Raw genomic sequence first — 485249 nt, 5'->3', positions numbered from 1 at the left:
ACCCACCCGTACATGTTCTATGTTAACCCACTTTCACATCCTACACACTTGGGGCAATTTACAGAAGCCAATTAACCTACAAACCAGCACATCTTTTGAATGTGGGAGGAAACCAAAGCACCCGGAGAAAACCCATGCAATCACAGAGAGAACATGCAAACTCCGCACAGACAACGCCCGAGGTCAGAATGTAACCTGGGTGTTTGGCGCGTTGGGCAGCAACTCTACCGCAGCGCCATTGTGCTGCCATTGAATGACCTCATCTACTCCAGCAAGGAGTCCACTCACTACTCACCTACTAGGAGTCCAAAACATTTCCCCCATTTGAAAGTTGTGGAGACGCAGCCAAAAAGACCTGCTGGTCAATGGGATCTGTAATCATGAGGAGCATGACACTAGCCAAAGATAAGGGGACAATCTCCATGTTCAGCCACACAAAGCTGGACCTATAAACCTCCAAAGGTACCTCATAAAATATTTAATGAATTGCCTTCATAGAAACATAGAAAATAGGTGCAGGAGTAGGCCATTCTATCCTTCGAGCTAGCACCATCATTCAATATGATCATGGCTGATCATCCAAAATCAGTACCCCGTTCCGGCTTTTTCCCCATATCCCTTGATTCCCTTAGCCCTCATACCTGTTGCTGCTAATGACCTGAATTCAAGAGAAATTGCTTGTATTGACTCAGTGTAGTTCCTATAAACCCTTTTGGAAAGGCATCTGAATCTAATGGTTTGTGAAGCAAAAAGTGGAGATTCAAAAGTTAACATGTAGAAATAAATGTCTAACATTTTTCTCCAAATAAAAAAAATCTGTCTTATGTTTTCTTCATGGGATTTGCTATTGCAAAGCTAGCCTGAAGTTGGGTAGTAAAGGAGGAGGGTGGAAGAGGGTTTAAACCTTTTGTTAATTCTGAAGCAGTGTTCGTTTTAAGTCACAGGGTCTCATTCTTAAGTACTTTGGACATAGTTTTTCACCATTAATTTTTGCCAGGAAACTTTGCAACTTGGAATATGCTTGTTAGTTTGAGAGGCATTAACCTTATAAATATGTTATTATCACATTCTTCAGTAATGAATAATGAACACAGGCTGTCCACATTTTGCACGTTGCGCTTCTCACATCTAATTACTGTTTGGTCTTGCATTAACTGAATGAAAAAACACTGAGTCTGTTTCATGTTGCACAAAGCATTGCATTATCCATTTTGTGCTTCTTCACACTTGGAAAGGGTCCATATGCTTCCTCAGCAGATCTTGTTTGTAAACCAACGTACGGCATGTGCAATTGTTCTCAGTCCATTAGATGTGCTAATAGAGGTTGAACTTTTAAAGGAAGTAGAAATGACATTGGCAGGCTGTCTGCACTGCCAGTGGGTATTGCAACTCTGTGCCTTCACTCTCAATGAATGTGTTCTGTTTTAGAAGAATCAGTATGATAACAATCTGTGGGGGAAGGTTTTGCATAACTTACTCATTATATTAAATGCAGACAAATTACCTCAGATGCTGTCTGTGTGAAGTTTACACATTCTCCCTGTGACTATAGGAGGGTTTCCTCTGGGTGCTCCAGTTTTATCCCATATCTCAAAGATGTGTGGGTTGGTAGGTTAATTGGCTACCGGAAATTGCCCCAAGTGTGTCGGTGAGTTGTAGAATCTGAGAGAGATTGACGAGAATGAGAAGAATAACAAATATGGGATTAAATGTAGGATTATTGTAAATAGGTGGGGATGGTCATGTGGGCTCGGTGGGCTGAAGGGCTCATTTCCAAATTGTATCTCTATGACTCCTTGGCTCTGCACGTTACGTTTTTCCACTACAAATTGTAATTTGTCAGAGAATTTTGCAAATTGAAATATGCTTCTTGGTGATGGGTAAAAAAAAAGCTATTTCCTTTATTGTCTCCATCTTGAATTAGGTGTGCATTCTGCTCTGTGTCCAATTGGTATGAGGTATCTATCAGGGGATAGTTGATGGGTGGAGTGTTGCTGGAATCTGGGAACAATTGAAGAAGAATTGGATCAAACAACGTTTTAGTGGACAGGAGGGGCAGAGGTTGTTGGTGCCATCCCAGGATAACGGAAACTAAATGTCTTAAGATCTCTTCAGACCACAGGGTCCTCAATTTTCTCATTCTTGTCAACTACTTTTTATATCGATTATGGATTCAAATCATTGAATTTCTTACCTGCATTGTGTATGAGAAAACAACAACAAAACCACTTTGGACACACTTGTAGTTTGTTCCCATTAAGAAGAGTGCCTTCTTCTTTCGTATGTCAACTACACCAGTCAAAAGTGGCAATTGGTGCTTCAGAGTCCCGTAGTTGACGCTTTGCTGTAAAGTTTGCCAGTTCCATAGAACTACCCAGGGTGGACGACGATGAGGTAAAGCAGCTCCCACCCCAAATGAGTGCCTGTTCCAACTCTTTGCAAAGCTTGTCTGCACAGCCTTAGGAATTCCCTATTAGTCCTTAGTTCAAGGATGTATCATACACTTTCTGGTATGTCCCCATGTGAGAGGCCTGTCAGTTCAGTCCTGGGCTAAAAGGAAAGCCAATATGAGCAATTCCTCTGACTCGCTGAGCATGGCATTCAGCCTTCTGAGGAGAGCAGAACTGAGGCAACCATGCAGGAAGATAGTACTTGTAATTAGATTATCTGATGACAGTCTATTAACATCAACCAATGAGGAAAATTTTAACTATAACTAATACAAAGTTAACCAAATTCATGTGCCAATTAGTATGACTACTAGAAAACAATGAGGCCAAGATATGGAGTGCCAATAGGACACAGGTTTTAATCTAAGAACCTTGTTCAAAGAAAAGTCTTGACTGTTTATCCTTGGTGTCAATGGGAACTCTGCTCAAGATATCCTAGGAACTGCCCGAGGTCTGGAAATTCTACTTCAAGCTCTGTTGCCTCCCTCCAAGGTCATCTGGCCAAGCTGTCCTGACTGCTGAAATGAACTGGAGTCTCGTCTCCGTGAACCCAAGCAGGAGCTTGGCACTGAACAGTAGCTTACCAAATAATATGGGAACTGCTGACTTCTGTATGACAGTTGATGCAGCAAAGTTGTGAGCATTAGTTTCCAAGCAGCCCTTCTGTGGTGCATGACAAGAGCAAGCTGCCACAGACTAGTTCTCAGCCAATCCGTCTTACTGGTACCTACCTCAGTACCATTGCGGGTGAAACTATTAGGAAACTATTACCATGACTTTCCTTGCATTTGAACAAGCAACATGTTGTAACTTGACCACAACATAACATCTGTCATAATATTTAATATGCGCGGGTCCACTATTTGCTTAGAGGGTCATGGTTAACCTCACATCTTGGTTACCTGCACTCCCAGTTTCCTCTCTTTTCATAAACTTGTAGTAGTGAACTACATTCCAAAAAGCAACACTACTGTGTCATTTTTTCCCCCAAAATCTTTGGCAAAATGTCAAAAGCTGTGAAATTGGGCATTACTGTTGCAAAAGAAACCCAGAGTTCAGACATGGGATACGTGCTTCAGATGGAGTGTGGTCAATAGAGATATGATACTGAATTGTGAGGGAGCAAGAAAAAAGCTGTGAATGGAATGAAAGAGGGGAAATGGAGAAAGAAACAGTTTGAAGTTAATGTGAACAGAGAAAAATAGAATTCACCCTTCGAATTCTACATGGAGGCTCAGTCAGAGAAAGACACAAGTCCATTCTGGGAGTGGCAAAGTTAATGGTAATACAGGCAGGCAAGCAGCAATGAAAACACTGCAAATAATTATAAATAGATAGAGACATAAGGAAGTGCAAATACTGGAACCTTGGGAAGAATCCAAAGTGCTGGAATAACTCAATGGGTGAGGTAGCATCTCTGGAGGATCTCATAATAATGAACTGCAGATGCTGGTTTATACCAAAGATAGACGCAAATTGCTGGAGTAACTCAGCGGATCAGGCAGCATCTCTGGAGAAGATGGGTAGGCGATGTTTTAGATCAGGACCCTTCTTCAGACTCATTGTGTGGGGGGGGGGGGGGGGGAGGGAGGGAGGGAGGGAGGGGGGGGGGAAGGGAGGGGGAGGGGGAGCAACTGTTGTGCTGCTGCAAGTAAGAATTCCATTGTTCTATCTGGGACATATGACAATTAAACACTCTTGACTCTTGACTTTTGAAGCTAGAAAAGACCAGGCCAAATCAGGGCCAGCACCAGGTGACATTAGGCAGGGTGGTTCCGATAGGCCGATTGTTGGCTTAGGATTGATTCCAAGAGGGATACATCGCTGTGAACTGTGGATCTGGTTAACCAACTTTTAATGGAGGAAAGGGGAGGAGGGAAGGGAGTGTTTGTATAAGCTGCCTAAAATTGGAGTATTCGACGTACATCTCTGGAGGACATGAAACAATGTTTCAGGCTGGGACCCTTCTTCAGACTGATGGGGAGAGAAAGCTGGAAAAGAGGTGGGGGTAGGACAATACCTGGCAAGTAATTAGTGGTAATGGTGAGGGGGGGGGGGGGTTTGATAGGCAGATGGGTGGGCTAGAGGTGAAAAGGAGATAGTAGAGTGACAAAAGGGGACGCGAGGGAGACAAAAGGGTGTCAGATAAAGAGAGAAGAATTGTAAAGCCAGAGGAGATACAGGTGGCAGGGGACGGGAAGGGAGAGGGGAGAGTAGGAAAGAGAGGGTTAGGGGCGAACACATGAATGGGAGGGGTGTAAAACAAGGGTGGTGTTACCTACTGAAGCAAAATATGGGGTGCTGTTCCTCCAATTTGTATGCGGTCTCACTCTGGCAATAGAGGAGACTCAGGACAGAAAAGTCAAGTATGGGAATGGGAAGGGGAGGAAAAATGGTTAGCAAACGAGAGATCCAAACTTAGTCTTTTGCCTAGTCTACGCTTGATCTCGCCAATGTAAGTAGGACTACATTGGAAGCACTGAATGCAGAGGAGATGCATGTGAACTTCTGTCTCACTTAGAAGGGCTGCTGGGGTCGCTGGATAGAGGTGAGGGAGGAGATGTAGGGACAGGTGTTACTTTTGCTGCGGTTACAGGGGAAAGTACCTGGGGAGGGGGCGGTTTGTGTGGGAAAGGATGAGTGAACCAAGAAATGAGGGACGATGTGGTCTCTGCAGTAAGCGGAAGGAGGCGGGATTGGAAGATATGGTTGGATCACATTGCAGATGGCAGAAATTTCAGAGAATGATGTCTTGGATGCGGAAGCTGATCGGGTGGAAGGTAAGGACGAGGGAAACTCTACCCCTGGTCCATCTGGGGGAAGAGGGATCATGAGGGATCATGAGGAGAACTGTGGGACCCAGAGGAGACATAGGTGAGAAATCCATCCACAACATTAGGGGAGACTACCACATTTACAACAGAAAGAGGACATTTCAGATGTTCTTCACCACCAACTTCTACCATGCTCTCAAATTTACTATCTCTGACACCATTTCCCCCTTTCTCGATCTCTCTGACTCCACAGGGGATAGTCTATCGACTGATGTCAGTATTAAGCCATTGACTCCCACAGCTCGTTTGACTATACCTCCTTCCACCCTAGCTCTTGCAAGGACACCATTGCCTGCTCTCAGTTTTTCCATCTCCTCCGCATCTCCTCCCAAGATGAGACTTTCCACGAGGACATCCTCTTTTCACTCCTCTCCTCTCCTCATTTGACACCATTTTGTCTCCTTCATTCCTATTTTGTCTCCCTTTGTCAGCTCTGCCATTTCTAGCATTTGTCCACTCGCCTGCCAATTAAAACCTGTATCCACCTATCACTTGCCAGGCTTTGTCCCTCCCCACCTCTTTTCCAGCTTTCTCCCCTTACTCCAATCTGTCTGAAGAAGGGTCCTGACCTGAAACGTCATCTATCCATGTCCTCCTAAGACGCTGCTTGATCTGTTGAGTTATTCCAGCTCTTTGTGTTCTCTGCAATCATAAATATATGTGTGGGGTCTTTCAATAAAATGTGCAGCCTAGAAGGAAACCATTCAATGGTACTTTATTGTCACCTGTACTGAGGTATGGTGAAATTCATTTTTGTAGAGAATTCAGGGCAGGTATCACTGTATGTAAGCACTTAGGATACATCTTAGATAAGCATCTCAGATACAGTACAAATGTATAGTATCATATCATATCATATCATGTATATACAGCCGGAAACAGGCCTTTTCGGCCCACCAAGTCCGTGCCGCCCAGCGATCCCCGTACATTAACACTATCCTACACCCACTAGGGACAATTTTTACATTTACCCAGCCAATTAACCTACATACCTGTACGTCTTTGGAGTGTGGGAGGAAACCGAAGATCTCGGAGAAAACCCACGCAGGTCACGGGGAGAACGTACAAACTCCTTACAGTGCAGCACCCGTAGTCAGGATCGAACCTGAGTCTCCGGCGCTGCGTTCGCTGTAAAGCAGCAACTCTACCGCTGCGCTACCGTGCCGTAGTAGCACACTGAGACAGTACACAGAGTGGCCAGTATTGGCTGCATTTTCAAGTCCCAGTTGTTGTTCAGTGCTCCACCGCTCTGTGCCGCTGGGGGTCCACGTCCAATCCACATGCCATTGTTTTAACACTGGGTTCACATTTAATGTGTTCATCTTTGGTTTTCTGGCAGTTAACAACATAAAATGTTTTTTTTTTCCCAAATTAATTCAAGAAATAGAATGTTTTTTGGCATACAGACAAGTATTCCCAAAATTAGTAAGCTAAAGAAATATTTGGCGTTGGTCGAAGGCGTCCAGAACCAATGAATGAATGATATAACTGAATGAAAAAATAATTAATATCAGAGCTCAGTGGTTTAAGCAGTGCGTGTCTTCTGTCCACTAATCAAATAAATGTTTGGAATTCTCTGTCCCAGAGAGTTGTTGATGCCAAGTTATTAACTACATTCAAGGCTGAGATAGACTTTTGGACTTTAGGGAAATCAGGAGGATCAGGCAGGAAAGTGGTGCCAAGGCCAAGAATCAGATAGACCATAATATTACTGAGTGGCAAAACAGGTTCACGTGAAGATGAAGCCAGCTATTGCTCTTACAATTGAGTAGGACAGACGAGATGTTCTGGAGTTAGCAAACAAAATAATTAATAATGATATCGAATGGTTATTTGGATATCCTGTAATGCTACCTAGAGTTGGAAGTTCTGAAAAGTAAGTAATGGAAGTTTATGTTGAGAAGCATTTCCAAGCCTGCCAAATTGTGACAGCTTGGGGGATAAAACTATGAAAACCAAAAGAAGGCAGGCACATTTAACATGCAAATATACCTCCCATCATGTGTTCATAGTTAAACTGGAATAGATCATTAAACCTGTGTTGTGCAAAGGAGCATTTTAATTTTTTTTGTAAACTTTGGGGGTTTGTTGGAATCTGGCAGCATTAGAACGGTGCTGAATAATATTGGTATTGATATTACTGCCGCACGCACCGAGACACAGTGAAAAACTTTATTTTGCATGCTATCCAGGCAAATCACACCAGAATTCTGGCAGAAAAAAGAAATATTGTAGAGGTGGGGGACTCTGGAATCTGGATCCAGCAATGAATGATGGACGGAAGGGGAAGGGGAGCTCGGACAGATGGCATGAGGGTCTTCAGAGTGAGCTCAAGAATAATCGTGTTAGTTGTCTTGGGCGATTGTCTTGGGCCATGCAACTGGAGAGAGAAAAGTTGAGGCAATATTACACATAGATGACCTACAGCAGAACCAGTGAGTTCTGATACAGACAGGGAAACTCAGTTATCTGAAATTGCGGAATTCAATATTGAGTCCAGAAAGCAGAATTGTACTGGTCCTTTATTGATCCGGGCTCCAGATCCAGCACAGCACTGCAGTGGTTCAAGAAAGCATCTAACTGCTATCTTCTCAAGATAAAGTAGGACTGTTGTAGATTAAGTGCTGTTGTAGATTATCACCAATACCTCTGTTGCATGAAGGAACTTTAAGAAAATCTAAAGTTTGACATAATGAATTATGAAGTCCACAGTACACGGGTAAAGAGAGACTCTTCCAGCAGTGGAAGAGCACAATGCTGTCCTCCACACAAAGTCACATTTATCCCAGTCTTCTATATTTGAATCCCTAAATAGTAGTCTCAGTTTCTAGACATAGAAACATAGAAACATAGAAAAATAGGTGCAGGTGTAGGCCATTCGGCCCTTTGAGCCAGCACCGCCATTCAATATGATCATGGTTGATCATCTAAAATCAGTACCCCATTCCTGCTTTTTCCCCATATCCCTTGATTCCTTTAGCCCTAAGAGCTAAATCTAACTCTCTTTTGAAAACATCCGGTGAATTGGCCTCCACTGCCTTCTGTGGCAGAGAATTCCACAGATTCACAACTCTGGGTGAAGAAGTATTTCCTCATCTCAGTCCTAAATGGTTCTGGACTCCCCCAACATTGGGAACATTTTTCCTGCATCTAGCCTGTCCAATAGTTTAAGAATTGAATGTGTTTCTATAAGATCCCCTCTTGTCCTTCTAGTCTGTAGGAATTTGTTGTTATCCATTTGCCCTCAGTGCAAGCCTGCATGCCATCTTTATTTCCACCACATGATGGCAATCTTGCACCATTTTTACATCAGGAATCATTGCCTCTTCCCAAGATTTCCCTCCTGCTGTGGAGATCCTATGGCTGGGAGCAAATCTGTTCACATCAAGCTGTAAAAGTATTACTACCATTGTTGTTTATCAAACTTCTTTCCTGAGATTGGGAGATGGCATTGTTAAAATACAATTGGGTAGAAATGATAAATTATGGAAAGCCCTAGTCCCATGCTATGTTTGGAGTGATTTTCTCAGTACCTTATTCCTGTGTGCATCCACTGTGTGTTTTTCATGATGATGCTGTTTATAAAACATCTTCCTGTACACTGATTCGTTGACAGGCTAGTACTGTCCATGAGTGCAATTTGGTATATCGCACAATACACTCTCCTACTCGATGCTGGACCACCAAGATTATCACTGAAGATAGACATAAAATGCTGGAGTAACTCAGCGGGACAGGCAGCATCTCTGGGTGATGTTTTGGGGCAAGTGAGGAGGAGAACCTCTTCAAACTAGACATACCTTGAGGAGATTTCACAGTGGAGCAGATGAAATGTATAGGAAGGAACTGCAGATGCTGCTTTTCACCGAAGATGGACACAAAATGCTGGAGTAACTCAGTGGAACAGGCAACATCTCTGGAGGAGATCATTGAGGTGCTTTGCCCATATTCACACAGATGTTCAATTTCATTGTTTCCTCCAGTTGAGAAAATTCCATTGAATGGTCTTCGACCTGAAACATTAGGTGATTTCTCTTTACTGACCCACTGTGGTTGCAACCTTTCTTGGTTTTATTTCACAAATGGAACCACGACAGTTCTGGGTATTCCATTCCCGATTCCCCTTTTTAAAAATCCAAATTCCAAAAAGTAGTTTAGAATGTGTGGATGTATTGAAATGTTGCTGTCTTGATGTGGTGATGAGGGAGGGGGGGGGTCCACTTTATGTTAAAAGTTGCACAAACATAACGTTTTTAAAAATAGTACAATAATAATTGTTTTCCTTGAAATGTACCAACTTTTGGCTGAAGAATTTGTTTGGCATTTATTAGCTTATTTTCTCCAATAATAAGGAGAACATTTAACCATTCATTAGACCACAAACTACAACACCACACTGTGCCATGAAATAACTTGTCTTCATGCCGTTAGATAGAGTTAAAATTGCACCTGGATCTGAGGTCATTCAATTTTTAAAAAAAGTATTAAATAATATTTTGGAAATGAGTAGCTGTACATTTTTGCTTGAATCATTGAACATTCTGTTCACACAAGTTGTCTGGGATGCACAATGATGCATTGCATTTTTGACATTTTACAAAGTCATCCAAGTATGTATAACAATGGGAGGACTGAGACAGTTGGCTGCAGCAATTAGGAGATGTCGCACAATTCTTATGTGATTTTAAACAATTTCAACATAAATCTAAGCACTATAATGTAGGCAGTCTGGTTGCTTTTGTTTCAGGAATGCAGAGCAACACAATGTAAAACTGCTGTTGTGTTATTTCTGTTTTGTTTCTCCACTGTTTATTTTCTCCCCTTTACTGTCTCATAGTTTCATCCGCATCAGCTGCTCTTCATTACTATGGAAAGGCAACCAGCCTTATAGTGGGACAGTGATTGTCAGCCTCCTGTTCATTACTGAAGGACAGCAACTACCACACCCAACCCTAACCTCATGTGACATTCAAACAAGTACATTAATGGCATGTCCCAGTATAGAATTGGACCATCATTGCCTGTGGCAGATTGTGTTTCCTCAGCTGCCGCAGGAAGTACATCCTATGTTGGGCCTTTTTAACTGTGGGGTCGATGGTGGCCCCCCATTTAAGGTTCTTGGAGATGATGATTTCAAGGAACTTAAATGACTCCACAGATGTGACTGTGGTGTTGTTGATGGTGAGTGGGGGGAGGGGAGGGGGAGCTCTCCTAAAGTCCACAATCAGTTCCACTGTCTGAAGAGCATTGAGCTCCAGGTTGTTGCGATGGCACCAGGATGCCAGCTGTGTCACTTCCTGTCTGTAGGCACATTCCTCCCCATCCAGGATCAGTCCAATCAGGGTTGTATCATCCACAAACTTGAGAAGCTTGGCAGAGGAGTCTCTGGAGGTGCAGTTGTTGGTGTAGAGAGAGTAAAGGAGAGGGGGAGTACGCAGCCTTGCGGTGCTCCTATGCTGAGGGTTTGCTGGTCCGATGTGCTTTCTCAGCCTCAAATGCTGCTTCCTGTCTGTCGGGAAGTTGATGATCCACTGACAGAAGGGTTCAGGCAGAGTCAACTGAGAGAGTTTGGAGTGTAGTAGCTCTGGCACAAATGCAGAGCTAAAGACCACAAACAAAATCCTTGCATAGGTCCCCTTGTGGTCTAGGTGCTGGAGGATGAAGTGTAGGCCTAGGTTGGCTGCATCATCCACCGATCAATTGATCCAGTATGCAAACTGCAGAGGGTCCAGCAGGGGGTTTGTGATGTTTTTCAGCTGGGCCAGCACAAGTGTTTCAAAGGTCTTCATGACTACAGAGGTCAGTGCGACAGGCCTGTAGTCACTAAGACCAGTGATCCTTGTCTTTTTGGGTTCAGGGCCAATAGTGCAGACTTTGAAGCAGGCAGGGACAGTACAGGTTTGCAGAGACTGGTTGAAAATCTCTATGTAGACTGGTGCCAGTTGTTTGGCACAGAGCTTGAGGGTAGAGGGGCAAACATTGTCCTTTCCTGGAGATTTCCGGCTTTTCTGTCTCCTGAATAGCCTCTCCACCTCCTCGATTTCTATTGTTGGAGATGGAGAAGTGGCCAGACTGATGTTGGACAGCAAGGAGGGGGTGTGTAGTGGACGAGGGCCCAGTCTTTGCAGACTGGAGTCAGGCTGTGAGTGGGTGTGAAGTGGTGATTGGAGGGGTTCCAGAGCTATGTTTCTGTTTCCCGAACCTGCAGTAGAATTCGTTCAGGTCGTTGGTCAGCTGACGATTGTCCAAGGACCGGGGGTTTTCCTCTTGTAGCTGGTGATTTCTTGCAAGCCCTTCCAAACTGAAGAAGAGTCATTAGCTGAGAACTTGCTCCTCAGCTTCTCAGAGTATATTTCCTTGGCAGCTCTGATTCCTCTCCTCAGCTTGTACTTGGCCTGCCTGTAGATGTCTGTATCCCCACTCCTGTAGGCCTCATCTTTTGACTGGCGGAGCTGTCTGAGTTCTGCTGTGAACCAGGGCTTGCCGTTGTTGAATCAGATCTGGGTCTTAGTGGGAATGCAACTGTCCTTGCAAAAGCTGACATAGGATATCACAGTGTCTGTGTACTCATCGAGGCTTGTGGTTGCTTCCCTGAACACATTCCAATCAGTGCGGTCAAAGCAGGACTGTAGTTTCTCAATGCCCTCGCTTGTCCACCTTTTCGTTGTTCTGACCACAGGCTTAGCAGATTTTAGTTTCTGCCTGTAGGTCGGAATAAGGTGAACGAAACACTGATCAGAGAGACCCAGAGCCACACGGGGAACAGAGCGATATGCATTCTTGATTGAAGTGTAACAGTGATCAAGTGTCCTCTCCCCTCTGGTGGGCCAGGTAACATGAAGTCTGTACTTTGGGAGCTCACGACTGAGGTTAGCCTTGTTAAAGTCCTCCAAAACAATGACCATGGAGTCCGGGAAGTCACTCTCTACCCTTAATACCTGGTCAGCGAGTTACGTTTGTGCCTCACGTATGCAGGCTTGGGGGGGGATATAATCTCCAGCGAGAATAAAAGAGACAAATTCCCTCGGAGAATAAAAATTGCAGTTGATAAAGAAAGATTCTAAATTGAGGGAACAGAAGTTAGACAGTACCGTGATGTCGCTGCACCAGTCCTGGTTAGTATAGCTCCCGCTTATCCATTCTTCAGTGTGAATTGCTGAGAAGTGCTATCAGAGTGACTCAACATGTAAATACAATGCATTGTATCGATGGTACATACTGAATATGGTCTACTGGAGATGGAGGAATGTGTGATCAGGTTGTGGGCTGCTTGGATGTTGTTAAGTTTCCAGTGTGTTTGTTGTTTGGCTTCCTGACTGACAGTCTTCAAGGTGAGGGAAGGATATTCCATCACACCTCTGAACTTAACATCTGGTAGAAAGGGCAGGGTCTTGTGGGGCAGTTCACCCACCATTAAATATAAGCACCTGACCTGCTTTTAACGCCACAATATTTCCATGGCTGGTCCAGTAGAATTTCTGATTATGGTGAGCCTCAGGATGTCAACAAGTCTCAGTGATGATAACACTATTGGTTGTCAAAGGTTAGTTATCCTCCTGATGATGATCATGCCTGGTTTGAAAAGACAGAATGGATGAAGGACTAGTAACTGGTGCGGAAAAGGATGCAGGCAGAATAATTTCAGATGTACTGACATTTATGGATCAGTGGTTTAAAACAAAACAAACTTACATTTTGTAGTGGAAGCTTTCATTCTTCACATGTTTAAATTATAATGTTTTACTTTTAATTGTCTACAGTATATCATGTCGTTACTTGCGAGCAAAGCACCAAGGCAAATTCCTTGTATGTATACATATTTGGCTAATAAAATGTATTCAATTCAGTTCAAGCTTGTAGAAACCATCATGGGAAATCTCAGAGTTTCCCCATGGTCCTTTAAAAGAGAGGGAGTGAGAGAATCAGTCAGTGTATTGGCAGTCATAGAAACATAGAAAATAGGTGCAGGAGTAGGCCATTCGGCCCTTCGAGCCTGCACCGCCATTCAATATGATCATGGCTGATCATCCAGCTCAGTAACCTTTACCTGCCTTCTCTCCATACCCCCTGATCCCTTTAGCCACAAGGGCCACATCTAACTCCCTCTTAAATATAGCCAATGAACTGGCCTCAACTACCTTCTGTGGCAGAGAATTCCACAGACTCACCACTCTCTGTGTGAAGAAATGTTTTCTCATCTCGGTCCTAAAAGACTTCCCCCTTATCCTTAAGCTGTGACCCCTGGTTCTGGACTTCCCCAACATCGGGAACAATCTTCCAGCATCTAGCCTCTCTAACCCCTTATGAATTTTATATGTTTCAATAAGATCCCCCCTCAGTCTTCTAAATTCCAGCGAGTATAAGCCTAGTCTATCCAGTCTTTCTTCATATGAAAGTCCTGCCATCCCAGGGATCAATCTGGTGATCAGTCAGTGGGAAACAATTTGTAGCATGGTAAAGCCGGGAAAGTTAGCGGAGCAGCAAGAGTGAGGGTTCTTTTACGGGATGTGGGGAGTGGAGTGGGTGGTGGAAGGGGGGCTGAGACTGAAATCCACTCGAATTCAACATCATACTCCCACTCCCAGCTTTCTTTCTGTGGTCTCTGGCACTGTTACAATGAAGCCCAAATTAAGCTCAGGGAGCAACACATTATCTTCCATCTGAGTTCTTTGCAGCCTGCAGGACTCGAATTCTCCAACTTTAGGTAACTCGCTCTTTATTTCTGTCTCATCAGAAATTATCATTTTAGTCCAGTTTTTCTCATGCTATTTATTTACGCTAGCCTGTTGAGCATGCCTCACAGCCTCAGCCTTAATGACACATTACACAGACAAAGAAGCTTAATGTGCTTGTAAATATCTTCATTAACCCTTTTTGAATTGCTCTTCAAGAGATATTCTTTTGTTCTACCCATTCCTCCTCCACCTTTTTTACAATTGAAACTAATTTGCTGGCTCTCATTCCAAATTCTAATGTAGGGTCATTGATTTGAACCAGTGTTGTCCACACTAGAGACTATAGATGCTGGGATCCGGAGCAAAAAAAACAAACTGCTGGAGGTTCAGAGGGTTAAGCAGCATCTGTGCGGGAAAGGAATTGTCAACATCTCGAGTCAAGGTCAGAGTGGAGAGGGAAGAGAGCCAGTATGAATGCTTTGTTTGTAGATAAAAAGGTGGAGTAATGCACTATTAATAAACATATGCGTCATGTGCTGGTAAATAAAATAATGACATTGAACTTTTTAGAGGTACAAACACGCTGTGCTGGCGTGAATCATCACAAAACAAATACTAGCCAGTTTTAAGAGAAGTGGAGGGATGGAACAGTAGGTGATAGCTGAACCAAGGGAGGTGAAAGATGATGTGCAGAAGGAAATGGGTGGGGGAGATGAAATGGAGGGAAGCAGTTGGGAGATAGGTGGGTGATAGTTGGAATTAGATAAGGAAAGAAAAGACAAGTGGATGGGGTGGATGGAGGGTGAAGATGGAGACAGAGGTTGAAGGCTGCTATGAAGGGGCACAAAGACTCCTGGAAGGCTGGAATCCGATACGTATTGAAGGTGACAATGGAACACATTAAGGGAGAGATGAACAGCAGATGGAACCAGATAGAAATAAGCATACAGTGGGTGAAGTGTCGGAGTAGTATGTAGAATAACCTGGGGGGAGAATGGGGATGAAATTGAGTGATGGGTGGTTTAAGCAATGGGGCATGAGAAAGGAGAAACAAACATTGGAGGATTGGAGGTGGATCGGACGGACAGAGAGCGTGGAACATTGGGGTAAGGTTTGTCTGAAAATGGAAAATTCATTGTTCATGCAATTGGGCTGAGAACTATCCAGGCAGGATATATGGTCTTGTTCTTGCTGTCCAGCAGATTGTTTTTGCTCCAGATTCCAACATCTGCTGCCTCTTGTGTCTCACTTGACTCACTTCAAATGCATCCGGATGTCCGTAGGAGTACTGGCATTCCTTTGTTTGAACTTTAACTCTATCTTGAGATAGCAACTGACTAATAAAAATGCTTGGCTAGACCATATTGAGGAGCAAGAGTGCCCTGGAGATGGGAATGGTGTAGTGGTGAGATGTAATGGTCTCGACAACAGTAAGCACAGTTGTCAATGGTGTGGTGAAGGAAATCCGTTAAATACCAGGTACAAATAGCAAAGTATTTCAAGGAATTCAGAGAAATGTGAAGGGTCCTGGATCAGAAACTAATGTAAAGTTTAGAGATACAGCATGGAAACAGGTCCTTCAACACAATGAGTCCAAATCAACTGGCAATCATCTTTTCACTCTAGTTGCATATTTTCCAACATTCCCATTCACTCCCTATACACACATTAAAGGCAATTATTTTTATAAAGAGGCCAATAAACCTTGAAACCCGCACTTCTTTTGGATGTGGATGGAAACTGATGTGGATGTGTTTGGAAAATGGAACACACGGAGGAAACCCACGCGGTTACAGAGAGAACGTGCAAACTCCACACAGACACCACCTGAGGTCAGGATAGAATCCAGGTCTCTGGCACCATGAGGTAGCAGTTCTACCAGCTGTGCCACCAACAGTGCAAGTGTGAATTGGGATAAAATGAGCAGACTTTGGAAAAACTCAAACTCACACCATCTTCCTTATTTTGTGCCATTTTAAATACAGATCTCAATCCAGTGACTCTGCCCTGCGCTCTAACCAAGGACAATACATCCTTTATTGACACACAGGGCTCCAAACTGGACGCAGTACTACAGGTGAGATCCATTGCAGGCTTTAAAGACCTGACAAAACCTTCTCATCTTTGAAATTTGGCTAAGATAAAGGCCAACATTCAATTTACTTTTTTTTACAGGTGTTAGTAATTTCTCTATTAGGATTTTAATGTCTGGATTATTTGAGTTTAACACATATCCAAGTTGCAAATATATCATGGATAGACACAGAAAAATAATTAAAAAGCCAATTTTAACTTGAGGTTACAACCAAAGGAAGGTGGCATTGTTTGATTTAATTGGAAAGAGCCAGTCTAAATGGAGCAACTATCAGTGGAACTATCCTCTATTATGGGAAACAGTGATCATAATATGGTGGGGCTTAAAATAGCTATGGAAAAGGAAATAGACAATCCCAAGGTAAAATAGGCCAATTGGAGTAGGACCAATTTTAAGGTGATGCTAGTAAATTGGAATCAAAACTTGGAAGGCACAGGATTAATGGAACAATTGCTTTCAAAGTGGAAATGTTTCTACAGCAATTTGGGTACATTCCCATGAAGGGGAAGGATTGGGTAATTAAAGCCGATATTCTGTGGATGAGCCAAAATAAATGTATATTAAAATACAAAGCACGTAGAAGGTAGGACTGCTCAAGGATAAAGCAGGGAGTTTGAGTCACAGGAAATAGGTGAGGTACTAAACAAGTACTTTGCATTTGTTTTTGTCAAGGAGAAGGACATGGAAGACTAATATGCAAGGGCAGTTTGAAATCAAGATGGAGAAGGTGTTGGAGCTCTTCAAGAGCATTAAGGTGAATAAATCCATGTGGCCTGATGGGATGTATTCCAGGTTATCAGGAGAGGCAAGAGACGATCTTTGCATCTACTCTTGCCAAGGGATGTCCCAGAGGACCAGAGAGTAGCCAGTGTTGTTCCTTGTTGAAGGAGGGAGATAGAGGGAATGCTATGAATTATAGGCCAGTGAGCATCGCGCCAGTAGTAAGCAAGCTATTGGAGAGGATTCTTCAGGATGGGATTTACTCCTATTTGCAAGAGAATGGGCTATTGCAATCAATCAGCATTACCTTTTGTACGAAAAGTCATGTCTTAATAACTTGATTGAGTTTTTGAGGGGATGACAAAGGTGGTTGATGAAGGTAGGGCGGCTGATGCTATCGACATGGATTTTAGTAGGGTATGTGATAAAGTTCCCCATGGTAGGCTAATCCAGAAGATTAAGATGCATGGAATTCTTAGTAACTTGGTTGTATGGATTCAGAGCTGTGTCTTACTTATAGAAGACCGAGCGAGGGTTGTAGTGGAGGGGGTTATTCAGGCTGAATATCTGATTTAATAGGCATTTGAAGAGGAAAGGAGTTGCAAAAAGAGAGGTTGGGTTGATGAGAGTAGAAGTGAAATATTTTCTGTGACACAGTGAGCACAGCTCAGTTGAGATTACGACCCACTCTACATCAATGGGGTCTGTGTGGAAAGGGTACCAGCTTTCAGGTTCCTGGGTACGCACATCGCAGAGGATCTCACCTGGTCTACCAACACCATCACCACAGTAAAGAAGGCACAGCAGAGACTCCACTTCCTGAGGATCCTCAGGAAAACCAACCTGCAGGAGAAGCTCATGTTGTCCTTCTATCGCTGCTCCATCGAGAGTGTGCTGGCATACTGTATAACCACATGGTATGCCAGCTGCTCAGAAAAGGACAGGAAGGCCCTTCAGAGGGTCATCACGACGGCCCAGAAAATCATCGGCTGCTCACTGCCCTCCCTGGAGCACCTGTTCAGCCTACGCTGCCTCAGTAGAGCAGGCAAAATAATAAAAGATCCATCCCACCCCGGCCACCGTCTGTTTGTTCATCTGCCCTCTGGTCGACGTTTCAGGTCGATCAAATCCCGAACAAACAGACTTAAGAACAGTTTTTACCCCAGGGCCATACGAGAACTGAACACTACCTTGCACTAGGCAACACCGTTAAAAAATCGGTCATATAATTGTATTTAATTGTATTTATGTATTTATTTGTTTTTGCATTTATTGCATATATGTTTGTACGCACCGTCAGGATTGGCTATTTTTTAATTTCGTTGTACTCGTTGCAATGACAATAAATGAATATTATTATAAACTGAATGCTTGAGACCCATCTTCATCAAATAATGAGATGCAGGTGAAGGTTTCATAAAGAAAGATTTTTGTTGAGATACTGGATAGGATGAAAATTGATAAAAGAATAGCCAAAATAAAATGGATGAATGATCTGGTCTGGATGGGAAGCATCCAATGTTGCTGGGGGAGATAAAAGAGGAAATTGCAGAAATCCCAGCCTTATTCTTCCATATATCTGTAGATTCAGGAAGTGGTGTTTGAAGGCAGGAGAACTGCAAATATTACACTCTTGTTTAAAAATGGATAGAGAGATCAACCCAGTAACCCCAGACCCATCAGTTTAACCTCAGTGGTGGGGAAAACTTTAAGAATAATCATGGACATAATTAGCAGTCACTTTAACAAGTTTGATTGATCAGACAAAGCCAGCATTGATTTGTTAAATTAATTCATGTCCAAATGGAAACATAGAATGCTATAAGCAATATATAACTAATATATAACTATATATATAATACATATAATATATATAATATATAATATAAATATATAATATATAACTATATATATAATTATATATATAATATATAACTAATGAGCCCATTAGACTGCTTCAATCGTAGCTAACCATCTATCACAATACCATATTGCTGTCCTCTCTCCATACTTCTTGATGTATTTTGTGTCTAGAAATCTCTCTTGTTCTTTCTTCAGTATGGTAAATAACTTGACCTCAGCTTTCTGTGATGGAGAATAACATAGGTTCACCACCCTATGAGTGAAGGATCTGATGCCAAGAGATTGGACTAGGGAATGCAGAGCCAGAGGACCTTCCTTGGGTTGGAGGGGAGCATGCTGGTGGGAGGGTAGTTCAAGTTGGAGATCTCTAGCACACCATGTTCCCTGTTACTCAATAAAAACCTAATCCAGTTTCATGTTTTATTCTGCCGAATCTCAGTCTATCCTTCTTAGGATGCATGTCAATAACTGCTCACAATACATGGTCTAACTATAGCTTTGCATAGGTGTAGCAATAAACCACAACACACTTGTATTCAAATTACAGAATGGTTACAGTGCAGAAGGAGACCATTGTGTCCATACCATCTCTACATTGAAGCAAGCCAATTCATCAGGGTGCTGTAATCATCTTGGGGGTTTCTGTCATATTCTTAGAATTGAAGAGATTAGTCCTACAACACATTCTTTGGTCTGCTACGTTAATATAGTATAGATAATTCCATGTTACCTTCTGATAATTGCATGCATAATTTGACAATGATTAAAAATGTTTAAAGATTCACTTTATACCTGCAAATACTTGTTATGAATGCAGACATCATGCCAACTGTATTCTAACCTGGTTGTACCTCTCCAGCTTCGCATATAATTTTTTTGCGAATGGTCAACATATTTCCTCATCAGCCCCTGACAGAAATCATTCTATAAATGATTAACATGTATACTGTTAACTATACGCGAACAATAAATTTCATTGCCTGTGCTATATATATGACAGTAAACTAATCTGAACCTGAATTTAAAAGGTGACTAGCATGAGGCTTTTTGTTTTAGGCTTCTTTTGGCTTTCAAGCATTTTGACTGCACTTACTGAAGTATTAATTTTCTTTAGTACACCATATGTAAACTGTATGTTTTATATGTATTATACCATACCACTGTATTTTTTTATATGTATTACCCAAAATAAGTTTGGGCAGAATAAGATGAATTTCTTTCAAAAGCTCTAACCTATTCAGATTGTTCAGGTTAGACAGGAGCTTTATTGCAGAAACGTGTAAGTCGAGAAAATCATTCCTGCAGCTTTGAATTTCTATGATAAAACATTACATTTCAACCCTGTATGTGTCAACAATGGCACAAAAAATCAGAGGAATGCAGGGCAAGTCAAAGTGCATTTTGCACACTTCACACTGCACCTCAAAAAGATTTTTTTTAATGACTTTACAGTGCTAACTATTTCAATTTTCAAGTTTGGATTTAATGCAAGTGATAAAAAGGTACTATTTCCCAAATGGATGCACTCTTTCTTAGAAGCGTGCAAATATGGTTTTGGCATGTTAGTCTGGAATGTGGAGTATGGATGAAACTAACAGATTGCTCCCTGAAGAGCGGAGTCAGGAAAATACAGAATAACACGTTCATTATGTACTGTTTCGATTAATTCCTAATTTCGTAGCAATAAACGCATGGCAGCTAAATTGGAAAGCTTTATTTGCACAGGTTGCAAATGTCATGGAGATATTGAGGCATTCACTTACAAAGGCATTTTCCCATTTATTGCTGTAATTCATTCAACTATATTGAAAATAAATCTCTTTTTTTCGACCTGAACCTGAGCAACTTTTATAAGGTTTTGGGATTGTTCTTCGATTACATTTCACATATATTTTCTTGAAATAATTTCCTCCTCTGAATTTTCTTCAAATAGCAGTCAATTTTGTTTAGTATCGGGCAATGGAAGTCCCAGATGTGTCATTGTTGAGAGATTTTGCAGAGGAATGTTCAGAAACTTGTGTGCTCTTTTGGGGAAGCGTTTAAATATCTTGTAACTGGAAAGCCTAAAGTCACAAGTATTTTAAAATTTAAATATTCCGAAGAGCCTGCAATCTTTATCAATGTTTGACACTGTGACTTAGGTAATAGTCACATCTCGTTTCATCTAATGAGTATTAAAATGCATTATAACATTATACTATAAATTTTGTTTTATATGATGGAATATTCTAAATCAAAATCAAAAAATATCAATTGAAGGAAAGATCAAGATTGAAAAGTAAATCTGCATATCTGAATTCAATGGAGAATAAATAACTAAATAGATCAGTTTCTATTTTATGCAGTCACCATTTATATATACTGATATAAGAATGTTTGTTTTCATTTTAGGCAATCTTGAACGGATTCAATTGATTCTAAGTTGGTAATTTGAGCTCATTTTGAAGATATTAATAAAATATTATTTTAATAAAAAAATACTTTTGCAAAGTTCTGTTTAGTTTAGTTTAGAGGTACAGTGCGGAAACAGGCCCTTCGGCCCAGCGAGTCTGCACTGTCCAGCGATCCCCGCACATTAACACTATCCTACACACACTATGGACAATTTACACTTATACCAAGCTAATTTACCTGCAAACCTGTATGCCTTTGGGGTGTGGGAGGAAACCTAAAATCTTGAAGAAAACCCATGTGGTCCCAGGGAGAACGTACAAACTCCGTACAGATAACACCCTTAGTCGGGATTGAGCCGGAGCTGCAAGAGAACTTTATCGCTGCACCATCGTTCCGCTCTGTTGTGAATTTATTTTTCCACATTGATTATCATTTCTCTACTTTGATGTGGTTGCGTCTCAATAGTAAGAAACTGAGGTAGAGTTAACAAGTGATACCAGTGATATGGTATACTCTTAATGGCTTCTTTGTGCCTCATTCAGAAACTCCATTGGGAAAAGTGTGGTGAAAAATCAGAGCATGCCTATCAACTCCGACCTCAGTAAGGACCAGGACCCATTACGATTTGCGTACTGCCTCAATAGGTCAACAGAGGATGCAATCTCACTGGCTCTCCACTTTGCATTGGACTACCTGCACAATAAGAACATGTACGCTGCTGCTCGGAGCCTGCAGCTCAGTGTTCAACAGCATCATCCACTCTAAACTTATCAACAAATTCAGACAACTGGAACTCTGCTAATAGGCTGACCACAATCTGTAAGAGTTAGCAACAGCATTTCCTCCTTGATAACTATTAACGAAGGTGCACCTCAAGGCTGTGTGCTCAGTCGCTGTCTCTATTCCCATCACTGTGTAGCTATATACAGTTCAAACACCATCCTCAAAAAGCCGAGGATCCATGAACCTGTCTTCATTAATGGAATGGTGGTTGAGAGTCAACAGTTTCAAGTCTCTGGGAGTGCATATATCTGAAGATCTGTCCTAGGCCCAGCACATTGATACAATCACAAAAGGTGGTCAATGCCTCTAATTCCTATGAAGATTGAGAGATTCAGTTTGTCGATGAATTATCTATCATGGTTTGGGTCGGCAACTCGAATGCCCAGGAACATAGGAGAATACAGAGATTGGTAGACACCGGCCAGTCTGTCACAAGGACTGACTTTCCCACCATGGAAGGGATCAATAGGAGGGGAACTGCCTCAAAAAGCAGCCAATATTATTAAAGATCCATGCCAGACTGGCCAACATTAATTGAGTGACCTCTCTCCTCATGCATTCTCTACCTCCACTTATAGATTCAAATATTGCAAATGTTGTCTTCAAAATCTTATCCACCCATCCTGGGCATGCATTCCATGTTCCCCTGATCCTCTAAATTTTGTGCTGCACAATTTATCATGTGATCCCTTGTCTTGTTTGACCTATATCAAATTTCTCTATATTGAAATCCACCTGCCATTTTCTGAGCAAGCCTAATCACCCCTTTGATATCTTCCTTTAGCTGAGAATTACTTCCCTCACTGACAATCATTTAGTCAAAATGTTATCGTAACAAGTCTGTTAATTCTGTAGCCTATTGTGTTTGAACCATTTATAACAGACCAATAACAGCAACAGACCAAGTAATGACCTGCAGAACTCCACTGTATTCTGGTCTCCGATTGCAGATCAATTCCAGTGATTATTATACTTTTGCTTTCTGCCACAGAACTAAATTCTAATCCATCTGCACCTTTTGATTTCTTCATTATTCTTCAAAGTAGGACATTTTCTTCAGATGCTTTGCTAAAATGCATATACACTGCATGCTTTACAGTCATCAGCACTTCTTGTTGCACCCTTGAAAAATTCAAAGTATTCAGACCTGACCTTCCGCTAATAACTCCATGCTGACTATCATTGTTTAGCACAAGGTCCTCTAAATGCCATCTGTCGGAAGGTTTTTTACCAGTAATTTCTCACTATTGACTAATTTGAGTTTACCCATTTTATTCCTTTTTGAGCAATAAAACCATGGAAGGAATCTGCCTGTTTGTTTAGATTGGAGATACAGCATGGAAACATGCCCTTCATCCCACCGAGTCCGTGCCGACCAATGATCACCCACACATTAGTTCTATCCTACACACTAGAGACAACTTACACAAGCAAATTAGCCTACAAACCTGCACATCTTTGGAACGTGGGAGGGAACCCAGAGAAAACCCACGAGGTCACGGGGAGAATGTACAAAAACACCGTACGGACAGCACCCTTGGTCAGGATTGAACCCGGTTCTCCAGCTTTCTTAAGGCACCAACTCTTCCACTGCACCACTGTCCTTTGAAACATCACCCCAGCCAAAGAGCATGGGAAAGGGATGGTTACATTAGAATGATTTCTTCCCTTGGTTCATTTACATTTTAATACACTTGATCATTTATCCACTTTTAAATATTAAGAGTCCCATAACGTATGCACTTCCTCTATGTTTATCATACCCAATACTTCAGTATTTTACTTCCTAAATATCAATGCTCAAAGCACCACCACCCCCACCCCACCTCCACCTCTCAGTAAAGGCATGCCAAGTGTTCTGCCTGCGCAATCAGATCTCCATTTTGGTCTCCAGCAGGTCTTAATTGGTAGAATATTTTTGGGTCTTCAATGATTTTTACCTCCAAATATTTCTCATGCATTCTCTTTTCCTCTTAATTTCCATTTGTGATTACACCCTGCACATTCCTTACTCATTTAATTAATTTTTTAATCTTCCATACATGAACCATGTGGTCTGCATTCATGATGTGAATTCTGTGGAGTTAAAACCTAAATAGGTCATTAATAAGAGCTTCCAATGTGTTTTACGCAGAATTTCCCAGCAATATAAATCCTTTTCCATTCATCGTACAAATCCTTGGCAGTCCATCCTTTGTTGAGGATGCAGCACTTCAACATATTGAAAGTATTTGTCGTCATGTCAAAGACAAGCATAATCCTTCATGTCAAATAATGAATGAAAAACACTCGATTAAATTTATCCACTTTCTTACAGTACTTGAAAAATTCAAAAATCTCTACTATTTTTAAGAGTTCAATCCTTATTATATATGACGAGTTAAGTGTGGTTGATATTACTTAGCTGGATTGTACTACCAGCTGACATATCTCTTTAGTAAAATTTGACTATGAAACAAAAAAATGATTTTATAAATGGTAACTTTTCAAAAATCCTGTCAGATGTATTTATTTCCATTTAGAGTCACAGTCATGGAGTCATACAGCATGGAAATAGGCCCTTTATCTCAACTATTCCATGCCGACCAAATAGTTCCATCTAAACTAGTCCCATTTTCTTGCGCTTAGCTCGTATCCCTCTAAACCTTTCCTATCCATGTACGTCCAAATGTCTTTAAAATGTTGTTAATTGTACCTGCCTCAACAACTTTCTCTGGCAACTTGTTTCATATACCCACCACACTTTGTGTGAAAAAGCTGTCTGTCATGTCCTTATTAAATCTTTCTTCTCTCACCTTAAACCTATGCCGTTGTTGATTCCTGATTCCTGTCCCCTGTGCATTCACCCTTTCTATTCCCTTTGTGATTTTATTCACCTCTATAACATCACCCCTCAACCTCCTGCACACCAAGGAATAAAGTCTCAGGCTACCCAACCTCCCTCTATAGTTCAGGCTCTTGAGTCCTGGCAACATCCTTGTAAATTTTCTCTGCACTCTTTCCAGCACAATGGCATCTTTCCTATAGCAGGGCGATCAAAATTGAGCACAATACTTCAAGTGAGACATCAATGATGTCTTGTACAACTCTAACATAATGTCAAACTTCTATACTCTATTCCCTAACTGATGGAGGCCAGTGAGCCAAAAGCCTTCTGCACTACCCTATCTATCTGCGACGCCAGTAAATCTTGACAATTTTCTTTCTAGGAAGTTTGCCTTCAATAGATACAATATAGTGCTTGTCCTGCACATGTGAAAATTAAATTGGGTTGCATATTTCTTGACAATCTTATATTCCTAAAATACTTCATTTTTCATAGATTTTGAATCAAAGTGTATGCACAATGTTAAGATAAAAAGTTACTTCAGTGAGAATATTGCCTCTTTGGTTGGAGGTTCACCTCTCAGTTAATAGGTGTTTTGTTTAAGTCCCACTCTAGTGCCTTTGATATAGTATCTAGTGCTCTTGTGCTTTATTGAATGTAGAGCTGAGGATCTCTTTACTTGTGCAGCGTATCCTGATAAGGAGCAGGAACATTCTGACCAATATTTATTATCTAACCTGGTCACCAGAACACTTCACCTCCTCATTGTCACAGTGTTGTTTCTGACATTTGATTGCAAGCAAATTGGTGCAGCATTTTCAGTTAGAGTGACAATGGTTCTAACTGTGTTTCTTTACATGTTTATTGCCTTTGTATTTGCTGAAGGCTTGAAAAACAATGTATCATAGTTCAATTTTCTCTGGATGCTGTCAGCCATGTTTCTCATAGACTTTAAGGCTAATTCATTTTATGGACCTTTATACACATGGGAGTCCAGCAGCCTTGCACATTGTTTTGAAGAGAGCCATTCCTTTCTTCGTGAAGACAGTTAATTGCTGCTTGCCAACAATTAGACGATACCACTGTGCAGCATCTGGAGAATGAGGTCAAGGTTTCTGTTGTAGCACAGGCAAAGGCAACCCTAAGTATGAGTGCAGTCAAGCACACTCAAATTACTGTTATTGTGATCTGTCCTATGGCAGATAATAAGACAAAGTGATGTGCTGGAAATGGTAGTAGCTCTACGGAGTTTGAATCAGCTCCCCTCTCAGATTGCCAGGATTTGTGCTCCTACCAGTACCATTCTCAAAGCCGTTATTGTTCCACACCCAACAGCCATTGCACAGGGTGATTCTGGTGCATACTAAGGTTGGCTTTCATGTGCTTAGGTAATTAGGTACTCCAACAATAATGGACACAATGTGAATGGGGATAGTTGCATGCGGCTGGAAACACAAGCTCTGCTATATAAGCAGTAGATCCCAGGAAAAGAAAAAAGAAAATATAAAATAGGATCTGCCTGTCATCTGTCTCCAAAATCTGAGCATTAAGCTCTAAAGACAACAGAAGATACCAAAGACTGCAGAGGCTGGAATCTTGAGCAAAACATAAAGTGCAAGAGGATATAAGAAAATAACTGCAGATGCTGGTACAAATCGATTTATTCACAAAATGCTGGAGTAACTCAGCAAGTCAGGCAGCATCTTGGGAGAGAAGGAATGGGTGACGTTTCGGGTCGAGACCCTTCTTCAGACAAGAGGAGCTCAGTGGGCCAGGCACCATCTGGGAAGGAAATGGGCATGCTCCGTTTTGGGACGAGACCCTTCTTAAGAAGTTTGAAGAAGGGTACTGACCCTAAGTGTCGACTGTTCATTCCCTCCCAAGATGTTGCCTGACTCGCTGAGCTTCTTCAACACTTTCCATTTTGAATAAAGGCAACAGTCCAGGTCATGTAGAAAAAATACATAAAAGCTAAATGATACTTTCCAAAAGCTTGCTGGTCACACTTTTGAACACAGAGGCCAAACATTTCCCACTTCCCTATAGCAGGAAGCTATACTTGCTCCCTGTCTACCCTCCCTCGCAGCAGTAACTTTAGCTGGAAATCTGTTGTTCATGTTCTTCTTGTGCCCATCTCCAATTGTAAAATCTGGGTGGGAGGCTGGTGCAGTGGCGATAATTCAAAACAAAAATGTATGGCCATTGTTCTTGTCCCAGCTCTTTAAAGAGCTCTTTAAAACTGCAGTTGGCACCAACGAGAGTCATGCTCAGGCCGCCATTTAGTGGGCCTTGGGGCAAAATGTAAAATTAGGCTTGTTCTGCTTTATTGTTTCCTGAACACCAAAGGCCAAATTATATTTTTTATGTCTGAACTGCAACCAAGTGACAATTGTAGATAACCCGGTAAATTCTGCAGAAACCATAGATCCCAAACAAGTTAAAAAGCCTTGTTTGTCAAGGAGACAAATTTCCGTTAGAACAGAGGCAGAAGCATGGGAGGGAGCAGACTTCCCTAAAATGCAGAATCTCACTGATTGCATCCAGTTAGCCATGGATTCTAAAAAGTAATCCCCTGTAAATATGATGAGGTATTCCTGCCTCATGCACTAGTTCACCCCAAGCAGCACCTTTTCATTCTAGTTGGCAGAATGTTGCTTTTATCACCTCCCTGGGTCTAGTATATCTGCAAGTGAGATTGTGGCCTAATTCCACGCTTCCCTCTCAGTGAGGCAAGACCATGGCCTGTATCATGAACGGGGTATAAAACTGTAGCCATTTCTACTTTAATGTTGCACAATAATGTTTTTTATATCCTTAATTTGTTAGGTTTTTTTTAACGTTGTTTTTCTGATTGAGCACAAGCAAGAATTCTTGCATAGATAACGGTTTCCGAGAATCATTCAGGGAATGTAAAATAATATGAAGATTTATTATTTTCAAGTATAATATTCTTAATTAGAATTAGACTCGTGAACTGCAACAAATGTCTTTAGGAAATCTTTAGGAATCACTGTGGTCATTCATCAGCCATGTAAAAATCAACTCACATTTATCTCAAATCTGGATGTTTAATAATTATTTACAAATACATCTTAATCACGTTGATTTTATGCAATTATTCAACAATTACAGTTCCCCACATTCTCTGATTGTATGTGATGAGAATGTACAAGGCATGATTTGTAAGTTTGCAAAATTCACTAAAATAGGTGGTATTGTAAATGGTAAAGATGGTTATCAAAAATTAGAGCAGGATCTTGATCATCTGGGCAAGTGGGCTGAGGAATGGTTAATGGATTTTAATACACATTAGGGTGAGGTGTTGCATTTAGGGAAGTCAAGTCAGGGCAGGACCTTCACAGTGAATGGTTGGACCCAGGGGACTGTTGTTCCACAGAGGGATATAGGAGTACAGGTAGATAGTTCCCTGAAAACGGGTTCACAGGTACATAGGGTGGTAAAGAAGGCTTTTGGTACATTGGCCTTCATTAGTTACAGATATTGAGTATAGAAGTTGGGATGTTATGTTACAGTTCTATTGGAAGTTGGTGAGACCACATTTGGAGTATTGTGTTCAATTTGGTCACCCTGCTATCGGAAGGATGTCATTATGTTAAAAAGAGTACAGAGAAGATTTACGAGAATGCTGAAGATAGACACAAAAAGCTGGAGTAACTCAGCGGGTCAGGCAGCATCAGGCAATGTGAGGATGCTGCTAGGTCAAGAGGGCCTGAGCTATAGGGAGAGATTGGGCAGGCTAGGAATTTATTCTTGAAGCACAGGAGGCTGACCCATGATCTTATAGAGCTGTTTAGAATCACGAGGGGAATTGATAAGGGTGAATGCAGAGTCTTTTACCCAGGGTGGGAGATTCAAGAACAAGGGGACAGGTTTAAGATGAGAAAGATTTAAGGGGAACCTGAGGGTCAACCTTTTCATTCCGCAGGTGGTGAGTATATGGAATGAGCTGCCAGAGGAGGTAACTGAGGCAGATAAAATAATATTTAAAGGACATATGGACATTTACATGGACAGGAAAGGTTTAGAGGGATATGGACCAAATGTAGGCAAATGGGACTAGTTTAGATGGGGCATCTTGGTCTGCATGGGTGTTGGGCTGAGGGGCTTGTTACTGTAGAGTATGACTCTACGATTGTTGGCCTCAGACTTCTAAGAAATCTGGCAATAGTCCATATCACGACGAAGTTTTACAATTGAGTGAAACTTACCCCAATGTCCCGCGGCATAAGGGACCGCATTCTCTCCTTTTTTCACCTTTTCTATTCATCCCTCTCCCCCCATTATCTAGATTCGTTACCCTCTCCCGTCTAGTTCCATGTTCCCATCGTCAGTGCACCTGTCCACCTAGAATTCTAGTCCCTTGGCCCTACTTTCCGATCTCCACTCCTATCTGGTTCCAACTACTCTTCATCCCTCCCTTATAAGGTTCCACATCACCTTCCAGCCTCTGCCTCTACCTCCCTCCACTCATCCGCCTCCATCTGCCCAAGTTATTTTCTTACCTGTTTCCACTTAACACCTACAAGCCCCGGACTCAAAATTCCCCCCTTCCCTCCCCTGTCTCTCCATCTGTTCATAATCCCTCACCTCATCTGGTTCTACCTGTCACCTAAAGCCCCCTGTCTCTTTCCACTTTCTCACCTCTTTATCTTGGCTATCTTCCCTTTACACCTTCAGTCATGATGCAAGGTTTTGATCTAAAATGTTGACCAGTTCTTTCCTCCACAGATGTTGCTTGATCTGCTGTGTTCCTCCAACAGCTTGTATTTTCCCCTCCAGATGCTATCACTACGGTTACATCAAAACATTTCTACAAAGAGCTTTGACTTGACATCAGGGAGGTCCATTTGATTTCATCCATTCGGCATCGTTGACAGGAAGGATGGTCTATCACCTCATACAGTTGCTGTTATTGTTTCACACTGGTAAATAGTTTCACACCACAAGAGGATGAACCATTAGCTTCCTGAACAGAAACAATATTTACTAAGAATGTCACATGCGCAGTGTAAATGTGAATTTAAAAATCCTGGGTATTCCCAAATATTACTGCTCTTGCAGTCTTACACAAACTAATCATCCAAGGGATGATTCAAACCTTGCACTGATTTAATGAAAAATACAACTATTGGGCAATTATTCATCAAACATTTGCATTTGCCTATATTTTTACTTCAATTGTTTTTCAGGTCATATTGCAAAACCAGCTTAATTTTATTAATGCTTAATTTAATGAAAGCTGAATTGTAACAGTAGCTGGTTTAACATAAACAGTGTAGCACATGAAAAGGCCCTTCGGGCCACAATGTCTCTGTCAGACAATGTCAAGACCCACTCTTTTCTGCTTTTACATAATCGATACAGACGTACAGGTATGTAGGTTAATTGGCTGGGTAAATGTAAAAATTGTCCCTAGTGGGTGTAGGATAGTGTTAATGTATGGGGATCACTGGGCGGCACGGACTTGGAGGGCCGAAAAGGCCTGTTTCCGGCTGTAGATATATGATATGATATGATATCTCTACATTCCCTGCATATCCATTAACATGTGCATCTTCAAAAGTCTCTGAAAGAGGCAGTAGATACAAAAGCAAGGCAAAAGAGGGAATCTATTGGCCAGTTAGCCTGACTTCAATGATTTTAGAATCCATTATTAAGGATGAGTTTTCCGAGGACTTAGAAGCACATGATAAAATAGTCTCTTGCCCAGAGTAGGGGAATCGAGGACTAGAGGACATAGGTTTAAGTTGAAGGGGAAAAGATTTATTTGGAATCCGAGGGGTGACTTTTTCACACGAAAGATGGTGGGTGTATGGAATGAGCTGTCAGAGGAGATAGTTGAGGCAGGGATTATCCCAACTTTTAAGAAACAGTTAGACAGGTACATGGATAGGACAGGTTTGGATGGGATATGGGCCAATCGCAGGCAGGTGGGACTAGTGTAAGTAGGACATGTTGGCCGGTGTGAGCAAGTTGGGCCGAAGAGGCTGTTTCCATGCTGTATGACTAATAAATGACAGTTGCTTGCCTTCTTGAACAGTGGTAACATTTCTGCTTGAAAATGAAGTTTTGATTTGTTACTTTGGATACTAATGTTATCTGGTATATTTTTCTACTCTACTCTGATAGTTACTGAAGTTGAAAGAAAACATTCTCAGAGATTTTTAATTGCGAGAAAATATATTTGTAAAACTCTATGGGACCTTCATTGGTTAAATAATTGCAATTCAGATTTTGCTGCTCAGCAGATTTGAATACAGTGGTGAGGGACAAATGTGGCAGTACCACCAAATAATGCCTGGTATTTCCTCCTGATGGCACGCTACAATTGGTTTTTCTACAGTTAATCAGCTTCTTTCTGGCATTGTAAAGAGATCTGGTATTTGGCAGTGTCACATTTTACAATGGATACATTAATATATTGCGGAATACTTTACAAAGGATGGCAGGATTGCAGAATAATGAAGTAGAATTTTTGAGGACTAGTTGAAGAGTGTTTTATTAATGTAGCACATTCCTGACTCAGAGCTGCAAGAAACCTGAACTGATGATCTAACATTTATACCACAAAGCAATTATTTTCTTTGTGCAACATCCATTCTGAGAGATAAATTGAATTATGCTTGGAAATAGGATACAAAACACAAATCATAACCTATTGGTGGAATTAAATAATTTTTTGCTGACAAGTGAGGCAACAACTCTTGGTTTTGGACATATTTGTTTCAGAAAATTATAATACTTTTGCTACACTTTTTCTGTACTTATTTAAATATTGACATACAAAAAAAAACGAAAACACGTAAAAGAGCATAATCTTAAATTAGATCAAACTTTTAATCATCATGTTCCAATTCAAGGTGGTAAGCAACTTCTAAGATGTGACCCATTTGCTTGTGTGGTCCATTTCTTCCTCCTGGCATCTTTTCCTTCTTTCCTTACGGATCTGCACATTCTTTTATAACTTCCTTTTTGCACTGTTAAACAAATCTGGGTTGGGAGATGGAAAGGGGAATGAAGATAAACAAACATTACAAGGAGGATTAAAATATGTCCAAAACAACTGTCCAAAATAACCTGGAGATACAGGAAACGGCAGACACTGGAATCTTGAGCAAAAATTTAAATGCTGGAGGTTCCAACCTGAAACATCATCTGTCCACTCCCTCCATAGATGCTGCCTGAATCGATGAGTTCCTCCAGCACTTTATGCTTTGTCCAACATAACATAGATGCACCACGTTAATATTCTCTGTGTTGTTTCTTTATTTACGTTAAAGCATGATTGGAAGAAAATTCAGGAGAGTAAGAATGTGCAGATAATTAATAATTGCAACAACATAAAGAATATGCCTTTGCAATGTAGGAGCAAACAAGAGCACCCGGAGGAAACCCATGTGGACACAAGGAAAACATGCAAACTCCACACAAACAGCACCCGAGTCAGGATTGAACCTAGGTCTTTGGCGCTGTGGGGCAGCAGCTTTGCCAGTTGCGCCACTGTCTCTTTCCCCTCCAGACCCTTCTCTGTTCCCTCCTGGTGTTTTATTACTTTAAAGCTACATATAAACATTAAAATATTTATCTCGCATCATTTCAAAGTGCATCCTTAACTACAGGAAAAATCTGTGATCTGAACATTCAGTCACTAATTACTCAATTACATAACATTAGCAAGAACATTTTGTTATTGGAAACATCATTCATTTCATCTTCTTGCAAAAGATATAATATTTTGAGTTTAATTAAACCAAAATAAATGTTTTTTTTGGAAGTATCTGACACAGTGGTCCTCTCAACTCAACAGCGAATTTGGGTAAAATGATAAGGCTGCAAACAAGTGCATGTACTGCTGATATTTGGGTTAACAGAGCCATGGCAGAGAGTGGTTACTTTACATCAGGCACTGCTGTTCCTGACCACGTGGAGCTAAGTGTGTAAATTGCAGAAGAGGTTGATAAAATTTAAATTTCCCATCAAAGAAATTCACCAAAATTATAAACTAACTTGAATTCATAGGGTTAAGTAAAGAATTTTGTGAAGATAAAAGTAGTTTTTATTAAGCATTCCTTGCTGGAGGCTGCGTCTGAAGTCTCACTGTGGGTTCGCTGCCTTGATGAATCACACGGTTTTCATAAAATTGAAATAAAACAAATGCATTTTTGGGTCAATAACACAATAGCTCCATGGAAACCACACATGATTATTTTAGATTTGATCAGCCAAGGGTGACTAATTCTTCTGGTGTCAGGTTTCTGCATTTATTGTAGTTTTAAGAAGAAGGCAGAAGTTTTAATAATATTTGTTCTGCTGACAGAATTGTTCTTAACATTATTCATTAATCTCATATTACCTGTCATAACCTGAGAGTGAAAAACAATACATATAAGTACTTGGAGTGGGTTCACTGGTCATTTCAGAAACTGGCAAAGGAGCAAACGCTTTGAAAGATGTTCTCACAGATTTGACAATCCTGGAGTTAGATTCCTTGCTCAGTAATAATTGCCCCTTAAATCCACCATATGATGAATGTTATGATTTGTCGTTTTTGAACATAGATTGCCAAAAATACGATGCTTTTGTTCCAAAGTGCTGGGCGTGACAGAGGCAATAGAAGCTCAGGAAAGGATGAGAGAGAGAAAAATGAGAGCTAGAAAATGGATTGAGGGTAGTGAATCGTTGGCAGCAGATTATCTTGCATTTGACGATTTGAAGATTTCCAGTTGTCTGAAAGCAGCAGTTTAAAGCCAGTATGGTTTATTCCACCACCAAATCTTAAAGGTGGATTATAAACCTTGCTGTTAGAACAAATGAATTGACAGAATTTGGTACTCTGATATAATAGTTCAGTATTGGCATTGGTTTACTATGATACAGAGAAAAAAATGTATTTGTGTGCTATCCAGTCACATCATAGTATATGTGAGTAGAATCAAGCCATGCAGCTAGTAGTGCAAAGAGAAAACATACCAAAGTGCAGAATGTAGTGTTTTAGTGAACTTTAAGGTGAGAGGGGAAAGATTTAATAGGAAACTGAGGGGCAACTATTACACTCAGACGGTGGTGGGTATTTGGAATAAGGTGCCAGAGGAGGTAGTTGGTCCATAACACAGTGTCTTCACATTAAACAGAGACATTTACAATGGTATGGGGGAGGGGTTGTCAAAGATGGACAGGGTAAACAAGTGAAGAGAAGGATCGGTGAAGGGTCGGTGAATGAACAGTGGCAGATATTCAATCAGCTTGTCCATTAATGCTCAGCAAGAGTTTATCCCAACCTAAAAGAGGAATTTGACCTGAAAGAGGCACAGTCTGTGGTTATCAAAGGAGGTAAAGGTTAATGTTGAATCGAAAAACATGTATACAAAATGGCAAGAGGACTAAAAAGATTTTAATAATCCAGCAGCAGAAGACTAAAATGTTCAAAAGAAGGGAGAAAATACATTTTGAGAAAAATTTGCATGGTCTATAAAAGCAAGCAATAAAAGTTTATTGGGTTACATATGTAGGAATAGGACAGCTAAGATAAATGTGGGGTATCTAGAGAATGCAGCTGGTGAATTAATAGCAACAAACAAAGAAATTGCAGATATGCTTAATAAACCTTTTACATCAGACACATGTTTACCAGACACATGTTCTAAGATATCAGATGGACTCATTTCAAATAACATGGTAGTTTTGTTCAAATAATAAAAATCCCAATTACAATGGATACAGAATTAGGAAAACTCAGGAGGATAAAGGAGGACAATGCCAGGACTCAAGGGACTGTGCACTCGGGTTTTAAAGGAAGTGGCTGCAGGGAATGTGGACCCTTTTGTTGAAACTTTTCAAGACTCACTAAACAGGGAGGTTTACCAGAAGATTGGAAAACAGCCAATGTGACTCACTTGTTCAAAAAAGGAGAAAGGCAGAAGGTAAGCAAATAGTTAGTGTTACATCTATTATTGGCAAGATGCTCGTCAATAAACAAAGAGGAAATAACTAATCATTCAAGAAAGCTGGATCTCATTAAACATAGTCAACATATTTTTTTGAAAGGTAAGTCATGTTTCACAAATTTGCTTGAATTCTTTGAGGATGTAACAGGGAAAGTTGATAGCAGGGAACACATAGATGTAGTATATTTAGATTTCCAAAAGACATTTGGCACAGTGTCACATAGGAGGAAGCTTCACAAATGAAAAGCAACGAAAAAGTGTGGTAACATGGATTAAAAACTGACTGTCTCATAGAAAACAGAGATGGAATAAATGGGTCCTTTACAGACTAGAAGGAGGTAACCAGTGGAATAATGTAGGATCAGACCTTAGCTGTCAATTGCTCACTATTTAACGAACATGGAGGATGGAGCAGTATATAAGGTTTCCAATTTTACCTTTGGTATAAAATTAGGCAGAAAGACATGCTATGATAGAGATATGGTGATTCTGGAATGAAATATAGATACATTGAGTGAGTGGGCAAAAGACTGGCAGATTGTGTTCAATGAGAGGAAGTTTGAGGTCATGCACTTTGGTAAGAAAAAGCAGTTTATTATCTAAATGGAGAGAGTGACATTCAAAAGGATCTTAGTGTTCTGGTGCAAGAATCACAAAAGGTTAGTAGGTTGGTGACACACAAGACTGCAGATGCTGAAAGCTTGAGCAAAAAACAGGATGCTGGAGGAATTCAGCTGCATAGACAGCAGTGGCAGAAGAAGATGGACAGACAATGTTTTGGGTCTGAAAAGGATTCCGACCCAACACGTCATCTGTCCATCTCCCTCTGCTGATGTTGCCTGGCCTGTTGAATTTCTCCTGCGCTTTGTTTTTTTGCTCAAGCTAGCAGGCTAGTCGAACAGATGGTTAAAAAGTGAGCAATTGATAGCCAAGGTCTGATCCTACATTATTCCACTGGTTACTTCCTTCTAGTCTGTAAAGGACCCATTTATTTCAACTCTGTTTTCTATGAGACAGTCAGTTTTTAATCCATGTTACCACACATTTTCGTTGCTTTTCATTTGTGAAGTATCCTATGTGACACTGTGCCAAATGTCTTTTGGAAATCTAAATATACTACATCTATACGTTCCCCTCTATCAACTTTCCCTGTTACATCCTCAAAGAATTCAGGCAAACTGCATTATGACCATTGCAAAAGGCTTGGAATTGAAAAAGGGAGATTTAGTGTGCTCCTCACCTGGAATATTGCATGCAGATTTGGTCCTCTTCCCTAACAAAATGTAGTAACACTGGAGATTCAGCAGGCTAACTCCTGAGGTGAGGGACTTGTTCCACTGAGAGAAACTAAATAGTTTGAGCCTAAAGCCTTTGGAGTTTAGAAAAATGAAGGGTGACCTTATTTAAACATAAAAGAAAAGGGGTTGGAAGTTTCCACTGGTGAATCACGACCAAGGGTTCATAACTACAAGAGATCAGTCGTTTAAAAGTGAGGCACATAGTAATTTATTCTCTCAGAAGATGGTGAATCTCTGGAATTCTCTGCCCAGTGGAAGATGGAAGCTGGATTGAGAAGTATTTAAAGTAGTGCTGGATAAATATCATTTTGAAGAATAAAGGGTTACAGAGAAATGGCACAGAAGAGAATTTGAGGCCAGCATAGATCAGCCACGATCACATTAAATGGTGGCACAGGCTTGAAGACCAGATGGCACACGCTTGGTCCTATTTATCGTGTTCTTGTGTAACGGAACCGAGGTCCATCCTGTGACCACACCCGAGGTCTGAACTGTGACCACACCTGAAGTCAGTTTCATGACGGAACCCGAGGTAGGCTCCATAACCTCGCTTGAGGTTGGTCCTGCGATGACACCTGAAATCCGTTGCGTGACCGCACCCAAGGCCTGTGCCTTGATCACACTAGAGAAATCTCCGGAAGAAACTCACATGACAATCGATCCCTCTGAGAAACTCCCACCAGGTTCCGACCAACCATGGCTAACCTGGCGCAGTCTCAACAGACTGCGGACAGGCATGGGAAGGAGCAAATCGAACATGCTGAAGTGGGGATATACTGAAGATGCGGCAGACTGCGATTGCGGACGTGTCCTCCAGATTATGGAACATCTCCTGAGCTGTGACATGCTGCATGGCACATGCACTGTAAAGGACCTTGCAGAGGCCAATGACATGACACTAAAATTTTCAAAATGCTGGAGTAACTCAGCAGGTCAGGCAGCATCTCGGGAGAGAAGGAATGGGTGACGTTTCGGGTCGAGACCCTTCTTCAGACTGAAGAAGGGTCTTGACCCGAAACGTCGCCCATTCCTTCTCTCCTGAGATGCTGCCTGACCTGCTGAGTTACTCCAGCATTTTGTGAATAAATACCTTCGATTTGTACCAGCATCTGCAGTTATTTTCTGACACTAAAATTTGCTCGCTATTGGCGAAAAGCTGTGTGATGACACGAATAAATAAAACCAGATGTTTGTCCTGTGACCACACCTGAAGTCCATCCTGTGACATCGGAGGTCCACCCCATGACGGACACAAAATCAGTCCCATGACCTCGCTCGAGGTCCGTTCCATGAGAGAACCAGAGGAACCTGTGAGCTCACCCAAGGTAGGTCCCGTGACCTCATCCAATGTCCATCCCGTGATGATGGCCTGAGGTCTGTCACATGATGACACTCGATGGCTGTCCCATGACCACACCCGAGGTTTGATGGAACCTCTTTGCCTTTAAGAATTAGCTTTGGACATTGAATGCCAAAGCCGAATGTTGTGAATGTGGACTGTCATTTCTTTCCAAGCATAACATGAAATCTGTGGAGTCGTGCCCTTGAGTTTCTTCAAGCGATAAAAGGTGACTTAATAACATGCTGAGAGAGAGCTCCCCTCATCACCTTCTGCTTAGCTTACCCTTCTCTGCCCTTTTCTCCGGAGCATCTGGAGAAACCCCATGCAGTCACAGTGAGAAAGTACAGTCTCCGTACAGACAGTACCTGTAGTCAGAATCAAACCAGGGTCTCTAGCGCTGTAAGACAACAACTCTACTGCTGTGTCACTAAGCAGCCCATCTGCAGTCATCCTTATATCTTGGAGCTTTCAAACAATGGATGACCAGAGAAGTTTCATCAAAAAGAAAAAGGAAGCATAGGAAGAAATGAAAATCAGGCAGAGCCTTTGAGAATTATAAAACAAGAAGGAAAGAATTCAAACAGGCAAATAGAAGAGCCAAACGGGGTCATGAAATGTTATTGGCAAGTTGGATTAAAGAAACTCCCAAGGCCTTTCATATGATCATTGATTACATAAGGGAAACTAGGGAGAGGGTAGGGCCACTCAAGGATAAAGGATGGAAGTTATGCTTGTTGGTGAGGTACTTCATATCTGTATTCACCAAGGAGAAGACTTAGAAGATAGTGCCAGATATGCTTGGGTAGTTCGAGATTTTTAAAAGTTAGTATTGGGTTTCTTGAAAAGCAGTAAGGTGGATAAATGCCTAGGGCCTGATGTGATCTATCCAGGCTATGAAGAGAGGAGATTATAGAGGCCTTGACAAAGATCTTTGTGTCCTCTCTAGACACAGGTGAGGTCCTGCAGAATGAGAGAGTAGGCAATGTTGTTCTTTTGTTTAAGAAGGGGAAGTTGAGATAATCCAAAAGATTAAAGGCTAGTGAGCCTCATGTCAGGGGTAGAGGAGCTATTAGAGAGGATTCTCCGGGTTAGGATTTACTCACAATTGGAAGAGAACGGCATAATTGGGAACACTCAGCAGGTCATGGCTTGACTGAGTTTCTTGAGGAGGTGACAGAGTGGTGAAGAAAGCATATGCTTGCACTTATCAGTTGGATCATTGAATAAGAGGGTCAGGAAGTCATGTTGCAACTTTATAAAACTTTTATTCAGCTGCATTTGAGGTCTTGTGTGAGGTTCTGGCCACCTTTTTACAGGATTGTTAACAGAGGAATGAACACAGGACAGGAACGGGACATATCTAAAACTTGAATAGTTTTCTCTTGTGTGTCAGGGAGACCTGACAGAAAGTATATAAAATTCTGAGAGGCATAGATCGGGTAGACAGGCAGAATCCTTTTACCAGAGCAGATGTGTGGAACAAATATTTTACACAGAGTGTTGGGTGCCTGAAACACCCTGCCAGGGGTGGTGATGGACTCTGACATGATTGTGGTGTTTAAGAGGTTTTTAGATAGACACGTGGAGATGCAAGGAATGGAGGTATATGGATCATGTGCAGACAGAGGAGAACTTGGTGTCATGTTCGGCACAGACATTGTGGATCGAAGAGCCTATCCTTGTGCTGTATTGTTCTTTGTTTTATGTGTACTTTGTTTAATGGTAGGCTTGCCTTTGCACCAGGCCTATTGTTCCAGCTCATGCAGTGCAACTAGTGGGCATAGTGCAGAAGTACCCTTAGCAAAGAAATATTAATTTCAGAAACAGCAGCCTTTCATCAGAAGTAACGCAAGTAGCTTGTAGTGGCCTCCTGAGACTCCAGACGGTCTCCAGTGCATTGGCAGATAAGTGTTAGCTATGAGTGCCCTGCGAAGTTTCGAAGACAAAACAATATCTGATTTCATTCAACAGACACCATAAATGAGCATTGAAAAATGGATGACATCATGATGTGCATAAATGGCTGATGTGTGTTAGCATGTACCAGACCAAAAAATGTATGATTTAATTTTTCAAGTATTGTGATTCTCAAAGTCTGAATGCATCTCAACTTTATGTCAAAAAATATCGAAATTCATCTGCACAGCCCTGAAGATTAGTGCTACTGGGTTGAAAATCTGGCCTATTTTCCCTTCTGAATGCCTAAATTTTTATTTTCTTCTATTCATGATCTCTCCACTTTACCCCTTTGAATGGCCCTTTACCTGCCATTTTTCCAGCTACTTTTCTTTACCGTATAATTTTAATACAGATCATAATTTTATTGTGAAACAGTTTGCATGTGAATATCGTATATTGCTGATCTTAAAGTACCACAAGAGATTGGAAAGTGGACCAATTTTTTTAATGTCACAAAACTAATTTTACTCATCATGCATAGTTCCAATTTTGGATAAAACATATATAGACTCTTTTCCTTGCAATAGGTATGAATTTAATTTTAATATTTAAATAAGCTGTCATAAGGTCATGTGATCGGAGCAGAATGAGGCCACTTGGCTCATCAAGTCTACTCCGCCATTCAATAATGGCAGTTCTATCCCTTCCTCCTAACCCCATTCTCCCCATAACCCCTGACACCCGTACTAATAAAGAATCTATTTATCTCTGCCTTAAAAATATCTATTGACTTGGCCTCCACAGCCTTCTGTGGTAAAGAATTCCACAGATTCACCACCCTCTGACTAAAGAAATTCCTTCTCATCTCCTTCCTAAAGGAACGTCCTTTAATTCTCAGGCTATGACCTCTAGTCCTAGACTTGCCCACTAGTGGAAACATCTCCCCACATCCACTCTATCGAAGCCCTTCACTATTCAGTACATTTCAATGAGGTCCCTCCTCATTCTTCTAAACTCCAGTGAGTAGAGGCCCAGAGCTGTCAAATGCACCATTATATTATTTAGTCAGAAAATATAGTTTTCTGACACTGATTCAAATTGTTTCAAATTAAGTATCACATCAAGGATTTGGGGACATGATTTTTGAAAATGGAGATCAAAATCCCTCTGATGTAAGCTTCAGAGACATTTAATATTAACAGTAATTTAATATCAATATTTGCCCATGAGAATCATCCAGTGTAAATAATGAAGGACTACTGGAAGTATCAGCTATGTCAGGAGGTTTCTATATTCATCGCTGGAGCTTAGTACATTCGTAGGATGAGTTGCTCTTAACTTGACTTGCTAGAGTTCACTTCCATAATAACAGATCCAATGCCAAGAACACAACATGTGAGGACCTTGTGACAACATGCAAGGACATCTGTGGCATCAGGAACCCTCAGGCAAGAAATTTTAATTGCCGTTATTCACCAAGATACTGTTAATCATATTTGAAAGCTCCTAAGAACCGAGCTGGCAGCTATACAGAGAGCTGGCTTTGTAGGCTGAGAACCATCATAGTACCTACTTACACTGCCAACTATTTTTAAGTCCAAACATTGTTTAATTACACCCTTACTAATCAAGAACTTGTCAATCTCCGCTCTAAAAATACCTAAAGACTTGGCCTCCACATTCATCTGTGGCAATGAATTCCACAGATTCACCACTCTCTGGTTAAAGAAATTCCTTCTCATCACCTTTTCTTTTATTCTGAGGCAGTGCCCTCTGGTCCTAGTCTCTTCCACTAGTGGAAACATCCTCTCCACACCCACTCTATCCAGACCTTTCACTGTTCCAACATTTCAATAAGGTCCCCCCTCATCCTTCAAGCTCCAGTCAGTACAGGCCCAGAGCTGTCAAACACTCATCATATTTAACCCAGTTATCCCTGGGATTAGTCTTGTAAACTTCCACAGGACCCTTTCCAAAGCCAGCGCATCCCTCCTCAGATATGGGGACCAAAACTGTTCACAATAGTCCAAATGCAGTCTGACCAGTGCCTTATAAAGCCTCAGCATTACAATCCTGCATTTGTATTCTAGTCCTCTCGAAATGAATGCTAACATTGCATTTGCCTTCCTTACTACCGATTTAAATAGCAAATTAAACTTTTAGGAATGCTGTGCCAGCGCTCCCAAGTCCCTTTGCACCTCCGATTTCTAAATCCTCTTCCTATTTAGTAAATGGTTTACGCCTTTATTCCTACATTAAAATTCATGATTGCACACTTTGCAACGCTGTATTCAATCTGCCACTTCTTTACCCACTCGCCCAACCTGCCCAAGTCCTTCAGCAGTCTCCCTGCTCCCACTACACTACCTGTCCCTCCACCTACCTTTGTATCATCTGCAAACTTGGCCACAAAGCCATCTATTCCATCATCAAAATCGTTAATAAACAAAATGAAAAGTAGCGGACTCAACACTGACCCCTGCGGAAAACCACTAGTTACCGGCAGTCGTCCAGAAAGAGCCCCCTTTATTCTTTGCCTTCTGCCATTCAGCCAATCTTCTATCCATACTGGCATCTTCCCTCTAATACCATGGGCTCTCATCTTGTTTCGCAGCCTGATATGCGGCACTTTATCAAGGCGTTCTGAAAATCCAAGTAAACAACATCCACTGACTCTCCTTTGTCTATCCTGCTATTTGCTTCCTCATCATTTGTCCAGTTCCCTTATTCAATTCTATTTTAAAGATTGATGTAATTTTAAAATGTTTTTTGAACAGACTTCTCAACTAGTTTTACCATATTCAAAATGTATGTGCTTATGCCTTAAATCTGTGTTCCTACATGGTCGAGAAATAGTTCAGTTTAGTTTATTTGCTCATCCTTAATCTTTTTGCCAAAATGTATCTCCTTAGTATTTCTCTATATTAGTTTAATCTGGAAAGCGTATCCATTTCACTGGGCTGTTAAAGCCTTGCATTGTCCTCCATACTCCCTCAGCTTTCTTGAGTGTTTTGTCATCTACAAAACTTTGAAATTATGCTGGATAATGGCACAATGGTGCAGAAGGTGGTGCTGCTGCCTCAAAGTTCCAGGGACCCAGGTTTAATCCTCAAATCAAGTGCTGTCTGCGTGAAGTTTGCCCTGCGATTGTTTGGTTTCCCCCAGGACCTTCAGTTTTCTCCACACCCCCAAAAAACAAACTGATGAATTAGCAGCACCAGAGACTCCAGAGGCTGGAATCTGGAGCAACAAAAGAACTGGTGGAGGAACTCAGCAGTGGAAGCAGAGAGATGGCCAGAGTTTCATAGATCCTCCATTTAGGTTAATTGGCTAATGGAGTTACTGGGAAATATATAAGAGCAACAAAACAGATGGGATGTCTCTGCTGTAAGCAGGAATGGACCTGACGGGCCAAATGGCCCGCATTGTGTCCTAATAAGTAGGTTAAATCCAGGTGAATAAGTTGTATTTCTAACAGAGTATCACAGGGCACTTTCCTTCAATCTGAGGAACATTATTTACCATTTTACTCTCTTTGTTTTCTGTCCTTTGGACAGTTTTGTAATCACTTATAATCCGATAGTTATATTCACTGCAAAAGAGTTACAGGGATGTTAATAGTTAAAGGGATCTCGGGACAGGCTTTCCAATGTTTTTATGTATCTCTGAAAGAAAGCACTTTAATTTCATTCTGATTTAATAAAAGAGCTCTTGGCTGTCGTCTTTGCTCGAGTAAGACATATCTGAATGTCTATGTAGTTGTTTTAATGGCAATCAAATCAGTGAGGATGGCCTAGGTCAGTACAACACATGTACCCAGAAGACAGGGGATTTCAACGGAGCTGACAAAATAAAAATTATACAATAAACACATTGTTCTCTATTTTTATGTTGCAAATATGTCATTAACTCCACACAACAACCCTTGTGTTACAGATGCAGAAAGCTGCCTTGGCAGAATTCACAAATCACTGCCCAAAAATGTTAGATATGGAATAAAATTTGCTGTCACGGAATTTATGTGAAAAAAACACATTTTTTTTTAAACTCGTGTTTTAGACATGAGCTTATGCTTAGCTTCATTCACAGTGAATAACAAAACATACTCAAGGTGCAAAACAAATATCCCTGATAGGTTTTTGTTGTCCATGGGCCACTGTGCCTAATTTTAGTTGCACTCATCCACTATCCAAACATTTTTCCTGTACACCTCTCATTAGGGTTGCCAACTTTCTCACTCCCAAATAAGGGACAAAAGGCGACGTCACCGCCCCATGTGACCTCATCCAGCCAACGGCCACGTGCTCCTGCTCCACCAATGGCGGCCACCCGGAATGGGAGGCAGGTTGCTACGCAACCTCAATTAGGTGCAGCCCGGGCCTCCGGGCCTACACTGTCCGGGCCTACACTGTCCGGGCCTACACTGTCCGGGCCTACACTGTCCGGGCCTACACTGTCCGGGCCTACACTGTCCGGGCCTACACTGTCCGGGCCTACACTGTCCGGGCCTACACTGTCCGGGCCTACACTGTCCGGGCCTACAGTGTCCGGGTCTACAGTGTCTGGGCCTACAGGGACAAGGACGGTCCCGTACGGGACAAACCAATTTAGCCCAATATACGGGATGTCCCGGCTAATACGGGACAGTTGGCAACCCTACCTCTCATAGTGATAAAAGACCTTCATCCATCTTGTGGACCATGAACAAACTAATGTATATATTAAGGTCATAAGGAATATGAGTAGAATTAGGCCATTCGGCCTATCAAGTCTACTCCACCATTCAATCATGGCTGATCTATCTCTCCCTCCTAACCCCATTCTCCTGCCTTCTCCCCAGAACCTCTGACACCTGTACTAATCAAGATTACATCATGTGAAATAAAATTACTGCTATTATTTGAATGGGTAAGCCCTGGCATCCCCTCCTAACTGGACACATGTGAGAAGGTGAACCTGGTGATGTTTGATTTTAGGATTGTGAATGCAGCGACCTGACCAATTTGACCAAAGCTGTTATCAGCCGGCTTTGGGTTTCATCTCAGTCATAATATTAAACACCTGGGGAGGCAGCATCCTTTTATTGCACTTGTTGCAAACTGACTGGGGGCAGCTGTAAGTAATAAAAACAATTAGCTGCTAATTCTGCACAGCTTTACATACACAATACCTGTAGGTGTCTAAAGGGCACACGTATCTTTAGCAAAGTGATGTATTCTGAGTTATCACGTCGTCAATGCTAACTGTTCAATAAAGTTGGAGAAGAAATGGATTTGTAAGAGGATTTTCATTTACTGCGGTGGATATAGAATGAACTCTATTTATCCCCCCCGCTCCCCCACCGCCCTTCATTTATGTTGCAAATGCTTGTCAGAATTATGAGGTGATAAACGGCTTTAAAAAAAGTAAATAACAAAAACTGGAGGCCAGCTCATTTGAGTGATATAAAATGGTATTGTCTATTGGTATTTTTAAGTGAAATTGGCAGCTTTGACAAATATTACTATTGAACTATATATATGGTCTACGTCGGAGGTTTCATAATGTTTTCGTAACGTTCAAAGACTATAATGTCGATGTTTACTTTCTAGGTTTCAATGGTATTTCCTGTAATCTCCCATCCACAACCCTTTTGAGGGAAAAATAACTACTTAATGGATTTGGCAATTGCAAGGTAAGAGACGCTCGTTCTTGGGAGGGGAAAGCGTTCCCCACTGCACTTTTAGCTTAGAGTGAATTGTTGTACAATTAAATGATTGTGTTTAAAAATTGAAATACACTGTCATTGTTGATATGCTCCTCTCATTTATCCCAGCAAGAATCTTATGGTCTTTAAACTTGTGATTCATCACACGAACTACAAAACAAAAAGGGAAACCTGTTCATCTAATTTAATGATGATCTGTTGACAACGATTCGCACTCGTTGTAGGTGTATTAAACCAGGCTGATCCTATTTGTGTGACGGATTGTATAACTTACATAAGCCAATCTTTAAAAAAAAATTCAACCAACATTTTAACTGGTGAAAGCCAACCAAAATTAATGTATCTTATTTACTTTGTTCCCCTGGGAACAGTTGTCAAATCTTTTTAAACATGTCATGCGTTAAGATTAATGAAATGTTCTTCTGTGCCTGTGGTGTCCTATTTGGAACCCAATTCCAACCGTCTGCGGCAACATCGGTGGCTTGACATCCACCCATTTAATTCCGTTCACGTCTTCCAGAGATGACTGCGTCATTCCAACACTTTGTTTTTTAAAATATATATATATAAGCCGGTATCTCTAGTTCCTTGTCTCTAGTTTTGTTCATGCATAACTGAAATCAGAATTAAGGAATGTAACATTATTTGCTTGTCAGTGAAAGTGCGCATTCAAGCGCAAGTCTAGCGAGTGCATCTTTCCAGCATCAGTAGTGACTTAAATACTGAAGACTGTAATACCAACAGATCTGTTTATGACGGTACTAATAATGACTAGAGTGTGTGGCTAGCTACAAGTTCACTTGCTCCAGCCAGGATTTCGGAGGGGAAATACTTTAAGCTAGCTTCCCAGTTCATTACATTCGTAACATAGAAAAATAGGTTTCGGCCCTTCGAGCCAGCACCGCCATTCAATATGATCATGGCTGATCATCTAAAATTAATATCCCGTTCCTGCTTTCCCCCCATATCCCTTGATTCCTTTAGCCCTAAGAGCTAAATCTGACTCTCTCTTGAAAACATCCAGTGAATTGGCTGTCACTGCCTTCTGTGGCAGAAATTGGGCTGTTCTTATTGCCCACCAATAAATGAGTAGGGTCTGACAGTAGCATGGAAGTGGGACTGTTTACCTGTACCATCAAGTCTTGGTATCCTCATGTTTTAGCAAAGATCTGTGCAAAGATGCTAGGAATAGTTCCATGTGGCTGACTTCAGTGTTGTGTTAGAACATCACAGAAATATCCTGGTGCTGCTGTAGGATTGTTTGAGCCTGGATAGAACTGGCAGTAGACGGGTAAATGCAATCCAAGAGAAATCTTTTTTTAAAAAACCTGAGTGATTCCCCAAATAAGATTACCTAGCTGACATGCTAATGAACAGATTTTCTTCTTGCCTCTTCCTTCTCGCTACCACCTGCCACACGTCCTTGTTTTGGTGTGCTAAAGATATTTTAATAATTGCCTTGAATAGCCTTAAAGCATTGAACAAAATACAGTGCCCTCCATAATGTTTGGGACAAAGACCCATCATTTATTTATTTGCCTCTACTCCACAATTTGAGATTTGTAATAGAAAAAAATCACATGTGGTTAAAGTGCACTTTGTCAGATTTTAATAAAGGCCATTTTGATATATTTTGGTTTCACCATGTAGAAATTAGAGCAGTGTTTATACATAGTCCCCCCATTTCAGGGCACCATAATGTTTGGGACACAGCAATGTCATGTAAATGAAAGTAGTTATGTTTAGTATTTTGGTGCATAACCTTTGCATGCAATGACTGCTTGAAGAACTTCCACCACGACCCTCTATTTCATACCATGAAACCAATTCTTTATCCAGTTAGCTATCTCTCCTTGGATCATGAGCAGGGCAACCTTCCAAAGCAGCCTGCAATGCAGAACCTTACCAGAGATCTTGCTGAAGTACTTATAGACTGTCCACAGTTGTGCTCTCCTCAACCACCTTGGTTCTTCAATGAGCTCAATCAAGCTTGAGACATGATCTCACATGCACAGAGCATATACCTAATCCCTGATCCATGTCTCTTTTTTCTGATAAAAGCCTCCATTTCTCATCATTCTGGTTTCCTACCTGTCTTGCCTTTCACTCTAACAGGAGCATACATACTTTGAACTCTCATTATTACATTTTCAATGCATCCCACTTTCTTATACCCTGCTCCAGTCAACTTTCACAAGCTCCTGTCTAATACAGTCAAACTTGGCCTTCCCGCAATTCAGGACTTTAACATGGGCCAGGCCTATTCTTATCCACAACTATTTTAAGGCGCATAGAAGTGTGTGTGGTTGCTTGTCCCAAAAGGATTTGCTCACTGACCCATCAGTCTCTTGCCCTGCCCAATTCCCCAAAAAAAAGTAACGTTTTGCCTTCTCCCAAAATTGCCTATAAAGATTTCTGAGACAAATTCCACCTCATCTAAGCCCATGGTAGTCCCAGTCTATATTTGGAAAGTTAAAATCCTGACTCTTTTAGTTTTGCAACTGCCTGCAGTCTTCTGCCATATTTGTTCCTCTAATTCCTGTTGACGATTTGGAGCCTATGGTAGAATCCCAACAAGGTGGCCATCCCCACTTTATTTCTCAGCTCCACCCATAGAGCTTTATTGGATGATCTTTCAGTAATGTCATCCTGGACTGCTGCTGTGATATTCTCATCAATCAGAGGATGCAGGATGCTCACCATAGGAAAGTCAGAATAAACCTGCTGATGTGGACCTGAAGTGAGTAGTATATAGGCACAGTTAAGGGAGATGGTATGTGGGTTACACTCTTGTTTGAGATTTGAGACTAGTTCAATGGTACTTTATTGTCGTATCAAGGTGCAGTGAAATTCCCTTTTGCCTATAGTTCAGTAAAATTATTACTATACATAAGCACAATCATAGTTAAGTACAAGTGTATAGGAATAGTACACTGAGACAGTTTACAAGAGTCGCCATGTTTTGGCACACTGTTTTCGCGAATCAAGTCTAAAGTTGTTGTAAATATAGAGCTCTTAAGTTGACCATAAAGCCCTGTTGTCCTGGTGGCATTGCAAGTTTGGCCTGGCCAAGCAAAGTTGTTGGTGCCCTCTACCATCCTTGCCACTGCAGTCCACGTCCAATCCATGCGCTCGTTCTCTTGGAGTGGCATCCAATCGACCCCAGGCTGCTGCAGGGCCTCTAGTGGCCCACTCCACCGATGTCTCGATCCAGACACATTGACCTGCGAACCTCCGTCCCTTGCCTCACCTGGCCACCATTCAGACTCCTTAGCCCGGGGGCATCTCCGGCAGCCAACCTTGTAGCACGCAAAGCATTTTTGAGGGTGAGGAAGGTAAGACCCCAATCCACTTACTGGGACAGTTGTATCTCTGTGTCTGCCACCATCTTGAATCGAGAAGCAGAGCATAAACGCTAGAATAGGCTGATTGGGTTGAATGTTCTGAAACACACCCAATGTAGTATGGAGGGGAAGTAAAGACAAATGCACAGGTTTCAAGCTTACAAGTGAAGATATCCTTGAGTAAGAGGATGAGTGGTAATGGAATTGAACAGAAAGTGGTCATTTATCAAACACTATTTTGGGCTGGGTTCACTTCCGGGATCCTGAGGAGTGGAGTGCTGTATCAAGTGGATGAGTCTGCTGTGTATGTGGTAGAAAACAAGATAACGAGATTAAATGCAATTTAATGGACAAGATTAAACAATTTAGCAGATCCAGAATTATAAAGGCACTAATAATGGGGAAGGGCGAGAGTAACTAGACCGTTTAAAGTGATCCGTAAGGAGCTAGGAGACCAATTTTCATTTTGAAAGATGGATGATGATGATGGAAAGCTGTTGGGGTGAACAAGTTTTCATTCTATAACTAACTCCCAACAAAATACCAGAGCAAAAGTAACAATGCACTCACCTTGGCAAGCAGATGTCCTCCGATGCCTCCATTAAGATGCCTCTTAACTCATCTCACCAAACCTGCTCCCAAACATGTAATGCATTAAAGAAAGCAACCCTTGGGTACAAAGCCTGCCAATCCCACATCGCAGCTACACCAAGAATTTATTGTATGCTAGATGGGAGCCAATCTTGAGCATGGAGAGACGTGGAACAGCCGAGGAATAATGGAAGCCAAATATGTATACACTATCTGCAATTTGATTCCCTTCATAAGAACAGAATGTTGCCCATGCTTAATTACATTGTCCGTGACAATGGATGGGCAGGAATGTTATGGATGAAATAGACAATTCCCTGAAAGTGTTAGTACCAGATTATAAAGCTCATAAAAATAGTTTATAAAATTAGAAATGAGAGCCATTGATGAAATCCTGGCAGGACAACAGTATTCTAAAATCTATTCATGGTAGATGGACTATCAAAATGAAAACCATGGACAAGGAGAGGCTTGAGACTCTGGGAGCGTTCAGACTGGTGCAGAAAAACATCAGCGTAATTCAAAAGTTTTGTAAAGATGTTTAAATAAGTGTTGATTAACTAAATAGGAAAACCTATTGTCATTTTAGGAATCTGTTTTTTAGTTTGGGGTGGGGAAATGTTAATGGAAAAGGTGTTGGCTTAAGATTGTACTTTTGGGTACAAAAGTAGGGGGAAAAAAAAGAGAACAGGTCATTGGCACATTGGATACAATATATAGGAAAATTTGAGGCAGTCAGATTATTTTGGATTACTAACAGAAATGGCTTCTATGCTTAAAAACGTGGTTCATTATAATGTGGTATCAAGTCGAGAAGATTATCAAGCCAAGTCTCTTTGGAAATTTGCAGCTACAGGAATTAGTATTTCCACAAGGATCAAATCAGTTGTCAGAATGTTCCAGTGAAGCCATTGTCACTTTAGATGATCATTTGCTACAATATTGTTAACAAAGTTGACAAAAAACAAAATGTTGCTGGTGGTGCCACAATGTTTTAAAGATCCCCCGAGTATGCGCTAGAACTTAGAAGCCATATAAAATGTGAAAAGTAATGTTTGATGGTGTTATGTGTTAGATGATACTAAGCCGGGCTATGTGCTATGTGTAGAAATTCTTCATGGTGTAATAGATGAATCATTGGTATAAACTGGACTTTGGTGATTGTAGATCTGCACAGGGTAAAGTGTCTGCTTTGGAAAATTGGCTTCGGTTATTTCAAATTTGGGTTCCAGGGTTACAGAAGAGACTGTCAGTCTGTCTTGACCTCCATGCCAATCCTGATAATACACAAGTAATTGGCAAAAGCAATATTTTAATCATGAGCCAGTCATGCAAAATACTGACTAACATTTTACTATTCACTATTTCCTTTTCTGGACAATGAGATCAAGCCAAGAAGGTGAAGGTCATCAATGGAAACAACTTTATGGCACAAGATTTGGTCAGAAAGTCTGTAATTTGAGAAGGGTGTAATTAAAGATTACAAGGACATTGATTGCTGCATCTCGCCTTTCCCTTCAAGAAAACATTCTGGCTTTGGAGCCCAGCAGACGATAATTTTCTTTCAAATAATAAAAATAGATTTTGAGTATTTGCATCATCCAAGTTTGCAAGTAGTACCACAGGCCCACAAATTCACCCTTTCTTGAACTGGGGGATTTTTCTGAGTTGTGACTGTGCTTCGGATGCAATTGTACAGAATCTTTTACTCGTCCGAGAACCCCTAACTCTCGGTCCAGCTCAAATCTAAATTGGGTGGTGCAGCGGTAGAGTTGCTGCCTTGCAGCATCAGAAACCCAGGTTTGATCCTGATTATGGGTGCTGTCTGTACAGAGTTTGTACAATTTCCCTGTGACCGTGCAGGTTCTTTCTGGGTGCTCTGGTTTCCTCCCACATTCCAAAGATTTGTCAGTTAATTGGCTTTGGATTTTAAAAAAAAAAATGTAAACTGTCCCTTGTGTAGAATAATGCTAGTGAACAGGGTGATTGCTGGTTGGTGGGGTGAAGGGTTTGTTTCCGTAATGTATCTCTAATGTCTAAGCTTGAAATGTAACTCCATATTTCAAAGAAGGGAGAGAAAATGCCAAGGCTGTTTGTGCTAACATCTATCATCAAAAAACTGCTGTGCCCATTATTCAGGAGGTGGTAACTATTATATTTTGATCCGAATCCTTCAAAAAGGAACCTGGCTTGATAAAATTATTTATTCTTTGAGGAGACTTTAACTAATGGGATGATTAATAGACAATAGACAATAGGTGCAGGAGTAGGCCATTCAGCCCTTCGAGCCAGCACCGCCATTCAATGCGATCATGGCTGATCACTCTCAATCAGTACCCCGTTCCTGCCTTCTCCCCATACCCCCTCACTCCGCTATCCTTAAGAGCTCTATCCAGCTCTCTCTTGAAAGCATCCAACGAACTGGCCTCCACTGCCTTCTGAGGCAGAGAATTCCACACCTTCACCACTCTCTGACTGAAAAAGTTCTTCCTCATCTCCGTTCTAAATGGCCTACCCCTTATTCTTAAACTGTGGCCCCTTGTTCTGGACTCCCCCAACATTGGGAACATGTTTCCTGCCTCTATTGTGTCCAATCCCCTAATTATCTTATACGTTTCAATAAGATCCCCCTTCATCCTTCTAAATTCCAGTGTATACAAGCCTAATTGCTCCAGCCTTTCAACATACGACAGTCCTGCCATTCCGGGAATTAAAGGCGAAAGGAATGCAATTGTACTATTTAATAAGGTGCCACATTGCTTCTACACAAATACAGCCTCGTGGTGTTGAAGGCAGTAAAATAGCACAGGCAAGAGGGTTGGATAATTATCAGAGAATGGTGGATGTAAATTGATCACTTTCAACTTGGTGAACTACAGCTGATGAGATGTCATTGTGATTGGTGCTGAGTCCTATGCTATTGGCAATTTATTCTAATGACTTAAATGAAAGGAATGTATGTTATTTCCCTATTTACTGACTATTCAAAGAGTGAAGAAAAAGTAACTTGCGAAGGACACAAGATTTGCTGTGGCTATAGATTGATAAGAATGAGTGAGCAATAATATAACGTGACAAAATGAGAGATGATCCATTTTGGCAGAGAACAGAAGAGTGTGATGCTTATAAGAAATGAATATCCTTGTGCCTGCCATTCAGGCAAGGGGTGACATTTTACCTCTGTGCCACTTTCCTGTATTGACTCCATATCCGCTGACTGAATGACCTCTGTTCTTGCGTAACAAAAAAAAACTAAGTTAACATACAATTACTGGCATACAAATGATTAAGCAAATGGAATTTTGGCATTTATTGCAAGAGAAATGGAATACATAAGTAATGAACTCTTGTAGTTTTGGCCTCTTTATTTAAGGAATACACTTGTATTGGAAGCATTGCAGCAAAACCACCGGATGGACTCTAGGGATAAAGGAGTTGCCATGAAACAGCAAGTAAACCTTAACTCTGGCTTGGCCTTGGGGGAAAATGAGGCAACATCTCTAAAATGTAAAGCTTTGACAAAATTAATGTTGTTGAGTTGCAGCCAAAATTAGGGGGCACAATTTCAGCACGAAAAGATGCCCATTTAAGATGGAGACAGACATTTCTTTTGAGGATTGTGAATCTTTGGAATTTTCTCAGAGCTGTAGGTGCCGAGTTATAAAGTAAATGAAGCTGAGAAAAGATTTTGGAAAATTGGTGAATCCAGAGTTATGGAACGGAGAGGAATGTGCAGTTCATGCCAGCCCTCGGATCAGCATGATCTTATTAAATGTGGCACTAACGCAAGAGGCCCTTTACTCTACTCCTGATTCTATTGTGTTCTTGTGATTTTAAATACTCTCCTGACAATTGTGTCCTTTCTCCTAAATTTGCCTTGTATAGATTTATTATGATTATCTCCTGCCGTTTCTTTGAAAATCTTGGAGTATCAGTTGAAAAGCTATTTGTACTGTTTTCCACAGGGTTCTTCCAAATTTACAGCAGTATGAATTGGTAGTAACAATACAATAAAACTGCATAGTTCTAGTTGTATGTTCAAAGGTTTGATGTTTAGTTCAGAGAAACAGCATGGAAATGGGCCCTTTGGACTGCGTAGTCCACGCCAACCTGCAATTTCCCGCACACTAACACTATCTTACACAAACTAGGCACAATTTACAGTTTTACCAAGTGAATTAACCTACAAACCTGTACGTCTTTGGAGTGTGGGAGGAAACCGGAGCTCCCGGAGAAAACCCATGCAGGTCACGGGGAGAACGTACAAACTCCATACAGACAGTACTTTAGTAACTTGTCAGTTTCTTTGTTGAACTAAATTAAGGCGCATGTTGCGAGGGTAAACTAGCCAATAATATAAAGGAGGATAGCAAAAGTTTTTTTAGGTACGTGAAGAGGAAAAAAATAGTCAAGGCAAATGTGGGTCCCTTGAAGACAGAAGCAGGGGAATTTATTATGGGGAACAAAGAAATGGCAGACGAGTTAAACCGTTACTTTGGATCTGTCTTCACTGAGGAAGATACACACAATCTCCCAAATGTTCTAGGGGCTGGAGAACCTAGGGTGATGGAGGAACTGAAGGAAATCCACATTAGGCAGGAAATGGTTTTGGGTAGACTGATGGGACTGAAGGCTGATAAATCCCCAGGGCCTGATGGTCTGCATCCCAGAGTACTTAAGGAGGTGGCTCTAGAAATAGTGGAAGCATTGGAGATCATTTTTCAATGTTCTATAGATTCAGGATCAGTTCCTGTGGATTGGAGAATAGCAAATGTTATCCCACTTTTTAAGAAAGGAGGGAGAGAGAAAACGGGTAATTATAGACCAGTTAGTCTGACATCAGTGGTGGGGAAAATGCTGGAGTCAATTATAAAAGACGAAATTGCTGAGCATTTGGATAGCAGTAACGGGATCGTTCCGAGTCAGCATGGATTTACGAAGGGGAAATCATGCTTGACAAATCTACTGGAATTTTTTGAGGATGTAACTAGGAAAATTGACAAGGGAGAGTCAGTGGATGTGGTGTACCTCGACTTTCAGAAAGCCTTCGACAAGGTCCCACATAGGAGATTAGTGGGCAAAATTAGGGCACATGGTATTGGGGGTAGGGTACTGACATGGATAGAAAATTGGTTAACAGACAGAAAGCAAAGAGTGGGGATAAATGGGTCCCTTTCGGAATGGCAGGCAGTGACCAGTGGGGTACCGCAAGGTTCGGTGCTGGGACCCCAGCTATTTACGATATACATTAATGACTTAGACGAAGGGATTAAAAGTACCATTAGCAAATTTGCAGATGATACTAAGTTGGGGGGTAGTGTGAATTGTGAGGAAGATGCAATAAGGCTGCAGGGTGACCTGGACAGGTTGTGTGAGTGGGCGGATACATGGCAGATGCAGTTTAATGTAGATAAGTGTGAGGTTATTCACTTTGGAAGTAAGAATAGAAAGGCAGATTATTATCTGAATGGTGTCAAGTTAGGAGGAGGGGGAGTTCAACGAGATCTGGGTGTCCTAGTGCATCAGTCAATGAAAGGAAGCATGCAGGTTCAGCAGGCAGTGAAGAAAGCCAATGGAATGTTGGCCTTCGTAACAAGAGGAGTTGAGTATAGGAGCAAAGAGGTCCTTCTACAGTTGTACCGGGCCCTGGTGAGACCGCACCTGGAGTACTGTGTGCAGTTTTGGTCTCCAAATTTGAGGAAGGATATTCTTGCTATGGAGGGCGTGCAGCGTAGGTTCACTAGATTAATTCCCGGAATGGCGGGACTGTCGTATGTTGAAAGGCTGGAGCGATTGGGCTTGTATACACTGGAATTTAGAAGGATGAGGGGGGATCTTATTGAAACATATAAGATAATTAGGGGATTGGACACATTAGAGGCAGATAACATGTTCCCAATGTTGGGGGAGTCCAGAACATGGGGCCACAGTTTGAGAATAAGGGGTAGGCCATTTAGAACGGAGATGAGGAAGAACTTTTTCAGTCAGAGGGTGGTGAAGGTGTGGAATTCTCTGCCTCAGAAGGCAGTGGAGGCCAGTTCGTTGGATGCTTTCAAGAGAGAGCTGGATAGAGCTCTTAAGGATAGCGGAGTGAGGGGGTATGGGGAGAAGGCAGGAACGGGGTACTGATTGATAGTGATCAGCCATGATCGCATTGAATGGCGGTGCTGGCTCGAAGGGCTGAATGGCCTACTCCTGCACCTATTGTCTATTGTCTATTGTCTATTGTCTATTGTCTATTGTCTATTGAACAATTGGTTGGGCAGAAAGCCAAACTGTAGTCAGTAGAGAACCCGAGTCTCTGGCTCAGAACCCAGAAAGACAGCAGCTCTACTGCTGCGCCTCTGTGCCGCCTGTCTGCAGTCATCCTTATTCCTCTTCACTTCTTGGAACGTCCAAACAATGGATGGCCAGAGATTTCATCACAAAGATAAAGGAAGCATAGGAAGAAGTGAAAATGAGGCAGAGCCTTTGAGAAATACAAAGCAAGAAAGAAAGCACTGGTAGTCAGGATCAAACCCGGGTCTCTGGCACTGTAAGGCAGCAACTCTACTGCTGTGCCATGTGTTCCAGCGTTCTAGCTTTTAATTGCAAAATTACTGAAGCAATCTCGCCATATACAATATCCTGCAGCTTCCTTAACCACCCTCGAGCATTTGATGCTATCAAATAGACTTCCATCTCCTCCATTATCCTACCCTACTGTTGCCCGCTTTCATTTGCAACTTTCCTCTGAGCATACTTTCCCATACTTTTCTGAACTCTCCATTGACCCACAGTTCACTGGCCTCGTTTACATGCTGCTCAGAGATGTCTAACAAAAGGAAGAGGAGGAAAGGTGGGGAGGTGGGTGAGCGAGGTGAAAACCAGCGGTACTGTATCCATCTGGAGGGAGAGCAAGAGCAGAGCTGCAGGACACCGAAGAGATGTGGGTGAGGGATCCATCTATGACAGCATGTGTAATCCATCTTTACTGAAGAGTGAGGACACCTCGGATGTCCTAGAATGGAATACCTCGTCTATGATTAGATGCAGCGGAGTCTGAGAAAATGAGATCAATATCAAGAAAGGGGGAGAAGTGTCAGAAATAATCAAGTGAATTTGAGGGTAGGTGGAGATTGGTGGTAAAGTTAGTGAAATCCACAAATTCTGCACGGGTGCAGCTGTTGATGTAGTGGAGATAGAATTGGGGGATGGTGCCTGTGTATGTTTAAAACAAGGACTATTTAACGTAACTGCTAAAAAGGCATGCATAGCTGGGGCCCATGTGCATGTCCACAGCCACATCTTCAACCTTTAACAAGTTCCGCCAGGTGGAGGGGAATGGTAGAGTGAAATGGATTGGGCATCTGTTCAAGGAAGAACTGGAGGACCTTGAGACCTTCCTAGAGGGGGATGTAGGTGTAAAGGGACTGGATGTCTTTGGCAATGGGGCCAGGAAACTGAAAATCGTTAAAGGGCATACGAGGTGTCTCGGATGTAGGTTGAAAGGGACTGGGCAAGGGGGAGGACGATAGGGTGGAACTGGGGTATTTGGAGATGATTTACCTCCATGGTTATGTCCCTATATATCCTCTCTTGCCTCCATCCAGGGACACTAACAGTCCTTCCAGCTGAGACAAAGGCTCACATGTGCCTGATCTACCCTCGTCTACTGCATCTGGTTTTCCCAATGTGCCCTCCTATACATTCCAAGTGTAGACTCGGCAACCATTTAACTAAATGCTTGTGTTTGATCTGCCAATGACGGTAGGATCCCCTGATTGCTATCCTCTTAACTCCACTTCCCATTTCCACACTGACCTTACTGTCCTGGACTTTACATGCTATTTTACCCCCTCTTCTTTTCCAAAACTCTTCTCCCTCCCACAATCTGTCTGAAGATGGGCCCTGACTCAAAATGTAGCCTCCCCATGTCTTCCAGGTATCCTACCTGACCTGCTGAGTTACTCCACTATTTCGTTGTTGTTTCTGCATATTATTAAACTATTTGGGTTTGGTTTTTCTACCCAAGTCCCATTTTATCTTCAGCCAATATGACTTTTTTAGCAAGGCAACCTATTCAATTTCATAGTTGATGACAGGCACCTTAATCATTCTCCCCAATGCAAGCAATAGACCAACTGACCAAACAGCATGTTGGAGGAGCAGGACTTGATGGAGAATCTAGATCTGAAATGTTGTCCATTCCTCTGTCACCACAGATAATGTCTGACCTGCTGAGTTCTTCCCGCAATTTAAAAAAATAAATCCAGATTCCAGCATCTACAGACTCTTAATTGGGCCTGAGACTTTGTTAGTCAGTACATTAGAGTTGTGTACTTTGTAATGAATTTACCTTCACTTGCCTTGGTCACCAACCAAGCATTTCTTCCAAAATAGCAATTTGCAGAAATTATGATGTGGTTATCTGTGAAAATAAGTGGCTTTACTGTGCAGCTGATGGGAGTTTGGCAGTACATTAGGTTTTCATCATGGAGTCCAGAGCAGCTGAAGAAATATCACATATTTTCAACCTGACAGCTTGTTCTTATCAGTAATTCAGTTTAAACAAAAAATAATCATTTTCTTGGACTGGCTGTTAAATGAAGTATGAATAGTCTTCAGCTTTCTTTTGGAAATTGGAAGCATTCAAATGTGCATTTAATCTTGCCGTGCTTGTTTGAAATATTAACTGTCTCTGAAGTTGATAAATATGTAAATAGACTTTAAAAAAAGAAGAAGAAATCTCAAGTGAGAATATTAGATTTGTTATCCCTGCTTTTCCATATCTATTATTAACAAGATCACAATGTGAAGGATCGAAGGTGGAAAGAATACCAGGCAATGCTTTTAATTATTGGTGCTCTGTCAAACTCTATCTTGTAAGTTGTTATTTTTACTTTGGTTAAATGGATTGAATTAAACCGTTTTGGGAGAAAGGTTGCACTATAATTAATAAAAGACAGGGTGACTCCATGTTCAGCATGTTTCAAGACATTCCACACTGGTGTTTTCATTTTATTGCTTCTATCCCTGCCCCCATCTGTTCCTGCATTTTTAACATTTAATTTTTTTTCTGTGTGGAATATGTCATTCACAAAATATGCCTGAGTGGGTGGGTCTCGCTGGCGTGGAGATTAAGTTGATTGCTGTTTATCTTTAAGTGGAAAAAAAATTGGGAAGAGTGGGGAAAAGACTTGTATCACTCTTGAGGATTGGAGGAAACTGCTAAACATACAGGAAATTAAAAGTGTCAAGTTCCAAAAATATCTTGCGATCCGATTGCAAAACCTCTCAAAAAAATGTGGCTTACCCGCTTGGGTCACTAAAGGGACATGCTCGGTGCTGTTAAGCCAATAACTAATGGAATCTAGGGGGGGTGGGAGGTCAAAGGGAGTGCAGTGGCTACCAAATTTGTTCATCCCTTCTGTGACTTGTTTCTGTCTTATCCAGGTCACTATGAAAAATGCATAAAATCATATTTCCCAGGAAGCTGATATTAGTGTAAATCAATAGTGTGCAGTTCTTGGATAGGCACAAAATGTTGGAGTAACTCATTGGACAGGCAACATCTCTGGAGAGAAGGAATGGGTGACATTTTGGGAGCCAGCACAGCAAGTTATTTAAAATTTTTAAAAATCAAATCTGAAATAAAAATAAATGCTGTAAACACTTGACAAGTTAAGCAGCATCTGTGGAGAGAGACATGTAATGTTTCAGTCAACAACTGAAAGTGAAGTTGGTTTTGAGTTGTAATGAGAGAGGTGGAGAGGATAAAGGAAATATCTTTGACTGCATGATGCCAAAGTCACTGAGATGTTCACAGAGCTACATTGGTGATGGATTGGTGGATGTTGGAAAGGGAAAACAATTGGATATGTGAAAACTATGAAATAGCTTATTGCTAAGATATGAAATCAGAAGTAGAATGCTACAAATCTTCAACACAACACCAACACATTTCCCTCTGTGGAGAAAGAAATGAAAAAAATGAGTTTCTATTGAAGATGAATAACATTGCAGCAGAACTGCCCAGTTCACAACCACAGTACACTGAAATGGGTAAATGTCTTCTCTCCATGTGGAGAGGCCTATTTCTCTCCAGTAGGCCTCACAAGCCTACTGTTTTGAGGCTTGTTTATAACTCCTATCTTACCCTTGCAGTGTTTTTAAACTCTACCCTCAAGGGTTCTACATCTTCTGCTCCTTTGTCATCCCTTGCTAATGGTTTGAATTTTATTCCCTAACAGCAGAGCCACCCTGCCTGTCTTTTTTAGTCTCAATAGCTAATCGTATTCTTTAGTTTTAAGGGGTGGTATTGTTCCCTGAGGGACGCCAATGACTCTTCTTCCCTGCTCAGCCTCTTCTCTGCGCAGCTCCCCTTCCTCATTTCCCACCCCCCATTCCCTTTATTCGCCTTCTCAAAGAAAAATCACTTTCCTTTGATCCATAATTCAAGAAGTAAAATAAAACTGCTGATGTAAAAAGATGTTTGTGAGGCCACATTTGGACTGAAGATAGACATAAAATGTTGGAGTAACTCAGCGGGACAAGCAGCATCTCTGTAGAGAAGGAATTGGTGATGTTTTGGGTCACAATCCTTCTTCAGACTGGTTAGGGATAAGGGAAATGAGAGATATAGATGATGATGTAGAATATATCTCTCTACATCATCATCTATATCTCTTGTTTCCCTTATCCCGAACCAGCTTGAAGAAGGGTCTCGACCCAAAATGTCACCCATGCCTTCTCACCAGAGATGCTGCCTGTTCCGCTGAGTTACTCCAGCTTTTTGCGTCTATCTTCAGTTTCAACCAGCATCTGCAGTTCCTTTCTCCACATAGGAAAGCTGTTTTTAAGCTGGAAAAGGTACAGAGAAGATTTACGAGGATGCTGCTAGGTCTAGAGGGCCTGAGCTATCAGAAGAAGCTGGGCAAGTCAGCATTTTATTTCTTGAAGCACAGGAGGCTGAGGGATGATCTTGAGGTGGTGTATAAAGTCACGAGGGGAATTGATGGGGTGAGTGCAGTCTTTTACCCAGAGTGGGAGAATCAAAATCTGCAGACATGGTTTTAAGATGAGGAGAAAGATTTAACACGAACCCGAGGGGCAACGTTTTCACACAGGAGGAGGTGGGTGCTGTATATAGAACGAGCTTAATCTGATCTTAAAAACAAAATGCTAGTAATATCAGATTAGGCATCAACTGTGGGGAGAAAGCATTAACTTTTAAGATCAATAACCATTTTGTTTCATGTTCCAATACTGTTGTTAAAAAAAATATTAATTCAAGGGATGTGAAATTTGGCTCCTAATTGCTTTGAGAGAAGGTGGTGATGAGTTGCTGCCTTGAACCACTGCAGCTGTGGGTATATCCACAATGCTGTTAAGTTCCAGAATTTGACACAGCAAGGGTTAAGTTTTAAAGTTGGGATGGTGTGTGGCTTGGAGGGCAACTTCCAGGTGGCGATGTGCCCATACTTTTATTACCCTTGCCTTCTACCTGCTGGACATCGTGGGTTTGGAGGATTTTGTCCAAGGGATCTTGGCAGGTTGCTGCAGTGCATCCTGTGGGTGGTACAAACTGCAGCTACTGTGCTTTGGTGGTGGAATGAGTGAATATTTGTGGCTGGGATGCCAATCAAGTGAGCTGCTATGTCCTATATGGTGTCGTGCTTCTTTTTAACAGCCCTTTATAATGAACTTCCCTAAATGTTAACATTAAAAATTGAAGGAAGGCAACCTGTGAAAATAGCAGTTTTTGTATGAGTGACTTTTTATTGTACTCCACAACACAATTCCACAATTCCAACCATTGGGATGACTGTATTCCTTGAATTCTTTGCCTCTCTTTTATTTTGACCTTAAACTCCCACGCTGGAGCAAACAACTTTAATGGTAGCCCGAGGAACATCATCTTTCAATTAGGCTTTTTATAGGTTTCCGGACTCTAGTTTGAATCCAACAATGATGGATCAGAATCTCAGCTTTTTCAGGAATAGCAGTTTCAAGTATTGTCATTTTCAGTTCCTTTTAGACCTAAAATCTGCTGCTTTTATTTTTCAATTGGGTAAAGTGATTTCTAGAGCAGCATGTGTGTGTTAATCTTCTGCGTTTTGATTATTCTTTCCACCTGGATAAAATCATAAGTAGAAGGAACAGGTGTTGAACATTTCTCTTTCCATCTCTCCACGCCCCCGTCCAAACTTTCTCCACCATTTGATAAGAGCATAGATAATCCAACTTTCTCATCTACCTTCACACCTTATATCTCCATAATCCCAATTCCCTTCCAATTTAAACATCCATCTCTTGTAGCTTTGAATATATTCAAGGATTCGGCTTCAAACTCACTGGGGCAATGAATTCTGAAATCTTGACACTGTTTGAGAGATTAAATTCTTCCTCATCAGTTGTGAATGGATGCTGCCTTACTCTGAAACTATGCCTTCAGGTCCTCAATTCTTCTGGTGTTTACCCTGCCAAGACTAAACTCCAACCAGTGCAGATCCAATTTATTCAACATTCCTCCTTCCATACCAAGAGTCATTCTCATGACTCTTCTTTGAATTGCCTCCAAAGATAATGTGCCCCTTATTAAATTACGGATGCTGAGAACTGTTAATCAAGCAGCCGAGAAATCTGTAAACATTCAGGGCAAAGATCTCTCACCAGAACTGAGAAAGAAAGCAGTTTGGTCTTTTAGCAAAGAAGGCATTGGAGGGTGATCGGAGCAACAGAAGGAATGTCTCTAATAAGGTGAAAAGATGTAATTGGGCAGAGTTGAGTTTCTTTGTGTAATGTCATCTTGAGGAGCACCTACACTTAGTCTGTACCAATGATCCCTCTGTTTCCAATTACCTGCTATTCTAATTCACCACCCCATTCCCTCTGACCTTTACATGTGTGGCTTTTGCACTTACAACCTGGCCCACAGTAAGCTCACATTTTGCCTGGGCATATTGCAGCCTGCAAGACTCAACATTGAATTATTTGACTAACGTATTCTGTTTGTCTCAGAACCAGCTGTTTTGTATAAGAAAATAACTGCAGATGCTGGTACAAATCGATTTATTCACAAAATGCTGGAGTAACTCAGCAGGTCAGGCAGCATCTCGGGAGAGAAGGAATGGGTGACGTTTCGGGTCGAGACCCTTCTTCAGACTGATGTCAGGGGGGCGGTCCCTCCCTTCCCCTCCCCCTTCCCAGATCTCCCTCTATCTTCCTGTCTCCACCTATATCCTTCCTTTGTCCCGACCCCCTGACATCAGTCTGAAGAAGGGTCTCGACCCGAAACGTCACCCATTCCTTCTCTCCCGAGATGCTGCCTGACCTGCTGAGTTACTCCAGCATTTTGTGAATAAACCAGCTGTTTTGTGCTTGCCTTTCCTCTCTGCCTCCATTTATATATTCTGGACTGCTCAGCATGTCCCAGTAGACCAGATGATACATTGGTAATCATTACTTGGACAAAGCTGCTTAATTGTCCATTCAATGGTTAAATAATTTCACCCTATTACACACTTTCTCCTCCCTCTTGTGCTCTGTTAATTAGACCAGAATGCTTTCTCTCTTCAGTTCTGATGAAGGGCCCTCAACCTGACATGGTAACGAGTTACTCTTTCCACAGATGTTGCTTGGCTGCCTGATTTCTTCCAAGATTTTATTTTAGTTGGCCTAGAAATAAAAGCCAGGTTTGGGCTTCCTGATCATTTTCTGTGCGTTCTATGTGTCTTTGTTTTATGTGCAAGAATCTCCAAATCCCTTTGTGCTGTAACTTGCTACAGTTTTTATCCATTTAAATAATTTGTTTTATCATTCCTTCCATGATAAATAACTTCACATTTTCCCATATTATACCCCATTTACCTATTTTTTGCTCATTTAAATGATCTAAATCTCTGTGTGAACTGTATGTTTTGCACAGCTTGCTTTCCCTCTACATTTCTATTATCTACAAATTTAACTTCACATTTATTTTCTTCCTCTAAATCATGAACACGTGTGCAACTGCAGTCTTAAAATCAATCCCTGCAACACCTCACTAGTTGCAGATTGTCAATGTGAAAATTAGTTCCTTATCTATCTATCTATCTATCTATATACTATTAAAACTCAGAACCGTAGCGCCACGAATTTTGTACCGCCTTAATCAGCATGCGGTTCGCTGCTGGAAAATGATATTTTTATTTAATTCGGACGCATATCTTTTAAGTTACAGAGGTTTAAAAGTGCTGCCCCCCCTCATTTATCGAAGTTTTGACAGAAGGGGGGCGCTGCGGTGCGGCAGTGCACAGTACGCATGCGCGGAATCTCCTCACTCTGTACTCAGCACGCATGCGCGGCATCTCCTCACTCGCACCAAAACAATGGACGCCGTTAGCGGCGCCAGCCCGCGATCACCGGCTCACCTCTCCTCTCTCCCCTTGCTTCTCTCCTCTCTCCCACACCCGGGAGAACATCTCCCCGCTACCCCCCCCCCCCCCGGGCCTTTGAATGATGCGATCTCCCGAAGCCCCCCCCCCCACCGGAATTTTCAAAGATCCGATCACCCGCAACCCCCCCCCCCCAGGCCTTTAACTGATGCTAAGAGTGTGTCTGGGGGAGAGAAAATGGGGGGGGGGGGGCTGAGAATGGGGAATGGGACAACAGGGGTAGTGCGGAGGGGAATTGGTGGTGGGGGAAAGAGGGGTACTGGGAAAAGGGGAGGTCCATATCCCTCCCCTCTCCCCCATCCCTCCCTCCCCCCTCCCTCCCTCCACAAATACCACCCCATCTCTCATCACCCTCCCCCCCCACCCTCCATCCTCAACACATCCCTCCCTCCACCACTCCCTCCCCCTCGATCACTCCACACCTCCCTCCCCAAAACCTCCCTCTCCCTCCCTCCCCCCTTCACTCCCTCACCCCCTCCCGGATACAATGGAAACCCTAAGAGGACGGGCCAAAGGGGAGAGTGTGGGGAGAGTAAGAGTGGGGATGGGGGACGAGAGAATGGGGGAGTGGGGAATGGGCCCAACGGGCCCACTTGGTCTAGTATACTACTAAAACTCAGATCTTGTAGCTTTGTATATATATTCCGCTGATGTCGGCTGAATACGGCAAAACGGTGAACCGTAGCGCCACGATTTTTGTACCACCTTAATCAGCATGCGGTTCGCTGCTGGAAAATGATATTTTTATTTAATTCGGACGCATGTTTTTTAAGTTACACAGGTTTTAATGCAATGCCCCCCCCCCCCTTATTGAGGTTTCGATAGAGGGCGCTGCGGTGCGGCAGTGCTCAGTACGCATGCGCGGAATCTCCTCACTCTGTACTCAACACGCATGCGCGGCATCTCCCCACTCGCACCAAAACAATGGACGCCGTTAGCGGCGCCAGCCCGCGATCACCGGCTCACCTCTCCTCTCTCCCCTTGCTTCTCTCCTCTCTCCCACACCCGGGAGAACATCTTCCCGCTGTAGATCCGTAGTTCACTCTTATCCTTCTTCGCAGCGACGACCATAGTGGAGACCCACTGGGTGGGGACCGTTACTGGCTTCAAGATGCCCGTGGCCACCATCTCGAGAAGAGTGGACTCGACCTTGTCTCTCATGGCGAAGGATACCCGATGCGGGGGACGGACAACCGGCGTGATGTCGGGGTTGAGGGCAATCTTGTAGCTGCAGGGCAACTTCCCCAGCTTCGAGTCAAAACGGTCCGGGTACTCGGCCAGCGGGTTTAGGGGTGCCTCCACCATGTGGACATCGCTGTGGAATCTCACCAATCCGAGGTCCTGGCAGGCCTCCACGCCGAGCAGGGGGACACATTTACCGTCTAGCAGAAAGAAAGAAAGGGGCCGAGAGGTCTTCAGCACCTTGCAGTGGAGAGTGGCCTTCCCCACAGGAACAAGTACACCGCCCCCATATGCACGCAAAACAGCACTGTCTGTAGAAACGAGCTCATTATCTCTTATCTTCTTGAATAGGCTTGTTGACATAACATTGGCAGCAGCCCCCGTGTCCACCTTAGCAGAGAAGGCCATGCCATTCACCGTGACTCGGACGGTTGGGTCTGTTATCAGAGCAGGTGCACCTCGCAGGGAAAACACACTCATTTCGCTCTGGGAAGAGCCAGAGTCAGACAGGGGGAGTTCATCATGCTGGAGATGAGAACCAGACGCGGTATCATCACGTGTCAAGTAGCGAGAGGGTTTCTGCCGTGGCTGTGCAGGGTTCCCGCGGGAACGGCAGGCCGCCGAAAAGTGGTTGGGCTTATTGCAGAGATTGCAGGTTTTCCCCATCGCCGGGCAGACATTAAAACGATGCGAAGTAAAGTTGCAGTTCGGACAGCGTTGGCGCGGCCTAGAGCTCGGCGTCGGGCTTGCCCTCTGTCGCCGAGGAGCAGAGGTGAAGCTAGCTGCGTGGACCACAGGGTCCGGTGGCTGTACAGCAGAGGAGACAGCCTCAGCTAAACGAGAGGCATACAACGCCTCATGGAATGTCAGATCAGGCTTACGTAGCAGCTCTGAGCGCAGCTTACCATCCCGTAGACCAAAGACCAAGATGTCGCGGGTTAGAGTCTCAGGGGTGAGGACGTGCAGGTCGCATCGGCGAGCCATTCGGCGCAGCGCGGCCACGAAATTGTCAACAGATTCCCCAGGGTTTTGGCGTCGGGAGAACAGTTTAAAACGCTCTAAGATGTGGTTCGTGGGGAGGTCACACATAGCCGTAAATTTAGCAAGCAGACATACCGGGTCCTGGACACTCTCGCCTTGTCCATAGATGAATGACTCCGACCGCTCAAGCGCTTTGGGACCAGCCAGGTTCAGTAAAAGGGAGGTTTTGACCGCAGGGGCCACGGCAGGGTGAGCGATTGTGGCATAATGCTCAAAGTCACGTCGGAACACACTCCAGCGATGAGTGATGTCTGCATCAAAGACCAAGATGTCAGGTTTGCGACAGGCAGAGGCCATCACGGCACAGGGAGGGGGAACTGGAACTAAGAAAACAAAACCCGACAAACTGAAGACGCAGGAAGAACCACTTCTGACACCATGTCGAGATGGTTCCCGGACACCATTGTATCTTTAACTACTTTAATGTACACATATCACTGCCCTAGCTGCACATGGTCTGTCACGATCACTGGAGCCCCTGCTAGGGGTGGGGAAGCTACAATTATACCAACCGGTGAGGGAGTGGTTAACATGGACATCGTCACTATCAATTAAAGGAGTACACACATATCATCAGGAGGCGTGGGTTCGCATCCCACTTCTGACAATTCAAGGACTATATCCTGGGCACTTGCTTCACTGTTGAAACGGACCACCAGCCTCTGGTTACCATCCTCAATAAGCCGATACACGTGGCCTCCTCCCGGCTCCAGCGCATGATGCTCCAGCTACAACGTTTTACTTTCACCGTGGTTTATCGAAAGGGCAAGGACATGTTTGTTGCTGATACGCTGTCTCGGGCGCCCCTCCCATCCACAACCCAACATCCATACGAGGCGTCCGATCTGATAGTCCTAAACGTCAATTTCGTGCCCTCCAGTCAGTTGAAGTCCCTGGCCAAGCACACGGCAGCTGACGCTTCGCTACAACAGCTGGCCGCGATCATCAAACGGGGCTGGCCAGGCCGCCGTTCTTCCCTGCCGGCCGCAGCGGTGCCTTACTTCCTGGTTCGTGACGAGTTGGTGCTGCGTGAGGGGGGAAGGAGGCCGTGGTCGTCGGTTCTGCTGGCTCCCCCCGTTCGTACCTGGTCAACCATGACGGCAAGGTGTACCGCCGGTCCCGCCAGCATCTCCGGCTCGTGAACGAGCCCATCCCTCCCCCGGCGGCTCCGTATGCCCCTCCACTGCCACTTTCGCGGCCCAGTGACTTGCCCGCTCCTCTGGGCCCCCCCCCCCCCCCTGGTCCTTCTCCTGTCCGTCTTCCGGCTGCGGTCCCGTTTTCTCCGGCTTCCTCGCCCTCCTCCTCCTCCTCGCCGCCCCCCCCGCTGCTTTCATCGCTCAGGGGTTCTCCCGTCCGTAGCCCACCCCGTGCCCCGGCACCGTCCCCGCTTGTTCCCGTCGGGGAAGGAGGTGATGGCGAGGTTCGGACCCGGTCTGGTCGCCTGGTCAGGCCGCCTGTCCGTTACGGCGATTACGTGTGATTCCGTATTCCTGTGCCTTACTGTCTGCATTTACCCTAGCGCATGAGACGTGGTCGCCCTGTCACTCACTGTTTGTTTTGTAGAGGAAGGATGTAGATGATATGTGTGTACTCCTTTAATTGATAGTGACGATGTCCATGTTAACCACTCCCTCACCGGTTGGTATAATTGTAGCTTCCCCACCCCTAGCAGGGGCTCCAGTGATCGTGACAGACCATGTGCAGCTAGGGCAGTGATATGTGTACATTAAAGTAGTTAAAGATACAATGGTGTCCGGGAACCATCTCTACACCCGCTATCTCCCCCCCCCCCCCCCCCCGGGCCTTTGAATGATGCGATCTCCCGAAGCCCACCCCCCACCGGACTTTTCACAGATCCGATCACCCGCACCCCCCCCCCCCCCGGGCCTTTAACTGATGCTAAGAGTGTGTCTGGGGGAGAGAAAATGGGGGGGGGGGGGTGGTCTGAGAATGGGGAATGGGACAACAGGGGTAGTGCGGAGGGGAATTGGTGGTGGGGGAAAGAGGGGTACTGGGAAAAGGGGAGGTCCATATCCCTCCCCTCTCCCCCATCCCTCCCTCCTCCCCCCCCCTCCCCCCTCACTCTCTCCCCCCTCCACAAATACCGCCCCATCTCTCATCACCCTCCCCCCCTCCATCCTCAACACCTCCCTCCCTCCACCACTCCCTCCCCGCCCAAGGGGAGGGTGTGGGGAGAGTAAGAGTGGGGCTGGGGGAGGAGAAAATGGGGGGTGTGGGGACGGGCCCAACGGGCCCGCTTTGAACGGGCACACTTGTTCTAGTATATTACTAAAACTCTCATCTTGCATGTTTGTATGCATATTTGTTGGTTTGTCCACGAGATATAGCCAAAGCGGTACATGATAGCGCAACAATTTTAGGCCCACCTTACTCACCATTATCCTGGGGTGTGCAAATAGCAAATTTAATTACATTTTAAGAACAATTAGCTTAATAAACTTTAATAAATGTGCTTCCCCCCCCCCCCGGGAGGACCGGTGCCTGCCCCGGCATGCCCCATGCCTGACCTTCCTCCCATGGTGCAGCGCGGCGGCAGAGGGTCAAACAAGATGGCCGCCGAGCTGCCACTGCAGGAGAGGTTTCCACCCAACGGGTCCATTGCTCACTCTGACGCGATGTCCGCCAGGGGCCGGGGTGAGTGGCTTCCTCTCCCCTTTCCTGTCCTCCCTTGCCAGCCCATGGCATCTGGGGACACTCCCCGACCACCAACGGGTCCACGGATCATCAGTTGGGGGAGGGTTGTGGCACCCGCAGGAGAGGCTTGCATCCAACGGGGAGTTGCCACGCCCGCAGGAGAGGTTTGCACGGAGGGTTGTCAGACCCGCAGGAGAGATTTGGACCCAACTGGTCCACGCACGTTTCTACTAAAGATGGACACAAGAGGCTAGTCTCAGCAACTCAGCAAGTCAGGCAGCATCTCTGGAGAGAAAAAACATAGGTAATGTTTCAGGTCGAGATCCTTTCTTCAGACTGAGAGTCAGGGTAAAGGGAAACAAGAGATATAGACGGTGATGTAGAGAGCTATAGAACAAATTAATGAAAGATGTGCAAAAATGAACAATTATCAAGGAAAGGTGGAACCCACAAATGGTCCATTGTTGGCTGTGGGCTAAGTGATAACGAGTTATTCAGACAGTGAAACTGATCAGGACGACAGTGAAACTAGTGTAACGACTAGGGGCGGGGGGGGGGGGGGGAATGGAGAGAGGGGGGGGGGGGGGAATGGAGAGAGGGGGGGGGGGGACATGCGCCTCCATATCCCTATTGTTACCCATGTTAATATTGTACCCAACACCATGACATTTTCACTTGCAAAGTTAACTTTCATAATTCAGATACTCTATCCACTCTGACAGATGTTTCCTCCAAATAAATTTGTCAGACATTATTTCCCTTCAAGTAGCAGTGTTAACAATAGTTGTTTAAATTGACTTTCCCAATGACCTACTAGTGTCACCTTAAGTGATTTTTAACCACACTCCTGGAATGAATATTAAGCTGACCAGTTTTTGCCTCCATTTATGAATAAGGGTATCATGTTAGTAGTTTTCCAAACCATTAGTACTGCTAGAATTTTACGGATTTTTGAAAGATTTCAACCTGTGCATCTGATATCTCTGTGGCTGCTGCTTTTGGGGACCTAAGATTCAAGCCATCAGATCTAGGGAACTTGGGTGGCTTATCAGCAATTAGCACTATTAGTTTGTCCTATACTAATTCTCTAGTGATCATTATAGCATTTCATTCCTCTCCCACCTTTTTAAAGTATTAATGGGATTTTTGTAGTACCTCCTATCATGAAGACTGATGCAAATTTCTCTCTAATTCCTCTGTCAATTGTTTGATATTTGTACCATTTCTTCGTCAGAAACAGTCTTCCTCCCACTCGAACTTTCACATCAACCCTCTCCTTTTCCCTCGATTTTATCTTTAATCCAACTGCGCTTAAAACTATTGCTGACTTTTTGAAAACACTGAAAATCTGACGTAAAAGAACACACATGAAATAATCAGCAGTCTGTGGCATCGAGCGAGATAGAAACAGATGATGTTTCTGTTGATAACATTATATTGGAACTTGAAATACAATTTGCTTCTTTCTCTAAAGGTACTTTTTGCTCCAATGTATTATATCTCTTTGTGCCTGTGGCAATCTTTCCCTCGGCTCATTATGGAACACATTAAATCTAGTTTACCATCACAGCTTGGTTTGGTCACACCCTGGCCACTTCCTCTTCTCCCCTCTCCCATCACGCAAAAGGTGAAAACTCACACCTCCAGATTCAAGGACAGTTTCTTCCCAGCTGTTGTCAGGCAACTGAATCATCCTACCACAACCAGAGAGCAGTCCTGAACTACTCTACCTCATTCGTGACCCTCGGACTATCTTTGATCGGACTTTACTGCCTTTACCTTGCACTAAACATTATTACCTTAATCATATATCTATACATTGTAAATGGCTCGATTGTAATCATGCAATGTCTTTCTGCTGACTGGTTAGCATGCAACAAATGCTTTTCACTGTACGTCAGGACACGTGGCAATAAACTAAACTGAATAGCTCTGCTAAAGCCCTGTCCATCTAATAGACTAGACTTCCCATTATTGACCCCCATCTCCATTTCTCACTGCCTCAGAAAAGCAACCAACATAATCAAAGACTTGTCCCACCTTGATAATTTCTTCTCCCTGCTCCTGTCCGGCAGAAGGTTCAACAGCTTGAAGGTGCGCACCATCAGACTCAGAAACAGCTTCTTCCCCTCTGTTAGTAGGCTTCCCCTTTGTTATTAGGCCTCCTTCCGTAGGTTAGGGTATTGTTCCATTCACCTCTACCCCAAGAAGAACATTGCACTTTGCTCTATCTATTGGACTTGAGATTGAACTGCTTGTCTCTGTGCATGATATATCTATCTGTTTCGATAGCATGCTTAACAAATCTTTTCATTGCACCCCAGTGTATGTGACTATAATAAACCTAAACCTTAACACTTGCATCCTTGTTTTCAACTACTTCTACTGTCTCACTACTCCTACTTCTCACTACAAACTCCCCAATAGCTCACCTTCTCCAATTCTAGTCTTGAGTTTTCTAATTGTTCTGCCAGCAGTGCTAGTATTTTCTAATTGCTTAAGTTAAGTACCAAAGTTTGCTTTTCTCTCCCTATGTTTCTCCATCCCTTAGTTATTTTAATATATTGCTTTAAAATATACCACTTTGAGAAAGCTTATGGCCATCATTTTGCGGTTTGGTGTTAAATTTTGTTTGATTTTGTTCTCTTGAGGCACTTTATGGTGATTAACCATTTTTAAAAAATTGATAAATGAGCATTTCTATTGTTGATTCTTATTCACACTGTATTCCATTGCTGTGAAGAAGTGAATGCAGCTGGGTTTATTTCTCGAAAGGCAAATCATTCACAAACTCTTGCATCCAATAAGTAGAGGCATTATAGTATTTCTTATTACTCAACAAATGAATAGAAGTAGAGTAGCTGTTTCAAAATTGATGCTGCTCAATTGGTAAACAGCCATATTATTCCTGTTCACTTCTGTTCGCTTCCAGCATTTTTGTGCAGCATTCAGAGAGCTGTGCTGGGGCCACAACTACCTGTGGTATTTATAAACAACTTAAATGGCTTGGAAAGCTATGCATGCAAGACTGTTAATGGCACAAAAGCTACCAGCACCGAAAACCTGTAAAATATGGAAGTGTTGAAATGAAATCTGGCATAAAGAGATTAAGCAAGTGGACAAAACATTGGTAAAGTGATTTAAAGGTTTAATAAGGTGCCTTTCTAAACAGTGTAAAGGTAGCTGCATTGTCCCTGTTTATGAATCATTAAAATATAGACAGCCTCAGGAAGTGACTAAGACTAATGAAAAGGTGTAGGAAAGAACTGCAGGTGCTGGTTTAAATCAAAGGTAGACACAAAATGCTGGAGTAACTTTGCGGGACAGGCAGCATCTCTGGACGTTTTGGGTCGAGACCTTTCATCAGATTGATGGAAAGTTTGGTTTTAGAAGGCTTGCTCAAGATTGGAGGTGGCTTGTTAATTATTCCAGCCATACAATGCTCTATCTATACATGGCCATGTATTTAATTATGGGGCCACGCCCTAAGAAAGGTATGTTGATCTTGTCGAGAATACAATGTAATTATACTAGAATGCTAATTGGAAAACTGCAAATAGAGTTATTTTTTTTTCTCTTTTTACATGTGTTGCCTGACCTCGGTTTATAGCATTTTCTCTTTTAAAACCTGGATACTAAATATTCCAAAGATTAAATTATGAGAACACAAAGTGTTGCTTTTGTGTAATTTGAAAGGTGATTAGAAATGTTCACAATGTCAGTGGGAACCAATAGGAAAGAGATTCAAAGAAACTGTTGGTTGAGGAATTGAGATACATGGACCACAGTTTAAAAATAACTGGCCAATTTACAGTTCTTCTGGGAAACATGGTGATTAATTCTGAGTGCTTTACCAAAACCTGTTGATGCTATCTATACCCATTGGTTTTATGTTATTAATCAGAGCTAATAAGATATGGGGGGAGGGGGAAGAGGCAAACAGACAAATGGAGGTATGTCATATTTAATAGAAAACTGAAAATGCAGGAAATATTCAAGTCAGTCAGCGCCTGTGGAAAGAGAAATAGAGTTAGTGTTTCGGGGAATGGGTAAAGAGCCAACAAATTGATTTTAAGTTGCAGAGAAGTTGAGGGAGAGAAGTGTGGATAGGTCAAAGGGAATATCTTTAAGGTGAGGTTGGGGTTGATTTGAGAATAAGCTATATAGAAGCATATCTGGTGATGGGTTAATTAAGATACTAAAAGAGTGAGAACAAAGGATGGCAGGGTGGCGCAGCGGTACAGTTGCTGCCTTGCAGCACCAGAGACCCAGATTTGAACCCGACTACGGGTGCTGTCTGTACGGAGTTTGTACGTTCTCCCCGTGATCTGCTTGGCTTTTCTCCAAGATCTTCGGATTCCTCCCACACTCCAAAGATGTACAGGTATGTAGGTAAATTGGCCTGGTAAATGTAAAAAATGTCCCTAGAGTGTAGGATAGTGTTAATATGTGGGGATCACTGCTCGGCATGGACTCGGTGGGCCGAAGGGCTTGTTTCCACGCTGTATCTCTTTTTTTTTTAAAATCACATAAAATCTATGAAATGAGTAAGGACAGTTAGTGATAATGCACAAGGAATGTGATGGTTGCAAAATATGAGATGTAGGACATGTCCAACACGTCAAAACGAAAAGCTGAACTGACAATAATTGGACTGGTCAGTTCTGATGCAAACTGATGGTGATTTATCTGAAATTGTAAAATTCAATATTGAGTCCAGAAGGCTGCAGGCTGCCTAGTCAAGGTATTGTTCCTCAAGCAATTGTTTAAAATGGTGCAGGAGGCCATAGATGGATCATGATATAGAATTAAAGTGGCAGGCAACACTTTAATTTGACTGCTGCCAAAGTCCACTTTAAAAAAAATAGTGGCTTTGGCCCATCTACACGATGGAAAATGTCACACAAGGCCATATCACTCCACGGGACCCTGCCAATTTGGATTGGGATAGTTTGTAGTCGGCACCTTTGTCAGTGGCCAGTGTGGGTGATGAGTGTGGACAACGCTCTGTTGGCATTAAGATTTGCCCGTAAAGCTTCCTTTTGTAATTTAAGCAAATGATTCCGCTTGTTTTATTTGTGCATCAACCAAACTAACTTTTCTTTTTCTTGTCCAGTTTCCAGTCTCTCCCACTATATACTATTGTCACTTTATCATTCAATTCTATTCTATAATAAAGCCTTTTCCATCACTTTTTTTCTCCATCTTGAAATGTGTTTACTTATCTCTTTCCCTGCTTCTGATGACAAATTGTCATCCTACAATATTAGCTGCTGTTCTCCCTGCACAGATCTGCCTTTCCTTTTGGGCATTTCCATCATTTCCTTTTAATTTCAGACCGTTTTGCTTTGAACTTTGTTTTGATCTTCCTGGCAATAAAACCCAAACACACACTTAAGAAACTGCACTTAATACTTCATTTAGACACTTCTAGATTCCGCTTCTGTGGTCAACAATTTCTGATGATTATTCTGTCATTTTCTCTAGTTCCATCATTTACTATTTTACATTTCATGGCCCCCCACTTTGCTTGTTTCATTAAATCCCTTCTGCCTTCGACCTTGTGCCGGATTTGCCATTCAGCTCTTTCCCAATCCTCGCCCTCACTACATCTCACCTCCATCGAGGGTTCATCAATCTGAAATGCCATGTCCACAAGTATTACCTGGATGGTCTCCTTGTGACTTTTTCTGCTTTTAATACAGATTTTCTACATAAACATTGTCTGACACTGCTAAGACCTGGGTTGCAAAATTACAGTTGTTTTTTACTCTAAACTGAGGTTTTTATTCCCAATACTGATACAGCACACTAGCAATACAGGCACATTGACTCTCTCAGTTAAAGACCTTGGGCAGCTGGCTATAACTTGAAAGAAAACCTTTAGTGTTAAATTAAAAACATGTCAAAGAAAAAAATAAAACTAGTTCCAAATTACTGCTAGAAGTGTTCTCTCACCTTTCCTAAAGCTTGTAACTAGGTGTATTCCAGCAGGCCTGGCTAATTTGCCCTCCACTGGAAGTAATTGCTTGGTATTCACCTAATAGTTATACCACAGACTCGCGTTGAAATAAATACAGAAAATGCTGGAAACACTTTGCTGGTCAGATAGAATCTATGAAGAGAGCAACAGAGTTAATGTTTCTGGTTGAATACCTTGGCTTAAATTTTGAGTTCTGATTTTTTAAAAAAGGTCTTTGACCTGAAATATTAGCTTTGCTTTTCTTTCCATAGATGCTACCTGAGTTGCAGAATGTTTCCAGCTTTTTCTGCTTTCAAATTTCCAACATCTACAGTTCTTATGATTTGCAATCACTTGTGTTGAATTGTGTTCATAAGTTTATTGAATGGGACAAGGTGGATATCTATTATGATAATACTTCAGTTAAAGTAAACGAACACTTTGGGAGCTATGTAAATTATTTTGAAAAAACGTAATAAATATTGGCCTGTTTTATCCAATGTGTTTTAACTAGGACTGGATTGGCTCGTCTTGCGCGGAGGAGGATGCAAAGGTACCTGCTGAAGGCATTTGATATCATGAAGGGTAGACAGAGTAGATGGAAACTATGCCCCGCTTGAATTTTAAAAAACTAGTTGAAATAGAATGAAAATGTTGGCAAAAGAATCAACGCAAACATGCAAATCTTTTAATGCAGCCTTTGGTTAGAGTCTGAAATGCATTGCCAGGATTAGTAGAGGAAGTAGAGATAGCTGCATTATTCTAATGGAGCCTGGATAAATATCTAAAAGGACAGAATTTGCAGACTTTGTGGAGTGGGCAGGGCAGCAGATATATCTGGAATGCCTCTTCCTTGGAGCCAGTTGGGTCTGACAATGTGATTAACCTTATAGGTTTAACCTTTTTTGTTCTTGTCACTTAAGTTTTAAAAAAAGCTTCCTATATCATTTTCACTGTGGTGCTGCACAACATCTTCTATATTTAGTTATAAAGTGAGAATTGCTGATTACTATGCTAATTTAGACTAAACTGGGGAAAAACCCCCACCATTTTATACACACCACAGTGAGCAGTACGATGCTGGTTAATGTGCTTATACATACTCCAACTGCAGTCACTAAGTGATGAACTGCATGATTTTCATGCTCATGATAATCAGGGACTGAAATGCTGATGCTTTTGTTTCCGAAAAGTTGTTTGTCCCGGCCTTCCAGATTTTGGTGTTAAAGTTACACATGCTCATTCACACCTTCTATTGTATTGTCTAAAATGTCTGTGGTTCTCTAATAGAAGATTGATGGAACAATTGAAGGTAGACACAAAATGCTGGAGTAACTCAGCGGGACAGGCAGCATCTCTGGAGAGAAGGAATGGGTGATGTTTCGAGTCGTGACCCTTCTAACTCCAGCATTTTGTGTTTAACTGGTTTAAACCAGCATCTGCAGTTCCTTCCGACACATCCTGAACAACTGAAGAAATGGCTCTTTATGTTTTCTGTGGAAAATGGCAGGACACTGGGGCATCCCCCATGTTCCCTAGAAGTTATTTGGACAACTGTATGCTCAAATAGAATTGACATTGAGGAATTCAAGCTGACAAGTTGCATCATACTTGGCAAATGACAAGAGGCTTCAAGACAAGAGGATAAAAATAATATAAACTTTGAATTATGAGACAAAGTTTGGCTGTTGGAAATATCTTTCAATAATTTCCAACATTTTCATCTGTTTTTGTTTTTGTTATCCTCACTGTCAAGTTGAGAGCATGTGGAATGGGAATTCATTGGATGTGACAGTGTAATAAAATATGCATTAACTATCAACTTTGCCAACTTCCACCCTGCCCTCAAATTCGCTTGGACTTGGATCTCTGACACCTCTCCCCTTTTTCGATCTGTCTCCATTACCGGGGTCAGACTATCGACTGATGTCTGCTACAAACTGATTGACTCAAGTAGTTATCGGTATATTGAGACTATACTGTTTCCCACTCTGTCTCTTGCAGGACCATAATCCCATACTCTAAATTCCTCTGTCTTCACTGCATTTCCACTCTAGGATATCTGAGATGTCTTCAGTAAACATGGTTTCTGCCACAGCTGTTGTGATGAGCCCATCACCTGTGTCTCCTCCGAGTCCTGCAGTTCTGCTTTCATTCTTCCTTCCCCCCCCCCCCCCCCCAATACTTTCAACTTTAACCACACGGAGGTGTAACACCTGTCCCTACCTCCTCGCTTGGCTCTACCCAGGGGCCCCAGCAGCTCTTCCATATGAGACAGAAGTTCATGTGTGCCATCTCTAGTCTCATCTACTGCATTCAGTGTTCCTTATGTGGCCTCCTTTACATCGGCGTGACCAAGTGTGGACTAGGCGACTGTTTCACCAAATATTTGGGCTTGGTCTGCCCGTGTCTGCTGGGTCACCCAGTTGCTAACCATTTTAACTCCCCTTCCCATTTCCATAACAACCTTTCTGTCCTGGGCCTCCTCTATGCCAGAGGAAGGCCACATGCAAACTGGAGGAACAGCATTTCATACTCCACTTTGATCATTGAATTTTCCAATTTTAAGTAATACCCTTTCTCCAACATTTTGGATCAGGGTTTTCTTTGGAACCTTATTCATCTTTTGTCCAAACTTAGATTAGTTGTGACCAGAAAGGGTCCAACATCCTCTCTCTGTTTGCAGCAGGCAGGGTCTGAAGAGGAGTCCTAACCCAAAACATCATCTGTCCGTTTCCGACCACAGATGCTGCGTGGCCTGCTGAGTTCCTCTAGCGATTTGTTTCTTGATAAAGATTGCAGCAGTCCATTGTCTCCAGAATATTGTTTAAATGGAGAAAGGTTACAGACTGCTCTGGTGCAGAGGTATCTGGGTTTCTGTACACACACAAAGGTGAGCAAGCAGGTACATCGAGTAAAAGGAAAACGGGTAGAATGTAAGCCTTTTAATAAAAGGGGATGGAATTGTAATAATGGAAGTTGCTGGGTAGTCGAAAGGGCACCTATGGAGAGAGAAGGAGTTTAGAGTTACCCTTTTAATTTGATCAGCTTTCATCAGAACTAAGGATAGTTAGAAAATAGAAATGTCTTAGTTTGTTGAGAGTGGGATGGGAGCAAACAAGGGAATGTTTGCGATAGGATAGAGGCCTAGAGCGATAATGATCCAACGTGCTAGTGCCAGTTGAGAGGATGGTGGCTCCTTGCTCATCACTGGATATGTCTAGCCAAGATTAGACAGGACATGAATAAGAGCAAGGCAAGACCGAAAGAAAAGCAATGCTGGAATGTGCATACAAAACACCAGAGCAAAAAAAAAATTTGAAATAAGACAAGATAGCCCAGCTGTTGATGGTTGTGCAGTAGAAAACAGAAACAGAAATGAGGCAATTGGAGAAGTCAATATCGCTTTACACTTCAAGGTAAATATTCTTAAGTCACCCAGCATCTATGGAAAGTGAATCAGAATTGACATTTTTGAGATAATAGCAAATGAAAGGTCTTTGACTGGAAATATTAACTATTTCCTTTCACATTTGCTGCTTGACCTGCTGAGTGGTGGTTCAATGGTGCTTTTATTGTCACGTGTGCAAAGTGCTCACATTGAAATTATTTTTCATACAAACAGTGCAGTAGAGTATTGCCATACCCCTGATCGTCAATTAGCAAGTGTACAGAAATGGTCTACTGAGCCCGTATGCAAGAGGCGCCATTCCTCGCTCCAGTTCTTATGAGCGGTGTTTGTTCGAGGCTAGTCCCAGGCTGTCATCACCAGCTCCTTCCTCCTGGTCTCTGGTCTTCGGGGGACCAACGGGACCAGCTGGGCGGGCTCCCCCTAAAGCCACGATCTACCAGTCTGGGTCTCGAGCAAAGATACTAGAAGAACAAGATAGACCACTCGACCCTAAAAACCGCAGGATGTCATGGCACCATTTTAGTAGGCAGAAACTTGCAGAAACATTAAAAAAGAAAAATAACAAATCTGTGAATTGTTAGATGAGATATATTCTGCATTTTAATGGTATCATCACACATACTGTTCCCCAAAACACTGATTACACTGCGAGAGGCATAGCGAACGGCGGACTTTGCTTATCAAAATGGCGGATGTTCCACTCCTTTGCATACTACACTTCAGTGTAGGCGATTTCAACGGAGTGGTCCATTTTGTTACTCTAGTAACTTTGGTCTCGAGTTTGTTCGTGAAAGGGCCACGTCCTCCTGGGTTTCTAGCTTATTCTGTATTTATTCACATTTCTGGCATCTGTAATCTTTTGATTTTTGTTTGTTCTTATGGAAGTCATTAGAGAAAGATCAAATCTTAATGTTTGTCTTTTTATTTACTTCGTTGGATCCAGTGGAGTCATTAAATATTTCATAATTGTAGCTAATACAGTCAAGATGTTGTAGTGAAAGCCAAAATATTTGATCAAATTCCCCAATACTTTCCATTCCAAAGAACCAAATAACAGTGAAATCTTTACAGAGCAGTCATGCTGCAGAGAAAAAAATGATTACACAAGACAAGATGCTTGGTCCCGTAACAGAATGAAAGTGTCTGGTCATTCAAACATGGTAATACCACAGTATTAACAGAATGTTCTGAACTGACACTTCATGAAGGAGTGTTTCACAAGCACAAGTCTGAGATTTCCCGTTCCATTTATTATCTGAGATTCATTCGTTTTGGAGCCTGCATTGACAAGTATCTGGACTCAAACTATTCAGAAAATGTATTTCAATAATATAAGCAGTCAGATCAATGTCACAAAAACTGTGGGGGAGAAGGTGACACAAACGGGTGGCACAGCAGTAGAGTTGCTGTCTTGCAGTGCCAGAGACACGGGTTTGATCCTGACTACGGGTGCTGTCTGTACAAGTTTATATGTTCTCCCCATGACCTGCGTAGGTTTTCTCTGGTTTCCTCCAATATTCCAAAGACGTTCGGGTTTATAGGTTATTTGGCTTGGTATAATTGTAAATTGTCCCTAGTGCATGAAGGATAGTGTTAATGTGCAGGGATCGCTAGTCGGAACGGACTCAGTGGGCCGAAGGGCACGCATCTGCACTTTATCTCTAACTAAACTAGAGACTGCAGTTGCAAAATACAAAGTGCTGGAGGAGCTCAGCAGGTCAGGCAGCATCTGTGAGGGAATGGACAACCAACGTTTTGGGTCAGGATCCTTCAGACTGAACAGTGGAGCAGGTGTTGGCCATATGGCCTTGCAGGCAAATTCTACCTTTCAATAAGATGATGGGTGATCTGATTCATGACTAGACTTGGCCTCCGCTCCATTCCTTGCTGATACCCAACAACTCTTACTCCTTCGACTAAAGATCTGGCAAGTTTGGCGTCAAGTACATTCAATGTACACTGAAATTTAGAAGGATGAGGGGGGATCTTATTGAAACATATAAGATAATTAGGGGATTGGACACATTAGAGGCAGGAAACATGTTCCCAATGTTGGGGGAGTCCAGAACAAGGGGCCACAGTTTAAGAATAAGGGGTAGGCCATTTAGAACGGAGATGAGGAAGAACTTTTTCAGTCAGAGAGTGGTGAAGGTGTGGAATTCTCTGCCTCAGAGGGCAGTGGAGGCCAGTTCGTTGGATGCTTTCAAGAGAGAGCTGGATAGAGCTCTTAAGGATAGCGGAGTGAGGGGGTATGGGGAGAAGGCAGGAACGGGGTACTGATTGAGAGTGATCAGCCATGATCGCATTGAATGGCGGTGCTGGCTCGAAGGGCTGAATGGCCTACTCCTGCACCTATTGTCTATAATAATTCAGTCTCCATAGCTCTCTGGAGTGAAGATTTCCACAAGTTCACAATTCCGAGAGTATAATTTTGAGTATTGTCTTAAATGGAGCCCCCCAGTGATCCAATGATACCATCTAATTTCCCAACAGGCAAAACCTCTTCAAATCTACCTTCTAAATGTCTCCTCAGAGTCTCAGATTAGAAGAATGTGTTTATTTTTAAAATAAAAACCATTTATTCTTCTGAACTCCAACACTTTCAGGTTCAAAATATGCATTTCTCACAAGATAACTTTATCCCAGAAATCCAACCTGTGGACATTTCTCCAAACCGCTACCAATGCATTAGGGAGATCAAAAGGACACAGAGTACTTCTGGTGGGGTCTCACCCTTTGTGTTGGAGTAGCAAGACTGCTCTCCTTTAATTCCTCATGCATTCAATCTTCAGAGGTGACCACTGTGACTTTAATTCTCCAGGTCACACTGACTTCTGTTTTTTCCTGTCTCTTACTTACTCCCAATGAAGCCCGATGTCTGACTAAGGAGCAGATCTTCTGACTGAGCGTGTAATAACCCGCAGAACTCAATGCAGAAGTCAACAATTTCAAGTAAGCAGCCCGTCTTTGTAAAGACGAACCAGGTCTAAAAGGTCATCCACCTTTTTCAGCAACTTAGCTTTTTCTCTCTTGAAATACTGCCTGACCCACTGAGTATTTAGAACAAGATATGGTTCATCTGCTTTCTCTTTCGACTTAGTGATTACAATTACAATGCACTGAAAAAATAAACGCTTAAATTGCTACGTCCATTATATTAGCATTTGAGCTTAGTTTCCAGTACATTACTCTGAGGTACCCATTTCCCACTGAAGATTTTATGAATACAAATATTCTCTTTAGTAACCTATTCTGCCCTAGCTTTCTCCAGATCTATTGTTTTCATCATTGTCTGTGTATGATTTGATCTAGAGCAATGAGGTATAATGTGCGAAATTATTATTACCTTTGTATCCAAAAGTACAGAAAAGGGTATGCTGAATGTCTCTCATTCAGCCCCTTGTTCTGCTGTCTTTACACCAATGGCAATGTGACTGAGGACAGCTCCTATGCTATCTGTCAGTTTGCTGAAGACTATTGTTGGCTGCATCTCGGGTGATGATGAGTTAGTATACAGGAGAGAGAGTGGTGCTACAATAATCTTTTGCTCACCATCAACAAAACCATGCAACTGACTGTTTCCTTCAGAAAGGAGAAATTAGATAACCATATGCCAGTATTTATTGGTGGAAAGAGTTAGCAGCTTCAAGTTTCTGAGTATTTGCATCTTAAACTTGTCCTCGGCCCCAACTTTTAGACAGAAACACAAAGAAGGCGCGTCTGCACCTTTACTTAGAAGTTTAAAGAGATTCAATATGTCGCTGAATACTCCAACAAATCTCAACATTGGATGCATCGTGGTCAGGTAGCATAGTTCCGATACACAGGACTGTAAGACGCTGCAGAGAGTGGTCCAGTCGGCCCAGTGCATCACAGGCCTCCCAACTATTTACAGCATTCACGTGAGACACGGTCTCGAAGGTGGCTTCCATCATCAAGGATCTCCACTATCCAGGCTGAAGCTTTTACTCCCTGCTACCTTTGGGCAGGAGATACTGAACCTTGAGGTTATTTTCCTACAATCATCAAGTTCTTGACCTGTGCAATCCCAATCCTACCTTGGAAATGGAATGCTATGGACCTCTTGCACTGCCTTGGACTTGTTTTCTAAATGTGTTTTGTACTTGTGCCTTGTTTATTTCTCTGACCTTTTTCTTCTCTCTGTTTGTATAATTTGTGTGTAATTTCTGTTCGAGTCTATGTGCCGGTGACGTTGCTGCAAGCAAGATTTTCATTGCACCAGCACCTCGCTGTACCTGTCAATAAACTTGACTTGACTCTCATTTCCAGCCATTTATTTATACAACAGTTATGACTGACAAGTTGTACATTCTGACAGGAAAATTAGAAAAGGGTTAAATCGATTTGTTTGCAGAAATATTTGTTTGGGAAAACATGCCTTATTCTGCAATGGTATGGAGTGAATGGTTGTGGATATTCAATCTCTGTTTATTGCACGTTGTATTTCAGCCATAAGGCGCGGTCCAGTCCAGTCGCCGTCGTGGTAGCTCTGCGGGAACTGTGCGTTTTAAACTGGTATGTTTACTTTAAAATTATCCCTAAGTGCTCTAGCGTGTGCTAGCACTTAGCATTAACCAATGTACGACCGGGAAACGCTCGTAAAATTAAACTCGAGCGCTACCGGAGCACTATTAAACAGAAAACTACTCACCGATATACCGATAAAGATCATCAAAGGAGCGCACCGCGGCAGCAGCAGTGGGAGCGCAGGTCAGTGGGAAAGTCGGAAAAAACACCGAGGGAAGCGAGGGGGGGATTCGGAACAGGCTGAGAACCCAAGCCTTACGTCCACCTCTGCCCAGCATACTTCTGGCCAACGTCCAGTCCCTGGAGAACAAGCTGGATGACCTGAGGGCAAGGATCAGATTCCAGAGGGACATAAAGAACTGTAACATCCTTTGTCTGACCGAAACATGGCTGACCCCGCTGGTGCCTGACCAGGTGATCTGCCCATCCGAGTCCTTCACTGTTTTCCGGGCGGACAGAACGGAAGAATCCGGGAAATCCAAGGAGGAGTCTGCGTCTTGACCAATAATAACACGTGTAATCCTGGAAATATTAAGACGCTTTCTCGTTCCTGCTCACCGGACCTGGAACATCTAACTATCTCATGCCGACCATTCTACCGACCCCGGGAGTTCAGCTCGGTGATCATCACAGCCGTCTATATCCCACCGCATGCGGACACCGACGTGGCACTGTCCACCCTACACGATGTGTTGTGTCAACACCAAAACAAGAACCCTGATGCGGCTGTGCTGGTGGCTGGAGACTTCAATAGGGGAAATCTCAAAAAGGTCATGCCCAACTTCTACCAACACATCACGTGTGTCACCAGGGGGGAAAGAACTTTGGACCACTGCTACACGCCGTTCAGGAAAGGCTACAAGGCCGTTTCTCTCCCTCCTTTTGGGAAATCTGACCATGCTGCCATTTTCCTGCTGCCGGAGTACAAACAACGGATAGTACGGGAAGCGACAGTGACGAGGGACGTAAAGCGGTGGGCTGACCATTCAGAGGCCATGCTGCAGGATGCACTGAGCGAAGTCGACTGGAACATGTTCCAAGCAAGTTCCAGAGACGTAAATGAGTTTGCGGAAGCGGTTACGGACTTCATTGCCACAATAGCCGGTACCATCATCCCCACGGTAAGGGTCAGTATCTTACCTAACCAAAAACCCTGGGTGGACAGGTCTATTCGTGTGGCCTTGAATGCTCGCACCGCTGCTTACAACTCCGGTCTGGCATCCGGCAACATGGACGACTACAAGGGAGAGTCCTACCGACTGCGAAGGGCAGTGAAGGATGCAAAAAGGAGGTACCGGGTCAAGATGGAGCCACAGATGGAGCAGCAGGACACCAGGCGCCTTTGGCAGGGGCTACGGACTATAACTAGCTACAGGTCCAGCACCCCCTCAACCGGAAGTGCCAGCTCCTCCTTAGCTGATGACCTGAACTCTTTTTATGCACGGTTTGAGACGGGTAACACCACCAGCTCGCCGTCTAAAAACAGCACCGAAGGGGCGCTGGCTAGCGAGGCTGGAGGGGGATCCACCGCCGGGGATGTGCACACATTCTCGGTGTCCGAGCATGAAGTGAGGTGGGCTCTGACGCGTGTGAACACGAGGAAAGCTGGAGGCCCAGATGGTATATCTGGGCGAGTACTAAAGTCTTGTGCTACTCAGCTTGCTCCAGTGCTCACCACAATATTCAACCTCTCCTTGGCAAAGTCCGTGGTCCCTGCATGCTTCAAAAGATCCATCATTGTACCGGTGCCAAAGAATGCCTCTCCAGCGTGTTTAAATGACTACCGACCGGTGGCCCTCACCTCGGTTGTCATGAAATGCTTTGAGAGGCTAGTCAAGAAGCACATCTGCGCCCTCCTTCCTCGCAACATGGACCCACTACAGTTCGCATACCATCCGAACAGGTCCACGGATGATGCGGTCTCCCAGGTTCTACACACCGCTCTCTCTCGTCTGGACAGCCAGGGGGGCTATGTGAGGATGCTGTTCATTGACTTTAGTTCAGCATTCAACACAATAGTCCCCAGCAGACTGGTTGAGAAGCTGCTGGAACTGGGGCTTAGCACCCCTCTGTGTGCCTGGGTCCTGGACTTTCTCACTGCCAGGCCCCAAGTGGTCAGGATGGGGGAACACACATCTAGCTCCCTCACCCTGAACATAGGATCCCCCCAGGGCTGCGTCCTTAGCCCCCTACTGTACTCCCTGTACACACATGACTGTGGGGCCAGGTTCAGCTCAAACTCCATCATCAAGTTTGCTGATGACACTGTGGTGGTGGGCCGGATCTCCAACAACGATGAGAAGGCCTACCGGGAGGAGGTGGCTGATCTGGCACTCTGGTGTCAGGACAATAGCCTCCTCTTGAATGACACTAAAACAAAGGAGCTGATTGTGGACTTCAGAAGGGCTAAACATCCAAGGACGTACACGCCACTGGAGATAAATGGGTCTATTGTGGATAGGGTGAGCAGTTTTAAATACTTGGGAGTCCGCATCGCAGAGGATCTGACATGGGCAATGCACATTGCCGCACTGGTGGGTAAGGCTAAGCAGCGCCTTTACCACCTTAGACAACTGAGGAAATTCAGAGAGTCTCTGAGGATCCTTCATTGCTTCTACTCTGCGGCTGTAGAGAGCATCCTGTCCGGCAACATTACAGTCTGGTTTGGGAACAGCTCTGCCCAGGACAGGATGGCCCTGCAGAGAGTAGTGCGTTCGGCAGAACGCACCATGGGAACTACACTCGTCCCCCTGCAAGACCTATACATCAGGAGGTGCAGATCCAGAGCAAGCAAGATCATGAGGGACCCCTGCCACCCCAGTAACGGACTGTTCCAGATGCTACGATCAGGCAAACGCCTCCGCTGTCACGCTGTGAAAACGGAGAGGATGAGACGGAGCTTCTTCCCACAGGCCATCAGGACTGTCAACTTTTATAACCCCAGAGACTAAATTTTTGTCGACACTAATAGTAACTTATTAACTTTATTTATATGCTGTAACTGTAATTCTTTTTGTGCACAACCCGCAGGCATTGCCACTTTCATTTCACTGCACATCGTGTATGTGTATGTGACAAATAAATTTGACTTGACTTGACTTGATAAGATTCAGTGCAAGGCAATATCGACTTCAAAATGCACTCTTGTATTGTCTCAGTCAGATCTTGTGCCATTTTGCAAAGGCCAGACAAGTTTATTGAAATGTATAATCATCCTGTGCAATTGTATCTTTCACTATAAAGCACAATTCTTGCCAAGTAGAAAATGCTTGCTAATAAATTATTAAATACTTTGATTACAAGATCATTTGTAAAATAAAAAGTCTTCAACAAAAATGACCACTTCTGTATCTTTTGTTTTCTCTTAATGGTATGTGTTCAATATATGTCATTAATTACACTTGAGAAGTGAGCAGTGAACTGCCTTCCTCATACAGGGTCTGAGGGGAGGGTGGAGATATTGATACAGGTTCTGAGGGGAGGGTTGAGATATTGATACGGACTGAGGGGAGGGTGGAGATGTTGATACAGGGACTGAGGGGAGGGTGGGGGTATTGATACAAGGATTGAGGGGAGGGTGGGGGTATTGATACAGGGACTGATGGGAGGGTGGAGATATTGATACAGGTTCTGAGGAGAGGGTTGAGATATTGATACAGGGACTGAGGGGAGGGTGGGGGTATTGATACAGGGATTGAGGGGAGGGTGGGGGTATTGATACGGGGAGGGTGGGGATTATTGATTCCTGTATCTTAACTGGTGGAGCAACTGTCAAATGTTTTCAATTTAGGATAATGTCTGACGAGAATTTAAATGGTATTCCTGTTATAATTTGCATACACTCTTCCAAGGAACTGAATGCATTCACCTACAATATAGAAACATAGAAAATAGGTGCAAGAGGAGGCCATTTGGCCCTTCGAGATCATGGCTATTCATCCACAATCAGTAACCTGTGCCTGCCTTCTCCCCATTCCAGTAGCTCCTAGAGCACTATCTAACTCTCTTTTAAATTCATCCAGTGAATTGGCCTCCACTGCCTTCTGTGGCAGAGAATTCCACAAATTCACAACTCTCTGGTTGAAAAAGTTTCTTCTCACCTCAGTTTTAAATGGCCTCCCCTTTATCCTTAGACTGTGGCCTGGTTCTGGACTCACCTAACATTGGGAACAGTTTTCCTGCATATAGCTTGTCCAGTCCTTTTATGTCAAATTCTCTAATGTTTTGTCCCAAGTAAACATTTAAAGGCTGTTCCATTGGGCCCAGCTGATTGGTGTCTAGTGGAGGTAGGACCCTAGTCTGCGGTATTTCCCAAAGCGTCTTTGTGAACTTCGGTGCGTACATCAGCATGTATTCCTGCACGCTAGAACTTGCTAGTCCACAGCATTTGCATGCAGATCTCTCTTTGACTGAAGGATGGATCATAGTATATTTTAAATGGTTGATGCTCTTCCAGCAGCAAGTAATGTTTGACTCTGTGTATATCCCAGGGCGCAGCTATTGAGCACGAAGTACTATGTTAACACAGCTGCTCAGGATGAACATCAACAAAGACCCCTGTATCCCTTTCCATACATTCCTGGCAAACAGTGACGCAATGATAGAGTTGCTGCCTTACAGAGCCAGAGACCCTGGTCCGATCCTGACTATGGGTGCTTGTCTGTATGGAGTTTGTATGTCCTCCCTGTGACCTGAGTGTATTTTCTCCGGGTGCTCCAATTTCCTCCCACACTCAAGACGTACAGATTTGTAGGTTAATTGCTTGGTATAACTAAATTGTCCTGTGTGTGTAGGATAGTGTTGGTGTGTTGGTGTACAGGGTGATTGCTGGTTGGCCTGGTCTCGGTGGGCCGAAGGGCCTGTTTCCGCGCTGTATCTCTAAACTAAACTAAAAACTAAACAAAGGTCACAATGGCATGCATGACAATCTAATCTATGCCACAGCTACAGCACACTGTGGTGGTGTTGAGACACCATCTGTACAAGAAGAATCTGACGGAGAGAGCCCTTCTTAGCCCCAGCTGAGCAAAGTCTTGATGCTTGTTTGAGAATTCGGGTAATGAGCTATTCTACCAAATAACCTAGATTCTGCACAGGAAACCATCTGATAGGATCCACTGCAGTCTTTCTGCAGAATGTTCCGTGAAGGCCATTGACAGATGAACTTTTAGTCAGTTGTTTTTCTGCAGCAATGAGGAAAGGGTGGTGTGGCAGGGGCAACTGACTGAAACGCCCTGCAACGTTGAGGCCAGACTCATCCATCCCAAACCATGAACGGGTGGAACCTTGGCACACTGACACATCGTGTTTACATACCCCGACTATCACATAGAGCTCAATGCTGTCGCACATAAAAGCCATCAGGGTGAAGATTATATTGAGTAAGTTTATCCCTTCCCCCCCACCCCCCCTCCCCCATTCCCTTTTCGCTAGAGAACAGTGCACTGTGTCTTTACAGTCACTATCCTTTGTTGTGAAGCTAAGAGCTGCTGCCTATTGCATTTACGCAGTGAGAAAGAAGTATGGACTTCATGGCCAACGACTGTGATTGTAACCCCATTGGGAGCTCGGGAAGGCACATCAGCGTTCTCCCTATCAAAGAGCGCGTAGAGCACATTGAGCTCTTCAGGGAGTGATGCTTTGCTGTCGTTTGATCTTGCCTTGTAGCAAATGATGGCATTCAAGTCCTGCCACAATTGCCGAACATCCGCCTCATCATCCCGCTTAGATTGGAAGTCCCTTTTAGCATTTGTGATGGCCTTGTCAAGGTCATATCTGGACATCTTGTAAACCTCTGCGTGTGAGGATTGCATAATCCTGGCCATCTTCTCTGTGCAGGCTCTCAGAGAATTTCTATCAGTCCAATCTCCTAGTTATTTTGCTGTCCCCTGTTCTCCTGAATACACCTATCGACTCCCTCGTTCGCCTGCCACCTACTTGCACAGTGGTTGGTTTACAGTAGCCAATTAACCTACCAACACATCTTTGGGATGTGAGGAGAATGTGCAAGCTCTAGGCAGGGTAAGATGCCAGGATCAAACTGAAGTCTCTGAAGCTGTGTGGCAGTAGTACCAACAGTTTGGCTACTGTGCCAACTCTTATGGTTTGATATGAAACATTTTTAAAAAATCAATTATCAAAAAATTAAATCAAAGGTATAGGGTGTTCTTTACATTTTACAACCAGCGAAAAACACTTAAATGCACATAACATCCACAGGGTTAAATGAAAAATGCAAGGTTATAAATAAATAGGAATCTAAAGAGCAACTTCGCACTTTTGATTAATGTTAATGTTTTACACAATAATTTCTTCCAGATTTTTAAAATATTTTCCAATACAAACTCTTGACAGGGAGCCCAAGTTTTATTCAAAGCAGAATTATTTCTTAAATAGATTCTTTATTTTACTGATAGCCTGTCAGCACTTTGTAATTGTACAGAGAAGGAAATTATTCAGGTCATCACCTGCCCTGACTCTCTGAAAGTTATCTCATGGCGGCTGAAGTATGTTGTAGTGCAGAGCAAGCCAAGGGGTGGTGAATCTGTGGAATTCATTGCCACAAAGGCTGTGGAGACCAAGTCAGTGGATATTTCTTAAGGCAGCGATTGATAGATTCTTGATTAGTACAGGTGTCAGTCGTTATGGGGAGAAGGCAGGAGAATGGGGTTGAGGGGGAAAGATCGATTAACCGTGATTGAATGGTGGAGTAGACTTGATGGGCTGAATTGCCTAATTCTGCTCCTATGACTTATGAACTTATGATGTGCTGCTTTGTTCGAGGTTGGATTGTTTCAAATGAAAAGGATTTGAGATTCTTGTTTGTCTTTCAGATGAACATTAAAAGGTGCTTTGAAATATTTTCGGGAAAATCAGGGAAATATCCCAGACATCTTAGCCACAGTATCCCTCGATCTTAGGAGCTTATTACACTTAAATTAGCTACCACCTCTCAGTCATTACACCGATGATTGCAGCTTAAATATTGCCTTAATCTTGGAATTTAGTGATATTACGAAAGAAAGATGGAAGATGTGATGTAATTGGATATCCTGGTCTTTGACCATTGTTATCCAAGCCACCGTTCTTGAACTGGAGTCCTTGTGATGATCTCAAAATTGATATGGAGAAGGAAGGACACTTGGGTTCATCCATCCATTAAATAATAAAACACAATATGATTATTTCCCAAATTATTGTAAGGAAATGGTAAGAATTTAATCACACTAAAAGACTTTAATCACTATCTGCGTGATTATAGCAGAAGAACAAATGAAGAAAATGCAGTAGGTGTAAACTGCATGCATTTTCTGATGTCTTGTGGAGTGTTTTAAAGGAACTTTGAGACAATTCTGCAGCATAGTACTGGAGCTCTCTGCTTTATGACGTGATTGTGAGATGTATATCTGGTTATCACACCAAAGGCTGTGGGCACTGAAAATGTGTAAAGTGGAATTTTGTTTACTCCATAATAATTATACACCTCAAAAATATACTCGTCAGCTGTTAACATCACTGGAATATTCCAAGTAAATAACAGGCAATATTTAAATCCTCATTAGTATTTTTTCTTATTATTTGACAAACTGGTTCTCCATTTTATTTTTTATTTAATACACCTGCAAAGTCCCTTCTTGGCCACTTCCATTCATGATTGTAAAGTTTGCGTTTTTTCAATCCATCTTTAGTCTTTTGAAGGGTTCAGGGCTGTTAGCACCTCTCGTAAACATTGATGCCTTGTGCCTCAATGACCAAAACTAATCCCAGTTCAAGGCCTGATAAGGGATTTGTATAATGTTAACCAGCTCCATCCATTTTGACATTTCGGTATATTTTAATTGCTGCATTGAAGGGCTGATTAACTGCCACATCTGAAAACATCAATTGCTTTCATCTTTACTATTATAGTTTATGTATATCATCGGCTATTTATCATAAGATCATAGGTGATAGGAGTAGACTTAGGCCATTCGGCCCATCAAGTCTACGTCACCATTCAATCATGGCTGATCTATCTCTCCCTCCTAACCCCATTCTCGTGCCTTCTCCCCATAACCTCTGACACCCGTACTAATCAAGAATCTATCTAACTCTGCCTTAAATATATCCACTGATTTTACGTCCACAGCCTTCTGTGGCAAAGAATTCCACATATTCACCACCCTCTGACTAAAGAAATTGCTCCTCATCTCCTTCCTAAAAGAACGTCCTTTAATTCTGACCTCTAGTCCTAGAGTTTCCCACTAGTGGAAACATCCTCTCCACATCCACTTTATCCAAGCCTTTCACTATTCTGTATGTTTCAATGAGGACCCCCTCATTCTTCTAAACTCCAGTGGGTATAGGCCCAGTGCCGTCAGACGCTTATCATATGTTAACCAAATAATTCCTGGGATCATAGTTGTAAACCTCCTCTGGACCCTCTCCAGAGCCAGCACATCCTTCCTCAGATATGGTGGCCAAAATTGCTCACAATATTCCAAATGGTGCCTGACCAGCGCCTTAGAGAGCCTCAGCATTACATCGCTGTTTTTATATATAAGCCCTCTCAAAATAAATACTAGCATTGAGTTTGCTTTCTTTACTACTGATTAACTTGCAGATTAATTTTTGGGGAATCCTGCACCAGCATTCCCAAATCCCTTTGCACCTCTGATTTCTGGATTCTCTCCCCATTTAGAAAATAATCTACGCCTTTATTCCTACTATCAAAATGCAGGATGCCACATTTGGCTACACTATATTCCATCTGCCACTTCTCTGCCCACTCTCCCAACCTGTCCAAGTCCTTCTGCAGAGAGGACTACCTTTCTCTACACTACCTGCTCCTCCAACTATTTTTGTATCATCCGCAAACTTGGCCACAAAGCCTTCAATCCCCTCATCCAAATCATTAATATAATCATGAATAGCTGTGGCCCCAGCACCGAGCCCTGCGGAACTCCTTATTACTGCTCTTCATTTTGTAGTCTGCTGATCAACTCTTCAGATGTAACTGTCCTCTACTGCGGTCCTTAATGTAAATTAGAGCAGTTTGTATTGGGTTTTAAAATCTAAGATAGAGAGGTAATTTGCTGACAGTAATTATCCTGTTCTACCTCCATGGCCCTTCAGTGTCTTATTCTTGTTTTCTGTATTTTAGTTTTGAGATACAGCGTGGGAACAGGCTCTTTGGCCCACCGAGTCCGCACTGACCAGCGATCCCCACCCATTAACACAAGCCTACACACACTAGGGACAATTTACTCTCAAACCAAGTATACAAACCCAAGCCAATTAACCTACAAACCTATATGTCTTTGGAGTGTGGGAGGAAACCGAAGATCTTGGAGAAAACCAAGGGGGTTAAGGAGGGAACGTACAGTCAGCACCCATAGTCGGGATTGAAACTGGGTCTCCAGTGCTATAAGGGGCAACACTACTGCTGCGCCACCGTGCCGCCATTTATAGTCACATATTTAACATTGCAGACACAAGAGACTGCAGATCTTGAGCAAAACACAAACAGCTGGATGAATACTACAGTCAAATACTAGAGAGCATTGGTTTAAGGTGATAGAGGCAAAATTTGAAGGAGATATACGGGGCAAGTTTTTTTTTACACACAGAGGGTGGTGAGTGCCTGGAATGCACTGCCGGGGATGATAGTTGAAGCAGATATGTTAGTGCATATAAAACACTTTTGGATTGGCAAATGGATATGCAGGGACTGGAGGGATATGGGTCTTAGCATCATGTTTGGCACAGACATTGGGGCAGAAAGGCCTGTTCTTGGGCTGTACTGTTCCTTGTTCCACGATGAACCTAGTGGGACTGGCAACAACTGTGGAGGGAAATGGACAGATAACATTTTGGGTGGGGAGTCCGTCAATCTTCAGAGCCCGACCAAAATATTGTCTGTCCATTTCCTTCCCCAGATGCCGCCTGATCTGACGAATTCCTCCAGCACCTTTGTGGGTTTTTTGTTTAACATTGCAGCTTTCTGCCTACTGTTGAATTGCATTTAAAGGAGGGACAAACGCTTCTTCATCTGGTGATGTGAAACCAATGTGCTACTTGTGGAAATAACTAACAGCTGTGCTGTTACTGGAAAACAGGGACAGCCATATGTTCCATGGGGTTTTGCAAATTTTGACTGGTGAGTAGGGAGCAAACATCATTCCATGGCACCATTCTGATTTTCCAGTACAGGGGTCACTAATGATTGCTTGCCAGTAATGGCTACCAAACCAAACATGCTGTTTGGATGTGTTTTTCCTGTCAGATTGGCCAGGAACTCTACTTCCCAAGTGGAATTGTACTCCAGAGACTTCGGGGCTAGCGGGAACATCTTGAATGCTGGAAATTGTCCTAGAAAATACTGGAAAGGTGCAGGACAAGGAGAGAGAAGGAGCAACTTTTGAATGTGATTTCCCACCACCCAGCCCCACCTCACAAAAAGATAGTGCTGAGACAATAACAAATGCAATATTTTGTTGTTTTTTTTCGAATGTTGCTATTTTACATGCAACAGAATACTCTGCAAAGCAAACTAAAAATAACTGTGGTTTTTGTGACACAGAAACAAAGCAGAGACTGCTCCACTGAGTCACGAAGTATCATGCAGCTGTGCACAGTGGGAAGTATCCTCGTCTTGGAATGTACCTTGGGTCAACTTTGCAAGTTAGAACAAGACAGGGAATGGGATAACTGAGTAGCTTTCCTGAAGTGGTTCTTATAGGGACTGACATATATTTGAATCATAAAAGAATTGAAGTGTTTGGGGCAAGAGCGGGAAATCCATGTCTGAGGGCAAATTAGATTAGCTTGTTGAAAGGCAGGGCAAAGGGCCGATTGGCCTTCTTCTGTTCCTGTTTCTTGCATTCTTGTGTATTGTACCTATCTTAAATTCCATCTATCCTCCTACTCTGGGGATCCTTATAGCGGGTGATGTGGCCCATGTAAGATTCCCAGACCCTGCCACAGATAGTCAAGGAAGTGATTGGTTGGTACGATGGGAGCTGGTGGGCTCTTTCTGCCACCTTGACATGTTTCTGGTGTTAAAGACAAAGTCACTGTGTCGTGCTGAATATTCCTTCTCTATTCCTGATCTGTCATGAGCCACGGAATACACATGAGCCTGTGCAGAACATTAGTTGTCTAGAGGTAGACACAAAATGCTGGAGTAGCTCAGCGGGTCAGGCAGCATCTCTGGAGAGAAGGAATAGGTGACGTTTCGGGTCAAGACCCTTCTTCAGAATGATGTCAGAGGAGTGGGTGGTGGAGATGCTGCCTGTCCCACTGAGTTACTGCAGCATTCTGTGTCTACCTTCGATTTAAGCTAGCATCTGGAGTTCTTTCCGACACATTAATTGTCTAGAATTGTTTTGAAAGCTTGCTTGAAGCACTTTCTCTTTTTCTAGGTAATTTCTTGCCTTGATGGAACTGAGAATAGAGTTCCTATTCTGTGTCAATGTTGTTGGGCATGTGAACAAAATGGCATGCCAGTCAGTCAAATGTTGATGTTAGCTTGGAAGTGGAAGCTGAGGTTGGTTTGGCAAGTACAAACTATTTTGCCATATATGCATCTGCTTTTACCTGATGTGCACTTTCACCAGAACATTCTTTTGCAAATTAATATTACTAGAAAGTAAAAATAGAGAAACACGTCTAGTGAACATTCTCCTTGCTGCTGCTTGCCATTTTGTGCAATTAAGTGAGCACTAATTCGTCAGGAGCCTGTCCTAACACCATAAGGACTTGCTCACATTAGGCTCGCACTAACAATGTGGAAGGGCCAACCTGGAGTTTTATTTGGTGGGCATTTGTTCTTAAAGAGTCATAGAGTCATACAGCACAAAAACAGGCCCTTCGCCCAACCCCTCCATGCCAACCAAAATGCCAGTATTTGGTCAATGTCCCTCTAAATATTTCCTATCCATGTAGCTGTCCAAGTGTCTTTTAAATGCTGTTATAGTAGCTGCCTCAACTTCCTCCTCTGGCAACTCATTCCATGTACGCACCACCCTGGTTCAAGCTATTCAACGTAGCGCAGTTTCAACTCTAGTCCTCTTATTTCCAATGTGTCCTTTCTAAATACTTTCACAGGCATTCAAGAACAAGTTGAGCTCTCTTATGCTTTTAGGATTTAAAAGATGAAAAAACTTGCAATGTTTAAAAATGCTTAACATATTTAACAACCTCTCTCCCTTACAGCCCTTTCTGCCCACTGCAATAACTGGAGATGCTGCACCTGTGACAGGTCTAACCTGGCAGGCTCTGAGCCCAATGTGGACCAGTCAGAAAGACAGCGGTGATAAGTTGTGAGGAAGTTTGAAACTTGTGTGTTTATAGTGGAATCAAGGGATATGGGGAGAAGTAGGGCACAGGTTACTGATTGTGGTTGATCAGCCATGATCACAATGAATGGCGGTGCTGGCTCGAAGGGCCTCCTCCTGCACCTATTTTCTATGTTTCTATATGCGTGAGACTTGCAGTCATGAGGTGAAAGCTGGCAACCCTGGATGTTGTGGTTGCTTTTCCTTTTCATGAAGTATATTGGCCACTATTTAGAACAGGAAATTCCCCGCACACTAACACTATCCTGCACACACTGGGGACGTTCCGATTTTACCAGGCCAATTTAGCCCACAGTTCCTGGTTCAGAGAGCTGACAACCACCCCTCTCTCCCAGGACGGCACAACAATTATCGGCCCCTGCAGAGTATTTGATGATCCCAACCAAATCCTGGTTTTTCATCTTCAATCCTGAGGTCACGAGGTTTCTGCCAACTTGTAATCAACTTTCTGTCATTGTTATTGTGTTATTTCAATTATAGTAAAATAATTAAAACTGATAGTATAGCACCAAACTATGCCTGTTTGCGGTGGTAGTGGGAAATTATAAAGTAGTCCACAAGCATTACAATATTTACAGCTATATCATTGTTTGCAAGATGTCACTGGTGTTATATGTACATATTTAACTTTTCAAAATTTGGAAGAGATTGTCTAAATTCATCCCTTAATTTCCTTCCACTGTAACTTGATATATAATCACCTTTCTTTGAGAAACATTTATAATTGCTTCTGCAAACTGGCTCTATCACATTTGCGTAGGAAGGAACTGCAGATGCTGGTTTAAACCGAAGATAGACACAAAAAGCTGGAGTAACTCAGTGGGTCAGGCAGCATCTCTGGAGAAAAGGAATAGGTGACGTTTCACCTGAGATCCTTCTTCAGACTGAGAGTCAGGGGAACAGGAAATGAGAGTATAGACAGTGATATAGGGAAATATAGAACAAATGAATGGAAGATATGTAAAACGTAACGATGATCAAGGAAAAGAGGAGCCCACAATGGTCCATTGTTGGCTGTGGGCTAGGTGATAGTGAGTTATACAGACTTCACTATACAGACTCAACAGGATGACAGAGAAACTAGGATGACAACTAGGATGGGGGAGGGACGGAGGGAGATGCAGGGGAGCGGATGCAGGCGTTTCTCAAAGTTCGCAAAATCAATATTCGTACTGCCGGGTTGTAAGCTATTCAAGTGAAATATGAGCTGTTCCTCCAGTTTGCATTTAGCCTTACTGTGACAATGGAGGAGGCCCAGGTCAGAAAGGTCAGAATGGGAAGGGGAGTTAAAGTGTTTGGCAACCGGGAGATCACATAGCCCAAGGAAAACTGAGCAAAGGTGTACAGCAAAACGATCGCTCAGTCTGTGCTTGGTCTCACCAATATAGAGCAATGGATACAGTGGTTGAGGTTGGAGGACTGTTGGGGTCCCTGGACGGAGCCGAGAGGGGAGGTTATAGGGACAGGTGTTGCATCTCCTGCGGTTGCAGGGGAAGGTACCTGGGGAGGGCGTGGTTTTGGGTGAGAAGGGATGAGTTAACCAGGGAGTTGCAGAGGGAACGGTCCCTGTGGAAAGCAGAAAGGGATGGAGATGGGAAGATGTGACTAGTGGTGGGATCCGGTTGGAGGTAGTGGAAATATTGGAGGTTTGTGTGTTGTATGCGATGACTGATAGGGTGAAAGGTGAGGACTAGGGGGACCCAATCCCCGCTGTTGAGACTGGGGGGAGGGGGAGCAAGAGTAGAGCTACATGTGAGGGCCTCATCCGTGATAGAATAGGGGAAGAAAGAGGCGTTGTTCCTTGTGGATGGTATTGTTTCATGTGAAATTGAGGAGGTATTATTTGATACCCCAAGTTTGAAGACAGGAGTTAAACAAAGCCATTGCATTGGCACAACAGGTCTCTCAATCTTTCTCACTGCACTGTTGAACTTTATCTCCAAGAAACTTCCCACAGGAGTGGAACCAATGAGAAACTGATGAACACCCTCTGGAACAATGTCACCTAAATCTCAGTACTCAAGCTATAGAACTATATTAGTGCTTGCTTAGTGGCTGAGCCCTCAGTCATTGTTGACTTGTTAACTGAGGCATATGGGAAGGAGAATGGGCTTTGCACTCAACATCTACAAGATAAAAGTTTCCAAGCCTGTCCCTGCTGCACAACAGTGCCCTCTGTCAATAATGGTTCATATTGTAACCCTGGAAAACATGGACCTGTTTATCTGGAGCCATCCATTGACAAAGGCATATATCGATGGTGACATTTACTGTTGTCTTCAGCACCACATTCCCGTTGATTCTTGGGAATTCCTACCCCATGACTTCTGAAAGTGGAGAAGAAGCTTTTGTGATGCACGAGGAGCAGAAATAAATCTTATATAAGGGGCAGAATGTGTGCATCACCCCCCCTACAGGTTCGACTGCCTGTCCCCTCAAGGCGCCATATTCCCAATCAGTGGAAGGGGTTGGACTTGCCCGTCAGTCTGGTGGGTCCTGAAAATGGCTGTTAAGTTTACAGTCATTGCAAATTATCTACAATCCCAAGGGAATCCTGAGGAGAAGAAAACGATTAAATGTAAGTATAAAGTTAAACGTGCACCACTGTGCACCAAAGGAGGTCTTTAATTCCTATGGAAGCTTCTAATTTCCAACATGCATCAATGGGAAGTGTGTAGTGTGTATTGTACGATACATATTCACTAACAACAGAGTAAAGGAAATTGTATCCAGAACCACATAAGATAGAAAAAAAGGAACTTGAAACAGAATTTGAAGTAGGCATCCACAAAACATCTGAAGATAATTTGAAGAAATTGTCTCTGTGGCCGCGTGCCTGCTGGAAATGTCAGTTCAAAGCCCTCGGGGACTCGTGTCCAGATCGTTCTCCTCTTCAGTGTAATTTGGTCCAAGAATCTTGCAACTTTGCTGACACTAGTTGATACCAACTAAATCAAAATGCCAGTGATTCTTCTGGTTTTGATCATTAATCATTGTAGTGTAACACAAAATGCAAAAATCTTAATCCTAAGGCATAAACATGTTTGTATTCCTGCTTGTCGTAAGTCATCTGTTTCACTGCATCTTCTGTAAACATCTGTGTATTGTGATGTATTTAGGCTGCCTCAGCTATCTCAAGTTGCTAATCGTAAAATAAGCAAGATATTTTGTAGTAATGTAATTACTGAAAAACCGTGTATTTTACATCCTTTCAGCGGCTGGTTTAATCCCAGCATTGCTCATATGGCCAAGCATTGCTCGTATGGCCAAGCAGTTTGGATGCGTATTTAGCTAATTAGGAGGAATCTAGTGAGATGTGGTTGCTAAATGAATAAAACGCAAAGATGGCTTGTTTTGCAGCAGAGTTGTGCATCTGGTAGAGTCGCAGTTCTGTGACCCTGATTTAATCCTGACCTTGTGCTGTCTGTGTGAAGTTTGCATTTCCTCCCTCCTCCCTGACACCACATAGGTTTCCTCTGTCTGCTCTGGTTTCCCCCCATATCCCAAAGGCGTGAGTTGGTAGGTTAATTAGCCAATGTGAATTGCCCCTAACACGTTGGTGAGGGATAGAATCTGGGGTTGTTGAGGAGTGGGTGAGGGAGTTGAATGAAGTTTGGGGTGAATAAAATTGAGATTAATGTAGGATTAGTGTAAAAGGGTTGTTGATGATTAGTGCACTTGGTGGACCAGCGAGTCTGTTTCCATGCTGTACCACTCTCTGATTCGGTGGAGATCATTTTTAAACTGTGCTGTTGAATGGCTTTTTCTGTTTTGTTACTTAACTTGTTACTTTTGCCTTGAGTTTATTTGTCACTGCTCTGCTACCAGCTTGGCAACTTTTGATTTGGTCTTTGGAATAATTCATATCACCAATTGCCAGAAGGTGTCACTGGCCAATTAGTTTCTTTCCCTTTTTCCGTGACTTCTAATTGTCGCCCCAGAACCTTTCATCTCCAAAACGATTTCTCTTTGAAATTTGAAAGATTCAAATCCCATGGCATTAGAGCACAGAATTGATTTTCTGAACAGAAACTCTCTAGTTTAATTTAGTTTAGAGATACAGCACGGAAACAGGCCCTTTGGCCCACCGAGTCCGTGCCAACCAGCGATCACCGCACACTAACACTATCCTACACACACTGGGGACAATTTACAATTTTACAATTAACCTGCAAACCTATACGTCTTTGGAGTGTGGGAGGAAACCGGAGAAAACCCACGCAGGTCACGGGGAGAATGTACAAACTCTGTACAGACAAGCACCCGTAGTCAGGATCGAATCCGAGTCACTATGCCATGAGGGAATCAATTACCTTATCTTATGATCTTAAAGTGGCATCTGACAATCTATCACGTCAGAAATAAGTTTTAATGGTAAATTGATAGGCAGGGTGGCGAATCTGTGAAATTCTTTGCCACAGAAGGATGTGGGGGCCAAGTCAATGGATATTTTTAAGGCAGGGATAGATAGATTCTGGATTAGTGCGGGTGTCAGGGGTTATGGGGAGAAGGCAGGCGATTGGGGTTAGGAGGGAGAGATAGATCAGCCATCATTGAATGGCGGGGTAGACTTGATGGGCCGAATGACCTAATTCTGCTCCTATCACTTATGACATGACTTTGACTTTGAAAATAGTTTTTCCAAATGCTGTGAACCTCAACTTGAATTCAAGCATTTGTATGTATATGTTGCCAACACCCTCCCCCATCACCACCTCCCGTAACTGCTGAATGGGATTTTCCATTGCCTGTCTCCAATTGCCCCGAAAGCCCTTTGCTACTATTTTGTGATATTGAGAACATTTGTCATTGCACGGTGAGTGGAAATTCTGAGCACTTAATTGAATTCTTCTTCATGCCTAACATATGTAGCAGGATTCAATGTCTTTATAAAGCAATGGTAGAAACAAGATAGGAAATGAGAAACATGGATAAAAATTAGATCTGCACTTCATCAGTCATAGATGGTTAAAGAGGATACATTTGTGTATATAGACTTTAAAAGGCATTTGCAAAATAGAGATATAGAGATGTAGACACAAGGAACTGCAGATGCTAGAATCATGTGGGGAACACAAAGTGCTGAAGTAACTTAGTGGGTCAGGCAGCATCTCAGGAGGATATGGATAGACAACGTTAATGTGGTGTATTTACCATTTGAGGTTTTGTGTTTTGGCAGCTGAGCCTTGCCGTAGTTCCGGGTATAAAGCATTGTGGGATACCTGTATTACCTCTCTGGTGGTGTTGAATGCTAACCCGTCTCACTCGTCGATTCTTATCATAATACACCACAGTTAAAGTTGGCGACAAGGATGTAGCCACTTGCTTCTCCTCTGAAATGTCGTTAGCCTCAAAATACTGCTCTAAACGTTCCACATACGCCGACCAAGACTCCGTCTTCGGGGCGAACTCCCCTATGGAACCTATGATAGGCATTTTCTGCTTGTTTTATCCTCGTCGCCAACTTTAACTGTGGTGTTGAAGTAAAGCGTCCATATGTTGTATGCTAACCCGTCTCACTCGTCGATTCTTATCATAATACACCACAGTTTCAGGTTGGGACCTTCTCCTTTTTGTAACCTTTAGTACTCTTGTGTCACCCTTTTGTCTCCTTTTAATCTCCTGTTCATCCACAGCCTTTGTTCACATCCCCCCCCCCCACCTCGACTGTATCTTCCTATCACTTCCTATCAGAGGCTTTAGCCCGGTCCCCATCTCTTTTCCAGCTCTTCCTCCCCCACTATGACCAGAAGGGTCCCAACCCGAAACATTGCATTTCTATGTCCTCCAGAGAAGCTGCCTGACCTGCTGAGTTTTTCCATTTTTTTGTGCACTAATTAAAATCCAGCATTGCAGGAGTAACTCAACGCGTCAGGCAGCAGCTCTGGAGAAGATGGATAGGTGATGCTTCTGGTTGGGACCCTTCTTCAGTCGGGTCCCGACTCTAAACGTCACCTATCCATGTTCTCCAGAGATAGTGCTCGACCCGTTGAGTTATTCCAGCATTTTGTGTCTATTTTGGTAAACCAACATCTGCAGTTCATTGTTTCTACAAAAATCTTTCAATATAACAGGACAAATGGGGAAAAACCATTGAAAAATCACAAGCTGTTCTTGAATTTATTAGAGGCAGAGAGTATATATGTGCTAAACATTAAATACTGGTTGGTCTCTGCTGAAGTATTGTGTTCATTTCTGAGCACATCAGTTTGGGAAGAAACCCAAGGCCTTGAAATGAATGCAAATGTGGAGTTTGAAAGGTATTATGAAAAAAGGACTTCATTTCAAAGACTGAAAGACTGAACAAATGGAATGGTTCTCTTCTGACCAGGAAGGGTAAAGGGGGCAGAGAGGGGGTGGTTATGTTCAAAATCAAAAGCCTCTTTGATAAGGATGACTGTATCAGATGGGTTAGTAACCCTCAGTAGTGACTCATTCTCTGATGCCACTGTACAAAATGCTGATGCTCTTCCCAAATGCGATGATTGGCAAGTTAAATGATTTACCTTGAAAAATTAGTTTCTCTATACACTACCAGCCATATTTTTCATGTTAAATTGATGAACATGAAAGACATGGTTGGAGGCAATGTTCACTTATAGTTTCGGCAGTGGCACCCAATTATTCTGCTTAGGATCTCCATTACATAGACCTTGTGAATTATTGGTCCTCGTGTAGTACATGGGGGCAGCATGCCTATTAAAGAGTATTCTTATTTCTCCTGTCTTCCATATTATATGACACCTAGGGCAGCTGTAGAGTTGCTGCCTTACAGCGCCAGAGACCGGGTTTGATCCTGACTACCGGTGCTGTCTGTACAAAGTTTGTACATTCTCCCCATGACTGCATAAGTTTTCTCTGGGTGTCCCGGTTTCCTTCCATATTCCAAAGAGTACTGGTTTGTAGGTTAATTGGCTTTGATCAAATTTGTAAATTGTCCGTAGTGTGTTGGATAGTGTTTGGGGATTGCTGGTCGGTGTGGACTCAGTGGGTTGAAGGGCCTGCTTCCGCGCTCTATCTCTAAATGAAACTTAAATAACCAAATATCGTGCTATTTTTTAGGAGCCCCCAGGAATTCCGTGGTCAGGTGGCTCATTGCATCCGTAAATGGGTGGTATATTGGAACCTACATTGCCAGTATATGTTGTGGGATCTCAGAGTTGCTGGTATATGTGGCTTCAAATAGGTGGTGGTCCTTTTCCCATCTCAACTAGAACGTGACTCTATGTGAGTTTCATGCCTTTACCGTTAGAGGTGATATCATTAGGAGATTAGAATTGAAGGTGTGCAGATATATACAGGATGAATATAGTACTGCAGAAAATTAAAGAAATATAGGGAGGCAAGATTGCAGTAGGTTTGTTAACAAGAATTTTAAATTTGATGTCTTGTTAGGAGCCAATGTATTTTATCAAGTAATGCTGAAGGACAACAGGGAACTAAGCGCAAGTTAGAAATTAAGCTGTGGTGTTTTGGATGACCCAAATCTTTAGGTCTTAAGATTAATGCTGTGTAAAAAGTGTTCTTTGGACTTTTTTTTACAGGAGTTAACACATCAATGGCTTGGATAAAAAGTTACATCTTATATGCAAAAAATATTTTATAAGACAAACAAGTTAAGTGAGAAATGTTCAAAGTCAATGAGTGGGCAAAGGTGTGATAGGCGCAAGGCAATGGGAATTACAAGGCTCTCTACTTTAGATCTGTATTTGTTCAATTAAGTCCAGAATCTGTGAAAGGGCAAATAGTTTCGATTATACAGTTCATGAATTGTTTGTCCGTGAATCTGCAATCTATCTGGCTGGTTCCAAATATCTTGCAAATATTCACTCTTGCAATTTTATTTCAAGTTCTTCTTACACGGGTGAACATTTCTTAATTCAATGCACCAGAATTAAGATTTATGAGCTGCTGCCATTCATTTTAAGTGCTTCGGTGGATGTTTGGGAAATGTTTACTTGACTGGAAAATTGATCATTCAAACAAACTTATATTGTTGAGTTAAGAAAATGAAACCAATGTATCTGGAGCCGTTTTAAGATTAGCAAGTTAGATGGTGGAACATCATGCCAGCCAATCTCTGAGTTGCTAGATGTCCATCTGCAAATTTTTAATGAATTTAATTTTATTTAAAATATATATAGAGCCTGGATACTTGCAGCACTTTAATGTGTTTACAGAATGGCATTTAAAAATGACAAATTCCTTTATAGATCAAGAATTAATTGTTTTGAATTGCAATATTCTGTTTTTCAGCGATGCTGTGTGGCATGAATAAATTTGTTCTCAGTCGCATGTAGAATGTTATTGGAGGTGAAATTAACCAGCTACCTGGCAGTGTAATAAGCGCTGCAGTTAGAAGCGGTTATTGCAATTTGCAATTACTGGATTGTTTCAGAAATTAACTGTGTCTACTCGCTTAGTCAGTTTCTACAGCATTGTTTGTAACAAGTTCACAGAGAATGTCAGGTGGGAGTAAAAAAAGCAGACATTGTAATTGAAGAATTATTAAAATAACTGACATGTCTACATATCAATGAGAGCGCTATGATAAACACTATAAAATAACTAAATGTTTTTACAGTGCCCCTGCAACAAGTTAGTGACTTGGCCTTTCCAACATTGATAAGTTGTTTTTGCACAAGAAAGGAGAAGGCATTTTCAGATAAGCCAACATTTTCATAATTGGCACCTGAATACTAGCAGTTCTTGAAATATTGAGCTAGTATTTCTAACTCATCCCATTCCTATTGTGGCGATTGCTAATCGACTGTAATTCACTACTGCTGCTAAACATGAAATCGTGTAATGAGCGACAGTTTTCAAGTTATGCAAGATTCGTGTAACAGTCACTATCTGAAATGCTCTGTACATAATTTAATTCTCGATCAAGAAAAACAAAAGTATTTGCCAAATTTTGACCAAAATGATAAGTTAACCAGCTGTCTATTGAAAGATAAGGCTCGTTTAACATTGTTTGCAGAAACAGCCTGAACATCTACCAGTACATGTTGAAATTTGTATAAGATATCAGTTCATGCAAAAGAACAGAATCGTGGCATTTGTGAAATGTCAGGAGTGAAGGTGAAATACATCTAATTTAAGTATACTGTCTCCTTTTTTTAATCTTGGAATTTAGTGACTTAAAGTACATCATTTTTTTAAGCTCTACTTTTAAGTCATTTCCCTAACAATGTACATAAAATGAGGAAGTGTGAGAATTCATGGAAGAAAAATCTAAGGAGGGATGACAAGATAGGAGTTCAAAGAGGAATTTCAAAACTGGCATTTCTAGAAGATCACCTAGCACCACTGAGCACCAAAATCCATTTTAGGAAAGTCTGCTCTAGGGATGAGCCCATTCCAAACCCTCAGGCTAGGATCCTGGACAATTTTCAGCAAAGGGTCCTGTCTAGCATTTGGCATCCACTCTTCACTTTTATTAAAATACTAGACCAAGTTGGGCCCAAACCTCTCCTGCATTGTGCAGCACCCTCTCCTCTTACCAGCAAGATCAACACTTATGAACTGAACCTGATGGCTGAGATGAATGTTAAGGGTGGTGAATGGGGTGTCAATTAAGTGGCTGCTTTACTTGGATATAATTAGCTTTTTGGTGTTATTGTAGCATCACTCATCACTAGCAAGGGGAGAGTATTGCAGCATTCTCCTAACCTGTATCTTTGTACCTGGTGGAAAGAATTTGTTCAGAGACTTGTCGAACATGGACCTCATTTGCCACTTAACACCCCAAACCTGGGTCTTGCAACATATGGAAATGAACAGTTTCACTTTCTGAGCACTTGCAAATGCAATTGAATGTCAAACATGCATGTTTCTGACTTTATGACTGAAGGGAGATAATTAATGAATTAGCAGAAGGGGCCTCGAACACTGTACTAAGAGACTACTGCAGCAAAGTCCTGGGGCTAGGATGATAGACCCAGCACATCCACAATCATCCTCCTTTCTGGAAGGTGTAGACATAAATTGCAAGGGTGAAAAGGCTCTGATGGGAGTTGTATACAGGCCTCCAAATAGTACTTGGGATGTAGGGCACAAATAACATCAAGAAATAGAAAAGGCATGTAAGAAAAACAATGTTACAGTGGTCATGGGGATTTCAATATGCAAGCAGTCAGGGAAAATCAGGTTGGTACTGGATTCCAAGAGAAGGAATTTGTAGAATGCCCACGAGATGGCTTTTTAGAGCAGCTTGTGGTCACATCCACCCGAGAAAAGATAATTCTGGATTTGGATTTGTGCAATGAACCAGACTTGACTGGGGAGCTTAAGATGAAGGAACCACCAGGAGGCAGTGATTATAATATGATAGAATTCAACCTGCAGTTTGTTTGGATATATCAGTATTAATGTTGAAGATAACTACAGAGGTAACCGTGAATGAACAAGAAGTTGGCCGATGGAGTGTCATGTAGAAATATATGAGGCTATCCACTATGAAAAGAAGAATTAAAAAGCAAATTATTATTTAAATAGAGAGAGATTACAAAATGGCGTGTTGAAAAATGGTCCAGTGGGTCCTTAAGCTTGAAAGACAGAAAGTTAGTACAGAATGTAGTTAGCTACAAGCACTTGGTAAGACATGGAATTTTGGCCTTTATTTCAAGGGGAATGAAGTATTAAAGTAATGAGGTTTTGAGGCAACTTTAAAGGGCACAGGTGAGACTGCACCTGCTGTACTATGTAGATTTTCCATCTCCATGTTTAAGGAAGGATGTGCATGTATTTGTTGCAAAGCAGAGAACCTTTGGTTGGTTGATTCCTGGGACGAAGGAGTTGACGAATAAAGAACGATTGATCAGGTTGGACCTACATTCATTAAAGTTTGAACATATGGCAGGTGAACCTGTTTGAAACATTTCAGATTCCGATGGGGATTGACAGAATCGATGTGATGAGAATGATCTCCGTGGAAGGGTTATGCTCACCTAAGAGGGCTTGTTTCAGAGTAAGGGACCACCATTGCAGATGGAGTTGGAGAAGTATTTCTTCTCTGTGGATCATGAATCTTTGGAATCTTGAGCTGCCATATTGTCTACCCCTGCTCCAGTTGCTATGGTGTTTTGGTCCATGTCGGACATTCAATAACGGACAACTGCCATGTGTGGTTGGGGTTTGAGTACAGTAATGAGTATCACAGGTTTCTGATCACTGGCACTGTGCTGTTCAGATGGATACATGGACTAATGTTCATAGTGAGTAGTGCCATCCAAGATACAAAGAGGAACTCTATTAAGGAGTGCAATCTCAGGATGATACAGGGGCAATGAAGTGGAATCTTCACCACTTTACTTTCAATTGTGTTCAGGCTCTTTAAAAGATCATGGCAACAAGATTTTACCCTTCAGGCATCGTCTCCTTTTGTCATCAAGGTCTGTGTAATTTATAAACTCTACATTTGCATTTGAAAATCACGATGCTGTTAATCATGGAGAAGGAGAGGGGGGGGGGGGGTGAGGGGGTGAGGGGGAGAGGGGGAGAGGGGGAGAGGGACCCTTCGAGCCAGCACCGCCGGCATGATCAATGTGATCCTGGTTCTGCACTCCCCAACATGGGGAACATGTTCCCCGCATCTTGCTTGTCCAATTCTCTTAATGATGTTATATGTTTCTATGTCACTCAAATGTGCCTGGTGGTTTCTATGTGTAAACTCTGCATGGGCCGAGAGAACCATGCAATGATTTACTCTCCTGGACGGCTGTGAATCTTCAGTTGCTGAGTGGATTACTGGCCAAGCTTCTTTTTAAAGGTGACGGGGGAAGATAGGAGTTCAAGGTGGCTTTGAGCAGGGCAATGCGGTTGAGAATCAGAGTGTAGAGCAGGTCTCAGGCTGAATGGATTTCTGGCATTTACTGGCATTGCCCCTAATTCAGTGGATTGTAATTTATTTTGTTCAGCAACTTCTCAGTTTTATTTTTCTTAGCCTCCATTTCTCATCATTGACGCTTCATGCTATAAATTAATCAGTTGCTCTGTAAGGGCATGCTTTGTCTACGTATGTCTGTTTTCCTGTAATTTAATTTAATGGTCTAGGTTAACTTGTTCAGTTTGTTTCATTCCTTTAAGACTTTGTGTGATCCTCCTCCTCCTCCTCCTCACACTAAATGCCAAATGCTATCATGTAATGGCCACTGTTTGCAAAATGATTCCGTGCTATTAGATTAAATCTGGTTTTGACTCATTACTGTTTCTAATATGATCCATTCTCCTGGTGGTATTGCAGCTTATTGTAATAAAATGAGGTGGACTTACTTTGTACGTTTTCCTCTTCACTTTAGTGCAATTGAACTGATGCTTGACACTCATCATTTACAGTAAAGGTTATGTCAACAACACTTGAGGCTGCCAATGGCAGAGTTACAGATTCTGAGTTCAGTCCCATTTCATCATTGTTCGAAGTTTTTGCTGCTCTGCTCCACAGCCAAGTTTGTTTCAGATATCATTCCTGTTTTTTCCATAGTCTCCGAGTTACAATTTGGATCATTGGGTTCATGTTACATCTGTCAGTCTCCAGTTCAGAATGACCTTTGCATATTTCTTGCAGTCGCTCTGGGCTGATGCATGAACTTTTGACCTTGTGACTCTTGAGGCTGATTATTGAGGCAGTAACCTTCAGCAATAGCACATCAGAAAGATGTGTATTTAACTCCTGATTGACCAATGGTTGACCAAAATCATACCCAGCAGGCAATAAAATGCCACGAGACCCTTTCTTAAAGCAATTATTTTTTTAATACTGCAAGTTGAATGATCTGCCAGAAAAATTATTTCTTTCTCAAGAATGTTAACTCACGGACAACTTATATCATCTGTTTTTATCAAGGGATTTTTTTGGCCAGCTGTTTACGGAATTTTACTCGTAACTTCTCTTGGTGCAGACAATCTCGGAGCTTGTCCCCATCACAACACCTTGAGTGATAATTGAGGGCACAGGACTTGCTTGGTTAGAGCGCAGGACCATATGAGGAATAAACTGGACTCAGAAGAGACAATCACAGCAACCATCAAATGCCACTGGCATGATTCTTTTGTAAGATATAAGGGCGGGATTTGGATATGAAACGGGTGAATTTCGTAAAGTAACTGCAGGCGGTGGCACAGCGGCAGAGTTGCTGCCTTACAGCACTTGCAGCACCAGAGACCCGGGTTCGATCCCGACTACGGGTGCTGTCTGTACGTTCTCCCCATGACCGCGTGGGTTTTCTCCGAGTTCCTCAATTTCCTCCCATATTCCAAAGACGTACAGGTTTGTCGGTTAATTGGCTTGGTATAAATGTAAAAAGTCCCCAGTGTGTAGGATAGTGTTGATGTGCGGGGATTGCTGGTTGGCAAGGACTCAGTGGGCCGAAGGGCCTGTTTCCGCGCTGTGTATCTCTAAACTAAACTAAACTATGCAGACAATCTGTACAGATGAGGCCAACATGGACAAGTTGTGTACAGAGTCAGAAATTAGATCTAATTACAGAGAAGTTATCGTCAGGGCGAGTTAAAACTTTGACAGAGTCATAGGGTTATACAGCGTGGAAACAGGCCTTTTGCAATAAGTCCTTATAAAAATAATTTCGAAAACATGGTGAATCTGCAGCCTTAATTTCTTTTTGTATTTATCCACCAGAATTGCATGGGGCACTCCACCTTATTAATGGCCCCTGATTAATGTAGTCTAATGCATTAAGGTTATTAGTTAATCCAACCCATACTTCAGAGTTTATTCCTATCCATCAGTATTTTTTCCATGGTAGACACAAAATGCTGGAGTAACTCAGCGGGCCAGGCAGCATCTCAGGAGAGAAGGAATGGGTGACATTTCGGGTCGAGACCCTTCTTCAGACTGATGTCAGGGGGGTGGGCGGTACAGAGATAAAATGTAGTCGGAGACAGTAAGACTGGTGGGAGAACTGGGGAGGGGATGGAGAGAGAGGGAAAGTAAGGGCGTCTTGAAGTTAGAGAAGTCAAGAAGTCAATGTTCATACTGCTGGGGTATAAGCTACACAAGCAAAATATAAGGTGCTGTTCCTCCAATTTGCGCTAGGCCTCACGCTAACAATGGAGGAGGCCCAGGACAGAAAGGTCAGATTGGGAATGGGAGGGAGAGTTAAAGTGTTGAGCAACTGGGAGATCGGCTAGGTTAAGGCAGACTGAACGGAGGTGTTCAACGAAATGATCGCCGAGCCTGCACTTGGTGTCGCCGATATACAGAGTTGTCACCTGGAACAGTGGATACAGTAGATGAAGTTGGAGGAGGTGCAAGTGAACCTCTGCCTCACCTGTAAAGAATGTCGGGGTCCTTGGACGGAGTCAAAGGGGGGAGGTAAATTCTCATCATCTCATCATCTCATTTTTCATTTGAACACAAATATTGCCCCTACAATAGAATGTCTCTCTCTTACCACCCTCACGTACCTCCAGCAGTAGTGGAATCAACAGTAGTAGCTCAATAACATAAATAATATTTACACTCCATATCTGTATACATTATATAAACAAATGTGCTGTACATGTTAGAAAGAGTAGTGTATGAGGACTGGTGGCCTGGTAATTTTTGCCTTAAAGAAGGCTGGAATTAGTCAAGAATATGCAGCCTAAAGAGTGTAACAACTCAAACATTTAATAGGAAGACATCTAGAAATAGAAAATATAATGGGCTAGAACTTATTGCCAGCAACAGGCTGCCTTCCGTCTTCACTGACATGTGTACAAACCACACATTTACCTTTTCCAGATATAACAGTGTCTACTTTCTGCCCCAAACTGTCCAGATTCGTGATGACAAGGGCCTCTTTGGCAGCAGGATGCTGCACAACCTCATGCCAGCTTTTGGGTAGATTTTTGATTAGTACAGGTGTCAGGTTATGGGGAGAAGGCAGGAGAATGGAGTTAGGAGGGAGAGATAGATCAGCCGTGATTGAATGGCGGAGTAGACATGATGGGCCAAATGGCCTAATTCTACTCCTATCCCTTATGACCTTATGGCAGAACAGCCTGAATATTAAATGGCTAAAAATAACTTTTACCACAAGCAAAGTCACACCCAAAACTAGCGTAACTTTGACTGTTCCAGGCCTGAAAGAGGAGCAGCAGGGAAATTCTATTGCTTAAATGCTGGGCAGCTGTAGCAAATGTATGCCCAGCTGTTGGAATCCATGAGTGCAAGCTTGGCATTGAACAAGAAGCTGCAGCTGGCAGACCCTAACCAGCAAACGTGCGACTTCCACATTCACACAGCCTGACAGTGGGATAAATCCCTCCTGACAGTGGGATAAATGTTTTCACGGAATGGCTGGCATTTCTCAGAAAGCTACTGACTCACCAAATAGTTTTGGATCAGAATTCAAAAGGGAATTTGATAACTTGCCCATTTTAAGAAAGGAGGGAGAGAGAAAATGGGGAATTTTAGACCAGTTAGCCTTACATCGGTAGTGGGGAAGATGCTTGAGTCGATTATTAAAGATGTAATAGCAGTGCATTTGGAAAGCAGTGGCAGGGTCAGTCAAATTCAGCATGGATGTATGAAGGGGAAATCCTGCTTGACTAATCTTCTGGAATTTTTTTAGGATGTAATAAGTAGAATGGATAAGGGAGAGCCAGAGGATGTGGTGCATCTGAACTTTCAAAAAGCTTTTGACAAGGACCCACACAAGAGATTAGTGTGCAAAATTGGAGCACATAGATAGAGTGATACAGTGTGGAAACAGGCCCTTCGGCCGAAGTTGCCCACACTAGCCAACAATGTCCCAGCTACACTAGTCTCACTTGCCTGCGCTTGGTCCATATCTCTCCGAACCTGTCTTATCCATGTACCTGTCTAACTGTTTCTTAAACGATAGGATCGTCCCAGCCTCAACTACCTCCTCTGGCAGCTTGTTCCATACACCCACCACCCTTTGTGTGAAAATATTATCCCTCGGATTCCTATTAAATCTTTTCCCCTTCACCTTGAACCTATGGAGAAGTAGTTCGATGCAGGGAATTCGCTCAAATGGTAGAGCTCTCGCTTAGCATGCGAGAGGTAAGGGGATCGATGCCCATATTCTCCAGCAGACTTTTTGGGTGGCCCGGTGGTGCAGTGGTAGAGTTGTGGCCTCACAGCACCAGAGACCCGGGTTCGATCCTGACTACGGGTGCTGTCTGTGCGGAGTTTGTACGTTCTCCCCGTGACCATGCGGGTTTTCTCCAGTTGCCCCGGTTTCCTCCCACAGTCCAAAGACGTACAGGTTTGTGGGTTGATTGGCTTGCTAAAAGTGTAAATTGTCTCTAATGTGTGTAAGATAGTGCTAATGTACAGGGATCACTGGTCGGTGTGGACTCGATGGGCCGAAGGGCCTGTTTCTGCAGTATCTCTAAACTAAACTAAACTATGTCCTCTGGTCCTCAATTCCCCTACTCTGGGCAAGAGATTTTGTGCATCTACCTGATCTATTCCTCTCATGATTTTGTATACCTCTATAAGATCCCCCCTCATCCTCCTACGTTCCATGGAATAGAGGCCTAGCCTACTCAACCTCTCTTTTTCGCTTAGACCCTCTAGTCCTGGCAACATCCTTGTAAATCTTTTATGAAGTTTATGAATGAAGTTTATGAATAAGTTTATTGGCCAAGTATGTGCATATACCCGTCGCTCTCCCGGCCGCTCCCCCGACTGCCGCTGGGCCTCGAGACACGATTGACCGAGTCGTCCCGGTTGTGCCGCTCCCTGACGAGCACGTCGGCTTTCTCGGCGAACGTCTCCAGGTCGTCGAACGAGACGTCGGCCAACACCAGCCTGACGTCCTGGGGTAGCTTCTCTCGAAATGCCGCCTCGAACATCATGCACGGCTGATGGTCGCCCACCAAGGTCAGCATTTCCGTCATCAACTCGGACGGCAGCCGCTGCCCCAGCGCTGGTAGATGGAGCAGCCTCAGAGCCCGCTGGTTCTGGCTCCAGCCGAATTTCTTCAGTAGGAGCCTCTTGAGCCCCACGTACTGCTCCGTTTGGGGTGGACTGGTCAGATACTGACTGACCCTCGCCGCCACCTCCGCCTGCAGACAGCTCACGAGGTGGTGGAACTTCTCCAGTTCGCTATCCACCTTTTTAATGTGGAACTGTGATTCCGCCTGTACGAACCACAGGTGCGGCTGATGGGCCCAGAACGGCGATAGGTGCACCTCGCCCGCGCTCGCTCCCACCTGCGACATGCTGCGTGTTTTCTTCGCGTTCGGGTCACCAATGTAGTGAGTCCACAACGAGCGTCTTTGTTCAAAGTCTTTATTCAAAGGTATTTGCAAACAGACTGCAGCTTTTGGACACACACTACTTAACTAGGTATAATAATCTAATCTCATCTTTCCAGCTGGTCGCCAGACACAACTATATCCCGTGCTCCCGCATCTCGTGCCTCGTTAGCCCAACCGAGGGTTCGAGATCCCCCCGCTAATCCGTATGTCCCTACAGCCTCCCCTTTATTCTAAGACTGAGGCCTCTGGTTCTGGACTTCCCCAACATTGGGAACATTTTTCCTGCATCTAGCTTGTCCAGTCCTTTTATAATTTTACATGTCTCCATAAGATCCCCTCTCATCCTTCTAAACTCCAATTAAAACGAAATAACTGAAATATCACATTTACATAAGTATTCAGACCCTTTACTCAGTACTTTGTTGAGGCACTTTTTACAGCCTCAAGTCTTCTTGGGTATGACGCTACAAGCTTGGCACACTTGTATTTGGGTAATTTCTCCCATTCTTTTCTGTAGATCCTCTCAATCTCTGTCAGGTTGGATGGGGAGCGTCAATGCATAGCTATTTTCAGGTCCCTCCAGAGATGTTCGATCTGGTTCAAGTCGGGCTCTGGCTGGGCCACTCAAGGACATTCACAGACTTGTCATGAAGCCACTCCTGCGTTGTCTTGGCTGTGTGCTTAGCATCGTTGTCCTGTTGGAAGGTGGTTTCCTCCAGATGTTTTTCATGGCTTCTCATGGTCTGAGAGTCCTTTAGGTGCCTTTTGGCAAACTCCAAGTGGGCTGTCATGTGCCTTTTACTGAGGAGTGGCTTCCGTCTGGCCACTCTACCATAAAAGCCTGATTGGTGGAGTGCTGCAGATATAGTTGTCCTTCTGGAAAGTTCTCCTATCTTTACAGAGGAATTCTGGAGGTCTGTCAGTGACCATCGTGATCTTGGTCACCTCCCTGACCAAGGTCCTTCTCCCCCGATTGCTCAGTTTGGCCGTGCAGCCAGCTCTAAGAAGTGTCCTGGTGGTTCCAAAGTTCTTCCATTTAAGAATGACGGAGGCCACTGTGCTCTTCAGAACCTGCAATGCTGCAGAAATTATTTTATACCCTTCCCCAGATCTGAATCTCGACACAATCCTGTCCCGGAGGTCTACGGACAATTCCTTTGTCTTCATGGCTTGGTTTTTGCTCTGACATGCACTGTCAACTGTGGGAACTTATATAGACAGGTGTGTGCCTTTCCAAATCATGTCCAATCAATTTAATTTACCACTGGTGGACTCCAATCAAATTGTAGAAACATCTCAAGGATAATTAATGGAAACCGGATGAACATAAGCTTAATTTTGAGTGTCATAGCAAAGGGTCTGAATACTTATGTAAATGTGATATTTCAGTTATTTCTTTTAAATTACTTTACAAACATTTCTAAACACCTGTTTTCGCTTCTTCATTCTGGGGTATTGTGTGTAGATTGATGATAAAAAGAAATTAATCAATTTTAAATTAAGGCTGTAAAGTAACAAAATGTGGAAAAAGTGAGTTGTAAGTCTGAAGACAAAGACCAATAGGAAGATATAAAGGATGATCAAAATATTGATTGAGGTAGAAAATAATTTCTAAGCGTAAACCTAGGAAAAATACATAAGAACGTTGCAGGAGTTTCTCCACCTGTGTACAAAGGAAGGAAAACACAAAAACAAATGTGGATATCCAGAGGTAATGTAACAAAAAAATTATCATGGAAATAACGGAAGGGCTGAGACATTACATAAATACTTTATTTTAGCCTTCACCGTGGGAGAAGTCTGCTTTTCTGTTTTTAGCAATTACAAATACTTTGTAAATAGACAATAGACAATAGGTGCAGGAGTAGGCCATTCGTCCTTCGAGCCAGTACCGCCATTCACTGTGATCATGACTGATCACCCACAATCAGTATCCCGTTCCTGCCTTCTTCCCTTATCCCTTGACTCCGCTATCTTCAAGAGCTCTATCTAACTCTCTCTTGAAAGCATCCAGAGAATTGGCTTCCACTGCCTTCTGAGGCAGAGAATTGCATAGATTCATAACTCTCTGGGTGAAAAAGGTTTTCCTCATCTCCGTTCTAAATGGCCTACCCCTTATCCTTAAAGTGAGCTATGAAGTGATTACAGGGTACAGGGAGCATGCAAAAAGATGCCCACATGTGAAGAGTAAAGACTGCTGGAAATATACCGGCACTCAGGCAGAATCTCTGGAGAGAGAAAAGTTAATGTTCCAGTTGTTTGGACCTTCTCTAAAAACGAGTAAAAGTTCAGAAAATAAGAAAGTTTTAAACTGCAGAGACGGGGTGGGGTGGGGTTTGAGGGCAATTTTAGGGTCCAAGTCTATAACTCCCAGTAAGTGGCAAAACAAGAAGATGGTGGTGAAGAAAGCATATGGTATATATGCCCTGATTGGTCTGGACACTGAGTTTCAGAGTCAGGAAGTCACAATGCAGCTCTATTGGATGCTGGTGAGGCCACATTTGGAGTATTGTGTGCAGTTCTGGTCGACAATAGACAATAGGTGCAGGAGGAGGCCATTCGGCCCTTCGAGCCGGCACCACCATTCAATGTGATCATGGCTGATCATTCTCAATCAGTACCCCGTTCCTGCCTTCTTCCCATACCCCCTGAATCTGCTAACCTTAAGAGCTCTTAGCTCTCTCTAGCTCTCTCTTGAATGCATTCAGAGAATTGGCCTCCACTACCTTCTGAGGCAGAGAATTCCACAGATTCACAACTCTCTGACTGAAAAAGTTATTCCTCATCTCAGTTCTAAATGGCCTACCCCTTATTCTTAAACTGTGGCCCCTTGTTCTGTACTCCCCCAACATTGGGAACATGTTTCCTGCCTCTAACGTGTCCAACCCCTTAATAATCTTATACATTTCGATAAGATCTCCTCTCATCCTTCTAAATTCCAGTGTATACAAGCCTAGTCGCTCCAGTCTTTCAACATATGACAGTCCCGCCATTCCGGGAATTAACCTTGTAAACTTACGCTGCACACCCTCAATAGCAAGAATATTCTTCCTCAAATTTGGAGACCAAAACTGTACTCCAGGTGCGGTCTCACTAGGGCCCTGTACAACTGCAGAAGGACCTCTTTGCTCCTATACTCAACTCCTCTTGTTATGAAGGCCAACATTCCATTGGCTTTCTTCACTGCCTGCTGTACCTGCATCTAAGGAGAGATATGGATCATGTGCAGACAGATAGGATTAGTTTGTCATGGCATCATGTTTGGCACAGACATTGTTGGCAGCAGGGCCTGTTCCTGTGGTATACTGTTCTATGTTCTATGAATTGCTGATTTCCCTTTCTCATTAAGTAGAGATCACGGCATAAGGTCTACAGCACGGAATTAAGCCATTTGGGCCTATCTAAGCCAATGCTGGGTCAATATTAGAACAATCTGGCTGTTCTTACTTCCTCATCATCTCTCTAAAGCCTTGATTCTTTGTTATACACACACACATTTAATTTATAATTTTTTCCCAATTTTTTTTTTCCAGTTTAGATTGGAAAATGTGGAGACCATGTATTCAAATTTTCCCTTTTTTCAGTCCATAGGATGAGCTCCATGTTGTGTGTAATTCAAGAGTCAAGAGTGTTTTATTCTCATACTAGACCAAGTAGACCTGTTGGGCCCAAACCTCTCCTGCATTGGTGCAGCACCCTCGCCTCCTCCCCTCCCCCTCCCCTTAACCCCCTCCCCCCCACTCCATCCCCCTCAAATCCCTTATCCCTCCTCCCCCCCCCTCCCTCCCTCCCTCCCTCCCTCCGTCCCTAGGAGATAGATTTAAACTTTAAAATGTGAATAACTTAAAAAATATAACCTCGATTTCAATGAAACTTCTTCCATTAGCACCAAAGGGACGACGGTGAGTAAGATGGACCTAAAATTGTCGCGCTATCGTGTACCGTTTTGGCCGTAGTTCAGGAACAAAAAACAAACAAACAAGACCTTTAGTATATAGATGTCCCAGATAGAACAATGAAATTCTTACTTGCTGCAGCACAACAGAATATGTAAACATAGTACACTGTAAACAATGTGTACTGTACACTCACTGTATAGGAACAACTTCACAATACACTGTAAACAACTCTCCATCCCACTCCCATTCTAACATATCTGCCTATCTCCTGCATTGTTCCAAGACCCAACATAAGCCTGAGGAACAAAGAGTCATCTTCTGTCTGGACACAAGGCAGCCTTCCAGTCTCAATATCGATTTTCACAATTTCAGATCACTTGCTTTTTCTGCTTGCATCAGTGCTAGCCAGCTCTGCTGAAAGATTATTCATCTGTAATATCAGTCAGTTTTTTAACTTTACACACTACCTGATCCTCTGAACTTTCCAACATTCTCCCTTTGGTTTCGGTTTTCTGCAAAGCATTTTCACAATTAAATGTCCCTTTTCGTTTCTCTCAACCACCCTTCATTAATTTATCAATCTGTATGCGTACAAACCCACAAATCACCAGGGCAGCCCTAGCCTCACCAGATCAAGAGATATTCTCTTATAACCATCGTCGCACTTTTCTAGTTCAGATGAATTTTTGACCTGAAACATTAAATCTTGTTCTGTTTCATTAGATAATATCTGACCAGCAGAGTATTTCCATTATTTTCTTTTTTAATTTGTTTTTCAATTTTCCTCCTGCTGTCCTCAGTTTATGTCTCTGTGGATGAATGCAGAAGCTGATTTGGTCCATGGATGAAACGCCCAATTTATGATGGACCCTATAATGTTAATCCTGCAACTGCACAAACTCATGTGAGCTGTCAGAAGGCATTTTCAGTAATTCCAAATGTGTCTAATGAAGTGTGGAAATCGTTGAAAAAGAATAAATTATTGAATAATTATTATTCCTGAAGAAAACATACTGTTGTTGATAAAAACATAAACAAAATGTGCCCAAATGTACAACAAAACTAAGGCAGATAATCCTGTTCAAATGAAGTGGGGCTAGATGTGTTGGCTATGATTGGTGTAAAGCTGATGGTCCATGCATGAAGGAAGTTGTCAAAATCTTTGGACTTGAAGGTGAGTGCAGCGGTGGAGTGAGGTTTTAGACACACTTATATCTGACCTTTGGGTCGAGGCTTACATGTGATATTCTAAGAAACCACTGGTATCCTAGGCAACGCATTCTAGCTCAAAGGCTGAATATTTATTTCCAATACAAAGCAATCGTCAGTCAAAAGCAAAGCCAATTTTCCCAATGAAGCCATCAGCACACAACAGAAAGTGAACAAAACATGTTACTGTAATTGTTTTACATTTGTTTTACAATTGATGGCCTCAATTGTTTAACAAATTAGCATGCAGAAGCTCCTTGACGCATGTAAGGGTTAGTTATGTCTTGCACATGCTTGCATAAATCCGATATTATGCAAGTCAGAAACAGAATTGTCAATGCGCATGCATAATTTACTATTCGACGTTGAGATCACGTGGGATTCCCACACGGAGACCATGTGGGAGCTCTGACGCAAAAACCATGTGGGAGCATCACCAAGAATACCTGAAGATAGACACAAAATGCTGGAGTAACTCAGACAGGCAGCATCTCTGGAGAGAAGGAATGGGTAATGTTTTGGCATGAGACCCTTCTTCAGACCTGAAACATCACCCATTCCTTCTCTCCAGAGATGCTGCCTGTCCTGCTGAGTTACTTCAGCATTTTGTGTCTATCTTCTGTTTAAATTAGCATTTGCAGTTTCTTCCTATACAATAATTCTTTGCGACAGAAGGCTGTGGAGGCAAAGTCAGTGGATATATTTAAGGCAGGGATAGATTCTTGATTAGTACAGGTCAGAGGTTATGGGGAGAAGGCAGGAGAATGGGGTTAGGAGGGAGAGATAGATCAGCCATAATTGAATGGCAGAGTAGACTTGATGGGCTGAATTACCTAATTCTACTATCACTTATCTTATGAATACCTGACTGGTTTGTGGAAACAGCCATGTGCGATTGCAGTAGCGTATTGCTACCAAGACTATTGAGATGTGCAACTTGGTAATAAAGCAGTGGGCTTAAAGAATTGCTTGCTCCTTAATTTATTTTGAACCAGAAGGAATCTTTGCTTATCTTTTCCACCTCGCTTCCCCTGATATAATGTAAGGAGGCATCAAATACAACATTGAAAGCGATCATATTTGGGGTTTTTTTTCTGAACTGTATGAATGAATGTTACAGCAAATAGTTCATTTATTTACTTGAGGAATTAATAAATGTTCAATTACAGGTGCTCCTCAGCTTACGATGGGGTTCTGTACCGAGAAACCCATCGGAAACCGAAAATATCGTAAGTCGAAATGCAATTAAAACAGGCGATCTTTGGCCGGAAGCGAGCTGTGGCTCGTTACTGTTTGTACCATCGCAAAGTCGAAATATCGCAAGTCGCAGCATTGTAAGCCGGGGAGCACCTGTAATTCATTTCAAGAGTCAAGATGTTTTATTATCCTATGTCCCGAGAGGACAATGAAATTCTTAGTTGCAGCAGCAGCAGCATAACAGGTTTGTAGATACTTCCCTCAGTTATCGCAGTGAAATCTACTTGAAGCGTTCATTATGTTACGATATTTTTTCTCTTATCTATTATGCATCTTATTCATCTGATAGTACTTTTAAAATTTACTAGTTTTTCTGTATTAAATGGCCGAATGGCGTACTCTTGCTCCTATTTTCTATGTTTCTAAATAACATAATTACTATGTGAATCCCAGATGTTCAATTTTAGTTTGAGAATATTAATGGCATTCTTCTGATTCACAACTCTTTGGATTTTTGTTGGCTTTCCTACAAAACAATGTGTTCTAGCTTGTTTCCTGATGCAAATACTTTGCTTGCGTGACTGTTGGAAACAGCTTACCACTTGGATCCATTCAGTTTAAAATCTGTGCTGCCTGAATCGTGCATTAAGGATTTACTCCAACATTACATTCTCTTCTCCCCCGATGTCAGTTTAAAATGACCGGTCAAACAAAACAATATAAATCAATCCCGTGCTCAAAAGCATCGTCACATTAATAGCTCTTAAAATGTAAGCAAAGGCCCACATTTTATCTCATGATTGCAGTGAGAATACATTTCCTTAAAATAGGTGAAGGATTGTATGGATTAGATTGCCCAGGTTTAACAATTGACCTCTAACCACAGCACCGTGGTACATCTGGTAAACATAGAAAATAGTTGCAGGAATAGGCCATTCTGCCCTTCGAGCCAGCACCGCCATTCAATATGATCATGGCTGATCATCCAAAATCAGTACCTCATGTTTGCTTTCTCCCCATATCCCTTGATTCCTGAAGAACTATATCTAACTCTCTTGAATGTATCCAGTGAATTGGCCTCCACTGCCTTCTGTGGCAGAGCTCCTGCCTCACAGCTCCAGTGACCCAGGTTCAATCCTGACCTCCAGTGCTATTGGTGTAGAGTTTTGAGCATTTGTCTTGTGACCAGGTGGGTTTATTCCCATATCCCAAAAATGGCAATAAAAGAAACGTGTGAATAAATAAATGAAACTGGAGTACTGGTACCTCATATAGTACTCAGGATGTGGCCCCAGGAACATCACTGCTAATGAAATTAACATTATTTATAGAGAAGTGTTTAATTAGCAGCACATTTGGGCTGGGAATTCCAGCAATTAGCCCCCATAGCTCAGTGTGAGAAGGCTGTCTGTGAGGGGTGATGTTGGTTGGGGCAGCACAGCAGAGCACAAACCCACACTCTGGCTGCCAAAGCGAGTGGCTGATTCTGGAGATTGGCAGCAGCTGCTCTGTGTTGACTGACTACCTGGATCCTGCAATCTCTTTCTTTACGAAATGTGTAGAAAGGAACTGCAGATGCTAGTTTAAACCGAAGATAGACACAAATAGCTGGAGTAACTCAGCGCGCCAGGCAGCATCTCTGGAGAGAAGGAATGGGTGATGTTTCGGGTCGAGACCCTTCTTCAGACTGGTTAGGGATAAGGGAAACGAGAGATATAGACGAAGATGTAGAGAGATACAGAACAATGAATGAAGGATATGCAATAAAGTAACTATAATAAAGGAAACGGGCCATTGTAGCTGTTTGTTGGGTGAAACGAGAAGCCAGTGCGACTTGGGTGGGGGAGAGATAGAGAGGGAACGCTGGGGCTACCTGAAGTTAGAGAAATCAATATTCATACCACTGGATTGTAAGCTGTTAATGCAAAATGCGAGATGCTCACTGACAATGGAGGAGACCTAGGACAGAAAGGTCTGTGTGGGAATGGGAAGGAGAATTAAAATGTTTAGCAACCTGAAGATCAGATAAGTTCAGGCGGACTGAGTGAAGGTGTTCAGCGAAACGATCGCCCAGTCTACATTTTGTCTCGCCGATGTATAAGAGTCCACATCTTGAACAAGATACAGTAGATGAGGTTGGAGGAGGTGCAAGTGAAACTCTGCCTAACCTGAAAGGACTGTTGGGGTCCCTGGACAGAGTCGAGGTAGGAGGTATAGCGACAGGTATTGTATCTTCTGCAGTTGCAGGGGAAGGTATCTGGAGAGGGGGTGGGAAGGGATGAGGTAACCAGGGAGTTGCGGAGGGAATGGTCTCTGTGGAAGGTGGAAAAGGGTGGAGATGGGAAAATATGGCCAATGGTGGGATCGCGTTGGAGGTGGCGGAAATTTTGGAGGATTATGTGTTGTATGCGATGGCTGATGGGGTGAAAGGTAAGGACTCCGTCTCTGTTGCAACTAAGGGAAGGGGGAAGCAAGGGCGGAGCTGCGGGGTACAGAGGAGACACAACTGAGGGCCTCATCTATGATGGGAGAGGCAAAAGAATGAGGACATCATGGTGATGAGAGAGACCATCAGATGTAGGCACTGTTGCTCCCCAGCAGCAGATTCTCAGTACCTAGCTGAGGGTGGGTTCATTACACTGGGAGAACCAGTGGAGGGCTAGGATTCACTCCCTGGTCTCTGCACAGCAATGTGTAGCCAGCTAATAGTCTTTTTAAAAATAGAGTGCACAAATATTAACGGGTGCTGGAACAGGAGGTGAAGAATGGTCTGTGGAGTAGCTCTGAGCTGGGTACCAGTGTATATTGTATATTTCAGACTGAATCAAAGCAAGATAAAAGTAACTAGAAGTGAAACAAATGATCATTCCACACTAAAGATAGACACAAAAAGCTGGAGTAACTCAGCAGGTCAGACAGCATCTCTGGAGCATTCCACACTCCTATTTTATATTTAAAAAATGATTGCAACTGATTTATATGTTTAGAGTCCATAATCAAACAGGGGTAATAATTTAGATGAGATTAATAATACGTTTTGTGACTTAAATGTGATAAAGTTCAAATGTAGTTGGAAAAATAGAAAAAGGTGGAGTGGATAATGGTTACCAATACAACCATAACTAATCTAGAACTGAAATCAATGTGGATGGAGGTCAAACCAGGGTCAGAGTACAGACCTTTAGATGGTGAAAGGAGAATGAGATTAAAAAAAAAGAAAATTCGTTACAATGACATCAGAGTCAGTTGGCTTAGAGGAGCTTAGTAGAAATGCTGTCTGCACACACAAGGAACTGCAAAAGCTGGTTTACCAAAATAATACAAAGTGTTTGAGTAATTCTCAGCTACTCCACAGCCAGGCAGAATCTCTGGAGAAAAATTGATAGTGATATTTTGGGTTAGGGGCCTTCTTCAGACTCATTGTAGTGGAGGGTGAGGGAGAAAGCTAGTAGAGAGGTGGGGCAAGCCTGGCAAGTGATAAGTGGAGACAGATGAGGGATTTGGTGTTGCACTGGAGCAAACCAATGCTGTCTCTGTGTTCCAGTGACATGGATTCAATCTCAACCTCTGGTGTGGGCTCTAACGTCAGCTGGACTTTATCTTTCACCCCATCATTCTCTGCCATTTCCTTCATGTTCAACATTATCCCACTACCAGTCACATGAATTTAAAAGAGAGTTAGATAGAGCTCTAGGGGCTAGCAGAATCAAGGGATATGGGGAGAAGGCAGGCACAGGTTACTGATTGTGGATGATCAGCCATGATTACAATGAATGGTGGTGCTGGCTCGAAAGGCCAAATGGCCTCCTCCTGCATCTATTTTCTATGTTCCTATGATCCAATCCTCACCTCTTTCCGCAGAGACCAATCCCTCTGCAACTCATTGGTTCATTCATTCATTCATTCCTTCTCACCCAAACTATCCCCTCTCCAGGTACTTTCCCTTGCAACCACAGAAAATGTAACATTTGTCCCTATAGCTCCTCCCTCATATCCATCCAGGGACCCCAGCAGTCTTTCCAGATGAGACAGAAGTTCACTTGCACCTCTTCTAATCTTATCTGCTGAATTTTGTGCTCATGATGTGGCCTCCTTTACACAAGAGAGATCAAGATTAGACTAGATCTAATTGAAATGGTTTGCACCAGGAGATACAACAGACTTTAGTGGACTGAGCACGTGTTCGGCGAAACTAGACTAGATCAATTAGATGTATCTCCTGACTGCCAACCATTTCAAACACTCTTCATTCCCATACTGACCTTTCTGTCCCGAGCCTTCTCCATTGCCAGAGCGAGGCCACAGGCAAGCAGGGGGAAACATCTTATATTCCGCTTGGGTAGCTTACAACCCAACAGGATGAACATTGAATTCTTGAATTTTAGATAAGCAAACCACCCCTCCTCCCCTCTCTTCCTTGTGCCCCATTTGAATGCACACATATTTCTCCTTCTCCCCTTCCACCTATAATCCTCTTCTAGCTTCACATTTTATGTCTCTTCTATCCTCATTTCTTTATCTCACATTTTTCCCCTTTTCATCTCTGACATTTGGTTCAACCATCTGCCAATCAAAAACCTCCCTCTCCCATATCTGCCTATCACTTGCCAAGATTTGACCCACCCCCAACTCTTTTTCAGATTTCTCTCCCCTACTGCAATCAGTCTGAAGAAAGGTTCCGACTCGAAACATCGCCTATCCATGTTCTCCAGAGATGTTGCCTGACTCGCTGAGTTACTGCAGCACCTTGTGTCTTTTTTGGCAAGCTATTATCTGCAGTTCCTTGCATCTAAGTTCTCGCATCACTATTCTTGGTATTGAAGCACCGCTGAAATGATCAATTGATAATTAAGTTACTGATTTGTAAAACAAATTTAGTTTTCTATAAATAATTTCTTCCGTTACAATTAGTGGACATTATTTAATATAGAATAGTTAGGACAACAATTAGAACTGATCGTGTGCTGATACTTTTGTGGAAAGGAGCCTCTTTCCACAAAAATCTATCTTGGTCAAATTTGAGCTTTAACCTCCAAGGATTTATAAACAATGAGTGAAGCAACTTGTTCTAAGTTTCATATTTACAATGCAGATTTACAAATTAATGGAAGAGCTGAGAGGAGCCTTTGTGTTGTTTGAGTTCATGCTTCCTATTGTTGCCACTCTTTCTAAATCTTTTCAGAACAAAGAAAACCCATTTTTTGTGAAGTCAAGAATTTACATTTTGTTTCCCCTCCAAATAAATTCATAACTTGGAATTCTTCAATGTTGTTTGACCTGCTCTTAATTTTCTTTCTCATCCTGTTTAGGACAATCAAGGATGAACTTTGAATATTGTTAAATAGGGATTTCTCCCTTCAGTTTTAAGATGTCCCTGTAGCCTGCCTTCAATTTCAACCAAATTCTGTAGTTATAAAGGATAAACTTGAAGTACTATTAGGAATTGTAAAAATCACATTTAGCATTCATTGTTTTATAAGCACTTTAGTGTAAACAAGTCATAAAACTTAATGCCACATGAAGCAATTTACATAAAGCTTTTGGAAAAAATTAGTGATTTGCATTTAATTGAACAGAGAACTACACATCAGTATTTTACAAAGCAGATGAACGGTATATACAAACTCCACAAAATTAAAATATTATGTGCAAATTGAGGCTATTGTTTGACAATCTTGAGGAAGGTCATAATGGGGAAAATTGTGGAAACTACTTGCCAATCCATTCATGGTAATATGAAAATATGGACAATTTAGTTGATCTCAGCCTCATCAGGAAGTGCACACTTTTGTTTTACTTTAGCTGTGCATGATCTTTTGGTCCCATAAGCAATGACTTACCACATGAACTGTATAATTTGCTAGTGTTCCTTAAAACATCGTTAAAATTAGGTTCATTTATAGCCAACAATTTAGGGAAGAGAATTGTAATCAAATTAAGCCATATATACAATCTTTGAAAAATACAAAATGTAGTAAATATATAAACATGCTAAAAAGACACCACAGAAACATATCACAAGCTACAGATAAGTTTTCTTCACTAAATAATGTGAAAGTGTTAAAAGGTGGAATCAAATTTCCATTAGGGCAGTAACACAAACATTCTTCACAACACTTTTTAAAAAATAAGTATGAAACGTAAAAAAAAAGAGACCATTAAATTTTAGTGTGCAAAACCTCCTTAAATTATCAAGGTAAGCTACCAGAAGAAAAACATTCATTTACATAGTCTACACAATTGCTGCAGCACAACTGAACTTGGTCATTGATGGCCATTTTGAGTTTACTGCACTCTCTGCACCACTGCTTCAAGCGCAAACAGTCCAATGCACTTCTAATGTAGTACATTTTAGAAAGGTAAGTACTGCTGAGACAGTTTTTTTTTGTTTTACTTCAGATTTTTGATATACAATAAAATATAAAATGTTATGTTACAAATTAATTTTGAAGATTCTAAAATTGTGTTCAGAACTAGGACTTAAATGATTAAAAACTGCATGTGAATCTGTGAAAGCAAAGGTTTCATTATAATACAGTATATTAAGGTATTTAGTGGTTGAAGTTTACATTTCACATTGTTAAAGAGCGATTTGAAGAGCATTAAAATGTCAGTGCAAGTTTCATATGCTGAAGCAGTTTGCAGATTCCTCTGCTGAACAATTAGTGGTCTCCACTACTTTACTGGTGTACTTCTTTGACACCCTTATCATTTAATTTTCTTTAGAGGCTGTAGGCTTTAATCTCCTGTGACTGGTATGATCCCGCTTGATCCTTTAAAGATGCATCTTGCTAGGCATCTGAAATGCAGTTCTGGATTTTGTCCATCCATTGCTGCGCGATCTGTGCATCTTGTGCACAGAAATTATAAACACGTTTGTTTGTTTTCAACTGCATTAAAAGGAAAAAAAATCTTGTATTATTCAACTGAAATCATTCTGAGGAAATTAACTGCTTTTAAAATATGTTCAAAAACATGAATGCTAACACTGAAATCATTGATTGAAGGTCAGAAAATAAACTTTATGTCAATGTATGTTTACAAACTAATGAGGTTTTAATCGACTGATTTGACCAGGATTTATAGTTCAATCCTTACAATATTCACAAATAATATTAAATAGACAATAATTTAGAGAAGTTATAAGGTAATAGTTTGGCTATAATTGATAAATGTACAAAAATATAATGCAAATGAATTTTACAATTTAACAAATTGTTAAAATATGCTGAGATCCCAATTGTGATTTTGTTCCCTACAACAAACAGGACAAAACATTGTTTGTATTTTCTTAGACCTAGTTTGTAATATTTTTACTCCAGCAGTCAATAAATCCTGGAACGATACATGATTTCTCACACAATAACGCATTAACATTTTCTACTTTCTTATAAACAATTATCCACAGAAAAGACAAAATTCTTGTGCTGAAATATTAACACCTAAAATAATCTGTGATCTGTATGAAAAATGTTAATTATATTAATTTTCTGGGAAAGAAAGCTATTGTCCTAATTGTCAAAACCACAAATAATGGCTGCTGATTAGCATTAAACAATCTTTGCAACAAAATCTGATGGTGGACAATTCATAATAAATGACTCTTGGTCAGAAGAAATAGAACTTTTATTTTTCTATTCAGTACATATTTTGTGAAACAGGATTGCTATTTAAAATATAATTAATTGAGAAAAAAGTTGATAATCTACACCACCAAGAATGTCAAATGTCAAACAGACTAATCAACTAGATAACCAACCTGAAGAGTAAATCTGACAACGTTCAAGTTTGGAGATGTGCCCTGTTTACTCTCATTGTTTACTTATGTGGCTTTTCAGCTGTGCATAGCAGGAAGGTGATGTAACTTATTTTTCGCAGCAGCAAAATGTTATGTATCCTTGCGGGATTTCAACAGTGCATGTTAGATTGATGATGTAATTTAATTCTATTTCAGCTGTGAGATTTACCAATAAATCGTGTTGGCTATGTGAATTTAAGGCTATGGTGGCTTTTTATATTTTAATAATATAACATGAACATTCACAACTCACACTTTACATGAGAACAAAGACAATTCAGAGAGGAAGCAAAGAACAATTCTCAGATAGTTTGTTTAGGGAATAACTTCAGGGTGTTAAGAACAAGGAGTAGCAGAAACTGATTTCCTAGGGATAAGGAGAAAGAAAGATGGAGGTTAAAATGACCTGAATGCTTATCCAGGCCATTTGGAACCTTTTTAGATTCAATATTCAAGTGGAGAACAGTTTCAAAAGCCACACTCAAGAGTCCAAAAAAGTATGCTACTTCCCCACAAAGATTATTTTAAAAGAATTGTAAGTGGAGATGATAAAACCAATTGTCCTGATCCATGGCAGAACCAATGAAAAGCAGAACTTTCAAACTGTAAATAATTTATTTGGGTTTGACATTAATTATGCAATAGGGGTAATGGAGTCCTTTTTGCCCATTAAGTAAGTTCAACGAGGGAAGAGGGCTGCTGGCTATTGTAAATGGAATTGAACTGGAGAAAATAAACAAATTGGGAGAACGTCTTGGGATAAATGATCACAATGTACAAAATGTAGAGGACAACTGAGCTCCAGTAGACTACAGCATGGTGACACTGCGGTAGAGTTGCTGCCTCATGGTGCCAGTGACCCGGGTTAGATCTTGACTACTGGTGCTGTCTGTACGGAGTTTGTGCGTTCTCCCCGTGACCTGCGCGAGTTTTCTCCGGGTTCTTCCTACACTCCAGACTTACCGGTTTATAAGGTAATTGGCTTGGTATAATTGTAAATTATCCCTAGTGTGTGTAGGATAGCATTAGTGTGCAGGAATCCGTGCTGTATCTCTAAACTAAACCAAAATTGGCTTCATGGAAGGAAGCACAGGGTGGTGGTGGAAGGTGGTTTTTCAGACTGGAGGCCTGTGACACGTGGTGTGCTGGTGCTAGGCCCATCGTTGTTTGTAGTTTATATCAATGGTTGGAATGAGAATGTACAAGACATGATTAGTAAGTTAGCAGGTGATACTGTAGATAGTGAAGATGGTTATCAGAAATTACAGCAGGCTCTTGATCGGCTGGGCAAGTGGGCTAAGGAATGACTAATGGAGTTTAATACAGATAAGTGCCAGGTGTTGCATTTTGGGAAGTCAAACCAGAGCAGGCCTGTCACAATGAATGGTAAGGCCCTGGGGAGTGTGGTAGAGCCGAGGGAATAAGGAGTGCAGTTATATAGTTCCCTGAAAGTGGCATCGCAGGTAGATAGGATGGTCAAGAAGGCTTTTGGTACATCGCCGTTCATCAGTCAGGGTATTGAGTAAAGAAGTTGGGACATTATGGCACGGTTGTATAAAATGCTATTGTGGCCACAATTGGAGTACTGTGTTCAGTTCTGGATATCCTGCTATAGGAAGGATGTTGTTAAGCTGGAAGGAGTGCAGAGAAGATTTACGGGGCTATTGCCAGGACTCAGGGGCCTGAGCTATAGGGAAAGGTTGGGCAGGTTAGGACTTTATTCCTTGCAGCGCAGGAGGCTGAGGGGTGATCTTATAGAGGTGTATAAAATCATGAGGGGAGTCAATAGATGAAAGCAGTCTTCTACCCAGGGTAGGGGAATCAAGAACCAGAGGACATTCATTTAAGGTGATTTAAAGATTTAACAGGAATCTGGGGTGCGAGGGGGAGAGCAACTTTTTTACGCAGAGAGTGGTAGGTATATGGGAACAGGCTACCAGTGGAGATAATTGAGGCGGGTACTACAAAAGCATTTTAAAGTCTCTTGGACAGGTACATGGATAGGAAAGGTTTAGTAGGATATGGGCCAAAAAGGGGCAAATGGGACTTGCTTAGATAGAGCATCTTGGTTGGCATGGATAAGTTGGGCCGAAAGGCATGTTTCAGTGCAGTGTGATTCTATATTAATACTAGAGATGGAGCGGGGTTAATTTATATGACTGTGTAAGTGATGGAGAATTATGAAGATAAGGTGCTTGAGGGGAAATTTAATTGAGATGCAAAAATAACAAGATGAAATGGAACAAATTATGTCCTTTAACAGCAAAGCAAATAACTGTGGAACTCACATTTAAATTGATTGGTGAATGCATTAAACAATACGGGAAAAAATATATTAGCAAGGACTACTTGCTCACAAAATCCTCTCTCAAAGGTAGATTATATTTCTACTGACCATTTTGTTCATGATTACTTAAAACTCTTGAACAGAACAGCACTTCCTGCCCAGAGGAATATTGAGTAATCATTAGTGCAAGTTTCTGGCATTGCACCAACAATTTAAGTAAGAAGAAAAATGAAAACTTACATCAAAGAATGCTCTTTCATTTGAATGCTTGGGTGCACCCAATGTTGATGATGCTGGAAGGACTGACTCAACTTCAGCCAGGTCTATAAATCCTCTGGGGTTTGTATCTTCACCATTATCATAGTACCGCAACTGGAAGATAAAGCAAACACATCAATGTGAAAATAGTGACCAGGATATTTTGGATCATGATAGCTCATCATGCCAACTTCAAAGAATCAGTGGTCCTTCAAACGGAAACTTTTTTTTGTGATATTAATTGCACTGCAAAGGCATTCATTTCTGTTTATCAACTCTAATGTAATTGAACTGGCTACGCAACGAGTGACATTATGGAATTCTAAAATTTAACAATCAAGAGAAAAATGTTTTTGGCTTATAATTTAAATAATGTATACATTACAAAACATGACTGAGCGAAAAATACCATGTTTTTATTTTGCATTCCATTATATTTTGAAATATTTGAGAATTACAACTCATATACAAAATAAAGTTTCTTCTGAAACCAGTGAGTTTACTAAGCAATAATTATGGTTTAGGTTGCGTTAAAATCACTTATTTCATACGGCAATGTGTAACCATGGTGCAAGTTCCACAGGCAGATTCCTCAGAATGAGGGCTGGGGATTGTAACAGGTTTACTCTCCAAAGAGAGTCCAACATTGGAGCAGTTGGAAAATGACTGATAAAGCTTGGCCAACACACTTGAGATTTCCCTGCTAGCCTAACTATCTTAAAGTGCTTCCAGGAAGAAATGTCAGCAGGCAGTACTCCCAAGTTCATTCCCCAGAAACTTCCGATGCATTCACAAAGTAATATTTGTTCAAGTAAATTAAAATTAATCTTTAATGCATAATTTCCAGTAAGAGATAGCTGTTTTAACACATCAAATTAGATTGCATTGTTAATGCTGTACCTGATGTTTAGTTATATCTAGAACAAACCAACGAGGTTTCCATCCTTTTAGTAAAGCTCCTCTCTTGTAAAGTACACCTTCAAATGACCTACAAAAATTGAAATAAAATAACTCAAACTGCAGAATACTGTTTACATATTATTGAACAAGGTACAAAATAGCAGTTTAAAAAGCATGTTTACATTTCCAACTTTGATATATAATAGCTTGAATTGTCAAGCCTTAGTTTAATTTAGAGATACAGCGTGGAGATTGGCCCTTCGGCCCACCGAGTCTGTGCCGAACAGTGATCCCCAAACAACAGTCTTATCCTACATACTAGGGAAAATTTACAGAAACAAATTAACTTACAAACCTGCACGTCTTTGGAATGTGGGAGGAAACCGGAGAAAACCCATGTGGTCACAGGAAGAACATACAAACTCTGTACAGATAGCATCCGTAATCAGGATCAAACCACGCTCTCTGGCGCTGTAAAGCAGCAATCCGGCCACTGCGGAATTGTGCCTTGTTAGTAATAAAGCTTCTTATTTGAGATGCTGATATATTAGCTAACTATTCAATACTATAAATGTCAATCATCTGGCAGTCAGTTCCAGAGGTGAAAAGGGGAATAGTGGAGAACTGCGGGGATAGAGAGAATGCTCAATTCAAAATAGTTATCAGACCTGTTCTCCACATCCTTTGAAGAAAACTGGTTGTACAGAGTTGCTGCTCTTCTCGTATTTACTCCATTTGAGGGTGATGTAGTGGTGCTTCGATCATTCTCACCAATCCCACTGTCTGCCAAATGTAGCATGGACCTTCTTTGGAAGGACTGTACATTAGATGCCACCAGCGATGAAGCAACTCTCTGTTACAACAGGAAGTGAAAACAAAGCTTAAAAAAGAAAACCAGCATTATATTGTATTTTGTAATACTCAGTCTGTGGGCAACATCATCTGATAAAATATCTGTGTTTGCAAAGTGGTCAAAGTTGGGAACTAAATATTTCACTCTAAGGATAAGCAAAATACAATTAAAAAGAGAAGGGGTGATAGTAAAGGATATGGTAAAGGCAGCAGAGAGAAAAGGTTTATCAGAAAATAAAATAAATAAGATATGTTTGGGCAAAGGTAAAAAACATGAAGAAACTGCAAACATTGATGGAAGTTTCTTAAAACCTGTCCCCCCCCCCAAATTAATGATGGTAATCTAGTGCCTATATAAATACTTGTAAGAAAGCCATGTCAGAAAGAAAAAAACAATTGTGGGGAGACTTTAACGTTGATGCAAAGAATGACAAACCAAATTTGTAGTGAGTGTGGAGGACAAATTCATGGAGCATATGTTGAGGAATAAACCAATGACTTGCCTATTATTGAAAGAGTTTAATCATAATCTTTCAATCAAGGGGCTTTTGTAACGTTTGATCATAATGTCGCAATATTTTTCTAAAACTTACAACTATTATTTAGTTAAGTCCAAAACCAGCGACCTGAATCTAAATAAACCGCACTGCAAAAGTATAAGGCAACAGTTTGCTATGGTACACTGAAAAATATTAAATGGCATGACTTAAGAAAGGAAGTGGTACTGTGAACCGAACAGTCGAATTAATGTTAAGATTGGATAGTCAAAGGGAACCATGTTTGACAAATCTGCAAAACGTTTTCTTTAGGCTGTTACCACCTGAGAAGGTAAAGGAAAACTAGCAGATGTGCTGCATTTGGGCCTTGAGAAAGCCTTTGATAGGAAACTTTATGAGATCATAAAATAAAATTACATGGCCGGTTAACACACAGAGGGTCTTGGGTGTTAGGTAAACTGTTGGGACTGAAGGCAGATAAATCTCCAGGGCCTGATGGGCTGCATCCCAGAATAATCAAGGAAGTGGCCCTCAAAATCGTGGATGCATTGGTGATCATTTTCCAACGTTCTGTGGACTCTGGATCAGTTCCTGTGGACTGGAGGGTAGCTAATGTAACCCCACTTTTTAAAAAAGGAGAGAGAAAACAGGGAATTATAGACCAGTTAGCCTGACATCAGTAGTGTGGAAGATGCTTGAGTCTATTATTAAAGATGTAATAGCAGCACATTTTGAAAGCAGTGAAGGATCAGTCAAAATCAGCATGGATTTATGAAGGGGAAATCATGCGTGACAAATGTTCTGGAACTGTTTGAGCATTTAACAAGTGGAATGGAAGGAATTCTTAAACTGTGACCCTTGGTTCTGGACTCCCCCAACAAGGGAAACATTTTTCCTGCATCTAGCCTGTCCAATCCCTTAAAACAATTATATGTTTCTATAAGATCCCCTCTCAACCTTCTAAATTCCAGCGATCCATATTTTCATCACATGTCAGTCCCGCCATCCCGGGAATTAACCTGGTGAACCTATGCTGCACTCCCTCAATAGCAAGAATGTCCTTCCTCAAATTATGAGACCAAAACTGATCCTTCACTCTTTCAACAATACTCCAGGTGCTGTCTTACCAGGGCCATGTGCAACTGCAGTCGGACTTCCCTGCTCCTATACTCAAATCCTCTCGCTATGAAGGCCAACATGCCATTTGCTTTCTTCACTGCCTGCTGTACCTGCATGCTTACTTTCAGTGACTGATGTACAATGACACCCAGGTCTTGTTGCACCTCCCCTTTTCCTAAACTGACACCATTCAGATAATAGAACCATATAAAATTCTTAAGGCTTATCGAAACATTTTAAGTTCTTGAGGGATTGGACAGGCTAGTTGCAGGAAAAATGTTCCCGATGTTGGAGGAGTCCAGTGAAGAAAGCAAATGGCATGTTGGCCTTCATAGCAAGAGGATTTGAGTATAGGAGCAGGGAGGTCCTACTGCAGTTGCACATGGCCCTGGTAAGACAGCACCTGGAGTATTGTGTGCAGTTTTGGTCTCATAATTTGAGGAAGGACATTCTTGCTATTGAGGGAGTGCAGCATAGGTTCAAGAATAAGGGGTAGGCCATTTAGGACTGAGATGAAGAAAAACCTTTTCTCCTTGAGAGTTGTGAATCTGTAGAATTCTCTGCCACAGAAGGCAGGGGAGGCCAATTCACTGGATGTTTTCAAGCGAGAGTTAGATTTAGCTCTTGGGGCTAAAGGAATCAAGGGATATGGGGAAAAAGCAGGAACGGGGTACTGATTTTAGATGATCAGCCATGATCATATTGAAAGGCAGTGCTGGCTTGAAGGGCCGAATGGCCTACTCCTGCACCTATTTTCTATGTTTCTATATTTTAATAAATGTAATTTTAGCATTCATAGGATGCTAGAAAGATCAGATTGTGAGGCTCCAGTTGTTCGCCATCTACATCTGTGATTTAAATGATAGGATAAAGATAAATGCATTCATATCTGCTGATTAAAAGCAGGGTTGTAGCGAGAATTGTGAAGAAGACACAGAGAGGGTTCAAGAAAAGATAGAGAAGCTAGGTGAATGGAGGAGGACATAAAAGATGGAATGCGAATTGAGAGAAAATGTGGAATCCTTCACTTTGTCAGAAAAATAGTCAAGCATGGTCGGATTTGTGTCCAGAGGGACTTGCGTGTCATTGTACACAAACCATTTAATGTTAACATGCAGGCACATAAAGCAATTAGGAAGGCTGACATTGTGTTGGTCTTTATAGCAAGTGGGTTTGATTACAAGAGTAAAGACATCTTGCTGCAATTATATGGAGTCCTGGTTTGCTCTCTCTGCAATGTACTTACAGTTGGTTCTGGTATCACTTCCTCTTTGTGGCTAACTTTTACTCGATCCCAGATTGGTTTCCACTGTTCAGGACTTTGATTTAATTCATTCTCCAGCCTTCCAATCTCCTGTAATTACATTATTCCAGAGTAGAATTGACATCATGATGGCAGAATATTTAACTATGAGTAGCAAAATTTAACCTCCAGGCATGGAAACAAAACTCATTTGGAGGAATCAAGCGAACAGGTGCCATTTTTATTTCGCTAACCTGTAATATTGACATGTGGTGTCAGTTCTGATATAGTCTAAAGTAAAACAATCTCACCTTCCATCACCATACATTTGTAAATATTAGTCCAACAGATATCTATTTAAATATTGTGCCAGGAGATGGTTTGCGCCAATACCATGATTTGTTTACCCGAACTTCATTTGCCTGCCTTTAATGTTCACTTCTTGATGGCCTTAACTGAAAAAAATCAATTGATCTCATTCTTGAAATTTTCAATTTGCAGAATAACTAAGATCCTTAGGATAAGAGTATTCTAAGTTTCTACATGGGACAAAAACTTTTGTTACTTTAGTCGTGGGTGGCCTGTGCCCTCTTGAACCCCATATCTGGAATCCCAACCAAACAAAACAGTTTCTTTGAATTAATTCCATCAAATCTTTTTTAATCAATTTAAAGATGCAGATTATATACCCCCTCACTTTTTCAAATTAAGGGAATAATTTAATCATTTTTAGATCTAGATTTAGTGAAGCTGCACTTTATTGGATCTTTGCATTGTTATCCAAACCTGACCACAATATACAGAAGGCAAGCTCATGAGTGTACATGAAGTATTAATTTCTTTCTGTGCTAGTCATTGCTTGAAGAGCATCATATTTATTAGCGTTTTTAATTCCTTTTTATGCCAGCTCATCAGTGTTTGGAGATTTTGTAGAGTCCCATTTATCTTCTCCTCTGCACCTACTAGTTAATGACCAATGAGAAAATATTCCACTTTGTTTTACCTGGATCTAAACTAGATGAATTCATATTTTCCCACAGTAGCTTCAATTACTCATTAAATGCTTCGTAATTTCCAACTTCAATATGCTTGTAGTATAGTCCTTGCTGAGGAAGAAGAGCCTCGACCCGAAACATCATCTAAACGTCACCTATCCATGTTCACCAGAGATGCTGCATGTCCTGCTGGGTTACGTTATTACTTTCTATTCTTTTTACTTTACAAGCATTTAATTAATCTTGGGAAAATTGTAATTGTAGACTACATACCCTTAAATAATTATCTCTCTGCAATTAAGTTTTATATTTTTGGCGCTCAGCCAGCTAATCATGGAGAGGTAGGACAAGTGATTATAGAGTGGAAGCAAAACAGGATGTTGGAAGATCTCAGTGGCTCAAGCAGTAGCCTTCTGACTCCTACACTAACCACTATGTCCTTGGCATTCTTCGTTGCTTCAGAGAGGTCAAATGGAAATTGGAAGAACAACATATCATATTTTACTACAGTTGTTTACAACCTGATGGATTTTAGGTAACCCACATCTCCGGTGCTCTCCTGCCACAGCTACCCACCTGTCCACCTAGTTTTCTTTTTCTCTTGTTCATTCCACTAATCCCCTCACCCTACCTGGTTCCATCTGCCCATCAACGCCTCCCTATCTGGCTCCACCCATTAGCTATCCCATCTCCTATGTACTGGAAATCTTTACTGTTCACTCTCAGTCCTAATGTAGGATCTTGACCAGAAAACGTCAACTAATACCTATTGCCTCCACAGATGCTGCAGAGTTTTCCCTGCATTTGATTTTGAGAAGTAGGACACACTTAGAAGGCCACATTTAGCCCAAAGCCACTTTAGGCATGGTTAGTAGGCTGTATTTGGCCCATTGCATTGTGAAATTGCTGATGCAACACACACTACAAAATTTTGCCTCATAGTCTTTTGCTCTGGCCTGAAATTGGTACTTGGAGTTCAAATATTTAGACACCAAATGAGCAGAGAGAGAGAGAACAGCATAGGAAGCTAGTCATAAGTACAAATGTTAGATTTGTTAAATTAACATGTTAGTAATATCAAAGATTGGTGAGTCAAACATTTTCAGACTTGCAGCTCTATTTGTAAAATATCTACCCTCACTCTTGTTAATTGGATCATACCACTTAAAGCACATAATTAGCATTTAGTTTCATTTGTTTATACCTCAAGGAGTTTGGTAATGGCATCCGGCTGCACCTTGGAGACATTGTCATAACATGGCCATACCACCTTTCTATGGGTTTGTGGGACTGAACCATCCATCTGTTCAAGTTCCTCAGAAGCACCTGTTTTTGTGCAGACCATGTCCCATTCATAAGAAGGGCCGCTTGAAAGAGTCTCTCCTGTGTAGTAATCCCATCTCTTCAGAGCGGAGATATTTATGCAGGGTCTGAGTATATATTTCTGTAAAGAATGATGTATTTAAAAGTAAATAAAATTGAATTACATGGTTTCAGATTTTAAATGAATGAGAAATAATTGATTAAATATACAATTATAGAAGTATCATACCTCCCCTTCTTCAGGACTATACATGTAGCTGAAAAAAATAGGTCCTTTCTTATGAATCCTGTCAATACATTCCCAAATACAGATTCCTCTTTTTGATTGCTTATCTATCTTGTCCTCAAATAATATACCTAGCAAAACAAAGAACAATGGCCACATTATTTACACACGTCAATTTATGTGGGTGAAAATATAATTTGAAGAAACACTATTAATACACATCTTCAACAATGAAACTCAGACTAATAATCATACACTTAAATTTACAGCAATGTATATCAAAATCTACTTTCTGATTGAAGTTTTAAGGTGAGAAAGATTTAATAGGAACCTGAGGGGCAACTTTTTCCACACATATATGTGGATATATGTAACAAACTGCGAGAGGAGGTAGTTGAGGCAGGTTCTATAACAACATTTAAAAGACATTCGGACAGGTACATGGATAGAAAGGTTTAGAGGAATATGGGCCATATACAGGCAGCTAGGGATAGTGTAGATGGGACATCTTGGTCGGCATGGCACCTAAAGACATGTTTCCATGCTATATGACTCGATGATCCACTAAAGAGTATTTTACGAATAGAACATAAGAAGCTTCAATGAGCAATTTTAGAGATGTTGAGTGTACATTTTTAAAATATAGAATCAACATATTATCATCCTATGATAAAGAATAAAATACGGGCATTGCAGTTGCGTTAAATGATTTGCTACTCTTAATTACACATTAGAATAAAATTCTAATATTTTCACTTCTTATGACCATGACATATGCTTTTCCCACCTGCCAACACATAATTTTAAATTTATTTTCATGTACATATATTCAGTGAGTATTTGTAATTTATCCTGCCAAGCCATTCAATAACCTTAAATATTTTTTTTTGGTGACCAACAATCACCTGTACAAATGTTCTATCCTAAGAACTAGTCACAGGAGAACATACAAACTCCGTATAGACAAAACCCATAGTCAGGATTGAAGCCGTCCCTGGCGCTGTAAAGGGCTTGTCCCACTTAGGCGATTTTAAGGCGACTGCCGGCGACTAGGTTGTCGCCGACAGTTCGCCGCGGTGTCGCGGGCATGATCGTGAGGAGTCTTCAAAGAATCGTAGTGGATCTCGGCGCGTCGTTGAGAAATCAACCGGATTGAAATTTCTCGACGACAGCTGGCTTGTTGCCAGGTATTGTTGCTTATTGCGGGCGCTGTCGCATGCTGTCCCCAGGTTTGCTAGGTTGTCTAGATGCATTTAGAAGCATGTAATATTAAATTAAGTAAAGTCATTTGAAGATACCAAATACTTGTGTTTAACCAATTTATTTACCGTCAGGACATTTGACAGGTAGATTGGAGGCGACAGTTTGACAGTCAGGTAAGCGTGGGAATTTTTGCGATGTTTATGGCCATTAGCGATTACATTTAAAGTAGGCTCCCAACCCAGATATGCAACCCAGAAACCAGATATGCATCTCCCGTACATTTTCAAAGAATACCCACACTGCACTAAAATCCATTTAACCACGTTTAAAATTAAATTTCTTAATACTGCTATTAGTAAACTGGAAGTCAATCCAGTTTATGCTTTGTTACCGTGAAGCTTGGTTTTCAAGTAACCCAGGCAAGATGTTATATTTCAAAACTCTCAAGTAATTAGAATTGTCAGTGATTTCAGCGAAAATTAGGACGCCGGAGAAGCATTGATATGCGTGGGAATTTTGCGATGTTTCCGAAGACGGTGTAATCTCGTCCTGACTCGGCATTGTCGCGGTCATTGTCGTAGGGTAAAAGAAAATTTCGGCGATCTGCTATGACTTTGACAGTCGCCGGCAGTTGCCTAAAGAATTGCCTAAGTGGGACAGGCCCTTAAGGCAGCAACTTCACCGCTGAGCCACTGTGCCACTCTATTTAATTTACAAAGACATAATTCTGCACTCTGGATAAAATACAAGATTAAGAAATTGTGTATTTTGAGTATAGTCTGTTAAATATAACAATAATTGTTAAGCTGTTCAACGTTAATGTTGAAAACATTTAATATATGTGGATAAGAATGGTTAGAGGGATAAGGAACAAATGCTGGCAAATGGAACTAATTTAGATGGGGCATCTTGGTTGGCATGGATGGGTTGGGCCAAAGGGCCTATTTCCATGCTGTATGTCTCTATATGTTATGACTTATTTGTGTGTCATATCTTGATTTTAAATGTAAAGATAGTTTTCAAAGTCAATCCTGTGGTCAGCAGTAATACATACTAGTACTTCCTTGGTAATGAGCAATCATTTTGACAGAAGTTCACACTAATTTAACAGTTGCCTATGTAATCAAACAGTGATTACAAGCCACTACAAGCTCTCTGCCACGATGTGAGGTTATCACTAATACTGTGCTTTTAATATTTGCTAACAGAGGCCAAGTATTTGTCTCACTTGAAGTAGGGAAAAAAACAACAAATAATGGGTAAGTAACCGTATATTTTTGTGTACTAAAGACCAAATCTCTGTTGTACACGTTTTGGGAAAGGGAAAATTACATACTTTAAAAATTGGGGGGGGGGGAAGAATCATAGAAGTACAAAATAATAAATTAATAAAAGCCATCACCTGTATTACCATAGTCTCCATTTGAAGTTCAGTTATAATCTAGTTCAGTTTAAGTGATACAGATGGAAACAGGCCTTTCGATCCACTGAGTCCATGCCGACTAACAATCACCTGTATACTAGTTCTATCCTAAGAACTAGTCACAGGAGAACATACTTAAATATTAAAGATTAAATACATTTGTATAACTATCATAAGGATTAACTTAGGTGGCAACATCTTTACCTCTGTGGTTGATAAATGCAAGTTCAAGCTCTATTGCAAATGTGGAAGACAATCTAGTATTAGAAATTCACTATGAAGGAGGGCTGGTAGCATTGGATAATGTGCTCTTTGGATGAGATGCTATAAAATTCTGCCTGAACAAGTAGAGAATCATTTGAAGCAATGCAGTAGTTTTGCCAGATAAGCTAAAACCACAAAAATCAAATTATTTGGTTTTCATTCATTTGTTGTTTGAGAAATCTTGTTCTATATAATCTTACTCTTCGTTTATCTTTTTTTTTAAAGAAAGGGGTTGTACTTCAACAATGATCTATTGATTGTGCATTGCCTTAGAATGTTCTGAGGATGTAATGAGATTCTTTATATATATGCAGGTTTTTTCCATCTTGTTGTGAGATCATGTATTTGCACACTTAAAGCATTAAACTGCATTTTATAGAACTGCCGCTGGTTTCATCAAAATAATGCATGCAGTTCCTTCGCGGGGCCTAGCATCGCACAGCGCGGCTCGGCCACGGGACTTAGCTGCGCACGGCTCGGCCGCGGGGCCTTCCGTCGCCCGGCTCGGCCGCGGGATGTTTCAGCGCCCGGTGCGGCTCGGCCGCGGGGACTTCCATCCCCTTGCGGGGACTGTGCGGGTCGGTCGGGGACGAGCTGTCTGCCCGTGGGCGTGGGGAGGAGAGTGGAAGTTTTGTTGCCTCCATCACAGTGAGGGGGTGTTTGGAGTCACTGTGATGGACGTTTGTGTTGGGGTCATGTGTCTTGTGTTCTTTTTTGTGTATGACTGCTATGTAATGACAAATGACAAATAAAGCTCTGTTGAACTGTTGAACTGTTGAATATCAAAATATGTTGATTTATGTAAAACATACCATGTTCTATTCGTTCATAGTCAGAGTCCAACAGGAAAGTTTTGTAACGATTGGACACATAATGGTAGGCGAGGAACTTCAGATAATACTGGTTGAACTCAAATTCCATTGGATACTGGTGGTGAATCTATAAGGAAAACAGGAGGAGGATAATTACACAGTAAAAGGAAAACAGGAAAAATGGAAATTCTGAATTCTTAATAAAAAGTGACAGGCAAATATTTCAGCTAATTATATCTTTTCATTCTTGATGTAAATTATTCTCAGAAATGTTTGCCTGTGCTGATTTACAAGGTGGTCATGAATATTAATATTGTCATTCATATCTATCAACAGTTCCCAATTAGTTTATATGGAGACACCAAATATGTACTATGTTTATAAGTACAAATCAGCAAAGCGGGGTGCTATTTTTAATGATAAACCTGTATGCCATTACTCCCCCCATCTTGAATGACATCAGCGCTGTGCTAGCACAAAGTCTCGTGGAGCTGCCCAATTGCAGAATCTCGACCGATGGGAGAATCTCACCAATGACAGGCTTGCCAGGGGTAAGTCTCCAGACTGATGGGCACTCACCTATATTATTTAATTATGAAAAAAAACAGCAAATCACATGCACGGATTAAGTACATCTTACTGGAAACAGAACTAATTCAGAATAAATTTCTAAAGTGTAGCCATGTCGTGTAAGCAGGATTATGAAAAGCACTGCATATCTGAAAAGAAACTTTGTTTTATGTGATTTTGATAAAATATGCCATATTTTGTAAAAAAAAAAGCTAACAGAGAAACTGAGGGTGAAACTGATATTCTCAAGCTAGCCCAAACACTACAAAGGGAAATCCAGTGATGTAAATACAGTCTGCAGTGAACAATACTAAGTAGCTCGGCCCAATATGGTGACGGGTTTCCTCTGTAGAGCAAGGCAGTGCTGCAGAACAGAGATAACGTGTTGTGTTTCCTAAATTAATATTACTACTGTAATCTTATCAACTAGCCATGCTTTCTTGGTGGTTTATCTATCTGTATTTATCTATCATATTTTCATGCTCCCCTTTGTCCCCTCTCAGTGGAGAGTCTCTGCAGCAGTATAGTCTCAATCAATGCCAGGATTGTCTGTGAGGTATAGGGGCTGAACTGAAGTCAGAACCACCTACAGTTAGACTCTGAATCACAAGGCTTACTTGATGTCAGATCCACATCAGTCAGCCTGGGCAGTAGGGTCTCACCTGGAAAGCTGATGGTCTGAAAGGGATTCACCAAATGACAGGCTTTTCTGACAGACAGATTTTGGAGTTGGATTGGAGGTTCTCCTCTCATGCCAGATTCCCGCAGTAATCAAACTCGGGGCTGTGGGATGTCATTCGATGTCAGGACTCCCTGGTGATTAGTCTCTAGACCTTCTTTGAGGTAGAGAGGTCAGACCTGATGCCAGACGTGACCATTAGCTGGACTCTGGGTTTCACCCTATATCGGGACCATCACGTGGTCAGATTCTGGGGTGAATAGTTCTCTCCTAATGTCAGGATTGCCCAGTAATAAGCTTCCAGGGTCATAGAGTCTGACCCAATGACTATCCTGTCCACCAGTCTGGGCTTTCATCTAATATCAAACCTGCCCAATGGTTAGTCTCGGTCTGCAGGTCTCAAGCAATGTCTTCTGGCCTGATGGTTTACATCATATTCCAGGAAACACTGAGGTGATGAGCTACTGTGGCTCTCACAGCGTGCATTGTTTCTATTATATGTCTGTAATCATGATACTCACAAACCTCATCCATAACCCACCTCCTACTCTCAGGATACAAAGCAGGCAAACCTACCTGAAACACACAATAAATAAAACTAACACTTTTCAGCTCAGTGAAGTTCACTTTACAGAGAAACCAGTGTTTCAGTTCAAATCGTCATATGAACAGGGAAACCTGGTTGTCTTATTGCTTGCCAGGAAACCTTCAAGAATAAATTCAGCCCATTAAATAATACCTTAAAATAATGATTAAAAATAATAGCCTATAAATGTGATAGATCAGTTTGGTGAGGTCATTTGAACCTTAAGCTACATCAGCAAACTTTAGCTTGTACCTTAACACCTTTAATTCTAATTTCTTCAAATTATGAAGATTAACATTTAATTTAGCTTTCAAGTTAATATGTGAATGGATGAGCTTAATGCACTGAATGGCTCTTTGGATTCCTACTTTTCTGAGGTGATGCTAATGATAAAATCTGTGGAAAATCAACTTCTTACCTGATGCACACAATCCAGAAATTGCAAAAACACTGGAGCAAAGCCACTTCCTTGGCTGTTTGGAGTTAAATTACTACGTTGGCTGAATTTATGTCCAAAGGACAACCATTCCTTTTCAATAAGTATTTTAAAACCTTCCAGTGTTCTGTAGAATGGATCACACAGCAATTGTGCAAGGGAAACAACCTGGGAACATAACATTAAATGGTACTTAAGAGATAGGTCTAGGCATCCATAAAGCTTTATAAATTCTCAGCAAGCTGATAAATTATATAACTATATTATGTTTGGTACATGAAAATAAAGACATCTTTCCGTCCATTGAATAACCTAGTACTTATATTATCCAGCTATAAAGACAAATATTCTGACTTATTTTGGTCTCTCTGATTACATCTGGAGGGAAGCAGCTGCATTGAAGCATATTGTATATTGTTGTACACATTAAAAAATCGAAGTATTTTGTTATATGCAAAAGCAGAAAATTCCATCTCTTTTGTATTTTATCTCCTTAACTATATTCTTTCCCATCACCAATTCTTAATGGATTCTGGCATTATCCACAAATGATTAGTGATTATAAATGCTAGCACATTTCCCACTCAAACAATGAATTCATCTGTACATTTGATGTTGTATTTGACCTGAGCTGAATCCTTGACAGCAAAACCTATCCAGCACCAAGACTGTAGGCTTGTGTGATGTTGTCTGCACCAGGAGCTTGGTTCTTTTTTAATCTGAAATCCCATTATACACAGAAAGCCGGTTAGAGCTGAGGAGAGAATTCTAGAGCTCAGAGGCAGCTGAAGATTTTGCTTTGAATGGCAAATTCATTAGATTACACTGAAGAAATCAGAAATGGAGAAGTGTCAAATGTCTAAAAATCCATGCATTGCAGAATCCTGAGCCCTCAGCAAGCACATCAGAGAAGGGTAGATCAGACATTGTGAAAATTAGAAAACAGAAAGCAGAGTTATGGACAACTTATGTTTAATGTATAATTTTGTAATAGAATGGTCAAATGTATTGGTAACAAGGATAAAAGGTTTACCAACAGAGAGCAGCAGGTTCAGACAACATCACACAAGCCTACTGCCTTGGTGCTGGATAGGTTTTGCTGTCAAGGATTCAGCTCAGGTCAAATACAACATCAAATGTACAGAAGAATTCATTGTTTGAGTGGGAAATGGCAACAAAGTCTGTATCCTTGTCCGGTACTGGATGATGGAGAGGTAAGATGGTAATCTGAGACAATGGAAGGCTTAAGCCTACATCTGATATGTGGGAGCCAGTTGGCCAGTTGATCGAAGCTCAGAACCGGCAGTTTCCAGTTAGGAGGAGGAATATGGACAGCAAAGTAAGGGAACCTTGGATGAAACCGAGGTTGTAAATTAGGTCAAAAAGAAAAAGGAAGCACGTGCAAGGTTTAGGATGTTAGAAATAAACATCTTTGCCAAAGGAGCAAAGAATACAGGCGGCGACTAGAAAGGCCAAAAGGGGCCATGAAATGGCTTTGGCGTGTCGGATTAATTAAAATCCTAGAGTTTTTTATACATACATTAAAAATAAAAGAGTACACAGGGAGAATTAGGACTGGTTAAAGATAAAATAAAGAATTTGTGCTTGGAGTCTGGAGATGTAGGCGAGGTACTAAACTAGTATTTTGCATCTGTTTTCACCAAGGAGAACAATATGGAGGACAGGAAGATCAGTGTGGAGAATACTAATATGCAAGTGCAGTTTGAGATTAAGGAGGACGTGGTGTAGGGGCTCTTGAAGAGCATTAAGGTGGACAAATCCCCAAGACATGGGATCTATTGAGGTTATTAAGAGAGGAAATCGCAGGATCTTTGTGTTTTCTCTTGCCACAAAGCTAGAGGTCCTGGAGGACTAGAGAATAGTTAATGTTGTTCCTTTATTTAAGAAAAGACGTTAGAGAGAATCCAGGGAATTATAGGCCAGTGACCTCAATGCGACTGGTAGGGAAACTGTTGGAGAGGCATTTGATAAAGTAAGGCACTTGATAAAGTCCCTCACAGTGGGCTGATCCAGAAGATTAAATTGCATGGGATTAACAGTGACTCAGTCGTATGTTTTTAGGACTGGCTTACTGATAGGGTTGTGGTGGAAGAACAATATTCAGGCTGGAGGACTGTGACCAGTGGAGTTCTGCAGGAATCTGTGCTGTTTATATATGATATATATAAATAACAATGACATAAATGGGTTGGGTAGAAAGTTTGCAGATGATACGAAGATTACTGGGGTCATAGACCGTGAGAAAGGCTGTCAAGGCAGGGTATAGGTCAGCTACAGAAATGTACACCAAAATGGCAGATTTGAGCAAGTGTGAGGTGTTGCACTTTGGAAGGTCAAATGTATGGGGAAATAATATAATTAACGCATGACCCTCACAGCATTGATGTACAGAGGGATCTTAAGTCCACATTCATAACTCACTGAAAGTGGCAACACAAGTAGATAGAGAGGTAAAGAAGACACATAGTATGCTTGCCTTCATTGGTCAGGGCATTGAGTATAAGAGTCAGGAAATCATGATTCAGCCTTATTGGACTTTGCTTAGACCGCATCTGGAATACCATGTACAGTTCTAGTCGTTCCATTATAAGAAGGACATGGAAGCTTTGGTAAGGGTGCAGAGGAGGTAATTGGGGGGTATTAGCTACATGGTGAGGTTGGACAAACTTAGTTTTTTTTTTCTGGAACACCGAGTAGTGCGGAGACCCGATGGAAGTATATAAAATTATGAGAGGTACAGATAGGATCGAGTCAGAACCTTTAGTTCTGGATGAAAAAAACAACCACTAGAGGGCATAGCTTTAAGGTAAGAGAGACAAAGTTTAAAGGAAATGCACAGGGGTAGTTTTTGTTTTACAGAGGGTGATGGATGTTTGGAACGTGCTGCCAAGGGTGGTGGTTGAGACAGATTTGCTAGCGGCATTTAGTAGCATCCTAGTGATGTTTGGAAAGGCATTTGTATATGCAGGCAGATAGCAGTTGGTCTTGGCATCATGTTTGGCACAGACATTGTGGGATGAAGGTAGACACAAAAAGCTGGAGTAACTCAGCGGGACAGGCAGCATCTCTGGAGAGAAGGAATGGGTGATGTTTCAGGTCAAAAACAAGAAGCTGTCAGTGGTCGAAATTCTCACTTCTGCACCTGGGGATCCAGCTGAGAGCTCAATAGCCAGCACAAAAGGCCAAGCATATACTGGAGACTATTTTTCACTTCACCGGGGACACCGCAGTGACTCCCAAGGCCAGGGTGAGTACTCCTAGCTTCAGTGTCAGGGACTTCAGCGGTAGGAGTTCATATTATGCACAAGTGGATTATCCTCAATTTAAAGGGGCTATCCTAAAAGTGAACTTTCAGGGCTATAGCAAGATAAGCCAGGATGAATGCTGCAAGGACATTGAAGTATTTTAGAATGCCTGTGTCCACTCTGCCTATCCTTGAACCTGATAGAAATGTCAAAGAAGAGTGATGGAGCAGGGAGTGGCACTGGTTCAATAACAAACTGTTGGAATGTGCACATATCAGCAGATGTAGCTGACCAGGAAATTGACATTCAGGGTAATCTTGAGCCCAAAGATGTTTGAAAGTGTATATTTTATTTTAATTGGCTTCAGCATGAGTAACAGCTGGTTCTTAGAAAAGGGGAGATGCAACGAGACCTGGGTGTCCTTGTACATCAGTCACTGAAGGTAAGCATGCAGGCAGTAAAGAAAGCAAATGGCATGTTGGCCTTCATTGTGAGAGTATTTGAGTTTAGGAGCAGGGAGGTCCTACTGCAGTTGTTCAGGGCCCTGGTGAGACCACACCTGGAGTATTGTGTGCAGTTTTGGTCTCCTAATTTGAGGAAGGACATTCTTGCTATTGAGGAAGTGCAGCGTAGGTTCACCAGGTTAATTCCCGGGATGGCGGACTGACATATGATGAAAGAATGGATCAATTGGGCTGATATTCACTGGTTGAGAGGGGATTTTATAGAAACAAATAAAATTCTTAAGGAATTGGACAGGCTAGATGCAGTAAAAATGTTCCCGATATTGGGGGAGTCGAGCACTAGGGGTCAAAGTTTAAGAATAAGGGGTAGGCCATTTAGGTCTGAGATGAGGAAAAACTTTTTCACCCAGAGAGTTATGAATCTGTGGAATTCTCTGTCACAGAAGACAGCGGAGGCCAATTCACTGGATGTCTTCAAGAGAGAGTTAGATATAGCGCTGAGGGCTAACAGAATCAAAGTTTATGGGGAGAAAGCAGGAATGGGATACTGATTTTGGATGATCAGCTGTGATCATATTGAATGGCGGTGCTGGCTCAAAAGGGCCAAATGTCCTACTCCTATTTGCGCCTATTTTCTATGTTTCTTCTGTAACTTAAAAAAAATCTAGGCACAGCCAATGCCAGCATCTACTGCCAGCCCCAAATGCTCTTGAGAAGGTAGCAGTGAGTTGCATTCATGAATTGCTGCAGTGCCTCTGTACTTTATTTTAGCATGACCAAAATCTGTCAATTCCAATAGTACAGATCTGTCCCGGTTTTGTAACGAAGTAACAGGCCTTTGAGCCTGATTGAACTCAGAATTTTTTGATTGAAGTATCATAATGAGCAAAAGCCGATGCCAAGGAATGGTATAGACTACTTAAGTGGAATTGGCAAATGCAAAACATTAAGTATTCTGAATTAATTCAGCTTCCAAATATTCACAGGAGCAACATAGGCCCTCTTTCAATAAAGATATCACAAGTATAATTGAAATTGAATTCTTAGAAATCACTTGTTTCCAGGGAAATTAATTTACAACGTTAGTTGTTATTTAAGATTGAGTTCTAAAAGACTAGAAAGACAATTGCTGAATGATAATCATGAGGGACGCTAGGGAGATATCAAAAGGCAGGAAACAGACTAATGCAGTGCCACATGCAAAAAGGACTGTGGAACACATTGAAATAATTACAGACCCATCCATCTTCCACTTCAAGGAAGAGAACACAATCAATCAGAGTAAATTTCTGGATCAAATTAAAATGCTGCCTAACAAACCTATCTGATTTGCCTAGGAGGTGACAAGCCAAGCTGACTGTGCAACCTGATGATATAGTATTTCTTTATTTCTAAAAGCTTGGCAAATTCCACATGAAAGGATTTCAATTAAATTCACAATACAATGGAATCAAGGGAAATTTTGAGAAGGTTAAGAAATGGCTGCTTGTTGGGGGAATTATGTCAGTGTTGACCCAGTATATCCATTGCTATAGACTAATTATTATTGATTATTGTTATAGATTGGGGTGGCACAGTGGTGCAGAGGTAGAGCTGCTGCCTTACAGCGTCAAAGATCCGAGTTCGATCCTGACTTCGGGTGCATTTTATTCGTTCTCCCTGTGAATGTGGGTTTTCTCCAGATGCTCCGGTTTCCTCCCACACTCCAAAGACATACAGGTTTGTAGGTTAATTGGCTTTGGTAAAATTGTAAATTGTTCCTAGTCTGTAAGATAATGTTAGTGTACGGGGTGATCGCTGGTCAGTGCGGACTCCGTGTGCCAAAGGTCTGTTTCCGCGCTGCTTCTCTGAAGTCTAAAGTCTAAAATTGTTTAACTTTGAAAATGTCTGTAAAAATAACTCCAGAAGAGATCTTTACTTTGATGAAGACCCAGAAGCAGGCCAAGTGGATTTTTGCCCATTGCAGACAAACTGCCTGAGAGATACAGGACACCAACATTTTATGCCATTACTAATTAAATGACTATTGCAGAGTAAATAGGAAGGAATGATATCCTGTGTAGAAACTTTCATGAGGGAGGTAACAGATTTTTACTTTACCCATTTGAACCACAATACTCAGAGGGCATAATGGCATGTACAGTATCTGGGAAATGTACAAACAACTATGCAGTATCAATGGTAAAAAAAGTTAATAACTAACATTCTTGATATATTTCATGCAGATTAAGCGATTCCTTGTAAGGAGCATTTTTTTGCAACTCTGAGAATGATTTTTGGAGTCACAAGGACCTGCAGATACTAGGATCTTGTATAGAACACAAAGTGCTGGAGTAACTCAGTGTGTCAGGCAGCATCGCTGGGGGAAGGATTGGTGATATTTTGGGTAGGAAGCAACAGCAGATGCTGGTTTAAACCGAAGATAGGCACAAAATGCTGGAGACCATTCCCTCCGCAACTCCCTGGTTAACTCATCCTTTCCCACCCAAACCAGCCCCTCCCCAGGTACCTACCCCTGCAACCGCGTGAGATGCAACACCTGTCCTTATACCTCCTCCCTCGACTCTGTCCAGGGACCCCGACAGTCCTTTCAGGTTAGGCAGAGCTTCACTTGCACCTCTTTCAACCTCACCTACTGTATCCGTTGTTCAAGATGTGGACTCTTATACATCGGTGAGACCAAACGTAGACTGGGCGATTGTTTCGCTGAACACCTTCGCTCAGTCCACCTGGACTTACCTGATCTCCCGGTTGGCAAACACTTTAATTCCCCTTCCCATTCCCACACTGACCTTTCTGTCCTAGGCCTCTCTACCGTTTTGGCTGTATTTCGGGTACGTACAAAAATGCTATATTTTTTAATATATATATATATATATATATGTATGTGTGTGTACGAATATATATACAAGATGAGAGTTTTAATAATATACTAGCGAAGAGGGCCCGTTCGGCCCATTCCCACACCCCCCATTCTCTCCTCCCCCAACCCCAATCTTACTCTCCCCACACCCCCCCTTTCCCCACGACCTCCCCTTTTCCCAGTACCCCTATTTCCCCCACCACCAAACCCCCTCCGGACGACCCCTGTTGTCCCCCTCCCCAGTCCCCATTCTCAGACCCCGCCACCATTCTCTCTCCCCCAGACACACTCTTACTATCCCCCACCCCCCCTTTCCCCAGCACACCCCTTTCCCCTACTCTCCCTTGCCCCCAGCACCAACAGGTCCCGGGGGGGGGTGGCGGGGAGCGCATCAGTGAAAGGTCCGGGGGGGGGTGCGCATTAGTGAAAGGTCCGTGGGGGGCGGGGGAGCGCATCAGTGAAAGGTCCGGGGGGGGGGGGGGATAGCGGGGAGAGGGTCTCCCGGGTGTGGGAGAGAGGAGAGAAGCAAGGGGAGAGAGGAGAGGTGAGCCCATACACACAGACGCACAGCAGCGCCACGCTGAAAGCCTTCAATAAATCAGTAGGAGGGGGGTTGCGCGAGCTTTTTGACGTCACACGCTGAAGGCAATTGAAAAAACGGCTGGATTCTCTTTTTTTTTTATACTAAAACCTCTGTAACTTAAAAAATACGCGACCGAATCAAATAAAAACATCATTTTCCAGCAGCGTGGCGCTACGGTTCACCGTTTTTGCCGAAATCAGCCAAAATAACAGAAAGAAAAAGTATTGACTTTTAAACCTCTGTAACTTAACAAACATACGACCGAATTAAATAAAAATATCATTTTTGGCAAGCGTCCAGCGGTGTGATTAAGGCGGTGCAAAAATCGTGGCTCTACGGTTTACCGTTTTCCCGAAATCAGCCAAAATCACAGACATACACACGCTGAAAACTAAATCCGCACCACAGCGCCCCCCTGAAAACCAATAAATCAAGGGGGGGCAGCGCGTTAAAACCTCTGTAACTTACAAAATATGCGACCGAATTAAATAAAAATATCATTTTCCAGCAGCGAACCGCGTGGTGATTAAGGCGGTGCAAAAACCGTGGCGCTACGGTTCACCGTTTTGCCGAAATCAGCGAAATCACAGATATATATATATATATATTCATACATTTATTCGCAAGATCTGACTTTTAATAAGATAGATAGATAGATAGATAGATAGATAATATAGATAGATAGATAGAAGATAGATAGATAGATAGATAGACTAGCGAAGAGGGCCTAGATAGATAGACTAGCGAAGTTTATGCCATGTTGGAAATTCTATTAAATTAAACATATAGTGATAATTATTTTATAGAATTACCTGTGTTGTAATGTCCATGCCATCCTCCAAGCTTACCATTACCGAGGAACCACTCTCAAGAAGTTCTGCTATCACCACAGCCAGTTGCAGTATTCTATGTATCTGGGAAATTTTTAAAAAGCACTGCTAAATAATAACATTGCCACAAATCTTGCAAATGAGTGTGATTTACTAAACACTGTAAGATACTGATGAAATGCAACTGCACCTAGCCTACACACTTTATTGTTTTGCCAATATACTGTGTGGTACTGTTACTTTATTAGCTCATATTAGTCCATCAGAAACATGCCTCTATCGCTCGATGGAAAATATGCTAAGTGTGGACGTTTCAGTGCCCGGTGCGGCTCGGCCGCGGGACGTTTCGGTGCCGGGCGCGGCTTGGCCGCTGGACCTAACATCGCCAGCGCGGCTCGGCCGCGGGACGTTTCGGTGCCCGGTGCGGCTCGGCCGCTGGACTTAACATCGCCCGGTGCGGCCGCGGGACGTTTCGGTGCCCGGGGCGGCTCGGCCGCGGGGCCTTCCATCCTCTTGCGGGGGCTGTGCGTGTCGGTTGCCTCGGTAGGGGTCGAGCTGCCTGTCCGTGGGTGCGGGGGGAAGAGAGGGGAAGTTTTGTTGCCTCCATCACAGTGAGGGGGTGTTTGGAGTCACTGTGATGGATGTTTGCGTTGGGGTCGGGTGTCCTGTGTTCTTTTCTTTTTTTTGCTGTGTCTTGTGACTGCTGAAATTTCGTTCGGTGTTGTGCCGAATGACAATAAAGTGTTGTTATGTTATGTTATGTTATGTTATGTGTTGTGGAGAATATTCATTACTCAAAAAATTCACTCACTTATTTCTACACTTTGCAATCATTCTAACATTCAATTAAACATAATCTGCCAGAAAAGGACAAACATTTTTTCTGCGATAAATGAATTATTCAGCAGGTATGCTCACACATTAAGTAAAACATTTTCCATCTTCAATAAGGAATACAGTCCAGTTACTTTAATTGTTAGTCATTTTACAAAACATATGTCCTGATTTTGATTACCAAGTCAAAATGCAAATTAAAAGAGCATTCCGATGGTAGAGAATTAAAACGACTTTCTCAATTCATATCATATCATATCATATATATCAAACAGGCCTTTTCGGCCCACCAAGTCCGCGCCGCCCAGCGATCCCCGCACACTAACACTATTAACACTATCCTACACACACTAGGGACAATTTTTACATTTACCCAGCCAATTAACCTATCAGATGTTATGTGATAAAAGATTTAGCAAATGGAACATATAGTAACCTGTCTATACATACTATTACATCACATTTTCAGAATCTAAGAAAGATAAATAATTCTAACTAATAATTCCTGAGGAGGAAAAAAATTTGAAATAAAATCTGGGGTTAATTTTCCAATTTAACTTTTTTGAAATGTAGAATGTTACATTATAATCTTCATCATTGTGTTCAGTAATTAGGAATTAAATCAATAACAATAATTTTGAGCAACTGATATGAAGTAAATTAAATACCTGCAACAGCCATTCTGATTCTCCAAGAAGCCTATATAAAGTCATATCTGTGTCATTGGAGACTCTGCTGGGCGCACACGCTCTCATGAGCTTTTTGAAACTAGCTTTCACCTGACGAACATCACAGTAATCCACAGGTATAAGCTCACAGTTAAGAGCAAGGTCAAGTTTAAAACCCTGCGGACAAAAAATCATTGATAATACTGTTGAAAATGTTGAAATAAAATTACTTCTATTTTTACTCCTCTTTGTTGCTGCAGTGAATAGGACTGGTCGATTGTACAAATAGGAAGGATGAATAGAGCAAAGTTCATACAATCTTCAAGAAGAAATAGTGGAGATAGGTTTCCTCAGCTTATACCAATGCCAGTTTAGAAATAGCTTGCCAGAATGGTTCTAAAAAACAAGTACTCCAATTTTCACAATCATTTGCTGAGTATCTTTTATGAGAAATAGATACAAGATGTTTTACAAAGGCATCTCTTCATCCTTCCGGCTTCTTAAAAAAATAGAGAAAAGCATCTTCCTCTTCTGTATTTGGTTTCTTTAGCTTTTTGAAAATTGTATTGTTTCCAAAATTCATTCAGACAAGCAGCATTGTTACAATGTAATGCACGAATCCTATGAATGCATTAGATGAATTCTACAAATAACGCAATGCTAGTTTTTATGTTTGCAAATATAATTTTGTAGATGATCCAATGGGAACAAAAAGTGAAAAGATAAAACTAAATTTTGTATGAAAATATGAATAGAATGAAGTTTCATCTTACTCTCAGCTGAGATTTTTCCCCAAACAGGTAGAATGCTGCTTGGTGCTTCAGCAGCTGGTTCTGCAGGGAATTGTCACAGCCAGCCGTCACAGGGGATTCCTTTCCAGCTAACCTTGCTCCTACATCAGTGGTTGAAAACTGGGCATTGAAGCGACTACTGGAGCGTAGACTGGCCCACATACCTGCAGTGAAAAATAAATTCAACAATGAGAGATACTAAGATTAAATACTGACACAAAAGTAAAGATATTTTCTTTGTTTACTTGGTTTAATTTAGCCAGGCGTTTATGGTGGATGATATCTGCACAGTGGTTCTTTTGGTCTTGAATTTGCTGAGAGCAGCAAAACAATCATATTTGCCAATGAGCTCCATGAAAGCTCCCCACAAAAATCCAGAGATCACTGTGGTAAGAATATCTATTTTTTCCCAAAGCTCAACAGGCGTCAACTTAATGGAATCTAGTAGCACCCATCAACCATTTACATTAAAGAATTTTCAGACACCAAATCAGAAAGAATAAACCATTTAAAATTAACATTATAAACATTTTTATAGAGTGCGGAATAATTATTTTTATACCAAAAGGAGAAAAAAAGGAAAAATCCATTATTTTCCAATAAGTTTGAAGAAATTATATTTTTGCCTTTATTTGTATTTTACCTCTCACGTTTGTAAATGGATTAAAATCATGCTAATTCGAGTGATTTTTTATGCCTTTGGAGAAGGCCTCAAACTGTACAGCCTAAAGAGGTTGTCTGAATCACTGGCAGCAATGGTGGGAATGTTTTGCATGTGAATTCTGAGGCTGAAATCAACTTCATGGAGTAATAATGGTAAATACCAATAGCTTTTATATCATGATAGGAATACCCCAAGGCCTCATGTTTAAAACAAATTAAAAATGGGTTAACATTTTATTAGAAACATTGTGTTAGTATAATCTGATGCATTCAACACTCCTCTAAGAGTGGGTTATATTGAAGTAGTAACCAAAAATATTGAAGCTACAGCTAAAAAACACACCAACGCCTCCACTTTCTCAGGAGACTGGGGATATTCGGCATGTCTCTAATGTCTTACCAACTTCTACAGATGTGTCGTAGTAAACATACTGTCGGGTTGCATCACAGCTTGCTTTGGGAATAGCTTTGGCCAAGACCACAAGAAATTTCCAGAGTTGTGGATGTCCATCACACAGACCAGACTCCCCACCATTGACTCAATTTACACTTCTTGCTGCCTTTGGAAAGCAACCAACATAATCAAGGACTATTCCCACCCTGGTCATTCCTTCTCCCCGCTCTGCTTGGGCAGAAAATACAAAAGCTTGAAAATATTTTTCACCAGACAGTTTCATCTCCTCTGTTATCAAGTTTCTGAATGATCCTTCCATAAGCTAGGGTACAGTCCTGATTTTTCCATCATTTTCACATCATCAATTAACTGGTTCTCATTTCATGAAACAAAATCTGAAATAGTATGTTGCCCCTTTGCTTCTTCAACATATGAATTATGAGTGAGACAGGCTACTCAGATCCTTGAGCCTGTTGTTCCATTTAATATGATGGGGATCTGACTGTTAACTTAATTTAATTCTCTCTGACTATTCATGGTACTCTTTCATGCTTTTGTTTATTAAAAATATTCAAGGATTTAGATTCCACCAGCCTTGAGGAACAGAATCCCAAGACTCTAAGCAGATTACATATTAATAAATAGAGAGAGATGACAAATGAGTGAATTCAAAGGGATATGGGTGTTCCAATGCATGAATCACAAAAAAGTTAACTACTTGGACCTGCCTGTATAGAAGGCAAACAGCAAGTAGCCTTTATTGCTAAAGGGTTATAATAAAGAGGTTTTGTTACTCATGCACCAGGTGACAGTGAGACCACTCGTGGAATATCAGACTCCTAGTTTTGGTCCCTTTATCTGAAAAAGATTAAAATAGCATTGGAGGCAGTTCAAAGGAGATTCATCAGACTGAGTTTTTGGGTGTGAGGCTGTCCTATCACAAGAGGCTAAACAGTTTGATTTTGTATTTCCTGGAGTTTAGAAGAATGAGGGGGTGATGTTATTTAAACATATAAAATCCTGCGAGGTCTTCACAGGATAGATGTCGCGATGTGTCCACAGGTGGGAGAGTCATGAACAAGGGAATATAGCTACAAAATAAGGAGCCTGCCATTTAAAATTGAGATGTGTAGAAACCTGCTATCACAGGGTAATGATGAAGGTCTGGAATTCTCTGCCCCTGATCATGATGGAGATATATCATTAGATATATTTAATGAGGCGATGGATAAATGTTTGAAAGATCAAGGAATTAAGTATAAGAAAATAACTGCAGATGCTGGTACATGCTATATCCTTCCTTTGTCCCACCCCCGACATCAGTCTGAAGAAGGGTCTCGACCCGAAACGTCACCCATTCCTTCTCTCCCGAGATGCTGCCTGACCTGCTGAGTTACTCCAGCATTTTGTGAATGAAAGGAATTAAGTATGATGGGGAACTGGCACAGCAGAGGCCAGCACAGTTGAGCCATCTGATTGGTAGGGCAGATTTAGGGACTGAGTTGCCTTCTCCTGCTCCTGTTTTCTTGTGTTCTTTACATTCACCCTGTCGAGACCACCTCAGGATATTATATGTTTCAGAAAAGTCCCTTTTCACTGATCTGGAAAATCATCTCTTCTACACACCATGAATTCATCCTCTGTGCTACTAATACGGCAGTCTAATATCTGTCTAATAATAGTCTTCAAGGTCATCCGTGTTGGGAATTAAAAACCTAACAGATTGGTGCAAAACTGAAAAATGGCAATCCCTAATAATAGTGGGGATTACTAGGGTTTAGGATAACTGATGGGAAGCAGTCCAGGGCAAGCATATATTGGTTGGATAAATGCCTGATGGCACAGCAATGCTGAGAGGACACCTTGGGAAAAAGAAATCAAACTTTGTTGTAAAAAACAGTTTAACTTTTAGATCATGAAATTGTCACTACAATAGACAATAGACAATAGACAATAGGTGCAGGAGTAGGCCATTCAGCCCTTCGAGCCAGCACCGCCATTCAATGCGATCATGGCTGATCACTATCAATCAGTACCCCGTTCCTGCCTTCTCCCCATACCCCCTCACTCCGCTATCCTTAAGAGCTCTATCCAGCTCTCTCTTGAAAGCATCCAACGAACTGGCCTCCACTGCCTTCTGAGGCAGAGAATTCCACACCTTCACCACCCTCTGACTGAAAAAGTTCTTCCTCATCTCCGTTCTAAATGGCCTACCCCTTATTCTCAAACTGTGGCCCCTTGTTCTGGACTCCCCCAACATTGGGAACATGTTATCTGCCTCTAATGTGTCCAATCCCCTAATTATCTTATATGTTTCAATAAGATCCCCCCTCATCCTTCTAAATTCCAGTGTATACAAGCCCAATCGCTCCAGCCTTTCAACATACGACAGTCCCGCCATTCCGGGAATTAATCTAGTGAACCTACGCTGCACGCCCTCCATAGCAAGAATATCCTTCCTCAAATTTGGAGACCAAAACTGCACACAGTACTCCAGGTGCGGTCTCACCAGGGCCCGGTACAACTGTAGAAGGACCTCTTTGCTCCTATACTCAACTCCTCTTGTTACGAAGGCCAACATTCCATTGGCTTTCTTCACTGCCTGCTGAACCTGCATGCTTCCTTTCATTGACTGATGCACTAGGACACCCAGATCTCGTTGAACTCCCCCTCCTCCTAACTTGACACCATTCAGATAATAATCTGCCTCTCTATTCTTACTTCCAAAGTGAATAACCTCACACTTATCTACATTAAACTGCATCTGCCATGTATCCGCCCACTCACACAACCTGTCCAGGTCACCCTGCAGCCTTATTGCATCTTCCTCACAATTCACACTACCCCCCAACTTAGTATCATCTGCAAATTTGCTAATGGTACTTTTAATCCCTTCGTCTAAGTCATTAATGTATATCGTAAATAGCTGGGGTCCCAGCACCGAACCTTGCGGTACCCCACTGGTCACTGCCTGCCATTCCGAAAGGGACCCATTTATCCCCACTCTTTGCTTTCTGTCTGTTAACCAATTTTCTATCCATGTCAGTACCCTACCCCCAATACCATGTGCCCTAATTTTGCCCACTAATCTCCTATGTGGGACCTTGTCGAAGGCTTTCTGAAAGTCGAGGTACACCACATCCACTGACTCTCCCTTGTCAATTTTCCTAGTTACATCCTCAAAAAATTCCAGTAGATTTGTCAAGCATGATTTCCCCTTCGTAAATCCATGCTGACTCGGAACGATCCCGTTACTGCTATCCAAATGCTCAGCAATTTCGTCTTTTATAATTGACTCCAGCATTTTCCCCACCACTGATGTCAGACTAACTGGTCTATAATTACCCGTTTTCTCTCTCCCTCCTTTCTTAAAAAGTGGGATAACATTTGCTATTCTCCAATCCACAGGAACTGATCCTGAATCTATAGAACATTGAAAAATGATCTCCAATGCTTCCACTATTTCTAGAGCCACCTCCTTAAGTACTCTGGGATGCAGACCATCAGGCCCTGGGGATTTATCAGCCTTCAGTCCCATCAGTCTACCCAAAACCATTTCCTGCCTAATGTGGATTTCCTTCAGTTCCTCCATCACCCTAGGTTCTCCAGCCCCTAGAACATTTGGGAGATTGTGTGTATCTTCCTCAGTGAAGACAGATCCAAAGTAACGGTTTAACTCGTCTGCCATTTCTTTGTTCCCCATAATAAATTCCCCTGCTTCTGTCTTCAAGGGACCCACATTTGCCTTGACTATTTTTTTCCTCTTCACGTACCTAAAAAAACTTTTGCTATCCTCCTTTATATTATTGGCTAGTTTACCCTCGTATCTCATCTTTTCTCCTCGTATTGCCTTTTTAGTTAACTTTTGTTGCTCTTTAAAAGAGTCCCAATCCTCTGTCTTCCCACTCTTCTTTGCTATGTTATACTTCCTCTCCTTAATTTTTATGCTGTCCCTGACTTCCCTTGTCAGCCACAGGTGTCTCTTACTCCCCTTAGAGTCTTTCCACCTCTTTGGAATAAATTGATCCTGCAACCTCTGCATTATTCCCAGGAATACCTGCCATTGCTGTTCTACCGTCTTCCCTGCTAGGGCCTCCTTCCAATCAATTTTGGCCAGCTCCCGCCTCATGCCTCTGTAATCCCCTTTGCTATACTGTAATACCGACACTTCCGATTTTCCCTTCTGCCTTTCCATTTGCAGAGTAAAACTTATCATGTTGTGATCACTGCCTCCTAATGGCTCTTTTACCTCTAGTCCCCTTATCAGATCAGGATCATTACACAACACTAAATCCAGAATTGCCTTCTCCCTGGTAGGCTCCAGTACAAGCTGTTCTAAGAATCCATCTCGAAGGCACTCTACAAACTCTCTTTCCTGGGGTCCATTTCCAACCTGATTTTCCCAGTCTACCTGCATGTTGAAATCTCCCATAACCACCGTAGCATTACATTTTTGACACGCCAATTTTATCTCCTGATTTAACTTGCACCCTAAGTCGAGGCTACTGTTTGGGGGCCTATAGATAACTCCCATTAGGGTCTTTTTACCCTTACAATTTCTCATTTCTATCCATACTGATTCAACATCTCCTGATTCTATGTCACCCCTTGCAAGGGAATGAATATCATTCCTTACCATCAGAGCAACCCCACCCCCTCTGCCCACCTGTCTGTCTTTTCTATACGTTGTGTACCCCTGAATATTCAGTTCCCAGCCCTGGTCCCTACAACAGCGCTCAGGTTGGAATAGGAATCAGAATGCATTATATTATTGATTTTTTAAATATTTCATGGTATGTTAAGTATGTGAATGATGTTACACAAAGTAAATTTCTGGCACTGGATAATGAAAGCCCATCATTGTGCTTATAAGTAATTCCCATAAATAATAATACACAATTCATACCATTTTAATCTAGGACTTAAAAAAAATGTAATCCAGTCAAGGATGCTGGGTCAAAATTTACTACCTGAAGGACAGGAAGGACAGATTTACCTTTTGCAGATCTGTTGTTGGGAACTTGTAACCTGATCTAAAATGTAAGACTCTGAGTGGCATCATGGCCCCAGATAATATCACGCTATTCTCCGGGTGGGTCATAAGTCCTGCCCACAAATGAAATCCAATATCAAAATGCGTTAGGAAAATCACCAACATTTTGGCCAGCAAGCTGGTGATTACCACATTTGCAGGACTCTTAAACTTCCTGATAATTACAGAGTATGTGGACGTTCAACATGAAATTTCCAACATTTCCCTGTAATCTTGCTTTTTGAAACAGATGACCCACTGAACAATGCATCTATTGACAATTGGTACAGGTAGATCTGCTATAATGTGAGTTTCCATGCTGCAATTGCTGAATTAGGGAAAACTGTCTGTGTTTTGCTGGCCGAATAGTTACAATGCAATTTCGATCTGGAACTAGAGAACTGCTTAAAAGTTATTTTGGAAATTGCCAAGCAGAACAAAAGCTGCCTTGGAAAAAAAGTGAAGAGGGCAAAAAGTGTTTTTTTGTAACCTCCCTGCACTAATCAGACACTTGCCTCTTTCAAAACGTCTGCCAGTTTCACCGCAGGTAACTATTGAAATTGACAATCTATTGCTTCTATTGACACGTGCAATGCTACTCAATTGAACAATATAACATACGGCAGAAAAATAAAACTTGTAGCAATAAAAAGACCATTATTTTTGAAAATTCTGTGGAAAAAATAACTTGACTGAATAATATACATATCAAAATGCGTTAGGAAATATGCATAATAATGTAATATGCACAATATGACATATTAAAATAACGTCTGATACTTTTTAATCCCATACCTCATTTCCTCAATTGTTTTTATAACGTATTTTTTTTAGAATATCAGGATTCTTAGGAATGCAATAGTCTCATTATAGCAGAACTACCTGTATTAGCTTCATAATTTACATAAATGAACAAATGAGCAAATTTTACATTTCATCCAGAACAGAAACATGAAAAAATCAAAAAAACTCAAGATGGTACTGAGAAAGAATCTGAAATAACTTAAGTTTAAGATGTGGTTTACTGATATTTATCTCTGGAAAATAATTCTGATCGTGAAACCACTGCTTACATTAATGCTGTATAACCACAATCTAAGACACATGTCTTAATCCATGGCAAATTACATGCTTTCCATTCTCAAAACTGGAAGATGTTGTTGGAGATGGAAATGTATGATGTGATTTTGCAGTCAACATTCTTAAATTAACCTCTTACATTACTAAAATTAAATTTGTAATTTGATTGGAAACCTAAAGGTTATTTCAGTTCCTGCCTGAACAATGGGGAAGGAAAATGAGTGGAATGAGTAGAATACAATGCATTACAATACCTTGGTTGAAGACTCTTCCTTTAACGGTATTCTTTTGCTGGGAATGAGTGAACAGCTTATCTCTGTACCCAAGCACTGGTGGATGAAGGCAACAAGAGTGAATTTGTAGCATTTTATGCATAACCAACAAACCAATCCTCATATTTCAAGCAGAAGGTTATAGTATACAATTTAGGACTGTGCCAACAATTGTCTCTAAAATTCATTGGAACATGATCCTGTTGATAACACTGTTTTCACCTACAATGGCCTTCGGAGATCACTAGCCTGATTTTGTAGGGTAGGGTTTTGGCAGAGTAGTGAGTGGGAGGATAACTGCCACACTTTCATGGATTAGTTACGTGTACATTAGTGTGTCTTCTTTTCATTAATTCCAGAATTGCTGCCTCCCCTCTACAGAAGCGAAAATTGGGATTTCAAGTCCTTTGTTTTGTGTAAACCAATTCATATTCTCGTAAAAATCTATTTATCTGCGCTAGTTTGGATTACTGCCCAAAGTTACTACACTAGGCAGAATGTAGCCTTGGAACTTATAGACTCTCTCACCTGACTCTATGATTGGCATGACATGCCAATTAAAATGTTTTCTCAAAGTCTTTGGCAATTTCCTTTTGTTACGGCAGGATACTGGCAGAAATCCAGTGGCATTTTTGGATCATAATCAACTGATCATATTCTTTATTCACAAGCTGCAAATAAAAACTCATGTTTGTCATATGGTAAATTGATTGCATTAGTAATTAACATTTACAAATATGTAAACACTTTGTTGGCACAGCTCTAAATGCATTAAGCATGTAAAGATAAACAAACTACCAAATATAATTATCAAAAGAAATACAAATCTGCAACTACAATCTAACAAAATGAATTGTTGCAAACATTTGCAATTGCAATGAAGCAATTTTATGATGCAGAATTATTGGAATGTAAATACCTAAGGAATGTCAACATAATGGAATTATTACATTAACATTCCTTGTACTGATTGTTGAGAAAACAGTAACAAAATTACACAATTACAATTACTTCAGCCAGAGTACATAATTTTTTGTTGCATGCAATTTTTAAAGAAATTTCAACAATTAATATGTCCCCGTGGCGCGTCAAAAAAGCCCGAAATAAAGGCGAGGAGCCAGGTATTTCGGGAGCGATGTGTTTATTACGTTCTCTAGACCAGTCGAGTCTGCCAGAGAGCGATCGCGCCTCAAAACCCCGTCCTTTATACCATCGCTAACGGCCGCCCCCCTGGACCGGTCCATTCCCGTGCCGAGGGGTCGGTAGTGGTATGGCTCGACCCTTGGGAGCCACCACAGGACCCCCCGCCCCCCCAGAACCGGAGGCACAGTTGGAGGGACAGGTGGTGGGACCCACAAAGGGGGGCGACCTCGCGGTCGAAGTAGGGCAACCCAAGGGTCGATCTCTAAGTGCGCCGGCTTTAAGCGGTCAATTGAAACGGCCTCCGGCCGGCCCCCCATGTCCAAGACAAAGGTTGTCTGCCCCTAATCGAGCACCCGGTACGGGCCTTCATATGGCTTCTGGAGCGGCGTCACGGCACAGGAACACATAGGCACAGTCCCGGAGGGCCGATGGCACGTGCGGGCGGAATATCCCATGGTGGGACGTCGGCATGGGTGCGAGCTTGCCAACTCGTCCATCCAGTCCGGGCCGGAGTCGTGCCTTCAGCGCTGCCTTGAGCTGCCGGTGGAACCTCTCCACCAGGCCGTTTGCCTGCGGGTGATAGGCCGTGGTGTGGTGCAGCCGCACACCCAACAGATCAGCCACGGCCGACCACAGCTCAGAGGTGAACTGTGGCCCCCTGTCCGACGAGATGTCCACCGGCACCCCAAAGCGAGCAATCCAGTGCGCAGATAACGCACAAGCGCATGTAGCTATGGATGTGTCGGCCAGCGGTATGGCCTCTGGCCACCGTGTCGGTCCACCACCGTGAGGTGGGTGATGCCCCGGGACGGCGGACGAGGGCCAACAATGTCCACGTGTAGGTGGTCGAAACGCCGGCGGGTTAGACCGATCTCTTCGAGTGGCGCCCGGACGTAGCGTTGGATTTTCGCCGTCTGGCACGGAATGCAGGTGTGGGCCCAGTGGCCAACCTGCTTGCGCAGACAGTGCCAAATGAACCGCGCAGCTACCAGCGCCATCGTCGCCCGGATGGATGGGTGAGCCAGCCCGTGGACCACGTCGAAAACCCTCTGGCGCCAGGCGGCAGGGACGATGGCGCGCGGCTGACCTGACGACACATCACGCAATATCATCGCTCCACCGGGGCGAGAGGGACATCCTCAAGGCGGAAGCCAGAGATGGCAGTCCGGGAGGCGGGCATCTCCCCGTCCGTTAGCTGGGCCTCCACCAGGGCAGAATAATCAATGCCGGGCGCCGCTTCAAAAACGGCATCGACGGCGGGGCGAGACAACGCGTCGGCCACACAGTTTTCCTTCCCCTCGACGAAGCGAATGGAGGTGGTGTATTCTGAAATATATGCCAATTGGCGCTGCTGTCGGGCGGACCACGGATCGGAAATCTTTGCCAAGGCGAACGTGAGCGGCTTGTGGTCCGTATACGCGGTGAACGGGCGGCCCTCCGGGTACAGAGCTAGTAGCTCGCGGTCGAATGCGCTGTATTTCCTTTGGGCATTGTTGAGGTGCCGGCTGAAGAAGGCCAGGGGGCGCCAACCCCCGTCCGTCAGTTGCTCCAGCACGGCACCAATTGCCGACACTGAGGCGTCCACCGTAAGGGCTGTCGGGGCATCCTCCCGTGGGTGAACCAGCAGCACAGCCCAAGCCAGGGCCTCCTTCGCGCCGTCAAAGGCTGTTACCGCCTCGTCGGTCCACATGATGTCCTTACGCCTACCCGCCAGCAGCTCGTATAGCGGCCGCATGATGTGGGCCAGAAACCGGTGATATAAAGCCACCATGCCGACGAATGCCTGCAGGCCACCCACCGAGGATGGACGGGGAACCCGGCGGATGGCGTCGACTTTATCCGGCAGGGGAACCGTACCTTGCGAAGTCAAGGCCGAGGAAGTCCATCGTGGTCACACCAAAGCGGCACTTGACGAGGTTGATAGCCAACCCGTGCTCGCTGAGCCGCTGAAAGAGCTGCCGGAGGTGGGCACAGTGCTCCTGCCGTGAGCGGCTGGCTACCAAGATGTCGTCGAGGTAGACGAACAGGAAATCAAGCCCGCGACACACGCCGTCCATCAACCGTTGAAATGTCTGCGCGGCGTTCTTAAGGCCGAACGGCATCCGTACCTACTCGTACAATCCAAACGGCGTGATGATTGCCGTCTTGGGCACATCCTCCGGTTGGACCGGGATCTGGTTATAGCCCCGCACCAAATCCACTTTCGAGAATATTGTAGCCCTGGCCAAATGGGCGTTGAAGTCCTGGATGTGGGGCACGGTGTATCGGTCCGCGGCGGTTGCGACATTCAGCCGCCAATAATCCCCGCAAGGTCTCCAGCCCCCGTTTGCCTTGGGGACCATGTGGAGTGGGGACGCCCATGGGCTGTTGGAAGGGCGGAAGATTCCCAAGGACTCTATCGTGCGGAACTCCTGCCGTGCCAGACGTAGCTTATCGGGCGGCAGTCGGAGTGCTCGTGCATGGAGGGTTGGGCCGGTAGTTGTTATGAAATGGACCACCCCGTGCTTGTGGGTCGACGACCGGAATTGCGGGGTCATGATTTTCGGGAACTCTGCCAGAACCCGAGCGAAATAAGAGTTCACAGATGACAGCGGGCATGCAACGGGCTCATCCAGATTCAACGCGATGGGCTCCATCGTGGCGGCGTGGACCAAACGCTGCTGCCTGACGTCCACCAGGAGAGAAAGAGCCCGCAGAAAGTCGGTCCCGAGCAACGGCTGGGAGACATCGGCGATTGTGAACTGCCACGTGAAATGGCAGGAGCCGAAAGCGATGTTAACCGTGCGGCCCCATAAGTACGGATGTGGCTTCCGTTTGCAGCGGTGAGGACGGGCCCCCGCTTCCCAGAACGAATGTCCAGCAGCGAAGGAGGCAGGACGCTCAGCTCCGCCCCGATGTCCATGAGGAAGCGGCCCCCGGAGCGCCGGACCCAGGCGAAGAGGCGGTGAATCTGGCCGGCCGCCGCGGGGACTATTGGCAGCCGGCCCCGGCGTTTCCCGGGAACGTGCACGGCTGGCGGCATTGTCGGGCTGCAGGACCCCAGCGCTGGTGGTAATAGCACCAGTGCCTCCTGCTGGTGCTGGTTGGAGCCTGCTGGTGCAGGACTACATGTGCAGGACCCGCAACGCCCACGGGGGGGGGCGATCTCACAGGCCTCCGGGTCGCAACTGTCACTCCTTCCACAGCACCCCCGCCCGACCGGAGAAAATCGGGCGCTGCCGGGGTGACGTTCAGCACGCTGACATCATTCCGTCGCGCCATCCACAGCGCGTCCGCGTGCCTGCCAAGGGCCCGGGTGTCATCAAAGGAGGCGTCTGTGAGCTGCAGGCGGATGTCTGCCGGCAGCAGGTGCAGGTAGGTGTACTCGAACATCAGGCACGGCCTGTGCCCATTCTAGTAGCGCGACCATCTCATTGAGGAGGCTTGATGGTCGCCGGTCGCCTAGGCCTGGCATGTGGAGGAGCCTTTCAGCCCGTTCCATTCTGGTAAGTCCATAAGTTTGGAACACCAGCTCCTTAAGGGCTTTATACTTATCATAGGCCGGGGGGTCCACGAGAAACTCTGTGACCTCTTCGGCCGTGTCCTGGTCAAGGGCTCCCACCAGGTGGAAAAAGCGGGTGTCGTCCGTCGTGATGCCCCGCAACTGGAACTGAGCCTCCGCTTGGTGAAACCAAACGCGAGGCCGGGTGGTCCAGAATGTCGACAGTTTGATGTAAACCGCGTCGACAGATGTGGCCTGGTCGGCCTGTGAGGTGGACGAACGGTCGGCTTTCCATTTTGAGTCCATTATGTCAGCAATGAACTGTCAGGGGTCACCAATTGTTGCGCATCGAAAAAGCCCAAAATAAAGACGAGGAGCCGGGTATTTCGGGAGCGATGTGTTTATTACGTTCTCTAGACCAGTCGAGTCTGCCAGAGAGCGATCGTGCCTAAAACCCCGTCCTTTATACCCGTAGCTAAGGGCCGCCCCCCTGGACCGATCCATTCCCGTGCCGAGGGGTCGGTAGTGGTATGGCCCGACCCTTGGGAGCCGCCACACCCTTGCTATTCATCAGGCTGCAGAAAGTTTTCCATCCGTGCTCAGCTCACGATACAATATCAAATTAGAGTCATAGAGCCATGCAGCATGGAAACAGGCCCTTCGTCCCACTTTGCCCATGGCGACCAAGATCCCCCATCTAAGCTAGTCCCACCTGCCTGCAAATGCCCCATATCCCTCTAAACCTTTCCTTTCCATGTACTTGTCCAAATGACTTTTAAATGTTGGTATTATACATGCCTCAACTATCTCTTCTAGCAGCTTGTTCCAAAAACTACCACCCTCTATGTGAAAAGGTTCATATTAAATCTTTCCTCTCTCATCTTAAATCGATGTCCCTTGGTTCCTGATTCCCATACTCTGGGTAAAAGGCTGTGCATTCACCCTATCTATTTGCCTCATGATCTTATGCACCTCTATAAGATCACCCCTCATCCTCCTGGGCTCCAAGGAATATTGTTATAGCCTGCCCAACCTGCTCCCTATAGCTCAGTTCTGGTGAAACATCAAAGTTACTAATGCAAATGCAAAAACAATACAGTAAAACTGATAATGTAGTATTCGATTGTTTGGAAATCCTGATGGTTTGGCTGCTGGTTCACTAATCAATCGCAGACGACGCCAATATGGTGGACCGAATATCAAATAATGACAAGACAGAGATATCGGAAGATGATTGAGAACCTCGTAGCCAAAACAAAAACCTCTCGCTCGATGTTGGCAAGACAAAGATTACAATCAACTTCAGGAAGAGAAGCGGCACACATATCCCGGTATACAGTGATGGTGCAGAAGGAGAGGTGGTTGATAGCTTCAAGTTCTTAGGAATAAATATCACCAGCAACCACGTTGAAGCAATGGCCAAGAAAGCACACCAATGCCTCTATTTCATTAGAAGGCTTAGGAAATTTGGCATGTCCCCAACAACTCTCACCAAATTCTACAGATGTGCCGTAGAAAGCATTTTATCAGGATGCATCACAGCATGGTATCCGGTGGACAACTTGATTATAATCATGTACAGCCTTTTCGCTGACTGGATAGCACGCGACAAAAAGCTTTTCACTGTACCTCGAAACACGTGACGATGATAATAAACTGAACTAAACTAATCCTGAACATGTTGGAATTCCAAAACAGAAGCAGGGATGTGCAGCCAGTGCCGGACAGACAGTGTGCGTCAGAGACAGAGTTGGGGATCAGAGGACCAGGGATCTGGAGCATGAGTAGATTAGCAGCTAGAGGCGAGACCCAGAACTCTTGCTCATTTCACAATCTCTTAAACTTCGTTGGGTTCAGTGGAAAATTGAAGATTCCAGATGATGGAATCTGGAGCAACAAGCAAACTGCTGGAAGTACTTAGTGGGTCAAACAGAATCTGTAGATGGAAAGGAATGGGTGATGTTTTGGGTTGAATCCTGGCATCAAAACAGCTTCTTAATCCGTGGAGTTCCTTCAGGAGATTGTTTATTGCTTGCTGGAAAATTTATTATACTACCATGTCATATGATTAAAAAAATGTGAAATGAAAGTGTATTTTCCAAGTCATCGAGTCAAAAACTCCAATCAAATTGGTAAGACACAAAGCCATGCTGACTATCTCGAATCAGTCCTTGCTTTTCCAAATGCATGTAGATCCTCTCTCTCAGACTCCCCTTCAAAAGCTGACCAAGCAGTGATGTTAAGCTCACTGGTCTATAGTTCCCAGGCTTTTCCATGCATCCTTTCCTACATCAATCAATGCTACCTCCAAATAAGCTCTGAACTACATAGAGTTGGAGGCATTGTTTTTGTCTTTCCACTATGATTGTTTGTTTGTTTATATATTTCTATGTGTACTGAACTTTTGTTGTTGTTTATTATGGTGTTTACAGAGTAATATGTTTACATGTCAGTTGTGCTGTAAGAATTACATTTTTCTGTTGCAGAACATATGACAATAAAACATTCTTGACACCATGTCAGAGGAAGTTGAAAAGAATGCAAACTGTTTGATATCATTAATTTGCTCCCTGAAGTAATGAAGTTTTCATATTTGCAGCATTATTTATACAGAAAAGTAAAGACTTCTCCTATCCCCCACCGAAGTAAGAAATGTCATTCTGGGTGAAAACTCTGTCACTTTATTAACAACGCTGAGGTTACGATTAATGTTATAACACATGCAAAAGTCAGGCCTTTTATCCGATGTGTTTCTTCATTGTCTGTTCTAAGACTTGTTTCCCCAAATAGCTTAGCTGGTTTATATGATTAATAATTGGTCTTTTCCATCATCAATACAAGCTTAACCACAAAAGATTTTATCACAATAGACATGTGATAGCACAAACAACTCTCTCCATGTCACACTCAGGAGGGTCAAGGCCTGGAGTTGTTTTTCACAATGATGAAAAATATGGATGTTTCATGCATCTTGAAAACTGTGCTCAGAGGACATAACTATACTTAAAGAAACTAATAAAAAAGGTGGATGAAAATGAACCCGTTGCTTTAACAAAGCCTGTTGAAGTTTAACCAGACAAAATAATCTTGTTAGTTCACTTATTTTTGACAAGACTTCTTGTAAGCGTAAAAAACAAAAAGAAGAAATCACAAATGTTCTTGCTCCTCTTCCAGAACTACATTTCATGTGTGTCCTACTAACTACCAGACTAGCTTTCTGTGAACAAGACAAGAGTTTTATTTGAATGTGGCAGTTCACAGACGAGAATCAGTTCACACTGATTTCTTTCCTGACCTGGAGTGTACTATTCCTTGGCACTGGTGATGAAATCAAGCATTCACTACAGTCATGTCAACCTATGCTAACATATTTACCTTTATTTTCTTTAATTATATTTCATAATCTAATCTTAAGGCAGTGAAACACAAGAAGGGAGACTTTTTAAATAGTCTGTGAAATTTCTGAACGTGAACTTTGAGAAACTTTGGTATGTAACATGACCAACCTCCACGTGTGAAACTGTTTGGAAGGTGCACGTCCAAATGTGTTGGGACCACCTGCTTCACTGCACTGGATGCTCGAGAAGATCGTTTGTCAGTAGCTGTCTCTAAAAAAAAAATATTTTTTTAGAGTTTGTGTTTGATTCAACCATTTACAATATTCCATAAAAAGGAAAATTGCTCTTTTGATGACTGTTGGTTTATCCCCCAGATTCAATAGTCAGAGTCAGTGTTATTTCATACAGAAGCGAGCCCTTCAACCAAACTCATCCAAGCTGACCAAGATGTCATCCTGACCTAGGCCCATTTGCCTACATTTTGCCCATATCCTTCTGAAACAGAGAGACGTGAAACTGTAGGTGCTGGAATCTTGAGCAAAAAACAATGCTTAAGAGACATTTGGACAGGTAAGATTTAGAGGGAGCAAAAAAACAAAGTGCTTGAACAACTTAACAAGTCAGGCAGCAGCTATGGAGGAAATGGACAGGCGTCATTTTCATTCAGTACCCTTCACCAGACAGATTGAGTAAGGAGAAGAAAGCTTGAAAAGAGAGGTGGGGGGGACGACGACAAAGGCAGGCAAGTGAAAGGTGGATGCAGGTGAGTAGGTTGATTGGCAGATGAGTGGAGGGTTGATTGGCAGATGAGTGGAGTAATTCATGACAAAGGCAAGAGATGAAAAGGAGACAGAAGGGTATCAGATTAGGACAGATGATGAGGAGAGAAATGCAAAGCTTGAGGGATGGATATGGATGGAAAGGGAGACCAGGGAAGGCCTCTCCCCCATTTAATCTCCAACTGCTGCCATGACATTGACCATCTCGATTTCTCTTCTCCCTTTACCCACTCCCATCTCATCCCTGTCGAACACGCAACCCTCATTCACTCAATATCAATCCCAATATTGTCATTAAATGTACTGACAGGGAGGTGCATGGTAGCCAGGCAGAATGACCTCTACAGTGCTGAGGCCAGGCGCCTGCTCTCGGACAGTTCTTCCTACTTACTCCTTGACCATGCTCGCACTGTTGAACGCCACGCCACAATCTCCCAAACTATTACAAATGTTATCATTTCCTGCTATCTCTACACCACAGCCTCCAATCTAATAGTTCCCCAACCCTGCACTGCCCATTTCTATGTCCTACCTAAAATTCATAAGCAGGATTGTGCTTAATTATCCTCGCTGCTACATTGACAATAGCACTGGTTCCACACATATAGACAACCACACTGATCCTTCGGGAGACCTATAATTTCCATGGTTATCCTTTTGCTCTTGGCATACTTATAGCATCTCTTAGGATTCTGCTTGACCTTATCTGCCACAGATATCTCATGTCCCCTTTTTGCCCATCCAGACTTCCTGCATCCCTTAATAAATGGCTTGATTCTTCAAATGTCAAGACTGGAAATGAAGGGATTACAAGTTCAGGCAAAATATGTGAAGATATTTATGTGAACAGAAGCAAAAGGGTGTTTGATTACATTGTGTAAGAAAGAAACATAGACTGGATGCATGAATTGATTAGTTCAACATAATCTGTCTGGCAGTCTTGCTTTCCAAACTATGTATGTTCATATTACAATTACATCTAAATCACCCCATTACTGGTACATTCCACTGAACAAATTACGATCAAAAGATTCCCCTTTCACTAAACTGGTATTTATAATTTTGGATTTATGTAAACCAAAAAAATAATTCAGATGGTTGCTCCAAAGAAAGATTTCACAATCAAGTGGGGAGAATATGACAGATGAACCAAAATGTTGTCTGTCCATTTCTCTCCACAGACGCTGTCTGGTCTGCTGAGTTTCTCCAGCACTTTGGTTTTTGTTCATGATTTTAGCATCTGCAGTCCATTGTGTCTCCATTTCACAATCAAGATGCAAGAATCATCTTAGATTTTCATACAACACCCAAATATCCAGATCTCAGTTAAACTGCATGGGAATGTGGATGATATACTGGAGTGCACGTGGATGATATACTGTAATTTTCTGTTACAGTATGGAGAATTACTGAGGCAGAATATGTGGTTCCCAATGTTCCTAAGATGAGGAAATGTTGGTTAACCAAACAAAAACATATTTTGTTAAAATCTTTGCATGGGCTTTTGCATCACTCATCATAACAAAACAGTATTTTTAATAGAACTGCACCTGGAGAAAGCATGACGTTGGGATTTCCAGTAGGTGTGCTGCAGCCATTCATTTTGGAGAAGCTAGGTACTGCATTCAACAAAGCTTGTAGGTATTTTTCTTGTTCAATGCTACTTGACGATTCTGTGGATGTAGGTGCTAAATGAAAAAATAAAAATAAATTGTGACACAAAAAATAATAATGAAATTCACTGTTAACCAAAGTGACTAATAATGGAGTAGCGTGTTGAATATTCCAGAAACTAGAAAGAACAAAAGCATGAGAAATGGAGTAGTTTGCACTAATTTTCCACATGCAGATCATTAAAACATGGATTAAATAACTAAGGTCATAATTTTTGGGGGGAATTCTGGCCACTGGGAAATTAGACCAGGCGTATTCTTTCATTATTCACATCGGCATGCTTGATATTTCCTGTGTGAGAGGAACATATCTAATGTTGCCGCCATTCACAGAATGCCTATTTCTGCCCTCACTGCAACCTACATCTTTCATGGAACTGTCAAAAAACACAAGCACTGAAACATGGCAATAAATCTCACACACACATATCAAAGTGACTTCATCCTAAAATTGTTGCATTGATCAAAACATCCGCTGGACTCGTATTCCATTTGTCAACGTATTTTCAGAATAGTTTTATGTTGCTTCTTCACTAAGCTTTTTAGTTTTATTCTCCTTTACTCATTTTATTGCAATCTCTGCCTCACTGAACATCCTGCATCTTGTTGTGGCATTGCTCCACTTGTGTCAAGTAACTTATTCAGGGCTACAAAATGCGCAGAGATGCCCACACACACTGATCCTTCCTCCCTAGCATTTCCCATCATCTCTTTGGCAACGTTTATGCAGCTGCCAATAGTTGGCTTGGTGCTAGGTCTTTTAAGGTCTATCAAACTTTCCTGAGCTTAGTTTAGCAAAGGTATGGCATTGGCAATACATCTCTATAGCTCCCAATGGGAAATGTACGTTCTGTTGTTCGTTTCACAAAATGCTGGAATAACTCAGCAGGTCAGGCAGCATCTCAGGAGAGAAGGAATGGGTGACGTTTCGGGTCGAGACCCTTCTTCAGACTGATGTCAGGGGGGCGGGACAAAGGAAGGATATAGGTGGAGACAGGAAGATAGAGGGAGAAATGGGAAGGGGGAGGGGAAGAGAGGGACAGAGGAACTATCTAAAGTTGGAGAAGTCAATGTTCATACCGCTGGGCTGCAAGCTGCCCAAGCAAAATATGAGGTGCTGTTCCTCCAATTTCTGGTGGGCCTCACTATGGCACTGGAGGAGGCCCATGACAGAAAGGTCAGACTGGGAGTGGGAGGGGGAGTTGAAGTGCTCAGCCACCGGGAGATCAGGTTGGTTAAGGCAGACTGAGCGAAGGTGTTGAGCGAAACGATCACCGAGCCTGCGTTTGGTTTCGCTGATGTAAAGAAGTTGACAGGTTAAGGTGGACTGAGCGAAGGTGTTGAGCGAAACGATCGCCGAGCCTGCGTTCTCTATTCGCACAGATTTCAGGTGCAGACTAGTTTGGTGTTACTTCAAACCTAATCTTGGCCAATTTCACGTGAATGGCAAAATTAAATAATTGGTCATTAACAATAGTTTACAGATTCAAAACAGATCAAATCCAACTTTAAAGCGTGGTGTCCAGGAAGCACAGAAATCTTTGTCCCTAATGGTTGGATAATGCAATTATAATATCTGCAATTTAATTTAACTGGCTACAAAGTGTGACATGGATAGTACAGAAATCATTTAGATTTCTTTAGGAAAGAGAAATGTAAATTAAAACGAAAATATACATTCATTTCAGTTAACTAATCTGGATCTTTATATATATGCTGACAAAGAAACAGTCTAATTTTGCACTAAAAGATCAAAGATATATTTAAGTGGGTTGATTTGATGAGTATTAACTGTGACCTATTTTTGACAGCCTTTTGAAGGTGAAAGCGCATTATTGCAGAATATGCATATAAATCTTACCAGCTGAGTGTGGATTTGGGGATTTGAAGAGTCCCACGACGCCCTTTCCATGGAATCCACCAGAGCGTAGCAAAACAGTTTTTGTTTTGTAATGTTTCCAACATACCACTGGAAGTCTGTTGTGGCGATAACAGCGTGCAACCTTTTGTAAGTTGATATCCAGTACAGGTTGAGGTACAACCAGAAGCCCAGGATAACTGCGTTAAAACAAAACAGTATTGTGCTACTTAACAGTTTGAGTGATGTGGAGCATAATTCCTGCTATTTACAATTTAAATGGGCACTAAATCAGATCTTTAGTTGTTTGTTCCAAAAGAACTCAGTACTCAGCACTGTTTATCTTTTTGAGTTTTTCTCTTCTATTTTTTAATTGAATAGCTTGTGGAATAGGTACATGATGTTGAATATAACAGAAAAAGAACCTATATTTTGGCCTGAAAGACCCAGCAAGAGAAAATAATGATCATACTTCTCCTCTGTTTTTACCCCAAAGAAAGACACGAAGACTAGGGAACTTGGGACAGTTAATGGAGATGGCTTGAGGAAATTCCGTATTACTGTCGAGGAGGTGCTGCATGTGTTAAGATGTATGAAAGTAGGTAAATCTTCTGCGCCTGATCAGATATATCCATGGACACTGGGACACTAGAGAAAAAATTGCAAGAGTCTTGGATGACTTTATCGTCTGACAAGGTGAGGTGCTGGAAAATTGGTGGGTGACAATGCTGTGCCTTTATTTAAGAAGAGCTGCAAATAAAAACCTGTGGTAGTTAGCAGTAAGCCTAACAACTATGATAGGAAGGTTACTGCAGAAGATTCTCAGGGATAAGATATATATGCATTTTTATCTTCCCACCATTTTTACCAGTCATATCTTCCCATCCCTATCCCTTTCCGCCTTCTGCAGAGACCGCTCCCTCCGCAACTTCTTGTTTCATTCAACCTTTCCCCCTCAACCACCCCCTGCCAAGGTACTTTCCCATGCAACCACAAATGATGTAACATCTTTCCCTACACCTCCACCGTCACTTCCATTAAGGGACCCCAGCACTCCTTCCAGGTGAGACAGAGGTTCACGTGCACCTCCTCTAACCGGTGTTCCTGATGTGGTCTCCTGTACACCAGCAAGACCAAGAGTAGTCTCGGCAAACATTTCGTTGAACACTTGCGCTCGGTCCGCTAAAGCCTACTGAATCTCCCGGTTGCTAACACTTTTAATTGCTCTTCCCATTCCAATACTGACCTTGATGTCCAGGACGTCCTCCATTGCCAGAGTGCAGCCACACGCAAACTGAAGGTACCTCACTTCACATTCCGCTTGGGTAGCTTACAACCCAACGGTATAAACATCAAATTCTCCAATTTATTTTACACCTGCCCCAATATATTTGGGGAAGTTAAAAAAAACTTCTCTTACTCCCCGATATAGGATACAGCATCACATCCGCATCAATTTCATTTGCCTCACATCAATACTTTGCATAATTTTTAAAACTCCAAAGTGAAAAATAAAAAATAAATCCACTAGATGGCAGTCTCAGGTCATTTGCTCGGTACAAAATATAAAATCCTCAACTTCATTTGTAGCAATGCTGAATCTTCAGAAAAGATTTACGAGGATCATGCCAGGGCTTGAGGGCCTGAGCTACAGGGTGAAATTGGACAGGCTAGGACTTTATTCTTTGCGGCGCAGGAGGATGAAGGGTGATCTAATGGTGGTGTATGTGTTCATGAGGGGAATAGATAGGTACAGTCTTTTACCCAGAGTAGGGGAATCAAGAACCATAGGACATAGGCTTAAGGTGAGAGCGGATAGATTTAATAGGAACCTGAGGGGAAACCTTTTCACACTGAGTGGTGGGTACATGGAACGAGCTGCCAGAATGGGTATTTGAGGCAGGTACTAACAACATTTAAAAGGCATTTGGACAAGTACATGGATAGGAAACATTTAGAGTTGGCCAAATGCAGGCAGGTGGGAATAGTGTAGATGTGGCATCTTGGTTTGCATGGGCAAATTGGGCCATTATCCATGCTGTATGACTCTATGACTCGAAGTTTAAATGTTACCCCAAATCCACATTTTTTTTGTAGAAGCTGCTTGCTGAACAACGCGCATGGTTCAATGCATCAATATCACTGAGATATCTTTAACAGCCATAAATGTGGTTTATCCATTAAAATGGCTGCAACAAATTTTATTATTAAAAAGGCATGCCAGAAAGAATGTATTTCGCATGCAGGTGTAAAATTGCAGTTGTACCGGGCTCTAGTGAAACCGCACCTGAGTACTGTGCGCAGTTTTGGTCTCCAAATTTGAGGAAGGATATTCTTGCTATTGAGGACGTGCAGCATAGGTTTACTAGGTTAATTCCCGGAATGGCGGGACTGTCATATGTTGAAAGACTGGAGCGACTAGGCTTGTATACACTGGAATTTAGAAGGATGAGAGGGGATCTTATCGAAACATATAAGATTATTAAGGGTTTGGACACGTTAGAGGTAGGAAACATGATCCCAATGTTGGGGGAGTCCAGAACACAGAGTCCAGAACACAGATCTGGGGCCACAGTTTAAGAATAAGGGGTAGGCCATTTAGAACTGAGATGAGGAAAAACTTTTTCAGTCAGAGAGTTGTGAATCTGTGGAATTCTCTGCCTCAGAAGGCAGTGGAGGTCAATTCTCTGAATGCATTCAAGAGAGAGCTAGATAAAGCTCTTAAGGATAACGGAGTCAGGGGGTATGGGGAGAAGGCAGGAACAGGTACTGATTGAGAATGATCAGCCATGATCACATTGAATGGCGGTGCTGGCTCGAAGGGCCGAATGGCCTCCTCCTACACCTATTCTCTATTGTCTATTCCTGATTTTGATCAATTCCATATTCTGTTACAATAGCTATAAAGGTAACATGCATGTGGCCTGTACAAAACCTGTTCAAATCTTCAGCCATTGTTTCAATGGATGCAGATCTGCAAGCCAATACATTTTAATAACAAATATAGGACACTGAAAAGTGTACTTTCAATCTCAAAGTGAAACACATTAATGACCATTTCTCTGCATTTTATATCACTCAAGAAATATGACATGGCACAACCCTTCTCTTCAAGTGGTGTCTTATCCTGTGCAAAGCTTGTGAGACTAGGAAAATGAATCCATCTTGCGACAAGTAAGCTTTAATAGAACACTACTGGACCAAGACAAAGTCGGCTAATCTCATTTCAAATATTCTATTGTTTGGCAAACCCATTATGCTGACACCTAAGATCCCACAAATTGCCCACTCCCATTGATTGTTGATCCTTATTCTTTGATTGGAGAGCCCCCTGGTGGCGCAGCTTTCAGACAGCTAAATCACTACACTGCTCCCCTTACCTTCACCCCAATGAACATGCAATACAGCACTCTACACGGTTCTTGCAGCCTACCACTATCTTCAGATTTGAGTCAGGTCCTGGATATCATCTTGGAAAAGGTGTGATGGCTATTTAGCTGCACTGCAGGACCACTGAAGTTGCCACAAGAGGCCATGTATAAACTGATTACAAATGCAATTTTATACAGTATATAGCAACTCTGTTACAGCAGCCCAAGCATTCTAAGCCAGATTTCATTATCGTTTATAGGAATTCTGATTTTGGTATTGTTTAAATTGACTTTTTACATGTAATTTGCAGTAAACAATTCTGCATAATTTGATGATTTTTAAATTCAGAGCCAAAGAATGCAAATAAACTCCACTCAACGTTTCGTGTTACTGAGCAAACTTGCCAGCTATAATGAAAATGTGACTCTCATACACAGAACAGATGGGGAAAAAAAAACATGATTATTTCACACTCTTGGCAGGTCAGTTGTTTTCCATCCTCTTTTATACAACTTTTTAAAAACAATTTCAGTTATGTCATGTTTTCAGTCTACCTTATTGATGTCCAAGTTATTTTAAGGAAAGGTCATGCTATTTTCCATTACAAGCTTCCACTAGTTTGTCCCTAGACAATGAATGTCCTGTGCTTGATAAAAGCATTATCCAAATAAATAAAGTACATATGTGGAGTATATTCGAGTGCTGTAAAAAGGATGACCACATACAGCAATTATTTCAGAACAGGCCTTTACTTATCAAATATTAGCTTCATTTGCCAGGTTTTTCAATGCATTTCTCTCCAGAGTATAGATCACTGGACTAACATTTCCAAATTATATGAATAGTAAAATTTAGGGGGGCACAGTGGTGCTGCAGTAGAGCTACTGCCTCAGAGCCCCGGGTTCCATCATGACCTCGGGTGCTGTCTGTGCGGAGTTTGCACATTCTCCCTGTGACCCCGTGTGGGTTTTTTCTGGATGCTTCGGTTTCCTCCCAAATCCCAAAGATGTTATTAGCTTACAGTATAAGGCTTCAATTCTCACAGTGCTGGAATAACTCAGTGGGTCGGCAGCACCTGTGGAAGGAATGGATAGACAATGTTTCAGGTTGGGACCCTTCTTCCATCTGATTGACCAATCAGTCTGAAAAAGGGCACACAATGCTGGAGTAACTCAGCGGAACAGGCAGCATCTCTGGAGAGAAGGAATGGGCGACGTTTCGGGTCGAGACCCTTCTTCAGACTGAGAGTCCATTTTGTGTCTATCTTTGGTATAAACCAGCATCTGCAGTTCCTTCCTACACAGTCTGAAGAAGGGCCCTGACTCGAAGTGACACTATCCATTCCCTCCAATGATGCTGCCTGACCCAGAGTTATTCCAGCACTTTGTGTTTTATTCAAGATTCCAGCATCTGCATTTTCCGGTGTCTCCAAAGCTTTAATTCTGCATGTACTATAAGAACAGATTATTTACAACAGGAACCTGAACTGGCAGGTGTTATTTTTGCCATCAAGAAAATTTGTAGTTAAGAGCATTGGTTTAGAAAACAAAATTCCTAATAAACATGTTTCAGTTGAAAAACTCATTAAAAAAACAATGATTCTAGGAATCATTAATTAAAAACATAGAAATCAAATCTACAAAGCATAGGCTGTATGCATATTGTGTGGCTTTCAAGGACAATTAAGCTGTTAAAAGCACACAATAAAGATTCAGAAGAATATCAGACCAGGAAAGAGTTATGAGGAATGACTTAAGATACAAGGACTATTGTCCCTGAACCACAGAAGAATAGAAAATACAACAAATATGACAGGTTTCAACAGATGGATGGTTTTGGAGATTCATGAAAGGGGAATGACAGATTTTTGTATTCTCTCCAGCCAGAGAATACTCCTTGAGGACTGGAGAGTACATAGAACAGGAATGGGCCTTCACCCACAAGATTTATGTCGAGCGTGTTGCCCAGCTGAGCTGATCTCATTTGCCTGCATACGATCCATATTTCTCTATTTCCTGCACATCCATGTGCCTAAAGGGCCTGTCCCACATTAGGCGATTTTAAGGCGACTACCGGCGACTGTCAAAGTCGTAGCAGATTGCCAAACTTTTCTTTTACCCGACGACAATGACCACGGCAATGGTCAGGTCGAGATTACAGCGTCTTCGGAAACATCGCGAAATTCCCACGCTGTCAATGCTTCTCCGGCGTCCTAATTTTCGCTGAAATCACTGACAAGTCGGTAAGTACGAGAGTTTTGAACTATAACATCTTGTATGGGTTACTTAGAAACCAAGTATCACTGTAATAAGGCATAAACTGGATTTACTTCCAGTTTACTTATAGCTTTATTAAAAACATTAATTTTAAAAGTGGTTAAGTGGATTTTTGTGAAAACTGTGTGGGCATTCTTTCAAAATTAAGTGAGATGCATATCTGGTTTCTGGGTTGCATATCTGGGTTTGGATCCCACTTTAAATGTAATGGCTGATGGCCATAAACATCGCGAAAATTCCCACGCTTACCTGACCGTCAAACTGCCGCTTCCAATCTACCTGTCAAATGTCCTGACGGTAAATAAATTGGTTAAACACAAGCATTTTATGGTATTTTGAAATGACTTTACTTATTTTAATATTATGTGCTTCTAAATGCATCTAAGAGAAGCATGAAGCATTCAGTCTGAAGAAGGGTCTCAACCCGAAACGTCACCCATTCCTTCTCTCCTGAGATGCTGCCTGACCTGCTGAGTTACTCCAGCATTTTGTGAATAAATACCTTCGATTTGTACCAGCATCTGCAGTTATTTTCTTATACTAAGAGAAGCCTAGTCACCTTAAAATCGCCTAAAGTGGGACAGGCCCTTAACTAAATGACTCTTAAATGCCACGATCGCAAATGCCTCCACCAACATCCTCTGCAATGCATTCCAATCCCCAACCACCCTCTGTGCAAATATAATTTACCCTGCACATCTCCATTAAACTTCCCACTCTCACCGTATAGCTGTGCACTCTAGTGTTGGTCATTTCCATCTTAGGAAAAAGGTTTTAACTGTCTACCCTATCTATGCTTCTCATAATTTTGCATTCTTCAATCAAGTCTCCTCTCAACATCCGACATTCCAGAGAAAACAATCCACGTTTATCCAACTTCTCCCTGTAGCTGAAACCCTCTAATCCAGGCAGCATTTTGGTAAACCGCCTCTGCACCCTCTCCAAAGCTTCCACATCCTTCCTGTAAAGGGGCGAACAGAACCGCAGGCAATACTCCAAATGCAACCTAACCAAAGTCCTTGAGAGCTGCATCATAACTTCCTGACTTATATTCAATGACCCTAGCAATGAAGGTAAGCATACCGTATGCCTTCTTTACCACCCTATCGACTTGTGCTGCCTTTAGTGAGTAACCAATGTTGTTCCTTTGTTTAATAAGGGCAATCGGGATAATCCCACAAGTTGTGGGCCAGTGGTCGGGAAGCTATTGGAGAGGTTTCTTAGGCATAACAAATATACACATTTGAAAAAGCATGGGCTTCATAGAGCCAGCCAGAATGGCTTTGATTGGGGCAGCTTATGTATTAAGACAGTGTTTGAGTTTTTTGAGGTGGTGACAATGATAATTGATGAGGGCAAGAAAGCCCATCAACGTCTGCACTTCCTTCAAAGATTGAAGAGATTTAGTATGTGAAATAATACTTTCTTGATCTTCCACAGGTATATATGGTAGAGAACATATTGGCTGGTTGCATCATGGCCCTGTTCGACAACTCGAGTACTCAGGAACAAAAGAGATCAGAAAAAGTGGTGAACACTGCCCAGTCCATCACTGGTACTGACCTCCCCACCATCGAAGGGATCTATAGGAGCCAGCATCATCACAGACCCACACCACCCTAATCATGCTCTCATTTCACTCCTACCTTTGGGAAGATATAGGAGTATGAAACCAGTGACCACCTGGTTGAAGAATAGCTTCTTCCAAACAACTATCAGGCTCTTATCATATCATATATATACAGCCGGAAACAGGCCTTTTCGGCCCTCCAAGTCCGTGCCGCCCAGTGATCCCCGCACATTAACACTATCCTACACCCACTAGGGACAATTTTTTTTTTTTTATTTAAAAAAAATTTTTTTTTTTTACATTTACCCAGCCAATTAACCTACATACCTGTACGTCTTTGGAGTGTGGGAGGAAACCGAAGATCTCGGAGAAAACCCACGCAGGTCACGGGGAGAACGTATAAACTCCTTACAGTGCAGCACCCGTAGTCAGGATCGAACCTGAGTCTCCGGCGCTGCATTCGCTGTAAAGCAGCAACTCTACCGCTGTGCTACCGTGCCGCCCTACACGGCATAACTCTGAAGAAGGGTCCCGACCCAAACAGGCACATATAGTGCCCTCCATAGTGTTTGGGACAAAGACCCATTATTTATTTATTTGCTTCTGTACACAATTTGAGATTTGTATTAGAAAAAAATCACATGTGGTTAAAGTGCACATTGTCAGATTTTAATAAAGGCCATTTTTATACATTTTGGTTTCACCATGTAGAAATTACACTAGTGTTTATATATAGTCCCTCCATTTTAGGGCACCATAATGTTTGGGATATAGCAATGTAATGTAAATGAAAGTAGTCATGTTTAGTATTTTGTTTCATATCCTTTGCATGCAATGACTGCTTGAAGTCTACGATTCTTGGACATCACCAGTTGCTGGGTGTTTTCTCTGGTGATGCTTTGCCAGGCCTGTATTGCAGCCTGTGAAGCCATGTGTCCTAAACATTATGGTGCCCTGAAATGGGGAGACTTAGTATAAACACAGCTGTAATTTCTACATGGTGAAACCAAAATATATAATACCCTTTAATAAAATCTGACAATGCACACTTTAACCCCATGTGATTTTTTCTCATTACAAATCTCAAATTGTGGAGTACAGAGGCAAATAAATAAATGATTAGTTTTTGTCCCAAACATTATGGAGGGCACTGTAACCTATTTCTCCAGAGATGCTGCCTGACCCACCAAGTTATACCAGAAATTTGGTCTTTTTTGTAAACCAGCATCTTCAGGTCCTTGTATCTCCACTAACCTCTGAACTATGGACTGCCTTTAGTTGCACTAAGGACTTTGGGCTCTTTTGTATGAGTATTGGGCTTATTAATTTATTGAATTTCTGTATATTATATAGCATCGGAGTGTATTATGTTACCAACCTGTAATGCTGCTGCAAGTAAGGATTTCATTGTTACATTGTCTGTACATGTGAAAATTATTGACTCTCAACGTCTAAATTAGACAGTATTAGCCATGAGAGATTGGACAAACTTGGATTGTTTTCTCTTGCGCAAAATCCGAGGGAAAACCTGATGGAAGTTTAGAAAATTATGAAGATAGGAAAGATAATTAGAAAGACACAGAATGCTGGAGTAACTCAATGGTACAGGTAGCATATTTGGAGAGGAATGGGTGACGTTTGGGGTCAAGACCCTTCTTCAGACTTCAGTATCCCCCATTCCTTCTCTCCAGAGATGCTGCCTGTCCCGCTGAGTTACTCCAGCATTTTGCGTCTATCTTCGGTTTAAACTAGCATCTTCAGTTCCTTCATACACAAAGATAATTAGAGTTCTCTTCCCAGATATCAAATACTAAAGGGCATGACTAAGGTGAGGTAGGGAAAATTTATAGGAGATATGAAAGGCAAGTTTTTTGGTTATCAAGAGAGTATTAGGTGCCTAGAATGCGTGGCCTAGAGACCAGGTAGAAGCAGATAAAATAGTGATGTTTGAGAGGCATTTAGATTGGCACATGAACATGCAGGGAATGGAGGGTGATGGTCATCCTTAATACTCCTCTGGAATTTGGTTTTTGTCCACATTTGGATCATGATCATGAGCAGTCTTAGTGAAACAAACTGATGTGACATGGATCATGGGTAGGCAGATGCGTTTAATTTAATTTAGCATTATCATCAGCACAGACAAAAAACATAGAAAGGTACAGCACAGAAACAGGCCCGTCGTACAGATGTCTGTATAAACAGGATGCCAAGCTATAATGTATTAGAAATGAACTGCAGATATATAGTATATTCATTAGAAATAAGGAATGAAAAATTATTTAAAAATTGTAAAGTAATGGCAATTACCTCAAAACTAACATTCAAGCTTGCTGGAGGTGGCATTTCAATTGTGGTGAATAACAGGTTCAGCACTTCTAGTATCACTTTGCCTTTTTCCAGGCATGATTCGGGCGCATAAATTAATAGCACAAGAAAACTTTCACAGAAAAACTATGAGCAATGCGCGAGATGTGTTGAGCGTTATCAAAATCAGAGGGGATGTGAGAGAGTGAAAGAGAGGGGGAGAGCACATAGGAGCATCCATGCGAACAGCTGATTAGCTTGCGGAAACAGCCGCATGTGATGGCAGTACTACACCACTACCGTAATGTAGATTTTCACACAACTGGGAAATTCAGCAGTGGACTTGGAGAAATGTTTACATAAGTGTGAGTTTAATTAAATTGTATATTGCGCAAGGTGGTGTGTGTCTGTACTCTGCAAATGATTCCTTTCGTATCAATTATTAATTGATCTAACCTTAGATCATAAAGTAGCTTTCATAAATTGCACATATGCATATTTTAAAGTCAAATAAATGTCAAGTTTCCCACTGAAACATCATTGTCAGTTCACCAGAATGCTTATATAACATGACCAACCTACTTACTTCTAACTGGAAAGGAGAGTCCTTAATATACCAACCTTCTGCATAGTAAATACATCCTATTGGCAGCAGTTATCCTGAAGTGTTCTGTCTTTGAACGAGATGAGCCTGCACCAATAGTTCCAAGACCGAGTCGCTGGTAATCCCGAAAACATGCTCGCTCCACTAATTGTTCCATGGTTGACTTTTCTGAAGCCTTCAAAGTGCTGCTTGTGGGAAGCTCACCATCATCTGATGCTGTGAGGTGAGATAATACAAGGGATATTAACAACTGAATAGTTGATCACAATATATTTAGGACAGACTTCTCAATATTTTATTCAGGCAGCCTTATAGACCATGATGCATTAAACCCGGTTCTTAAACATCTGCAGGTATCCTTCTCATTTCAAATTTGGTTGCATAAAATTAGAATAAAAATTACAAATTAATACTGCCTACTCCCTTTTCAAGCTTTCTTCTCTCTCCCCCTACAATCAGTCTGAAAAAGGGTCTCGACCCAAAACGTCACCTGTCCATGTTCTCCAGGGATGCTGCCTGACCTGCTGAGTTACTCCAGCACTTTATGTCCTATTGTGTATTAACCAGCATCTGGGAAGGAGGGAGGTGGAGGAGGGAGGGAGGGAGGGAGGGGGAGGGGGAGGAGGAGGGGATGGGGAGGGGGAAGAGGGTGCTGCACCAATGCAGGAAAGGTTTGGGTCCAACGTGTCCACTTGGTCTAGTATCTATATACTAAAACTCTCGATTGTTTGTTCCTGAACTACAGCCAAAACAGTACACGATAGCGCAACAATTTTAGGCCCACCTTACTCACCATCGTCCCTTTGGTGCTAATGGAAGAGGTTCCATTGAAATCTGTGTTATATTTTTAAAGTTATTCACATTTTAAAGTTTAAATCTATCTTCTAGGGAGGGAGGGGGGAGGGAGTGAGGGAGGTGGATGGAAGGAGGGGGGGAGGAGGGAGGATAACGGGGCTTGAGGGGGATGGAGTGGGTGGGGAGGGGAATGGGGGGAGGAAAAGGGGGGAGGAGGAGGGGAAGGAGGGGAGGGAAAGGCGGGGAGGGGAAGGGGAGTCGGGGGAGGGGAGGGGGGAGGGAGAGGGAAGAGGGGGAGGAGAGGGTGCTGCACCAATGCAGGAGGGGCTTGGGCCCAACGGGTCCACTTGGTCTAGTATATATTATATTACTAAAACTCTCAGTTTGTTTGTGTGTATATGTTTGTGTGTACCATGCCCTCTACACAGCCAAAACAGTACAGGACAGCGTGACAATTTTAGACCCACCCTACTCACCATTCCCCTGTGGTGTGAATAAACCCACTTTGTTACTTTAAAAAAACAATTTACCAAATAAACTTTAATAAATATGCTCCTCCCCCCCGGGGAGGACCAGCGGGAGGACCGGTGCCCGTCCCAGCGTGCCCCGCGCCTGACCTTCCTCCCATGGTGCAGCATGCCGCAGAGGCGGCGGTAGAGGGTCCAACAAGATTGCCGTCACTGCTACTCCCCGCCGATCGCAGCAGGAGAAATGGGGCCGAGGCCAGTGCGTTCTCACTGTCCACTCTCGCCCACCCACAGCCCCGGGAGACATTCCCCGCCCGGCAACGGGTCCATGCCGTCGCCAGCGTTCCCCGCCGCCGCACATGGCAGCCGAGCTGCAGGAGATGCTTCCTAGGGCACTCCCCAGCCAGCAATGGCTCCAAGGTTGGGCCGAGGGAGGAGGGAGGGGAGGAGAGGGGAGGGGGGAGCGGGAAGGAGAGGGGGGAGGGGGAGAGGGGAGGGAGGGGGTCGGGGGAGGGAGAAGGATTGAAGGGGATGGGGGAGTGGGTGGGAGGGGAGAGGGGAGGGAGGGGATGGGGGAGGGGTGAAGGGGAGGACGGGGTGCTGCACCAATGCAGGAGAGGTTTGGACCTAACTGGTCCACTTGGTCTAGTAACCACTAAATCAGGTTAAATTTGATGGAATTAATGTTTTCAAGCATATGAAATGCTCTACTTTGGGAATTGAGGAACAGCATATCTGTATTAAAGCTACTAGATCAGGAAGTTGGTTTTGGCTTGCAGAACAATGAAGGCTTCCAATGCACAGTTAAATGCTATCTTATAATATTTGTGGTTAAATATTTAACTTGATTTGTTCTCTGGCATTGTACAAAATGCTCTTTTCAACCCAGAAAGCAAAAATACGTTCCAAAGGCTAGTAGTTTAGAAGGATTAAAACTAGTTTGTTATCGCATTATTCTCAGAGATTCATTCTGTTCTGAATTTGACTCCACCAGGTTGGATTGTCACTCATCAGTAAATGATTGATACGAACCATGTTCCATTAAAACTTGCCAACAGACTTCAGAAATTTGGTGCTGCAGTTTACTATGTTAGCAACATATCTTGGTGCAAAACTCATTACAGATCCATGACATTGTACAGGAAAGGAAACGATGCATTTTCTTAATCAAGAATTTTTAATCTGCTGAAGTGTCTAAATCAGGAAGTGCATTGAAATGTAATACAAAATCATAAATAAAGCATAAATTAAAAGTGAATAAAAGATGGGTTTGAGATAGATAAGAGAGAAAAATAAATTTAAAAAATCCCACCAATTATTAAATATTGAAGAATGAGACAATACACTATTAAAAGTTAGTGACCAGTGCCTAAGAAGTTGTATGGCAGTGATACATTATTTGCATGAAGCCAAACTATGCCAAAATATCAACCTCCTACTCTGTCATTGATGCAAAGTAATTATGTTCTTAACTATACATGCTTTTCTTGCAAAACCACTACAACAATGAAAATGAAGATAATGATAAAAGATCAGACTTGTCGATTATTAACATCCACCTTGAAATTGGAGTATTACAGGTCCCATTCCAGCATACTGGACATGTGGCCTAGGATTGCAATGGAAATGTCTCAAAACCAATTTCTATTATATTGCTATTAAGTTGTCCACATCCTGGTTACTTCCAGTGACAAAAATAGCACAGGGTGTTCCTGCACTTGGGTGCAAAATCAAAAATTATTCATTATTTTTTTTCTAATTAAAGCTCACTTTACCTGAAACATCGTCTTCTTCATTCCAGCCTGATCGATTGCCTCTTTCATCGATTGTCAAAACAACTGGCTTCTTTTTCACTGTAGACTGACGGCCTATGGTCATTTTCCCAGCTTTCTTCGCACTTCTTACAATGTTTTTGGAAAGTGTGCTAGAAATAAATAAATGAATTCCGACAGTGTCAATAAATCTAATGTAAAAAACAGATTCCCCCCCCCCCCCAGTTTTGGAGCAACATGATTTTATCATTGATGTTTGGGAGACCAAGATGGAATTTTTCAAAGTAGGAAATGGTTCATTTTAGGAAACTTTGATAAGTAACATTATCTGATTTTGGATCATGTAAACTGCAATAAAAACCACAATGCAGACTTTTTACATTAATGTGGAAAAGGCAATTGATGATTAAGATCAAGCATTTTTTGACCTAAGTACCACATACCTCAAACAAATTGTTTTTAAAAATAAACATACAAAAGATGTATGGTAGAGCTGCCTTCTCATAGCGCTAGACCCAGGTTCAATTCTGACCTAGGATGCTGTCTGGGTGGAGTTTGAATGTTCTCCCTGTGACCGCATAGGTTTCTTCCCTTGTCATTAAGATGTGTGGGTTTGTAGGCTAATTGCCTGCTGTAAAATTGCTCCTAATGTGTAAGGAGACAGTGGGATAATATAGAACTAGTGTGAACCGGTGGTCGATGGTGGGAGGTGGACTCCTGTACTCCATACAGTATCTCTAAACTAAATTAAACTACACCAAAGGCATGCGACAGCAGTGTAGCCACTTTTATCCCTTTAAGATGGATGCCCGTTACAAGCTTTTCTTTGATATCTTACAGTTTTGTACAATGTGGCAGGGGATTGGGAATATGAAAGCACAGCAGTTATATTATTGGGTTTAAATTGAGCTGAGGTTCAAATAAGGAGAAAAAACTCAATTGAGATTCACTCATTTCCTTTAGGAATGAACATAGACAATCCTTGCCCCATTCTGTTAATCGTGATACCACACCACATTCTGGTGCTTAACTCAACCCCCCTGAGAAAAGGCCTGACAAGCCACCGAGATCAAGAGTGCACACAGGTTTGAAGAAAATTGGTTTTAGATTATCCATCTATTTCCTTTTCTCATATCCTTCGTAGTATTTCTAATTTACAAAGTCAAGTGGCCATAATTCATAAAACTAGAATGACTACAAAATACAAAATATGCTAATTTTAGTCAGTTATCAAATTGTCAACGTTCTGGATTGGATGCTAAAAACGGCAAGGGATCGCATGCTCCATTAAAAAATAAATCCTCTTACACTTTTCAGAATTATCAAACCAGATTAAAGTAAAGGATTTAATAGCTTACAACACTTTAACAAATTCTCAGATCTGAATGAAAGAACGACTCCGTTTGATATTGCTAGTTAATTAATGCACTTGCTGTAAACATTAACAGTTTCGCTAGCTACTCCATATCTGTTTTTGATTATCTCCCCTTTTTTTCTGTTTATTCCCTGTGTTTTCTAGGTTTCTGCAAACTTGCTTATCTTCTCTTCATTTAAAAACTAATGCAAGGAAACATATTTCCCCCCTTCTTCTGGGTAAAAACTGAATTCATTCAAAACTGATGACTTTCACCCAAAATGTTGTAGATTGAACTGCATCCTGACACTTGACAATGCATTTGCGTGTTATAAATCATATCATAATTAATTTTGAAGAAATATTAAAAATTTCCCAGTCATTTAGCCCCTTTCATTAAAATGCTTTTTGTAAAGGATACACACAGCTGAAAGAACTTTGGCAAGACTTAATTGAAAGATACTATCAACTATATTGCACAGATTATTTTTTTTTAGCTTACCATGACAGTAATTTCCTATTTTTTTCAATTTTGATTTGTGCAAATTATTCCAACCAGCACTGTAACATAACAGTGCGAGGATTGGATGAACAAAGTGACTATGTCTTTACTATTACTTTTATTTTAACCAATCTTAATCATAACAATTAAAGCTATATTAAAGATATATTATGATCAGCAATATCTTTAAAGTTGTTATAACCAAGTGGTCTCATCCACTTTCTTACACTTACCGGAACGAAGTATTTTTTTCCTTCTGCTTTGGCAAAATTATCTGTGGTGCATTCTGACCTGCGGCAAAGGCAAAAGTGGTGAAAATAGACTGTGGGTACCGAAACCTCACCATGTGCTTCTTGAAGATCTCCACCATCTCAGAGTTCACTTCTTCATCAAATGCCACTTTAATTATCTGTAATAGCAAATAAGAAAAGTTAGTTAGTTGCAATGACACTAGACCATCCAAATAAGTAAGACACAAAATGGACTACTTGTCAAAAAATATAATGTTAAATTGTCTGAAACAAAATCTGTGAATAAAGTATACCTGAAAGGTTGATGAACGGATCTGTAGTCCCTCTTGCATATTTTGTTGGAGCTGGATTTGTATGCTGATCTTTTTCTCCTTTGTCATTGATGCAATGGGAAAACTCCGAACTATAGTTTGTTCACCAACTATACAAAACACATAACCAAAGTCCCTATTAACATCAGCACAGTACACATATTTTCATTATCCCCTCAAATAAAAGATAAACATCAGAACTAATAATACTCTCCTATATCTTTACATTCATTTTAAGAGGCTTTATCCCAGATGCTACAAATACAATAACCAACCTATGTTCTGGTAGCCAATGTCACGCAGAATCACAATGAAATTTAGCACTCTTTGTGAAAGGCTTTCTAAAACTGAAGTCAAAATTTTTATTTCAGAGAAAAAGAAATTTCAAGCATTAACTTTTAAAATTTATGCTTGATTTAATGTTATATTTATACATTCGACATTATACGAATATCACTATTAGCAGAGGAAATGCTTCCATCTAAAAGCCTCTAAAATGCCACTATCATCCCTATTTCCACTATCACTGCAGGCAGTGCGTACCAGGCACCCACCATTCTATGCGCATAAGTCCTTTAAACTTTAGTCCTTTCATCTTAAAGCTATGACCTCTGGACCTTGACATTTCCACCCTGGAAAAAAGATTCTATCCATCTACCTTTTCTATGCTTCTCAATTTTATATACTTTCATCAGGTCTCCCCTAAATCTCCAAATGTTTGCAGACAAAACAATGCATTTGCCCAAACTTATAATTAGTATAATCCCATTAGAGTGATTGCGCCTTTTTTATTTTTGAGCTGTACTCATATTGCCAGTGAACAAACCCTCCAGTAGTCCTCTGGGTGCTGCTGTGACATTCCCCCTGATTAGTAAAGCAACTCCGACTCTTTTACTTCCCTCTCCATCACATCTGACGCTGGAATGTCGAGTTGCCAGTCCTTTCCCTCTCGCAACCAAATCTCTATAAGGCCACAATATATCTTAGTTCCAAGCACTGATCCAGGCTCTAAGTTCATCCACTTTACCTACGATACTCCTTGCGCTGAAATAAACACACTTCAGTCTATCAGTTTCACGTTATTCTTTAACCTCTCATTGCCTGTCTTTCCTTTCAAACTTATTGGTCATAACATCTCCATTACCATCAGTCCTTCCATTTGCTGCCCTTCTGCTCTGGTTTCAACCAGAAGCCAGCAAGTATGGATCTTTGCGAATTTAAATTTTGTATGTGATACAAAACCTTTAATTAGTCATTTTACAATGTAGCAGTAAACCATGATTTTTAACTGAATAAGTTCATATTTTTGTATGACACAAATGTGAGGTAGAAATATGATGGAATTGATGTAAAAGTGGGGGGGATGCAAGAAAACAACTTTACATATAACCAGAGCTTTTTTTTGTGACACTATGGCGTATCAGCACCTCGAAAATGTAAAAAATTAGATTGATGTTCAACAGTTTGTCAAACTGTTGTGTGTACCAGCACCTTTTTGTCTGCAAAAAGAGCACTGCACATAACATTATATTAAATTGAATGCACATCGCGAAAGCATTGTTCTGTTTCTCAAATTTTAACATATAAATATCAACGCATGTCAGACACTAGAATTGGTGAAAATTTGCCGACTGTTTTATGAACTTATCCTTGTTGGTTAAAAGCATTACATCATAAATACTTAATAAATTACATGATTAGCTCTTAATGCTGTAAATGTAAAGTCTTTAAAACCGTACCCAAGGGATCATGTGGTGTGCCTTTGAAAATAATTCTGTATGTGGTTAGAAATAATGCCCCCTCTGCAGGCAGGATGTGTGGTCCACCCAGTGGTCCTCCTGATGCTTCCTCTCGACCATCTGTGTCCAGAACAACACGCAGCCCCTCACCAACAAACTCTTCACCAGGTAATAAAGCTGGCCGCAAAATCTTGGGCTGTAAAAATCGTGGGAAAACTAAATTGCAACATATATAAATAACACACTTCAAAGAGACCATATCCCTTCTGTTGATTAATACAAAGATAATAGAAATATTTGATCCTGGTTAGCAATGTAGCTTGTTTTGTTAAATGCATTTGGTTGCAATTAAGAGTTTTCTGCATCTCAAATGAATTTATTTTTATACTCAAGGCACAAATTTGAAGATAAAATAATAAAAACAATTTAACCCCAAAAAATTGCACTCCAAGACAAACCAACAATAAAGATATGCTCTTCTTAACGAATGTTGGAAATATTCATCCTTTTATCTAGGAAGTTTAATACAAGTTGTAGTGGTACCTACTTAGCAGTCCTTGGCTGTAGGTCTTCAGTGCCAGGTCGATTCGTCAATTCTGCCACAGAGTACTGTACACAGGAGCTGAGAATCCCATAGTCTTCTACAGAACCTGGTCTGGTTACCCAGCTGTAATCATTTTAAGGTCTGGGAAATAGCTGGTGACCAATTCCAAGCATTTCATATATCCTTTTTAATGTCCTATTCAGATACGAATCGGTAACCAAACCATTTGAAGTTTCTCCGCATTTTATTGTAAATTTAAATTGTGCTTCATGATTACAAGTATCAATAATTAAGTACAAGCTACTTAATTATTTTTTATTAATTATTTTAAAGATTTGTTTGATCAAAAGAGAACCAATTTATCTCATTATTTATTCCATACAATTGTTCATCTCAAGGGATCTACTTTTTAAACAATTTATTTTGATTTAATGCTCAAATTTTCACAACTCTGTGACCTACTTTTAGCTTTATTCGTAATCCTGGGTTTAGCTTCCTCATATTATTTTTATCACTCTCTGATAGTCTAGCATCTTATGGCATTTCTTCGTTCACCAGGTTTTTTCACAAAGTGATTCACGTTTGCATTCCAGTGTTTTCTCATATTCATTATCAAGAGAATTGTTTTCTCCAGTCTACCCAGGAAATGCATCTACATTATTTTCATCAGACATTATTGGTTTTAATATCAAAATGATATCTTTAATAACTGCACAACAAGAATGAACGTGCAGATCCACAAAATACCTACTTAGTGCATATCCAAATGGGACTCAAATGAAATTAGGATCATGCTAAGCTGAGTCTGGACTAAATTATATCTGTCCAATGATCCAAATGCATTAATTTATGAAGCGTTTCACCTTTTATGGAATGGCAGGCAGTGACTAGTGGGGTACCGCAAGGCTCAGTGCTGGGACCCCAGTTATTTACAATATATATTAATGATTTGGACGAGGGAATTGAATGCAATATCTCTAAGTTTGCGGATGACACGAAGCTGGGTGGCAATGTTAGCAGCGAGGAGGATGCTAGGAGGCTGCAGAGTGACTTGGATAGATTAGGAGAGTGGGCAAATGCATGGCAGATGCAATATAATGTGGATAAATTAAATGTGAGGTTATCCGCTTTGGCGGCAAGAACAGGAAAGCAGAGTATTACCTGAATGGTGGCCAACTAGGAAAAGGGGAGATGACCTGGGTGTCATGGTGCACCAGTCATTGAAAGCAAGCGTGCAGGTGCAGCAGGCAGTGAAGAAAGCAAATGGTATGTTAGCATTCATAGCAAGAGGATTTGAGTATAGGAGCAGGGAGGTTCTGCTGCAGTTGAACAGGGAGTTGGTGAGACCGCACCTGGAGTATTGTGTACGGTTTTGGTCTCCTAATCTGAGGAAAGACATTCTAGCCTTAGAGGGAGTACAGAGAAGGTTCACCAGATTGATCCCTGGGGTGGCAGGACTTTCATATGAAGAAAGACTGGATAGGCTAGGCTTATACTCGCTGGAATTTAGAAGACTGAGGGGGGATCTTATTGAAACATATAAAATTCTTAAGGGGTTGGAGAGGCTAGATGCGGGAAGATTGTTCCCGATGTTGGGGAAGTCCAGAACCAGGGGTCACAGCTTAAGGATAAGGGGGAAGTCTTTTAGGACCGAGATGAGAAAACATTTCTTCACACAGAGAGTGGTGAGTCTGTGGAATTCTCTGCCACAGAAGGTAGTTGAGGCCAGTTCATTGGCTATATTTAAGAGGGAGTTAGATGTGGCCCTTGTGACTAAAGGGATCAGGGGGTATGGAGAGAAGGCAGGTACAGGTTACTGAGCTGGATGATCAGCCATGATCATATTGAATGGCGGTGCAGGCTCGAAGGGCCGAATGGCCTACTCCTGCACCTATTTTCTATGTTTCTATGTTTAGTCCAAACCTATTTTTTCTATGAGGTTTAATTCTTCCATGAAATTGTAAAATTAGGTCAAGTTTCTAACATTCAAACTTGTACACCTATTATAGTGCAATGGTTAATTTTAATAGGCTTACATACTCAGCAATATGGCACTTGGTTGAAGATATTATTAGTTTCCACATCATTCTCCATCATTTTGTGAATTGTCATAACATACGTTACAACCTCCTATATATGCATAAGTAAATCCTGGTGATCATCCATGATACTTGCATCATTATATTGCAAGTTTGAAAACAGACTTTCATCCAAGACATAAATAGAATTCTTAAGTGGATGAAGATCTCTCTGGTCTGTAGCTTCTCGACATTAACAATTGCACATCCTCACACTGGATCCTATAATGTTCATAAATACGATTTTCAATTACTTCTGATAGTAACACCGAATTTGTTAACCAAGTGGCTGAATGAAGATGTTTTACAATGTTGTTTGAAATTCAATTTGACTGTCATCATTCAATGACTCGTGTTTTCAGCACAAGTTGTCAATGACTCATAACTCTCATTCAACATGTCAACAATTGCTTTTTGTTTTGCATATGTGTGCACTCAATTTCACTGCCTGAGATGTACTTTTTGCCTCGCTTTATTGAGATGTCATCCATAATTACTTTGGTATCTTTGTGCAACTGGGGCAAAAGTTTCTTGAAAATATTATTATCCGGAACATGACTATTTTTTCAACCTTCTGTTGATCATAATAGTTTTAGTTCCATTTACAATAAATTTACAAATCATAGAAATCCAGTCTTTCTGTACAGAATTACGTTCTGAAGAAATTCTACATGGTTTCCCCTCAGCTTCCTATTAAATCTTTCACCTCACACCTTAAACCCATGTACTGTGGTTCCTGATTCCCCCGTTCTGGATAAAAGATTCTGTGAATTTACCCCATCTATTCCCCTCATGGGCTTATACATCTCTATAAGATCACCCCTTATTCTCATGTGCTCGAAGGAATATAGTTCTACTCTGCCCAACCTCTCCCTATAGCTCAGGCCCTCAAGTTCTGGCAAATTCCTTGTCATTGTTGGGAATGCTGTGACAGATGGCATTTAGTTGAGTTTATTGTCAGGTGTACTGAGTGAGGTACAATGAAAAGCTGACAAAAGGGACTGAATGGTCTCACATATCATAAGAAAATATTAAATAAATATGAAAAACCTTGTCAAATAAACGGAATTTCTGCACCATTTTACCACACTACTTTTTAGAAGATAAATTCCAGTAGCATTTCTTGAATGGAAATGTTTTTAGTGGTTCATAATCTGTGCATATCCTGCCAAATTTGAGGAAGGATATTCTTGCTATTGAGGGCGTGCAGCGTAGGTTCACTAGGTTAATTCCCGGAATGGCGGGACTGTCGTATGTTGAAAGGCTGGAGCAATTAGGCTTGTATACACTGGAATTTAGAAGGATGAGGGGGGATCTTATTGAAACATATAAGATAATTAGGGGATTGGACACATTAGAGGCAGGAAACATGTTCCCAATGTTGGGGGAAGTCCAGAACAAGGGGCCACAGTTTAAGAATAAGGGGTAGGCCATTTAGAACGGAGATGAGGAAGAACTTTTTCAGTCAGAGAGTGGTGAAGGTGTGGAATTCTCTGCCTCAGAAGGCAGTGGAGGCCAGTTCGTTGGATGCTTTCAAGAGAGAGCTGGATAGAGCTCTTAAGGATAGCGGAGTGAGAGGTATGGGGAGAAGGCAGGAACGGGGTACTGATTGAGAGTGATCAGCCATGATCGCATTGAATGGCGGTGCTGGCTCGAAGGGCTGAATGGCCTACTCCTGCACCTATTGTCTATTGTCTATTGTCATATTCTGCACACTTTTCATGAGCGGCAATTACCAGTAGCTATTTTAAAGAAGCAGGCCTGAAAAAGCAGTTTTTTACATTGCAAAAAATCAAATCAACCTGGCAAAAAATTAATGCCTTAAAATTGTTAGCATCCTTTCCTTCTTGGAGTATTGTTTTAAAGCGGTGTAATTCATCAGCATGGAGGAAACCCGAATATGAGAGTTTCAAAGTTAAAATTCAAACACAGCATGAAGTCCTATTCTCAAGACTTATTCCTTTCTTCAATTCACCCATTTTACTGAAATTTAGCAAAAATTCGAATCTTGTAGATTTAAAGTAAGCTTTCTTTTTTCGATTTCTTTGTTTATTTTTTACGCTAATTTCAGCCACTTCATTATTTTCATAATGACTCACTTAAACATTTCTTCACAATCTCTGATTATTCATGAGATTTCTATTTCCTACAATTCTGTTTGAAATCTGCTGGATTTTTTTGCTTAAAAGGATAAAGTATACTGCCATTTTAAGTAAAGCCATTTAACAGAATGTTGCTACACTGAGGGGATATAAAAGACCAAGAAAATAGTGGAGCCAAGTCAACTTTCAATGCCAAAAAAACTTAAGCATGTTATAAAAATGCCTAGAAAACATTTTGTTTGAAGAGAAAAATAAGGCATGAGGTGATGCAATAAATGATTTTGATGAAAGTTCTGTTAATGTGTCATCGAAACAAAATTCAAAATATTTTTCCACAAATTTGATTTTTGTTTCAGAAGTTCATAATTCAAATAACTATTTTTTAACATTACCTCTTTTCTATAAATTGTTTGTTGTTCACAGCCAACATTTTCAATAGTAATGATATTGAAAATATGGGAATTTTTGGGAGACTGCGTTTGCGATTCCAAGGGAGCATATCTTTTAAAATGCTCAGAAAATTATAAGATAGAGGCATAGAGTGATACAGTGTGGAAACAGGCCCTTCGGCCCAACTTGCCCACATCAGCCAACAATGTCCCAGCTCCATTAGTCCCACTTGCCTGCACTTAGTTCATATCCCTCCAAACCTGTCCTATCCATGTACCTGTCTAACTGTTTCTTAAACGATGGGATAGTCCCAGCCTCAACTACCTCCTCTGGCAGCTTGTTCAATACACCCACCACCCTTTGTATGAAAAGGTTACCCCTCAGATTTCTATTAAATCTTTTCCCCTTCACCTTGAACATATGTCCTCTGGTCCTCGATTCCCCTTCTCTGGGCAAGAGATTCTATGCATCTACCCGAACTATTCCTCTCATGATTCTGTACACTTCTATAAGATCCACCCTCATCCTCCTGTGCTCCATGGAATAGAGACCCAGCCTACTCAACCTCTCCCTATAGCTCACACCCTCAAGTCTTGGCAACATCCTCGTAAATCTTTTCTGAACCCTTTCAAGCTTGACAACATCTTTCCTATAACATGATGCCCAGAATTGAACAAAATATTCTAAATGCGGTCTCACCAACATCTTATACAACAGCAACATGACCTCCCAACTTCTATACTCAATATGCTGACTAATGAAAGCCAAAGTGCCAAAAGCCTTTTTGACCACCTTATCTACCTGCGACTCGACCTTCAAGGAACCATGCACCTGCACTCCTAGATCCCTGTGCTCTACAACACGATCCAGAGGCCTATCATTCAATGTGTAGGTCCTGCCCTTGTTCGACGTCCCAAAATGCAACACCTCACACTTCCCTGTATTAAATTCCATCAATCATTCCTCCGCACACCTGGCCAATTGATCCAGATCCTGCTACAATCTTTCATAACCATCTTCATCATCTGCAAAACCATTCACTTTTGTATCATCAGCAAACTTGCTAATCTTGCCCTGTATGTTCTCATCCAAATCATTGATGACAAACAGTAACGGACCCAGCACCGAACCCTGAGGCACACCACTCGTCACAGGCCTTCAGTCCGAGAAGCAACCTTCCACCATCACTCTCTGCTTCCTTCCATGGAACCAATTTATCCATTCAGCTATCTCTCCTTGGATCCCATGCGATCTAACCTTCCAAAGCAGCCTACCATGCGGAACCTTGTCAAATGCCTTATTGAAATCCATGTACACAACATCTGCAGCTCTGCATCTCTGTTGCTTTCCTGATTATGCATAAATATTTAGAGTATGAATTTATAAAAGTAGTGCATGCGAGGTGAAAATTTTAACATTAAACAAGTTTAATATTAAAGATTGCTTTAAAAAGTATTCAAAGGTACAAAGAATAAAATAATTTTAGACTGAAACAATTTCTATGATAGGCAATATCCGATCATGGAATAGTGGATTTAATATGATCTCCAACAAATAAAATCAGTATTTCCACTAGTCTAATATTTGGACCATGTTTGGAAAAAAATTGCAGTCCAACAGACTAACTATTGTGATACCAGATGTTTATCACTAGGTGGTGCTGCATAGATTAATTACAAATGTGGATTACCCTTGAGCCCTATTTATTTGCACCAATCTGAAAGGAAAGAAGAAAGCAAAGAATAAGGAGGTTTAAGAAGCACAGAATGAAAATAAATCTATCACTATAACATAAAAATAAAAAAAGAGCAAGTAAAGAGAACAAGCTGAAATATAAAAATTGTAACGAAGAAAGCTACAGAAAATCAAAAGTCGGTGAATTATAAAGCAAAGGAAACTGTATTCACGTGAAGTGTTATAATCAATTAATCTCAGCCCAAATCATCCTGGACCTGGATCTGATTTAAGTAATCTTATTTTCTTTTTAGTCCAAGTTCCATTTAAGTGTGCAGTGCAGGGATAATATGTTATTTATTTACCTTTTGTATTGGTGGAAGCCTCCTGCTTTCCCGATGAACAGCCTCAAGTGTTTCAATGTGCATTGCCACAATTCCTTAAATAAATTGTAAAACCATGGTGAGTTAAACTGCTTGTTCAACTAAAATTGTTAAATGTATTTATGATTTGGGAAAATTAATTATAAAATATAACTCATTCTGAAACACAGCTCCTTATTGAATATGTATACCTCCTTTTACTGGGACAATTCATTTTGAAATTTAGAACATTAGCGTAGAAAAAAAATTGAGGTTAGAAAAATGGCATGTGAAGCAGATTATTAAATCTATTATTAAAATGTGATCACCGTGATAGTTTGTTGAAGAAAAATTAAACGTTGCTATTCTGCTGTCCTCTTGCTTATGTCTAGTTTGTACTTATGGAATAAATAAAAGGAGCAGATGAAAAAAAATCTATTTAGCTCCTTCTTTCCCCATACCATTGTTCCTAGCTGCCACATTTCCTTTTCCAGAATGGTCTCAGGAATAGAATTATCAAATTAATTCTGTAGTTTCTTTATCTGACATGGCTTCAAGTGACTCTGACAGTTTTTTTATTTCTCTCAGACATTCAGAGGGTATGTTATAGGCATCCAGATACTTGGCATGGAACTGATACTTCCACAACACAGAAAAGCAAATAAATAAATTTAAAAACAGACAAAAGCAGAAAAACAAGGAAAACCTGCAGGAGTGTGATCATGAACAGTGTTACATTTTAGTTTAGTTTTGTGAAACAATGTGGAAACAGGCTGTTTGGCCCACCGGGTCACCTCCAACCAACAATCACCTGTATACTGGGTCTATGCTATCCCAGTTTCGGATCCGACACACAAGGGGCTATTGACAGAAGCCAATTGCGTCTTTGGAATGAGGGAGGAAACCAGAGCACTCAGCCAAAAACCACTGGAGAATGTACAAACTCTGTACAGACACCCCTCATGGTCTGGGTTGAACCCTGGTCTCTGGTGCTTTAAGGCAGTAACTCTACATTTTTCTCCTAATAAATGTACTGATATTCACAAGTTAATGACAGCCAGAAAACAAAATTAGCGGAATATTACTGCGCAACCACTATAAAAATTACAGAAACAGTAACTTGTCTACACCTGCTTTAGAAAATCAGCTGGAAGGATGGAATATGTATCTATCCAACGACAGACTCTTAGTTTTTCTATTGATAAAACACTTTATATTCCAACCTGGTATCATGCAGTGCAGATTCTTGATATGGTCCTGGGTAACCCCACTCTCAGTGCAAACCTTGTCAATAAACCGCATTATGAAACGAATAACTGCATTGGCAACATCATTGTTCTCTGCATCTTCAAACCCACTTTCGGTGTCATAACTCTCAGCGACACTGCCAGCAATGCTGAAAAATAAACAGTAAAAACTTCAATCAGTTGTAGAGACCACAGCAAAAATTACAAACAAAACTTTCATCTCTAAACAAAAATATTTTTCTTTATTCAAAATAAAACAACAAATTTCCCCCTGTATACTTTGTGACAAATATGTGACTCAGTAAATAGATGGATATGTGGAATGCAGAAAAGAATTTCCAATGTCAATGACCTCTGCTATTTGTTAAGCAATATACTGGAGGCTAGCGGTTTACACTCATTGTGACTATTCAAAAGAATATTTTGAAGTTGAATCTAATTACAGAAGTAGTTCGAAGTAAGTACCTTACGTTATAACAACAGTCACCTGGAAGTGTGTCATCAAGCAGAAAACTATATAACAAACTGACCATCAGAAACAGATTAGGTGGTGGTGTGCTTCAACCAGTACAATTATGACTGGAACCTGTTTGGACTGTTAGGTTGAGTCCAACATAACAGTCGTTCTCAAAGTAAACACAGATAGGTTTTAAATTGTAATCAGAGTAGAAATGTTGCCACAATCTATCATTAATTGAGTGCTCACTTTTATCTATGTGAGAAGCGTTTTTGTGCATAAATATTCATTTTCCAAGAAATGAAATTTAGCCCATCAATCTATGCTGCACATAGTAATAAAAATATAATAAATAGATTACATATGGTCCATTGAGCCTGCTATTATAAAAACTTTCTGCTTTAAGTTGACTTTCCTGCCAAGCGCAAAGCCTTTCAGTTCCCTAGTGTCCAAAAATCTATTGACATCAGCTTTGAATACACTCAACAACTGAACAACTATGCTTTTATAGCATTTTAAATAAATAAATGTATCTTAATCTCAGTTCTAAATGGCTATTCCCCTGTCCCAATGCAATGACTAGGCATCCCAACTTGAAAAACAGTCTCTCCGAATTTTGTAGACCTTAACGCGATTGCTTTATTCGAAAATGACTCAATTTTCAAGGAACTATGTATCTGCAACTCCTAGATTCTGCTGCTCTACAACACTCTCCAAAGCCCTGCTATTCTCTGTGAAGGTCCTATTCTGGATTGACTTCCCAAAATGCAACATCTCACACTTATCTGCATTAAACTCCATTTACTATTCCTTATCCCATATTCACTACTGTCCAGGATCCTGCTGTAATTTTTACCATCTTCCCTATCTACAATATCGCCCACTTTTGTGTCATCTACAACTGACTAATCATGCCCGGTGCATTCTCATCTAAATTGTTGATATAAACCACAAATAGCAATGGGCCCCTGAGGTACAGCACTAGTTACAAGCTTCCAGTCCATTATTATCTCTCTAAAAACTATTTAGAAAGTGTACAAAAACTACACAAAGAAAAATGAAAACAGGCGTAGAATACAGTAATCAATGTTTTAAAATATAGAAAAATGTTGATACTGCTGACAATAATGGGAAATCAACCAACCGATCTATTGTACTTTTTTCCATTTCTAGTTGGTGCCAATGGACTTCAAAACACTGATCTGAAAACTCAAATTTCAAAATCATAAACTGGGATTTAATTTGATTGTTACTGCTAATGGTTGTCATGTAGATGTAGGCCTAGAGGTTTACAATGCATATACTTTAAAGAATGCAACTTAGATTTTCATGTTTTTCAGACACAATTTCACAGAGATAACAAATGTCATTAGATTTTCAGATCTTTAGATTTAACACATGTATAATTTATGAATAATGTATGCATATTTGCTGCATCGATATAATTTTATTGATTCCTGATAATAAAGCTATTTATGTCATGTACTAATGTACTTGTTTATAATAGATTTACAAGGTTGATTTTGAAAATGCTGTTTAGCTAAATAGTTATAAAATGACAAACTGAACTTCCTGGTGATTTGTGAACCTTCCAGCAGCATTTCAAGAAGCAGTGATAAATTCCATTGCTAGCATTGTAAACAGACCAAAAAAGTTGACGTGACCAACCTCTAACCTTGAAAAACTTCAAATTCAGTCAGATTGTGTGCAACATTCCAAAGTAATCTTGTTCGTGTTCTGCATGCCAAGAAAAACATGCTGTATAATGTAGTGGAAAATAAATTTGCAACTACTTCTCTTCCTCTCTCAGGAAGGTGAGATGTACGAGACAAGATGGCCCAGTAAGTTTCAAATTTAACCTTCAACTTTGGGAAACAGTTCATTTTAACCCACACAGCACTTTGCAGGGACAATGGACATAGTATTACTGGGGTGTTAAATGTCACTCCAACTGCTAACTTTTTGGTAAAATACTATCTTAATGAAAGGAAGTAAGAAGGTGACAATGTTTTTTTTAAAAATCAGCAAATTAATAACACCTGCAACACGAGATATGAAATAAATACTGGATAGTAAATAGTACAATTAAATGTCAAAATAGGTACACAGGAAAGCTAACATTAGTTATGATATGCTGGTATCAATTTATACAGCGTAGCCGATGCATATGGAAAATGATTATTAAAAAGCTATTTATATTAAAGAGGATCAGGGAGTATTTATGGTAAACTAGCAAATGCTTAGAATTGTATGGGAGGTAAGCAGCAAGTTTATTCTTGCAAGAAGCTGAACATTACTTTTGCAGAATTGGTAGGTGTCTTATAATTAAATGCAAGTATTTGATCCATTGTGATTTTCAAAGCATAATGCGGCACGGTAGCGGCACGGTAGCGCAGCGGTAGAGTTGCTGCTTTACAGCGAATGCAGCGCCGGAGACTCAGGTTCGATCCTGACTACGGGTGCTGCACTGTAAGGAGTTTGTACGTTCTCCCCGTGACCTGCGTGGGTTTTCTCCGAGATCTTCGGTTTCCTCCCACACTCCAAAGACGTACAGGTATGTAGGTTAATTGGCTGGGTAAATGTAAAAATTGTCCCTAGTGGGTGTAGGATAGTGTTAATGTACGGGGATCGCTGGGCGGCACGGACTTGGTGGGCCGAAAAGGCCTGTTTCCGGCTGTATAGATATGATATGATATGATATGATATGATGATAATTATAAATGAAACTGGATGATTCTAAAATCACATTCAATCAGAGATTTTTAGTTTTCTGGATAGGAAGAAAATTGAGGGATACGGGGATAATGAAAAAAAAATGGAGCCGAGACAGAAGATCAGCCACAAAAGATGGTCATCACCTGCACCTAAATCTGACACACATATGTTCAGAAGGCCTTTATATTGCTCCTCTACCTATGGGGTTATGGATCATGATGTACTTTAAGCTTACCAGTAAATGTTTCAACTTTCCGTAGACCTGGAAGAAGCTGCCTAGTTGAGTCAGGTACTATAACAGCATTAAACGACACTTGGACAGGATAGATTTAGAGGGATATGGGCCAAACACAAGCTAATGGGACTAGCTTAGATGGACCATCTTGACTGGCATGGACAAGTTGTGCCAAAGGGTCTGTTTCTGTGCTGCATGATTTTTATGACCTATAATTGATCTTTAACACGTCAAAGTCTGAAGCCAGTGCTTGACTAAAATGGTGAAACATAATGATCGGGCAGCCAGAGTAAATTAATTTTCAAGATTTTTTAACTTAAACCTCTGCTAAATTTTCAGAACACTATTTTTTACATCTGAAAATCTTTAAAATATTTTCTATATCAATATGCATTTCATCAGCAGGAAAAGTATATTACAACATTTTTATACAAAACATTTACGTGAAAAAGTGTGAAATATTAAGTGTGAACATGACTTTATACAAACCTGTTAGTGACAAAACTATTACTCCCACTTTCCCAGTCTCCTGTTGCAGCATTTCGAAGTAACTTGTTTTTACTCGTGTCCAAGGGAACCAGCAAGTATACCATGAGTTGGGCATAATGAATGGCTTGGCTAAACACCGTGTTTTCTTCTCCTTTTTCCAACTCCTGCTGTTTCTCTTTGTGCAGCGTTGGCCACAGGCGCAACTGCTCTGCTGCTATGTCCATGACTGTTTTTTGTTGCTCTGTTGGTAGTGGATCTTTATCCTAAAATAAACAAAACAGAGATCAAGAGCTGGAAAATATTTTTTTTTCTTCCAGGTTTTATTCTTGCCTTTATGTCTTTTGCAAAGGTTAGAACACATAGATGAACTACAGACAGAGCACCACATTGAAAGAAGTGTTATAAGGCCATAAAATATCAAAGAGCAGGATATGTGGAAGCACAGCGGAAATAGCAACAAAGTGAAAGATATTTTTCCACAAAAAATCCATCTCAGGACAAGGCTGTTTCGTGGAATTCATACTGAAATACCTCTGCCTTATTTAACTTCCAATGAACCAAACTTTTTCACTGTATGTTACACACATTAGGCATATTAGTGCACATCAATGGCAATCAAACATTGGGGTTTAAATGATATCATGACCAATATTATGATCATTTTATGAATATTCCATAACTCTTAATATCGGAATTTCAAATGTGATAATGCATATATATATATATATATTATATATATATATATAAATACACACACACACACACACACTGTTTATAAGTAAAACATTTAAAGAGTTTTAACAGGTGTTCTTGGGGGGGCCCTGTGGCGGATCAGGCCACTCCTTGGGTCAGCCCCTCGTTACGTGACGGATAGGCGTAAGGGGTAAAAAGTGAGACCAAGGGGAGGCGTGGCTCATCCCTAGAAGAACTACGCTGTGGGCAGGAGCTCACAGCATAATAAAAGAATCTTACTAAAAACTGCCTGGCGTCTTGCCTTTTCTCTGGCCTCCGCCAGGCCACTACAGTATGATATAAGAAAGAAATCTCCTGGAAGGACAAAGGATGACTGTCAAAGATAAAAATTAATTACTTGCTATGAGACAAAATTATGCAAATATTTAAACTAGTTATATGATGGTAAATATGGTAACTTGAAGATTTTGTAATAAAACTGATTTTATTCATCTTGGCTGGTCAAGCAAATGACCTCAGTGACCAATGCACACCACTTGTGGAGACACATTCATGTCATCTTTCATTGTGGTGTGTGGATCTACATTTTGCTAAATGGGATGGGCTTGAGAATAGATCTGACAGGTCAAAACTGGGGATTTTTAGGCTAAATGGACAAGCAGCAACAATAATTTATTTGTGCCATAACCCAACACATCTTTATTCAAGCATTTACAATTAAACCACAGACCATCCCCGTTCAATGAAGAATGTAAAAGGGCATGCTGAAAGCAGTATCAGTTAAACAAGAGCAAGCTGCCAATATGGTGAAACTGCACCACAGGACTATCCTAACCACTTTCAGCCATAACTGCCAAGTAGGTTATTCATCTGGACTTCTTTCTGCAATCTCCACATTACAAAACCAATGTTCAGTTCATTCTTATCAGCCATGTAATATCAAGAATTGGCTGAGGACATTAGAAAGACCAATGGCAATGGGAGTAGAAAACATCCTGGCTGCAGTATTGAAGACTTGCAATCCGTGATCATCTCGTCAAATTGTTCCACTATAGCTACAACACCAGCATCTGCTCGACAAGATGGAAAGTTGCCCATATATTACCTATACAGCAAAAAAATCTGGCCACCCAACGAGCTAATCAACACAAAGTGATAGTTAGTGATGTTAACAATGCCATTAATTACTTACTAATAACTAGGGCAATACTTAATGAAGGTTTTGCCTGGACTATTTGGTTGCATAACTCATTAAACCCTCAGTCCAAAGGTTGCCAAAGTTGACTATTAGAAGAGAGTGACTGCCTTTAACATCAAGGCAGCATTTGACTCTGTGTGGTATTCAGCACAAATACAACTTAAGTCAATAGGTGCAAGGGGAAAGCAAACCAACAGTTGGCTAATATACCGTGCAGAGGAAGATAGTTGTGGTTGTCGGAGGTCAATTAACCTAGCCTTAGAACATGAATGTTCGAATTTCTCAGTTAAATCCGAGGCCCAACCATTAGTGGTGTTTCATAAACAACTTTTCATCTGTCATTTGGTCAAAATATTTGCCAGTGATTGCACAATTTTCAGTTTGGTGGCAATTCATTAAATGAAACAGCTCATGCCAGCAACCTGACAATATTTAGGCAAGGGCCTAAGTAGCAAGTGTCATCTGAGTTACAATAGTGACATCAATTACCATTTTCTAAAAGCATTCAATCACCTACCCATGACATTCAATTGCATTTGGATTGAACCCAATGACCAGAAACCTAACCAACCCAACCATATAAATATGGTGAGTACAAGAATATATCAAAACCCTTTTGTGTAACTCACCTCCCAAAATTCAAGACACCTACAAGGATCCTGCCACATGAATCAAATCCATAAAAAACGCTGCAATATCTACACAATACATTTTAACACTTCACTAAATCCAATCACCCTATGATCTCAACATCCATCTTGCAATGAATGAGAAGTTGCCTGCACTCTAAAAATAAAAAATATATAGAAAGAATGAGATGAAATATTTAAGAAATTTAAGAATTCTTTTTTATTCCCAGATAAAACAACTTCTGTTTGCTTTCATCTCAATGTGCTATTACATTTACTGATACTATAAAACTATGATTTCAGAAAATGTTTATTAAAAAATTGAATTTTAAAAAGAATTGGGGTACAGGAGAGTCTTTGGTATTTATACTGTATTAAACAAAACATAGGTAAGTAATATCTAGTTACCCTTTGCTTGAAATTGGATAGAAAATTTTCATTTCTGGAGGTGAGGTAGAGCGCTCGAATTTGACTCTGCACATCATTGTAGAATGTAGCTTCCCAAAACTGTTGGTTAGCCCAAACGTGATGGTCTTGTACACATGTATAGGCAAACTGGTTGACACCTATTGCCAATTTCTGTAAAAAAAAACAAGATTCAGATATTTATATTACATTTATTTATGACAAAGAATAAATGGGTGATCGATGGTCGGCGTGGACTTGGGGGGGGGGGGGGGGCATAGGAGAGCTGAAGGGACAGTTTCCATACTGTATCTCCAAAGTAAAGTAAAGTAAATGTTCTTAGATTACTTGGGTGCACAATTTAGTTTAGTGGACATCATCATTTCATATCATTCGGATCACATACATAATTTTTTTCTGCAATCAATATTTAAATCAAAAATTAAATTGGAAAAAAAGGCCATTATATTCCAAAATATCTGCTCTTGATGACTGGTGAATTTTTGCTACAATATTCAAAATTAACCAAGAAAAGTTAAATGTATACAAATTTAATTATTTTAGGATATTTGCAAGTTGCAACTTTTTGAACAGATGTTTAATGACTCCTCGACTTTCTTTGCACAGTTATTGGTTAAATTACAGCTAAAATGGTCAAAGTGCCAGTTCTCTGTAAATTGAGGAAAAATATTATATTAAATAACTGATTTCTTACATCAATTACAAGATAAATGATGCATTTAGTTCTACATTTATGTACCATTAAAAAGCTGAGCCAATATTTTCACCTTTCCATTAGAGGGCAGCATATTTCCACACAAAAATGAAAAAAGGCGAACATCCAGCTTAACAACGCCAAACATTTCATGTTTTGTCTCCATGGTAAATTAAGTTCATGTATCCACCAACATTTTGAAGATGATTCAAACATAATATTGCTAAGACTAAAGCACATAAACATCCTCACAAGTTGGATATAATCTAAAATAACAAACTAAAGCAAAAAAAGACACCTACAGATAGATATTAGGATACATAATGGTCCTTCCTTTCAACATTCAAATGTTATCATGAGCTTTGAGAGTTTATGCTATTTATATCATAGTCATACAGCACAGAAACAGGCCATTCTGCCCAACTAGTCCACGCCAACCAACCTGCCCCAATCCACACTCGCCTCACCAGCCTGCACTTGGCCCTCTAACCCTATCCTATCCTATCCATGTACCTGCCCAGATGTCTCTTAAATGTTATGATAGTACCTGCCTCAATAACCTCCGCTGGCAGTTTGTTCCATATACCCACTACCCTTTGTGTAAAAGTTACCTCTCAGGTTCCTATTAAATCTCCCCGCCTCACCTTGTGTATTTACGCAATTGATTAATCTCATAAATACATCTCTTTCCGATCACACCTCACCCTCCTGTGCTTCAAAGTATAAAGACTTAGCCTGCTCAACCTCTCCCATGCTTATAAATCTTCTCGGCACCCTTTCCAGCTTGACAACATCTTCCCGATAACAATGTCCAAAACTGAACACATATAGTGGCCTCACCAATGTCTTATACAAATGTAACTTGACCTCCCAACTTCAATGCTGAATGTGCTGAAAGGCTTTTAGACCACCCTGTCTACCTGTGATGCTACTTTCAAAGAACTATGAACCTGCACCCCTAGATTCCCCTGCTCCACAACACTCCCCAAAGCCCTATCCTTGTTAGCCATCCCAAAATGTAACACCTCGCATTTCTCTGTATTAAATTCCATCAACCATTCCTCAGCCCACATGCCAAACCAATCAAGATCCTGCTGCAATTTTTGACAACCACCTTCATATCTACAGTACCACCCATTTTAGTGTCATCTGCAAATTTGCTCATCATGCCTCGTACATTCCCATCCAAATCATTGATATAAATGACAAAAGGGGATGGATCCAGCGCCAAATCCTGAGGCACACCACTAGTCACAGGCCTCCAGTCCGAAAAGCAACCTTCCATTATTGCCCTCTGCTTCTTTCCGTTCTATCCAGTCAGCTATTTCTCCTTGGATCCCATGCAATTTAACCTTCCAGATCAGCCTACTATTGTCAACTCTGCCCTCGTCACTCTTTTTTGTCACATCTTCAAAAAACAGTCAGATTCGTGAAACACACACTCTACATACAAAACCTTGCTGACTATCCCTAATCAGCCCCTGTCCATCTAAATCTTATCCCTCAGAAGTCTCTCTCGTAACTTCTGAAATAGAGGCACACCATTTGCCACCCTCCAGTCTTCTGGCACGTCACTTGAATTTAGCGGTGACTCATAAATCGCAGCAAAGTCACCTGCAATTTTCTCCCAAGCTCCCTGCAGTGTCCTCAGATAAATCTGATCAGGCCCAGGAGATTTGTCTATCTTCATAAGCGTCAGGTGACATGAATATGCATGTCCTGGATTCTTTTAAAAACATCCCACTTTCCTGACGTTCCTTTTCCTTCAAACAACATGCTCCAAACAACTTTAGCGCTCCTGTCTAACACCGTCAAAATTGGTCTTGCTCTAATTTAGAATTTTAATGTGTGGGCCTGCCCTGTCTCCATCCATAACTATCTTAAATCTAATAGAACAGTGGTTGGTGGTCCCAAAAAGCTCATCCACGAACATTTCACCCACATCCCTCTCAATTTCCCAAGATTAGATCAAACATTGTCTTTTCCCCTGTAGTCATGTTAATCATAAAGACGCATGCCCAATTAATTTTTAACTAAACTTTTAATCAATGCAAAATAATTCTAGCATTAAATAATGATCACAGTCAAAGAGTCATTGACCCCCACAGCATGGAGGGCCCTTCAGCCCAATCTGCCCATGCCAACAAAATGCCCCATCTAATCAAGACCCATTTGCCCACGTTTGGTCCATATCTCTCTAATTCTTTCCTATCCACCTACCTGACCAAGTGTCTTTTAAATGGAGATGGTGCAGAGGAGGTTTACCAGAATGATGCCTGGATTAGAGGGTATTAGATATAAGGAGAGGTTAGCTAGACTTGGATTGCTCTCTTTGGAACACTGAAGGTTGGGTGGAGACCAGACAGAAGTTAATAAAATTATTAGAGGCATAAGCAGATCATGTTCAGCACAAACATTGTGGGCAGAAGGCCACGTTCCTGTGCTGTCCTATTCTATGTTCCATATTCTCACCGTAAACCTATGTCCTCTGGTTCTTGATTTCTCTTACCCAGGTTAAAAAAAACCTCTGCATTCATCCTATCTATTCCCCTCACAATGTTATACACCTCGATAAGATCCCTGATTAGTCACCTGTGCTCCAAGGAATAAAGTCTTAGCATCCCCAACACAAAAAGTTTGACCAATTTCTATATTGATCTTATCACTACAGGAAAAAATTTCACCATGTTCCTTATTCAATTTCATCCCATTGACACAATGAAAAGTAAGAGTTTGAAACAAACAAATTTTTGCATTATAGCAGCATAAAGTAGTGAAGATCTGGAGAAAAAATATATAATTTTAATTTTGTGGCAGAACCTTCCAGGAAATTCCAAGCTAACGTGATTTTAAAAAAAAGAAGTGGTTTAATAGGTGGTGCTAAAATCCATGTCCGAGTAGTTATGCAGAAAAAATAATGACTTCATGGGGTGGGGGGGGGAGAGAAATTACTTTTTGTATTTCAAATAAGATAAACTGGATGACTTGTACAAGAAGTTAAACAGAACATAAGTGCCAACCAGTATTTTAATCAGTTCCAGCAAACCAAAAAATTATTCTCCAGGCTAAAATTCCAATGGACCCAAAATGCTTGTGCTCAAGTAAAACAGCTAAAAATGTTAGCACTTGGAAAACGTGACTATGATATATTCCAGGCACAATATGAAGATACCAGAAAGCGATGCCAGTGAAGTTTGTGTGGAGCAGTGGACTATAAACCAGCCCTCACTATGTAATATAATAACTATTACAAGCTATTTTATAATTTTAACATTAGAATTTTAAAAAAAACACTGGTTCCCATTCCTTGCTTATTACACTGATTCCGTATGAGGCTGTTAATAGTAATGTACTAACGTTCCTGCCTAATACCTTCAAAGTTGGCATTGCTCCAATTTAAGAAAGGTCTCGACCCAAAACGTCTTCCATTCCTTCTCTCCAGAATAATAGTGCGCTTTCCAGTTACCAATATCATAAAGACATCAGGACTTTTGTTTCTTCCCTTTTAAGCAAATTAGTGCTTATCATTGATTACAATCAATTAATTATGCAATTGCATTAACCCTGCTCTGCAGAATGTAGATTTATTATTGTGCCCATAGTCCAGGAGGCCAAAGATTTCAAGCACATATTCTACGGTACTTAAAAAAACACCATGTTGCTGTGTCAGAAATCTGGATGTGAGGAGCCTGGCATCTCACAGTAATAAACTGCTCATAGCTTGGTGTAGAGGGGATACCCGTAAAGAATGGTGTCGGGTGGCTGGAATGAGTAATGTTGTAAGTACTAAGATGCCAGCCACAGGGCTAGATTCTGGCTGGTAGATCATTACTGGGGAGTGACAGCACCATAAGGTTTCTGGGTTTGTATGGAAATGTGTAGGCAAAGTAAGAAAGAGAAAGACAACAATTCTCATCACATTCAAGTGGAGTTGCTGATACAGAATTTGGGAGGCAGAGGAGTGCAGGAATTTGCACCAGGTTCCTTGCCCAACACTTTGCAGCAGTGCAGTGGGCCTGGTTCAAACCAGGTTTGCAGCTCAGTATCTCTTTATAAACAATACTCACATTCCTGGGAATGCATTAAGGTTAAGGTTGTAAGTGAAGTAATGGCATAAAATGTTTGCCAATAATACATTCATTCTTTTGTATCCACATTCTATATTCTATTTTTGGCAGGGAACAATCTTACAAGTGCATTGTGCCTCTCAGCACATTCCAATCTGCAAAACTTCCTGCGCAAACAATGTCATTCCATGTGACATCAGGTTGTTTCTTGCAGCAATAGGAATTCTATAATTGCCCACCTTAGACATGCTGTAGCCAACAAGCATAATAATAGGCTAGATCTATTTTTATCTTTGCTCTGGAGGAATCCACCCATTATCCGCAATCTGCAGCTTAGCATATCCCAGACATCCACACGTGGCCACATCTGAGATGAGCTGGAGGTCAGATGCTGACACATCTGACCTGCCACTCAGCTGCTGCACGCGATAAGAACTCAATGGGTTCTGCAGCAGGGCACCAACAGACTGGAGGGGAGGGGTGGGGCACCTCAGATTCACTAGACTTAATCTTAATGGATGCCAGCTGTCCTGAAATAGGACAGATTGATTCACTTAATTGATTCTTAAAATGAGCAAAGATTAAGCAGATTGGCACATGCTCTCGAATTTCGAGGAATGAGAGATGATATTTAAAAATACAAAATGTTCGAGGGTCTCAACAGGATAGATGTTGTCCTACTGCCCTAGATCTGGAGCAGGCATGAAACTCAAAAGAGGGTTGAATTGAGAAGAAATTTCTTCACCAAAGAGCATCAAAGTTATTGAAATTCTCGACACAAAAGGGTTGTGAGGATCTGTTGCTCAAATACACTCAAAACCCAGAACACATATTTTAAGAGATTTAAGTGACACTGGCTTACTGAAGGAAAGTGCTGCCGAAGCAAAAGATCAGCATGATCTTAAGGCAGAGCAGATATGTGGTCAAATGATTAGCTATCATTGGACATCAGTGATCAAGCTTTCCAGCTTTTGTGGATGCATTTGCTGAACCTGTAAAAATCACTCACTGATGAAAAGTATCTAGTGCCATGAGAATCATAAGTTTTAAAAACGGCGTCTAACTTTCAGCAGGTCACAGCACACTAAAATGACATGGCAAAGCAAGCATTTTCTATTATTAAGTATTTCAACTCTTGCTTCTTGAAACAATAGCTACAGAATTTTATTTGAAATTTGTTTGAGAATTATCTACAACTATGAGGTGGCTGCAAATTAAGTAGGTGTATATATAACTTTGAAATATGTAAAAATAAACTTTGGTAAAATGTTTTATTGCTTAAAAATTGGTATTAGTTTATTATTGTCATGTACCAAGATACAGCGAAAAGCTTTGTTTACAGGCTATCTTGTATAATCAATCTATACATGAATACAATCAGGCCGCACAAGTCATACAGCACGGAAACAGGCCCTTCGGCCCAATTTCCCCCCCTCCCCCTTCACATTGTAACAAAGTATGAACACATAACGTCAGGAGTGAAACAGAACTTATACCTTATATTTGCCTGGATGTGTGCAACTCTAATATAACTCAAGAAGCTCATCGTCATCAAAAACAAAGTAGACCATATGTTTGGTGCTACATCTACTATCCCAAACATTAATTCCCTTCAATTGTATATTGCGAATTCAATGCAGACCGTCTACAAACTGCACCATAGCCAACTGAACAGCAGCATATTCTGACTGCACCTCCCATATCCATAACATCCGTCATTAGGGCGAGGTGAGGTGAGACTAGAACATTTAAATTTCAGCCTCTTCAAATGCCCAGCATTTTGACAACTCATAACTCCTGCAAATTTAATCTGCAAAAAAACCCTACAATACATAAGAACACATTTCACATGACATTTTTTCAATCAGAGCCAACCATATAAAAACAGCATGATGAAGTGAAGCATCCAACTGCCAATGCAGAGCCCAAAAACATTTAAAACTTGTGGCAAGAAGAGTGTAAACGCTTTTCATAAATCATGAACTTGAAAACATGCCAGGACATCTTTCTTCCCATTTGTCTAGTCTCAAAAATCAATAATTCTAACTTGCACATACAATATTTCCCTTTTAACTATACCACAGAGAAACCAATAGAAAAAATACAATGAGTACCAAAATGTTACACTGCTAAAGGAGATCAACTGAGTGTCAAACAGCATGGAAACATATATAAAAGGCCGGGACGCTCATTGCCCGCGGGGGGGGGGGGGGGGGGGGGGGGAGATGGGGGTGCAATTGAGAACTAAAGGGGGGGGGGGGGCAGGAATGAGCACCTTTGTGGCGACTCTTTTGTGTATTTTGAATGCAAAACCAAAGAATTTCACAGCACTTAGCGAGAGGTACAGGTGGCAATTATGTATCATTATAATCATCATCACCACCACCATAATCTTGGCTGGCCTGCTGAGTCGTTTGCTGTTAAATCAATATCTCTGGTTATCAGCACCCCCACTTGAGTAAACTATTCTAAAATCTATCTTATCTATGCCTCTCATAATCTAGAATATCTCAATCAGCTCCCTATTTAATCTTCTCCACTCAAAGGAAAGCAAACCTAGCCCCCATGCAGTCTCTAATCATAGCAGATGAAGTTTTGAAAAATTGGTTATGCTGCAATATAAAACTCCTGCAATGGTAAGGACCTGAGCCCACTACAATTCAGTCACCGCCCCAAAATAGATCAACAGGGAATGCAATCTCGCTGGCTTTCTACTCAATGCTGAATCACTTGGACAAAACGGACATGTATGTCGAGCTGTTGCTCATCAACAACAGATCACCATTCAAGACCATTATCCTCACCAAATTTATTATTAAACTGGCACAGTTCCAACGACATTTTAAATTTGCCATTGCTGGATGAATAACAGGTAATGATTAATCGGAATACAGGAGGGAGATCGAGCTGGGCATCCATGAACCTGACACGCTGAGTTACTCTGGCACTTTGAGGTTTTTTTTAATGCGACAATCTGTCCTGGGTTAAGCATATTGATACAATCACAAAGGAAGCTCATCAAAGCTTCTATTTCCAAAGAAGATTGAGATTTGATATGTTGCTGAATATTATCGAACTTCAACAGATGTATGATAGAAAGTATATGGAATGGTTGCATCAGGGCCTTATTTGTTAACTCAAACACCTAGGAATGAAGGAAACATTCTGGCTATGACAGACATTAACTCCTGCTTTAGCAAGGACCTGGATCCACTCCAATTCACCTTCAGCAGTTATAATCTTGCTGCCGCTCACTCTGTATTGGACCATTTGGACAATAAGAACACATACGTTGTTTATTGACTACATTTGATGCTTAACATCATCATCCCCTATACATTTATCATCATACTCAGGGAACTGGGTCTCTGCTTGTCCCTATGCAAAAGGATCCTCGACTTCATCATCGGCAGACCTTACATAGTATGAATTGACACTTCCTCCTCGTTGACCATCTGCACAGGGGCTGCGTGTTTAACTCTCTCCAGACCCACGACTGCGTAGCTAGACACAGCTCTACGCTATCTTTAAATTCGCTGACAATACCACCATTGTTTAATGAATAACAAGTAACGACAAGTCAGTATACAGGAGGAAGATCGATAATCTGATTTAACGGTGCCAGAACAACAATTTTGCACTCAATGTGTAGGAAAAAAAACTGCAGCTGCTGGTTAAAATCAAAGGTAGATACAAAATGCTGGAGTAACTCAGCGGGTCAGGCATCTCGGGAGAGAAGGCATGGATGACACTTCGGGTCGAGACCCTTCTTCAGACTGAGGGGTGAAGAAGGTCTTGATCTGAAACATCACCCATTCCTTCTCTCCCAATCTTGCACTCAACATTCACAAGACCAAAGAGCTGATAGTTGACTTCAGGGAAAACCAAAGATCCATGAAACTACTTTCATAGGTAGGACGGCAGTGGAGAGTATCAATAACTTCCAGTTATTATGGTGCATAACCGACAAGAGGTCCATTGAACAAAGCAGGTAAATGGGATTTGCCAAGTATGCAAAGTTGATCTGCATTGCCAAGGAGGGGTGACATGGCTGGTCCCATGCTGTATAGCTTCATGATTCTATGACTCAAGTTCCTAGGCTGCCCATGTTGCCAAACACTCTATCAAACTTGCACACGTGTACAGTAGAGAGCATATGTGCCGGTTGCATCAAGGCATGATTCAGTAACTCACTTAAGAATGAATATTCTGGAGACATTGGTAGACATTACCCAGTCCATCTTGACCTGCCCACCATTAAAGGGATCTACAGGAAATGCTGTGTCACGAAAGCAGCTAATATCATTAAAACACATATCACCCTGATCGCATTTCACTGCTACCATCAGGAAGAAGGTACAAGAGCCCAAAAACCTTTACCTCCAGGTTCAGAAACAGCTTATTCCCATCAACCATCAGACACTTGAACCACATTGCATAACCATACACCGGGTAGCATCGCACAATGGCAGCCTCGCTAATGTCTGAGTCGTCCTTTTCTTCTTTTGTTGTTTTTAGTTTGTTGTTAAATGTATGTTTTAGTGTATCTGTAGTTTTGTATTATGTGGGGGGTGGGGGGGGGGAAACTTTTTCAAATCTCTTTCCTCGATGGAGATGTGACTTTTTCCGTATCGTATCTCCGTCTGCACTGCGGCCTAACATCGAGGAGCTGGCGGCCTCTTGCTGGGTATTGAATTCGGGAGCTCCAACCGCGGGAGCCTGCGGACTTAACATTGTGGAGCTCGCGATCCCTTTGTCAGGGACCGACTTCGGGAGCTCCAAGCCGCAGGAGCTCCGACCACCCCGACGTGGGAGCTTCGATCGCCGGCTGTGGGAGATTCGATCGCCCCGACTGCAGATGGTTCGTCTGCCCCGACCGCGGGAGAAGAGGGAAGACTTTATTGCCTTCCATCACAGTGCACTGTGGTGGATGTTTATGTTAATTCTTATATAGTTGGGTGTCTTGATGCTTTTTTGGTATGACTGTATGACAAATCAAATTCATTGTATGTTCTCACATACTTGGCTAATAAATTCTTAGTATATTGTATTGTTGTTGTTGTATAACCATAACCCTACTTCAACACCAAATTACTCTGGGCTTTGCAGAGGTTGCACTATATACTTCATCTTGCACTATTATGGTGTAGTTACCTGGTATAACTGATCATTTATTGTATTATTATGTGTTTATTTGTTATGCTGTTGCATTAATGTGCTTGTAAAGTTGCAGCAAGTAGAAATTCCTTGTTCTGTTCACAATGATTATGATAATTAAACACATTTGACACTATTGATAACAATAACAATTCATTCATCCAACACACTACAAATCTTGGTGATGCTGGACTAACAAAATGTCCAGATTGTTAGATGTTATTTATATTAATACTCCACCGCGTTTTTATTTTAAAAGATGTAACACTATAAAATGTAGACGCAAGAAACTGCAGATGCTGATTTACAAAAAAAAGACCACAAAAGACTATTGCTGGAGTAACTCAGCAAGTCAGGGAGCATCCCTGGGGGACATGGATAGGTGACATTTCAGTTTGACACCGAGCATTTTGTGGGTTCCCCCTCCCCCCCCTCCCCTCCCCCTCCCCCTCCCCCCTCCCCCTCCCCATGGCAAGTGAAATGATTTAAAACCAAAAGGGTATCTCATTAAGACAAACCATGATGTTCATATCTAAAATACATCATGAGTGCTTCAATTTGCAACTGGACAATAAGGCTCCTGCCTACTTTCGAGCTGCAAAGATGGTGGCCCAAACTCTTGGTTATTTGAAAATTGAAACAGTCAGTGCTCATCAGTCAATTCATTCTGTATTACCTTCCTCATCGCAGTGACATTTAAGTTGAAAATTAATAAGATAAAACGAAAAACAATTCTGTGGGTTCCTTAATATATTTAAACAGGTTAGGTAAATTAAATGGAATTAAACTAGGATGGATCAAGGCGTGTTAAACAAAACCCTATAACAAAGCGGCAACAAGCCAATGGGCATTAAAGCATTGCTAGAGAAAATATTAATTTGAAAGCTGCATCAAATAATTCAAGGTTGTGAATAATACACTTTGTTAGATAAGCATATAATTGCATGTTATTATATTTATTATATTAAATTATATTTACTGCAAGAGTATGATTTTGAAATATGATCTTGAAATGTTTGATCAGAACAAGGATTATTATTCACCCAAAAGAAGGTACAAAGTGCTGGAGTGACTCTGCAGATAGGGCAGCATCTCTGGAGAACATGGATAGGTGATGTTTCGGGGCGGGACCTTCTTCGGTGGGGAGAAGAAAGCTGGAAAGGAGGAGGGGCAAGATAAATCCTGGCGAGTTATAGGTGGATACAGGTGAGGGGATGTTTTGATAGCCAGATGGTTGGACAAAGGCCAGAGATGAAAAGCCAAAACATATGAGATAAGGATGGAAGAAGTGCAAATTGTTAAGCCAGAGGAAAGGAATATAGATGGAAGGCAGAGGTCGTGGGATAAATGGGTGCACGCCCAGGTAGGGCACAGAAACGGCAAGAGGATTGAGGTTAGTTACCTAAAATTGGAGCATTGGAGAAGTCGAATAGGAAGTGCTGTTCCAGTTTGCACTTCGCCTCACTCTGGCAATGGAGGAGGCCCAGAAGGTAAGTAGGGGAATTGGAAGAGGAGTTAAAATGGTTAGCAACCAGGCTTTGGTGGACCATTTCTCCTCTCCCCCTCCATCTACATTCCTACAATGAATGAAAAATAATCCATTTTATAAAGTTTGTGGCCCAAATTTTACAACTGTAGTGATTTCAAAACACTTTGCAATCACTGTTACTGCACTGTGAAACTGAAAATAACTTAGGGAATGAACATATTTATTTTGAGTGCAGATGGTGGGTTCCATGTCTAAATGCAGAGCAATAAAAATCATTTTCATGGAAATATGACATGAACATGCCATGTTGAATGCTTTTACCAATGTTGGTTCTAATTGCATTGTGTGGTTTCTTAAAAAGAACACATTTAATATATTTATTACTTAAGCATGGCTCTTTTAGGTAGTAAAGGATGAAAACAAATTAGCCTAATATGGTCCTTTTCTCCACCACTACCCAATTAAATGACTCTTCCTCAGACTGATTCAGTCTGCTGAGTTACTCCACCACCCCCTGTCGTTGCACCTTAAAACTAGGTTCCTCTGTTGCTGGTCTGCACCAGCGAGCTCCTCCCCATCATCTACCCCACCGTCTGGACGACAGGGCCCATGCCGCAGCCCAAGGTCATCAGCTCCCCCCTCAGACCAGCAGCAGCAGCAGCAGCATGACCTCCCCTCCCAGCAGCAGCCCCCCTTCGCTCTGCTGGTCACCGCCCTGCCTGCTCCCAAGTCCACATTCCCCCTCCAGCTACATTTCAGATAATTTAATTTTTCCAAACACCCATCAATTGTGCACCTTCAGTTATCACCTGGTCCTCAGAAGGAGGAATTGCTGCAGCAAGAACAAAACTTTAATGAGCGCTGTAGCTTGAAATATATCTGCCCTAGAACCTGAAAATTAATTAATTGTCTTTTGAGGATGCAAAAAATGAATTCTGTGCAATAAAAAGACAGAAGTATTGTTCTAATTTATTCAGATGCAATTTGCAGTAAATATGTAAATGTAGAATAAAACTTCCCTAAGGAAAATTATCAGCTTGCTTCTTCTTTATCTCCAAGATGTGGAATATAGAGAACATTTCATCAAGGTATGTGTTAAAAATTAACATTCTAGTTTTGTTCATGTAAGTAACATACATACACAAACAGGTGAAATTTGCTACAGAAATTGAAGGCAGGCCACTTTTCTAGTTCCCCCCCCCCACCCCCCAAAAGTAACAAAGTTCATCCAAAGAATTCCAAAGTTATGTCAGTAATTTTAATGCATTCCTCAATTTAAATCAAAATTTCTCCCAAGTCATTGAATTCTACGTCCAAACCAAATTTGACCTCAAATAGATGTGGTTAATTTGCTCAGCATGAGAGTAACAGCAAAACATTAACCTCACTTCAAAGTCAAATTCCATTGCTGAGCCAACTGACTCCATTCTAATAAATTTTGTGAGTCACACAAACAAAAACAACAAAAAGCCTTAAAACTGATTCAAGATGTATCTTATCTCTTTAAAATGCAACACATAGCAAGTTGCTGTTGATGAAATTTAGATATGCCAGCTTTTGCCAACATATTTTACATTTAAACAAAAATCATAGACAACGAATTGAGATCCCAACTTGAATGTTTACCCGATAGCTAATCCAAAAATGGAACGCAGAATTGACACTTAATCTATGGTTGATATAATTAGATTCAATGGAAGGGAATTCATGGGATAATCGTATTAAATGAGGCAAATGACATCCATATGCCAGCTCATGCAAATAAAATATTTTAAAGATATATCCAATACTAAAGAAAATACAACACATTGCTAATCCACTGTCATTCTGTGTGGATGGCTTCTTCTTTCCACTCTGTCTTTCGTGTCTCAACCTATAATTTTGTGCCTCCTATGTCCTTAGTTCTTAATCAGTCTCTTTTCTTGCCATCATCAGCAGTTCTCTGCTCATACCAGATTATTATTGTTTATTTCTCACAAAGAGTTTTCTCCAACTCTCCTCTGATCTCTAAATGTTTTTTGTCTCCAAAGACCTTAAGTTTATTATTGCCTCCCAGTATATGGCCACTCCGAAGACCTTAAGTTCTCCAAAGACCTTAAGTTTATTATTGCCTCCCAGTATATGGCCACTCCAATAGAACATTTTGTTCAAACTTCTTCAGTCCATTTTCCTTGTAAGAGCATTAAGACCATGAAGATCAAAGTCATAAAAAGCATACAATGTACGGTGCGTCTGTGGGATAAAATGTTTCCTGGTATACCTCAACCTCTTCAGGAGTTTCAACAAAGTTGATCACAGCATCACCTTCCTCTGTGTTTCTTTGTTGGCTAAACTTCTACCCTCGCACACATAGAGTCATAGTGTGATAAGTGTGGAAACAGGCTCTTCGGCCCAACTTGCCCACACCGGCCAACATGTCCCAGCTGCACTAGTCCCACCTGCCTGCGCTTGGTACATATCCCTCCAAATCTATCCTATCCATGTACCTGTCTGTTTCTTAAACGTTGGGATAGTCTCAGGCTCAACTACCTCATCTGGGAGCTTGTTCCAGACACCCACCACCCAATCTATTCCTTTCATGATTTTGTACACCTCTATAAGATCACCCCTCATCCTCCTGAGCTCCAAGAAATAGAGACCCAGCCTACTCAACCTCTCCCTATAGCTCACACCCTCCAATACTGGCAACATCCTCGTAAATCTTCTCTGAACCCTGGAATCTGCAAAACCACCCACTTTTGTATCATCTAGTGCGTCTTCAGCAATGGATGTCTTTTCTGTCACTAGACAGTAAGTTCCAAAGATCCATTTAGAATTAAGCTTTAATGTATCCCTTGTCCGCACAATAGTCCACAGAAAAAAAAGAAATTCTAAGTTGTTTGACTCCAAGTTGAAATGAAAACCCATGTTACCTATCATATACTTCCTCTGCATGATTACCATTGTAGTCCTTAACCATGTCGTATCATATCATATCATCATATCATATATATACAGCTGGAAACAGGCCTTTTCGGCCCACCAAGTCCGTGCCGCCCAGTGATCCCCGCACATTAACACTATCCTACACCCACTAGGGACAATTTTTACATTTTACCCAGCCAATTAACCTACATACCTGTACGTCTTTGGAGTGTGGGAGGAAACCGAAGATCTCGGAGAAAACCCACGCAGGTCACGGGGAGAACGTACAAACTCCTTACAGTGCAGCACCCGTAGTCAGGATCGAACCTGAGTCTCCGGCGCTGCATTCGCTGTAAAGCAGCAACTCTACCGCTGCGCTACCGTGCCGCCCGTATCTAATTCTACATAAATTTTTTGAATTACTCATTTGTCCTCCCCACTGATCTCCTCACTTCATTCTTCATGAATCATACTACATTCATTCCTACATACCCAGTAATTCCGGTTCTATATCCTACAATGACCCAATTTAAATTCCCTATCAATAAATCTCACCGAAGAATGGATAATCTGCAGCAATTCTTATTCTAATTATTCTGACCGTTCATGCAGCTGCCCTCTTTGGTTCATGAATGGCAGTGGACCATTAAGCCTAGTATCTAAAAAGTAAACTCTCCATTATGTTATCATCTACTATTGCTCTCTGTAAAATACCCTGAAACTTAAGTTGATGGAGAAGGCAGACACTCACACATTTACACAGTATTTAGATGAACACTTGAAATGTTTTAGCGCAGAAACCAAGCATTGGAAAATGGCTTTAGTACTTGATGACTGCAATGCTCATAATTTGCTAAAGAGCCTATTTCAATGTTGGCCTTCATCAATCATTTTAGTTACTTCCCCAAAGAATGCAATCAAAATAATGAAGCTGGATTTCTCTCACACAAAGCCATGCTGACTAGCATCTTGTGCTCCACTTTTCCAAATGAATCTCACCCATGGCAAACAAAGATACAAAAATCTCTGTAGGGTCTCAGCTATCTCCTCCCATGCTTCCCTGGAATAAATCTCATCTTGCCCTGATGATTTATAAACCCATGTGTTCTGTGACATCGAACACACTCAGTTTTAATGCTTTAGCTTTTCAATGTACTGCCTTCTGAACTCACTATCTTTCATGTTTTTTTCCAAGGCAACGAAAGTTGAGGTGTAATAATTTAGGACCTCACCCACATCCCCTCATTCCACACAATGAGGATATTAGATTTTTCAAGTATTTGAGAACATCCTTGCAGTATTTCCTCTTTCCACCTAGGAATTACTTCCCACAACAGAGTTTAGAATAGGCCATCTATTCTGGGAGATTGGTGTTGACATGTGAACCATGACATGATAGGCCCCTGGTCAGTGATGCGTAAGATGACCATTTTACTTCAGAAAATGCTTGGGAACATTATTTGCATACCTCCTGACAGTTGCAAAACCACAGAGTGTGCTGCCTCAGAATTGGCAGCATTTCTATTAGAGTTATAGGGTCATATAGTACGGCAACAGGCCCTTCAGGCCAACTTGCCCACACCGATCAACATGCCCCATCTACACTAGTTCCAACTGCCTGTGCTTGGCCCATGGCCATCTAAACCTATCCTATCCATGCACCTGTCCAAATATCTCTTAAATGTTGTGATAGTGCCTGCCTCAACTACCTCCCCCAGCAGCACATTCCATACATCCACCACCCTTTGTGTAAAAAATAGTTACCCCTCAGGTTCTTATTAAATCTTTCTCCCCTCACGTTAAACCCATGTCCTTTGGTTCTCGATCTCCCTACTCTGGGCAAAATACTCTGTGCATTTACCCAATCTATTTCTCTCATGATTTTGTACACCTCCGTAAGATCATCCCCCATTCTCATGCGCTCCAAGGAATGAAGTCTAGCCTGCTCAACCTCTCCCTATAGCTCAGGCCCTGGAGTCCTGGCAACATCCTCGTAAATCTCCTCTGCGCCCTTTCCAGCTTGACAACATCTTTGCTATAACATGGTGACCAAAACTGAGCACAATACTCTAAATGTGGCCTCATCAATGTCGTATTCAACCATAACATGACCTCCCAACTTCTATACTCAATACTCAGACTGACGAAGACCAATGTGCCCAAGCCCTTTATGACCACCTTATCTACCTGTGATGCCACTTTCAAGGAACTATTTACCTGCATTCCTTGATCCCTAGTACACTCTACTACACTTCCCTGAGGCCTATCATTTACTGCCCACTTGCCCGATCAATCAAGATCTTGCTGCAATTTTAAACAACCATCTTTACTATCTACAATATGTCCCACTTTTGTATCATCTGCAAACTTACTAATCATGCCTTGTATACTCTCATCTAAATCACTGATATAGATGACAAGCAACATCTATCCATTCAGCCAATTCTCCTTGGATCCCATGCGATCTCACCTTCCAAAGCAGCCTACCATGCGGAACCTTGTCTGAAATCTATATATACAATGTCTTCAGCTCTGCCCTCTTCAGCCTTTTTGGTCACATCTTCAAAGAACTAATTTGTGAGACACAATCTCCCACGTACAAAACCGTGCTGACTATCCTAATCAGCCCTTGTCTATATGCATGTATAATTTAACCCTCAGAATAATCTCCAGTAACTTTCTCATTGGTCTGTAGTTCGCACGCTTTTCTCTGCAGCCCTTCTTGAATAGAGGCACAACATTTGCCGCCCTCTAGTCATCCGGCACCTCATCCACATTTAAAGATGACTCTTAAATCTCAGCCCGGGCTCCTACAATTTCCTCTCTAGCTTCTCCTAGTATCCCTGGATAAATCTGATCAGGCCTGAAAGATTTGTCTACCTTAATATGCATCAGGGTCTTCAGCACCACCTCGCCCGTAATACTGACTGCCCTCAAGACACTTCCATAGCCCCAAGTTTCCAAATCCTCATGTTTTTCCCCACAGTAAAACACAGGAGAAATACTCATTGAGGTTCTTGCGCATCTCCTGTGGCTCCACACAGAGTTGATCGCTTTGATTCTAGAAGGAGTCAAATTCTCTCCCTGGTTATCCTTTTTTTCCCTTGTACACTTTTAAAATCTCCTCCTAACATTAACTGCCAGAACTATCTCCTGTCCCCTTTATGCTCTCCTGATTTTCTTATATGGTTTGCTCCTCAGTCCTCAAAACTCTTCCAGAGATACACTTATCCCAGCTACCTATACTTGCCCCATGCCTCATCCTTACTCTTGAAGAGTGCCTCAATTTCTCTCGTCATCCAAGCTTTCTTACACCCACCTGTGTTGCCTTTCTCTCCAACAGGAACATGCATGTTCTGGACTCCTGTTACCACACTTTTTTTAACTTTCCACTTTCCTGACATTTCTTTTCCTTCAACGTCTCCAATCAACTTGAGTGAATTGGGACTCGCCTGTGGAGGCTCCGGCCGCATGGACGTCGGAAGCTCGCAGCCCCTGCCCTGGGTGGAGGCCGACATCGGGAGCTCCGACAGCGGCAGCGTCCGCCCGTCCCGAATCGCGGGGCTTGGGTCGGCCCGCCGCGGACCTTTCACCGTTCGGCGTCGCCTGAAATAGGCCGCGGGGTTTTCTCTGCCCGGCGGGGGCTTCAATGTCGGGACCACGACCGTCCCAACGTGCAGCGGCAACGTCTTCGCCCGCCCCGGATCGCGGGGCTTGGGTCGGCCCGCTGCGGACCTTTCACTGTCCGGCGCGGCCTAGAACGTGGCAAATTCATCAGCCTGACCGCGGGAGAAGACGGCAGGGGAAGAGAAAAGACACTCTGGCCTTCCATCACAGTTAGGAGGTGACTGGAGGAGACTCACTGTGATGGATGTTTCTTTTTGTTTGGTGTTGGTTTATGATTGTGTGTGTTATTGCTTATTTTTATTGCTGTTATTGTTGGACTGTGGGTAATCTTTCATTTCACTGCACATTTATGTGTATGTGACAAATAAACTTGACTATTGACTATTGTCTAATACCCTCAAAGCTGGCCTTGCCCCAATTTAGAATTTTAACTGGTAGGCCCAGCTATCTCTACCCATAACTATCTTAAATCTAGAAACCAGTGATCGCTGGTCTCAAAAGTCTCATCCATGAACACTTCATCCACTTGCCTCTCCCAATTTTCCAAGACTAGATCAAGCGTTACATATCGCCACGGGAAACTTGCCATCTTCTGACATCACTGAACTGCCCTCAGGCCATAAAAATCAACTTGTTTTTCCAGATTCAGAAGTGGCCAATTCTGACAACAAAAAAAAATCATCAATCTGTTTTTAACTCCAGTCCTCTCTCTCCAGAGGTGCTGAATATTTCACACATCCAGCATCTGTAGTATATTACTCCAGCATGTTGTGTCTTTCTGTTGTATATTGATTTTTTAGTTTGTATTTCATAGTTTCAGTTTTAAGATTCTCGACGCAGAAGGTGGTAGGTATATGGAACCGGCTGCCAGAGGAGGTAGTAGAGAGAGAATTACACTGTTAAAAAAGTATTTGGACAGGTCCATGGAGAAAATGGGGAGATTGTTTGGGCCAAATGAAAACAAATGGAATTACTGTGAATAGATATCTCGGTCGGCAGGGACGTTCAAGCTGAAGAGCCTGCTTCTGTGCTGTACAACTCTCTGATGGAGAGAGTTACAACCCTGTGCCCATCCCCTTTTGGTTTTATTTGTTTCATTCCATTCACATTTCATCTATTGCTTTTCCATTATTAGTTTAACTTGGCATCATGTTTGGTATATTTATATATCCATCTATCCATCTAACCGTCTAACTATCTCTATCTCTATATATCCATCTATATCTATATCTATCTACCTACCTACCACTGAAACTCTCATCTTGTATGTGGGTGTGTGCTTATATTTGTTTTTGAAATATACCCAAAACAGTACACAATAGCGCAACAATTTTAGACCCACCCTACTCATCATTCCCCCGCAGTCTCAATAAATCAAGTTTTGTTACTTTTTAAAAACAATTAACTTAATAAACTTTAATAAATGGGCCCCCCCTTCCCCCTCAGGAGAACCGGCGCCCGTCCCGGCGTGCCCTGCCCCCGACCTTCCTCCCGTGGTGCAGCGCGGCGCAGAGGGTCCAACAAGATGGCTATCGCTGCCGAGCTGCAGGAGAGGTTTCGGCTCCACGGCTCACTCTGGCTGTAGCGCTGGCCGCACGGGGCCGAGGTGAGTGGCTCCCCTTCCCCGTCCCCCCTCGCCCGCCCACAGCTCCGGGGGACACTCTCTGCCCGCCAACGGGTTCACGGATCGTCAGTTGGGGGAGGGTTGCCGGGCCCACAGGAGAGGTTTGCACCCAACGGGAGTTGCAGTGCCCGCAGGATCCCCCGCAGCAGAGATTTGGACCTAACGGGTCCACATCCGTCTAGTGTTATAATACTCCAGCCAATTTATTATTTGATTTTGAAAAAGATCTAAACTGGTAAAAGTGGGTAATATCCAATGAACACTTTTTCATTTAAACATTGTGTATACAACAGAATGACCTAGTAACAATAAAATAAATTAAAATCTAACATTGCCCCTTAAGTGATGGCACATGACCATTCTGCAGCACAGCCTTAAATTGATCAAATTTTATGTCATAAAATGGAGTATATTCTTTGTATCATATATCATCCCTCAACACAACTTCCATGATCCATTGGGTTTCTTTTCCACAATCTGAAAATGGAGCAATTGGTTAACATTCTGCTGGAGTGCTGTGATAATTGGGAGGCCAACCTCTCTTTCAGTTTGAAGAAGAGTCCCGACTCGAAACATCACCACCCATGTTCTCCAGAGACGCTGCTTGACCTGCTGAGTTCTAACAGCATTCTGTACCTTTTGTTCTCTTTCAATTGGTTCAGCTGTTCAAGCAGCATTCTCCAAAGTCTCCTTGGAAAATGTTAACATCTCCACTGAAGATGATTCATATTCATGAAAGATAGTTTTCGTATAAAGATGTGCAATTCTGATTAATTAACTGGTGTTGACTCTGACTTCTTTCACCACTATATCCTTCCGTTCTACTTGAGCTGATAAGTGGCTTAAATTGTCTCTCATCTTCCAAAAGTAATATAAACAAAAATAAATTACCTTTCATAATACAAAATTACCATTAGCAAATTTGCAGATGATACAAAGCTGGGTGGCAGTGTGAACTGTGAGGAAGATGCTATGAGGTTGCAGGGTGACTTGGACAGGTTGTGTGAGTAGAAGGATGCATGGCAGATGCAGTTTAATGTGGATAAGTGTGAGGTTATCCACTTTGGTGGTAAGAATAGAAAGGCAGATTATTATCTGAATGGTATCAAGTTAGGAAAAGGGGACATACAACGAAATCTGTGTGCATCAGTCACTGAAAGGAAGCATGCAGGTACAGCAGGCAGTGAAGAAAGCCAATGGAATGTTGGCCTTCATGACAAGAGGAGTTGAGTATAGGAGCAAAGATGTGCAGTTGTACAGGGCCCTAGTAAGACCGCACCTGGAGTACTGTGTGCAGTTTTGGCCTCCAAATTTGAGGAAGGATATTCTTGCTATTGAGGGCGTGCAGCGTAGGTTTACTAGGTTAATTCCCGGAATGGTGGGACTGTCATATGTTGAAAGGCTGAATAAGGGGTAGGCCATTTAGAACGGAGATGAGGAAAAACTTTTTCAGTCAGAGTTGTGAATCTGTGGAATTCTCTGCCTCAGAAGGCAGTGGAGGCCAATTCTCTGAATGCATTCAAGAGAGAGCTAGATAGTGCCCTTAAGGACAGCAGAGTCAGGGGGTATGGGGAGAAGGCAGGAACGGGGTACTGATTGAGAATAATCAGCCATGATCACGTTGAATGCCAGTGCTGGCTCGAAGGGCCGAAGGGCCTACTCCTGCACCTATTGTCTATTGTCTAAAATTATGTCAGCTCATGGGTCAGGTATTCTGTGCACAAAAAGTTCTATACACAATATCGGGTATGACAAGTAAGTTGGCAGACAGTATGGAATTTGATGGAGTAGTAGATAGCAAAGAAGACTTAATACCGAGCAACATAGATCAGCAATTAGTTCGATGGTGTGGTGTCAGATTGAGTTCGATCCACACAATTGAGAGGTGATTTGCTGAGAAGTGAAATTCTGAAAGCACAGAGTAAATGCTAGGGAGCCTGGAGGGTCGATGTACAGCAAGACCTTGGGGTGTAAATCCACAACTCCCTGAAAGTGGCAAGATTGGTAGGTAGGGATAGTGAGAAGAACGTTGGGATGCTTACTTTTATATGCTGAGGCACTGACGAGAAGAGTTCGGCTATATGACTATATGTCATGTTGCATTTCTACAAAACATTGATTACACTATACTTAAAACATTGTGTACACTTCTAGTCGTAACACTATGCTCGTCAGACGATTGGATGGCTGTGGTAGCAATAGAGATGGAGTGCAAAGATGATTCACCAGGATGTTGCATGGAATGCAGAGCTGTAGTTCTCGGGTGAGATTGGATAGGCTGTATTTATTCCCACTAAAATGTAGGGGGCTGAGGGGTGATCCAAGATCAGTTCATAAAATTATGAGGGACATAGATAGAGCAGATGGGTAGAATGTTGTTCCCTGGACAGGGAAGTTCAGAACCAGAAGTTTATCGTGTTAGAGGAGAGACTTAAAGGGGAATTGAGGGGCAGGTTTTTCCACACAGGAGACAGTGAATATTTAGAACAAGCTGCGGGAGGAAGTATTGTAGGCACAGTTTTGCCTATGTACAACTTTTACAATGTGAAATTACAAGATCCAAGCTCTTAAGTATGATAAATAAATTTGGTTTGATTTCCTTGAATAAAGCTGTTAGAGGTCAGAGGTTTTGCCTTAAATTCACCATACTCCATATCCTTTTTAAAAAATCTAGAAGGGTATGAGTTGCTTTTTCCATGATAAACAAAAGATCATGTGGCAAAAGAAGAATATTTACAGAAGCAAAAAAAAATGGCAAGAATTATTTTCACTTTTTGACTCTCATGCCACCTGTGTTTGTTTTCCACAAAGAGAATGCCAGAAAGTGAACAAAATTAACTATAGCTGAGGCCAACAAACCATGCTGGACATTCCTGGCATGTAAATCTGAAACTATTTTGATGCATAATCTCTTGCCCAGAGCAGGTGAATCGAGGACAAGAAGGCATTGATTTAAGGGGAAAAGATTTAATAGGAACCTGAGGAGTACCTTTTCCACACAAAGGGTGGTGGGGGTATGAAACAAGCAGCCAAAGGAGGTAGTTGAGGCAGGGACTATCCCGACGTTTAAGAAACAGTTGTTCATGAACATGGATAGGACAGGTTTGGAGGGATACAGGCAGGTGGGACTAGTGTAGCTGGGACATGTTTGCCGATGTGGGCAAGTTGGGTCGAAGGGCCTCTTTCCACACTGTATCACCCTATGACTCTATTTCTGTGGCACTTGTGACTATAGACCTTGATGATTTTTTCTAAAACCATATCAAACCCACGCCTCGCATCCATTAACAAAAACCTTCATAATATAGGTTTTCTACAATGTTGGCAATAAATGAATTACCAGTAATTATCTCTCAAATGTAACACTGTCCAAATGGCAAGTGTAAATGTAGCATTAATCTAATCACTTACAGTGCCCCCCTTAATGTTTGGGACAAAGACCCATTATTTATTTATTTGCCTCTGTACTCCACAATTTGAGATTTGAAGCAGAAAAAAATCACATGTGGTTAAAGTGCACATTGTCAGATTTTAATAAAGGCCATTTTTACACATTTTGGTCTCATCATGTAGAAATTACAGCAGTGTTTATACATAGTACCCCCATTTCAGGGCACCATAATGTTTGGGACACAGCAATGTCATGTAAATGAAAGTAGTCTTGTGTATTTTTTGTTGCATATCCTTTGCATGCAATGACTGCTTGAAGTCTGCGATTCATGGACATCACCAGTTGCTGGGTATCTTCTCTGGTGATGCTCTGCCAGGCCTGTATTGCAGCCATCTTTAGCTTATGCTTGTGTTGGAGACTAGTCCCCTTCGGTTTTCTCTTCAGCATAAAAAAGGCCTGCACAATTAGGTTCAGATCGGGTGATCGACTTGGCCACTCAAGAATTGACCATCTTTTAGCTTTGAAAAACTCCTTTGTTGCTTTAGCAGTATGTTTGGGATCATTGTCTTGCTGTACAATGAACCACTGGCCAATGAGTTTTGTGGCATTTGTTGAACTTGAGCATATAGGATGTGTCTATACACCAGAATTCATTATGCTACTACCATCAGCAGTTGTATCATCATGGAAGATAAGTGAGCCAGTACCTTCAGCACCCATACATGCCCAGGCCATAACATCCCCATCACCATGTTTCACAGATGAAATGGTATGCTTTGGATCTTGGGCAATTCCTTCCCTCTTCCATACTTTGCTCTTGCCATCACTCTGATATAAGTTAATCTTCATCTCATCTGTCTACAAGACCTATTTCCAGAACTGTAGTTGCTCTTTTAATTACTTCTTGGCAAACTGTAACCTGGGCATCCTATTTCCGCGGTTAACCAGTGGTTTGCATCTTGCATGTAGCCTCTGTATTTCTGTTCACAAAGTCTTCTGCGGACAGCAGTCATTGACAAATCCACACCTGACTCCTGAAGAGTGTTTCTGATCTGTCGGACAGGTGTTTGGGAATTTTCTTTATTATTGAGAGAATAGCTGATCAGCCATGACCACGTTGAATGGCGGTGCTGGCTCGAAGGGCTGAATGGCCTACTCCTGCACCTATTGTCTATTGTCTAATTATTCTGACATCAGCTGTGGAGGTCTTCCTTGGTTTGCCAATCCCTTTGCCATTAGTAAGCTCACCAGTGCTCTCTTTCTTCTTAATGATGTTCCAAACAGTTAATTTTGGTAAGTCTAAGGTTTGGCTGATGTCTCTAACAGTTTTATTCTTGTTGCTCAGTCTCATAATGGCTTATTTGACTTTCATTGGCACAACTTTGGTCCTCATGTTGATAAACAGCAATAAAAGTTTCCAAAGGTGATGGAAAGACTGGAGGAAAGACTGGGTGCCGAGAGCTCTCTTATATCTGCATTAAGGAGGCAATTAAACACACCTGAACAATTACAAACACCTGTGAAGCCATGTGTCCCAAACATTATGGTGCCCTGAAATGGGAGGGGATTCTGTATAAACATAGCTGTAATTTCTACATGGTGAAACCAAAATGTATAAAAATACCCTTTAATAAAATCTGACAATGTGCACTTTAACCACATGTGATTTTTTCTATTACAAATATCAAATTGTGGAGTACAGAGGCAAATAAATAAATGATAAGTCTTTGTCCCAAACATTATGGAGGGCACTGCAAATGAGTATGGCATGAACTACAACAGATCTCATTCTACGATTTTTGCTACATGCTCATTTAAAAATTAGCCAATGGACATTTTAAAATGATTTGATTTTTATTAGAAGGTTCCATTCAACCAGGATATCCTGTGCATCTTCACACTATTTCAGCCAAAGTACACATTCCAAAATGCCACGTTATTTTTAAATCAAAAAGCCTGTTGCTTACAGCTCTTTTTAATAAATTCAATAGCTGCATTTTGTACTTCTCCTGCAATCAAATCCAGACAAGACTGAATTTACTCTGGGGATTTATGGCATGAAATCACATGGGCTTACCCGGTAAAATGCTGTTGTCAGTGGCAGCAATGTAGCAGCAACATAGTATTCTTCAGAAGCTGAACAATCCTGGATAAAAAAAAACAGGAAATCATAAATCTTGATACCTTACATTCCAGTCACTCATAGTCAAATTATCTCAGCTCAATTACCACCCACCTGTTTGATAAAGAGGGGCAATGCATGGAAGAATATAATTAACTAGCCCCAACTATAATTCACTGCAGATGCTCTTTGGGGACCTATCAGTTAATTTTTAGTGTACCATTGGGATACAAGCTGAATTTTGATTGAATAACATGAAACAGAATCTGCAGCAAATTAAGTAAAAGGATCTAGATTAATTTCCATCTAGATTATCTTCTCCAAGAGACATGCAAAAAATAATCAAGATTATTCTATTTTACACTCAACAGTAATTACTCCTGTTGGTGAAGACCAACAGTCTATACAAAATGGCTTGATGCATCTGAGTTATTTTAACCAAAATGCCAAGCATGTTTCTGAATACTGTCATGAGGCCCACAGCAATAAAGTTCACCAAAAAAACGGGCTATAATCTTCTAGTAAGGAAATGTTTGGAATGCCAAGATGCACTCTGAATTCTTTGACCACAGCAGGGCTCCATTTTTGCAGACAATGTCCAAATTTTAAACAACAACAGATGCACTTTAAAGTCATGGACACCTCTGAAGTCATTGCAAGGATACTGCTTAATTGAAATTACTACAGGCAACCATATGGAGGGGTCACATTCCAAGAAAATTGTTTGTATCATGTGAACAAACCCCTTTTAAGCAGTACATGATATAGTCAACAGATAAGTATGCATTCTGAACTCAAATTTTGATCCATGATGGGATGCCAATGGTATTAGCAAAATTCGCAGTGTTAGCATATATTTGTGGCTAGATTCTTCTTTAACTTGTAACCTCATTTGCACTAAATGCCACATTATGCTCTCTGCAGCTACATAACATTGAAACAGTTTAGAAGTTTAACAATCAAGAACGACATTTGAAACTACTGCCATAAATTAGATGACTTACTATCTGTGATTTTCTTGGTTTATTGAGCATAAATGCATTCATTTGATAGGTAACTGTAAAGAGGGGATTAATAAGTTAGGAAATCCTACCAGCAACCAAATATCTGTGCTTACATTGATTCATGTGCTAAGTATAAACTTTTAATTCTGCTGATTTGACTGTCAGTTTGCACTCACACAGCAGTGAATGTTCAGCTGTGAGTGGCAGGGGCTTACCTGTGTAAATACAGTCACATGGTGGGAGAAACTGCCCATAAAACAGTTAAAAGAGCTTTGACAATTGGCAAAGGTTTTGCTCCTGGCTAACCTCAGCCAATTGTCAAACCTACGAAAACATCAAGTGTTTCTGAATTTCTCAAACTATAACATTTAAATGTAATATTTTCAAGAAAGAAAAAATACTTCAAAACAGTTTCAAATCATTACACGCATTAGACCATAAGACATTGGAGAATAATTAGGTCATTCCACCCATTGTGTCTCTCCACCATTTGATCACGGCTGACCCATTTTTCCCACAACCCCATTCTCTTGCCTTCTCCCTGTAACCATTGACACCTTTACTAATCAAGAACCTATCAACCTCCAGTGTAAAAACAATGACGGCCGCCACCATTGTATGTGAGAATGAATTCCATAGATTCACCAACCTCTGGCTAAAAAATTCCTCCTCATCTCCATTCTGAATGTACGTCCTTTTATTCTGTGGAGATGCCTTCTGGTCCTAGACTCTCCCACTATTGGAAATATCCTCTCCCCATCCACTCATTTCATTATTCAGCTGGTTTCAATGAGATCTCCTCGTCCTTCTAAACTCCAGTTGAGTACAGGCCCAGAGCCTTCAAACACTCCTCATACAGCAACACAATCATCCGCATGATTATTCTCATAATCCTTCTCTGGACCATCTCCAAAGCCAGCACATCCTTCCTCATTTGTGGGGAGAGGGAGTGGGAGCAGAACCACGGGATACATTGGAGACACGGGTGAAGGATCCATCTATAACAGCAGGGGGGAAACCATGTTTACTAAAGAAAGAGGACATCTTGGATGCCATAGAATGGAAAGCCTCACCTTGGGAGCAGATGTGACAGAGATGGAGAAATTGAGAGTGGAAAATGACGTCCTTGCAAGACGCAGGGCGAGAGGGGGTGTAGTCAAGATAACTGTGGGAGTCAGTAGGCTTATAGTCGATTAAACTCCCTTCACCTGTAGCCACCCATCACTTGCCTGACTTTCTCTCACTGTCAGCTTTCTTCCTCCTGCAACAATCAATCTGAAGAAGGGTTCCAATAAAGAACATCACCAATCCTTGTCTCCAGAAATTCTACCTGACCCACTGAGTTATTCCAGTACTGAAAAGACATTTAAAAAAGCAAGTTTTGACAGGTCCAAAGTGTAATTAAATGCTCCTGAGTATCAAAATCTGTGCTTGGCCACGGTGGAATGAGCAGTAAGCCCCAGGGACAGGTAGCTAAAATCTTCAGAGCACTGGAAAATCTGCCCTGATTTTATGGGAGAAGAAAGAGAAACAACTGTAGATAATTAATCACCTGTAACCAAAAAAACATTTTTTGGAACTACACATGGCAGGACGAGCCTATTTTTGTTTAATAGATAAATATTTACGAAAGTATTAATATTGTGTCACCTGCATTTTCCAAAAGTAGAAACAATTTGTACTTTCCAACAGTGGTCTACTACTTCAACATATTTTTTTGTTTATGTTGCACAACCATATCAACCTTTGACTGCCCCGTGATTACAATAACTTCAGGTCCAAGAATATCCACGTGCAACATGAACTGCACTTTTGGGGGGTGACAACACTGTGAACAATCTTTCAATTCCTAATTAAAACAACATTGTCATTTTCTGAGACAAAAAGTAATCAAACCAAGGTAATCAACAAATTTTAACTGGACTTTTATTTTTATTTGCCTCCTCGACTAATGTAAAATTAGATTATATTTTGTTCATTAATACATGATAGAAAATCATTATTTCTTAGCAAACAAACTGCAATTCTTCATATTATAACAATATTTTCCACGATCTTATACTTCTCAAAATCCCTTTCTCTATTATTCATATCATGAGCTGTTTATATTTTATGAACTCGTTAACCAGAATCATGTGCAAAAACATTAACTTTTTTTCAAAATTTCATGCCTTCTTTCTTGGTATTCCCAAATGTTCTATCCTAATTAGGCTTGAACTTCCGACACTCAGAGATTTATTTATTTATTTTCTCTGGATTGCTCTCTGAGGAATTTCTGCTGGAAACGTTAATGGAAAAAATTACATAGGAAACTGTCATTTAAAGTGTGTTTTTCTCAATGTTCTTGTTCTAAACCGTAGATTGCAGATAAAGTATTTCATGGAATATAAAAAATGACTTCATACATAACAGTTATGTGCAGTACCATTTACTGATAGTTTGTTGTATACACACAACTGAGTATCAAAACAGCCAGCCAACAACTTTCTCTACAAATACTTGTCTTGATAGTCTTTGCAAAAAACATATTTATATCCAGGTGGCGCCGACGATGGCTGCCTCGCCAACGGTCTGTTATGTCTTTTTCCTTCTTTGTTGTTTTAGTTTGTTGTAAAATGTATGTTTTAGCATACTTTAGTTTTGTACTATGTGAGGGGTGGTGGGGAAACTTTTTTAATCTCTTTTCTCGACGGAGATGCGACTTTTTCCATGTCCTATCTCCGTTCGCACTGCGACCTCACATCGTGGGGACCGACGGTGTGAGGCCTCATGTTGGGGACAGATTTTGGGATCTCCGACCGTGGGAGCCTGCGAACTTAACATTGTTGAGCTTGCCATTCCTTTGTCCGGGATCGACTTCGGGAGCTCCAGCTGCGGGAGCCTGCGGACTTTAACATCGTGGAGCTCGCGGTCCCTTGCTTAGGAACCGACTTCTGGAGCTCCAAGCCACAGGAGCTTCCATTGTCCTGATCGCGGGAGCTTCGATCGCCCCGACTGCGGATGGTTCGACTCCCCCAACCGCGGGAAAAAAAGAGGAAAGAATTTAAGACTTTATTGCCTTCCATCAGTGAGGAATGTGGAGGAGCCGCTGTGGTGGATGTTTATATCAAATTTTATGTAGTTGTGTGTCTTGTTGCTTTTTTGGTATGACTGTATGGCAAATCAAATTCCTCATATGTTGCAAAACATACTTGGTTAATAAATTACAATTATGATTATGATCAACAAATTATTCAATATCCTTATTACACTGACAGACAAATATGTTGGCATGTCAGTATTCATAATTCCATGATTAGAGACAATTTTGACTCAGCCTGGATGATTGAGGAAGGATTTAGTATTTCACAAGATATCTGTACATTTTTACTTGGATCCTGATATATTTCCTGACACCTTCTACTGATGATCCACTGTTCCAGGCACCTCACAGCAATTTAAATGACATAGTAATCAGTTTTTTGTGTACATTTAGAGGGTGATCATGCATCCTGCTGTATGGATCTGTTTTACAGAAAAGACTGTGAAATTTAAACTTATTTTTGAAGGTGCTGAAGAAACAGAAATGCTTCATTAGAACACTTTGGTTATTGCTGCTAATTCTACCACTGCTACCTCACAAATGTTGAGAATGCCTTTTATTGCACCAGCTTGAACTTCCATTTGGGATATACAGCAAGTTGGCGGTTTGTAATGTGACCCAACCCCAGAATAGCCCAGAGCTTCAATTTACTTGGACACACATGCAACAAACCATGTTTGGCTATTTTATACCTATACATAAAAGACGACTTTGTGGTTTAATCTCATTCCATTTGCAATCTTCCTTAAAATATTACAGCAGAGTAGAATTTTGTATCAAGCTGTAGTTAAGACTACACTTCAAGTACTTCATACTGATCTGATAATCAGACCATAAAAAGGATATAGAGCACTGGCAAGGGAGCTGCGGCAATTTACATAAATGACACCAGAAATATAAAGCTAAAATATAAAGCTATGCATACTTAGAAAGGATAAACAGATTGGGTCTGTTTTCCTTAAGAACAGAAAGCAGAGGATTGAGATCATTAAAATTATGAAAGGCTTTGATAAATCGATCAGGGAAATCAGAAGAAACTTCTGTACTGAAATAGTTGTGATCGGTAAAGAAGAGATAGCTGGATGAGTATGAGGGTGAAAGGAATAGAAGTTGAGAGGAGAATTACACGCATTATAAACACTGAGCATGAACTGGTTGGGCCAAATGTTTTGCCCTATGTAATTGAATACTACCCTATGAAACATGTTGTTTAAGGTGGATCCAGCTTGTAATATAAAGATGCTACTGAATTGTAAATTTTCTCAGAATCAATTAAACAAAATGGTACTTGCTAAACTAAAAAAACAAAATGCTGGAAACTCAAGAGACAGGATTTGTGGGAAAAGAAACAGTTAATATTTTAAGTCAAATCAAGTCAAGTCAATTTTATTTGTATAGCACATTTAAAAACAACCCACGTTGACCAAAGTGCTGCACATCTGATTAGGAAGAAAAAAAAGAAACAACATACAGTGGCAGGCAGCCAAACACAAGTTAAAGTTATGAAGAAAGGTATTGAACATAAACTGTTAACGGTTTCATTTTGCACAGATACTGTCTACCCTGCGGAGTGCTTCCAACAATTTGCATATATTTTAGATTTCCACATCTGCAGTTTTTTGATTTTCAGTTACATTATAAACTACTTGTATTCCATTCATCTGAAATGAAGACGAATTGTACACATCTCGATTTTCCAAATTTACCAATGTTTTAAAATTATATTTGGCACTATAAAACCAAACATGCAAGAGATAATTTGCAACACAGGGAATTAATGGATTTTGTATGTTAGGAAAATTGAAGTCATGTGGAATCTGTACAGAGGGACTTGCAGAAATGCAATTAGGGCCTTTACACAGCATTCTGGCAGATCACACACTAAATCTCTGACATTTTTTAGTTTGTACTAAGAATCTTATGCAAGCATGATCATTAAGGAAAATAAGCTCTTTAAAATTATTAGAACTAATATAAAAACAATGTTGAGGTAAATTTTGATACTTTGTTCATTCATAAATCCCTGAGGGAGAAACAAAAATTCATGCTTTGCACGCTGTAATATCAGGAATTTTAATAGTTATGCTATGCTACATGAAGCTGTTTTGTGAACATTATTCCAGGATAACCCATTAATAAATATAAACAATTTTGGCTGAATTCAAGATGGATGAAAGCTTAGCTATGTCCATATGCAATACTCGGGTTTGACTATAATGTTATCCAACAAATTTAAATAAATAAATTATTGCTACTATTACTCCTTCAAATTATACAATATCAAAAATAATTCAAAAAGGTTTGATGCACGTCTCATATTGAAAGTGCACAGCAATGATTGTTGATGGAAGACAACATTTGCATTAGCTTAGAAGGAGCTGTTTCCTTAGTCTAAGTTCAAACAGGAAAATAAATCTGTCCAGTGTAAGAGATAACATATTAGTGTGTACAGAAGATCAGCTGGATGACAGGAAACAGACAACATGCATAAATAGATCTTTTTTTCCCAGATATACATCAGAATTTACTGGAAAATGTCCTAACCCCATAGGGATCAGTGTTGGGGATTAGCGGGTGTGTAAAGATTTGACAAATAGATATAATGCAGAAAAATGTGAAATTTGTCATTATGAAAGCAAAAGTACAAAAAAGTGCTTGTGATCTAAATAGAGTGTTTGCAAAGTTCCAATATGCATGGAGATCTAAACGTTAAATAAAATCATTTCCCATCTAATTATAAGCTCAATTTTACATTCCTGTCTACCCATGGTAACCATCAATAAATGATAAGCAAAGGGGTAAATGGCTACCATAGGTAGACAGGAATGTAAAATTGAGCTTATAATTAGATGGGAAATGATTTAATGCGAGGGTGTGGCGCGTCGATAGAGGCCCGAAATAAAGGCAAGGAGCCAGGTATTTCGGGGGCGTTATGTTTTATTATACCTTGGTTATCAGACGGGTCGAGTCTGCCGGAATGGCTTCGCGCTCAAAACCTTGTCCTTATATACATGGTACCGGACCGCCCCCCTAGACTGGTCCATTCCCGTGCCGAGGGGTCGGTAGTAGTATGGCCCGACCCATGGGAGCCGCCACAGGACCCCCCCCCAGAACCGGAGGCACGAAACGGACTGGTGGTCGCACAACCCGACCGGACCGCGTACGGTAATCGGTCGACCGAGGGGCCGGCGGAGGCACAGTTGGAGGGACAGGTGGTGGGTCCCGGAAGGGTGGGCGACCTCGTGGCCGAGGCTGTGCAACCCGCACCGGTTGGTCTATGTCTAAGTGGGCCGGCTTCAGGCGGTCAATTGACACGGCCTCCGGCCGGCCCCCCATGTCCAAGACAAAGGTTGTCTGTCCGTGCTCCAGCACCCGGTACGGGCCCTCATACGGCCTCTGGAGTGGCGTCCGGTGGGCGTCACGGCGCAGGAACACAAAGGCGCAGTCCCCGAGGGCCGATGGCACGTAAGGGCGGAATGTCCCATGGCGGTACGTCGGCACGGGTGCGAGCTTGCCAACTCGCTCTCGGAAGCGCTGTAGGGTGGATGAGGGCGGTTCCTCTCGCCCCGGCAACGAGGGCACGAACTCCCCGGGCACCGTGAGCCGGGACCCGTAGACGAGCTCCGCTGAGGATGAAGCCAGGTCATCCTTGGGCGCAGTCCGGATGCCCAGCAAGACCCATGGTAGCTCGTCCATCCAGTCGGGGCCGGAGAGTCGCGCCTTCAGCGCTGTCTTCAGCTGCCGGTGGAACCTCTCCACCAGGCCGTTTGCCTGCGGGTGATAGGCCGTGGTGTGGTGCAGCCGCACGCCCAACAGGTGGGCCATGGCCGACCACAGCCCGGAGGTGAACTGTGGCCCCCGGCCCGATGAGATGACCACCGGCACCCCAAAGCGAGCAATCCAGTGCGTGTCCAACGCACGAGCGCATGTTGCTGTAGATGTATCGGCCAGTGGTATGGCCTCCGGCCACCGCGTGAAGCGGTCCACCACCGTGAGGAGGTGGGTGATGCCCCGGGACGGCGGGAGCGGGCCCACAATGTCCACGTGCAGGTGGTCGAAACATCGGCAGGGTAGACCGATCCCTTGGAGTGGCGCCCGGACGTGGCGTTGAATTTTTGCCGTCTGGCACAGAATGCAGGTGCGGGCCCAGTGGCCAACCTGCTTGCGCAGACCGTGCCACATGAACTGCACAGCTACCAGTGCGGTCGTCGCCCGGATGGATGGGTGAGCCAGCCTGTGGACCACGTCGAACACCCTCCTGCGCCACGCGGCCGGGACGATGGGGCGCAGCTGACCTGCCGACACATCGCATAGTATCGTCGCTGCTCCGGGGCCGAGGGGAACATCCTCAAGGCGGAGGCCAGAGTTGGCAGTCCGGTAGGCGGGCATCTCCCCGTCCGTTAGCTGGGCCTCCGCCAGGGCAGAATAATCAATGCCGGGTGCCACTTCTAAAACGGCATTGATGGCGGGGCGAGACAACGCGTCGGCCACCCGGTTTTCCTTCCCCTCGATGAAGCGGATGGAGGTGGTGAATTCCGAGATGTAGGCCAACTGGCGCTGCTGTCGGGCGGACCATGGGTCGGAGACCTTTGCCAGGGCGAACGTGAGCGGCTTGTGGTCCGTGTAAGCGGTGAACGGGCGGCCCTCCAGAAAATAGCGGAAGTGACGAACGGCCAGGTACAGGGCGAGGAGCTCGCGGTCGAAGGCGCTGTACTTCCTCTGGGCGTTGTTGAGGTGCCGGCTGAAGAAGGCCAGGGGGCGCCAACCCCGTCCGTCAGTTGCTCCAGTACGGCACCAACCGCCAACTCTGAGGCGTCCACCGTAAGAGCTGTCGGGGCATCCTCCCGTGGGTGAACCAGCAGCACAGCCCGAGCCAGGGCCTCCTTTGCGCCGTCAAAGGCTGTTACCGCCTCGTCGGTCCACACAATGTTCTTACGCTTGCCCGCCAGCAGCTCGTATAGCGGCCGCATGATGTGGGCCGCGGATGGCAGGAACCGGTGATAAAAGGCCACCATGCCGACGAACTCCTGCAGGCCACGCACCGAGGACGGACGGGGAAACCGGCGGATGGCGTCTATTTTGTCCGGCAGGGGAACCGCGCCTTGTGAAGACACACGGTGGCCGAGAAAGTCAATTGTGGCCACGCCAAAGCGGCACTTGGCGAGGTTTATAGCCAACCCGTGCTCGCTGATCCGCTGAAAGAGCTGCCGGAGGTGGGCACAGTGCTCCTGCCGCGAGGGGCTGGCTACCAACATGTCGTCAAGGTAGACAAACAGGAAATCCAGCCCGCGACACACGCCGTTCATTAACCGCTGAAATGACTGCGCGGCGTTCTTTAGGCCGAACGGCATCCGTACGAACTCGTAGAGTCCGAACGGCGTGATGATTGCCGTCTTGGGCACATCTTCCGGGTGGACCGGGATCTGGTTGTAGCCTCGCACCAGATCCACCTTCGAGAATATCGTGGCCCCGGCCAAATGGGCGTTGATGTCCTGGATGTGGGGCACGGGGTATCGGTCCTCGGCGGTAGCGACGTTCAGCCGCCGATAATCCCCGCAGGGTCTCCAGCCCCCGTTTGCCTTGGGGACCATGTGGAGTGGGGATGCCCATGGGCTGTTGGAAGGGCGGACGATCCCCAAGGACTCCATCGTGCGGAACTCCTGTCGTGCCAGGCTTAGCTTTTCAGGCGGCAGTCGGCGTGCTCGTGTGTGGAGGGGTGGGCCGGTAGTTACTATGTAATGGAACAACCCGTGCTTGGGGGTCGACGACCGGAATTGCGGGGCCATAATGTCTGGAAACTCCGCCAGAACCCGAACGAAATGGGAGTCCACGGACGACAGTGGGCGTACACGGGCTCATTCATCCGCAGCGCAATGGGCTCCATCGTGGCGGAGTGGACCAAGCGCTGCTGCCTGACGTCCACCAGGAGAGAATGAGCCCGCAGAAAGTCAGCCCCGAGCAACGGCTGGGAGACGTCGGTGATTGTAAACTGCCACGTGAAATGGCTGGCGCCGAAAACGATGTGGACCATGTGGACGCCATAAGTCCGAATGTGGCTCCCGTTTGCAGCGGTGAGGATGGGCCCCCGCCTCCCAGAACGAATGTCCAGCAGCGAAGGGGGCAGGACGCTCAGCTCCGCCCCGGTATCCACGAGGAAGCGGCCCCCGGAGCGCCGATCCCAGGCGAAGAGGCGGTGAATCTGGCCGGCCGCCGCGGGGACTATTGGCGCCCGGCCCTGGCGTTTCCCGGGAACGTGCACGGCTGGCGGCATTGTCGGGCTGCAGCACCCCAGCGCTGGTGGTAATAACACCAGTGCCTCCTGCTGGTGCTGGCTGGAGCCTGCTGGTGTGGGACTGCAGGTGCATGTGCGGGTGCAGGACCCGCAATGGCCACCGGGGGCGATCTCGCAGGCCTCCGGGGTGTAGCTGTCACTCCTTCCACAGCTCCCCCGCCCGACCGGAGAAAATCGGGCGCTGCTGTAGTGACGCTTAGTGCGCTGACGTCATCACGGCGCGCCGCCCACAGCGCGTCCGCGCGCCTGCCGAGGGCCCGGGTGTCTGCAAAGGAGGCGTCGGTGAGCTGCAGGCGAATGTCGGCCGGCAGCAGGTGCAGGTAGGTGTATTCAAACATCAGGCACGATCTGTGCCCGTCGAGCAGCGCGACCATCTCCTTCAGGAGGCTAGATGGGCGCCGGTCACCAAGGCCTGGCATGTGGAGGAGCCGTTCGGCCCGCTCCATTCGGGTTAGCCCGTAGGTTTGGAGCAGCAGCTCCTTAAGGGCTTCATATTTATCGTGGGTCGGGGGGCCCTGGAGGAACTCCGTTACCTCTTCGGCCGTGTCCTGGTCAAGGGCTCCCACCAGGTGGAAATAACGGGTGTCATCCGTTGTGTTGCCCCGCAGCTGGAACTGGGCCTCCGCTTGGTAAAACCAAACGCGAGCCCGGGTGGTCCAGAAGGTCGGGAGCTTGATGGCTACCGCGTCGACAGCTGCGGCCTGGTCGGCCTGCGAGCCGGACGGACGATCGGCTATCCATTGTTTGTCCATCCTAGTCTGAATGGACCGTCGAGGTCACCAATGTGGCGCGTCGATAGAGGCCCGAAATAAAGGCAAGGAGCCAGATATTTCGGGGGCGTTATGTTTTATTATACCTCGGTTATCAGACGGGTCGAGTCTGCCGGAATGGCTTCGCGCTCAAAACCTTGTCCTTATATACATGGTACCGGACCGCCCCCCTGGACTGGTCCATTCCCGTGCCGAGGGGTCGGTAGTAGTATGGCCCGACCCTTGGGAGCCGCCACAAGGGGGTTATTTCGAACATCACCTATTCTCCCATGAAAATAAAAGCCTTGCTATCTGAATATTAGCAACCCCTTGGAATTGCGGTAAATGATGGTACACATCCCCTTTATCCTCCTTGTAGACTTTCGTATATTCAATCACAATATTATCTTTAACTAGACGGGCATGGACCCGTTGGGTCCAAATCTCTCCTGTGGGCATGGCAACCCTCCATGCAAACCCCCTCCTCCCCTCCCTCCCCCCCTTATCCTCCCTCCTCCTCCCTCCCTCCCTCCGTCCCTAGGAGATAGATTTAAACTTTAAAATGTGAATAACTTAAAAAATATAACACCGGTTTCAATGAAACTTCTTCCATTAGCACCAAAGGGACGACGGTGATTGAGGTGGGCCTAAAATTGTTGCGCTATCCTGAACGGTTTTGGCTAGTTCAGGAACAAACAAACAAACAAACGAGAGTTTTAGTATATAGATAATAATAGATAGATTGTATTTCTGTAAAGACACATTTTTGGTTAATCATATCTAAATCGTTTCAAGCAAAGGCTTCCCTTCTATGCTCCTCTCTTGTTCTTTAATCGCATTGAATGGCGGTGCTGGCTCGAAGGGCTGAATGGCCTACTCCTGCACCTATTGTCTATTGTCTATTGTCTAATTATTTGTTTCACAAGTGTATACATAAAATCAGTTACCACGTGATACACATTTTCCTATCATCTCTCAATCATGAATCTGTGGTATGAATTTATATATAAGGGAAAGAAATAAGTGGGATATTGTGCAGGACAGGTTATGGAAACTAGAACTTGCTGTAAAGGTGACAAGTCAACGGATGGGCTGAGGTGGCTCACTATAAAGCAGAAAATCTCAAGATGGAGAGAGATGGGGTCTATTAAGAGAGTGTAATTTATAAAGTATATGGAGTTGATAAAAACATTTAATGTTTATGCTTATTGCTGTTCAACCTTTATTCAATGTAAACTCAACCATTTCTGAATATCAAAGTGAGGTTTGGCAAATGGTAATCACCCCTACCCCTCCCTGCCATCCTCCAATGTAGTCATTTATTCACAGTTCCTGACAATCTATTAAATCTGCAACACAACTGTACATTTTAAAAATGTAATGAAAAAGTTCACAAATGATACCATGGATAAGCCTCTAACAGTTCCTGTTCCTTCAATAAGAATGTTGCTCCAACATCCAGCAAATGATCTTTATTTTATTGTTTACCCTTTCTAAGTTCATCTTATCCAAGAGATGCATTATTTGCTCCCTTTGCCTCCCGTCACTCTGGCGGGTCCCACCCCCTCCGAGCGGCAACCCTTCCCCAACTGCGCACGTGCGAATCTGGCGGCCATCTCATGCAAGTATTAGATCAACGGGCCCCAACCGTGCATGCGCGGACCCATTGGGTTCCCATTGTAACATCAAATACGGAGATAGCCAATCAGGTTGCGCCGGACGGACCCCACGTGCGGGGGAGGTGGCAGAGGCAATCAAATTTATTAAAGTTTAAAAAGGTGATATTTAAAGTTTAAAAAGTGAAAAACTTTTAAACTATAACAGCCATTTGAACCGCAGGTCAATGGTGAGTAAGGTGGGCCAAAAATTGGTGCGCTATTGTGTACCATTTTGGTTGTATTTCGGGAACAAATATATCCACAAACCCACAAACATACAAGATGAGAGTTTTAGTAATATATTGTGGCGCGTCGAAAGAGGAACACAAAGGCGCAGTCCCGGAGGGCCGATGGCACGTAAGGGCGGAATGTCCCATGGCGGGACGTCGGCACAGGTGCGAGCTTGCCAACTCGCTCTCGAAGGCGCTGTAGGGTGGATGAGGGCGGTTCCTCTCGCCCCAGCAACGAGGGCATGAACTCCCCGGGCACCGTGAGTGGTGACCCGTATACAAGCTCCGCTGATGAAGAGGCCAGATTCTCCTTGGGCGCAGTCCGGATGCCCAGCAAGACCCATGGTAGCTCGTCCATCCAGTCGGGGCCGGCAGGTCGCGCCTTCAGCGCTGTCTTCAGCTGCCGTTGGAACCTCTCCACCAGGCCGTTTGCCTGCGGGTGATAGGTCGTGGTGTGGTGCAGCCGCACACCCAACAGGTGAGCCATGGCCGACCACAGCTCAGAGGTGAACTGTGGCCCCCGGTCCGACGAGATGACCACCGGCACCCCAAAGCGAGCAATCCAGTGCGCGGCCAACGCACGAGCGCATGTAGCTATGGATGTGTCGGCCAGCAGCAGGTGCATGTACGTATACTCGAACATTAGGCATGGTCTGTGCCCGTCGAGCAGCGCGACCATCTCCTTCAGGAGGCTAGATGGGCGCCGGTCACCTAGGCCCTGCATATGGAGGAGGGCCCGCTCCATTCTGGATAGCCCGTAAGTTTGGAGTAGCAGCTCCTTCAGGGCTTTATACTTATCGTGGGTGGGGAGGTCCTCGAGGAACTCCGTGACCTCTTCGGCCATGTCCTGGTCAAGGGCTCCCACCAGGTGGAAAAAACGGGTGTCATCCGTTGTGATGCCCCGCAGCTGGAACTGAGCCTCCGCTTGGTGAAACCAAACGCGAGCCCGGGTGGTCCAGAATGTCGGGAGCTTGACGCCTACCGCGTCGACAGCTGCGGCCTGGTCGGCCTGCAAGCCGGACGAATGGTCGGCTTTCCATCTTGAGTCCATCATACTATCAATGGACTGTTCGGGGTCACCAATGTGGCGCGTCGAAAGAGGCCCGAAATAAAGGCGAGGAGCCGGGTATTTCGGGAGGTTTGGTTTTATTAGTTATCAGACCGGTCAAGTCTGCTGGAATGACTTCGCGCCCAAAACCTCGTCCTTATAACCGTAGCAAAGGACCTCCCCCCTAGACCGGTCCATTCCCGTGCCGAGGGGTCGGTTGTGGTATGGCCCGACCCTTGGGAGCCGCCACAATATATATATAGATGGGGCATGTTGGTTGGCGTGGGCAAGCTGGGTTGAAAGGCCTATTTCTACTCTGTATGATTTCTACACTCTATGACAATGATTCTAAGCATCATGGCATAGAATGCTACGCTGCAAGTGCTGATAAATGGGATTAGTATAGATGTTTAATGTTCAGCAATAACATGGTGAGCCATGAATTTATGACTAAACTGAGAATTTTAGAACCCACCAACAGAGCACTAAGAAATTGATGAAGGCAAGATGCAACATTAGAGGACACTGGACACAAACATAAAAACAGACTATAAGAGCTTTCAAAGTTATAGAAAAGTGAAATAACTTGTATGGGATAATGCAGATCCATTACAAGAGACAGAAGAATTTCAAATGAGGAATAAGGAAATGGCAGAGAATCTGAACAATTTCACAGAAGAGCCAAAACCTGTTGAGGAATCAAGAGTTTGACAAGAATGAAGAAATGAAACTAAGGATTATTCAAAAATAATACAAGACAAATTGATGAGACTGAAAATGAATAAATCCCAAGGACCCAGAAATTCACATGCCAATGTTTTGCAAGAAGTGACCACTCCAAGTATCATCTTCCAAAACTCTGGAATTGTTGCAGTCGATTGGAGGTAGATAATGAGACCAAACTTTTTTAATAAAGGGAGAAGGGAGGAAAAAACGAAATATCGACCCGTCAGCCTAATGTCAGTGGCTTGGAAAATGCTGGAATTACAATGAAGGAATAAGAAAAAACAACATAAATTTATGAAAGGAAAATTGTGTTTGATTCATCTGGTGAGTTCTTTCAGGACGTGACTAATAAAACAGATAAGGGAGAATCAGTAAATGTGGGTAAATTTGGATTTTTAGAAGGTACTCAATAAGATCTTACATAGGACATAGGTCGTGGGATATAGGGTAATAAACTGATTTGGATTAGAAAATATTTACCAAACAAAGGAAAGAATGGGTAGAAACATTCCCAGGTTGATAAATTCCAAGTGGTTTTCATAATCTAGAACAATGATTATAAAGGGGATTCAATAACAAATTTCTAGGTTTCCTGACGGACTAAACCAGGTGGGGTAACAAGTAATCCAAACCTGGCCTTCTCTTCTTCCACTGCTCTTGCAGTTTTGCATTTATATCCACGTCACTTTCTTGACTTTCCTTTCTGACATAGACCCACTATCTTACTTTTTTTTACACCAATTGAGTTGCATAACATGTCATTTGTATCTTTCAGCAGAAATGTGACACTGAGCCATCACAAAATTCTAAATTTAGGATTAAGCATTCTATAATTCTTCTTCATCATAAGGTTGGTTAAACAAAAATAGAATAATTTACCATTACAAGCAATAGATATTCGAGAAGTACTTTGCCTCCATCTTCACTTCAGAATAGGTGGTACTAATGTAAGAGAATGATTTACCTGTAATGCACAATTTATCATTCTAACAATGTAGTCAAACTGTTGGTGATCCAGAATTGCCCGATTTTGTTGTACATGTAGGCTTAATTCTTCAATGAGGCACTGCCGAGCTACCCGACCCTTCAGGGCACGCAATGCGGCTGGAAGAGTCTACCAAAGCAAACACAATAATTGGAAATGTATACTTTATATTAAAATCCTTGAAATATTAAGACAGATTATTATCAAAATTTACCACAACAATGACATGTACTTAACAATAAAGAGATTTATTGCAAATTGCAATATATAATATGAAGTTGTCATAAAATGTAAAACCTTCTCAAAGTAAATTCTGGAATCATTTATGCTTATTTTTGTGTGATTGCATTCAGATAACTATTCAATTCTTCAGTGTCAAGTCAGTGCTTTGTGGATCTCATAAAATGCTTTGCGTGGCAACATTCAATCTCCAAAGCACCCTTGTTCAAAAAATACGTAAAACCCCCTGTAATGAAAAGGGAATTACAATTTACTAACTCCATATGTGAAGAAACTCTCAGCTATGGTTAGGCTTTGGGAATCACCTCAATTTAAGTACAAAGATCCTGAAACATCACTCATAAAAAGAACTGTTATTTTACCAATCTTACAGTGCCCTCCATAATGTTTGGGACAAAGACCCATCATTTATTTATTTGCCTCTGTACTCCACAATTTGAGATTTGTAATAGAAAAAATCAAATGTGGTTGAAGTGCACATTGTCAGATTTTAATAAAGGCCATTTTTATACATTTTGGTTTCACCATATATAAATCATAGCTACGTTTATACATAGCCCCCCATTTCAGGGCACTACAATGTTTGGAACATAGCAATGTCATGTAAATGAAAGTCGTCATGTTTAGTATTTTTGTTGCATATCCTTTGCATGCAATGTCTGCGATTTATGGACATCACCAGTTGCTGGGTGTCTTCTCTGGTGATGCTCTGCCAGGCCTGTTATGCAGCCATCTTTAGCTTATGCTTGTTTTGGGGACTACTCCCCTTCAGTTTTCTCTTCATCATATAAAAAACATGCTCAATTGGGTTCAGCGGGTGATGTTGGAGCAAACCCAAGCACATGGATGAAGCTAACAAGGTCACTGGAAGATCTCGCAGGCTCCAGAGAGATAATATCTGAGGTTGCGTTTGAAGCTGAGTCAATGGAGCTACCAGACAATTTCATGATAACCATATCACTCCGCAGCACATTATTACAAATTATTAGTGATGGCAAGTGGCTTGTTTGTTTTATACAATGTAATTTAAATTAATTTTAATGTTTTAAATGAATTTATGTCAAATGTTTTCGTTGTGAACTTATTAATTGATTTATAAAGTTGAATTTTAATTATTTATTGTTAAACTGGATTCTAAAACTCTGACAGTGCCTCCTTCTTTGTGTGCCACACCGATCCCCGTCACCGGCAGACAGGCCAGGAGAAGCCAAGGATCAGCACGACCACGTTAGTGCTGACAGAAATGTCGGAGGACGGTGTGTTGAGGGTGGAGTCAGGTGGAGTCAGGTGCGGTGAAAGGTAAGGACCAGGGAAACTCTATCCTTGTTCCGTCCCGGGGAAGGGGAAGTGAGAGTTGAACCACGGGTTACATAGGAGACGCAGGTGAGGGATCCATCTAAGACAGAAGGGGAGTAACCATGTTTACTAAAGAAAGAGGACATCTCAGAATTATGGGCCAGTGAGCCTCACATCAGTGGTTGGGAAAGTATTGGAGAGGATTCTGAATAATAAAACTTACACGCATTTATAAAAGAATGTGCTAATAAGGAACAGTCACATGGCTTTGTCCACGGCAGGTCATGTCTTACATAAGTTTTACTTAAGTTTTTTGAGGGGGCAATGAAGGTGATTGATGAAGGTAGGGCACGGATGTTCTCTGCATGGATTTAAGGAAGGCATTTGATAAAGTTCCTCACGGTATGCTGATCCAGAAGACTAAGATGCAAGTGATCCCCGGTGACTTGATAGGTTGGACTCAGTCCTGGCTTATTCATAGATGACAAAGGGTAGCAGTGGAAGGGTGTTATTCTGGTTGTATATCAAGGGTGTTCTGCTGGGATCAATGCTAGGACCTCGGCTGTATTTGATTTAAACATATGATTTGGACAAAAATATAGATGGGTTGGTTAGTATGTTTGCAAATGACAGGAAAATTGAAGCAGCTGCAGACAGAGAAGACGGCTGTCAAAGAATACCGCGGGATCTAGATCAGTTATAGATAGGGCAGCGAATACAGAGAGATCATGGGTTTCAAGTTCACATCCCCCTGAATGTAGCAACACAAGTAGATAAGGAGGTAAAGAAGTCATATGGATGCTTGCCTTCATCAGTTGAGTACAAGAGTCAGAAAGTCACGTTGCAGCGTTATTGGACTTTGGTTAGGCCGCATTTGCAGAATTGTGTGCAGTTCTAGTTGCCCCATTACAGAAAGGATGCGAAGGCTTTATATATAACATTTTTCTATTTATGACAGTAATTATGCAATAATATTTTGTGAATGAACCTAAAGATGGTAAACATTTAAATGTCACGCCATATAGCATACAGTAATACTACATAAAATTGTGATTGGTGCAAGCAAATGAAGCTACAAAAGTGGTTATTTCCTTCCATCAATCCACAACAAGTGTAATGCTGAACTGGAGTTCCTTCAGCCCACATGACTGGACTGTACTTCTGCAAATACGACAATATCAAACTTTACGAATATAAATATTGATTAGGGACAGAATTAAGTAGGCTCCAATGTGCATATGGATACAGCATAAGAGAAACGGAAAATAAATGAGTTGCAAGCTATTCATATCTGTATAATCAAAACAAACTTTGATACATAGCAATGAAATAATGATTCTATAGTTAGAACTTTCACAGCTGGATAAAAAATCATATTTTATCATTTATATTTTAAATAACATGCATCAATTTTATAAAAACAAGAGCAAACATACCTTTTCCGTCTCTAGTACTTTATTTTCAAAAATATAGGAGATGCAATTTCGAACAACTTCCAGTCTGCGTGCGCTGTTAAAAATGGATCCCATTCTATCCATTATTGAGACTAGAAATGTGAAGTGATAAAATTAAATTTAGTTGTCAATTTACTTTAGGTCAGAGCGTTAACCAAAGAATTTTGCAATCCCCCAAAGTTGTGCAACAGTACCAATTCAACTAGGTCATGGGAATTCAATCTAACTCTCAAGTATACTATTGGCAAGTATTAGAAGACCCCTCCATGTAAAGTCTTTCAGAATGAGTTCAGATCATTGCAAAACAGATTTTTCTTTAAATCAATAATCAGATTTCCAAGATATTTCATAAGCTTTAAATCAAGCCAATTTAATGTTATGTACAGAATGAAGTGTTGGCGAAATGCACTGAGCATATCTATGAATCAACAAACCCCTATTTTAATGCCATTTTTGCGTTAGTTAATTGCCTGCTGCAAATTTCATTATAAAAGCTAATTTCATGATAAAAGGTACATTGAAGAACATAGAATATTCTGAAACATCATTTTCAACATAGAAACATAGAAAATAGGTGCAGGTGGAGGCCATTTGGCCCATCGAGCCAGTACCGCCATTCATTGTGATCATGGCAGATCATCCACAATCAGTAACCTGTGCCTGCCTTCTCCCCATATCCCTAGCCTTTAGAGCTCGATTTAACTCTCTTTTAAATTCATCCAGTGAATTAGCCTCCACTGCCTTCTGTGGCAGAGAATTCCACAAATTCACAACTCTCTGGGTGAAAACGTTTTTTCTTACCTCAGTTTTAAATTGCCTTCCCTTTATTCTTAGACTGTGGCCCCTGGTTCTGGACTCCCCCAACATTGGGAACATTTTTCCTGCATCTAGCTTGTCCAGTCCTTTTAAATTTTATATGTTTCTATAAGATCCCCTCTCGTCCTAAATTCCAGTAAAACAAGCCCAGTATGATAGTCTCGCCTTGCTGGGGATTAACCTCGTGAACCTACGCTGCACAGCCTCAATAGCAAGGGTGTCCTTCCTCAAATTAGGAGACCAAAACTGCACTCAATACTCCAGATGTGGTTCTACCAGGGGCCAACACAACTGCAGAAGGACCTCTTTACTCCTATACTCAAATCCTCTCGTTATGAAGGCCAACATGCCATTAGCTTTCTTCACTGCCTGCTGTACCTGCACGCTTACCTTCAATGACTGGTGTACAAGGGCACCCACTTCTCGTTGCTCTTCCCCTTTACCTAATCTGACACCATTGAAAACGTTTCTGGGAAATTGCTGATGGTCTCTAGTTTTTGTTTAGTTGAGTTTAGTTTAGAGATACAGAACGGAGACAGGCCCTTCAGCTCACTGAATCCGCACATGTATGGAGTGGCAAGGAAGATTAAAGAGAGATCTTACAACGTTAAAATTGTAAACTATGAAATGTTGGTTATAACGTAGTCTAAATGTGAACAGGATCACTTCAGTGGAATGTAGGCAATACTGATTTTGAATCTCTGTTTTCATTAGTATACAGTACTGGTATTTCTTTGAAAGGCAATCTGTCTTTGTCAGTTGGATGATCAAGTACCAAACTGAATAAGATCAAGTTACAAGACAAAAGGAAGGAGGGAGGTTTTATGCAAACATTTTATATGAAGCTACATTCATGCCACTGCAACAGTGGATGTGTCAATAACAACGGTACAAAAATATAACAAAGTTAAAAAATGAGGTTATATTCAGATATTGAGCCAAGGATACGTTGAGTGGATTTATGGAAAATTCGGAACTGTGTTTGATCTGTGCTGATAGAAAAGATTTATTATTTATTGTAACAAACAGCATATTTTATGCTTTAATGGGTAAAAATGAAAGGAATAAGTATTAATGATTTGTAATATTTTGCTATTATTTTGTTTTTTAAATTGCAAATGAATATCAAAATTGCCAATTCATATCAGTCAAATTAGTATCAAACTCCTATACAGCGCACTTGAAGAGCACGTCATTATTTGTACATTCAGGGCGCAACCGTGATGTGCCTGATTGAGTTGCTGCTTCACAACTTCAATGACCCGGTTGCAATCCTAGAATCAGGTATTTCCTATCCTTCCTGTGAGCATGTGGTTTTGTGTGGGCGCTCCAGTTTTCTTCCACATCCCAAAGTTATGCTTGCTACCCATTAAAAAAAAATCACCCCTACTGTGTATGTGAGTGAGAGAATCTGGGGGAATTGATGGGAAAGTGAAGAGAATAAAATAGGATTAGCATTATTGGGTGCTGAATGATTGGTGCCCACTCAGTGGACCAAAGGGCCTGTGCTGCAAGATTAGGAATCAACAGCAAGTCTCTTTAATTTTTTCAAGCACATTTATCAAACAGAAACAGGAAAAACAGGATAAAAGAAAGCCGATCAGATCCTAAAGAATTATTTCATATCTGAACAACAGATTTCTAATGCACTCAAGCACACAATTATTTTTGATCACATGAATAACACCTGAAGGTCAAGACTGTTCTTAAAGTAAAATATTGATACATACCAACTGATGGGCCAGCAGGCACAATGCATTTTTTCTCAACCCGAACTGCCGGGGGCGAGTTAAGGTGCTTGGCAAGACCTTCTTGGAGAAGAGTCTCCACTTTATCTTCATTTATCTTCGGGAATGGAGGTACATGCACTCTCATATGTGAACCTTCGGTTGGTTTAGGCACTTTCTGAAAAGCCATGTGTGGATTTGGATTTTCCTAAAAAAAATTAATGGAAAATTTGATGAATACATTTCATTATTATAAATTGTATTTCCAGTTCACATAGGAGGAGCTCATCAAGTGGAATTAAACAGCACAACAAACGTTCTGGCAATATATCATAACGCATAGACACAAAAAGCTGGAGTAACTCAGCGGTAATCTACGCCGCATCTGCGCCCAAGATGAGGTGTTCCATACTAGAACAAACGAGATGTCCTCATTCTTTAGGGAATAGGGGTTCCCCTCTCCCATCATTCGTGTCTCCTCGGTACCCCGCAGCTCCCGCCCAAGCTCCCCATCCCCCTTGTCGCAACAGAGACAGAGTCCCCCTAGTCTTTATCAACCACCCCATCAGCCGTCGCATGCAACACATAATCCTCCAAAATTTCCACCACCTCTAACGGGATCCCACCACTAGCCACATTTTCCCATTTCCACCCCTTTCCGCCTTCCACAGAGATGGTTCCCTCCGCAACTCCCTGGTTAACTCATCCCTTCCCACCCAAACCACCCACTCCCCAGGTACCTTCCTCAGCAACCGCAGAAGATGCAACACTTGGTGCTATACCTTCTCCCTCAACTCTGTCCAGGGACCCCAACAGTCCTTTCAGGTTAGGCAGAGGTTCAGTTGCACCTCCTCCAACCTCATCTATTGTATCCGTTGTGCAAGATGTGGACTCTTGTACATCGGCGAGACCAAACGCAGATCATTTTGGGCAATCATTTTGTGGAACACCTTTGCTCAGCCGTATGAACCAAACTGATCTCCCAGTTGCTGGATACTTTAATTCTCCTTTCCATTCCTACACAGATCTTTCTGTCCTAGGTCTCCTCCATTGTCAGAGTGAAGCAAAACGCAAATTGGAGGAACAGCATCTCATATTTCGCTTGGGCAGTGGTATGAATAATGATTTCTCTCACTTCAGGTAGCCCTGGCATTCCCTCTCTCTCTCTCTCTCTCTCTATCCCTCCCCAACCCAAGTCGCATAGCTTCTCATTTTCACCCTACAAACAGCTTGTTTCCTTTATCATTGTTACTTTTTTGCATATCTTTCATTCATTTTTCTTAATCTCTTCACATCACCGTCCATATCTCTCGTTTCCCTTGTCCCTAACCAGTCTGAAGAAGGGTCTCGAGCCGAAACGTCACCCATTCCTTCTCTCCAGAGATGCTGCCTGTCCCGCTGTTACTCTAGCTTTATGTGTCTATCTTCAGTTTAAACCAGCATCTGCAGTTCTTTCTTACACACATCATAATGCATGGCTCCAGAAAATCTGAAAGAGAATACTTTCCTAAATAGTAGGTATCTTTTGGATGAACAAGTTGACAGTTCCCAGTTAATCAAGTTACATAGAAAGCATTTTGTTAAATTTCAGACATTAGATAAAGAGGTGAGCATATTTCAATGAAAGATAGGTTATATTGGAATGACCATGTTAATAATTGTTTTAAGAGATTACCAATTTGTTGGAAAGGAAAATTTCTATGCATTGTCACCATAAGGTCATCTAGAAGACTTGATGAGTTTACATTTTTTTTAAATGATATAACAAACCATTTTTTAAGTATCATTATTGCACTAAATGTGCACTTCTGGATAGACCAGCATTTATTGTTCATCCGTAAATGAACGGATGGCTAGCTAATCTATTTCAGGAGGCCATTTCATGGTTCTGGAGTCAAAGGCGCAAAAATAGCAGGGTAGCAGGTTTCACTACCTGAATAGTTTTAGGGAAACATGTTTTTAAAGAAAATGTGTCATTTTCATGGTCAAGATTACTATTGGTAGATTATTAAACCAGATTTTTTTAATTGAAACTCAGTGGGATTCGAACTTCTCCATTTAAGTCACTGGTTGAAGTTTCTAGCTACTCCTCCAGTACGTTAGACATTATGCTGTGCTATTCATTTAATAAATCAAAGTAGGGAATGATAGATGGAGAGATACAACAGGTAAACAGGCCCTTTCATCCACCGAGTCCACGCTGATCATCAACCATCCATTTACACTAATCCTACACTAATCTAATCCAAATTTATTCCCTCCATATAATTATCAATCCCCCCCAGATTCTACCGTTATCTACACACAAGAATAAAGAGGACATATGCCTAATGTGAGTGGAAAAAGATTTAGTAGGAACTTGAAGGACAACCTTTTTCTTGCACGAAGGGTAGTGGGTATATGGAACAAGCTACCAGAAGAGGTAAGTGAGGCAGGTAACTTCACAATGTTTAAAATACATTTGGACAGGTACATAGATATTCAAACTTTTCCCAGGCATAATAGTCTGATGGCAGGGGCATAATGTCCTGTTATACCAGCTGCAGGAGGCAACAATACAGCTCGACAGAAATAAGAAAAGTAAATACGTGTATAAGTGGGATGGATAAGGAGGAAGAAGGACATTGAAAAATAATTCAATAACAGAGCTTTGACTGTATTCACAGAAATAAATGCTCATCTATTTTAAATCGAGGAAAAACTATTTGTATCAGATTTCTACTGTACTTTCACATCACATCTTGCATTTTAAACTGGTGCAAATGCAGTGGGGCCAAATGAAATCAATTGATAAGATATGGTTGTGGAAAGAAATAACTTACTTTGTAATTATTTAATGATGTTCCATTTTTAAAGCCTTGAATTATATTAGTGCTTTGAATTTCGTTTAGTTTTAGCTTAGAGATACTGCATGAAAACAGGTCCTTTGGCCCACCAAGTCCATGCCGACCATCGATCCCTCGTTCACACCAGTTCTGTGTTATCCCACTTTTTCAACTACTCCTTACATACATGGGGCAAATTTACAGATTAACTAACAAACAAGCCCCTCTTTGGGATGTGGGAGAAAGTGGAGCAGCTGGAGGGAACCTCCCACAGTCACAGGGAGAATGTGCAAAATCCACACGCAAGGTCGGGATCAAACCTAGATATCTGGCGCTGTGAGGCAGTGGATCTACCAGCTGCGCCATGGAGCCACCCAAATGTTGTTTCAATATTTTAGAGGTAAGTAACAATTTTTACATTTTTTATAATTTTGTTTGCGGAGGAATTTGAATCTGCATGAGTACAAAGTACATTTACATACATGCTATTTAAGCAATAACTAAACCTGGTTATTGGTTTAGTTGGTCAGGTTTCATCAACTGTCAAGGCAATTCAAGGGGAAGAACCAGGCACTTGCATAAAAACTAGTCTTAAGGTATGCTGGGCCTCATCATTCAGCTGAGAACTGGAACAGATGACGAGCTGGATGGTTAATCAAAGATCATAGCCATTATTACTGTGCCCTCCATAATGTTTGGGACAAAGACCCATCATTTATTTATTTGCATCTGTACTCCACAAATTGATATTTGTAATAGAAAAAAAAATCACATGTGGTTAAAGTGCACATTGTCAGATTTTAATAAAGGCCGTTTTTATACATTTTGGTTTCACCATGTTGAAATTACAGCAGGGTTTATACATAGTCCCCCCATTCCAGGGCACCATAATGTTTGGGACACAGCAATGTCATGTAAATGAAAGTAGTCATGTTTAGTATTTTGTTGCATATCCTTTGAATGCAATGACTGCTTGAAGTCTGCGATTCATGGACATCACCAGTTGCTGGGTGTCTTCTCTGGTGATGCTCTGCCAGGCCTGTATTGCAGCCATCTTTAGCTTATGCTTGTTTTGGGGGGCTAGTCCCTTTAGTTTTCTCTTCAGCATATAAAAGACATGCTCAATTGGGTTCAGATCGGGTGATTGACTTGGCCACTCAAGAATTGACCATTATTTAGCTTTGAAAAACTCCTTTGTTGCTTTAGCAGTATGTTTGGGATCATTGTCTTGCTGAAGAATGAACCGCCGGCCAATGAGTTTTGAGGCATTTGTTTGAACTTGAGCAGATAGGATGTGTCTATACACTTCAGAATTCATTATGCTACTACAATCAGCAGTTGTATCATGGAAGATAAGTGAGCCAGTACCTTCAGCAGCCATACATGCCCAGGTCATAACACCCCCACCACCGTGTTTCACAGATGAGGTGGTATGCTTTGGATCTTCGGCAGTTCCTTCTCTCTCCATCACTCTGACATAAGTTAATCTTCGTCTCATCTGTCCACAAGACCTTATTCCAGAACTGTGGTTGCTCTTTTAATTACTTCTCGGCAAACTGTAACCTGGCCATCCTATTTTTCCGGCTAACCAGTGGTTTGCATCTTGCAGTGTAGCTTCTGTATTTCTGTTCATGAAGTCTTCTGCGGACAATGGTAATTGACAAATTCACACCTGACTCCTGAAGAGTGTCGGACAGGTGTTTGGGGATTTTTCTTTATTATAAAGATAATTCTTCTGTCATCGGCTGTGGAGGTCTTCCTTGGCCTGCCAATCCCTTTGCGATTAGTAAGCTCACCCGTGCTCTCTTTCTTCTTAATGATGTTCCAAACAGTTGATTTTGGTAAGCCTAAGGTTTGGCTGATGTCTCTAACAGTTTTATTCTTGTTTCTCAATCTCATAATGGCTTCTTTGACTTTCATTGGCACAACTTTGATCCTCATGTTGATAAACAGCAATAAAAGTTTCCAAAGGTGATGGTAAGACTGGAGGAAAGGCTAAATTACAGCAGTGTTTATACATAGTCCCCCCATTTCAAGGTACCATAATGTTTGGGACTCGTGGCTTCACAGGTGTTTGTAATTGCTCAAAGATTAGGTGCTGAGAGCTCTCTTATACCTGCATTATATATATATACTGGCATCCGTACATCTGTGGGAGATGATGGTGCAGCTTGGCATTGTCCTGCTTGGAGAGGGCGATTTTTCATCTGTGGTTCCATTTCCTTGTGTGACAGACTAGGCCTATCCGTGACAGGCAGATCCTTCCACAGTTTCCACAGGTGAGGTCGTCTCTGGTCGTTGTTCTGGAGGGCCCGTGGCTGCTGTCTTTGACCATATTGCGGCGTTGACGCCTGTGCTCCAGGGTCTTGAACCACATGCTGTCGTGATGTTTCATGCCCCACCTGGAGGTCCTTCCTCCACCTACCACAGTCCTCAGCAGCCAATTCCCAGTTGTCAGTGTCGATATTGAAGCTTGTCATATCCTTTTTAATTGTGTCCTTGTAGCTGAGCTTTGGTCTTCCTTTTGGTCTCCGAGCATTGGCAACCTCCCCATAAAGCACGTCTTTGGGGATGCGCCCATTGTCCATCCTGTGTATATGTCCAAGCCAGCAGAGGCGCTTCTGCTTGAGGATAGCAGGGCTGCTAGTTGGTTAGAGAGAGGACAGATTCGTTGGTGGTTTTGTCCTGCCAAGAAACCTCCTGGATGATCTATCAACATCAAGAGCGGAATACCTGCATTAAGGAGGCAATTAAACACACCTGAGCAATTATAACACCTGTGAAGCCATGTGTCCCAAACACTATGGTGCCCTGAAATGGGGGAACTATGTATAAACACAGCTGTAATTTTTACATGGTAAAACCAAAATGTATAAAAATGGCCTTTAACCACACTTTAACCACATGTGATTTTTTTTAATTACAAATCTCAAATTGTGGAATACAGAGGCAAATAAATAAATGATGGGTCCTTGTCCCAAGCATTATGGAGGGCACTGTATATAGTTTATGCCATGTTCAAAAGAGAAAAAGAAAAAGATAAAGATAAAGACAAAATAGCTAATCTTGCTATTATGGGTAAAACCACAGATAGAATGCTGGAAAGTATTTGGATAGTATTGAAATGCTTTTTAAAAAAATCAAAAACCTAATGACCAACAGCTCATGCTTGCAAATATAGCATGATACAAAGCAACAATGAAGTGTTGATTCCGTAACTGGGATAGATATAAAAAAACAAAAGCTAACAAAGTTGATAGCAAGAGCTACCATTAATAGAAACTTGCAAAATATATCACAATTAACTGAAAATAATTTAATTATGTTAGAAGAGAGGCTAATTAGGATGCCTCTCTAAAATCATACAATTGTTTCAATAAGAAAGGAACTGTGGGCAGTAAGACGAGATGTGGTTATATTTACAGTTTAATGCATACATTGTAGTGAGTCCAAACGAGCGATATTATCCAAAGACTTTATTGTCGATAAACCCCGTGACAAACGCAACGTACTTACTCTTGGACTAACACTAACTTTGCTCGCTAATCTAATCTCTAACCTGAGTTTGGCGCCAGACACTTAAATACCTCGCGCTCCCGCACCACGTGACCCGTAAACCAATCCGAGGGTTCTAGACTACCTGGCCAATCCGTATGCCCCTACATGACCCCCCCAGAACCCTCAAAACCATACCTCACGGGGGCCCGGACCTCCCGCCCGGAACGTGTACGGAGGGGGGAAACCGATACCGCCAGCGTGACAGGAGGCGGGGAGGACGCCGCCGCTGGAGGCAATGAGGGGTCACCTGGCGCGGAAGGTGCAGGTGACAGGGGGCACTTGATCGGCAACGGCGGCCCGGGCCCAACCATAGGCGGCGAGGGCCCGAGAGGTGGCAAACAGGGCGCCGCTGGTTGGACCAGTGGAGCGGCCACCGGCCGGCCCCGGCGCGGAGGCTGAGCCACCGACACGGGGAGGTCCTGGTCCAAATGGGCAGGCTTGAGCCGGGACACCGAAACGAGCTCCTGGCGATTTCCCACCTGCAAGGTGAAGGTGACAGTCCCTCTTTTCAGCACCTGGAACGGGCCCTGGTAAACAGGCCGAAGAGGGGGCGGTGGAAATCCTTCCGAAGAACGTGAACTGCTGTGCTTCCGTGACTGGAGGCCGGGACTGGAGCCAGAGAACCCACCCGTGCCCGGAGGGAGCCCAAAACTGACGTGACAGACGGTGGCAAGGCAGGAGTGTAAGGGAGAATGTCACCCGGCACCCGCAGGGGCGAACCGTAGACGAGCTCGGCCGAGGATGTGCCCAGCTCAGCCTTCGGGGCCGTACGAATGCCGAGGAGGACCCAAGGCAGCTGGTCAGCCCAATCGTGGCCGGTCCCGCAAGCACAGAGGGACGCCTTCAGCTGCCGATGGAAGCTCTCAACCATCCCGTTGGCTTGGGGATGATAGGCGGTGGTCTGCTGTAAGCGAGCACCATACAGCTGTGCCAGCGCGGCCCAGAGGGACGAGGTGAACTGGGCCCCCCGATCCGTGGTGATGATAGCCGGGACGCCGAAACGGGCCACCCAATGCAACGCCAGGGCCCGTGCATAGGAGGCCGCCGAGGTGTCCGACAATGGGAGCGCCTTCGGCCAACGCGTGAATCGATCAACCACCGTCAGCAGATGCGTATAACCCCCAGAATAGGGCAATGGACCCACCAAATCCACATGGATGTGGAAAAAACGGTCGGGGGGAACCTCGAATCTCTGGTATGGGGGCTGGACATGGCGATGAACTTTGGAGGTCTGGCACGGAATGCAGGCGCGTGCCCAGGCTGCCACCTGCTTCCGCAGGCCGTGCCAGACAAACCAGGCAGCCACCATGGCTGAAGTCGCCCTGATGGACGGGTGTGCCAAGCCAATGAATGGCCTCAAAAACCTTGCGCCGCAGGGCGGCCGGCACCACCGGGCGAGGGCGTGTAAGGGAAACATCACACCACAACTTGGTACCTGTGGGGCCACACGCCACCTGCTCCAAACGCAGTCCCGAGGCCGTGGAGGCGTACACCGCGGCAGTCCCTTCCAGGCGCTGAGCATCCGCTAGCTCCTGGAAATCCACCTGTTTACCCACCACGGCTACGGAGGGAATGGCCGGCCGGGACAGTGCATCAGCAACGGCATTAAGGCTACCCGCAATATGACGGACATCGGTGGTAAACTCCGAAATCAGGGTGAGGTGCCGCTGCTGGCGAGCCGACCACGGATCAGAAACCTTAGCAAAAGCGAATGTTAGAGGTTTGTGATCCGTGTAGGCCACAAAAGAACGGCCTTCCAAAAAATAACGGACGTGGCGGACTGCTAAATAAAGGGCCAGGAGCTCCCTATCAAATGCACTGTACTTGAGCTCCGCTCGAGAGAGCTGCCTGCTGAAAAACGCCAGGGGCTGCCAGTAACCGTCGACCTGCTGCTCCAAAACCCCACCCACCGCCACGTCTGAGGCGTCCACCGTCAGAGCCGTGGGGGCGGAGGAGCGCGGGTGTACGAGCATGGTGGCATTGGCGAGGGCCTGTTTGACCGCGACAAAAGCCGTCTCTGCAGCTGCGGACCATACCAACTCAGCGGGGTTACCCGCGAGACATTGAAAAAGGGGACGCATGACCCGAGCTACTGCAGGCACGAACCGATGATAAAAGTTCACCATGCCCACGAATTCCTGCAAGCCCTTGATGGTAGTAGGGCGAGGGAAAGAGCGGACCGCGTCCACCTTAGCTGGCAAAGGAGTGGCACTGGCCGGAGTAACCCGGTGACCCAAAAAATCCACCGCTGACAGGCCGAATTGGCATTTGTCCGGATGGAGAATCAGGCCGTGATCTTGCAGCCTCTGGAACACCGTGCGGAGGTGGACCAAGTGCTCCTGGACCGAACGGCTGGCAATCAAAATATCATCAAGGTAAATAAACACAAACGGCAACCCTCGACCCACCCGGTCCATCAGACGCTGGGATGCCTGAGCTGCATTTTTAAGGCCGAAAGGCATACGCAACCACTCAAACAACCCGAACGGAGTAATGGTAGCCGTTTTTGGAATGTCCGGCGGATGGACCGGGATCTGATGATATCCCCGCACTAAATCAATTTTTGAAAAAATTGTAGCCCCCTCCAGGCTAGCTGAGAAGTCCTGAATGTGCGGAATCGGGTAGCGATCCGGCCGCGTTGCCGCGTTGAGTCGACGGAAATCCCCACATGGTCTCCACCCCCCAGACGCTTTGGAAACCATCAAGGGGGAGGCCCACGGACTACTGGAAGGCCGAATAATTCCCAGCCTCTCTAAGTTTAGGAACTCCTCTCGAGCCATGGCCAGCTTGTCGGGTGGGAGGCGCCGTGCCCGGGCACAAACCGGCGGCCCCTCGGTCGGGATGAAATGAACAACCCCGTGCTTCTCGGAAGGTGCATCGAAACGCTGGACGAGGAGCTGCGGGAAGTCGGCCAGGACCGTATCGAACTGACCGGGAGCCGTGGTAATGGCCTGGATCGCTGGCTTGGGTGGGGCGGCGCTTGTAGGAGCCTCCGGCCCGGTACCTCGGGGCCTTACACCAGCCGAGGGTTGCAGGCCTCTCCCGCGGACGTCTGCGACCAAAGAAAACGCCCATAGGAAATCTGCACCCAAAATGGCCTGGCCCACATCCGCAACGATGAAATCCCAACGGTAGGTCCTGAACTCGAAGGACAGGGACATGGACCTTTTACCGTAAGTACGGATGGTGCTACCATTCACTGCAATGAGGGGCGGGCCCTTCCCCCCCGCCCGAACTTCGCAGTCATAGGGGGGCACAATACTCACGACCGCTCCCGTATCCACTAGAAAAATGATCCCGGTACTCTGATCTGTAGCGTAGAGGCGGCAATTACGGCCAATCGAGACTGCCTCTACATTCGATCGGCCCATGCATTTCCCGGAAACGAACACGGGGCTCTGCAGCTTCGGGCCTCACTGCCCCACCGCTGATGGAAAAAGCACCAGCCACGCCTATTCGGCCATGTTGTTCGAGCCCGCTACCAATGAACAGGCGCCGCAGCCCTTTCTTGGCGGGCCGACTGCGAAATCGCGGTCGCTGTGTCGCTCTCCCGGCCGCTCCCCCGACTGCCGCTGGGCCTCGAGACCCGGTTAACCGAGCCGTCTCGGGTGTGCCGCTCCCTAACGAGCGTGTCGGCCTTCTCGGCGAACGCTACCGGATCTTCAAAAGAGACGTCCGCCAACACCAACCTGACGTCCGCAGGTAGCTTCTCCCGAAAGGCCGCTTCGAACACCATACACGGCTGATGGTCGCCCATCAAAGTCAACATCTCGGACATCAACTCCGACGGCAGCCGCTGCCCCAGCTCCGGCAAATGGAGGAGCTTCAGAGCCCGCTGGTTCTGGCTCCAGCCGAAAGTCCGCAGCAGGAGCCTCTTGAGCCCCACGTACTGCCCCGTTTGGGGTGGACTGGTCAGGTATTGACTGACCCGCGCAGCCACCTCCGCCTGCAGACAGCTCACCAGGTGGTGGTACTTCTCCTGGTCTTCCTCCACCCTTTTAAGATGGAACTGCGATTCCGCCTGCACAAACCACAGGTGCGGCTGATGGGCCCAGAACGGCGGTAGATGAATTTCGCCCGCGCTCGCTCCCGCCTGCGACATGCTGCTCCTTCGATTCTAACGTTCGAGGTCACCAATGTAGTGAGTCCAAACGAGCGATATTATCCAGACTTTATTGTCGATAAAACCCGTGACAAACGCAACGTACTTACTCTTGGACTAACACTAACTTCGCTAACTTCGCTTGCTAATCTAATCTCTAACCTGAGTTTGGCGCCAGACACTTAAATACCTCGCGCTCCCGCACCACGTGACCCGTAAACCAATCCGAGGGTTCTAGACTACCTGGCCAATCCGTATGCCCCTACAACATAATAAAATTACTGGAGGAGTTACAGGATAATATCCTGGATATCCAAATGCTGTGGAGTTGTAAACACATGGTTGTATCGTTTCTGGAATGGAATGGCTCGAAGGGCCGAACAGCCTACTCCTGCACCTATTTTCTATGTTTCTAAGTATGGTTAGAAACTTGGCATGATAACATAAGTGCACCAACTCAGTCTTCAAAAAACAACCAGAAAGAGCTGAGGTTGGGGAGCAAGAGATGAGAACGTTTTGATATTTGCAGCAATCATCCAAAATCACCAACTATTATATAAAATAAATTCGATAACATTTTCATACTTGATTTCATACATCATACGTATTTGCTAAAGCATCTTGTATAACATTACCTTATATAGACCATGGAACAGTATAGAAGGTAGACACAAAATGTTGGAGTAACTCAGCGTGATAGGCAGCATCTCTGGAGAAAAGGAATGGGTGAGGTTTCGGGTCGAGACCCTTCTTCAGACTGAAGGGTCTCGACCCATTCCTTCTCCCCAGAGATGCTGCCTGTCCCGCTGAGTTACTCCAGCATTTTGTGTCTAACTTCGATTTAAACCAGCATCTGCAGTTCTTCCCTACACATGGAATAGTATAGCACTGGATTAGGCCTTTCATCCTGCACATTGCCATTAAACTTTCCCCTCTCAACTTATAACTATGCCCTCTAGTGTTGGACATTTCCACTCTCGGAAAAAGGTTCTGACTGTCTACCCTATCTGTGTAACTCATAATTTTATATACTTCTATCAAGTCTCCACTCAACCTCCATTGTTCCAGAGAAAACCTTTCTCTGTAGTTGAAACTCCTTAATCCAGGCAGGAATCTCGTAAATCTCCTCTGCACCTTCTCCAATGCATTAACATCTTTCCTGCAATGGAGCGAGCAGAACTGCATTCAATACTCCAAATCCAGCCTAACCAAAGACCTATAGAGCTGCTTCAAGACTTCCTGGCTCTTGCCTTCAATCCTCTTAGCAATGAAGGCAAGCATACCATATGTCTGCTTTACTACTCTATCTACCTGTGCTGCCACCTTTAGTGAGCTATGAACTTGGACTCAACATCTCTCTGCGCATCAATGCTGTTAAGGGTCTTGCCATTAACTGTATACTTTCCCCTTACATTCCACCTCCCAAAGTAAAACACCTCACACTTGCTCGGGTTAAACTCCATCTACCAATTCTCCACCCATTTCTGCAGCTGATCGATATCCCGTGGTGTCTTCTGACAGCCTTCCTCACTGTCTGCAACTCCTCTAATTTTGGTGTTGTCAACAAACTTACTCACCACCCCATCTACATTTAGGTCTAGGTCATTTATATAAATCATAAACAGCAGAGGTCCCAGCACTGATCCCTGCCGAACACCTCTGGTCACAAACCTCCAGCCAGAATATCTACCTTCCACCACAATTCTCTGGCTTCAATTAATAAGTCAGCCTACCACGAGGGACCTTATCAAAAGCCTTACTAAAATCCATGCATACAACCTCCACCACCCTAACTTCATCAATCTTCTTTGTCCACTCTTCAAAAAACTCAATCAAGTTAGTGATACATGACTGTGCTGGCTATCCCTAATTAGCCCATTGTCTTCCAAATGGGAGTAAACCCTAACTCGAAGAATTCTCTCCAATAGTTTCCCTACCACTGATGTGAGGCTCACCGGCCGGCCTATAGTTTTGTGTAAAAACTCAAGAGATTCTTTTTAACCAAATGATAAACAGTAGAGCCAAAACTATTGAGGGCGGCACGGTAGCGCAGCGGTAGAGTTGCTGCTTTACAGCGAATGCAGCGCCGGAGACTCAGGTTCGATCATGACTACGGGTGCTGCACTGTAAGGAGTTTGTACGTTCTCCCCGTGACCTGCGTGGGTTTTCTCCGAGATCTTCGGTTTCCTCCCACACTCCAAAGACGTACAGGTATGCAGGTTAATTGGCTGGGTAAATGTAAAAAAAATTGTCCCTAGTGAGTGTAGGATAGTGTTAATGTGCGGGGATCGCTGGGCGGCACGGACTTGGAGGGCCGAAAAGGCCTGTTTCCGGCTGTATATATATGATATGATATGATATGATATGGGTTTTTTTTGATATTGGTGCAAAAATCTACTATAGTTGTTTATTATAAGAAGGGGAAATATGTTATGTGTTCATAATTAGTTTCATTTCTGTGTTACCCATTCATTCATCTAACTGCGTGATACTATAAATTGGATAATATGAACCAATAGTTTTTAATAGAGTATATTAAAGAATTTAAGATGGCTTGAACAATGGGGCACTTTGGCTTTGGCCAAATATGGGAGTACCATCAGTATAAGAACTGCAATAGTTCAAGAAGCCAGCATCTATGCTATATTTTCATGGGCCTTGTTTAAGGTTTGCTTGTGCCTTTTGATTAAAAAATATATATAAACTGAGCTGAGTATGTGGGTTGCGCCCATGAAAAATCTGCCAAATCTTCTCTGCCAATGCCAAACAGCTTATTCTGCCATTGACTCTTGTTCGGTGTTTGGTGGATTGGATGATTGAAGTCTGAAGAAACAAGACATATTGGCAATTTAACAATTTATTCATTTAATAAACAGGAGCCTCAGTAGCGTGTGGAAGAACCATACACAGCCACAACAGCCTGGCACCTCCTCCTCATGCTGGTCACCAGCCTGGTCACACACTGTTGTGGGATGGCATCCCATTCTTCAACCAGCATTTGTCGCAAGTCAGCCAACGTGGTTGTGTTGGTCACTCTGGCACGAACAGCACGCCCAAGCTGATCCCACAAGTGTTCAATGGGGTTGAGGTCAGGACTGCTGGCAGGCCATTCCATCCTCTCCACTCCCAAATTCTGGAGTTAGTCCCTGAGAAACCCTGCTCTGTGGGGGCGAGCATTGTCATCTTGGAGGATAGAGTTCGGTCCCAGACTGTGGAGATATGGGATTGCCACTGGTTGCAGAATCTCATCTCGATATCTCTCTGCATTGAGATTGCCTCCAATGATGACAAGCCTCGTTTTTCCAGTGAGGGAGATGCCGCCCCACACCATCACACTGCCTCCACCAAAAGATGTTACTCTATCGGTGCAGCAATCAGCATAGCGTTCTCCGCGTCTTCTCCACACTTTGACCCTATGATCCAACTGCCGTAGGCAGAATCTGGACTCATCGCTGAACATAACGTTCCTCCACATGTTCAGGTTCCAGTGCACGTGTTGCCGACACCAGCGCAAACGGGCCTGACGGTGAAGGGCAGTCATGGCAGGCCTCCTGGCAGCCCTATGAGACCGGAGATCAGGCACCTGATTGTCAGCACCTGGGGGTACCAGAAGCTCAAAACAAGAGTCAATAGCAACAGCAGAATAAGCTGTTTGGCATTGGCACAGAAGATTTGGCAAATTTTTCATGGGCGCAACCCATATACTCAGCTCTGCTGCTCATCCCACAAATGCATGTTCCTTACAAATGTGGCACCATTTAAAAGGGAAATAAACAGGCTTTCCAACGGTATAAGATTTATTGCCAAGAAGCATTGTTACAACAGAAATAATCTACCAAACACAAATTTCCTTACTTTTTGTGCTATGTTTATATTCATTCTGGTAATGCTTATCCTGTACTAAATGTCCAACTAACTTATGCTCACTATTGTGATAAAATGAAGCTACAGTAATGTTTTAAGATTTGGTGCATTTCTCATGGTCAACCACTATATCAGTCACTTTAAAATTGAAAGTAATTTCAATAGGGAAACTTACATTCTTGTACAGCTGTTCGGCAAGCTCTCGTATGTGCTTTAGCATTTTTGGTGGAATTCCCTCTTCACTTTTGATTCTTTCCACATCAAAAGCAACTAACTATAAAAAGTGAATAAAAACTGTAAAAACAATCTGCTTTGCACAACAAGAAATTCTGCTAATTATTACATGTATTTTAAGCACTAAAATGCATCTCTGCACAATTTCTAACATACTTCACACGCTCCACGTAGACAGCAGGAACTGCAGATGCTAGTATACAAAGCAAGACAAAGTGCTCGAGTAACTAAGCAGGTCAGACAACATCTCTGGAGAACATGGATTGGCAATGATTTGGGTCAGGCTGATTGTGTTTGGGGTGGGGGGGGAGACACAAGTTGGTTGAGAGGTAGGACACGACAAAACCCGATCCAGGCACTTTTTTGAAACTCTGTTAAGTCTCAGCATGGATGAATGTTTGATATTTATACCATTTTAACAGTTGAATGCTGACAGTACCAATTGGAATACCTCCAATTCTAGTAAAAATCTTTTATGCTAGTTACCTCAATCTAAAAAGGATTAAGCCCCTGTAGAGATCCTACATTGAATTATCATGAATATTACTAACATTCTGAGGATGTAGTTGTTTGGAAAGGATTTTTTTAAAAGAGGGCCCGCACTTAAAATAAACTTTCAAAATACTCTCTATTGCAAACCTTTCCTTCAGACTGGAAAACATGCACACTGCGCTGATATTTAAGAAAGGCAAGAGAGGGGGAAAAAAGGGAATAATGGGTCAGCTGTCAGATACACTTCAAAACTACAACTAAAGGTAGTGAACCAACACTTTGGGTTTTAGTTGCACAGAGAAAGCCAGCATGAATTAATAAAGGGCAGATCATAAATGACTGAATTTTACTGCATTTTTTCAAAGCGACAGAAGTAATGGATAGGGTGTGTTATGTACATGGACTTCCATACTGCATTCGATAAATTCCTATGCTACAGATTTGGCTTGGTAAATGGCTGCTTGGCAAGATGCAGAGCCACTGAGCAGATATTCACATTAACAGAAAGTGGGTGTTTTGTTGGTAATGCAAGTTTTTATAATATTCATTCATGAGAGAGTTGAGGAAATAGAACATCTCATCAAAATTTACCAAATACAGAAAAGCAAGAAGTAGAATTAGCAGTACAGATGAAAATGATATTTTACAAAAACGTACTAAAAGATTAACTGAATGGGCAAAATGCTACCTGGGCTTTAAGGGTGATAATATGAGATTGCACAAACTCATGATGTATTCACTGGAATATCTCGAGGGTAATCTTAACAAAGCTTGTTAAGATTGCCCTCGGGTGGCGCCGGCAATGGCTGCCTCGCCAACAGTCTGTCTGTCCTTTCGTCTGTTTTGTTATTTGAAGTATGTGATGAAGAGTATGTTTTAGTGTTCTCTGGTTTGTTTTATGTGGGGGAGTGGGTCAGGGGAAACTTTTTTTTCCAATCTCTTACCTTGCCGGAGATGTGATTTTTTTTTTGGATTATATCTCTGGTCGCTCTGCAGCCTAACATCATGGAGCTGGCGGCCTTGCTCGAGACTGACTTTGAGCCCCACAGCGGGGCTGTGGACTTACCATTGGATCCTGCGATCCGTTGATCAACGCTCCAACCGTGGCCTGCGAATTTCAACATCGAGGAGCTCGCAGTCTCGGGTAGAGACTGATGTGGGGAAGCTCCAAGCCGCAGGTGGTTCGACCAGCCCCGACCCGGGGTCCGATCGCCCGGCGCGGAGTATGATGACTGTATGCCAATCTGAATTTCACTGTACCTTAATTGGTACATGTGGCAATAAACAAACCTTGAACCTTGAGTTCTAAGGGTATAGAAGGCCAAACATGTACAGCTTCTTCAATGCTGTAAAGCTAACCTCACTGATTCCTGGAATCTCTAGCCCACAACAGTTCAAAGTGGAGATGGCGAAGGAGCATCTAGGATGGCACCGAGGCCTCAAGGTCATGCACGGGGAGCACACAGAAACCCTTGCTAAGTGGAGGAAGGTGCTCACCAACTCACTAACCATCTGCCCATCCCATCGGGCACCTCTTACCCCATCCATAGGGTGTCTACACTTCTCACATGAGCTCATTAACCACCTCAGAATGCACAACATCAGAGTGGAAGCAAGTCATCCTGTGGTACTGCTTGAGAAGATGAATGCTAGCCTTGGAGGGTACGCCACATAGTGTCATTGCATCTACTAGAATGTCAAAGCATGAAGTTAATCTGACTAAAGTTTAAGATTTTATGGGCAAGTGTCAGAGTAAATGGAGATAGCTGTATACTGAAGTGTCGAGGATTAGAAAACTGACTGAAAATCAGAGCAATCCCTTTAGAAGTAAAATTGGAAAAGATGGCAATTTGGAAAATTCCTACAGATGGCAACTGATAATGGATTTAAAATAACTAAGCAGAAATTAAGACTTGTAACTTTATCAATGTTAACTCTCCTAGGATGGCTGAGGGTCAGTGCAATGTCAGGGACAGGAACTGCCTGGAGTTATAAATTAGGTGTAGAAACATCGTAATTATGTTTCACACAGAACTAAGTAAAAACATGACAGCTCCCAGAAAATTACATGCAAGTAATGATTGAACAAAAAGAAGCTGCACATTTAGGGAAGGGTAACTTTATAAATTTAAGTAAAGGATGAATATATTTTGGGGCATAAGATATCAAGAGAGGGACGCGTGCTCATGCTCAAAATGCTTCCTGTTCAGAGATCTGTCTGGAATCATTCTAAAATGTTTTAAACTGAGTGGCTGATGAATTAGTTGGCATTAGTAATGAAAATATGAACAGTATTGGTGTCTGGCAACAGTCCCCTGTTGCTCCCTAGAATAACATTGTGGTTTACAGTTTGATAAGCTTAATCTCAGCCAAGGTGCACTGCGGATCTTGGTTTCAGATTTGGCTGCAGTGAACACAGCTTCTTCAAATCTGCATGACAACACCATAGCCTCCTGAGATAACTATCTTGTTAAAGGTCTCCAAATGCATGTCTGCTTTAATACATCCTGCAGGATGGGTGGATGATTCCAGGACTCTCTGGCTCTCCTCGTGCACTTACCAATTAACATGTAGTTTATCTTACTCCAAAGAAATTATTTAAATTGATAGCTGAAAATATTGGCACCACCAATTCATATCCGTAACATGTAAAAATTCTAGAACTACAATTATTGAAATATTAAAAGAGAATAAAATAAAGGAATGGTTCACATTTCTTACATCATCAAACAAATCACAAGATCTGTAGGGAGGACCCCTTTCTGACACAAATCCTGCGAATGCCATTCCATCAAGAACCTTTGTCAGGAAGTCATTTTCAACCAATCCACGTTGACCCAGGAAGGCTGCCTGCAATATGACCAAATATTTCCAAATAAATAACAATAGATTTGCTCGTTACTCAGCATCACATTTTATTAAGCAATGTGAGCATCAACTTGAAAAAATATCTGACAAGCACTTTTGAGTGAATGATATCAATCGAATGTTCTTTCCAATATAATACCATTTAGTTTAGTTTAGTTTAGATACAGCACGGAAACTGGCCCTTCAGCCCACCGAGTCCACGCTGACCAGCGATCCTCATACAAACACTAGGGACAATTAGCAATTTTAAAGAGGCCAACAAACCTGTACGTCTTTGGAGTCAAGTCAAGTCAAGTCAATTTTATTTGTATAGCACATTTAAAAACAACCCACGTTGACCAAAGTGCTGTACATTTGATTAGGTTCCAATAGAAAAAAAAATGAAAACATACAGTAGCAAACAGTTCACAGCGCCTCCTCAATGAGCCTCAAACGCTAGGGAGTAGAAATATGTTTTGAGCCTGGACTTAAAGGAGTCGATGGAGGGGGCAGTTCTGATGGGGAGAGGGATGCTGTTCCACAGTCTAGGAGCTGCAACCGCAAAAGCGCGGTCACCCCTGAGTTTAAGCCTAGACCGCGGGATAGTGAATAGCCCCAAGTCGGCCGATCTGAGGGACCTGGAGTTAGAGAGGGGGGTTAGAAGATTTTTGATGTAGGGGGGGGGGGAGTGTCCATTTAGGGCTTTATACGTGAATAGGAGGAGCTTGAAGTTGATATCACGTGGCGGCGCCTAACGGCAGCGGCTGACTAGCAGTCTGTCCGTCTTTTTTTTTGTTGAGTGTCGGTGTTGGGATGATTTTTATATATTTTTTTTTGGTTGTGTATGTGTGGGAGGGGGTGGTGGTGTGTGGGGGGTGGGTGTGGGTGGGTGGGTGTGGGGAACTTTTCTCTTCCTCACGGCGCGGGGTGCGGCTCGGCTGCGGGGCCTAACATCCCCCGGTGCGGCTCGGCCGCTGGACTTACATCGCCCGGTGCAGCTCGGCTGCGGGGCTTAACACCGCCCGGTGCAACTCGGCTGCGGGACTTTACTTTACATCGCCCGGTGCAGCTCGGCTGCGGGGCTTAACACCGCCCGTTGCAGCTCGGCTGCGGGGCTTAACACCGCCCGGTGCAACTCGGCTGCGGGACTTTACTTTACACCGCCCGGTGCAGCTCGGCTGCGGGGCTTAACACCGCCCGGTGCAACTCGGCTGCGGGACTTAACACCGCTCGGTGCGGCTCGGCTGCGGGACTTTTCACCGCTGGTGCGGCTCGGCTGCGGGACTTAACACCGCCCGGCGCGGCTCGGCTGCGGGACTTTTCACCGCTGGTGCGGCTCGGCTGCGGGACTTAGCTGCGCAAGGCTTGGTCGCGGGCCTTTCATCGCCCGGTTCGGCCGCGAGACGTTTCAGCGCCCGGTGCGGGGACTGTGCGGGTCGGTCGGGGACGAGCTGTCTGTCCGTGGGCGTGGGGAAGAGAGGGGAAGTTTTGTTGCCTCCATCACAGTGAGGGGGTGTTTGGAGTCACTGTGATGGACGTTTGTGTTGGGGTTATGTGTCTTGTGTTCTTTTTTTTTTCTATGACTGCTATGTAGTTTCGTTCGGTACTTCGGTACCGAACGACAAATAAAGCTCTGTTATACCTGTTATTCTGTACCGTGTGGGAGGAAACCGGAGCCCCCCCGGAGAAAGCCCTCGCGTTCGTGGGGAGAACATTCAAACTCCGTACAGATAGCACCCCTAGTCAGGATCGAATCCGGATCTCTGGTGCTATGACGCCACTGTGCCCCACCCCACCCCCCCACATATTGTGGAAACTTTTTTTAAAACACAAAAAATGCATATAATAAGCGACTGTGGTAATTTCTCCTCAGCAGAAGCTTAGTTGTTATTTTTCTACTGTTAATGTGCACATTTAATTACTTGACTCATATTTTAATCCAAGACTGCAGGATTAAATTGTGCAGGTACCTCCATCTTCGTGACTCTGAACATTTGATAAGGGTTTATTCACAATGAAGAAAACAATGTTAAGATTTGAAATGTTAAAAAACTAAGTGCCTAAAAGAAAGGAAACATATAGAATAAGGTCTAAAAATTATTTATGTAAAATGATTTATCCACTTTCTGATTTATGAACTTTCATTGTGCTTCTGACTTCTTCCCCTTCATAGATATTTCACTAAAAAGCCACCAGTGATCCAATTCCATTATTTCCCATGCTAGAAATGCCAGTATATCATATTTCAGGGTTGTTATATGCTGCCAAGATATGGCAATATCACCAATGTACCTTGTAAATTTACCAAGTGGGCATTTGATCACTTAATTTGAAGTTTACCATGCCTGCAGATTTTTTTGTAACCACCCCATGACTGTCACGTGCTAGCAATCTTTAAAACACGCCTCATGATGATGGGCAGCAGACATTTACAAATGGAAGCTGTTATGACTGCACTGTATGTTGAAAACATTGCATTACTGCAATGGTCATGCTCACCGTATTGATCTGTTAAGATCTGGTTTAACAACTGTATGCTCTCCCGCATTATTCCAGAATACCAGCAAAAAATTTGATTTATAATTGAATCATTGAGTGAACACAATTTAGAAAGGATGTTGTTAAATATATAGCTATCACCGGATATAGCAATAATGGTCATCATAAAACAAATTGGGACAAAAAGAAAATAAAGCACATACAAAAGAACATAAAACAAATGAAATCATAGTCTTTCAATATTGACCTCTTTGACATAATTCCTCACAATATGATCCCTTAAGAGATCTACACTAGGATTTCTTTCATACATCAGCCCCAAATATTAACAACAAAATTCTAGTTTCAATGTATTGATTCTGCAATGTTCCTCAAAGTTTTAACAGACCATGTAAATCATTGATCCAGGACGAGAGGTGTGATCCTCCATGACATACTTTCAAATATCATAGCTAAGTTGAATTAATAAGTTAATTATGCCCTACTTCTTGAAAATGGATCGACAAAATTTTCTCCAATGCTCAGGTTTGGTCAGACACCCAACTCCTCAATTGCTGCACACTGTCTTGGCACATCTTCCTGGACCAGCCTACATGATTGTTTCTTACCGATCAGATCCATCTCCCACCCGTATCTCAATTACACAAAAACGATTAAACTAAGAACCAAGGAATAGCTTCAGTGCATTAAACAAAAATTGCACTAAATTGAAAATTAATAGATACAATTATTCAGAAATGTTCCTACAATTATTGGCCAAATATTTTCAACGTGATATGATAAAGCCCCCCCCCCCCCCACGGTAGACTGATCCAAAAGATTAAAATGCACGGGTTTCAAAGTAAAATTGTTGTATAGATTTACAACTGTTATTCAGGCTGGATGTCTGTGACCATTGGAGTTCCGCAGGGATCTGTGCTGAGACCCGTTGTTTTCTGATATATATAAATGACTTGGACATAAATGTAGGCTGGTTGGTTAGTAAGTTCGTTAGTAAGTTAGCAAGTGGTGCAGCTGGTAGAGCTACTGCCTCACCGCGCCAGAGACTCGGGTTTGATCCTGACCTTGGGTGCTGTTTGGGTGGAGTTTGCATGTTCTTCCTGTGACCACGTGGGTTTCCTCCAGATGATCCAGTTTTCTTCCACATGCCAAAGATGTACGGGTTTATAGGTTAATTGACCTCTGTAAATTGCCCTTAGTGTGTGGGATTGGATGAGAAGATAATTCAAACCATGTTTTGTCTTGTTTTTTGCCTCTGACAAGAAAACGCTGTACATGGAGCTTGGGTTGTCTGTAATTTACTGATTAGCCTGTGCATAAACCCTGTTTTGACCCTGAAGGGGTGCTTCAACTGGTACCTCAGAAATGAAGAACACTCCAGTTACATTATTTCTTAAATTTTCTAGTCTAAAGCAGGGTGAGGATTTCAACCACTCATACACATTGGTGTCAAACTTCTCCAATTAAGTTACATCTGTCAGAAAAAGAACCTCGGCCTCGTCTCTCAGAGCTGTAAAATACTATAACCAAAAACCAAGAGATTAAAGCATTACTGTTTTTGCATACAAATTGAACAATCAGATGTCATGATGAAGATCAGCAATCTGATGTCTTACCACACAACCATCCACATCTGAAATTATGTTAGAATTACATGACTATAAATCCCTCAGACAATGCTACATAACTTCAGGGCCCATTCAATAATGATTTGTTACTAACCTTGTGGAAGTGTATCACGGGTTCAATGTGAATTCGAATTAGTTGCAAACATGACCGATACCCCTGAAAGAGCTGTGCAAACAATCTAAGGAATACTGCCCTAATTTCCTTATCCTAGAGAGGAAAATAATAACAGTTAGAAGTGTATTAAATACATTAATTCTATAAAGTTCATTCATAGCAATAGAAAATTGTTGAAACAATCACTCACCAACATTCGGAGATTAGGCAGAGCAGTACGAACAGGAGGGAAAGCATAATCAGCTACCTCCAGATCTGGATGAATAACCTAAAACATATTAATAATTTCACTTGAAAAGTTCACCCCATTATTAAGTAATTCTTCAACCAGCATGGAATTTAATGCTATTAAATTAAGTAAGTTCTAGCTCAAATAATTCTGCTTTGGTGCTATCACAGCATGACAAAAGAATGATGATTTGCAACCTGGATTATGAGAGTGTCTCATTCTTTAATAACTGCTCACTGAAGAACAAAGAATTTGATCATGCAAAATTTAAAATAAATAAACAGCAATAGCGTTGGATCAAAAGACATGATTAAATCCATGATTATAAATGGATTATGGATATTTAACAAAAAAAAAGTGACCATTGCTTGAACTGCAAAAGGACTAAATGGACACAAAAGGTACAGTGCATCTTCTTAATAACTGTGATAATACAAGATATTTGACTTTGGAATATAGCAAGTGTAAGATATACAGTGCCCTCCATAATGTTTGGGACAAAGACCCATGATTTATTTATTTGCCCCTGTACTCCAGAATTTGAGATTTGTAATAGAAAAAAATCACATGTGATTAAAGTGCACACTGTCAGATTTTAATAAAGGCCATTTTTATACATTTTGGCTTCACCATGTAGAAATTACAGTAGTGTTTATACATGGTCCCCCCATTTCAGGGCACTATAATGTTTGGGACACAGCAATGTCATGAAAATTAAAGTAGTCATGTTTAGTATTTTGTTACATATCCTTTGCATGCAATGACTGCTTGAAGTCTGCGATTCATGGACATCACCAGTTGCTGGGTGTCTTCTCTGGTGATGCTCTGCCAGGCCTGTATTGCAGCCATCTTTAGCTTATGCTTGTTTTGGAGGGCTAGTCCCCTTCAGTTTTCTCTTCAGCATATAAAAGGCATGCTCAATTGGGTTGAGATCAGGTTGATTGACTTGGCCACTCAAGAATTGACCATTATTTAGCTTTGAAAAACTCCTTTGATGCTTTAACAATATGTTTGGGATCATTGTCTTGCTGTAGAATGAACCGCCGGCCAATGAGTTTTGAGGTATTTGTTTGAACTTAAGATAGGATGTGTCTATACACTTCAGAATTCATTATGCCACTACCATCAGCAGTTGTATCATCAATGAAGATAAGTAAGCCAGTACCTTCAGCAGCCATACATGCCCATGCCATAACACCCCCATCACCGTGTTTCACAGATGAGGTGGTATGCTTTGGATCTTGGGCTGTTTCGTCTCTCCTCCATACTTTGCTCTTGCCATCACTCTGATATAAGTTAATCTTCGTTTCATCTGTCCACAAGACCTTTTTCCAGAACTGTGGTTGCTCTTTTAAGTACTTCTTGACAGACTGTTACCTGGTCATCCTATTTTTGCAGCTAACCAGTTGTTTGCATCTTGCAGTGTAGCCTCTGTATTTCTGTTCATGAAGTCTTCTGCGGACAGTGGTCATTGACAAATCCACACCTGACTCCTGAAGAGTGTTTCTGATCTGTCAGACAGGTGTTTGGGGATTCTTTATTATAGAGAGAATTCTTCTGTCATCAGCTGTGGAGGTCTTCCTTGGCCTGCCAGTCCCTTTGCGATTAGTAAGCTCACAAGTGCTCTCTTTCTTCATAATGATGTTCCAAACAGTTGATTTTGGTAAGCCTAAGGTTTGGCTGTTGTCTCTAACAGTTTTATTCGTGTTTCTCAGTCTCATAATGGCTTATTTAACTTTCATTGGCACTACTTTGGTCCACATGTTGATAAACAGCAATAAAAGCTTCCAAAGGTGATGGAAAGACTGGAGGAAAGACTGGGTGCTGAGAGCTCTCTTATACCTGTATTAAGGAGGCATTTAAACACAACTGAGCAATTACAAACTCCTGTGAAGCCATGTGTCCCAAACATTATGGTGCCCTGAAATGTGGGGGACTATGTATAAACACAGCTGTAATGTCTACCTGATGAAACCAAAATGCATAAAAATACCCTTTAATAAAATCTGACAATGTGCACGTTAACCACATGTGATTTTTTCTATCACAAATCTCAAATTGTGGAGTGCAGAGGCAAATAAATAAATGATGGGTCTTTGTCCCAAACATTATAGAGGGCACTGTAACAAAGGGCCTTGAAAAATACAGATATTTTCAATGTACCCCAAATGACAAAAAGTCCAACAAAGAGATGGGAAAAGAAACCAAGCAGGGGAATAATTAAAGGTCACCAAAGGTTTGGTTAGATAAAAATGTTTTGCTGAGTTTTTGAGAAGGGCAACAGTGAAATCCTATAAACAAACCGCTAAGACTAGCCCAAAGCTGTAGGTGGTTGCAAAGACCATTTAATTGATTTGATTCATGAGCAAGGATGACGATTTCTGAATTTATTCCTAACCTTAAGACATCTTATTTGACCTCAAGATATCTTCATTGAGTAGGTCCCAAGATGGGGCTATTAAGCCAACTTAGGTGATACCCCTTTAAATAATTTACTCATCACCACTCCCCTGGGCTACACATACCCCAATGCTTGGTGATTCATATTCAACCTGACCATAGATACACCAATTTTCCCAAGTCCTGCGTCAACCCACCAATCTCCTAATCAGAACTCAATCCTAAAACTGAGTGGGAAGTGATAGGATCCCCTTTCAGGCACATACAATCAACTCCAAACAGTGCAAACATTTGGGCTTTGGGCACATAAATTTACACATGCTTGACCCACTATCAAAACATTCATTTAGCATCTAATGTACTGTGGCAACGGCCGAGTAAATGGGTGTAAGATAAAATGGTTAGATGTTGTTGGGAGATTTACAAGGACAAATTAGGCATGGCAGCCAAATGGTCATGGCACGAGGAATTCTCAGAGGAAATAAATTCTAATCAAATCAGGCTATGGAGATTTGATCCATTATTACTAAAACCAGAAAATTCTGTTTCTCCCCCACAGTATTTTGGCCTTGTTTAGTTTAGTTTATTGTCACGTGGACCAAGCTATAGTGAAAACCTTTTTATTTCGTGCTATCCAGTCAGCGGAAAGACTGCACATGATTACAATCAAGCTGTCCACGGTGGACAGATACATAAAAACGGGAATAATGTTTAGTAGAAGATAAAATCCAATTAAAGATAGTCCAAAGGTTTCTAATGAGGTAGCTCAGGACGGCTCTCTAGCTGGTGATAGAATGGTTCAGTTGCTTGATAACAGCTAGGAAGAGACTGTCCCTGAAACTGGAGGTATACGTTTTCACACTTCTGTACCTTTTGCCAGATAGGAGACGAGGAAGTCCTTGATTATACTAGTAGCCTTGCCATGGCAGCATGAAGTGTAGGTGAGATTGGTTTGCGTGATGGTCTGAGCTGCATCCACAATTCTTTGCAATTTCTTGTGATCTTGGATCATGCTGTGGTGCATTCCTAAAAAAATCCTTTCTACGGTGCATCTGTAGAAGTTGGTAGGAGTTTTTGGGGACTTGCTTCCTAAGCCTTCTAAGAAAGTAAAGGCATTGGTGTGCCTTCTTGGCCATTGCTTCAAAACAACTAGTCCAGGACAGGTTGCTGGTGCTATTTAGTCCTAGAAACATGAAGCTTTCGACCCTCTCTACGTTGGTGCCATCAATGTGTGTACTGCTTCACTTCCTGAAGTCGATCACTATCTCCTTTGTCTTGCTGACATTGAAAGGTAGAACGGTCGTTGTCTTGACACCAGGTTACGAGGTTCTCAATCTGATTCCTGTACTTTGTCTCGTCGTTGTTAGACATCCTCCCCACTACAGTGGAGTCGTCCGCGAATTTGTAAATAGAGTTCGATTTGTATTTGGCTGCGCAGTGTAAGTTGAGGAAAGAAGGAGGCTGCGAACGGATCCTTGCGGAGCACCAGTGCTAAGGATTGTCATAGAGGATAATTTTTCACCTATCCTCACTGATTGTGACTCTGTTGTTCATGAAGTCAAGGATCCATTTGCAGAGATGAGTACCGACTCCAGATTCCATGAGTTTGGAGATGAGCTTGGATGGGATAATGGTATTGAAGCAGAGCTGTACTCCATGAATAGAGTCTGATGGATTTTGTTCAGTACAATTTTAAACCAGACGCACAGATAGATAGGCCCAGATTTTGCCAATGAGACCTACCACAGTTATCAGTCAGACGCCCCAGGTCCATGCATTTAGCTTAGTTTGGAAATACTAATCTAAAGTTGCTTCCTTATGCGATAAAAAGGCTCAGGTGGATGGACAAAAAAAGTCCTGCACACTAAACTTATGAAAATAATCTTTTGACAACTATTAAAGTCATGCCCTTAGCTTTGCTGACTGTGAGAGCTGTCAACAGTTTGAAATGTATCTGATTAATTCAAAAACTCTGAAAAAAACATATTTTAATTACATTTTAAAAATAATCAAAAAAAGTCACTTGGGTAAGAAACATTACTGCAAACACAAATAAGTTAAAAGAAATCTAACTTTCCCTTATTCCTATCTGTCTGCTAGGAGCTTTAGAATCACTTCCAATTCAAAGATTCTGGGGGAGTGGAGGTGTCTAATTTGGTTCATGATCTATGATCAGATTTACCAAAAGCAGAGTACAGCAATGGAGTATACTGAAAGATTCACTGGCAAGATGTTTGAGCAAATTCAAGATTTCTACATTTACTTATGCAATTAATACCAACTGTCTGCCATGAACTGCAGGTAATTATCAATTTGACAATGGCCAAAGGCTCTTAATCCCCATTTTCCCATCACGTGCAGCGAGAGAGAACAGTATATAGATTCTTTGTAACAAACTACAAATTGACTTTAACACATTCTTTGTGGACAGACATTAAAATTAGACTACTGGGATTCAAATACCAAAGGCAACTGGATTGAGCTAAATTAAACTTGGAGAAACAAACAAAAGGTGCGAGAACATGGTCAAAGATCACGAATGGTGATTTTTCTTTGCAAGAGGTGTGTGTCAGCTGCTACTGATATTGACTATCATTGGACAGATGATAGGTACTTGTGTAGTTAACAGCAAGAGAACATCCAGAGTCCAGATGGTGTATGCAATGAAGCAGGTGTTTCGAGCGTGGGAGTAGATTTGGAAATTCCTGGGAATTCAATCAGGAGATTGAAGCAGTCATATTAAATGATTTGTAAACAGACAAAAGCTGAGAAAATAGTTTAGAATGAGCTGGGAAAGAGTGAAATGAGAAAAGAGAGATGTAAAGCAAAAAAAAAGACGTCCTCGTACAAAATCTGTTGGGAAAACAATAGAGATAACCATATAACAACTACAGCACGGAAACAGGCCCGTTCGGCCCTACCAGTCCACGCCGACCACTCTCCCTGACCTAGTCTCATCGACCTGCACTGAGACCATAACCCTCTAATCCCCTCTTATCCATATACCTATCCAATTTACTCTTAAATAATAAAATCGAGCCTGCCTCCACCACTTCCACCGGAAGCCCATTCCATACAGCCACCACCCTCTGAGTAAAGAAGTTACCCCTCATGTTACCCCTAAACTTTTGTCCCTCAATTCTGAAGCTATGTCCCCTTGTTGGAATCTTCCCCACTCTCAAAGGGAAAAGCCTACCCACGTCAACTCTGTCCGTCCCTCTCAAAATTTTAAAAACCTCTATCAAGTCCCCCCTCAACCTTCTACGCTCCAAAGAATAAAGACCCAACCTGTTCAACCTCTCTCTGTAGCTTAAGTGCTGAAACCCAGGCAACATTCTAGTAAATCTCCTCTGTACCCTCTCCATTTTGTCGACATCCTTCCTATAATTTGGCGACCAGAACTGCACACCATACTCCAGATTCGGCCTCACCAATGCCCTATACAATTTTAACATTACATCCCAACTTCTATACTCGATGCTCTGATTTATAAAGGCAAGCATACCAAACGCCTTCTTCACCACCCTATCCACATGAGATTCCACCTTCAGGGAACAATGCACAGTTATTCCCAGATCCCTCTGTTCCACTGCATTCCTCAATTCCCTGCCATTTACCCTGTACGTCCTATTTTGATTTGTCCTACCAAAATGCAGCACCTCACACTTATCAGCATTAAACTCCATCTGCCATCTTTCAGCCCACCCTTCCAAATGGCCCAAGTCTCTCTGTAGACTTTGAAACTCTACTTCTTATTAACTACACCACCTATCTTAGTATCATCTGCATATTTACTAATCCAATTTGCCACACCATCATCCAGATCATTAATGTAAATGACAAACAACAGTGGACCCAACACAGATCCTTGGGGTACTCCACTAGACACTGGCCTCCAACCTGACATACAATTGTCAACCATTACCCTCTGGTATCTCCCATTCAGCCATTGTTGAATCCATCTTGCAACCTCACTATTAATACCCAACGATTTAACCTTCTTAATCAACCTTCCATGTGGAACCTTGTCAAATGCCTTACTGAAGTCCATATAGACAACATCCACAGCCTTGCCCTTATCAATTTCCCTGGTAACCTCTTCAAAAAATTCAAGAAGATTAGTCAAACATGACCTTCCAGGCACAAATCCATGTTTACTGTTTCTAATCAGGTCTTGTTTATCCAAATAATTATATATATTATCCCTAAGTATCTTTTCCATTAATTTTCCCACCACAGACGTCAAACTAACAGGCCTATAATTGCTAGGTTTACTTTTAGAACCTTTTTAAAACAAAGGCACAACATGCGCAATGTGCCAATCTTCCGGCACCATCCCCGTTTCTAATGACGTTTGAAATATTTCCGACATAGCCCCTGCTATTTCTGCACTAACTTCCCTCAATGTCCTAGGGAATATCCTATCAGGACCTGGAGACTTATCCACTTTTATATTTTTCAAAAGTGTCCATACCTCCTCTTCTTTAATCCTCATAATTTCCATCACTACTCTACTTGTTTCGCTTACCTCACATAATTCAATATCCTTCTCCTCGGTGAATACCGAAGAAAATAAATTGTTTAATATCTCCCCCATTTCTTCCGGCTCAGCACATAGCTGTCCACTCTGACTCTCTAATGGACCAATTTTATCCCTCGCTATCCTTTTGCTATTGACATATCTGTAGAACCCCTTGGGGTTTACTTTTACATTACTTGCCAAAGCAGCCTCATATCTTTTTTTCGCTTTTCTAATTTCCTTCTTAAGATTCCTTTTACATTCTTTATATTCCTCAAGAACCTCATTTACTCCCTGCCGCTTATATTTATTGTATATCTCCCTCTTTTTCCGAACCGTGTCCAATTTCCCTGGAAAACCACGGCTCTTTCAATTTATTATTCTTTCCTTTCCACCGAACAGGGACATAAAGACTCTGTACTCTCAAAATTTCACCTTTAAATATCCTCCATTTCTCTATTATATCCTTTTCATAAAACAAAAAGTTCCATTTCACTCCTTTTAAATCCTTTCTCATCTCCTCAAAATTAGCCTTTTTCCAATCCAAAATCTCAACCCTTGGTCCAGATTTGACCTTCTCCATAATTATATTGAAACTAATGGCATTGTGATCACTAGACCCAAAGTGCTCCTCAACACATACCTCCGTCACCTGACCCGTCTCATTTCCTAACAGGTGGTCCAACACTGCCCCTTCTCTGGTAGGTACCTCTACGTATTGCTGCAAAAAACTATCCTGCACACATTTTACAAACTCCAAACCATCCAGCCCTTTAACAGAATGTGATTCCCAGTCTATATACGGAAAATTGAAATCACCCACAATCACTACTCTGTGCTTACTACTAATATCTGCCATCTCCTTACATATTTGCTCTTCCAATTCTCGTTCCCTATTTGGCGGTCTATAATAGACAATAGACAATAGACAATAGGTGCAGGAGTAGGCCATTCAGCCCTTCGAGCCAGCACCGCCATTCAATGCGATCATGGCTGATCACCCTCAATCAGTACCCCATTCCCGCCTTCTCCCCATACCCCCTCACTCCTCTATCCTTAAGAGCTCTATCCAGCTCTCTCTTGAAAGCATCCAACGAACTGGCCTCCACTGCCTTCTGAGGCAGAGAATTCCACACCTTCACCACCCTCTGACTGAAAAAGTTCTTCCTCATCTCCGTTCTAAATGGCCTACCCCTTATTCTCAAACTGTGGCCCCTTGTTCTGGACTCCCCCAACATTGGGAACATGTTATCTGCCTCTAATGTGTCCAATCCCCTAATTATCTTATATGTTTCAATAAGATCCCCCCTCATCCTTCTAAATTCCAGTGTATACAAGCCCAATCGCTCCAGCCTTTCAACATACGACAGTCCCGCCATTCCGGGAATTAACCTAGTGAACCTACGCTGCACGCCCTCCATAGCAAGAATATCCTTCCTCAAATTTGGAGACCAAAACTGCACACAGTACTCCAGGTGCGGTCTCACCAGGGCCCGGTACAACTGTAGAAGGACCTCTTTGCTCCTATACTCAACTCCTCTTGTTACGAAGGCCAACATTCCATTGGCTTTCTTCATTGCCTGCTGAACCTGCATGTTTCCTTTCATTGACTGATGCACTAGGACACCCAGATCTCGTTGAACTCCCCCTCCTCCTAACTTGACACCATTCAGATAATAATCTGCCTTTCTATTCTTACTTCCAAAGTGAATAACCTCACACTTATCTACATTAAACTGCATCTGCCATGTATCCGCCCACTCACACAACCTGTCCAAGTCACCCTGCAGCCTTATTGCATCTTCCTCACAATTCACACTACCCCCCAACATAGTATCATCTGCAAATTTGCTAATGGTACTTTTAATCCCTTCGTCTAAGTGTTGCTAAACCTTTCTCATTTCTGAGTTCCACCCAAACAGCCTCCCTAATCGAGCCTTCTAGTCTGTCCTGCCAAAGCACTGCTGTGATATCCTCCCTGACAAGCAATGCAACACCCCCACCTCTTGCCCCTCCAATTCTATCACATCTGAAACAATGAAATCCTGGAATATTTAATTGCCAATCGCAACCCTCCTGCAACCATGTTTCACTGATCGCCACAACATCATACTTCCAGATGTCAATCCAGGCTCTAAGCTCATCCACCTTTCTTACAATGCTCCTAGCATTAAAATATACACATTTAAGGGACCCATCATTTCTTATTCTCAGTTTAGAGATGTGGTTGGTTTATAATAATAATAAAAACAATCCTTCACTGAAGTAAGGATTGAAGTAAACCATCACTACTCATGCCAGATTTTATCATTAAACCAGGAAACGGGGTGGAGATGTTATTCCTGTAGCAATTATATAGAAACAAGAAAAGATCAGACAAAGTCACAGAATACAAATAAATGACCGTCCATATTGCCAGCTGTTTTTTTAAAAATCACGTTGTTATCAGAAATATAACTTACAAGAGAAAGTGCTTCTTGTGTTTGATGTAAAAGAGGTTCTGGCAACTGGGAGAGGTGAATACATTCTGGGATTTTGATTGTACCTCCATCCAAATCAGCAATAATTACATCCAACTAGAAAAAGAAAACAATTAAAAAGGCTGTGATATCAAAAACTGGTATCAAAAATTAGGAATGATCTCTGAAAATTAGGCCACGAGTGCCAGATTATCTATAAACTTTATACAATTCCTAAAAATATTACATGGGAATTGCCCATCTTAAATAGACCTGTCAGCTCAAACCATCCACATTGCCATTTATTCTCCACACAAGCATGAATCATATTCCTAAACATCAATCTTGACCCCATATTCTTCATCAGCTTTCTTAGCATTATCCTCTTCTTCCATACGATCTCTGGCAGTGTATTTCACTACTGATCAATAATATTTCTTCTGTTCTCTGGGTTACGTGTCTTGTATTCAATTTGTATATTAATGTTCTAAAAATGCCACAGCATCAATAATAATACATTGTTGAAATATGCAACTTTCTAAGCAGAGTCTTGATCATGAAGACTCAGAAAATTTCAAGATGTTCAACTGCTTTTGCAGATATCTAGTGCAACATTGAGCTTCACAAGATTTTGCTACTAGCTCTAGATCATGAAAATATTAGATCCCAAAATGAACTGAGAGACCACCAGTAATACCAGGTTTATGCTGTTATGGCTGAATTATTGAAATAGCAATCAAGCTTTTGGACCACTGTTCTATAATGATGAGTGCCGATCCCAAAATAGCTGCTGGGGAATTTAAATTCAAGTAATTAAATAAATCTGCAATTTAAGTAGCGGTTCATGAAATGAATGTAAATCAGTATCATTTTACCAATGGTAAAACTAGTGGGATTGCCTTTTTAAAAAAAATAATTTGATTCATTAAATCCTTTAGACAAATAATCAGGATTCTGGACCTACCAATGCTGCTAACCTTGTTCAGGAACAATTATTGTTGGACAGCAATGTCAGCAAAGTCCACATTCTGTGAACAAATAAATGAAGCACAATCACCCAGGCTGATGATAATCCTGATACCCCTAACATCTTTCTCGAATTAATCAATCAATCAATGTTTTTATTTAATTCCAGTTCCAACTTTTCCAGAGGAACTGTATTACTCTCACAAGGGACAAGGCCGCTTGGACCCTATCATCAAATGCTGACTTGAACCGATTCCAGTGACCTGCAGAGCATTCCAACATAAAGACTTACAAGTGAAACTCTCTTTCTTGATTGTTAAAGCTCAAACTAATACAAATCAAAACATTTAACTGAGTACATTTCAACAATTTTCAATCATACAGCAATTTAAATCTAGTAAGAAATATCATACCAGAGAATGTGCTTTGGTAATAATGTAGATACGTTGTGCTGTGCAAAATCTGGCCAAAGCTACAACTGCTCCTCTAAACAAATATACAAATGGGCTGTGACATACCAGTTCGTGAATTTCACTGTGAAACATGGAGTGTACACCAATGATAAATGGAGTTGGTGAGCTTAGTACTTCCAAGAGTCGCGCAGGGAGAATCGGAATGTAAGGGTAACTAGGGAAAAACAAAAAGGAAACAGAATTGGCAGCATTAATCACATCTTATGGAAAAAAATCCAGTCATTTCTCAGCTCTCAGTCAGTAGCCCCTTGGGTGGTTCAATCGACAAATTTTAATAAATAACAGATCTAAAAGTATAAATTCAGCTTCTTCATGGCTTTATTGGTAATAAAATGCTTTTGCTGGCCTGCAATTTTCATATTTAACTTTAAATAAATGCAAATAATAAAGCAATTGCAACATTCTTGGTTTGATCATTACAGTATGTACAGTTTTAATGCACTAAAATCACAATGAAGTCAGTTAAATAATCTCCCAGCAAAACAAAAAATTAAGGCAATACTAGATTGCCAGGCATTTTCCCCCCAAAAAACTGCCAAATAATTATTGACAGCCAAGACTGAAACAGCTAATTTCTTTTTTTTAAAGTTGGTAAAATATTTTACGTCCTAAAAAAAGCTATTGGCTTAATTGTTGATAATGAAGTTTGCATTTCCCAATAATATCTCTCTCTCTCTCCCCCCCCCCTCCCTCCCCCCCTCTCCATTAACTCCCAACATTTCACACCATCATCCAAATGTTCTTAGTCTCCACAACATTACAGATATACCCCTTGTTCTCTCCTATCCTTTCCCCTTCTCTTAAGACATGATTGTTTTCTAATTTTTCCCCAATTCTGACAGAGGTCTGACACATGAACTCTTCATTTCTTTCCAAAGATACCATTGGATTGACTGAATGGTTCCCGTTTACTTTCCTTTGTTTCAGATTTATTGCATCCACAGTTTTTGGTTTCTAAAAGCTACAGACATATTTACCCGCTAGGGTAGAATTAATAATGACATTGAACGACTTCTGACCATCACTTTCTCATGATTGAAGAAGGAAGGTTGTAGCTAAAAATGCAGCTCAGTGATTGAGACCATTATAATAATTTTGAATATTACACATAGCATTAGTATGATCCAAATAAAGCCAATGGTAAGTCTCATAATGTTTGAAGGATCTTGACGCAAAACATCACCTGTCCATTCCCTCCCCAGATACAGCCCGACTGCTAAGCTCCTCTAGCACTTTATGATTTGTTCAAGATTTCAGTATGTACAATCTCTTGTGTCTCAATGATAAATCTTATTAGAGCCATAGAGTTATACAACATGGAAATAAGCACTTTGGCTTGCCCACTCCAAACAACATGCCCATCTACACTAGTCCCACTTGCCTACGTTTGGCCCATATTCATAGAAACATAGAAAATAAGTGCAGGAGGAGGCCATTTGGCCCTTCGAGCCAGCACCACCATTCAATGTGATCATGGCTGATCATCTACAATCAGTAACCTGTGCCTGCCTTCTCCCCATATCCCTTGATTGCACTAGCCCCTGGAGCTCTATCTAACGCTCTTTTAAATTCATCCAGTGAATTGGCTTCCACTGCCTTCTGTGGCAGAGAATTCCACAAATTCACAATTCTGGGTGAAAAAGTTACTTCTCATCTCAGTTTTAAATGGCCTCCCCTTTTTTCTCAGACTGTGTCCCCTGGTTCTGGACTCCCCCAACATTGGGAACATTTTTCCTGCATCTAGCTTGTCTTGTCCTTTTATATATTTTTTGTCTCTATAAGATCCCCTCTCATCCTTCTAAACTCCAGTGAATGCAAGTCTAGTCTTTTCAATCTTTCCTCATATGACAGTCCCTCCATCCCAGGGATTAACCTCATGAACCTACACTGCACTGCCTCAATAGCAAGGACGTCCTTTCTCAAATTAGGAGACCAAAACTGCACACAATACTCCAGATGTGGTATCACCAGGGCCCTCTAAACCTACCCTATCCATACACCTAAATGTTTCTTAAACATTGTGATGATATGTGGCTCAACTACCTCCTCCAGCAGCTCATTCCATATGCCTCCCACCCTTTGTGTAAAAAATGTTGCCCCATAAGTTCCTGTTAAATATTTCTTCCCTCACCTTAAAGCTATGTCCTCAATTCTTGCACTCTGGGTAAAATACTCCACTTATTTTCCACTTATTAGAAAGAGCTTATGAATTATGAAATGTGCATTCCTGTTCAAAATGTGTAGGAAAGACTGCAGATGCTGGTTTAAATTGAAGGTAGACCCAAAATGCTGAAGTAACTCAGTGGGACAGGTAGCATCTCTGGATTTTGTGTCGACATTCCAGTTCCAAATATATATCAATTAACCACTCTAAATTGTACATTATTTTGAAAAAATAGTCATGCATTTACTCTGACATTGATGAAATAAACAATGAAAAGATTCAAAGTGACTCCACAGAAAATAACGAGGCTCGTGACATCTAGCAGCATATTCTTACTAGTACCCCATGTACTGTATTTATGATCTGTTAAACATTTCAACCCTTTAACGCGCTGCCTTGATAAATGTTATAAACTGAATTCTATACGAGCAGGATCTATAAATTATATTTATGCATATTAAAAGTTGATGCATTATGGAAGTCTCCAGAGGAAAAAAAATATTTCATATATTTTATGGAATGTAATAGGAATTAAGGTCTCACCTATATTTCAGAGGGAATATTAAAGACTCCAGTGCTCTGGATGCTTCACCAAGCCTCTGATAACTAGTTGAGTGAAAAATAATCTTGTTTTCTGTAAGCACGGCACAGAAAAGGCTGAATACTTGTTGGATGCCTTTAAAAAGAAAAGTAAATAAAATAGCATTGCAACCCAAAAACTTTTAATCTGTTTATGACCTAATTTAGTATCAGGAATATTAAGTAAATCTAATACAAGTTAACTTTAATTACACCATTACACATTTCCATGTTAACAAATATATTTTGTAGGATTATTGTTGCAATCCAAACTAAAATACACATCAACAATCTGCAGTTCATTTGTATATTTTAGCTTTTAAATGTATCTACTTGAAATAATTAATGCACGATGCTAATGATGATACTGATATACTAACATTAATTGAACTCAAATGGTTCAGTAATATCTCTCTACCCAAATCCTGTCTGACCAATTTGACACAATTTCTAAAGTACACAATTTTTACTTAATAACTTAAAGTTGATCATGGATTAGCAATAAATGAAGAGCGACACGGTGGCGCAGCGGTAGAGTTGCTGCCTTACAGCGAATGCAGCGCCGGAGACTCAGGTTCGATCCTGACTACGGGCGCTGTCTGTACGGAGTTTGTACGTTCTCCCCGTGACCGGCGTGGGTTTTCTCCGAGATCTTCGGTTTCCTCCCACACTCCAAAGACGTACAGGTATGTAAGTTAATTGACTGGGTAAAATGTAAAAATTGTCCCTAGTGTGTGTAGGATAGTGTTAATGTGCGGGAATCGCTGGGCGGCGCGGACTCGGTGGGCCGAAGGGCCTGTTTCCGCGCTGTATCTCTAAAATCTAAAAGATGCATTACCAGTCACCCAAATCCCAAGAATACGTGGGGGTCTTCAGAAAGGGAAAGGGAACAATGCAGAGCACTGACAGCCATGGTGCATCAGGAATCGTTAAGTGTGTAAAAGCACGAGGGTACACCGACCGGTAAATAATATCAGTGTGATGAAGAATGTTAAAATAAAATTGAAGGCAAAAAAGCAAGAAAAGGGTTAGACTGTGGCGGCTCCCGAGGGTCGGGCCATACCACTCACGACCCCTCGGCACGGGAATGGGTCGAGCCAAGGAGGCGGACTTCGGCCGGGAGTATAAAGGTCAAGGACCGCATGACTCTCATTCCCTTTTGGAGTTCCAGAGATACAGTAAACACGCTTTCGTTAACCTTGCCTACTTGTCGTTATTTTGGCCTACTTGGCCCACTACATTGGTGACCCCGACGTGATCGAGCACAGCTTCAGAGACCTTATGAGGGCCCTTTCAAGGTGCTGAAGCACGGTGAGACAACTTTTGTGTTGGACATGGGGGGCCGACCGGAGGCCGTGTCAATTAATCGCCTCAAGCCAGCGCACTTGGACATTGACCAGCCGGTGCGGGTTGCACAGCCTCGGCCGCGCGGGCGCCCCCCTTTACAAGTGCCTCCAACATCGCACCCGCCGATCCCCTCATCTCGACCGGTATTTGTACCCCCTTCTCTCCCCCCGCCAGCCCCCCCGGTTGTCCCTTCAGCTGAGCCCCCGCCAGACCCCCCGTCGGACGGGTACCGTACACGGTTCGGTCGACTAGTGCGACCACCGGTGCGCTTCGTGCCTCTGGTTCTGGGGGGGGGTCCTGTGGCGGCTCCCGAGGGTCGGGCCATACCACTCACGACCCCTCGGCACGGGAATGGGTCGAGCCAAGGAGGCGGACTTCGGCCGGGAGTATAAAGGTCAAGGACCGCATGACTCTCATTCCCTTTTGGAGTTCCAGAGATACAGTAAACACGCTTTCGTTAACCTTGCCTACTTGTCGTTATTTTGGCCTACTTGGCCCACTACAAGACAGTTCATTTATATTAATTTCTGTATAAGGATTTTACTGAGGTTAGTGAAAATGGAAATAATGTAACTACATTTGACGTATGTGAATGCACAAGTGTATTAAATTCCCCACTGCTCCTGGGAACTTCTAGCCCATGACCACCCAAAGTGAGGCAGCAGCATTCAGGACGAGAACCTCAAGGCTATGCATCAGAATGGAAGAAGTACACGCCCTGTCAAACTAGTACTCTGTTCACTGCTGCCCCATCTGTGAAAGAATCTGCAGTTCTCACCTTGACCTTACTAGCAGCATCAGAACCCACAATACAGGGATGGGAGCAAATCATCCTCTATCCTCAGGGAATAGGCTTAGAAGGTAAATCAGGTTATTGCAATCACCAAAATGAAAGTGAATATGAGATAGTTAAGGCATTGGATACACTAAAGAATGATAGCACAGTGCTAATATATATGGTGGTGGAACTTAAAGTAGGTTTGTCACCAGGACCCGATGGAATCTATCAGACAATTTTGAGGAAAGTACAAGCAAAAATCGTGGAAACACTGATCACAATTTCCCAATGCTCTTTGGATGCAAGAGTGGAACAGTGAACTGGAGAGTGGAAAATACTACTCTGTTCAAAAATAGCAAGTAAGGATATCCCGGCAATGCAGGCCTGATAGCTGCAGTCTTGGTGCGAGGAAAGGTTGGAGGAAAATGATTAAGGGAAGCCAGAATGGATTTATTAAGGCAAACCCTGCTTAATCATTATGGCAACATTTTGTCAGAAAGTAACAAATAAAGTAGATGAGAGAAATACAGCCAATTTGGCATACATAGACTTCCAAAAAGGCATAAGAGAAAAAAGGACATGATTCTACAAGAGTACAGCGTAGAGGGACCTGTGGAAATGAATGCAAAAGTTATTAAAAGTGGCAGGGCAGATTAAGAAAGCTGCTAATAAGGCAAACACAAGTCTAAGCTTTCTAAATAGAGACACATTGTTTTTCTGGTTGCTTTCCGGAGGCCTGGGGCTGGTGGTGTGCCTCAGGGATTGGTGCTAGGCCCATTGCTGTTTGTGGTTTATATCATAATTTGGATGAGAATGTACAAGGCATGATTACTAAATTTGCAGATAACACTAAAGTAAGATTACAGATGGTTATCAAACATTACAGCAGGATATTGATCAGCAGGGCAAGTGGGCTGAGGAATGGCTAATGGAGTTTAACGCAGTTAAGTGCAAGGTGTTGCCGTTTGGGAAGTCAAACCAAGGCAAGAACTTCACAGTGAATGACTCAGCCCTTGGGAGTGTTGTAGAGCAGAGGAGTGCAGGTGCACAATTCTTTGAAAATGGCACAGTTAAGAGTGGTCAAGGAGGCTTTCTGTACATTGGCCTTCATCAGGCAGTGTATTGAGTATAGAAGTTGGGATGTTATGTTGTAGTTGTACAAGACGTTGGTGAGGCCACGTTTGGAGTATTGTGTTCAGTTTTGGTCACCCTGCTATAGAAAGGATTTAGTTGACCTGGAAAGAGTGCAGAGAATATTTACGAGGAGGTTGCTAGGACTCGAGGACCTGAGCTATAGGGAGAGGTTGAGCAGGCCAGGAGTTTATTGGGAGAGGAGGCTTTTGGCAGATACACCTTCATTTGGAGTATTGTGTTCAATTCTGGGAACCATGTTATAGGAAAGATGTTGTTAGGTTGGAAAGAGTGGAGAGATTTACAATGATGTTGCCATGATTACAGGGTCTGAGCTATAGGGAGAGGTTGAGCAGGCTGGGACTCTATTCCCTGGAACATAGGAGGATGAGGGTTGATCTTATAGAGGTGTATAAAATCATGAGAGGAATAGATCGGGTAGGAGCACAGTGCCTCTTGCCCAGAGTAGGGGAATCGAGAACCAGATGGAATAGGTTTATTGTGAAGGGGGAAAGATTTTATAGGAATCTGAGGGGTAACTTTTTCAAGCAAAGGGTGGTGGGTGTGTGGCATGAGCTGTGGAGGAGGTAGTTGAGGCAGGGACTATCACAACATTTAAGAAGCAATTAGGCAGGTACATGGATAGGGCAGGTTTAAAGGGATATGGTCCAAATGCAGGAAAGTGGGTCTAGTGTAGATGGAACATATTGGTCGGTGTGGGCAAGTTGGGCCGAAGGGTCTGTTTCTATACTGCATGACTCTATGAGGGGAATAGATAGAGTAAATGCGCAGATACTTTTATGCAGAGTAGGGGTGTCAAGAACCAGAGGACATTGGTTTAAGATGAGAGGGTAAAGGTTTAATAGGAGCCAGAGGAGCATTTTTTTCCCCACAAATAGGATGGTGCGTATATGTAACGAGCTGCCAGAGACAGTAGTTGAGGCAAGTACTCTAACAGCATTTAAAAGACATTTGGACAGGTACATGGATAGGAAATATATAGAAATGGAGCAAATGCAGACATGCATAGATGGGGCATCCTTGTCAGCATGGACAAGTTGGGCTGAAGAGCCTGGTTCCATTCTGTAAGACTCTATGATTATGTCTCTATGTCATAGATTACAAATACATGGGAATTGGGCAGAACTTTCATAAAACAAGTCTTAAGTGGATTACTAGGTTCAATTTTATTTGCCCCGTTATAGAAAGGATGTGAAGATGTTAGCGAGAGTCCAGAAAAGATTTAAGAGAATGGTTACTGGAATATTTACATTAGTTCAGAGATACAGCATGGAAACAGGCCCTTCGGCCCACCAACCCTTGATCAACCATTCACACTGTTACCACTTTCTCATCCATTCCCCACATAATTGGTGTAATTTACTCGGAGAATGAGTGATTGCAACTACAAGGACAGAGCCACTGGACTGGTATTCATAGAGACGACTTCTGTGTTGTAAACATTCTATGATTAAACTTAAGATTCAAGAGGGATGCACATACTCATAACTAGAGCACTAAAACAAATTCACTTGGACCATCTCCGACAACTCCCTACTGTTTCTGGATTTCACCGTCTACATCACAGAAAACAGACTATCGACCGATATCTACTACAAACCTACTGACTCCCATAGCTATCTTGACTACACTTCTTCCCACCCTGTTTCCTGTAAAGACTCTATCCCCTACTCCCAATTCTAAGCCACATCTGCGCCTAGGATGAGGTGTTCCATACCAGGGCATCGGAGATGTCCTCATCAGTAGGAAACAGGGTTCCCCACTTCCATTATAGATGAGGCTCTCACTAGGGTCTCCTCAATATCCCACAGCACTGCTCTTGCTCCCCCTCCTCCATTCATAACAAGGACAGAGTCCCCCTTGTCCTCACCTTCCACCCCATCTGTTGTCGCATACAACATATAAGCCTCCAACATTTTCGCCACCTCCAACGGGATCACACTATTGCCCACATCTTCCCATCTCCACCCCTTTCTGCTTTCCGCAGAGACCGTTCCCTCCGAAACTCCCTGGTCAACTCGTCCCTTCCCACCCAAACCACCCCCTCCCCAGGTACTTTCCCCCGCAACCACAGGAGATGCAACACCTGTCCCTTTAACTCCCCTCTCGGTTCCATCCAAGGACCAAAACAGTCTTTCCAGGTGAGGCAGAGGTTCACTTGCACCTCCTCCAACCTCATCTACTGTTCTCTTCATAGGCAAGACCAAGCCCAGGCTCGGCAATCGTTTCGCTGAACACCTCCGCTCAGTCAGTCTTAACCTACTTGGTCTCCCGGTAGCTCAGCACTTCAACTCCCTCTCCCATTCCCAATATGACCTTTCTGTCCTGAGCCTCCTCCATTGTCAGAGTGAGGCCCAGCGCAAATTGGAGAAACAGCACCTCATATTTCACTTGGGCAGTTTACACCCCGGCGGTATGAACATTGACTTCTCTAACTTCAGATAGCCCTTGCTTTCCCTATCTAGCCCCTCCCCTTCCTAGTTCTCCCACTAGTCTTAGTGCCACCGACTACATTCGATCTTTGTCCCATCCCCTCCCCTGACATCAGTCTGAAGAAGGGTCTCGACCCGAAACATCACCCATTCCTTCATTCCCGAGATGCTGCCTGACCTGCTGAGTTAAGGGCCTGTCCCACTTAGGTGATTTTTTTGGCGACTGCCGGCGACTGTCAAAGTCGTAGCAGATTGCCAAACTTTTCTTTTACCTGATGACAATGACCACGACAATGCCGAGTCAGGTCAAGATTACTGCATCTTCTGAAACATCGCGAAAATTCCCACGCTGTCAATGCTTCTCCGGTGTCCTGGTTTTCGATGAAATCACTGACAAGTCGGTAAGTACTTGAGAGTTTGGAACTAATACACCTTGTATGGGTTAATTAAAAAACAAGCCTCACTGTAACAAGGCATAAACTGGATTTACTTCCAGTTTACTAATAGCTGTATTAAAAAATAATAATTTTAAAAGTGGTTAAGTAGATTTTTGTGAAAAGTGTGTGGGCATTCTTTGAAAATGTAAGGGAGATGTATATCTGGGTTCTGGGTTGCATATCTGGGTTTGGAGCTCACTTTAAATGTAATGGCTGAGGCCAAAAACATCGCAAAAATTCCCACGCTTACCTGACCGTCAAACTGTCGCCTCCAATCTACCTGTCAAATGTCCTGACGGTAAATAAATTTGTTAAACACAAGCATTTTATGGTATTTTGAAATGACTTTACTTATTTTAATATTATGTGCTTCTAAATGCATCTTAAGAGAACCTATCAAACCTGGGGACAGCATGCGACAGCGACCACAATTAGCTACGATACCTGGCGACAAGCCAGCTGTTGCCGAGAAATTTCAAACCGTTTGATTTCTCAGCGACGCGCCGAGATCCACTACGATCTTTGGAAGACTCCTCACGATCATGCCTGCGACACCCCGGCGAACTGTCGGCGACAGCCTAGTCGCCAGCAGTCGCCTTAAAATCGCCTAAGTGGGACAGGCCCTTTACTCCAGCATTTTGTGTCTACCTTCGATTTAAACCAGCATCTGCAGTTTTTTTCCTACACTAAAACAAGTACTTGGATACAAGTAACTTAAACTAAAGAAAAACAAAACTATGATTATACTTAAAGGGTTGACAGTGGAGATACAATGGCAAAGATTTAAAGACCGCATGAATGAACTCCAGAAATTGTTCATCCCTGTCTGGTGCAAAAATAAAACTGGGAAGGCAGCTCAACCGTGGCTGACGAGGGAAGTCAAGGACCGTGTTAAATCCAAGGAAGAGGCATATAAATTTGCCAGAAGAAGCGGCAAACCAGAGGACTGAGAGAAATTTAGAACGCGACAGAGATGGACAAAGGGGTTAATTAAGAGGGGGGGGGGGGGGGGAGAGCATGAAAGAAAGCTTGCAGAGAATATAAAAACTGAACGTAAAAAGGAGAAGATTAGTGACGGTGAATGTAGGTCCCTTACAGTCAGAGACAGGTGAATTTATAATGGGAAACAAGGAAATGGCAGGACAGTTAAAAGAGTACTTTGGCTCTGTCTTCACTAAAGAAGACAAACAGTCTCTCGGAAATACTAGGGGACCAAGGATCTAGTGAGAGGGAGGAACTGAAGGGAATCCACATTAGTCAGAAAATGGTGTGAGGTAAACTGTCGGGACTGAAGGCAGATAAATCCCGAGGGCCTGATAGTCTGCATTCCAGAGTACTCAAGGAGGTGGCCCTAGAAATTGTGGATGCACTGGTGATCATCTTCCAATGTTCTCTCGACTCTAGATCAGTTCCTGTGGATTGAAGGGTAGCCAATGTAACTCCACGTTTTAAGAAAGAAGGGAGAGAGAGAAAATGAGGAATTATAGACTAGTTAGCCATACATCGGTAGAGGGGAAGATGGTGGAGTTGATTATTAAAGATATTATCGCAGCACATTTGGTAAGCAGTAACGGGATCGGTCAACGACAGCATGGAGTTATGAAAGGGAAATCATGCTTGACTAATCTTTTGGAATTTTTTGACGATGTAACAAGTAGAATGGATAAGGGAGAGCCAGTGGATGTGGTGTATCTGGACTTTCAAAAAACCTTTGACAAGATCCCACACAAGAGATTAGTGGGTAAAATTAGAGCACATTGTATTGGGGGGGGGGGGGGTAGGGTATTTTCATGGATGGAGAACTAGTTGGCAGGCAGGAAGCAAAGAGTAGGAATTAACGGGTCCTTTTCAGAATGGGGTGCCGCAAGGCTCAGTGCTGGGACCTCAGTTGTTTACACTATGTAAACAATTTAGACGAGGGAGTTAAATGTAACATCTCTAAGTTTGCGGAAGACACAAAGCTGGGTGGCAGTGTGAGCTGCGTGGAGGATGCTATGAGGCTGCAGGGTAACGAATAGGTTGGGTGAGTGGGCAGAAGCATGGCAGATGCGGTATAATGTGGATAAATGTGAGGTTATCTACTTTGGTGGCGAGAACAGGAAGGCAGATTATTATCTGAATGGTGTCAGATTAGGAAAAGGGGAGGTGCAACAAGACCTGGGTGTGCTTGCACATCAGTAACTGAAAGCAAGCATGCAGGTACTGCAGGCAGTGAAGAAAGCCAATGGCATGTTGGCCTTCATTGCAAGAGGATTTGATTTCAGGAGCCAGGAGGTCCTACTGTAGTTGTACAGGGCCCTGGTGAGACCACACCTGTTGTGTACAATTTTGGTCTCCTAATTTGAGGATGGACATTATTGCTATTGAGGGAATGCAGCGGAGGTTCACCAGGTTAATTCCCGGGATGGCAGGACTGACATATGATGAAAGAATGGGTCGACTGGGCATGTATTTGCTGGAATTTAGAAGGATGAGAGGGAATCTTATAGAAACATATAAAATTCTTAGAGGTTTGGACAGATGCAGGAAAAATGTTCCCGATGTTGGGGGAGTCCAGAACCAGGAGTCAGTTTAAGAATAAGGGGTAGGCCATTTAGGACTGAGATGAAGAAAAACCTTTTCACCCAGAGAGTTGTGAATCTGTGGAATTCTCTGCCACAGAAGGCAGTGTAGGCCAATTCACTGGATGGTTTCAATAGAGTTAGATTTAGCTCCTTGGACTAAGGGAATCAAGGGACATGGGGAAAAAGCCAGAAAGGGGTACTGATATTGAATGGTGGTCGAAGGGTCAAATGGCCTACTCCTGCACCTATTTTCTATGTTTCTGTGTTTCTATGATACTAAATAAAATGACAAGTTTTAAAGGTCATCACTTTATTTCATGGCACCTATTTCATGCTTGAAACATATTGAGAGAATAGACAGTCATGGAATTCATTTTTGTCTCTGCTGTAAATTGAAATGAAAGCCAAAAAGCATCATTACACACATTCCATTTAAAGTATGCAGAAAACTACCCACAGATCCCACGAGACAGTTTTTATGTTTTTAATAGAATTCAATATGTTTTTAATTAGTTATAGTGAAAATACAAGTAATGACAAAAACAAATCTGTGCAAAACAAAATATTATTGGCCCAATTTTTAGACGATTGTTCACAAATATTGTTTTGTAAAGTATTGATCACATTGTCCTTAGTCCACATTTCCTGAAGCATATCATATGACCTGGCACTGATCATGTCTTTCCTGTTATGCTTGTAGCACAGTCGAGAAACTCATTTCATCTTAAGTGCATTCATACCCCTCAAAATAATACTCGTTACTGACAAGTGGGTTTTTTTGGGCTTTTTTTCATCTAAATACAGCAATTCAGGGAACTTAAAAAAATACAATTTAGGAGAGAAAAAAAACACTGTACATTAAGTAATAATAATAATAATATATTCCTTTATTCGTCCCACACCGGGGAAATTTACAGTGTTACAGCAGCAAAGTGGATAGCCAGAGAGCAAGAGATCATTCATTATAAATAGAAGATACATAAATTGTCATCAGTTTTCTGTGTGTTCTTAGCTGTTATTGTTGATTCGTCTGCTGGGAGCAATGCTGGTGTGCAGTCTCATAGCAGCGGGAAGGAAAGATCTCCTATATCTTTTCTTCACGCACTTGGGGTGAAGGAGTCTGTCACTGAAGGAGCTACTTAGTGCAGTGACAGTGTCCTGCATGGGGTGGGAGTCGTTGTCCAGCAGCGATGTTAGCTTTGCCATTATCCTTCTCTCTCCCACCACCTGCACTGAGTCGAGGGGGCAACCCAGGACAGAGCCGGCCTTCCTGACCAGCTTGTCGAGTCTCTTCCCTTCCGCCGCTGAGATGCTGCTGCTCCAGCAGACCACTCCATAGAAAATGGCTGATGCAACCACCGTGTTGTAGAAGGTCTTTAGGAGTGCCCCCTGCACTCCAAAGGACCTGAGTCTCCTTAGCAGATAAAGTCTGCTCTGGCCCTTTCTGTATAGCGCATCGGCGTTTTCAGTCCAGTCCAGTTTATTGTTGAGGTAGACACCCAGGTACTTATAGGAATCCACCCTCTTGATGTCCATTCCCTGGATGTTCACCGGTGTCGGGGGTAATACAACACAATTTCATTTACAATAATTTTTCTCAACAAAATTGCCTTGAATTCCATGCATCTTTCCACTACCTGACATTTCTTGTGCTAACACACTGTAATTATTTGAGACATTTGCCAATTTGAATAATGAGTAATTTGAGCATCAACTGCCCATCAATTTATGTCAGAAACTTTTACATACAGCTCTGGTTTGGTTTAGTTTAGAGATACTGCATGGAAACATGCCCTTCAGCCCACCGAGTCTGCACCGACCAGCGATCCCCACACAAGAACATTATCCTAAACACAATAGGAACAATTTACTTATCCCACGTCAATTAACCGATAAACCAGTACATCTTCGGAGTATGGGAGGAAACCGAAGGTCTCGGAAAAACCCCAGGCAATCACGTGGAGAACGAACAAACTCAGTATAGACAGCACCCGTAGTGGGGTTCGAACCCGGGTCTCCAACACTGTAAGGCAATAACTCTACCGCTGTGCCACCACGGTAATCATATGCAATTATAAATCAATATGCAATTAGTCCTCAATTCTCAGATGAAAGTGTTGTGTTGTCCAGTCTTAAAATTTTTAATTTGCTGATCAATGTGCTTTTTCACACAAAGTAACAAATATAATCTTTTACTTAAGTTTATTTTCAACCAGAATCCAAATAGACCTTTGTTAATGGAGTGATTTTCATTGTCTAGCAATACAATAACTTAATTCTTTTCTTTGCAATATTTTTCACTTGGGTATGTGAAAATGTTGATGTTCTTATTGCACGTTCAGACTACTTTGACTATTTCACACCACCAGGTTTTTAACCCTTGTGCACAAAATGCCTTTTAAGTTTGTTTTTGCTTTGCTGTATAAGAGTCATTTTATTACAAATACACAATTCCCAATATATAAAGCTGTAATTGTGATATCTACTCTGATGCTGGAAAGTTGTAGTCTCCATTTTTCTCCTTCATTCTAGTCTCTATTTATTTTAAGCAGAAATTTAGAGTCCATGGATATACTCTATTTTAACATGTTGTAGTCCATGGGTCAACCATGATCACTGCTGTGAAACATGTTTGTTTCATCAGTGTTTACTTAGCTCTTCAGATTGCTGAAAGGCAATTAATTTCCTGTAGGAAATAACACTCACAAATAACAATCACCAACAAATCATTATGGACTCATTTACAGAACAAATGTTTAATCTTTAAAAAAAGTAACAACATCCTGTTGGTAACAGAGACATATACACAAGGAATAATTTTGGAAACAACATCTATTTCCTGATTTCGAAGTTAAGAATCCAACATGAAACATACTTATGATTTGCCCAAACAATTATGATCACTCTATGCAGTACTTTTCCATGTGCTGCAACTCAACATTCTTTGCAAACAAAGAAATTGTTCTAATCTGATTTGATAATCAATGTATTAATGTAACTAAACAAAAACACCCGCTTTAAAAGATGCTTTCCAAAGGCATAATTCCCAAACCTTCACTTTCATAGAAGTAAAGGTACGGACTATAGATCAGCATTTTTAAACAATATTTTGTGCAATACTATTAAGTTTCATCCTGAAGAATTTCCATCTGATATTTTCAGATATATTGAAAGTGAGATGATAACATTCAACCACTAAGTAAAAAAACAAATACATTCTGAGTAGCGCAATTCAAAAACCATGTGAGCATATCTCTTGGGCTTATGTCTGTAGTTGTCCTTAAATGACAGAAATGGAGCAAAAAACAAAGGAAACAGCTTCGGCAGGAGAAATTACCCTTTTGCACTTACGTAACATCAAAAATGTTAGGAAATATCTCAAATACGCCACTCATTAGATGTACAAATGATTATAAAATAATAAAAGATCTGACAAAAAGAATCAGCTCAAATTCTCAAAACGACTGACCTCTGAAGGTACTCAAGCACACCATAAGAAACAACCAAGAATAAATTAACATTTAACTTTCCATCTCCCAGGCAACTGCCCGAAGGTAAAGTAGACTATCCACAAATTTGGTGCTTTTAGTGACTCTGTGTTGACCCAATTTCACTTCATCAATAAGACCACCTGCATTCATTTTAAAACATCTGACTTTGCTTGTCATTAACCCATTTCACCCAAAACTCGCATCCACATATTTATTTTCTCCAAATATGAAAATTCTGTATCCCTGGCCTGTGCCTCATCTTATTCCCTACCTAGATTTATGTTCCAAGACAACTGTTGTCCAGAAATGAAATAGCACCAACATCATATTCACCCATTTTACTAATCTCACCTTACCCCCCATCTCTTTTCTTCTGATCCAGCTGTGATAGCTGCATTCCACCATTCTGGTTCTAATTACTCTATGCTTAACAACCTTGCCTTCAGCTGCTAACGGCCTAACAGCTCAAAAATTCCCATCATAAACTTTCACCTTACTTAAAACATTTCTTAAAATCCACCTCTTTAACCAGGTTTTGGTCACAGATCCTGACGTCTTTGTGTGCTTGGGTCAGCAATTTTATAATCCTCTTATGAAGTGTCTTTAGATATTTTTGCCATGATGAAGGTACTGCTTAATGCAAGTGGCTGTTCTGTAACTCAGACATATAAACCCAAACACCTGTTCAGAAAACAGAACATGAATAGAAACAGAAAGCGGGAGTAACTCAGCGGGACAGGCAGCATCTCTGGAGAGAAGGAATGGGTAACATTTCGGGTAGAGACCCTTCTTCAGACTGGTTCGGGATAAGGGAAACGAGAGATACAGACGGTGATGTGGAGAGATTAAGAACAATGAATGAAAGAAATGCAAAAAAGTAACGATGATAAACAGGCCATAGTAACGATGATAAACAGGCCATAGTAGGCTGTTTGTAGGATGAAAATGAGAACCTAGTGCAACTTGCGTATCCCTCCCCCACCCAAGTCACACTAGCTTCTCATTTTCACCCTGCAAACAGCTTTATCATCGTTACGTTTTTGCATATCTTTCATTCAGTGTTCTTTATCTCTCCACATCACCATCTATATCTCTTGTTTCCCTTATCCCTACCAGTCTGAAGAAGGTCTGTCCCTCTTAGTTACTCCAACTTTTTGTGTCTATCTTCGGTTTAAACCAGCATCTGCAGTTCCTTCTTACACATGAATAGAAACAGATTTAGTTATCCAGGATTGCATCATAAAGACAGGAATCAGCCAAGTGGAAGGCTGAAGTGACTGTTGAATAGCATTCATCTTACATCACAAAGGAAAAAATTAAGGGACAATGCTCTTTTTTTGTAAATACTGACCCAACTACTTCCTAGTCAACATTCTCACATTTCCATACCAAATGCTGTATCTTCAGTCAATTGCCTGTTTGCACATAATTTTAATTCAACTAATGACGATTTAAATCGCTGCATCTGTATGATTTAAAACAAAAGTATCACGGAATTATTCATAAAATATCGTGAGATGATGGATCCTCAGACCAGCGTTTATTTGGATTCCAGATTGGATCAAGAAATTACTGCATAATTTAGTCCTGTTCGGACCCTGTCATCCAATTTGTCACATTGTACTTAATTTACTTCATATTTTGAAAAATGTCACAAAATATATTTGAACAATCATTAAGGAAATGTAGACCTACCCAATTGTTGAAAGAGAAGGGCTACACTTGTGCTTGTCACAGGAAGACCATCGTACAAAGGAGTTTGAATCAATTGCCTATCTCCAGCTCCCAAGGAGAAAAGTTTCTATAGGGAAAAGTTAAAATATAATATCAATACAATGTTCTTAAGAATTAAAGAAGAACAAATATGGTTGAGGCAGATGTCCATTTAAATCAACAAAGCTTATTCAATATCATGAGACAGCTAAGTGATAATGCCCAACACCACTACAATGAAGAAATACACATGATTTTAAATGATCATAACTATCTACAATGCATAAAGAGGAAGGATGATGTATAAGCACTGACAGCAATAAATCAAACTTGAGCGACAATACTCTCAGTGGCAGTGTGCACAGCAATTCAAATAGTTGAAAGTTTACCAGCTAAACATTAAAGAGAGAAATGATGCCCCAGCCATGCACCAGGAGTATCCCGACAAACCGTGGCCAAATCCACCAGCAGGCCCAGTTCGCCCGCCACGGACCAAGGACTTGTTCATCGAGGATGGAGGACCTTCCCAGTAGGACCGGCTCGTCCACCACTGTTTCCAAACTCAGCCCAAGCTACTGCCATCGACGGGACACTTGCCGCCTTGAGCGAGAAGGGACCCATGCCTCTGAGAAGCTAAATTGGGCATGTTCTCACTGGGAAAGCTGAGCATTGTTGTGATAAATTGTTAGGATTCTCAATGGACTGGATAAATGTAGTCCATAGCAAGCTGCATCATCTTGTCCAGAATGATAAAACCAGCGGATACGGTCTCCACTTGAAATTCAAACTGAAAAAAACAATCGGCCCAGTTCTTTTCCAATAAACATCAACAGGTCCCAAGCATCTGTTGACAATTCCCTGCACAAATGTCGGAAACCTAAACTTTTCCAATCGAAAGAGGAATCACCAAAGTTGCAGTTATTTGTAATGTTTGTAATGATGTAGATGCAATGACAGCAATAAATCAAACTTGAGCGACAATACTCAGTGGCAGTTTATTTGTTTGTAATGTTCACAACTGATGGACTCCTCATGATTTTAGGTAAGATAAGAAACTATCTAAATTAGAAATACTTTGTCAATAAGCTTCACCTATTGTTGAGAGTTTACTCACGTTACAAAAGGGTTCAGTTCCTGTGTAACCTGTTCTAACCTGAATAAAGACAGTTATTCACAAAATGCTGGAGTAACTCAGCAGGTCAGGCAGCATCTCAGGAGAGAAGGAATGGGTGACGTTTCGGGTCGAGACCCTTTTCAGACTGATGTCAGACTGATTTTCATTCCTTCTCTCCTGAGATGCTGCCTGACCTGCTGAGTTACTCCAGCATTTTGTGAATAAATACCTTCGATTTGTACCAGCATCTGCAGTTATTTTCTCACACTACCTGAATAAAGACAGTGATTCGTAACCTGGACAGTTTGCAAGGTATAAATGAAGCCAGGAACTGAATTTCAAGCCGGCAAAAGATGCCTGCAGCCCCACAGCAGCCAGAAAATCAATCTGCCAGTCTCCCAAATGCTCGCTCATATGTATTAGTTGGGTGTTCGCAAGCTGGGCAGGACACCTATTAGTTCATTTAGATTTTGTTTCATTCTTTGAGTTTACTTTCTGAAACATTCAAAACTTAACAACATCTATTAGAAAGTCAGAAATATTCATAGGCTTTTACAACACGTGAACCTAATGGCTGTTCTTTAGATATTTATCCCACGAGTGGGGTTTGTTCTTCTCTCCAGCATGTGAAAACATTTATGCCTTGGAAGCCCCTGTCATTGCATAGAGCATCAATATAACTGATAGAATCAGTTTCTGCTTCCAATTTGCAACTGAGTAAACTGCTTAGGTGATGTCCAAATCTTATTTATAGGTGAGCAGCAAATGTATATTCTTGGCCATTATTTCAGCAAGGAAACAAAATATCCCTGGAACAAACAGTCCAAGAAAATGCGCTGATGCAGTTGGTGTTAATTCTTACAATTTACATAATTTTTGTCCCCCAACAAAAAACAATATTTTTGAGTGCAGTACTTCAGTGCGACAATAGACAATAGGTGCAGGGAGTTGAGACAGATATGATATATTTAAGAGACTTTTGGATAGGCACATTAATATTCAGGAAGGGAGGGCTATGGATCATGTGTAGGTAGGTAAGAGTTGGTCTTGGCATCATATTTGGCATACACATTGTGGGGCAAAGGGCCTGTTCCTGTGCTCTACTGTTCTATGTTCTAAGTCTGTCCAACCTCTCCTTATACCTAATGCCCTCTAATCCAGTCAGCATTCTAGTAAACCTCATGCACCTTCTCCAGTGCCTCCATAATATTTCAAATATGGCCTAACTGAAGTCTCATAACACTGCAATGTTCTTCGGAGCTTGCCATTAAATGTATACTTTCATCTTACATTCAACTACCTTACGTGCAACACCTCACAATTGCTCGGACAAAACGTCATCTATTATTTCTCTACCCATTTCTGCAGCTGCACATGCAAGGTTAAGATGAAATCAGACAGGGCCTTTGAGGAGTATAAATGAAGCAGAAGAGAACTCGAGGACAATTAGAAGGATTAAAAGGGGCTATGAAATGTAATCGGCAAGAAGGATTAAAGAAAATCTAAAGGCTTTTATACATACATTAAAAACCAGAGTAAACAGCGAGAGGATAAAGGAGGAAATTTATGTTTGGTATCAGAGGATATAGGCAAGGTGCTGAACCAGTACCAAGGAAAAGGACATGGAGGACACTGAGATCAGTGTGGGAAGTACTAACATTCTAGGGCATTGATCTTATAGAGGCATATAAAATTGTGAGAGGAATAGATTGGGTGGACACACAGAGTATCTTGCCCAGAGTAGGGAAATCAGCAACCAGACGGCATAGAATTAAGGTGAAGGGGGAAAGATTTTATAGGAATCCAAAGGGTAACTTTTTAACACAAAGGGTGGTGGGTGTATGGAACGCGCTGCCGGGGGAGGTAGTTGAGGCAAGGGCTATCGCAATGTTTAAGAAGCAAATACTAATATGTTTTTGAGTTATTTTAACAAACTATCTATCATCACTCTGCTTTGTTGCAGGATTTAATATTGAGCAGTAGTGCCCCATTTGACCGAGGAATGCTTTTTAATATTATGACAGCTGCGTCTAACATTGATTCATCGTCACTACTTGAATGGGCATTCTCAATTTATAATTTAACTGGCCTTCCAAGCCAAATCTAATGCTCACCATAAAAACATGTTGATGCTAAACTATATACTATTATTCTTAAGTGGAAATGACAATAGAGCAAATAACATTGGAAAATCTGGAAATCAACAATTACCACTGACTACAATGGTGGACCAAAGAAACAATAATTAACTTTTAATTTAGGTGAAGCTATTGGTTAATTTAAAAAATCCAAATTTTCAGTAAATTTGTGAACAATGCAAATAAAAGCATAATTCTATCACATTATGTCCTGAAATGGAATCGTGCTACAAACAATTAATACATCAACACTGCTTCAAAATCTCAGAAGCTTCAGGTTCACTCATCAACTCTTTAAATAGACTGTCACATCTAAGGACGAGCAGTTAGTCAGAGTCATACAGCGTGGAAACGGGCCCTTCGGCACAACCTGCCCACACCAACCAACGAGTCTCATCTACACTAGCCCCTCCAACCTGTGCTTAGCCCATATATATCCTTCTAAATCTTCCTAACCATGCACCTGTCTAAATGTTTCTTAAACAATGCGATAGAACCAGCCTCAATTGCCTTCTCCGGAAGCTCATTCCATACACCCACCATCCTTTGTTTGAAAAAGTTACCCCCCAGGTTCTTATTAAATCTTCCCCCCCCCCCTAAACCCATGTCATCGGGTTCTCAATTCCCCTTTTCTGGGCAAGAGACTCTGTACATCTACCCAATCTATTCCTCTCATGATTTGGTGCAGCTCGATTTGATCACCCCTCATGTTCCTGCCCTCCAAGGAATATAGTCCTTGCCAGCTCAACCTCTCCCTATAGCTTATGCCCTCAAGTCCTGGCAGCTTGTAAATCTTCTTTGTATCCTTTCCAGCTTGATAACATCGTTCCTATAACATGGGGCCTCCAACTGCAGCCTCACCAACGTCTTATATAACTGCAATATTAACTCCCAACTTCTATACTCCTGACATCCCAAATTCTATACTGTTTAATTTAGTTTTAGTTTAACATGGAAACAGGCTCTTCGGCCCACCAAGTCCACCCCGAACATTGATCAGCCGTTCACATTAGTTCTACGTTATTCCACTTTCTCATCCATTCCCTACACATTAGGGAAACTTTATAGCAGCCAATTACCTTCCCACCAGTACATCTTTGGGATGTGGGAGGAAACCAAAACACCCGGAGACAACCTACACAGTCACTGAGCAAATGTACAAACTCCACACAAACAGCAACACGAATTTCTGGCACTGCAGCACCACAATGCCATCCTGTATTAATATAATTTATTCATATTTTAAATGGTCAGAAAGTAGAATATTTCTCTTACCTGAGACCCTCCAGCAACTGGCACCAAACATGTGAAAAGATTGGTAATCACATTTTCCAAGTTCACATTCAGACTGTCAACATATACAGTATAAATGAGGCCAAGGCATGCCTAAAATACATGGGAGATGATTTTCATATGGTTAATATATAATATATATAACAATATTCCCTGAAAGAAAAGTGGTGGATTTGTCTCCAGTATTCCGATCAATTTTATTCAAAAACTGCATTTGAAGTAACAGCTTGCATTCTCACTGATGCTTGTGGAAACTTGCTGTGCAATTTAATGTGGCAAATTTGGTGTGTCATTTAATTTATTACATAAATGCAGATAACATTAAGGATAATCCCAAGAGATTTTATAAGACACTATCCTACACACTAGCGACAATTTACAAATTTTATCTAAGCTAATTAACCTATAAACCTGTAAGTTATTGGAATGTGGGAGGAAACCGGAGATCTGGAGAAAACCCACGTGGTCACAGGGAGAATGTACAAACTCCGTAGAGACAGCACCCGTGGTCAGGATCAAACCCGGATCTCTGGCACTGTAAGGCACCAACACTACCAATGTGCCACTGTGCTACCCCTAAACGCCAGAGGTGAGGGGGGTGGGAAGAGGGAAGGGGGGCAGTGGAGTGGAGTGCGGAATGTAAAGACCATTCAAAGCTTGGCTTCCATACTTAAGAATAGCTTGTTCCCCACTGCTATCAGACTCCCTCCCCCCCCACTGAAAATCCCCGCACCGGGACGGGACAGGACTCTTTCCCCCTCCCCCCCACACCAATAGCGACTGCCCGGACCGGGAGGCAGGTTCCTACAGCAACCGCTGATTGCTCCCGGGAGGGAGGGGAGGGGGGGAGGTAAGGAGGAAAAGGGAGAGGGTGGGGGTGGAGGAGGGGGTTAGGGGGGTGAAGGCGTGGGGGAGGGAGGGGGTGGAGGAGGGTAAGGAGGGGAGGGGGGAAGGAGGAGGGGCGGAGGAGGGGGGAGGAAAGGGGGGAGAGGGGAGGGGGAAGTGGTGGGGAGTGGGGGAGGAGAGGGTGCTGCACCAATGCAGGAGAGGCAACCCTAGTGGGGAGGGGGAGGGGGGAGGGGGAGGGGGGAGGGGGGAGGGGGAGGGGGAGAGGGAGGGGGAGAGGGGAGAGGGAGGGGGGAGAGGGAGGGGGGAGAGGGAGGGGGAGAGGGAGGGGGGAGAGGGAGGGGGGAGGGGGAGAGGGAGGGGGAGAGGGAGGGGGAGAGGGAGGGGGGCGGGGAGAATGGGGTTGGAGGGTGCTGCACCAATGCAGGAGTGGTTTGGGCCCAACGGGTCCACTTGATCAAGTCACTCATATAACTGAACATAACTAATATCCCTTCATTCCATGGATATCAACATTCAATGGTTCTTTATTGTCAAGTATGAACTGCACGTGAAATTCTTGCACCTATCGTCATATTTTGGCACCATATATAAAAGAAAAAGATCTAAAGTCTGGTCCATATGCTCGATGCACTGGAGCATAGCTAATCCAGGTAATCCATTCTGCCAAGACTTCATGGTCTTTGTCTGCTCAGATTAAAATGATCAATTTAGTAAATTCAAAGGATAAAAGTAAATTCAAAGATGTATCACGGCCATACCCGACATCAGGCGTGGCATCCATGCTGCGGAACCGGGATCCTGCTTGGAGAGGGAAGCTGCCGAGCCTGGCCCCTGCTCGTCCCATGGACTGGTGAGGAGGCCGCCTGTGGGAGTCAGTGCAGTGCCTCGTCAGTAGAATGGGCTGCTGGAGGCCTTGTAGCAGCCTAGGGCTCTGCTGGACTGGGCGCCACTCCAAGAGGCCTAGCACGTGGACTGGTCGCAGCCACACTTGGCCAGGCCAGCCCTGCAACGCCGCCAGGAAAACAGGTCTTCATGGTCAGGTTAAGAACTGTACACCTATAATAACTGAAAATGGCACCAAATCTTGCCACTCTGTATACTGTATACTACTATTTTACATTTGTACTGTATCTGAGGTACTGTCTCAGTGTACTACTGCTGTACACTTGTATTGTACGTGAGATGCTTATCTAAATTGCATCTAAGTGCTTATGTATAGTGATACTTGTACTGAACTGTATACCAAAATGAATTTTACTGTACTTTGGTACATGTGACAGATAAAGTACCAATGAAAGTTTCAATTTAATGCAAGCAAAATGTATGCTTTTCGCGATATGATTAAGATTTATCATACCACATCACTTTGAATATGGCGCCATCTGTAGGGAGTAACTGGTGTATAACATTGCCCAGTCAATTAAGAAATTTCTGGATAATAATGCAGGAAGTTTACTGCAAAGGTAAAACTCACATTATATTATGTCTTTGCAGCGATTTAAAACTTCTACTTATACAATAACATAAGAATTCATGCCATTTCATTTCAGTTTACTGCGTTCTTCAAGATCCCACAAATATTACTTGCATTAACAACATTGATTAAGGAATATATATTAGCCATGACACTAACTCGTTCTTCAAAAAAAAGTGCTCTGGGATCAGAATGCTACCAAACTTTAAAAAAGATGGCGATATATACATTGGATTAAGAGACCAGTATGAATGTCAAAAAGATTAAAATCAAAACGTGTTTAATTGTTTTCCTGTAAGATGAAACAATACCATGAAAATCAATGCTGGAGAGTTTATTCAGCGGTAATTATGAGTAAGTGGGACATAAACATTTCCGTTGCTCCTGATGAATAAGGCTTAACCTTTTTAAAAAGAACAGCAAGTAGTATGCAAAAATAGGTTTACATCAAGAAACATGGAACTGCAGATACTGGTTTACAAAAGACGCAGTGTGCTGGAGTAGCTCAGCTGGTCACACAGCATCTCAGGAGAACATGGTTCTCCATGTGTCTGTCTTCTTATGTTTACATCAAATTAGTTCCTCTGGTTGATTTTATTTGTCAGAGCCCACATCTTTGTGAAGGAACAGCATATCATTGACTATAACCTTGTGCTTAAGTTACTGTGAACTTCACACAGCTCCAACTCTATTAAAGCTCCAATATTTTTGCGACTATTACCAAAGAAACAGTGGTAAATCATTTAATTTGAAACCATTTGTTTTAGGGATTTAATCAAGACACATACACGGATGAGCCAAAACATTATGACCACCTGCCTAATATGCTGTTGGTCCTCTGTGTGCCGCCAAAACAGTGCCGACCCGCCGAGGCATGGACTCTACAAGACCCCTGAAGGTGTCCTGTGGTATCTGGCACCAAAACATTAGCAGCAGATCCTTCAAGTCCTGTAAGTGGCAAGATGAAGCCGCCGTGGATCGGACTTGTCGATCCAGCACATCCCACAGATGCTCAATTGGATTGAGATCTGGAGAATTTGGAGGCCAGGGCAACACCGTGAACACTTCATCATGTTCCTCAAACCATTCCCAAACAATTTGTGCAGTGTGGCAGCACACATTATCCTGCTGAAAGAGGCCACTGCCATCAGGGAATACCAATGCCATGAAGGGGTGAACCTGGTCTGCAACAATGTTTAGGTAGGTGTCACGTGTCAAATTGACGTCCACATGAATAGCCGGACCCAGGGTTTCCAGCAGAACATTGCACAGAGCATCACACTCCCTCCACCGGCTTGTCGTCTTCCCACAGTGCATCCTGGTGCCATCACTTCCCCCGGTAAACAGCGCACACGTACACGGCCACCCACGTGATCTCAAAGAAAACGGGACTCATCGGACCAGGCGACCTTCTTCCACTGCTCTACTGTTCCGACGCTCGCGCGCCCAATGTAGGCGTTTTCAACAGTGGACAGGGGGTCATCATGGGCACTCTGCAGCCCCATATGCAGCAGGGTGCGATGCACTGTGTATTGTGACACATTCTGTGTATTGCGACCTTCTGTCGGTTCAGACCAAACGGGATAGCCTTCGTTGCCCTCGTGCATCGATGATGCCTTGGGCGCCCAACAACCTGTCGCCGGTTCGTCCCTCCTCGGACCACTGTGGTAGGTACTCACCACTGCTGACTGGGAGCACCCCACAAGCCTTGCAGTTTCAGAGATGCTCAATCAGCCGATCAGCGCTGCACGCACAGGGCACAGGTAAGTGCCTTTCGCCACCAACGGCTGCACGGATCGATATGGTTGCTGGGCCCGGCGCGGTCCCGGGGGACACTCCCCGCCCACCACCACGTCCTGCCCATGGCCCTGGGGGATGCTCCCCGCCCGCCAATGGGTGCACGGATCGGAAGGGTTGCTGGGCCCGGCCTGGCCCCTGGGGACACTCCCTGCCCGGCAACGGGTCCACAGATCAGTAGGGTTGCTGAGCCCGAAGGAGAGCTTTCCACTCAACAGTTCTGGTCCCAAACCTCTCCTACATTGGTCCAGCACCCTCTCATCATCCTCCCCCACCCCACCCCTCCATCCCCCCTCAACCCCAGCCCTCCTCACCCACTCCATCCCACCTCCATCCCCCTCCTCCCCTCCCCACTCACCCACTCCATCCCTCCTCAACCCCCCTTATCACCCCCCCCCCTCCCTCCCTCAGACACAGGACCGTCCGCAGCAGAGATTTGCACACAACGGATGCACACCCATCTAGTAAATAATATAATAATCGAACATACAATACATGAATGACAGTAATACAAGGTACCGGCCCGAAACATCACCTATTCATGTCCTGCAGAGATGTTGCCTGGACCACTGAGTTATTCCAGTACTTTATTTTTGGACGGTCGTAGTTGCTTATATAGTGGTTAATGTTGTGTAGTGTGCACGGCCTAACAGTTACTGGATAGAAGCTGTTCCTGAAACGTGGTCATGGTGGTGTGGCTCTTTGATGATATTGGTCAGTACCTGTGATCCAGGCCGTGATGCAACCAGTCAGTATGCTTTCTACCATAAACCTGTAAAAGTACGATTGAATATTCATTGACATAACAAATCTCCTTAGTTGAGTGCCTTTGTGATTCCATCAATGCACTAAGACCAAGATAGATCTTCAGACATATGCACACCCAAGAACTTGAAGCATTTGATTCCCTCCATCTCCATCCCATCGATGAGGTTCATGGATACTCGGCTTCCCTCTGTGAAGTTAACAATCAGCCCCTTCGTCTTGCTAACGTTGAGAGCAAAATTGTTGTCCAGTCATCGTTCAATCAGATTATCAATTTCCCTCCTTTATTTTGACTCATTACTCCTTATTTGTCCAACAATGGATTTGAAGATGAGATTGGAGCAGTGTCTGGTTATGCAGTTGTGTAGAGCAGGGGACAGAGCACAAAGACAGTGGTCCTGTGTTGATGGTTATCGTAGGAAGTGGTGCTGCCAATTATTACTGGTTTTGGTCCGCCGATGAGGAATTTGAAAATCCAATTACATAGAGAAGAGTAGAGCCCCAGTTCTCCAAGTTTGATGATAGGTTTGGAGGCTGTGATGGTGTTGATGCCAAGCTACAGTAGAGGAAATGCCTGATGTCTGTTTTCTCAGTTCAACTTATCCATTGCAGAGTGGTGAGACAGCAATATCACATCCCCTATTGACCTGTTGTAGTGGTAGGCAAACTGTAGAGGGTCAAGGTCCTTATTAATGCAAGAGTTGATCAGCGTCATAAGTAACCTTTCAAAGCACTTCATCACCACAACCATTAGTACCACCTGTCTGTTATTACAGAGTAATTACAACCAAAATAAATTTACCTTGAAAAAGAGTAATTACAATCGAAATAAATTTACCTTGAAAATTTCAGGATAATCCAGTTGAGACACTAGCACCAAGCTTTTAGGTGCAAACACCTGTGCAGGTTGGATTAGCCCTGTATCCTCCTCTTCTCCTATTTCATCTCGCTTGCATCCCTAGAGTATATTTTTGAGATTGAAAACAATTTGAGTGATCACACAAGAAAGTTCTGAAGTAGTATACCAAATGGTATTTTTCTACACTGGCAAATTCTACAATTTAAAGTTTAAATAAACATAATCACGGAGGCACAAGCGACTGTAGATGTTGGAATCTTAGGCAAAAACGAGAGCAGCTGGAGGAACTCAGCAGGCCAGGCACCTGTGGAGGGAAATGGACATTCAGTTTTGTATCCTGACCCAGTGTTCATTTCCCTCCACAGATGATGAATGATACACCAATTTCCTCCAACTACTATCATTTTTGCATGAAGAATTTCACATTTTCTTAATGCTTTGTCAAAATAACAAAGCCATGAGACGAGACATGACAAGTCACGATAGACTGACTCCAAAACCATAATGTAGGCTGCGTCAAAACTTCTAAAAATGTCAACAATGTACCAACAGTTGCGTTAAATTAAACTTCCAAAGCCGCAGAAATTTTGCAATTAATAGCACTGCTATTACCAATGATCTTAATGCAATAGCTTCCAAGGACTAAATGACCTCTCTGGTGAAAAACATCAATCTATCCAATGAGTATCCCTGTCAGATGTCAAAAGGTGATTCAGAAGGATCTCTTAATGTCTGGAAGTAACAAGGCCATCAAAATAGCTTCGTAGTCAATCGTAATTATTTTTACACATTTTACCAGGAAGCAAAAGCACAATTTTAATTAACCTCTTATCCCTTATGTGTGTGCTAAATAAAGATTAGAACATGCACTTACAATTAAGACATAAATATTTGATATTCAGTATTTCAATTTAAAATCAAAACATTTTAGAACAAAACAAAAACGGATGGCTACAATACAAAAATCAATGCTTTCTAATAGCAAAGTAGCTTACGAATTGTGGCTCAACTTGTCATTGTTCATAAATTCATATCATACGAGCAGAAGTTGGCCATTTAGCCCATCGAGTGTGTTCCGCCATTCAATCATGGCTGATCTAACTTGCCCTCTCAACCCAATTCTCCTGCCTTCTCCCCATAACACTTGACACACTGACAAATCAGGTATCTGTCAATATCCGCCTTAAAAATACCCAATGACTTGCCCTCAAAAGCAGTCTGTGGCAACGAATTCCAGAGTAACTACCCTCTGACGAAGAAATTCCTCCTCATCTCCTTTCCTTCCTTTTTTCTGAGGCTATACCCTCTGGTTCGGGACTCTGCCACAAGCGGAAACACCCTCTCCACATCCACTGTCTCTCGGCCTTCCACCATTCAGTAAATTTCAATGAGGTCCTTCCGCATCCTTCTAAACTCCAGCAAGTACAGGCCCAGAGCATTCAAAAGCTCATCATATGTTCACCCAGTCATCCCAGTGATCATTCTCATAAACCTCCTGTGGACCTTCTCCAATGGCAGCATATTTGTCCTCAGATATGGGGAGCTGCTCAGAATACTCCAAATGCCGTCTGGCCAGTGCCTTATGTAGCCTCAGCATTTACATCCCTGTTTTTATATTCTAGTCCTCTCTAAATAATTGCTAACGTTGCATTTGCCTTGCTGATTACAGATTCAACTTGCAAATTAATTTCTTGGCACTCATCAACAGCACTCCCAAGTCCCTTTGCACCTTTGATTTCTGAATCCTCTCTCCATTTAGAAAATAGTCTATGCCTTTACTCCTACTACCAAAATGTATAACTGCACACTTTGCACACTGTATTCCATCTGTCACTTCTTTGCCCGCTCTCCCACCCTGTCCATGTCCTGCAGAGTCCCTGCTTTCTCTACACTACCTGCTCCTCCGCCCATTTTCATATCATCCACAAACTTGGCCATAAAGCACTCAATTCCATCATCCAAATCATTGATATACAACGTGAAGAGCTGAGACCCTAACATTGAACCTTGAGGAACTTCGCTAGTCACTGGCAGCCAACCAGAAAAAGCCCCCTTTATTTCCACTCTTTGCTTACTACCATTCAGCCAGCCTTCGATCCATGCCAGTGTCTTCCCTCTAATACCACGGACTTTCATCTTCTTTCACAGCCTCATGTGCAGCACCTTATCAAAAGCCTTCTCAAAATCCAGGTAAACAACATCCACTGTCTCTCCTTTGTCTAACCTGCTATTAATTTCCTCAAAGAATTCCAAAAGAATCATCAGGCAAGATCTGCCCTTCACAAAACAATGCTGACATTGGCCTATTTTATCATGTGCTTCTAAGTACTCGGAAACCTCATCCTTTATAATGAACTCTAAAATCTTTCCAACCACTGAAGTCAGGCTAACTGGCCTATAGCTTCCCCCTCTTTTGCTTTGCTCCTGTTTTGAAAAGCGGAGGAACATTTGCAATTTTCCAGTCCCCTAGAACCACTCCTGACTCTAGTGATTCTTCAAAGATCACCACTAATGCCTCCACAATCTCTAAAGCCACCTCTTTCAAAACCCTGGGGTGAAGTCCATCTGGTGCAGATGAGTTATCCACCTTCAGAACTTTCAACTCCCCAAGCACCTTCTCCTTAGTAATAGCCACTCCACTAACTGCTGCCCCTAACTCTTGAATTTCAGGAACATTGCTGGTGGCTTCTGTTGTGAATACTAACGCAAAAAAACATATTAAATTCATCTGCTATTTCTTTATTCCGCATTATTAATTCTCCAGCGTAATTTTCCAATGGTCCAATGTCCAGTCTTGTCTCTCTCTTACTCTTTATAAATCTGAAGAAAATTTTGCTACACTCTTTTATATTGTTGGCTTGCTTACCTTCTACTGGACTTACAGCCAGCCATCATTTAGTAGAAGGACTACGGACATGAGGGGTTGCTTAATTTTTTGAGTTTCCCATATTCAGCATAGACAGCTTTCAAAAGCAGAGCAATTTTGTTTTGTATTCTCAGTCTAATTTATCTGCACATTTTCTATCAGTAGATCAACGTATTTACAAGGATGACACCCTGACCCAAATTGAATTCTCACAGTCTGTGTAAATGCCAGGACCAGGTGCTGGAGCTGGAGCATTTGTGGCTTTCTGCTGTGCACTGTTCCAATACATGGATATGAACTGTTTAAAGAGATATGGGCCAAACACAGAGACTAGATTAGATGGGGCATTTCGGTCGGCAAGGACAAGTTGTACTGAGGGGCCTGTTTCCGTGATGTATACTCTGATTGAAAACAGTCTATAATTACACAGCTATGTATGCCCATATCCCTTGCAGATAATGAGGACTTAGTTTATGCTATTATTTTGGGCAGCTGCTGATCTAAAGAAATTGGTATTGGTATATAATAGTCACGTGTACCAAGATGCAGTAAAATGCTTTGTTTACATGTTATCCAGTCAAATCACATGACACAAGATTACAATCAAGTCACACACAAGTACAACAGGTAGTGCAAAGAGAAAAATATTAGAACGCATGATAGTGTTCAAGCATTATAGCATTAGAGGTACAGTGAAAGTGCAGATTATAAATAGCACAAGGTCTGTGTTGGGGTTGGAAGATTTAGATTACCCTGGCTTCTGAGAAGACCTTTCCGATAACAGCGGTGTAGAAGCTGTTCCTTAATCTGGTGTCACATACTTTCTAGCTTTTGTATCTTTTGCTGACAGAAGAAAGAAAGAAGAGGGAATGACTGGGGTGAAAATAGTCCTCATATATTGTCTGATTTCCCAAGGCAGTGCAGTGTCAATGGAGTTGATGGGGTTGGTTTATGTGATGTGCTAGACTATATCCACTAATCTTTGCAATTCCTTGCCAAATTGGGCAGAGCAGTAGCCAAACCAAGCTGTGAGGCATCCTGATAAGAAGCTTTCTACGGTGCACCTGTAGAAGTTGGTACGAGTCACGGAAACATGCCAAACTTCCTTAGTTTCTAAGTAGGTAGACACGTAGGCGTGTTTTCTTGACCAGCGATTCAGTGTGGTTGGTTCAGGAGATTTTATTGGTGATATTTACACCTTGGAACTTGACCATCAAGACCACAACCAGTTTGACACCATTAATGTGAACTGGGGTGTATAAGCCACATCGCTTCCTAAAGTCAATAACCAATTCCTTCATCTTGCTGACATTGATGGAAAGATTGTTGTCTTGCTACCATGTTACTAAGCTCCCCATCTCCGTCTCATCATCGTGGTGGGTTGGATATTGTACAGTGTATCGTTACAGAGGTTACATCTGCACACGTAAATGGTTAGAGCAGAATTTGGCCGCACAGTTCTTAGCTCCTTACAGCACTCCAAGTGTAATGGGAGTGCTGTAAAGAGCTGAGAACGTATTGTGGCAGAACACCAGTGTTGAGAATTACTGTGTTATCGCCAACCTCACTGATTGTGATCTATGGCACAAAAATTCGAGAATCCATTGCAGAGGGTGATGATGATTCCTCGGTCCATGAGTTTAGAAATAGCTTTGCTTGAGATTGTGGTGTTGAAGGTGGAGCCATTGTCAATAAATAAGAGTCCCACATAAGTGTCATTGTTATCTAGATGTTTCAGCAATGAAAGCAGGGCCAGGGAGATGTTATTTATCATATTCAAGTAATATTATATTCAAGTAATATAAATGAAGAAATGTATATTTTTGAATAAGTACTTTGAGGACATTGAAAAGCCATGTTTAAGGATGGTAGGAGGTAGAATTGTTGATGCGTAGAGAAATGGAGATTTTCAAACTTTTTTAATCAATTATTGCTGTGTTAGAGGTCTAGCAGCCAGCACCACTGCAGCTCTATGCATTTTTTCTGAACCTAATCTTCTTGCTGTTCCCATCTCTGAAAGTTCCCAGGCTTGTCATCTACAAACTGTAAAGTTAAATAGCATGCAAATCTCACTTGCTTCAGCTAAAATGAAGCACAACCTGATGATAGAGCTATTTTTATTGTTCCAGCCATCTGGTTTTAGTAGACATCTGGTAAAAAAAAACCTGGTTCCCAATATAGTATACTTCTGAACCTTTTCAAGATCCTATTAGGTCAAAAAACAGATATTAAACAGACATTCCTCTAAACTAAGAGCTAGCCTAATCTCAGATGGTCTGGGTGAAAGAGGGGTGGGCTAGAGCAAATGAAACCTGAAGAAAATATAAAAGATCTGCATGATTTGCTTCTGGAGATCACTGGATTCAGATAATCAATTCTAGAAAATTGGAATTTCTGCAATTGGCTGCTTACAGAATGACTGCAGGACTGTGTAAACCAGTTCATGATCTCAGCACCAGAGAAAAGTCAACAATCTAAGCAAATTCCTCCATGTCACTCAATGAAGGGGAAATGAAGGGACAAAGGGAGAGAGGAGTGATGGACTTGAATCCTATTATTCCATCGTATACTTCTTGTGGAAAGGAGGACAATTGTGACGACACAAGAAGCTGCAGATGGGGGTTTGCAAAACATTACGCACTATTATGTTTGCAGTTTGGAATAAACTAGAGACATCAAAGTTGTGAGCAACAATGACATTAGGAGCAGCAGGCAAACTGAATATGGGCTTAAATGTATCCTTTAACACGCATCCTTCAAAATTTTTAAGCGTACTACTCTTTGGAACTAAAGTACAATGAGAAATATCTACTTTGTTCGTCTGATTGTGTTATAACATATAGACTATTGTTATGAGAAGTTTCAATTATTTTCCTTTTATGCAATCAGTCTGCAATGGAAATTGACTTACAGCAAAATGATGAAAATATGGTTAGAAATCAATTCCCAGGTAAATAAACTAAAATAAGTGAAATTATGCTTTTGGCAAATATACTCCATGACTCTATATTTGAACCCTGTCCTCTGAGCTTTGCAATTTAACCTCAAGTGCTCCATTTCACTGACTCAAATGTGTACAACGATGTATTGAACTTAAAAATCTATGTCTATTAAGCTTACTTGTAATGTTTAAATGATTTGTACAGTCATTTTTTTAAATTAAGTCATATCCGTGCATATTTTAATCTTTATGATTGCTCTTCATGTGTTCATTTAAAAGATTATTTTCATGCAACTAAAAGACAATAATAGAGCTTGCCAGGCCATTGGCCATTAGAATGGAATTCAATACATCTACTTTATCTTACTAAATTCATAACTGAGAGGTCTGACTGGAAGAACCTTGAACTTTATCTGTTTCAAAATTAATGTCCACAAGACTGATTATCCAGCGAATGGAGGAAATTACAGCAATCTGTAAAGACTACTGAAATGCCAAAATTCACAGGCAACAGAAGTGGAACAATCATTATGGAAATAATGTATTAATGTAAAATGTAATTTTGCACTCTAATAGAGCACCGAACAGTACAGCCTAGGAACAGGCTCTTCACCCCACAATGTCTGTTAAACACAATGCCATTAAACTAATTTCTTCTGCCTGCATGTGATCCATATCTCTCCATTATCGACATATCCATATACCTATTCAAAAGCTTCTTAAATGTCACCATTATATCTGCCTCCACCACCACCCCTGGCCATAGGTTCCAGGCACCAACTATTCTGAGTAAATAACCTGCCTCACACATCTCCTTTAAACGTTGCCCCTCTCACCTGAAAGCTATGCCTTGCAGCATTTGATATTTCCATCCGAGGAGGAAAAGATTCTGACTGTTTCCCCTATCAATTCATAATTTTATAATCTTCTGTCAGATCTCCCCTCAACCTCTGACGCTACAGAAAAAAAACAATCCAAATCTGTCCAACCTCTGCTTATAGCTAAACAAATATCAACATGCTGGGGTAACTCAGCAGGTCAGGCAGTATCTCTGGAGAGTATAGATAGGTGACATTTCGTGTCCCTAACAGATCCCAACCCAAAACATCACCTATCCATGTCCTTTAGAGATGTTGCCTGACCTGCTGAGTTACTCCAGCACTTTGTTTTTTTATAAACCAGCATCTACAGATCCTTGTTTCTCTCCCCTTTGCCAGTACCCTTCGTTGCAGGCAGCAACCAAAGCCTTCACATCACTACGCACAATACTCCAAACGTGACTTAACCAAAATCTTATAAAGCTGTATCATGGCTTCCTGACTCTTGTACTCAATGTCCCAAGCAAGCATATCATATGCCTTTTTTTGCCACTCTATCCACATGTGTTGTCACTTTCCAGGAACTGTGAACTTAGACTCCAAGTTCCCTCTGTACATTAATGCTTGAGGTAGGGTCTTGCCATTAACTATATACTTTCTCCTTATATTCAACCTCCCAAAGAGCAACTTGCAAATATTATTAACATTTGATAATAGATCAATAGATTTACATTTGGAAAATGTAACATTTGTGGACATAAATAGATTTACATTTGGAAAAATTACATGCAATTGCTAGTTGAAGAAACATTATGTGATGGTTTCAACCCAGCTTTGATATGCATTTCTTCCAATGCATTTTAATAAGTCGTTCAATCATTGTCAAAAAATGCATTATTGATCTATAATAAAAGGTCAGGGACAGCTTCTTACATTTGATTAACTGAAAATCTATTGTGGCTGAGCTTTGTAGCATCGTTAGTAACACTGGAATTGTAGCCTCTTGAAATTGTATTTGCTTTTCTCTACCTAAATTATATTATTATCTTCTTATTGGCGTTGAGTACTTTACAAAAACCAATGAGATCAATATTTTCACAAGTTCTGTCACAAATATAATACATTTTATGTACATAAGGCAGTTGTACATGGCGGCACATGTAGTAATTTCATGGTTTTAAGCAATACTAGCAATACTAATAATTTCATGGTTTTAAGCAATACATTCTTGTCTGGAAGAAACAAGATGTCATTTTTTATATAGACTATGTCTGCACACACCCTATTGTCAACTGACTAAAGTTTAAATTTGAATAGTAACATCATCAACACTTACATACTGTCCATCTACCAAAAACATTCAGTCATAGTTTGTTGATCTGATATAAGGACCTGATATCAGAGTTTTAATCACACTAAATGATTTTGCAATACATTTTTTAACGTTAATTAGAAATTTTATTTAAATTTGAATATCCAGTGGAAATTGTTCTAACTTTATAATCCAAATGCTGTAATGTGAAACACCCCGTTGCCCAAATCCTGCTGTGCATTTGTTCTTCTGCAACTTTAATCTGTCACGCTCAGCCTCTGTTCACCCACAATTAGTTCAAACAAAAAACAATCAAGCCATGAAATATAATGAAATAACCACTTCATTCAACAAATAGATAAATATTTGCACTATGGAGCACAACAAATATTTCCATTAAATCAATGACTGATTATTTACCACAACCTAAAGACACGCAGATAGGTTAATTGGCTCCTGTAATTACCCCATGGTGTTGGTTAATGGCAAAAAGAACCAAATATGTGTTAAAGGGCAGGTGTGAGAGAATAAGTTGCAAGGATTCAGGGAATGAAGAGTGCGAATAGAATTATGGGATGCTCCACTGGAAACTGGCATTACCAGTTTCTAGTTGTAAGATTATATAATTCCTGGAGTAATGCATCCTAACTGTACCTTAGATTGAGCAAATGTAGTGCCCTGCATTCCCCAGGCTGAACTTTCATCCAAAGATCAACCTTTTTCACCTTCATATTTCACAATCGCCAATTCTACACACCCATCCCGTGGTGACATTTTCAATGGCCATCATCACTTCCCGTTTTGACAAATGCACTATGCTCCTGGCTGACTTTCATATCCATGAAATTCAATGTATTCAAAATTCCACTGCCTATTCCAATACCACACCATCTACTGCTGACCCATCATTCGAAACCAACATTAAATTCATGATTCAGCTGTTTTGTACATCAGATTTATCATTTTTATTCTGGAGCTTAGATCCCTTCAAAATCTTGTTCAATAGACAATAGACAATAGGTGCAGGAGTAGGCCATTCGGCCCTTCGAGCCAGCACCGCCATTCAATGTGATCATGGCTGATCATTCTCAATCAATAGACAATAGACAATAGACAATAGGTGCAGGAGTAGGCCATTCAGCCCTTCGAGCCAGCACCGCCATTCAATGCGATCATGGCTGATCACTATCAATCAGTACCCCGTTCCTGCCTTCTCCCCATACCCCCTCACTCCGCTATCCTTAAGAGCTCTATCCAGCTCTCTCTTGAAAGCATCCAACGAACTGGCCTCCACTGCCTTCTGAGGCAGAGAATTCCACACCTTCACCACCCTCTGACTGAAAAAGTTCTTCCTCATCTCCGTTCTAAATGGCCTACCCCTTATTCTCAAACTGTGGCCCCTTGTTCTGGACTCCCCCAACATTGGGAACATGTTATCTGCCTCTAATGTGTCCAATCCCCTAATTATCTTATATGTTTCAATAAGATCCCCCCTCATCCTTCTAAATTCCAGTGTATACAAGCCCAATCGCTCCAGCCTTTCAACATACGACAGTCCCGCCATTCCGGGAATTAATCAGTACCCCGTTCCTGCTTTCTCCCCATACCCCCTGACTCCGCTATCCTTAAGAGATCTATCTAGCTCTCTCTTGAATGTATTCAGAGAATTGGCCTCCACTGCCCTCTGAGGCAGAGAATTCCACAGATTCACAACTCTCTTACTAAAAACGTTTTTCCTCATCTCTGTTCTAAATGGCCTACCCCTTATTCTTAAACTGTGGCCCCTGGTTCTGGACTCCCCCAACATTGGGAACATATTTCCTGCCTCTAACATGTCCAACCCCTTAATAATCTTATATGTTTCGATAAGATCCCCTCTCATCCTTCTAAATTCCAGTGTATACAAACCTAGTCGCTCCAGTCTTTCAACATAGGACAGTCCCGCCATTCCGGGAATTAACCTAGTAAACCTACGCTGCACGCCCTCAATAGCAAAAATATCCTTCCTCAAATTTGGAGACCAAAACTGCACACAGTACTCCAGGTGCAATCTCACTAGGGCCCTGTACAACTGCAGAAGGACCTCTTTGCTCCTATACTCAACTCCTCTTGTTATGAATGCCAACATTCCATTGGCTTTCTTCACTGCCTGCTGTACCTGCATGCTTCCTTTCAGTGACTGATGCACTAGGACACCCAGATCACGTTGTACGTCCCCTTTTCCTAACTTGACACCATTCAAATAATAATCTGCCTTCCTATTCTTACCACCAAAGTGGATAACCTCACACTTATCCACATTAAACTGCATCTGCCATGCATCCGCCCACTCACACAACCTGTCCAAGTCACCCTGCAACCTCATAGCATCTTCCTCACAGTTCACACTGTCTCCTAGCTTTGTATCATCGGCAAATTTGCTAATGGTACTTTTAATCCCTTCATCCATGTCATTGATGTATATTGTAAATAGCTGCAGTCCCAACACCGAGCCTTGCGGTACCCCACTAGTCACTGCCTGCCATTCTGAAAGGGACCCATTTATCCCCACTCTTTGCTTTCTGTCTGTCAACCAACTTTCTATCCATGTCAGTACCCTACCTCCAATACCATGTGCTCTAATTTTGCCCACCAATCTCCTATGTGGGACCTTGTCGAAGGATTTCTGAAAGTCGAGGTACACCACATCCACCGGCTCTCCCCTGTCAATTTTCCTAGTTACATCCTCAAAAAATTCCAGTAGATTAGTCAAGCACGATTTCCCCTTCGTAAATCCATGCTGACTCAGAACGATCCTGTTACTGCGATCCAAATGCTCTGCAATTTTGTCTTTTATAATTGACTCCAGCATCTTCCCCACCACTGATGTCAGACTAACTGGTCTATAATTTCCCGTTTTCTCTCTCCCTCCTTTCTTGAAAATTGGGATGACATTAGCTACCCTCCAATCCACAGGAACTGACCCAGAATCTATAGAACATTGGAAAATGATTACTAATGCGTCCACATTTTCTAGAGCCACCTCCTTAAGCACCCTGGGATGCAGACCCTCCGGCCCTGGGGATTTATCAGCCTTGAGTCCCATTAGTCTACCCAAAACTTTTTCCTGCCTAATGTGGATTTCCTCCAGTTCCTCTGTCACCCTAGGATCTCTGGCCACTAGAACATCTGGTAGATTGTTTGTATCCTCCTCAGTGAAGACAGATCCAAAGTACCGGTTCAATTCTTCTGCCATTTCCTTGTTCCCCCATAATAAATTCCCCAGTTCATTCCCATCTTTGTCATTCTCCATATGCTAAATGGTATCATCCCTCTCGCACCACTACTGCACGCTTCTGCTACACCATTGGCATAATCAGCTGACTATATTGCCCCATATGGTGAACTAAATAGGAAAATCTTTAAATGCACTTACCTGTAAATTAATTTCTGCTTCATAAAATGTTAGACATGCACAGTAATGGCGATCTGAGTCAATATCAGTCAGAACCACCACAAAATACGTGGGTTGTTTTCGCTCAGTAGACAGCTGCCAGCCAGCAGGTTGACAAAACTAGAGTAAAAATGAAATGAGAATAATTATAACATTTTTATCCTTCCACATTAAATAATCTTTTTAAATGTTTCATTAAAATTATACCTTAAAAATAATTAAAATGTCAAGCAGTTTAATGTGAGTGAAAGATATTAATATGCGGATATGCAGCCCTTTTAAAAAACCCATTTTCTATCCGTATATCCCTTTTTCTTGGTATAACGGGGAAGTTTCCACATTGGAGGACACAAGTTTGTAGAGAAGAATGTTTTTCCAAAAAGTAAGAAATATGACATCAGAAACCACTAATCTTTCTCTTGAAAAGTACTAGGCAATGACCGTTTCCAACAGCTGCCATTCACCCACCTAGATAATGTACTTTGACCCTCATCATTAAGAAATATCTATTAATACTAGTCACTCTATTTTTCACAAATAAACCGTTTATAAATACAGGTAACGGCGACGTTACAATCCACAACGCAAATATGCCCTTATGGAATTTACTAATCACTACTCAAAAATTTGAGATACTAAACAAAATTCATACTCTCAGAATGTATGTGAAACAAAAGTAGGTAGGTAGGTAGTTAGACAGATATAGAGACCTGATTTTTTTTTAAACTTGCATTCCTTGATGCATATACAAAAACCATGGCCTCATCTTACAAAGAATAATTTACCTGTAATATTCTTGGGATCAATATTTGCATCTAGCTTTTTTTAAGACTATACAATGCAGTTTATTAATTTCCGGCATATTCCAATACTCCTTTGGTAAATTTCATTGATCCTGCAATCTGAAAAATCTTCCTAGCCTCACATCCCAACATCAACATCATTAACATTTACCAAATAGAATGGCAGGCACAAATAATGATCTGGCATGATACATATTTGTGGAGTATGTACATTTCAAATAATCATCCATCACACAGGATAGGCACAGCATACTTGATAATCTGCAATTGGGAAATTATTCAACCTTTTTGTATTACAGTTCTAGCAACGATTTTCCGGCAAGTGATGGACCGGCGCCTCCTTTAATAAGGACAAAATCACAAGAACACACTTGAAATCCCCCCTTGACCTTATTCCGCACCAATCAGCGGGTTGAATTTGTCCCCTGTGGCTGGGGCTCTGGAACTACGGCCCGACTGGAGCCGGCAGATCCGTTCCCATAGCAGACTTCCGAGGCCAACTTTACGGGCCGCTATCTCGATGCCCTAGGCAGACTGTTCCAGTACTGTTGAGAGTCCTCTTGGATACAATGAGCTCTGTTGGTCCGCCAAAACAGATAATCCATTGGTGGTGGGCCTGTATTTGTATTTATGCTAAAAACTTCAGACAAAATTGTCCAGTCCCAGTGCAAACAAATCAGGGAGAAAATTTATTGGAATTAATTTAAATCTAATGTGCTTGTATCCATTAAATTGCTAATAAAAGCATTGTCTTTTATTTCAATTCTACAGCAACTGCTGTGTTCTACTCACAACTCCAATTTTTTTCTTTTCCTCTTCTACACAGCAATCAACAGATTAAATTTTGACTAACAAGCAGCCAGCATCAGCAGCATGTGTGTCGCCTAGAAATGCATCCTCCCCAACAAAGATATTATTTTTATCTTCTCCTTGCACTCTGCAACTTAAAACTCTTGTTTTTGCACTTTTCCAGCTCTAAACCACAATTCTTATTGATTTTTATTTCACATTTCCAGTAGCTGCAGATCCACTTTACCTTTCTTTTCCTCAACTATGTTTTCCTCAACCATAGATTTTAATGTAAATATGTCAAGATCACCAGAGTTCAGTCGGCAAGAACCAAAAATCCATAATTGCAGGCGAATCCCGTACTTGCTGGCAGAGTTTGCTGAGAAATGTAGGTGCTTTCATTTGGAAGGTAATTCAGATTTTATGGTCTAAACTAGGGGTGTCAAACTACAGGCCCGCAGGCCGCATCCGACCCGCTAAGAGGTCCAATCTGATGATTTGGGGCAAAGGTATATTCGCGACCATTTATTATGTATCTGTAGGGCAGTCTCTCTCTCTCTCTCGCCGCACTCTCTCGCCGCTCTCTCTCTCTCTCCTTCTCCGCTCTCCCTCTCCCTCGCCGCTCTCTCTCCCGGGACACGCCATGCAGTGACACGGGCGGGAAGGGGCTGGCACTGGGGAAGGTGGGGAGTCTCAGCGTTGTTGTGGACACCGGAAAGTGTCTGGGCTGCCGTCACAGAGACCACCACCATGTACCTGAGACCCAGGTGAGTGCGTGGATGGAGGCTGGTGGGAAGTCGCCGCACTGTGAATGGGGCCACAGCCAGCGATCCAAAATCTGAGCTGCTCTCCAGGATGGGGTCTCTGGGTTTGGGCTAAGGTTTGGTGGGATGTGAAGATGTGCTGATAGTTATGCGGGAATAGGGAAGAGAAGGGAGAAGGTGGTGGTAAAGGAAGGGGAGGGGGAGCAGATATGGGAAGGGAAGGTTTTTAAGGATAAGGTAAGAGAGGGTGTTGAGGGAGGGGAGTAGGTGGTAAAGAAAGGAAGTAGGGAAGGAGGGGGTGAGGGAGGGAGCAGATGAGAGAAGGAATAGTGTTTAGGGATGAGGGAAGGGAGGGGATTTAGGGACAAGGTAAGGAAAGAGAGAGGATGAAGTAATGGAGGGGAATGGGGGAGTAGTTGGAAGGAAGCAAGTGGGGATGAGAGGGAAAGGTTGAGGAAAGGGAGAGGGCAGGTGAGGGAGAAGGTGAGGGTATAGGACATGAGAAGTGAGGGGAGAGGATGTGAGGGGATGGAAGAAAGACATTAGGAGAAGAATGGGGAGCGAGACCTTCAGGTGAGATGATGGACAGACCATCTTTCACCATGCCACACAGCTGCTGTTTGGCTGTTCACCACCCAGCCAGCCCATTGTGGGCAAAACATAAACACTGTAGGAAGACTATAAGACAAGGGAACAGAATTAGGCCATTTAGCCCATCAAGTCTACTTTGCCATTCAACCATGGCTGATCTATTTTCTCTCTCAACCACATTCTATTGTCTTCTTTCCCCCTGTAACCTAATCAAAATCTATCAACCTCTGCCTCAAAAACAATGTCTTAGCCTCCACCGCTGTCTGTAGCAATGATTTCCACAGATTCACCACCCATTCCTCCACATCTCCATTTTGAATGTATGACCCTTTATTCTGATGCTGTGACTCCTGGTCCTAGACTCTCCTATTACTGGAAACATTATTTCCACATTCACTCTATGTAGGGCCTAGATACCAATCATAAAAGTAATGTTTGCTAGGCAATCTTCTTCATAAGAAACAAAATTCATAAAGTGAAACACTTTGTAGTTATACAGAGACTGAGACACATGAGAGCAGGTTGAAAAACCAAAAGCAACGAAAGCTGTGGGAGCGCGCGCGCGTACGTTCGTACGTGCACAACTGATCCAGCCCGCATCAGGTCGCATTTTGCCCATTTCAGCTCATGACCTGAAATGAGATTGACACCCCTGGTCTAAACATTGCTTATAAGAAATCTGAGACAAGTCTGTAGTATCAGCTATTTTGGAAATGTTTAAAACCTCCTATGCTGTTGATCAGCAAGGCAGAATACCGATAAATTAAAACATGCAATTAAATCTGTGATATTTTGTAAATTTCTTGCTATTACAATCATCACATGAAAATAAAAAGTGCATCTTTAATATGGAAATGCAATGTTTTATCCCAGGTCTAAAAGATCAAAGATATGATCTTGTTTAATGTTTCAATGTTTAAAACCTCCTATGCTGTTGATCAGCAAGGCAGAATACCGATAAATTAAAACATGCAATTAAATCTGTGATATTTTGTAAATTTCTTGCTATTACAATCATCACATGAAAATAAAAAGTGCATCTTTAATATGGAAATGCAATGTTTTATCCCAGGTCTAAAAGATCAAAGATATGCACGTGGAGCTAAATTCAGAATACTTTGGAGGGAAGACCAAAGCTTGGTTACAGAGTAAAGGACAATAAGGAAATGAAGTGGCATTTCCTTCAACAACTGCAGAGGGGACAACAGGAAAGTTTAAAAAAAGTTAAAGCGCATTGATGAACACTTTTACATTTTGAGAATGTCAACATTATTTTGTTTTAAATTAGGCCCAATACATCAGACAAAGATTTGAATGTACTTGCAGGCATCTATAAAAAAAACAAGATTTTACAAACTACATAGAAATTCACAGAATGTTTGTTCAGTTTCTCTGAGCAAATAACACAGCTATTGAATGGAACCCGAGAAGACACAAACTAATAAGATATTGCCATAAGACCAATCAACAAATGCAAGACTTATTTAAATAGCCAGTCATTTGCCATATCAGATAAATGCCAATATTCTTTGGTATTATGTCCAATAATATCCGAAATATCATGGCCAGTTAGGTCATATTGTTCCAGAATCTTACGCAATAATGTCACAGGCATCAGCCAAAGTTATAGTTCTATTACGATAATGCTCAAGAGAAGTCAAAACAGTAGAAATCATGTGAATAATTGTGAGAAACGGAGTGGCATATCACTAGCACAATATATACATCAGGCAGGAAATAATTGAATCTTCCAATGACAAGAATGCAAAGTTCCGAGATTTGAGTTCATGTTTCTATGAAGCAAAGAAACCATGAAATGAGCTACAAATTTAACTGCAAATGCATTTGTCAGTTTTATGCAAGAATATTAGCAAGGATATTCTATTATATACAGTGGCCCAAAACATCGCCAGAACAAACCATCAAGCGGCAGAACAAACTTATGCAACAAATCTCACATAAAAGCTTTTGTCCGTGAACCCCTGCCACTCTGGAGAGTGGGGCCGTGGAAGAAAACAAATGGGGGTAGAAAAAAAGATGTTCACAGGTTGTGGGCTAAGGAATTGGATAACTACAGGAAATCGGGTGGGTGCAGGTAGCGGTAGATAATGATTACAGATGATGACCAAGATAAACATTTAAAGAAGCAGGTGCCTTAAAGATGATGACTACCTCAAACTCCCTAGTTTCAAGGTAGACACAAACTGCTGGAGTAACTCAGCAGGACAGGCAGCATCTCTGGAGAGAAGGAATGGGTAACATTACCCGCAGTTTGTGTCCACCTTTAATTTAAACCAGCAACTGCAGTTCTTAGTTCTTTCCTCCCCAGTTTCAAGCCCTGGCCCCTGTAAATGGTACCAAAGTACATCTCTAACCTCCAGTTTAAAAACTTGCATCAATGCATGAACCCATGTGGAATGTTGTGCCAATGACATCAAAATGAGCACAGAACCTCATTTGTCACCATTCCACACGGCCCGAGGCCGCAAACAAAAATCCTGAATTAATCTGGCTCGAAGGGCCGAATGGTCTCCTCCTGCACCTATTTTTTATGTAATTTGTTGGTTTACTCACTATCCAAACATGTTTTGATAGCATTCTTCTGTATACCAACATTTCTAAGCCCACAACCTATAACAATTCAGATCCAATACCATCCAATTTGTAATGAGCCATTCATGTAAAATAAACATATCGTGGAAAGTTCAACCTCAAAGAACACCTATATGTGCAGCATATTTGGAGTGATTGAAACTACCCTATAATAAATTGGGAAGAAAATGAACAATTATTGAGGAATGGACACCAGTTAAACCTCAAGTCAAATGATTTATATTATAATAGCTGCAGCAAACTCTCTGGTTATACTACCAGTTACAAATTCCACATACTTTATCTACCATCAAAGAGTTAGCCCACATTGCCAGGGTTAAAGGTCAAACAAATTAAATACTCCTGCTTTGGCATGTTACAATGCCAAATGCCACATTGCAATATTCCTACGTCCTACATTCTATTATATCCAAGTGTCAATCCAAAATATCTGTATTATTTACAAATGGACAGATTTTTTAAATATCCAAGTATTGTCAATTTTTTTTTCATTCTGTTTACATTTCAACAGAATTAAATGATACACAAGTGTAACATTTTGCTTACACACGCTACTTAAAATAATTGATATGTAAACCCTAACACTAGGACTGTAGAAGTTCAGGAAGAAACTCACCACCAACTTCAAGAACATCTCAGGTTGGGCAATTAAATTCTGCCTCTCCCTGCAAATCCCACATCCCTTCAATGCATTTTTTAAAAAACTGGTAAGACGTTCAATTGTCATAGAGTAACTGACCAGGATATTGTTTAGTAAACACAATTGATTTGGCCATACCAGATTGATAACAGAATTTTTAGGTTTAGGTTTAAAATTGTCACTTGTACCACGGTACAGTGAACAGCTTTGTTTTTCATGCTAATCAATCAAATCAGATACTATATAAATGCTATTAAGCCAAACTGAAGTAAAATAGGTTGCGCAAAGAAAAAGATACAGAATAACTATTACAATTTTGTTTACGCTACAGTGCATATTCTTGAAATTCAAAGAATCATGATGCAGGCCAATTCTAACCCCATAAAATACACCGATGAGCCAAAACATTATGACCACAGACAGGTGAAGTGAATAACAATGATTATCTTGTTACAATGGCACCTGTCAAGGGGTAGGATATATTAGGCAGCAAGTGAACAGTCAGTTCTTGAAATTGATGTGTTGGATGTAGGAGAAATGGGCAGGAGTAAAAACCTAAGTGACTTTGACAAGGGCCAAATTGTTATGGCCAGATGACTGGGTCAGAGCATCTCTGAAACAGCAAGGCTTGTGGGGTGCTCCCGGTCAGCAGCGGTGAGTACCTACCGACAGTGGTCCGAGGAGGGACAAACCACAAACCGGCGACAGTGTGTTGGGCGCCCAAGGCTCATCGATGCGCGAGGGCAACAAAGGTCAGGTCCGAACCGACAGAAGGTCTACTAAGGTACAAGTCACAGAAAATTTTAATGGTGGTCACGGGAAGAATGTGTCACAATGCACAGTGCATCATACCCTGCTGCGTGTGGGGCTGCATAGCCGCAAACCGGTCAGAGTGCCCATGATGACCCCTGTCCACTGTCGAACGCGCCTACAATGGGCTTGCGAGCATCAGAACTGACCTTGGAGCAGTGGAAGAAGGTCGCCTGGTCAGATGAGTCTTTTACATCACGTGGATGGCCGTGTACGTGTGCGCCGTTTACCTGGGGAATTGATGGCACCAGGATGCACTGTGGGAAGATGACAAGCCGGTGGAGGGAGTGTGATGCTCTGGCCAATATTCTGCTGGGAAACCCTGGGTCCGGCCATTCATGTGGATGTCAATTTGACACGTGTCACCTATCTAAACATTGTTGCAGGACAGGTACACCCCTTCATAGCAATGGTATTCCCTGATGGCAGTGGCCTCTTTCAGCAGGATAATTGCGCCCTGCCACACTGCACACATTGTTCGGGAATGGTTTGAGGAACATGATGAAGTGTTCACGGTGTTGCCCAGGCCTCCTAATTCTCCTGATCTCAATCCGATTGAACATCTGTGGGATGTGCTGGATCGACAAGTCCGATCCACGGCGGCTCCACCTCGCAACTTACAGCACTTGAAGGTTCAGCTGCTAATGTTTTACCACAGGACACCTTCAGGGGACTTGTAGAGTCCATACCTCGGTGGGTCGGCGTTGTTTTGGCGGCACATGGAGGACCAACAGCATATTAGGCAGGTGGTCATAATGTTTTGGCTCATCAGTGTACGTGTCTTGATTAAATCCCCAAAAACAAATGGCGTGCTGACCTCCACCAGGCTGAGGCCAGGCGCCAACTTTCCGATACCTACTCCTACTTATCCTTGGACCATGATCCCACAGATGAGAACCAGGCCTTAATCTCACACACCATTTCTGATTTCATCACTTCTGGCTGTCTGCCTTCCACAGCCTCCAACCTTATCGTTTCCCAGCCCCGCACTGCCCAGTTTTACCTTCTCCCCAAAATCCACAAACACAACTGCCCTGGCAGACCCATTGTTTCTGCCTGCTCCTGTCCCACGAAAATGATTTTCCACATACCTCAACTCCATTCTATCCCCCCCCATGTCCAATCTCTCCCTACCTATGTCCAAGATACCTCACATGCCCTTCTTTAATGACTTCCGCATTCCGAGCCCCCACTCCGTCATCTTTACTACGGACGTTCAGTCACTCTTCATCCCACACCAGGAAGGCCTCAAAGTCCTCCTTTTCTTCCTCGATCACAGAACCATCCAATTTCCCCCTAACACTCTACTCCGCCTAGTAGTGGTCCTCGCCCTCAACAACTTCTCCTTTGACTCCTCCCACTTCCGCCAAGTCCAAGGCGTAGCTATGGGCACCAGCATGGTCCCCAGCTATGCCTGCCTCTTTGTAGGGTACGTTGAACAATCCCTCTTCCAGGCATACACTGGCCCTATCCCCAAACTCTATCTCCATTACATTGATGACTGCATCGGTGCTACCACCTGCACCCATGCAGAACTCATGGACTTCATCAACTTCACCACCAATTTTTATCCTGCACTTAAATTTACTTGGACCATGTCCGACACTTCCCTCCCCTTTCTTGATCTCAGTCTCCATCACAGGGAATAGACTATTGACAGACATCTATTACAAACCCACCGACTCCCACAACTATCTCTACTACACTTCTTTCCACCCTGCTTCCTGCAAAGACTCTATCCCCTACTCCCAATTCCTCTACGCCACATCTGCGCCCAAGATGAGGTGTTCCATACCAGGACATCCGAGATGTCCTCATTCTTTAGGGAATGAGGCCCTCACTCGTGTCTCCTCGGTATCCCGCAGCCCCGCCCTTACTCTCCCCCCCCCACCGTCGCAAAAGAGACAGAGTCCCCCTAGTCCTTACCTTCCACCCCATCAGCCGTCGCATACAACACATAATCCTCTGAAATTTCCACCACCTCCAACGGGATCCTACCACTAGCCACATTTTCCGCTTTCCACCGAGACCGTTCCCTCCGCAACTCCCTGGTTCACTCATCCCTTCCTACCCAAACCACCCCATCCCCATGTACTTTCCTCTGCAACCGCAGAAGATGCATTACCTGTCGCTATACCTCCTGCCTTGACTCTGACCAGGAACCCCGACAGTCCTTTCAGGTTAGGCAGAGGTTCACTTGCACCTCCTCCAACCTCATCTACTGTATCTATTGTTCAAGATGTGGACTCTCATACATCGGCGAGACCAAATGCAGACTGGGCGATCATTTTGTGGAACACCTTCGCTCAGCCCGCCTGAACAGACCTGATCTCCCAGTTGCTGACACTTTAATTCTCCTTCCCATTCCTACAAATATCTTTCTGTCCCAGGTCTCCTCCATTGTCAGAGTAAGGCAACACACAAATGTGAGGAACAGCATCTCACATTTCGCTTGGGCAGCTTACAGCACAATGGTATGAATATTAATTTCTCTCACTTCAGGTAGCCTCGGCCTTCCCTCTCTCTCTATCCCTCCCCCACCCAAGTCACACTGGCTTCTAATTTTCACCGTACAAACAACTTACAATGGCCTGTTTCCTTTATCATCGTAACTTTTTGCATATCTTTCATTCATTGTTCTTTATCTCTCCACATCATGTCTATATCTCTCGTTTTCCTCATCCTTAACCAGTCTGAAGAAGGGTCTCGACCCGAAACATCACCCATTCCTTTTCTCCAGAGATACTGCCTGTCCCACTGAGTTACTCCAGCTTTTTGTGTCTATCTACATAGATAAGGAAGTGTGAAGGTGTGAAAACAGGGCAAAGGGAATGATCAAAGGAAAATCAGAATAGATCATTGTTAGCTGAGAGAAGGTAACAACAAAGCAAACAGAGATAAAATCAGAGGCAGGAAGCCTGATAGGAGAACTGGGAAGGAGGAGCGATGGAGAAAGAGGGAAAGCAAGGGTTACTTGAAGTTAGAAAAGTCAATGTTCATACTTGTGGTGTAAGCTGCCCAAGCGAAATACGAGGTGCTGTTCCTCTAATTTGTACTGGGCCTCACTCTGACAATGGAGGAGGCCCAGGACAGAAAAGTCAGTGTGGGAATGGAAGGGGGAGTTAAAGTGTTGAGCAACCGGGAGATCAGGTAGGTTTAGGTGGACTGAGCAGAGGTGTTCAGCGACATGATCGCCGAGCCTACACATGGTCTCGCGAATATATAGGAGTCCACACCTGGAACAGCGGATACAGTAGATGAGGTTGGAGGAGGTGCAAGTGAACCTCTGCCTCACCTGAAAAGACTGTCGAGGTCCTTGGACGGAGTCGAGGGGGAGATATAGGGTCAGGTGTTGCATCTCCTGCGATTGCAGGGAAAGTACCCGAGGAGGGGCTGGTATGGTTGGCCAGGGAGTTGACCAGGGAGTTGCGGAGGGAACGATCTCTGCGGAATGCGGAAAGGGGTGGAGATGGAAAGTTGTGGCTAGTGGTGGGATCCCGTTGGAGGATTATGTGCTGTATACGATGGCTGATGGGATGGAAGGCGAGGACTAGGGAGACTCTGTCCCTGTTACGCTTTTCCAGCAAGGAAATATCAAATATTAGAGGGCATAGCTTTAAGGTGAAAAGAGCAAAGATTAGGGAAGATGTTGGAGGCATGTTTTTTTCGGGCATTAGGTACAAGTAGAGGTTAGACAGTCTTGGGTTGTTATTTCTAGAAAGCTGAAGGATGAGGAGAGACCTGATAGACATGTGTGCATGTGGATATGTATGTGTGCATGTGCGTGTGCGTGTGCAGGTGTTTCCATAAATACAGCACTCGGTGAGTGAAACTTAAGGTCTCCAAACTTCCAGGTTATTTTCCTGTTTTTTATGAAATAATCCAATTTTTTCATATCCTGTATTTTAAGTAGTGTAGATCATGGTGTATAGCCAAAATAATGAGATGAAGCAAACATAAATAAATCTGTTTTTACAAAGAAAAATCAGATATATCCCTGTGTTTTCTTGTCTTTTTTTGTGACATTTTTCAAGCAGGATTTCATCAAATCCTTAGGCTAATTTATACCAGAAAGATTACATTAATTTTGCAATTAAATAACTATATAAGCCAAATTCTGATTATGTTTATGATTTTTATCATTTATCATCTGATTTAATGGTTTTCTGATACCTAATGTTTTTGCAGCAAAACGTGAGTAGCAGTGCTCCCTTTGGTCACGTGTGAAATGTGTGATTTTAAAGCAGTGTAACAGTTTTTAGTCATTAATAATTTTTAATTGTTTTATTTTGTGTTTAAGCTTTCCATTGAAATACTTAATAAACGATAGAACTTAAAATCATGAAATAAAAATCTAGTTTGCTCACCTATTTTATCGATGTTGAATTCAGTTGTCCCTCCCATTTTCTGACCTCGTCAATGCTATAACGTTTTTTTTTGCATTCGTCGCGATTTTAAAATAAATTCAAACAAGCCGTTGTAATGACCCTGACCTGAACTACAGGCCTCGTAGTGGGTTACGTTGCGACATTTTACAAGGGAGCTTAGAAATCAGTATAAGAGACAGTATCCAAGTGGTCACGTTGCGGGCACTCTGAGCTCTGAAGAACGCTGTGTTCACTTTTTTTTGCTTGGAATCATTGGTTAGTAAGAAATCTTTTTGCACTTTTTCATTCTTTTCTCATAAATGTTGCTTCTAGTTTACTCCAGAACTGTTTAAATTCCGTTAAACTTTCATTGCTTGTTGCTATGTTATTGTAAAGTGTGTGCACTGTAGCGAAGAGAATCGAAAGTGATCGGGTTCTAGATAACACCATGTATTGTTGAAAGCATGTTCCTGTCTACACAGATGCTTATGGTTCCGAGCAAATTTCGAGTAAATTAACATCGAAATTGATGAAAGGTTTCTATATATTTTTCTAATTTATGTATATTTTCAAAAATTATAAATTTATAAATTTATTTATTCTTTTTTTTTCAAGTTTTGAAAGTATTAAATTTTGTTGATTTTGATCACAAATTAGCTCAAAAGGATCATAGGTAGGCCCATTTTTAATGCTGTCGTATTTCATTATAATTTAATAACTTTCAAATTTGGCCACCCATGTCACAGGTTGGTGCCCTTATTTACGGAAACCCCCACATATATATATATATATATATATATATATATATATATATATATATATATATATATACACACACGCAAACACACATTATGAGAAGCATAGATAGGGTAGGCAGTCTGCAGAACCCTTTTCCTAGTATGAAAATATCAAATACTAGAGGGCAAAGATTTAAGGTGAAAAGTGCAAAGTTTAATGAAGATGTTAGAGGCAAGTTTGGTGGGTGTCTGGAACGTGCTGCTAGAGGTGGAGGTGGAGGCAGATATGATAGTGGCATTTAAGAAGCTTTTGGATATGCATATGGATTTCCAGCAAATGAAGGAATATGGATTATGTGCAAGCAACTAAGAGTTTGTCTTTAAATCATGTTCGGCACAAACATTGTGGGCCAAAGGACCTGTTCTTAAGCTATACTGTTCTATGTTCGCTGGGATGCAATTTGTGTTGTCGTATTGGGTGTAATCCTGATTCTCAGATAACATGTTGAACTATATAAAATTTATTAAATAAACCAGAAGCATTATTTCATACATTGACAATTTTCTTCTTCAGGCAAAAGTCAAATAAAAATTAAAATATCACAATAATTTAGTTTATGGTAAATATAATCTAATGTGCCATTCAATTAACAAGTATAAACTAGACATCGTCCTCCTCACTCACATTCCCAGAAACTGGGAGATCAGCAAAATACCAAAGATTAGAAGCACATGTCATTCTTCTCTTCTCCAATCCTTATAAATAGCAATTTTTTAGCAAACAATTTAATTTTCATTTCATTTTACAGCACCCTTATGCAATGGCTTCAGCCACCCACTATCAGAAATGGGAAATAGTGTGAAAGTCACAAGGGAACCCACGTTATTCCAAACTGCAACAGGCTGCGCCTAATTTAAGCGTGAATTAATAAAACACTTCAGCTCCAGTCATGACAGACTTTTAAAATTAAGACTTCGAGCCATTCCTATTAACTTAAATAACAGGAATGTAGGTAGTTTGTTAGCATTCAATGGTTTATTTCTAAGTTACACAGTAGCTAGAATAAACTGGGTTTTGGAAACAGATGTTGAATTTAGCATGGCTTCAGCCTATTGATCTTTTGAACATTTATTTGCTCCATAATTTTGCATAGCATGTGAAAGGTCAAAGAAGGCTACTTTGCTGGCTTTATCTTGCACTAATCGTTATTCCCTTAGCATGTATCTGTACACTGTGATTGGCTTGATTCTAATCATGTTTTGTCTTTCCGCTGACTTGTTAGCACACAACAAAAGCTTTTCACTGTACCTCAGTACACGTGACAATAAACTAAACTGAGTACTGCTCCTTCCAGTTACCTACATCTTCAGATTCAATAATTAGTTATAATTCACTGCTAAAATCACTGTTATTATAGTGTTCTGTTTGGCTAATAAAATCCTAACTGAGATTACGTTAATTATGCACATTCTTCCAAAATGGCCTCAAGCATAATAGTATAACAGATTCTCAAAACAAATATCCAATAAAACATCAATGAGATAGACACAAAAAGCTGGAGTAATTCAGCGGGTCAGACAGCATCTCTGGAGAAGTTTCGGGTCGAGACCATCCATGAGATGAGTTCTGAAGGAGAGCCATGCAACCTTGATATTTCAAATCAGTGATCAACACACACCATTTTCAAAAGGAAAATTCCCCAAAAAGAATGAACAACTTAAAGCATCAACACAAGTGATTCACCCTATATCATGTTGTTATGATTTTACCAGGTTGGCAGAGAAGCCAGTCTACTGAAATGATCCTTATATCCAACATACTGGAAAACAAAAAACATACAACTTAAAAATATTAATAAAATGTTAAGATTGGAATTTACACATGATTAGTGTAAAAACAGAAATGCCTTAAATAATATCAGAAAAATATTTCTAAAATTCTTATGCTTTGAAATTTGAATCCAAGTATGTAGAATTTATTTTATTGGCGAGACTCATGGAGCTCTTTCAAAATCTGTATTTTAAGGGTAATTTACAATAAGATTAAGCCATGAATAGTCCTATTCAAAAATCAAGTCTGCAAGATGTGCAAACTGTGGGGAGGAGTGGAATGAAACAAATAAAAGCAACTGGAATTTCTACGTTTCACTAAACGTATTGAAATCACAGAAATGTGATCAAATTTCCTGGAATAGCAAAAGTGATGCGGATTGTTTCTCCATCACAACCACCACGATATCTGGGCCATAAGAACTACAATTACAAAAAAAGAATTTAAAAAACTGGAAAGCATAGTCTCTCGTGTATATGAATAGAGAACTTGAGAGGCAGCAGAATCCCAAAAATGAAAAACCAGATTTGTTGTCACATCATTCTAATACACAAAAATAGCATTCATGCTCACAGTACATCTGGTACAGGAAAATTGTTAGCTCCCTAAAGCATTCAAACATGTATTTGTAAATTATGTTTTGTAAGCACTGCTAAATTGAAACAACAGCAACCTGGCAATGAAAGTAACCATGTAAATGTTTTGTAAGATTGCTCTCTGCTTTGGGATTAAGGATGAATGCCAACATCTCTTAAACAGATAAAATGCAGGACAGGAAGTAGGGAAATCTGGAATTGCAGAAAAATTTACAGAATTTGGATGCCAATCATCATAAATTCTCAACTGAAGATGTGTTTAAATGGATTTATGACTCAAAATATGTTGACGACAGCATGCCCCAAGCTGAAAAATGAAATACTAGAAATGTAGGAGGGCACGTCCTACAGGCGAGGTATAAAGGGCTTAATTTGATTTTCACTGTTAAAAATAGACAGCCCTGGTAAAGTACATGCTCTTGACTGACTATCCACATCTGATGAGTTTTCAGGAATTGCCTTTGTGGTTAATAATCAAAATTGGTCAATCCCCTTCATTGTGGCTGAGTAATCAGATATCAAATCATAGTAATTGTGAAGCTAGAGAAAGGAATGTAGGTGTAAGGAGAGAGGGAGAAGAAATAGGAGAGCCCAGGTGGGTCACAGGGGGGGTTAGGGGGGTGAGGAGAAGAAGAGGAATTTCTTTAGTCAGAGGATGGTCTCTTGGTTCCTTTCTTCCTCATTTGTCTGTCCTCCATCATCCACACCCTCCCAAGCCAAACCTGGCCTCAGCCCACTCTGCAGTTCTACTCGGAGACAGAGGCTGTCCAATGCTGTTTACAAATAACTTCCCTGCATTGAAAGTACCAAGGTAAAGACACTATCATTAGCTTTTGAAAGTGAGCAATAAAAACATGGCCTGTCAACAATATCCACATTCTGTCAATGTATATACATTTTTTAAGTAAGCTGAATTATTAGTTCAGCTTCCCAGTATAAACCACTGGAGAGTAAAATGGAAATAAAATAAAACATTTGTGAAAAGACCAAACCAAATTCTAAGGTATCACAAAATGCCGGAGTAACTCAGCAGGTCAGGCAGCATCTCGGAGAGAGGGAATAGGTGACGTTTCGGGTCGAGACCCTTCTTCAGATTCTTAAACCAAATTCTAAAATACTTTCTGATTTACTTGAACAGAGGACAAGATATAGTTAATATGACAAAACTATTTGAACTTAGTTAACAAAAATGAAATCTAATATTTAGGATTTAGTGTTCATTAGGCATGGCTGCAAGTAAAATTAATTTAAAACCTCCATAAACGAATAATATAGAAAAGCTTTTGTTCATTCTCCATGCTATCAATCATCAGATTATATTTACGCCAAACTTAATTTAGTATAACATAACGCTCATCTGTTAATTATCATAGTTCAATTGGTCTGAAAATCAGTGTTCAATATGAAAGAGAACTGAATTCTCAAAGTTTGCAGCCAATGTTCAGTAAATGTTTAATTATTTAATCAATAAATAGTCCATTACAGGGTCACATAAATCAGCGCATTCTTATAAAACATTGTAGCATTTTTAAATTGAAGAGATTTTTAATTACAGATGGGTAATATAATAACATTCTCTCTAATGACCTCTGGGGGTACTATCAAAAATGCAAAACAAAGGTAGCAAATGCCATAAATCAAAGGGAAGTTCACCACCAGGAAGCTACTTTTAAAGTTATCATATTTAATATTCTATTGACATGGGTGCATCTCGTTCTCAAAATAAACATGACACCAACCCAGCAATTAAACCAATATTGTATTATGCTGGCTCATGAAGGGACTGGACTTAAAGTTAGATCAACAACTAAATTCGATCAACATAAACCTGGTCTTTTCTAACCATATCTTATCAAATCAATAAAAAAATTGCTTTTACAGATGCAATAATTTTAAGAGATCCAAATATTTACTTTTAGAATGAATCTAAGCATGTGTTCTAATGCTATTCTCCAGGAATTTACAAATAGCCAAAACAAAATTACTACATTTAAACCAGCATTGGTGACATCTTTCCTGTACACCGAGATGCCTGGTCCAGTTCTCAGAGGCACATAAAAAGCCAGAGACCCTGAGTTTTGTGCAAGGTCCGAGGTCTTGATCTTCATTCCCTTTTCCTTAACCTTTTTCAGAAACATTTAAGGATAACTTAACCAATAAAGGTAATCTCTCAAGAACTGAGCCATCCCATCTCCAACTGGAGTGTGGTCCTGAGACACCATCTACCTTATTGGAGACCCTAAAACTATTTTTACCAGACTTTACTGAACTTCATCTTGCACTAAATGTCATTCCTTTTATCATGTAACTGTACACTCTGGTCGGCTTAATTTTAATCATGTATAGTCTTTCCACGACTGGATAGCACGCAACAAAAGCTTTTCACTGTCCCTCAGCACAAGTGACAATAAACTAAACTAAAGAAAACATGCCATCTTTTCAGAGCCAATGACCTAATTACACTCAATCAGCTGTATTAAATAGGCCAAGTCTTTCCCATATTCAATACCAGACACCTGAAAATTGATGAGAAGAGATTGCTGGGTAATGAGAGAGGAAATTGTTCAAGGATGTGCTCAGATACTCCTTGAAGAAAGTGTCAAAAATCCCACTGGCTCTTGGGAATCCTCAGCCCACAACCACTCAAAATGGTGAATGAGCACTCAAGATGAAAATGAGAACAAAATCTTTGCACCTGGAGAGCCCTGCATAAATGATGGAACAAATACTGGAAGGAGCATCCAACACAAACAACAGGAGTGAATTGTCCCATCATGTACTCCTGCCCCAAATGTGGAAGGGTCAGCAATTCTGACATTAGCCTCAAACACATCTATACCCACCAATATAGAATGGCAGTCATTCTCCATCCTAAGGCCAAATGTCTGAGAAGACGTAAAAGAATGATTTCTACTGAGAACAAATCACATATTTATATTCACTTTTCAGGATATGAACACCACTAAAGCGCCAGAATATATTGCCATTCTTAATTGCCTTCGAGGAACTGCTTCTTGAACCTTTGCAATCCTACTTTGAACCTTTGCAAAGCACACTCACAATCCCAATTGTTAGTGAATTCTAAGATTTAGACCATGCCATGTCCAAAGATTGCCAATAAACTGCCACATCAGATTGATGTATGACTGAGGGAAACTTGAAGAAAATGGTGTTCTCATGCAACTGGTGGCATTGTCCTTCTTGGTGGCAGAAATCATAAATTTGTGAAGTTTCTTGAACGATAACTGCAGTCTATTTTGATGATAACGCTGAGGTTGTAGTTGATGGCCATGGAAGCAATGACTGCTTATGACCATGGCTAGAGTACCAATCAAGCAAGCTGCATTGTTTTGGGTGATAGTATTGATCATCATAAATGTCACTGGAATAGCACTCATTCAAGGCAGATGAAAGGGCGGCGCAGTGGTAGAGTTGCTGCCTTACAGCGAATGCAGCGCCGGAGACTCAGGTTCGATCCTGACTACGGCCGCCATCTGTATGGAGTTTGTACGTTCTCCCCGTGACCTGCGTGGGTTTTCTCCGAGATCTTCGGTTTCCTCCCACACTCCAAAGATGTACAGGTATGTAGGTTAATTGACTGGGTAAATGTAAAAATTGTCCCTGGTGTGTGTAGGATAGTGTTAATGTGCGGGGATCGCTGGGCGGCGTGGACTTGGTGGGCCAAAGGGGCCTGTTTCCGCGCTGTATCTCTAAATCTAAAAAAATCAAATCTAAAAAGGTATTCCATCAGGTTGATGATTTGTTTCATATTTCCTTGCTATAGGAGGCCATTTCAACCCATCATGTCTATTCTGCTTCAGAAAGTAAACCCATTCGCTCATTAATTTTCCCCATAACCAATTCTCTCCACATTCCCATTAACTTTTTCCCCTGTTTTTACCACTCATCTTCTTGCTGCTGTAAGTGTGAGGTGTTGCACTTTGGGAAATCGAATGCAAGGGGAAACTGTACAATTAGTGGCAAGATGCTTATCAGCATCTGGGGGATATTGTGATTAAATAATTTATAAAACATCTGTTAAATAAACTAAAGATTTTAGCAAAGCTAAGACCAATTTTAATCACATTTGGCCATATTACAATTAAACGTGTGTTGGGATTCCATGCCCAATTGTTACTTGGACATTTGTCCCTTGGTTTGTATCAAAGGATTTATGATGAATTTAGGGAATGTTTTGTCATAATAGTTTAATAGGCTGAACTTTGCTTGCTCTCACAATAAACCATTTCTCAAACATGCATGAGAAGAGGGTCTTACTTTGCTGTTCTATATCAGTTATTCAGAATATTTACTGTTTGTTTAACTAATACGCCAGAATGCTCATAAATGTAGATTACGAATAACTACAAAGATTCAGAAATAGGTTATCATTATTTTTATGCAGAGATAAACAAAGAACATGATGTTCCTTTCAACCGGGATCAAAAGACAACAGCTTGGGACTGTTTGTTTCCTCAAAGAAAAAAATGGAAATATTAAATAATTTCAAATACTTCATAATCCTTGACAACCAAATAGATTTCACTAGTTACTTCTGTCATGATCTCTGCAAACTCATTTTGTTTATAAGACCTACCTCCTGCTCCCCACGTTAACTGATACCTCTGGCCCTGCTACCTTGTCTTCAACAGAAGAGTTATCTTCATCCTTCTCAAAAATTGATTCTGTTGGGGTGGGAACTGCTTTACGTCCTTGTCGTCAAAATTTGCAGCAAAGATTCAACTATGGTACTCTGAAGCACCAATTGCCACTTTTGATTGTTGCAGTTGACATACGAAAAAAGAAGATTGATTCTGTTCTTACAAAACTACTAATTCCTCCACCACTGTAGAAAGTATTTTATTGGGATGCAGCACAGCATGGTTTGGGAACAGCTCCATCCACGACCGCAAGAAATTGCAAAGAATTGTGTGCATAGCCCTGATCATTACGCCATCCAAACCCCTTCCATTGACTCCATCTGCACTTCTTGCTGCCTCAGCAAGGCCACCAACATAATCAAGGATCAGTCTCATCACGGTCATTCCCTCTTTTACCCTCCCCCATCAGGCAAAAGGTACGGAAGTTTGAAAACGCATGCCTCCAGATTCAGGGACAGTTTCTTCACGGCTGTTATCAAGCAACTGAATTGTCCTCTCACAAACTAGAGTGTGGTTTTGACCACCTATCTGCCTCATTAGAGACCCTCAAACTATATTTAATTGAACTTCCATACATATTAGCTTCCGCTAAACATTATAGCTTGTACCCTGTATCTGTACACTGTGATTGGTTTGATTGAATTCATGTATAGTCTTGTTGCTGACTGGATAGTACACATAAATAAGTTAAATATATAAATACAAGCAAGCAATACAATACAAACAAACAATATAATGCAAAGACAAAATGAAACCCTCAAGTTCCTAGTGCAATCAGACAGTTCGTAGTTTAGTTGGAGTTCACAGTGTGATGGTTGTTGGGGAGAAGCTTCTAATGAACCTGGACTTTACAGTTTTCAGGCTCCTATACCTTCCTCCCAACGACAGGACTGTCATGAGAGCATGGTCAGGGTGGTGTTGGTCTCTCATGCGGCTGCCTGCCTTTTGGAGGCAGCACCTCCCATAGTTCTCTTCAAATGTCAGTACCCACAATGGACTGTGTTAACTACTTTCTGTAATCTTCTTTGTTCCTGGGTGTTTGAGTTGTCGAACCAGGCTGTGATGCAGTCAATATGCTCTCGATGGTGTACCAGTAGAAGTTTAAGGAGGTATTCTTCAACATACCGAATTTCCTCAAAATTTGAAGGAAGTAGAGGCATTGTAGGACTTTAATTATGATTGCATCAATCTGCTGGGTCCAGGACAAATCTTCAGAGATATACATGCCTAGGAACTTGATGTTTTTGACTCTCTCCACTTCCAACCCATCGATGAAGACAGGTTTGTGAATCCTCAGCCTTCCACTTCTACAATCAACATTTAGTTCCTTGGTTTTACGGACGTTGAGAGCAAGGTTGTTGCTCTGGCACCATTTGATCAGTCGATCAATCTCCCTCCTAAATTCCGACGTCGCTAACCTGTAATTCTGAAAAGGGGTCCAAAACCTGGCAATTCTTCTATACTGTTTCAGTGTACTATTCCTAAAAACATATACTGAATCCATAATGTGCTTATGTATAGTAATACTTTTACTGAACTTTGTGCAAAAAAGAATTTTACTCCACCACAGTGTATTAGACAGACAGATAGACGTGACAATGGAGCATTGAATTCGTCCATAAGCCATCCGGTATTTGCCTCACCCTAGTGTTTCCAGCATTTTTTTGTTTTTATATCAAGATCCAGAAGTTGTGTTTGGAAAAATGATAATTATCAAATAGAATTCATAAAATGTTAGAAAGGAAACAAATCCTATCTATGTAAACACTGTTCTCTTCATTATTCCAACATAAGAAGAAAAATCCATTTAGGATACACATTTACCACCAAATTCAATGACTGTGTCTGATTGGTTTCAACCACCCACACACATTTTTTGCTTGAGAGTAAATAACCCGTGACCAGACATTCAAAAAAATGTTGATATTTATTCATATTTACCTTAACAAAAGTAGCATTTAACATTAATTGTTCTTGTTTTCCAAGTGTTTTTTTTTACTATGTTTAGAGCATACACAGCCATCGCTTTTAGCAAAAAATCATCCACTTGTACACATGATCTGGAGGAGTAACATGAAGTTATGTAAATTTGTGTTATTCTCAGTTCCTATATTTATAAAGTGATTGCCGATTTAAATTAATCACAATTTGTAATGCATTAATTGTCCACTGGACAATTCAGAGCTGATTCTACTTTTCTCTACAGACATCATGGGCTTATTTTCAAATAAATCATAAATTGAAGATCCTCAGTATTCTTTGTATAAATGGCACATCAACGTCAAGCAATGAAATTTCTATGTTCCCACAAACAGAATTTTACTGCCTGGCATCAGATATCACAACATTGTTGCATTATGGGCAGTGCGTACGAAAGAACTGCAGATGCTGGTTTAAATCGAAGATAGACACAAAATGCTGGAGCAACTCAGCAGGCAGCATCTCCGGACGGAAGGAATGGGTGATGTTTCAAGACCCTTCTTCAGACCATCATGCCCAGTGATTGGCAGCTGAAGCTCTTTCAGGGTGTGTACAAATGTGGGTCTTATTTCTTTGGGATCTGAATGACACTAATTTTTTTTAACGTTTTGCTCACTTTTACTTCCCCTCTTCATCCTGCTTTTACATCCTTACCTGTAACCAACTTCACATTTGACTCCTCTCACTTTCTTCTCTTTCATTTTCTATGAGTTAAAGGTGTAGTCATGGGCACTCGCATGGGTCTCAGCAATGCCTGTCTGTTTGCTGGTTATGTCAAACAGTCCTTGTTCCAATTGTATAGTGGCACCATCCCCCAATGCTTTCTATGCTGCATTGACGACTGCATCGGGTTGCCTCTTGCAGAACTCATTGATTCACTTGGACTATCTCTGACACCTCTCTCCCCTTTCTAGATCTCTCCATCTCCATCGCAGGGGATAGACTATTGACTGAAGACACTATAAACCCACCAATTACCACAGTTATCTGAACTACAACTCCTCCCACCCTGCCTCTGGCAAAGACACCATCACCTACTCTCAGCTTCTATGTCTGCCTCATCTTCTCCCAAGATGAGGCTTTCCATTCTAGGATATCCATAATGTTCTTTTTCTTTAGTAAATTTGCTTTCCCTCCTGTTGTCATAGATAGATCCCTCATCCGGAATGATTGCGTTAACATATGATTAACGTTTGAAGGCACTTGGCCTGGACTCACTGGAGTTTAGAAGGAACAGGGGGGACCTGAGAGAGGGGGGGGGGGTCGGCAAGAGGGCGGGCCGAGAGGGAAAGGACACAAGAAAGAGAGAGAGCTGGGGTGTGATGGTGAGAGAGGGCGAGAAGGGGCAGAGGGCAAGAGGGAGAGGGGAGGGTGAGCGGAAAGAAAGAATACAACTAAAATTGTTTTTCATATGTAAGAAATGCCTAAGACCAAGACTAGCAGTCTGGACAAAGAAAAAAAAACTGGACGACGACAGGAAATCCTCAATGAATCAGTCGGAGTAGATGAAATACGATACTTGCGCTGCAAATAAATTGGACTTGGCAGTGACAGACTCATAACTGAATTTGTTTTCCCCCAGGACAAATATTTTAATTCCCACTGAAGTGATAAGATATTTTGAGGAGGGCATACAAGCACGATTATGCTGAAGTCAGGATCGGAATCATGACCATAGTGTCTTCTATTTGGTTGCTGCTCTTAGCTATCTTTTATTACGCAAATCCAATGCATTAAGAAAATGTTTTCAGTTCTATTCTCAACCAAATGAGAACATAAAATGTATTAAATGTGAAAAAGGACTGCTCAATGTTTAACAACATCTGAAAATACTGGTTTTATTTACACTTCAACTGCAATATAAACCATGCTACAAGTATTTTTCTTTGCCAACTTCCATTTGGTGTTCTCCAATGCTGCCAATTATAGCTATTGCACAAAGCAGAATTATGTCCGTTGGGTATTATTCTGAAACAGCCAAACCACATTCCGATGCAAAAATTCCAGTTTAAAACCAGAGGTGCAGAATGAAGCTCATGAACTGTGCTCTGGTCATTTTTTTGTCGTTCAATCCCCAGGAGTGCCTCAACAATTATAATTTTTTTTAGCATAAGGAATGCTCACAACACAAAATGTCATGATATTAAGCATTTGCATTCCTGTTTGTGTTCATCACTTCCTAATTCTTTTTAGAATTTTTACATACTGAAACACACAAACCAAGTATGCAACAGACAAACAGGGAACGCTTTACAATTCTATGATGAATAAGTCCATTGGCAAAGTGGTCATTATTTCAGTGGAAAATTAGTTATCATCATCAACCACAAAAATAAAGATATGTGGGAAGTAACTGCAGATGCAGGTTTAAACCAAAGATAGACAAAATGCTGGAGTAACTCAGCGGGACAGGCAACATCTCTGGAGAAAAGGAATGGGTGTCCATTCGGTTCGAGACCATTCTTGAGATGGTCCAAATACACTATGGGCTTTCATATGGAGTTAAAAAAGATTTAAATTGTTACATTGGAGAAAGATGATAAATGAATTTATAATGTAGGGACGTCAAAGAAACAAAGCCAATAGGGATAAATACGGACAGCATGGTGGCGCAGCGGTAGAGTTACTGCCTTATAGCAAATGCAGCGCCGGAGACCTGGGTTTGATCCCGACTACGGGTGCTGTCTGTACAGAGTTTGTACGTTCTCCCCATGACCTGCGAGGGTTTTCTCAGAGATCTTTGGTTTCCTCCCACACTCCAAAGACGTACAGGTATGTAGGTTAATTGGCTTGGTAAATGTAAAAAAATTGTCCCTAGTGGGTTTAGGATAACTTTAATGTGCGGGGATCGCTGATCGGCGCGGACCCAGTGGGCCGAAAGGGTCGGTTTCCGCGCTGTATCTCTAAACTAAACTAAAGCAGAGTTGTTAATGAGTTGAATTTTACAGAACAGAAGATGGAAGGGATTAGCATAATCATACCAGAATACCATGAGGAAAGTATATGTGTATTTTTACAATACTGGAGAGATTTTGAGGAACAAGACTATTATTCAGGCATGTTACTGTAATACATTGTAATACATGCACCAATACATTGTTCTTTAAAAAAATCTGCCCATCATGTGAAACCTTATAAATAACAGATATAAATTAGATAACTTCAAGGCCGAAAGTCAAAAACTTTTTTCATGACAAATTTTCATCATTTTACCACCATTTTGGACAGCAAAAATGTGACATAAAAACTCTGCCACATTTAGTCATGAATATTTAATTCATAAACTTCATATGGGCGGCACGGTAGCGCAGCGGTAGAGTTGCTGCTTTACAGCGAATGCAGCGCCGGCGACTCAGGTTCGATCCTGACTACGGGTGCTGCACTGTAAGGAGTTTGTACGTTCTCCCCGTGACCTGCGTGGGTTTTCTCCGAGATCTTCGGTTTCCTCCCACACTCCAAAGACGTACAGGTATGTAGGTTAATTGGCTGGGTAAATGTTTAAAAAAAATTGTCCCTAGTGGGTGTAGGATAGTGTTAATGTGCGGGGATCGCTGGGCGGCACGGACTTGGAGGGCCGAAAAGGCCTGTTTCCGGCTGTATATATATGATATGATGATATGATATGGCCCCTCATACATTATACGTTTTGATAATGATCTAGGGAACCATCTTCATCAATACCAGGAGAAAAATACAGTAACATGCCTGGTATTCCGCCTAGAAAAGATCCGCTAACGGTCGTTGTGCAGTGAAATGAAAGTGGCAATGCCTGCGGATTTTGCACAAAAAAAAAGAATTACAGTTACAGCATATAAATTAAAGTTAATACAGAGAAGACAAAATTTAGTCCCTGGAGTTATAAAAGTTAACAGTCCTGATGGCCTGTGGGAAGAAACTCTGTCTCATCCTCTCCGTTTTCACAGCTTGCCTGACCGTTGAATCTGGAACAGTCCGTTGATGGGGTGGCAGGGGTCCCTCATAATCTTGCTTGCTCTCGATCTACACCTCCTGATGTATAGGTCCTGCAGGGGGGCGAGTGTAGTTCCCATGGTGTGTTCGGCAGGGCCTTCCTGTCCTGGGCAGAGCCGTCCTCAAATCAGACTGTAATGTTGCTGGACAGGATGCTCTCTACAGCCAGAGTAGAAGCAATGAAGGATCCTCTGAATTTCCTCTGCTGTCTAAGGTGGTAAAGGCGCTGCTTTGCCTTACCCACCAGTGCGGCAATGTGCGTTGCCCATGTCAGATCCTCTTTGATGTGGACTCCCAGGTATTTAAAACTACTCACCCTATCCACATTTATTTCCAGTGGCGTGTACGTCCTTGGTTGTTGAGCCCTTCTAAAGTCCACAATCAGCTCCTTAGTTTTTTTGACATTCAAGAGGAGGCTATTGTCCTGACACCAGAGTGCCAGATCAGCCAGATCTACTGCTTTTCACAAACCCAACGAGGTATCATATGGTAGTAGTGATTTTGGGGTGAGCTAATTATTTTTTCTTATATTCGAATTTAATATATAAAAAACATTGTGGTGTCAAAAACACAACGACTGTTGATGATATATTTTCCGACTTTTTAGTCAATAAAAAAAATTTGGGGGCATAAATTGGTCATCAAAACTAAGAAGAAACTGAGCCAATCTTCAATTTGGCAACACACTGTCTCTTGTTTACCTTCCGTACGGACCAAGTTGCTAACTTCATTCCTTCGTGTCAACTTCCGGAAGCTCCACAACGACCGTGACGGAGACAAAGAAACATCAGACCCATGTCAGCTACAAAGCTGTTACAGTGTCTGTGTGAATACTGTGGTGTAACTCAGCCCCCCCAGGAGGACATGGACAGGCGACGACCCACAGAGCACCGGAGCAACCCAGCGGGTCAGGCAGCCTCCCAGGAGGACATGGACAGGCGCCTCGGGTCGGGACTAATCTGAGCAACAACAGAAATGTCTGAAGGGTCCCGATCCGAAACGTCACCCGTCCACGCCCTCCAGAGACGCCACTCCAGCACTCTGTGAAACATCACTTACCCACGCTCTCCAGAGACGCTGCTCGACCCACCGAGCCACTCCAGCACTGCGAAACACCACCCATCCATGCTCTGCAGAAACGTTGCCCGACCCACCGAGCCACTCCAGCACTCTGTGAAACATCACCTACCTACGCTCTCCAGAAACGCTGCCCGACCCGTCGAGCCACTCCAGCACTCCACCCGTCCATGCTCTCCAGAGACGCTGCCCGAACCGCCGAGCCACTCCAACACTCCGCGAAATGCCACCCATTCACGTCCCCAGAGACGCTGCCCGACCCACAAAGTCAGTCCAGCACTCCGCGAAATTTCACCTATCCATGTCCTCCAGAGATGCTGCCTGAGCCGCCGAGCTACTCCAGCACTCGGTGAAACGTCACCTATCCATGTTCTCTAGATGCTGCCTGTCCCGCTGAGTTACTCCAGCACTCTGCGAAACGTCACCTACCCATGTTCTCCAGAGACGCTGCCTGAGCCGCTGTTACTCCAGCACTCTGTGAAACGTCACCTATCCATGTTCTCCAGAGATTCTGCCTGAGCCGGTTACTCCAGTACTCTGAGAAAAGTCACCTATCCATGTTCTGCAAAAATGCTGCCTGACCTGCTGAGTTACTCCAGCACTCTGTAAAACGTCACTTATCTATGTTCTCCAGAGATGCTGCCTGACCCGCTGAGTTACTCCAGCACTCTGAAACGTCACCTATCCATGTTCTCCAGAGATGATGCCCAACCTACTGAGTTACTGCAGCACTCTGTGAAACATCACCTATCCATGTTCATACATGGTCCCCCCAATTTCAGGGCAGCAAAATGTTTGGGGCACGTGGCTTCACAGGCGTTTGTAACTGCTCAGGTGTGTTTAATCGCCTCCTTAAAGCAGGTATAAGAGAGCTCTCAGCACCTAGTCTTTCCTCCAGTCTTTCCATCACCTTTGGAAACTTTTATTGTTGTTTATCAACATGAGGACCAAAAATTGTGTCAATGAAATTTCCCTTTATTTACAAACGAAGCCAAAGATACAATGTTTTGTAACGTATGTTTTTCTTACGTAATGCGTGTCGCGGTGTCCACTCAGATGGATGCAGTATTCTACTAATGATATCAACTATCCTCCTGGTGTCTCACCCTGGAGTAATGATCATGCAAAAATCTCCAACAATGCCCCAGCAGCCTCCTCCTTTGTATCCATTACCATCAAGAGATGGATTTCATCTGGCCCTGGGTATTGATCCACTCCTTATATTTGTCCATTTTCCAAGACATTTAATACGCCCACCTTCTTTATACTAACATGCTCCAGAACATACTTTTCCATGAACCGAACATTTTTCATACATTTCTCCTTAGTGAATACAGGCGAGAAATATTAATTTAGGACCTCGCCCACACCCATGGCTCCAAATAAGGATTACACCTTCAGTCCCTAAGGTATCTGTGCTTTCATTTGCTATCCCCTTGCGTCTAATATACTTGTAGAATGCTTTAGAATTCTCCTTAATCATGCCTGCCAAAGATATTTCATGGCATGTGAAGGATATTTCATGGCCCCTTTGTGCCATCCTCCTTTTTCCTGTACTGTCTACATTCCTCTTAGGACTCAATTGCTTGCAAATGCCTACACCTGTCATATGCTTCCTTTTTTACTCTTTATCGTTTGTCGGCACTGGGCCTCTACAAGCTGGAGTTTAAAAGGATGAGGGGGGACATCATTGAAACTTACCGAATTGTGAAAGACCTGGATAGAATGGATGTTTCCACTAGTGGGAGAGTCTAGGACCATAGATCATAGACTCAGAATTAAAGGATGTTTCTTTAGGAAGGAGATGAGGAGGAATTTCTTTAGTCAGAGGGTGGTGAATCTGTGGAATTCATTGCCACAGTAGGCCGTGGAGGTCGTTAATGGATATTTTCATTGGCAGATATAAATTCATGATTAGTACGGGTGTCAGAGGTTATGGGGAGGAGGCAGGTGAATGGCATTAAGAGGGAAAAGTAGATCAGCCATGATTAAATGGCAGTTGTAAAAGGAATCTTATAAAAAGGAAAAAAGGCAGAGAGATCTAGAGGTAGGATTACAGGAATTATGGCCTCATCAACTAATGGCAGTTATTAATTTTAGAGATTAAAGTTGTCAATGTACAAAAGCCCACAGAAAGAGAAATGCCATTTGTAGGCCTTAAGGGTCCTACAGAGATAGAAAGGTGTGTGAGAGCACAAACATTTAAAAATATCACATTGTTTAATTCAATATACTGACCAACAAAAGTTAATAATTCTCTTCAAGCCTGAGGTAAAGAGATGGCTAACAGCCCAGAAATGCAATATACCTCAAGGTAAATAATGAACAAAATGGATTGATGTGTTTCAGCTTTACCCAGTTGCCCAGTGAATCAGTTTCTGGGGAATAATTTATGGCAAAGTCAAAGTCTATGGCATTGGTCCTCTCATCAATTTTGATCTTTGTAATTTTCGTACTGTTTAAACAAAGGAAGCCTTTAATCTTTTAAATTTATTTCCTATATTATTATATTTCACAAAGTTAGCTTCTTAGATTTTTGGATTTTTTTCAGATTAATTTGTTTTTAAGAAACTCTTTTTACATTGAAGTTTACCATGTCATTCCTGGAAATGGCAATATGGGGAACTGGCAATATGGGGAACAGGCAATTCTGGCAAAGAAACATAATGTGTTTGCTTGGGGCAGTTCCTTTAAACCTTTCAATTTCTCACATTTAAATTTTTTTTTAAAATATTTTAAAACTCAAGGGATTGAGCTATGGGAAGAGGTTGAGCAGGCTAGGACTCCATTCCTTGGAGCTTAGGAGGATGAGGGGTGATCTCATAGAGATATACAAAATCATGGGAGGAATAGATCGGGTAGACACAGAGTCTCTTACCCTGAGTACGAGAATCGTGAACCAGAGGACATTGGTTTAAGGTGAAGGGGGAAAGATTTAATAGGAACCAGAGAGGTAACTTTTTCACACAAAGGGTGGTGGGTGAATGGAACGAGCTGCCAGAGTAGGTAATTCAGGCAGGGACTTTTGAAATGTTTAAGAAACATTTAGACAGGTACATGGATTGGACAGGTTTAGAGGGATATGGGTCAAATGCAGGCAGGTTGGACTAATGTAGATGGGATATGTTGGTCGGTGTGGACATGTTGGGCCGGTCTGTTTCCACGCTATATGACTATGACTCTGACCTAAACCAAGTTAAAAACGTGTCCTTGTAAATAGAGAAGAAATAATAGAGCAATGAAGTCTTGGAGATCTCTTTTGAAAAAAGCAATTGATAGTAGATCAGTTGTTAAATTTATACAATTGATTTTTTGTTAATTAAAATACTAAGGAATATTGGAATTAAGTTTTATATATGAAATTGAGTCAAATCAATAATGATCTCATTGACTGGCAAAGTAAACATTAAGGCTAAATGATCTCTTCCCATCATATTCCTAATTATGGTTATTACTTTAATATCTTGGATCGGTAAAACTGTCCTAATAGTTAGACGATTAGCATTGTTTAGAGGCACACTGGTCAATTCAGGGGAGGGTTGCATTTTCAAGCAGATACCACAGTGTTTGATTATTCCTGGGAAATGTTGCAAGAGCTTATTGCAAGACCTCTTTCTGAATGAGATATATTAAATGGCCTAGAGACAAAATTCTTCCAGGTACCATATCACCAACCCTTAACTATTTCCTAATAAGGTTTTTCTCCTGATTTTACCATAGAATTATGGTTTTGTTGAGAAATACAAATAGAGATTTTTTGCATGCGTATATAAAATAACTATAATTTAACATCTGTTACAAATTTGATTAAAAATTAAGAGTCCTGTTGTTCATATTTTAAATTTAACATTTATGAATTTGGAGTAGAAAAATGTAGTTATTAAGTGGATCATGCTTACAGCTTATGTTTGATCAACCTGGCTCCTGAAATAATAAAATAAAAAAATAGAATTAGGCATAATTTATTGGACAGATTTAGCGAAACATTCATCTGGTGTTGATTTATAGTTGTACAACAGAATAGAGGGAGATGTTTCCATCTTATACTTTATACTTTAATGATTGTGATATTTAACCCATATTTCTGCCTTTCCTTCTGCTGCTACAAATTGGTTTCATATTTTCTACTATTACTATTGTTTCCAAATTTATATTTATTGCTTAGTTGCTTTGTCTTGTTTAGGAACACGATTCGTGGCTGTGTGTCGACAATGCAAGATATCATGGTAGCCAAAATACTTTAAAATATTTTTGAAGTTCCAGTTCCACAACAATGTGGCAGATTCATAATTGACCTCTGACATGGTCCAACAACTCAGTTGTGTTAAACAGTGTTGTAGAAAGCCTTCTCCGACCAGTTCAGGATAATAGGATCCTGCAGCAGGATCTTGATCGGTCGGGCAAGTGGGCTGAGAAATGATGGATGGAATTTACTACAGAAAAATGTGAGGAGTTGCATTTTGGGAAGTCTAACATGGGCAGGACCTACACAGTGAATATGGGGCTCTGGGGAGTGTTGTGGAGAAGAGGGATCTCGGAGTGCAGGTGCATAGTTCCTTGAAAGTGGAGCCACAGGTGGATACAGTGGTCAAGAGGCTTTCGGCACACTGGTCTTCATCAGTCAGAGTATTGAGTATAGAAGATAGACACAAAAACCTGGAGTAACTCAGCGGTCAGACAGCATCTCGGTAGAAAAGGAATAGGTGATGTCACCTAATAGGTGCTGTCTGACCCTTTGAGTTACTCCAGCTTTTTGTGTCTATCTTCGGTTTAAACCAGCATCTGCAGTTCCATCCTACACGTATTGAGTATAGAAGTTGGAAGGTCATGTTACAAGTCGTTGGTGAGGCCATATTTAGAATATTGTGTTCAGTTTTGGTCATCATGTTATAGGAAAGATGTTGTCATGCTTGAAAGGGTGCAGAGAAGATTTACCAGGATATCACTGAGTAAATGCTCATCCGTGGTGAGCACCTCCAGTTAATCCATTCACACCTTCAAAATAATTTCAAAATCTCTTCCTTGATAGAACATTAGAGAACAAGAACAAGCCTTCGGCCCACAATGTCTGTGCCAAACATGATGCCAAGACCAATTCTTATTTGGTCTTGGAGAGGAGGATGATGGCAAAGCTAACATCGCTGCTGGACAACGACTCCCACCCCATGCAGGACACTGTCACTGCACTGAGTAGCTCCTTCAGTGACAGACTCCTTCACCCCAAGTGCGTGAAGAAGAGATATAGGAGGTCCTTCCTTCCCGCTGCTGTGAGACTGCACAACCAGCACTGCTCCCAGCAGACAAGTCAACAATAACAGCTAAGAACACACAGGAAACTAATGACAATTTATGTATCTTTTATTTGTAATGAATGATCTCTTGCGATCTTGCTATCCACTTTGCTGCTGTAACACTGTAAATTTCCCCGGTGTGGGACGAATAAAGGAATATATTATCTGTCTAAGGAACAATATTAGCGCCTCTTCAAACCTGCAAGACCTCGCCCTTGACAAGAGAAGACACAAAAATCTTCATTAAGACCCCCGCAATCTCGTCTCTTGCCTCTCTCAATAACCTGAGATAGATCCCATTAGGTCCTGTGATGTATCCATTTTAATGCCTCCCACATCTTATTAATCTTAAACTCCCATTGCATATTAATATTCTCCATACTGATCTCATTGACTGGCAAAATAAATGTCCTCCATGTCCTTCTCCTTGATGAAAACAGATGCAAAGTACTAGTTTGGTACCTTGCCTACATCTGCTAACTCCAAACACAAATTCTCTCCTTCATCCATGAGTAGTCCTATCTTCTCCCTGGTTACCCTCTTGTTTTAAATAAAGGTATAAAATGCCTTGGCATTTTCTTTAATCTATTCACCAAAGCCATTTTGCGGCCCTCTTTGGCCCTTCTGATTGCCCGGTTGAGTTCTTTACTCTTTTCTTCATATTCCTCAAAGAACCTGTTTGATGTTTAGAGATACTGCATGGAACCAGGCCCTTTGGCCTACTGCATCCGTGCCAACCACCCCGTACACTAGCACTACCCTACACACCAGGGACAATTTATAATTTGCAGAAGCCAATTAATTGACAAACCTGTGCGTCTTTGGAGTGTGGGAAGAATCTGGAATAGCAGGAGTAAACCCACATGGTCATATGGAGAGCGTACAAACTCTGTAGACAGCACCTATAGTGATGATTGAACCTAGGTCTCTGGGACTGTAAGGCAGCAACTCTACCTCTGTGCCATTATGCCACCCCTAAACCCTGCATGCACCTCTTTTTCTTTGGCCCAAATTTACAACCTCTTCGGTCAATGAAAGTTCCCTTACTTTGCCATCTTTATCCCTCTTCCTTATATGTGGTTCTGAACTTAGATCAACTGCCCTTTAAACAACTCCCACATGTCAGATGTAGACTTATCCAACAACAACACCTGCTCCCAGTGTACCCTCCCAAGCTCCTGCCTAATAACATTGTAATTTGCCTTACTCCAATTGAATATCATCATACAAAGTCCAGCCTTCGCCATATTCAAAACATCATTAAAACCTTTGGAGTTTGGGGATATCCCCAAAATGCTCTTCCACTGTAACACCAGTCACCTGGTCAGGCTCATTTCCCAACACAAGATCCAGTATATTCCTTTCTCAGGTTGGACTACAGAGATAACTTGAATATAGGTGCAGGAGTAGGCCATTTGACCCTTCGCGCCAGCATCGCCATTCAATGTGATCATGGCTGATCATCCACAATCAGTACCCCGTTCCTGCCTTCTCCCCATATCCCTTGATTCCGCTAGCCCTAAGAGCTCTATCTAACTCTCTTTTGAATGCATCCAGTGAATCGGCCTCCACTGCCTTCTGATGCAGAGAATTCCTCAAATTCATAACTCTGGGTGAAAAAGTTTTTGCTCATCTCAGTTCTAAATGGCCTACCCCTTTTTCTTAAACTGTGGCCCTTGGTTCTGGATTCCCCCAACATCGGGAACATGTTTCCTGCATCTAGCGTGTCCAATCCCTTAATAATTTTATATTATCCACATATTGTTTCAAGAAACCCTCTTGGATACACCTTATAAATTCTGCCTTGTCTAAGCGTTTGGCACTGAGCAAGTCCCAGTCAATATTGGGGAAGGTAACGTCACCCACTAGGACATCTCTGTTGCTTTGACATCTTTCAGTAAGCTTCTACATATCTGTTTATCCAGCTTCTGCTTGCTAATGGGGTGCCTATAGTACAATCCCATTAAAGTGTTTGCACCGCTCTCTTTGCTCCACCCATATCACTCAATGGACAAATTAATATCCTCTCCGAGCACTGCCATGTCAGTATCCCTGATTAGTAACGCAACTCCTTCAACGTTTTTGTTCCCCCCCACGATAATCACCTTCAGCTAATTTAACTTTCAAATAAGGAAACAAAGGAATTACTAAATCTGCAAAACTGGCTGACATTTAAAAAGTAACTTAATTTTGTAAATTCCTGTAAACCCTAGAACAAAATTCAGAACTCATGTTGTTTGTCTTTGGAAGCTGTAGTGAAAAAGTGTAGCACTTGGAATTTCCAGTAACCCCATACTTGACATTTCAGGAATTTTAACAAAGCTTGAAAAATCCCATGGGAGTGGGGAATTCCAGGACACTAGCAGTTACTTTAGCTTTTAAAAAGTTAACATAAGTAATTCACAGGCTCTTTTCCAATTTCAAATATTTCATATCCCATGACAGATAAATTTTAATATAAATATCACTCTGGGAGGAAGTGATGTTGCAGGTCAAAAGTTTTAATTCTTAAATACCTCAAGCTTAAAGATCATTACAGCAACAAATGTCCCGTCCATCAACAGTTTACGGTGGCAACGTGCAAGCCCGCATGTCAAGCATAATGTAACTACTCTCTACAGCAAGTGGAGTCTCTCACCAGCTGTCTGAAAAACAAAAGAAACCCGCATGACCTCTCCACATTTCCTGCTCTAATTCTTTCAACAATGTTTCACCTTTCCTTCCACCTCTTAATGGACATCTGCCAAGAGTCTGTTTTATCCGATGATAGAATTTTTGGGGATTGAGTCTCAAAGACTCTAGCAAGCTCTTCTGTCAATATCTGACTTCTTTCCCATTTAAGAATACTTTTGATATAGCTGATATTTCCGTCCTTCCCAAAAAATTATGAATATGTTTTTCATTACAACAGAGACTATAGAATAGCAAAAAAACCCTAAATGATTCAAGTGCAGCTAAATAGCGTATATGTGTAGGTGCACTCATTTTTGACTGAAGGAAATGAGTCCAATTATTAAGGGGGGTGGAAAGATTTTCTTCAAAAGTTATACATTACTGCATACCTAATAAATTAAACCTGAAGTGTGTCAGCATTATCTTCTTTAGTTTCACAAGTTGTCCATCACCAGTGGACAGCTAACCCAAACAAACATTTAATGCGTCAAATTGCCAAATGGTTGCATCACGCTTGGTTCGGCACCCCTAACCCCAAGAAAGAAGATTGCAAAAAGTGGTGAACACTGCCCAGTCCATCACGGGTACTGACCTCCCCACCATCAAAGGGATCTGCAAGAATAGCTGCCTCAAAAAGGCAGCCAGCATCTTCAGAGATCCAAACCACTCTGGCACACTTTCATTTCACTCCTGCCATTGGGAATTCCGTATAGGATCCTGAAAACTGTGACATCTAGGTTCAGGAGCAACTTCTTCCCAATAACCATCTGCCTATTAAACATTACAACCTCCAAATAAGCTCTGCACTATATGGACTTGGGGGGGAGAATGTAGAAAAAATGCAAATGCAGATACCAATGATAGACACAAAGTGCAAGAGTAACTCAGCATTATTTTTAGTGAAAAAGAATGGGTGACATTTCGGGTCAGGACCCTTCTTCAGACCGAAAATAGGGAGTGGGAAGGAGGGAGGTGGAGAGCTGCAGATGAGAAACAACCAGCATCAATCACGTCAGCCACAAATGACCTCAGGCAGGGCAATGCCTGTAAGGTCCATTGTTGGCTAGGGGAGGTGTGATCTCAGGAAACAATGGAGAACTGTGGAACTGGCAAATTGACTAGGGTGGTGGAAGGGGGCAAGGAGGGGGGAGGGAGGGTGTGGAGAGTAACTAGAAGTTATTTAAAATTAGAGAATACTGCTGGGTTGTAAGTTACCCAAGCAAAATATGATGCGTTGTTCCTCCAATTTGAGTGTGTCCTTACTCTGGAGGAGGCCCATCAAACTGTTGGAGGATTTCTTCGGGTCAAGAGCATCCATGGGGAGAAGTGGACAGACAATGTTTTGGGTCTGGGCACTTCTTCAGAGTGGAAGAGAGGACTGAAGACCACGTAGAAAACAGAACTGGAATAAGTCCATTTCAATTTGGCAAGTTGAAATTTAACAGAGTTCCAAGGGATTATTGCTGGAATCTCAATTATTTACAATTCATATTACTGACTTAGAGGAAGGGACCAAAGGGCCGTGAACTATTTAAAAAATAGGTGTGAAAGTGAAAGCAAATTGCCCAGAGTGACTGCAGCAAAGAATCACTGAAATAGTTCCAGGGATGGCAGGTTGCCACAAGAAGAGGCCGAGTAAAATATTCTCTGGAGTTTAGAAAATGAAAGGAGATCTTATTGAAACATACAAGGAAAGAACATTAAAAAAAATAGTTCTCCTTTCAGTCCCTCAAATCTGCTTCTTGATTCATTCAGATCACAGACGATCTTTCACATTAGTTCCATTTTCCAGAACTATCAGCGTTTTCCTCGATTCCCTCAACATTCAGGGATCTGTAGAGTGTTTTGAATGAACACAACAACAAAGATCCCATAATCCTGAATTCCAAAAACTCATCATCCTGTGTACGATGAAATTTCTCCTCATTTTAGTCGTAAATGACCTACTCTTGTTGTCCAAGGCCTATCCACTGTTATGAGGTTCCACAGAAACAGGAAACATCCTCCCTGCATCTAGCCTGTCAAACACTTCAAGAAGGTGAGATGCGTATTCTCCTAAACTCGAGAATAGAGTGCCTGTCTCTCTGAAACAGCAAACTTAACATCCATGGAACCAATTAGTGAACTTCAATTCCACTTCCACTATGGTTAGTACATCCTTTTTTAGACAAGAAACTAAACACAAAACTCCAGGTACTGTAAGGGAATTGAGGAGTAAGTCGCAATACAAGTGCAATAAAATATTCTTATTCCTGTAATCAAACTCTTTTGCTTAAAAGCTAATAATGTATTTGCCTTCCTAATAACTTGGCCTTTACTGTCTTCTGGTCCAGATCCCTTTGAAAATTAACAACAATCTCTCACCATTTCATAAAAACTCTGCTTTTCATTTCAGTTAATCAAAGAGGATGATCTCACATTTTTCCACATGACATTCCATGTGCTATGTTTACAACCAGTCACTCAGCTTGCCCACAACCCACTGCATCCATCTCCCTACTTATCCCACCTAGTCTATCACAATCAGCAAATTTGGAAATATGACATTTGGTCTCTTCAGCTACATAATTGACATACATTATAAATAAGCTCAGCCCACACCCAGATGCCTGTGGTACTGCACTAGTCACAGCCTGCAAACCAGCATATGATCAGCTTATTTCTACTTTTCCTTTCTCTCCGGGAACCCATTATTAAGTATCAGCATATTATCCCCAATTCCATGTGCTCTAACATGATTGAGCAATCTTCTGCATGAGATTTAAAACACTTCAAATATCCAAATATTATTTTGTTATCTAGATTAAGAATTTGGATGACAATGTAGTTAACATTTCTCGTAAATCTGATATTAACACCAAAATTGGTGGTATAGTGGACAATGAGGAGGGATATTGAAGTTTAAAAGAGGATCTAAATCAGTTGGGAAGATGTGCCAAGGAATGGGAAGGAGAATACAAGTCTGACAAGTGTGAGATATTGCACTTTGCTGTGACAAACGAAGGCAGAGCTCACACAGGCAGGGCTCAATGGTAACGCCCCGGAGAGTGTTGCGGAATTGAGAGCACTGGTGCATTGTTCCCTGAAAGTGGCAGTTCGGATGGGCAGGATGTTAAAGGCGGCATCTGGCACATTTGCCTTCATTGGAATGGGTACTGAATACAAAAGTTGAGCCATCATGATACAGCTGTACAAGTGTGGTGAGATCACACTTGGAGTACTGTGTGCAGTTCAGATTGTTAGCTATAGGAAGAATGTCATGAGATTCATAAGATGCAGAAGAGATTCACCAGAATATTACCTGGATGTTTGGGTTTGAGTTATAGGTTGGAAAGGCTGAAATGTTTTTGCTTGGCAGAGGGCGCTGAGGAGTGAACTTATATTGAGGTATAACATAACATAACATAACATAACAACACTTTATTGTCATTCGGCACAAACACCGAACGAAATTTCAGCAGTCACAAGACACAGCAAAAAAGAAAAGAACACAGGACATCCGACCCCAACACAAACATCCATCACAGTGACTCCAAACACCCTCTCACTGTGATGGAGGCAACAAAACTTCCCCTCTCTTCCCCCCGCACCCACGGACAGGCAGCTCGACCCCTACCGAGGCAACCGACACACACAGCCCCCACAACAGGATGGAAGGCCCCGCGGCCGAGCCGCCCCGGGCACCAAAACGTCCCGCGGCTGCACCGGGCGATGTTAAGTCCAGCGGCTGAGCCGCACCGGGCACTGAAACGTCCCGCGGCCGAGCCGCGCTGGCGATGTTAAGTCCAGCGGCCAAGCCGCGCCGGGCACTGAAACGTCCCGCGGCCGAGCCGCACCGGGCACTGAAACGTCCCGCGACCGAGCCGCACCGGGCACTGGTCATGTGGGGCATTATTAAAAGCAAACACTCACAACCTTTTCCCCAATGTAGAGGATTCTAAAACTAGAGAGTGCGGTTTAAAATGAGAGAAGGGAGTTTTAAGGTGATCGTCAGGACCATTGATTTCACACAGGAGGGTAGTCAGTATCTGAAGCGAGCTGTCAGAAGCAGCCATAAAAGCAGATGCAATTAAGACGTTCAAAAGACATTTAGACAGATATACAAATAGGAAAGGTTTTGATGTATATCGATCAAATACAAACAAATGGGAATAGCCCATAATGCCAATTTGGTTGGCATAGACAAATTAGGCCAAAGGGTCTGATTCCATGCTATATGGCCCCATGACTTTATAATATAACCACTGGTTCCATTACAACGTAACATTCTCAAAGTGATCCAACAGATTCGTCAAACATGATTTTCCTTATATAGATCTAGGCTGGTGCAATACTATTATTTATTTCATGTTGCTCTATTATTACATTCTTTGCTACAGACTCCAGTGCTTCCCCATAATTTACATTTGGTGAGCAGATCAGTAATTCCCCAGGCAGCATGAAGTGCAGATGGAATCCATGGAAGGGATGTTGGTTTGCATGATGGTCTGGACTATATCCATAACTCTGCAAATTCTTGAGATCTTGGATGGAGCTGCCCCCAAACCATGCAGTTATGCATCCTGATAAAATGCTTTATATAGGGCATCTATAGAAGCATTCTTCACCATGGAACTTCACATCACCTTCAGGAACTAGAAACCAAAATGGTAACTCCTTTATGCTACTATAATAATGTTTTTGAAAAGTCAAAAATTAAATCTCATAATCAATTAACTACTCCCAAGTTCTGAATCACAGGGGGTGGGGGTCTGATGAGGTATAACCACTTTTCAAACATCAAAATAGCAGTACAACTTACTGCCAAAATTTGTCAGGCATTTGTATTGATTGAATTTTTTGACCATACATCACAAACTTATCCAGGTTCTGGGTAAAAACAACATACCAATGGTTGTTTGCTTTTAACATTCCTTTACCGGGTCAATGAGCAAATACTTCTTTGCACTAACTAATCAGCCACATCTTACCGTAAAAAGACTATAGATTTTGTTTAAAGTCATATGCATTTAAAAAGGAACAGTGATTGCTACTGCTAAAATACATAGACCATAAGGCCACCACCCCCCCCCCATGAAAAAGTTCACCTGGTCCTCACCTTTCATTTCACCAGCTTCCACACCCACCACATTCTTTTCCAACATTTATGCCATCTTCAAAAAGATCTCACAACACCAGTCACATCTTCACATCCCCACTTCTTTTTGCTTTCCGCATCTCTCTCTCTCTCTCCAGAAAACCTTAATGCATTCATCCTTCCCAAACCCAACCATCCCTCTTCCCAGGCACTTTTTCCTGCAAACACAGGCGATGAACCACTATCCCTACCCAACCTCTGATGGCTCCATTCAGGGAGCCCAATAGCCCTTCCATGTGAAAGAGATGTTTACTTACATCTCCTCCAATCCCGCCACTTGCATTCACTGCTCTCGACGTGGCCTTCCCGCTCGTTCACAAATACCCCGTTTCCCCTCCACTGCCCTCCCTAAACCGAGTTCCCCATCTTCCTTTCTTCTTCCTTTCTTCATCCCCATTCATCCTTCCACCCCTTACCCCTCCCTCTAACTCTGCATATTCCTTATCTGATGCCACATCTGCACCCTTTGTCTCCACTTCAACTCCACCCCATGTTATTATCTGTAACCCTAACAATCAACCACCTTCACCTGAATCGCTTGCCAGGTTTGCCACACTCCTTCCCTTCCCCTCTGTTTACCAGCTCTCCTCTGCTCCACCGATCGGAAGAAAGGTCCTGACACTGTCCATCTCCCTCCACAGATTTTGCGTGGCCTGCTGAGCGCCTCCAGCACTTTGTTCTTTTGCTTAAGCTTCCAGCAGTTGCAATCTCTTGTGTCTCTCAATTTTTAATTCCTGATTTTGTAAATTGATGTTTTTTTCAAACACAAGATAAATCATGTCTTAGGCTGACCACACTGTGATAAATTAATGGGCATATTGTTGCAAGATAACAGGAGAGGACATGGGCAGGAGATTAAATAGATACAAGATTCCACTGTTTATGTTCTTTGCTGTAAAATGCTAATTTTCCTTCACTAATCGATAAATACATTTATTCATAATTGCATTATTGCAATTAACCATGTTGAAAACAGCAGAACAGCTGTTTATCCAACACCCTTTTGCAATTAATAGCTTTGGTGATTTCCCTTAAACAACATTGCAGTGTGAAGTACTATTGATGCCATCTCCTGCAGGATTTTCAAAGCCCATGGCATAAAAGTACAATGTTTCAGCACCATAGCAGTTCTGAATATACATTGTCCAAGAGAAGAATTGTAGGTACAGCAGGTGACAGAATTAATAGTAGCTTCGTTGGTGAAGAGAAGGCTCTGCACCTCAATAATCATTTTTGTTGAAGATATGCTCTCTCAAGACCCAATTGCTTTTTCTTCTGCTTCCCTTACTACCATCCTCCAGCTCAAGAGTAACCTTGCAAGACCACCCATGATCACAACAAAACTATTTGAGGCAGCCAACAAGATAACACCAGCAAAATCTTGTTCTGTTTAGACAATGTGAACTTTACAGAATGATAAAACAGACCAAAATACACAGATGATGAGGATGAGCAGGCTGAAATGATAAACTAGGAATTAGCCTGTAAATACTGTAAGACCACTTTAAAATTAGCTGCTTTCCTGGCAGCTAATGTCACATATATTTTGTTTAGTTTAGAGATGCAGCCTGGAAGCAAGCCCTTTGGCCACTCCAACCATCGATCACCTGTACACTAGTTCTATGTTATCCCATCTTTGCATCCTACAAACTAGGGCCCATTTACGGAAGCCAATTAATTTACAAACATGCACGTTTGTGGAATGTGAGTAAAAATCGGAGCACCCAGAGAAAACCCACTTGGTCATAGGGAGAACGTACAAATTTCACAGATAGCACTCTTAGTCAGGATCAAAGCCAGTTCTCTGCTGCTTTGAGGCAGCAGCTCTAGTATATATCAAATTTGTGAACTATTCCTGCAAAAAGCACGACTTGCTTTACAAAACACATTTAGCAATTCAATTTATTTATCTTATTCCAGTTATCTAATACTTTTAAAATCTTTTTAATAAAACATGACATTTTAATAACTAATGTGACAGGGCATCAACACATGTAGTTTCCCAATTGCCACCAAATATTACATATACTGAATTGCAATAGCTCCAAATCTGTATTGTTGCAAATGTGATAAAAAGCAAATAATGAGACAAAAGAAGTAAAAATAACATTCAATGTACTGCAGATCTACATTTCAGTATAATTATCTTTCTTGCACACAGTAACATTCTTGATCTTCAATATTTGGGAGGATTTTCAAAGTAGAAGGCGGTGGAGGGGAGGAGGGTAGGGAAAACAAAGAGACCGATTCGACCGAGCGACGGGAGAAACAGGGAGGAAGGAGCAGATAAAGCCACCACCGACAGCAAGAAATAGCAGCAGGTGAGAGGAGCTCACTGGTGCACCTTGCGAGTCGAGAGTGGGGTCATAAGCCAGGGTTCTAAACAGCTGGGAGGTGGTGAGAGCCGGGGATGGGTCAGCAAGTCATTCCATTCACATTCAGTTTAAAATGCCATCCGTGGCGGCTCACGGAATTTCAACTGAGCTCTCATAATTTTGCCCAGATGGTAAGGGAGACGGAAAGTTGCCGGAAAATTGGTGTTCAACTGTATTTCAAAGATCTTAACTGTGCAAATGAATAATACACCTACAAGCCTAACTGAACACTGCTCGACTTTCTTCAATAAAAACCTTGTGCCTCTGCAAATTCCCTCATCTTTCAGTTTCGTCACAACATTTTATGTGTTTTCACTTTCGCATGTCTTTACTCTGTCCTTGTATATTTTACCCAATATATTTTGTAAATCTGCATTCTTGTCATCAAATTCTGGAACTTCCAGTTTATGTTTTACCATGTTTTAGTACTCTGCATTGAATTTCCAAATTGAGAACACTCTTGGGTACAACAGAAGCTGGTTAACAACAATAATTATTGCATAAATAGAATGATTATTTAAAAAAAAGACCATTCTGCTCAACGGGATCACGTTGGTGTTCATACTTCACAGATACCTTACATTCAAATAATTATTTTTATAGAATGCCACAAGATCAGCCATTCCCTTCTCCCTGGAGAGGTCAGTGCATCACTTGCAACAATTATCCCCATCCACGTTGTTGCTTGGACCAGCCAATGTCTCACCTTTGATGTTCTTGAGGTCTATATGCCAACATCCAACTCTGAAACTTTATATCAGGCTTCAAGCATACCAAGAAAACAATGGAATCTAATCAGTCTGCAGCCTTTCCTAAACTATGCTGTGCTAAAACAGGATTTTTTTTTTAAAGGGTGTGCAATTGTTCAGGCAGGAGAATCAAGTGTTCTAAAAAAGACATTTGGTTTATGGGGCAGCACTGGACAAGGTACTTACAGTGCTGGAAAGCATTCAGGCATAAAATATGCTGATGGCTCATTTAAAAAAATCTAATCCTCATAACTAATCTATCTCTCTCCCTTGTTTATATCTTTTCACCATGGAAATAAATAACAACAATTATGGTCAGTCATTGTTTAATGTAACCCAGCAGCTGGAGTAAAGTTGTGGGTCACAGGGGGCACCACTAATGATACTAAAGAGTGTCTAAACACTCTTATCAGAACTGTGGCATGTGCTAATGGCAATGTACGTGGAAGCTAGATAATAAAACTTTAAAAGTTTACATTAAAAACAGAACATGACAAGTTATTGTAGCCTCATGTCTCCACACACTCAATTACAGCTGAAAATTTGAAATGGCAACATATTACAATAATTAATGAATAAACATGACTGTGGCCTTACAGACCCAGGAAATACCAATGATAGTTTCCAGTTAATGAGCTGCACTAACCAACAAATAATTACAAGTACTTTCTAATGAAATGATTTTGCTTTCAAATCTGGATATTCCATATTTTAAAATATTGATTATCAAATAATGAATGCAAGTTTTCATCATCTGTAATGCAATGCACTTTCATGGTATTAATTTTCAGCATCTGTGAAACTTTAAAATAAGTACATGAACTGTGCTATGAAAGGCAACAACATTCATTCCACAGAATGAAATATGTTCTAATTTCTTAACCAAATATTAAAGTTGAACATTTCCAGATCAAAATCCATTACATATCATTCTGACGAAAGGTCATTGACCCAAAATGTCAATTTTGTTTCTTCTTCTACAAATGCTGCTTGACCTTCTGAGTAGTTTCAGCGTGTGTTTTCATTTCACTCCAAATACTAACAACTTTATCTCTTTTTAAAACATTCCATTTATACTTTTCTCACTGTGCATTGTCAATTCACGACAGATCTCTTTCGAAACAAAAATAAAGGTCTTCCCTCGGGTTCTACTCCCAGTTGTGAGACAACTAAGGTTTCTCCCTGCCAAAACTGAATATCAAAAAGGAGGGTTTCTCGTCTGAGAAAGCCAAAATAAATTCTGCACACCAGAGTGGATAACATCACATTTTTCCATTTTCCAAACATCAAAAAACATTATAGAATTTAGAAAGTCCTCCATTCCCACAAATGAGTAGATTGTCCTATGACCAGGAAGACTGCCTGGGCATATTCTAACTATCAGCTTGCTGCTGGGCTCCATCATCGGAGGGGAGGCAAAACACCAGCTGAACAGCAACACATAGCTTTTAAAAACATCAATGGCCAGCACCTTCCCAGAAGCTTGGTGGTTGTTAGAAAACTGTTTACTTCCCTGGGATTTGTGTCCGATCTTCACTCTTGTCACCCCAAATTACTTTTAGGACTCCTGGTTAATTTCTCCAGCCAAATACAGTGCCCTGCATAATGTTTGGGACAAAGACCCATCACTTATTTATTTGCCTCTGTACTCCACAATTTGAGTTTTGTAATAGAAAAAAAATCACATGTGGTTAAAGTGCACATTGTCAGATTTTATTAAAGGGTATTTTTATACATTTTGGTTTCACCATGTAGAAATTACAGCTGTGTTTATACATAGTCCCCCCCCCATTTCAGGGCACCATAATGTTTGGGACATGGCTTCACAGGTGCTTGTAATTGTTCAGGTGTGTTTAAATGCCTCCTTAATGCAGATATGTATAAGAGAGCTCTCAGCACCCAGTCTTTCCTCCAGTCTTTCCATCACCTTTGGAAACTTTTATTGCTGTTTATCAACATGAGGACCAAAGTTGTGCCAATGAAAGTCAAAGAAGCCATTAGGAGACTGAGAAACAAGAATAAAACCATTAGAGACATCAGCCAAATCTTAGGCTTACCAAAATCAACTGTTTGGAACATCATTAAGAAGAAAGAGAGCACTGGTGAGCTTACTAATAGCAAAGGGACTGGCAGGCCAAGGAAGACCTCCACAGCTGATGACAGAAGAATTCTCTCTATAATAAAGAAAAATCCCCAGACACCTGTCCAACAGATCAGAAACATTCTTCAGGAGCAAGGTTTATATGCTGAAGAGAAAACTGAAGGGGACTAGCCCCCCCAAAAAAGCATAAGCTGCAATACAGGCCGACAGAGCATCACCAGAGAAGACACCCAGCAATTAGTGATGTCCATGAATCGCAGACTTCAAGCAGTCATTGCATTCAAAGGATATGCAGCAAAATACTAAACATGACTACTTTAATTTTCATGACATTGCTGTGTCCCAAACATTATGGTGCCCTGAAATGGAGGGACTGTGTATAAACACTATTGTAATTTCTACATGACAATAGACAATAGGTGGAGTAGGCCATTTGGCCCTTCAAGCCAGCACCGCCATTCAATGTGATCATGGCTGATTATTCACAATCAGTACCCTGTTCCTGCCCTCTCCCCATACCCCCTGACTCCGCTGTCATTAAGAGCTCTATCTAGCTCTCTCTTGAAAGCATCCAGACAATTGCCTTCTGAGGCAGAGAATTCCAGATTCACAACTCTCTGACTGAAAAAGTTTTTCCTCATCTCCGTTCTAAATGGTCCACCACTTATTCTTAAACTGTGGCCTCTGGTTCCGGACTCCCCCAACATTGGGAACATGCTTCCTGCCTCTAGCTTGTCCAATCCCTTAATACTCTTATATGTTTCAATAAGATCCTCTCTCATCCTTCTAAATTCCAGTGTATACAAGCCCAGTCGCTCTAATCTTTCAACATACGACAGCCTCGCCATTCCGGGAATTAACCTAGTGAACCTACGCTGCACTCCCTCAATAGCAAAAATGTCCTTCCTCCCATTTGGAGACCAAAACTGCACACAGTACTCCGGGTGCGGTCTCACAAGGGCCCTGTACAACTGCAGAAGGACCTCTTTGCTCCTATACTCAACTCCTCGTCATAAAGGCCAACATGCCATTAGCTTTCTTCACTGCCTGCTGTATCTCCATGCTAACTTTAAGTGACTGATGAACAAGGACACCCAAATCTCTTTGTACTTCCCCATTTCCTAACTTGACACCATTCAGATAATAATCTGCCTTCCTGTTCTTACCACCAAAGTGGATAACCTCACATTTATCCACATTAAACTGCATCTGCCATGCATCTGCCCACTCACACAAGCTGTCCAAGTCACCCTGCATCCTCATAGCATCCTCCTCACAGTTCACACTGCCACCCAGCTTTGTGTCATCTGCAAATTTGCCAATGTTACTTTTAATCCCTTCATCTAAGCCTTTAATGCATATTGTAAATAGCTGCGGTCCCAGCACCGAGCCTTGCGGTACCCCACTAGTCACTGCCTGCCATTCGGAAAGGGACCCGTTAATCCCTACTCTTTGCTTCCTGTCTGCCAACCAATTTTCTATCCATGTCAGCACCCTACCCCAATAACATGTGCTCTAATCTTGCCCACTAATCTCCTATGTGGGACCTAATCAAAGGCTTTCTGAAAGTCCAGGTACACTACATCCACTGGCTGTCCCCTTGTCCATTTTCCTAGTTACATCCTCAAAAAATTCCAGAAGATTAGTCAAGCATGATTTCCCCCTTGTAAATCCATGCTGTCTTGGAACGATCCTGTTACTGCTCTCCAAATGTTCTGCAATTTCTTCTTTTATAATTGACTCCAGCATCTTCCCCACCACTGATGTCAGGCTAACTGGTCTATAATTTCCCGTTTTCTCTCTCCCTCCTTTCTTAAAAAGTGGGATAACATTAGCTACCGTCCAATCCAGGGGAACTGATCTTGAATCTATAGAACATTGGAAAATGATCACCAATGTGTCCACGATTTCTAGAGCCACTTCCTTAAGTACCCTGGGATGCAGACCATCAGGCCCTGGGGATTTATCCGCCTTCAGTCCCATCAGTCGACCCAACACCATTTCCTGCCTAATGTGAATTTCCTTCAGTTCCTCTGTCACCATAGAACCTCTGTCCACTAGTACATCTGGGAGATTGTTTGTGTCTTCCTTAGTGAAGACAGATCCAAAGTACCTGTTCAACTCGTCTGCCATTTCCTTATTCCCCATAATAAATTCATCTGCTTCAAGGGACCCACATTTGCTGTCTTGGGACCCACAACTTTTTTTTCCTCTTCACATTCCTAAAGAAGCTTTTACTATCCTCCTTTATATTCTTGGCTAACTTACCTTCGTCCCTCATCTTTTCTCCCCATATTGCCTTTTTAGTTATCTTCTGTTGCTCTTTAAGAGTCCCAATCCTCTGGCTTCCCACTCGTCTTTGCTATGTTATACTTCTTCTCTTTTATTTTTATACTGTCCTTGACAACCACGGTCACCTCTTACTCCCTTAGAATCTTTCTTCCTCTTTGGAATGAACTGATCCTGCACCTTCTGTATTATTCCCAGAAATACCTGCCATTGTTGTTCCACCGCCTTCCCTGCGAGGGTCTCTTTCCAGTCAACTCTGGCCAGCTCCTCTCTCATCCCTCCATAGTCCCCCTTGCTCAACTGCAATACTGACACTTCAGATTTCCCCTTCTCCCTCTTAAATTGTAGATTAAAACTTATCATACTGTGATCATTACTTCCTAATGGCTCCTTTACCTTGAGTTCCCTTATCAAATCCGGTTCATTATATAACACTAAATCCAGAATTGCCTTCTCCCTGGTAGGCTCCAGTATAAGCTGCTCTAAGAATCCATCTCGGAGGCACTCCACAAACTCCTTTTTTTGGGGTCTATTACCACGCTGATTCTCCCAGTCTACCTGCATGTTGAAATCTCCCATAACCACTGTATTACCTTTGCGACATGCCAATTTTAACTTTTGATTCAACTTGCAACTTGCACCCTATATCCAGGCTACTGTTTGGGGGCCTGTAGATAACTCCCATTAGGCTCTTTTTACCCTTACAATCCCTCAGTTTTGTCCATACTGATTTTACATCTCCTGATTCCACGTCACCCCTTGCAAGGGACTGAATATCATTCCTTACCAACAGAGCGACCCCACCCCCTCTGCCCACCTGTCTGTCTTTTCGATAGGTGGTGTACCCCTGAATATTCAGCTCCCAGCCCTGGTCCTCTTGCAGCCATGTCTCTATAATTCCCACAACATCATACTTGCCAATATCTAACAGCCTCAAGCTCATCCACTTTATTTTTTATACTTCATTCATTCAAATACAACAACTTCGGTATTCACCTCTCCTCTCCCTTCTCAAACTTTCCTTCCCATTAATTCGGGAGCCTTTTGCAACTTTACCTGTACTCACTTCACCTTTAACTCCATCGATTATATTCCCAATTTGTCAATCCCTCCCCCGCACTATTTAGTTTAAACCCACAAGCGGTGAAACCAATATGTATAAAAATGGCTTTTATTAAAATCTGACAACTGTGAATCTGCACTTCAAGCACGTGATTTTTTTCTATTACAAATCTCAAATTGTGGCGTACAGAGGCAAATAAATAAATGATGGGTCTTTGTCCCAAACATGATGGAGGGCACTGTAGATGCAGATCTTCTCTCCCCAGGCATTAATTATAATGGCAGAAACCGCAGAATGGTTATATTCTGTTTGGTCTCCAAGAACATTGAAACATTGAACATTTAGGGCATTTTGGTCGTTTTTCAATGCCGCATGTCATTTTCGAGGGTTTTCCTTTCTGTGATGTATTTGGTTGAATGCAATCTTGCCCTCAATCCCTTTCCCTCCCATACAGCTGAGACATAACATGTTTTGTTCTAGTTACGAGATATGGCATTTAAAACAATTACTATTATGCTCCCCAGCTGCAGAAGATTCACAATTCCAGAATTTCTTTAGAACCATTTTAGTAGGTCATTGCTACCCGATTACATCTGAGACGCAGGAGATCTGCATTTTCCATTTTTACACTTTGAAATTCTCCTTGCAGCAGATGTATTTTTAAGGCTTCGACAGTTCTATAAAGGTTGGCATTCTGGAAAATCTTAAGTCAGCCCTTCATTAAGATTTAGTCCAGTGAACCCATTATGTTATCCATGAGGCATCAAATCCAAAGATTATGAGATGGCCTATTCTTAAGGATTTTTCATTGCTCTTATAGCAGATGGATCCACAGTTCATTCCACAATCATTAAATTCTTGCAAAATAGCAATTTTATTGAGAAATAAAGCAAAATAACTGTAGCTACAGTGAAGGTTATTGTGCAGTATTTCCATTTGTTTATTTTCAGTGCCTGGTATGGATTTAAACAAAGAGCTTACAGAGAAATGAACAGAATGAGAGAAATTGGAGATAAATTTTAAAGTTTCTAAAATCTGTGGTTATAAATAACGTTAAGCATTGAGAAACTGCTGCGGACACAAAATAGCGGCGGACCCAGGAGAACAACGGCACTGATAAGCAGACTGGGGCATTACCTCCTGCACCCACAGTGGCTCTCCAGATGTTCTGAAGTCAGCTGCAGGAGACGTGCAGGGCACAGTGGCTGAACTGTGCTCACCTGCGGCAAGGGGCAGAGCATTCCCGGGTCGATGTGTCTGAATTGAGTTGCCAGTGAAGTAGGCCTCTGGAAGCTCTGCAACGGTCTGGAGCTCGATTACATCAGGTACCACTCAAAATGACGAAGTGCGCTGACCGTACGAAGCCTGGAACTGCACAGAGCAGCGGTGGAGGACACCAACAACATCGCCTGGCCAGGACAACATTGTAACACCAACTCAGTATCGTTGCCAGGGCAACGGACCTTCATGGCCACGTTAAGACAACTCAAGACAATTTTAACAACTTAGGGGCTTGAACCACACAAAATGGTGCCAGAAATGAGGCGACTCTTGTGTGCTTTCAGTGTAATGTACCATTCCAACAGTTTTGTACTGAGGTATGATTGTACTTATGCATAGCAAGCTTATTACTGAACATTTTTCAAAAAACGAATTTCACTGTACCTATATACGTGTGATAATAAAATACCATTGAACCATTAATATAATTGCACAAGAACAACAAATACAATGGTATTGAATCAGTGTATGACATAGCCTGGAAACAGGCCCTTTGGCCCACTGAGTCCACGCTGACCATCGATCACCCCTTCACAATAGTTCTATGTTATCCTACTTTTGCATTCACTCCCCACACACTTGGGGGCAATTTACAGAAGGCGATTAACCTACAAAAACAAAATGGCGGCACTGCCCTAGCAGCTGCCGCTCACCTGCGGTCCATTTGTCTTTGTGTTTTTGTTGGTTTTTTTGGTCTTAATTGTAGTTGTGATGTGGTGTTTTTGTGTTTGTGTACTATGTGTGTATGTGGGGGGGAGGGGGAAACTGTAACACTATAAATATGTGTCCCTTCAGAACGGAGACCCGACCTTTGTTTTCTGGGCCGTGTCTCCGTTCCTGCTGCGGCCTACCATCGGCCCAACTCCTGGAGCTGTCGGCCTCCAGGGCTCTGGTTCGCAGAGCCCGCGGATCGGACTTACCACCACCGGAGCCGGCCGTCTTCGGAGGCTGTGGGTGCGGCTGCGACTCGCCTTAGGCTCGGGCCGCGTGGATGCCGACATCGGGAGCTCCGGCAGCGGCAGCGTGTTCGCCCGCCCCGAATCGCGGGGCTTGGGGCGCGGACATTTCACCGTCCGGCGCGGCCTAAGATGACCGCGGGATATTTCTCTGCTGGGCGGGGGTTTCAATGTTGGGAGCCACGACCGCCCCGACGTGCAACAACAGCGGCAGCGACAGCGACAGCGTGTTCGCCCGCCCCGGATCGGACTTATCATCGGCGGAGCCGGCCGTCTTCGGAGGCTGCGGGAGCGGCTGCGACGCGACGCGCCTTGGGCTCGGCCCGCTGTGGACCGTCCGGTGCGGCCTGCAACCACAACAACCTGGCTGCGGGCGAGGACAGCGGGAGAAGGGAAAGACATTGTGGCCTTCCATCACAGTGAGGAGAGGACTGGAGGAGACTCACTGTGATGGATGTTTCTTTGATGGATGTTTCTTTTTTGTGTGTTTTTTTTGGGGTTGGGTGGTTTGAGTGCCTGTTTGATGTTTTTATTGTTGGACTGTGTTTTTGGGGGTTTTAGGGTGTGTGATTTGAATGCCTATTTAATGCTTCTATTGTTGGACTGTGTTTTGGGGGGTTTTTGGGGTTGGGTAATTTGGGTGCCTGTTTAGTGCTTTTATTGTTGGACTGTGGGTGATTGAATTAACATTTTGTTAAAGATGGCCGCGCCGTTGTGTTTGGCTGCCTGCCACTGTATGTTTCTTTTTTTCCTAGTCAGATGTGCAGCACTTTGGTCAACGTGGGTTGTTTTTAAATGTGCTATACAAATAAATTGACTTGACTTGACTTGACTACAAACCCGCACATCTTTGTGGAAGGAAAACCGGAGCATCTGATAGAATACTTTAAAGATTGGTCCTTGTCCTTCCATTGATTTCAATCTATATTAATGATTTTAATACGAGAATAATCATAGTTGGCAGGGGAATCAACTGTTCTTTTGTTCTCTCTCCTTCCCAGAATTACATTGATCTTCTACCTCATCATCATTTAGCAGCTCATGCTCCACCATTTCTATCCCTCCAGTGCAATGCTTTGCACTGTCAGCATCTTGAAGGAATCATCCTCTCTGAAAACACGCTGGTTCAATTAACGACCACCAACATTATATCTTATTGCCTTTTAAGCCCTCCAAGGGCCCAGAAAAGCCAGAAAGTTGCATGTGAGATAGAAGTTCTGCTATGTTGTTGATTTTAGTTAGGACAGTGAAATTCTAGAGTACAATTGGATTTCAAAGGAATTGTGCTATTAGACATATTATCAAGCATTGTGAATTAATCCCCAGGGCTTATTGAGACGCGTCTTGCTATGGGAGGCACGAGAGGAGACAGCCGAGGTCCTAATAGAGATATTTATATAAGAAAATAACTACAGATGCTGGTACAAATCGAAGGTATTTATTCACAAAGTGCTGGAGTAACTCAGCAGGTCGGGCAGCATCTCGGGAGAGAAGGTATGGGTGACGTTTCGGGTCGAGACCCTTCTTCACGTGGATGTGGTCGAACCAATGTTGAGGCACAGCGAAATCCTGTATGGGCGCCCGGACGTGGCGTGGAATCTTTGACGTCTGGCACGGAATGCAGCCTCGAGCCCAGTTACCGACTTGCTTGCGCAAGCCGTTCCAAATGAAACGGGCGGCTAACAAGGTGGTCGTCGCCCGGTTGGACGGATGAGCCAACCCGTGGATGACGCCAAACACCCGGTGGTGGGGACGATGGGTCACGGCTGCCCAGTAGACATGTCACACAGGATCGCGGCACGTCCTCCAGTACCAGGCTGGAAATCGCAGTGCGATAGGCGAGCATCTCGCCGTCCTCCAGCTGGGCTGCAGCCAAAGCGGAATAGTCGATACCAGGGGCCACTTCCAGGACGGTGCCAAAGGCGGGGTGGGATAATGCATCGGCGACCCGGTTGTTCTTGCCTTCGCGAAGGCGAACATGAGGGGGTTGTGGCTGGTGTAAGCGGTAAAGCGTTGCCCCTTCAGGAAGTAACGAAGTGTCGCATCACCAGGTATAAGGCGAGGAGTTCCCAGTCGAAGGAGCTGCAATTCTTCTCCGCCGAGCTGAGTTGCCGGCTGAAAAAGACCAGAGGCCTCCAGCACCCATCGAGCAACTGCTCGAGCACGCCGCCCATGCAGAATCCGAGGCATCGACGGTCAGGGCGTTCGGGGCCTTCTCCCGCGGGTGGACTAGCATTGTTGCGCGTGCAAGCACCTCCTTTGCACCTTCGAAAGCGGCGACGGCCTCGTCATTCCACTGGACGTCCTTCCGCTTGCCTGCCTGGAGCTGGAACAATGGTCGCATGATCCAAGCCGCCGCGGGCACGAACCAGTGGTAAAAGGCCACCATTCCCACGAATTCCTGGAATCCTCGCGCCATGGAGGGCCGCGGGAACTGGCGAATGGCCTCCACCTTGTCCGGGAGCGGGACCGTACCGTGCTGGGTGAAGCGAGGTCGAGGTTGATGGCCAGACTGTGCTCGCTGAGCCGCTGACAGAGCAGCCGGAGGTGCGCGCAATGCTCCTGGCAAGAGCGACTGGCAATGAGGATGTCGTCCAGGTAAACGAAGACGAAATCTAAACCGCGGTTCACCAAGTCCATCAGGTGCTGGAAAGCCTGCGCGGCGTTCTTAAGGCCGAAGGGCGTGCGGAAGAATTCAAACAGCTTGAACGGCGTGATGATGGCAGTCTTCCGGGATGGCAGATCCCGGGTGTACCGGGATCTGGTGGTAACCCCGCACCAGGTCGACTTTGGAAAAAACTTTAACCCCGGCCAGATGGGCGTTAAAGTCCTGGATATGCGGAACCGGGTACCGGTCCACCGTCGTGGCGTCATTAAATCGCCGATAGTCACCGCAAGGCCTCCAGCCACTGGACATTTTGGGAACCATATGTAGCTGGGACGCCGACGGGCTGTCAGAGCACCGTACAATCCCCATGCTCTCCATCTGGCAGAACTCTTCCTTGGCAGGTTGTCAGGGGGAAGCCTACGCGCATGTGCGTGGAGCTGCGGTCCTGTGGTGAGGATGAGATGCACCACATGTCCTTGGTGCTGGCCGATTGAAAATGGGGGATCTGTATGTCGGGAAATTCCGACAATATCTGTGCGAAGATATTGTCCACGGACAACACTGGGTCGCATGCGGAGGGGCGTAAGGAGATGGACTCCATTGTTGCAGCGTCAACGAGGCGCTGTCCCCTCAAATCCACTAACAGGGAATTCGGCACCCAACAACGGCTGGGAGACCTCGGCGATTATAAACGGCCAGGTGAAATGACAGGGCCCCATTAACGGCACCGTGCGAACCCCATACGTCCAGATGGAGCTGCCATTCACAGCGGTGAGAGAGGGCTCCCACTTACCTGAGCGAGTGTCAACCCCCGATGGTGGCAAAACGCTTACCTCCGCCCCAGTGTCGACGTGGAACCGGCGTCCCGAATGCCGGTCCCAAGCATAGAAGCGGTGTATCAGGCTGGCTGCCGCTGCGACTACTGGCAGCCGGCCCCAGGAGTTTCCCGGGTACGAGCAGGGTGGGCGGCACCGGCGGGCCACGGAACCCCAGCGGTGATGGAATAAACACCAGCACCCTCTACCGTCGTCTCTCGGGACCGGCTGGACTTCCGGTGGAAGCAGGGCGCAGCCACTGGGCTCTCCATGGCGTTGCCGACAACCGATCGACTGAGGCGCCGCCCTGCTGCACCTTCCAAGGTGCTGTGGACCCTCGAACCAGCCCGGCCGTCTCCTGCCAACTGGCCAGCCACAGCTCGTGCGATAGCGCCAGTGGGTCGTCCGGCAACTGCTGAAGGAATGCGTACTCAAAAAGCAGGCAGGGCTGGTGGCCGTCCATAAGCGATAGCATCTCGCTCATGAGGGCCGGCGGTTTTCAATCACCGAGCCCGTCCATGTTCAGGATCCGCGCCGCTCGCTCCATGTGGCTGAGCCCAAAGGTGCGGAGCAGCAGCACCTTGAGGCCTTCATATTTGCCGGCCGCCGGGGGATTGCGCAGGTAAGGCACTACCGTACCGGTCGTTTCCTGGTCGAGCACGCCGATGACATAGTAATAGCGGGTCTCGTCGACCGTGATCCCGCAGACGACAAATGTGCCTCGGCCTGCTGGAACCATACCTGCGGCTGAGAGGTCCAGAAGGTAGGCAGTTTCAAGGCGACCGCATTCAGTTGGGCCTGGTCGGCCAGAACGGCAGGTTGAGTGCTGGGATGTATATTCCGCTCCAAAATGATCAATTTGGAACGTCGGGGTCACCAATGTAGCGCCGACTCGGTACAGTCCTGCTCAGAATTAGATTAGACACCTTGTAGTCTCCGGTTAGGAAGGTTTTATTTGCACAGCAAACGAACAGCACACACCAAAAGCACTCTCACTCCTCACACACTCCTCGTGACCTTGTCACCTTATCACCAAAACCAGCCCCTCGTAATTTCCGTGCTGAGGGTTCGATCAGGGAGTGGCCAAACACGGAGGTGGTGCCACAAATAAAGCATAAAACACTAAAACATTAAGAATACAACATTACGGTTTAAACATGTGAGTGAAATAAAGCAGAGCAAAAAGAGACTACAGACTTTTGGTTATTGAGTAGAGCTATTACTCAAGGGGAAAAAAAGCTGTTTTTATGTCTGGCTGTGGCTGCTTTGACAGTCCGGAGTCGCCTTCCAGAGGGAAGTGCTTCAAAGGGTTTGTGGCTAGGGTGACAGGGGTCAGAGATGATCTTGCCCACTCGCTCCCTGGCTCTTGCAATATACAGTTTGTCAATGGGGGGGAAGGTTGCAGCCAACAACCTTCTCAACCGATCAAACAATTCGTTGCAGCCTCCGGATGTCGTGCTTGGTGGCTGAGCCAAACCAGACCATGATGGAGAAGGTAAGGACGGACTCAACAATGGCAGTATAGAATTGGACCATCATTGCCTGTGGCAGATTGCGTTTCCTCATGTGCCACAGGAGGTACATCCTCTGTTGGCCCTTTTTGACTGTGGAGTCGAAGGTAGCCTCCCATTTAAGGTCCTTGGTGATGATGGTTCCAAGGAACTTAAATGACTCCACAGATGTGACTGTGGTGTTGTTCATGGTGAGTGGGAGGAGGGGAGGGGGAGCACTCCTAAAGTCTACAATCAATTCCACGGTCTTAAGAGTATTGAGCTCCAGGCTGTTGCGATGGCACCAGGAAACTAGCTGTGTCACTTCCTGCCTTCTCCATCCTGGATCAGTCCAATCAGAGTTGTGTCATCCGCAAACTTGAGAAGCTTGATATAGGAGTCTGTGGAGGTGCAGTCGTTGGTGTAGCGAGAGTAAAGGAGAGGAGGGGGGAGTACGCTGCCTTGCGGTGCTCCTATGCTGAGGGTCTGCGGGTCCGTGATGTGCTTTCCCAGCCTCACATGCTGCTTCCTGTCCGTCAGGAAGTTGATGATCCACTAACAGAGGGGTTCAGGCACAGTCAGCTGGGAGAGTTTGGAGTGTAGTAGCTCTGGCACAAGAGCAAAGAGAAAAATAGCAAAGTCCAAAATATGGTTCTACAGCACAATAGCATTACAATTACAGAGAAAGAGCTGAGGTAGGTTGGAAAATCAGAATTGCACCCTAGTGTCAGCTGAGGCTAGTTCATCTGATGGATTAAGCTACATCCACAACTCTCTGCAATTTTTTGCGTTCTTAGACACAGATATTGTCAAAGCAAGCTGTGATGCATCCTGATAGAATGCTTCCAATGGTACACCTGTATAAGTTAGTACGTCATTGGAGGCATGCCAAATGTCTTTGATCTTCTGAGGAAGTAGAGATGTTGGTGCACTTTTTGGCCAGAGCTTCAAAGTGATTGGTCCAGGACAAATTGTTGGTGAGATTTACGCCGAGGAACTCTGAACCATCTCCACTTCGGACCATCGATGCTGATCAGGTCACGTACTCTACCACACTTCCTGAAGTAAATAACTAGCTCCTTCGTCTTGCTGACATTAAAGGAGTGGTTGTTGCCTGGGTATCATGCTACTAAGGTCTCTATTTCCTTCCGGTACTCCATCTCGCTATTAATTAAGATCGGCCCACAACAATGACGTAATCTGCAAACATGTAAATGGAGCTAGAGCAGAATTTCACAGAACAGTCATGAGTGTATAAGGAGTACAGGAAGGGGACTAAGAACGCATTATTAAAAATTATTGTGGATGTTTTATGGCCTATCCTCACCATTTTAGGAGTTTGGTATCACACATGCGATCAGCACTGCTTGCTCATCTGTGAGATACGAGTGCATTAGGGCATCAACGCTGGAGGATATTGTTCACTCGCAAATGGAACTTTTGATGCAAACAAAAGGTACCTTGTATTTAATGCGATCACCGGTTCGACGTCCAGGCCTTGCTAGATAATTGACCCAAAGGTTTGTCGCTGATTACACTGTGTAGCATGGTCTGCAAGTTGGGCTTCAGAGTTAAAGTTTTTCTATCCCAGTCACAGTGCAGCCCAGGTCAGAATTTTTGTATAATTAAACTTTTAAGCTCTCAACTTTCTAATTAAGTTATCCTGGACTCAATAAAACACTGAGCTAGCCTGTCAAGGTATAGATGCATGATAGAAATCAAAATGTTTCATCAAAATATGCCCCAAGGACACAGTTGTTGTAAACAACTAAGTTCAATAACATTGCTGCTGAATAAAGAAATTGCATACACAGAAAAAATACAACCTCCTGTGGACATAATACAATATGAAACAAAAGCCCAGGAAACATTGGAGGGTATCAATAAATCGTTTAATTAATTGTACGCAAAAAGGTAGGAGAACCTAGAATGAGGTTTAAGCATTACAGCATTGCAGACAAGTAATAATTTATGACTTACTGCTAGTCCAAAAAGTATTTAGATTTCATTTCCATCTGAGTTAGCTTTAACAAGTTCTCTACCAGGAAAATCTTTCGATTTTTCTACAGTTCCCATTAACATCGCACATCTATCTGACATGTTGCTTTATTAAATGAAATGTACCCTTGTTGTCACAATGCTGTAAAGTTTTATCAAGGAAGAATAGGCCATTATTCATAGAAATTATACCATTTAATTGTTAAATTAGTGGCCAAATCCAAACTGAAAATGTAACAAAAAACTGTGTACCATATAGCCCATAAACTACTGTGTGATTTCCTAATAGTTGAACATAATGAAAGGTATTAATCACGTTTGTAAAATGGAAAGGATTTCAAACCAAACTAATAGAGAGTAGTCTATTTCAAATGATGAGAGGATAGGCATTAAGATTATTTTGTAGATAAACACATTTTTTATTACAAAACTTGTTTCTAGTGCTTCACATTACTGGAATTTTAGCAGAGTTAACGGCCATATCTCCAGTTCTGTCCCCATTAATTTACATTAACATACAAAACTGCCTGCAGCACAGATACTATGTTTTATTACAGTTGGTTGCAATTAAACCAGGAACAGTTGTTAACATAATAAATAAAAATGAGGATAATTTCTCATGTTTTCATCTTAAATTTAGCCTCAATACAAACATCTTTCATCAAAATATTATTTCCAGTCCAGTATAGGTATAAGACGTGTTTGAGAAGGCCAGGAACTACAAGTGCAGGAACTATTTATTACTTAGCCTAAAATATATCCAAAATGCCCTGATTTCCAATAATGAAAAATAAAAAGATTATGTACTCACCAACTCTATTCCTTGTGGAAAAGGTGCATCATCCCAGTCTTTTTGTGGAAAACGTTGAATTATTTTCCCAGAGCCATCAACAGATCCTAAGCACATACAATATTAACATATAACTACAGATATATAGCTGGACTACTACTTAATACAAAAATAAATGTGATAATGAACTGTGCACAAACAAAACTTACTGTCAGTCAATTGAAAGAATTTAAAGAGGTATCCACTTTCGAATAAAACTTACATTAAGTTCCAGGAACAACACATTATAAGATAAGACACAAAGTGCTAGAGTAACTCAGTGGATCAGGCAGCATCTCTGGAGAGCATGGATAGGTGACATTTCGGGTCAGAAACCTTCTCCTGTGAGTGAGAGTGTGGAAAGTTGGAAAAGAAGATGGCCAGGACAGAGCCCGGCAGGTAATAGATTAAGAAGGGTCTCGACCCGAAACATCACCCATTCCTTCTCTCCCGAGATGCTGCCTGACCTGCTGAGTTACTCCAGCATTTTGTGAATAAATAGATTGATACAGGTGGGGGGGGTTGACGGTTGGACAAAAGCCAGAGATGAAAAGACAGAAGATGTGAGACAAAGGGATTGAAGAGGTATGAACCTAGTGGAAGGAATGTAGGTGTAAGGGGAGGGAGAGGGAGAGGGGAGAAATAGGTGGGAGTCCAGGTGGACACAGAGGAAGGGGTTTTGTAGATCCAGTATTCCTTGGCGGACCGAGCGCAAGTGTTCGGCGCAACGATCAGAGTTTATGCTTGTTCATGAACTGACCTCCAGTTGACCAAGCGTAAACTCTGTTACCGTTTCGCTGAACACTTCCACTCTGTCTGCCCAGGCCTACTAGATCTGCCAGTTGCTAATCATTTTAACTCCCCTTCCGATACGATACATACGATACGATAGAACTTTATTTATCCCAGGAGGGAAATTGATCTGCCAATAGTCATATAAACACAAAATACATGAAACATGACATTAAAGTGACGAGTGGAAAGGATTGGGGATGTGCAAAGATTGGGGAGGGGGGGGGGGGGGGGGTCAGTCTAAGTCTACCCCACAACAGATGGGGAGGAGTTGTACAGTTTGAATTGGAAATGGGAATTCCCATTCCCATACTGACCTTTGTCCTAAGCCTTCTGCATTGCCAGAGCTAGGCCACACGCAAACTGGAGGAACACTTCATGTGGTACTGAAATCTCTAATTTTAGGGAACTACAACCCTCCCCTTAGGGTGGCACAGTGGTGCACAGGTAGAGTTGCTGCCTTTTACAGCCAGAAATCCAGGTTCAAACTTGACTACGGGTGCTGTCTGTACGGAATCTGTATGTTCTCCCTGTGACTACGTGGATTTTCTCCAGGTGCTGCCGTTTCCTTCCACATTTCGAAGACGTGCAGGTTTAAAGGTTAATTGGCTTCTGTAAATTATCCTTAGTTGTAGGATAGATCTAGTATATTGGGTGATCGCTGATCGGCATGGACTCGTTAGGCCAAAGGACCTATTTCCACGCAGTATCTCTAAACTCTCCCTTCTTCGATCCCAAACTCGGGACATTTGACCTAGAGCCATCTAAACTTTCCCATTCATCTATCTGTCTAAATCTCTTTCAGAAATCATAATTGTATTCACTTCTGTAGCTACTGCTGGGAGTTTATCAATTCAATACAATATATCTTTATTGTCATTGTACAGGGGTACATCGAGATTGGGAATGCGCCTCCCATACGATGCAATAATTTAATTAGCTAGTCAGTATTAATTTAAACAACAACCCAACGAATCAAATTGTAACAGTTTTAAGACAGAATAAAGTGCAAGTAGATCTGTGCCGGATTACTGTGCGTTGTGACCATCCGGCTCAGCAGCTATGGCCCTGGGGATGAAGCTGTTCCTGAGTCTGGAGGTGCGGGCGTAGAAGGCCTTGTATCGTCTGCCCGATGGAAGGCGTTCGAACAGACTGTTGCAGGGGTGTGAAGAGTCTTTGTGAATGCTGGTGGCTTTTCTGAGGCATCGTGTGTTGTAGATGCCCTCCAAGGCTGGTAGCTGTGTTCCGATGGTCCTCTGAGCTCTATGGACTACCCGCTGAAGAGCTTTCCTTTCTGCCTCCGTGCAGCTGAGGTACCACACAGGGATGCCATGTGTTAGGATGCTCTCTATGGTGCAGCGGTAGAATGTCGTCAGCAGCTGTTGGGGTAGACCAGACTTCTTCAGTGTTCTTAGGTAGAACAGTCGTTGCTGTGCCTTCTTGACCAGCGCAGCAGTGTTATTGGACCATGTTAGGTCCTCCGAAATGTGAGTGCCCAGAAACTTGAAGCTGGACACTCTCTCCACACTGTCCCCGTTGATAAAGATCGGGGCGTATTCCCCGTTATGTGACCTACCAGGTTATCAGTGTAAATAAATTAGATTCCGCACAATTATTGTGGCACCCCATCACTTGGTTTGCCAATCTAAAAATTACCCACTTAACCTGAGTTTTGTTAATTAGGCAATCTATCCATACTGAAGTAGTATGCCAACCCAAAATGTTCTCTGCCCACTCCTTCCACATATGCTGCCAACCTGCTAAGCTCCTCCAGCACGTTGTATATTATTCAAGATTCCAGTATCTGCAGTTTCTTGTGTCTCCTCTACCATCCCAATATATTACCCCAATGCCACAAATCTTGCATAGTAACCTTTGTGAAACATTTTCAAATTTGAATATCAAATATCGAATGTATGTACATACATTCCTATGAAAAGCAGAACTAGGTTCCTCTCTCTCTCTCCACTTTCAGTTATTGTGGATAGTCTACGTTTTGGATCTCATTGATTACAACACTGTGGAGGTATGGTTACCATATCACGTGCTTTTTGTGCATTTTCTGACATGGTCAAATTCAATTTATATAAAGAACAGAAATCATCTCAGAAAGACTGAATGTTGTCCTGAGCACACTCTGGTAATACTCTCTAACTCCAGATAAAGCAGATGAAGTGCTATCCCAAATTAGGAATGTAACATTACATAAAAGGTATAGAAAATGTGCAGCACATAAGAAAGAAAAAGCAATGGACCAAACTAGGTCTATGCTAATATTCACATTTTATTCAAGTTTCCTCCCATCCTGTCCAAGTATTCTTTCTGTATCACTTGCTTATCCAGCCTTTCCTTAAATACATCTTTACTATTATCTCAACCACACCTTGTAATACAGGTTTCTGCTGAATTTAATTTGATTTTTAGGTGACTTTCTCATGTTGATGATCTTTGTTTTGTCCATCTCCATAATTGGCCCTGGACCAGGATAAGAATTTGTCCTTCCTCACGATTGCCAAGTACACAGTACAATGGATCATTCACATTATACTCCAATGTTTAGCTCCATTCAAGTTAATTTATACCCACTCGTGCCCACTTAATCAAAGCCTTTACAGTACCTTATTTTAACATATTTAGCCCTTGCTTTAAGCGAGAAAAGTTAAAACCCATTAATTCTATATAAACACAACCTCATTTCTGCTATCATTTTAAATCCTGCTGTATTCTCTACTTTTTTATTAATTCTTTAGAGATACTGCATGGCAACAGGCCCTTCAGCCCCCAGAGTCGATGCCGACTATCGATCACCCGTTCCTGTGCACACAAGTTCTAAACCCATTTTCTCATCTATTCCCAACACACTAACAGCAATTTACAGGGGCCAATTAATCTGCAAACCTGCACGTCTTTGGGATGTGGGAGGAATCCGAACTACCCAGAGGAAACCCACCCGATCACAGGGTAAACGTGCAAACTCCACACAGATAACACCCAAAGGCAGGATCGATCCCAGTTCTCTGGTGCTGTGAGGCAGCAAATCCCACACATCTAGCTCAGACATTGCATTTTTATGATACCGCAACTAAACTGATACAAAGTACTCAAAGTATAATCTTGCTAAGATTAAGTTCAAATATCTGCATATTTTCTCTACTTTCCAATTCTATCCCTCCATGAATATTGCCGCCATCTTTCCATTTCCCAGACATGGGGGAAAACAGATATGAATTTTAATTGGAGTTCCTCTTCATCAAGTTCACAAAACATCAGCAGGGCTACCTTCATATTCACATTAGTATTTGCTTCAACATTTTAAAACATAATTAAAATTAAGCAATAATTGATTTTAAAAAATCAAAACATTTGCTCATGGATAATATTTCTTCTTTTAGATGAGAGTTTTAAGGTAAAATGTATTGCTGCTATTGAAAGTTGTCATTCACTCTTAGGCTCTTGTTGACGTCAACTGAAGCTATTATTGTACAGAAAAAAAATCTTTGGAGCAATGATTCACGAATGTTCCCTGGTCAAGGCAACCTATCTTTATCTGCACATAGATTCTTCATTATTTCCTTGGCATTGATCAATATATATCCTTATAAATAAGGGACTGGCTTGATAAGAAGGAACAGAGGGTCAAGGAGCTAATCAACTACAAATACAGTAATTCCTGGATTAGAAACTTCATTGTTCCTCACGCAACATTCCAAAAAGGTACAGGTTTGTAGGTTAATTGGCTTGTTTTAATTGTAAATTGTCTCTAGTGTGTATGATAGTGTTAGCGTTCGAGGATCGCTGGTCGGCACGGACTCAATAGACCGAAACGCCTGTTTCTGCCCTGTAGCTCTAAAACAGCGTTTCTCAACTGGGATTCCCCGGAACACTAGGCTTCCGCTAGATAAATCCCCCCGCGCGCCCTGGAAGTCTCCCCGAAAATGTGACACCTAGGCTGGGCAAGGCTGCCAATCTCGACCTCATCGGGACTTCCATGACCGAACGGTGGGTTGAATTTGCAACCTGCGGCCGGGGCTCTGGAACTCCAGCCCAGCGGGAGCCAGCCACACCCCCCCAGCCCCCAGCATCCTAAGTGGACTGTTCCAGTACCGTTGTCTCCTCTCAGAGGCCATCACCTCCTTTGGTCAGGTAAAATGGATAAACCATTTTCTGATTTTTTGGAACCAAGGGTGCCAGAAAATCAATGGTGGACTTAATGAGTAAATATTAAATTTAAGTGCAAGATTAAATAACTATATTAATTAATTAAGACGTGGTTAAAGTATAAAACACAGCAGAAAAGCCAATTGCCACCTTTATGGGCTGATTATTAATTTATGTGCAAATTTACTTCAACAAGTACTTCAATATGTACTTCAATAAGCAAGATGACATTATACTCTAAATTACTGCAATTAGTGGTCATATGTGGGTTTGTTTTCCCCAGGACTAGAACCAATGTAGAGCAGAAATGCACATCCTTGCCAATCATATGTAAATGCATTTTTGAGTCATTTGTGTTTAATTTCATATTCGTAATTTTATTATACACGTATGGCATATTCTTGGAAAATTCTTGGGTATTATAATAAAGTCTTCAACCTGTTATATCATTTAAAAGTATAATAATCACAGGGAATATATTTAGTGACGTCCATACGGCGCCCGTATGAAGCGGCCTTTAGTGGTCAGTGGACAGGAGGTGCACGTGACGGATTTTTATGTAGGGGTTCCCTGAGACATGAAAATTATTTCAAGGATTCCGCAAGGGTAAAAAGGTTGAGAAACCCTCCTCTAAAAGCTAAAACAAAAGCCTTTTTTAGTTCCATTGGCATCTGAACAGCTCCATTGGCATCTGAAGGTAGAGGTGCAACTAAAAAAAACTGTAGCCTCAAGGCTAATTCCTTAACATGAGCTAGTTCCTTAACACCGTTTCCTACCAGAGCTGAACAAAAAGAACATTCTGCAAGTTTATTATTTTACTAATTATTCACGATTTTGCTCATTAATAACATATTCACTCCTCCCTCTACCTTCATGTAATTATGGGAAAATAACATAAAAGACAAATTGTGGACATTTTAAACATTGGCTGCTGAAACGGAAGTTACCTGTTCTCTGGCAATTAATGCGTCTTTAATCAGATCAATGTAGAAGTAGGCCAATAACAGAGCCTCTCTTGCAACAGGGGATGTACCGGAGGACTGGAGGATAGCTAATGTGGTGCCATTATTTAAAAAGGGCAGTAGGGATAAACCTGGGAACTACAGACTGGTGAGTCTGACATCGGTGGTGGGGAAGCTGCTAGAAAAGATTCTGAGGGACAGAATCAGTCTTCACTTGGAGGATCGAGGGTTAATTAAGGATAGTCAACATGGCTTTGTTAATGGAAGATCGTGTCTGACTAACTTGATTGAATTTTTTGAAGGGGTGACCAAGGAGGTAGATGGGGGTAGTGCAGTGGATGTGGTATACATGGATTTCAGTAAGGCTTTTGACAAGGTCCCACACAGGAGACTAGTCAAGAAGGTAAGAGCCCATGGGATCCAGGGCACCTTGGCAAAATGGATAAAAAAACTGGCTTAGTGACAGAAGGCAGAGGGTGATGGTAGAAGGTTGCTTCTGTGACTGGAGGCCGGTGTCCAGTGGGGTGCCGCAGAGATCGGTGTTGGGTCCCTTACTGTTTGTAATCTACATTAATGATCTGGATGTCAACGTACAGGGCATGATCTGCAAGTTTGCAGATGACACAAAGTTAGGGGGGGTGGTGAATAGCGAGGAAGGGATCTGCAAGCTGCAGGAAGATATAGATGAGATGGTCAGATGGGTGGAGCAGTGGCAGATGGAATTTAATCCTGAAAAGTGCGAGGTGATGCACTTTGGCAGAAATAACTTGGAGAGGGAGTACACCATGAATGGAAGGACCCTAGGGAAGACAGGGGTACAGAGGGACCTTGGAGTACAGGTACACAAGTCCTTGAAGGCAGCAGGACAGGTGGACAGGGTGGTCAAAAAGGCATATGGGTTACTGGCCTTCATTAGCCGGGGCATCGAATATAAAAGTAGGGGGGTAATGATGGAATTGTACAGAACACTGGTGAGGCCGCAGCTGGAGTATTGTGTACAGTGCTGGTCACCACATTATAGAAAGGATGTGATAGCTTTGGAGAGGGTGCAGAGGAGATTCACCAGGATGCTGCCAGGGATGAAGGGCCTCGGCTATGAGGAGAGACTGAGCAGACTGGGGTTGTTTTCCCTGGAGCAGAGAAGGCTGAGAGGGGACTCGATCGAGGTGTACAAGATCATGAGGGGCATAGATAAGGTAGATGGCGGGGAACTTCTTCCACTGGTGGAAGGTTCAACAACGAGGGGACATAGATACAGGGTAAGGGGAGGGAGGTTTCGGGGGGATGTGAGAAATAACTTTTTCACCCAGAGGGTGGTTGGAGTCTGGAACTCACTGCCTGGGGTGGTGGTGGAGGCGGGAACACTCACAACGTTTAAGAGGCATTTGGATGGGCACTTGAAATGCTACAACATTCAGGGCTACGGTCCAAATGCGGGAAAATGGGATTAAAATTAGACTGTGTTTGGTAACGGGCGGCGCGGACACGATGGGCCGAAGGGCCTCTTTCTGTGCTGTAGGACTCTATGACTCTAACATTAATTTGGACCTTCCAAAACTTTAATAATCTGGCAAACAGGAAGTGCACACCATAAATCAAGATCATGTAGTTGCATATATAATGAGAAAACTTAAGAATTAAATATATATTTGTTTGATAGCTGCTTTTAATAAATGGTTTATAAAGATTACCTGTCTGCATGTGAGGAACTTTCTGCAATGTGTCTTAAGCCACACTGTTAAAATTCTGATTGCAATTGGAGTAAAAACAGAACAATTCAAAAAGTTGACTATTAAAAATTAGCTATCACAGGAGTCCAGTGCCACATTTTTCACAATTAGAGTACGAGAAAGAAAGAAATGCTGTCTCAAGTATCTTGCATGTTTTGAAAGGGCCAGATTCCCAGATAAGCACAGATAATCTGATGTTTTAAAGTATTTTGTGAATCCAGGATTGTTAGGATTTTTTAAATGGCTTTGTATTCCATATAACATAACATAGATGGCTCCTACCTTTGGCGTGACAAGTAAAAATATAACTGTTCTTATTCTCCCTTGTTTATGGGAGGGGAAAGAAGATGAAAGAGAAACTGTAACTATCTCGAATAAACTGAATGTATTTAGGAAAATCTACCATAAAACTGACCCATATAATTTATGAAAGGAACATGCTTGGTCTTAATCTTAACTTTATGATATCGGGCAACAGACTGATGATGCAAATTTGCTTTTGTTGGAGCAAACTTGTTTCACGAAATCAAAGCCAACGATCCTCAACCTTTATTGGATGACCTGAGAAATACCCACTCTCCCCCCACCCCCAAGCATTTATAACCATTCAGAAAATTTAAGCAGTCTTTATTTTGGAAGGTACCCTTTCCTTTTTTCCAAACATTGCACCCTTGTACAAAGATAGGACAAGTTTCAAATCAATAAAACATGCAAAAAAAATGCACAAGCCATGATTGAGTTGAAGAATCATGGATAAGATAGGTTTACAGAGATATGGGGCAAACGCAGGCAGGTGGGACTAATGTAGATGGGGTATGGTTGTTGGCGAGGGCAAGTTAGGCCAAAGGGCCTGTTTCCATGCTGTATCACTCTATAGCTCTAATCAACCACTTCCAACTTCTGTCTGATTCTACAGCACTGCTTTCCTTCAGAGGGACAGGACAGGATACACGAGTTTCACCATGGAGCAAAGCAATTCTCTCTGCCTTATTTTCTTCACTATCTAATCACCCATCATCGCAAAGTACAAATAAACCAAGAGTAAGAGTCAGAAAACAGAATCATATGGTCACTTGCAGAAGGAAGAGTTAAAATTGAACAAAAATGCAAGCTGAATAAAAGCAAAGAACAGGTTTCTGAGTAATGTATTTCTGAAGGAAAACACAAGTTGGTAAAATGTAAAATCGCAAAGTTCACACTAAAGGTCTAAAATCAGATAACATTTTGAATGATTTTATCCAGAATGAAAGAATGCTAAATGTTTCATATCTGCAAAAGACACTAGAATGTGATCTCTCAATGTTTTGGAAACATTATTTTCAATCTGCTTCCAATACTCTAAAAAAAAACGAGTTAACAGCAAGTCACTTGAGATCATCATCTATCTAACACAATTACAATGTAGTGACAATTTACCCAGCAAAAACTATTAATACCTCCATCAGATTGCCAAACCTAACCAATTACAATGTCTACATGCCATTTAGTTCCAATTTTCAACAGTACCTTTTGTTTAAAAGCCAAAGATGACGCCTGGGATGGAGCATTTTCACTGAATGTTAAAGTATAATTCCAGTTGCAGGACTGCCCAACTGGAATTGGGTCACCATGTAATTGGGTCATAATATCAAAAAAAATTAAGAAACCAAATTAATAGTGCCCACACTCCAAATAAATGCATGTGCCTACTTTAAGTTGTGGGGGGGGGGGGGGGAGGAGAGGGAGAGAGAGTGGACAAGAATTAAAAAACTGCTGGAGGAACTCAACTCAATAGGACAGACTGCATCTGTAGAAGGAAATGGCCAGACAACATTTCAGAGCAGGACCCATCTTCAGACTGATGGAGTAGAGAGGAGATAACGTAGGAAGTTGTGAGAAGGGGTGGGGCAGGAGCTGGCAAGTGACAGTCAGATCGAGGTTAACGATTGGCAGATGAGTTAAGCAGTGCAGAGAAGAGTGAAGATGGTAACTAAAGGGCCTGTCCCACTTAGGCGATTTTAAGGCGACTGCTGGCGACTAGGCTGTCGCCAAAGTTCGCCGGGGTGTCGCGGGCATGATCGTGAGGAGTCTTCCAAAGTTCGTAGTGGATCTGGGCGCGTCGCCGAGAAATCTAACGGTTTGAAATCTCTCGGCGACAGCTGGCTTGTCGCCAGGCATCGTAGCTTATTGCGGTCGCTGTCGCATGCTGACCCCAGGTTTGATAGGTTCTCTTAAGATACATTTAGAAACACATAATATTAAAATAAGTAAAGTCATTTCAAAATACCATAAAATGCTTGTGTTTAACCAATTTATTTACCGTCAGGACATTTGACAGGTAGATTGGAGGCGACAGTTTGACGGTCAGGTAAGCGTGGGAATTATCGCGATGTTTTTGGCCTCAGCCATTACATTTAAAGTGAGCTCCAAACCCAGATATGCAATTCAGAAACCAGATATACATCTCCCTTACATTTTCAAAGAATGCCCACACACTTTTCACAAAAATCCATTGAACCACTTTTTTTTTTAATACAGCTATTAGTAAACTGGAAGTAAATCCAATTTATTCCTTGCTACAGTGAAGCTTGGTTTTTAAGTAACCCATAGTTATAGTTATAGTTCAAAACTCTCAAGAACTTACCGACTTGCGAGTGATTTCAGCAAAAACCAGGATGCCGGAGAAGCATTGACAGCGTGGGAATTTTCAAGATGTTTCAGAAGACGCTGTAATCGCGACCTGACTTGGCATTGTCGTGGTCATTGTCTTCGGGTAAAAGAAAAGTTTGGCGATCTGCTACGACTTTGACAGTCGCCGGCAGTCGCCAAAAAGATCACCTAAGGCGGACAGGCCCTTAAAGCTGGAGGTGACAAATGCAGAAGGCAAAAAGGGTGCAGATGGTGGAATTCAACGGAGGACAGAAGGAAGGAAGGTGGGGGTTGAAATGTACAACAAAATGAAGAGGTCGTGGGTAGCGGTGAAAAGAAAGTTCTGTTTAGTTTAGGTAAATGTGTGTGCGTGCACCTGTGTCTCTGCCTGCGCGTGGCCCTGCATGAGTCTTGATAGATGAGAAGAGGGTGTTCAAATCTGAAATTGGACAATTCAAGTGTTTATGCCACTGGGTTGCAGGATACCCAAAAGAGATGCTGTTCTGCCAGTTAGCCTATGGCTTCACTCTGGCAGTGGAGGAAGCACAGGAGGAGGCCAGTCGGGGAATGAGAAGGCAAGGTAAAATGACTAGCAATAGGGAGATCCAGCATGCCTTGGTGGTAGAGTGCAAGTGCCTGAAGAAACAGGCACGAGTTTATGCCTGAAGTTAGACAAAAAATGCTGGAATAACTCAGCGGGTCAGGTAGCATCTCTGGCGAGAAGGAATGGGTGATGTTTCGGGTCGAGACCCTTCTTCAGATTAATGTCAAGGGAGGGGGCGGGACAAAGGTAGGATGCAGTCAGAGACAGGAAGACTAGTAGGAGAACTGGGAAGGGGGAGGGGTTAGAGAGGGAAAGCAGGGACTATCTGAAGTTAGAATGTTCATACCGCTGGGGTGTAAACTAACCAAGCAACATACGAGGCGCTGTCCCTCCAATTTGCGCTGGGCCTCACTCTGACAATGGAGGAGGCTCAGGACAGAAAGGTCAGATTGGGAATGGGAGGAGGAGTTGAAGTGCTGAGCCACCGGGAGATCAGGTTGGTTAAGACGGACTGAGTGGAGGTGTTGAACGAAACAATCGCCGAGCGTGTGCTTGGTCTCGCTGAAGTAGAGAAGTTGACATCTAGAACAGTGGATACAATAGATGAAGTTGGAAGAGGTGTAGGTGAACCTCTGCCACACCTGGAAAAACTGTTAGGGTCCTTGGATGGGGTCGAGGGGGGAGGTAAAGGCTCACCTGATCTCGCAGCTGAAGAGGCCGCATTAAGGCCAAGGTGCCAAATCCCTCTGCTCTACAACACTCCCCAGAGCCCTACCATTCACTGTGTAGGTCCTTCCCGTGTTAAAATTCCCAAAATGCAATGTGGAGTGTTATAGAGCAGAAGGATCTACGAGTGCAGGTGTATTGTTACTTGTAGGTGGAGTTGCAGGTAGATTGGGTGGCCAAAATGGCTTTTGGCACATTGGCCTTCATCAACGTGCGTGCACGCGTGTGTCTGTATGTGTGTGTATATATCTATATACCAAAACTCTCGTTTGTTCCTTAACTACAGCAAAAACGGTACACGATAACGCGGCATTTTAGGCCCACCTTACTCACCGTCGTCCCTTTGGTGCTAATGGAAGAAGTTTCATTAAAATCGGTGTTATATTTTTTACGTTATTCACATTTTAAAGTTTAAATCTATCACCTAGGGAGCGAGGAGTGAAGGGGGGGGCAGGGGGGTGCACCACTGCAGGAGAGGTTTGGGCCCAACGGGGCCACTACTAAAACTCAGATCATGTGTGTGCGTGTGCGTGTGCGTGTGCGTGTGCGTGTGCGTGTGCGTGTGCGTGTGCGTGTATATATATATCTCTCTCTCTCTGAGATTTGGTTGTGGGACTACAGCCAAAATGGTAAACTATAGCACCACAATTTTATCACCACCTTAATCGCCATTGTCCTGGCGACGGTTAATGAAAGGTTTAATATAAATTGGTCTTATATTTTTAAAGTTAGAGAGATTTTAAAGTTTTAAAATTACCTTTCAAACTGATGTCTTAAAGGTCCTCGGTGTGTGACATCACAATGGGACCCGCACACCTTTAATTGCGCTTTTCCCCCCCCCCCCACCCCGACCCGGAGGAGTGTGGCGCCAGAGAGAAGGTAAAAGAAGATGGCACCCTCTCCCCTTCTCTGTCCCCCCTTGCCCGCCTATGGCCCCAGGAGACACTCACAGCCCGGCAACAGGCTTCATCAGTTGGAGAGGGTTGCCGGGCCCGCAGGAACGTCAGTTGGGGGAGCATTGCTGCAGGAGAGGCCCGCAGGAGAGATTTGGGCCCAACGGGTCTACTTGGTCTAGTGTGGCGCCAGAGAGAAGTCGAAAGAACATGGCAGCTGGCCGCTCTCCTGCTGCTGCCCACCGCGATGGCCGCCCGGGGCTGGGGTGAGTGGCTCCCTCTCCCCCCTCACCCGGGGGAGATTCCAAGCAGGAGGAAGATGGTTGTCGTCCCCGTCGTCTCATCGTTCCACTCCATCTCCTCCAGTGCCCCCTTCAACCAACGGCGTCGTCGAGTCCCCACTCCTGCCAGGACCCTGCGACCCGGACCATCACCGGACTACAACCCCCAGCGGGCAGCTTCTTCTCCTCCTCCTCCTGCGTCTCATCCAGCGCCTGCTTCAACCAACAGCGTCGTCGACTACTCCACAAAAATGGCAGTCGCTCTCCTTCTTCTCCTCCCTTCCTCCCGCTCAGCCAACTTGTGCGCACCTCCCGCCGCCACCCTGCCCACCGGGAGGTGCAGCCCCAGCGCACGGAACCCAGCGTACGGGACAATCGCCAGACTACAACACCACCGCACACACACGGTAATAATAATCTAATAATACTTAAAATATAATGTAAGAATATAAAATGTTATATTGTACATCTTTCAATATATATTAATCTCTTGCAGGGGAGGGGGTTGTGGGGGGGTCTGACTGATGCCTGGAATGAGGGGAGTGGGGTAAGGAGTGGGAGAGTGGAGGGAGGGTGTGGGATGAAGTGGGTGAGGGAGGGGGGATGGAGTGGGTGAGGGAGGGGGGATGGAGTGGGGGTGGAGTGTGTGAGTGTGTGGGGGGGGAGGGGATGAAGTGGGTGAATGGGGGGGGAGGGAGGGGGAATAGAGTGGGGAGGAGTTCCGGAGAGCCCCTAAGACTGGAGGGGGGTTGAGGGGTAGTTGGGGGGGGGGGGGGGGGGGGGTTGAGGGGTGGTTGGGGGAGGGTTGCCACTTTGTGCTCAGCTCCGGCGCATCCGCAGTTGGGGAGGGTTGCCATGTTGTCTTCAGCTCCGGCGCGTGCACAGTTGGGGGACAGTTGCTGTTTTGTCTTCAGCTCTGATCACACACTCGATGCCCGATTGGTCTGCGTCTGACAGGGGGGAAGCGCCGGTGCTCCCCGCTCTGATTGGTCGCCGGCGCGCCTTGCTTTGCTCCTGCTGCTCACCCCCACGTGGGATCCATTAATTGGCTCAGACCTCCCGCTCGACGCCTGATTGGTCCAGGTCCAATGTGGGGGGAGCGGTTTCTTCCCGCTCAAAGCAACTGCCGTCGCAGTCGGGCTGACGCTGAATGAGAGCACAGTCTCGAAGATCTCCAAGAGAGGATTTTAACCATAAAAGCAAAAGCATTCCAGATAGGATTTATTTTATTTTTAAGGGGGGAAAAAACCCACCATTGATTTCAAAGAACAAATGCGATTTTCCCATGTCACGATGGGAACCCAACCCCCCATACACACTCAATCCCCCTTATCCCCCCTATCCCCCCTCCCAATCCCCCTTATCCCCCCTCCTCCCCCAACTTACCCAAACCATCCCCCTACCCCACCCACACTTGGCCCTCCCCTGCACCCACCCCCACTCCCCCAGCCCGCCTCCACCCCTATTCCCCCCCCACCCCTATTCCTTTAAAGAAGAAATGTGATTTTCCCAAGTCGCAATGGAATCCCTACGAGGAATTCGTGTAGTGCTTTATTCGTGCTTTATTTTGCATAGGATCTTTATTTCATTCAGATACTTTTTTTTTTTTTTAAAAGCAATTTATTTTAAAGAAATAACACAATATTCCCTACGAGGAATGGGCCCAACGGGTCCACGGTCATATATACATATATATATATTTATACACATATACATGGTGCAGCGTGGCGGCAGAGCATCAAAGAAGAAGGCCATCGCTGCCGCGTTGCCGTTACAGGAGAGTTTTCCACACAATGACACCCTGCAGAAGTTTTCCACCCACGCTCTGGCCAACGGGATGGCCTCCGGGGCCGAGGTGAGTGGCTCCCTCTCCCCTTTCCACTCCCCCCTCGCCCGCCCACGGCCCCGAAGGACACTCCCTGGCCGGCAACGGGTCCACGGATCATCATTTGGGGTAGGGTTGCTGGACCTGCAGGAGAGTCTTGCACCCAATGGGGGGGGGGGGGGTTGCCGCGCCCGCAGGAGAGGTTTGGACCCAATGTGTCCACGCCTGTCTAGTTGAGTATGGAAGTCGGGAGGTCATGTTGCAGTTGTGTAAGATATGCCGCATTTAAGATATTGTGTTCAGGAAAGATGTTGTCAAGCTGGAAAGGGTGCAGAGATTTACACCCATTACTTCTCTCAAGTCACACTGCCTGTCCCGCTGAGTTACTCCAGCATTTTGTGTCTATCATCAGTGGAAACCAGCATCTGCAGTTCCTTCTGCACAGAGAAGTTAATAAACAGCTATTACAATGCTGAAGTTTTATTACACAATATAAAAATTCAGATCTGCCTTTTCAAAAAGTTAACCCAGAAGTGCTGCTCTGATCCTGATATTGAACAGTGATTATTTTCCTTAAAAAACATGAGCAAAAGAGTTGATTAAAAGAAAACACATTTTGCCTTTATAAAACATGACAGCCCATGCAAAATCAAAACAGTGCAAGACTGCCTCCTTGAGATGGATCTAGTATTTGGCAACTTCATGATGGCATATTTTCGATACAAACAATGAAACAAAACAAATAAATGTCTTTGTTCTTTGGAAATATAACTCTTTTCCAAATTACGCCATTCTACTATTTAAGAAATCAGATCTTTAACTAGTATTTTAAACATTATTCAGTTCCACAGTAACAATGACAATGTTTTTTTACATACACTTCACTACAGAATTATGAAATAGAATTTGACATCAACCCCAAAGATAATAGGAGACATTACCAAAATTCAAGGAATCTTAAAAGGCAGGCAATTTAAAAAGCAGGTGGGAATTCATAACTTCCCTGGGTTTAAGTCTGCATCATACAAAATTTCACATATATAGTATATATCTTTAAAAAGTTTTAAATTTTTATTTTACCTCTCCAAGAATAGGCTAACTAATTTAGAAAATTTAGCATTAAAAATTGTATATGTCAAAATGCAAGTATCCCACTTACATTACCAGCCCTGTATAAAGGGTAGCATTTTCTTTTGTACATCTATTATTTGTTTTGTTTTCTGGTCACATGGTATTTCTGACCACAAATTAATATTCACTTCCCAGCCTTTTGAAAAATTCAAAATGGAATATAAAAATTGTGTCCCTGTATCTTGTTGTGTCCCTGTGTCCCTGTACCTGTTTCTTGGATCATTTAAACCTTCTGTAATAAATTTAGGTTATATTATCTGATACAACTAAAATCATTCCCTGGACAACTCGAGGTAGATATTCATTAAAGATTTTGATAAAGGGGACAGGAAGGGGCTGTTTCTACTAAGGCATCACTAAAAGACCTTCTGTACAAAGTCATTGCCACAAAATACAATAGGGTAGTCAGAAAACAATCCTCATGACCCAAAGATTGGCACAATGTATTAGTTTGGACAGTGTTCAGTCAATAGGATGGATACATTTAATAGAATCTTCAAATGTAATAAACGTTGGCATGCACTGGTTGAGCTAATGTCCTTTTTCTGTGCCAGTTCATTCATATAATTCCATGTTCCAAAAAGCCACACCAAAAAAGATACACCTGTTGCTGACACAACTCCATCTGTGGATGTATTTACACTTGGATACATTTTGTGCAGAATGTAAAATAGATAAACAGTATTTCTTACTGATTTATAGTCAATATTCCATACGGTAAAGGTAGACGCAAAATACTGGAGTAACTTTGCGGGTCAGGCAGCATCTCCAGGGAGAAGGAATGGGTGACGTTTCGGGTCGAGACCCTTCTTCAGACTGCAGTTTATTTTCCTTCCATACGGTGAAGGTTTCCACTCCTTTAAGAGAACTTTTTAAAATCTCCATTCCTTCAATTTCAGAACACAATCTCAAGTTTTCTGGTGATCTAAGTTACTGTATTGTATAGCAATCAAATTTGATCACTCTGATAGGAGTTGATTACTCGACTCCTGTGTTATAGAAAAGTGGGAATGTCATTATGTTTAGGTTAGTTTGAAATCACCAGTAGAGGGAGGCATATTTCTGCTGATTTCTCATAAAAATATGCACAAATCACAGTTGGCATATGCCTTAAATTTATTAATACAATGCCAAAACCTAACCTTATCCTGCGCTAGCTACGGCTTTGAAAGACTGCTGGCGGTCTCTGTAAAGATTTACTAGCTCCTTACCTTTCTTATTTTCATTACATTGGCAGCTTGGTCTAAATTTCCACAAGTGTATTCAGCTTACCCAACCAAACAATTTAGAATGACAGAAGAACATGCACATAGTATATTTACCATTCCAGATGCTGGTACTCTTGGTGACTGCATAATTCATTAAGTTTTACCTGACATCCTTTAAAGGATGTTACTCTGGTAACATTTATTCTGTCTTAAAACTGTTACAATTTGTATCGTTGGGTTGTTGTTGTTTAAATTAATTAAATTATTGCATCGTATGGGAGGCGCATTCCCAATCTCGTTGTACCCCTGTACCATAACAATAAAAATATATTGTATTGTATTGTATTGTAGTGGAAAGAGAATATTCAAAATAGCTTTGGCAAGAGAAGCAACTGCAATCACTGTGCTGCAGAACTGGAACATTCCAGGGCATTGAGCAATCTTAAAAAATTACTATTTCATATTATTTTCCTTACTAGGGCTTGCATGAACGCAATTCTGCACATAATTTTACTAATAAATCTGCAGAATTAAATGTTAGGTTTTTTTTTTAAACAGTTTGCATTCCTTCAGCAAACTATTTTTCAACTTTTGTGACTCAAAGAGTAAATGTAACATACTAAGTGTTGAATATCTGGATTGTGCTGCCAGAGGTGGTGATAGGTGAAAATATAATTATAAAGTTTAACAAAGATGTTTTTGGTCAAGTAATTGGATGGGAAACAGGTCAAGGGATATGGGCCTATTGCATTCAAATAGTATTGGCTTAGACATGTATTATGGTTAGCAGTGACTATGTGGATTGAAAGTAAAATTTTATTTCTGTGAAAAATCTTTCTATGATTCTGTGATCTTGACAACAGATAGTCATTGGGGACAGTAGTTTTTGTTTCATTTCCCGAAGATGAAGATCTAAACAAAATACTTCGTATACAGTGTTGAATTACAGATACAAATAAAAATCTCAAAATAATCTAACTGGAGCAACACATTTAATACTGAAGAAAAGTTAAATTTGATATAAATGATAAAGCAAAATATTACAGACTCTACATAATTGAAAACTTGCTCAACATCAGAACACGAATCCTATACCATTAAACGGTGTTTTTCTCCATGAATGGCCTCTTCCTGCCCTTAGAATCTTTCTTCTGCTTTGGAATGAACTGATCCTGCACCTTCTGTAGTATTCCCAGAAATACCTGCCATTGTTGTTCCACTGTCATCCCTGCTAGGGTCCCTTTCCAGTCGACTTTGGCCAGCTTCTCCCTCATGCCTACATAGTCCCCTTTGCTCAACTGTAATACTGACACTTCCGATTTTCCGTTCTGCCTCTCAAATTGTGGATTAAAACTTATCATATTATGGTCACTACCTCCTAATGGCTCCTTTACCTCGAGTTCCCTTATCTAATCCGGTTTATTACACAACACTAAATCCAGAATTGTCTTCTCCCTGGTAGGCTCCAGTACAAGCTGTTCTAAGAATCCATCTCGGAGGCACTCCACAACTCCCTTTCTTGGGGTCTAGTCCCAACCTGACTTTCCCAGTCTCCCTGCATGTTGAACTCTCCCATAACCACCATAGCATTACCTTTGCGACATACCAATTCTAACTCTTGATTCAACTTGCACCCTCTATCCAGGCTACTGTTTGGGGGCCTGTAGATAACTCCCATTAGGGTCTTTTTACCCTTACAATTCCTCAGTTCTATCCATACCGACTCTACATCTCCTGATTCTATGTCACCCCTAGCAAGGGACTGAATTTCATTCCTTACCAACAGAGCTACCCAACCCCCTCTGCCCACCTGTCTGTCTTTTCGATAGGACGTATACCTCTGAATATTCAGTTCCCAGCCAGAGTCCTCTTGCAGCAATGTCTCCGTAATTCCCACAACATCATACTTGCCAATTTCTAACTAAGCCTCAAACTCATCCACTTTATTTCTTGTACTTCGCGCATTCATATACAACACATTAACTTCGGTATTCACCTCCCCTCTCACACCGATCACTATTGGCCCTGACCTTACTCTCTTATCCCTTCTCAAACTTTCCTTCCCATTAATTCGAGTCTTTTGTATCTTTTCCTGCACTTATCTCCCCTTTAACTCCATCTTTATACTTCCAATTTGTCATCCCCTCCCCCGTTATGTAGCACGAGCAAACCTGCCTGCCAGAACGTTGGTCCCCCTCCAGTTAACGCGTCCCTTTTGTACAGGTCATCCCTACCCCAGAAGAGATCCCAGTGGTCGATGAATCTAAATCCCTGCTCCCTGCACCAGCCCCCCAGCCACACATTCAGATCCCCCTCCCTGTCCCTGCCCTCACCAGCACGAGGTACAGGAAGCAAACCAGAGATAACCACCCTAGAGGCCCTGCTTTTCAGACTTCACCCTAACTGTCTAAACTCACGTTGCAGAACCTACTTCCTCTTCTTCCCAACGTCATTTGCGCCCACATGCACAACTACTTCTGGCTGCTCACCTTCCCTCTCGAGAAAGTTCTGAAGTCGGTCCGAGACATCTTGAACCCTGGCACCGGGGAGGCAACAGACCATCCTCGAGTCTCACCTGCCGCCATAGAATCTCCTGTCCGCACCTCGGACAATGGAGTCACCCACCACTATGGCTCTGCCCGACGTCGGTCTCGCCGGTTGAGTCTCATCGCTAGGATTGGAGCCACCGACCTGTGCGCCACTTGGACTGGAAACTTCGTCTGTCCAGACAGCGCCCAAGAGGGTGTACCTGTTTTCATTAGGTACAGCCACCGGGGTCTCCTGCACTCCACGTTTATTCCCCATATTCCATCATTCCGCTAGCCCCGAGAGATCTATCTAGAGACAATAGTAAACTAAACCAAACCATGTCATTTTCTACTTTTCTTTGTTTCATTACCTGTGTGCCTCTGTCCGCACTCAGAATTTCATTTTGACTTCATGTGAACACAAACTTTTCTCTTGCCCCCATGTTCACCATTATCATCAACAGTCCAGCACAAACTGAGCTGGATTCCACCCTTCATCAACTCTATAAATAACAACGCCCCATGGATATCAAACTTTTTCCCTTAAAGCTCACACTGCATCAGCTGAAGGAACTGAAATGAACATGATGCAGTACCTTGCACCACTCTGATACTTGGATATGGATCCAGTAAAGTGAAAGAAATTATTATTTTATACCGTGAGATCTAACTGAATTGCCTGGACTTCTATATATTTCAGTGGTTACTGCATTTGAAATAGTACCATTTCACATTTAACTTTTTTTTTAACCTCAAGTTCCTCAGTCTCAATGTCACAAATGTCAAAGCCCCAAAATATGGGTAGGTCATTTGGGACCGAAATAGTGAGAAATTCCTTCGTGCAGAAGGTGGTAAATCTTCAAAATTTACTCTCCTCAGAGGTGCAGTTAGTACTTTTCCAGTTATTATCAAATCTGGGGTTGAGGTAAGTGCAGGAAAATATAATTGAGGATAGAACAGTTATAATCTTAATGAACAGTAAAGTAGGCTTAAAGAGCTAACTGACCTACTCCTGCACCTATGTTTTCTGAAATTTGTCAGATGCTCCACAATTTATGTAGAAAGTTGAAGAGGGATATCCTTGCCAGACTTCCCTTTAGAGGAAATAGAGGCTTAGCCCATTAATCTATAAAGCACCAGTCCAAGATTTTGAACATTTTTTTGGAATTAGCCAAAAAAGCATTCACTCAAATGAAGTTAACAAAAACATCCAAAGTAATTGCGCTCTCTGAAAAGAAAGATAACTAGATTGAAGATGATGATTACATTGGGGCTGCGTACTACTTTCAAACCGGTACAGAGCATTGGATGCTGAATAGCATATGCAGTCAAGTGCTCAATAATCCATTCCTGGAAAAGATTTTGTTAAGCAAAATTTGGTAAATTGAGATGACTTTCGAAAAATTGGAGATTGTTCTACAATGTGATCGTACATTAATACTAGTGGGCATAGTTATAAGTTGAGAGGGTCCAGTTTAATGGGGATGTGCGGGAATGTGTTTTAATAATATATACACAGAGGATGGTAAGTGCCTGGAATGCGCTTTCAGGAGTGGTGATGAAGACAGATACGATAGTGGCATTTAAGAGGGTATTGGATAGCCAAATGGATATGCAGGGAATGGAGTAATATGGATTATATGCAAGCAGATAAGAGTTGATCTTGCCATCATGTTTGGCACTGAGATTGTGGGCCAAAGGACCTGTTCTTGTACTGTGCTATTCTACGCTCTATTATTGAAGCTCTCTTGAAATGGAGATATCTGTTGCTGCATTAATAATATATTCCTTATTTTGCAGAGACCAAACTTAGGGTTCAGATACAAATGAGAATGAAGTTATAAAAAACGAAAACAGCTCTAAAAAAAATTCCTAAAGCATTGACAATTCTTTTTTTTTCCACCTTCTGTGCAATATGTTATAGTTTCTACTTTTAAATTTAATTTACAATTGTTTAGATAACATAATAAATGTATCACCTTTATTCACAGTTGTGTAGGAAAATAACTGCAGATGCATTCACAGAGTATTTTCATAGACCTAAGCAACTGCAAACCTTTAACCTGTAAAGTAATGGAATCATGCAGGAAAAGTCAATTTATAAATTATCAGCAAAATGTTTATGTCTGACAATACGTGTTTTGTTTGAGTTACTGACAAAACAGGTCCACAACAGTAAACACTCCAATACTGTGCTTTTAAATTTTCTAAAAGAATCTAGATATTGTTCTACGTAAAAGGTTGCCACGCTCACAGCTATGAAATTTCAGTAAAAAATTAGAAATGGCTAACAGTGAGGCACAGAATACATGGAGCATGAAAGCATGCTGGGCAGAGGTTTAATAGTAGGACTATTAACATTTCTCATTTCATCAACGGCATGGATTTCAAAACTCAATGCAAATCAAATATGCATGGGTAACAGAGCTTAGGTGGTCAGTGAAATTGAAGCAGGCAGTCTTGAATCAGAGAATGATCCAAGCAACTGTAAATGAAATTTAAAATAAGCATACATAACACATTACAATGGTGAATTTATGAAAAGCATCAATGAAGGTTCAATTTTCAATTAATTTCAGGTAATTTAATTGAAATTTAAACCATTTTCATCTCTTGTCCTCACTTTGGGAAGAGCACAGCTCCAGCGATGAGGGCTGCACTGAGCTGGTCAGGGGAGGCAGAGGAATGACTCGAGAATTGTTTGGAGTTAGTAGACTGCGCAATGTTCATGGACTCTGCAATGGATCTGAATGAATCTGCCACGGTTGTTACTGACTTCATAAGGAAATGTGTGAAGGAGCATGTTCCCACGTAAACCACTTCTGTATGGAGCCGCAGGAGATGGGCAAGGTCCTCAATGAGTATTTCTATTTTACCATGGAGAAAGACATGACGAATAGGTGAACATGAAACAGTTAAGGGAAATGTCTTGAGGACAGTCCATATTAATCAAGGACGTGCAGAACGTCCTTCAACATATGAAGGTAGATAAATCTCCCAGACTGGCTAGGATACATTCATGGACATCTAGGATGCTAGAGAAGAAATTGCAGGCTTCCTGCCCGAGATATACAAATCATCATTAGACACTGATGAGATGCGGGAAGATTGGAAGGTGGCTAAATTTGTGCCTCGATTTGAGAAGGGCTGTGAGGAAAATCCTGGGAACTACAGACCAGTGAACCTAATATCAGTGGTAGGCAGATTAGTTTAGATGGACAACATGAAAACAGGCCTTTCAGCCCGCTGTGTCCATACCGACTCGATCACCTGTACACCAGTTCTATCCTACAAGGTGGGGCCAATTTACCTACAAACCTACAAGTCTTTGCAATGTGGGAAGAAACCAGAGTTCCTGGAGAAAACCCACGCAGTCACAGGGAGAACATACAAACTCCGTACAGACAGAACCCGCAGTCAGGATTGAACCTGGGTCTCTGGCACTGTAAGGTATCAATTCTACTGCTGCGCTGCTGTGCCACCCAGTATTACTGGAGAATATTTTGAAGTATAAGATATATGTGCATTTGAATAGACAGGGGCTGATTATGGATAGTAAACATGTTTTTGTATGTGGGAAATTGCATCTTACAAATCTAATTGAATATTTTGAAAAAGGAACAAAAAAGGTTGACGTGGGCAAAGGGCATTTGATAAGGTTCCACATGGTAGACTACTCTGGAAGGTTATATTGCATCGTATCCAGGGATAGGTAGGTAGCAGGATAAAGAATTGGCTTCATGGAAGGAAGCAGAATGACAGTGGAAAGTTTTTTTTGGACTGGAGGCCCGTGACTAGTGGTGTGTCTCAGGGATCAGTGTTGGGCCCATTGTTGTTTGTGGTTTATATCAACAATTTGGATAGGAATATAGAAAGCATGGTTAGCAAGTTTGCAGATGGCACTAAAGTGGGTGGTGCGTATATAACGAAGATGGTTAGCAAAAATTAAAGCAGGATTTTGATCAGTTGGGCAAGTTGGCTGAGGAATGGTTAATGGAGTTTAATGCAGATAAATGCGAGGTGTTGCATTTTGGGAAGTGAAATCAGAGCAGGACCTTCACAGTGAAAGGCAGGGCCCTGCGAAGGGTTGTAGGGCAGTGGGATCTAGGTGTACAAGTACGTAGCTTCCCAAAAGTAGCATCAAAGGTAGATAGGGTAGTTAAGAAGGTTTTCCGTAAAAGGGCCTTTATCAGTCATGGTATTGAATATAGAAGTCTAGTTTCACTCTCCCGACTCTCAGTCTGAAGAAGGGTCTCAACCCAAAACATCACCTATTCCTTTTCTCCATAGTTACTGCAGCATTTTCAGCCTATCTTTTGTGTAAACCAGCATCTGCAGCTCCTTCCTACACCTATAAGTTGGAATGTTATGTTATAGTCATACAACACATTGGTGAGGTCGCATTAGGGGTATTGTGTTCAGTTTTGGTCACTCTGCAATAGGAAAGATGTTGATCAGCAGTAAAGAATGCAGAGAAGATTCATGAGGATGTTGTCAGGACTTAAGACCTGAGATCTCCAGAGGAGTTGGATAGGCTAGGACTTTATTCCTTGGAACACAGGAGGATGAAGGGTAATCTTATGGTATTATACAAGATCATGAGGGGAATACATAGAATAAATGCACAGTCTTTTAGTCAGAGTCTGACGAAGGGTCTCGACCCAGAACGTGACCCATTCCTTCCCTCCAGGGATGCTGCCAGTCCCACTGAGTTACTCCAGCTTTTTGTGTCTATCTTTTAGTTAGAGTAGGGAATGAAGACAGAAGACATAGTTGATAGTTAAAGATTTCATAGGAACCCGAGGTGCAACTTTTTACACACAGAGTGTGGTGGGTATATGGAATGACCTGCCAGGGGAGGCAGGTACTATAACAACATTTAAAAGCCATTTGGACAAGTACATGGATAGGAAAGGTTTAGAAGTATGTGGGCCAACGCAGCCCGGACTAGTATACATATCTTGGTCTGTGTGGGCACATTGGGACAAAGGGCATGTTTCCATGCTGTACGACTCAATTATTGATTGTCCAGTATGGTAAAGAAACATCCGAGAAAAATTCTTGAGGTATATGGGGCAGTTGTGCAAGTATGACTGGTAAAGATAACACGTTGAAAAATTATCTTAGGATTGTTGCAAGGACATCCTTTTCCCACACAAAACAGAACAAATCTACAATTTAAATGGATTTGGGGCAGAGAAAAATAAATAAATGGACTATAACCCCAATAAATAGTCTGATATTACTATGATGGATGAGGGTGTAGAATCACTCTGTATGGATAAATGAACACTTCCAATTAAGGGATAAATGGCCCTTATCACTCATTTGCGATTAACAGTCAAACATTCATTTCATTTGAGATGAGCAAGCAGTGGTAAGGGTTATCAATTGATGATAGATAACACGCGTGCCATGTAATCACACAAAGTAGGAAGCAAGCTTTCTTCTAAAGTGGCGAAAATAAAATTAACCGATGAAATGCATTTTCCTTTAAGTATCAAGTTCAGAAAATAAAATGACATGATTTGCCAAGAAATTAAATGTGCTTTGCAGAAGTCATAGCAAATTTATAGTGCATTCACACCAAAGCACCAAGATTTTAATGGTTTTGACACAAACTCCAGAATTAGCAACCATCTCATGAGCAATTAATCCAGCTTGATGATATCAAGCCAGAAAATGCTTGGGCAAGGTCATCTTGACTTTATACTTGTTTTTACACAAATAATTGGAAGAGAAAAAGTCATTCATAACGTACTTAAATAAAAGGAGTGATTAACTTTGATATTTCTCCTTTTAAGCTCTTGCATTTTAGAAGTCTGTAATTGGCACCTAAGAATATTAACCAAATTTGTTTTCCACATCATGTCTCCTCACGATCATCTTCAATTTCACTTGCCCTAGCACATCAAGGAACCCGTAAATAAAATTTAACCTCAACATTAAGGTTTATGTTGGCATTTTAGATCAATAGATTTACTCTCCTATCCAACTTAAATAATAATGGTGAAACTTGAAAAGCACTTCATATCTGTTACAAAGCTCCCCATAAACACAAGGTAGGAAAAATAATTCCTGCAAATTTATGCTCTTTCTAGTGCCTTTAAAAACAATGGGCATATTTCCCATAATGAGCATACGAGGATGCATTGACTACAAGCATACCGAAAGATGCAAACACAAGTGCCCGTGCCCTCACCCCTGCAATGCCCTTTTTTAAACCTTCTCCCCCCGTCCATCACTCAATGGCCACTGCCCACAGTGAATAAATCTTCCCTTCCTTCTTCATCTTCCCCCCCCCAAACCCGTTCATCACTTATGACTGCCATACATTCCCAGTATAAAACGTTCCAAGCTGCTACCTGTCTATAATAGTCTTCCTCCAAAAGTCTTGACAACTGCACCTAAACGACCAGTCATCTTTACCAATCACACCCAGTAAATCCCTGTTCACTGATCATCTTCCTTCTTGTTCCCAACTATCACTCCGTATCAAAGGTTTCAAAGACACATGCCCCATTGGTTAGCATAACATGGACCAGAACTCATTAAACTGCCTCATCCAATTTAAGATAGTCGTTTTTCTAATTTATTTCTGGAATACGCAAATTGCAGGCATGATCAGCATTTACTGCCTATCTCTAGTTACTGTCAAGATGATTATGAGCCTTTGACTTGAACTGCTGTAATCCACATGAAAGTTCACCCACACATGTTTGGTAGGAAATTCAAAGCAATATGTCAGAATTACTGTGGTTACTCTCAACAGCAATGCCCTCTACAGGTGTGCAAGGGAATTCCAATTGTACTGTGGGCAGAAGAGGGCATATAGAAGTTGGGAAATTAGGTTGCAGTTGTTCAAGATGTTGGTGAGACATTTGGATTATTGTGTTAAGTTTTGGTCACCCTGCTGTAGGAAAGATGTTGTGGAGAGAGGTCAGAGATTTATGAACATGGTGCCAGGACTTGACGGCCCGAGCTATAGGGAGAGGTTGGGCAAGCTGGGGCCTTATTTCTTGAAGACCAGGAGGATGAAGTTATATTATAGATCATAAGGGGAATAGATAGGGTAAATGCACAGAGTCTTTTACAGAGTAGAATAGTCACGAACCAGAGGACAAAGGTTTAAGGTGAGAGGGAGAAAGATTTAATTGGAACACGAGGAGCAACTTTTACCACACAAAAGGTCGTGGGTATTTGAAACAAATTGCCAAAGGGGGCATTTGAGGCAGGTACTTGACAGTTCCTTGTGTGGAGAATAATTGCAGTCTGAACACAGATTTTTGAGTGCCTTCGCCATTTCCATTATCACAGGAGCAGCTATTTTCCAGAGCTAAGAATAACAAGAATAACAAGATAACAAATGAAAGTGATTGAGGGACACTTTAGAAGGAAATGTTCTCACACAAAAAGTCACAGCTCAAATTCAATGTTTGAAAGAGTAACTGATTAAAAAATATTGTAGGTAGCTGAGCCCTAACTGAAGGCTACAAGAGCAAGGAATGGGAATGGGATTGGTCAAAATAGCTCTTTTACATGCAACACAGATATAATGACTGAAACAACAACTTCTGCACTGCAAATTTTTCTTAAATTACAAGATGTCATCCAAGCAGTACGGAATGGATTAACTTCCTGTCATCATTTCCGGAACAGAATTGCTAATTTCAGAAGAAACATTCTGTTTCCTCTGAGACATAATGTTCCCTCAATTAAAGTTGATGTTAAAATATTTTCTCCAACACCATATCACAACTGCAATGTTCAAAATATTAAATCTTAAATGATGTGTAGAAAAACGGACCTAAATCTTAAAAGATTCTCATTTCTGTAATTCAGATAAATATTGCACTATATTGCACAGTGAAAAAAGGAATAATGGAGTTCAATACAGATGTTGCATTTTGGAAAGTGAAACCAGGGCAGGACCTACACAGTGAATGGCGGGGCTCTGGGTAGGCTTATAGAGCAGGCGGATTTAGGAATGAAGGTACATAGTTCCTTGAAGGTGGCGTCACAGATAGGTAGCATGGTCAAAAAGACTTTCAGTCCATTGGCCTTCATCAGTCAGAGTGAGTAAAGAGTTGGGAGGTCATGTTACAGTTGTACAAGTCATTGGTGAGACCACATTTAGAGTATTGTGTTCAGTTTTACGCACAAGGTTACTGGAAAGATGTCGTCAAGCTGGAAAGGGTGCAGAGAAGATTTATGAGGATGTTGCCATGACTAAGGCCTGAGCTGTAGGAAGAGGTTGAGTAGGTTATACCTTTATCCCTTGGAGTACAAGAGGATGAGGGGTGATGTTATAGGAGTGTATAAGATCACAAGAGAAATAGATAGAATAAATGCACAGTCTGTACAGTGTAAGGTAAGTTGAGGTGAGGTGTGGTGAGGTGAAGGGGAAAAGATATAATAGGAACCGAAGGGGCAACTTTTCATTTTACACAAAGGGTGGTAGACATATGAAATGAGCTGCAGGAAGAAGAAGCTGAGACATGTACAATCTCAACGTTTGGACGGGTACATGGATAGGATGGTTTTTAAGGGATATGGGATAATTTTTAAGGTACATGGCTAAACACAGGCAGGTGGGACCAATGAAAATGAAGCATGTGGATCGGCATGAGCAAGTTGGGCCAAGGGGCCTGTTTCCATGCTGTATGACTATATCCATCCAGAAATATTAAGACTCCCGGTTACCTTGCCTACATTTCTGCTCACCCTTCCTCTTGCAAAAATGCTATTCCCTACACTCAATTCCTCCATCTCCACTGCATCTGCACCCAAGAGGAAGCTGTCAATGCGAGGACATCCAAGATGTCCTCATTCTTTAGTGAACGTAGTTTCCCCCTGGCTATCACAAATGAATCCCTCACCTGCATATCTTCCGTGAGCAGTAGTCCCGCTCTTGCTCCCTCTCCTCCCCAGATGCAACGCTCCCCGGGGCGCCTTCTGCAGTCTACCGTGAAGGCATTGGAGGCATTACCCCAGTTCACCATCCTACAAGCTCTTGCTTCCGATATTGCCTGCTTCCTCCCGGTTATACCATCCGACAAGCCTTTGGGCAAGTCCCCACAGTATCATGACCGTTCAGGGGGTTTCCGATCCCACCGACCGCCTAACCTTCAGACCAATTCCTGGTCCCATTGACCCATCGAGTGGGTCCCTTCAATCGCCGAGCCTTCAGGAATGCCTCCGCCATGCGGCACCTCAGGAAGGCACCATGGAAAGCATACTATTGGGATGCATCAAAATTTGGTTTGGCAAGTGGCTCTGTCCAAGATTGCACCCTGGTCATTCCCTCTTCTCCCCCCTCCCATCAGCCAGAAGATACAAAAGCTTGAAAGCATGTACCACAAGATTCAGAAACAACTTCCTCCACATTATTATCAATCTATTGAATGGTCCTTTCAAAAGTTAAGTGTAGTTCCAATATCCAAATCTACCTCATGCAGCTCTTGCACTTTCTTTGTAGCTGTAACAATATATTGCTGTAGCACCTTCGTCTGCACTCTGATTATTTTTCTCCTTGAACTACCCGCTGTACTGTGTATGGCTTGATTGTTCTCATGTATGGTATGATTTGACTGGATAGCAGGCAAAACAAAAAGTGACAGTAAACCAATACCAAACGTAATATCCTCAAAACTTTCTTTCTAATTTTCTTATCTCAAGAACTTTTACTTATTTATTAAACAATGTCACATTTGTTACCCCAAAAAAGATGTCAACCAGTCTTCAATTAGTTCCTCCACTTTATACGAAAAAACCTCCGAAAAGCTAGAGGACTGTGAATGTGACATGTGCAATTCGCCATTAACTGAAATCACTGGCATGAATTAAAATCCAATCAGGCATACATGTTGGGGTAAAGACCCTTGGGATTTAGTGTACTGCACCATCCTATATTCCCCCTACAGTTTCAATTCAACAGCCATCATCCCCTACATCCAAGCTCAGGTTTTCTCTTATGCCAAAATATGTAGAGTTAAAACCAGGTTTATTAGATTACAGTATGTTTAGGGATCAGATCCAGGATTTTAAAAAGGACACCGCATCAGTGGAGAAACACACAAACACACACAGATTGCTGCGCTCATGAGCAATTTCTTGAACTGGTTTTCAAGCATAAATTTAAATATATAAATCATTCTACCCACTCTATAACAAAAAGAAACGAAATTAGCATAGGAAACCACTGGAGCCAAACCACAGATATAATCTGGCACCTCATTTACCACACATTTACTAGAACCCACATAAAAAGTCATTTTTAAAAAAAGACGATTTCCATTCAATCTGCTCAAACACATTTCCCCACCCCCTGCAAAATCGATTGAAGCCTTTACTCTTGGAAAATTTTATGATACTTCAAACAGAAAGCTGTGCCTAATCACAACTAACCAATGAAGAATCGATAACTACTGTTTAATATTTCCAAAGGAGATAGAAAATTGTTAAAATTCTAGATTTAATATTTGGAAAACCTATTTACAGAAAAGTTGCTACTTTGATTGCAAACATACACAGCAACTGATTGAGATTGAACAGCAAAATATGCATTTGCTATCTAAAGTAAAAACTGTTCCAAGCACAAGTTCTCCTTGGACAGTCATGCACTTGTTCAATTTGAACTCCAGCATACTTGATGTGAATTATGCCCAAACTGCATAATGAAGTTAAATTTATGCAGAAATAGTTGGTCCTAAGAATGCTTCTTGAAACTCTGAGACCTATTGCAAGTGCTAAATTGGTCAGTGCTCCCATTTCTTTTCTGGTGGTCCCTGCCTGATGTGCACAAAGCAGGATGTGATGCTAGTTGCTGACATCCACCATCAAAATTCACCCATAAAAAAGGAAGAACCACAAGGATGTAATCAATGCCCATGAAACCAAGGTGACATTCCTTGATAGGTGCAGAGGAGTGGTTAGAAAAGAGCAAAACTTCCAATGGTACTGCAAGATTATGTATAACCAAAAAAATCAAAGTATGCTCATGCAGTTCGGCAGAGTACAATATCTGGACTTCATGGATCTAACAATATTTACAGATTTCAAACACTGCACAAATGTAAACAAAATGTAGGACCAATGGTTAAAGTTATATTTAAAAACACAGAAGACACGATCAAGTTTACAGATGATGTAAAGAATGTTTGTTAGCGAGGTAGAAGGTTGATGACTCCATAAAGATACAAATAATCAAGTGAATGGTAAATTGAATTCATTTCAGGGAAGTGCGTCATTGTCCTCCAGAACTGCACAATCATAGCGACTGGTGACGCTAAAGTTGTGGCACTATGGTTTACCATTTTGGCTGCAGGGCCACATGTCTCTCAGAGAGAGAGAGAGAGAGAGAGAAATATATATATCTATATATACACACACACGGTTTTAGTAGAATAGATAGGTGGACAGATGTAAGAACTGGGCAATGGGAAGTGGTGTAATAGGAATAAATCGTTGAAATTTTAAAAGGCAGGGAACCACAATATATATATATATTTTTTTAAATTTTTAACAGATTTACAGAATTCAAAACTCAGTGTTAAATTAATGATGATCTTAAGCTAATTGCTTATGAAACTAAGCAAAAATGCAAGCTTAAACTTATAGCGTTACAGTAAAGTGTATTTACTACAATTGTTGCAATGAAGATTGGGTCCATGAGGAACAACCATCTCCAACAGATATACTGTAGCTTTTGCCGACTGGGCTGCACCAAATTTCCTCCAGTTCTTCTTTACAGAAAAAGTGATGAACCTGAAGGGAACTGAGGCAAGGGTATACAGATTGGGTATCGTCATGTATGGAAGGAAAAATACCAGTCCTTCACACACTCAACAATCGATTATGTACAGTGGCAATGAGTACAGAAATCTCACAGGTATTTACTGCACCCTTTCTACTGCACTCACGGTAATTGCTAAACAATGAATGAACAAATCACACAGGTGCTCATTGTTTTATTTATGTAACGTACAAGTTCAGGAACAGCTTCTTCCCTACAGCCATCAGGCTATTAAACACCGTAACCTGCAAATAAGCTGAACTACATAGACTTGGGAGAATGGTTTTGATTTTGCACTATTATTGTTTGTTTTTATTTACACACATACACTCACTTTATATTTTTGCGTTTATTATATTGTTTACAGAGTACTGTGTTTACATATTCTGTTGTGTTGTGGCAAATAAAGAATTCCATTGTTCTATTTGTGACATATGACAATAGAACACTCTTGACTCAGTTTTAAATCACACGATTTTATCTGTTGTATTTAGGGTGGCTGTTACTTTATTCATTCTAGCTTTAGTGTTCACAAAAATGTATTCTCAATATGAATTCATCAAATGCAGCTGGGAGGAACAATGCATATTTTGTAGAACAAAGCATTGAAATCAGTGCATTAGATATTTACAAAGATTAAAAATATAATAGATGTCCAATTTAAAATACCAATTAACTTGCTTGTTAATATTTATTCCGCAATCACAATAAAGTTATATTGAAATTGCTAACACAGAACTGAAATGGCAAAACAGAATAGCAGGCATGCTGAAGTCAAACTATGGCAAATTGGCAAAAACAGAATTATATTAGTTTGATAAACTGGGAAATAACAAAAATCTTCCAAATTAAGAACATAACATTCACAAAGTTCTCTCAAAGAAAAGATCTTGCTACTCGTAAAAGGTAACTTTCACTTGTGGCATCTAGTTTTTCCCTTATACACTTTTTAGTTTACTTTAGTTTAGAGAAACCCACTGAACCCACTGAATCCATGCTGACCATCAATCACCCGTTTACACTCATTCTCTGTTATCCCAATTTCACATCTGCTCCCTGCACACATTGGGCATTGTACACAGGCTAATTAATCTACAAACCCACACATATTTGGGATATGGAAAAAAACAGAACACCTGGAGGAAACCCACACAGTCACAGGGAGAACATACAAACTCCACATAGCCAGCATACACGGCCAGAATCGAACCCTAGTCTCTGGCGTTGCGAGGCAGCAGTTCTACCAGCTGCTCCCCTGTGCTTTGTACTCGACTAATAAGCTAGTTGTAAAATAATGCAAAAAAAGATGGACAATAAATGCAAAACCATCCTCCAAGACAGAACAAATAGAACTATCGTATTGCATATGACTAATTTTACATTATTTTCTATTACAAAACTATTTAATTGCCAGAAAATTTAAAGATCTATGTCTAATAAAAATCTTGTCATCCCAATCTAACAGAAGCACATATGCCCTTCAAACAGAGGATACAATTAATGGAAACACAAGAAACTGCAGTTGCTGGTTTGCAACAAAAAAAAAGACACCAAGTGCTGGAGTAACACCGCAGGTTAATGCGCATCTCTGGAGAACATGAATAGATGATGTTACGGGTCAGGACCGTTCTTCAGGCCGACTGTGGTGGTGGTGGAGGGACAAAGCTGAAAATAAGTGGGGGCAGGACAAAGCCTGCCAATAGATAGGTGGATACAGGCGAGGGGTGGGGGTTGATTGGCAGATGGTTGGATATAGCCCAGAGATGCAATGACAAAAAGTGTGAGATACAGAAAAGTATAAAAGAGGTGAGAATTGTGAAGGTGGAGGAACTAATATGGATGGAAGATGACAGGAAGAGTGGGAAGGGGAGAAATGGATGTGAATCCAGGAGAAGGGGATGAATTGGGGGGGGGGGTGCCTTGTTTGTGGGTTAACTACCAAAAATTAAAGGATTCAATGTTCATACCGTTAGATTGTGAACTACGCAAGCAGATCGGATAACGATGAACACAGCAGTTGCTTCAACATTTTCCAGGGGTCCTTAGAATGAATCATTATATTTTTTGCCTTTGCTCTGAAAGTAATAAATTTCTAAAACTGGTGCAGACTTTAAATATTAGCAAAAAAATATTTGTCCTGATTCCCAAATTGACAGGAATACTAGAAAGATTTTAAAAAGTAATGAAAAACATTAAAACTTAAACCACTTTGTTTGCATTTTATGTGCCCTCTCCAATAAATCAGTCACACAGCACGGACCGGCTCTTCGCACCCTTACCTATGCCGACCAAGATACTCTATCAACACTAGTCCCAACTCCTCACATTCGAGATATATATATATATATATATATATATATATATATATCCCTCTAAACCTTTCCTATTCAAATGTCTTTTTAATGTTGTTATAGTACCTGCGTCAACTACCTCCTCTGGCAGCTCATTGCACATGCTCACCATGTTTGAGTGAAAAAGTTGCCCCTCAGATTTCCATTAAATCTTTCTCCTCTTACCTTAAACCTTTGCCTTCTAGTTCTTGATTACCCTATCCAAGGTTAAAAAAACATGCTCACTTTATCTAATCCCCTCATAATTGTATACACCTCTAAGATCATCCCTCAGCCTCCTGCACTCCGAATAAAGTCCCTGCCTGCCCAACCTTTCCCTATAGCTCAGACCCTCAATTCCTGTGCAACATCAGAGTGCCGTTCTCAAATTTAGATGATGTCCAAAGAATATAACATGTTATATTAGATATACATTAACTTATCTATTTCCTATGCAATATTTGAACTGTGAATTAATTCTTCAAATGTTTATTCTTCAAACAAAAAGATTCCACAGCCAAATAAAAATAAAGTCAAATGTGTTGTTTGGGAACTAAACAAAACACCTTAATCCTTAATCCAATTGCTCATTTTAACCACTGTTACAGATGCCTCACACAGCAAATTAAGTGCATTAGTTAGTGGGTTTTTTTAAATGTTTTTTAAAAGACTTCAATCCTCCTTCAAAAATATTAAAGCAATCCCAAAGGGACAATAGAATATTTTTAATTCCTGACCAAAGTAGTTTTCTATTATAATTTTATGATTCACTCAATGAAAATATAAATCTGCAGTTGTAGAATTAACCTACCCTTTGCTTTCAATAGACAATAGACTGGAATATTGGAAACTACAGAACTTCTGTCATTTTCTCAATCCATCATTCAAACATTAGATGGACAGCATCTAGCCAAAAACCTCCATAATTTAGAGATATTTTTGAACAATTTTATGAGATTGCAAAAATACATAAGAGTATTTATCATCTTACTTTTCTGTTCACATCAATTTATTGTGTCAGTGAGGAATTTCAACAGCTGATCCTGTAAATAAATGTCAATGAAATACCGAGAGTCTCTTGTCTATCCAGAGGGGAAGTTTAGAATAATCCCAATACAAGACCAAGTTTCAGTAGCAACTCTTAAACAGAAGAATATAAGCGAAAAAAATCTGGCTGCTCTTTTTAACTGTATTACTACTTACCATGTTATTTATTTTACAGATAAAATAAATTGTACCACCACAAACAGTAACTTTACAGTGGCATTATTAAAATGTTGAGAAAAAAAACGCAACTCAAGGTTCTGACGTATTTACAATACATAAATATGGTTGTTTTTCAGCCACTCGACACATCAGTAATTAGTCACTCAGAACTGGAGGTTTATTTCACTGTTACGAATGATTCAATTATCAACAACATAATGAAAACAAATATCACATCAAACATACAAAAAAGGCCTTAGTGAAAGTTTGTGTTGAGCATTTGTAATTTAATAACAAAGAAGTTCAGTGTACACCCTCTGCCCACACTGATCAGCTCAGCTGCTCTGCTGCTCTGCAACCATCACGGCCTAAGGATTCACGCCGACAAAACGGGATGACCACGGGTGGTTAGTCGGTTTTTTGAACATTTTATTCTTAACTCACCCGACTTTTCGGAGTCGTAGCCGACCACCATGAAGTAATCAGCCAATCTCGTCATTCCTCGTGGATCTCAGGACTCCAGGCAGAGAAGAAGCTCAACATTTTCCTCCATGGCAAACCTCAGCCATGTTTTAATCCAGCCGGCGCAGTACGCGTGCGCCGACGGCAAGGCTTGCAAACAGCGCGAGCCCGAATCCGGGCGGCGGCGGCGGCGCGCGGGGCTTTGCAAATCACTCCTCGCTGACAGGGGCAGCAGGTTGCACACTGCAGCCTGGAAAGACAGCAACCTTTTCATTTCTGGAGAGAAGGAACTCTTGAAGAAGGGTCTCGACCCGAAATGCCACCTGTTCCTTCTCTCCAGAGATGCTACCAGCATCTGCAGTTATTTTCTTATGCTACCTTTCCTGCTGAGTTGCTCCAGCATTTAGTGTCTATCTTCGGTGTAAACCAGCATCTGCAGTTCCTTTCCTGCACTAAACCTTTTTTTTTATTTCCACGCTCTTACAGGAGCAGCACTGAGGTTATGATCGCTCTTATATGTGTTTTGCTGTGATTCTCATGCGACATCTTCCCAATTGGGTAGCGCTGCATGTAACGTTCAAGTCATTAACCAACATCCCCGCAGCAAATGAAAATGAAAATAAATATTGTCGTTTACAGCAATCGAATCAACTCAATAGGAACGGGACAAGCTGCCATTCAGAGGTGTAGATATGCTTTTTACTAAAGTCACAGGTTGCAAATCCAACGAATGTAAACCAAGACTGCAGCTCAACCCAACCAACCACTATCATAAAAGGAACAGGTGACATGATATAGGACACCGACTCCAACAACAAAGAATATTTGCATTTCAGGCTCGACCGCGATCTTGGCTGATTAACCCGCGAGAATGAATTTTGTAATAAGACACCATCTCCCAGGGTCCAGTAACTCAGCTCTGCAATTCAAGGACAAAAGGGAGTGAGCGTCAGTTATATTCTTCCGAAGCCGTGTGATATCTATTGTAGGTAGTCCAAGTCGCAGAAACATAAGAGGACAACAAGGATTATTGCTGCCAAGTAAACCATTCGTTTTCTGCAGGTCAGGTCTTGACCTTCAAACTGGCATTCTACTCTCATTGCTGTTGCATTAAATGTAATAGTAAATTGTATCATCTCTGCCTTTGCCTTTACTGAAATGTGGCTTCTGATTTATTGGAAGTGATTATAACAAAATAACTGCAGATGCTGGTACAAATCGAAGGTATTTATTCACAAAATGCTGGAGTAACTCAGCAGGTCAGGCAGCATCTCAGGAGAGAAGGAATGGGTGACTGAAGAAGGGTCTCGACCCGAAACGTCACCCATTCCTTCTCTCCTGAGATGCTGCCTGACCTGCTGAGTTACTCCAGCATTTTGTGAATAAATATTGGAAGTGATTCATGCTTTCTGGATTCTTGCCATAAGCGCTTATGATTGGAGAATAGTACCTTGTCGTGGGGACACGTGGTAGAGGACCTTTTGTCTCACAGATATTGACTTTCTTCAAATACTTCAGTGAGTGGGTCAACAACGATTCGGAGCTTGTCCTCCAGTAATAGAAACAGTAATAAAAAGTTCCAAATTAAAGCACACAGAACAATGGAATTCTAAATTAGCAGCAGCATAATAGGCCTGTCCTCATAATACTCGTAGATAACATCACAAACCAAAAATATTCCATAATTTTTTTTAAAACAACATTATTGCAAAAAGCCCAAAGTTCTTAGTGCAACCAAGACTGCTCGCAGTTCATAGTTTAGTCAGTGTTTGTAGTGTTCAAGACCCTTGTGGTTGATGGGAAGAACCTGAAGTTTACAGTTTTCAGACTTTTATACAATCTTCCTGATGGCAGGTGTGAAATGAGAATGTGGCCAGGGTGGTGTGGATCTTTAATAATGCTGCCTGCCTTTTTGAGCTAGCGCTTCCTATACATCCCTTTGACAATAGGGAAGTCTGACAATAGGGAAGTCTGTACCCATGATAGACAATAGGTGCAGGAGGAGGCCATTCGGCCCTTTGAGCATTGTCCATCATTTTTGGTAATCACCTTTGTTCCTGGGTGTTTATGTTGCTGAACCAAGCCGAGATGCAACCAGTCAATATGCCCTCTATATTAAACTAGTCATTAGTAATTGTAACCACTCAATTATATTAAAAGCTCACCATTGTCCTTCTGGGGAGAAAATTTCCCATGCTTGTCTAGTCTGGCACATATCTAGTTCTCATGTAGTTGACATCAAATGCCCTTTGAAATTGCTGTGGAATTTTATCATAACAGATGCTTTGAAACAGATAAATAATAAAAGCCATACCTCACCCAAACATTGACCTCGGCACCAAATTCAGACAGGACAAATTTGCTTCTAGCCCTGTTGACCTTGAAGATAACTTCTCACAAACAACTAATGATGAGTGTCTACACTGGGAGAGCTGTTCCATTTATCCCAGCCTCTGGATATTATCCATAAGTTCCTCCTAGGATAACATCCTAGGCTTAACCATCTTCAGCTGTTTTATCAATTATTTTCAGTTTAGAAGCGGAGATGTTTGATGTTTGCTGTTTCTTGCACAATATTTAATTCCATTTGCAACTTGTCAGCAAATGGATCAGTTCATACCTACCCATGCAACAAGACCCAGCAACATTCTGGCATAGGCTGAGCAGTGGAAAGTAATATTTGTGCCATAAAAGTGTCTGTCCAACTAACCACTCATTCTTCACATCTCCCACCATCAAAATCTTTGGAGGTCACCACTGACCATAAACTGGATCAGCCACTTGAATACTGTGACTGCAAGAGCAGGTCAGGGGCTAGATATCTTGTAGCTTATGATTCATCTCCTTACACCTGAATGCCTGTTTATCATCTGCAAGATATAATTCAGGAGTTTAGTTTAGATTCGTTTAGAGATACAGCATGGCCCACTGAATCCACCCTGACCATTGATTGCGCATTTGCAAAAGTTCTATTTTATCCCATTTTTGCATCCACGCCCTACACACTGGGGCAATCTACAAAGGCTAATTAACCTACAAACTGCACGACTTGGGATAAGGAAGAAAACCAGAGCATCATGAGGAAAGTAACCCGAGCAAATGTGAGGTGCTGAACTTTGGGAGGTTGTATGTTACATAGAAACATAGAAAATAGGTGCAGGAGGAGGCCATTTGGCCCTTTGAACCAGCACCGCCATTCATTGTGATCAAGGCTGATCATCCACAATCAGTTACCTGTGCCTGCCTTTTCCCCATATCACTTGATTCCACTAGCTCCTAGAACTCTATCTAACTCTCTTTTAAATTCATCCAGTAAATTGGCCTCCACTACCTTCCGTGGCATAGAATTCCACAAATTCACAACACTCTGGATGAAAAGGTTTCTTCTCACCTCAGTTTTAAATGGCCTCTCCCTTTGTTCTTAGACTGTGGCTCCTGGTTCTGGAGAGAATACACAGTTAATAGCAAGACCATTAACACCATTGATGTGCAAAGGGATCTTGAAGTCCAAGTTCAAGGTCGAGCGAAGGTGGGAGACCGTTTCAGGGGGGCGCGAACGTGGACTACAGGAGACCCCGGTGGCTGTGCCTATTACAAACAGGTACACCCTATTGGGAAATGTTGGTGCAGAAGACGCTTCCAGTCCGAGCGGCAGTCGCTTTGGAGGTTCTATCCCAGGCAAGGAAACTCGACCGGGGAGACCGAAGTCAGGAAGAGCCATAGTAGTCGGTGACTCCATTGTCCGAGGTACGGACAGTAGATTCTGTGGCGACAGGCGGGAGTCGAGGATGGTTTGTTGCCTCCCTGGTGCCAGGGTTCAAGACATCACGGAGCGGTTTCAGAACATCCTAGCGAGGGAAGGTGATCAACCGGAAGTAGTTGTGCATGTGGGCACAAACGACGTCGGGAGGAAGAGGAAGGAGATACTGTAGCGTGAGTTTAGGGAGTTAGGAAGAAGACTGAGAAGTAGGACGTCGAGGGTGGTTATCTCTGGACTGCTGCCTGTACCTCGTGCTGGTGAGGGCAGGAACAGAGAGATCGGGGATATGAATGTATGGCTGAGGGGCTGGTGCAGGGAGCAGGGATTTAGATTTCTGGACCACTGGGATCTCTTCTGGGGTAGGGGTGACCTGTACAAAAGGGACGGGTTACACCTTAACAGCAGGGGGACCAACATTCTGACAGGCAGGTTTGCTAGTGCTACGAGCGTGGCTTTAAACTAAGTAGTGGGGGGGAGGGGTTGACAAATTGGGAGTATGGAGATGGAGTTAAAGGGGAAGCAAATACAGGAGAAACTGTAAAGGACTCTCGTATGAATGGGAAGGGAAGTTCTAGAAGAGATATGAGAGTAAGGTCAGGGCCAATTGTGACCGGTGTGAGAGGGGAGGTAAATACCGAAGTTAAAGTGTTGTATTTAAATGCGCAAGTATAAGAAATAAAGTGGATGAGCTTGAGGCTCAGTTAGACATTGGCAAATATGATGCTGTGGGAATCACTGAGACATGGCTACAAGAGGACCAGGGCTGGGAGCTGAATATTCAGGGGTACACAACGTACAGAAAAAACAGGCAGGTGGGGAGAGGGGGCGAGGTAGCTCTGTTGGTAAGGAATGATATTCACTCCCTTGCAAGGAGTGACATAGATTCAGGAGATGTAGAATCAGAATGGATAGAGATGAGGAATTGTAAGGGTAAAAAGACCCTAATGGGAGTCATCTACAGGCCCCCAAACAGTAGCCTCGACATAGGGTGCAAGTTGAATCAGGAGCTAAAATTGGCATGTCACAAATGTAATGCTCATGGGAGATTTCAACATGCAGGTAGACTGGGAAAATCAGGTTGGTAATGGACCCCAGGAAAGAGAGTTTGTGGAGTGCCTCCGAGATGGATTCTTAGAACAGCTTGTACTGGAGCCTACCAGGGAGAAGGCAATTCTGGATTTAGTGTTATGTAATGAACCTGACCTGATAAGGGGACTCGAGGTAAATGAGCCATTAGGAGGTAGTGACCACAATATGATAAATTTTACTCTACAAATGGAGAGGGAGAAGGGAAAATCGGAGGTGTCAGTATTAAAGTATAGCAAAGGGGATTACAGAGGCATGAGGCAGGAGTTGGCCAAAATTGACTGGAAGGAGGCCCTAGCAGGGAAGACTGTGGAACAGCAATGGCAGGTATTCCTGGGAATAATGCAGAAGTTGCAGGATCAATTTATCCCAAAGAGGAGGAAAGATTCTAAGGGGAGTAAGAGGCACCCGAGGCTGACAAGGGAAGTCAAGGACAACATAAAAATAAAAGGGAAGAAGTATAACATAGCAAAGAAGAGTGGGAAGCCAGAGGATTGGGACTCTTTTAAAGAGCAACAGAAGATAACTAAAAAGGCAATACGGGGAGAAAAGATGAGGTACGAGGGTAAACTAGCCAATAATATAAAGGAGGATAGTAAAAGCTTTTTTAGGTATGTGAAGTGGAAAAAAATAGTCAAGGCAAATGTGGGTCCCTTGAAGACAGAAGCAGGGGAATTTATTATGGGGAACAAGGAAATGGCAGAAGAGTTGAACCGGTACTTTGGATCTGTCTTCACTGAGGAGGATACAAAACAATCTCCCAGATGTTCTAGTGGCCAGAGATCCTAGGGTGACAGAGGAACTGGAGGAAATCCACATTAGGCAGGAAAAAGTTTTATCATATCATATCATATATATACAGCCGGAAACAGGCCTTTTCGGCCCTCCATGTCCGTGCCGCCCAGTGATCCCCGTACATTAACACTATCCTACACCCACTAGGGACAATTTTTACATTTACCCAGCCAATTAACCTACATACCTGTACGTCTTTGGAGTGTGGGAGGAAACCGAAGATCTCGGAGAAAACCCACGCAGGTCACGGGGAGAACGTACAAACTCCTTACAGTGCAGCACCCGTAGTCAGGATCGAACCTGAGTCTCAGGCGCTGCATTCGCTGTAAAGCAGCAACTAGACTAATGGGACTCAAGGCTGATAAATCCCCAGGGCCTGATGGTCTGCATCCCAGGGTGCTTAAGGAGGTGGCTCTAGAAATTGTGGACGCATTAGTAATTATTTTCCAATGTTCTATAGATTCCGGGTCAGTTCCTGTGGATTGGAGGGTAGCTAATGTTATCCCACTTTTCAAGAAAGGAGGGAGAGAGAAAACGGGAAATTATAGACCAGTTAGTCTGACATCAGTGGTGGGGAAGATGCTGGAGTCAATTATAAAAGACGAAATTGCGGAGCATTTGGATCGCAGTAACAGGATCGTTCCGAGTCAGCATGGATTTACGAAGGGGAAATCGTGCTTGACTAATCTACTGGAATTTTTTGAGGATGTAACTAGGAAAATTGACAGGGGAGAGCCGGTGGATGTGGTGTACCTCAACTTTCAGAAAGCCTTCGACAAGGTCCCACATAGGAGATTGGTGGGCAAAATTAGAGCACAAGGTATTGGAGGTAAGGTACTGACATGGATAGAAAGTTGGTTGACAGACAGAAAGCAAAGAGTGGGGATAAATGGGTCCCTTTCAGAATGGCAGGCAGTGACTAGTGGGGTACCGCAAGGCTCGGTGTTGGGACCGCAGCTATTTACAATATACATCAATGACTTGGATGAAGGGATTAAAAGTACCATTAGCAAATTTGCCGATGATACAAAGCTAGGAGGCAGTGTGAACTGTGAGGAAGATGCTATGAGGTTGCAGGGTGACTTGGACAGGTTGTGTGAGTGGGCGGATGCATGGCAGATGCAGTTTAATGTGGATAAGTGTGAGGTTATCCACTTTGGTGGTAAGAATAGGAAGGCAGATTATTATTTGAATGGTGTCAAGTTAGGAAAAGGGGACGTACAACGTGATCTGGGTGTCCTAGTGCATCAGTCACTGAAAGGAAGCATGCAGGTACAGCAGGCAGTGAAGAAAGCCAATGGAATGTTGGCATTCATAACAAGAGGAGTTGAGTATAGGAGCAAAGAGGTCCTTCTGCAGTTGTACAGGGCCCTAGTGAGACCGCACCTGGAGTACTGTGTGCAGTTTTGGTCTCCAAATTTGAGGAAGGATATTCTTGCTATTGAGGGCGTGCAGCGTAGGTTTACTAGGTTAATTCCCGGAATGGCGGGACTGTCATATATTGAAAGACTGGAGCGACTAGGTTTGTATACACTGGAATTTAGAAGGATGATAGGGGATCTTATCGAAATGTATAAGATTATTAAGGGGTTGGACATGTTAGAGGCAGGAAACATGTTCCCAATGTTGGGGGAGTCCAGAACCAGGCGCCACAGTTTAAGAATAAGGGGTAGGCCATTTAGAACAGAGATGAGGAAAAACTTTTTTAGTCAGAGAGTTGTGAATCTGTGGAATTCTCTGCCTCAGAGGGCAGTGGAGGCCAATTCTCTGAATACATTCAAGAGAGAGCTAGATAGAGCTCTTAAGGATAGCGGAGTCAGGGGGTATGGGGAGAAGGCAGGAACGGGGTACTGATTGAGAATGATCAGCCATGATCACATTGAATGGCGGTGCTGGCTCGAAGGGCCGAATGGCCTACTCCTGCACCTATTGTCTATTGTCTATTGTCTATTCATAGCTCATAGAGGGTTGCAGTACAAGTAGATAGGGTGGTAAAGAAGGCATATGAAATGCTTGCCTTTATTGGTAAGTGCATTGAGTAAAAGAGCCAGGAAGTCATGCTGCAGCTCTATAGGACTTTGGTCAGGCTGCATTTGGAGTAGTGTGTGCTGTTCTGGTTGTCCCGTAACAGGAAAGATGGGAAAGGCTTTAGGGAGGATGCTGCGGAGGTTTACCAGAATGCTGATGGATTAAAGGGTTTCAGCTACACGGAAAGGTTGGATAGACTTGGATGTTTTTTTTCTCTGGAATGTCGGAGGTTGAGGGGAGACTTGATAGAACTATATACAATTATGAGAGGCATAGATAAGGTAAACAGTCAGAACCTTTTTCCCAGGATAGAAATGTCCAACACGAGAGGGCATAGCTATGAGGTAAGAGTGGGAAAATTTCAATGGAGATGTGCGGGGCAAGTTTTCAGACATAGAGTGTAGTAGAGGCCTGGAATGCATTGCTGGGGGTGGTGGTGGAGGCAGATACGATAGTGGTGTTTAAGAGGCTTTTAGATAGGCACATGGAAGCGCAGGGAACAGAGGATTATGGATCATGTACAGGCAGACGAGATCAGTTTAACTGGACATCATGTTTGGCACAAAAATTGTGTTCCTGTGCTGTGCTGTTCTATGTTCTAAGCCCATGCAGTTAAAGGGAGAACGTGCAAGCTCCACACGGACAGCACCCGAGGTCAGGATTGAACCCAGGTCTCTGGCATTGTGGGGCAATAGCTCTAACAGCTGTGCCAGTGCCGTTCTCTAATATTAATTTAATGTAATTGAATAATTTTCAATTGCTTAGTTACGTGCAGTTTCAGCAACACTCAAAAAACTCAACGCTATCCAGCATGAAGCAATCCATTTGATGATACCTGATCCACTACGACAAGTATTTAGGCTCTCAATCATTAGTGCATAGTGGCTGCAGCCTGTGCCACCTACAATATGCATAGGTACTGCATTACTTGCAACGACAACCGTGCTCCCAAATCTGTGATTTCTAACATCAGGAGATAAAAGACAACAAGCATAGGAAAACACCACTACCTGCAGGTTTGCCTCAAAATGACAGATCATCTTGACTTGGAAACATATCACAGTTTCTCCACCATTATCAGATCTAATTCCTGGAACTGTATACCGAACAGTACAATGAGAGTTTCAGCGAACTATAGAATTCCACCTCAACTGCGATTCAGTTTGGGCAATAAATACGATTTATTGTCAAGCATGTCCACATCCTGTTGCAAATAAAACATTCTGAATTATTAGTAACCACAATCATGAATTATTCAAAAACATTTATTGGTATCTTAAACCATGACAAAATTAATTCTGCATTATAGTTTCCAGTGCCTCACTGGAACATAATGCCAGATCTTTATAGTTTTGTAGAATTCAAGGAACGTAATACTAAAGACATGGCTAAAACCAGCAGCAATGAACTTGATGTAAGTAAATTTCTTGGGTCAGGTGCCAATCTCTAGGAGTCTATCCATAAATTTGGGAATCGCCCCACCCAAAATGTATTCTCCGAGGCACGGGTGTTGAAAGCACATTCGTGTCAAGAATCAGTTGAGAATTAAGAATTTTTGCAAAAATATGAGAATGAGCTGTGAGTCATGATGGAATTGCTTTGTTTATTATATTACAGGTCCACAACATGAGTCGGCATGAAGATACCAAGCTACCAGCAATTAAATAATGCAATCTTGCAGCAAACAACAGCACATTTTCTTCACTTTTAAGGATTAAGTTTAGGTTTTGCACCAAAACAAAAGGGCAAGGCAGTAGAGCATGGTGGCTGATTAGACAGAGAGCTCCGTACATTCGGACAAATAAACCTCCCCTAAATTCAAAGTAAGCGAGTGTTTAAGTTTTAAATGAGTACAATGAGTGGGGGAGTCAAAACAAAGAGCAGAAAGATGCAAGAAAAGCAAGAAACAGAAGGACAGGCTCAAAGAGACACAAACGAAGACAAAAACAAACAAGTTGGCGGAGACGATGCAACAGAGGCCCTTCATGAAGGATTAAAAAGCATAAGTACACAAATCAGCAACTTGAGAAGAGAATTAAAAGCGGACTTCACATCATTCAAAGACAAATTCAAACGGGATATGAGAGAAGAGCTGGCCAAATTTAAACATAAAATGAATCATCAGATGGCGGCGAACACGCAAGTAATACAAGACCAAAATTAATAAATGGAAGAAGCCGCCGCCCGAATAGAGGAGCTGGAAACATGGAGTGCTGCTGCAAACAACCTACTCCAAGAAACACTGAAAGATCAGAAGATACTTGTCGACAAACTGAATGACCTGGAGTCCAGATCCCGAAGAAATAATTGGCGGATATACAGTTTGCCGGAGGGTGCGGAAGGCAGCTCAGTACTTCACAGCACAGAGTCTGCCTTGTTGAAGGTATACAACGACCTGCTTCTCGCCATCGACACCGGTGACTGTGCAATCTTGCTCCTTCTCGACCTCAGCGCAGTGTTCGATACAGTGGACCACACCATCCTTATTGACCGTCTCCGGTACGGGGTTGGCGTTGATGGCACTGCCCTGAGCTGGTTTGTTTCCTACCTCAAAAATCTGAGTTTCTCCATCAATATAGGCAATTATTCCTCTTCCCCAGCTAGCCTCTCCTGCGGGTTTCCACAAGACTCCATCCTAGGCCCCATTCTCTTCTCTCTGTACATGCTCCCCCTCGGCCAAATCATTCAAAGGCACAGCATTTCTTTCCACTGCTATGCGGATGACACACAGATTTATCTCCCCCTGAAACCCAACAACCGGTCAAATTTAATCAGCCTCATGCACTGCCTTGAGGACATAAAATGTTGGATGGCACAGAACTTCCTTCAACTAAACGAGAGTAAGTCTGAGGTCATCCTATTCGGCCCCCCCGACTCCATCAAAACGATAACAGGCAGCCTTGGAAGCCTATCCTCCCTCGTCAAACCGCATGTCAAAAACCTTGGCGTGATATTTGACTCTGCATTAAGGTTTGACAAGCAAATCAACGCTGTGGTAAAAGCCAGCTTCTTCCAGCTTCGTACCATAGCTAAAATCAAACCATTCCTCCAATTTGACGACATTGAAAAAATCATCTACGCATTCATTTCCTCCCGCCTAGACTACTGCAACTCCCTATACACTGTGATCAGCCAATCATCCCTGTCCCGCCTGCTATTGGTCCAAAATGCCACAGCGAGACTCCTGACGGGTACCCGTAAAAGGGACCACATCACCCCGATTCTGGCCTCTCTCCACTGGCTCCCAGTACAGTACAGAATCAACTTCAAGCTCCTCCTATTCACATACAAAGCCCTAAATGGGCTTGCCCCCCCCCCCCCCCCCCATATCAAAAATCTTCTAACCCACCACTCTATCTCCAGGTCCCTCAGGTCGGCCGACTTGAGGCTACTGACTATCCCGCGGTCTAGGCTTAATCTCAGGGGTGACCGTGCTTTTGCGGTTGCAGCTCCTAAACTGTGGAACAGCATCCCTCTCCCCATCAGAACTGCCCCCTCCATTGACTCATTTAAGTCCAGGCTCAAAACCTATTTCTACTCCCTAGCGTTTGAGGCCCTCTGAGGGGGCGCTGTGAACTGTTTATGTATGTGCTGTTATGTTTGTGTGCCATTGTATTTTCGTTTTTAGTACCTGAACTGATGTACAGCACTTTGGTCAACGTGGGTTGTTTTTAAATGTGCTATACAAATAAAATTGACTTGACTTGACTTGACTTCAGTTTGTCGAGAAACTGCTCAGAAGTGAAATGTCAATCCCTGAAACGACAGATTTACAGATTCAACGAGCACACAGAGCCCTGGCACAGAAACCAAGCCCCAACTCACCTCCGAGATCCATAATTGTCCACTTTCTCCAGTTTAAAGTTAAAGAGATGGTTCTCAAACAGGCATGGCAAAAGAAGATCCAACTTGGAGAACGAATGCTGTCTTTTGACCATGACTATACTACCGCTGTAGTACAACAACGTAAGGCATACAAACATGTTAAAAGCATCCTAAAAGAGGAAGGAATCCGCTTTCAGACACCATTCACCAAGATACGTATTCACTGGGACAGCGGACCCCAAACCTACAACAACGCAAGGGAAGTCGTGCGAGAGCTACAACAGAGAGGCTACAAAGTGGAAGAGCCGTGGGGAGACACGGACATGCCGCCGCTGTTTGAACAACTCAGCCAAACGGCGCCGTGGCAGCTCGTCGGGAGACATGGAGAATCAGAGACAGTCAGACGGGCAGGGGAGCGCCTCCAAGAATTCCAACGAATGACTCATGCTTGAACTGAGATATGATTATGAAGGTACGCATAGACATGGATAATACAGTGGCCTCTGCCACAATATGTTAGAATACTGAGTTATCATATCATATCATATCATATATATACAGCCGGAAACAGGCCTTTTCGGCCCACCAAGTCCGTGCCGCCCAGTGATCCCCGTAGAGCACGATAAGCTGAAAAGATTTGCATATAAAAACACATATTATAGCTCACATACTTGTAGTCGTAAAAGAGGAATGGCAATCTTGATATCAAACTCAGTTAAATTAGAAAATGTTAAAGAAATAAAAGACAAAGAAGGGAGGTATATCAGACTTTTCATTCTGGCCTTTTTAATATGTGATGCCCTAGCTACCTCGTATTACAGCCTTCAATGAGTCCCATAGTATTGATGGGTCCACCTCCCCATTGTCACTCTCCTCTGGATATCTTTTGATTTCCAATTTAATGTCATTAACAGTTGTTTTATCATTCAGTATTCCAACATTTAATCGCCACTCTGTGTTTTTCCTTCTACTGTCCATTTGAATTGTTAAGTATATGGCATTATGGTCTGATACATCTGCCACGCCAATTCTGCAATCCGTTACCCTATAGCAGTCTTCTTTCTGCATTAAAAAATAGTCTATTCTGGAGTAAACTGAGTGCGGTATTGAGTAATGCGTATAGTATCTTTCTAGAGGGTGAAAATTCCTCCAGACATCAAGAAAACCAAATTCTTCACAGGTACTATTTAGTAGTTTTGTTAACTGGTTCTTATTCTTCTTTTTGCTTGTCGTATCAAGACTATGATTCAGTACAACATTCAGACCCCCCCCCCCCCCCCCACATATACAAATTCCTTCTGCTTCCATTGCAATAATGTCAAATAGGGATTTGAAAAAATGTTTATCACTATCGGGGGGAGCATAAATATTCACCAGTGTCAGGATATTATTATCAACTTATTATCAACTTTGCCCTTTACTATGATCCCCAAAGAGAACAAAGGCAAGGAAAATTGTACCAACTACAGACCGATATCAATTCTAAATGTGGACTATAAAATATATTCTTCAATTATTTCCAAACGATTTGAAAAGTTCATGCCAGATTTAATTGATGAAGACCAGACTGGTTTTATAATAGGCAGACAAACACAGGACAGTATTAGAAGAACCCTACATATAATACACAAGATTCAAAAGGAAAGTACGTGCGCTGTCCTGATAAGCCTTGATGCGGAAAAGGCTTTCGATAGGGTTAATTGGGAATTCTTATATCAAACACTAGAAAGATTTGGCTTTACCGAAGATTCAATTCAAGTTATTAAAGCAATTTACCAGCAACCTACTACAAGAGTAAAGGTGAATGGGTCCTTAACTGAGAGATTTGTGTTAGGAAAAGGAACGAGACAGGGATGTTATCTTAGCCCTACCCTGTTTGCTATATAGATTGAACCATTGGCTCAAGCAATCCATCAAGATAGGGAACTGAGGGGGGTAACTATAAGAGACAGAGAACATAAAATTGGCCTTTTTGCAGATGACGTAATAATGTATCTCACGGATGTAAACACCTCCTTTCCAAGGACGATGGGGATCATAGAGAAATTTAATTTCTATGCAGGATATAAATTGAATATTTCAGAAACTCAAATCCTCCTATTTAATTGTGCTCCTCCAGAAGAAATCAAGCAAAAGTATAATATTAAATGGGATTCAAAATCAGTCAAATATCTAGGGGTATATATAACGAAAAATATATCAATGTTGTATGGGGCCAATTATAATCACATCAACCAAAACATAAGAAAGGATATAGAAAGATGGTCCACCTACCCAATGGATTTTAGTAGTAAGATAAATGTGGTGAAAATGAATATTTTGTCAAGGCTATTGTACTTGTTTCAATCATTGCCAATAGAGGTACCACTAAAACAATTCACAGAATGGGATAAATTAATATCTAGATTTATGTGGGGAGGAAAGAAGGCCAGAGTTCGATACACTACACTTCAGTTGCCAAAGGACAAAGGTGGAATGGCACTTCCAAATTTTAGGATATATTTCTATGCAGCCCAACTTCGACCACTAATTAATTGGTGTGAGGATAGTTACATAGCTAGGTGGAAAGAGATTGAGACATATATCCCTGACTTCCACATCCAAACACTCTTGGGAGAAAAAGCGCTTCCTGGACATATCAGGAGTATAATTGATCCAATAACGATATTTACTTTAGAAACCTGATTCACTCTTACCAGACAACTTAAATTGAATAAAGGACAAAAAGTGTTAAGATGGATAGCTTTGGATAGTGAATTTAAACCAGGGATGTATGACTCAACATTTAAAGAGTGGATGAAAAAAGGAATGACTTCATTCTGTACTGTTACTGAAAATGGAGACCTAAGAAGTTTTCAAGATTTGAAGGACAGATTTGCACTTCGGAACCAAGACTTGTTTAGATACCTCCAACTGAGAGAATATTACAACAAAAAAATAAAAAGGGAGGCACCAGAAGAAAAGAATCCAGTGGTCGAAGTGATAGTCAATGTGTATCATCAAAAAACATCAAGGATTATTTCTAAACTTTATCATAGTTTAATGGAATGTCAAGCTAAAACTACATTTTATGTAAAATTTAAGTGGGAAAAGGAATTGAACATCACACTCTCAGAAGAAGAATGGCATCATATGTGTGTAACACTACAGACATCCGCGAATTCACAAAAATGGAGAGAATTTAATTGGAAAATTTTGATTCGTTTCTTTATTACGCCCAACATAAAAAGCAAGCAAATTCTAAGGCAACAAACATGCTGGAGGCAATGTGGCCATACAGACGCAAACTGTAAGAATTGCCCAAAAATAGAACCATTTTGGGACAGAGTGAATTCAGTATTAAAGGTGGTATTAGGATATATACTCTCCAAGAAGTGTTCCATTTTATACCTGGGTAATATAACTACAGTGGTGCTGAAGGAAGATCATTACTTGGTTAAAATCCTACTTACAGCTGGCAGAAAGGCCATTACAAGAAACTGGCTTGTAACGGACACACCCAGACTTAGACAATGTAAGAAAATATCTGCAGATGCTGGTACAAATCAAAGGTATTTATTCACAAAATGCTGGAGTAACTCAGCAGGTCAGGCAGCATCTCAGGAGAGAAGGAATGGGTGATGTTTCGGGTCGAGACCCTGAAGAAGGGTCTTGACCGGAAACGTCACCCACTCCTTCTCTCCTGAGATGCTGTCTGACCTGCTGAGTTACTCCAGCATTTTGTGAATAAATACCCCAGACTTAGACAATGGTTAGACACAGTACAGGAAATATTTGTGATGGAGAAAATAACATATTCTCTAAGAGTGAAAGAAGACGAGTTTAACAGAAAATGGGAAAAATGGATTAGGTATAGAAATAAAGACATAAACACTGTATAATTTTATTGACAATAATGTAAGTTATTGGAAAATGTTTTAATAAGAAAATAGTTCTGTATACTGCATCATTAATTGTAAACTGAACCCCCCCCGCTGCACTGTTGTAAGTTTCGTTGTTATACATGTGTTTTATTTGTGTATGTATAAAAGCAATAAAGATTAAAGTGTAAAAAAAAACAAAAGGGCAAGAATTTTTGATAAAGAGAGTAAGTAATCACATCTTACACAAGTGATCCAATATATAAATATAACTCTGTTTGAGCTTTGTGATATATGTTATTTTTTTCCCTTGCAATTTCAAATGGAAACAGCAATTCTCGCCAATTTTTTTAATCAACATGTCCAATACATGTGCACAGTTTTACAAAGACTTCTCAGCACTTTAAGTTGGGGAATTCATTCTTGAATCCAGTTTAGTTCTCACACAAATCCCCACAATATAGACCATCTGCATCTGAACAAGTGGGACAGGATTGCAAGATCTGGCCATTATGTTATTGATTAGAATATAACACGAGTCTAACTATGAACAGAAATTAATGGTATTTGAAGATGTCTTGGTTTTGGAAAGTTGAACGGTACATACAGTTATTAGGCTAATTGGCTACTGAAAATTGTTCCTGGGTTAGTTAGCTGTGGGAGAATCGAAGAGATCTTAATAGGCATGTCTGTGTGAATCAATCATAGTGAAATAGGTGGGGGAATGAAATTGTTTTAGGAGCCAGCACAGTCTGTACTGGCCCTTGTTGTTATGAAATGTAATTACAGATTCAATAAATGGGAAGTCACAAAAGGTAGGAGATATATTGGTTTCATTCCTGCTGCATCAATGTAACATTGATAGTTTGATGCCTTGGAGTTTGTTCTTTGAATTTCTTACAGATGTACTTCTCCAAGGTGTAATTATGGATCTTACAACTAACTATTAAATATGAGATGCTGAAGATTGAACCAACTATTTCATGGGCGGCATGGTAGCGCAGCGGTAGAGTTGCTGCTTTACAGCGAATGCAGCGCCGGAGACTCAGGTTCGATCCTGACTACGGGTGCTGCACTGTAAGGAGTTTGTACGTTCTCCCCGTGACCTGCATGGGTTTTCTCCGAGATCTTCGGTTTCCTCCCACACTCCAAAGACGTACAGGTATGTAGGTTAATTGGCTGGGTAAAATGTAAAAATTGTCCCTAGTGGGTGTAGGATAGTGTTAATGTGCGGGGATCACTGGGCGGCACGGACTTGGTGGGCCGAAAAGGCCTGTTTCCAGCTGTATATATATGATATGATGATATGATATGATACGACATGGTTAAGGACTACAATGGTAATCATGCAGAGGAAGTATATGATAGGTAACATGGGTTTTCATTTCAACTTGGAGTCAAACAACTTAGAATTTCTTTTTTTTCTGTGGACTATTGTGCGGACAAGGGATACATTAAAGCTTAATTCTAAATGGATCTTTGGAACTTACTGTCTAGTGACAGAAAAGACATCCATTGCTGAAGACGCACTAGATGATACAAAAGTGGGTGGTTTTGCAGATTCCAGGGTTCAGAGAAGATTTACGAGGATGTTGCCAGTATTGGAGGGTGTGAGCTATAGGGAGAGGTTGAGTAGGCTGGGTCTCTATTTCTTGGAGCTCAGGAGGATGAGGGGTGATCTTATAGAGGTGTACAAAATCATGAAAGGAATAGATTGGGTGGTGGGTGTCTGGAACAAGCTCCCAGATGAGGTAGTTGAGCCTGAGACTATCCCAACGTTTAAGAAACAGACAGGTACATGGATAGGATAGATTTGGAGGGATATGTACCAAGCGCAGGCAGGTGGGACTAGTGCAGCTGGGACATGTTGGCCGGTGTGGGCAAGTTGGGCCGAAGAGCCTGTTTCCACACTTATCACACTATGACTCTATGTGTGCGAGGGTAGAAGTTTAGCCAACAAAGAAACACAGAGGAAGGTGATGCTGTGATCAACTTTGTTGAAACTCCTGAAGAGGTTGAGGTATACCAGGAAACATTTTATCCCACAGACGCACCGTACATTGTATGCTTTTTATGACTTTGATCTTCATGGTCTTAATGCTCTTACAAGGAAAATGGACTGAAGAAGTTTGAACAAAATGTTCTATTGGAGTGGCCATATACTGGGAGGCAATAATAAACTTAAGGTCTTTGGAGAACTTAAGGTCTTCGGAGTGGCCATATACTGGGAGGCAATAATAAACTTAAGGTCTTTGGAGACAAAAAACATTTAGAGATCAGAGGAGAGTTGGAGAAAACTCTTTGTGAGAAATAAACAATAATAATCTGGTATGAGCAGAGAACTGCTGATGATGGCAAGAAAAGAGACTGATTAAGAACTAAGGACATAGGAGGCACAAAATTATAGGTTGAGACACGAAAGACAGAGTGGAAAGAAGAAGCCATCCACACAGAATGACAGTGGATTAGCAATGTGTTGTATTTTCTTTAGTATTGGATATATCTTTAAAATATTTTATTTGCATGAGCTGGCATATGGATGTCATTTGCCTCATTTAATACGATTATCCCATGAATTCCCTTCCATTGAATCTAATTATATCAACCATAGATTAAGTGTCAATTCTGCGTTCCATTTTTGGATTAGCTATCGGGTAAACATTCAAGTTGGGATCTCAATTCGTTGTCTATGATTTTTGTTTAGGATCCTAGTGGGTGTAGGATAGTGTTAATGTACGGGGATCGCTGGGCGGCACGGACTTGGAGGGCCGAAAAGGCCTGTTTCCGGCTGTATATATATGATATGATATGATGATAGCATTAACCTAATTACAGATAGCTTCAACCTGTCACAATCCCATGGCCTCAGATGGGGTGCAATTTGTCAAATGTGTTCAGGTAAGTTTCCTGAGGCAATATATAGAGGGTCCTACATGGAAGAGGGCAAAAGTTAATCTGCTCTTAGGAAATTGGGAAGGGCAAGTGGCTGAAGTGACCATGGCAAGCTTTTGGAACCAGCGACCACAGTTCTATTAGCTTCAAAGCAGTTGTGGATAAAGACAGAGCGGGCCATGAGTTAAACTCCTGAATTGTGGCAAAGCCAACTTAGATAGTATTAGACAGGAACTTGATCAAGTTGATTGGAGTAGGTTGTTTGTGGGCAAAGGAACATCTGGAAAATTGAATGCTTTTAAAAGTGTGATGATAAGAGTTCAAAGTATGCATGTTGCTGTTAGAGTGAAGGGCAAGGCAGGTGGGAGTAAGGAAGCTTGGATAACGTTGGGCCCATTGCTGTCTGCGGTTTATATCAATGACTTGGATGAGAATGTAGAAGGTATGATTAGTAGAGTTTGCCATTGACACTAATTTGGGAGGTATCATACATAGTGAAGGATCTTGATAAGTTTGGCAAGTGGGCTGAGGAATGGTTAATACAGATATGTATGAGGCGTTGCATTTTGGGAAGTCACAACAGGGCAGGACCTACACAGTGAATGGCAGGGTCTTGGGAAATGTTGTAGAGCAGAGAGGTCTAGGCAGGGGCGTATCTACGGAAAATAGCGCCTATGGCAAGCACTGAAATTGTGCCCCAGTCCAAATATCTGACACGCACTAGGTAGGGCACATCATGTGTGTGTTTGGGGGTGTAGTTTAGAGATACAGCGCGGATACAGGCCCTTTCGGCCCACCGGGTCTGCGCCGACCAGCGATCCCCACTATCCTATACCCACTGGGGACAATTTTTACATTTACCAAGCCAATTAACCTACATTCCTTTACGTCTTTGGAGTGTGGGAGGAAACTGAAGCACTCGAAGAAAACCCACGCAGGTCACGGGGAGAACGTTCAAACTCCGTGCAGACAGCAACCGTAGTCGGGATCGAACCCAGGTCTCCGGCGCGGCATTTGCTGTAAGGCAGCAACTCTACCGCTGTGCCACCGTGCCACCCACAGGTCCTACAGGTGCTACTGGTCCACCACTGATTTTCCGGCAACCGGTGGTCTAGCCCCCCCCCCCCCCCCCCCCTTTAATCTGGACAGAAAACTGCAGGCCAAGTCATTGAACAAATAAATGTTGATCTGAGACAATTTAAATCCATTAAGGTGTTCTCCGTGTTCTTACTGACCTTGCACTCTGCTCACAATCAATGAATGGTAAGGCCTTTGGGAATTACTCCTCTGAAAGTGCATCACTTCATTCTCATTAGGACTAAATTATTTCTGCTATTGTTCTGCCTATCTTACCAGCTAATCAATATTATCCTGCAGCCTATCCCCACATATCCATCTCACTAGCAACAACACTACTACATTCCTTGCCATCTACAACTGCACAACCAATTTTCATTTGAGGGCACTGATTGATTCTATTTGTACCTTTCCTTCAGGCATTGAATTTTCAATGATAACCACTCTGAGTAAAAGGTTTATCCTGACATTAGAATTTTTAATCCAAAACTTTAATTTGTGTCCCTTGGCCCTTTTATTATTCTTTCTAATCCAGTCATGACTTTCATGAAATCTCTGCTCCTTTTTTGCTCCAAAGAGAAGTACCCCAGCTTCTACTTTTTAATCTTACACCTCTCCTCCCTGGAAGATCTTCGTGAATCGTTTTCCCATCCTCTCTGGGATCTCTCTATAGTTGCTAAAATGTGGTGAACAGAAATGGAAACAATACTTCATCTGTGGCCTAACTAACGTTTTGTACAGGTTGCTATGTTAAAGTAAAGGGAACACATTAGTGGAATGCAGTATTTACAGAAAAAAACGGCAAATCACATAATTCATTTCAGATAGGCAAAAAGAAAGTTTGCTCTCTGTGCTGTTGTGATGCCTAGCCGATGAAACTCCAATTGCATCTGTATGTTCTGTTGGAAATCTTCAAGTCTTGATTGTTGCCTGTTTATATTTAAATGTTTTGATTTTAGGCATAAAGGATGGACTTAACAAGGAAATGGCCAAATTGGGAAAACATAGAAAATCTCTTAAGGTTTGAATTTATAAGCATTCTCGTTTATGCAAAAGATTACTGAGAAAAACGATGTGATATATATATATATACACACATATATATACATATATACATATTGTAAATTGTTTCAGATATTCAGGATGATAGGTAAATGACCCCTAGTGTGTAGGTGAATGGCAACATCAAGGGAAAATTAATGGGAGTATCAGGAGAATAAAATGGGATTAAAATAAATTGGTGCTGGATGGTCATCACAGGCTTGATAGGCCAAATGGCCTATTTCCATGCTGTATGACTCTATCTAATTGTGTTACAATATTACCCAATCTCACTGAGCATATATTACATGTATTTATTTTTCATAATATATATATCTTTCATTACATTTTTCATCATAGGCTATACTGTATATAAATGACCTGGATTTAAATGTGGATGGGCTGGTGGATACGTTTACTGATAACGCCAAAATTGGAGGAGTTGCAGATAGTGAAGAAGGGTGTCAGAGGATACAGTGGGAAATAGATCAGCTGCAGAAATGAGTGCAAAAAGGCAGCTGGAGTTAGACCCGAACGAGTGTGAGGTGTTGTATTTTGTGTAGTTGAATGTAAGGGGAAAGTATATAGTTAAAGGCAAGACCCTTAAGAGTATTGATGGGCAGAGGGATCTTGGAGTCCAAATTCATAGCTCATTGAAGTTGGCAGCACAAAAAGATACGCCGGTATGCTAGCCTTCATTGCTAGAGGCATTGAATATAAGAGTTAGGAAGTCATGATGCAGCTCTATAGGACTCTAATTAGGCTGCATTTGGAGTATTGCATACAATTCTGGTCGCCCCATTACAGGAAAGATGTGGAGACTTTGGAGAAGGTGAAAAAGAGGTTTCGCAGAATGTTGCCTGGATTGAAGGGATTCAGCTACATGGAGAGGTTGAATAGACTTGGCTTTTTTCTCTGGAACATCGGAGGTTGAGAGGAGACGATAGAAGCATATAAAATTACAAGAGGCATAGATAGGGCAGACAGTCAGAACTTTTTCCTTGGCTGGAAATGTCTAACGCTAGAGGGCATAACTATAAGGTGAGAGAGGGAAAGTTTAATGGAGATGTGAGGTTCAAGTTTTTTTACACAAAGTGTAGTCGAGGTCTGGAGGGGTGGTAGGGGTAGTGATGGAGGCAGATACAATAGTGGTGTTTAAGAGACTTTTAGATAGGCACTTTGAAGTGCAGGGAATAGAGGGATATGAATCATGTACAGGCAGATGAGGTCAGTTTAACTTAGCATCATGCTCGGCACAAACATTGTGGGCTGGAAGGGCCATTCCTGTGTTGTAGTGTTCTATGTTCTATCTGGCATTTTATTAATTTTTTTATGAAAACTGAGATCTACTACATTCAATGGTGTCCCCTGTAAGGGGTTTCTGCGCCGAGCTTTCGCCCGACCTAAGTTCCCCGTGCCTTGCTCTGATCCCTTGACCAGGCCGCGCACACTGGTTCCCCATGAGTGGTTCGACCCACTCACCCCTTACGGTTCTAGACACTGGACTTAGATGCAGAAGCGTTTATAGTGCAGAAAAATTCAACCAGACCAGATTTGAAGACCAGGGTTTAAATGGAAAAGGCTTTTATTGAGCACTTGGGACTATTGTCCATGAATACTTATACAGTTCTATAAGACATATCTATAAGACACATACCGAATTACATGAATACTTTTGACTATGAATCATAAAATGCACAGTTCTACAAGACATATACATGAATACCTTTTACTCTGAATTCTAAAACGTACAGTTCTACAAGACATATACACGACTGTAAGATGGGGAACGTACGACACATCGCAAACTTGACCAACACATATTCCTTTACACACCCACGTTTATTCAAACCACCCCCCCCCCCCCCCTCTACACTAAACTATGTCCAGGATATGCAGGATTGGGGTACATGCTCACCATGGGGCTATTACTGGGGTTACTGGCTGTTCGTGCTGCTTCTCCGCTGCTTTCCGTGAGGGTTGTGCTTGTCCCCTGAGTTTCTTCCTTCCGTTTCTTGCGTTCCTTGCAGGTTTTCTTGCAGTATTTCTTCTCGAGTTGCGTGCCGGTTCCTCTCTCTTGCACTTCGCTTCTTCTTGCCTGTCTTTTCTTCCTCCTGCATCCGTTTGACTTGAGTTTCTTGCATCCGTTTGACTTGAGTTTAAAACCCAAAAGTCGTGGCCAGTTATACTATTCTGACCCGTCCTATCTCCCGCCAGATCTTGGGATCTCTTTGTTTAAAAGATATGTATGAGTTTTCTCTCTGATCTGCGCTTATGTCCGGGGGTACCGGGGATGGCCAGACGGTGTTAATTGGTATTTCGTTGCGACGTGATGGGTTTAACTGGTTTTCCATCACCTACCAGGTAGTGTTCTATGGGCAATTGTGCCCCCTTAACGAGATTAACTGTGTAGGTCGGCTTGGGGCATTGTGAGTATGCTGATGTCAGCGCCCCAGTGTCTGGACTTCGACCTGATTTCGCAGGTTTCTGCATGGCCAATACCCATCCATTGTTCTGGCCGTGGCTTTGCAGAAACCTAGAGACTGGGCTGTAAGGTTTTTGCTTTTGTGGCTGGTCACGAGGTCCTGCGGCCATCTTAGGACCCACGGATTGTGACATCCCTTGGTAAACTGACCGTAGCCTTTCTCCGCTATCAGCCCCAGTCTCCCGTTTAAAATGTCCAAACTGCAGCTCTTTGGTTTCGTGTTGCTTGCAGAATGAGGGAAAACTTCTCAAATCCTACAGTCCCTCCTGTTGATTTACATAACCCCAACTTATCGAATCAATTAAATAATGTGGTTGAGCAATGTTTTCCCGATTCTCCACATCCAGACCCCTGAGGTTTTAACTAACTAGTGTTCCATTGCGAACGTACAGTCCCCATCTTTTAGGCTGACCTTTACTGTCCGTGTCCCGGGCAAAACTATATTACAAACATTTACATTTTCATGTCAGACATATACACCTACACCTTGTCCCAGGCCGATGCCTCCGCCATCCTCCTACTGGTGTCAGCTCTAATGTAGGACATGAAAACAACACAACAGCAAAACGATACATTTTGTACATTCCTTCAACACAATCATTCTTTATACCATTTTGAAAAAGGACAATGCAAAACACAGTTCACTCGGTGCGGAGGGGGCCCGTCCTCCTAGCAGCTTGCGGCAGGGTCCTGCTCGCCCACCCGCACGTAATGGTCTCTCCATTCTCCTTGATATACCCGGTTAGTCTTTCAGTTTCCCTGGGGCACCACTCCGGCAACCGCACCTCGGTGAGGTTTAAAATCACCGAGGCTACCACGTGGTGCACCCCCTGGTACAATACCTGGTCAGTCGGTATCAGTACCAGGCCATTCCCGGGTCCCTTAGTGGTTTTTGGGCACTCACCCTCCTGTGCTACTGCCAGCGGAACTGTGGGAGGTGTTATGCGTGGCCGTGTGATGAGTTCAGTGGCGTTTACCGGGATCGGGGAAAGAGGGACCCCACAAGCCCGCGAGCTAACATCCCACCTCATCCCCTTACCGTCATCCTGCCACTGTCTCTGGAAAAATATGCTGTTGCCCGTGGGGCAGCGATACCTCGAACCCCACATACACATATAAATCCCCTCATCCGGTTCCCACCATTTGTCCCAACACACACTCAACTGTTCATTAGTCCCAGAAATAGTTCTGTGAGTGTTGTTGTTAAGTCTCTCCCACTCAACAGTGGAGTTGGCCATTGTCCTGCTCGTTTTCCTCAGCCACCACCGCCTGCTCGTGGGGACCTTCCCCGTGCATACCAGGCAGATCCTTTTGCCAACGGTGGCGCTTACCCTTTGGGCGATGATCTTGACTCTCGGGCACAATAACGAAGTGTCCCGATAAGCAAAGCCTGAGGCGCTGGAATACTCTGAAGAGTTCGATCCCAGCCACCCCGGCCACCGGCCTTCATGGAAGTGAACTGCGGTCTCCTCCGCTTCTCTCCTTCCAGTCCCATCGGTCGCAATGGGAGCCGTGTCCCCGGAGCAGCCGTAGACGATGATGTCCTTGGTGCGGCCCCGATAGGCCCACCCATATCCGATCGCCGTGGCAACGATCCACCATACGAGTGCCTCCTTCCACTCCAGAAAACAGATAAAATATGGTATAGCCAGCCTCTTGGGGAGCGCTTGGCTTTGTTAATGCCCCTGCGGGCGGGTCTCTTGACCCCCAGCCTGCACCCCACACCTGAATCCTGGACGCATCAACTTTATCTAAAACTATCCCCACAAAACTTATCTACATTACTTATTCTTATCTATCTTACTTTATCCTTATCCTTATCTAATCTAAAATATAATACAGCGCCGCCCTCCCAGGGCGGTTCAGCTAATCCCTGTCAGGGCTGCAGCGGGTCGTCTCCTGCGGCTGCACCGCGCTGTCTCCCACCTTTGATCCTCCGCAGCCTGTCGCTGCCTGGCGGGGGCTAAACCTCCTCTGAAACGTTAGCTCCCTCCTCCTCACTTGGCTCCGGTACCTCGGGGCGTGATTGACCTCTGTCCAAAACTTTCTAGGTTGGGGTTCCCTGCTAGACCTACGGAGAGTCACCTTAGGCACTGCCCCCTGGACAGCCTGGCTGAGGACCGGTTCCTGCCGTGCCGCAGCTCGGGTACCCCCCGCAGCTGCCGACCCTGGCCCCTCCTCATCCAGCTCTGCCCCCTTGGTGCTGGGTATACCCGCGGCATCCGGCCTCACCCTGCCTGTACCTACAGGTGGTGAGCCTCCGCCCGCTACCCCCGCCTTCCTGGTGCTTGAGTCGGGGACGTTACTGTCGTCCCCCTCCGACTCCTCTTCCTCCATAATGGGATCCAGCCCCTGGTCGAGCTGATCAGGCTCTTCCTCATCTGAATCCCACCCAAAACGCGAGACCCTCCATTCCTGGAGAATGTCCTCCCCCCTCACGCAGGCAACCTTGCCTGTCTGCGTGACCTGCCTCATCCTTGGCTGTGAGTCCCCACTCACAGGGCTGGCCCCTGTGCTTGACCCCTGTGCTCCAGGCTTATAACTACCTACCATACCACAATCGTGTTTGTGGGTCGCAAACGCGTTCAGGCTGTTCCCCACACACTCTTGCAGTTCGGGCGGGACCTCCGCCACCATGCGCTCAAGGTCGTAACCCTCGGGCGGCTTCATGGTGCACAGAGTCCCTTTCCCCTCTTTTCCCCTAATCCCCTTCCCACCCCCTGCTGTCCATTTCATCAGGATACACTCCCATGTGGTGCGGAGTGCTCCCAAATGAATGGACAGCGGGATGGAACGCGTGCCAGCCTGTTCCTTCCCTGTGAACCCCGCCAGTGTGAAAGGGACCCCCGTGGACAGGGGAGAGTCAAAGGGTTCCTCTGTGTGGACCACGGTGCATGAAGCCCCCGTGTCCGACAGGTAACTGCCCCTTTGCCTCTCCACTACCATCTCCACAAGCGGCCTCTTCCACGCATCGTAGCGGAGCGGACACAAATAGGCGGGCTGCGTGGGCTGATGTCATTGGGGAATGTCCAGTGCTCCCCCCGCACCTGGGGAGCCGGTAGCGACTGCCACCTTCCCCTGTGCGGCCATGAGGGACCGCATCACCTCGATCATCGATTCGATAATCTCGGGCTTAACTGGGACATCGGCACGCAGGGGGGTGCCAACCCTATCTTCCTTGGTGTGGGCCCTGCAATCCTTCCGCCAGTGCCCCACCTTACCACACCTGAAACACTTGGACTGTGCGGTAGGGTTACCCTCCTGTCGCCACTCCTTTTGGGCCGGTGTAGTAGCCTCCGCCACGTGCACCTTCCCTTTTACGAGTCGGGTAGACGTGCTCCGGGTGTTACTATGCCCTACCGTGAGACGGTCCAAAACCGTCTCCTCCGTGCTATTTGTGGGATCAAACCAGGCTTTCGCCTGCTCCCTGACGGCCGCCAGGCTGTTTGACACCAAACATCGGAGCCACTGGGCTCTCCCATTCCCGACCAGGTCATCCCGCGCGGGGACGTGCGGGCAGCTGCTCTGGTATACTGACCACAGTCGCGCCGCAAAAACCATATAACCATATAACCATATAACAACTACAGCATGGAAACAGGCCTGTCCGGCCCTACCAGTCCACGCCGACCATTCTCCCTGACCTAGTCTCATCTACCTGCACTCAGACCATAACCCTCTAATCCCCTCCTATCCATATACCTTTCCAATTTACTCTTAAATAATAAAATCGAGCCAGCCTCCACCACTTCCACCGGAAGCCCATTCCGTACAGCCACAACCCTCTGAGTAAAGAAGCTCCCCCTCATGTTACCCCTAAACCTTTGTCCCTCAATTCTGAAGCTATGTCCCCTTGTTGGAATCTTCCCCACTCTCAAAGGGAAAAGCCTACCCACGTCAACTCTGTCCGTCCCTCTCAAAATGTTAAAAACCTCTATCAAGACCCCCCTCAACCTTCTACGCTCCAAAGAATAAAGACCCAACCTGTTCAGCCTCTCTCTGTAGCCTAAGTGCTGAAACCCAGGCAACATTCTAGTAAATCTCCTCTGTACCCTCTCCATTTTGTCGACATCCTTCCTATAATTTGGCGACCAGAACTGCACACCATACTCCAGATTCGGCCTCACCAATGCCCTGTACAATTTTAACATTACATCCCAACTTCTATACTCGATGCTCTGATTTATAAAGGCAAGCATACCAAACGCCTTCTTCACCACCCTATCCACATGAGATTCCACCTTCAGGGAACAATGCACAGTTATTCCCAGATCCCTCTGTTCCACTGCATTCCTCAATTCCCTACCATTTACCCTGTACGTCCTATTTTGATTTGTCCTACCAAAATGCAGCGCCTCACACTTATCAGCATTAAACTGCATCTGCCATCTTTCAGCCCACCCTTCCAAAAGGCCCAAGTCTCTCTGTAGACTTTGAAAATCTACCTCACTATCAACTACACCACCTATCTTAGTATCATCTGCATATTTACTAATCCAATTTGCCACACCATCATCCAGATCATCAATGTAAATGACAAACAACAGTGGACCCAACACAGATCCTTGGGGTACTCCACTAGACACTGGCCTCCAACCTGACATACAATTGTCAACCGTTACCCTCTGGTATCTCCCATTCAGCCATTGTTGAATCCATCTTGCAACCTCACTATTAATACCCAACGATTTAACCTTCTTAATCAACCTTCCATGTGGAACCTTGTCAAATGCCTGACTGAAGTCCATATAGACAACATCCACAGCCTTGCCCTTATCAATTTCCCTGGTAACCTCTTCAAAAAATTCAAGAAGATTAGTCAAACATGACCTTCCAGGCACAAATCCATGTTGACTGTTTCTAATCAGGCCTTGATTATCCAAATAATTATATATATTGTCCCTAAGTATCTTTTCCATTAATTTTCCCACCACAGACGTCAAACTAATAGGTCTATAATTGCTAGGTTTACTTTTAGAACCTTTTTTAAACAAAGGCACAACATGCGCAATGCGCCAATCTTCCGGCACCATCCCCGTTTCTAATGATGTTTGAAATATTTCCGTCATAGCCCCTGCTATTTCTGCACTAACTTCCCTCAATGTCCTAGGGAATATCCTATCAGCACCTGGAGACTTATCCACTTTTATATTTTTCAAAAGTTTCCGTACCTCCTCTTCTTTAATCCTCCTAATTTCCATCACTACTCTAGTTGTTTCGCTTACCTCACATAATTCAATATCCTTCTCCTCGGTAAATACCGAAGAAAATAAATTGTTTAATATCTCCCCCATTTCTTCCGGCTCAGCACATAGCTGTCCAGTCTGACTCTCTAATGGACCAATTTTATCCCTCGCTATCCTTTTGCTATTGACATATCTGTAGAACCCCTTGGGGTTTACTTTTACATTACTTGCCAAAGCAGCCTCATATCTATTTTTCGCTTTTCTAATTTCCTTCTTAAGATTCCTTTTACATTCTTTATATTCCTCAAGAACCTCATTTACTCCCTGCCGCTTATATTTATTGTATATCTCCCTCTTTTTCCGAACCAAGTGTCCCTGGAAAACCACGGCTCTTTCAAATTATTATTCTTTCCTTTCCTTTCCTTTCCACCGAACAGGGACATAAAGACTCTGTACTCTCAAAATTTCACCTTTAAATATCCTCCATTTCTCTATTATATCCTTTTCATAAAACAAAAATTTCCATTTCACTCCTTTTAAATCCTTTCTCATCTCCTCAAAATTAGCCTTTCTCCAATCCAAAATCTCAACCCTTGGTCCAGATTTGATCTTCTCCTTAATGATATTGAAACTAATGGCATTGTGATCACTAGACCCAAAGTGCTCCTCAACACATACCTCCATCACCTGACCCATCTCATTTCCTAACAGGAGGTCCAACACTGCCTCTTCTCTGGTAGGCACGGTAGCGCAGCGGTAGAGTTGCTGCTTTACAGCGAATGCAGCGCCGGAGACTCAGGTTCGATCCTGACTACGGGTGCTGCACTGTAAGGAGTTTGTACGTTCTCCCCGTGACCTGCGTGGGTTTTCTCCGAGATCTTCGGTTTCCTCCCACACTCCAAAGACGTACAGGTATGTAGGTTAATTGGCTGGGTAAATGTAAAAATTGTCCCTAGTGGGTGTAGGATAGTGTTAATATGCGGGGATCACTGGGCGGCACGGACTTGGAGGGCCGAAAAGGCCTGTTTCCGGCTGTATATGATATGATATGATATGATATGATATGATACGTATTGCTGCAAAAAACTATCCTGCAAACCTTTGGGGGTTCTCCCTCCATCTGGAGGGTCTTCCCTAATCGGGCAAATGGACCCTCATCGCCCATCCCCAAGACTTCCAGGACCTAGTCCCGTAGGAGATCGTAGGTCCTGGTCCCTCTTTTCCTTTCATCTGAGAGGCATTGGAGGATCGAGCTGTCCAGGGAGAACAGCAACAATTTTGCCCGTTCTCCCTCTTCACAACCGTTGATTGTGGCGGTTTACTCTATCTCCCTGAAATGCAATGAAGGGTCCCCTGATTCGGACAATTTTGCAACATGCCCGATCATAGCTCTTAACTGCTGGGAGCTGTGGGGCACCACGATCTCGCTCTGAATGGGTCCGGCGTCCCCATTCAGCGCGGTGGGTCCCCGTCTGGTTTCCAGGACCGGGCACATGGGCGCCGGTGCCGAGTCCTCGACCGGGAGCTCCTCTCTCTCTCTCTCCCCTACACTACCCCTTTCCCAGGATGCCTCGTAGCTAGGGGAATTGTGGAGTCTGGGGGCCGAAGCCACCACGGTCTTTCTGGGGACCGGAACCGGGACCTTCGCAACCGCCAGCAACTGGCTCGCTGGGGGGTTCATTAGATAGACCAGCCCTTTTACTTTATTTAAAGCACTCCGCAGACCCTCTATCTCCTGCAGGCAGGCCCCGTGGTCGGCCCCTTCCGACCTGCCCTCCAAAACCATTTTGTAGGCTGCCCTAACCCCCTTGAGGTTCTCTTCCTGGGTCTCCAGCTGGCGGCTCAGGGAAGCGCACTGTTCCCTGAGCTTGCCCTCACTTAGCATGGCCTCAGTGATCTGGCACTCCATGAGTTCTACCCTAGCCTCGTGGTGGTTGGTCACGACCCGGCGCTCCTTGTTTAAAGAGTCCAGAGCTTCAATCAATTGGTTCCCACCCGCAGCCTTCTCCTCTACCTCCTCCTGAAGGTCCCTGATCTGGGCTGCCTGTGCCACAACCACGCGGTCCAAAAGCTGGACCTGCTTTTTATAGCAAGTCAGCCAGACCGCCTTTTCTACAGATTTCTTGTGGGCTTTACTGGCCGTCCACCGGATCGCTGCATCCAGTGGGCGCTTGTCCTCTAATAAACCACACATCCATTGTTTGGTGATATTCACCTTGCTAAAGACATAGTCCACAATGCGCTCGTCCATTACGTCCCTAGTTTTCAGATCTTTTTCCGGCACACTATCATCCTGCTGCCAGTGTCCCTTCGTGGTCGCCATTATCTGTAAGGGGTTTCTGCGCCGAGCTTTCGCCCGACCTAAGGTCCCCGTGCCTTGCTCTGATCCCTTGACCAGGCCGCGCACACTGGTTCCCCGTGAGTGGTTCGACCCACTCACCCCTTACGGTTCTAGACACTGGACTTAGATGCAGGAGCGTTTATAGTGCAGAAAAATTCAACCAGACCAGATTTGAAGACCAGGGTTTAAATGGAAAAGGCTTTTATTGAGCGCTTGGGACTATTGTCCATGAATACTTATACAGTTCTATAAGACATATCTATAAGACACATACCGAATTACATGAATACTTTTGACTATGAATCATAAAACGCACTGTTCTACAAGACATATACATGAATACCTTTTACTCTGAATTCTAAAACGTACAGTTCTACAAGACATATACACGACTGTAAGATGGGGAACGTACGACACATCGCAAACTTGACCAACACATATTCCTTTACACACCCACGTTTATTCAAACCACCCCCCCCCCCCCTCTACACTAAACTATGTCCAGGATATGCAGGATTGGGGTACATGCTCACCATGGGGCTATTACTGGGGTTACTGGCTGTTCGTGCTGCTTCTCCGCTGCTTTCCGTGAGGGTCGTGCTTGTCCCCTGAGTTTCTTCCTTCCGTTTCTTGCGTTCCTTGCAGGTTTTCTTGCAGTATTTCTTCTCGAGTTGCGTGCCGGTTCCTCTCTCTCTTGCACTTCGCTTCTTCTTGCCTGTCTTTTCTTCCTCCTGCATCCGTTTGACTTGAGTTTCTTGCATCCGTTTGACTTGAGTTTAAAACCCAAAAGTCGTGGCCAGTTATACTATTCTGACCCGTCCTATCTCCCGCCAGATCTTCGGATCTCTTTGTTTAAAAGATATGTATGAGTTTTCTCTCTGATCTGCGCTTATGTCCGGGGGTACCGGGGATGGCCAGACGGTGTTAATTGGTATTTCGTTGCGAGGTGATGGGTTTAACTGGTTTCCCATCACCTACCAGCTAGTGTTCTATGGGCTATTGTGCCCTCTTAACGAGATTAACTGTGTAGGTCGGCTTGGGGCATTGTGAGTATGCTGAGTATGCTGAGTATTGTGAGTATGTGAGTCAGCGCCCCAGTGTCTGGACTTCGACCTGGTTTCGCAGGTTTCTGCATGGCCAATACCCATCCATTGTTCTGGCCGTGGCTTTGCAGAAACCTAGAGACTGGGCTGTAAGGTTTTTGCTTTTGTGGCTGGTCACGAGGTCCTGTGGCCATCTTAGGACCCACGGATTGTGACATCCCTTGGTAAACTGACCGCAGCCTTTCTCCGCTATCAGCCCCAGTCTCCCGTTTAAAATGTCCAAACTGCAGCTCTTTGGTTTGGTGTTGCTAGGCAGATACAATAGTGGTGTTTAAGAGACTTTGAGATAGGCACATTGAAGTGCAGGGAATAGAGGGATATGAATCATGTACAGGCAGATGAAGTCAGTTTAACTTAGCATCATGCTCGGCACAAACATTGTGGGCTGGAAGGGCCATTCCTGTGTTGTAGTGTTCTATGTTCTATCTGGCATTTTATTAATTTTTTAATGAAAACTGAGATCTACTACATTCAATGGTGTCCCCTTTTCAACACAACCAATTACATTTTCAAAAATATGTCAAATTTGTCAAACATAATTTCTCTTTCCAAAATCCTGCTGATTCTGGTAAGTTGTATTTTGTTTTTTTGAATGTCCTGTTATCATATCCCTAAAAGTAGGTCCTAGCACGTTCCCAATAATTGATGTCACACTATCTAGTCTAGAATTCCTCATTTTCTTGCTCTCTTGAACAGCGGTGTGATTTTTCTTACATTCAAATCTGTTGCAACTATGGCGAAGCCAAGGGAATTTTGGATGACCACCATTAGTATAAAGAGGTTCAATGACAATTTTGAAATGGAAATTGCCACTGAAAATTTCAATTTGGACTAGGCTGACACCTATGATGAAACACAGTATATACTAAACTGGGAAAATATGTGAATGGCTAAAATAATAATTAATTAGTTAAGTATGTGACTAATATGCTGAATTATTCTTTTCCATTAGTATTTTACATTAGAAACAGACAACAACCCCAATGTAGAAAATAAATAATTATTGGATGAAAGACCAGAACTCACTGGAAAAAAAGTGAATAAATTGACTAATGAGAAAACCAAGCATTAATACAACCATTAATCTAAAATTGGTTATTAGGAAATTACTGGAATCCATAATCAAGCACACTTTTGTGAAGGATAGATCATGTCTGACATATCTAACTGAATTTTGAAAGAGGTATCTAAAGTAGCGGTCAGGGGAATATCTATGGTTCTTATATACATGGACTCTTAGAAGGCATTTTATAAAGACCCACCACCAAAACTGGCCAAATGCTGCAGCTCATTAAATTGAAGGTCTGAAAGAAGTCAAAGCAGGAAAAAACGGAAAATCGTTCATGAACCGAACTGTTAAGCACGAGGGACAAAGAGGCCAATGTTGCAGAGAAAGCTATCGACAGCGTCAACAGTTAAGGGAGGAGTAAACCATTCGTGGCGTTCGCCTGAATTGTCACAAGTAACCTACATTAATTGGTGGGGAACTAAACGTTTCGAAGAGGTGGGGCTGGAGGCAGAGAAATACAGCAGAGGTGGGTGGGGCTGGAGGCAGAGAAATACAGCAGTTGAAACACGGTCTGTTAAAAACTTAACACAATGATAAATGCGAATGTGATGTAAGAATGAACAGGGGTTATTGGATCGATTAAACACAGTTTTCCACCAGATAACGGAATATCAGCAAAGTGACGGACAAAAGGCATCGGAAATTCACGTCGTTGTATTAATTACGTGATTTCTCAGCAGGTCTTTTTACCTGATTATTTGTAGAACTTCCATGTAATTTTGATGCCAGGGAAAGTCGAATATTGAATTCATCGGGTCCATGCCGGCTCCCAGGGACGCATCCCATCAGCCCAATTGCTCCTCTTTTAGCGTTTTCTTGCAATTTAAATTAAATGCTGGTGAAATATTGTTTTACTTCCACCCACTGAACTTTTAGAATTTGTGATTTGCCCTCTCTGTAAAAGTTTTATTTATTTTGGCGAAGTAAATAACGTCAACGACTTGAACAGTTTAAAAAAAAATCTGGACATGGTCATTGAACCCCGTTTCGGACATTCTTTGTGCTTAATTGATCGGACTCCCCATGGCATCTGTAACCCTCATTATTTCTCATTGATTCAGAGGATATTCGGTGTGGACTCGGTGGGCCGAAGGGCCTGCATTTACGCCGTATCTCTAAATTAAACTAAACTAAATATTCAATAAACACTGTAGTATACAGACTGCAATGATGATACATACTACAATAGTGCATATCTGAAACATTATTCATCCATGCTATTTGGCAACTGACGTTGACGCATTTCACCGGATTTAATGGTCGAAAACTAGCATTGCACAACTCTTTAAAAGATGATGATTTCAGATGGTTTTATTCCTTATCACAGTGAGAGTCGCGATACATGAAGTATGCGATAAAATAATGTACATAGTTATCTGGCATCTTTATTTTTTCCATTGGCATAATTATTTTTAAACTCTAGTGTGCCCGACTGATATAGTTGTTAAGGTTAATTTGAAATTAGAGCCTAATGCCAACTCAAATGGTCGTTGATATTACAATTGCAACCCTCATTTATATAGTGACAGTAGTGTAGTGAAACACCCCAAGAAGGTTATTATCAATAAACAAACTGACAGAGGCCCCGCGTATCAGGCTAAAGGACTTGCTCGAAGGGGGAGATTGCTATGAGTATCGTATAGATTGAAAGAAGGTGGAGACAGAAACAATTCCATAGCTAAATGCCTTAACCCCTGAAGACAACTGGAGGATGGGGATGGGAACATAATAAAATGAGAACATAAAGTCGTCGTCGTCGTCCCCCGCCCCAGGCCTTCCATTTCATTCGGTGCCCATCATAGGTGATCTGTACCAGCCCCATCCCTTCTCTGCCAGTTCCATGCAAACCCCGATCGTTCAAAAACGTGTCTGCTTTCATACCCCTAATCATCTAGTCTCCGGGGAATTCAGTGCCAGAGATTCGTCACCCTCAGCCAGGATATCCGAGGGACCAAGGTTTGCAGATACCTTAAGATTACATCATCAAGGAGGGAAATTAGATGAAAATATATCAAAACAAGAATGAATTTTGAAACCAGAACTTTGCTTAATGGATCTCTAACGCGAGTCACCATTGGGTGATTGGTGAATGTTACATCGTGCACGTTAGGACTAGAGGAACAGAGTTTTGAATTCTTCAAATTTACGGATGGTGTCAGATATGAATATGCAGAATGAGCCACAGACATTATAAAAATCACTTATGAGAGTTCCAGCATTCGATACGCGGAGGCAGAGGTGGATTTACACAACGTTACATAGATCGAGAAAAGATTTTATCGTGGTATGGTTATGTTGGACGAAGCTTATCTCAAAGTCAAACATGATATCAAGTTTGCCATCAGTTTGGTTCAATTAACAGCGATGGAAGTGATGCCAGGATTTTTTGTGTGGAACTGAAATATATGGTTGGAAGACAAATCCTCATAGCAGTAACATTCACAAAGATAAACTCTCGTGAGATGACGATCCTTATTTATTAGAGCAAATAATTTGCAAGTGCAAACTATAGTCTTGAGTCTATCAAACGCTTGATCAAAAATAAGTTGTCCCTGCTTATGACTCTGAGGGCAATCTATTCGAAGCTGTCAGCCAAAGAGAAATCAGATCAAAGTCATAGAATCCAAACCCACAGATAAGTAGCGGGTGACTATAATTGTTATTGATAGTAGTTTAAAACTAAAATGTACATTTCTTTCGAAAAAGGTTCTTCTGAAATATGGTAACAAAATAGTCGAAAAGATTAGAATAACACAACATTCAAAAAAGAATTGTGGCGTTTCTGCAGCTCCTAAACAAAACTTCCTTGAAATTGTCAGGATCGTGTTTATCGCGTTGCCCAGTTCAAAACTATGAAGGATGTACGTGACAATAATCTCCAATGCATTCCAATGATTGAGTAATGGGTGATCGCTCGAGATACTAGAGGCATTGTCTCAGCATTACAAATGATCATGTGGAGTCTCTGAGGAAATAGACAAGCTAAAACACATTCGGCCAGTTCACCTCTTACGTATTTATAAAATGTAATTAATTAGTAGAATTAATTCGCTTTCTATACAGAATAAAATGTGCTAAACACTCTGTAATCAACAACTTAATGAATATTTTACATAGTTCTGCCTGAAATTATCTTGCGATCTTTACATCCTGAAGCAACCCTACCTACTTCAAATTTAAAATAGCAATCCACTATAGAATATTAAAAGCGATGTAGATCGTTTAAGAAATGCATTTCCTATTGTACGCGCGCCATAAACTGCATCATTCTCGATATGAGAGGAACGAAGTTTTTGCGATGCCTAACCTGAACTGTATATGGGTTAATATATATTTTTGTGAAAAAAATACCCATATTTGGGAGATTTATGGACTGAAAGCATATTGGCAGTTGATTGCATTTATCATACTCATGGCATCAAATGACTGTATTTGTGCTGCAGGATGTGCAAGTGTCTTGTCACGTCTTGTCTAGGAGCTGCCCATCATTTGAATCTCCGCCCCATCTGAAATTCTATAAAGAGAGACTCCGGCTCTGAGTCGGTCAATGCGAACCGAGAATAACTGTTTCGTCTCAATCTCTCCGCAAAGGGCTTTAAGGATACAGCACAGAGCTCCAGGATTGAAGAATTTTGGGAAACCCCGCTCAGTAGGTTTTCTAGGTATGTGTAAATTGGCACGTCGGCGAAGCATCGTATATTTCACTTAAGTCTGCGCCGGTAGATGCAAATATTGCAAGTATTTTAAGTTACTGAAAGTAAACGAGGCGCAGGATAACGTAACCGGCACCCAGCAGGTTGCACTCGCTGAGGTTTATGTTTCACGTTCCCTTTTACTTACTCGAATGACTCAGTAGATCAGAAAGCGACCTTTGTGATGTCCATTACCTTAGAAACATTCCCAGAAAGGGAAATTACCACATTTGGGAAAAATACCAACCCGACGGCGGTTTCTCCTGAACAGAGATTTTTCATCTCGCATGTTTGGGAAAACTTAAACGTTGCGGCGTTGCTGAATCGCAGCCAGAGGTAGAGATAGATTGCCTGTCAGCCTCACGCCCCCCGTTTCAAAACAAACAGAGAATAATGCCTAACGCCGGCGTGGCTTTTGTTTTGTCTGGCAGGTTTCACCATGAGGTTGCTACATGTCGCTATCCTGCACTGCTGCTTCGTCTATTCAGCCTTACTCAACGTTGATGCCAAATTGGACCAAGCATCGGAATTTAAAAAAAGGCAAGTATAACAACGCAGTGCCTTACGCCCGCATTTTTGAAAAGCGTTCTCCTGAATCATACGATCACCACGCCAAGTGAGGTTTGAATCTGTTTGTTTGTGTGTGAGTTTCATTTATCAAGCGTATGGCTTTCTGTTCGCAGGTTGAACGCCTGGGCTTTAAGCCGAGCGAAGAGAGACTTGAAAACTTCGAGCATGAAGACCCAGGGGGTGGCAGCGAGTAACCAACAGTTTGTGAGGACGGAAGACGTGAAGGAAAACCTAAACTTAAACGTCCTGTCCGGGTAATTAAGCAAATACTTGAAGCCGCGAAGCTGAAATATGTAATACTGGAATGGTTTATCTATGGAAGTTAACAGGAGTGGCCTCAGTATACTGTGTACCATATATTGCATTAGAACCTCGCTAAAATTGATCCATAACATCTAATGGTCATTAAGGACGAGGAAGAAGAATGTATCAGTCCGAGATATAGGGCTGTCGAGTAAATATCGGGAGAAATACAATCTAATCGGGCACAATTTTGCGTTTTCATTTCTTAACGGGGAGGATTTGAGTTAAAGTGCTGGGACTAAAGAGCTATGTGAACGCAAGCCTAGGGTTCGGGATTCTCTGTCATAGGTATTTCCATTATTGTGGAGCGCCTCCGAAGCCGAGCAGTCTCCCAAAATACTCGTTATGAATTTTGAGCGTAGATTTAGATAAACTCTGCCGAACATCTGCATCTTTACTTTCACGATTTATAACAGTGTTCTTAATTACTACTTAGAATCTGCGTTGATTTCGATTCCATATTATGTTCAAGCGCGAACGGTTGTTAAGGCTATCGGGTAAAGCGACTTATGCAACTTTTATCGCGCTAGCCACAGAATGAAGTCCAAATATGTTGTTGTTTGGAGATTCTGTAGTGTTTTCAGCGCGGTGTCTAAATCAGCTTCCCAGATTTTGCTCTTATCATGCATGTTTTTTTCCTTCCCTTATCAGCTCAGATGTGCATATCCGTATGAAGCGCAACCGGCACGGGTTGTTGCGTTTTCCACAATTCCAGCTGAACCGACCCAGCTGCCAACTGGGGACATGCCAGGTCCAGAAACTAAGCCACCGCTTAAACCAACTCCTCAACAACCCGGAGAAGGACGGCATGGCTCGGTGGAGCACGTGGAGCCCCAATAGCTACGGCAGGAAACGGAGGTCCGTGCGATCCAAAATAGCGCTGACGCTGCCTCGGGAACAAGATTCACTGGCAAGGACATGATGGGGTGTCTGTCCTCTGACAGGACACACAAACATGCAGGACTACAACTGCAGAGCTATCGGCTAGAATCAATGACTTCACCTGGACAGAGGAGTTCCGATGGCAAATTCAGACTTGACTTCATAACTTTATAAGCTGCCAAATTTGCCATATTTTTGTTTGGCCAAGTTTCAGAGCGAACTGAATGGAAGAAAAGGGCGCCACCTCTCAGCATACGTCTGGGAATTAAAGGTTCACGCCCTTCAGAGCGTCACATTCCAGCCCATAATTTGCAGACTGCATTTAAACTGTTGTGTTTTTTTCTATTTGGATTACAGGGGGTCTAAAATCCTGCTCGTAGAAAAAAAAAGATTGCATCATACTTGAAAGCAACTTCTATTACAGGAAGTGCAATTGATGTTTTAATGTATGAAATGCATTGTATATAAAATTGTTTAAACTATTTAAATGTAACTTTTTTTATTTCCTATACCTGTACATCTGGAAATAGAATTATTTTTATACGTGATAAAAATGTATAAGGGCATTGCAGTATCAATAATCTTAGAATCGTCTGTGCATTACCTTGGAGATGGAAATATTCACTAATTACCCGATTTCTCTTGTACGTCCAGACTCACAATGGCTGTATATGTAATACAATTTATTTTTTATCATAATTATGGAAAACAATAAATATCTGTCTTAATGAAGATGCGTGTGGTTATTGTATTCATCCTTCTTAAGAAAAGATACAAAGGACGTCTCAGCAAGCAGTTTTCCTGCTTGGAATAGTTTTGTAGGCGGTTTGTGACCCTTGTGTCGTCCGAGCGAATGTATTGGGCTTTCGGCTGTGGGGGTCCGAGCGGTAGCATCTCACCTGCAGGGAATTCCCTCCATCTCCTTCTCAAAACGTACAGCATGAAACACAAGCCAAGTTCCTTCTGGCACGATCCAGTTCATCCGACTCATTAGAGGTCAACCACATTGTTATGAGCAAATCGAAGTTAATGATTGGGGTTTAAAAATAGGGAACGGTCCCTTTGAGGTTGGAAGCTTCACAGATCAGTTTTTGACGACCGGCAGTGGGAGGAAACCATAGATCAGAAACCAAGAATGTGGTCATCAAGTCTGATATATTTTTAAATCTTGCAGCGCCGCCTGAGACAAGACCCAAGCACAACAAGAGAGAGAAAGAATAAATTAACTATACTTCAATCTGAACGCAAATACTTTAATGGTCTTACACCCTTTGCCAATATATGAAACAGATCGTTATCCTTAACAATTTAATTTAACGTTTAATTTTAGAATAAAATTGCTGTGACACATTATTTGATGTTTAGCTCCGCAGTGATAAGCGATCTTTCACAAAAATCGTAGAATATTACAGCACAGAAATAGGCCCTTTGGCCCACCACGTTCCTGCCGACCAAAGGTGGAAAAAACGTACGACATATAGTATTAACAATGATCACAGACGCGGAACTCAATCGATCCTTTGATCTGTAGAGGCCAAGCACCTGTGGACTTAAAAAATACTTATCTCCCCCTCGTTGATTTGTATTTAAATCTGCATAGCAAGGGCAATGACCCCCCACCCCCCTCCCCCCCAATAATGCCCGAATCCATGTTTTGAAATATACTTAAAATTAATTATTTTCTGTTTTGTTTCCAAAGTGGAAAATTGAGAAATAGAGCAGCAATTACAAACATTTGGAACGAAGCTATGAGAGCTCTGAGCAGGCCAGTAGAAAAAAACGAGCACTGGATTGGCATGACTTATGGAGAATTCACAGATCACGGATGGAGTTATTCTGCCATCTAGAGTTTACCAAAAAAAAGCATAAATTTATCACAGTGGTTGAGAAATGAAAATATATTTCTGAACGTGGAAGCAATAATATTCTCTTGGTTCAAATTATCCTTGTGGTTTAGTTTAAAGATACAGCATGGAAATAGGCCCTTCAACCCGCCAACTCCATGCTGAGCATTGTTCACCCGATCACACTAGTTCTATGTCATCCCACTTTCTCATTGACTCCTTACACACTAAGGGCAACTTACAGGGTCTTGAATGGGAGGAAACTGGAGCACCCCACAAGGAAACCCACGCAGTCACAGGGCGAATGTGCATACTCCACACATGATACACTCAAGGACAGGATCAAACTTGGGTCTCTGGCACTGTGAGGCAGCAGCTCCACCAGCTGTGCTATTGTGCCGCCCTTGAACCACTGTGTTACCCTTTGAACAGAAACCCCAGGTGAACTTGAACCACCAACGTTTCAGTTAACTGCTGAATGTGCTTATCAATTGCTCCACAGGGACCAGTCGGTTTTTATTTAATGGTCTTCTTGCACTTCCCAAACAAGGACCATTCTTTGTACTTACAAAATAAAACAAGAATAACATTTTCTCAAATTCCACAAATTGATGAAATACATAAGACCATAAGACATTGGAGTAAAATTAGGCCATTCAGCCCATCGAGTCCACTCCACCATTCAATCATGGCTGATCTATTTTTCCCTCTCAATCCCGTCTTCTCCCCGTGACTATGACTCCCTTCTTAATGAAGAACCGATTAATGGCCACCTTAAAAATACCCAATGTTTTGGCCTCAACAGGCGTTTGTGGCAGTGAATTCACAGAATCACCACTCTCTGGCTAAAGAAGTTCCTTCCCCATCTCCATTTTGTTCTGAGGCAGTGCCTTCTGGTTCTAGAATCTCCCATTACTGGAAACATCATATCATATCATATCATATATATACAGCCGGAAACAGGCCTTTTCGGCCCACCAAGTCCGTGCCGCCCAGCGATCCCCGTACATTAACACTATCCTACACCCACTAGGGACAATTTTTACATTTACCCAGCCAATTAACCTACATACCTGTACGTCTTTGGAGTGTGGGAGGAAACCGAAGATCTCGGAGAAAACCCACGCAGGTCACGGGGAGAACGTACAAACTCCTTACAGTGCAGCACCCGTAGTCAGGATCGAACCTGAGTCTCCGGCGCTGCATTCGCTGTAAAGCAGCAACTCTACCGCTGCGCTACCGTGCCGCCCTTCATCCTTTCCACATCCACACTATCTAGGCCTTTCATTATCCGATAGGTTTTAATGAGATCCCCCCTCATCCCCTTTTAACAAAATGTGATGAAATCTGGCAAAAGCATGAAGGTTAATATTTAAAAGTGGAATTCATTTTTTTCTTAAAGTACTCCTATTTGGAAAGTGTGGTGAAGTTTGACATCAAAAAACTTACTGTGTTACAAATTGTTACTGAATAAAAATCAGAAAAGTGACTCAGTTTGAAACTCTTAGCACATCACAAGTTAAAGCTCTACTAATGAAGATATTGAGATTTACCTGATTCATTTAAGACTTAAATGAAGATTATTTCAAGAATAATAAATGAAAATCCAAACAACTGCAGATCCTGGAAATCTGAAATAAAACCAAACAATGCTGGCAGGCAGGTTAGCAGGATAGCATTCATGGAAAAAGCCATGCAGTTCTTTGGTAGAAGTCTTATATAACTCTGAATAACTCCACAGTAGCTGCCTCACCTGCTGAATGTATTGCCTTAATCACACATAGTATCATAAGATCATAAGTGATAGGAGTAGAATTGGGCCACTCAGCCCATCAACTCTACTCCGCCATTCAATCATGGCTGATCTATCTCTCCCTCCCAACCCCATTCTCCTGCCTTTTCCCCATAACCTCTGACACCTGTACCAATCAAGAATCTATCTATCTCTGCCTTAAATATATCCACGAACTTTGCCTCCACAGCCTTCTGTGGCAATGAATTCCCCAGATTCACCACCCTTTGACTAAAGAAATTCTTCCTCATCTCCTTCCTAAAAGAACGTCCTTTAATTCTGAGGCTATGACCTCTAGTCCTAGACTCTCCCACTAGTGGAAACATCCTTGCCACATCCACTCTTTCCAAGCCTTTCACAATTCAAAACATTTCAATGAGGTCTCCCTTATTCTTCTAAACTCCAGCGAGTACAGGCCCAGTGCCATCAAACTCTCATCATACGTTAACCTACACATTCCTGGGATCATTCTTGTAAACCTCCTGAGCCAGCACATCTTTCCTCAGGTATGGTGCCCAAAATTGCTTGCAATATTCCAAATGTGGTCTGACCAGCACATTAGAGCCTCAGCTTGATTTGTTTATTTAACAAAATATTTGTTTTGAAAAACAAAGGACAGTGCATGCAATCTTTGGAACAAGGGTTGGTGCAAGGATTGCTGACTTTAAAGGGTCCAAAATGCTCCATAAGAGAACATTACATGCCATAAGGATTGCCATTTATATTGTTACAATATAATGCAAGTTATTTCAATTCTTAGTAGACAAAGACGTACAGGTATGTAGGTTAATTGACTGGGTAAATGTAAAAATTGTCCCTAGTGTGTGTAGGATAGGGTTAGTGTGCGGGGATCGCTGGGCGGCGCGGACTTGGTGGGCCGAAAAGGCCTGTTTCCGCGCTGTATCTGAAATAAAAAATAAAAATAAAAATGTGTTGCATTTAGTTACAAAATTAAAATAGGTTTGCCAGAGTTATTCAGCAAGATAATTTGAGAGACCCACTGCAAATAAGTTTTCTCACCAGTATTTTGAAAATGTTTGCTTGGCTTCTTGCTGGTTTCTATGTAAAAATCAAACTTGAGAGCCATAAGTCATAAACATAAAGTAAATGGAAATATAGACAATAGCCTAATAGACATTGTCTGAAGAAGGGTCTTGACCCGAAATGTCACCCATTCCTTCTCTCCCGAGATGCTGCCTGACCTGCTGAGTTACTCCAGCATTTTGTGAATAAATCGATTTGTACCAGCATCTGCAGTTATTTTCTTATATTATAGACAATAGCCATTGTCTAGATAAGTATTGAACCAAATATGGACATTCACAATTTTAGTCAGAAGTAATTCTGATTTAGCTATACATATGCATATGTGCAGGCAACCTATATGCATTAACAGGCTAATTTGGCAGCAATGAGTCAGGTTTACATGAATTTCAAGTAAATTCTGTTGTTTTGTTTCTCACAGGAGATTTCATTGTTGAGGATGTATCAGTGCTGCAAATAGTTGCTGGATGCCTGGAATAGTTGGTATTCCAGAATATAAATGAGCTACAGTAATTAATCCAATGTATCAAAACTAGCTTGTATTGTTATCAGTGGCCAACAGCAAGATAAGGAACAACCAACATGAACTCTTATTTGATTGTGCATGTGTTGGGACATCCTGTTATGGGGGAGCCACTTCCCAAGTTATTTTAGTAGTTTAATATAAGTGCAATTAAATGAAACATAAACTGTGGCCATCTATATCACCATTGTAAAACTTCTCATGTCTATTTATGCTGAGATGTTCATGTTTCGTGGTATGTTCTGAACTTTTTATTCTTTCACAGATTTTGATCATATAATTATTAGGATAATTACATTTGAAAAATAAATCATACAAAGCAAAAGAAATTGTAGCATGACTTTAACTCCAGTTTATGGAGTACCTTGAAAAATCTGTTTGTTTTTCATTTATGCTGATGACATTAACCATCAAATTTACAACTATATAAATAGAGGGAAAGAAGTACAGGTAGTGGCCATAATATCCATTATGCCCAACTATTCCAGGCATTGAGCAACTATTTACAGCATTGATACATCATCAACACTGAAATCTCCTGAGACAAGCAAAACAACAGAGAAAAATAAATGCCTATGGAGCAAAATTCCTCTGATTCCCTAAGGCATTTAGCAAAGCTGCAGAAGTCTGTGGTTGCCATAAATCATTAGAAACACAACTAATAACTTCTTTGCAACTGAAAATTCTCTTTAAAAGGAGAGCAGTGAATCCATATCTCCTACATAGATAATCTGTTCGAGAGGCTAATGACACTTTGTAAAAATTTCTAACATAAGAGTGCAAAGAGCAATGTATCTAGTTGCCCCGAATATGACCTAGGGTTGGTTAGTGCTGACAAAGAGCACAAAAGGCATGTAAAAAATGTCATTAAATGTTTTATAAAACTAGTTGACAAACAGTAAAAACATGAAGAAGATGTGCGACTGCATAGTTACCCAAACAGGAAGTTTATTCTGCTGTCATGTTTAATTGAGTAAGATATCCTTATTTATAATATAAGCTCCACTGTTAGTTAGTGACAGTACCAAGAAAACAAAAAATGCTTACACAGGTGAAAGAAGTTTACATTAAAAATTGATGTAACTTGCAAGGTACAGCAAAATTACTATTAAATACAGTATCTTATAACTACATCAATTTAGTGTGAGAAAGGCAATTTAGTTCTATCAAAGACAAATCTACGTGAAATTAGAATGATCAATAAGAAAGTGGTGTTCTTGTTGAATATAGATATTGTATCTTCTTTCGTGGTGGTGTGACCACTGTGGCACAAAGGGAATAGAGTTAAGGCACAGATCAACAAAGATTTAACTGAATGGTGAAAGGACCAAATAGCCTGCCTTTCAAGACACAGAACAAATCTTAAAACTTTTCCTTGAATTTCTTTCACACGAAGCATTGAAATCATTCAGAGCTAACCATACCTCCAAGCAGCTACAGTAATAAGACTAACAGTAACCAAACAATGTGGAAAATTGCAAGATATTTTCAGTTTTTTTAATTTTAAAGATACTGTGTGGAAACAGGCTCTTCGGCCTATCGAGTCCATGACGACCATTGATCACCCATACACTAGTCCCACTTCCATAGAAACATAGAAAGTAGGTGCAGGCATTGAGCCAGCATCGACATTCAATATGATCATGGCTTATCCCTTATTCTTAAACTGTGACCCCTGGTTCTGGACTTCCCCCAACATCGGGAACATTTTTCCTGCATCTAGCCTGTCCAATCCCTTAAGAATTTTATATGTTTCGATAAGATCCCCTCTCATCCTTCTAAATTCTTCCAGTTAATATGAGCCCAGTCGATCCATTCTTTCATCATATGTTAGTCCTGCTATCCCAGAAATTAACCTGCACTCTCTCAACAGCAAGAATGTCCTTCCTCAAATTAAGAGACCAAAACTGCACACAATACTCCAGGTGCAATCTCACCAGGGCCCTGTACAATGGCAGTAGGACCTCCTTGCTCCTATACTCAAATCCTCTCGCGATGAAGGCCAACATGCCATTTGGTTTCTTCACTGCTTGCTGTACCTGCGTACTTACTTTCAGTGACTGATGTACAAGGACACCCAGGTCTCGTTGCATCTCCCCTTTTCCTAATCTGATATAATTCAGATAATAATCTGCCTTCTTGTTCTTGCCACCAAAGTGGATAACCTCACATTTATCTACATTATATTGCATCTGCCATGCATCTGCCCACTCACTTAATCTATCCAAGTCACCCTGCAGCCTCATAGCATCCTCCTCGCAACTCACACTACCACCCAGCTTTGTGTCATCTGCAAACTTGAAGATGTTACATTTAATTCATTCGTCTAAATCATTAATATATATTGTAAATAACTAGGGTCCCAGCACAGAGCCTTGAGGCACCCCCACTAGTCACTGCCTGCCATTCTGAAAAGTACCCGTCTGCCAACGAGTTCTCTATCCATGTCAATACCCTACCCCCAATACCATGTGCTCTAATTTTGCACACTAATCTCTTGTGTGGGACCATGTCAAAGGCTTTTTGAAAGTCCAGATACACCACATCCACTGGCTCTCCCTTATCTATTCTAAAACATCCTCAAAAAATTCCAGAAGATTAATCAAGCATGATTTCCTCTTCATAAATCCATGCCGACTTTGACTTTTTCGGATGTTTTGGCAAGTTGGGCTGAAGGGACTGTTTCCACACTCTATGACTGATCCTGTTACTGTCTTTCCAAATGTGCAGCTATTACATATTTACTTCTGCTATTATATCTTTATTAATCGACTCAAGTATCTTTCCCACTATTGATGTCAGGCTGGTCTAGAATTCCGTGTTTTCTCTCCCTCTCCTTTCTTAAAAAGTGGGTTACATTAGCTACCTTCCAATCCACAGGAACTGATCCAGAGCCGACAGAACATTGGAAAATGATCACTAATGCATCCACGATTTCTGTGGCCACCTCCTTGAGTACTCTGGGATGCAGACCATCAGGCTCTGGGGATTTATCTGGCTTCAATCCCAACAATTTATCCAACACCATTCATGACTAATGTGAATTTCCTCCAGTTCCTCCGTTACACGAGATCATCGGTCCCCTAGGATCCGCATCCTACACACTAGGGGAAATGTAGAGAAGCCAATTAACCTACAAATCTTTGGAATGTGAGAGTAAACCGGAGCACCTGGAGAAAGCCCCTGCGTTCACAGGGTGAATGTACAAACTCTTGATAGACAGCTCCTGTAGTCTGGATCGAATGCGGGACTCTGCTGCTGTGAGGCCGCGAATCTACCATGACAACTCCACTCAGCTAATTACTACTGAATCATCTCTAACTGCAGGCGTGACATTAACCGCCTCAAATTCTCCACTCCCCTGACTAACTCTAACCTCTCCCCTCCTGAACGTGCAGCCCTCCACTCACTCTGCAACAACCCGGACTTAGTCATCAAACCCGCTGACAAGGGAGGTGCTGTGGTAGTCTGGCGAGCTGACCTCTACCGGACCGAGGCCAGACGACAACTCTCAGACACCTCTTCTTACTTATCCCTGGACCATGACCCCACCGACAAACACCAGACCTTTATCATCAGCACCATCACGGACCTCACCATTTCCGGCGATCTATCCTCCAATGCCTCCAAACTTATAGTTCCCCAGCCCCGCAGGGCCCGATTCTACCTCTTACCTAAAATCCACAAACAGAACTGTCCCGGCAGACCCATTGTCTCTGCCTGCTCATGTCCCACCAAACTTATTTCCATCCTCCTCGACTCCATCCTATCCACGCTGGTTAAATCCCTCCCCACCTACGTCCAAGACACCTCACACGCTCTCCATCTCCTTGATAACTTCCGGTTCCCAGGCCCCCACTCCCTCATCTTTACCATGGATGTCCAGTCACTCTACACTTCCATCCCCCACAAGGATTGTTTTGAAGCCCTCCATTTCTTCCTCGACCGTAGAACCAGCCAATCCCCATCTACGAACACTCTCCTCCGCCTAGCAGAGCTTCCCGCTCTTTTCTTTGCTATGTTTTACTTCTTCTCTTTTATTTTTGTGCTGTCCTTGACTTCCCTTGTCAGCCACGGTTGTCTCTGAGTCCCTTTAGAATCTTTCCTCCTCTTTGGGATAAATTGATCCTCAGGAATACCTGCCATTGCTGTTCCACTGTCTTCCCTGCTAGGGTCTCCTTCCAATCAAACCTGGCCAGCTCCTGCCTCATGCCTCTGTAATCCCCTTTGCTACACTGTAATACTGACATTTCCGATTTTCCCTTCTCCCTCTCAATTTGTAGATTAAAACTTATCATATTATGATCACTGCCTCCTAATGGCTCTTTTACCTTGAGTTCCCTTATCAAATCAGGTTCATTACACAACACTAAATCCAGAATTGCCTTCTCCCTGGTAGGCTCCAGTACAAGCTGTTCTAAGAATCCATCTCGGAGGCACTCAACAAACTCCGTTGCCTGGGGTCCAGTACCAACCTGATTTTCCCAATCTACCTGCATGTTGAAATCTCCCATAACCACCGTAGCATTACATTTGCGACATGCCAATTTTAGCTCTTGATTCAACTTGCACCCTATGTCGAGGCTACTGTTTGGGGGGCTGTAGATAACTCCCATTAGGGTCTTTTCACCCTTACAATTCCTCATTTCTATCCATACTGATTATACATCTCCTGATTCTATGTCACCCCTTGCAAGGGAGTGAATATCATTCCTTACCAACAGAGCGACCCCACCCCCTCTTCCCACCTGTCTGTCTTTTCGATAGGTCATATACCCTTGAATATTCAGTTCCCAGCCCTGGTCCTCTTGTAGCCATGTCTCTGTAATTCCCACAACATCATACTTGCCAATATCTAACTGAGCCTCCAGCTCATCCACTTTATTTTTTATACTTCGTGCATTTATAATGGCCACCATTGGCCCTGACATTTACTCTCTTATCCCACCTAGAACTTTCCTTCCCATTTATTCGAGAGTCCTTCGCAATTTCTCCTGTATTCGCTTCCCCTTTAACTCCATCTTCATATTCCCAATTTGTCAACCCCTCCCCCCCAGGTGTTATGCTTGTTGAAAATCAATTATTTAAGACCCGGAATATTACTGCAGGAATTCCTCTGGGTATTGGTTTTTGGCCCATATTCAAATGCTTCAATGACTTCCCTTGCATCATTAAGTTAAAAACATGGCAATTCACTGATGCTTGTTCAATTTTCAATTCCATTTGCAGCTCTTTAGAAAATAAAGTAATGCAAGTCTTTATGCAGCAAAATGTAGACTGCTTTCAAAACAGGGGTGAAACATGATAGCTAATATTTGTGGTACTAAAATGCCATATAATTACAATTTCTAACAAGAATGATTTCAATGAACTACCGAACCCTCAACAAGTGTCCCAACAACAACATTTGGGGGCATCCATAACCAAAAGCGTAATTGGTGGAGCCACATAAATATTGTGACCACAAGAGAGACTGGGTATCCTGAGGCAAATCATTGACATCAGGAACTCACCTACCTGTTCCTCCATCTACAGGGCAAAAATTAGGAGAGCCAGGAAATACTTTACAGTACATCCCCATTAGCACTTGTAAACCACAATAGCGTTTTGGAAAAAAGTTGCTCGTTTGATTGATACCCAATCCTTCCCCTTAACCATTTTGCCCCAGGGAAAGAGGGTACCACCTACAAAATGCACAGTGCTTACTCATCCAGACTACTCTAACAATACCTCCCAAACACTTTGATCCATATCACCAACAAAGACAAGAGCAGCAAAAGAATGGGAATCACCGCCACCTGTAGGTTCCTCTTTAATTCAAACCATTCCTAAATGAAAAATACGTTCCATTCCTTCATCATCACTGTTTCTAAATCTGCAAATTCCGACTAAACAACCCCTGGCATGCCTTCACCAGAAAAACTTCAGGCATGAAAGATGATTCACCAACGTATTCTCTATGGCAATCAAGTTCGGGCAGTACATTGTGTCCTTACCAATCATTTGCACATTCTATAAATTAGAAATAAATACAAGGAAATATGTGGAATCTCAATGTGACATAACTAAATATTTAACTAAAATTTCCAGATATCTGTAAAGCAGCCACACTTCATATTACAAATTAAGAAAGATATACATTACAAATCAAATTTTTGAATACATATACACACAAAATCCTAAATTGTTTCAAATCCTAGAACAATATCATAAAGCAGAGCGAGTAATTAAAAGATATCCATGAATACACGGAAGACAGCAAAATAAGTTACATTTATAGAAGCCTGTAAAATCTTTGTTTCATTTTTGCATTTGTTGTGGTGAGCTTGTGCAAGAAGATCTTTCTGTAAGAATGATTCTGGGCATGGCATAGGATAAATAGAAATAAGGTGATATAAAAATCAAAAAGGAGATGAAAGGTTTGAAATTAATTGGATTTAAGCAAAGAATATTAGAGAAATACAAAATAGTGAAACATAAAAAAATCTTCATTCTCCTCAATTTCAAAAACATAGTAACCTAGAGATATATTCATAAATATCCCTGAAAGTTAGATTGTGATCTATAGAATTGAACTCATCCATTTCAAGAAAAAAATCTTACCCCTTCCAGGACAAGTTTGTACATCAATCTGTAAATACATCTCCCCCCATTGACCAGGTCAGAGCGAGGCTCTACAAAGAAAACAGCTGCAGCTCCTCTGAAGCAACTATTGAATCTCTTGGGAATTGATGTATTCTGACCTTTATAAGCTTCTGTTTTACAAGACCATGAGCAACTTGAGAGAGAACATTCTTTGGAAGCTTGTCTGCCTTTTTCTCCATCTTTGAGGTTGGCTTAGTTCCTGAAATACTGAATGCTCCATGTATTTTTTGTATTGTTTTTTTTTTGACAGGCCTAGTTCAGGCTTTTAGAGCAATCAAAAGAAAAAAACATTGACTTGTGAAAGAAATACATACAATCAAAATATTCAACAAAGGAATAAAACATAAAATAATTGTTAAATGAGTATGCTGATTAGAAAGATCATCCGAAGAGTATTCCAATGGAGGTTGGAGGAATGGTAGAGATGCTAAATAAGGTGCTTGTTTATGTCAAGGGGTTTGGTGGAGGAAATGAATGGTAGGAGAATAAATAGTGGAGTAATTAAGTGTGTGAACTAGATTAGTAATGCAGAAACGTTCACTGGAACTGAAAATGAGGGGATGGCGTTTGGATCTAGTAACAGAAATCTCAAAATACTTACGGATGCTGAAATAGCAAGGGTCTGATTAGGGGCACAAGTTGGGCTTCAGTTTTTCTAGGGTTTGGAGGGGAACGCAAAGACACCCTTAATGTTATGGAGCAAACATTGACACATGCTCATGTCCAGAACATCAGGTCATACTATTTTCTGGATGATTTATGCTTGCGTTTATTGGAAAAAGATACATTTTCTATCTTCCCCTTCTATAAATCTCTGGCATTGACCACAATATTTTAAAATCGTTGAACATAATATTGGGCTAGCATTTGGCATCCCGAATGTTGATGAGACCACATCTTAGGCGGCAACTGTAGAATACTAAATTTAAAAAAGGAAAACAAAATCACTATTTCACCTGGAGAAAAGTATCTGGAAAAGGAAAAATAGGTAGCTGTTCATCTTGCATGCTTGAATGGAAGGTGGGATATATGCATCAGGACTTCACAGGAGGAATGCTCCCTTCAGAAAACGGAAAGGCCTTGGAGGGGAAGACATTTAATGTGATGTTAATTTGATTGTAGAGACTGATAGAAGAAGCCAAGGAAAACCCTATCACATTTCTGACAAAAGAAAGGGGATGGACAAAAGCAGAAGGAAAAGAAACACGAGAGATGTGATTAAAGGTCCTGCAAAATTGGTAGAGGAGAGTCCTTAATTGAGAACAGGGAAGACATTTGGGGCATTGGCTTAGATGGCTGAGTCATCAGAGTAGAAGAAAAGGTGACCATATTCAGCATAGAGTTCATAGAAGTAGTGCAATGGCAGTCAGTATAATGAAGGTGGCTCTAGGAGTCTGTAGAATTATTGTGAACATTAGTTGAGTGAAGACAGACACCAAAAGCTGGAATAACTCAGCGGGACAGGCAGCATCTCAGGAGAGAAGGAATGGGTGACGTTTTGGGTCAAGACCCTTCTTCAGAACTTCCCCAGAAATACAAATATTGAGAAATTACAGAAAACTTGGAAATTGAACATGGGAGGCTAGGGAAGGGTCAAATTCCGAAGATAGGTTGCTTATAATTTTTTTCATTTCAGGATAAGAGCCATCAATTTAGGTATTGGTGTACTAGAAAAACAATTATGGGGGGGTGGCGGTGGGGGATGTGGATTGTAACCTGTTGTGCCTTTGCACAAGAAAACTGACATAAAGCAAGGAAAAGATCAGAGTGTGAATCGGACTCCCTGCAACTAAACATTTACAGCAAAAGTCTTGATAAATATTTCTGGAGAAAAGGAAAAGGTGACGTTTTGGGTCGAGACCCTCCTTCAGACTGAGAGTCATGGGAGAGGAAATCTAGAAGTAAAGCTATGAAGTAATGAGAAATATGAGCTATGAGGAACAATGAGCTGTTGACCAAATGTAAATTAGAGGAAAAGCACCTTAAATTCCATCTGGCTAGTCTACAATCCAGCAGCATGAACACTGAGTTCTAAAATTTCAGTTAACCTTTGCCCCCCCCCCCCCCATTCCTTTCTCTCCTGATCTACCCAGCTCCTCTCATATGGAGTCTTCTTTCCAACCATCAGAAGTGGGAATCAGTGCGTATGGTATAATTGAACTTTTCAGAAAGCCTTCAGTAAAATGCCACTCAACTGGTTATTAAACTAAATTTGAGCAGTAAGTAATTGGAGGATTACTGGTGGATTAATGATGATGAGTTGTGGAGTTGGCTATTTGTCCACAGGGATTGGTGCTGGTGTGGCGGTGCCCGGGGGCTAGGCCACTCCCTGGGTCATTCCCCTGGGGACAGACTGGTCTGGGGCTACGGGGTTTGCTGGAAGGGGCTAGAGTTTACTCGTGCGGGTGAATGTTGAAGACAGAGTTTATTTGTATGGACAAAAACCCCGTAACAAACGCAATACTCACAACTGTGGACAACTAATGAATACGTCTTTACCGGACGGAGTTCAGCACTAGACTGCTTGTTTCTCCCTCGCTGGCACACCAAGTCACCCCGGTAGCCAATCCGAGGGTTCGAAAGCCCAACCAATCCCTATGTCCCTACGTGACCCCCCCCCAGAACCCTCGGTACGGTATCTAACGGGCAGCCGGACCGCCCGACCTGAACGGGTACGGGGAGGGGAGGCCAGCACCCCTGGCGACGAGGGAGGCGGGGAGGGCCCTGCAGGCGGAGGCGATGGGAACGAAACTGGAGGGGGAGGTAGGGAGGGTCCCTCAGGCGGAGGCGGCGGAGCCGGAGGGAGTGGAGGAAACACGACCGGGGGCAGCGGAGGCCCGGATGGCGGGGGAGAAGACGCAGCTGGGAAACCAGGTGGGCCGGCCAGGGGGCGGCCCCGGCGAGGAGGTTGACCCACCAGAACGGGACGGTCCTGGTCTAAGTGGGCCGGTTTAAGTCGGGAGACAGAGACAAGCTCCTGTCGGGTGCCCACTTGCAGAGTGAAGGTGACCGTCCCTCTCTTAAGCACCCGGAATGGGCCTTGGTAGACCGGCTGCAGAGGGGGCCGGTGGGAATCCCGCCGGAGGAAAACGAACTCGCAGTCGTGCAAATCCGCAGGTATGTGCGCTGCGGCACTACCGTGACTGGAGGCCGGGACCGGGGCCAGGGAACCTACCCGAGCTCGGAGAGAAGCCAAAACTGACGAGATGGAAGACGGCAGGGGGGAGGCAGAATGTCACCCGGCACCCGCAAGGGCGAGCCATAGATGAGTTCCGCCGAGGAAGTACCCAGATCGGATTTAGAGGCTGAGCGAATACCGAGGAGGACCCAAGGCAGCTGGTCAGCCCAGTAAAGACCGGTCAGGCTGGCACAGAGGGACGCCTTCAGCTGTCGGTGGAAGCGCTCTACCATCCCGTTAGCTTGGGGATGATAGGCGGTAGTCTGCTGCAAGCGGGACCCATACAGTTGCGCCAGCGCGACCCACAGGGACGAGGTGAACTGGGCGCCCCGGTCGGTCGTGATGATGGCCGGAACGCCGAAACGGGCAACCCAATGTAACGCCAGGGCCCGTGCACAGGAGGCCACCGAGGTGTCTGACAACAGAAAAGCCTCCGGCCAATGAGTAAAACGTTCTACTACTGTCAGGAGGTGGGTGTAGCCCCTAGAGCAAGGCAATGGACCAACCAAATCTACATGAATGTGGAAAAAACGGACGGGCGGAATGACGAATTTCTGGCACGGAGGCTGAACCTTGGTGTGACGGTGGACCTTGGAGGTCTGGCACGGGACACAGGCGCGGGCCCAGGTGGCCACCTGCTTCTGCAGGCCATGCCAGACAAATCGAGCGGCCACCATAGCCGAGGTCGCCCGAATGGACGGGTGTGCCACGCCATGAATGGCCTCAAAAACCTTATGCCGTAGGGTGGTCGGCACAACCGGGCGGGGGCGGGGAAGGGAAACGTCACACCAAAGTGTGGTACCTGTGGGGCCGCATGCCACCTGGGCCAACCGCAACCCTGAGGCGGTGGAGGCATACGCTGAGGCAACGTCTTCCAGGCGCTGAGCCTCCGCTAGCTCTTGAAAATCTACCTCAGCCCCCCCCCCCCCGCAGCAACAGAGGAAATGGCCGGGCGGGACAGGGCATCAGCAACGGCATTAAGCCTACCCGCGATGTGGCGAAATTCCGTGGTGAACTCTGAAATGAGGGTGAGGTGCCGTTGCTGGCGGGCCGACCACGGATCCGAGACCTTAGAAAAAGCAAACGTGAGGGGCTTGTGATTCATATAGGCCACAAAAACACGGCCCCCCAAAAAATAGCGAAAATGACGGACAGCTAAACAGAGGGCCAGGAGCTCTCTGTCAAAAGCACTATAGTTCAGCTCAGGCCGAGTGAGCTGCCGGCTGAAAAACGCCAGGGGCTGCCAGTGACCATCGACCTGCTGTTCTAAGACCCCACCCACTACCATGGCTGAGGCGTCCACCGTCAGGGCCGTGGGGGCAGAGGAGCAGGGGTGCACGAGCATGGTGGCGTTGGCGAGGGCCAGCTTGACCGCATCAAAGGCCGCCTCGGCAGCCGTGGTCCAGACCAACTCAGCGGGGTTACCCGCGAGGCATTGGAAAAGTGGGTGCATGATCCGAGCGGCCGCAGGCACGAACCGGTGATAAAAATTCACCATGCCCACGAATTCCTGCAGGCCCTTGATGGTGGTAGGGCGGGGAAAAGAGCGGACAGCATCCACCTTGTCGGGCAATGGAGTGGCACCGGCCGGTGTGACCCGGTGGCCCAGGAAATCCACAGCCGTCTTCCATCTTGTAGTGAGTCCAGAAGCGGGTGAATGTTGAAGACAGAGTTTATTTGTACGGACAAAAACCCCGTAACAAACGCAATACTCACAACTGTGGACAACTAACGAATACATCTTTACCGGACGGAGTTCAGCACTAGACTGCTTGTTTCTCCCGCGCTGGCACACCAAGTCACCCCGGTAGCCAATCCGGGGGTTCGAAAGCCCAGCCAATCCCTATGTCCCTACAAGATACTGTATTAAAGTTATTGTTACTTCTTACCTGGCGTCTGGCCTGATTCCTGTCGCGTCCAGACCCACTACACTGGGACTCTAGCTGTCCACAATCCATATTAATGACTTGGATGGGAGGATAAAGTTTGAAACATCGAGGTTACTGACGAGGTTAGGGTGAATGGCAGCAAAGCGACAGAGGAGGATGCAAATGTGCTTCAAGAGATACAGAGAGGCTAGATAAATAGGTAAAAACATGACTTAGTAAGGACAAATGTGAAGTTTGGTGGTAAAATATAAAGATGTTGTGATTTTTAAATTATGATATATTGAAATGTTCAGATGAACCTGTTTTTTTTACTATAAGAGTCTAAGTACAAGAGCAAAGGTATCTTACTACAATCATATAGGGCCATGGTGAGACCAAATTTGGAATATTGTCTGGTCTCTTTATCCAAGTATATGGATGCAAGTGCAACTGAGAAAGATTCTTGGAATGGAAGGTTAGTTCTTTGTGGAAAGATTAGGCAGCAAGGACTTGTTTCCTCCAGAATATAGAAGAATGATAGTTGATCTCATTGAAACATAGACAATTTAAAGTGGATTTGACAGGATATTGCAGGATGATGTTTCCTTGGCTAACAGAGGCCATGATCTCATAATAAAGGACAGAAAATGAGAGACATTTTTTTAATACATTTTTGGAGTGTTATACCCAAGCAGGTTATGGAGCTGTGGGTGTGGCTGTGTGCAAATGAGAATGATTAGGTTTAAGATCTTAAAGAAAACAAGTGAAACAAGTGCAGAAAAGTGGCTTTGAATTAAAAGATCAGCAATGATCTTATTGAATAGTGGAACAGGTGCGAGGAGCCATTAGATCTACTCTTGTTGCTAGAAATACACGTAGAATGTATTCCAAGAAATAGAGAAAGCTTGTGTAGTGTATTAGCATTGACTGGTTGGATGTGGACTGGTTTGATGGAATTGAATATTTCCCCACTATAAATTCTATATAATCCCTTCAGTGACAGTTTAGCTTGAAGGTTACTTTGCAGGTAAATAACATTGCCTTTGACCCTATCATTTGTTTGCACACAATGTCAGGCCTTGAGTTAATTAACAGTAACAAGCTGCTTACATTTTTAAGCATACCAATGCCGCTACATCCTTAGAAGGCTAGGTAAGTTTGGCATGTCCCCGACAACTCTCAACAACTTGTACAGATGCACCATAGAAAGCATGTTATCAGGATGAATCACAGTTTGGTTTGGGAACAGCTCCATCCAAGATCACAAGAAATTGCAGCGAATTGTGGACATTGCCCAGACCATCACACAAACCAACCTCCCTTCTATTGACTCCATTTATACCTCATGCTGCCTCGGCAAGGCCAACAACATAATCAAGGACGAGTCGCACCCTGGCCACTCCCTCTTCTTCCATCTCCCATCAGGCAAAAGGTATAGAAGTGTGATTCGGGGACAGTTTCTTCCCAGCTGTTATCAGGCAACTGAATCATCCTACCACAACCAGAGAGCAGTGCTGAATGACTATCTACCTTTTTGGATGACCCTCAGACTATCCTTGAGTGGCTTTTGCTTCTTTACATTGCACTAAATGTTATTCTGTTATCATGTATCTATACACTGTAAATAGATCAATTATAATCATGTATTGTCTTTCTGCTGACTGGTTAGCACACACAAAAGCTTTTCATTGTACCTCTGTACACGTGACAATAAACTAAACTAAACAAAGTCAAGTCGTAGAACTCCAGGAACATAGAGGATACTGGTCTGGCCTCATTATGTCCCTCAGAAGGGAATAAGGAAGTTTTCATGAGCAGAAATTCATGATTAAGAAGCTAACACATGAAAACTATCTATCTTGTTCGGGAATGTGCTTCTGACGACAATTGTTGGAATTAACAACTGACCATGTGTTGGAGGAGAGCATTGAAAAAATATTTTAAGTGGAAGATGCCATAAGACAAAAAAGATTTGTTCCCTTAAGAGACAAGAAGCAGATATTACAGGCTGTGTGCATTGTTTGAAACTGAAACTCCCCTTGAGTTTATAGGCTGTTTCAGCTGGCTTTGTTGTTATTGTTGGTCATGATTTGACAAGGATAATCTTTAAAGCATGAATTATTGAACTCTGAAGCTGATCTGTAAGCTGGGATACTTTTAGCTGCCGAGTCTGACGCTGGTTACACAGGAAGAACAGTAGTAAATTTAATGAGATTGACAGATTATTTAAGTATTGCAAGTACACAGTTCTAAATGTACCAAATCAATCTCACTTATGGTAATTCAGGTATTTCCTTTCCAGGATCCATTGACGTCTTAAAAGCATAGAAACATCATAATTCAAGAAAATAATTCAAAAAGATCCCTTCTGCAATTTTAATTATTAATTTATTTTTCTCATAAATCTTGGTAACATTGACATTTCTACTTACTTCTATTACTGTTGTTGAAACTTTAAGCCAGACTACATGTAATTTGCCAAAGTGCTGCTCTGAGCTGAACAAGATGGAAATAGTTATTGGGTAGTTAATGGTAAAATAAAATACACACAGTGGTTCTAAGTCATTGCCAATGGTGAAGTACAATGCATTTAATGATTGGTACAAGAAGACTATAACCTTGACCACAGTGAAAGGTGGAAATGTTTGCTTTGCATAGGGAAAGTAAGAAACTAGAAAGAACAGTGGTTGTATTGCTGGTCCTTAAACCTAAAGCTCACATCTTGCCAAACCCTTTCTGAAGCATTACAGGCATTATGCCTAAACTAGAAGTTAATTTTTTTTCCACTTACCATTGGAAACTTATACTCACACAAGTGGTAGGTTTCAAAGTGGAACACAAAAATGTAAGACTTTCATGCCCTAATAATTACGTACCACCAGATTAAGAACAACTTTCTCCCCCCCCCCCCCCGCTTTTCCCAGACTCATAGTGCCAAAGGTGTTATCCCAATCTCCCAACCTACCTCAATTCAGTCCTTGCACTTTTTTACATCGTCACTTTCTCTATAACTGTAATGCCATGACATTATATTCTGCGTTCTTGTATTTTTCTCTTTGCTCTACCTGTTGTACTTATGTAATGGCTTGATTATATTCATCTATGGTATGATTTAACTGAATTGCATGCAAACAGTTTTTCCATTGTTTCTTGGTACACATGACAATATTAAAACAACAACAATAATTATAAGAATGCAGTGAAAGGCACACATGGGTGGTAAATAAGTTTCAGTCTGCATTCATATTTATGCCAGGTTTCCCCGAATCCTGGTCAAAAACCACTATGACTTCGGAAATGAAAGTGAAGTTGGAGATAGTCTCCTAATTTAATTATGGAAATTTGTTTTAACTTTTACAGTGAATTATTACATGAGAACAGCACGGACATTTTGCTGTGAAAATTAAAAATGCATGTAAAATGAAGAGTGGGGATCGCATTACATAAATATGAGTGTTTAGCTCATTCTCCAACCCATTGTGGCAGAGTTAATATGGTTCCCAATGGGACTGAATGTACCGCAACCCAAAACTTTTAGCAAAATTTGATGTTACACTATTTTGAGATAATTAATATATGCTCATGACTTTTTTTTGAGCATGTGGGCTGCAGCTTGTTGAAATATTGCCACTTGAATTGAAAAGGATAAACCCAAGTAAGCACTGAGGAAAAATAGTAATATTAGCCTTTATAAAAGCTGAAAAGCATGATTTTTTTGGCATTGGCGTAATTCACCAAAGGGAACTAATATGAGCATTTATTTTAAGAATGACTCAATTTTTAAATTGCATTAAATTTTAGTTGAGTTTTCTCCTGACAGAAAATGTGCTCATCACAATGTACATTCACCATAATTACATTTAACCAAAATTAAGGTTTTAGTCGTTTGGCTCTATTGACTCTCATGTGTTATCAAATCAGGAAATAGTCGAGTCCCAATGGTTTTGAATATTCACTTTGATTTAAATATCGTTTTTTTGAGGCCATTGGAAAATCAATACTTTATTTGCAATAAATTGTCTGTTTCAGTTAAGGAACTCTTTTATCCTTCATCCCCCCCCGAATGATCTTAAGGGTTTCATTAAAAGCATACCCATTTTTCTTTACAATGGAGACAGAATGGAAACTGAAGGAAAAGAAAGGATGGGCTGAGGCTAAATTAGGGGAAGGATATTTGGGGTTCCATCCAACCAGAATCTAACATAATATTTATTCTTTGATTATTACTCAGAATATAAACTTAAGACAATTATTCAGATGGCACAGAATGCCATTGATGCCTACTACAGAATGATCTCCCAACAATCTTTCAATCACAAGCAATAAAGAATTAATATATGTTAAAGTACTGTGTTTTATATCTCAAAGTAGTTTCATACTCAATGCATCTTCTTATTGCCAGTGATTTTTTTCTAAATCCATCTGCATTGTATATATAAAGAAAATGCTGGTGATGCTTGACTATTCTGAAACCACAAGCCTTTGTTGAGGCCTGCTGGTAGTGGCTGATGTAGATGATAAAAATGCAATCAGTACTTCAAGTTACGGCAACTTCGGCTGTGTCCATCTCCGTAATGCATTAAGAATGGTATTGCCTGCAGAAAGGCACTGGTTATGATCTAGTGTGAGCGTGATATCCATTCACATCCTCCCTCTTCGACAAGATTTGGGCATTCTAATGATGATTTTTTGTCCTTAACTGAGACAGTGAAGACTGCACAGGAATGAACAGATAAGGTGAATTTGAAATTTAAAAAATATTGGCAGCTGGATATATATGCAACATCACAGGAAGCTGAGTAAGAAAAACATGGCAGTGTGGACCTTGCAAAAGCATGCTGTATTAATGGAAGATGATGAGGTGGAGATATCTGGTGATCAGATGAGTCTGATAGAGAGTGGACGGAGGGGAAGAGGAGGATCACGAACCAATAGTAGGAGCCAGACCCCGTTCAAACCAAAGTCAGGACAAAACAAAAGGAAAAATAACCAATTGTTTCAGATACATTCAGAAACTGAAGTCACAGACATCACTGTCTGAGATTATAGTATTACACAAGAGTCAGAAATTAGAATGAGGCAGCAACCATCAAACTGTTAGATACTTAGATCACCTCGGGGTTAGGATTGTTTTGATTGTATTACTGTTGTTCTTTGAATAAAAACATATTTTTTCTCCAAATATTCTCCTTTCTCCAGGCATTGATCAAAATCCTCAATAACTCCCATATCACAGGCCCATGTGAAGGAGGTCAAAACTGCTGGTGCTGAAAATCTGAAACAAGAATGGAAAAATGCCAGAAACACTCAGATCAGACAGCATTGGTGGAGAAGAGAAACAGAGTTTAATCCTCAGATCAATGACCTTTCATCAGAATTGGAAGATAGAGAAAATAAAGGTTCTTAATCATTGACTCTTTCTCCTCTCTCCAAATGCTGTGTGTTCCACTGAGTGTTTCTGGCATTTTCTATTTTTGTTCAATGTGAGGAATTGTTTCAGGGAATGAGTGATGACAGAAACATGGCGAACATTAGTGATTTGTATAATGATATATGGGGTTATTTCACGAAAACGTGTTTGATAGTTAGGTATCCAACTCACAGGAAAGCAATTCAAAGCCTTTCCAAAATGTACAGCAGTTGAAATGTTGTTGGCAAAATCCAGTCAATATCAACAAAAATCACAAAATCATAATCAGTGGCAGTTCCAATCAATTTCACAAGTGACAGTCAATCAGGCATAAATGTTCAGAATCTTCAGATACCAAAAGAATGAAAGAAAATCAGGAGTATTGCATCATGGATCCATTCCAGAACTCAATGATTCTGAGACAAGGATCACCACTGTCTGGGGATGCTTCTGGTGGCCGAACTGCAGTGTACTTTTTTGATCCAAACTGGCATTCAAAATAATATTACAATGCAATTTATTTTTAAATCCACCAAGCAAACTTGGAGTATAAGATTTCAGCCATTTCCAAAGATCCCAGATCACCCAAATGGTTAAGGAAACAAAGTTTCCATTGGTGCACAAAGAACAGACAGTTATCACATTTTTGAGAATTCAATCACATAAAATAGACTACAAGGTGGAACAAAGTGGCTAACAAATGGCAGGGCATTTCAAGTCCTTGCATTTGAAGTATGGTTTTCCTACTTCTTGGTTATTTTCTTGACACGGTCAAGATATTATGCCAAGGCATGTTCAAGCCTCACATGGATTCAGCTCATAAAACGACTTCCTCGCACACTTTTTCCTCATTTTCTACATTCTGCTTTCACAGTTGATCTTGAGCGTCGGTAATCATTGCAGAATATAAATGTGCCATTAGGTTTGGGGACCATTCCGACTGGGCTGAACCAGGGGCTGTGCATTTCTTCTATTATGCCAAGTGCCCTCATCCACTCAACCTCCCCCTCATTGACGCAACCATGTGCCTCTGAGTCTCTGTTGGGCCGCTGATAGATAACTGCACCAGGATTAGTGTGTTTCTCATAGGAAATGACAGGGGTCTGCCAGAGGGTCACTGAGAAGACATCCTTAAACGAGTCCACAAGTTCAGCTGCCTGTTGCCGCTGATGAGGAGAACTGGTCCCCAAGAGCAATAGATTCTCTGGCCTGTACATCTTCAGCCCATGCTACCAGGTACACAGGGTGCAGACGAGGCACCCAAGCACCCTGCATCGTCTCCTAGAATGTTAGTTTGGGCCTCTTTGTGGCCCACATACACGTCCTCAAACAGTGGACAGGCACATCCAATGTGGAGTGGGACTAGGAGTTCTCTAATCACCCCTACAGTGAGCAGCCAGCTGTGCTGTTTGGTAGCAATAGATATATTGGCAGCTGGAACTTGGCGTACATCACCATGCACACATGCCAGTGGTAGAGCCTCTATTAACAGCTGACCTGTGTGTAACTGTTCTGGCCGGACCTGAGCAATGTGGCTGCCCAAGTCCAATAATGCTGACATAGGCTGGCCATTGATATAGAGGGTGCACATTCTGGGTGGTTGTCCTTTCTTCCAGCCACCAAGGATGATGCCGCCCGCTAACCCCCATGGTTTGGAATGGGTCGAGCAGAGTCCTGGGTATGGACTCATCCCTGGTATAGTCCCCAAGATCTGGCTGTGAGGTGTGCTCTTGGCATTCCTTCCGGTCGACCAGCTGAGTGAGTCAGGGCCCTGCCTCCTTCCAGGTAGGAGGGTGCCTGCCAATGCAGGGGCCCCGAGCCATTGCTCGTATGGCATGGGTTCGCTCGGCACAGTCAATGATTTATTTCTAGTATGTCCGAGGGGCCTGTAATATCACTGAGTGCTGGTCCTCTGCCAGCTGGCACCTTAGATAATGTTCCATTACTATGTGGTCCACGACTTCCTCCAGCGTTCATTAGTGGGGCTGGAGCCAGTGAGTGGAGTCTCGTTAGTTGTACCAGCTCAGCTCAAGGTGGTTTGTTAGAGTGGTACATCCACTCACGAAACTGCTGCACCGCAACTACAGGGCAGAGGCCAAGGCAGTGCAGTACTTCTGCCTTGATGGTGTCATAGGCAGCAGCCGCTGCACAGGGTAGCGAAAAATAAACCTGCTGGGCCTTTAAACTAAGATACAGAGCCAACATGTGCATCCAATTCTGCCGCTCCCACCCTTATCTCTCAGCAGTGAATTAGAATGTATAAAATATGTTTCCACATCATCCTGCTCCGTAAGTTTAGTGAGAATCCCATGGCCCATGCATACGCTCCTACCTGCATCCCTGGCACATGTGCCTTCACTGGCACAAAGCAGTAGTGATTCCGTTACCCATGAAGTTGTTGGTCAATTCTTGAGTGGTCTATTGTTCACAGGAGATTCACTGCTGGTCTCCAGTAGGGATTGGATCAGTTCCTCCATTGTGTGAGTAGCCAGTGTGGTCATGCCGACATTCTCCAACACTGTGGCATCAGGGATGATTCTGTGCCAACAATGACCAACCACACTCACAGTGGGGTGAGCTGACATAATATGTTTTATTACTTATGACTGACAATATTGACAAGTCTGGATCTGTGTGTGGGCACAGTTCCTTGTCATCAGTGAGGAGGTGCTGGCAGCCTCATGCTTTTTCTCAGCCTGCGAAGAGGCACAAGGGGTCTTCCACTTTCTTCCTGTCTTGCACTCTCCCTGCCCTTTCCTGCTCTATCTCTCTCCTCTGGCTGGAACACCTCGGTGCATAAGGAGTAGGGTTGACGAGGCGCAGGTGACTTGACCCAATTATAACTAATTGACTACAGCTGCGGCTTATTTGACTGAGGCCTCAACTCAGTACAGGGGTGAGCCGCCGACAATAGAAATGAAGAGGAAAATTGGGTTACAGGGACAAGTCATGAATTTTCTGCCTTAGAATGCACTGGAAGCTGTATCATTTAATGTTTTCCAGGTCGGAATGGGCAGAGTTTTGGTTCCTCAGGGGAATCAAGCCTAATGGGTAAAAAATGAGGCCAAGATTAGATCTACTTCAATCTGATTGAATGGCGGAGCAGGCTTGCGGAGCCATTTGTCCTGCCGCACTCCTGTTTCTATTTCTTATGTCTTTACATAAGGCAATAGACTAATCACATCTGGTCGGATGGTTGAGAGGAGGGAATAAAAATGAATGGCCTTGACATTCAGTGTACTTGCCCGTGTGCAAAATGTAATAAACTGAGCCGCTATGACAAAGAGCATATTTATTAAATGCTATGCAAGAATAGACAGCAAATAGACTAACTAGTCCACAGATGCTTGTTTCCCTGTGGAATTTGAAAGATAACTTTGGGAGAATGCTGGAGGGAGGAAGATAGCATTACAATGTTTTGGTCATCCATTGCACTGTCCTGTGTCTGGTCAGGTTTGCAGATTTTTCTGTCGGATTTCTGGTAAAAACAGCAACCATATTATTTGCAGAGAAAATTAAATACATTGTTTTTGATTGATATGTACAGGAGACTGGATTGTACTAACCAAAGATGGTCTGGATTTATCGGAGCCTTGTTTAATGAACCTTGGTTTCCTCGCTTCTCTGGTCTGACTCCTCTTCCTCATCCAAAATATATTCATGAAAGGGGACTCATCACGGGAACATTAGACAATAGACAATAGGTGCAGGAGTAGGCCATTCAGCCCTTCGAGCCAGCACCGCCATTCAATGCGATCATGGCTGATCACTCTCAATCAGTACCCCGTTCCTGCCTTCTCCCCATACCCCCTCACTCCGCTATCCTTAAGAGCTCTATCCAGCTCTCTCTTGAAAGCATCCAACGAACTGGCCTCCACTGCCTTCTGAGGCAGAGAATTCCACACCTTCACCACTCTCTGACTGAAAAAGTTCTTCCTCATCTCCGTTCTAAATGGCCAACCCCTTATTCTTAAACTGTGGCCCCTTGTTCTGGACTCCTCCCAACATTGGGAACATGTTTCCTGCCTCTAATGTGTTCAATCCCCTAATTATCTTATATGTTTCAATAAGATCCCCCCTCATCCTTCTAAATTCCAGTGTATACAAGCCCAATCGCTCCATCCTTTCAACATACGACAGTCCCGCCATTCCGGGAATTAACCTAGTGAACCTACGCTGCACGCCCTCCATAGCAAGAATATCCTTCCTCAAATTTGGAGACCAAAACTGCACACAGTACTCCAGGTGCGGTCTCACCAGGGCCCGGTACAACTGTAGAAGGACTTCTTTGCTCCTATACTCAACTCCTCTTGTTACGAAGGCCAACATTCCATTGGCTTTCTTCACTGCCTGCTGTACCTGCATGCTTCCTTTCATTGACTGATGTACTAGGACACCCAGATCTCGTTGAACTCCCCCTCCTCCTAACTTGACACCATTCAGATAATAATCTGCCTTTCTATTCTTACTTCCAAAGTGAATAACCTCACACTTATCTACATTAAACTGCATCTGCCATGTATCCGCCCACTCACACAACCTGTCCAAGTCACCCTGCAGCCTTATTGCATCTTCCTCACAATTCACACTACCCCCCAGCTTAGTATCATCTGCAAATTTGCTAATGGTACTTTTAATCCCTTCGTCTAAATCATTAATGTATATCGTAAATAGCTGGGGTCCCAGCACCGAACCTTGCGGTACCCCACTGGTCACTGCCTGCCATTCCGAAAGGGACCCATTTATCCCCACTCTTTGCTTTCTGTCTGTCAACCAATTTTCTATCCATGTCAGTACCCTACCCCCAATACCATGTGCCCTAATTTTGCCCACTAATCTCCTATGTGGGACCTTGTCGAAGGCTTTCTGAAAGTCGAGGTACACCACATCCACTGACTCTCCCCTGTCAATTTTCCTAGTTACATCCTCAAAAAATTCCAGTAGATTTGTCAAGCATGATTTCCCCTTCGTAAATCCATGCTGACTCGGAATGATCCCGTTACTGCTATCCAAATGCTCAGCAATTTCGTCTTTTATAATTGACTCCAGCATCTTCCCCACCACTGATGTCAGACTAACTGGTCTATAATTACTTGTTTTCTCTCTCCCTCCTTTCTTAAAAAGTGGGATAACATTTGCTATCCTCCAATCCACAGGAACTGATCCTGAATCTATAGAACATTGAAAAATGATCTCCAATGCTTCCACTATTTCTAGAGCCACCTCCTTAAGTACCCTGGGATGCAGACCATCAGGCCCTGGGGATTTATCAGCCTTCAGTCCCATCAGTCTACCCAAAACCATTTCCTCCATCACCCTAGGTTCTCCGGCCCCTAGAACATTTGGGAGATTGTGTGTATCTTCCTCAGTGAAGACAGATCCAAAGTAACGGTTTAACTCGTCTGCCATTTCTTTGTTCCCCATAATAAATTCCCCTGCTTCTGTCTTCAAGGGACCCACATTTGCCTTGACTATTTTTTTCCTCTTCACGTACCTAAAAAAACTTTTGCTATCCTCCTTTATATTATTGGCTAGTTTACCCTCGTACCTCATCTTTTCTCCCCGTATTGCCTTTTTAGTTAACTTTTGTTGCTCTTTGAAAGAGTCCCAATCCTCTATCTTCCCACTCTTCTTTGCTATGTTATACTTCCTCTCCTTAATTTTTATGCTGTCCCTGACTTCCCTTGTCAGCCACAGGTGTCTCTTACTCCCCTTAGAGTCTTTCCACCTCTTTGGAATAAATTGATCCTGCAACCTCTGCATTATTCCCAGGAATACCTGCCATTGCTGTTCTACCGTCTTCCCTGCTAGGGCCTCCTTCCAGTCAATTTTGGCCAGCTCCCGCTTCATGCCTCTGTAATCCCCTTTGCTATACTGTAATACTGACACTTCCGATTTACCCTTCTGCCTTTCCATTTGCAGAGTAAAACTTATCATGTTGTGATCACTGCCTCCTAATGACTCTTTTACCTCTAGTCCCCTTATCAGATCAGGATCATTACACAACACTAAATCCAGAATTACCTTCTCCCTGGTAGGCTCCAGTACAAGCTGTTCTAAGAATCCATCTCGAAGGCACTCTACAAACTCTCTTTCCTGGGGTCCATTTCCAACCTGATTTTCCCAGTCTACCTGCATGTTGAAATCTCCCATAACCACCGTAGCATTAAATTTTTGACACGCCAATTTTATCTCCTGATTCAACTTGCACCCTATGTCGAGGCTACTGTTTGGGGGCCTATAGATAACTCCCATTAGGGTCTTTTTACCCTTACAATTTCTCATTTCTATCCATACTGATTCAACATCTCCTGATTCTATGTCACCCCTTGCAAGGGAATGAATATCATTCCTTACCATCAGAGCAACCCCACCCCCTCTGCCCACCTGTCAAATAACAATACATTTTCTTTCCAAAACAGTTTAAAAAAATCAAGGTACCCGTCTAAATGAAACGAGCAAGCAAAATTAAAGTGCAGCAGAAAAAATAGGCAATGGCAAATACAGAATAGAATCTATAACTGTGGGAGTTCTGCAAGATCTAGTATTGTATTTCCTTCCTGAATTTCTAATTTCCCTGTTTGTGTTGATAGATTCTAGTGCAGACAGAATTTATTGGCCCAAAATTTGATGTGGCTATTCATGCTGGAGTTATACCCCCATAATTATATGGAAACAGATCCTCATTAAAAAATTTACCCACAAAATTGATAGTTTTACGACAGAAAAATCATGCAAAAAATAAATTCCAGGCCAGGGTATTATTCTAAGCTAAACCTAGTAGCTGCACAGCTGCTTTCTTGCCAGGGAGGGCGCCTTACATTATTCATAGAATCATAGAGTACAGAAACAGACCCTTACCTTGTCCAGTCTGCTCATGAAGCCTATCTATGCTAATTCTATTTGTCAATTTCACTCTATTCCGTTCCTATCCAATTATTGTCCAAATGTCTTTTAAATGCTATAATAGTACCTGGCTCAACCACCTTCTCTGGCAGCTGGTTCAGACATTCACCACTGGTGGAAATGAGGATAAAATGTCTTTAAAAAAATCAAGATTGGCATATCATATACTTCCCAGATCCATTTCTTTCCATTTGGCTTGGTGCGATGTCATTGTTATCTGGTTTAATTCCACTTTCCTGATCATTCTCCGTGCTCATTTATAAATATGACGTTGGCATCCCATTCAGTTTTCAGGAAGTTGTCTCAGGAATCAGTGCTAAAAGGGATAGAGATAGTAAGAGAGAGAGATGGATAGTAAGAGAGAGCAAGAGAGAGAGAGAGAGAGAGATAGTAAGATAGTGAGAGAGCTTGTAAGATAGTGAGAGAGATGGATAGTGGGATTGAGAGAAATTCGGATAGAGTGAGATTGAGAGACAGAGGGAGACAGTGACAAAGATAGTGAGTTCACTGACTGTTTCTAGTAATGGGTTGCATTCACTATGGCCAGGGCGCAGATTATAATGCCGTGTCACAGTTCCATTGCTTGCTTGGCCTGCTCAACACCAGCCCTCGATAAGAAACCTTGGATGTTTCATTGCTGTGGATGTGCCTGCAGATGGCAAAGGTTCATGCCAGCCTCCCTACACAGGGTGGTAAAGAAGGCATATGGTATGCTTGTCTTCACTACTAGGGGTATTGAGTATAAGAGTCAGGAAGTCATGATGCAGCTCTGTAACTTTGGTTAGGCCACATTTGGGGTATTGAGTTTGTCAGGCAATCTTCGTTGTGGATCTTAGAAAGGATGTATGTGTAAATGGGAAAATCATGATGTTGGTGACCACAAAGATCTCTAGATCTTTGAAAATGATGGCTTGGTGTTTGAAAGTGGTCCAGTGGGAAGCATGAATAAGTATCATGCAAATATATCATGAATAAGATTTGACTCAAGGTAGAACCTGGTTTTATAAACAACTTTTGTTGTCATTAAGTTTAATTATGATCTCTGTATTTAAATTTTGTGAACAATATATTGAAATATAGAGCAAGTGTGTGTAACAAAATCATTGAAATGGTCAATGTCATACTTAAGGTTTTCAATAAAAAGCTCAAGAGATGTACATCCAATTACTAACTGCATCCAATTAGCAGGCATCAGATTGGCCTACCTGCATCTCATCAATCCTAGAGAGAGATGGAGGAAGGGAGAGAAAGGAGGTGGTAAAGTGGGACACCTTCCTAATAGTTGTGTTTCCCCTTTGCAGGTCTGGAGGAAGAGTGAGCTGTGGGGACAAGCCTGAGCCTGCCAGTGCTCCTGACCGAGGCCAAGACTGAATCACTGGGATAAACCCAAGTTTGCTGGTCTCCTTTCATGCCAACACTGAGCTGCTGGAACACGCCCAACGTCGCCACAGCCTCCTCACTTGCCTACAGGCAATGGGGACTGCGCGCCCGTATGAACCCAGACCTTCTTGTCGCTATCGATCTTCACTATGAAAAAATCTTATCATGTCGCCCTACAAGTGTGTCAGTGCAGCATAGGTTCACAAGGTTAATTCCTGGGATGGCGGGACTGTCATATGATGATAGAATGGAGCGATTGGGCTTGTAAGATGAGATGGGATCTTATAGAAGCATATAAAAAATATTAAGGTATTGGACACGCTAGATGCAGGAAACATGTTCCCGATGTTGGGGGAGTCCAGAACCAGGGGCCACAGTTTAAGAATAAGGGGTAGGCCATTTAGAACTGAGATGAGAAAAAACCTTTTCATACACAAATTGAGTTGTGAATTTGTGGAATTCCCTGCATCAGAAGGCAGTGGCCAATTCACTGGATGCATTCAAAAGAGAGTTAGATAGAGCTCTTAGGGTGTGCGGAATCAAGGGGTATGGGGGGAAGACAGGAACAGGGTACTGATTGTGGATGATCAGCCATGAGCACATTGAATGGCGGTGCTGGATCGAAGGGCCAAATGGCCTCCTCCTGCACCTATTGTCTATGTATCTATGTATCCGGCATGGACATGGCCACAGCAAAACAATAGTTTGATGAAGAACACAATGCTGAACTTTCTATGACATTCTCAAAGTTCTTTGCGCACTGTCATATTGGAACAGTCTGAATCTGCTGAACTGTTATTGAAGTATGTGGTACAATGAAATCTGAGACATCGATCATAACACAAAGATTGTGTTGGCAACAATTGAAATAGTGTTGGCTACTACATCCATAGTGGACCAAATGGGCTCCAAGTTCTACAAAAAACAAGTTCCAGATTGGGATTGAGCTTCCACAAGCAGTTTGACATTACATAAATTTATATGGTTCCTGAAGGCCTGCCTTTGTCCTAAGCATTTCATTGTGAACATTGATGTCTCCTTCTTTTGGCTGCAATAAGATAGCTCTCATCCAGGCACTCTGTACTGAAGCTTGTGTAAGATATCATCTTCCATGGAACTAGCACCTGAACTACTCTGCCTGGCTGCTAGCATCCCCATTTGCACATTCCTCCTGCAAGAATAGTGGCACAGCTGGTAGAGCTGCCGCCTCATAGTGCCAGAGACACGGGTTTGATCCTGACCTCGGGTGCTGTCAATGTGGAGTTTGCACATTCTACAAGTGACCATGAAGGTTTCCTCTGGGTGCTATGGTTTCCTCCCACAAGGTAAAGATGTGCGGGTTTGTACATTAATTGGCCTCTCTAAATTGCTCCTCTTGTGTTGGGAATGGATACAAATGTGGGATAGTACAGAATGAAGGTCAACAGGTGATAGATGGTCAGCGGGGACGGTGGGTCGAAGGTCATACACTTGGACATAGCTTCTTCAATTCAAGGCACCTCCCAATATTTTTTACCAAAGTGACCATTTCCACTTAGATCACAAGTATTGAAAGATTTTTTAATTGTGGTGGTTATCAGTAAGGAAAGTGATTCTATCATCATCTAATACTGAAAGAGGCAGACTCTCTGGTACTTTGTAAGGCTAAATTTACTTCTATTCTACTTTTAACCCTCAACAACTGCCAAGTCATATCCTTTATTTCATGTCTTTTTGTCTAGTATTTTAACATAAAAATTATTTATTTA

At 42.3% G+C, this 485249-nt stretch overlaps 2 protein-coding genes across 3 annotated transcripts; one reads left to right on the top strand and one right to left on the bottom strand.

Annotated features, from left to right (window-relative positions):
- Window positions 1-123353: 123353 nt before the first annotated feature.
- On the bottom strand, window positions 123354-415036 carry sbf2 (SET binding factor 2). 2 transcript variants are annotated; one of them, XM_078415378.1, is made up of 42 exons: window positions 414899-415036; window positions 379701-379786; window positions 321818-321955; window positions 310445-310564; window positions 304704-304814; window positions 300159-300264; window positions 286227-286359; window positions 283565-283673; window positions 282084-282197; window positions 272664-272741; window positions 272453-272566; window positions 268106-268234; window positions 264834-264932; window positions 250313-250517; window positions 247749-247858; window positions 244756-244905; window positions 228958-229026; window positions 203910-204080; window positions 200982-201244; window positions 197062-197234; window positions 195842-195915; window positions 188689-188884; window positions 186932-187059; window positions 186621-186796; window positions 184535-184683; window positions 181515-181713; window positions 171372-171568; window positions 169388-169525; window positions 167227-167328; window positions 159079-159153; window positions 151638-151819; window positions 150865-151041; window positions 149345-149446; window positions 141339-141524; window positions 139086-139212; window positions 135387-135514; window positions 135039-135278; window positions 132843-132950; window positions 129797-129981; window positions 129129-129216; window positions 128211-128342; window positions 123354-124775 (listed from the first exon to the last, which is right to left on the bottom strand). In XM_078415378.1, the coding sequence occupies exons 1-42, from the start codon at window positions 414951-414953 to the stop codon at window positions 124677-124679; spliced, it is 5721 nt and encodes a 1906-aa protein (XP_078271504.1). In that variant the 5' UTR covers window positions 414954-415036; the 3' UTR covers window positions 123354-124676. The 2 variants fall into 2 exon arrangements, with proteins under 2 accessions (XP_078271504.1, XP_078271506.1); XM_078415380.1 differs by lacking the exon at window positions 167227-167328.
- Window positions 415037-451035: 35999 nt separating this feature from the next.
- Window positions 451036-453612, top strand: LOC144602108 (pro-adrenomedullin-like). The gene is made up of 4 exons (XM_078414812.1): window positions 451036-451126; window positions 451588-451696; window positions 451840-451980; window positions 452681-453612. Exons 2-4 carry the CDS (start codon window positions 451596-451598, stop codon window positions 452949-452951), a joined length of 513 nt encoding a protein of 170 aa, XP_078270938.1. The 5' UTR covers window positions 451036-451126; window positions 451588-451595; the 3' UTR covers window positions 452952-453612.
- Window positions 453613-485249: the final 31637 nt, after the last annotated feature.

This window comes from Rhinoraja longicauda, chromosome 18, assembly GCF_053455715.1.
Source record: "Rhinoraja longicauda isolate Sanriku21f chromosome 18, sRhiLon1.1, whole genome shotgun sequence".
NCBI lineage: Eukaryota > Metazoa > Chordata > Chondrichthyes > Rajiformes > Arhynchobatidae > Rhinoraja > Rhinoraja longicauda.
This window is presented reverse-complemented; position numbering and strand designations above follow the sequence as displayed.

Coding starts and splice junctions, on each gene's coding strand:
- LOC144602108 (XM_078414812.1), top strand. CDS start 451,596: ATGAGGTTGCTACATGTCGCTATCCTGCACTGCTGCTTCGTCTATTCA. Junction 451,697..451,839: donor GCATCGGAATTTAAAAAAAG/GCAAGTATAACA, acceptor TTCTGTTCGCAG/GTTGAACGCCTGGGCTTTAA. Junction 451,981..452,680: donor AACTTAAACGTCCTGTCCGG/GTAATTAAGCAA, acceptor TTCCCTTATCAG/CTCAGATGTGCATATCCGTA.
- sbf2 (XM_078415378.1), bottom strand. CDS start 414,953: ATGACGAGATTGGCTGATTACTTCATGGTGGTCGGCTACGACTCCGAA. Junction 300,265..304,703: donor CAGTTGCTGGAGGGTCTCAG/GTAAGAGAAATA, acceptor TTTTCCCTATAG/AAACTTTTCTCCTTGGGAGC. Junction 188,885..195,841: donor GGCTTCCACCAATACAAAAG/GTAAATAAATAA, acceptor CGATTTTTACAG/CCCAAGATTTTGCGGCCAGC.